Source organism: Panthera onca, chromosome E1 (genome assembly GCF_046562875.1).
Source record: "Panthera onca isolate mPanOnc1 chromosome E1, mPanOnc1 haplotype 2, whole genome shotgun sequence".
In the NCBI taxonomy this organism is placed as follows: Eukaryota; Metazoa; Chordata; class Mammalia; order Carnivora; family Felidae; genus Panthera; species Panthera onca.
In genome coordinates this window covers 45,922,608-46,483,203 of record NC_138352.1, presented here as the reverse complement: position 1 = coordinate 46,483,203, position 560,596 = coordinate 45,922,608, and the positions used below count along the sequence as shown (strand labels likewise).

General features: G+C 49.7%; 2 protein-coding genes and 2 long non-coding RNA genes across 11 annotated transcripts; 2 read left to right on the top strand and 2 right to left on the bottom strand.

The window, feature by feature from the left end:
• Window positions 1-95,652: 95,652 nt before the first annotated feature.
• On the top strand, window positions 95,653-486,226 carry MSI2 (musashi RNA binding protein 2). 8 transcript variants are annotated; one of them, XM_078437347.2, is made up of 15 exons: window positions 95,657-95,832; window positions 96,126-96,166; window positions 96,498-96,579; window positions 97,289-97,373; window positions 101,207-101,248; window positions 229,125-229,217; window positions 345,134-345,182; window positions 409,135-409,217; window positions 426,346-426,460; window positions 436,315-436,389; window positions 456,090-456,113; window positions 457,475-457,537; window positions 478,930-479,138; window positions 481,369-481,441; window positions 483,904-486,226. In XM_078437347.2, the coding sequence occupies exons 1-14, from the start codon at window positions 95,771-95,773 to the stop codon at window positions 481,408-481,410; spliced, it is 1,065 nt and encodes a 354-aa protein (XP_078293473.1). In that variant the 5' UTR covers window positions 95,657-95,770; the 3' UTR covers window positions 481,411-481,441; window positions 483,904-486,226. The 8 variants fall into 8 exon arrangements, with proteins under 8 accessions (XP_078293474.1, XP_078293473.1, XP_078293475.1 ...); XM_078437349.2 differs by having other exon boundaries at window positions 95,663-95,832; window positions 478,984-479,138; XM_078437348.2 differs by lacking the exon at window positions 481,369-481,441 and having other exon boundaries at window positions 95,653-95,832.
• On the bottom strand, window positions 460,829-468,244 carry LOC132687897 (uncharacterized). The gene is made up of 3 exons (XR_009614318.3): window positions 465,914-468,244; window positions 464,888-465,057; window positions 460,829-463,857 (listed from the first exon to the last, which is right to left on the bottom strand). It is a non-coding gene; the product is annotated as an uncharacterized LOC132687897 (long non-coding RNA).
• Window positions 486,227-541,724: 55,498 nt separating the features above from the next.
• Window positions 541,725-546,269, top strand: LOC144614238 (uncharacterized). Its single transcript, XR_013551860.2, has 2 exons — window positions 541,725-542,349; window positions 545,539-546,269. It is a non-coding gene; the product is annotated as an uncharacterized LOC144614238 (long non-coding RNA).
• On the bottom strand, window positions 542,355-543,439 carry CCDC182 (coiled-coil domain containing 182). Its single transcript, XM_060646512.2, has one exon. The coding sequence runs from the start codon at window positions 543,161-543,163 to the stop codon at window positions 542,702-542,704; it is 462 nt and encodes a 153-aa protein (XP_060502495.1). The 5' UTR covers window positions 543,164-543,439; the 3' UTR covers window positions 542,355-542,701.
• Window positions 546,270-560,596: the final 14,327 nt, after the last annotated feature.

Here is a 560,596-nt window from a genome sequence, read left to right as displayed (position 1 = left end):
TGCTGGGAATTTGGAGAAATCTTAGGGGATCTGTGGAATGGGGCAGTCAGATCAATGTTACCCCTTATGGAGCCAAGAGACCGCAACTGACATCTGGGATTCTCTATGTAAATACACACACACACACACACACACACACACACACACACACTCATAATATATAAAGTGTATACATGCAAGATTATACATCACATGCAATGTGAATACATTATATATCGTAGGTATAAATATATTTATAAATATATAGAATCACATAAAAGAGATAAAATATAAAAGACATAAAAGCTAAATATTTTCACACGATACAAATACGGCACATAGAGAAGTACACATTATAGTATTATAATCATGTAATAATGATAATACACATAAAATATAGAACACGTAAGAGTGTTTTAAATATGTATAATTTAAGTATATCCACGAAATATTGTAGAAATAAAATCTTGGGACACAAAACAAAGTCTTTTATTTTTCCCCTGTGACAATCTCTAGCTCTTTTTTGGAGTGTTTTGAGTCCATTTACATCTTTCAACTTTATTGCCATAGAGTCGGCATAGGGTAAGTTGCACGTATATACAACTTGGTAAGATTTGACGTGGACGCACCGAGGGATGCTTTGCCGCAGACAGGACAGTGAACATCTCCGTCACCCCCACTCGTTTACTCGAGTCCCTCTGTCCTACCCCACCCCATCCCCAGGCAGCCCATAATCGGCCGTGTGTCGCTGGAGATTAGTTTGTGTTTCCTGGGGTTTATGTAACTGGAATTATGCAGGACGTACTCCTCCGCCTGCCTTTAGTGAGGCTCATCCAGGTTGGTGCATGCATCAGTGCCTCTTTCTTTTTTTGCTGCGTTCCACTGAATGGATGTACCACCCTTTGTCTATCCAGCCACCTGTGCAAAGACATTTGGCTTTAATTTTCAAATGAACATATCTCCAACCCTCCCCATGCCATGAATTGCAGGGAGTTTCTCTTCCCAGGGTTTTCCTCATTCCTTAAGGGCACCAAGGGCTGTGGGGGTCATTTCTCTCGGGGTTGGTAAGTTCAGGACCTGCCTCTGCCAGCACTAGGGGACATCCCCCTGCCCCCGGCCTCACTCTGCCCTCATCGCCTCATCCTCAGGGCAGCCTGGGCCCTGGGTGCGGGGGGCAGGCTAACACTTGGTCCCTGTATCCGTGGCTTCTCAGGGAGCTGGTTCAGGACCGGTCCCGGAGGCCGCCGAGCAGTGTCCAGGCAAGCCCTGCTCTACCTGTTTGCTCCACGCCAGACGTAGTTGTGCCTCTCAGAGCTTTCAGGACATATTTCGGGCCTCTCCAGAGGTGCACAATGGTCAGACCCCTGTGAAAACTCATGCTACGAATGCCGAGCCCCTGCTGCTGAGCCAGAGCCTCACTGCTGCCCCACAGAGTCTCCAGCTATTTCTGGAAGGCTCTGGGCTTTCTCGGCTCTGGGCAGGTCTTCATGTTCCACCCAAGCCTCCTGACCGGTCTCTCCCTCTTACTCAGTCCCCTGCACTGTTCTTCAAACACACAGGTGTGTTTCTGCCTCAGGGCCTTTGCACTTGCTTTTCCCGTGGCCCTTCATTTCCCCCCTTCCCTGTCTTGTTTTTTCTCTAGGCACCACCATCTAACACACCGTATAGTTTAAATTAAAAAGAATTTTTTTTTTTAGTCTTTATTGTTGAGAGAGAGACAGAGTGTGAGCAGGGGAGGAGCAGAGAGAAAGGGAGACACAGAATCCGAAGCAGGCCTCAGGCCCTGAGCTGTCAGCACAGAGCCCGACACGGGGCTCGAACCCACGAACCATGAGATCATGACCTGAGCCGAAGTCAGAAGCTCAACCGACTGAGCCACCCAGGCGCCCCTAAATTTTTTTTTTTTTTAGGAGCACCTGGGTGGCTCAGTCAGTTAAGCGTCTGACTTTGGTTCTGGCCATGGTTTCGCGGTTCGTGAGTTTGAGCCTGCCACTCTCTCTCTCAAAAATAGGTAAACATTAAAAAAATAAATTAAAAAAAGTTAATTTTAATTTATTTTTGAGAGAGAGAGAGAGACAGAATGCAAGCAGGGGAGGGGCAGAGAGAGAGGGGAGATACAGAATCTGAAGCAGGCTCCAGGCTCCGAGCTGTCAGCACAGAGCCTGATGCGGGGCTCGAACCCATGAACTGTGAGATGGTGACCTGAGCCGAAGTCGGATGCTTAACGAACTGAGCCACTCAGGCGCCCCTAACACACCATATAGTTTACTTCTCTCTCTTGTTTGTCATCGTCTTCTCTGCAAGAATATAAGCTCCCCAAAGGAAGGAATTTGTCTGCTTTATTCACTGGTATTCCCAGCTCCTAGCATATTGCTGGCACGTAGCAGGTGGAAAGAAAGAATGAAGAAATGAACACTTGGCTTACATTCATTTTCCTGAAGAAGAGCATCCCACCCCCACCCCCACCCCCATCCCCACCCCACCCCCAGGATGAATAGTCAGAGGCAATTTCAACCCAAGACGGTGTGAAACATCCACCCTGAGCGCTGAGGGCACCTGGCTGTCCTCAGCAAGTCCTAGCAGACCTACTTCTGCGCAACAGACTCGACTCTCAGTCCTCGCAGAGTCTCTACGAGCCTTTTTTCCTTCCTTTCCCACCCCCCAAAGAAACCTTCCTAGAATTTCATTCAGGAAAATAGCTCCAATTGGCATTTTATCAGTTTAAAACCGCAGGTTTACATTTATAACATTTATTTGTAAAATGAGGACATCGGGACTGATGAAAATAGAAGTTTGACTAACTGCAGTGTGGTATCCTGGGTCGACTGGATCCTGGAACAGCAAAAGGACATTAGTAGAAAAACCAGTGACATCTTTTTGCTCAGTATGTGGGCGTCTCCGTTTCGACACACGTACGTCATGGATGATGGCAAATATTAGGAGAAACCGAAACTGGGGAAGGGGGCTCAGGAACCCGTGGGACTATCTTTACAACATTAGTGTGACTCTAAAATTGCCAGAAGAAAGAAGTTTATTTAAAAATACTTATTGCATCAGTAAATGACATTTAACAAACAAAGACGACACATTCGACATCATGGGCAACAACGATCGTCTTGCACAACATACAAATTACTGCTATGTTTTGCTTTGGTTGCACGATATTGAAAGAAATCTTGACTCTCTCAGCTAAGCGGTTGAAAATGGCAACAGATTTTGACAGCTGCTCGCCTTGCGGTCTCAGGATGTGCTCCAATTAAACTGAGAGGGCGGAGAGCTCGTTTTGAGTTCTGTAGAATACGGGGCGTTGGTGCGGTGCCAGTCTGCAACGGGTTAACACTTTGTACGAAGCACACTGGCGTGTGTGTGTCTTGCTCCTTACCGGTTTCTAAAAGTTAAAACTGTTTTTGAGAGATGACTTCGGAATCGAACATTTGGAGAACCCGTGAAGCATCTCTGTGGCTTTGCCAGGCAGTCTGAAAACAAACCACTGGTCGAATTACAAGTTCCCATTCTGCAGATGAAGAAACTGAGGTCTGGCCAGGAGAAGGGACTAAGGGTCCACAAGTCCAGAACCAGCCCGGGCTGTCATACTTCCAGCCATAAGGTTTACTTCTGTGAATGGATGTAACTGGATTATTCTTTCTAAAAACTGCTGCGTGGGAAGTCATCGAATGCTTCAGCCTGTCCGTTCTCCTCGCCATGATCATTTATGCTATTTCCATTTTTTAAAGCTCCGGTGAGGTATCTTGAACGTATCTCCTTGTTCACGCATCTAGAGCTTCCCTAGGGCATCATCCTGAAGGTGCTGGGTCACAGGGTGTCCATACCTCGACTTCACCAGGACATGCCAAATGGCTCTCCAAGTGCTTCTAAGAATGACACCCTTCTCTGTGGTCCCTCACCCTCACCAGTCCTTGGGATTGTCAGAACAGAAGGAGGCAGCGTCCCCTTCCATCCCTCGGGTGGGTGATAGCCTTGCCTGCTGGAAACCTTGATGGTCCTGGGACTGTATCCTAGTGCTGAACCCCTCCTAACTCACTGTGTGACCCTGGGTGAGTCACTTTCCTGCCACCCCCCCACCCCATCCCAGTCTGACTCTCCCATCTGCGACATGAGGAGGCAGGCTGAACTCAGAGGTTCCTAATCGGAGTGTTTGCCCTCCAAATTAAAATTTCAAAACCTTCCCCATAAAAACAGGTACCTGTAGTAGTCAGTGACTGAGAAAACACGACATAGATCCTAAGCTGCTATGAGTTCATCAACGATTTACAACGACTTTGTATTTCATTAGTCAACATGTAATACATTTTGAAGTGGCCATAAATGTATCTGCGATCAATGTAATGTATTCGTTTTTCCCACACTCCATATGCCAGATTATTCACACTTCCTTCAACTCTTGACCTGTGGCTGGACACTACTGGACCAGAGCACATCAGGGAAGGGGAAGGGAGCATAGCGGCTTCAGAATGCCATTTCCCAGCTGTGTGGCCTCTGGAAGATAGTTTTTTCTTACGTGTGCACGCGTGCACCAGGCACTATCCCAAGCTCACTTCGTATATGCAGTTATGTGCTTAGACCAGTTCCTGGCACATAAGTGCTCTCTAAATGTTAGCTCTTATTATTATCTCAATTAATCCTTCCAACAATCCTGCCAGGGAGTTATCATTCATTTATTTATTCAGTAAGTATTTATTGAACATGACCATGTTCCAGGCACAGATTAGGCACTGGAGATGCACCAGGGAACAAAACAGTCCCAGATCTCTGCCTTTATGGGGCACACCATTGTCCTGATTTTACACGTAAGGGTGCTGGGGCACAGGGAGGTCAAGTGCCTTTCTGCGCCCACTCAGTGAATGGACTAAATAGTTGCTTTGTGTGCTGGCTTTCCCTCGCAAAGTTCGCCCGCTTTCATCCGAGAACTGCTTCTTGCCACACCCAGTCCGTCCATATGATGCCTGGAGCAGCTGCTCTGGGCTCTCAACACCCCGCTTATGACCCTGGGACCAAGCAGGGGACATGAGTTCCATTCCATGGGGTTTTGTACTTGGGACCAGAGAAAGTCCATCAGTGGAGGCCACAAGAGGGAAATGTGGGAGCTGTTGGCCGCCATGTTTTCTTCCATATGGAGGATGTCACTCTGGAGGGAGAGAGGAGAGGCAGAGATGGAGAGGGGAGAGGGAGAGAGGCACGCTGGTGTGCATCTCCCCAGCTCGGCCCGTCCTGACACCCAGCCATATTCCTCTCCGAGTTCCCAGAGACGCCTGGTCTCCTTATAACAAACTCCCCTTTTTTTGCTTAAACTCACCACCAAAGCAATCCTAGTCAACAGCCTGGTGCCTGGCGAGTGTCTGTGAGCAACTGCTCGAAGGTGCTTTGAGCTCCGGACACACCCTGGATTGCCTTTCAGCATGTGGAGCCGAGTGTCCTGTTCTCAGATAACTTTGCAATAGATTCTCTACCTTCAGAGCATGTGGCCGCAACCTAACTCTTAATAAATCAGACGGGAGCTTTCTGCATGGAAAGGAGCCTCAGCCATACATCATTTTTGTTTTCCTCTTGGGGAGAACAACTATGCCACAGCAATAACCTGCCACGTATATGTCTCAAAGCCCTATTTATATAGCCATATGGATAAATATATATAAATAGGACTGTGGAATAATAGATTAAGGGATCTGCTCATCCATAGAAGACTTATGGGGCTTTCAGGACCTAATGGCGGCCTGATTCAGTAAGAAAAATGGGTCTTCGGAAGGATGTGGCCAAGAATGAGATGAGCCCGTAGCCTGATAGAAAGCCCACCCGAGAGACGGAGGGGTGGGGAGGACTGTGTGAGGATAGCCAGAAGCGCTGGCTTAGTGAGCTGGAGGCGGGAACGAGCAGGGCAGGGCTGCAGCAAGTCATAAACCCTGAGCTGTCCTCCCAGCTCAGCCCCGATTCTGCTGTGTGACCTTGGGCAGGTCACTTGCCTTCTCTGGGCCTCATATATAGACGAGGAATGTGGACTTGCTGACTTCTAAGATCTGCTTTTTCTGCTCTGGCATTAAAATATCTGTGAGCTCTATGGCCACTGCCCTCGAAAGGTTGAGAAGATCTCAGGTAGGTTGAGGTTTTCCCCAGGTCTTGAACAATCACTTGGGCTCCTCATGGGTCTCCTAACTGCTGGAGGCTTCCTCAGAAGGAACCTGCAGCCATTTGACCCAAGACTCTGGGGTAGTCCAAACCACAATAGCAACTGGCATTACTGCTACTTCTCCCGGTCTTCTGCCTGACCGTGGCTGGGACTTCACGCCCAAGACCGGCAGCTAACGTTTACGGAGCTCTTACTATGTGCCAGGCACCACTGTATATAATTTACATGTATTATCTTGCTTCATCGTCACAAGAACCCCACAAATGAGGTTCACGGATGAGGAGGCAGAAGCACCCAGAGGCTGGCGACTGGTCGCAGGCCACACAGCTGATGAGTGATGGTGTTTAGGGCGCCCCCTGGAGTCTGACTCCAACATCTGCGTTCCTAATCTGCGCTGTGTACTTCTGCAGAGCAGGGCAGAGAGGAGGATACAAGAGGTTAATTAACGCGTGAACAGCCAGGATCCTCGAGTTCTCAGACCTGTCAATTTTGTGGGGGAAGGATATAGAGAAAAAGTATTCTCGCGGCTCCTTGTGTTTCTTTCGGTTTTTCCAAGTCAGTCAATTTTTTTTTTTAACAAAAGTCTATTTACAGAAGCGACACATAGGACCCAAGATAACCACATGTCAGCCATGCTTCAGTGAACCCCCAAATCAAAGATGGACTGGATAGCGTGTACCTGATGCTATTGGCTTTTTCAGGATTTCAGACTATTTTTTGTTCTCTCTGCGGGTTGAAACCAGGCTTTTGTGACTTGATGAGGACACATTTCTCCTGGGGTGTAATAATGCAGCTGGTGTTAGACCTAATACCGAAGAGAGAACATTTGCTATTTTGGAAGAGTTAATCCCAAAGCTTCTTTCTTTGGCTCCTGCCTTTAGAAAAGGCATTTCTGAGGCAGGTCCAGGCAAGACCGCGGCCTCAATAATCGGCCCTCAATCATCTTAACGCCAATCACATCTCTTTACTGAGCACTTGTAATGTGCCAGCCTGCTGCTGCAGGCTTATTTAATTCCCCTAACACCTCCTGAATGAATCTTGCTGTTACCCCCACATGACAGACCAGGGACTGAGGTACAGATGTTAGACAGCGTGGCCTGGGTACCCCAGCCAGCAAGGGGCAGGGTGGGGACTGGACCCTAAGGCTGGACACTGGGTTGTTGGTACCAGACTCTGCTACTTCTAGGACTGGCCATTGAATCCGTGGGGAAAACAAAAATGTGGGGCCCCTTATGTGTCAATTACTAACAATTTCAAGGGGCGCTCCGGTGGCTCAGTCGGTCGAGCATCCAACTCTCGATCTTGGCTCAGGTCATGATCTCATGGTCATGGGATCGAACTCTGTTGGGTTCCACACTGGGTATAGAGCCTGAGATTCTTTCCCTCTCTCTGCCCCTTTCCCTTTCCCTGGCTCATGCTCTCTCTCTCTCTCTCTCTCTCTCTCTCTCTCTTCTCTCAAATTAAAAACACACACACAGAATTTCAGGACAGTGACAGCAGAGTGTTAACCAATTGTGGGCTCCTGAGTGATGGCACACAAGACACACCCAGGAAGTCAGCCTGGACTACCGGCTCTGGGCAGTTTTCTGGCATCTTCTGGCTCCCGGGCCTCTTTTCCAGGCTGTGTTCTCACAGAGGTGTGGCTTAGGATGCCCTGAAAGCTGTAGAAAGGACCAGCCCAGACTGGGCTTTAGAAAGCATCCCAGAAAGTGCTCAGCGCCTAGACTGGACCCCTTGAGGCCTCCCTCCCGCCTCATCAGCGCCTGCAAGTGGGCACTTTGCCAAACCCCACTGCACCTCCAGGCTGTGCACTGGGGGCTCTGAAGCACTTTATTCGTCTTGTGGTTGTGTCCATGATGGGGCCTCCCAGAAGCTCAGAGAGGGTCAGACCATTGCTTCTTTCCTTTAAGCTTTGGTTTATTAAACAATGAAGCAATGTCAAAACAGGTTGCAAAAATTGTAGTGTATTTCAAATGTGTACATGTTTAAAATTAAGGCCATTCACACAAAAAGTAATACAATGCAATATAAATGTGCTGGATTCATTCATTTGTAGCTCACACACACAGCATAATCTGGTAAAAGAATATAACCACTTTTTTTTTTTCATTTTTATTGGGTTCTGACACACATGCAGTGAAGTATGTGTCAAGTGCACGAATCACAGGAACACAGCTTGATGGTTTTTTACACGTGTCCACAATCCTCTAACACCATCCAGCTCAGGATAGGTACAGCACCTGGAAGGTTCTCACATGCCCCTCTGAAGTCAGTACCCCAAGAGGTAACCCCCATTATGAATTCTATCACCAGGGGTTAGTTTTGTCTATTCTTTTTTTTTTTTTTTAATGTTTATTTATTTTTGAGGGAGAGAGAGAGAGAGCAGGGGAGGGGCAAAGAGAGAGGGAGACACAGAATCCGAAGCAGGTTCCAGGTTCTGAGCTGTCAGCACAGAACCCAGTGCGGGGCTAGAACTCCATGAACTGTGAGATCATGACCTGAGCCGAAGTCGGACGCTTAACTGACTGAGCCACCCAGGCGCCCCAGTGATTCTTAAATTTCATATAAGTGGGACAATACAGTGTATATTTTTTTGAGTCTGTCTTCTTTCACCGAATGTAATGTCCAAAATCATCCGTAGTTTTCCATGTAACAGTGGCTTACTCTTTTTTTTGTTGCGTAGAATTCCATTGTATGAATATGTACCGTTCCTTTACCCATTCTCTCTGATGAGCATCTGGGTTATTTCCAGTTTGGGGCCATTATGAACAAACTGTTATGAACATTGACGACAGACTGAATGTTTGTGTCCCTCCAGAATTCTATGTTCAAACCTAATCCCCTGTGTGATGATATTGGGGGGAGGGCTTTTGGGAGGTGGTTAGGTCATGACAGTGGAGCCCTCAGGAATGGGATTAGTACCCCGGTAAAAGAGACCCCAGAGAGCTCCCTTCTCCCCTCCATCACGTGAGGACACAGTGAGAAGATGGCCATCTATGAACCAGGAAACAGGTTCTCACCAGACACCGAATCTGCTGGCACCTTCATGTGGGGCTTCCCGGCCTCCAGAATGGTCAGAAATAAATTTCTATTGTTTATAAGCCACCCAATCTCTGGTGCTTCCGTTACAGCAGCTCGAACAGACCAAGACGAAATCCTCGTACACGCTTTTTTGTTGGCCGTATATACACACTTCCCTCGGATCGGGTGTGCATACGTTCAGCTGTAGAAGACTCTGCCCTACAGTTTTCTAAAGTGACTGGACCGGTTCTCACCCTCACTGCAGCGCACAGGCGTATGGAACATACATTTGAAGATGTAGGATGCCTGTCGTCTCCCTTTGGTCCCTTTAGTGTTATCCTGCGAATGCGGTATTTGGAGAATCTGGAGGCCCAAGGACCGACGCCAATGTCTGGGGGCAGCGGATGGTGTCCTGGCTCAGGCGAAGAGAGCAAATCCACTCTTCCTCTGACTTGTTTTATTCAGGCCAGTGGCGGGTTGGGTGATCCTTACTCAGCCTGCTGATTCAAATGCTACATCCCTTCCAGAAACACCCTCACGGGCACACCCAGAAATAGTGGGCTATCTGGGCATCCCTCAGCCCCATCAGGTTGGCACATAACCTTAACCGTTACAGTGCCATACCTCAGCCTTCGGTCACCATCCTTCTGCCACAGAGCAATGGTGTGTGTGTGGGGGGGGGTGGGTGGGTGGGAAATGCCCCATTCCACCATTCTGTCAAAGAGGTAATGAAAAAGCCAAACAGACAAAGAGAGAGCCGGGTCGGAGAAAAGAGGGGGCAGGGGAGAGACCCTGAGTTACAACTTCTCACCATGGGGTCTCAGTGTCTGGCTCGGGGTCCTCGACTCCTTTCAGGGGACATTTCTGGGGCAGCTTCCGCACACTAGGTACGTTCGCTCTGGCCGTTCTAACAACCTTGCATATTTGCTATTATTAACTGTTACCCTGTGTCAGGCACCTCGTTAATATTCATTATTGCTCATCTCCGCAACTCCGCGTACAAAAGAGTAAAAAGGCAGAGCAGAGAGACAAGGAACTCGTGCAGGGTCACCTAGCTTGTGAGTGCCATCACAGGACTTGAACCAGACTGCCCAGCATGGCGGGAAAAGCGAAAAGCGGAGCCTCTGTTACTGTAAGTTTGACACATGCACGTGTAGGCTGGTGTGCGTGCACACACGTGCACACATGTGCACAGGAGCGCTACTCCCCAGGACAGGCGTTGCTCTTTCTAAAAGGCTAAGCACAGGCGGATGCCTTGTAAATGGAAGTACGTTATTTACCAGGAGACCCGACCTAAAAAAAAAAAAAAAAAAAAAAAGACCTAAAAGGAGATGTTTGGGGGAGGCTTTTGGAAAATGTGACCCTATCTTTTCTTGTGTGTAAATCTGTAAGGTTTTTTTTTAATTTTTTAAAACATTTTTATTTATTTTTGGGAGACAGAGCGTGAGCAGGGGAGGGGCAGAGAGAGAGGGAGACACAGAATCCGAGGTAGGCTCCAGGCTCAGAGCCGTCAGCACAGAGCCTGATGAGGTGCTCGAACCCGTGAACTGTATTATCGTGATCTGAGCCGATGTTGGATGTGCAACCAACTGAGCCTCCCGGGTGCCCCTGTAAGTTTTCATAGTTGGAATGTGCTTAAAACAGGAGATGTCTGGCCCCACTCCCGGCCCCTGCCCCCTCCCGCCGGCCCCAGCTCCCGTGTGATCACATGCGCACTGTGAGAAGCTCAGTGTCTTGCTTTGGTTTGCAGGGACCTGATGTGGGCAAGGCCCTTGACTCTGGCTTTCAGCTAGTTGGGTAGCAGGGGTCTAGAGTCTTCAGGGTGGTGCGGGAGGGGTGGTGAGGGGTGGGCTCTTGTTCTCCCCCACCTCCCACTCTCACCCCCACCTCACCCCACACTCACAGAGCGGCTGGTCATTCCTGCCAGGTCTGATTATTTTAGAGTCAGTGAAAGGAGCTAACACGGTAAAGTGATAGAAACTGATGTTTTCCAGCTTCAAAGATAATTGCCCCTCTATTTGTCCCCTCAGGTGGGTGGGAGGAGCAAGCCAGCAGCCCTGTATGGGGGTCACTCATGTGGGAGGTCAACAGCCCAGTGAAGCCCCCCCCCCCCCCCCCGCAACGTGCCTATGATCCCTCATCCATCTAAGGGGAACAGCTTCAGTGTCAGCACACAGCCATGGGCCCGGCGCTTTGCTCCCTCCCGCTGCCTAGCCTGCTCCTCCCAGAACTTTCCCCTTGGACTGCCCAGGCCACGAAGGCTCCTAGACAGGGGGCCGTGGCCCCCACTTCCCAGGAACAGCCGAGCCAGCAGCCACAGCAGCCCAAGGCCAAGTAGCAGGTGGGGTTGGGCTTGGCTGTTATTTCCCAGCAGGACCAAGCTCAAGGGTGAGGACTGCAGCCGTGGGAGCCAACAAAGCTTATCCCGAGAGGCAACAGACGGGTGGGAGAGGAAGGTAAGGTGAGAGGGGGAGAAATTCAGAATTTTTTTCTTAGTGCCTATTACTTGCCAGGAACTGTATAACGTATTTCCACACACCTTATCCTATTCGGTATTCACAACAATCTAATGAAATAGATACTGGGCATTATTGCACCCAGGCCCAGCGTCCCCCGGGGGTTGCCACGAGTGTTGTCACACGGGGCCCTGTGCTCAGAAGGAGCCCTGCCCTCAGTTCACTGCTCTGCTGTCGACAGCTTGAAATTCCTAATAATTTTGTAACAAGTGCCATCGGACAGCGGACCCTGCAAATTTGGTAGCCGGTCCTAATTATACTCACTTCACAAACGAGGAAACTGAGGCTCTGAAAGCTTACATGGCCTGCCTAAGATCACCGCCGGGAAACGGGGGGCTCAGTCCCGGGGCTCCAGGCTGTCCGCCTCCCAAGACCGTACTCTCCAGGTCAGTCCCCTGCCCTCACGGGTTACAGTCTAGCAGGGCGTGCGGTTTGTTAGCACAGTGGTCCTCAAAGTGAGGTCCCTGGACAGACGGCAGCAGGAGCACTTGAGAACTTGCTAGGAGGGGGCCCCGCAGGTCTGTGTTTTATTTAACAAGCCGTCCAGATGATTCTTTTTTAAAAAAAAATTTTTTTTTAACGTTTATTTATTTTTGGGACAGAGAGAGACAGAGCATGAACGGGGGAAGGGCAGAGAGAGAGGGAGACACAGAATCAGAAGCAGGCTCCAGGCTCTGAGCCATCAGCCCAGAGCCTGACGCGGGGCTCGAACTCACGAACCGCGAGATCGTGACCTGAGCTGAAGTCAGATGCTTAACTGACTGAGCCACCCAGGCGCCCCTGTCCAGATGATTCTGATGCCACTCAGGTTGGAGGGGCCCTGAGCTGGAAGATGGTAGAAGGAGCACGGGGAGGGAGGGAGACAGACAGCGTGTGTGGTGGGGGCTGGTCTGCAGTTCTAAGTGGGATGGTCAAGCTGGGACTCAGTGAAAAGGTGACATTTGAGCAAGAACGTGAAGATGAGGAGGCACTCTCTGGGTTCCCGGGGGAAGCGTGAGCCAGGCAGCAACAGGGGCCAGCAGGGATGCCCGAGGGCAGGAGAGTGCCTGGTGAGCCTGAGGAGCAGTAATGAGCCCGCTGGGGTTGGGGACAAGCCACCTTCACCAAGCCTCTGGGTCCCAATCCCTTTCCCCTTCTCTTCCTTATTCCATCCCTGTGACTGTTGCCTGGGGAGACAATTTGGGAACAGTCACCCAAGCGGGACAAATGAGGCGCTGCTTCTCTCTACGGGCAATCACACCCTTCAAGAAGGAGATGTGAGGACCGGGCTGAAGGTGCTGCTTCAGGGCACACTGATGGGGCCTCGTTAAGACACTGACGCTCCATGGCCAAGTTCTTTGACTTGGTATTCTTGCTTCCTAGAGGGCAGCCCCCGAGGACAGATCAGGAGATATTTTTAAGAGGTCTCAAGGGTGCCTCGAGCGCCGACAAATGACACAGGAAGCCCCGGGACTCATTCTGTCGCAGGGACAGCAAGTCTGTAGTCTCAAGGGCTTACTCAAAATTTCAAGGCCAAACTTGTCACCCAGCATGACATCCTAGGAGGAAAAAAGACTGGCGTGGTTGACCAGCAGTGGCCCGCCGTGTTCCTCAGAGGCAGACTCACGTCCGGGGTGGGGGGCTCTCCTTCGTCGTCTTCTCATTCCTCTTCTCAGCCCTTGTGCAGAATCTGTACCTCACTCCACTGGGGGTGAAGAGAAGGTGGGCTCAGAGGCGGTGGTGGGCAGAAGGGAGGAGAAGGGGAGAGATGTGGAGGGTGCAGGATGGATAGACTTGGTCAAGGGTGGTACAAGGTGGCGTAGTGGGAAGGGAAGTGTGAGAGACATCCCAGGCTGGGCACCTGGGTAACATTAGCCAACATTTAATTGAGTGCGCATTCTGTGTTGCGTAGTATGTTAAGTGCGTTTGGTGCCTTGTCCAACGTAATTCCTTGTTACACGCATTTTGTGGATGTGAAAACTGAGCCTCATCTAGGCAAGCGCTTGCCTCAGATCACAGAGTTAGGAAGCGGCGGACTTGGGAGGGAAACCCAAGCCTGAGCGAATTCAGGACGCCAGGGGTCCTTAAACCTTAGCGTGTTAAAATCAGCTGGGAAGCTTGTTCAGCTACAGATTACTGGGCTCTACCTTCAGGGTTCCTGAGTCAGCAGGTTTGGGGTAGGACCCAAGAATCTGCATTTCTAACAAGTTCCTGAGTGATGCTCACACTGTTGACCGAGTCGCCCCACTTTGGGAACCGCTGCGTCCCCATAAACCAGTGGCTTTCAACCCTGGCTGTGCCCTGGAATCACCTGAGCACTTAAACATTCTGATGCCAGCTCGCTCCCCTCGCTGAAAGTCTGACTGAATTGGTCTGTAGTGGTGTCCAGACTTTGGCATTTTTTTTAAAAGAGCCCCCAGGGTGTTTCTAACGCGCGGCCAGGGACGAGAACCGTTGCTCTAAACTCCGTCGATAGGGACTATGGGAGGAATAGCAGGTTTCTGCGGGAAATAATGGCCCCTTTTCACTAAGATACCGAAACATAATGCCTTCTGCTTTCAAGCTCAAAATCCCCAGCATCACGAGCCAGTCTGCTCAGGCCCAGCTAGATGCTAATTGAGTTTCCTCTTTGGGCTGGGTGTTGTTCACCTTCCTGAGGACTGATTGAGGCCAGCAGGTTGGTGGGGAGTCACCCAATGGAAGGCCATTGAGAAGCTGATGACAGGTCCACCTTGCAACCGGGCGTTTTTCTTACAAATAAAAATCTGTGGTGATTTCACCTAAGTTGGCAGGAGCATGTTTTATGACCGGAGTCCTCGCATAATTAGAAAACGGAAATGTATTTGAAATTGCTTAAATGGTTATATATAGGCAGGATTTGCTCAAGCATTTGATGTACTTTTAAGAAGTCTGCATTTGGTTGGATTACCTTTGAAATGTGCTTTTGAAATTGGACTTGGCTATTCCCAGTTCAGTGCTGAGAAAGAGGACGGTGCTCTGTCTAACCTAAAAGCGATGGGGCTTTTCAGAAGGCTGGTGTTGTTTCTGAGGACGGCTAAATTGTATCTGGTGATTAACTGTTGAGCAGTTAACAGGGGAGGCTCATGGCCACTGTCTCAAAGTGCAAGAAAAGTAACAAAACAAAACAGGGAAAGTTAAAGCTGTCAATTCATTGACTCGCACCAAGATTTAAAAAAAAAAAAAAAAAAAAAGGTGACAGTGATGACAGGTTGGAAGACGAAGGGGAATTGGAATGATGAAATGGTGGAGCCTTGGCCTTAGAGCGGGAGAAGGCATTGAGACCAGGAGACTCAAGCCCAATGCCTACTGAAGTGTGTGTGCCACCTAGACAGAGCAGCTGAGTGTTCCGTCCACAGAGATGGGCCCCATGCTGCCAGACCGCCTGGCTTTCTTAGACAAGACAGAAATCAAGATTTTAACATAAACGTTTCCAATTTTAAAATGCTTGCTTAAATACAGTCAATAGAGTGTGGGCCAAATAGGCGTGAGGGCTGGCTTCAGACAACATCAATGATTTTGTCCAACCCCATTCTTTTACAGAAGAGGAAACATGCTCTACAGGATTTACTCAGTTATCCGTTTATTAATTAATTAAAAAATTTTAATGTTTATTTACGAGACAGAGAAAGAGAGAGAGCGAGTGGGGGCAGGGGGGCAGAGAGAGAGGGAGACACAGAATCCAAAGCAGGCTCCAGGCTCTGAGCGGTCAGCACAGAGACCGACCTGGGGCTTGAACTCATGAACCCCGAGATCACGACCTGAGCCGAAGTCAGATGCTTAACTGACTGAGCCACCCAGGAGCCCCAACTTATTTATTTATTTTTTAATGTTTATTTATTTTTGAAAGAGAAAGACAGACATGAGCAGAGGAGGGGCAGAGAGAGAGGGAGACACAGCATCCAAAGCAGGCTCCAGGATCCGTGCTGTCGGCAGAGAGCCCGACCTGGAGCTCGAACTCATGAAGTGCGAGATCATGACCTGAGCCAAAGTCGGACGCTTAACCTACTGAGCCACCTGGGCGCCCCGCAGTTATCCATTTAAATAAAGGCAGTCAACTCTGAGCTCCTTTACCTTCAAGGTGCTCACAGTCTGGTGAGGAAAAGGCAGGGAGCAGGGGCAGGTTTTGATGGAGTTGGCCCCAGGAGGCTGTGAGGATGGAGGGGGTCTCACCCAGCCTGGGATCTGGAAGGACTTCCCCCTGAAGAGCAACTCTCAGTTGAGTCTTGACAGAAGAATAGGGGTCAGTCACTTGGGACCACTTGGAAGAGGGCACAGCTTCGCCGAAGACCCAGGGACACCTGTGTTTGGTTAACGGCAAGAGGCGGTAAGACTGACTCCAGGTACAGAACAGAAAGGGTCACAGGCTGACAAGCAACTGGGAGATTTTGATATGGCTGAAATGCTCATCCATATCCTAGATGTGTCTTCACTGTGGTGCAGGGAAAAAGATGAGCTAAGTGTCTGAGAATCCGCGAGCCGGGCTTGGCCAAGCCTGGAGGAAAGGGTGACAACGTCAGGTGATGAAATATAGTTTTGGCTTTTATTTTTTTCCTACTTGCTCTGAAATGAGCATTCCAAACTCTGTCATCATAACCCCTGAAAGGCTGCCTGATTCCTCCGTGGAAATGGCTCATTCTGCTTTTAACAGCTCCCAGTGCTTTGAGTGGATGGATCTTTGTATTTCAATAATCAACGTGATTTCCCTCCGGTAACCTTGGCATTCATTGCACCTGCCTGGGGATGCTTTCTTTTTCAGCCCTGAGGCCTCAGAATTTGGAGGAGGGGAGAAAGGAGAAGAAATTCAGATTGTTTTTCTGTGCTTTCCTGTGTTTTGGGGGAAGTTCCTTTTTTCTGTTCACGTTGTTACTCTAAGAGGCACCACTAGATTTGGGTAAGAGTCAAGGTGGTCCCATTTTTTTCCCCGGGTCAGTTGTTGATAGGCTCTCTCTGTCACTTCTCTAAGTTTTAAGGTCCTACTGTTTCCAGAGTTTGTTTGTTTTTTTGGCACTTTGGCACTTTGTGTACTTTTTGGCACTGTGAGAGATTGATGGGATTCCCAGTCTGTCCCTGCCCTCATAAAACTTACAAACCTTGTGCAAAGAGCTGTGTGTGATCAAAGTCATGATGGTGAAAAAGAGGGGCCTTAAGATGTTCATAGCCGGGAGTGAAGAGTTTGATTCCTTTTATTGTTGGCAAAACTGATGCTACCAGGAAACATCGGGACCCGCCTTTTTTTTTTTTATTAAAAAGAGAAGAAATCACCCCCACATTTATTGCAGCATTACTTACAATAGCCAAGATATGGGAGCAACCTTAGTGTTCATCGATAGCGGAATGGATAAAGAAGATGTCGTGTATATACAACAATGGGATAACACTCAACCATAAAGAAGAACGAGATTCTGCCACTTACAACATGCTCGGACCCAGAAGGTATTATGCTAAGTGAAGTACGTCAGAGAAAGACAAAGGCCGTATGGTTTCACTTATACGCAGAATCTAAAAAACAGAACAAATGAACAAAGAAACAAACAAAAGTAGAAACTGACCCATAAATACAGAAAACAAACTGGTGGTTGCTGGAGGGGAGGAGGGTGCAAGGGTGGGTAAAGGGGTGAAGAGAAGTGGGAGGTATAGGCTTCCAGTTGTGGGCTGAGTAAGTCGTGAGGATAAAAGGTACAGAATACGGAAAACAGTCACTGGTACCGAATAGTGTTACGTGGTGACAAATGGTAGCTGTACTTGTGGTGAGCACAGCGTAAGCATCTAGAGTTGTTGCATTATGTTGTGCACCTGAAACTAATATAACGATGTGTGCTAACTACACTTCAATTTAAAACAAAGAGTCAAAAAACAAAAAGAGAAGGAACTAGATAAAATTCACATTACAGAAACTCACCATTTAAACTTACTTTTAAGTGTACATTTCTGTGATTTTATTTTTTTTTAAATTTTTTTAACGTTTTATTTATTTTTGAGACAGAGAGAGACAGAGCATGAACGGGGGAGGGGCAGAGAGAGAGGGAGACACAGAATCGGAAGCAGGCTCCAGTCTCTGAGCTGTCGGCACAGAGCCCGACGCAGGGCTCGAACTCACAGACCGCGAGATCGTGACCTGAGCTGAAGTCGGACGCCCAACCGACTGAGCCACCCAGGCGCCCCCATTTCTGTGATTTTAGTTCAATGTTGTGCAGCCATCACCTCCATCCAATTTCTGAACATAATCGTTACCCCCCAAAGAAACCCCATAATCCTTAAACAGTCATCCCTCATTTTCCCTTTCCCCAACCCCTGGCAACCAGTAATCTACTTTCTGTCTCTATGGGTTTATCTATTCTGGGAATTTCACATAAGTGGAATCATGTGATACATAGCCTTTACGTCTGGTTTCTTTCACTTAGCAATTTTCAAGGTTCATCCATGTCTCAGTATGTGTCAGCACTCCATTGCTTTTTTACGGCGGAGTAATATTCCATTCTTTAGATATACCACGTCTTGATTATCCGTTCATCGATCGGTTAACGGACATATGAGTTGTTTCCACGTTTTGGCCATCGTGACTAGTACTGCTATAAACATTCGTATGCAAATGTGGTGAACACCTATTTTCAATTATTTTGGGTATATACCAAGGAATGGAATTCCCAGCATATGTGGCAGCAATTCTGTATTTAACTTTTTGAGAAAGTGCCTAATTATTTTGTATAGTGGCTGAACCATTTTTCATTCCCACCAGCAATGTCCAAAGTTCCAATTTCTCCACGTCCTCACCAACACTTGTTACCGTTTGTCTTTTTTTTCTTTTAAAAATAATTTTTGTAATGTTTTATTTATTTTTGAGACCGAGAGAGACAAAGTGTGAGCAGGGGAGGGGCAGAGAGAGAGGGAGACACAGAATCTGAAGCAGGCTCCAGGCTCTGAGCTGTCAGCACAGAGCCCGACGCGGGGCTCGAACTCACAGACCGTGAGATCGTGACCGAGCCCAAGTTGGACTTAAGCGACTGAGCCACCCAGGCGCCTCTTGTTTGTCTTTTTGATTAATTATAGTGTGTGTAAAGGGGTATCTCATGGTTTTAATTTTCATTTCCCTAATGACTAATAATGGTGAGCATCTTTTCACATGCTTGTTGGCCATTTGTATACATTCTTTGGAGATATGTCTATTTAAGTCCTTTGTTCATATTTTAAGAATTGAATTGTCTTTTTGTTGTTGAGTTGTAAGAGTTCTTCATATATTCTGGGTACTAGACCCTTACAGACACATGATTTACAAATACTTCCTCCTACTCTGTGGATTCTCTTTCAATTTTTTGATAATATCTTTTGATGCACCAAAGTTTTCAATTTGGATGAAGTTGCATTTATCTAGGCTTTCTTTTGTTGCTTATGCCTTGGGTGTTATATTTAAAAACTGTTGCATAGGGGTGCCTGGCTGGCTCAGTCGGTTGAGTGTCTGACTCTTGGTTTTGGCTCAGGTCATGATTCCAGGGTCGTAGGATCCCCATGTCAGGCTCAGCACTGAGTGTGGAGCCTGCTTGAGATTCTTTCTCTCCTTCTTCCTCTCTCCTCTGCACACTTTCTCTCTCTAAAATAAAAAAAAAGAGGGGGGGGCTCCTGGGTGGCCCAGTCAGTTAAGTATCTGACTTGGGCTCAGGTCATGATCTCATAGCTCACAAGTTCATGTGGAGCCCGCTTGGGATCCTCTGTCTCCCTCTCTCTGCCCCTCCCCCTGCTCCTGTGCTCTCTCTCTCTCTCAAAATATTTAAAATAACATACTTAAAAATAATTATAAAAAATAAATAATAATATAAATAAATATCTGCTGCCTAATCCAATGGCATGAAAATTTACACTTCTGTTTTCTTCTAAGAGTTCAGTAGTTTTAGTTCTTACATTTAGGTCTTTGATCTATTTAGAATTAATTTTTGTGTATGGTGTGAGGTAGGGATTCAACTTCATTCTTTTGCATGTGGATATCCAGTTGTCCCAGCAGCATTTGTCAAAAAGACTATTCTTCCACCATTGAGTGGTCTTGACCCCTTTGTCAAAAATCAATTGATCATAAATAGTTGTATGGATTTATTTCTGGATACTCAATTCTATTCAATCGATTGATCTATCTACACATGTCCTTATGCTGGTACCACAGTGTTTGGGTTATTGTAGGTTTGTAGTAAGTTTTAAAATAGAGAAGTATGAGATCCCTGACTTCATTCTTTTTCAAGATTGTTTAGGCTGTTTTGGGCCCCTTACGCTTCCATATGAATTTTAGGATAAGCTTGTCCATTTCTGTAGAGAAAGCAGTGGAATTTTGATAGAGATTGCACTTAAGGTCAATTTGGAGAGTATTTCTATCTTAGCAATAGTAAGTGTTCCAATTCACAAACACAAGATGTCTTTCCATTTATTCAAGTTTTCTTGAATTTCTTTCAACAACATTTTGTAGTTTTCAGTATAGAAGTCTTGCATTTTTTTGGTTAAATTTATTCCTAAATATTTTATTCTTGTTGATGCTATTGTGAGTGGAATTGTCTTAATTTCCCTTTTTGGATTGTTCATTGCTGGTGTGTAGAAACACAGTTGATTGTGTATATTGATCCTGAAACTTTGCTGACCTTATTTATTAGCTGCAATTTTTTTTTTTGGTGTATGTGAATTCTTCACCATTTTTCTATATGTAAGATCATATCATCTGTAAATAGAGATAGTTTTAATTCTTCCTTTCCAATCTGGATGCCTTTCTCCCACCATCCCCCCCTTGCCTAATTGCAAGAACAGGCTAGAACTTCCTGGCTACAATATTGAATAGAAGTTGTAAGAATGAACTTCCTTGTCTACTTCCTGATCTTAGGGGGAAAACATCAGTCTAAGTGTGATGTTAGCCAAGAGTTTTTCATAGATGCCCTTATAAAGGTTGAGGAAAGTTTTCTTTTCGTTTAAGTGTTTTTATCATGAAAGAGTATTGGATTGTTTCTTCAGAGGGTTTTTCTGTATCTATTAAGATGGTCATGTAAGTTTCCTTTCTCTGTTAATATGGTACTGGCCACATGATAAAGATTTACTAAATATTTACTGAATTAATGATATAAATGCTATAGCCCTAACAACAGCAGAGCAATATTGCTGCATGTTTTGTGTGTTAATGTGTTGTTGGTTTGCTGTTGTTGTTTCTATCGCATCTAAGGTGGATTGTTCTTTCTTCCAGGGGTCCTTTTGACCTACAACAACCTCTTGGAAGTGGCTGTCCAGGGGATCAGGGAGCTGAACTTCCCCCAGTCAAACCAGCACTGACAACATCACAGGAATCCAATGACCTTGACCTTTTTAACATTTCGGCTAGTGAAACCAGACAATAGATCTTTGCCTCCCGCATGTTCAGGTCTAAAATGTTAATGTCAAGTCCTAAGTGCATTGTGCCTTAGAAAGCTACAAAGAGTTAATTCCCAGAAGCCATTCCTATTAATCTTGGTGTCTGGATGAAAACTAAATTTGGGACCTCAATTACCTGATCGAGTCCCATGTAGACTCAGCCGGCAGTAATATTGATGAGGATGGCAATCATTTCTCCCACTTGGAGACCCGATTGCAATCCCATCCTAAGCAATCTGCCCTTCAAGTGCATGGAGAAGTGGGCATTATTTTTATCTTTTTTTCTGTTCTGGAAAGAATTTTTGGTTCCTGAATCCTTAACCCTTTGTGCACCATAACACAATCCTACTTGACTGAACAAGGTAAATAATAGCACTAACATCTGAATTGTCTATCACAGTTTGGGAAGCACTTTATTGTTATCTTGTCTCAACCAGTCCTCATCACTGCTTGCTGAGTGTGGCCCCGCCCATTTGTCAGGGGAGGAAACCGGCTCAGAAACTCGACTTTCTGGCTCAGGTTCTTCTTGTTTCTCTAGGCTACAGAGGGCTTTATTAAACAGGTGCAGATGTTTTCAAAGAGCCACAGATAGAAAAGACCAAACCTTGTCCTTGGTTCAGTGGTTTGTGGGGGTGATGAAGGGTAAAGTCTGATTGAAAGGCTGCATGGGAGGAGAGAGAAGGCTCTGGAAGAGCGAGCTGGAATGGGCACTCGCGGTGGGTAGAACAGTACTGCCATGGGACACCAAACATCTCCACCCCTCAAGCAGACACTTGGTGTCACGGACCTCCATTTATCTGTAGTTCCCTTATGCTGACCCTTGCTAGTTATCCCATTGGTGAATTATTGGTGGCATGTTTTTGATCCCAAGCCACCTGGTGCACATCTGGTCACCTACCTAGACAATGAGCATGTGGTCAGAGAGTGTGAATTCCTGAGTAGGTGTCTAAGCAAAATGAGTTGTGGAAGTAAATCTTCATCAAAAAGTGGTCAAGCAGTGATGGCAAATGCTTGAAAACCTAAGAAAAGATTAAAAGGCTTCTCCAGGCTGTGTTCCAAGACCAGCTCTGTGCTTCCTTTTCTCCTTTTACTTTTTGTCATGGAACAGAGGGAAAGAGAATGAGACCTGACGAAATCTCTTGTTCATTTATTTCTTTGCATTAATCCTACATTCCTTCACTCAATAAATATGCATTAAGCATCTACTGTGTGTTGGGCCTGTGCTGGGCACACAACAGTGAGCAAACCAGACATGGTCTTTGGCTTCATGTTCCAAGAGTAACTTGGAGGCAAGTAGGGGGGAAAAACCCAAAATAAAATAAATAAATAAGCAAACAAACAAATAAATAATCGCAAATCCAGGTATAGTACTAAGAGGAAAACAAACAATACCCTTTTTCTAGAGAGCAACACAGGGAGACTGAATTGGATTGGCCAGTCAGGAAAACATCTCTGAAGACAGGACATGTAAGTTCTATTTTAAATGTAAGAAGAAATTCAAACTGGGAACAGGGGAAGAGGTTAGGAGAGAAAGAGCTTTCCATGCAAAGTGCAAGAATTAGCACACGCAAAGGCCCTGAGGTGGCAAAGAGACAAGAGCCTTCAAGGAAATGAAAGAAACCCAGTCTGGCTAATGTGTGGACAGCAAGGAAGAGAATGATAGGAGATAAGGTCAGGGAGGCAGGCAGGGGCCAGATCATGCAAGGCTTGTGTCTCCTCCCAAGCCTCCGACTCCCCATCCCAGCGAGACCTTAGAAGAGTATGTTCAATGTGAATTGGTTGAGGCCAGCAGCACAAAGGGGAGCAAGGGAGAGATGGAATTATTGTCTCAATTCTTCACCCCTGTGTATTCCATATCTACACCCTTGCCATGGCCTTTTGAGTTTGGGCTTGACCTTGGGACTTGCTTTGGATAATGGTACGTGAAGGCAGCACAGGCTAGAAATATGCTTATGCAATTGAGTATATCCCCTTACGCGTCTGCCCTTTGTCACGCTGAAAGAACAAGACTGGGGGAGTCCAAGGAAGATGAGAGACAGACACCTGGAGCAGATGTGAAGCATGGAGCAAGCCCCATTGGGCCCAGCTCGAAGCACTGGGCCATTGAGTTTTTGGTTTTTTCCCGTTGAGTTTTTTGAGAGATTTGTTACGTGGCATTATTGGGGCAGTGGCTGACCAATACAAGCAGGATGATGAGGACTTCTCTGAGGAACTATTGACAGAAAGAGGGTATTTAGTCTAGAGAATGGAAGATTGAAAAGGAACTAAGGTCTGTCATGGCAGAAAGAATGGACTTGTTCCTTGTGATATGGAAGCCCATGTGTGAGATCAAGGGGTAGATATACAGGGAGGCAGTTTTAGCTACATTTAGGGAAGATCTTTTTTATCAACTAAAGTGCCATGAAAATGGAATGCATCATCTTGAGACTATTTCTCACCACCAGAGGGCATGGAGACAACAATATAGTGCCTACTATGTGCCAAAGGCTCTCTTATTTTTCTTCTTTTATTTTGTAATAATTTTCACAAGAAATATCTGTGAAATAAGCATTATTTTATTTTATTTTTTATTTTTTATTAAAAAAATTTTTTTTCAACGTTTATTTATTTTTAAGACAGAGAGAGACAGATCATGAACAGGGGAGGGGCAGAGAGAGAGGGAGACACAGAATCGGAAACAGGCTCCAGGCTCTGAGCAGTCAGCACAGAGCCCGACGCGGGGCTCGAACTCACGGGCAGTGAGATCATGACCTGAGCCGAAGTCGGACGCTTAACCGACCGAGCCACCCAGGCGTCCCTTGCATTATTTTAAATATAAGGGAATTGAGGCTCAGAGAAGGTAGGAAACTTGCGCAAGTCTGTATAGAGCCAGTAAGCGGAAAAGGCAGGATTTGAACCCACAGCTCTGTGGTGCTAAAACCCTACCAGTGAAGAAGGTGGTTTCCAGAGATGGTTGCAAGAAGATTCAAGTGCTGAATGGGGAGTGGTGCCCAAAGCGCAGGCCCCAAAGCCATCCCTGTTCCAAGATGAAGTTTTCCCTAGTGTTTGGCAAGTTTTCACCAGTGAGGTGAGGGGAAAGGAGAAACGTAGTGAGTTTTGCACCAAGCTAAATTTATTCCATTTAAACAGCTTCTTTTTATTCTGACATCCTGTCTTCTCAACTCAAAAAAAAAAAAAAAAAAAAAAAATCAGGGGCACCTGGGTGGCTCGGTAGGTTAAGCGTCTGAGCGTCTGACTTCGGGTCAGGTCATGATCTCGAAGCTCGTGGGTTTGAGCCCCGCGTCAGGCTCTGTGCTGACCGTTCAGAGCCTGGAGCCTACTTCGGATTCTGTGTCTCCCTCTCTCTCTACCTCTCCCCCTCTCGACTCTGTGTGTGTGTCTCTCTCTCTCAAAACTAAACATTTAAAAAAATTTTTTTAATCAGATAAGGATATTCGTTTTAAAAATTGTCTTAATTTAGCAAAATAAGAAGCTGTCAACCTTGTCAGGCTCCCCAGGTATTTTGGAACGATAGGGGCTATGAAATCTAGAAGTCTCGAAGCCATTCTCTGGATGACCTCCAAGGTCTTTTTCAACTCTGAACTTTTATAACTTTTTTTTTTTTTTTTTTTTTTAAGTCTAAAGGTCAAGCCACGGGCTCCAGGACCTCAGGAAGCTGCCTTGGCCGGCAACTGCCTCCAGGCCGAGGCAGGGATGCCTTCTCCTAACTCAAAAAGGAGAGGGAGGGCTCCTAAATCACAGCCCAGCTTTGTCTCCCGCTGGCCCATTTTGCTGTTTCAAGGGCAATAGGGCAGCCTTGTCCCAGCCATAATGGTCTCTATCACAGTGTCATGGCGAGGGTATGGCTTGTCTAGATGCCCACCCAAAGTGAAAATGCCTGGGAGACAGCTAAGCAGAGCCGTGTTGCTGCAGGGACCGGGCAGAAACATGCTCCCCATCCCTCATCACTCCAGACAAAGACTCAAATGTTTTCCTTTAGGGAAAGGCTTGGAGTAGGGGTGGGGGGGGGGGGCAGCCTCTTAGCCACAGGTGAAGGGAATTAGAAGGGGCTCTGGGAGGCTGTGGTCCTATATGCTTTTTCTTTTTACTTTTTTTTAATGTTTATTTTTTATTTTTGAAGGAGAGAGAGAGCACGAGCAGGGGAGGGGCAGAGAGAGGGGAGACACAGAATCTGAAGCAGACTCCAGGCTCCGAGCTGTCAGCACAGAGCCCCATGCGGGGCTCGAACCTATGAGAGCCAAAGGCAGACACTTAACCAACTGAACGTCCCAGGTGCTTCCTCTCCTCCTCCTCCTTCTAGTCTTTCTTCTTCTTCTTCTTCTTCTTCTTCTTCTTCTTCTTCTTCTTCTTCTCTTCTTCTTCTTCTCTTCTTCTTCTTCTTCTTCTTCTTCTTCTTCTTCTTTTCTTCTTCCTCTTCTCCTTCTCCTTCTTCTCCTTCTCCTTCTTCTCCTTCCTCTTCTTCTTCTTCCTCTTCTTCTCTTTCTCCTCCTTCTCCTTCTTCTCCTTCTCCCTCTTCTTCTTCCCCCTTCTTTTTTTAAAGCTTTATAGAGATATAATTTCTACGCCATACAATTCATCCATTTAAAGTGTAGGATTCAATGATTTTTAGTATATTCACAGGTAGATACACTATCACTGCAGTCAATTTTTTCATGATCTCAAAAAGAAATCCCTGCTCCTACTCCCCCATCTGCACCCCTCCCCTGTGTCCCCAGCCCAAGACAACCACTAATCTACTTTCTGTCTCTGTAGACTTTCCTATTCTGGACTTTTTATATAAATGCAGTCCTAATGCATTTATATGAAATGAAAGAGGGAGACACAGAATCCGAAGCAGACTCCAGGCTCGGAGCTGTCAGCACAGAGCCCCATGTGGAGCTCAAACTCATGAACCGTGAGATCATGACCTGAGCCGAAGTCGGACGCTTAACCGACTGAGCCACCCAGGTACCCCTCTTTTATTTTATTTTAAAGTTTATTTATTTATTTTGAGAGAGAGAGAGAGAGCATGCACGCATGCAGGTGGGGGAGAAGGCAGAGAGAGAGGGAGAGAGAATCCCGAGCAGGCTCCTTACTGTGAGCACAGAGCCTGATGTGGGGGCTCCATCCCAGAAACCTCAAGATCATGACCTGAGCTGAAATCAAGAGTCAGACGCTTGACCAACTGAGCCACCCAGGTGCCCCTGTATGTTTAAAATTAGTTAAAACGGTAAGCTCTATGTTATGCTTGTTTTACCACACGTACAAAAAAAAAAAAAAATCAATGAACCATATGGAAGAAAAATAAACCAAAATCTCACCCACTGATGCTGCCCAAGAAGCATGCTTTTCCGGTATGTGGCTGCCTGGGGCCAGTGCAAGCATTCCCCTAAGGTGACTGTGAGCAGCAGGGCACTGACCTGAGCACCAGCCCTTGCTAAGACATGAGAACAAACGAAACAGGGCAAGAACGTGGATGCCTCAGTCCGGGGCAGGGGGTAGGGTCTTGGGGAGGCTGTATACATTATTGGAAAGAGATCTGGCTTTGAGTCAGCTTGCCTGGGTTTGACTCCTGGCATTGCCATGTGACCTTGGGCAAATTACCTTCCCTTTCTGGGCTCCAGCTTCCTCCCCTGCAAGATGAGGTGGTAATAATTCCTTCCTGTGGAAGAGTAAACATACCAAGTGATGCCCAACGTCAGAGCCGTGTGGTGACAGGAAGTACTGAACTTGGAGACGAAAGATCCGAAGGAAGTTTTCACTTGGCCCCGTCCTTGCTGCTGCTATGACCTCGGGCAGGACGCTGGCTTGATCTCTCTGGACCTCAGTTTCCCCATCTATAAAGTGGGGATAATAACACCCACTCCTATTACACGCTGTTGTGTGGTTGCTAAGAAAGTGTTCTGTAAATGGAACAGCCTTATATAGAAGTAAATTGGAGATTAAACAATACAGAAATACTTGGCATAATGATGAACTGTTAACCCAGGGTGCTGTTGTTCATTAAAAGTGATCCTGCGTGGGGGCGACTGGGTGGCTCAGTCGGTTGAGCGTCTGGCTTCAGCTCAGGTCATGATCCCACAGTTTGTGGGTTGGAGCCCCGCATCGGGCTCTATGCTGACAGCTCGGAGCCTGGAGCCTGCTTCCGATTCTGCGTCTCCCTCTCTCTCTGCCCCTCCCCCGCTCACACACTGTCTCTCTCTCTCTCTCTCTCTCATAAATAAACATAAAAAAACTGATCCTGTATGATATGAAGCCATGAAAATGGACAATTATGCAGACTGTGCAGAAAACAGCAATACCACTTGTGAGAGGTAGAATGCTCACAAAATCATATGTACACAAAGATCAGAACTACGCAGAATGTAGGGGCACCTGGGCGGCTCAGTCAGTCAAGCGTCCGGTTTCAGCTCAGGCCATGATCTCACCGCTCGTGGGCTCAAGCCCCGTGTCGGGCTCTGTGCTGACAGCTCAGAGCCTGGAGCCTGCTTCGGATTCTGTCTCCATCTCTCTGCGCCTCTCCTGTTGGCACTCTGTCTCTCTCTCTCTCTCAAATATAAAATAAAACATTAAAAAAAGAAAAGAACTATGCAGAGTGTTGTATACTGTAGACAAAGACTAGAAAGGATCACAGAAAAAAATGTAAGTAATTACAGCGCGCAGGCACGGAAGGAGTATGGGCTGACTGAAACTCCTTTAGAATCATCGTTATGTTGTGTTTACAGCAGGAATATGACTTTTCAAAAATAGGTGTGGCAGAGGGCTCTTTGGGGACAGCCTGCATTTGAATTCTGGCCTTCAGGCCCCCTGGCTTTGTTAGACACTGGGGACTGAAACCACAGCGAGCAAGGTTGCTTCCCTGCAGAGGCCCTGTGTGTCTGTCCAGCTCCAAGGCCCGCCCGCACTTACAGACCTTCGTCTCCAGATGGATCAAGGACCCCTGCTGGCCCCACCACCGCCCGCGTTACTCACCCAATCGAGCCTGGGTTTCTGTCTGGGCCATAGTCACCCGCATCCTCCTCATTCGACCGCTGGCTGTGTTAGAGAAACCTCAAACTTACAGCGCACTCCCGTGCCTTCAAAAGTAAAACCAATGGAATATAACCGTGTTTTATTTAAAACGCTTAAGACAAAGCCATAGGGTCCACTCCTCTTCCCCTTCATTCCCTGGAGCAACCACCTCTCTCCTTTTTAGCTGTTTTTTTCTGAAAGTTATCCGCACCTCCTTCCATAGACACTGCTATTTCGTTATTTTGCGTTTTAATGCTATATTCATTGACTTCCTGCTACGTTCCCGAAGGGCTTAGCTCACGTACCCCCACCTCAATCCCCTTCCTCTTGTCCTCCCAACATAATGACATCGCTGTTTTGGCTACGACTGTCGCTTTAAGAAATACCTGGCGCTCTTCTTGCTCAGTCTCCCCTGGTCCTGCCGTCCCGCCTTATGCTGCAGGCGGCTCCCTTCCGTCCTTCTCTGCATCTCCCCATCTCCCGCACACGCACTTTTACTTTTACGCCGTCTCATAAATGGCTTCCTCATTCTGTTCCAGAAGTGGAACCAACGTTTGGCTTAAAGATTGATTCGAAAGCCAGTAGAACAACATCGACATATTGACACATACCTACGCGTGTGATTCTTTGCCCGGCTCCCCGTACTCCTGCTTACACTTGCTTCCTGGTGATACTTTTCTCTGAGCTGCAATTTCAAATAGCTTTTCTTTCTTTCTTGCACTTGTTTAACTTCAGCATGTTCCCCATTTCCCCCTGACTTTTTTTTTTAATAGTTTATTATTTTCAAAAATGTACATCCAAATTAGTTAGCATATAGTGCAACCATGATTTCAGGAGTAGATTCCTTAGTGCCCCTCAGTCTCTTCTGTTTTGTCCCTCTCCTTGTTTTTATATTATTTTCATTTCCCTTCCCTTGTGTTCATCTGTTTTGTCTTAAAGTCCTCTTATGAGTGAAGCCATATGATTTTTGTCTTTCTCTGACTGACTAATTTCACTTAGCATAATACCTTCCGGTTCCATCCACGTAGTTGCAAATGGCAAGATTTCATTCTTTTTGACTGCCGAGTAATACTCCATTGTATATATATACCACATCTTCTTTATCCATTCATCCATCGGTGGACATTTGGGCTCTTTCCATACTTTGCCTATTGTTGATAGTGCCGCTGTAAACATGGGGGTGCATGTGCCCCTTCGAAACAGCACACCTGTATCCCTTGGATAAATGCCTAGTGCAATTTCTAGGTCATAGGGTATTCCCCCTGACTTTCTGTCCTACTAGGCATTCTATTGAGTTCCCTGCCCCCTTCAAGATCTTCCTTCTAGAACCTTTTGTCACCTTGCTTCATTCTGGACAGTAACCATCTGGGAGCTTCCTTTCACTGATTTCCTGAACTCAACCCATAGTTCCTGAGATTTGGGTGGTGATTCTTGATTTTTCCCCCCTTATTTTGCCAGAGCATACCAGTAAGTAACATCCTAGGTAGAGGTGTGCGGTGGGTAAAATTTCCAAACCTTTTATGTTTGGAAATTTTTTTAGGGGAAACTGGCCGGCTCAGTTGGAAGAGTATGCGACCCTTGATCTTGAGGTTGTGAGTTTGGGCCCCGCACTGGGTGTAGACATTACTTAAAAATTAAATCTTAAAAAAAGGAAATTTATTTATTCTGCTTTTATACTTGATTGATAATTGCATTGGGCATATCTTAGTTTGTAAATCAAATTCCCTCATAGCTTGCTCATGCTCTGTTGCCCTCTGTATTGATTTTCCCATTGAAAATCTTGACCTATTCTCACTGTTATCACTTTATAAAGACCCTGACCCTCAGTGGAAGCTTTTAGGGTTCTCTCCTTGTCCTTGGTGACCTATTATTTCAGTGTTGTTCCCAGGTGTGGGTCTTGTTTCATTCATTGTTCTGATCTCGTGTCCATCACCTCTGAGAAATTTTCCTGTATTAGTTCTTTGATAATTTCCTCTCCTCTGTTTCTTCTGTCCTATTTTTCCAGAAACTTCTATTGGTTGAATACTCACTTATTCCTCTATGCCTCTTATCTGTTGGCTCCTTTTTTCCATCTCTTTGTCTTGATATTTTCAAAGCATGCAAGTATATTTAAGCTCAAGAGCAATTTGTCTTTTCAGTGTAAAGTCTTATATGAAAATATTTCTTGTTATATTGTGTCTGTAATAACAGAGTGACAGACATTTCAAACAAGTTTCACTTTATGAGTTTAAGGATCACCATAAAACATAAATCAAACCTGCCTTAAATGAGCGAGGCTCTGAAAGTTTAACTGCAAAATGAGAGCTAGGGATATTAGAGGCATAAAATGAAGATGAGGGTAACTAAGCAAGATAGGAGTCAGGTAGGAAAAAAACTGTCATCTGAACCAGTGTTTTGGGTGCTCCCTCAGTTCACTAGGCTCTTGGGGCACGCTGCCCTCTCCTCCCTGCCTGTGCTAAGAAGAGGGTAGGGTCAGCACGTAGGGAGGGGGACTGAAAGAGTCAAATCTCATCTGTGATGGGATCTTCTCTGAACAAGGCGGCTGGACTGAGAATGGTAGCGGGGTGGGGGCGGGTCTTCCTGTCAAAGGCAGAAAACTATCAAGGTGCCAGGCAGGGGGAAGCAGAAGCCAGGTAAACAAATGGAGAACCAGGCTCAGATAAGGGCTCAGCGCTACGCTTGAGTGGATTTGGTTGCTGGCTAAGAAACTGACAGAGGCCCTGAATGCAGGTGGGGCAGGACACACAGCCGTGTGAGTCAAGAAGAGCAGCATGAGCACACACACACACACACACCACTACCCACTACATCACCTCCACCACTGCATCAACGGATTCTTTCCTTCATGCACGAATGTGTTGAGAGTCCGCCCCTCACTGTGCCTGCACAGACCAGGGCTGAAATCCAACATTGAATCGGGGCCCTCCCTCTTTCTGTGTCCCATGGGGGAGCAGGCAAATGCCCGGGAGGGGGCTGGCCATTCCTTCATGGTTCAGTTGCCTCCAGATGAGCTGCTTGGCAGGAGAGGAGGCTTGCAACCTGTTGTCTCTGTGTTCATGGTTTATCTGCTAAAAGAATAGATAATTAGCCATTCATGCAAATGTTTATTTACTCGACAAACAAATATGGAGTTCCAAGAATGATAATAACTGGCACTCCCTGAGTGCTTACTACGTGTGAGGCACCGTGCTAAGCCCTTTGAACTCCACTGTGAGCCAGATGTCAGGAAGATAGAGACAAAAACGCATGAACTGCCTTGGAGCTGTTGAGAGGCCAGTAATCAACACTGCAACCATTTCGCGTAACCTTCTCAGCAACATCCCCGTGAAACGTTGTTCTTTAGAGGGAGTGTGGTATGATGGTTAAGAGTAAGGCCTTTTATGTCAGTGACCTGAGTTTGAAACCTGTTTATACCACGTTTTAGCTGGGTAACCTTGGGCCAGTTACTTAACCTGTTTAAGCCTGGGTTTTCCCATTGATACAATGGTGGTGGAATTCATGATAGCTGCACTTCATGGAGTTGTGAGGATCAAATGAGACAATGCATAGAAAGTGTTAGCAGGTAGTGAGTTATTGTTAAGCCCAGGGTACTCTGGGATCCCGGGAATTCACTTTGGATAAAGTTCAGTTAAGGCAGCCTGAAGGCATCAATACACAGGATGGCTGGAAAGCAAGGAAGGAATTAGTGTAAATGGTTCATATTATTCTGGTCGGAAGCCCAGCATTGGCCTCCACCCCCCCATCAGTATTTCTGTGTAATAACACAAACCTCTTCGGTTCCGGGTTCTGCAACCATAATGCAGTGTGTAATTACAGTAGGTCTTGGAGAAGTCTCTTCTTGCTTTTGGGACTCACACTCCCTCTCTCTTTTTAGTTGAAGCATAGCTGACCCGAAATGATACATTAGTTTCAGGTGTACAACATAGAGATTCGACAAGTCTAATGTCACGCTGCATCACCCTAAGTGTAGCCACTGTCACCACACAATGCTATTACAATACCGTTGACTATATTCCTTCTGCTGTAGCTTTTATCCCCACGACTTATTCATTGCATTCAGATTCTTCATCTTCACAAAGCAAAGGCTGTAACAATCCCACTTAGGTATTTATCCTTCGAGTACGTTCACTACAGCATTACTTACAATGGCAAAAACTTAGAAGTCTACCTATAAATGTCTATCAATGGAAAATTTAATGAATTATGACATTCATAAGTGGAAGGCTATGTAGCTGTTAAAAAGATAGAGGTAAATCCATATGAGCTGATACAGAGAAATGTACTCTATTGAGCTGTAAATTACATGCAATAAACGTGCCCCTTCTGAGATGTGCCCTTCTGTGCATTTTGGCAAATGTATTACCTGTTACCATCACCCCATCAAGATAAGAAATAATTTCTGTCACTCTAAAAATTTTCCTGTGCCACGTTTCCATCAATCCCTCCCCACCCACACAGAAGTAATCATTCTTCTGATTTCTAACACCATCGATTCGTTTTGTCTCTTCTTAAACTTTATGTTTTTGGAATCATAGTTTACAAAAAATATTCAGCCCCGTTGTCGCAAGTAACAGGAGTTTCCTTTTTGTTGCTACTGTGCCCAGAATATTTGTGTCCCACTCACCCCTCAACCCACCCTCTGCCCCAGATTCGTATGTTGAAGTTTTAACCCCTAACTCCTGAATGTGGCTGTATTTGGAGATGGGGACTTTAAGGAAATAATAAAGTTTAAATGAGTGTCTAGGGGTAGGGCCCTGATCCCACAGGATTAGTGTTTGTTTTTTTTTTAAGGAGAGACACCAGAGATCTTGCTCTCTGGCTCCCTGTGCAGGCACGAAGAAAATATCACGTGAACACAGGGCAGGATGGTGACTGCCTGTAAGCCAAGAGAAGAGGCCTCAGAAACCTACTTTGCCAGCATCTTGGTCTTGAATTTCCCAGGCTCCAGAGCCATGAAATATGAATTTCTGTTATTTAAGTCTGTGTTATTTCATAGCAGCAGAGGTAGACTTGCTGAGTAGGAATTTGTTGTTTGTTTGTATACCATGGTTTATTTATTGTCTAGAGAAGGACCTTTGGGTTTCTCCGGTGTGGGATGTATGTATAAAGTGTGTGTGTGGGGTGCGTGTGTGTGTGTGTGTGTGTATGTGATTTCTATTGGATATATACCTAGGAATTCAATTTCTGTATCATATGATACGTGTATATCATATGATATTTTAACTTTATTAAAACTTTATAAAAACTTTATTAAAGTTAAACAGTTTTAACTTTATTAAAACCTGTCAGTTTTCCAAGGTGATAGTACCATTTCACACTCCAACCAGAAATAAACGAGAATCCCAGATGCTCTTGCCAACACTGAGTATCATCAGTCTTTTAAATTTTAGCCATTTAAGAGTGTGGTATTGTCTATCTCCTTGTGGTTTTAATTCATATGCTCCTGATGACAAATGGTGTGGAACAGGTGTTCTCATGATTACTGAGAAATATTTTTCTTGTCTTTTGTCCTTTCTTATTGCATTGTCTTTCTGTTTTTAATTTGTAGGAGTTTCTTTTATTTGAGAGAGAGAAAAAAAAAGCATGCCCATGGGGAAGAGGGGCAAAGGGAGATAGAGAATCCCAAGCAGGCTCCATGCTCAGCGCCGAGCCCCACGAGGGGCTTGATCCCATGACCCTGGGATTGTGACCTGAGCCGAAATCAAGAGTCAGATGCTCAAGTGACTGAGCCACCCAGGCACCACTTTGTAGGAGTCTTTTTGTATTCTGAATATAAGTCCTTTATCAGATATATGTATTGCGAGTATTTTCTTCTAGTCTATGGTTTGTCTATTGACTTTCTTAATTGTGTACTCTGAAGAACAGAGTGGCATACAATTTATTTAGGTTTCTTTTACGGTTAGTGTCTTTTGTGCCCTAAGAAACTACCCCAAGGTAGTTTCTTACCCCAAGGTCATGAAGATATTTCCTGATTTAGAAGTTTTTCTATAAACTTTAGAGCTTCCACTTTCATACTTGGGTCTCTAATCCATTTGAGTTCATTTTTTGTGCATGGTGCAAAGTATAGGTCAAGGCTCATAATTTTCTATGAATGTCCAGTCGTTCCAGCAACCTGTGTTGAAAAGACTATCTTTTTCCCATTAAATTATCCTTGAAACTGTAAAAATTCAACTGATCCTGTTTGCGTGTATTGGTCTATTTCTGGGCTCTCTATTCTGTTCCCATTGATTTTTATGTCAATACCATAGTAAGTCTTGAAAGCAGGTAATATGTTTTTTAACTTTGTTGTTTTTCAGAACTGTCTGGACTCTTCTAGGAATACTCTCACTTCCATATAAACTTTAGAATAAGCATGCCAATTAAAAAAAAAAAAAAGAAGCCTGCTGAGATTTTAGTTAGAATCTATAGACCAACGCATTGAATCTATAGATCAGTTTACGTGAGAATTGACCTCTCAGCTATGAGTCTTTCAATCAATGAACATGGTATATACCTTTCCATTTATTTAGATCTTTAAAATTCTTCTCAGCAATGTTTTGTAGTTTTCAGTGTACATGTTATATTTTGTCAAAAGTTTCCTCAAGTATTTAATCATTTTGGTATTTTTTTAAATTTTATTTTCTAATTATTCATTGCTAGTATATAGAAATACAGTTGATTTTTGTACCTTGTCTCTGTGTCATGTAAATCCTCTTATTAGTTATAGTAGCGGTTTTATAGATTCCTTTGGATTTTCTATGTATTAAATCATAAATACTGAAGAGTTATCTTCAGATAGATAGTTTTATTCTTCATTTTCAATCTTTATATGTTTTATTTCTTTTTCTTGCCTTATTACACTGGTTAGGACCTCCAGAACTATCTGAGTGGTTGTGGTAAGAATGTACATCTTTGTTTTGTTCCCAATCTTAACGTAAAGTGTTCAGTCTTTCACTACTAAGTAGATATTAGCTGTAGGTTTTCATAAGTGTCTTTTAATTAGGTTATGGAATTTGCATGTTATTCTTGTTTGTTGAGTTTTCTTCCTTTCTTCTTTCCTTCCTTCCTTCCCTCCTTCCTTCCTCCCTTGCTTCTTTTCTTTCTTTCTTTCTTTCTTTCTTTCTTTCTTCCTTCCTTCCTTCCATCTTGAATCACTTTGAATTTTGTTGCATGTTTTTCCTGTATTGAGATGTTCATATGTTTGTTTTCCTTTATTCTGTTAATAATGTGAATTATACTGATTGATTTTTGAATATTAAACCAGTCTTCCATTCCTGGGATAAGTCACATTTAGCCATGATGCATTTTTTAATGTATTAGTGGATTTAATTTGCTAATATTTTGTTTGGAGTGTTTATGTCTATGTCTATGATTTTGGTATAAATTTTCTTTTTTTATAATGTCTTTGTCAGATGTTGATATCAGGGTAACGCTGAGTTGGAAATTGTTTTCTCTTCCTCTGTTTTCTAAAAAATGTTTATGAAATTGATTTTATTTCTTCCTTAAAATTTTAATAGAATTCACCAGGTAAGCCATATGGGGCTAGAGTTTTCTTTGTGACAAGGTTTTAAATTCTGAATTCAATTTATTTAGCAGATATAGGGTGACTCAGATTTTTTTACTCCTTCTTGGGTCAGTTTTGGAAAGTTTTGTTTTTCAGGGAATTCTTCTATTTCCCTTAAGTCATTGAACTTACTGCTGTAAATTAAAGTCAAGATGGAATAGCAGGGACCAGATTTCTCCTTCTGCCTGAAACAACCAACCAACTATACAAACAAAAATGGTTGCCATTCGGTAAGACAGGAGGCGACAATAGCTTTGAGAGTAAGGAAACAAATAAGGTGAGCCTCTTACAATCACCCCAACTTCTTGCCTGGAGAAAGATTCAAGGCCTACGTGCAGAAAGGAAGAACTCAGGTGGAGCCCAGTCATTTCCCTGTGTCGGGATGGAGCTGGGAGTCCGGGAAGGCAGGGGTGGGTGGAGTTTGCAGGGCAGACCACTAGAGAAGACAGAGCTGTGTGTGTGCACATGTGTGTGCACGTGTGCACACACACACGCACGCACAAATCTTCAGCTAAGTACTGAAGAGTGCACACCTTTGAGGAACTATCTAAGGCTGAGGAAGGAACTACCCCAAAGCATTAGAGAGACCATCCCTGAAGTTTGTACAGGGCTGTGTATTCCCTCTTCCCACCAGAGTGGAAAGCCTCGCATTCCAGGTGGTGTCCTCAGAAAGGTCTTTCCTCAATAGTGGGGCAAAATTAGCTCTAGACTAAATGCTACTCAGCTCCTACCTGACAACGTTGAAAAACAAAACCTGAATCAAACTGTGTCTAAGTAGCTTCATCACATCACAGAACACAGGTCAAACATACTTATAGGAATAGAAAAATGGGTAGTAATTTTTCATTACATTGTTGGTATTATGATTGATGTAAGATAGAGACTCTGGGTTTTTGGAGATCTTTTTCTGCAGAGTGGTGAATTTTATTTTGGCAGGCAGTTCAATTTTTGATGGGTCACCTTGCCCTTCCTCAGGCTTGGTTTCGCTCTTTGTTAAGGTGAGTCTATTTTGGTGCTTGCTTTTCTTCCTAGGGCACCGTGCCTACTCCCAGGGCACGGGCCTTACGCCTGAGACCGGCCTTTCCGGGGTCTCCACCGAGTGCCTTGTATTTGTCCAGTCTGGCTGGGTCAGACGTCCAAGTTCTCTCTTCAGTATTCTAGTCTCTGAAGTCTCTGTGCATCTCGCAGCTCCTCAGAGGCTCTTCTCCGCTCGACCTTGTGAACGATCGCTGGGCAGAGGCAGCCCTCCTGGATTGCTGGGGCCCTTTGTGCAGATCCCTCCCACCCACACCCCGTGTACTCTGGCCGCCTTATAGCAGCCCTCGCTCTCCTGTTTCCTCCACCTGGCCCCGGCTCTTCTCCCAGGGCAACCACTGCTCTGGACTTGGGCCCCCTCAGGTCCCTGAAGCTTGGAACCACCTCGCATGGAAGAAAGCAGGGGTGACTGGGATTTTTTTCTTCCACGCTACCCTTCTCTCAAGGTAGCAGCTCAGCACTTCCTCAAAGCCTGAAACCAGTTGCTTCATTCTTTTGTTCACTTTTATAGTTATTTTTTTTAATTTTATTTTTTATTTTTTAAAATCTACATCCAAATTGTTAGCATATGGTGCAACAATGATTTCAGGAGTAGATTCCTTAATGCCCCTTCCCCATTTAGCCCATCCGCCCTCCCACACCCCCTCCCGTAACCCTCAGTTTGTTCTCCATATTTATGAGTCTCTTCTGTTTTGTCCCCCTCCCTGTTTTTATATTAGTTTTGTTTCCCTTCCCTTGTGTTCATCTGTTTTGTCTCTTAAAGTCCTCATGAGTGAAGTCATATGATTTTTGTCTTTCTCTGACTAATTTCACTTAGCGTAATACCCTCCAGTTCCAGCCACGTAGTTGCAAATGGCAAGATTTCATTCTTTTTGATTGCTCAGTAATACTCCATTGTATATATATACCACACCTTCTTTATCCATCATCCATCGGTGGACATTTAGGCTCTTTCTATACTTTGGCTATTGTCAATAGTGCTGCTATAAACATGGGGGTGCGTGTGTCCCTTCGAAACAGCACACCTGTATTCCTTGGATAGATGCCTAGTAGTGCAATTGCTGGGTCATAGGGTAGTTCTATTTTTAATTTCTTGAGCAACCTCCATTCTGTTTTCCAGAGTGGCTGCACCAGCTTGCAATCCCAACTTTTATAGTTATTTATAATCAGAAGTTAAGGCTGATGCCAGCTACTAAGTCATGGCTAGAACTAGAAAATGCAAAGAGAGATTTTAAAGTTTATGTATTTATTTTGAGAGACAGAGAGAATGTAAGTAGGGGAGAGGCAGGGGGGAGAGAGGAAGAAAGAGAGAGAATCCCATGAGGGGCAGAGAGAGAGAGAGAGAGAGAGAGAGAGAGAGAATCCCAAGCAGGCTCTGCATTGTCAGCGCAGAGCCCGATATGGGGCTCGAACTCACAAACTGTGAGATCATGACCTGAGCTGAAGTCAGACGCTTAACTGACAAAGCCACCTAGGGGCCTCTCCATGATATACTTTTATTCATTTATTTTTATGGAGGTAAAATTCACATAAAATTAATCATGTAAAAAAATTTAAAGTTTATTTATTTATTTTGAGAGAGAGACAGAGAGAGTGAGCAGGGGAGGGGCAGAGAGAGGGAGAGAGAGAATCCCAAGCAGGCTCTGTGCTGTCAGTGTGGAGCCTGATGCAGAGCTCGAACTTACGGACAGTGAGATCATGACGTGAGCCGAAACCAAGAGTTGGCTTAACCGACTGAGCCACCCACGGGCCCCCCAAAATAAATCATTTTCAAGTGAACCATCCAGTGGCATTCAGTACAATCACAACGTTGTAGAGCCCCCACCTCTATCTAGTCCCCAAACATTTTCATTACACCAGAATGAAACCCTGTGCCTGTTCAAAAGCTGCTGGCAACCACCGGTCTTCTTTCTGTTTCTGTGGGTTTACTTGTTCTGGATAATTCGTATAAATGGAGTGAGGCAGTACATGGTCTTTTATGTCTGGCTTTGGTACCTAGCGTGTTTTCAAGTTTCACCCACGTTGTGGCATCATATAAGTACTCAATTCCTTCTTGTAACTCGGTGATATTCTATTGCATAGATACTCCGCAACTTGTTTATCCATTTATCGGTTGACGGACATTTGGGTTGTTTCTTCCTTTTGGCTATTGTGACCAGCACTGCTGTGGACATATGTGTCCTTGTGTTTGTCTGAGTAGCTCTTTGCAGTTCTTCTGGGCACATACCAGGGGGTTGATTTGCAGGGTCGAATGGGAATTCTATATTTCACTTTTTGAGGCACCACCAAATTATTCTCCACAGCGGCTGAACCAGTTTACATTCCTATCGGCAGCATACAAGTGTTGCGATTGTTCCACTTCCTTGCCAGCGCCTGTTATTTTCCCATGAAGAACATTATAGCCATCCCGGTAGGTAAGAAGTGCTATCTATGTCCTTGTGGTTTTGACTTGTGTTTTTCTGATGACCGGTGACTTTGAGCATATTTTCATGGGCTTACTGGACATTTGTGTATCTTCGAGGAAATGTGTATTCAGACCTTTGCCCATTTTTAAATCATGATTTTTTAAAAGTTTGTTTATTTTGGGAATAGAGCGAGAGAGAGAGAGAGAGAGAAAGCATGTGTGCACATGTGAGTAGGGGGGAGGGTTAGAGAGGTAGAGAGAGATCCCCAAGCAGGCTCTGTGCTGACAACACGGAGCCCAATGTGGGGGCTCAAACTCATGAACTGTGAGATCATGACCTGAGCCAAGATCAAGACTTGGACGCGTAACTGACTGAGCCACTCGGGTGCCCCTAAATTATGATGTATTTTAAGTGAAAATAATTAATATGCATGCTCTGATCCCAGTTTGGAAAAATAACAAACATTGTGAGTTGTGTGTGCATGCCCATGTGTGTGTATACACAAATACACACATGGAGAGAGCGTAGTGGTTAGATGCAAGACTAGAATAACACTTCCTGGTTTGTATCCTGGTCCTGATGTCCCATGTACAACCATGGCAAGTTACCTAACCTCTCCGTGTCTCAGTTCCTTTACCTTTGAGCTGGGGATAAATAACCTGTTCCTATTGCAGTCAGGGTGGTGTGAGGGCACATGCGAAGGGCTTGGAACAGTGCTCAGGAGCACTGTAACTACTTGTTACATATTTGTTGTTTATGTAAAATAATAACAGTGGTATGCAGATATACGTTGGCATATGCACAGATGAAAAGTCGTTAAGGAAAGACAAGCAAATGATAACAGGAATTTCTGCTGGAGGATAGGACTGGAGGGGGATGGGCACTTCCTTTTTTTTTTACTTATTTATTTTGAGGGAAGGGAAGGACAGAGAGAGAGGGAAACAGAGAATCCCAAGCAGGCTTAGCAGTGTCAACGTAGAGCCCCATGTGAGGCTCAAACTCTTGAACCAGGAGATCACGACCTGAGCCAAAATCAAGAGTCCGATGCTTGACTGACTGAGGCCATCCAGGCGGCCTTTTAATTCATGTAGTTTTGTACTGTTTGAATTTGTCAAACAAGCATGTATTAAAACATAAAGATTATTTTTAAAGCTTAATGATGTAGAGATAGGGGAACTTTCTGCTTTAAAATTTAACTTCAGGGGCGCCTGGGTGGCTCAGTCGGTTAAGCGTCCAACTTCAACTCAGGTCACGATCTCGCGGTCCGTGAGTTTGAGCCCCGCGTCGGGCTCTGGGCTGATGGCTCAGAGCCTGGAGCCTGTTTCAGATTCTGTGTCTCCCTCTCTCTCTGCCCCTCCCCGTTCATGCTCTGTCTCTCTCTGTCTCAAAAATAAATAAATGTTAAAAAAAATTTTTAACTTCAACCATAATCCTCTATCCAGGCTCTACAACGACTGGAGGGCCTTATTTTCTCTTATGGATTTTCTGAGGCAGCAGTTTGAAGGAGCATTCCAAGGAAAGGCTATGAGGTGGCCCCTGTGTGCCTCTCCAGAGACTCCTCTCCACTCCCCATCTCTGTTCTCCAGCTTCTCAGAACTTCCTCCAGCCCCTGGCACACCTTACTTTCTAATGCTTAAAAGACTTTTCACTCTTTGTTCCCTCTGCCAGGAATACTGCCTCAGACTCCACCCTACACCCTCATTATCCTCCTTGAACTTACTTGCTCTGGGAAGCCTTTTTTTATTCCTCTTCCAAACTGGGTTGGGTGTCCCTCCCTTCCCTGTGCTTGTCTAGTGCTCTGTGTGATCCCAGATTTATCTTTTGTTATGCCATATTGGGAATCATCTCTGATAGTGAACTTGGTAGAATAGGAGCTATATTTATTTCCATCATGGCTTCGTGGATCTATCTTCAAAGGCTACCTGTGGCTGGCAACATGGAAAGTGCCCACAGCATTTGTTTAATGAAAGAATGAAGGAGGGTGAGATATGGTTACCCAGTCAAAAACCCAAGGCTCAGCCCTCCATGGAGTGTCCTTGGTATTTGGTATAACCCTAGAGCTTTAGGATCTGAAGACAACACCCTAGAGGAAATTTCCCCATGTGGAAAGCTAAGTAGCTTGTAGACCTTTGTCTCTTCACACAGTTGAGCTGCCTATAGATTCCAAAGAACTGATGATGATCACCCATCCAATTCTCCTGGATATTGTTGAAGGGTCATTTCCTTCTTTGAAATAAAGCAAGATGGGTGTTTTTCTTCCCAAGCCTATGAGTCCCCAAACAGCCACCCCCTCAATTCCAGTGGTGGTGCAGCTGTTCTTTCAAAAAATAAAAATAATTAGAAAAATATTTTTACCTCCCTGTGAAATAAATAACTTGAAGTTTCCAAAATTTCCAAATGAAGACCAAAATTAAGATGTCCTGAGCGTCTGATACATGTTCCTGGCACGGGGACACCATAGGGTTGAGAAGCTGACACTGAGTTAGGCCTCCACACATCCTTCAGGACAATGTCGCACAAATGAGACACCACAGAAATGCATCAGCAGAAGAGCCACACCCCCATGATGTGTTCCTCGGAAGGGACCAGGCCAGGAGAGTACATCCTTCTGCGAGCTGATGTCCAGATCAGTGTATTTTCACCAAACATGGAAAACTCGTTGTAGGTTACTGTTATTATTATTGGTGTGAGCTATCCTTTGGGGATCTTTGGCTTGTGAGCTTGATGGTGTGTGTATTAAGTTGTTGCAGTGATGGTGGGGCTGACTGTGTCTTCTACTTGTCATTTTTTAATTCTCCTCATGGGACCTATGGGGATTCTGGTAAATAATAAACACTGGCCCTTGTTCTTCTGCATGAACAGATCGTAGAGTTATAGGTGCAGGAATGATTAGGATGTAGAAGGACTTCTACGTCCTAATATAGGTGGGGTGCTGATCATGGCCAACTTGGGAGAGACGCTCAACTTGTCTTCCCCAATGGGGTCTGGTGAGGCTCTCCTCTTAAGCCCGGCTGCCCCGGAGCTCACGAGTGATGAGCAAATCCCCTTGCTGAAGTACCCTTGCATCTTCTGATGCACACTTGTCACCTGACGGGTAGCGGTGGCTGGGAGGCCGGCCTTGCTACCTGGTGTCCCATGATGCCCCAGCTTCTGGCTGAGACTGGGGCTGATCTCTCTTGAGATTTCTGGAGCAGTCAGAGATGCAGATCTGGCTTTCACAGAGGGTTCGGTAGCCAGTGTGGAGGTAGCTGTAGTCTGAGTTACATTTCTGCTTCTTAGTATCCAAGACAGATCCGAGAGTCTCACCACGCTGATAATATTAATATTAATCACCACCACCACCATCACGGCTAACACTTGAGTGTTTACTATGTGCCAGGCATTCTGCAAAACACTTGAGATGGAATACTTTATTTGATCTTCCCAAGGATCCTGTGGGGTTTACCCCCATCTTACAAATGAGGAGGATTATTTGTAAATAAGGCTGAGTAACTTGCTCAAGGTCACCTAACTCAGACGTGTGGCAGAGGTAAGATACAAGCCCAGGCAGCGGTTTGCGGGCGGGGTGGGCACACCCTATGGTGACCTCCAGTGAGTTGCATCTTTGCATAGACCTGTCCCCTTGAGGGTGGGCAGAACCTGTGAGTTGCCTGTAATACACAGAGAATGTGAAAGTGATGGGTATCACTCCCAGGTTTACCCCATTTTATATACGACTCGGTCTTAGCCAACTGGAGCGAGAAAAGAGTCTCCTGCTGGCCTTATAGATGTGAGCACCTGTTGTGAACTGCCTACGGAGAGGGCCATGTGGCAGGAAACTGTGGGCGGCCTTCGGTCCCTGAGGGCCACCTCTTGCCGACAGCCAGGAAGAAGCAAGGGGCCTCACTCGCACAGCCTCCAGGAGATGAATTCTGCCTCCAGAAGAGAATCCATACTCCCACCGGGATGAGTTGGGAGCGAATGATTTCCTAGCTGAGCCCCCAGATGAGAACACAGCTTGGTAGCAACACCTCGACTGCAGCTTCTGGAGACCCTGAGCCGAGAACCCGGCTTAGCTGTGCCCGCTGGACTCCTGACCCCTGGGCACCATGAACTGACAGCACACTGTTGGAAACCACTCAGCTTGTGGTGATTAGTTCCGCAGCTTAGAGACACCCCCCCCCACCCCCTGCAGCCCGCTTCACCTGCCACACCCACCTTGCAGCAGGTGTCTGTGTGCTGGTGTGTGCATCCCCCCTGCAGGGTTCATCTTTTCCTTTCCAGGGGGTTCCAGCCTCATTGTCTGGAAAAGGCTCAGAGTGAGGGAATCCTGGGCTTCTTGCTGACACGAGGCAGAGAAGCAGGAGACTCAGGGACCATCAACTGTTTATCTGAAAGAAGATTAGCAGGAAGCAGGAGGAGCCCTCCTGCCTTGTGATGTTTCCAGGCAGGCAGAGGCTTTGGGTTAGGATGAAGGCATAATAGCCGAGGAGGGTCCTAAGCATGGCACTGAAAGTCAACACCGTGGGACAGAGCTGCCTGCATGGTCCTTCTGAAAATAAAATGCAGCCCTAGGTATGGGGACTGAAACCAGAACGTTCTTCCTCCTTGTTGGCCACGCGTGTGCCCTGTCAGGCCTGTGTAGGACTACGTTCACCAGGGCTGCTGCGTCAAGGCCAATACAAAGTGTTTCCAGTGTCTGCCCTAATCCCCCCGGACATTAAACTCCTTTGGGTGTTGCCCCTGGAGGCTGAGGGCCCTGGTGGGGCAGGCCTGCTCTCCAGGCTGAGCTGGCACTGTCCCGGTGGGCCATGAAGTCACCTTTACTGGTCACGCTTTCCAAAGAAGGAGAAGGAACACCCACAGCCTGGACTCGGAGGCACGGGTTTGGGGCCCGTGTCGAGAGCGTTGGCCTGGGCCACCCTGGAGAGGCAAGCTGCCTCAAGAAGTAAGAACAGTTCCCGACTGATTCATCACTTCCTCGGGGACATCCGGGCCCTGCCTCTGCGTGCACCTTGAAGGGACGAACGCTTGCTTGTTCAAAACCATCTCCTGCGGACGTGGCCACCGAACGAGGCTGTCGCCCCTGTCCTGCCCAACCCCCGTCCATCTGGATTCCTAAACCAGCACTGCCTGGGGAGGTCGTGGCCCTCAGGGGTCAGAGGACTCCTGGGCTGCCGTCTCCACGTGGTGGCCAAGAGGCCGGGCTAGGGCTGGATGGGTGGTCTGGGTCCTCGGGTCCTCCTGGGAAGGTCGAGCAGAACCAGTGGAATCTGTGCCAAGCGAAATAGAGACGGGCATCAACATTAGCCAAAAATTGATACGCACGCTTGAGGAGGCACAGGAGAAGCACAAGACGAAAGATACACGCAGGTGTGCAAAGTCCAGAGCGCCTCACTCCCCACCCCATCTGTGAAAAATACTTGAGAGAGGATGACAGAACGACAGACGAACGTGCACAGACCTCGGGAAGCACGGAGGTGAAGTGACTCTTAGCTCTCGCTGGCTGGGACGACGGAGGTGCGATGGAGCCGGTGATACAGGTGCCCTCTGAGCACGTCCTCTCCACTGTGGACCCGGTCAGTGTCAAGGTCATGTGAGTGCTTTTACTGTTTCCATTTTATGTCAGTCATATTTTCACACTGTTGTTTCCTCTTTTTCTATCTCCTGACTTTGACCGGTTGGGTCAGGTTCCTATTTATTCTGTTTCCCACTTGCTCAGCCAAGGAGCCCCTGTTGCACTTTCCCAAATGCAATGAAATGGGGGGCCCCTCCCTTTCCTTCCATTTCCAAAAGAGCACACATTTCTCTACCATTATTTGAAAATAACATGTCAACTAAGGATGACAGGGCACATATATAGACGGTATGGTTCCCAAGGACTGGGGAGTTTCCACATGCACCCACGAACACCTATTTGGGGGCTTATTTTACAAAGGAACAGCCTCCATATCTGCCTCTGGGATTGGGGATTTTCTGTTACATGCAGCAATGATGAATTATACTGTTCAAACATTTCCCGCCTATCCCTGTGGGAGGATTACATATTCCCATTTTATTGAGGACAGGCTTAGCCACATGGCTAGCTTTGGCCAATGAAGACTTGTCAGAAGTGACCTGGGCTACTCCTAAGAGAAGCTTCGAGAGCCACTCTGTTCCACCATATTTTTTCCTCCGCCATGAGCCCAGCAATGCCCGGGATGGGAGACACTCTCATAGTCCAGATCCCAAGGTGAAGGGCGCGTGAGCAGAGCCTTAGCCGCCCCACAGTGGACCAGCTGTTTAAGCAAGAACTAAATCTTGTAAGCCCCTGAGATTTTGGGGTCACTTGTCAATACACATAACCCAGTCTATTCAGATGACTACCATCCTCAAACATAATCCGAGCTGATGGTGTTTGTGCCTGAAATGGATCTCATACTTAACAAAGCATCATGCCATCTAATATGTAATCACCACCCCGGACTTCTAATTAACCCCGTTTTCAGAGAAAGTGATGGGGACGTACAGAGAGGAGGTCACCTTCCCAGGACTGCACAGCCAATCAGGGGAGCAGAGCCAGATTTCAAAACCCAGGACTCAATCCTTTGCTCATTTTACTGCGGGAAGCTTCCTCATGAGACAGGATCATCCTCTATGGTGTCACAAGTGAAATAGCGCACGAGCCACCATGGGTCGCCTGGGGTTTTCTCATCCAGTTGCATTTTTTTGCTGGAATGACACATCGTTCTAGGTTTCTGATGGTTACCCTTGGAGTCTGACTGACTTATCACAAGATAAGGATCCTTCACCCCCCAAAACCGTCCATCCTTAAAAAAAAAAAAAAAAGATGAAAAACTGAACTGTTGATGCTCAACTCCCACTGCCAAATTGGGCATAAAAATTAATGTTTAGTTCAAACACCCCATACTCTCTGAATTAGAGGCCTGAATAACCAGTTTCCTGAGTTGAGGGGGAGGTTATCTTCAGGCTCACCTTTGTGCAGTAATTCTAGGCTTCTTGCTAGACTCAGATCTCAGGGCTGTGTAGTGAGCAGAACAGGGTCCCCATTATCTGGGAGCCGGGGGCTCGCTGACCCTCCCGCTTCACACTTCTGAGTTTGGCAGAATGGCCACCTCCTTCAGGAAACTCAGGCGGTCCCCAGCCGTCTCCCTGGGAGAGAGTGAAACTTTGTCAAGGGCGCCTTTCACGAGGGGAAAAAAAAATCATCCCAAAACCTCACGGTGGCATAAACCTAACCATTCAGGGCCCCCTCGCAGATTTTTACACAGGACATTGGGGGGGCGGGTGCGGGAAACAGGAGGTGGGAACCAACTGCGGAGGAGAGAAGAAAGGAGCTCCTTGAGCTCGATTCTGAACATGAGCAAGAACACGGTGCAAGTTTCAGTTTGATGGGGGCAGGAGGGAAACAGGGGAAAAGCATCAACATTTCCACAGACAAGACCGTTTGTTTTATCTTGACGTTTCCCTTACCTGAGTTTTCACGTAAGTGGATTTCTGGATCTCTGGGCTATAATTTGGGGCACATTTAATGATGAAAAATTTGGTTTGGACCAAAGCACACTCAAAAGTTCTTCTCCTCCAAAGCTGATTTATTGCGTCCTGCCCCTCTTCAGGGATTGTGTAGTCTTCTGATCAAGGCTCTTTCCAAATTCGTGCCCGTTCTGAGCTGTACAAGTTAGGGAGCACCCTCCCCCAGCCTGGGCAAAGGCCCAGTGTAGGGAATAGGGAGAAAAACTTGGTGGGCTGGAAAGGGGAAGATAAGGGTGTGCCAAGAACAGTGCTGGAGCACCAGACGTGCTGAATCTGTTGGAGTGTGGGGACTGCCATCTGCGTGGTGGAGAAGGGGACTGTTACTAGCTCACCCGTGACAGAGGTGGGTGCCCCAGACAGGGTGGGGCGTCATATCGTGGTTTGGGCTTGGATCATGATTTCTGAGATGGCTTCAAAAGTCAGATGCTAGGAGGTATTTAGAATCTTGACACTAGGATGGATCACAGAACCCTAGAAGAGTGAAACTGGTTTCATTGAACTCAAAGATTAATCTCTTCGTGTTTCAGCCTTTGACCCTATCAGGTAGCCATGAACACATTTAATAGGATGGTGTTCACCGGCCCTGAGAAGTTAATCCAGGTGGATGGCACGGATTTCTTTAGAGCTGGTGGGTTTGTTAAAGACACAAGACACCGCAGCATTGCCGGCAAAACTGTTAGCAGGACTCCTCGCGGCATGCTGTCCTGAAACAAAGGAGGTGATATACCGCCCTCCCCGGTGATTAAGGCACTTTCTCCCCAAGTGAGGGTGGGTGAGGGAGAGGCCCGAGTCACCTCTGTAGCTGATGGGGTATCAGTGAACTATTGTCGTGTAACCGCCCCCAAACAATAGCATCAATTATTCCTCACAAGTCATGGAAAAACTATGGTTCTCTGGTGTGGCCCTGAGGTGCGGATCATGGCTTGGCTTGCTTATGCTCTTTGGCTCTTTTCTCAGCTGGTGCGATGGCTAGACACTGGCTGGTCCAGGATGGCTTCACTCCTATGTTAGGCGATTGGCTGGTTTTTGGCCGTAGCAATAGGAGTGACTGAGTCATGAGTCTCAAAATCCAGCAGGCCAGTCCAGGCCTGTTCTCTTGGTGGTGGCAGGGTCCCCAGAGAACGAGAAGTGTGAAAGGCTTTGAAGAACTGGCTCAGAGTCACCTCTACTATGTTCTATCAGCCAAAGCAAGTCATGTGGTCAGCCTGGATTCAAGGATTGGGGAAATCAACCCCATCTCTCGATCGGGGGAGCTGCAAAGCCACAATCTCAGTGGCGTAGGTGCAGGCGGATGGACAATTAGGGACATATTTGTAATCAGCCTACATGAAGGGATTGTCTGTATTTGTGAGACAGCTGACCCAGGCCAGGGTATGATGTGTGACCTGGAACCCAAGGCGTCTCTGTGTGAAGTGAGCAGACCCACAGAGGAATCAGGCCACAGCCCTGACCTCAATGGGGCTATCTCCCTAAACAAGCAATAGTAAGGCCAAAGGTTGTCCCACATTCAAAATATCGCCTAAGGTTTCTTCTCTCAGTCCCTTGGTGAGTGATTCCTGCACTTTACAGAAAGGGAGACGATAGGGGCGCCTGGGTGGCACAGTCGGTTGAGCGTCCGACTTCAGCTCAGGTCACGATCTCGCGGTCCGTGAGTTCGAGCCCCGCGTCGGGCTCTGGGCTGATGGCTCAGAGCCTGGAGCCTGCTTCCGATTCTGTGTCTCCCTCTCTCTCTGCCCCTCCCCTGTTCATGCTCTGTCTCTCTCTGTCTCAAAAATAAATAAACGTTAAAAAAAAAATTTTAAAAAGAAAGGGAGACAATAACATCAGGGCACTGTTTTGTCACGAATATTTCTTTTTGAAACAAGGTTTAAACTCACTAAGCATTGTGAGGTTTTTGGAAAGACCTGATCACAGTATGTATGTCTGCTCTGTAGTTTCATAGGTTTTCTTGCTGACTTCCTAAGACATTATACACATGGAAGAGGTAGGAGGAGTAACCTAAGCTTTGTGGCTATAAATCAAGCTTCATAAATCTGGGCCACAGATGTAACCTACCAAGGACAGTAGTGAACCATGGTGCCCTGTCCACAGTTACTGAGATCAGAGCTCTCAATCACTGCCCTTGTATGTATGTGTTGGCCATGAATTATGACCGTGAAGATCTCTAGGGCCACCTGCACAGGCTGATGGTAACTCCACCTCTAAGAGAAAAGGAGCAGCACTGGAAGGATGGCCAGATTCCTTGATCACCCCACCTCCACCCCATGGGGATCCTTCTGGAAAAATGAAAAGTTGCTTCTCACCAAAAGGGCAAAGGAGTTGCCCTGCTGGTTTGCCTGCCTAAAAACTATCCCTGCCCCCCCACACTGTGCTTTCTTCCGTGCCAATGGAGCCCTACTTTGGTTCTAGTATAGGTAGCAATAGCAACATGTTTGGGCAAGGTGGTACCCTCTCCCCAGCCCCAGAGAATGAAGGATGATGGGTCCAGGCCAACCTGCACTAGGGATTGTTTAATGATGTCCATGTGACCCAGTTTCCCGCCAATAGTACTTAAGAGGAAGGCTGTGGATGGCTTCTGAGAGAGACCTTCCCCTCATAAAAAGAGAGATGCACCAAGAGAAAACTTCACTTCTTCCTTCCTGCTTTCAAACTATGCTGTTAGATCATGAAGTGATGTTTCAACGCATGGCAGTCGGCTGCTCACCACAAAGGGAAGGCCGAGAGAATCTTTTCCAGCTGACGTAAGCTCTGCCATCATCGAGCTGTGGAGCCAACCTGGAACCAGGGACAGGATTCAGCAGATGTCCTGAGGCAGCACTTGTGAGTGGCTGTGCTGTCCGACGGGTCGGGCACTGGTCTGATTTGTCAGTGCCCGTGCTATGCTGACTGTTAAGTGAATACCACTCTTACCCCTTGCTTGAAGCCAGTGCCTCTAGACTTATGGTCACGTAGTAAAAACGAACCCTCTTGTTCAAGCCACATTAATTGAATATCAGGTACTTATAGCCAAAAACATCCCGACCGATGTGTTCAGGGATCCTGGGAACTTGGTCATGTCTGAACCGTGCATGTGGATATGACACTTGCAGGGTTTTGGGGGCAGGTAGCCCCGTCGGCATCTCTCCTGTTCCTTCCCCTGGCCCCACCCCCAAATATTAGGTAACAACAATGTTTTCCTTGTGTGTTGGCTCCCTGAGATGTTTTTTTAAGGTGGTGGTGGTGGAGTGAAGACAGGCTATCTCTAATCTGTGCCTGGAAAAGGAAGCTATCACAGCTCTATCGATGCGCTCTAGCTGTTCTTCATGGAAGGGTTGAGATAGAAACTTATCCTCTTTGGCAGAAAGGAGGAGATTTAGCTAATCTGTCCATTTGCTCTTTTGCTACACTATTTGATTAGCCCTATTGATAGTGTCCCTTTTAGGAATGGGGCTTGGGTATCCATCAGTCAACCAGACAACCAATCAATGTTGTTGATGCACGCTGTCGGTAGAACAGGTAACTTCAGGGTGAAGGCCTATGGACGCACTTGCTGCCTTGTATTGAAATTATTTTTTGCCTACATCCATCTTCCCGCTGGACTGTGAGCAACTCAGTGGCAAGGACCACATTTTTAATCTCTGTATTGTTAAGTTTGGCACAGGGTCTGGCCCATAGAAGGTGCTTGATAGATGATTTGCTGGAAGAAAAAAAAGAAGGTGTTACATACAAAATTATTTTAAAATGCATGTCCTGCCAAGAGTGGATTACTTTTATGGCCACAGAATAACTTACTTTCTATCTGGCTGCCTGAAAAAAATTCTAATTAGGGATAATGGAATATCTTATCCCATTTTTAAAACCAAGACGTTCAAAATACACTTCAGGGGGAATCAGCTTATCTTTCCATGTGCTTTCTGTGGCATAGTTTGTGCCTAGAAAGCCTTTTCTGATGGGAAGGTTGATGCTTTCTAAAGCCACTCTCCTCCTAAAGGTGAGGACGAGAAGTGGAAATATTTTTCTCAGGGTTAAAAAAAAAAAAAGATTTTTCATGAATTCACTAAGTAGTGTGTTTGAACTAACTGTAAAAGCTGACTTAAAGAAACTAGATAAAATATATTTATATCTCTGCTAACCATCTCTCACCATGTCAGCGCATCTGAAGCCTCCCTGAGATCCATGAGAGACAGCATGTAAGCTGTGCTTTAGATGGCCATCTGAAAACTCATCAAATAGCAAGATACGAAAAACAAAATCACCTCCAAAACTTTCGAATTGCATTGATCTGTGGCATAAAGCCCTCACCACAGGAAGAGAAACAATGGATTTGAGACTCACAGGAGGGTTCGTTTAAAGTGCTTTGTGTTTTGTTTTTTTTTTAATTTATGTATGGAATTGCCCGGGAGTAGTAAATAGACTTTATTTGCTAAATTTCGAGGAAGATAAAATTATCAGGACTGTCTATGTATTTCAAAGCCGGGGAAAACAAAAACAGCTTTGAAGCCTCTCCTCCTGGATTTTTTTGTCCTAATCTTCTAAGAGATGGTCTTGATAATGTTTATTCTTTTCTTCTTTCTAAAACAGTTGAAAGTACTATTTTTCTCAGTTAAAATAGCAACCCGATTTTTAATTAGGTCGGGTAAGGGACCCATTGAGCACCACGGATTATTTAAATGATTGCAAAAGGGTGAGTAGGAATTTCTGATTGGCATCTCCCCCCTTCTCCCCAAATCTCTCTCTTCCGCCTCTCCCTAACCCTGCGTGGCTCCCACCCGGGTCACACCCTGCTCTTTGCGGGGAGGGGCAGGGGGGCTTCTCATTTGGATTTATACACACCATCTGGACAAGTTTCTCTACTGTTTCCCCAATAACCGAAGAGATAAACCTTTCCCGTCAGCTTGGAGATAATGTGTAGAGTTTTTGTTTCGATTGGTGGGTGTGGGGAGGGGGACACACAGCCCACACTACGTGCTGCCGGCAAAGACTGATGGGCGGGGCTTTCTTTTCAGTTTTCACATACTAGGAAATAACAGTTTTTCACAAAATCCCCTCTTGTGATTCTCCCCCACAGCCTGGAGCGGTGTTGGCAAACTTTTTCTGTCAAGGGCTAGACAACAAATAATTTAGGCTCTGTGGGACATTTGGTCTCTCTTATAGCGACTCAACTCTGCACAGAGGCAGCCGTAAACAAAGTGGGACTGTGTACGCATGACTGTGTTCAATAAAGCTTTATTTACACAAACAGTGGCTCGGGCATGCTCTGGCTTGGAACATCTCTCGGTGCTTTGCCTGGGGGCCCAAGACGTAGTTTTTTGAGTGAAGGTACCCCGCCTGCTCTCATAAGGAGGTGGTGGACCCAACAGTGGTTCTGACCTCTTCAGGTAAGTCCATTGCCTCACCCGACCTGTGCCCAGGCCACACCTTTGCATGATGGAGACCTGGTGAGCATTACAGCATGTAGACCCTTTAGTTAATGAGCTTACTAGCTGTCCTTGTTGAGGCCCTACTAATGTCCCACCTCAGTCATGATGACCATCTTCTCGCTGGTCCCCAAATTCTAGTCTTAGGTCTCTTCTTCACACTCTCAACTAGGGCCAGCTTTCCGGAACACAATCTAATCACAGAGTTCTTATTTGAACCATGGTAGATGAAGATAGGTCCAATCATGTCGAATCATTGCACTCAAAACTTTTCCTAAACTGGTAGCAGGAGGACTTACCCATTAGGCCAAGTAGGCATGGTGCCTGGAGCCCATGATACTTTTAGAGGCCCAAGAACATGATTTACTTTATTAAAAAAAATGTTTTAATAATGTTTATTTTTGAGAGACAGAGAGAGAGACAGAGCGTGAGCAGGGGAGGGGCAGAGAGAGAGGGAGACACAGAATCTGAAGCAGGCTCCAGGCTCTGAGCTGTCAGCACAGAGCCCGAGGCGGGGCTCGAACTCACAAACTGAGAGATCATGACCTGAGCTGAAGTTGGACGCTCAACCAACTGAGCCACCCAGATGCCCCTTACTTTATTTTAAGGTAGAAAAACAATGAGAATAATAATAGTAATCATCATGATAATGAATCCAGCCTGAATTTTATTCATCTTTATATGCAGTCATAAATATAATTTTTTAAAATTTCATAAACGAAGAGACCCATGAAGGCAAAAGTATGTAGGGCTCTTTCTTAGACTGCCATATGAAGGAGAGAATGCCCAGTTAAATCTGACTCTCAGATAAACAATGAATAATTTTTTTAGTATAAGTATACCCCCAAATATTGCATGGGCATACTTATCCTAAAAGCTTATTTGTTGTTTATCTGAAATTCAAATTAATTGGGCAGCCCGTTTATTTGAAATTTAAGCTTTTATTTGCTAAGTGTGGCGAGGCTGCAGGAAAGTCATAGTGGGGCCCTGGCTGGACCAACTACAGCCACAGCCTCCTCTCCCACGCTCCGAAGCTAAACATCTTAGGTCGGGTTCCCAGGAAGCAGATCTTAGGATGAGGGTGTATGGGCAAGCAATTTATTTAAAGAAGTGCTCCCAGGGGCATGTGGGTGGCTCCGTCAGCTAAGCGTCTGACTCTTGATTTCCGTTCAGGTCATGATCTCATGGTTCGTGAGTTCCAGGCCCCTGTTGGGCTCTGTGCTGACTGCACAGAGCCTGCTTGGGATTCTCACCCTCTCTGCCCTTCCCCTGCTCACATGCACGTGTGCACGCTCTCTAAACAAACAGACAAACAAACAAACAAACAGTTTTAGGGGCACCTGGGTGGCTCAGTCGGTTAAGCGTCCAACTTTGGCTCAGGTCATGATCTCTCAGTTCGTGAGTTTGAGCCACCGCTCTGCACCCCCGCCCTCCACCTCCTGCCCCGTCGGGTTCTATGCTGACAGCTCAGAGCCTGGAGCTGCTTCTGATCCTGTCTCTCTCCCTCTCTCCCTCTCTCTCTCTCTCTATGCGTGTCCCCTGATCACACTCTGTCTCTCTCTCTCAAAAAAAATAAACATTTAAATACATACATACATAAAATAAAGAAGCGCTCCCAGGGGAGACTGGTAGGCGCATGGGAGAGGGTGAGAGCAAGGCAGGCCAGGACAGGGAGGAGGCTGGGCAGGGCTGAAGTGCAGACCCGGCTCGGTGGGGGGTGCTTCCGCCTGAGCCCACAGGGGAGTGTCGGCTGCACCCCAGAAATGTCCCAAAGGGCAGAGCACTGGCACCACCATCTACACCGGAAGACGCCAGAAAAAGAGGTTAGCCCAAGTGAACGGCTTGGGTGGAACAGTCACTCTGACCCTGCTACCTTACTTTCCTGTGGTTTTACTCTTTAACCCGCACACAAGAAGTACAAAGGACAACGGGGACATCGGCGCCGGTGATGACGTGAACGGATGCTGCTGTCTCGTGTCATCTGGGACCTCACCCACGTGGCCTTTCAGAACTCAGGGGTCTGCCTTATTACGATAGCAATATTTTCTTTCTATGGGGCGTCCAGGCGGCTCAGTCAGGAGAGCATGCGGCTCTTGATCTTGGGGCTGTGAGTTCAAGCCCCACATTGGACATATAGCCGATGCAAAAAAACCCCAAACCAATATTTTCTTTCTTTGCCGCTGTTCTTGGGTCTTTCTACGTCTTCACCCTCGCTGCACCATCAAACACATTCGACGTTCAGTTCTGCGCACTGACGGAGGCCTGACACGGCTGCCGGCATGCCTCATGGCCCACTGGCCCAGCTTCCTGACGTTCTCCAGACGTGTCACTTTCTCACCTGTTTTCCTCCTGTCCTTGGCTCTGCCTGCAAACCCCTTCCCATCCTTTTCTGTTTGGCAAATTCCTATCATCCCCGAAGGCCTGGGAAAACGCCCTCTGTGATGCTTTCTCTTACCCCTGTTCCCGAGGAACACGCTCCTCCCAGGGGGCCTCAGACACACCTTCAGTGTCACTGATCCCTGTGATACAATTGTTCGCCTACACATCTGCTTCCTGGCTGCCCGCGCCCCTCCCTCACCCCCGTCAGGGATTTGGTGATACCGATCTGATCATACCCGGTGCCTAGCCCGCAGTGGCCCCAGAATGTTTGCCGTATGAATGTAACGAATACAGAAATTCAGTCGGCGGCTTTGCGCAGATGAGCACTCTACTGGAGTCCACCGCGCCCCGTCCCTGTAGGCCGTGTGCGTGTGTTTACAGGACCAGCAAAGCAGAGACACCAAAACGGAAGTGGGAACAGGAAAACCAGTCCTCATCAGATGCCACTGAGCTGCACGAAGCTTCGCTGAAGCCAGATGGATGGTGGGACCCCCGGGGATGTTGTCTCAGTCTCGATTCCGTGTGTCTGGGCTCCCCGACGGGGGCCTTTCCCCATCCCCACTGCAGTGTCCCCTCTGATGATTCGAAGTGCCTCCGTTTCCAGGATGGGAGCCTGGCCTCGGTCTACCTGCAATTACGGGAGGGGGGCTAGCCTTGCCAGGCCCCTCATCTGGGGGCTTCTTGTGTCACCCTGGATTCCCAGCTCTAAAACACCCAGGTCTGATGGAGGGTAGATAGCCTGACGTGAGGAACACCACGAAACCCTGTGGCCAGACTGGACCCTTCAGACTTGGACGTGAGCCTTGCTCAGACCTGCATCGCCCGCCCCTTTGGACACGCAGTTTCTGCTGCCGGCATCCTTCCCCTCGGCCTCCTGGGCAGCCCCCTCCCACAGCCGGAGGTGAGGAAGGAGAGGGCCCAGACGCTGGAGTAGACACATCTGATTGGACCTGGGCCCTGGCACTAACCAGGGGGTAATCCTGGGGAAGTGGCTTCAACTCCATCTCCTCGCCTGCCAACGGGAATCATGCTGTCTCATGGGAAAGACAGAATTAAGTGAGGTTACTTAGATGCACAGAACAGTATCAGTTCCTCTACCTTCTGTTTTGGGGGCTCCCCCTGTTCCTAGATTTCTCCCTTCCCTTCCCCTGGTGACCCTTGAAGTCCAGGATTCAAAGTGCCATTCAAATGGTCTGAAAGATAGGAAGGAGAGCCGCTCTCCTCCAGGCTTGCTGCACAGCCGGGCTCTCCTGGGGCCCCCTCCCCAGCTTCCTGAGGAAGGCAGGGCTACGGCGACCCAAAGGGGCCTGGAACACGATGAACTGAACAGGGCACAGACCGCATAGCATGTTTGATCCGATGGAAAAGCCCAACGTTATTAGGAAGAGCCATAATGGGATATTCCTCCTGACGTCAGTGGGCAAAAGTGGACCAGGTGACCAAGGGACAACGATGTGGAGGAAACTGGGAATATCATTCCCAGGTGGGTCTGGGGTTGCTCAGACTGGGTGGGAGGTTCCACTCACATGGGACGGAGTGCCCAGCACAGGCAGGAACTCCTCTGGCTTTCTCCGAGACGTGGGGGGAGACCCTCCTTCTGACCCGTCCAGTGAGGACAGGGCAGGCCCTTCAGGCGGAGAGGTGATCAGTGAAGATGCGATGGCCATTACGTCATGACTGTTCCCACCCTCTCCGCTTGCTTCCGTTCCTGACTCCTTTCCTGCCTCTTTCCTTTCACCCCAGCCAAGTAAATAGAATGACGCAGATTTTCGGTGACAGCTGCTCTCAATCTCCAATTTAATTCCAATAGTTTCCTCCTGTGCCCAAAAGTTCCCCAGGTTGATCCCTCAAGACAAATTATTTGGTTACTTTTTTGTTTATTCCCCCAATATCCCATGCGGGGGCTGGGGAGCAAGGTGAGCTGCTCAGTCCCACGGTCCGGTAGGAGAGAGGGGGGGTGTAAGTAAATGATCCCAGGACACGTGCTAAATGCTGCCACCAAGCGCTGTGTAAGGTGTTATGGGAACACTGAGGAAGGAGTGACGGTCACGGAAGAAGGCGCGCGCTTGAAATGAGTCTTAAAGGACGGGTCTGGGGGCGCCTGGGCAGCTTAGTCAGTTGGGCGTCCGACTTTGGCTCAGGTCATGAGCTCGTGGTTCGTGAGTTCCAGCCCTGCACTGATAGTGCAGAGCCTGCCTGGGATTCTTTCTCTCTCCCTTTCCCTCTGCCCTCACCCCTCAAAATAAATAAATAAACTTTAAAAAAAGGGTTTAAAGGACAAGTCTGAGCTTGCCCAGACTGAAAGGGCAGAAAACGTTCCAAATGGAAAGACCAAGGGTTCACATGAACAGATCGGCCTGACTCCTAGGACAACTTGGTTTGGCTAGAATACTGGGTATCTGAGGAGATAGCAAGGACTAGAGCCAGACTGGTAGGCTGATCAATTCATTCAACAAACATTCACGGGACACCTACGTTGCCCCGGAGACCGTGCCACGTGCTGTGAGGGATACGGAGGGAAAACAAGTGGTCAGTGCCCCATCGTGAAGGGCCTTCGGAGGCTGCCTGAGGAATGTGGTTTTTCTGCAGGAGGAGATTAGGAACCATTGAGGGATTCTGAACACAAGGAAGTCATGCTCCTTTCGATGCTGTGGGAAGTTTGTGGAAGATGGAGTGGAGATGGGGAACACCAGGGAGAGGGAACCAGGTAGGAGGCCATCGTGATGATCAGGTAGGGTATGACAAAGGGCTTAATTAGGCAAGAGATTTTTTTTCGAGAAATGATCAGGCAATCATAGCCTGACTCTATAGCAAAGACCCCTCGTTTTTGTATTATGGTACAACACGTGTAACAAAATTTACCATTTTGGGGTGCCTGGGTGGCTCAGTCGGGTGAGTGTCCGACTTTGGCTCAGGTCATGATCTCACGACTCATGAGAGCCTGCCTCCCTCCCTCTCAGCAGCAAGGAGTGATCTCCAGGTAGGGCCTGGGTTTTCTGAAGTGAAGGCATGGAGGCAAACTGGCTTGGACTCCTTAATCTAGAGACATATGGTCAGATTTCTTGACTAAAACAGAGTCCATAGTGCCAGTCACGATTGCCTGTCTGGATTATTCAAGGAAGGCCTGAGGGGACCAGTGTTGATAATTAGAGACTCTCAGCTTCTGACCTCAGCACCTGCTTCAGGATGGAGAATGATTATCATTCCACGGCCACTTGGAGGACAAACGCAACACTATTTCCTCCATTGGGCGTCATATTTCCTCCATTGGTCTTTTACGATGGCTACATTAAATATAGAAATACCTTAGCCCTCTTGGTTTTATATGTGTCTTTGGGGAGCTATAAATGCTGCTTGAAGTTTTCTGTCTGTGCCGGTGTGGCCTGGTGGGAAGAACACCCTCTTTGGACTTGACGGAACTGAGTTTGAATCCTGCTACTTCCTAACTATGTGACCTTGAGCAAGTTATTTAAACCCTCTGAGCCTAACTTCCCTCATCTGTAAAAGAAAAGTTGTAACACTATCAGTAGGAAGAGGACTTAATGTTGGCAGAGGCCCCAAAATGCTAAGAAGAAAATAGGTGACAAGAATCCCCCTCATTCCCAAAGCGAGGTGCTAGGACGCATATGCAGAACTTATGAGGAAGCATCCTAGAACCAGTGTTGTGATCCCTACCCGCTACCTACCTCTACCTCCCCCAAAGGTATACAGAACCTGAAGCTGTCAAGGCCAGACATTGAAATTAGACCTGTTTGCATACTGTTAGTGGGTAAGAGTTGTAATCTTCCCTTTGGAACGAGCTGGGAATATCCCCTTCTCACTACAAGTTTGGTGAGAAGGTTCCAAGGAAATTCTAACTCCGAAAATTGAGAAGAAGGTAAGCATTCTATTCAATATTTACTATCCAGTATTATTCACTGGAGGTCCTAGCTAGTGCAATAAGGCAAGAAAAAAAAAGTCATAGATTGTAAAAGAAGAAATAAAACTGTCTTTGTTCAAAGATGACATAATTATATACATAGACAATTTCGAAGAATCCACAAAATGAGCTACGAGAGGTAAAAAGTGAGTTTAGTAAGATTGCAAGATAAGGGTCAAACCCCCAAGATCAGTTGTATTCTTATACACTAGCAATTAATAGTTGGAAATTTAAGGATTTTTAAGTACTATTTACAATAGCATCCCCAAACACAACATATTTAAGTATAAATCCAATAAAATATATACAAGATCTGAATGCTAACAACTACAAAACACTCATGAAATAAAAAAGAAGACCTAAATAAATGGATGGTTCATGGATTAGAAGACTCAGTATTGTTAATATGCCAATTCTTCCCAAACTGGTGTATTGATTAAATGCAATCCAAATCAAAATCCAGGAAATTTTTTTTTGTAGGAATTGACAAGTTGGGAGCATGTGGCTGGCTCGGTCAGTAGAGCATGTGACTCTTGATCTCGGGGTTGTGAGTCTGAGCCCCACATTGGGTGTAGAGATTACTTAAAAATAAAATCTTTAATAAAAAAAGAAATTGACAAATTGATTTTAAAATCTATACGAAAAGACAATAAATCTGGAATAGTCAAGAGAATTTTTAAAAAGAACAAAATTGGAGGATTCACAGTATCTGATTTCAAGGCTTCCTATAAAGCCAGGGTAACCAAGGGAGTGTGGTATTGTTAAAAGGATACACAAGGATCAATGGAACCAAATGGAGAATCCAGAAATAGACCCATACATATATGGTCAATTGATGTCCTGCAAAGGCACAGGCAAGTCAATGGAGAAAAGACAGTTCGACATAAATGGTGCCCAAACTATGAGACATGTGTATGCAAAAGCGAACACCTTGTGCCATATGTAAAAATTAGCCCCAAATGGGTAATAGCTTACTTTCGATGTAAAACCCAGTACTGTAACATGTCTAGAGGAAAATGGAGGACAAAATCATTGTGATCTTGGGTGAGGCAAAGATTCTGTGGTTACAAAACTAAAAGCTCGATCCTTAAAAGAAAAACTTGATGTTTTCGACTTCCTCACCGTGGAACAGTTCTGCTCTTTGAAAGACACCGTTAAGAGAATAAAATACTACGGATGCAATGTCAGCATGATGACTGTAGTGAGAACCGCTGTATGATATATAGGAAAGCCCGTAAGAGAGTGAATCCTAAGAATTCTCATCACAAGGGGAAAAAAGAGTTTTGCTTTTTTTTTGCTTTTTAAAAATTGTGTCTGTAGGACATGATGGATGTTAACTAAACTTCTAGCAATAATCGTTTCACAGTATAGGTAAGTCCAACCATCTTGCAGCACACATTAAACTGAGACAGTAATGTTTGTCAATTACATCTCAATAAAAGTGAAAAAAGTAAACATCAAAACACATGCAGCCAAATAAAAAAAATAAAAACACCAAATTGTCGCTGATTCTCAAATTCTTAATGGATGTACAAATGGAAAGATTTAAGTGGTCATCTTATAATATCTAAAGAAATGAGCTGGTGGTGGAAGGGATTTTCCAGGTCTTGCAATTACTCATTACTAGAGGAGATGTCAATCTTACTACAAATAAATCATTTACAACATGCTAAAAAAAAGAGAGGGGAAGGACAAGCTACAGGCTTGGAGAAGATATTAGCCAAACATATCTGATCGGAAAATATAAAGAACTGTCAAGACTCCGTAATAAGTAAACAAACAACCCAACTAAAAAATAGGCAAAGGTTTGAGTCGATGCTTCACCAAGGATGATATATGGATGGCAAATTAAACATGTGAAAAGAGGGGCGCCTGGGTGGCTCAGTCGGTGAAGCATCCGACTTCGGCTTGGGTCATGATCTCACTGTTCATGGGTTTGAGCCCCTCGTTGGGCTCTGTGCTGACGGCTCAGAGCCTGGAACGTGCTTCGGATTCTGTGTCTCCCTCTCTCTGCCCCTCTCCCACTCATGCTCTGTCTCTCTCTTTCTCTCTCTCTGTCAAAAATAAATAAACGTTAAAAAAACACATGAAAAGATGCTCAACATCGTTAGTTATTGAAACACAAATTAAGACTATGAGATACCAATAGATACCTATTCAAATGGGTACATTTTAAGATAAGTGGACAACACCAAGTGCTGACAGAGATATAGGGCAGCTGGAACTTGAGAGAGGGGCCAGGGACAGTGTAGGACGGTACAGTTACTGTAGAAACCAGCTTGACAGTTTCTTATAATATGACCCAACAATCCCTCAATCCCACTCCTAGGTATTTACCCAAGTGAAACGAAGACGTGCGTTCATCCAAAAACCTGTACGTGAACGTTAATAGTGGCTTTATGCATAACGGCCAACACCTGGAAACAACCCAAAGCCCTGCGATTAGTGAATAGTCACACTGTGGCGCGTCCCTACTACAGAAGCCGACGCAGCGATGAAAAGGAACAGATTACCAGCCCTCAGGACAACACAGATGAATCTCAAAAACACTGTGTTTGAATGAATCCATTTATATGACATTCTGGAAGAGGCTAACATTTAGGGACACGTAACAGATCAGCGGTGGTCAGGGGCTGGGCTGAGGGAAGGAACTAATTGCAAAGGGAGAAAGGGAATTTGGGGGGTAATGAATTTAATGGTTACCGTGTATTACATTATATGCATTTGCCGAAACTCCTAGAATTTTACACCAAAAGGGTGGATGTTGCTATCTGCATATTTCAATGTCGTCAGTTTTTCACTTTTTAAAAAAAGATAGTTGCATTTAAGGAAAAAAGGGCGGACGCTGGGGGGCTGAAGACGAAAGGGCCGGATGTTGGAATTTCTCTAGGGAGCGCTGGGGCGTGATGCGAACGTCACTCTCTTCTTGGGGAAACAGTAGGGGATGTGTCCGCTTGCCTCAAGTCCAGTGAGAGCATCTCGGAACAGACCACCCACTGGAAGAGTTGGGTATATGCTGTTTGTGGTTAGGACAAAGGGACAAGAATCTTAGCTCTCATCTGGGAGGAAAGCGGTGTGGCCGGCTGAGGCAGCTGAGGCGGCAGAGATCTCACTTGTTTAGGCAATCACAGTGTTAACTATGGAAGTCAGAAGCTTGCGGTTCTAAATACCTCTGGGAAGGTGAGAATTTCCTGCAGGGAACAAAACCTGAGCAGAAACGGGTGTTGAGAACACGGTCGGGTACCTGGCTGAGAGGGTCCAGAGGCGGTTAGCCCAGAAGACCTGCTCCCTGGGTCAAAGGATTCAGGTGTAGGGGGCCTGGAGGACCCCGAGGAAGCCCATGAGGGAACTGCCAGCTCGAGGCATCCGCCCCCGGGTGGCACCGCTGTCAGATCAGACTTTTCCTGCCCTTGACCTTTCATCCATCATCCCCATTCCCTTGGCGGGGGGGTGGGGGCCAAAGGGCACATTGTGAGGAGGGTGGAGGCAATGGGAGGAGCCCTGAAGGGAGAATCATCAGGCAATCTGATGGATTTCTGCAAGCTCCAGACCAGGAAGTCAGTTTCTAGAACTCAGCGAGAGATATAATGAAAGTCATTATTTTTTTCATTTAGATAAACATGAATTATTCACCAAAGTCCTAAATTCTGTTTTATTGCAGCTTCCCATTTATCAAGGAGATAAAACATTTTTTTTTTTTTTCTTTTTTGGCTCCACCTCTGGAGGGGAAATATGACCTCACCTTGCTCAGTGGAACAAACACTGAGCGTAATGGTCACTTTCAATTGTGGAAGAAGGTGAACTGACCGTGTGCCAGGGTGCTAAACACTGTGGTTATTTACATCCAGCCGCGTCTGTGGTGAATGATGATGCTCTCGTGCCTCTGCCGCCTGGAAGTGGCGAACTGTCCTCGCCCGCCGAGAGGAAAATATCCGACTTCTCGTGATGATCTTAATGCCAGGCTTTTACACCCCTTTAAAAAGGACGTTAGGGCTCTAATTGACTTAATATGCTGATTCTGCAGTCTGACTTTCACACGGGAGGTAAGAGGGTAACGTTCTTGCCGAGCCTGGTTGGGGATGAGGCGAAAGGCGAGACGCCGAGCAGTCAGACCCAAGGATGGAGTCGAGCCCACGGCTTGACTGAGCTCCTGTAAGTGACTCCATTTTCGCCAAGGGCTGCATGAGTCTCTCATGATAAGGGTCTTCTAGTCGCTTGTGGAGCTGACGGAGGTACCGTGAGCCAAAGGGCAGAAGGTGACTGCGCCCCTCAGGGAGAGAGAGCCCTCAAGTGTCTGAGCTCACTCTGCTGGGACATAAAAGTGTTTGTCAACCCAAGGAGTGATGTCAGATTTAATTCTGCTGTCAACGGCTTCGTAAACCTGTAATGAGATGTATCCCGGGAACTAAATTACTCTTCTTGTTGTGATTGTCACCCCTGAGAACTGGTCTTTTGTGATAATCTTTCATGGCATTGGGTACACCTGCACCACATTCCCCATATGCCTTGTGAAGGGTGACGGGCTCGGTCTGTGGAGCCATCAAGGTAACCATGACTTTCTCTCTTACCGTTAATTTATCTTCCCTAAGATTTGCTTCAGACCTAGGATGGGAAAGGGAAAAAAGTAAAAAACACCTCACCTACATGTGTCCTGAATACATCTAAGTGCATCCTAAACGCGCATATTAATTTTAGTCCTCACCACTCAGCAGGTACAATAGTTATTGAATTACTTTTCTGTGTCCTTCTATCAGCTAGGACTCCTTTTTGCAAGTATAAGAAAACCCAACTTGAGGCTTGTGTAACTAAAAAGACCAGGCATTGGTGAAAGCTTCAGGCATGGCTGGATCTAGGGGTTTACGACAAAGCTTCAGGACTCAGTCTCTAAATTCTCTTTGGGCTGGTGCCCAAACCAACTACTGTATCCAGGAGGTTGGAATACAGTAAATGGCCACATCTCGGTCATTTCCTCAGTCCTTGAATCCAGGACCAGATAGCGCCAACTGACCCACAGGACCAAATGTGAGAAGGGGAGAGAGACTCCCCAGAGGAAAACAAAGTGTTGTCACTGGAGGAGAGGAACCGGAGGTTGAGCAGAAAAACTTACATTTGTCAAGAGCATATCTTGGCTCTGTCTTTTCTGAGCTTTGCAGCTCAGGCAAGTTATTAAACATTGCTCCGCTTCCTCATTTTTAAAATCGGGGTGGGGGGGGGGCGCCTGGGTGGCTTGGTCGGTTAAGCATCCGACTTCGGCTCAGGTCATGATCTCATGGTCCGTGAGTTCGAGCCCCGCATAGGGCTCTGTGCTGACCGCTCAGAGCCTGCAGCCTGTTTCCGATTCTGTGTCTCCCTCTCTCTCTGCCCCTCCCCTGTTCATGCTCTGTCTCTCTCTGTCTCAAAAATAAATAAACGTTGAAAAAAAAAATTTTTTAAATCAGGGAAATAGTAGTCTATACTCAAGGATGTCAAAGGATTAAATCAAGTAATCTATGTAAAGCGCTTAATACAAACAGTAAACAGTTAAATATCAGTTGCTTCAATAATAATATTGATTATTACTATTTTTAATATTAAAACTCCCTAATAGATAATAAAGTAATATCTATATTTCTGGCATCTAGTATAATGCCTAGCACATAGTAAGTATGTGACAAATGCTTGTGGAATAAGTGAATGGATGATAAAGGACACACAAAACCTTGAAATCAGCATATTATCTCTGATCATAAAGAAAGTATACATAGGTTAAATAAATTTTATTTTAGGTTTATTAACTTAGGTTGATTTTATTTTATTGTTTTCAAATGTGTCACACACATAAATGAGCCTTTACAAGATGCAAGTACAAACATGTACTAAAGAACAATAATGACGTGAGACCCAAATGACCGGCAACTAGGTCAAGATTGAAAATTGGTGCCTTTCCCCGATTGCAATCCTCTCTACTCAACAGAGATACCCCTGATGTTTTGTGATAATTATTTTCTTGTTTTACTTTATAGTGTTACCGATGATGTATCCATCCCCAAATTATAGTTTCATTTTATCTTTTTAAAAAATTTTATAGACATCAGATTATACTGTACGCAATCATATCTGTTTGGCCTCTTCTGCTTCGACATCGTATTTCCAGATTTTTCTTTAAAAAAATTTTTTTTAACGTGTATTCATTTTTGGAGAGACAGAGAGAGACAGTGTGAGTGGGGGAAGGACAGAGAGACAGAGAGGGAGACACAGAATCCGAAGCAGGCTCCAGGCTCTGAGTTGTCAGCACAGAGCCCGATATGGAGGTCGAACCCACGAATTGTGAGATCATGACCTGAGCCAAAGTTGGAGGCTTAACCGACTGAGTCACCCAGGCGCCCCTTTCCAGATTTTTCTATATTGATGAGTGAAGCTATGGCCTATTCCTTCTCAGTGCTATATGGTATTTTTGTGGTAATTCTGTATATTCTAATGTTATTTGGCACTTGACTGATACCAATATTGCTGCCCTGAATATTCCTTACATTGCTTCCGACATATGTTTGGGGAAGCTTCTCTAGGATTTACACCTTAGAGTGGAATTATTGGGTTGTAAGGCAGGTACATATTAGACTTTACTCGATCATGACTTTTCCCAAAGTGCTTTGAAAAATCCACACTCCCACCTGCTGTGGTTGAGTAACAAGTGATATTGTTGCCCCACACTTTCTGCAGTTGTAATTACCAAACTTCGTTTTGCCAATCACTATGCATGTAATGAGACCGTCATATGATTTGAACCAGAGGTTGAGCCACTTTTCGTATGTTTATTGGTCATTGACGTTTCTCTTGTGTAAAGTCCATGAATTTCAAGTCCTTTGCTTGGAAGGGGGGATTATTTGTTTTCTTACAAATTCATAACAGTTATTTAGATATCCTGGATATTTGTCCTTTAACAGCTATATATGCTAAAAACATAAAATCCAATGTAAGCAGAAGGAAGGAAATAACAATGATAAGACCAGAGATTGATGATAGACAACATAAAAAACAATAGGGAAAAATCAATGAAACCATCTTTGAGAAGATCAATAAAATTGGTAAACTAGCCAGACTAATGAAGGAAAACAAAAAAGAAAGAAGACATAAATTATTAACATCAGGAATAAAGAGTATCAGGAGTAAAGGAGATCATCCTGCAGACATTAAAGGATAATACAAGAATATTATGCCAACTTTATGCCAATAAATTCAAGTACTTAAATGAAATGCACAAATTTCTTAAGGAACATGAATAGCCAAAGCACAATGAAGAAGAAATAGATAATCTGAATAGCTCGAAATCTATTAAAGAAACGTGTACTTAGAGGCACCTGGCTGGCTTATTCAGAAGAGCGTGAAATTCTTGATCTTGGGGTTGTAGGTTCAAGCCCCACGCTGGGTGGAGAAAAGAAAAGTGCACTTAAAATTTTCTCATAAAGAAAACACAAGTCCTAGATATCTTCACTGATCAACTCGAACAAACGTGTAGGAAGAAATAATACCGAATATACAAAATCTCTTTCAGAAAATAGAAGACAAGGGAATCCTTCCTGACTCAGTTTAGGAGGCCAGCATTACTAAGCTACCAAAGCCAGACAGAACACTGCAAGAAAAGAAAACTACAGACCAATATTCTTCAGGACCATAGAAGTAAAAATCCTTAACAAACGTTTAGCAAATTGAATCCAGCAACGTGTAAGAAGGATAATACATCATGAGATCAAGTTGGGTTCATCCTGAGAATGTAAGATTAGTTTAACCTTCAAAAATGAATGTAATTCATAGTAACACAGTAAAAAAGAAAGCCATATGATCATCTAAATCGAATAAATATTTCACAAAACCCCACATCCATTCATGTTATAAACTGTCAGCAAACTTGGAATAAAAAAGAACTCACTTAGGGGCATGTGGATGGCTCAATCAGTTGAGCCTCTGGCTCTTGATTTTGGTTATGATCCCAGGGTGGTGGGATCAAGCTGAGTGTCAGGCTCTGTGCTGAGTGTCGAGCCTGCTTAAGATTCTCTCTCTCTCTCTCTCTCTCTCTCTCGGGCGCCTGGGTGGCTCATTCGGTTGAGCGCCAGACTGGCTCAGGTCATGATCTCACCACTCGTGGGTTTGAGCCCTGCATCGGGCTCTGTGCTGACAGCTCAGAGCCTGGAGCCTGCCTCAGATTCTGTGTCTCCCTCTCTCTCTGCCCTCCCCACCTCCCCTCAAAAATAAATAAACATTAAAAAAACTTTTTTTAATTCTGTCTTTCCACCCCCCTCTTGTGTGCTGGCTCCCTCTAAAAAAATGAAGAAGAAGAAAAGAAGAAGAAGAAGAAGAAGAAGAAGAAGAAGAAGAAGAAGAAGAAGAAGAAAGAAGAAGAAAGAGGAGGAGGAGGAGGAGGGGAGGGGAGGAGAAGGAGAAGGAGAAAATAATTCACAACCTGGTAAAAGCAGTCTTCAAAAAAACCTACAGTTAATATTACACCTAATGGTGAGATGTTGGATGCCTTTCCTCCTAAGACTGTGAACAATGCAAATGTGTCCACACTTACCAACTGCATTTAACATTTTGGAGGCAGGAGAATAAGGCGAGAGAAAAATAAAAGGCATACAGATTGGAAAGGAAGAAATCCAAATGTCCTTTTTTTTTCTTTAATGTTTATTTTTGAGAGAGAGAGAGAGAGAGAGACAAAGAGAGAGAGAGAGAGAATATGAGCAGGGAAGGGGCAGAGAGAGAGGGACACACAGAATTCGAAGCAGGCTCCAGGCTCCAAGCTGTCAGCCCAGAGCCCAATGTGGGGCTCAAACTCACAAACCACGAGATTATGACCTGAGCTGAAGTTGGATGCTTAACCAACTGAGCCACCCAGGTGCTCCAAAATCAAACTGTCTTTGTTCAGTAACACCTGAGTGGCTCAGCTGGTTGTGTCCGACTCTTGGTTTTGGCTCAGGTCATGATCTTGCAGTTCATGAGTTTGAGCCCTGCGTTGGGCTCCATTCTGATAGTGTGGAGCCTGCTTGGGATTCTCTCTCTCCCTCTCTCTCTGTCCCTCCCCCACTCGTGCTCACTCGCTCTCTCTCTAAATAAATAAACTTAAAAAAAAACTGTCTTTATTCACTGATAACAGGATTATCTATGTAGAAAATCTTAAAGAATCTACAAAAATACTACCATACATAATACATGAGTTCAATAAGGTCACAGAATGAGAATTCAACATACAAAATGCAATTGTGTATCTACAGGCTTAGCAACAAAAAATTGAAAATTGAAACTTAAAGATTCTGATGTGATTTTGATTGGGATTAAATTGATTCTATAGATCACCTCAAAGAGAACTGATTTCTTTAATAACTTGAGTCTTTCAGCTCATGGACATGATATAACCTTCCACATATGTAGATTTTCTTTAATATTTATGAATAGTGTTTTATAGTTTCTGTGTAAAAGTCTTGCACATCTAATGACGAATCACTCCTACGTTTTTGGTTTTCTGATGCTATTGTAAATATGGTCTTTTAAAATTTCATTTCAGCTTGCTTACAGCTAGAGTATAGAAATTCAGTTGGTTTTTGCAATATTTACTTTGTATCTAGCAGTTTCATTAAGTTGACTTATTAACTCTGATAGTATGCATACTCTTTTTGGATTTTCTATGTACGCAACCATGTTGTCTATAAATTTTGATGGTTTCTTCCTTTATAATACCACTAATTTCTTTTCTTGCCTTATTACATTAGTTAGGACCTCTACTACAGTATGTTTGGTAGAGAGCCTTTATCATGTTATGAAGGTTTCCTTCCATTCCAAATATTTTCAGAGTTTTCTTTTTTCTTTATTAAAAAACTTTTTTTAATGTTCATTTATTTTTGAGGGAGAGAGCGTGAGCAGGAGAGAGGCAGAGAGAGGGGGAGACAGAAACTGAAGCAGGCTCCAGGCTCTGAGCTGTCAGCACAGAGTCTGAAGCGGGGCTCAAACTCACGGACCGTGAGATCATGATGTGAGCCAAAGTCGGACGCTTGACCAACTGAGCCACTCAGATGCCCTGTGTTTTCTTTTTTTAAATCAAGGATGGATATTGAGGGGCACTTGGCTGGCTCAGTTGGAAAAGTGAGAGGCTCTTGATCTCAAGGTCATGAGCTCAAGCCCCACGTTGGGTGTGGAGATTACTTAAATAAATAAATTTATTAAAAAAAAGAAAAGAAAAGAATGGATGCTGAATTTTATCAACCCCTTCTTCATTTATGGCTAATGATCACGTGATTTTTCTCCTTTATTATATTACTTTCCTCATATCTTTATCTTTCCTCATATCATTATCTTTTTCATATATTTTGATTCACATGGCTAACATTTTGCTTGTGATTTTTGAATCTACATTCATGAGAGAGATTTCCTGAATATTTCCTTTCTTATACTTTCCAGTTTGGGTATCAAGTTAATGCTAGATTCATAAAACTAATTGAGGGAATGGGAGCTCTTTTTAGATTCTCTGAAATAGCTCTATATAAGATTACAATTATTTATTTTTTGAATGTCTGGAACATGCTCCCGATGTCATCAGGGTCTGCAGTCTAATATGTAGGAAGGTTTAAATCTACAAATTCAATTTCCTTCATGGTTATAGAATTGCTCAGAGTTTCTATTTCTTGAATCAGTTAGATTTTCCTGAGAATGTGTCTGTCTCATAAAAGATTTCAAATTTCATGACATAAAAATTTTCAACAATGTCCTCATGTTTTATTTCAATGTCCGCAGCCTCTGTATTTATATCACTATTTCATTCTTGATATCGTTTATGCTTTTCTCTTATTTCTCGGTCAGTCACTTTTATCAGTCTTTTCAGAGGATCGACATTTGGCTGTGTTAATTGTGTCTGTTGTGTTTATTTTCTATTTCATTAATTCCTACTCTTACCTTAATTATTTCCTTTCCTACCTTTCTTGAGTTTATTTTGCTGATCCATTTCTAACTTCATAAAATGGAGACTTAGCTTATTGTTGGTTTTCTTTTTTTTTTTTAAACACAGGGTTTTGGACTTACATTTCTCTCAATGTTATTTAACTCTATTTGAAGATTTTGCTATGTATTTCATTACAGTTCAGCCTTTAATAGTTTTTAAGTTCTACTATGTTTTCTTCTTTGATCCCTTGTTTATTTGAATATGTGTTTCTGAATTTCTATGCATATAAGGGGCATTCTAGTAATTTTTTATTATTGTCAGTGAATGTAGTCTTTATGATTTCAATCCTCAAGAAATGTATTGAGATTTACTTTATGACCCAGTATATAGTCCATTTTTAAAAAAGACTATTTAGAGAGAGACAGCATGAATGGGGGCAAGGGGCCAAAGGAGAGGGAGAGAGAGAGAGAGAGAGAGAGAGAGAGAGAGAGAGAGAGAGAGAATCTTAAGCAGGCTCCACACTCAGCATGGAGCTCGATATGGAGCTTGATCCCATGGCCCCAGGACCATGACGTGAGCTGAAATCAAGAGTTGATGCTCAACTGACTGAGCCACCCTGGTGTCCCTATAGTCCAGTTCTGTGAATGTTCTGTGTGTACTTAAAACAATTGTGTTTTTGCAGTTTTGGGGAGTGGTGTTCTGAATTCATCTGTGGTGGCAGCGAACATGTGCCACTCAGGTCTTCTGCTAAGTATGTCTATGGTGGTCATGGTCACGTGCAATTCAGCTCTCCTGCTGAGGGAAGCATAGTTGACTGGAGCCCTAACGTCTGTGCCTCTGGATCCACCAACACTGTCTGCGCTGAGACCACTCTTCCCCCCCGGGCTCTTCCCCACCAATGACTGAACAGGTCAGTGGTGTCAGTGCAGGGTCCATTCCCCTAATGGGCAACTTTGGCTCAGGGTCACCCCATCAGTCTAGCCAACACATTTGTAGAGCTACACTGTAATCTGAAACTCTTCCTACTTATTTCTCTTCTTTCTCCCACTCCTTTCGGACCTGTATTGTGGTCAGAAAGCCCTCCTGCCTAACACTGCCTCTTTCCCCTCCTCCTTCACAGGCAGACTCCCCAATAAACCCCTGGCACAGCTGATCCCATCTTGGGATCTTTTTCCTGAACCGACATAATGTCCACTGGGTTATTCAAATCTCCTATATCCTTGCTGATGATTTTTTACCATTTGCTCCACCAGTTAATGGGGAAGGTGACTAAAGTGTCCCATTATGATTGCTGGTTTATTACTCTCGGTATTGTCTGTTGTGGCTTAATAGATTTAGAAAGTTATTGAGTTAATGTTAAATTATACACATCTTCTTGTTTAACTGAATTGCTTAATCCTTCTTGTCCATTTTTGCCTTGAGTCTATTCTGCTTAATATTAAGATAGCTCAACCCTATACACCCGTTTCTTAGTAAACCTTTCTTCATCCTCTCACTTTCAAACTCTGTATGCTCTTGCTTAAGATGTTTCTTAGGGGGAAAAAAAGAAAAAAAAAGACATGTTTCTTAGGAGCAGCATGTGGTTAGTTAAAAAGTATATATCCAGGGGCACCTGGGTGGCTCAGCTGGTTAAGCTACTGACTCTTGAGCTCTGCTCAGGTCATGAGATCACTGTTCGTGAGATCAAGACCCACGCGGGGCTCTGTGCTGACAGCGTGGAGCCTGCTTGGGATTCTCTCTCTCCCTCTCTGTCTACCCACCTCCCATCAAAATAAATATACTAAAAATAAATAAAAATAAAATAAATATCTATTCTGACATGCTCTATTTTATTTTATTTAAAAATTTTTTTAAATCTTTATTTTTGAGAGAGAGAGAGAGAGAGAGAGAGTACAAGCAGGGGAGGAACAGAGAGAGGGAGACACAGAATCTGAAGCAGGCTCCAGGCTCTGAGCTGTCAGCACAGAGCCCGATGCAGGGCTCGAACTCACGAACTGTGAGATCATGACCTGTGACATGCTCTGTATTTTAGGGGAAGTATTTAATTTATTTATATTTGTTATAATTATTATTTCAGGTTTATAGCTATCATGTTCTTAATTTCATGTTTTTTATTTCTGTTTTTCCCACAAATTCCACTTCTTTCTATTCTCTCTTGTCCTCTTCTAGATTGCTTTGTTGCTTTTTCCACTTTCATTTTTTTCCTTCCACTGGCTTGAGAACTCTGTTTCTATTCTGTAAGTGGTTTCTCTAGAAACAGCAGCAAACAACTTACCAAAATCAAAGTTACTCAATAATTTTACTCTTCTGAGAAATATAAAAACCTTACAACTTCCATTTATGTGTTCCTGACTTCTATGCTATTATTGCTGTTTCTTAATTCTATCAATTTTCCTTTTGTAATTCCATGCCGACTATTATTGTCACTTTATTAATTTTTTATATTTTGTTTTTAGAGAGAGAGCATGAGCAGAGGAGAGGGGCAGAGGGAGAGAGAGAGAGAGAGAGAGAGAGAGAGAGAGAATCCTAAGCAGGCTCCACACTCAGCATGGAGCCTGATGCGGGACCCAATCCCACAATCCTGGAATCACGACCTGAGCTGAAATCAAGAGCTGGATGCTCAACCGACTGAGTCACCCAAGAGCCTCTATTGTTGCTTTGTATATTCAATATTCTACTTGTTTTTCACTTTTTATGTGCTTTATTCCCTCTTGCTCCTCAGACCTTACATCAGAACGAATTTTTCTCCTGCCAGGAGTGAAGTTTTGTTGGTACCAAATTCTTTCGGTTTTTGTTTATCTGCAAGTGACTTTTTCACCTTAATTATGGATATGGAATTGAAAACGACCATCATTTTCTCTAAGCACATTGAAGATATTCTACATTGTCTTTTGGTTTCTATTAATGCCAGTGAGTAGTAAGTTGTCTGTCATTCCTTTAAAAATAATCTGTCTTGGGGCGCCTGGGTGGCTCAGTCGGTTAAGCGGCCGACTTCAGCTCAGGTCACGATCTCGTGGTCCGTGAGTTCGAGCCCCGCGTCGGGCTCTGGGCTGATGGCTCAGAGCCTGGAGCCTGCTTCTGATTCTGTGTCTCCCTCTCTCTCTGCCCCTCCCCCGTTCATGCTCTGTCTCTGTCTCAAAAATAAATAAAACGTTAAAAAAACAAAAAAAAAATAAAAATAAGCTGTCTTCGGGGCGCCTGGGTGGCTCAGTTGGTTGAGTGTCCGACTTTGGCTCAGGTCATGATCTCGTGGTTTGTGAGTTTGAGTCCCATGTCAGGCTCTGTGCTAACAGCTCAGAGCCTGGAGCCTGCTTCAGATTCTGTGTCTCCCTCTCTCTTTCTGTGTCTCCCAGGCTCATGCTCTGTGTTTCTGTCTCTCAATAATAAAAGTTAAAAAAAATTAAAAAAATAATAATCTGTCTTTTGTGTCTTACTGCTCTTATGAAATTCCCTTTGTCTTTGGTGTTCTGCAATTTCACAGTGAGATATATATATATATATATATATATATATATACACACACACTATATTCTAATATTATATATGATATATATTATCTATCTATCTATCTATCTATCTATCTATCTATCTAGATAGCTTTTTCTGAGGATACCTTGGATTTCTTGACTCCGTGGGTTGGTATTTCATCAGTCCTAACGATATTCAGTCCTGTCTCTTCTTTTTTAAAATATTTATTTATTTAAGTGATCTCTACACCCAACGTGGGGCTCGAACTCACAACCCCGAGATCAAGAGTCACATGCTCCACCATCTGAGCCAGCCAGGCGCCTTTAGTCCCTATCTGTTCAGATGTTGCCATCGCCCCATCCTTGTTTCCTTTCCGTTTTGGGAGTGTAATTAGATGTTTGCTAACAGCTCTTGATCTCTCCTCCATGTCTTTGCTTCCTCTTTCATATTTTCTCTTTGTGTGTCTCTGCTGCAATTTGGAAATGTTTTTCAGATCAGTCTTCCAGTTTTCTCATTCTCTTCACACGTGATTTTTCTAGTAAATCTGTCCATGGAGTTCTTTCTTTGTCCAGCGGGTTCTTTTGGTTCCTTTCGAAAATTGTTTGATCATTTTTAAAAGCTTCTCTTCCTTGTATGCGTTTTCATGCCTGGATTTTCCCCCAAACATTTAAACGTGGTTCTTTTATAGTCTTCATCTCACTGTCCCGGGATCCGGGGTTCTCGCAGCTTGTTCCAGCCACCTGCTGCTCCCACTCTTAGTTCTTTCACCGAAGAACTCGTTCCATTGTTCAGTATCTTCCTTCCTCCCTCCTTCCTCCTCCTCTCCCCCTCTCCCTCTATCATTTAACTCTGACCTGATCATTTTCCTTGGCATTTTATTTGAAGGAATACTTTGAAGTCTGGGATACATTTGGCTTCCTCTGTAGAGGATTCACTTTCGCTTCTGTCAGGTGCTGGAGGCATTACTGTATCCTGGGAGGACTCCAGTTACATTCTCCGTTTGGGGTATTCAGACCACGCAGATAGTGTGGACTTTTTTGCTATAAACTGTGTCAAGGACAGCTGGCAGTTTGAATGTTTTGTGGTGATTCCTGGCACGTGGGTGCACACGCATGCACACACGCATACACATCGTATCCTCTCAATTGCAAGCTTTGGAACAGATTTTCCTCGCAGTGTCCAGGAGGACGTTGGAGGTATTTCTAAATCCATGCCTTCAGTCCAGGAATAGCTTTTGGTGATATCCCATCTTCACCCTGGAAGATCTGTTAGACTCTCCATCTTGGGCACATCTGGGGCTTTGGCTCCTTTTTTACAAGTCTTCAAGGCCATGACTGCCAAACTTCAAGTTCACCAGGTACAGCAAATGTCCTTGGAGTGCTGTGCTCAGTTAGCAACTCTGAGCTCCACGTTGCTCAATCCCTGGGCTAAGGATCCTTGACTTTTCTGCTCATTCATTGATCCCCTTCAGTTATTTTAAATCCAGAATGTTGGGTTGTTTTCAGTAAGTATATTGATTTACTTGCCATGTTTCCAAAAACGGAAATCAGTTTTATGAAAAAAGAAAACATTCGTGTTTCAGAATTCAGTAGTCTTCGTGTAAATAGTGCAGGTATGTAGTATCTGTTGAAACTCCACTGCACATGTGTAGATCAATCAGACTGTGCATTTGAAAAGTGCTTTTAACTTTCCAAATTGCTTTCACATGTATTTGTGGTTCTCAAGGGGGGTGGTGCTTCCCTTCAGGGGAGTTTTGAAAATTCGAAGGAGTTGTTTTGATTGTCACTATGAACTGGGCCATTAGCAACATTTAGTGGGGAGTCAGGGATGCCAGACTCCTACAAGGCACAGGACAGTCCTGCCCAAAAGATAATTGTTCTGTGTCTCAGATAACCTTCGAATGTTCCCCTGGATGTTGAGAGACTGAATGTCTGGTGAGATTTCAAGATAGGAGATGTGTTTATTCTCATATTTTTAAATACCTTATCCCATGTCATAACATAGGGAATTATTTTAATACTATACTTCTTTTATTGATTGATTGATTGATTTCTAATTTATTTTTAATGTTTATTTATTCTTGAGAGAGAGGGACAGAGTGTGAGTGGGGGAGGGGCAGACAGAGGGAGACACGGAATCTGAAACAGGCTCCAGGCTCTGAGCTGTCAGCACAGAGCCCGATATGGGGGCTTGAATTCACGGACCACAAGATCATGACCTGAGCCGAAGCTGCTTAACTGACTGAGCCACCCAGGCACCCCTATTTTATTTTAGACAGAGATAGTGCAAACAGGGGAGAAGGGCAGAGAAGAGAGAGAGAGAGACAGAGAGAGAGAGAGAATCTTAAGCAGGCTCCATGCTCAGTGTGGAGCCTGACACAAGGCTCGATCCCACGACCCTGGGATCATGACCTGAGTGGAAACCAAGAGTTGAACGCTCAGTCGACTGAGCCACCCAGGTGCCCCAATACTATACTTCTTAACAGGGCCTAGCTTATTTGTGAGAATATCTTCTTTTTCATTTTCTCCACTTTGATGATCTTTAATTTGTCTTGGTGTGTTTTTCTTACTTCAATCCAGGTTCTCTCTCTGTTTCTTATCATATGCAAACAAATTCAGTTTGTTAACATTTATCCTAACATTACTTTCATTGTGGTGAACACCTCTGCTTCTTGTTTACTTAAGTTCTAAATCCAGACTAATCTGTTCATTACAACCCATTGCTTTCATCCTACTTCTTCACCGTGCCTTTTAGTGGAATCATTCCAGGGAACTGGATTTATAGATTGAACTAGAAATAGCAGCAAATAACTTGCCAAAATCAAAGTTACTCAATAACCAAATGTAGGAGGAGAGCAGCCATAGATGGTCTATAACCCAATTGTGGCTGTTTTCCAATAAAACTTTATTTACAAAAACAGGTGGTGGGCCGGATATAGCTTGGGGCTATCATTCCCCCATTCCTGCTCTACACGATGCCTTTCAAAGCACTCCAGACAGACACACAGAGATAACCAGAAAAGTCATGCTCAATCATAATTCTGTCCTTCATACTTTTTTTGGTATTTCCCCAATTCCCTAACTTTTACCGTTACTTTTATGTCTTACTTTTATAGGTGTGCATTGATTTTTTTTTTTTTTTACAGGTCCCTTTATTTTCTGGAGCGAGGAGTGTTCTGTAGCACATGTACATCGTTCCAGATTGAAAAGACGCAAAGACTGTGCTGTGAAAAGCCTCCTTCCCATCTCTGTTCCAAGCCACCTGTATCTCTTCCCCACAGGCAACCGGGGTCATTCCGTTGTGTTCCCAGAAATATGTTACCAAACTCAGTCAAGTTAGCAGGGCCACCGTGGTGCACAGCTCCAAGGGGCACCATTTATACTGAGCTCCTGGGAGGCCACTGACATGGAATACAATGGAATTGTGGCCCCTGGAGTTGTGTAATGCAGTGGCCTGACCACAGATGTTTACTGTGTATATGTGTGTGTAAATACACACTTACATATATATGTAGATGTGTATGTGCATGTGTTTTTTCTCCACCCCCCCCCCCCACCACCTTTGAAAACCAAGGATAGTATATTACGTGCATGGTGCTCTACCTTGCCTTTGGTTTCCGTTTCACATACCTTGATACTTCTTTTTCCGTATCAGCTTATAAACGTCTTCAGTTCTTTTTGATGATCACGATGATGCTGCTGATGGTGGTGGTGGTGGTCACTTACTATTTTCGTGTGTGTGCTGGGCACTGTTCCAAGTACTTCACAGGTATTAACTCCTACAGGGTTCACAACGACCCCACGATGTAGGCACAGAGAGCTGGGACCCCCGCAAGTCACAGCTGGTATTTACTCACCCTCTGAGGCTAAAAAAGACTTCCCTCCCGGTTCCTTCTGGTCCTTGTGCGGGGGTCGCGTTTCACATTTACATTTCTTTTCCATGTGGAGTTCTTCTGGCCAGAAGTATGAGCTAAGGAGCCAACTTCCTTTTGTTCCTGATGGCTCCAGTTAATCCCAGCACGGTTTCCCCACCGTTTCCAGAGGCCACCTTTCCCACACATGAAAGTCTTGCCTGATTTGGGCCTGTTTCTGGACTTTCTGCTGGTCCCATGGTCTGTCTGTGTAATCAAGGGCTAGTGCCACCCTGTTTTAATTCTTGAGGTTTTATAATCTGTGTTAATAACCGGTAGCGTTTTATCTCCCCTTTACTTTCCCTTCTCGGAGCTGTCCTGGATATTCTTGACTTGCTTATTTCTCCTTGTTAATATTTTTACTGTGGCAAAATACACATTTTACATAAAATATACCGTGTAACCATTTTTAAGCGTATATGTCAATGATGCTACGTACATTCACGTTTTCATGCTATCATCACTGCTATTTGCAGAACTTATTTTTAATCCATTTCCGGAACTTTTTTTTTTATCATACCGAACTGAAACTGTACCCACTTGACAAGAACTCCCGTTCTCCCCTCCCCTCAGACCCTGGCAACCACCATTCTACTTTCCGTCCTATGAATGTGACTATTCTGAGTACTTCCTATCAGTGGAATCATGTCCTATTTCCCCTTTTGCATCTGGCTTAGTTCCCTTATATCGCTCTGTCCTCAAGGCTCATCCACATTGTAGCCTGTTTCGCTTTTTCATTCCTTGTCATAGACGCATGATATTCCATTGTACGTGTGTGCCACATTTCGCGTACCCACGCACCTGTTCAAGGACGCTGCCTGGCTTCCACCCTTTGGCTGTTGGGAACAGCGCCACTATGAGCATGAGCGTGTTCCATGTTGATCTCAGACTCTGTTCAGCCCCATCTGTCTGTTGTTTTTATAATGACTCTTTGCCCCCAAATCCCCTCGTACACATACTTTCCAAGGGTCGCTGAATACTGTGTTCAATCACAACGTGCCCCGGATGTGTTTCTGGACTTCTCTGCCATCGCTGCAGGGCCACCTGTGGTTTTGACTACCCGGCACCCCTTTGCTCTCCTTCTTGCTAAAGTTGTGCAACTGTTCTCCACTCTTCTCTCCTGTTCTCAGTCCGTGACTCCAGCTACTGGCTCCGGGATTGGTCCTGAGGGACTTCGCTGGAACTTTTGTTAATAAATGGCTCTTCTTATACTTCCTGCAGACCCTACCCTCCTCCAGTCTAATGGAGATCCTGGGGGGGTCCCCAGGCTTCCCTGCCTCTGAAAGGCCCTCTTTGTAGCCACCTCCAGTGCTGGCCCCTCTTGGAAACCTTTCTGCTTCTCCCTTGCCTGTAACTTCCGGGCTGGTGGCCTCCTTCCCTTGCCACTTAACCCCTCCATCCTGTCAAAGAGCCGCTCTGCTTGGACACACGTCCCTGCCTCTCACCTCTCCCTCACCCACTGCATGGAGCACGGTGTTTTTTGTATAGTAGGTGCTGATTTGAATTGTGTGAAACCAAGATCATCTTCCTCTGCACAGCTAGGTTCAGGTAAAGCCCCAGAGCCCTCCCACACCAGGCGCAGGACCTCAGGGAATTGCTACCAGTGTCATCCTGTTGGGGATCTGTGATGTCTGGGCACAGCCTACTTCCCCTTGAGGTCCAACTTTCCAGGTCCTGATCCTGGTCACCTGCAGGGTCCTATGTGTCCTGGGTCCCTGTGCTCAGTCCAGCTCTGTGATGAGTTCTGAACAGCAGGAGGCGGGGTGGGGGGTGGGGGGCTACAAATACGACCGATTCACTCCTGGCTCACTGCGTCGTGGGCTCTCCGTCCTTCAGGCCACAGTTCTCTTCCTGAAAAGTTCTCTGCAGCCTGATTTTTTGTGAACATGTGTATGTTCGTGTGTTTCATTGCATTTCACGTGCATCCTAATTGTTTCTTTCTCTTTATTTCTGAACATTTAAAATTCACTTATTCAACAAATGTTTACTGGGCACTTCTTTTGTGCTGGGCGTGTGCAGTGAACGAGATAGGCAAGGTTTCCATTCTCAAAGATTTTACATCCTCGTGGATGGTGGGGGAGGGAGCTGGCAATTAGCAAGGAATCATAAATTGGCACAATAATTTCAGAGAGTGAGAAGTGCAAAGAAGGTAAAATAGGGTAATGTGCTAGAAAATGATTTAGGGATGCTGGAGAACGTTTTGAATTTGGGTGTTCCTTCTTCCCTTTTAAAATCCAGCTTCCATGCTGTTAGGAAGCCCATGCTGCCACATGGAAAGACTGGAATAGAGGATAACCGAGGCCCTCAGCTCGACTCCCAGCAGGAAAGAAATAAGGCAATAAACTAGACAGCAATGGGTGGGGAGGTGACTTTAGAGAGGTTGACCAGAAAAGGCATTTGTAAGGAGGTGGTACTGGAACTAAGATTTGGGAAGTAATAAGGAGATATCCATTCAGTGAGCCGAGAAAGAATATTCCAAGCAGGAAGAGTAGCAAATGCAAAGGGCTCGAGGAGCTACAGTCATTTATTTGGTTTGAGAAGTGGTAGGGGCTGGTGGTATGGTGTAGATTGGAAAAGCAGGACAGGATCAGATCACGTAGGGCCTTTTCGGCTACGCCAAAGGGGTTGAGTGCAGTGGGAAGCCATTGGAGGGATCAGATTTTGCATCCCATAGAGATCCCATCTTTGGCTACTCCAAAGGAAGTCCCAGGGGGTAAGTTAGAGGAAGAACTCATCTATAAGGTAGATTCTCTTTGCAAAAATTTAACCTATGAAAGAAGCCAACATAGAAACATTGGACGTGATACACATGGGGAAACTCAAGTCCAGAGGAGTCAAATGACTTGAGCTTTTGTACAGGACATATCCGGAAGTCCACGAGGGGCTCGTGATGCAGATCGAGGGGACCGAGGGGATGGATGTATAGCAAACGCGATTTATTTTCATCCCCCCAATTTTGCTTCAGTCACCACTTCGGTAAGAAGAGAATTTCAACCATCTGCAAGTAATCCGAGAGCCTTACTAACCTGCCTACCCACACACTCCCCCACAAAAAAAGAAAAGAAAGAAAGAAAAAAAGAAGCCAACTCCAGAGCTTGTACGCCTGCGTTCTCCACAATCATTTCTCTGTATTACAGCTCTTGTCATCTTGCATTATACATGAATAACTAATCAACCAAACACAAACCCACTGATGAAAAAAACGCATGGTGGATCTAGAATGTGAGCAGGGTGAAGAGTAATATTAATTTCACTGGTAAATAACAAAGTGGGAGAAGACACGAGCGATGTTAAGACAAGAATTGTGTTTCTGAACACTTCTGGGAAAGGAAACTTCCCAAGAAACAAGGGGAGGGGGAAGCCCAGGACCAGATTCACCATATTGGGAATACATCGACTCCATTCTTTCTTCCTCTGGCTTTCACAAACATAAGGGACATCATGGGTCCACCAACTGGCCATTGAAACCACCGTCTGTGTGCCTCACCGAGTCGAACAATTCAGGTCATAATCTTCTACTCTTCCCTAATGAATTGACAGGTGTTAGTCTTAGCTCACCTGTCACTATTGAAGTGGGCTCCAACCAAGTCTTACTCTCTTTGAACTTCCACAGTGCATTAGCGCCATGCTAGGTGTGCAGTAGGTGTTCAATAGATGCAGCCTTCCACAAACTTTCTAAATGAATTCGTCTCTGCCTCCAGCATTTCCCCAAAATGTGTTTCTTTGCCACTAAGGACGAACTCCTAATCTCCACCTCCGGGGTTTGGTCCGGAAATATTTCAGCTTTTCTCCTCCTCCTCCTGGATTTCTTGGTGGCACCGGACGCTGTTGAGACCTTTCAGCTGTCTTCCGTGACTCTGAAATCTCCTGATTCTAAGCATTCCACACCCATGGCCTCTCCTCTCTGACCTCCAGCGATTTTTTCCCCCGTTGCACTTGCAAGTACGTATACCCTGATTTCTCTCCTGTCATTCCTCCCCTCTAAGAAATTAATTACATCTCATCTCAAATCAATCCACGTATCTATTATCATGTCACGTTATGCGCAAAATGCCTGTTTACGGGCCTGTGTGTCCAACTGGACTTCAAGTTCCTCTTGGTGCCCTGGCGCCTGGCACAGAGCTGGCAGCAAGTAGGTGTTTAATACACAAGCCCCACGGGGCAGACCATCTTCAAACTATGCTCGCAGGAAGGGCGGGTGGAGACTCATATCCCCATCATATAGAAAGGGCACCGCCAAAAGCTCAGGGAGGTGAAGCAAACATTGAAACCGTGATTCTCCGTCCCAGCTACTGCGATTCTCTGTCTTCAATGCAATAAGCATGCTGATTTTGCCAATTGTAAAAGGACTGTCAGGCTAATCTCGATGCTGTCTAAATACTGGCATCCAGTCCTTTTCATGCTCTTCTGAACAGGCTTGAATTTGCCAGCGCCTCTCTTAAAATACAGCCCGCAGGACTGAGCATAAAACTGCATGTGGCCTGACCTGCCAGCACGCGCGGGATTATTGCCTCTCTTCCTCCACACTCCGTCGTTCTATTAATAGAGCCTAAGATTGCATTAGGGTTCTCAACAGCCTCCTTGCGCTGTGGGTTCACATCAAGCTTGTGATCAGCTAACCCCCCGGGTCTTTCTCGTGAACGCCTTCTGTCAAGCCAGACCTCCCCATCAGCCACTTGGGCAATTGATTTTTTGAATGTTCATGATTATCCGTGATCCAGACTAGCAGGTACAAAGCCAGGTCTTGCCCTCCTTTCTTGTGCGGCATCTGCCGAGTGGGTGATGGGGTCTTGGGGCCTGTTCACAACCCAGAGGCGTGGCCGTCCGCTGTCGGGGGGCCTCCGGCATCATGGGAGCCACAGAAGCGAGAGGATAGTGACAAAGTTAATTTTCTGGTTCACTTCAAATTATTCTTACGTTTATTCCTTCTCCTCTTGGGTTACGGTCCTTTCTTCATCTTGTTCTAATCCGGGGTGTTTATAGGCACAGCCTCTTGTTCCTCCCACCCATGGGCACAGCCACACTTTTGTTTCTTATGCCCTCTCCAAGCGGTATTATTTTTAGCACGAGTGTCTTACTCAGCAATTTGCTGTAAAGTCTGCCCTCTATTGTCCTCACTCCTAATCTTTCCTCTTATTCCTTTTGTCCCTCCGTCTCTGTGTGTCAATACAACGTGGAGCTTCATAGATTTGATTTCGGCCTGTTTGAAGCCCCTTGGGAGGTTAGAGTACTTTCTCCACTCTTCCCTTCATCCATTTTGCAGCCACTTAGAACTGGTAACTGCAGAAATTGCAGTGTGGGCTATCGTGGTGGGTCTCGCTTTAATCTTCAGGAAACCTCTGGATCTCTGGGGCTTGGGTCTCCCAACTCAATGTCAGGACCCTGAATTCTGGAATCTGGGGCCGGGAGACAAGAGAGACAGCTTCTCTTTCCTCCACCAGCAGAGGGAACTGACACGTCTGGGAGCAAGTAGGTGTTCCCCGCATCTGCCAGAAGAGGGCGTCATACCCACGGTCCTCCACAGTTGGAATTTCTCACACAGAACTAGATCCTATCGGGTTGGCTTCCTGGAGACCCAAAGATATGATGGGACAACGCTACGGCCATGCTTCGTATTGCTGCTTTGGCCACCTGGAAAAACGGTAAAAAGCACAGGATTCTGAAGAAGTGGACCAAACGTGGGTCCAAGCTGACTGGTGGTTTTGTGGGCTAAGCTGTGAGCTTGTTGCTGGCCAATTGGCCGGCTGACGGGGCTACGGGGCGAGGCGGTGAAAAGGCCCTCTGCGAATGTTGGCGTTCACAGACACAACACAGTGTGCGTGGTGGGGCCTGGGTGGAGGGCCCCATCCTGGGCCCTGCGTATTTCCAGCTGTGACATTGAGATTTCTGTCTGGCAAGGCAGAGGGATGGGGCAAGGCCCCAAATGGGTGCAGAGGTGTAAGGCCAGGTGACCGCGGCCCTGCCTCAACCATTTCCAGGTGGAGTTAAAAGGCCCAGCCAATTTCTTCTGGAGGCCCCGGCACCTTTCATCAAGGCCAAATTGGTAACTGATTAAAAACGAAGAAATGGAAGATTAAGCCCGAGAGGCCAGAGGAGAAAATGGTTTCCAGGTGGAAAGGACCCCCGCTCTATTAACACCACCGCGCGTTCAAGCGGCCCGCTGTTCTCCCACCCTCCCGGGCAGCACTGGGCGGCCGCCAGGTCTAGCAGGCAAAGGGCTCCCTAACTGCCAAGTGGCGAAGATGCTTAATAAAATATTTACCTACACGTATACGAATAATGATGGCCGAATGACAGACGGCAGTTAAACAGCTTGAAGCTGCATGGGAGAGCAGCTCTGGGATAGTGTCGAGGAAAACAGTAACTTTCTGCTGAATTCCAGGGACTTAGCTCCCGGGCCTGCCATGCCCAGGCTCACGGAAGGGAGCTGCGGTTGGGGTTGGGGAGGGTGGGGGCTCCCCACCATGGCACGGGGTGTCCTCTGCGGGAAGTTGCCACCCAGAGGGGCTGGGGCCAGCCTCACACCGGACCCCGTCCTGCTCTTACAACTCCCGGAGAATAAAGATGTCTGATCCCTTTCTGCACACACCTAGAAGGATCCCTGCTGTGGTCACTCAATCAATGATGTTGATATTTAATAGGAGTCTGACTTTTTCTCACTTGGCTAAACTTGTAAGCAGCCTTTGCCCTGGCTGGGTGTGATCATTTTGAGTTGGAATCGAGGGAAGTGGAAGCCAGAGGGGGAGAGAAAAAAGCAAAACTCTTCAGCCACAACACTAGATTTCTAGCTGTGTCCTTTGGGAACATGGAAAGGAAAAAAGGAAAAAACATCGGCTAAACAAGTTTTCTCCCCCCACCCCCCTCTATTAGAGACTTTTTTGCATTCCTCTCCCCGGTTTGGGAAGGAAATAACAAAGCAAAGCAAATTTTCTCCATTGTTTAAATAGACTTTTATGTCTCTAAGTATATCAAACAATGTTAGGAATAAATAAATTACACATAAAGGTATTTATGTGGTAGATAAGAGTGTTTGAAAAATACAGCTTCACCTTCAGGCTCACACTCTCTGCCTTTTTTCATGTTTTTCCCAAGTATTTTATACCTCTGGTTACAACTGTTAGAAAAATACCATCTTGGGGGCGCCTGGGTGGCTCGGTCGGTTAAGCGTCCAACTTCGGCTCAGGTCATTATCTCACGGTTTGTGGGTTTGAGCCCCAGGTCGGGCTCTGTGCTGACAGCTCAGAGCCTGGAGCCTGCTTCAGTTTCTGTGTTTCCCTCTCTGTCTCTGCCCCCCCTTCCCTGCTCACGCTGTCTTTCTCTCAAAAATAAATAAACATTAAAAAATTAAAAAAAAAATACCATCCTGGCTTTCCCATATGACACAGATCTAGAAGAAGGACCAACCAATGAAGGGTCTATATGCACATGCTGATTTTCCATTTCTTGGAAGAAAACAAACTAGTTTTGAATGTTTTTTTTTTTTTTTTAAATGTTTCTTATTTTTGACAGAGAGACAGAGAGCGAGCAGGGGAGGGCCAGAGAGACAGGGAGACACAGAATCCGAAGCAGGCTCCAGGCTCTGAGCTGTCAGCACAGAGCCTGATGCAGGGCTCAAACCCACGAACCGTGAGATCATGACCTGAGCCGAAGTCAGACGCTTAACCAAGTGAGCCACCCAGGTGCCCCTGAACTGGCTTTGAATTTAAGAGCATGCTCAGAAGTCGTAATTCTTGAGGAAAGAAGCTATTTATTTATTGAGGGGAAATACAAAAGGCCCATTCCTTTTAGGCATGAAATTTATACTTGGTGAAGTTCTCATCAATAAAAACTCATTTTACTAAATATTTTCTGGTAAAAATATGGTTTTTTTGGTGCGAAATCTTCCATGCTTGTTCTTAAGGGTAAGGCTTGTGGGAGACTAAGGGAGATAAAGTGAACATACTCTTTAATCAGAGAGGCACTTGGCTTGGCAGTGAAATGGAACCCTGAAAAGTAAACAAAGCACATTGTGTGAAAAGGAGCTAGTTTAAATTAATCTTGCTTTTCCAATTTGAAAACATGCTCATGGTTGTTAGCAACTGAGTCAAGACATTTAAATCATATATATACTTTTATATCTTGACAGTGACCTTTTATAAGTGTGCAGTGGGGATAAGATGATGAGCAAAGCAATGCTCCAGAAAGAGCATTTTAGGTAATTGAACATGAAATGTGTTGCAATCTGATAACATTAATAATACGCGATCGCTACTTTCCATCTAATATGCAGTTCATTTGGCCAGAGTCTAACTAAAGCACTCTATAAATGTTAGCATATGAATCCTGTTGTAAGCCTATAAAGTAAGCAGCCCTATTTAATGCTTTAGTTTTGAAGTATCTCTGTATTCGTTATCTATTCTGGATAACAAATTATCCCAATTTAGTAGCTTCAGACAACCAGCCTTTACTATCTCACACAGTATCTAGGGGTCAGGAACTGGGAATGGCTTAGTTGGGAGGTTCTGGCTCAAGGTGTCTCACGTAGTTGCCGTCAAGGCATAGATCGGGGCAACAGTCATCTGAAGGCTTGACCGGGGCTCGCAGATCTTTTAATGTGTCTAACTCACAATCCTGGTGAGATCACGTTGCCGACAGCAAACCTCAGTTCTTCTCTACATGGGCCCCTCCACTGGGTTCCTTGATCGTCCTCATGATATGGCAGCTGGCTTCCCCCAGAGAAGTGATCCACAAGAGGGAACAAGGTAGAAGCCATGATGCTGTTTGTGACCTAGCCTTGGAATTCACGCACCATTATTTCCTTCACATTCTGTTCATTAGAAACCAGTTACTAAGTATAGCTGATGCTCAGGGGGCTGGGAACTAGGTCCCACTTCTTGAAGAATTAAAGAATTTGTGGTTATATTTTAAAACCACCATAACCCCCTATTTACAGATGGGGAAATTGAGATGGATGGTGGCTTATTGGTGCCAGGTCACCAAGCTACTAGTGTGACCCTATGTGCAAGGTGGCAGGCTGTTTTATTTCCCCTCGTCCGTGCCATCCACACACAAAGCAAAACAGAAAACCCCACGTTCCTGAAGTCACTGCACACAAATTCAAACATCGGCCTCTTTAAAATGGCCAAGATGGTCTAAAAGCAGCAGCGGGCTTTATGTTTGGAAATGGAGGAGATGGACATTAGACTGGAAGGTAGGGGTCAGCTTTCCTCTGAATCGGCTCTGCCACTTTGAGAGGAAAACATTCTCCAGGGATGGGCTCCTCTTTTGTAAAACAAGAAGGGTTGGCTGAGCGGTTTCCAAACTTGGTTGCCCATCACAGTCCTCAGGGGAATGAAAGACTCTCTGGCCTTATAACCTCCAGGAATCTCTATGATTAAAAGGTCCCTGGGAGTCAGAGGGCTAGCTGTGCACATGCATATGTTGGGCTAGATTACTTCCTATGCGTTCAGCTCCAACATTATCGGAACTTCTCCGAGTGCATGTACCCGGGAAAATCACTGGTTCTCAAGCCTCACTACAATCGTCAGGGAAATGTCTGAAAAATATGATGCCTGGGGCCCTCCCCAGGCAAAATAAATCAGACATTCTGGGGTGGTGCCCAGGGATCATTATGGTTTGCTTGTTTTCATCAGTATGTTTTAAATAATCGTGCTCAGCCTTGGTTGCCCATTAGAATCACTTGGGAAGTTATAAAAAGGCCACTGCCCAGATGGTCCTCCAACCAATTAAATCAGAATCTTCTGGGTGGAGCCAAGCATCAGTAATTTTTTAAAGCTCCCAGGTGATTAGAATGGATACCCACACTGACCTTATGTTTGCCTCATTTGCGATGATTCCAATGCCTCCTCACCCGTAAGAGATTATTCACGAGTTCACCTATACTTCAACTTAAAATAAAAGTTAAAAAGAGATTATTCAGAAGACAAATTATTCAGGAGGCTTAGATGCCACCATAGTCTAAGAAAAAATACACTTGACATGGAAGACATTCAACATCTGAAATGGAAGTGAGTTCCATTTCTGGCAATATGGCGGATGAAATAACTTTAATAATCCTCCCACTACAACCCATCTCTAAACACTGGCCAAAATGTAAGGAACACCCAGTGAAATGAGGTCATGAGATAGGCCCCCAGGGCCAGAAGCCAAAGGGAAATGGCAGTTAGCATGGTGAGAAAGTAAGTGGGGACGGAGCTGGCGTTGGGCAGGTTGCTGGCTTTGAAAGCCTGGAGTTTCAGCACCCCAATGGGAAGGACACTGCGGTTGGGGCCTGTCCAAAGCAGGGAGGGGCTACTGAGGTCCCCACATTAAGCCGGAGCCCTCAAAAGGGTGAGTCATTTTAGAAATAATTCACTGGAAAAAAGAATCTCCCTAATGGCACAGGAAGACAAGAAAATTTGACTGTCTTGGCATGATTTGAAAGTGGAGAAAGAAGTCTTCACTGAGAATTTGGGACCACAGCCCACCTGGATACAAATTTGGGGCTGGGAATTACCCTACCTGTAGGATCCAGGAACCAGGAAGCCCAAAACTGGTAAGTAAAGATAAAAATGCAGACCCAACATCAAACCACAAAACATATGCGGATACCATCCACCATAACCGAGAGGTAGTCGACACGAGAGTCCTGAGAACCTCAGGAGAGACAACTATCAGACAGACTGTACATTAAGTTTAAAATTATTAAAGACATAAAAGAACATTTGGAACCATGAGAAAATAACAGTATTTTTTTTTTATTTTTAAAAAAAAAATTTTTTTTTCAACTTTTTTTTAATTTATTTTTTGGGACAGAGAGAGACAGAGCATGAACGGGGGAGGGGCAGAGAGAGAGGGAGACACAGAATCGGAAACAGGCTCCAGGCTCCGAGCCATCAGCCCAGAGCCTGACGCGGGGCTCAAACTCACGGTCCGTGAGATCGTGACCTGGCTGAAGTCGGACGCTTAACCGACTGCGCCACCCAGGCGCCCCAATAACAGTATTTTTAAAAAGGTGGATTTGAAAGAGAACTAAATAGAACCTCTGGAAATGACGTATACTGTCACTGCAATGAAACTCCGTGGAAGGGTTACACAGCAGAGTAGCCACAGCTGAAGAAAAAAACTGCAAATGAATCTGAGGAAATTGCCCAGGAATCATCACAGAGAGACAAAGTGAAGGAAAGTCTGAAAGAAAGGTTCAGGGTATGTTGCCTCGAAAGGGGGGGGGGGCACATCATACACCTAATACAGGTACCAGTAGGAGAGAATAGAGAGAATTAGGGGACACAGGACTTATATAGACAATGATCAAAACAAAACAAAACATGAATCCTAAGAGTTGGGATATGCAATGAATCTTGAACTAGGTAAATAAAAAGAAATTCACACCTAAACACAGCATGATAAGACTGCAGGAAGCCAAAAGCAAAGAGAAAATCTTAAGTCTGGAGTGAAAAGCCAGATTACCTACAAAGGAAATCTATATGTAGACTGACAGCAAACGTCTCCACAACAGAGAAACAACAAGAAGTGTGTTGGGGGTAAAACAACATTAGATCTAGATTCTATCCCCAAAGAGATCATCATTCAAGGATGAGAGTACAGTAAGACCATTTTATATTCGTGGAGAAAGCAGGTGACTCAATAACTTCCCTGGAAGTCCTACTAAAAGATATGTTTCAAGGAAAAGGCTGGTAACTAGAAAAAAAAAGAAAAAAAAAAAAAGAATGGTACGCCAGAAACAAAGGTGAACAATTTGGTAAACCTGGGCAAATCTAGACAAGAACTGCATAAAACCAAAATGACAGTAGTGATCCAACGTAGGCGTATTAGAAGCAGGTGGGTCCAAAATAACAAGCAACACTAACATGTAAGAGGGAGGATGTAATGGAAATGGAATCATTCTTAGTTTACGGTATAGTTTTAGGAGGGATGGCTTAAGCGTGCATGTTAAAAATTGTAAAATAACCACCAAAAGACTGGAAATGGAATTTACAACTTCTAAATTAAGAGGAAAGGGGAACAAAGAATTCTTGATCGATTCAATAGACAGAAAGGAAGTAAACAAAAAACTTAAGACAAAGAATAAACAAAAGGTGCAAAATGAGATTAAAGACCTAAATTCTGAAACGTTGGAAATCAGTAGATCAATCGGTTCTCTTACATGTTGTCAGTGGGAGCACAAATTGAAACAGCAGTCTAGAAAATTGCTTAGCATTATATTGTACAGTTTTATTTTCATATACCTTATGACCCAGTCATTGTTGCAAAGAAAAATTCCTGTCCACATGCATCAGAAGACGAGAATGTTCATTATAGCCCTGCTCATAACAGCAAAAAATTGGAATAACCCCAAGGCCTGTGATAGGATAATGGGCAAAATAAACTGTGGGAGAATCATACAACAGAATACTATACAACCACAAAGAAGGGTGAACTCCAACCAGATGCAAGAATCTAGCTGAATCGTGACAATGTTACATTGGATAAAAAACCTAAATCTCAGAAAAATTTCATACTGATTTAAAATAAACATGTGACAAAATTTTGATAAAAATTTTTAAGAGTAAAGGAATAATAAATACAAGATTGAGATTAGTCATTGCTTCAGATGAAGGAAAAGATAGAGGAGAAGCATACAGGTACTTGTAAGTCATTGTTACTGCTTTCGTTCTCGAATTGAATAACAGGGTTACCAGTGTTCATATGCCAATGATGATAGTGTGTTAATCCCAGAGATTATGACTAATACACTGTTGCGCCCCTAAGTTTCATTAAAAACATCACATTAAATGTAAGTGGATAAAACTTTACCAGTCAGATAAATAAATGAACAAGATCCAGCTATGTGCTGTTCTCATGAGACTCACCTAAAACTTAAAGACATAGGGAAGTGGAAAACAAAGGATGGAAAAAGATATGCTAGTCAAATGCTAATTAGAAGATGGAGTAGTTATATATTTCCCAGGCAAAGCAGACTTTAAAGCCAAAAGCACTAGGGCTAAAGATCATTTGTGTATAGTTGACCCTTGAACCATGCAGGGGTTAGGGGCAAGGACTCCCTGAGCAGTTGCAAATCTGTGTGTGACTTCTGACTCCCCCCAAACTTAATTACTAACAGCCCACTATTACTGGAAGACATAAACAGTCAATTAACACATTCTGTGTATATGTTATATACCATATTCTTACAATAAATAACACAGTCAATTACATATTTGTATGTTATATTATAATGGTATTCTTACAATAGGTAACATATACAGCCAATAAGCACATACTTTGCATGTTATATGTATTATATACTGTATTCTCACAATACAGTAAGCTAGAGAAAAGAAAATTTTATCAAGAAAATCATAAGGAGGGGCACCTGGGTGGCTCGATCAGTTGAGTATCTGACTTTGGCTCGGGTCATGATCTTGCAGTTCCTGAGTTTGAGCCCCACATCAGGCTGGCTGCTGTCGGCACGGAGCTTGCTTTGGATCCTCTGTCCCCCCTCTCTCTGTCCCTCTCTCGCTTGTTCCATCTCTCTCTCTCTCTCAAGAATAATAAATTTAAAAAAAGAAATCATAAGGAAGAGAAAATGCACAGTAATTTCACAGTACTATACTGTATTTATTGAAAAAGTTTGCATATAAGTGGACCTGCGCAGTTCAAACCTGTGTTGTTCAAGGGTCAACTGTATATATTAAAGACACAATTCACTAGAAAAACAGTATATCTAAGTTTGTATGTACCTAATAACATAGCTTCAAAATACATAAAGCAAAAAGTAAGAGAAAATGTAAACAGCCCTTTTCGACATACCTTATCACATACCTTTAAAATACAGAGAAATCAAAATTTGAGAGTTCTTTTAGGAGAAATTGGCAAATTCAGTCACATAAAGAGATTTTGATCAGAAGCGATAGATCAAACAGACAATATTAGTAAGGGTATAGAAAATCTGTGTAACAATTAATAAGCTTGATTTAATAGATCTATATAGAATGCCACTCTTAATAGTTATGGCATATACATTCTTTTTAAAAAAAATTTTTTTAACATTTATTCATTTTTCGAGAGACACAGAGAGAACACAAACAAGGGAGGGGCAGAGAGAGGGGGCGACACAGAATCTGAAGCAGGCTTCAGGCTCTGAGCTGTCAGCACAGAGCCTGACACAGGGCCTATCTGGCACCCCAACATACACATTCTTTTCAAAAGCACATGGAATACTTATAAAACCGACCTTTTGGCAAATAATAAATAACAAAGAATCCCAACAAATAACAAAGATTCTGCTTCATACAGACCACCTTCTCTGACCATAATTCAGTTAAGTTAGATATAACTAAAAATCAAAGCAAAAACCTTATGTTTAGAAATATAAAGATACACATGTATTGAGGCAAAGAAGAAATCATACTTGAAATCTAAATATTCTTTGCCTATGATGATAATAAAAATTCTCTATATCTTGTGGAATGTACTTTGAGTGATACTCAGAGTGAAATCCATAGTTACATGTTACAATCAGAAAACAGAAGGCTGAAAATTAAGTACTTAAGCCACCAATTCAAAAAAAGAAATTTAAGCAGCAACAGAATAAACCCAAAGAGAGCAGAAGAAATAAGATTTATATTAATAATACGCACCATATATTATGTTCTTACATGTGGTATATATTCTTGTATATGCTATGTGCTCTTATTCTTACATATAAGAAGATAAGAAAGATACGGAACGATTTATAAAAACAAAAGTCAATAAAACCAAAAAGTAGTATTAGCCAAAGTAAAAGCCGGTTCTTTGAAACCACTCATAGAAGACACACAAGTGAAATAAACAGAGATCTCTAGCACCACTGATCCAGGAAAGGGAAGACACATATGCAATAATACTAGGAAGGAAAAATGGACACTGTAGATAGATGCGGCGATGTTTCAAATATATTGAGGAAACTCTCTACAGCATTTTGTTAATACATTTGAAAACCTAGTTGCTATGAATCACTTCCTTGAGAAATACAATGTTTAAGAACTGACTCAAGAAGAATATAAAACCTAAAGAGATCCACAGCCACTAAAGAAATGGAATCCGTAGAAATCAACCTAGGAAATGTTTATTCCATACCCAGACATTTTACCGGGAAGTTCTACCAAACATTCAAGGAACACATAATTCCAACTGTATACACACTGTTCCAGAAAATGAAAAAAGAAGAAACATTTACTAGTTCACTTTATGAGGCCAGTATAACCAGACAAAGGCAATACAAGAAGGGAAAATTGCAGCCGATGTGACTTACAGACATGGATACAAAAAATCCTACAACTGAATTAGATGTTGACTTTCTTTTTCTTTCTTTCTTTCTTTCTTTCTTTCTTTCTTTCTTTCTTTCTTTCTCTTTCTTTCTTTTTTCTCTTTCTTCCTTCCTCCCTTCCCTTCCGTTTTCTTCCTTTCTTTTCTTTTCTTTCTTTTCTTCTTTCTTCTTTCTCTTTCTTTCCCTCTCCCTCCCTTCCTTCCCTCCTTCCTTTCTTTCATTTGCTCAACAAATACTTAGTGAGTGTCAACCATGCACTGATAGGCACTGTGCTAATATGTGGAGAGCAGAGACACCCGGGAGCTTATGTTTTGGTGGAGAAGGTGAGTGACAAAGCAAATGATTGCACAGGTTTAGGTACATAGAGGACATTCTGGCAAGATAACAGTGCCTACCAAGGGGGATTTGACCGGGTCAGAGAGGTCAGAGAAAGCTTTCCTGGCATATTAGTGGAGGAAGAAATGGTGTGGGAAGAATGCTTGGAAGGCTATCACAGGGGCTCAAGTGGGAGATTTGGGATGCAGTAGCAGGGAAGATAAATTTGAGAGATATTTAAGAAGTGAAACCTACACACCTTCATGATCGTGCATGGGAAGGCGTCAACCTGGAGAGGGGCCAACCTTGTCTCTAGGATGACTGGGGTTCTGTTGATTCATATAACGAATTTTAAGAGAGTCTTAGATTCAGGGGGAAAAAGCATGCATGTGATTTGGGACATGCAGGTTGAGTCTGGGGTACTCGCAGGAAGGCTAAGCGGAGTTAGTGAAAGGAAATTAACCAGAGCCTGGAGTTCTGTGGAGAAGTTAGGCCAAAGATTTCTTCTTAAGTTTGTTTATTTATTTGAGAGAGAGAGAGACAGAGAGAAGCCCCAAGTTACTGTCAGCACGGAGCCTGATGTGGGGCTCAATCTCATGAACTGTGAGATCGTGACCTGAGCCAAAATCAAGAGTGGGATGCTTAGCCAACTGAGCCACCCAGGCACCGCAGGCCAGAGATTTTAATTTGAGTGGCATCAGCAAGTAAGTAGTATTTAAACCCACCCTTCAGAGGAGCTCATCCAGGGAGGGTAGGTAGCTAGGGGAGAGAATGAACACCACTATTTAAAAGAAAGGCAGAGGAGGAACCGGGGCAAAGAGACGGAGAAGGAATGGCTGGAGAGGTAGGAAGAAAACCAAAAGAATGTGGGCATCGAGGATGCCAAGGGAAGAGTGAGTTACAAGAAGGGAGCACCTAACAGTGTCAAGGGCTGTAGAGAGCGTACACGACCGACATGGTGCTGCTGAAATTCTCGTGACCTGGGGGCTGCATTAAGTGAGTGACCTGGAAAACAAACGTATAATAAATAATACCATTATTACAAATAACATGGTGCATAGGCGCAGCAAGGGAGAATTTTTTGGGGACAGTGAAGCTCCTCTGCATCTTGGATTGGTTATCGCGGTGATTGCTCCCTCCTATGCATTTGTCAAAAACTCAGAGAATTATAGACCAAGAAGAGAAAATGTTACCGCCTGTAAATGAAAAACAAGTAAGTGAAAACAATGTAGTAATGGAAATATAAGATCAAGCTCTCCCTCAACCACTGACTTTGTAATTGCAGCGCTGGACCCTCTCAGGGTTTTAATTCAGCTCAGTGTCAGCTTGTGTAGGCCTACAACAGGCAACAAGGGCACCCCACTCTCGCCTCGTGAAGGACAGAATAAATATGCATGCAACAGAGCCAAAGGGCATCAGAGTGCTGGCCAGAGCCCCTCTTAGGAGCTGACTGGTGGGGGTGGGGTGTAGCCCGCCCAGCTTGGCTCCCCTGGGACCTTGATGTCGAATGAGGGGGTTAGGTCAGGAAAGGCCTTTCTACCTCAGATGGTCTGTGGTTCTAGTATAAAAATCCCAAACGAAATCCAACTAGCTCTGTTGTCTGCGTTTTGTTATGGAAAATGGTCGTAATAAACAATGACCATAACAACAACTGGGCCATCATCACATGAGACCCCAGATGATTTGGGAAGCAGCTTGGAGCGACGGGAAAATGCCTGGGTTTGTGGTCCAAAGCTTTAAAGTGTCTTCAAAACAACCATAGTTAAGTAATGACTGATAATAAGCACAACCCATATAGGTTTGCAATAAAAAACCGGACTTTTCTATTTCTTTACTCCAGTCTCTCCTCTCACCCCCATCAATCCTGTCAGTGAGGAATTATTATCCCAAATTTAGGACAGGGAGATTAAGAATCTGATCATCCAAGGCTCCACATATTCCACTTTCCCATGACCCACAGTGAATCTGGTACAGTTTTGGTGTTGAGTGTATTCCATTGTGTCCTAATCCTATGAAAATTAATGGGAACGTGTTAATTGGGCATCAATTCATACTTAACATTAATCTGCGTATTTGATGAACCACAACTTTATGTTGCCCCTCATGCCATATTAAGTCAATTTATTGTAATAATTTAAAACAATAAGGATAATTGTATCCTTATTGTTTTCAAGACCTCATAAATTGAATCCAGCTTGAATCTGGCCAGCCTGGAATCTGCTGGAGAAGTGTGTGATGCCTTTGGGAAGCTGCAGGCATCGTCTTTTTGGGGTTTTCGGGGCGGGAAGGGATGAAACGAATAGTTATTAAGCACCTACTGTGTACCAGGACCCGTGCGACACCACGTTGCTACCAAGGTGGTAGCTAGGGGGTGTGTGTCTGAAGCCTTCTGCTACCCTTAGCTACCTCCCCAGATGGTGGGGGTCTTGGGCTATTTCAACCACATACGGCATAGAGACAGTGAAAATATATAACGAACCATTTGGAGACGGGTTTCCTGAAAATAACCACCCTTCCCAGCCATCCCAAAGATGCCTCAAAACGATTTCTCACTATATACAAAAATTTGCTTTGAACCCCAATCATTTGACCTTGACCCCTATAAACCTATTTTATTATATTTTTTAAACTCCGTATGATTAACGCGGAAACCCCTCCTTCGGCACTTTCTCACCACTGGAATCGCGTCAGTTTCTCAAAGTTCCAAAATAACCTTTCCCCGGCACGGATTCGTACCTCTGCCGGGGAAGGGCGGGGAGCGGCGCAAGACGTGCCGGTGTGGAGCGAGAGCCAGAGAGAACTTCCAGCGCGAAAGGAAAATAAAACTTGTGGCTGGTGTTTGTGCGGGAGGGTCTCCGCAATCCTGAAGCTGCCCGATCCTGGGGGGTTTCCGGGGCCCGCCGAGGAGCGCCAGGGTTCGGGTTTGATCCCGACGTCCTTGACCTAAATTTCTGCGCGGTGGCTGGAAAAAGGGCGCAGAGCCGGCCGGGCGGCTGGTGCCATCCCCGGATCCCGGTGGCTGGGGCGGCGAACTTGAATGAAGAGGCCGAACTGGAGGGGGTGGGGGGCGTCTCCTCCCATGCCCGAGCGAGGAGTGGCGGCGAGTTCCCCGCGCCTCCCCCTCCCCCGATCCACCCGCCCCCCGCAGCCCATGTGATCCCGGGAAGTCGGGGTGCGCTCCCCCTCGCCCGGCGCCCTGCCCGGCTGGAGGCGGGGCCGCCTCCGGCCGCGGGGTTCGCGCACCGCCCCCGTGGGTCCGGCCGCGGGGGACCGAGTGTGCGCGCGCGGGCAGGCGGGGGCCGCACCGGGGTGCGTGACGTCACCGGCATTGGTTACACGACGTTCTAGAACTCCGCCCCACGTGCGCCGGGGAGGAGGGGGAGGAGGAGGAGGAGGAGATGGGGGTGGGGAGGAGGAGGGGGAGAGGTGGGGATGGGCCGGGGGGGCGGGGACGGGGGGGGTGTGCGAGCAGCGGGGCTGAGCTAAGCCGAGCCCACGTGTGACGGCTCTCGCCGCTGCCCCGGCTCCGCCGCTCGCTGAGAGATTCGGAGGAGCCCGGGCGGGGGGGAGGAGGAGGGGGAGGAGGGAGCGGGAGATCTCGGGGCTCGGAGCCGGCCGCCGCTCCGCTCGGATCGCTGTGGGGCTCGGTTTTTTGGGGGTGGGGGGGCGGGGGGGCTCAGATATGGAGGCAAATGGGAGCCAAGGCACCTCGGGCAGCGCCAACGACTCCCAGCACGACCCCGGGTAAGTTTCCAGCCGCTGCCCACCGCGCCGCCTCGGGCTCGCTCTCCTTGCAGCGGCGGGGACGGCGGTGCGCGGAGCCGGGCATCTCCCGCGCCCCCCCTCCCCTCCCGCGCGCCCCCCCCGTGGAAGTTACACACCTTTGGATTGCATTTCGCCGTCACCTTCTCCCCCACCCCACCTCCCGGCTCTCGCTCGCTCGCTCCCCCCCGCTTTCCTTTTAGCTTTTGTAAGTTACACGTCAAAATGGCCGATCTGACATCGGTGCTCACTTCTGTTATGTTTTCTCCCTCTAGTAAAATGTTTATCGGTGGACTGAGCTGGCAGACCTCACCAGGTAAGGGAGGGAGGGGGGGACGTCTGGGTCCCCCCCTTCTTGGCTTCTTTATTGCTCTTTGTTATCCCGGTGTAAGAGCCCCCCCCCCCCCGCCATTGGCTCCCCACTTCTCCTGTGCAAGGTTATTTTTTTAAATAGCAAATCCTTTCCGAGCCCTCTACGCGACCTCTGTTGCCGAATTTCCCCCGCGTGTGCAAAAAATGCAAAAACAAAACAGAATAACAACAGAAAACTACTTTTGGTTTTTGTCCTTGATCAAAATTTGCATTGCTTTTTTTTTCCACACCTTCTCTCCCCCCCCCCCCCCATCTCTCTCTTTCTCTCTCTACAGATAGCCTTAGAGACTATTTTAGCAAATTTGGAGAAATTAGAGAATGTATGGTCATGAGAGATCCCACTACGAAACGCTCCAGGTAAACCATTCCCTTCTGGATTTTGTCTTTATTTTAGAACAAAGTTTAAGTGTTATTTTTGGAGGTGTCTTCGGAAGTAGCTAAGCGGATTTAGAATGGGGCTCAGGCATGTGGCTGGTTTCGAACGTCGCTCTATTCCACCCCCGCCCCCGCCCCCATAACCCCAAAGGTTATTGTTAATTGGGGTTGAACTCTGGATACAGAGATGTCCATCTCTCCGCTTTAAGTCATTTTCCCGTCGCTTCTTTTTTCTCCTGTTTAAGATGACGTTCAGCTTCATTCACTTTCTACATAGTTTTTTTTTTTTTTTTTTAATGTATGCTTTCCCCACACTCCCAGCTCCCCAAACTCTTAAGCCCCTTTTAGAAAGCTGGATGAATCTCTTCCGAGTGCCGAGTGCCGGGTTTTCTTGGGAATAAAACAAAGCGTTAAGAAGGGAAGGGGAGGAGGAGAGAAAACTGAGGTGGCGAAAGAGTGGAGACACCAGCATTTTCCAAGTTACCTCCACCCGCCCTGCCCCCGTTCCACTTCCCCCATTAACCTTGATGTGTTTTCTTGCGGGGTGGAGGGGAATTGGGGGAGGGCTGTGGGAAGTGGGGGTCCGAGGGGGCAACTTTTGCTCTCCATTCTGCATTAGGGCTCACTCCTTGTTGCTTTCAATGGTGTCACATTTTCTTGTTTGTTTTTCTCCCTCTTTGTCTCATTTCAGAGGCTTCGGTTTCGTCACGTTCGCAGACCCAGCAAGTGTAGATAAAGTATTAGGTCAGCCCCACCATGAGTTAGATTCCAAGACGGTAGGTTGCTTTCTGTCGTCGTCGTTGTTGTTGTTTGCCCCTGCTCGGGACCGATCTGGGCATTGACAGCCCCATTTAAAGGGACAGTGCTTTCTTTTGCTTCTGTGCTGAGAACTGGGTACTTATAAGCAGGGCTTGCGAGTTGGCTCTAAAGTTTGCTGCAATGGCTGGGCTTGGGGTTTTCTTTTTAGAGCCTGTCCCACTGCAGCTCCAGATGCTCCGGAGCGAAGGCTTGGGGGAGGGGTGGGCTTGGGGAGAGGCTATCTATCGGGGCCCAGGGACCCTGCAGAGAAACTACACCACAGAGCAAAGGCAACTTTTCTTTGTCAGCCGAGCATAGCACGCGTTACCAACTGTGGCTGTGGGAACTGGCTTTTAGAAGGCACAGCCCGCTCCGTGGCCAGCCGAGAGGGACCGGGGACGGGAAGACGGCGAGGGGGCGCTAATCACAGATTCAGGCAACAGGTTCCTCTTGGGGCACTTCGGATTTGGAATGTGGTTTGAGGAGGAGAGACCTCACAGAGCCAAGCTGGGCGTCCAGCGGGTGACTCCAGATGGAGTGAAATCTAAGACTGATAAGGCCTGGGGTTTCCAAGTGATTTGTTTTTGCTTCCTCCCCCCCCCCCCCCCCCCCAGATCCTTTATTTTGAACGTGGATACTTTTATAGCATTAGAAGGTTTCAGAGTCCAGTGTTGAGAGGGGAAAAGTCTCTCGGTAGAGATTAGAAGAGGAAGGGAAGAAAGATACTAGTATATAGCAGTAAATATAATGCAGGGGGGAGCTCGTGGTGTTCTATTTAGACCCCTGTGTTGGCTTTGTGGCTCTCCCCTTTCCCTTTACCTCTATTAGAATTTCCCCACAGTTTTTATACATCTGCCAAAGCAGGGTCCCTGAGGTGACACTGGGATGCAGTGCTGGGCCGCTTGGGACCACTCTTCTCTGTGGTGGGTAGTGGGGCAAGGCAAGGGGTCAAGTTCTAGTCCCAGCTGCCCTTTATGAACTTGGGCAAGTTTTTCCCTGCCCCAGGGCCTCAGTTTCCTTTTCTGTTAAATACAGGAGTGGAACAGGGTGATCTTTGAAGTCCCTTTTGGCTTTTACATTGAGGGGAAATGGAAAAAAAAAAAGAAAAAGAAAAAGAAAAGAAACGTGGCCACCTTTGGTGCAAGTGAATTTATTTGCAAATTTACCCTCTTTCTCTGATCAGAGGTCCCTACCCCCAAAGACAGGACCCCCACACATTTTAAGTTGCTTTATTAATTGTGCTGGACTTGTCATAACTTGCAGCCCAGCCTTTTTGTGCTTTTAGATAATTTAATTTTAGGGACAGTCATTTGTAGGGTGATAATGAGTGTCTGAAGAAATTTTTTTTTTTCCTCCTTAACTTCTTGGCTAGACGTTTCAAAAAGCTAGCAGAATTAAAGAGGAAAATATTTGAAGGCAAATTCAGGAATTTATTATTCACTCCCTCTCCCTACCCCGGGTAAGAGAAATAGTATTTGGTTTCTATGGTGGTTGGTGGGTCATAGCCCTCAGTATCAGGTGCAAAGCCTGTGGTTTTCCCTCCCTAATTGTTTGTGGATATGTTTTGGTCACTATTCTTTAGTATAACCTAGATTTTGACTTTGTTTCAACGTTCAGTGCAGGAGGCAGAAGCGGTTGGTTTATTGACATGGAAACGAGGATCTTGTTTACGTTACCTTAAAAGCTTTGTTTAGGTAACGGCCATTCACATCCAAAATAGTACCCTAGTCTTTTCCTAGAGGATTTGTAGCTACAGTAAGTAGAGCTGTACCTAACTAACTAATGTTTTAATTTTTGGTAGTTTTTTTGTTTTTGTTTTTGTTGTTCGTTAAAAAAAAAAAAAAAGAAAATAGTTGACAGGGATGTGCAAAAGGTTGGGATTTGCCATACCTGTCTTGACCTGTGCCCTCCTTGAGAGATTTCAGAGTGCCTACTTTGCACACTGAAGACCTCGAACTTGCCCGGTGGTATAGCATGCTGTTTTCACAACACACGATATGGGCATTCTGAATTGGCTTTGGTTTTTGTAATTCTAGATATTTCTTGAGTGTTTCACTTTCTTCGCTGTTCCCTATTCCCCCAGCTTCGGGTCTCTCTCCCAACACGTCCCTCACCTTTTTCTGCACAAACAAGGTGACTTCTTACTGCAATTTTGTGCTGGTCGGCCAAAAAAAAACCCCAAAAACCCAGTAGTTTGGGGGAGTGTTTATAAAAAGACGGATCTGTCTTAATGTTTGGTCAACAGAATGGAAAATCCACACCTGTTGTATTTCTCTTGTAGACAGCTCTAGTCAGTGCTGAATACACCTGTAGATGCGGTAATGTTAATCTTGATGAAAGGGTAGTTTCCTAGATCAGAGACTTTTGTCTGTTTTAGTTTTTGAAAAGTAATCTCTCATTTCTCAGGTGATGTTTAAAAGTAAAAAAACATGCTGTGGATTTTTGTTAGGTCTGTAAACTACCTTCATAAAAGTAGTAAATCTTTGTATGTCTTAACTGCTGGGATGTCCTAAGGGATATAAGTCTGGGAGCAAGAACTATCTGGTGTGCCTTCCCCCTTCTCTGTGCTTTTCCCCAAAGCATTATTCCAACCCCCTCAATGACAGAACTGAAAACAAGGTTCAGGTTTACATTTTAAAAGGGGCAAATTGTACTATGAAAGCCAGAGCCTCTAAATAAACTTGTAGCAATATTCTGTGTTGAGTTTTACCCAAAGATTTGTGATATTTAGAAATCTAATGAAAACCAGTAATGGGGAATTTTTTAATTCTTTCCCTCCCCATAGTTTCTATCCAACAACTCCCCCCACCTGGAATCAGCCTATTAGATTTCAAGTGTTTCCGTGGGAATTGTTTTGAGTTTTAAAGCCATTCCTTGATTGAGAATCATGGGTTCTGCATTTGATCTGGGGTAGAGAATGTTTTTCCATTCCGATTGGGGTTGGGGTAAGAGGAATATCCTGATCGATACACTAGATTCTAACTTCTTTTTTTCAGTCATTTTTTTTTACCCTCTCCCCATGATGGCCTTCCTTACTTTTGTAATTTGAGGTTGGTTGCTCATAGAGTCTTACCCCGTGTGGTTTTTAAAATCCAGGTGGTTTTAGCTCATGTATTTTTTTTTATCTTATTATTATTATTTCTTAAGAACGAATAGTTTTTGACACCTGCTTTCCCTCGAGGTCTAATACAGAATGAGCTATCTTTTTGGTCAACTCAGGTAACCATGCTTTTGCCAACACGAATGAATGGACTCAAGTCGAGCATCGTGTTGGATCTCTTTGGAGAGTTTTTGGATGTTGATGATTTAAAAGAATTTTGGGAATCTCCTTTCCCACCTGCCTTGTTTAGTTATCACCCGGGAGAAGATGTACTATCCAGTTACCTACTGCTGAAACTTACGTTTAATTTTTCAGGTTATAATTTTTTTTTCAACAATGATGTTCCCATCTCTTCTCCCGTGGCTGGGAGATGCAAATTAGATGAAAGTAACCATTCAATGTCCAGTGCCTGTGGAAGACCAGCGTTTGCTTAAATAAGAGCATGTGGGATCTAATTTATTAGGAGCATCACACATTGAAATACGTGGTAGGGCATTTAGAAAGGCTAGCTTTGTTTGTTACATTGTGGGAGGGATGAGTAAAGTTTGGATCAAAGCTTAAGGAACTTTTGAGTGGCCTGAGACGGTTACTAAAAGCTGGGTTATAAGCCTGAGAAATGAGTGATTAATAATTAGGTGATTAATCATAATTTTTTTTCCCTGTCTCCCAATACTGGAACTGACTCTCACTTTTCCCTTTTTATTCCCCCAGATCGACCCCAAAGTTGCATTTCCTCGTCGGGCGCAACCCAAGGTAAGTGGGAGAATCAGTAGTAGGATTTTAGCGCTCAGAGATGGTCGCCAAGGATTTCAGATTTCAGAGTACTGGCAATGAAGCATTGAAACCTGGTGCCCTCAGTTCCTTCAGGGTACCAGCCTGTGGCTGTGAGAGTCCAGGCCCGGGCAAGGAGCTCTCCGCCAGATAACCGTGTGCGTCTGCAATCTAGCCGTCCCGAGGTGGGTTCTGAGCATCCAACAGGGGGCAGGGCCAACCCTGATCCTTCGTGGGAGGACAGAGCTCCATCTGTTGCAATATTTATGCGAACCCTCTATTTATTTTTTGAGCATTGCCAAGATCATATCAGGAAAACTTGGACATTTGCTTGTGAGTCTTTTTTGGAGGGTTCTTCTTTTGAGGACTTGCAACGTGGAGTTTATGGAGAGGAGTAGAATTTGAGTAAACAGCTTGTCTTTTCTTGGAAACAACTTCGTAGACCCACGAAGCCCTAAATCTGACAGAGGAGGCAGTGGATGTTCTGGTTTCAGGTGGGAGGGATCACTCAGGGCCCACTGGACACCAACAGTGCTACTCTTTCTGCGAGTGCCAGGGCCTGGGGGACAAGTCCTGAGGACGGAACCTTGGAGAAGTGGTACTACAGGATTTGCTTCAGGGATCGAGATAGGCCTTCACTTTTTCACAAGTGTGTGGTTTCCACGGGGCTCGCCAGCTCTGGCTTTGAGAACAGAGCTGAGCTGCATGGAACCCGAGGTGAAATGTACAGGCTTATGTGTTACAATTGCACGTTTTAATTATACTTTTTTCTTCCCTGTATAATTTCAGGAGAGACTTTTTCTGTATCTTGTGGCCTTGGCATTCTTCTAGGGAGAGGGTAACTGGCAAAACTTCTTGATTCTAGGTCACAAAGGGAAAGGGCTGTGGCTTTTGAAAATTCAGTTTATTTCTTCAAGCATAGTCTCCCAGAAGTGCAAGCTTTTCATTGTGTCAAGGGAGGGATGAAGAACTTTAATGAAGAAAAAGTTAGCATTTGTGGATGAGATTTTGAGAATTTCAGGTTTAGACCTTGCCATGTGATCCTTCCTTCCTTTTTCTTCCTTCCTTTTTTTTTCCATATAATTTTTCTTTTCCTTTCTTGTCTTTCGAAGGAAACGCAAATCTCTTAAGTAAATATGGCAAAATACTTTCTTAAGACGTTTTTTTCCTAATAAGTAAGCAAAGAATAGCAATTACTGAACCAAAGAGGTTAGATTTTTTTTCCGTACAGAGCACAAACTTTGGAACTGTTACCTGTTTAAAGGTTGCTTTTCAAACTGTATGCAATCCTTGACATTTCAGAGGCTTCCAGAACTAGCAGGATTTCTTGGGTTTGGAAGAATTACTGTTTCTTCCATAAGTGTGAATCTTCAAATTTCCAGGTTAGTCATTTGATCAGCCAGAACTAGGATCAGATTACCCTAGAGGGAAACTGGAAAAATCCCTGACTTGGTCAAACCATGGGTTTGACCTGTTTTCTCTTCCCTGTTGTTTCCCCGCCCCTCACCCCCTGCCACTTTTTTTTTTTTTTTTTTTTTTTTTTTAACCAAGAAGGCTATATTTCAATTTAACATACTCTGGCATTTGGCTTTTCAGCGAGGCATTCAACTTGAAAACGAGACAGACTATTTCTCGAACTTGTCAAGGTGTGCACCTTTCCCCGCCCCCAACCTGGAGTCTGGGATGTTTTAGGCGGATTGTCAGACTTTTGGATGTGAGCAAACATTATACCAGGTGGGGGAAGACATCTTTCCATGGCGTTCTAGGGATTGCATAACAATACCTTGCTTTTTATGACACAGTTTACAAAGGACTTTCCTGTCCGTCATCTCCATCTGAATCCCCAGGTCCCGAGACACGGAGCAAACCACCTTCCCCAGTCTGTTTGCTCCTCTGTATAATAGCAGTGATGGGAGTAGCTCCCTTAGCAGGTTTTGTGAGGAATAAAAGAGGACACACACAGGGTGTGTGGCACAGGGTGAGGACCTCCTAACTCCTCATCTCCACCACTCCTGTTGTTTTTGTCGGTTTAATTGTCATTCTTACTGTTTTCAGACTCAACAGCTGGGGTTCGGATCCTGGCCATGCCGCTCATTAGCTGTGTGAATCTGGGCAAATCATTTGGTTTCTTGGAACCTCATGTACCCCATCTCATCAAGTTTTTGCGTGGATTAAATAAGTTAATAAAGGTCAGGTGCTTCCAGAAAGGAAGACCTGGAATGTGGTGGTAATACTGTATGTGTTACCTGCTGTTTTGACTCTTAGCTCTGTTAGGCTGTCACCCCAGTCCCCACGAGAGGCCTCGTAATAATGCTGGTGTCATCTGAATTTATGTGCCAGGTACTGTTGTAGGGACAGTGTGTATGCGAACTCACTTCGTCTTCACCCATGTCCTGTGAGGGTGGGTATTAGTGTTATGTCCGATTTGTAGATGAGGAAACTGAGGCACACGTGGGTTGAGAAGCGGTGTATAGGCAACCTAGCCCCTTGCCCAGTGTGCGATCCTGTGTGCTGCGGGGCGTGGAGGGCATCTAGGAGTATCACCTGTCCCTTACGGCAGAGGAGGCAGCTCAGAGAGGTCATTGGGCTTCGAGGGGCACGACAGCCAGCGCGCCCTTTGAAGTTCCCTGGTTGGGTGATTCACCCAGCCCTTGTGATGTCATCCCATTGTGTGACTCTGTCTGGCAGTGTGTCTCCATCCGACCCCCGAGGGCATCCTTTCACACGGTTCTGGGGTTGCTCAACTCCAGGGGAGCGGCTGGGGATTTGGCAAAAGAGGCCTGTGCTGGTTGGGAGTTGGGGCAGGGTGGGGAGAAAGTGCCTTCCTTGTCAACGGTTATTTTCCGATAGAATTTGAGCCCAACCATGGGGATTTCAGACCGAAGTTAGTGTTGGAGAAGCCAAAACCCGGCTGGCAGGAGTATAGAACTTTAAGTCAAGCCTTATTTAGTTTTTGTTTATCCCCCTTCAATAAAACTTCTGTGTGTATGTGTTAGGGTCCCAGTGTGAGGTGAACTGTGCCCCCCCCCCCCCCCCCGCCATCCCCCGTCGAGGGCTGGGCGAGGAGCTTGTAAATGATACGTCAGCCAGCGTTTCAGTTAACATGCATTTCTCTGCTTTCTGGCTGTCCCTTTTTGCTAGCACCCGCCAGAGAAATAGTCGTGGAGGTGTTAAAACAAGACGAGTGGAAAGAAACTGTAACTTAATACGAAAGAAAATCCGTGGCAGTGAAGAACAGATTTCACATTAGTACTGTCATAATATTCTTTAATGTATCATATAAATAAAAATCCGTTTTGACCAGAATTTTAATGAGCGACCCGAAGGAAGGGTTTTGAATCCTGCAGTTCATTATCCCCCCTTTGCGACGTAAATGCTCACATCTCAAGTGAAGTATAATGGGGCTTTATTAACTAGTCGAGGGGCGACTCTTTGGAGACTAGTGGCCGTTAATTAGTGAAGTACATTTTGATCAGAAAACGATAGGTCCGTTCTGTATCTTCCTATTTCTCTGGATGATTATTTCATTTTGTAAAAAATGGAAGAGGTTCCTCCTCTCTGTCTTTTAAAAAATTAAAATGGTCGTGCTGTTCTAAAAAGATGACTTAATTTAAAGCCGTTGGAGAAACGGGGCTGATTGGGATCAATCATGTCATATCATTTTGTCAGTCCCTTTGGGCAGAAGCGTTGGCTGCCTGGAAGACTTTTGCTCAAGCCTGTGGGTTCTTTTTCTCGTGCGGAAAAACCAGGAGGCTGCCGAACATCTTCTGGCCTGAGTGAGTCTGGGCATAACTCCCCGTCTGCCCTGATTCTCCTTGTGTGGAATAAAGCATTCTCCACTCCCCGCCGAGTTGCCATTTACCGTCTTAGGTTTTAGAGGCCAGAACCTTATCTGTTGATCAACGGAGATCTCATTTCTTCATCCTCTTTCCAGTTGCCTTCAGTCGCAGCTGGGTGACCGGTGGGCACATCACATGAGCCCCTCCAGGCCTCAGTTTCCTCCTCTTTAAAACAGGGGTGTAGTGCCCAGCGTGGAGTGATTTTCAGCGTGTATGCAGAGTTCTTTGCTGGGAGCCTGATGCAAAGTAGTGCCCGCAATCGTCCGCTGGTATCAGTGTTATAGAATTATTTACTATTGTTTTTAAGTAATCTCTACGCCCAACGTGGGCCTGGAATTCACGACCCCGAGATCAAGACCGAGCCAGCCAGGCGCCCTGTTATAGAATTATTTGTGCAGAAGAAGGAAAGTTAGAATAATGGAAAATGACCTAAGAAAAATCCTGATTGGAATGTAAGCCCCCTGCCGGCAGGGAGCTGTTGATGGTTGACATGGCAAAACTTAAATGCTCGAGATGAATCCAGCCTGCCTTTTTCACAGCGGAGGCAGCTGACGTCCAGGGAAGTCAGGTCGGCTGCTCCAGGTCACACAGCTAAATTGTGGCAAGGTTGAGCCAAGGCCGGGCTTTCCTGCTCCCGTCTCATCCGCTGATGAGGCTCCAGGGCCTGGAAGGTTCTCTGTTAAGCATCCGTCCGTCCAGATGGGTGCAGCACAGCGCGAACGTCTTAGCCACGCACCTCCTGTTCTGGGGCAGTGGTTTCTTGGCAGCTTCTCAAGGGCGGGCGAGGGGTGAGTTTTCAGCAGCTGGCCTTCCCCTGCTGCTGTGGGTCGGGTCGTTCTAGCGTCCTGCCATCTTGGACGATCTGCAGCTGTCACCTCACTGGCCACCGTTAACTGGCCTGCCGGTGGGTTTCTGGCTCCCGGCAGGGACGTGGTGGTGCGTCTGCAGCCTTGTCCATGGCCGCAAGGACCCTGGGGGATTAGTGGCTTAGCTGCTTTCTCGTCGGGGAGCGTGGCTCCTTCCTGTGTTCAGTCAGCAGCAGGTGTCAGCTCAAGAGGAGGGGCACTTCGTCCTCCAAATGTCCTTTCCCGAGAATTTTGCCTTTCGTTTGCATGCTTTCGTTTCAGTGTTAAGGTCAGTCTGCCGGGAAGCTGGAGCTCATGTGTTCTGTGTCACGTTTTTGGCAGGCAGGTGAGAACCCTCTGCCCCCAAGAACAGAAGAAGAGGGGGGCACTGTCTGAGGAACCAGCTGACCCTCGTGGGTGCCCCTTGAGATGACATATCCATCTTCTTGTCCTTTTGTGTTTTTAAACCTGAATGTTCTCTGGCCGAAAGTCCCAAGAACGCAAAAGGGAGATGCAGTTCACCTCCTCTGATCTCATGTTCGATCTGATGTGTTCATCGAACAAGGGCTTGCTTAAGTGTGTTTAATTGCTGACTCTGTGCACCCACTTTGGGGGGATTCAGGAAACCCTCAATGCCCACCGAACAAAGTCTGAACTTCTTAGCCTGGTGGTACATGCCCTTCAAGATCTGTACGGCGGGGGGATGGGGGGCGGTCTTCTTCCAGGTTCCTTCTCTTCTACCGGTCCCCCTTCTCTGAATAGCTACCCTTTGGTGTATCCCCACCCGAACCGCCCTTTCTTCTCCCTCCTGTGCGAAACAGACCTCTCTTTCAAAGCCCGATTTGAGTTACCTTTCCACGGAGCTGTTTCTGCTCTCTCTTCCATGTGATATTTCTTTCTCTGGATTTCCATAGCGCCTTATCTTCTCTTTTGGTTAGGGCAAGCTACGGTAATAATCACAGTAAAATAAGTGAGCAAAAAATAGGCAATAATAAGTTAGCAGAGACTCACGGATGCGTTCATTAGGCACTGTGCTGGGCACGTGTTCGTTTATTTATTCACCATACATTACCGAGCACCTGTTATGTGCCAGAGAATGTGTGCGTTTCGGGGGATAGTGTGGAGAACAAGACCAAAAAGTCCCTGCCCTCATGGGGCTTTCACTCTAGTGGGGCAGATTAGTAGAGAGCAGGTGGACAGAAACGTAACACGCAGGAGTGGGGGGTGGGGTGGGGACAGACTGTATCTTGAGTGCATTTAGCGGCCACTCTCAGTCCTCGGCAGTTACCAAGTTTTCTGCTCGGCACCGGGGACTACATTAGGCGCTTTGTTCTGAGTTTCACGGTTATTTAAGTGTGTGCCTTATTGCTTCCACTATTGGACAGTGAACTCAAAGGGCACAAGTAGCTTTTAGTAATTGCAAAAAAACAAACCTCAGCGTTGATTGTTGCTCCTTGGCATAGTGTCCGTCTCCGTCCAGGTGGAATGAATGCAGAACGCAAAGGTGACACGGCTCTCGTCTTCAAGGGTCTTAGGTCCCGGGTGGGAGGAGGGGTGCTACCCCGTGGTACAGGACAGGGTGTGGGAAGCACAGCAGAGAGGCGGGCATGGTCTCCAGAGGAAGGAAGAGCTAAGATCGCTTCTCGGAGGAGGTGGTCTTTGCCCTAGATCCTGAGGAGCAGGAAGGAGGGAAGAATGGCAGGCATGCAGTTCTTGGTACGGGGGGGCTCGGAGAGGTCGGTGTGCCTCCAAGGGTGTGTGGTGCACACGCCCGGCACTGGGGATTCAGGCCTGGAGACGAGCCGGGGCCGGGCTGGGTTGCCTCGCATGCCAGGCAGGGCAGACAAGAGTGCTTCCTTTGGCATGCGCTCGCTGGGGAGCCTGTTTTGCGCGTGCAGGATCCCGGGGATGCTCTGTACGACGTTCTGAGCTTTTGGGGGTCAGTATAGAAGCCGGGGTCGCTAGTGGGACGGTGGCTGATGCGGTTTCATGGGGATCTTCCCACCCCGGACTTGTGCCTTCAGCGTCATTCGTACTGCGTTCTCTCTGGCTGCAGGCCCTTCTTCAGGAGCGATGTTCTTGGCAGTTGCCACGCCCACTCTTTGGGGTGTGTGGCAACTGGAAGGAGTGCCGTCATTCTCCTGTTTCCATCGTCTCCCTTCCTCTCCCCTTTATGTGCTGAACAGGGGGCCATGATCTAGACAAAATCCCAGGGGTTTTCTACTCTGGCCTCGTCCGAGCCGTGATCTTGACCTTACTGTGCATAGACAATGAGATGGCATCTCTCGGGATGGAAGTCGCAGATTGTCTGTATGTCACTGGGGTGTGGGCCCTGTGGCTCTGAGCAGCCTCACCTGTGACTTCCTAGGTCTGCTCGGGGTCACCTTTCACTCAGAGTGGCTGCCTGGTGTGAAGAACGTGAGATTTTGGAGTCGTGTGACCTGTGCCTCTTGTGATGTGAGAGCTGTGAGCAAGGGTGGTCTTGGGACCGAGCACCCCGTGGTACATTGTAGAAGCAGCCTTGGGGCAGGACTCCCACTGGGCCCCACATACATGACCGCGTTATCTCTATTCTCTCTCTCTTTCAAGGGTAGATAGCATCAAGCTCCCAACGATCTGGAAAGTTTCTCAAGGGTGTGTGTCTGCCTGCTGTACTTTTTTATTTTATCTGAGACCTTGAATAATAATAATAATAAAAAAAATCCCAACTCAAAATAAGGGCTGTTACTTACATTGTGAGTCAGTATGTTCAAGGCATTATATTAAGCCTCTGTGTAATTAATCTCCTTTAATTTAATCCTGACGACAGTCCTTTGCAGTAGTGGGTATTCTCTCCACTTGACAGACTGGTAAACTGAGACCCAGGCAGGGCGAGTGGCTTTCCTAGTGCCACAATACTAGTAAGGGTCGATCACTGTTGGCCTTTGGACCACCGTCTGTCCAGGTTCCAAGTCCTTGCTCTCTCTCTCTTTTTTTAATTAAAAAAAAAAAAATGTTTTTAATGTTTATTTTTGAGAGAGAAAGAGAGACAGAGCACGAGCAGGGAAAGGGCAGCGAGAGAGGGAGACACGGAATCCAAAGCAGGCTCCAGGCTCCGAGCTGTCAGCACAGAGCTCGACGCGGGGCTTGAACTCGCAAACCACGAGATCATGACGTGAGCCGAAGTCAGATGCTTAACCGACTGAGCCCCCCAGGCGCCCCCAGGTCCTTGATCTCTTAACCGCTAAGCCCTGCCGCATCCAGCACGAGCGGGTAGATTTTAGGTTCTCGTGCTTTGCCTGACTGCTTGTAAAGTGCTCAGGCTGAGGAACAGATTTCGTGGCGTCTGGCCGATGAAGTCAGGTTCATCGATGGCAGTCAGGTTCGTGTCTACTGCTTGTTTTCTACACACCTCGTCAGCACAGCTGAATGCCACTGACGAGCTAAGGAGTGTGGTGTGTGCCTCCATTTCTTCATCCGTAAAACAGTCGGGGGGCGGGGGGGAGTCGACAGTACCTACATCCTAGGTTCGTTTAGGAGATTAAATGGGTTCATGCGTACGAAGGGCCTAGGATGGTATCTGTACATGGGGCACCCAGCGTGAGCATCGGTCATCTGTTCCTGTTTCCCAAGATGGCCCTGGCTGGATCATAGGAGGACCTTATGCAGCAGCTTGTGGGTACCGTCGTCGTGTCTGGGGGTGACGGATAGCACAGCACGTTGAGAGTCAGGGAACTGCGTGTCCAGTGGCTTGGTCTGCTCCTGGGGGTGCTCGCTCTCGAAGGGGAGATAGCAACCATCCTTCCTCTTGGGGTTGCCCGGTGGGCATTGGGAATGCGTTTCCTTTTCTGTGTCTGATGCCTGTGTTTTTGCTGCCTTTGAGAGCGAAGTCCTGGGGAGCAGCTGGGGGACAGCTCAGACACCGCTGTGTGAGAGGTCTCTCCGTGAGCCTTCTCTCTCCCAGGCCTGGTCTTTATCTGCCTGGGGGTAGTTCCACCAATGACTGATCTGAAAGCATCACATTCATTTATTTGTCACTGACTGTGACAGGCAAGTTAATGCTAATGGATTCTTTTTTTAGCCTGTTGTCTGGGATGAGTTTCTCCCAAATGTCCTGAAATCTAAGGCATTAGGGGAATGTGTAACTTTTATGGCAAGGGAGGATTTAAAAGATAAATAGGGTTTTGTGTGCAAGGGTCTTAAATTTAGGTTAGGGGCGAGAGCAGCCAAGGAGGGGATGTTGGGCCAGCCCAGACTCTTCTTTTTAAGAAATCCATTCGGAGCTCTAAATTGCTGTTTCTGTTTCAATTATGTGACAATTTCAAGGGTTTAGAAAAATCTAATAAAATGGTCTTGATGATGCATTCTGGGGAGAGAGTGCTTTAGAAGATCCAAGAGAATAAATTCCTTGGGGTCAAGAGATTCTCTCAGGCCTTCTTTCGTCTGGGTTTTTACATTTTTATTGTTTTGAAGGGCAGAAAACGGTGTTAGAATGTATTCAGGGCTTCATCCATATCCTCCACCGAAATGAATTATTCTCTTTGGGCAATTGCAGGTAGACGGGCCACAGCAATCACTAGCTCTTTTTTTCTTTTCTTTTTTCCCTCTTCTTCTTCTTCTTTTTTTTTTTTAAAAGCTGGCATGTTGTAAATGACTTTCAGAGCGTGGTTTGTGTGTGTAGTGATTTTGAATAAAGCACCACAGAGAAAAACTTGGAGGAGTGGGACGAGTGAGCAGAGAGGCCTTCTGGAAGTTTTTCTTTTTCTCCTCTCCAGTCAAAGCTTTTGATAGTTTCCCGAGGAACAGAAGTTTACAATGGAAGCCGGCTTTGGGCTGCCTGCGGGAACGGAGTGTAGCAAAATGTGATGCTGAGTGACATTAATGAGGTGACCGCTCTGGTGGGAGGGAGGCAAGGAACCAGCAAAGCTGCAGTTCCCATGACTTGCTCTCGGCTGAGTGTGTCCCCTTCTGCATGCCTGCGTGGGCGCCTGTGTGTGTGTGTGTGCACGCACGCACCGTGTTTCCCAGGGCCTTCCGATGGAAGTTGTAACACCAGACCCCGCTCGGCCTGCTGCAGTATTCTCCCTCCTAGAGAGGCCACGTGTGGCGGCTTCTCCTTTTCCACCCACTGCAAAGTAAAGTTTGAAACCTGGAAGCATTTTGTTTTATCTTCCGGGTCCCTGCGGGAGCCTGGGCGGGTGGCGCTGGAGGTGGTCGCCACAGCCCTGGGCGCTGCTGGAACACTGAAGCCAAGAGTTTGAAAGGTCAACATTCTCATCCCCGAAATGGGTCCTAGGGAACCAGGAGGAGAAAACCTGTTCACTTGTATTTTTTTTCTTCTCCCCCCCCTTTTTTTTATGTTTATATATATTTGAGAGAGAGAGAAAGAGAGGGAGAGAGACAGAGACAGAGCATGAGTGGGGGAGGGGCAGAGAGAGGGAGACACAGAATCCGAAGCAGGCTCCGGGCTCGGAGATGTCAGCACAGATCCCAGCGCGGGGCTTGAACCCACAAACAGTGAGATCATGACCTGAGCCAAAGTTGGACGCTCAACCGACTGAGCCACCCAGGCGCCCCGTCTCCCTCCTTTTTTTTCAAGCCCTGGCCATCGTGATAACATTTCATATTGATGGTATAAATGGAACGTCACAACTGCTGCTTTTAAGTATTTTAGTGCCTTGGAGTGTATTCTGTATTTCCACGTTGTTCTTGTGCAAGAATTTCCAGTTGCCCAGGAAGAGCAGGAACATCTCAGGTAGATTACCTGGCGAGGAGGTGAGATCCCAGGGTGTCACAGCCTCATCCAGTGGGGCCTTGGGGTTCTTGGTGCCTTGTCTGCCCTTTCCAGGAGTGAAGCTGGCATCTTCCGTCTCATGCCTCAGCCCAGCAGCGGAGGGAGCATTCGGAGTATCCTGCACAGTACTGGGCAGGTGTTTGAAAACTGCTGGGAGATCCTAAGCCAAAAAACCCGATGGGGCCCGGAGTGGGGAGGGGTGGGGGGAAACTGTGTATTTATTGATGCTCGCCTGGTTTCTTTCTTTTATCCCTTCAACTCCATTCCCTCTGGGATGTCTCTCAGGTGGGTCGCTTTTGTAGCTGAGGGCAAACAAACAAACAGAAAATGTTTAAACCCAGGCACATAACCCTTCATCAAAACCAGTGAGCTAGGTTCACTTTCCCTTGCACCCGGGGAGAGAGGATCGAATCAGGGGCGCTTGAGCCCAGGAAAAAAATTGGGCTGTGAATCTCCACAAGACTGCTCCGTGCGTATGTTTCCTCTTCTGTTTTCAAAACGGATAATTGGTTTTAGTAAGAACTTCTGACTTGATTAGGGGACCCTTAGGAAATTAAAGTGTGTTTGAATTTCACAAGTATAATTTTAATTATACAAATTTTGCGTTTTCCACGAGGGAGCTAGGTTCAGAACTTGTTTTCCTATACTAACAGGGGTAGTAAAGCTGATTATGGCAGAATGCCTCACTTAAATCGCTTTGAAAATAAAAATCCACGGGTCGGATCGTTGTTTTTCCCTGCAGTACACGACGTTCGGGTTAACGTCCACACATGTTCCTGTATCCTTGTTAAAAGTGATTTTTCACTGGATCCACGCAAGTGTAGAAGTGAGTGACATAGTGTGGGGGGGGGGGTACCTCATTATGAATTTTTCTGCTGCACTTGCTGAAAGAATTCAATTAAAGTTCTTTCGAGCTCAAGTCCTGCCTGGGCAGCTTGTGTTTGGCACACTGCCACGTTAGCATGTCGTGATTGCCTTTATCACCCATCGCCCTGTTTGCTCAGAGCCTGTGCGTTTGCAGTGTTAGCTCTTCTCGCTGCCCCTCTTCAGCATGACCCCAGTGGATGAGAGCAGAAGCCACCGCGGGAGTGGCCCCTGAGCTCCTCCCTGAGCTGCCCAGAGATGATGCAGAGAGGGTGAGCAGACCCCCTGAGCATCCAGGAGAAGGGCTGATTGTGTTAATGGGCAATGACCGTTTCTCGGGGCTATCCAGACCGTTTCTCGGGGCTATCCCCAGGCAGCAGAGAAGTGCTTTGTAGGCTAGAACTCAAGCATCCTCAGACGTCTCCCCTGCCTGTGCAGGGGCTTTAAAAGGTGCCTGGAGACCGGCTCCTCGGGCTTTCTGGGCCCTTGTCTCAGATGTCGGCAGGAGAGCTTGAGTAGAACAGTTGTTCACGGAAGAGAAATCGTGGCAGCAGCTTGTGAATGAGGTGGTGCCATCCAGGTCTCCAGATGCAGACCTGGTCCCACCCCATGCCCCACCCCACATTTACTCATCGACATTTTTATTCTTAACTGCTTTCTGTTGAAGTGCTGTAGCTTAGGGTGTAAGAGCCTGGACTCTGGGAGCAGGCTGAGTTTGAGTCCGTGCTCTGCCACCAACCAGCTGTGTGAGCTTGAGCAAGGTGTCTAAATGCTCCATGCCTTAGTTTTGTTGTCTGTGAAATGGACCCAATAATAGTCTCTCCTTCGTGGAATGCTCTAAGGATTCCATGAGTTGACGTATAAAGTGCCGGTGTCTGGCACATAGTAGGCGCTTTGGGTGTGTGAGTTACGGTATCGTGAGGAAGAACCTGGCAAAATGCGGACTGTGCTTGCTTGATAGTTGGGGAATTGTTGTTCAGCACTACAGTGCTCCTGCCTGACGTATCTGTTCCCTAAGCAGTTGAGAAATACAAAAGAGCGCGTATATACATGTGTGGACGTGTGTGTGTGAATAGATATGATTGGGTGGGATCGCGGTGTAATTCGGATTCAAACACGGGTCTTTGCTGTAACAAATGAGGCATGTAGGTTGGTAGGCACGTGGCCCTGGCGCTCAGGCCTCTGGTTGGAATTTGGTGCTGCCACTCACCCTGTGACCTTGGGAAGGTGTCTAAACTTTCCTGAGCTTCCATTCTGTACCTAAAAAATGGGGATAATAGAGTCGTGGGATGAAATGAGACACTGTAAATCGGGCACCTCGTGTATGGTTGATGCTTACAATGTGTCAGTTCCTTCCTCTATAAGGGCAGGGGCTTTTTTCTTTTTCTTTTCTTTTTCTCTTTCTTTTTCTCTTTCTTCTTTTTCCTTTTCCTTTTCCTTTTCTTTTTCTTCTTTTTCTCTTTCTTTTCCTTTCCTTTCCTTTCCTTTCCTTTCCTTTCCTTTCCTTTCCTTTCCTTTCCTGTGTGTGTGTGCGTGCGCGTGTGCATTTTGGGGGTATCTTGAAAAATGGGAAAGATATAAAGTATACCTCTCTTGCTGGAGATTGTGGAGTTATGGGATGAGTCCTTAGAAGGCTGAGTAGAGAAAAGCTAGCCAGGAGAGGGGGTGCTCTTATCTTCAGTCTACAGGCAAACGGGCTGTTTTAGGGGCTTCATTTCACAAAAGCCAAATTTTCAATGATTTTATTTGGTCAGCAACCTTAGATGGTTTCCGCAAGCCTCTGAAGGTAAGTTTGTTTGTTCCTTTGACACTTGGTAACCAGAAGCACAGGGCTGGATGGTTGAAGAGGTTTGGGGGATGCTCAGATTTCCGGCTGTGACTGAGGACAGTGGGAGGGAGGGAGAACCTCGGGCTGGAGGAAGGTGTCTTTTCACAGAACCTTTTACTTGGGGACACAGCCCAGTAGGTTTTGCTCTACAAACATGTGGGTACAAGAGCCCCAGGAAATTCGTCCAGTGCCCAGCCATCGGCCTGGAGAAGCCTGACCCTCCGGTTGTGCCATCAGGGCTCAAGTCATCAGGGAAAGCCCCCAGATGACTTAGGAGCATCTATGTGTCCAGATCTCTGGGCCCATTTCCAGATTAGCTCCCTTCACCTCATGCCCATCAGGTGGAATTTTCCAGATGTTGTCAGGAACGAGGAGCAAGATGATGATTATGAGTTGATGCTGGGCAGGGGCTGGGGTGTGTGCGAGAGGATGGAAGGAGGTGGGTGGCCGGGAGGAGGGGAAGAGTGGTAGATTACATTGACTAATTATAGGGAAAAAGCCATATTTGCTGCTCCATTAAGTGATCGCTAGGCTATGAAGCAGTTTATTGTAATTAATGCAGAAACAGCAAATAAGTGTTAAGTTTGGAGCAGAGGGTCTCCAGGCGCCTCTGCCCCCTTCGCTCCTTTGCGCCCACTGCCCCCCTTCATTATCCTTGGAGGGGAATAGTCTCGGGGACACCCTCATCCGAAGGACTGAGATGGCGACTTTGACCAGTTTTCTGCTGCCTTGTTTTGTGAAACAAGGAGGATGTCTTGCCTGACTCCTTCGGAATCGTCTGTAGGGGTTTTTGTGTTTTCTGAGGATGGAGAAGGAGGGACAGACCCATGCCGTCATTGCTATTCTTGCCACTCTCGTTTTAATTTCAGCTCACGAAAGTGGCGGGTTACACATCCAAGTCCGTCGAGTTACGGGCCGTGTGGAGTTGTGATTGCTTTCCTTGATGATTTCTTGTTCAAATCAGCGGTGCTCTTAATTTTCCAGATGAAGTAAAAAGAAAATTGGAGACTCCCCTCCCGCCCCGTGTCTCTTCATCCAGGGTTTTCTGAGCACGACTCTGATTTGGAGGGTTAATATTAATTAGGAGCCAGTTTAGACCTCGCTTGCTTGATGAGCGGGCCGCGACCGTTGTGCCGGTGGTAGTTTTTTCTCGCTCTTTCTCGCAGGCGCGTGCCTGCTGCCTGTGGAAGTTCCTGGGTGTCAGAGCCAAAGGGGTCAACACAGAGGAAGTGGAGATGAGGGGCTGCTCCCAGGGAAATGTGGCAGACCCTCCCTGGTCTTCGGAGAGGAGCATGACGGGCCTGTGGGGGAGTCCGGGGCCCGGGGAGGTTCTGCCTCTGGGCCTTGCCCTGCTGGCCGCCGCTGCGCTCTGCCTCAGTTTCCTTCCCTGCGGGTGCGTTTCTTTGGCTTCCAGAAAGAGACAGGACTCATTTCCTGAGTTCCTAAATCGGATGATGCTTGGATTTCTCTGAGGCAGTCCCCCTTCCGTGCCGGGTCTTGGGGAGGCGCTTCGGTTTGTGCTGAGGCTCCAGGTCTTTGTGTCGAAGCTTCTCCGGTGCTGACTGGGTCTTTGCAGGGCGGGTGGTGGTGCAGAGGACAAGGACGCAGAGAGCCAGTGAGCTCCGCTGTACGGTTAGGGGACAAGAGACCTAGAGAGGAAGGGACCTGCTCTCTTTAGGTTGGATCACGTTAGGGATCTGTCTTCTCTGGACTGTGGGTTTGGGTTTGTTCTCTTTTTTGACGGGGTGGTCGGGTCAGGAGGATGGCTGACTGTTGGGTGTGAATGTTCCAGGTGTAGTGGGAGAGACCCGGCTTCTGGTTCTTCCCTCGGTGCCAGATAGCTGAATGTGACCTCGGCCCTGTTGCCTTGCAGCTCTGTGCCTCAGTTTCCCCATCTGCGGACTGAGGGAGAATGAGGGGATGGGTGGTGGGAATCAGCGGCGCTTAGGGTTTAAGAGAATGAGCTCAAGATCCGGCAGCGTTAGGGATTTGTTTCTAGCCTAATCGTTTCTTAGTTGTATGACCTCGGGAAGTTCACTTCATTTGGCTAGCCCTCAATTTCCTGACCTGTAAAGTGGGGTAGTAGGATGTGAGTATCCACCGGACAGGGTCGTCGTAAGGACCGCACGCCACAGTGTTCACGCAGTGCTTATCACAGCGCCTGAAGGGTGCTTAGTTGGCACTTTGTATGTGGGGGCTGCTTTTACTGTTAACAGCTACGTGGTGGTCTGGCCGAAGATTCCGAGATGTGAAGGTGTGGGGCAGACGGGGCCACACCAAGAGCACGGTGCGAAGACGGACTTTCTGATCTGGATGGAGGTTCCCACACACAGGGAGGTTTGCGGTCAAGGAGGCAAAGCCTCCCTGAAATGCCTGGTCCGGAGCTGTAGGTGACGGGGCGCCTGTGGCGGGGACCCAGCACTGCACATGGAGAGGGTCTCAGCGATGCATCAGGTATGCTCCCCGACTGCCCCGTGAGCCCAGCGGAGCGGAGGGAAGTGTGGGGGAGGCCTGGCTGCAGTCCCCAGCTAGAGTCCCCTGGCACCAGACAGTGCCGTGGGCTCGGGCATCGGGGCCGCCCTCGCTCGACATCTTAGCCACCCCGCTGCAGGGGAAGGGGAGGGGGGAGAAGCGGAGGGAAACCCACGTCTGTTACTGTCTGAAATATGGAAGCCTTGCGTGACTGAGGCAGGACTGATCAAAGGCCATTTGCGATTTCAGAATGTTCTCAAGTGTGTTTGGCAGACAGAGTCCTGTGTTTTGATCGCTTCCTCTCCCACTGTACTCCCCCACTTTGGTGAGGTGGCTCTGAGTCGGCACTGGCACCTGCTTCTCACGCCTGTGTGTGCATCAGGAATGCTGAAGCGGGGGCAGGTCTGTGCCCTTTGCGGCCGCTGCCGATGTGGAGCTGCGGACACCAGCTCGGGGTGGACAGCCGGGTCCCCTCAGCTGCTTGTCAGTCTCCTTTTCGGGGGCGGGCCTGGGTAGGGGCTATAGATGGGAAAATCCCAGGAGGTGTTGTTAGACTGTTATTGTTACTCCCTTGAAGGGAGGGTGGAAAGAGGGACTGTGGCAGAGAGCGTTTTGCGTGACAGGAGAAAAGATATAGTTGCAAATGAGCGCAAAGCAGGCCGTGTACTGGACAGATAGAGTTGCTTGGGGTGCCCCCAGGCCCTGATGAACCCGAGCCTCAGACGCTGACCCTGCCCTCCAGCCGCTCCCAGGGAGGCGGTATATCAATAGGACGATGTACTAGTGTGGGGACGGCGGCCGTGTGTCTGAACGGCACACGGTGGGGACACAGAGGAGGGAACAGGCAGGGCAGGCCTCACGGAGCCGCTCCCCTGTGCGTTGAATCTTGACGGTGGGAAGAGCCTCCAGTCAAGGGACCTGTAGGAGCGTTAGGAAGCTTGGCTTTTGGGGGGGCGGGGGTTGCTGCCACAGACTGTTCCGTATAGGCCAGAGCGTACTGTGCGGGGGAGGGCAGGCTGAGAGATCGGTTTACTCACCACGCAGCAAATGTCTGGAGCCCTATCCTGAGCCAGGCCCAGAGCTGGGGAGTGGGGTCCAGCTGTGAGGACGATGGCCCCGTCCCTACATTTGCATCTGGCAGGGACATGTTTGTTAACCTATGGCAGGGTCCGTTATTGGAGTATAATTACAACGAATGCTACAGAAACGCGTAGGCCGTTTCAGGGGGCGTACCGGAGAAACCGGATCTCCTGTAGGGTTTCGGGAAGGCTTCCTGGAAAAGTACATAGAAGCCGAGCTAGAAGGGTGAATGTAAGCGTGACCTCAGGAGGGAGGATCAGGGTGCATTTTGTGTGCTGGAGGGCAGAGGGCAGGGAGGAGAGAGCCGAGCAGTTAGGCTGGGCCGTGTGTGTGGGGTTGGGTCTTACCCCAAGGGGGTCGGAGGGGAGGCCTACTTAGGGTTTAGGAGGGGTGGGAAATGATCAGTTTTGATCTGGGGAAGGATCTCTCTGGAAGTCTGTGTGGAGAAGGGCTTGTGAGAGCCCCAGGTTGATGTGGGGGGACCCGTGTCTGACTTGCGTGAGGGAGGATGGTGAATTACGAGGGAAGATGGTGGTCTGGCTGAGTTCTGGGAGTGGAGGTGGAGGCCCATGGACCGATCGACTGATCGAGGTGTGTTTGTGAATTAGGGCAGGAGCTGGGAGGTTTGGTAGCTGAGTGGGAGGTGCCGGTCTCTGTGGACAGAGACACCCCCCCCCATCCCTCCCCCTTTGCTGGGATTGGGAACGTTGGTGTCCATGGCAGACAGGCAGGGCACATGTGCCTGGCTCGGGGTGATTATAACCCCTTGGTGGGAATTCTGCACGCTCTTGGTGATGTACATGTATCGGTAGACCTTTTGAGTGTCTGCTTGTGTGTTTGCTCATTTATAAGTGACATACTTGTGCCAGTGTGTTAAAATCGTATGCTCCTCGTAAGTTATAAACTAATAATTAAAAATAAAAAAAGGATGAGAAGAAAAGCTAAAGGCAAATGAAAGTTCTAGTCTTTTTCCCCCAAATTTTACTTTGGGGACTGTAGCCTTAGGCCATGGGGGAACCATTGGACGAGTTACGGTGGGGGTGGCCTGGGTAGGTGGGTGTTGGGGAAAGAGTATTCTGCAATTCAGGGGCTCTTGGATGAGTTCTGTGCACGCCGGAGGTCCACGGGGAGGTCCCCGCACCGTCCCATCACCGCATGTGGCCCGCTGAATTGGGCACGAGATTGCACAGTAACAGCCCCCAGAGGTGGCCTTGGCAATGTCACGGGAGGTGAGCGCCTGGGGCTTGTGTTTGCTAGTCTGGGTGTGCTCAACCCGTGGAATACCCAGGGAGGCACATTCCCTTCCGGTCCCGGTGTTGGTTCAGTCCAGAGGGCCAAGGCCGCACTTGGCCACGAAGAGCAGATCTTATACAGAGAGCTTGGCATAAGTGAGGAATATAGATTCTGGCCCCGGCACTTTTTCTGCCTACAGTGCGACCGCAGCCAATTCTGAGTCCTTCTGGGCCTCTCTCTTCCTTTCGTCTGCTGGGTCGATTATGATACTTCCTATCGAACTCCGAAGGCTGAAAATGATTTAAGGTGAATTGTTTCTATCTTTGCAATTCAAACGTACCTCTGAGTCTCCTCTCCCAGTCGCTTCCAGCAAATTGGTATTGCTCCTCCGAGGGTATGGCTGGGTTCTCGGAGGCTAATTCCGTTCCAGCCCGCTCCATTCCTTCGAGCAGAACCCAAGCGAGGATCTCACCTTCCAGAGAGTGCTTTAAAAAAACCCTTGTTTCTCCACCGACTGAATTTCAGTCTTTCCCTGAGTGCAGCTGTGCTCAGCAGAGGCCTGCGAGCTGTTTCTACATGTGAGAGGTGAGCAAATCAAAGGTGAGCCCGTTCTGCCTCAGTGAGGCCTTTTGTGTAAAAAGGACCTTCCGGAGTAAAGCAGTCAGGATGACTGACAACCGCCAGAGCTCCCCAGCAACAGACCTGCTCCGTGGGAGAACTCAGAGAGAAGCCCGGGCCAAGGGCAGACAAAAGGATGCCCAGAACCCGAGGTGGAAAAGCCTGATGGAGATAAAACAACCCGAAAGTCTGCCTTTCAGTTCGCAGGTTTCATGGAGCCAGGTTGAAGCTGCCGACCGAGGGCGTCAACATTTACTATTTGTCCCCGCTTTGACTTCTCTGGCTTTATTTCCTTTGAGATCAAAGCACGGAGACTGGAGTTGCCAGTCCTGGGCCGGGTTTCAGTCGACGTTGGTGTCCCTTGCTTTGTGACCTTGGGGTTGGGTGTCTTTGCTTGGGGTGACTTTGTTGCAAACCCAGAGTAGGAGGTATGTTGCAGTCTGGTAGTCAGAGGGAGCTCTGAGGAACACCCAGAAAGGCCTTGGATAGGACGGGGAAGCACCCTGGAGGGCCAGTCCTGAGTTTCCCAAGGATTCCCGGATATCAGGAGTCTGGAAGGTTCTGTGTGGTAGCCATGTTCCTCCTCTGAGGGGCCGTCCTGAAGGCAGTTCAGTTCTGCACAGAGGCAAGGGACGGGCCTAAAGAATTCCTGCCCCCTGCTGCATATTAAATCTGATACTAAGATTAGTGCCTGCCTCCTGAGCCATAATTCTTGCTGAGGTGATAAAGAAGCGTGTGTGTGTGTGGCCAGCTTGTCTTTCAGGATTGGGGGCTGTTGCTTTATGTCGGATGAGCGTCCAGGCCTCGCAATCGATTTATTACGGCCGCGTCTCCCCTATTTCCCTGCCTCTGCCTCCTCTCGTGCTTCGCAGGGGTGGGAGGAGGTCGGGGGTGGATGGAGGGAAATATTTTAGCTCCGCTTTTGGTCTTGTGTCAGTTGCTGTCGCAGTGGGTAGATGTTCCTTGAGAATCCCTCTGAAGGTTTTGTAATTGAGTCTTTTACCTCCGCTGCAAGGTATTACTTTCTCTAAAGTGTTTACTTTATGCTCTGTGGAGGGAGGGAGAGAGCAGGACTCCCCCTCACACCCGGGAAAAAAATCTGTCTATGGGAGAGGCTTGCCATCCAGGGCAGTTGGGTGGCCAGCTATTAAAGTTTGAATAATGGAGGAGGCATCTGGGTCCCTCGGTGGAAGGCGGCCCTTCTGGCACAGATGATTTTGCTTTTAAAGTAACGCATTCACCTTTAACTGCTAACGGCTGTGACAGAGTGGTATTTAATTTTAAATTGCCCATGTCCAGAAACCCTCTGCTACTCTTTAAACAATAAAGTGTTTTTCATCTTCCTGCAGCTGTGTTCTCTGTGTGGGGGCTTGGCCGTGTTTTGGGGGCGGGGGGGGGGGGGGGGGTGGAGAGGGAGCTCATGTGTCCCTCTCCGCTCCCCGTCTTTTCCCTTTCAAAGTCACCAGGATTTCTAGAAAGCACTATTCCACTAGGTGTGGAGTCCCCACCCATACGCTGTCCAAAGTGAGCGGCTGGGAAGTTCATAAGCAGAGGCTGCTGGAATGGAATCAGTCGGTAACGTCAGCCCCCGGGGCCAAAGTGCTTCTTCCTCTGCGGGCAGAACCCAGAAGTCGCTTCTGGGTCCCTGGCCCTCTCAGATGCCCATATCTGGTTCTCCCTGCTGCTGCCGCCCCCCCCCCCCCCCTCCTCCCACCCAGCTTCAGGGATCCTTGATTTGTTTGTGATAATCAGAAACAGATTTTGGCTCCTGGTCCATTATAGATGTGTTGGAGATGGATGCCAAACCTTAAGCCACGTAAAGGACATGTGAAAACATATTTAGATACAAAAGGAAGAAAAGAAGAAGGGAAAGGAAGAGCCTCTTCCAAATTCCCCCAAACCGAACCAAACCGACAAACAAAAAATCCCAAAATGACAACATATAACAACAGAGAGGCCTCCATCCAGGCCCCAGTAAAGCACAGGAAGAGAAAGTTTGGCTTCAGGGCCCGCAGAGTTGGTGCACGATGTTAGCAGGGTGGAGAACACTCGTGGCCTCCCGGGAAGCGTGGTCTTGGGGGGGGGGTGCTTTCCCGGAGTCTGGGGGCCACCCGCGCCCCAGGCTCCCAGCACAGGTGGCGAGTTGGTGGGGACACAGTGCGAGCATTCACGTGGTGCCCAGCAGGAGCTCTGTTTCTGTTCAGGATACCCTTGAGTTAGGAAATATCGATCGCTCTGTATTTGTAAACAATCTTTAAAGGGACGTGGTGCCAACCAAAATAGCCAACTTCGGGCGATTAAAGTGTGTTAGGGGAGGCTCTCAACAGGGAAGCCCATTGCTCTGATGTTCTGGATCAGCACAGGCCCCAGATTTTATTTTCCTTTTTAATTCTAAAAAGGGGCCTGCGGAGTTGAGCAATGTCCGAGTATTGGTTTCTTTTCATCCTTGTCGATTTTTTTCTCTTTAATGAAAGTGCTCAGTTGGACCTCGCTGGCCCTCTGCTCCCGGCGTGGTTGTCCTGGTGACATCTGGCCGAGGAGGTTCCCAGGTAGGACATTTTGGTGTCCTTAAGGCTCCCACCCGTGTTGGGTGTCCCTCCACCCCCACACCCCCCCCCCCCCCCCAACCACATTTGCAGCGCAGCTGCTGGCCCCGAACTGGTGCTTGTGTCTCTCACTCCAAACAAAAAATAAACCCGTGTACTCTCTGTGTATGTATTTTAGAGGTGTGTGCATGTGTGTGTGTGTGTGTGTTTTCTCTTGACAAGTTTGTTGCCTACAGCTGTGCAGCCACAGCTGGCTTTGAAATTTGGTAAAAAAAAAAAACAAAAAAAACAAAACTTTTAAGTTGGGGAATGAGGCTGGAAGGAGGAGGAGATGGGGTGGGGTGGTTTGACTGTAATCACACATAAAACACCCTGACCCCAATTTTTTAAGAAAGGATTTAATTAAAATATTGTAAAAGACAGTTATTGAGAAGAAGAAAGGTTTTGTTTTGGGATTTCTGTTTATCCTGGTATAGAGTTGGTGGTGGTGGTTGTTGTCTGGTTGCTGTAGAGACGAGAAGCGTGGGGTTCAGTGGGTCCATCTTCTTCCCCTACGGGGAGTGTGTGGCAGGGGGAAGGCCTGAGCTGAGCTCAGCAGCATCTGTGGGGACCAGCAGAGAGGTTTGGATGGTTCTCTCTCCCGTGCTCTGTTAGCTAGAATTAAAACTGCCCTTTTTGGGGCGCCTGGATGGCTCAGTAGGTTAAGCGTATAACTCTTGGGTTTCAGCTCAGGTCATAATCTCACGGTTTGTGGGTTCCAGCCCCGCATTGGGCTCTGAGCTGACAGCGTGGAGCCTGCTTGGGATTCTCTCTCTCTCTCTCTCTCTCTCTCTCTCTCTCTCTGCCTCTTCCCTGCCCACTCTCCCTCTCTCTCCAAGTAAATAAACTTAAAAAAAAAAAAGAGAAAACAAACAAACAGAAAAACTGCCTCTTTTTATCTTGAGGAGGCCAATTGGTAACAATTTATTGAAGCTACCTGACTGAGCAGTGATCAGTTTCTGGATCTGTGTTTGCCTGAACCCCTCCCCTTTCTAGAAGCCTCATTAGGAGGAAGGGAAGTTTCTGTGCATAGATTAGCTTTGGTTTCTCAGAAGTTTCTTCTTTCCAACTTTTGCAAAATGGTTTGCATCCCTCAGTCGACCCGCCTTTTCAGATAAGGATTCCTCAACTTGGTGGGCGGAGCCAAGCACAGAGGGTTGCGGACAGGCTCTTTTGTCAAGGTTAGGGAGCGACAAGCTTTCGGGGGAGGTGAGTGTCCGTGAGGGAGGGAGAGTTCTTTAGGTTCAAGGAGACCGGTTCCCCCTCCTAAGGAAGAACGCCTGGTTTTGTTTTCTTTTGCTGTCTTCTTCCAACTGCTTAGAGTAAATAGATTAGCAAGGGGGCTAGAACTGAAGGAATAAAAAAGTTTGCAGTGCTGTGTTGAGGGGGCTGGTTTGCATCTCTGCAGTTTCGCCTTGGCCCTTATGCTTCCTCCTAGTACTCACAAATCAGAAAAAAAAAAAAAAAAAAGTGGGTCCAACACTTTTCAGGACCGCAGCCCCGCTGGTGGGGCAGGGTCGGGGGTGGGGGTAGGCCTATCTAGCGGTATTCGCTGGCCACCTTCAAGTCAAGTCGGGTGTGGAGGACGGGGGGGGGGGGGGGGGGGGGGGGGCCCACGGGTGTGTCTGGAAGCATGCTGTGTTCTCAGTACTTGTTTTGAATTCTGTGGTATAGAACTGAACTTTTGAAAACGGTTACAGGAACGTCTCGGCAAAGAGGTATTCCTGCGAATTTCAGTGTAAACGGAACCCTGTTCTCCCGGCAAGCACCAATATATTTTTAGAAGTGTTTCCTTTTCTCGTTACCCGTCAGTTAGCAAGGCTCCGAGCGCTTTCTGCCATGTCCTCCTGCCTTCCTGAACAGGTGTTTCTATGGGTGAGGGGTTATATTTAAAGTTAAAAAAGAAAAAAATACTGAAGGATACTTTATGTCACAGGAATCAATACCGTCCTACGTGGATGCAGTGAGAGTGGGGACCCAATCTGTTTTCTGTCCCTGCCTCCCTGATGAGGGCAAGAAAAGGGTCATACTGCTCATATGAGCCAGCCAGCTTCTCTCTCTCTCTCCCTCCCTCCCTCCCTCCCTCCCCTTCTTTTCTTTCTCTCTTTTGACCGATACCTAACTCCTTGTCCCGTTTCCAGGATTTGGGGAGAGTAATTTCATGTTGGCCAACAGAACTGGTGGCTGTAGTTTCGCCTGTTTTTTTGGCATTAAGGAAGCAAATTACAAAAGCTTTTTCTTTAAAGGCTGAGCACAGGCTTTACACGTCCGAGGGAGAAAATTCAGAAGGTGGTTTTTGGCGATTTTTTGCCCCCTCTCCTTGAAGCTGTGGGGCCCTTGCATTTTCCTCGAGGGTCGCTAATAACTGCTGGCCTAAATCAGTGTCTCTGAGAATCACTGATTCAACTAATTGCTCATAATCGAGTCCTGGCTTCCCCCTCCTGCTGAGAGCACTTTTGTGTTCTGCCCTTCTGCAGGGAACTGGACGGATTTCTGGAGTGTTTAAGAGGTACCCCATAAAAGAGTTTGGCGGGCCACTGTTGCTAGCTGTGCTCTCAGAGGTGACCACACCACCGGTATCCGGGCTCCGGGAACAAGGGGCCGCCAGTGACCCTTTTCCCAAGGTCGCTTGTCTGAGGGAGAGTGTATTCCCCAGCCCACCGTGGGCCCCAGCTTAATTTGTTCTTTTCCTGGGGCAAAATGACCTCGCAGTAAACCTGCTCCCCCCCCCCTTTTTTAAAGTGAACAACCAGAATTGGGAAAGATGTGTTCTAGCAGAAAGCAGGCAGCCTTGGGAGATACCAGTAGCCGCTCATTAAAATGCCAAGGTAGGGTTAGGCTGAATGTGAAGTGCTAGGCCCTGCTAGTTAGGACAAAATGCCTGGGGACAAAGCGGAGGCCAACAGAGGGCCGGCCTGCGGCGAAACGGTGCGGAGATTTCTGAAGGAACATTTCTCTGGGCGCTGGGAATTTAAAAAGAAAAAGCAACCCCGTTTACTCCATATTCATGGTCTCTATGGTCCTCTGCAAATTAGTGGTCTCAGAAAGCTCTTTTCTTGTCTTTCCTTTTATTTTTCTCCTGGCTAACCCTTCATAAAAAGGCCCTTCCCTAGGCCTCCTGAGGAGCCCAGGAGGGCCTCCTTGTAGTGTGGGTGTGGGAGAGCAGCGCAGCCCGGAGACAAGGGGGCACAGCCTGCTGCCCCCCGCAAACACCCAGCCCAGTGGGGGCCACCCTGGGTGACTTGGGAGCTAGGGAGTTTGGAGGCCCTGTTGTACCTGAGTTTGGGTACCGTACGACTTGATGACTTTTCGTCTCTTCCACAAAATGCCTTGTGGCCAGCCTTGGGGACGTGCAGCGAGGAAAGGAGAGCGCGTCAGGGATGGGTTTCGGATCGAAGACCACCAGCGTAGACGGTCCAGTCCTAATTTGCTTCTTTAGCCCTGGCGCCCTGAGAGAGCCCATTCTCCGTGACTCGGTTGGCCGCACGCTTCAGTAGTGGTTGGTTCGTGTTTGGTGTTTGATGTTCTGCTTTGGTCTGGGCGTCCAGATATGGGTGGGAGCTGGGGCTTCAGCTCCTGGAAGAGGCTCGCTGGGCTTCTAAGTCCTTTCTGTTCGTACCTGGGGCATTAGAAGGCCCTTTCTCTGCCTCCTTGAAGCCTCCGAGTTGCACCCATGGCCAGCCAAGTTCCTAGGCTCTCCTGTGAGTTACAAGTAGTCAAATGGGTTCCCTCCACAGGCCCTGCCTCGGGGAGGCAGGAGGTGGGTTTGGTGGCTTGTGAGTGAAATCAGTCCTTTGCTCACCCCTGCCTTGTGGCGGGTTAGAGAGACCATCTGCTGACAGTGCTTTGTGTCAAAGGGCTGGAGGACTGCACTGGGCCCGTTTCTAAAGGGACTTCACAGATGAGACGGAGGCAGTCAGACTCTCCCCTTCTGAGAACAGCAGTAGGGCTAGGTGTGGGAGAGCAGGCCCAGGGCGGTACTAGGAGCTCAGGGGATTTGGGGCTTCCTCGGAACTTCTTTCTTTCTTTTTTTTAATTAAAAAAATAATTTTTTTTTAATGTTTACTTTTGAGAGAGAGAGAGACGGAAGTTGAGGGGTAGAGGGGCAGAGAGAGAGGGAGACACAGAATCCAAAATAGGCTCCAGGCTCTGAGCTGTCAGCACAGAGCCTGACGTGGGGCTCGAACCCACGAACGGGGAGATCATGACCTGAGCCGAAGTCGGATGCACAGCCGACTGAGCCACCCAGGCACCCAGATGGGGCCTGTTCTTGAAGACAGTTCTGGGATTGAATCCTGGCTGTGTGACCTGGCCAAAATATGTAACCTCTCCGAGCCACGTGTGTGACATATGTAAAATGAGGGTAATAAGACTGGCTTGGTGGCTGCGGTGACAGGTACATCTTCTGTAGAGCACCTAGCACAATGCCTGGCATTCAGTAGGTGCTTACTCAGTGCCAGTTGTTCAGCCGGGCTGGATCCAGCTGTTGTTGGGAAAAGCAGGAGGGTATGCGGGTATCAGCTGTACGCCCACTGCTTAATTCTGATCATTTTGGGCCGAGGGGCCACAGTGTGCTGTATAGGCTTCCAGGCCCTGGAAGGTTAGTTGTGCCCTCTTCTCATCTCTGCAGAATCTGCTCGCACCCCCGCCCCCCCAGCCCCTCGGGGTCTGCTGACATGAAGGTTCCCCTCCCAGTCACTCGGAGACAGTCCCAGCTTCTGGCTCACCCTCCTTTTCTCGGCTTGCACTAGTGACCGAGGGAGGTTAGGGCTCCGCATGTAGATGACAGCTCACTCCGGCCTGGTTTCTGACTCCTCTTGATTTAGCGGGGTTGTGGAGAGGCTGGTGGTGGAAGGGGCAGAGGCCATGGGAAGATTGCGTGAGTGCGAACATTTAATTACTCGCAGTGCTGTAGCCCGGGGTTTCTCAACCTCAGCACTGTTGACATTTTGGGCTGGATAATTCTTTGTTGCTGGAGTTGGGGAGAGGGGAGCAGCGGGGTGTGTTGTGCGTATCGTAAGGTGCTTAACAGCATCCGTGGCTTCTACCCACCGGATGCCACTGGCACCCCCTTCCCAGTCGTGACAATTAAAAACGTCTCCTGGGGTGCACAGTCACCTGTGGTTGAGAATCATTGATGTAGCCTCACAGGTGGCTTCTGGACAGGAGGAAGGGGAGAGGTTTGTAGATGTTCTGAGGTTCTGTTCTGCGTGGGTTGGAACCTGGACAATGAAATACTCATGGATTTCGAGAGCTGGAAGGCAGCCAGAGAAGTGGCCTGGGCCAGGCTGTGGGCCCTGACAGTCCTCTCTGTGGCCAAGTGAAGGGCAGGGAGAAGATATTTCCGTGGGACAGCTGCTCTGCAGAGTGAGCCTTCCTCCTGCTCAGGAGCTCCTGGCAGTCCCGTGTCCCAGGGCCTCTGGCAGGCGAGGGGCTACTCGTGAGTTGATCTGCCCTGTCATCTTCTGCACACACGAGTTCGGAGGGGCTCCGAGGCACAGGTTCCTCTGTGCGTACAAAACAGAGTTTTATTTGAAATGAATCCAGTTGAAGAAAAAAAAGAAAAAGTTTTGCTTGCCAGGACTCTGCTGTCCTCTTTCCCTCCTTTTCTTCCTTCTCTGCCTTCTGTCGAGGCGAGCCTTGAAGGGGCTGTCTGGTGAGACTGGCCGGCCGGGGATTTCCCTAGACCCTGATTAAAGACAAATTATCAAGTGGAAGTTGCCTGTGGTTGCTGTGCTTGTAAAACAGTCAGTTGTGTGCCATAAAACGCATCACGGCTCCCTTGGTGAGAGGGAAGAGGGCCGGGAAATATTTAGTGATCTTAGTTTGGTTTCCAGTGGTTTGGCTCCCACGCTGGAGGAAGGCAGCCTGTCGGCCCGGTGTCTCGGGGTCTTGTTTTCTTAACTTTTGTCTGGCAAGCGAGCGAGTGAGAGGCTTGCTTCCTCTGGTTGGTGGGGAGCTTGGAGATGGGACTGGGATCTTGCCAGCAAGTTGCCAAGCAGGAGCTCTAGATCTTAAACTTGGGGGACCCGGATGGCCTTACGGGCTGGAAGTCCGCTGAGGAGGTCTCTGTGACTTTTATTTAGAACAAAAGACACTTGGGAGTGGAGAGGCAGGCCAGCCTAGGGGTCGAGAGCACAGGTGCAGGGACCAAGTATGAAGATGGCACTCTGGGCACATTTACCCTAATCCCTTTGTGCCTCCATTTGTGCATCTGCAAAATGGGGACGAGGGTCATAGTGCCTCCTTCGGGCTGGCGGTGGAGAATTCATGGCAATGGAGGGCTGAGCCGAGAGCCCGGCAGGGATTGAGAGACCCTCTTAGTTACACCGTTAGGAGCTATATTATTCTGGAATGCACGGTGACCTCTGCTTCTCCGGTTTCATGCCAGTGGTGCTTCCCCTTCGCTGCAGAAAATGCACGTGGGCCCTTCCCTGGACACGCGGAATCGGTGGTCCCAGCGGAGGGGCCCGGAATCTGCATTTGACGCCTCAGGCGGCCCCGCTGCGGGCATCTTCAGAGAAGTCTGTGACTCTTGAAGGGCAGCATTTCTCAGATCCTCGAGGAATGAGGATCCCCAGGGTCATCACAGGGCCTTCCTTCACCCCTGGGGGTGTGGACACGGGTCTGATCTGGGCCGCTGCTGGGCGTGCTGGGTGTGGGTGGCTGCCGGCTGCTTACCTCCACCGGGGTCAGGTCCTGCCTGGGGGCAGCCGTGGGGGCGACGGAGGATCACCTGCTCCGGCCCACGGTGCGTCCCTGTCTCTGGCTAAGCTAGCGTCCCACACCTGGCTCTCACTTTGCCGGCGAGAGCAGAGGGCCTGTTTGTAGGTTGTGTTGTTTCAGTGGGTAACTGGTTGTGTGTGTGTGTGTGTGTGTGTGCATGCGCGCACGCGTGTAAAAGAAAACATCAAAATGTTTGGGGAGTGTTTTAGGAAAATACCAAGGAGCAGATTGCCAAGACTCGCTTATATGTTTCTTTCTTTCCTTTTTGCTGTGTATATGTGTGATCAGAATCCCGGAGCATTCTGAAATACAGCTTTGGCTTTTCTTACCCCAACTGTTCTTTCTTACGGTGGAGAGGATACAATTCAGCACCAATAATACTGAGCAATAAATAACCCAGAGAAGATGAATAGCCTTGTGTGGTGGTAAATTAAAGTTGATTTATTGCACATAATATATACAGGTGCTCCTAATGTAATTAAGCAGCGAAGCTTTTAATGCTGCAGAATCTGAAAGAAGACCCAAGAAAATTGGGTCTTAATAAGGCTGATTGAAATAACAGCTAAACATGCTGCTTAGTACCATCAGAGGCTGGGTTGACTTTGCTGCTTTTTCTTATGTGCGGAGGTGACACGTGTGACCCGGTACCAGCAGGGCCGCACTGGAGTTGTTTTCCCTGCACTGTGACCTTGCCCCTCCTGTGACCAGAAGTCAGGTGGCTAGCCAGGGAACAGGCTTTTTGCAGGTGAAAGGCAAGGTTGCCAAGGGGTGTGGAACTCAATGACCCTGGCCTCATTAGCATCCCATTCTAGCTAACCCACCGATCCTGGAGTAAACTGACTGACTGAGCCTCACCAGGGCTGAGCATTTTGCTGGAGATGGGGAGACAGGACTGTAAATAGGAGTAAAACGGCCCCCTTCTCAAGGGAGGAGGATGCTGTAATCAAGGCAGAGGCTGGAGAATAGGGGAGCGAGGGGAGAATTCATGGGGAAGGTGCGTTTGTGGGGGGAGATTGGGGGCAGGGAAGGCCTTTGGGGGTACCGTGAGTGCCGGCCAGAGAAGTGGGACAGCGGCCCCAGGGGAGGGGGGTTGGAGGTTGGTGGGGTCAGAGTTTAGGTGGGAGAGGAGGCTGGACGGTGGCTTGGGGCAGGATTTTGCATTTCAAGCCAAGATACAGACCCTGCCCCTAAAGGAGGTTCTGGAACCACGGAGGTTTGCGAGCAACAGCAGGACCAAATGCACATCTTAGAGAATTTGTGGCAGCATTGTGGGGATTGAGAGCGGTCCAGTTGGTTAAGAGGGCAGGGCCTGCTCAAGAGCAGGGACCAGTGGGTATGAGAGCAGGGGGGCGAGGGTTAAGATGCCCCATGTGCCCAAGACCTGAGGACTCCAGGCGTATGGGGCCAGGGTGCTCCGAGAGAGGGTGAATCCGTGCCGAGCCAGTACTGGTGTAAGAACTTCCCGTGGGTGCTTGTTAGAAGCAGAGGTGGGAGGCCCTCCCCTGGGATCTCCAGCTGCTGAGGTCCCCGGTGCCTGCAGTCACCAGGGCCCCCAGAGATGCCATCTGGAGAGGTGGCTCCGAGGTTCCCTTGGGATCAAATGGGTTATTCCACGGAGAGTGTTTGGGGCCAGGAAGAGTGGAAGAATATCTACAACTTTTCCAAGTGCCTTAGGGGCTTCAGACTTTAGGGAGCTGAAGGAAGTGTGAATGTACCCTGACTGCACAGGTGTGCCCCACTTTAAGAAAACCCGTTATAGAAACACCTTGCCTTCTGAAACAAGCAAAGTGAAAGAGAATTCTTGCTGGTAGCAAAGGTTTTAGAAGAAGATCCTTTTCGGTAATGAGCTGATCTTTCAACCCAAAACGTAAGATTTCGTTTTCCCTCGGGAGGGCCTCTATCACAAAACCAAAGACATTTGGGGAGTTTACTGCTTATGTTCAACAGGTTAAAAAAACAAAACAAAACAAGTCCATCTACTTGGCCAGCAGTCTTTGGAGTGCCCGAGGTTTTCAGAGCCGCCCCTGGGTGAACGTGGAGTGGTATTTTCTCTGGAGCCTGGGGCTGCAGCTGAGGCTGGGGAGAGGGACAGGGCCTCACTGTTGGAAGCACTTTCACATGGCACGTCCTGCTTCTAGCATGGAGTACGGAACCACCAAGGTGGAGTATGGAACCGCCAAGGGGCACGTGCAGAGTTCGGGGGCTCCTTACCCTGCAGGGCTGTTGGGCTGAAGCCTGTTGTGAGCTCGTGGCTATGAAGCCCTCCTTTCCACCTCCAGCCCTCCTGCACCCCCCCCCCCGTCACCCCTCCTCCCCCAGGCGGGACAGTGCTTGGCTCTACCTTGTCATTACTTGATTATTTGTAGAGTTAGAAAAGACTTAAGTATCTGATCATAATTTTTTCCTGGATCTATAGCACATCCTGTGAATATATAGTCAATGCTTCTGTTATTTGTTTTTAAAGGAATACGGGATGTTAGATGTCACAGATGGATAGGTGATCCGTGTTTACCTTTTTTGAGGATCGGTCCAGAGACACTGAACAAAGCTCCTGTGTCTCTCTTAAGTGGGTGTGTGCATCTCTGCTTCTGTCTCTCCTGGTGGTGTGGGACTGGGGAGGAGATCAGCCCTACAGATGGCCCAAATGAAGGCTTCCCGAGGTGGGCTTGTTTACTTTTGATGGGTAGAATGAATCCCAGACTCGAGAGCATCCAGCTCTGACCGGCACCAAATCGAATATTCACCTGACCTTTTTATTCCAGTGAGTGGGAAGAGATCCGTGCTTCCATTATCATAAATCTTGCCTGGCTGTTTGCTCTGATACAGCACTCCAGTTGGGTGCTGTTTGAGCATCTGGCTCTGGGGTTTAAGTACTGGCAGGTGCAGGAGGCTGTGGCCCATGAGCGAGTCAAGGCGTGGGCACCACCGGGGTGGGTGTGGGGGGAGAGGACCAAGTTGGGTCTGTCCTTGGGCGACTTGGTGGGTTCTCCTGAGTGTGCCACACCAACCCCAGCTGCAGGAGGCTCGTTGCCGTGGGGAAGTGAACTTGACTGGTAAAGTCCCAAGGCGATGCCAGCTGCAGGACGGGGGGCGGTCCCCCTCCCCCCTGCATCTCACACACCCCGTCAAGAGGACTCGTCTTGTCTTTGAACCTTCCGACCACAGCCACAGGCCAGTTGATGCATTCTTTGTGCTCCCGAAGGACTTGGCAAGTTGGCTAACAAGGACATGTTTGTTAGTTCGTCTCTTCATTCATTATTCATGCAGCTAGTGGTCATTAGCATTTAGGAATGTGGTTTCTGGGGGTAGTTGAGTTGTGTTCATTCATTGAACAAACATTTGTTGATCCCCTCCTCTGGGCTGGGTGTGGGGCATGGTGCTAGGGTTACAGAGAAGAGGAAGGGGCCTCCTGTGCTCTTGAGTGTGCAGGTAACCCACGGGCGGAGGTGCTAACTCAAGGGAGGTTGCTAATGGTGTTACAGGCCCAGGGGGCGTCAGTGTTGGGGAGAGGGAGGGAGGGCTTCACAGAGGAAGTGACACTTGACTTTGGCCTTGGGGGGTGAACAGGCAAGAATTACAGTGGGGGGGGGGGTGCGGTGAGCATTCCCTCCCCCCCCACCCCCAGGGCAAACATGGTTCTTGGGGTTTTGTTGTTTCCGCCCTGATGGATGGTCACGTGCCTTCCTGTCCTCCTTCCCCCCTGGAGCCCATGTCACTGAGGGGAATCAATCTGGTGGTCCTGCTCTCAGTGAGGGAGGAAGGGAGAGACAAGGGTGCTGATGACTCATCCAGGTTCCCCGTGGCTAGAACAAGAGCACACTTCAAAGCCTAAGGCATATCAAAGATGAATTGTGTCACACCCACTGGGTGTTTTACACAAGAGCCCAGTTTCTGGCTCGGCAACAAAAAGTTGGTCTGCTTTGGGGAGACTGTGTGTGTGTGTGTGTGTGTGTGTGTGTGTGTGTTTGTTTCACAAGTCGGGTAGCTTCAGAAGGCATCATTCAGAGAGGTGGGCTAGGTTGGTGTTCAGATGCTGGACTGTGCTATGGGTGCATCTCTCTCTGTTTCAAACTCTGTTTTTCTTCGTTCCAGCCAGTGTTTTATTACTGATATGAATCACTGAGGGGCTCGGAGGGAGAGAGGAAAGGGTTTCTGTATAAACAGCTGTGTTGCTGATTCAATCTACAAAGTGGATTTTATAGCTAAAGTATTTGTTCTTGCTTTAAAATGCCAAAACAGCACTGTCATTTCCTCGGCTAAAAGAGGGGTCTTTGAGAATATGGGGGCCTTTTCCCATCACAGACCTCTCTTATGGAGAGAGGAAGCAGAATTCCAAAGAACTTTCTTTGAACCAGTTGTTTCTAAAATATTCGCGTGCTCAGAGGAGAAAAATTTTCTTTTCGGAGTTGGAGTTACTGGTTCACGTCCTCTTTTTGCCCTACCACGAATTCTGGTTAAAAAAAAAAAATACTAATAATCCTCTCTGGTCATCACAGCTGAGTACCTGCCTAATGTTGGTGTGTAGATATTTCATTTTCTTCTTTATGCAAGATTTCATCTTTGCATGATCTGAGATAGTTGGTTGCCCTGAGATTATTAATAAATTGAGACAGTTAATGGTGTGTGACTCAGAACATATATTTAAAAACAAGTTGGAATAAGAAATAGGTCTTTTACAAAATTAATTTTTTGTTAGGCTCCTCTCTTGAGCCTTTTTGTTTGAAGCCAGCTTGCTTTGTAATGTTCATATATGCCCGATTGCAATTAACATAAATTACTTTTAAATACCAGTTAGTTGCCGTGGAGAGAGGCCAGGGTTGTGGCTGCTTATGGAGGGTTAAGAGGTTTGGTCATTGTCTGGGTTTTAATCTCACTGTAGATCAAATTCTGTTCCCTTTGGAGGCTGGCAGATCGTGTCAAAGATTGCTTTCTTTGATGGTGAGGAGAAGGGCTAAGTCTTTGCCCTGACTGCCAGGACATTTTCTTACCAAAGGAGAATAAATAATCATAAAATGTTTTTCTGGTTTAAAAACAAGTTCTGTTAAATGCAGTGTGGATATCCTCGTTTGGATCCTGGAACAGAAAAAGGGTATCTGTGGAAAAACTGATAGAATCCAAAAAATGTCTGCAGTTAATAGTATTGAATCAAAGTTAATTTCTTAGTTTGATAAATGTATCGTGGTTAAGGGAAGATAGTAACATTAGGGGAAGCTGGGTGAAGGGTATAGAGGGACTCTCTCTTTGCCTTTCTCCTGTCATTCTACAACCATTTCAGAATGATAAGCTCTAAAGAAAAGGTATATTGGGGGTATTCCTTTTGGCTTGTTTGGGATTTTATTGGTCTCACATGCATTCAAAACGATCTGCCTGGAGGCAGGGGAAATTATTCCATTCCTGCTTTGGAAACTGGGAAGTGAAGACCTCAGGGGACCCAGGGAGCCCCTCACTCCTGGCTTGTCCCCCTTCTCATCCCATTCATTCCCCCCTTTCTCCATCAAACGGATGGCAGATCCCTCCCTGCCTGCACACCCACACCCTTCTGAAAACTTGTGGCTGGCCGACCTTCTTATCGCTTGCGTGGCCTTCCATCGCCTGACGTGAGCAACTGTCACCCTGCGATACCCTGTCCTTCTCCTGGAAGGAGGCTGCGATCGGATTTCTTGTCTTGTTTGCTTTTTCCCCACAGATGTTAACTTTTACTTTAGCAGCCAGATTGGAAGCTTCCTGAGAGTTGCAATTTTGTTTTGCCCTCTTTTAAAATTTAGTTTTCAAAGTTTCTCCATTATATGGATAATGCATATTCATGATAAAAAAAATTAAACATTAGAGGATTTGTAGCATCCAAAGTAAAAGTTCCCCAGAGGGCTCCCTCCCTTCTCTACTGCCATTAATGAATTAGAATACATTCTTTCATACTTTTTTTTTTTCCCCTGTGTAAATTACAAATGTATATTATGGCTTCCAAGTATGAGATCCTGTTATACATCCCACTTTGCGGTCTGCTTTTCTCAGTTAACAAAATCCCTTTGAACGGCTGTGCCTCTGGGCACCTTGTCTCTCCCTTTGGGGTGTCCCGCCATATATTGACCGGCACCGTTGCCAGGCGCACTGTGAACATGCAGTAGGTATGGACTGTTACAGTTATTGTTATTGTATTCAGTCAGGTGACTTGACTGAGAACACATGGTAAACGTGTGCTCGGATGAGGAGGCGCAGGTCGATGTGGGAGTGGTTTACGATACAGCCTTGGTTTTGCTGGGAGAGACACATATTTATCTGCTCAGTACCTGGGATCAGCTTCCTCGAACAGATACAGCGTTAGAATTTCAGGAGCTGGAATCGTGACAAGTGGTAGGAGGGTGATTTGGGAAAGGGAAGACGACTAACCAAGTCGCGGATCCCTTGGCGTTGTGGGTTGCAGCACGGATGGCGGAGTAGGGGTCCATTCTTGGCAGTTCATGATAAGTTGAAGTGCAGGGGGTGGACATTTGGCCCCCAGTAGCTTTTGGGGCTTCCTGGAGCGAAGGGGACAATAGTGATACAGAGAAGCTTTTGCTAGGTTGAAGGGGAATTGAGCAGAAAATGACTAGGAATTTGTAGGCATTAAGAGGGCGAGCTCTTTGGAGAGTTTCTTGATGAGGAAACCCATCTCTGCTGGCAGTGCTCCATGACAGAAGCTTGTTGAAGGAGGCTCTGAGAGCTGCCTGTAGGGTGCTTGCGGAATGGGGGACAAAGTCTGTCTCTGACCTGCTGGGTCCTCAGAAGTCTTGGAAAGTCCTGTTTCTTCTCGGGAAGAGGCGTGGCACTGTGGAGTGCCCAGGGGTGGGAATCCTTGTTTGGAGAAATCCCAGAAGCCCTATCTCTGCTGATACAACCCCCGGTTAGCGATGCACTGTGGATGCGGAGATTTTTCTAGAGTAGATTTTGCTTTGCGGTTTGAATAGATTCATTTCTCTTTTGGTTTTGCGTCTCCCTGATAGAATTTTGACTTAACTCAAGGGAAAAGAGTGGTAGTACGTACTGAGAGCCCTTAACAAGTAAATTCCTTTGGAGAGAATGAGAGGTCCCAGAGGGAAAAATGGTGGTAGGGAAGATGAGAGGCGTTTACCCTGCGTTTCGTTGTTGTTTTTTCCTCCACGTGTAACATACCACTTGTACACACGAACGTGAAATGCACGTGTGAAGTATGAACGACACTACAACAGATACCCACATACTCTCCACGTTGCTTGGATGCGGAGTATTTCCAGGAGTTCACACCCCTTCTGTGTGTGTCTTCCCCAGTTCAAGCGCCCCTGCCACCCACCATGTGTAAGTTTGCCTGCTTTCCACCCTTATAAGAATACTTTGTCTCGTTTGGGGGGAATGTCTGTGCCTTCATTCCTGTTGATGCGCGTGGCTGCGGTCATTTGCTTTCAGTGCTGGATGGGGCTCGCCGTAGGAACGGGTGACAACCATTCTTTTCTCCTTTTAATGGACATTCGAATTCTTGAGGGTGTTTCCTTTCGTCCGCTCGGTGTTGCTTGTACGCATCTCCTGGCGTCTGTATGCCGCAGGCCCCCAGAACATACGGGCAGGCGTGGGGCTGCGGAGTCGGGAGGTGTATAACTCTAGTTTACCGGAACTCATGTTCTCAGGACCCCCTGTGGCAACCCTGTACCCCTGTCATGGCTCCGGACTCTCACCAACAGCTGGTATCATCAGACTTCTTAATTTTTGCCAATCGTGTGGTATCTCCTTGTGGTTTTAATTTGCGCTTCCCCAATCGGTAATGAGGCTGAACGGCATACTTGTTTTTGTTGTTGTTGTTTTGTGTTTTGTTTTGTTTTAGGGAAAAGAATGGGCACACTATAATATACTTTTTTTTTTTTTTAATGTTTATTCCTTTTTTGAGAGACAGAGGCAGAGCACGAGTGGGGGAGGGGCAGAGAGCGAGGGAGACACAGAATCCGAAGCAGGCTCCAGGCTCTGAGCTGTCAGCACAGAGCCCGACACAGGGCTCGAACCCACGACGCGAGATCGTGACTTGAGCCGAAGTCGGACACCCAACTGACTGAGCCACCCGCGGGCCCCTCTGTAACATACTTCTTCTCCGGTGCTACAAAACCGGCTGCTTTGGTAGGCCCGTCTTCCCTAATGCTGTTTTCCTGACTTGGGACAGAATCAGACGGATTCGTTTCATTTGGTGGGAGAATTTGGGGGAGCATCTGTTAGCTGGTGACACTTGGGTTCTGTGTGCTGTCTCTGGGGAACACAGCGGATGCCCGGTCTGGTTGGCCCTTTGATTTTAGGAAAGGCTCCTGAATGATAGCAAGGCGTCCTTTTCCTTGTCTGATGGGAGCATGCTGTCCCTTCCATGTAAATTCGCAAATAGATGAGAGTCCAGGCAGAGTCCCCCCGGGGTGTTTGGTGGCAGGCAAGGGAGTGGCTTTTAGGAGGCCCTGGAGATGGTCCCAGGCAAACATCAGGGACAGCCGTGGTGACTGACTGGCTCTCTAGTGAGGAAGAGGTGAGAGGGAGAAGTAATGCACTTGTATGTGAATAGAAGAGAGAACGGGACCCGACTCCCGGTGGGGGGTGGGGGGAGGGTCAGAGGTCCATGCAGGGGTTGGGCAGGATTGTTGGGGTACAGGAGTTGGGTATTCATGGGGTGGTTCCCACATGCGTACTAGGAACCTGTTGGCCAGCAAGGATCCTGCCGTGGATGAGGCTTCTGGGGGAGGGCAGTCTGTTTTACTACATGTTCAGATGAGTGCTTTCATGTGAAAATAGACCTTTGATGTTCTGGAAAACGAGAAAGAAAATCAGCTTTAACACCTGGGGAAGAGAAGCTGCCTGTGGAAAAAAAAAAAAGAGTTCTGTTAGGAAAGAATGGTATTGCACAACTTAACATATGCTGGGTTGGTTGTTCTAGTAAACCCCACGAGGAGCATCGCAAGACAAAATCCAGGCTTTCAGTCCCAAGTGAAAGCAGGTTGAGAGATACAGGGCTAAGGGGGGAGTATCAGAGGCTGACGTGGTATTTGTATTACGGACACAACTATGTTTATAAGTCTTACCTGTGCTATGGACAAGGTCTGGGAGGGAACCGGGATAATGGACAAGGTCTGGGAGGGAACCGGGATAGTGGGTTTTGTGTGTGTGGTGGGATAGTGAATGTTTTAAAAGCTCTTGTATTATTATTGTATAAGAAAAAGCCTTAACTGAACCTGGACCCTGCAGCCTGTTATTTTATTACACCGCTCTGAATCCTGCCAGCATGTTGGTTTATTGAGTTCCTAATGTGATGGGCACTTTGAGCGGCGAGAAGAAGCTTACAGACCACTGTGGGGTACTAGAATGTAAACACCCAGGATGTAAGCGATACTTTACCAGTAGGGTAATGGGGGTCATGCAAGGTGGCACCCAGCTCACTGCCCGTGCAGGTGAATGAAGGCGCAGGCTGTTGTTGGAGGCTTTGGGGAGGACTTCTCAGAGGAGGTGGTCTTGAGGGAGCCCCTGGTGCACCTGAGGATCTGATAAATGGAGGAGGAAAGGTCGTCGGGAGGGAGGGGGAGCTTCTTCCGAAGGGAAGGGGCCCTTAAGGACTCCTTGACTGCTGGGATAAGGAGTAACTGATACGAGTTCACCCACTACTCCCGCCTGGGAGCTTACCCTCTGTCGGCAGTCTTAGGCTATTTTTGGCTAGGTGGTCTTTGAGCCTACGCTGAAGCCTTCGGACCCTCTCCTGAGAAGAATGGTTACGTACACATGCACTTAGAACCACAAGAGACCCCCACACAGGGGGCTCTGCCTACAGCGTCCGAGGACTCCCCATCCTTGGGGCGCCCGAGTCAGTGGAACAAACGTGTATTGGGCACCTACTGTGTTCCGATGTTTTGTGAGGCTTTGGGTATACGGCAGAAATAGATGGGCCAAGTCTCTGTCTTCAGGGGCAGGTGCCCTCAGGATTCAGGGCCGGCTACGTGGGGTTCAGTGGTGCGGGTGTGTCCGGTGTTTGTCATGGCTCATCGTTCCGGGAGGGTGAACCGCTCTGCCAGGGTCTCAGAGGAAGCCAGGCATCTCCGGGGATGTTGAGGATGAGGGTTAGGAACACTCTGGTTTTCTGGGCCCTTTTTCCTTAGCAACACCCGCTTACCTAGAGCCGGTGGTGCGTTCTCCTTCCCAGCAAACGGCTTTCGGGAAGAATTAATAAATTAATCTTCTGGGAAAAGAATCTGCTTCAGCAGCCCGGGCCGGGACTTGGCTAGTGTAGTCAAACACACGTTGATAACTGCATGTAGTTGCTGACAAGGTTTGGGCCAGCTGGGTCCTGGCCTCGGACATCAGGCCCGCCTCGTTGTGAGCGCGCAGCTCGGTTCACGAAGGGGAGAGGCAGCCCGTGGGTGTTACTAGCGTTAAAGCTTGCTCTCACGGCAGTCGTGTGAGGACGCAATCCCATTTTACAGAGGGGGAATCTGACACACAGGTTAAGGCTCGCTCACTAAGTAGTAGCTGTGGTTCCATGGAGACCAGGGTCGTATATGCTGTTCCTTTTCCATCATTTAGATGGCCTTCCCATGATCCCCCTTCTTCTAAGCTGTTTATAAACAGGTAGCGTGATCCACACGGTAGCGTGAAAGGCTCTGCGTGAACCGTCACTTCCAACTGGAAAAGCATTTCCAAACATCTGCTCTCTCTCTATTGAAAGAGGATATGACGCCCGTACTGTATTAAAGTCAAGGTACACACATTCATTCACCAGATATTTACTGAGTGTCTGTTGTGTGAGTAAAACCAACAAGGATCCCAACGTGGTGAGCCTCTCCTTGGGTCCTTCCCCACAGGGTAGAGGGAAGCCTGGCTCCTGCCTTCCAGGGTTGGGAGGGGGGATGCTGGGGAGACTGAGCCAGGCCCCACCCATTCCTCAGTTTGATGAGGAAGAGCTTATCTGGCTACCTGGCTGCCTCTCGTGTTTCAGTCTCCTTGTCCCTTACCACCTGCAGGCCTTCTGGGGCTTGGAGTTCACTGGTGCCTGTAGAGAAGAACCTTTTCTGCTTGCTAATGAGGGAGAGAGTGAGTCCCACTGAGATCTGCTTGTTAAAAAGTTAGACTCCTCTGCAGTTTCGCTGAACGGATGACCTTACCGTGACTGAAGAACCAGATGGACTGTTGTCCACTTCTTTATGTCTCCTTTGGGGACATCTTCCCCTTCCCTGTTGTTCTCTTACTCCTCAGCCACAGGCCCTAGAGTTTTCCGGTCTAGGGTCTGCAGTTGGTCAGATGAGGATGAGGTTCGATGGGTCAAGCAGGACACTGCTGTTTGTCCTGAGTGGATGGGCGGGAGGGAGACTCTGTGGGCCCCTCATGCCCCCAGCATTGGGAGTACCTGCTGATAGATGCACATGCATGCCCTTCTTTAATGTTTATGTGTTTTTGAGAGAGGGAGAGAGAGGGAGAGAGCGCTAGCGGAGAGGGGCAGAGAGAGAGAGGGAGACACAAAATCCAAAGTGGGCTCCAGGCTCCCGATGCAGGGCTCCAACCTATGAACTGGGAGGTCATGACCTTAGCCAAAGTTGGACGCTCAACTGTGACTTATTATGGAAATACGGTGTAAGAGTACCTCCCATATCCTATGGAAAAGAAAAGTGAGGAACTAAGTAATTATTTGGTGTTTGGAAGGATTCACTGGGGAGTCCCTGGTACAGTTATATGAAGACTTGTTCTTTGGTAAGTACGTTTCCATAATTTTTGAGGAACAGTTTTGAGCTCCAGTGCCTGCTTATTCTTGAGGCGTTTTCCTAAATCCTCAAGTTTCTTCTCTGTGTTTTAACACTTCATATACCCCTTGATGGTTAATTTTATGTGTCAGCCTGACTAGGCCATGATGCGCAGTGGTTTGGTCAAACGCTGGTCTAGATACCGCTATGAAGGGATTTGTAGATGTGGTTAGCAGTTTCAATCAGTTGACTTTCAGTAACGCAGATTACCCTCAATAATGTGGGGGGGGGGCCTCATCTAATCAGCTGAAGACCTTAAGAGCAAAGACTGAAGTTTCTGGAGCAAGAAGCAGATCTCCCTCTCAAACTGGATCATAGAAAACTGTGAATTTTTCATTCTGCTAGCCTGTCATGGATTTCTTGACTGTTCCCATAACTGTGAGCCAATTCTTTGAAATAAATAACCTTTTATTTATTCCATGTAATATAACATGGTATGTATACCACACGTATAGTGTAACATATATAATACAATATGATATAACATAACATAATATAAATCTCCTGTGCATTCTGTTTCTCTGGAGAAGCCGGACTGATCCACCGCCTGTCACAATAATTGCTTGTTTAATTTTCTTCCTGTTGGACGGTACGCTCCATGAGAGTAGGGACAGTGTCTGTCTTGTCCCCTGCTCTACTTCAGGTGCCTTACCTACAGCCTGACACACGGAAGATGGTTAGTAAATATATGAAGAGCGAGTGAAGGCATCTGTTCACCGAGACGCAGTGGAATTTGGCCTCTCTGTGGTCAGACAGACCCGACTCGCAGTCCTGGCTCTATCATTTATTAGCTGTTGGATGGCACATTCCTCATGTGTAACAGAGGGGGGATGATATCTGTCCCCCAGCGGTTGTAAGGATGAAATGAGACGATGTGTTGTTGGGCACTTGGGGGTTGTAAGCCAGAGTGAACCAAACAGTGATGATGGCTACCCCTGTTAGCACCACTGCCACCACCACCTCCACCGAGCGGTGCCACCATCATTTTCCACGGTTATTTCAGGGATTCAGCGAGGTAACGAATATAACATTCCTAGCACACAACAGGAGGGTCAGAATTGCAGGTTCCCTCCTAAGTACCAAGCTCTTTCATAGGCGTCTTTTCATTAATTTCTGTTTAAATGCAGTGAAGCAGCTGCAGTTGCCCCATGTTAATGATGAAGAAACTGAGGCCTAGAGCTGGGGTAAGTGACTTGTCCAAGGTCACCTCCTATCATCTGGCAGGTTTCCCAAATTGAGGGCTCGCCTGTATTTTTGTCGTGGTGGGCGGATATCATGTCCTCAGCTGTTAGCCTGTGTGATCCTACAGGCTAGACTGAGTCTTCTGGGGAACGGCACCCCAGGTTTTCTGTGGATTGGAGAAGGCCTTTGGAAAGAAATGTTAATGCTCTTTAATAAGTTAAAATGTACTGCACAGAGACTCTTTGAACATGAGCAAGTCTATAGATCATCTATCCTACTGGGCTTAGTCATCCTAGGGAATTTTCGCTTCAAGTTTGGGGCTAAGGAGCTTGTAAGTGCTTCTCTCTTTCCAAGGGGCTGGAAGCTGCATTCAGAGCAAGCTCTGCCTGTGACTTGGATCATGCCCCCTCGTGCCAGTTTATCCTGAAATGGCTTTGGGCCTTGTGACAGCTCATCTTCCCCTCTGCCAGCAGTCAGCTTCCAAGATGGGCTTGCAGACTAGGTGGCTTCAAACCTATATTGGTCACTTGTTACAGGTCCCTACCATGGGGAGAAGTACATAATAGAGCCTTGTGTGTGTGTGTGTGTGTGTGTGTGTGTGTGTGTGCGCGCGTGTGCGTGTGTGTACTCGCATGTGAACTCGTACGTGTCGGTGTGTTGCATGTGTCTGTATGTGTATGGTGTTGCAAGGAAGGTGTATGCCATAAGCATCAGGAAATATTTGCACAAATAAAAGTGGATTTAGTCTCTGTGACTTGATCGTCCTTGAGGGGAATTCCTTCTCAGAAAAGCAGGTGTCGGCTCCAGATGGTCACGTGTCGGTTCCCTGCGATCTGAGCAGCTCAGCAAGGAGCACTGGAGAAGGGGAGGCAGGGCAGGCCCTGCCTGGGGAGGCTCACTGGATGGCAGCCGGAGTGGAGGAGGGAGAAGTCACGACTCTGTGGCAGAAGGGTTCTTGAGGCCAGAGTAAAGTGCTATTAGTAATCAATAGACGCAGGCACGGCCTAGGCCTGCCGTGAGACACGGGTGGGCGGTCTCTGTCCACTGGCGTCAGCCTCTCCTCTGGCACACGTGGTGACGGGGGTGGAAGGGCGGGAGGTGGAGGGTTGGCTTCCGTGAGGGAACGCGCTGGCATGCGTGTGTCGGTTCAGACCGGGCTGGCCTGGAAGTCGGGGTGGGAAAGGACATGGCAGCCCCTTTATGGGACCGCTTCTGTCCTCCTTCCCGGTCCAGCAGGCCTGCCTAGACCTGCATCCTGCTTCTGCGCTGTGGGCTTCCCATCACGATCACTCATCATCACATGCTGCCTCCTGAGGAGCTGCAGCGGGGGTGGCCCAGGGTGGCCCAGGGGCAGCTGTCGCATCGCTTGTAATCCTGGAGGGAGCTGGAGCAGCGCACCTGCAAGCCACCGCCCGCGGGCCTGAGAGCAGAGCTCGGCAGAGAGGCGAGGCCTCGCAGACCCTGTCCTCCTGGGTTTGAGGCACGGGAAGGGACTTGTCTTCTCCTCCCAGGTGTGGGTTGGGGACACTCTGCTTCTTCATTAGGCCCTCAGCAGTGCAGTAGAGATACTAGCGAATGCCCCACCTGCCTCTGTCCCCCTCCTGGATCCTGTGCACTTTAAGGCTGGACGGGGAGAGGCCCAGAAGCCTTTGCGGCACCAAAGCGGCCAGTTGCGTGTGCTCTCTCGGCTGCCGTTTCCTTATCAGTATAAAAGGAATAGCATCCAGGCAAAAAAAGAAAATAAAAATGAAAGGAGTAACAAACTTTTCTGAGTGGACTGGTGCGACCTGCCTCTCAAGGCCGTGAGGGTTCCGTAAGTTTCTGTGTAACGGATGTCAGATTCCCGCGGTGCCCAGCACCCGGTATGTGCTCCATAAGTGGTGGCCCTTGTTCGTACTCCCGCTACTGTGGTGGTGGGTGGTGGTCTGTAGAAAGTCGGGCTTGCAGGCCCATCCCGCTGGCGGCTGGTGCTCACTGGGACTAGGAGAGCGCTGGCCATCGAGACCGGGGACGGAATGCTTCTTTGCTAAGGAGCACGTTTCCCTGGATTTTGCAATCCCACCTTGCAAAGGAGAAGAGAGAAGGCAGAGATTCTAGTTCCCTATACAGTAAGAGACTCACTGCTGTTCTAGGAGGTTTCCAGAGGTCCCTTCCTACTGGGGATGGGTGGTATGATGCCCTTGGCTCAAGAGAGGTGGAGGGGAAAGTTCGAGACGTGGTAGTATCTTTGACACCGGCTCACTTGCGAGATGAGTCACCACACTCACGTCCGGAAGGGCAACTGTTGAGTTCAGGTGGGCGCAGAGCATATGGTCGTGGCAGCCACTCCCTCAGCCAGGCCCGGGAGCGTGCTGCCGGAGGGCCCCTGGCTTTGCTGTCGGAGTCCCCCCAGACAGCACCACGCCTGGGAGAACCGACCTGCATTCATTTGTGGTTTGTTGGTGCCTGAAGGCAAGTTTGCAGGAAGGGAAGTGCCTTGACTCTGAAGCCCGTGTCAGGCTGTGTAGCAGTGGCCACCTGCCCTCTGCATCCTCTGCCCACATTCTTGTTTTCAAACCACCAAGTGGAGGAGACCTGCTGTCGTGGTGTCTGAGGGGCTCTGGGTGGGTGCAGACCTCCAGATGCAAGGCCACAGGCCCCAGGGGTTAGGGGAAGGGCTTCCTCAGGAGGTGCCAGCGGGGGGCGGGGGGGGGGCGGGTGATGAAAGGCCGCTGTGCTGGAGTTTCAAGGCCGGCCAGCCTCATAACCTTCAAAAGCGCAAACCCTGCAGTCTTCGGAGTATAAATCGACCCCAAATAGAGAGTGGCCCTTTCATATTTCAGATTCTGTGTGAAAAAGGAAAACAAAAATTCTGTGAAGATGCTTGGGCTGTTCTTTACAGGTTTGGAGGGCACCGTAACTTTTAACTCGACTCTCCTCTTTGCTCTTTGAACTTGAAGGGGTTTTGGTATTTTATATTCGTATGAATTAATGGACCTGTTTTGGATCCTTCTTCAGAGCACTTGTTTCCAGGACACCATCTTCGTTCCAAAGAAGGGTTAAGATTTCCTATCTGCAAAGGTGGACTTTCCTTTTGCGGTACGTCAGTCCTTCTCTGGGACTGCAGCGAAAAGTTCAAGTGCAGTGGGTTTAGGAAAGTGCTTGGTCACATATCACACGTTTAAAATGTGTCCAGCTGAGTTTCTTTGCTCTCCTCTCCCAGCATAACCCCGGGGCCAGTTCAGATCACTCCCTGCCCCAGGTTCAGTTACCACTGCCTTCGACAAAAGAATTACTTTCTCTTCCTGGTTTTGAATCAGGACCTTTTGTGTATTTACTGCAAATGTGGTAAATGCTAGTGGTAGAAACCAGCTGCCCTTATGGCTGGCGGCAGTATTTTGAACACCTGGAGGTTTGCATTTCAATATGGTGGCTTAAAAACCACACACAATAAAAACAAAACCCTGCTCAAAACAGTGATCCTTCTTGGCTGCCTACAGGGAAACAAGAGCTGGGGAGACAGCAGAGGGCCCCGCAGGCAGGGGAGCCTGTGGGAGGTGAGGGCCGCTTTCCTGAGTCCAGTCCGGTTCACATCTGTGGGCACCTTCCCGGTGCCCATCGCGGTGCGAGGTCCTGGAGCCCCAGATGCAGGGGAGGCAGGGTCTCAGCCCTCAGAGAGCTCGCATGTAGTGGGGAGTCTGAAGAGCCAGTAATTGCCTGGAGGCACAAAGGGTGGCCCCAGGGATGGGCCCGCTGGGGCCAGTCAGGGCAGCCTTCCCGAAGGAGGCGGTGCCAGATTGAAAGAAGTCTTGAAAAGAAGGTGGGTCTTGAAAGAAGGTGGATTAGTTTCCCAGGGCTGTTGTGACAGAGTACCCACACTGGATGGTTTAAACAATGGAATGTTCTAGTCTCACAGTTCTGGAGGCCAGAAGTCCAAGTTCAAGGTGTGGTAGGTAGGGTTAGTTCCTCCTGAAGGCCGGGAGGGAAGGGTCCGTTCGGGTCTCTCTCCTCGGCTTGTAGGTGGTAGCCTTCTTTCTGTGTCCTCGTGTTGTCTTCCCCCTGTACGTGGACACGTGCCTGTGCCTGTGTCCAGACCTCCTCTTCTTAGAAGGACATCAGTCCTGTTGATTGGGGACCACCCTGATGTGCCATTTTAACCGAATTACCTCTTTAAACACTCCACCTCTCTTTAAATCTCCACCTCTCAACAGTTACGTTTTGAGGTGCTAGGGGGTTAGGATTCAGCCTGCGAAGTTTGGGGATGGGGACAGTATCCAGCCTATGACAGATGGTCGAGTTTTCCAGGAGACGGAGTAGTTGTGGGCAGGGCTTTCCCACTAACGGGGGATAGCTGCCCAGGAGAGAACTAGCAATGTGTATTTTGGGAGCTGTATGCATTTTGGGGTGTGAATCGGGCAAGAGATGGAAGAGGGAAAATAGAGAGGTCAGGTCACAGTGTGTCTTGAGCTAAAGAGTTTAGACTCTCATTCTAGCACCTTGTAGCTCCGAGAGCCGTCTCTGAACGGGTGACAGCGGCGGGAGTGTCTGGGAGCTGCGGCATCTGAGCCCTACCCTAGACCTGCCCAGTCAGCCTCTGTGTTCTAGTAGGAGCCCCAGGAAATTCACACGGGCATTCTAGACCAGTGGTTCCTGGCCTTGGTTGCCCCCAAGGGCTTCCCCTCCTGGATTCTGATGTACTTGGTTTGGGGTGTGGCCTGGGCTTTGTTTTTTTTTTATTTTGTGTCGGTTCTTGTCTTTGTTTTCTTTTTAAATCTCCCAAGTGATTCAAATTGCAGCCCGGATTGAGAATTGCTGTTTTGGGCAGTGGGGAGCCATGGCAGGGTGTGGGGTGGGGTAGAAGGCACAGAAACTGCTTCTGTCCACTCTTTCCCCTAAGAGCAGGAACTTCTAGGCTTTGGAGTCAAAAGGAACCCCCTCCTACCCCAGTAACTGTCCTGCCGTCTTTTGCCTGGGGCAGGTCAGAAGAGTGAAGGACATACCCCAGGCCCTGCTCTCACCTGCCTATCTCAGGGGTGGGGGCAGGGGAGGGGCTGACTTGACCCTGACTCCTTGATCTCAAGGACCCCAGGGGGTGGCTTCTGGCCCCACTGCTGCCCACACCCTCAGGGTCTTGGAGGTCCGGCGGAGGTGAGCCTCTAACGGGGGGAGGTGGGGCAGCTGTGCAGGGGTAGGAGAGAAATTCCCAGCTGAGTTTTCCGGAAATGGTATTCTTATTTCCCATAGCACCGAAGGTTCTCGAAGGCTGAGCCCACTCCTCGGAAAGGATGCTTTTTATGGCTGTTGCATGCACCAGATAAGCTCTCTAAAGCCCACTGGTGATAAAGGTGATCTAGAGAAAACAAACATGAGTGAAAAAGCAAACAGACCCAAACACCCAAACAGCGTTTATCCCAGTTTAGCGGTGATACTTGGATTAGGCAGGTCACATGGCCCACAACTTTTCTTCAATCCTTAGGAGACTTCTTCCGTGGAAATCTTTTTCGGCAGCTTTGCAATTTTGATTTTCAGTTAATTAGATTTGTGCTGTTTGGGAGACTTGGTTAATGCATTTCACCCCACGGAGCTAATTTGCCTCCGTCTAAATTAGGTCTTTGCCATGGTGGAGGGTGTACACGGATATGTGAATATAGACTCACACAGGGGTATTGAGAGGCCTCTAGACGGTAAAGAGGAGAGGGCTTGGAAATCGCCATTTGTCATCATCACTGTTATTACGGGGTTTCTGAGGGTCCGCCAGTGGATGGAGGTTTTCTTCAGAGAAGGGCACCACCTGACTGCACGGTGGCCTTGTTACATGCCTCTTGAAATACAGCCCATGTCCTGCTGTATTGTCAACCCAAGGTTGCAACATTAATGACAAGAGAAACCCATTTGGAGAGGACAAAGTGGGAGATCACACAAAGTAGTAAATGTACAATCCTTCACCCCCCTGGAACGGAGGGGAACCTTCCGAGCGAGATCTCTGCCACTCTCTCCTTCGCAAGCCCAGGCAAAGGAGACCTGGGGTCATTCCTACTCTTGGCTTTGGCCAGGCGCATGCTTCTCTTCCTTTTCCGTTTGCGCTCGCCTCTCTTGCCCTGCCCCCCTTGTCTTTGGATGGACATGAAGCCGGGGAGGGAGGTTTATCTGACTGTGTGGATATTTGAGAGGCAGCTGTAGTTTCAGAGTGACAGCGTGGGGTCCGGTTTTATGGATTCATCACAAATTCTGTCCTTTGTTCCCTTTCTCCTGTGTCAGAGATTATAGGCTGCTTGTTAGTGATATGACACCGGGCATCATAATTTAATAATTTACATCCTGCTGATCTTCTCAAAAGGCTTTGAGGCAGCAGAAAAGAGAGGTAGATAGAATCAGGCTGTTCGTCTCCAGTGTTCATAGGCGTGCCCTGAGGCCCTCTGTGTAGGTGGGCTGTGTTTTTGGAGTGCCTATCACCAGCTGGGACTTGTGCAGGTCAGAGGTCACGGGTACCATCTAGACTGGGGGCTTAGATTCCTTCGCTTCCCCCCCTGCCATGTCTGATCCGTTGGAAGTGGCTTGCCTACCGGAGAGCTTCTGATCAGTGGAGGGAGCGTGCACTCGATTAGTCATGCCTGTCAAGGACAGGGGGTGGGGCAGCGGCCAGGCGTGCTCTCCCTGGCCAGCTCTTCAGTCCGCATCACCAAATGAGACCGTGATGTGTGGCATTTTGAAAAAAGAAAGAGCCATAACCTCTGTCCTTGGGGGAAATTACAGTCCCATCAGGGAGGCAGAATATATGCACAAAGAGGCCTTAATGCCTGAAGAATTTCAACAATCTCAATTAGCACTATTAGCATAATTTAGTAATAACCGCCCTCTGACACTGGATCACATTTTGTAGTTTTGACACGGGGAGTGGATAGGACAGAAATGGACTGAGATGGCAGACAAAGAAGTCAGGACTCTGAGATGGGCACTTAGTTCCTGAGGCCACGCAGCTGGCGAACGCAGAGCCCAAGGCGTGCGGGGCCGTGGAGGCCTGGCCTCTGCCGTGCCTCTTGGGATAGGTGCACCAAGGTAGCGTGTAAAGCGGGATTGCAGGTGGGCGAGGAGGACCCCGAAGGGGAGGTAGGAGGTCCAGTGAGGGTTTTCATTACTGGTGGGTGGGCACCTCTAGGTGTTCTTCTCCCGGAGGCTTTCTTCCGTTCTGGACTGGTTTTATCTGCGTCTTTCTCGTGACAGTGTTCTGAATGGCAGTCTGGGGCTCTTGCTTTCCTTCGGAAGTCACCCCTAGCTCAGGCCTTGGGGGGCTTCTCCAGTGTCGTCTTCTTCCCGTGCTCTGTGAGGGCAGCCACTTTGTCACGGAGGACCTGGGGGGCCAGTAACCTTGGGGGGTGGACGGCAGTTAGGGTGCTGGCATTGTTCTTGAGTAGCTTGAACAGAAAGGCCGTGGGGACCTCCTGTCCGAAACCCAGGTGGGAAACAGGCGCCTGGTGGGGGGGGAGGGTCTTGGGTTGCAGGAGCCTGGGGAGACAAAGTAGCCAGACATGAAAGCACTGAAAGCTTGTCCCCGAATCCAGGTCTGGGCGAAAAGGGAGTGTCTGAGTTGCAAGGATCCCCTTTTGTGTTTTCTTGTGTTGTTTTGCCTTTTAAGTGCAAAGAAGATGCTGCACAGCAGGAACATCTGTGCTCCTTAGGATTCTGTGGCGGATTTGTTAAATGTAAATGTCCTCATGTAGGTTATAGAGCTGGCGGAGAAGAGAAACAGGGGAGCTGGCCGCGAAACAGCTCTCTCCGCCCAGCTTCATGTGGTGCGTGCGGCTCCAGGGCCAGCCTTGAGGAAGGGCAGGACCAAGGCCACCGGCCCCCATGCCTTCTTATCCTAGCCTTGGCCCTCGCCGGTGCGGTGTGTGGGCCCTGAAGGGACAAGAGGGCGTGGGAGCTGTGGCCTCGGTCGCGCCATCTTGCAAGCTGTTGAGAGCAGCCGGTGATGACGCCGAACAGTGCCTTCTGGCTGGGTGGTTGAGATCAGCCTTTCGAGGGTTGTGAAGAAGGCGTCGAGAAACAGGCAAAGCCTGGGCTGTCACTGGTGACTGGGTACTTTTGTTAGAATAAGAAAAAAAGTTTATTTATTTTGAGAGAGAGAGAGCAAGAGAGAGCACGAGCATGAGTGGGAGAGGGGCAGAGAGAGAGAGACAGAGAGAGAGAGAGAGAGAGAGAGAGAGAGAGAGAATTCCAAGCAGGCTCCACACTGTCAACACAGAGCCTGACACAGGGCTCGAACTCTTGAATCGTGAGATCATGACCTAAGCCAAGATCAAGAGTTGGACACTCAACCTACTGTGCCACCCAGGCACCCCTTTTGTCAGAGTTTTTAAATGGTTATTCTCTCCCCTCATGCTGGAGAAACTGGGACTCGAGGTGAAGTGACCTTCTCAGGATCACACCGGTGCTTTGGTGGCACAGCCAGGACAGGAACTTGAAAGTCCAGATTCCTGTTGGAAATACCGTGCTACCTCGGTGCGAGAGGCATTTTCATTTACATCTGCATTTGAAAATCAGGAGGCATCTTAAAAATGAATGGCACTGTGTCAGGATGCTCAGTCTGACATTCCATGGGGCCCTAGATTCAACCAGATATGTTTATCGTCAGCTCGCTTTATGACTAGTATTGGGCACAGTGCTTTGGACGCATCTGCTCAATTCAGCCCTCAACAAAACCCAAGCCCTGTTGAGTAGGGGTTTTAAGGCCCATTTCTTTCTTTCTTTCTTTCTTTCTTTCTTTCTTTCTTTCTTTCTTTCTTTCTTTTTTTTAATTTGAGAGAGAGAGAGAGAGAGAGCATGAGCTGGCAGAGGGGCAGAGAGAGAGAATCTTTTTTTTTTTTTTAAATGACTATTTAGTTTTGAGAGAGAGAGCGCATGCGAGGAGTGGAGGGGCAGAGAGAGACAGAGACAAAGAATCCAAAACAGGCTCCAGGCTCTGAGCTGTCAGCACAGAGCCCGACGTGGGGCTTGAACTCACCAGCTGCAAGATCACAACCTGATCCACTGACTGAGCCACGCAGGCGCCCCAGAGAGAGAGAATCTTAAGCAGGCTCCGTGCTCAGGGTGGAGCCTGATGCGGGGCTCGATCCCACAACGTTGGGATCATAACCTGGGCTGAAATCAGGAGTTGGATGCTCAGCTGACTGAACCGTCCAGGCACCCCTCGCAGCCCATTTCTGACAGGGTAGCCTCGGCCCCTCTTTCCAGCCCCGCTGATGGTCGGTGGCAGAGTGGGGAGGCTGCCTGGAGTGGGGCCTCACACCGGTGCTGCCTTTCAGAGGGACGGGCTCCCTGCAGCCCTCCGACCCCACTGCTCCTGGAGGCCGGCCTCCGATGGATGGGCGATGGATGTGTCGACGGTGTGACTCCTCCAGCCCGTCCCTGCCCCTCCCTCTCCTTCGTCTTGCTCTCAGCTTCTCCGGAATGAGAATGCTTTCTTCCTTCGAGTGGTCACCAGGCTGCCGCCTGCTAGCTTTCAGGACACTCACTGCTGAACTGTGTTCCGATCGAAAGAAACACAATTACTCGGAGACTTGAGGGCAATTGTGAACACTTGCAATCTGCCTTCTTGTTCAATACTTCTTGGAGTGTCTTCTCTTGAGAGGAATGGAAAGCCATCTTTGGGTGGAGAATGATCTATATGGCCTTTGGCTCTATCTCGGGACCAGGATGGTCAGCTTTGTGCCTCTCCAGGGGGAGGGGAGAGAGTTATTTTTATTTAGGCGTTAATGTGGGGACCTGAATCCGGGGCAGAGGTGATATCTCGCCTCTTTCAGGTGCAAGGCAATTTGTAGGAAGGTAGCAGAGGGGATTGTTAGGTATGCCGGGGCTGTTTGGAGAGGCCTCAGGGGAGAAGACCGGAGGGGGGAGGCACTGTCAGATGTTTCTTGCCGGTTTGCACAGTGCTTGGAGGTAATATTTTAAGACAGCTGGGGAGGGTCAGAGGTTCCTACTCTTAGAGTCTCATCAAAGAGCTAAGTGACACCCAAAGGGGATGAATAATTCTTCCAGAATTCTGAGTCCCAAGCTTCCTTTGCTTTCTTCTTGTTAAAATAGGCAATCGTGTAGAGGGATGCCCCTAACCCCCGTTGTAAGGTGCGGGGAGAAAGAAATACGAAACAGACTCTGTCTTTGTAAGCAGGCAGGGACCCTGCACAGGGTGGCTCCGGAAGGGAACAGGAAGAGACGTGAGCCGTAAAGGGTTTTGGCAGCTGCCGGAGCCCTATGGTCACTCCCCAGAGATGGAAAAGGGGCATCTAAGTCTCCCTGCTAGCCCGTTCCCTGCCACACTGCCCTCTTTCCACTGGGGTCCCCTTTCCTCCCTCCTGCCCCGCAACCAGCCCGCCTGGACCAAGGGGAGGAGGGTGCCAGGGCATTCCACTCTCGTACTCTGGGCTCTAATGGGGAGCCGTAGATTTGGAGTCTGGGGGGCACTAGCTGCTTCCCGTGGGCTCTTGAGTACCCCTGAACGCTCCGAGCGTGGCTTGGCTAGACGGGCTGCGGAGAGTGACCATGCAGGAGCCTCTTCATTGTGGCTCCTGAGAAAGCCAGGTTCTCGTGGAGCTCGCGCCTGTGGCTTTCAGGCCTAATCTCTGTTATTACTGTGCACCACCGAGCAGATAGCAACGGTAATTGTAAACACTTTGAGAGCCGCCATTCGCCTCACTTGGCAAGGTGACTCAGAACATTAGATCAGAATTAGAGAAGGAGAAAAGGCGATCCAAGGAAGCCCCCCACCCCACCCTCTTGTCATGTCCCCGCTCTCTAGCGCTGTGTCCAAAATATCAGTGGAACTGGAGCCAGCTTCTCTGGAGGCCAGGAGCTCTGTCACAACAGAATTCATTCTGGGCTTTCTCCTGGATGAGGCTCGAGGGTTTCCCCGCGGTGGAGGGAGAGGGCCTGGTTTCAGTCTTCTGGCTTGCGTCTGGTCTGCCCCCTTGGGGACCCCTCGCATTTGTGCTAAAGAAGCAGGCTCAGGGCGTGGAAGGAGGTGCTCTGGGCAGGGAGGTGTGGTGCTGTTGGCTGTGATTTGTCAGTCCTGGGAAACAGGACTCTTGTGTTGGGCTGTGGGAAGCTTTGCCCTGAGTTTTAAATTGTAAGCTCAGTGAAGGTAGGGCGGGTTCTGTCTTGTTCACAAGCTGTACCTGCAGGGCCTAGTCCAGAGCTCCCAGCAGGATTCCAGAGCAGGTCGGTGTGCTGTGGCAGCGAAGCTGGGGGTGGGTGGGAGGTGGGGGGGGGGGGTGCTGGTGCCAGCTCCAGGGCAGGAGGCCTCGTGCCTCGTCTGGGTCTGGTCTGTCCGGGTGTCCTCTGCACCGGGTTTAGCCCGCAGAGTCTGATGAGAAGAACTTGAATGGAAAAATTCATTCCTGTTTCAGGAAAGGGCAAGAAAAATATTTGTTTCCATCATCAAAGGGGAAATTTAAGTCAATGACAATGGAAACTATTTCTGGCCATTCACAGCCTAGGAAGGGGAGGGAGTGGGGTTGAGTCAAACAGGGCAGAGGAATTCAGGCACTGTAAATTTTAGGGGTGAAATAACAGCATAGAAATAAAAACTCCCCGAGGAAACACAAACCAGCCCTTAATCAGACATAAACAGCAAACCATGTAGGACGCACTCGCATCGGCGGCAGTGGGGTTTGAGCTCGGCTGTGGGAGTGAGGTGCCACCCAGAAGGGCTCTGGGTGCTGGGGGCAGTCCTGGGCTTTCCTCCTCCCCCCCCTCCCCCGGGCCAGGGAGCTGTTGACAGCAGCCGGCTTCCGCACTGCACCCTGGCTCCTTCCGACCTCCACCGGGGTTCTAAACTGGAAAAGCTGGTTGTAGAGTTTGTGGGTCTCTGGATTAGTTGGACAAAACCAACTAAAACGGAACACGGCCACGGCACGCTGGATCCGTCACAGGTGACGATGTGAGGGACACGTGGCAGTGAGCAGAACCCATACGGGAGTTGTGTGTCCTGTTGGTCAAAAGCAGCTTGAGAAAGAAGCCGTTGATTCGAATGACCTGGAGGAGGGGGGTAGGGGAGGCAAGGTGGAGTGTGCGTGCATTGATAATGGTTGACGCTGGGTGGTGAGTACAGGGGGTTTAGCACCTTAATCCCTTTACTTTTGTGAATGTTTGCAAATGCCCATAATGAAAGGTCATAAAATAAAAGAAGCAGCTGACCTGGAGAATCCGCCCCCCCCGCCCCCCGCCACCCGGTCCCAGACATCACCCCCTTGTGTCAGGTATAAGTCTGTTTTCTCATCTCTTCTACACAGAGGGATTCTTCAAAGATGCAGGTCCCGAATCCTGTAGGGAAGTGGGAAAGAAGAAAACGTGAGACAGACTTCTATCAGGGTTTTGACCGAGAGCTTTGCTTTGTCCCGTGAACTTTGAGAGATCCACGCTCTTGGAGAAGCACTTTGGGTTTTCCCTGCCTGCAGGGTTGATGGAACTCCATAACCGTCCAGGGAGATCGGGAGGCCCGCTGGACACTGGGTGGATACTGCCTGAGATCCAAGTTCCCGGTTCCCGAGGAGGCCTTTGCCGTTGGCCCAGTGGCCCCTTGGGGGGCGTGCCCTTCCTCTGACGGGCACCCCTTCTTCCCTGGCAGTGCGGGGGCGTGGGCTCCCACAGGGGCTACCGTGGTCACGTGGAGGCGCAGTTGTCCCCTCTGGCACCTTGTGGCCTCAGCAGGAGGGACTTCTCCTGGTTGCCAGGGTGGGTAGGGCAAGAGGGCTGGGAGCCGGCGAACCTTCTGCCACTGCAGGGGTCAGGAGAGGCCTCCCAGGTCGACCACACACCGGCTGTTGTCTGCACAAATGCTTGCTAGTGGGAAACAATTCGTGCCTGTGTGGTGCATGCGTTCACCATTTACTCATCGCTGGTCCGGTTCCTGCTCTGCAAGGTGCTCATGAAATGGTTTTCTTTTGCGGGGTGGCTCCATTTTGCAGGTGATGATTTTGTCGCTGTTACGTTAGGGGTATTACAGGGAACCGTAAAAGAACGAACAGGTAGTCCCTGTAAAGGGTCTTGAGGTTTTGTGCGTGGAGCCCGAAGCCTGGGGTGGGGGTGGTGGTGGGGGGGAATCTTTTGCATCACTAAGTGGTACCTTCGAGAGCCCCTCGGCTTGGTCCATCACATCCCCTCTGTCCTCAGCCCTCAGCTTTTCCGTACCTGGAAGAACCGGCAGGTAAGTGGGGGATCGGATCTATCCCATCTCCCTGAAAAATTTACCTCCTTCCCTGGCTTCAGGCCAGTGTTCTGTTTTAGTTGGTTTTGCTTTTAATTGGGGGAGAGGAGAGACCGTGTCCGGGTGGATGGCTGTGGGTCATTCTCATAGTCAGCACAGGCCAGCTGCGTCCCAGCCTGGACCTTCACCTCCAGGATCTCCTCCTTGCTCTGCTTGGCAAATGTAGTGTCAGCCCTGTGGCTCAGAAGGATGGGTGGCAGACGCTGTCCCCACCTCTGTGACCCACTGCTGGGTTTTCTCAGACTTCTGAGCCACAGGGGCCAGGACAGACCGGGATCACGTGCACCTGACCCGTGTACTTTGCCAACCAGCTGGATGGAATGTGGAGGAGGGAGGGGAAGGGGAGTGAGGATTTGGGCTGCTGCAGTTCAGATTCTGGTGCTGTTAAAATTGTCACTTTGTCACTTGGTATATCAGAAAGCGGCCTCCGGAAAGAGGGCCTCGGTGAGACCTTGCCTGTGACGGGTGCGGGCTGTCTGGCACTAATTACCCTCCTCAGCACAGTCAGGGGTGAGCGTGTGCACCTTGCAGGCTTGAGGTGGCTGTCCCTCTTTTTCACCCCCTGCGTTGCCTGAGTTGGCATCATCGTGTCTTCCCTGACCACTGGCACCGTCTCCCTGGCTGGGCACCTCCTCCCTCTCTTCCTCTTCCTGTCTGTTTACTGGGCGGCCACCCACAGGCATTTTACAAAAATGCAAATTGGATCCTGTTCTCCCTGCTTCAGATGCTGAAACTGCTCTCCCTGTGGCCTGTGGGCACTGCTGCGAGTTCTCCCGGGCTCACATGCCTTTCGGGATCTGACTCTGCCCTCCTCTTTCAGCATCTTGCTCTTGTCGCTCCCGCACACACATCTAAGGTTGCACCCTACGACCTGTTGCTATTTCTGAACGTTCTCCGCTGGTTCCGACCTCCCCACTTACGCACCTGCTGGTTCCTCTGCCAGGAATATTCACCCACCTCGTTCGCTGGGGCTCTTGTTTCCCATTCAGATTTCATCTTAAAGGGTGCCTTTTTGGCGAAGGCTTTTCTGCCACCCCCATTTGGTTGTTTGCTATTGCTTTACTTGAAGACCCTCCACACCTCGTTACTGTATGACGTAGGTCTGCAGACGCTTATCCGCAATTCTGATACCCACGAAGTCCTGAAACCAGAACTTCTTTGGTAACTCACTTGGCCGTAGAAGCTCTCACCTGAATGGACTTGTGACTCTGCAGTATTTCTTGACCTAGGCTTAGAGTGTCTATATACGTGTTTTGCTGAAGAAATCCCAATGTGTTTGATCACAGGTGCTGATCTCCACCCCCACCCCCCACTCCGGAGGTGGGGAGTTGGGGGTGGGGAAGAGGAGAGGGGGCAATGAACGCTGTGTGATACAAGACGTATATGGTACATGCACCTGTTACCTGTCATCTCAAACCTATCTGGCCCAAGGGCTTTGGCTAAGGGAGCATGGGCCTTTATTTACTGGCTCAAGTTGGCCTTTTCCCACTAGACACGAAAGGTCTTGGACTGTGTCCTGTTCAACACTTTTATGTTTCACTAGAGTCTTCAAGAGTGACTGGCACTGTTAGAATAAATACCCAGTAAGAGTCCACTGGGTGAATGGATAATAATAGCTAGCATTTATTAAGTGCCCACTGTGTGCCAGGCTTCGTTCGCAATGCTTCCTTATTTCTACTCATTTAATTTTCCCAGCAGTCCTGTAAGAAGGTACTGATTTTACCCCTGTTTTATAGATGGGAAAATTGAGGCAGCTGCTGGTTAGGTGCCTTGGCCAGGATCTCATGGCCAGGAAGTGGAGAGCTGGGATTTAAATCCAGGCAGCCTGATCCTTTTTAAATAGATTTTTCTGTGATTTTTTTTTTTTTTTAGTGTTTATTTATTTTTGAGGGGGGTAGGAGAGGGGGAGAGAGAGAGGGAGACAGAGGATCTGAAGCGGGCTCTGCACCGTCAACAGAGAGCCCCACGTGGAGCTCACAGTCACAAACTGCAAGATCGTGACCTGAGCCAAAGTGGGCCGCTCAAGCGACTGAGCCACCCGGGCGCTCCCAGGAAGCCTGATTGTGAACCACTAGGTTCTGCTGCCTCCGTGGAGGCTTGGGGTATTGTGCTTAGTGGTTCAGGTGAAACTGTAGGAGAACGTGGAAGCAATTGGAAGGACTCTTCCTTGTGTCACTGCAGGGTTTGCAGTTTCTTGTCACTGAGTTGGAACAGTATGCTCATCCCCGGAGCATTTCTGGTAGGGTAATAAAGTGATTAGGTGTGGGAATTAAAAACAAAAACAAAAACAAACAACAACCATCTCAGTGGTCATTGGGTGTTTTCCTGAGTGCGAAACGGACCTCAGCACTTTCGGAAACAGACCATCTAAAGTAACAACTGTCTTTGTGATCACCTTGTCCGGTATCTAGAAGGATGACAGACCCGAAGCCCAGAGAGGTAAAGTGACTGGCCTGAGGTTGCAGAGCCGGTGTGCACTTCAGGGACCCAACTCTGATACCCCTCAGTGGCTGTTTTTGCTCTTGTCTCAGGGAAGGCTCTGGGGATGAGGGCTGGATTGTGTGCTTTTCAGCCCCGACTGTGGAAATGCTACCTTGGTTGGTTAGTGTGGTGGCTGACCACCTGGCTTGGGAATAGGTGTCAGACTTTGAGCACACAAGAAGCGCTCCACTCAACACTGCCTTCTCTGCAGCAACAAGGAGGAGTGCGGGGTGTGTGTGTGTGTGTGTGTGTGTGTGTTGTGTGTTGGGGGGCGACATTCTCTGAGTTTCATGCAGACAAAACTGAGGATTGATTTGTGTCTATTCCAACAGTTATAGTGGCAGCTGCTTTTACAATCATGTCACAAAAATGGAGCCTCTCCAAGATGCCCCCGAGGTCACTGGCTGATTGGGTTGTGCTGGGGAGGCCCTGGTTTGTGAGTAGAGCCAGGTGAGAGGGACCTGTAGCACAGGCTCCTCATTCTGTTCAGGATGAGAAATTTGCCCTTGACTGCAAATAGATAGTTCTTTCAGTCTCCACAGGGAGAGACGAACTGCCTTCCCCAGGAATGGGTCAGAACTTTCCTCCTCCCCGCCCTTAGAATTCAGTATGCAAAGGCTTGGCTGTTGGTGGGGGGAAGAGAGGGCACAGATTTTTTTTTTGCTAATTTTCTTTATTAATATATATGTTTAAGACACTTTATTTTTAAGTAATCTCTACACCCAAGGTGGGGCGCAAACTCACAACCCCCCGAGATCAAGAGTCATATGCTCTACCCACTAAGCCAGCCAGGCACCCCATCTTTATTAATATTTTTTAACTGCCTGTTGTCCTCAGCAACGCTCATGTTCTAAAAATTATACTGGGCTCAAAAGTAACAACGTAAAAGATTTTTTAAATGTTTACTTATTGAGAGAGAGAGCGAGAGAGAGAGAGAGAGAGAGATTGATCGATCAATCGAGCAAGGGAGGGACAGAGAGAGGGAGAGAGAGAGAATTCTGAGCAGGCTCTATGCTGACAGCGCAGACACGGGGCTGGAACTCTCCAACCACTGTGAGATCATGACCTGAGCCGAAACCAAGAGTCGGATGCCTAACCGACTGAGCCACCCAGGCGCTCCAACATAGAAGATTTTTGATAAAATCTCCCAGAAGACCAGCTTCGACTCTTACCTGTCTATCTAGTCCTTTCATCTAGCTAGCTGTCTTCTGTTTTTTTCTCTCCTTCTGGGCTCTCCAATGTAAATATAGACACAACTTTGTATATATTTCTTTTCTTTAAAAATTAAAAAAATTTTAGACTTAATTTTTCTGAGAGGTTTCAGGTTTATAATAAAACTGAAAGGAAGACTCAGGGATTTCCTGTAGATTGCCCCGTCGTCCATACCCCCCACCAGAGTGGTACATTTGTCACTACTGACAGACCCACAGTGACACATGGTAAGTCACCCAGAGTGCATAGGTTCCCTCTTGGTGGTGTGCATTCCATTGGTTTGGACAAATGTCTGATGACATGTGTAGCCATCATTAAAATATCATACAGTGTTTTCACTGCTGTAAAAGTGCATCCCCACCTGCCCTCCCTGACGGCTACTCTTCTTTTTATTGTCTCCCTAGTTTTTCCTTTTCCAGAATGTCATATGGTAGGACTCGTACAGTGCATAGTTGTTGTCACATTGGCTTCTCTTAACTCATTACTATGTATCTGTTTCTCTTAAGGGGCGCCTGGGTGGCTCAGTCGGTTGAGCATCCGACTTCAGCTCAGGTCACGATCTCGCGGTCCGTGAGTTCGAGCCCCGCGTCGGGCTCTGGGCTGATGGCTCGGAGCCTGGAGCCTGCTTCCGATTCTGTGTCTCCCTCTCTCTCTGCCCCTCCGCCGTTCATGCTCTGTCTCTCTCTGTCTCAAAAATAAATAAACTTAAAAAAAAATTAAAAAAAAAAATTCAATCACATTATACACGGTTTTTGGCTCTCCCTGCCTGCAGTTTTCACCCTGTGTACACACCTCAACATCAACATTTTCAGTGGCCGCAGAATGCTCCATTGTATGGATATAACCTCATTTAACTAATCCTCTGTGGTTGGACAGCTGGGTGGCTCAGCTTTGCCTGTATAAACAGTGTGACAGTGAACATCCTTGAATAGCCCTTTAAAAAAAAAAAAAAACCCACTTGTTTGATTATTGCCTGAGGAGACATTCCTCTATGTGGAATTGCTGGGTCAAAGTTTGTGTGTTTTGGAGGGGGGAGTGAGGGCTTTGGATACATTCTGCCAAGTTATGTGAGTGCGTTGTAGTTACCTTGCTGGTACTTCCTCACTCAGCTGGCTTCGGGGCCCTCTGATAGGAATATAAGCTCATTTCAATATTTGTGAATGATTTAGAAAGTAGATCTGTCCTGGGCAGGAGGAGAGGGGAGACAGCAGCTAGTGTGTGCCCAGAAATTATGCAAGTGGGTGGTACCCCGCGTAATGAGATACCTGGAGGATGCTGGGAACGTGTGTTACCTCACCTGGAGAGGAAAATGGTTCCAGGGGCTTATTTGAATTTCTTCCTGCAAAACAGCTCTACATTTTGGAGAAATGGGATTATTAAAGAGGTTTTCAGCACCTCCAGCTACATTTGGAAAAAGTTGTATTTCCTTTGGCGTGGTTGTAAAAGACAAGTAAATAAACTTTTTTTCAAAAAGGTAAACGGTAATATTTTGCATTCCCAAGACCATGTTCTGTCCTTTAAACCCGGAGTGTGCAACAGTAAATTATTTGATTCTTTCTAACGATGCCCCTATGTGGGAGGCATGCATAAACCTCCATTAAGGGTGGACAACGTGGTAAACCCAAGCTCCAAAATGTGTAATTTCTTGGGGCGCCTGGGTGGCTCAGTCGGTTAAGCGGCCGACTTCAGCTCAGGTCACGATCTCGAGGTCCGTGAGTTCGAGCCCCGCGTTGGGTTCTGGGCTGATGGCTCAGAGCCTGGAGCCTGCTTCTGATTCTGTGTCTCCCTCTCTCTCTGCCCCTCCCCCATTCATGCTCTGTCTCTCTCTGTCTCAAAAACAAAAACAGGGAGGGGCGCCTGGGTGGCTCAGTCGGTTAAGCGTCCGACTTCGGCTCAGGTCACGATCTCACGGTTCGTGAGTTCGAGCCCCGCGTCGGGCTCTGGGCTGATGGCTCAGAGCCTGGAGCCTGCTTCCGATTCTGTGTCTCCCTCTTTCTCTGCCCCTCCCCCGTTCATGCTCTGTCTCTCCCTGTCTCAAAAATAAATAAAACGTTAAAAAAAAAAATTTTTTTTTTAAAAAAATGTGTAATTTCTTACCCAGTGTGGGTGGGCCAGAAACCCATAGTGGGGTTTTACTGGGGAGTAAGACTGGGTGTTTGGGGGGGGGGGTCACTGAGGGTGTAAAGAGGTCTCTGAAAGATGTATTTATTTACCTGAGTTAGTGAAAAAGGGTTTGTCCTGCCTCTCTCTCCTGCTTTGCTTCTCCGTGTGTGAGTCCCTTTCGGGGAGCTGATGTGCACAGTGAGTTTGGCTCAGCCAGCAGGCTGTTAAAAGCATAATCAAATCAGAACCTTCGTTTTCTGACTTACGTAATTTTGCAGAATGGACACAGGCTCCTGGGAAAAGCTGCCTGTCCTCTTGTTAATTTTAAGGTCCGTTTATAAAATCAGAAGCTGTGTTGAGCAGAAGCTGTGTTCCATTTCCAATATGAAATGGAACTTGCCTATTAAATTTTTTTTTTTTGGGTCTGATAGCCTTATTTAACCTTCTTGCGTCTCAGAGGTTGGTGGCCTTTGCCTATGGCGCCTTCATGGAAAAAGTTCTAAAAATAGCTTCTGTTTGTTGTTGAATAATGACTCGGGAGGCTGGATGGTAGTTTCCAACTTCTTTCAGTCAGCAAACTGGACAGAGGGCGGCCAGCGCAAAGGAAGGCTGTAGGCTTGAGCGTTCAGCACCGCTGTGGTTTGCCGTGGCTCTGGGTTTTGTGGGCGTTGCACACAGCGTGTCTGTGTCTCTTGAATGTCCTCTGCTCCCCGCTTGTACTCCAAAAGCTTCAACTTACTCTGCCTTCTAAACAGGTAAAGGACACCTGCGTGATTCGGAGCCTGGTAAAACTTTGGTCTCAGTGTTCCTCATCCTTGGGCCCTGGGGGTCCTTGGTCTGTATCCTCATGGTATTGAAGAGGACGGGAGCTGAAAACACTTGGGCTTCATTCTGTCTCTTTCCGGGGAGCATCATTAATGTAGTCGAAGGAGCACTGGCCAGGGGTGGGACCCTGGAGTTCAAGTCTCCAGTGCACGTGACTCGAAGAAGACTTTGATGTCTTTTCTCGGTGAAATGGAGAATTGGATTACGTTCCTTTCCTGACTCCAAAAGGTTTTGTGTCTTTGTGTCTCAAAGCTCTTTAAACTAAATAAAATGAAACTTCTGGAAGTACTGACCCAGGACACACTGTCCTGTCTTTTCCCCGTCTATGTTTCCAAAAGGTTTCTTGATGAACCCTCAACCAAATCAAACCGTTAAACAAAGACACTTTGTTTCTTCCAGTTCTCTGAAGCCGGGAAGGGGCACGGATGAGGGATAGGAAGTTGGGTTTCCAGTAGCTTCTCCAGTAGGAGAGTTGAGATGTCACGGAAGGAAATACGGGACATGAGTAGACCGTCACTTTACCATGGGTAAGCCACGCGGGGTCTTAGCTTTAGTTCTGCCACCTCCAAACAAGACCTGAGAACCCTAAGACATACATCTGTGCAGGAGGGATGTGAGCGTGAACGCCCTAGTGACTCCTGAAGCCCCGTATCACGTGACTGCTGGTGTTTAACCCTCCTTTCTGTGAACCTCCCTCCATGTCCTGTGTTCCCCAGCGGCTGTCTTGGAGCACTGAAGGCATATATCAACCACCCCCAAGGATCTGCTTATTTACAGAGAAAGGTTTTTTTGTAATTCTTTGTTTTGTAACTTTACACCACTAAAGCGTCTGGGGTGATAGTGTCTCACAGAGAGCTACACACTCAGACTCTTACCCCGGCTGTTTATAGATTTGCCTTCTCCTGAGTTGCTTGTAGTGTTACAACCTTGCTTTTAAAATCCTCCTAAAGAAAATGTCAGCGAGGACATTTGTCTACCACCTCATTGTATTCTGTTCTTATTACTAAGTGAGAAATTCTGTGGAAATTTAGCAATAAGAAAAGTTTGGTTCTCTTAGAGAAGCTGATAAGCTTTGCTCCTTTTGATAAAGACGGTTCTATAAATGATCACGTTGCCCTTTTTACCTGGGCTGCCAGGAAGCGTAGAGCCAGATGTGAACAGTCATCGGCCTCATTAGTGGTGTATTAATCATATACCTGGCGATGTGCATGATTTTTAAAAATTTTAAATTTTATTGCTGGTTTCATGTCTCTTTTTGTTAGTCATCTCAGGGCACTTGTGCAAAACAATGGGGTAAAAATACTTTAAAAACGAACACACAAAAAAATAAAAAAGAGACGGCAAAGATTTCATGCTGCTAGAAAAATGCAAAAACTTTCTGAGAGAGACTGAGACTAATTCTGATTAGTGTAGTCTGTAAGTGCATGGATTCAGGAACCAGACAGCGGAGGCTCAAATCCTGGCTCTATCACTTTATTGGCTGTGTGATCCTGGGCAAATTATTTAACTTCCCTATTCCCCGGTTTCCTACCTGCAAAATAGGGATGATAATATTTCCTTCTCATAAGATTGCAGTGAGGGTTAATGAGTTGGGTAACACCTAAGACCCTAAGAACTGTGCCTTAGCACATATGAACAGCCCCTGAGTTTTACCTACTACTAGCAAATTACTACTGTCTGGCATTATTTTTTCCATTTCCTTGGAAATTTCACAATAACATTTGATCTCTTTCCGCTTCTTTTTTTTTTTTTTTCCAACTCTGATTTTTCTTAGGCTGATCCTTGATTTACCCAGCCAACTTAATCCTGGCGTCATTAGCCAAGGTGTGGTTGTACTTTAAAAACAATTTTTTTAAATAAAGAAAAAAAAATGTGTCTTCTATGTTTGACATACTTCTCCAGAAGATCAAGAAAATGATGAAGTACTTTCTCTTGTCCTCTGCTACTGTATGGCTTCCCCGGCCCCTGTTTATCTGACCAGCCGTGAGGGCTTCACTCCGACCTGTCACCTTAGAAGGTCACTTCGCTTCTCTGTGCCTTAGTTTCCTTATGACATCACAGAGATCTGTTCCACCCCCCTGTTACCTCCAGGAAAGTGAGAGCTCTGTCTTCCCTCACCCCTACACATACTCAGTGGCCACTCAGTAGATATTTGCGGAACACATGGATGGATGGAGATTTAAGCCTCTGCTCCGCTGCCTTGTGTGTTTCTTCTGAGTTTGCAGTAAGATAAGCAAAGTTGAGAGTGGGTTTAGAAAGTCAGAAGTACCCTTGAATGAAAGGGTTTTTGATTCGTATTTCTTCCCTACTCTTTGACAGTGGCAAAATGCTGATAAAATCTGAGAGTGGGATGAAATGAAACAGCCCATCAGGGTCCCCTGCCATCTGGGTAGGTGGTGATTAAAAATGGCAAGCCTCACAGCTTCCCCGGTGGGGCCGTCTGGGCGGCCACTGAAGGTGAATGTGCACAGGGGCTCGGCTCTAGGGGCTGCCTGAGGACTGGTAGGGCAGCTGGGGAGCACCTTTGAAAGCAGCACTCCCCAAGATCTCATTAAAATGTTTCCTCCAATGGATTGAGCTGAAGCAAAAGGGAAGAGAAACAAGCTAAGGCTAGTAGGAGACACTGTATGACAAATTCAGCAACAATTAAAGCAGAAAGACTTGAGCACATTGTGCATTTTTAAAAAAATTTTTTAAACAATGTCCTGTAGTTATCCCCCTTCCTTCTTGGTGGTTAATTTCAAATAAGCATAATCTTTGTCTAGTAGCCTGGCCGCCAGGGTTGCATGTTTATTTTCATGGCTATTCTTTTTTTTTTTTTTTTTTTTAATTTTTAAAATGTTTATTTATTTGAGACAGAGCACGAGGGGAGGGGCAGAGAGAGAGGGAGACACAGAATCCAAAGCAGGCTCCAGGTTCCGAGCTGTCGGCACAGAGCCCGATGCGGGGCTCGAACCCACGAACTGTGAGATCATGACCTGAGCGGAAGTCGGACGCTCAACCGACTGAGTCACCCAGGTGCCCCTTTTCGGGACCATTCTTTTGCATTGCACAGGAACCCATCAGTGCCAGGGTTGTTGTCCTCTGGACATATTTTGACTGTGTTCATGTCCTCCCGAGCACCCCCCCCACACACACACCCCATCCTTGAGAAGTTAGCAAGCATGAACTGTAGATTTTTTTCTGAAGTGGCTAATGTTTAAACAAGGGTGGGACATGGTAGAACCTTAGACCTGTACCTGCTTTGCAGTCAAGAGACTACAAAGAAGTGAGCTGGCTCACCGCCCTACATTTATTTATTTATTTATTTATTTATTTATTTATTCATTTATTTATTTTAAGTGTTTATGTACTTAGAGAGAGAGAGAGAAAATGAATAGGGGAGGGGCAGAGAGAGAGGGAAAGAGAATCCCAAGCAGGCTCAGCACTGTCAGCACACATCCTGATGTGGGGCTCGATCCTGTAAACTGTGAGGTCATGACCTGAGCCAAAAGAAATCAAGAATCAGATGCCTAACTGATGGAGCTACCCAGGCGCACCCCCCCCCTGCCCCGCCCCCACCACTCTACCTTTATTTAGATCAGCCACTTCTTAAACTGGATGAGAGCATCTAATCTGTGCTGGAAGACCCCAAAAAATGATGAGATGGCTTGTTGTTCATTTGGGTTTTGACTAACCATTTCACTATGGGAGGGTTCTTGTTGAATTCCGCCCAGAGCCCTGACATGTTTTCCATCCATCCTTCCTTGTGTCATCCAGCATGGAGATGGAAAACAGTTACATTGGAGAGGCATATATTTTTAATTAACTAATTAATCAGGTATGTCAGCGTTGGCACACAACAGCCCCTGGGTCACATCTGGCCCACCACCGGTTTTCATAAATAAAGTTTTATTGGAACTCAGCCACACTCACTTGTTTATGTATCATCTGCAGCTGATTTCGTGCTACAGCAGCAGAGTTGAGTAGTTGCAGCAGAGATTGTAAGGGATTTGCTGTCTGGTCCTTTATGAAAACGTCTGCTGCCTGTTGGCATATATAAGAAGCACCTACTATGTGCCAGGAGCTGTTTTAGGCACTGGCAATGCAGCTGGGAGCTTAACAAAGTCTTGACAATGAAATATCCGGACGAATGATTGCAGTATGTCAGTTAGCGATCAGGGCTATGAAAAATAAAGTAAGTAAGGACATCGAGACTGACGCAGGGAGGAGAGTGTTATTGTCCATAGGATCATCAGGCAGGACCTTTATTGGGAGGTGCTATTTGTGTGGATGCTTAGGAGTGCTCTCTGGGGACAGCAGTCCAGGTGCAGGGCCTAAGGATGGCAAAGCCCTGGAGGCAGAGGCTTGCTTGGGTGAGGAATAGCAGGAGGGTCTGTGTGGACTGGGTTAGGGGCTAGTGGAAGGAGGCAGGCGTGGACAGGCAGAAAGACCAGATCACTAAAACCCTGGGAAGGACACGGGCATTTATTCTGCATGTAGGGGGAAGCCACAGTAGGATTTGAGCAGATGATTGACAAGCGATGGCTGATACTTTAGAAGGACTTGCACCTGCTACGTGGCCTGAAGACTGCAGAGGGGCAAAGGTGAAAGCAAGGAGGCCAGCTCGGAGGCTGCTGTAGTTGTCCAGGGACCGCGTGGTGGTGGGAGGAGGTGGTGAGAAGTAGTTCGACCCCAGATATGTCTTGAAGGGAGGGCGTGTGGGATCCGTTGACCACTGGGATGTGGCAAGTGTGGGAAAGGGAGAATCAAGAGTAAGGCCGAGGGTTTTGACTCCTGAGCAACTAGTAGCCTGTTCCGCTGATGGGGACGACTGGCAGGAGCAGCTGTGGAGGTGAAGCTCCGCGTTTGAAAACCTTTTTGCTTTAGATGCATCTTGCAGTGCCTTTCAGTTTTGTTGATTGCCTCCTTTGCAAAGGAGGCAATCAACAAAACTGAAAGGCAACCGACAGAATGGGAAAAGATATTTGCAAATGACCTATCAGACAAAGGGCTAGTATCCAAAATCTATAAAGAATTCACCAAACTCCACACCCGAAAAACAAATAATCCAGTGAAGAAATGGGCAGAAGACATGAATAGACACTTCTCTAAAGAAGACATCCAGATGGCCAATAGGCACATGAAAAAAATGCTCAACGTCGCTCCTCACCAGAGAACTACAAATCAAAACCACACTCACATACCACCTCCCGCCAGTCAGAGTGGCTAAAATGAACACATCAGGAGACTATAGATGCTGGAGAGGATGTGGAGAAATGGGAACCCTCTTGTCCCGTCGGTGGGAATGCAAACTGGTGCAGCTGCTCTGGAAAAGAGTGTGGAGGTTCCTCAAAAAGTTAAAAATAGATCTACCCTATGACCCAGCAATAGCACTGCTAGGAATTTACCCAAGGGATACAGGAGTGTTGATGCGTAAGGGCACTCGTACCCCAGTGTTTATAGCAGCCCTTTCAACAATAGTTAGACTATGGAAAGAGCCTAAATGTCCATCAACTGATGAATGGATAAAGAAATTGTGGTTTATATACACAATGGAATACTACTTGGCAATGAGAAAGAATGAAATATGGCCTTTTGTAGCAACGTGGATGGAACTGGAGAGTGTTATGCTAAGTGAAATAAGTCGTACAGAGAAAGACAGATTCCATATGTTTTCACTCTTATGTGGATCCTGAGAAACTTAACAGAAGACCATGGAGAAGGGGAAGGAAAAAAAAAGAGAGGGAGGTAGCCAAACCATAAGAGACTCTTAAAAACTGAGAATAAACTGAGGGTTGATGTGGGGTGGGAGGGCGGGGAGGGTGGGTGAGGGGTATTGAGGAGGGCACCTGTTGGGATGAGCACTGGGTATTGTATGGAAACCAATTTGACAATAAATTTCATATTAAAAATAATAAAAAAAAATGGATGCATCTTGCAATTAATACAGTGGCATTTCTTTTGTTTTGAGAAAGCTGTTAGTGATCAGTGTTGCATCTTATGGTGGTTTGGACATGCAGGGATTGAAGAAATACTGTAGGAACCATCTATGGAGCTCTGCTGTGCCAGGAACCAAAATCTGAATCAGTTACGTGTTGCTGTGTAGCAAATGACCCTAGAATTTAGCAGCTTAAAAAAGTAAACATTTGTTACCTCACAGAGCATCTAAGGGTCAGGAATCTGGAGTGGGTTTAGAGGGACGGTTCTGGTTCAAGGTCACTCAGACAGTTGAAGTCAGCAATGGTTCAGGGCTGCAGTCATCTGGAGGCTCGCCTGGGGCTGGATGGTTTGCTTCCAAGTTCACTGCCAGGGTTTTTGGCTGGAGGCCTTGGTTCCTCCGCATGTGGACCTCTGCAGAGTGCCTGAAGGCTCTCACAGCCCTGCAGCTGCCCCTCCCCCCCCAGCTTTAGAACCACAGTTTTCTTTCAGCTGTTAAAATTCTCTTCTTGTCTCAACATTTTAGCCTAGGTTTCCAGATGAGGAAACTGAAGCTCAGGGGCGTTGGCCACACACAAGCCAGCTAATTAGACTAGGACACCATCCTTGGTAAGAGGGACCTTGTTTTTTTTGTTTGTTTTTTTTTTAAGGCCCCACCGTGTTGCTCGTGTCCTTCATTGGCACCAGGAACCACTTTGGGGTCCAGCTTCAGCTGTTTGGTGGTGTTGGTGGGGTCTATACTAACAGAAGCAGAGCTTAGAAATCACCTTGTTGTTTTGGAGGGTCATTTTGTCTTCAGCCCCCACCCCCACCCCACATTCTTCACTCTCTTTCCTCAGTCTCCAGCCCTTGTGGCTGGGGTGTCTCAGGGGCTGAGTTGTGCTGTCCCCCCAGGAAGGCACTTGCCCCCCGTGTCACTGGCTAGCCGTGATGCTCTGGCGTGGCGAGCCTCTCTGGCTGCTGTTCTGTGGCTCTTGCCCCCCGTGGCACCAAGCAGCTGGTGTTGGCCCCACCGCTGGGTCCTTGGCTGGGTGGTCACTTGGGTCCCGGGGTCCTACTTCACATCATGGGCTGGTCTGCTGCCAGGCCCAAACCGTGGCTTCTTCTGTCTTTTCCAGAAGTAATGGTTATTAATATTTTTTTTTTCAAATGAGAGAATGAACGCCTGCTCCTTACAGAAGATTTACTGTATATAGAAAGCATCAAGAAAAGAGTCCATAATCCACTAGTTAGAGATAACAACCATTTAATGTATCGTGGTATATTATCATTTTTGTGTGTACATGTCCGTTTAGAAACAGAATTGGAAAAAACCAGAATTGGAATTATACCATGATGTGTGTGTGTGTGTGTGTGTGTGTGTGTGTGTATTCGGTTTTCTCATTTAGTAGTGCGTTATGATAATTTCAATGTGTCGTTTGATGGCTGTAAAACCACAGTTTTAATTGCTGCATACCACTCAATCATCTCCATGAAACATGCGGATATATTTTATTTTTTCATGTTTATTTATTTATTTATTTTGAGAGAGTGTGTAGCATGTGTGTGTGCACGCAGGGGAGGGGCAGAGAGAGAAGGAGAGAGAAATCCCAAGCAGGCTCCACATTGTCAGCACAGAGCCCGAAGACGTGGGGCTTGATCTCCAGAACCGTGAGATCATAACCTGAGCCGAAATCAAGAGCTGGGACGCTTAACTGACGGAGCCACCCAGGTGCCCCTACACGTCTGTATTTTAAAGATGCCGTACTGCCGCGGACAAAATGTGTATGGATTTAATTTCATAACACACAGTAGAGCACAGAGTAGAGCAGAAAAAGGCTACAGGTTGGAACTTAGAGGTCTTGGATCTGAGTCTCAATCTTGCCCCTTTGACAAGTTATTTAAATTCTGAAACTCCTTTATTTAACGAGTCTCCTTATTTAATAGATAAATTCTGAGTTTCCTAATCTGTCACACATGGGTGACACTATGTACCTTATAATGTACAGAGTCCACGAGAGAATTCCTCTACCAGTCTTTCACAAACTGCAAGTTGTGTTATTTTTGTTAAAGACCCTGGTTGCATTACTCCCATGTCAGTCTCCTGGCCGTCCCGCACTCACGGCTTTGGAGTCAAGGCTTTTGAATGTTTGCTCTGGTATCCTGTCCAGAGGAGGAGGTTGTGTTTATGTTATGGAGGGGTGGTCAGGAGGATGTCTGATTAGAGTCGATGATGTCTCTTAGGTAAGCAGGTAGCCGCAGGAAGTTTTGATGATGGAGGGGAGCTTGGGGCTGGAGTAGGGAGTCACTGGCGGGGGGGGCTGGTGCTGGAAGAGGTGTCCAAGCTGAACCTGACCCTGTCCGTGCTTTGGGGTTTGTTTGATACGGGGGTCAACACTATCTGTAGTCAGATAGGCAAATGGGAGAATCATCTTCCTGAACATGCCTCTCGTAGGAATGGGGGGAATGGGAGAGAGAGTCCTTTCCTGGCAGGACTGCAGGGACCCCAGGCGGTGGTTGTGTGAGGGCTGCTTTCTACAGCTAGGAGCATCCTGTGACTGTGCATCACCTGTGTACTGTGCTGGGGCTTCTCTAGAAGGGACAGTGGCAGGGGCCAGGCTTAGATGGGTCTTGAGTTAAGAGAAAGGAGGGGGAAATTAGAACCTGCGTGGGTTCCCTGTGGCTGTTAGGGGAACACACGTCAGCATTTGTGGACTCACGAGTGGAGACGCTGGACCAATTTTGTTTGTCTGTCTACGTTGCAGGTAGGTTTCCTGGAAGGGAGCTCCCCTCCCACCCCGTCTTGATTGCACTGCATTCTCAGCACCTAGGACTCTGTTCTCCGTAGGGCAGGTGTTCAACAGATGCGTGTTGGATGAGTGGCCGAGGAAAGGAAAATGTCCCAAGTAAAGGTGACCAGCCCAACCAGAGACAATTGAAGCGTGTTGCCAAAAAGTTTTTAGAGTATAGATCCAGGTGGCGGGAGGGGCTGGGCGGGATCCTGGGCAGTCACCCTGGACTCAGTTTGCTCCTCGGACGAGTGGGGATGATAAACCTGCCCTGCAGGGGTGAGGGGTGGCAAGAACGTGTATGCCACATTCTGTCCCCAAGGAATCTCGGGAGCCCTTATCATTGGGCAAACAGGAGCCGTGGGGAAGGCAGAGATGATGTGGCCGCACGGCCACGTTGGTGCCTCTGGAGCTCATTGGTGGCGCGATATGGGGCGCGTGGCCATTCTGTGCCCACACTTGTGTTCAGGTGTCCGTGGGAGCATAAGTAAGGACTAAACGGCTTGGCAGGTCCTTGGAACACTTGTTGCGTTCCCGTGGCTGGGGACCTTATCCGGTAGGGTCTGCGTAACTGCGTAACTCCGAGCGGGGCCTCTGCCGTGAGGAGACCGCTGTTGTGGATTCACTGATCCAGGGAAGCCATCCCCGCCTTTAGGCCTCTCCGTCTTCGTGGTGTGGAAACTGCTCTTCCTCATTTCGACCCCTGCTATGGCTTTTTGTTCAAGGCTGTGGTTTTAGGGAGCGTAATTGAGTTCCACCACAAAGGCAGATAATGTGGGGATGAGCAGTTCGTGAGGCGACTTCCTGCCCTCCCTCAGACCTCCCTGCCATCGCCTCTACGAGGGCCAGCCTCTAGGAGGGCCGACCGTCGGGGAAGGAGACGCACTTCCCTTTGTCTTCCTTGTCGCCTTTGCAAGGAAAGCCCTTTATCTGTTCTTTTAATGCACCTGGCCTGTGAAGATTCTTTCCAGATCGATTTGGCTTGTCAGGGGTGCCAGGCTTAAGTTCTGAGTCTTCTAAAGAAGAGGGGGGATGGCAGGGGGTGGGGGGTGGGGCGCTGGGGATCAGACTTTCCTTCTCTTTGTGGCTTTCGGAAGAAAATCACGCATGTTAAAATAAATGATGCAAATATCTGTATTTTATGTATCAAAGAGACAAATGGCACAAATGCAGATTATAGGGTATTCCTTAGAACTGTCCATCACGCGGTGCTCCTGGGAGAGGGAGGCAGGCACGGAGGTTCTGTGGAGCCCTGGCTTTGCTCTGGGGCAGCCTCCAGGGGGGCGGCCTATTTAGGTCATTGTCTCATGGCTTGATTCGGGATTGTCTTCAAAGCCAACCGGGTTTCCAAGCGCTTCATCTTCCACGCACATGTGAAAAAGTAAAAGCCATTTCCATTTTCCCGTGTTTGATCTGCACTGACTAGCCTTCAGCTTCTGCCTCCACCTGCGCGGTTACTTCTTCACTGGCTGAGGGACCGGCAGATCCGGTAGAGCTGGTGTGCTCGGCTCCCTCCTCCTTCGGTGTTCGGTGGCCGTTTTGCATTGGGCTCTGCTCTCATGGATTCCGGTCCGCGGTGGAGAGCGCTGGAGCGCGGTTTCCCAGCCTTTCTCCTTTGCAACCCCGGAGGCCGGCGTGCCCATTTTTCCCTCCCAGGAAAGATCCTTCGTGTAAGTGTCTGAGGATGTGACCCGTGTTTAGCTGGAGCTGCTTCTCTGTTCCACCAATGGGGTCTCCGTCGCCAGGGAGGACCTTTGGACCTGTCACTCCTGGAGCCTTTTCCTTCCCATTGTCTATGCTCAGTGTGTTTTGGACCGTGGTCTTCTGGAAGGTGGTTCCCCACGGGCCCCTGCCCCTGTGTGGTGGTCCTCCAAGAGCCCTTCCGTAGACAGGATCCGAGTCTGCCGCTTTAAAGTAGACTTGTGGGCCTGGGGGGCCTGGGTGGCTCAGTTGGTTAAGCACCCAGCTCTTGACTTCGGCTCAGGTCACGCTCTCATGGGTCATGGGTTCCAGCCCCGCATCGGGCTCTGCACTGATAGCGTGGAGCTTGCTTGGGATTCTCTCTCTCCTCTCCCTGCCCACCCCATCTCTCAAAATACATAATTAAATAAACTTTTTATTTTTATTTTTATTTTTTTTAAAGAAGTAAAAAAAAAAGTCGTGGGCCTGCGGGAAACTGAGTAGTCACGTGATGGACAACTAGAGTGTTGGAGTCCAGCCCCCTAGGTCCCGTTGTGGGTTCCAGCCCTTCCTCACTGTTGAGTGTGTGTGATAATGAACATTTCTTGACCATTTGCCATAGGCAGGCTCACCTTAACTTGATGTTGTCTGATTTAGTCCTCACAACAAGCCTGTGGGAAAGGTTTTGTTCCTTATGCCCTTTTCCCTTTTATTTGGCTTAACGGGGCCCAGATTCACACGGCCCGAAGGTGGGCTGCTGTCCGGATCCCCCACCCTGGCAACCAGCCACTGCACCGTCGTCCCAACCCTGTGCTGTGACTTACCGACACTCCCGAGGGGGCCTCTGTTTCCCATCTGCAGAATGGAGACACAGTTCTCCACGTTCTGCGGGGTTCTTTTGAGGACAAAATAAGATAAAATGTCATGGCTCAGTACTTGGCACAGAGGAGGAGTCCAGCAAATGTTAGTTCCTTTCTTTTGTTCCTCAGGGACAAGGGGGCGAGGCATGGGAAACAAAGGGACATTCATGTCCTGCTTGGCAGCTTTGGTCGTTAGGAGGGCAGGACCAGAAGGGGGAGAGCATGGGGGACCCCCATCATTGCAGCCCCTCATTTCACCATAGAAGCCTTCTGAGCACTGGCCTGCGGTGTTCTGGGGCCTGGGATGGTCGGCCAGAAACTTCTCTCTGCAGGAACGTGTAGTAGGAAGCGTTGGCAGGTAGACACTGGGGACTTAACTGGCATGGAGATTGGGTGCTTGTCCTGACTCAACCGGGCTTGGCGTTGGGCCCTGGAGACCCAGCGTGCGCCTGTCTGTCGAGAGTTCCAGTGTCCTGGACACTGTCATGGGTGCAGGAGGCTGGTCTCTGGTCACTACTGCCATCTCGGGCTGCTTGTCCTCTGTAGTTGTCCCTGCCGTGGCCCCAGGAGGGAGCCTCAGCAGGAGTCGGGCTTTTCCTTTGAACCTGGATTTGCAGTGCTCTCAAAATATCCGGTTCTCTGGTCCATTGAAGCGAGATTCGAGATTCAGTGCTGCTAGGGGGTGTGGGTGGGAAGCAGGAAGTTCCAGGCCTGGCGTGAGAAGGCTGTTCTTCTAGAACATAGATATTACGGGAAGCATGGGTAGGGGCTCCCCACTCAGAACTGGGACTGGGGTGGGCCAGGGAAAGAGGTCAAGTTGGAGAGTCTGGAAGGACAGTTAAACCAGGGGGAGAAGCTGGGAGGGTGACCCTTGGCCCTGTGGGGTCCCAGCCTGACCTGGGAGCCTGTTAGAAACGCAGAAACTCAGACCCCAGCCCAGATCCCTAGAATCTGCGTCTTTCTCAAGCTCCCCAGGTGACTGCAAAGGAAGGTCTGAGAAGCGTCGCCTCAGGCTTTCTCTGGAGCTGTTGGGAACTAGGATTATACCCTCCCACACACCTGCATTAAAAAATAAATAAATAAAAAGTAGTAATGTTTTGGGGGCGCCTGGGTGGCTCAGTCGGTTAAGCTTCTGACTTCAGCTCAGGTCGTGATCTTGCTGTTTGTGGGTTTGAGCCCCACATCGGGCTCTGCGCTGACAGCTCGGAGCCTGGAACCTGCTTCAGATACTGTCTCCCTCTCCCTCTGCCCACCCCCAACCCCCCCCCACCCCCCGCTTACACTCTCTCTTTCTCTCTCAAAAATAAATAATAAACATTACAGACATTAAAAAAATTTTTTTTTAATCTTTATTTATTTTTGAGAGAGCGAGAGAGAGAGAGAGAGAGAGCGAGCAGGGAAGGAACAGAGAGAGGGAGACACAGAATCCGAAGCAGGCTTCAGGCTCTGAGCTGTCAGCACAGAGCCCAATGTGGGGCTTGAACTCACAAACCGTGAGATCATGACCTGAGCTGAAGTTGGACGCTTAACCAACTGAGCCACTCAGGCGCCCCAACATTACAAACATTTTTTAAAAAGTAATAATGTTTTTAGAAGACTGAAATCAGTTCAGCGTAACTAGAATGAAGGGAATCAAACGAAACAAAGCACCACCTGGGGCCTGGGCGGAAGATGGAGTCAAGGTGGAGCTCCTGGCACGGTCCTCGCACACGCACCTGTCCGGGAACCTGCACCGTCTAAGACCAGGATGCCGTCTGTCCTGTCCTCTGTTCTCTTCCCCTGGTACACGGGAGAGTGTCTGTAGTGAGTGGGGGCTGTGGGTAAGTTGCTTTGCTGGCCACTTTTGCTTTTCTTGCTTATATTATTATAGACCTTAACGTGCTGCTGCTTTTCTTGGATAATGGCAGAATCACCGCTTGTGGGCACTGCCACAGAAAACACAAAAAAGCCTTTTGAAAAGAGCTTTATCTGAGCACAAAGTACTTGGAATTGAAGACCCCCAGGGATCGGCCTCAGTCGCTCATCTTTTCTCTCTCTTCTTCCCCTTTCTTTCCTTCCTCTCCCTTCTCTTCCTACCCTCTCCCTCTCTGTCCCCTTTCCCTTTCTTCATTCAAACTTGCCCGGTGGAACCCCGAGTGAGCTACATATTGCCCTATTTTCGGCTGATTTGCATGTTAGAGAGAGCAGAGTAATTGGTGTTTAACCAGAACAAAAGAGGATCTGTTTTCTAAAAGAAAAAGAATTTTTGAAGTAGACCCTATCACATCTACTGCCTTTGTCTTTCCTCTCATTAGGAATTGAATAGGATGGCCCCATAATGAGGATGTGGGAGATACTGCTTTGGTTGTGATGCTTTTCCAGCTAATTGGTTTGAAAATTATATTTGATGTGGATCTGAGGGATGTTGGCAAAACACCTCTTCGGGACGCGGACATCCTATCCCTGCTGGCATCAGCTGGAGGAAAGGGGTGCTGTTGAAACTCAGTTTACCTTCTGAAGGGAATGACCCCGCTGAGATTTTGATCTTTCTCCAGACCTCTGGGTTGGGCCTCTGTCCTCTGGGTACCATCCGTGGGGCTCTGGGGGGCAGAGTTCAGTGGAGACCTCCTTGTTTGGCTTCTCGTGAAGAAATGCCCAGTCGCTGATTTGCAGTATTTGAGCGAGGTTGTGAAGTTGGCAGATGACTTCTTCTCTTGGTCAGAGGCAGAAGATCTAAACCTGGATTAGGAAATCGGCAGCGTGTCAGGGGAAAATCTCCAGATTGCCCCTGCTTCCTTCCTATGCGGAGATTGCACAGTGGTCTCTCCCCCACCCCCAAATTTACCAGCGTCGGTGGTGCCCTACGGTTAGGTGAAAACGGGGTGCATTTTAGAAGACGTTCAGTCATGTTTGAGTGAGCACAAAAATCTCTCTAAAAATTAAAAAAGGGAAATACATAACACTGTAAACACTTTGGAGAATAGAAGGGGAGAATGAGCTATAATGACGTCACTCTAAACAACTGTTTTTAATTTGGGCGCGTTGCCTACGCTGCACGTATCACGCACCGACGCGCCGATGCACGCACGCGCATCTCGAAATGAACGTAGGCGCCATTGAATTCTCTGGGGATTGCGTTCGGGCAAATATTTATTTAATAATGAAAGAGTTCTGTGACCTTGATTCCCTTTTTGAAGTCACCCACATTTGCCAAGAGTTCAGTATTGAATCTTGCAAACTGTGATGCCAAATAAGAAAGATACAGGTCTTAACGCTCTCCCTCAGAAAATATGATTAAAATAAATTCTTGTGTCTTTGTGTGCTTATTATTTTATCTCTGCAAAACCTGCGAGGTAGGGGTTAAACCGTCTTGTTCCACTTTATAGATGAGGAAACGCATTTTGGATGGCGGGGAGTGAACCATGGCGTGCTAAGCTCCTAGCTAGTCCTAGTCCTGGGTTTAGTCCCTGGATCCTCTCCTTGCCTTTTTCCCTCCTTCCCCCTTCTCTCTCCTGCCTCCCTTTCCCTCCTTCCTCCTCCCCCTTCTTCCTCCTCCCCCTCTCCCTTCCTTTCTCCTCCTTACTCCCTTTTCCCTCCTCTCCCCTCCCCCTCCTTTTTATTAGGAAATAACTTAAAATTTAAAGAAAAGAATTTCAAAGTAAGTAGGAAGAATACTTACATATCCTCCACTCAACCTTTTGTCAGCTGTCTGCCTGTACCCCTCCTCCCCTCCATGCTCTGTTAGGTGCTCTCCTGTCTCTATATAGACGTTTCCCCCCTCCCTGAATCCTTTGGAAATAAACGTGTACCCTATGACCCTTCACTCCTAAATGCATCAGTTATGCTAAGAATGGGGAGCTTCCCTTACACAACTCCAGTCCGGTTACGGACTTCAGGAAATTCAACACGGACACAGGGCTTTTTGTGTGATCTACCTACTGTCTTTACTCCAGTTTTGTCAGTGGACCCAATCTGTTGCTTACACAGAATTCTTTCTCCCTCAAGCACAGGATGTTACGCAGAATCAGGTGTTACACTTAGTTGCTACATGCCTCTTTGGTCCGCTCTAATCTGAAACATTTCCACAGGCTTTCTTTGTCTTTTAGGACATTTATAAAGAATATACAGTTGGCCCTTGAAACAGCACGGGTTTGAGCTGGATGGTCCCACTTGTATGTTGGTTTTTTTTCTATAAATACACTCCTGTGTGAATATATAGTCTCTTCCCTGTGGTTTTGTTTACAATTTCTTTTCTCTAGCTTGCTTTATTGTGAAGAATACAGCCTATAATACATATAACATACAAAAGATGTGTTAATCTACTGTTTATGTCATAAGGAAGGCTTCTGGTCAACAGTAGGCCGTGAGTAGTTAAGTTTTGTGGAAAGTTATATGTGGATTTTTGACTTCACATGGGTGCAGCGCTCCTAACTCCCACGTTGTTGAAGGGTCAACTGTAATCCCATTTTGTCCAGGAGAACATTCTTGTCTAATATTTCTTCATGATTAGATTCAAGTTATGCTTTCCTGGCCAGGATGCTACATAAATGTTTTTATGTCCTCAGGGGATCACATCTGGGGCCGCTGGATGTCCGTCTTCCCGTCTTTTAATGATGTTAATTTTGATCACTTGGTCTAGCTGTTCGTTTTTCTCCCCTATTCAGTCATTATGTTTTCCTTGACATGTAGTCTGTGGGTAGACCCATCAAAATTTCCGCTTAATAGCATTCACTGATGACGTTTGCCTGATCTGGTCTTTACTGCCATGGTTGCCAAATGATCGTTCAACTCCTACCCCCCATCCATGTTTACCAGTTGGCACTTGGCATTCTGCTGTGAGTAAGAGGCCTCCCTTCTCTTCCGTTCATCTGTTGATCTACGTGTGTAGGTAGGGGCTTCTTTCAATAGCTTATAATTCATTACCGTACTTCATTATTTTGGTGCTAAAATTATCTCAGATTTGGCCAGTGGGAGGGCCTTTCATTCTGCTCCCTGAGAACACATCCCACCAACGTTTTTTTCTGAACATGACTTTCTGGCATAACAAGACATTCAGGCTTATCTTGTGTCCACCGTGCCCCAGCCCTGGAGTTAGTCATTTCTGCAAAGATACGGTTTCTTTTACCGGGGATTTAGAGAGCACGGTTTGAGTGCAAGGTATGCTTATGGCTCCTGGATGTCTTTGCTCGTTGTTACTGGATGTCTGTGCTTCTAGGTCATGTCGGTGGAGAGAGCTCGGAGACAGAGGAGTGTGAACATAACTGACACGCCCGCGTGTACATTATGCGTGTGTTACCTGCACCATACGCATGGCTGTTTGAGAAATCTGGACTTCATGCCATACCTCCATTTCCATTCCCCCTGGAACAGGTTTCTTACCTGGCTCCCCCACTGCATCTTTGTGTGTCCTTCTCCTACAGACGAGAATGCAGGCGCTCAGCATCAGCACGGTTAACTACGTAGCTCCGTCCTGAAATACATCTCCCATTAGTACCAGAATTACTTGTCCATTCTACTCCTTACTGGAAGACAGGTTTCTATTAGAAAGAGTTCAGGATTTGTTAACAGTTCGCTCTTATCTCCGTCCCCCACCCACCCCGGCTAAAAGCTGAGGCTGTGTAGTCAGATACGGTGTTCCTAAGACACCGAGGTGTAGCTGTCCCACCCAGCCACCTGCCTTTCATCATGGTAATGCTTTTTTCTGTTTTTTTGATGATTTGTTTTCCTCTTCCCATCCTTGTTTAATTGACTTTTATTTACTCTATGGGACATTCGTACGTATTTAGAAGGTCACTTAGAGACCTGCTACTCCCGTATCATATCTGTCCTGCCCCCGTCTCCCTACCCCTGAGAGGTAGCCAGGGATTACTTTGTCCTTCTTGGCTTTATTTTGTAAAGATAAACAGATATTAGTATGTTTTATTTCCCCCTTTTTCTCGTAGAAAAGGTAGCAAAGCATATATTCTTAAAGGCGTCTAATTAGTTTTAAGAACCAACAAAAGTCCATACTCTATTCCAGTTTCCTCAGTTTTTCTTTATTGCCCTTTTTCTGTTCCAAGATCTGATCTGTGACATCACATGACATTCAGTAGACCCGGCTCCCAGGTTCCCCTTGGCTGTGACAGTTGCATCTTATTTTTCGAGATAGAAAGGTGGTGGTGGATGGAGGAGAAAGAGGAAGGTCAAAGATGAGAGATGAAAAACGTTAGGTACGTGTCCCCCAAATTTTAGTTATCACCTTCATGATTTTTACCATATTCTCATGCTACATGTATTATTACTTACTTAATATTTTTCTTTATATTGATTCACTTTTGGCCATAGGACACTTTATAAGAAAATTTGATGTCACTACCGCAAATGAAAAAGCACCGTCTTCTTGTATTTTCTGAGACTTGCATAAAAAATCACAACCTTTTGGGGTGCCTCGTGGCTCAGTCGGCTAAACATCTGATTCTTGATTTCAGCTCAGGTCGTGATCTCACGGTTCATGGGATCGAGCCCCGAATCAGGCTCCACATTGAATGTGGAGCCTGCTTGGGCTTGGGATTCTCTCTCTCCCTCTCCGCTTCCCCTTCTCCCGCTTGCGGGAGCTGGCTTTCTCTCTCTCTCTCTCTCTCTCTCTCTCTCTCTCTCTCTCTCAAAAACAAACAAACAAACAACCTTTTGAAGTTTAAAAACTTACACATGTAAAGTAACCCCTTCTAATGTTCATTCTTAGCAAGACTTGAAAACACGCAGATAATAATAAACATTTTTCTGGCGTAATTTTTTCTTAATGAACATGCAGACCCATTGAGTTCATTGATCTGACCCACTGATCTAATATGTGCAAGAAAGTGTGACAGTAAAACAAAGTCTTCCTTCTTTTTTTGTTGTTGTTCAAACCACTAACTAAATACTTTACAAAGCATCGCATTTATAGTAAAATTTGAAGAGACTGCACAGGGGGGTGCAGAATATATGTATGTTTGTGTGTGTGTGCATTGTAAATTTTCTCTGGTTATCTTTACGGTAGTGCCTTACGGAGATTCTGAGGGTCACATGGGAGCCGCGTCGCTTACCAGTTCTGCCCCTGTTTTTGTCATGGAGCTCCACCAGGGAATTTGCCAGCATTTACAGTAGCAGATTTCTCAGTGAAGCAGCCAATAGTCAATATTCCTGTTCACTGTGGTTCCTGGAAATGAATAACAACAGCCCTGGCCCTTCCTACTCGTTCTCATGGTGCCGTAGATAGTAGTGACGTGATGCGTCCTGGGCTTGCGTTCTAGAAAGGAAGCGGTAATTAATGGAGCACTCCACGGTGTCCCCGGTTATCCAGACTCCGGATTTGAAGCATGAGACTTTTATTCCAGAATAGCTCTTGAAAAATGATCTCAGCCGTTCTTACGTTTTCATAATGGATGCAACATGGTAACAGCACTTTTCAAACACTAAGGGAAGAAAGAGGGAGTGTTTGCCACTGTCTTCTCCGTGGGTCTCCTTGCTTTTCAGGGCTGCCCCGTGTGCACAAGCCCGTCTGTGTGGGTGTTCTTGTAATGTAGATGCATAGTCCGCTGTCCCCATCTGTCCACCTAACATCTCACATGCTCTACCCCATTGGTCTTTTTTGGGGTTTGTTCTGTCTCTACATTTGTGAATGGGATGTCCAGTGAAGTCACCTCCCAGGGTTTATACCCAGAGCACCCTGTACCCCCTGGGAAGCAGAGAAGTGGAATTTCGTCTTGGGGTCTCTCTCAACAGAATAGGTTTGTGTCTAGGGTTCCCACATCACCTGCTCTGATGGAACTTGCTGGAATGGATGTTACCAGTTCCTCCTCACATTGTCTCAGTGATCCTCAGTCTTTTTTAGGACTGTGGGGTGACACATGTCTGACTGTTCCTTCCTTCCTTCTTTCACTGAGGCCACACTCAATGCCTGTGCCCTCTGCCAGGCCCCGGACTAGCTGTGAGGAGTCAGCGCTGAGTGAAGCAAATGTGCTTGGTTTCTGCCTTCCTGGAGCTCACGGGTCATTTGCAGGATGTGGGCACAGTTCCCTATGCATGCTGCACGTCTGGCCCTTTCTGTCCTATTCACGGACACTCACATTGCAGTCGAAGCAGATGACGCTCTAGGAAGAATCCAGACTCTGACTTCTTCAATGCTAAGTGTGTTTCGGGAGTTGCAGCACGGGTGACTTGGAGTACATCTCAACAGTGGCTGGGACACGGCTGTGCTGCCCAGGGTGAGGACTGTTGGGCGAGGGGGCTGGGACGGGGGTATGGGGAGATGGGCAGGCAGTGACAGACCCCTGAGTGCCTGCATTGGACTCCAGGCCACTGTTTGGTGTTCAGGTCACTTTTGTACCCAGAGAAGGTGACCTGTTGGGGAATGGTAACATGCCTAAGTTGGTGTCCCCCTCTCCCCAAACCACAGCCCCTCCTAGGGTATTCTGGTGTCTCGGTTTTCTGCTACACATCATCTCGGAAGAGTCTGATACTGTTCACACTCTTGCATGTTAGCTCTCCCAGGTAAGCCTTTTATCTCAAATTATGGACCGAGAGGCTTTGTCTTTAGTTTGATGGCTTGGAGTCTTGGCCAGCAGGCCAAGGAGATACTGGAAGTACAGAGAAGCCTTCTTGATGTTTCTGAAGAGAAGTCACGGACTGGCCCTCCATCCGGGTTCCTGGCTGGTCACGCTTTCCCCTGTCCCGGGTTGAGAGGTCTCAGCTGAGGGGGCCAGGCGGTTGTCTCTGAACCACCCCCACCTGCTGTCTTCTCCTCCTCCACCATCCTCTCTCCTGTGATGACCACTGCTGCCTGGCTTGTATGCAGCTGAGTCAGGGTGTGCGTGTGCATGCGTGCGTGTGCGTGTGCGTGTGCGTGCGCGTGCGCGTGCTTGGCTGGCATGCGCGTGCGTGCGCGCCACTGGAGAGGGTAAAGGAGCCGACCTGGAGAAGGAAAGCTCATGGGAAGAACATAAGAAACTCAGAGATTCTCCATTTGGCACAGTTGGGGAGTAACATTTAAATCTTCTTCTTAATTAACATTTATGAGCAATCCTGACAGTGATTAAAGAAATACGGGAGAGCTGTCAGCTTTCGAGTCCATCATATATCCTGGGGAAAGAAGAAAGAAGGCGGGAGAGGAAAAACGAAGTGTGTGAATAACTTGCTATGGAAACGTGAACTGTGTATGTTTGTGTCTAAGTATCAGGTAACCAACAACAGGGGCACGGATGCTTCCACAGACTAGTTTTACTACAGTAGTCAGTTTGGTTCACATGTGTGCTTACTTCCCAGCCTGTCTGCTTGCAACCCAGGAGCAACGAGAAAAGTGAAAATGCTGGTTGCAGTGAACTTATCAAGCAGATGACTTTAAAAATTATTCTACTTGAAGTCTATTAAAGTCAATTTCAGATATATGTACCTCAAAATCCAAAAGAAGAGTGGGAAGCCAAGAAATAATGTCTACATCCAAGAATATTCTAGAATCCAGTAGTACCTGAAAATCTCTTGACTATGCCCTTCTCTGCTGCCCTTCTGGAAGAATAAAAGCACATCTAGTGATTCTAGTAGATGTCATCTGAACGGATTCTTGCTGACTGATGCCATGTGAATTATAAATGAACCATATGGAACCACTTTATATTAAGTAACTTACGCGTTCCAATGGTAGTTATTCAGGTTGTAATCTTCTCAAAATCTGTTGTTAATGACTGGTGTGTTTTCACCTGAGGTTGTTAATGCTCCGAAGCCTGTTGTTAACAGTGCTAAGTGTGTGTGTGTGTGTGTGTGTGTTGATGGAGCGATATTACAGTGAACCATATTTCATGGTCTGATCATTTATTTATTATTAGTTTTTTGTTTTTTGTTTTTTGTTTTTTGTTTTTGGCTTTAGGTTCCAGACACAGTGCTCTGAAATAGCCGTTTTAGGGATTATGTTTATTTGTCCTAAACGAATGCCAGTTTTCAGTTTGTCCAAGGAAGGATGTGTCTGGAAACACACAGAGTGTTGGATGGAGTCACCATGTGATTGGCATGGGAGACTGCCCATTGCTTCAGGATGAAGTCCAAATGCCTTAGCATTGCTAATAAGGCATGCCATTATGGTCCCCTCCACTCGAGCATCATCGCCTGTCTTGCCCACACCCCCTCCACAAGGAGCCGCTGGAGGTTCCCTGGTCCCGTTGGCTTTGATGCTTCTGTGCCTTTGTTGATGGGGCTCTTTGGCCTGGAATGGTCTTGCCTCCATGTTGCTTATTTGGTTGAAGCATCACCTTGTCTGCGAGCTTCTCTTAACCTCTCTTCCTTTGTCCTCCTGTGCCTGGAAGGCCTCTCTACCAAATACCCACAACATTCTTGAGACTCTTTGTTCACCCACTATAGCGGATTAGTCAGGGTCCCTGTAGGAAACACATGCTTCATGGAAGGGGGTAATTGAAAAGATGGAATGAGAAGACTACTTACAGAGGTGTAGACAGAGTTCAGGGTGCAGTGAGGAATGATGAGGCACCAGGGATTGTCAGCAGCGCTGAGCAGTTACCACTCCTCAGTCTCAAGGGGCGAGAGCAGGGCACAGTTCCTGGAATGAAGCTTTAGGAAGAGGCTCCCGACAGGAGCCGTGGCAGAGGAAGAGGAAGAGGAAGAGGAAGAGGAAGGCGGCCCAGCAGGCAGGGGTGGGACCATCCCCCTCTTTGCTCTCTTCCCATCTTCTGACAGTGTCGGCTATTGACCAAACCCAACTGGAAGCCAGAGGGCAAGGGAGCCCAGGAGAGACCTATTCTGCAGAGATCAGTCTTGCCAGGCACCAAGCGGAGAGGAAGAGAGCAGATAATGGTTCTGGAGGGTCAGACGCAGATAACCAGCACACCCCTCTGTTCTGTGTAGGGGTATCTCAGTAAGGGCGTCGGCCACATGGTCCTCATTTGCATATTGCCAGGGCCTGTTTGCGTGGACTGCTGGGACCGGGGCTTTGCTGTCTTCCCCAGTTTCCCTCAGCGCCACCCGGCCACCGCAGCTAAGGACACTATCGGAGCAGACACCCGAGTGCTTGTGTAGCTTCCAGACAAATCCCCCTTCCCACTCAAGACGATGCTGCTCAGAAGTCCCCACTGCCTGTAAATCCTGGAGCCCCCGCTGACCTGGCTTCGTGCCCGACCCCAGGTTTGTGTTCAGCACGTACTTGTTGATGGAGTGAGTGAGTGAGTGAGTGAGACAGTAAATGAAGAAAAAGCTCTGCTGTGTGAAGAAACACCTGGGGAAGGTGTGATGTGGGCTGGCCTGTCTTTGCATCCCTTTCAAATCTAGGTGGTGCAGGAGGCTCGATGTGGTCCCAGGAAGGCAGGGATTTCTTGTGTTTTGTGTGCTGTCTTGTCCCCCGCACCGCCTCAACACGTATTTGTCAGACGAGTGAATCTGGACATTAAGTCACAAACCTGGCTGGTTTCTTGGTGAAACAGACTGTCCCCTGAGGTTCATCAGCCTGTGAGTGAGTCTTGGGACCTAGGGCCACTTTGGTATTTTTCCAAACTGAAGAAATCTGTGGCTGCCCCTCTGATTTGTCCTTTGGATTTCTAGAATTTAGAGGACTCTAAATTTGCTCCTCATGTTTTCTATGTAATTTTATGAAAAAAAAGTTACGCGTAAAATTATGTAGTTTTAATGTTTTTATTTATTTTTGAGAGAGAGAGAGAGAGAGCATGAGTGGGGGAGGGGCAGAGAGAGAGGGAGACACAGAATCCGAAGCAGGCTCCGGGCTCTGAGCTGTCAGCACAAGAGCCTGACGTGGGGCTCGAATTTGTGAACTGTGAGATCGTGACCTGAGCTGAAGTCGGACGCTTAACCGACCGAGCCAGCCAGGCGCCCCTGGGTGTGTAATTTTAGGAAGAAGTATTGAGGGGACCCTGGACAAGAGGAAAAGGGCAAGGTCAGTGGAATAAATGTCAGCTCATTCCTGAGTCACTGTTACCTTGCTAGGGCTGTTCCCCGGGCTAGGTTTTAGGTCTTGAAGGAGCTGTTTTCGTGTGTTTAAGCCTCTGGGTCTCTTGCCACGTGGATTTAATTTGGATGGGGTCCCTGAGGCTAGCAGTTTGCTCTGGCCAAGAGGGCTCCTCCGGTACCTCCTATGTGGTCGTGGGCACATCGCAGTTTTGCAGGGCGGTGTTAAGGATCGGGCTGTGGAAAGCCGGAAATGAGTAATGACTGGACTGGGTGAGGGTGATTCTTGTAATTTTAAAGAAATGCTTAAAAAATTAATTGGTTCTCTGCTCCGCAGCTTTATTCTGCGGAAGCCAGAAAGAAAAGTCAAGATGGAGAATTTCCCACTGTGACGCCTTTTATTTCTGGAAATTTGAGTCATTTAATGATGATTTGAATATCAACAGCCCGCTGGCCCATCTTTCCCCAGACAGCTCCTGTCAGTGTGTTCCCTTCCAGGGAAGGACTTGTTTCTTTCCTTTCATATTCTGGCAACTCAAGTAGAGTCGGGCTCCCGTGTTTCCCAAACCATTAGTAGACTTTTGTTGGCTAAGACAGGAGTGGCTTTAGCCTTTGACTGCTGCTCCTGTTTGAATCATCCTTGGACCAACTGTGGGGTGGAGCAGGAACCCTGTGCCTTCCACATTGGATGGAGGTGTGTTGGTTGATTTGATGGGGTTCTGAAGTGCGGGGTTTTCTTGGGGTTATCCTAAGGACCGTCGGGCCAATGGCAAACCCACGCACCGCTGTGTAGTTCAGTTAGGAACTCATAGAGGAGCCTCTCAGAGATTCTAGGGTGAAAGATGGCTCTTTCCTTATTGATTTAGGAGGTGAGTGGAGACGGAGGGTGGGGCATGGGATGTGGTCCTTTCTCCTATAGGGGCCTTTGCTGAACCAGAGTATCTGGTTCCTACTGACGGTCTTTAAATTTAAGTGCTTTCAGTAGAGGACTTAATCTGATGATTTTTTTTTTCTGGGTCCCAAGACATTAAGGACAATTTATGACTCGGTCTTGTTTTCTTAGTCCTTCTGGACAGTGCCAGGGGTTGGACTGACCTATTAAATCTCCTTTCTTCCCTTGATAAATAGTAAGATTATAGCAGGGGTTGGCAAACTTTTTTTTTTTTTTTGGTAAAGGGGCCAGATAGTAAATATTTTAGGCTTTGTGGATCAAGAGGCAATATTGAGGCTATTATGTAAGTACTTATATAACAAGAGAGAAAACAAATTTATACAAATTTTTTTACTGATGAAAGACAAAACGTAATAACATTGAGTGCAATATTTTGTAATACTATTTCAGTAACGAGAAGAGTGGATATTCTTATTTTGGGGGGGCTGGATAACATTTTGCTGAATTGGAGTTTGAAGTGGTTTTTTTCTAGTATCCAATCAATCACAGTGTTCATCTGTAAAAACCATTCTTAGTTTACAGATTGTATAAAAATAGACGGCTGGGCTCACAGGCTGCAGTTTGTCAACCCCCGGTCAGTAGCATAAACTCTGGCAATCTTTGTTTTGGGACAGAAAGACTCGGGATCTGGAATGGCCCAGGATTCCATTCCATGATGGACGTGTGGATGCCATTATACTGGAATTTTGTTTATTTGTTCAGTAAGTAGCATCAGAGAGGGTAGGCACTGGGGATACAGATGTGAATAAGATGATTCAAGTCACTGCCCTGAGGAGCTGACATTCATTCCAGTTGGAGAGACGATAAGCCAATAAATAAGTATAAACTATGATTCTAGGTAGAGGTTGTTGAAGAAGTGGAAGAAGAGGATGTAAGTAATGCCAGAAAGGTGTTTCAGGGACACCTCTCTAGGAGGTGACTGAGACCTGAGTTAAGGGAGGGAAGGAGCCACCAAAGCTCTGGGTGAGGCAGCAGCCAGTATGGGAGCCTTGAGGCAGGAGAAGCCTGTGGGTGGGCACCGGCAGGGAGGTCAGAGGGGTGGGCTTTGGGTGGGGAAGATAGGAGGGGAGTTTGGAGAGGAAGGCAGGGGCCAGCCAGATAAGAGGAACCTTGAAGCCCATAAAAAGGAGATTGTGAAGGGACGTCGTGGGAGGGATCTGAGCCAGAGAATGATGTAATAGGATTAACTGTTGAAGAGCAGTGCTCCAGCTGCTAGGCTGACAGAAGATTCCAGAAGGCAAGAATGGAAGTGGTTTTATGGGGCCACAAAACTGGGCATTGAAAGTGGAGATAGTCTGAAAAATGTGGTATGTGTAGTCAGTGTATATTTAACTGTGTCTTACGATGTTTCCTAAGTCTGCATCCTTCGGGTTACAAATGACCCAACTCCAGTGATCCCAAGGAGAAAAGGGATATGTTGGCCCATGTAACCGTAGCATCCAGGAGTTTTCTTGCCTTTATCGGTTCCACATCATCTGATGTCATCGTGGCTCTCTCTGACCCTCATCAATCCCTGTTCCTTCCTTCCCTCTGTGGGTTGGCCTCATTCACTCCTTTTGTAGATAAATGTTTTCCATGAGTTGGATAAGATGGCCACCGGAATCCTGGGTTCACGTATTAGCTTGGCAGCTCCAGTGGAAATATTACTGCTTTCTTTTAGCATCTGCATATCACTTTCAGGGAAGTTCCCTCTTGGCCCTTGCTTGGGTCACAGACCTAGCCCCTGCGCCGTCTCTGATCGACAGTCCCATGAGAACTGCATGGGGTGAGGGAGGGCTGCTTCCCCAAAGGTAGGCGTGCCGAGCAGACAAAACATCGTATGTCGGTGACACAGCGGTCTGCCCGCCTTTGGTCCCCCTTACCTTTCTCTCCCTGGGGCCTCTGTGTTGGGGATCATGCCAGAGCTCAAATGAGCTCCGTGTCGTTACCCTCCAGGCACAGACTCACGGAGAGGTACCATCACGTGCTGCTTCGCGATCACCGTTGCTCAGACCGCATGATTTTCTTGCTCTGTGGGCTGGGCCCAAACCCCTCCCTTATTCTGGCAGTGCTATTTTGAGACGTGGCCTGGCTGGGTTCCAGGCTCTGGTCTGTCTCTTCCTAACTAGCTCCGTGACCCCGGATAGGGCATTTAACCTTTCTGAGACTTTGTTTCCTTATCTTCAGGTCACCGAGTTGCCTTGTACATCAGCTAAGATATCCACCAAGTGCTTCGTAAGATGTAAAGTGCCATTTGGATGATAACTGTTAATTGGTCTTTTTTTTTTTTTTTTTTAATCCTTTGCTCAGGAGAGAACATGGCTGGGGGAAAGATGTAACATTTTCATTCTGGACCTTGTTACCCGTCCACACCGGCTCTCCTCCCTTTGTGTAACTTCTCTCCCAGGGGGCATGCCTCTCATTTTTATCTCCTTGGTACGTTTCTGCCCTGGCTGGACTTTTTTTTTTAACAGATATCCTTGGGTGGGGATGCTGGCAAGGGAGAACCACCCAGATTAAGACAAGTTGTGTTTTGTCTGTCAGCCTGAAGCACACTTAGCAATTTGACACAGACATCATTTTAGATTTACGGAGAAGAAAGGACAACACGTTCCGTATTGATAAGATTTCAGCAGGACTCAAAAAAAAAAAAAAAAAAAAGAAAAGAAAAGAAAGAAAGAAAAGAAAACACACAAAACTTAATGCATTACTATGTAATGCCTTGATTCCTAGTTCCTTAATTAGGCCTGTGGTTTAGCAGAGTGCACCCTCTCAATACACAGATGGTTTTTATGTAAAAAAATTTTTTCAAATGTTAATTTCCAGTGACTGATGTTCTCTGCCTAAATCATTTTCCATTGTTTGTAGTTGATAAGAACTGTATTTGAACTGCTCCTTTCTAAGTTGGGAGTCTTTTGTAATGGGATTTAACTTAGTGGTTTTACAGGTGTATGAAAATGTTAAGCTGTGTATTGTACTTGAGAGTTTGAAAATTCTTAGTTGCAGCTAATTTAAGAAAAAAAAAATTAAACAGGTGATTAGCAGCTGCTTTCGGTTTTGAATGTCTTCGCTTTGGGGTTTTGTGTTTGCTTATTCGTGTGCAAATTGGTGTGGTTATTTTGGAGCGGGTGAGATGCGCGCCAAGGGCGCACCTCCCCGGCCAGCTGCCCGCCCCATTCAGCGGACCCTGCCCCAGTTCTGCAGGCTGATTTGTTCCCCCGCTAGCGTGCACGGCCCTTGCTCTCTCCCTAGTGATTCAGTCCTTCCTGAGAAAACAAAGCAGGCCTGGCCCTGTTTCTCCTTGAGGACAGCCTCATTCATTGCCACAAAGGGCCCCCTCGGCCCCCTTACAGAGGAGTGGCCTCCTACCCCCTCGGGCCCCCTTACAGAGGAGTGGCCTCCTACGGCGGCCAAGAACCACAGACCGGGCACTGCTACGGCCTCTTTAGGGTTCTGAACTTCTGGTCTCCCGAGTGACAGCTTCTAGACAGCTTTGAGCGCCGGGACCCTCCAAAGCCACCAGAGTCGGGGTCTGTGCCTGGTGGGAAAAGCCGTGGGAGGTGGGTGGCGCGGCAGGGGCCAGTTAAGGATGTGGGGCTGCGTTGCTGGGCCCAGTGAGCCAGTGTCACTTGGGCAGCTCAGCAGGGCCTCGGTGCTCTCCGCTCAGCCCCGCATCCCGTGCTGCCCTGGCACCGGTGGGTTGCGTTCGCTCGGCCCCGCCAGCGTGCTTGCCAGGGCGAGGAGAGCTTTGCACAGGCCGCTGCCGCTTACTTATTAACGATGACGCCAGCGGGAGCCGCGCCACCAGCTCCCTTTCCAGCCCTTTGTGGCTGTGCCTCCTGTTCACTCAGAGGTGAAATCACGACCTGCTGGACTGGATTTTTCAGTTGAGGGGCTCCTGTGTGTGTCTTTCGTGCTCCAGTAAGAGGGCTGTGCTCTCATTCGCAAAGATGTGATCAGTAAATATGGAGAGAAAATGCTTATGCAGAAATGCTTGCTGTCCGGATTAATAAATTAACGCTTATTTATTTATTTATTTATTTATTTATTTAGAAGAGCCGAAGGCACTTTGCTCTTTCTCTTGACCAAGTCTGTGCTTTGGCTTTACCTTTCACCCTGGCTGGCGCGATAACTCAGCCAGGATTCCTGCCCGTGCCCATCTCCTATCCGGGCTCAGCCGGTCACACGGGTGCTTTCTTGTCACTCCCTTGAATGGCATTTCTGCATACTCCACAGGAGGTAGCTCATGGGGGCTGCTGTTCCGGGGACCCACAACTTGGCGGGTTTGGCGTCAGAGGCAGTCACAAGGCTCCCAGTTACAGACATTGGCAACTGTTTGCACCTGAAGTAAAGCATCAGTAAGAAATGGAGTTGAGGGCAAAGGGAGAAAGAGAGAAAGCTTTTGTGGGTTTTTCCTCTCTCTGTCTCTCCCCCCTCCCCTTTTTTTTTCTGGACAGCATTTTGTACCTGTAAAACCAGAATGACTCCTTTGGGCATTTTTCGCTAGGCTGGTTCCAGTCATGGGCTGAAGTTGGCTTTTCTGCAGACTGCAGTGATGTTTAAGGTTAAGCGTTTGCCAGGTAACACGTTTAATGACTCAAGTCTATAGTTGGAACCTCATCAGCTACAGTCTGCCTTTTCTTGGAAATTTAGAGCTATTCTCTGTATGTGGGTGTTTGTTTTTCTGATTTTTTTTTTTTTTTTTTTTTTGGAGCGTTGGAATAAGAATGTAATGGTGAGGATCACTTTTAGAATTTAGAAGTGGTCTGCCCTGACAGATGAAGGTGTTTCTGCTGCAGAATCCTTAGGTGCGGTTCTGAGCAGAGCTTCTTAAACAGGTGGGGAGGGAGCATCACAGTAAAGAACCAGGGGTCTGCGTTCAGACAGAACTCTGTGTAGAGTCAGGCCTGACTGTAAGTGCCTTGAGGGCAGGGTTGTGTCTGCCTCTTCCTTTAGCTGCACTGCCTGGTTAATACTGGTTGCGTTATTATTATTATTATTATTATTATCATTATTATTATTACTATCTTTTATTTTGCATCGCTGAATTTGAATTCCATTATTATCACTATTACCATTGTGCATCACTGAGTTTGAATGCCAGCTGCACCACTAACCGTCTGTGTGGCCTTGGGCAAGTCATTTAACCACCTGAAGCTTCAGTTTCCTCATCTGCAGGATGGGGCCGTTGGTACCCATGCTGCCACTGTTGTGAGTCTTCCATGGTACCTGGCACTTGCCTTATTACTGCCGTTGCCTTTTACAACACCGATGATTTACAGACGTGTATCGAAAGAGACAGGCAAGCATGGAGGAATACTTAAACTGTGATTCCTCTTATGTGTGTTCAAAAATACGCAAATTCACAGTGGCAAAACTATAAGGAAAAGCGGGAGAGCGGTACACCCAAAATTCAGGATGATGGTTACCTCTGAGTCAGGAGGGAAGGGGATGGGGTTAGGAAAAGGCAAAGCTAATGTTTTTTTGTTTCTTAAACTGGCTGATAGGCATGTGGGTGTTGATTGTGTTGCCTGTATGGTGTACATTGTACACGTATGCTGTTAATGTTTTTTATGTCTGTTCAGTAGCATTTAAAACCAAAGTTTTCACAGTGCCTGGTGCATATAATACAATCAATGAATATTAATTGCTATTTTTGTTGGTGGTGGAGGCAGAATTGAGTAGTAAGGCACCAGTAACCTTAAATGAAAAGGTACAAGGCTGCCATGCATGGTTGTTCAGGTGGTCCACTGAACAAGGCTTCTGATTGACTGTGGGCTGAAAGCCAAGTTTTGCCCTGAGGCAGGGCTGTGTCCATAGTAGCATCTTTTTCTAATTCACACAAAGGTGTTCTATGGGTTAGTGGTCACCCGGGAGAGGCATCACTTAAGTACAAAGATCCTTTGGAAAGGTGAGATTGGGTTGGGTTGAGCATCCCCATGGTATATCAGAAGGCAAATACGGGATTTGGGATCCTGATTGATAGAGTTTGGAGGGGACCTCAGAGATTGATTAGGTCAGAACTTTCATTGTGTGAACGAACGGGCCCAGGGAAGTTGAAGACTTAAAGGTCACATGGTGATTCTGTGAATACAAGAAGTACGAGGCCTGAGGAAAACAATTTTAGGACAAATCAAGGAAGTACTGATTTTCATAGCACTTCTAATGGCTGTGTACCCGTTATCACACCTGAAGTGATGAAATGTAAGGGTGTAGGTAAATTCAAAGGTGATATGCCACTGGGATCCTTTGAGGGATGTTCCTGATACTTCGAGATTGGTTTTGTGGAGGGCAACTACGTTCACCCCCAAACGTCCCTGAATGCTGCTCTCTGGGAACTGCTCTTCAGACAGGTTAATGGCTGGTCCTGCCAGGTCCCTGAACCCCTGAGATCCCACTGGGGTGAGAGGTGGGGAGAATCTCTGCTGAGAGCCTCTGGCTCACAAACTGTGCAGGCCCCCGCTGTGGCAAGTCTTTGTTGTGTTTGTGTTTGTCAGTGTTATTGTGAATCTAGGTGTAAGGGAGAGAAAATGGGTTGATAATTAAAAGCATGGACCAGGGGCACCTGGGAGGTTCAGTCGGTGAAGCATCCGACTTCAGCTCACGGTTCGTGGGTTCGAATTCCACGTCGGACTCTGTGCTGACAGCTCAGAGCCTGTAGTCTGCTTCCAATTCCGTGTCTCCCTTCCTCTCTGCCCGTCTCCCACTCGAACTCTGTCTCTCTCTCTTTCTCAAAAATAAACGTTAAAAACAAAAAAAAAAGGAGGGTGGACCTTGAAGTCAGAAAGACCAGGGTTCCCAATCCAGCTACCACCACCAGCTACTGCTTACCTGCCTGAGCCTCAGTTTCTTCATCTGTGAAATGGACCTCTCAGAATACCCTAAGGTACTGTGAGTGGAGCCATCAGGAACAGCCTGTGGTGGCATTATTCCTGCTAATTGATGGCAGGGTGGGTGGGGGGATTGTATCTGCCGTCTGTGGTCAGCCAGTAACTCCCCAGGCCACAGGGCCCCACCCCCGGGAAATCCCTGTTGTCGAAGCCCTGCAGGGCCCCACGGGGACCACTGCTACCATTTCCTCTATAGTTGACCTACCCTCGTCTCTTCTGCAGTGAAGATAGTTCTCAGTCCCCTTGTTATTTTCCTCTGGTCATTGACTTAGTCTGTCGGCCCCTCTGCTGAGCTCCCGAGCCCGTGAGATGTCACACAGCATTTTATTTGTGACTTCAGGGTATTTGGGAAATTCCTCTCTAGCAACTCAGGGAGCCTGGCCCTCTGTCTTCTTGCATAGGAAGTCCCCTTGGGGTGTCGTCGGGTTCAACGCCAGAGAAGTGGCATAGACATGGTTTTCTAGAATGTTCTTTATCCTCATGCACGGCGAAGCAGTGGATACCCGAAACAAGTGAAGAGGCACCGGAGGTTGGACCCTTGTTTTGTCAGGATGGGGCTTCAGAAGCCAGACGCCTGTGGCCATGTGGGGCCAGCCCTGGGTCTTCCAGAAACACTGAGGCTTCGGGGCCCAGGGAGCTGTCCCATGCCGGTGCTTATGCATTTACATCATATTTCAGTGGGATTTATACCCTGCCTCGCGTCGGAAGGGACTGAGGCCCAGGGGTGCAATAGTTGAAACTTTTCCTCTTTGACAATTCTGCCTTTCCTGGACTTATCTCTGAGCCTCTCATCTCTAGGAGAGGCCGTTCAGCGGGAGGTTACGGGCTGGGTTTGGCTGCATTGAGGACACTGTGGAGGGCAGAGCGACGGTGGCTTGGAGGTCAGCGAGAGGAATACTTGTACAGCAGCTCTTGAGTTCCGCGTGCCTGCCCCTCGCCTCCAGATCTCCCTCGGCCTGCGAGGACCGCAGGACTCCACCTCATTGAATCCGGTAGCGCTTAGCTGGGTGCCGGTTTCCGGACGCTTTTGCGAACTCACGAAGAGAAAACGTTAAAACAAAGCTGTGCGCCCGCGGAGTGATCTTCTCTGGTTTCTCGGTTCTCTTAAATGTTTAATATGTCTTACTGCTTCCACAGAAGAAAAAATTTAGGATATAGGGAAAGCGCATGTAACATTTTGTTCCCTATTAAAAGTTAATTTAAGACGGAAACGAGTCCAAGACAAGTGTCTTGTCTTTTCTTCATTCGGTGGTATAATTGACCCTTCATACCTCCACGGGACTTAATCATTCAACAGAGGCTAATTGCAGGGTGTGAGGGTGCCGCACGGTTAAGGTGAAGATACAGATATCTGCGTGAACTGCTTCATTCCGATGGTTTATAACTTGTCCGTAAAATTTGCTAAGGAATATTGACTCCGTGTGTGTGTGGGGGGGGGGGGGTCCAGAAGTATCTCCCATATCGCTTCCTTCTGAAGGGAGCTCAGTGGCACTGAACGGGGTGTCTGTTGTGAGTGGTTCATGAACTTTCTGAACCCAAAATTGGAACACATGGCCTGCCACCAGATCCGTTTCCCGTGTCAATCTATTTATATGTATCTTTGGTCAGCCTCACAAAGGTAGAACAATGAAATTCTGTTTTCTTACATGGTTCACAGATAGTCTTTGCTGCCAATAAGATGTATAAAATCTGAGCTCTCCTGCAAAAGCCCAGATTTCTCTCTGGTGTTGGGGATGATTGGCTGTTAGGAAGGGGGTATCCTTTGGTGACCTGGGATCCCGACTTTCCCCTCTGAAACTGAGCAAACCCTTACCTCTGCCTGGGCCCACATCTGTGTGGCTGGTCCGGGGTGTTTATGAACAAAGTGAGGTTGACTGCTCTTCAGCAGTCAAGAGAAGGAATGTAGAAACTAAATTGCAGTTTGTAGAAGCAGAGTTGGACTCAGACATTTAAATTAAACGTATGTCTCCATTTCCATATCAATACTGCCTTATCGCAGTATGATAGGGCATTCTAATGGAAGTCTGGACTTTGCTTGTGACTTGGGGGGGGAACAGCAGCCTTCGTTCCCCAAACCAAGGATTCTGTGGCTCTCTTGACATGAAAACTCACTGGCTGATCTGAAAAGGGAGATGAAGTAACCTGTCTCTGGTTACCCTGCCCGTTGTGGAAAATTAATATGTGACCCAATTCTGTTTGCCCCGTGAGTTTATGGCTTGCATAAGTGGCTGTTGTAATGATCTATTGGCTGTGTTTCCTGAGAATTGTATTTTATAGTTCTGAAGTTGTAGTCCATAAATCTTTTGAACTTGAGGTTTTGAGTTAGAGGAGCCATGTGGTTCTAGGAAAATAGAAAGAGCCAAGTTTATTTTTCACACCTGTTAGCTCTGCCTTTCCCACATTCTTTTCTTTGTTTACCTGCCACCCCTCTGGTATTTACTCTTCGGGGGAAAAAAAAAACCCCACAACACAGTAAAGTGTTGGTCTTCATGGGCTACCACTTGTAGAATATTTGTATTAAAAGAAAACATGGAGACAAGGCAATGTTCAGCACAAGTGCATGCGTTCATAATTGTAAAGTTTCTATTTGAAAATGAAGTCTCTTGGAGCTCTTGTGTATTGCTAGTGGGGTTCTGAAATGGTGCAGCCGCCGTGAAGAATGGTATGTCAGATCCTCAAAAAAAAAAAAAAAAAATCAAACACAGAATCACTATATGATCCAGAAATTCCACATCTGGTTATATACCCAAAAGAACAGAAAGTGAGGGCTTGAGTTGATATTTATACACCAGTGTTCATAGCAGCGTTATTCAAAATAGCCAGAAGGTGGAAACAGCCCAAATGTCTACCGACAGATGAATGGATAAACAAAATGTGTATATACATACATTGGAATATTATTCGGCCTTAAAAAGGGAGGAGATTCTAACACATGCTACAGTATGGATGGACCTTCAGGACAGTATGCGAAGTGAAATAAGCCAGGCACAAAAGGAGAAACATTGTATGATTCTTTTTTTTTTTATAAGAAATAAATTTTTTTAAGTTTATTTATTTTTGAGAGAGAGAGAAAGAGCATGAGCAGAGGAGGGGCAGAGGGAGAGAGAGAACAGAATCCCAAGTGGGCTCCGTGCTGTTAGCGCGGAGCCTGATGTGGGCCTCGAACTCCCAAACCGTTGAGATCATGACCTGAGCCGTAGTTGGACTCATAACCAACGGAACCACCCAGGCGCCATGTATGATTCTTCTTATATGAGGTTCCTAGAGTTGTCAAATCCATGGAGACGGAAGGACTGGTGGTTTTATGTTGTTTATTTTAACACACGCGCGCGCGCGCGCGCACACACACACACACACACACACACACACACACACATAAATGAAGGCCGATCAGAAGCCCTTTGTGGATAGGGGTTGTCTCTCTGAAACCAGACAGGTGAGGAACTACCTTCCAGATGTCCTTGGAAAATATGGCATCGCCCAGGCTCATCTATATCAAGATCCGTAAGCTAACGTGGACCCCGGGTCCCAAGCCTCCTCCCGGTGTGGGGGGGTCCATCCCTGTGCTGACCTGTATTTTCCCTCCAGGCGGGGAGTTTGGAACAGAAGCAGTTTCCACCTGAAACCCGTGTTCTTGGTTGCTCTCTGTGATAATTATTGTGTTCTATTTTAAGCTGCTTCTCTGCATTTGGTAACCGTCTGGGATCCTGTTTTGTTAACTCTGTCCGCGAGACACAGTAAAAGAGCAGAAACACCTCTTGTAGGTGGCGAGGGGCCGCGGGCTCTGCTTGCTGGGTTTAGAGACACAGTTCCCTCCTGTGCCGCGGGAGACTGGATTCCCTTTGGATGAAGACTGAGAAGAGGCGAGGCTGAAAAGAAAAGAAAATACATATTTTCCCCTTTCTCTGGAACGGGCGCTTGGCTCCATCACAGCAGGTGGCCGGGGAACTCAATCTGTGGAAGGCATCAGCGCTTTCCGCGCAATCAAAGTTAAGTGCAGAAATTTAATTAAACGGCATCAAGGATGGCAGAAACTTTGTAAAGCTGCAGTGCATTGTCAGATTCAACAATTATTTCAAGGAACACAATCCACAGATGGCGTCTAATTGATAAATTAAGGCTCTGCTTCTCTAATGGGCTTGCATTTAAGCCTGTTTTCCACCCATACAATAACCCTCGCCTCCCTCACCCCTGCGAGGGGGGAAAAAACCCACATCATGCCCCCAAACAACTGTAGGATTGGGTCTGGACGATTTGGTGTGAAAGGCCTCTGGCTCCTTTCATTGTGGTCCCCAAGCCTCCATTTGGGATCGAGTCTTGTCCTAAAAACTGAAACCCTTGGATTTCTTTGGGCCTCTGTGTCCTTTCTGCTCCACTAACCCGGATGTGTTGCTCAGAGATGGGCTGTTTTTTTTTTCTTTCCTTTTTCCTTTTTAGCATAGCACCGGCTTTTATCCTTCATAGCACAGGATTTTGCCCAAAACAGAAGTCTCAATTTATTTATTCCTTACACACACAAAAAAAGAACCTGTTTTTAAGACCTGTGGCACTTCCTGTCTGTTAACAGCAGACACCCAACTTATTTTTATTCCATAAGAAAATATTTGCTGTCTCTAAAGATCCAACCCTGTTCAGAGAAATGTATCCTGTACTGAGACTTAATTTTTAAAGAATCTGGAGGTCTTGAGTGTTTACCAGAACTTCATTTTGCAGATGAGAAAATTGAGGCCCTGAGGTTTTACGTGCCTTGGGACTAGTTCCATGAAATTGTGTTTGTAGAGATGGAAGGAGACCACTCCATTAAGTGGTTCGTTCATTCATTCATTCATTCATTCATTCCACTAACTGATATGCATTAGGTACCTACTGTTTCTTTTCTAGATGCTAAGGGGAAATTCAGTGGTGAAGGAAGACACCTGTATGAAACCTACAGGAAATGGTGGGGGACAGACACTAAAAGGATCTCACAGATAGATGCGTCAGTGCAACTTTGATCTCAGTTCTATGGAGGAAGAGTAGAGGGTGACTTGAGAGCATAGTACAAGGGCATCTGTTGGGAGACATCCAGGAGTGACGTTATGGATAAATGGAGTTAGGTCAGAAAGGGTAGAAGGCGCCAGGCCCGGTGGGGGGGGGGGGGGGGGAATAGCCTTCTCAAAAGCTCAGTGTGCTAGAAGAGCCGGGAGAGGCCATGTGAGGGAAGGAATCCCGTGAGGGGTGGGGGAGGGTGTCATGGCTGCACGGCAGCTCCCATATACTGGGCACTTAGCGTGGTCCTGGTGTTGTCCAGAGTTCTGCTCTTTTTTACATCTTATCTAACCCTTAATTTTATCTGTGGCTGTATCTCAGTATCTTTTGTAGTGCCTGGCATAGCGTAGAGCCTCAGTAAATGTTGAGTGAATGAACGAATGAATGAATGAATCCTCCCGACGATGGGCATTATTTTCCTGACCTTGTAGTTGGGAAACTGAGGCCACTGGGGTGCAAATTTGTTTGCCTGACTCCACAGCCTCTGGTAGGTCTGGTCTCCGTGCTGGAGTCTGACTCCCCAAAAGGGACGAGGTGTGTGAACCACTTAGCGAGGGGGTCTCTAATTAATAGCCCTAACCACCCCCCACTCTACATGTTTCCATCTCTCGAAAGAAAGGAGAAATAAGAGAAGCCTCTAACTTTTATGTCCACATATGTAGTAGTTAGTGGTCTAGAGAGGCCGTACTTAAAACAGAACCTTTGCGAAAACGGAAGCACAGGGTCCAAGTCTTTTAACTGAGCAACGTTGCCCGATGTTTGGTTTGTCCTAGAAGGGGATAGCCGAGAAGGACAAGGGGGGGAGGTTGGGGTATGTTGGGGGGGGGGCGGGGAAAGCAAAGGAACAGAGATATATTTACTTATTTGTTTGTGGGGAATGCCGTGGCAGAACCCTAATTACCTTTTTTTGGGGGGCGGGGGACCCTAGCGTGGGTGGCTTTTGAAATTCTGTGTAGTTTGTGGAGGTGCAGGTTCTGTGCCTGGGATGCCAGATGATGTAGCTGAATGGCTCTTGGCTGCTTATTTGCTAGTCTGTCGTTACCAACACAGTATTCTTGAGTTCAGTGGCACGACACTGCTTTATCCCCCGCTTCCCCCACATCTAAATATATCCAGCTAGTCAATCAGACTTGGCAGCCCTCAGGATTGTGGTTGTCAGATTGAGTTTGCCTTGGATCCTCTGAGCTATTGGCTTGTTTTCCAAGCTTGGACGTGTATTCAAAGAGTGATATCAACATTAGACTTGCAAACGCGCACCCAGGTAGGGGCCTTGATGTAGGGTAAGGATGAGGCAGCATTTTGGTATTGAAAAGGCATTTCCTTCTCCTCCGCTACCAGTTGTAGAGCAGAGACAGAGCCACGCGTGGGGAATGGCTTCACGCTCGGTGAGCAAGATGCGTGGGCGTGTTTTCCTGAATCGTGATTTTTTTTTTTTTTTTTTTTTTAAGTTCTCTGAGGAGAGAAACTGGCGGCTGGTGGAAAATACTCTGTGTGTGTAGTAGGGGAGGTGGGGGTGTGGCTGGAAGAGGAAGACGGGACGGTACGCAGCTGGAGGCATTGCAAGAACGACTGGTCACTGTGATGGTGTTGCCCTGGCTGGGGATTTCAGGGAGTCTCGGGCCTTGGAGGGGCCCTTGTTTCTGTGGCTTCCCCACCGGGCCCACAGCGGCCCCTTTCCTCAGCACTGCCTGTAACCTGGGAACCATGAGATCTAGTTCCTGGGTCCTTCCCCGGAGGCTTGTTAAGGGGATCGGTGGAAAGCAGATCAGAAGATTTTCAATCTCTGAGTTCCCCAGGGAATGGCCTTTTATAAATGAGTGCCGTGAGTGCCCGTCTCCCCATCTGCGGAGAGGCATGACTCTGGGAGCGGGTTGGGGGTCACCATAGCATAGGCCTGTGCACCGAGGCGCCCGTGCTCATGGCCCCCGCTCCCCATCCCCCGCTTTCCTTCCAGCCGTGTGGTGTCTTGGTGGGAGATGGAGTGTCCCGCAAGTTCTCCTCCAATGAGGGGAAGCCACAGTTGGTTTTGCGGGCTTCCCGGACCTCTGATAGGGTCCAGGGAGGGAGAGGTGAACACAGAAAAGACGTAAGCTACAGACCCTGCCCTCAGGCTGCTCCCAGAATACAGAAAACACAGACATGCAAATGAGCGAACTAGAACCGTGCTCTCAAATTATGGTTCAGGGACACCTGGCCATCCCTGAGACCATTTCAAGGATTCTGTGGTGGCAAAACTGTTTTTCATAATAACTCCGAGACTTCGTTTGCCTTTTTTACTCTCGTTCTCTCATGAATGTACAGCGGAATTTTCCGGAGGCCTCATGACCTATGTTGATGTCATTGTTCTGATGGCTAATGGGATGTGTGTATATTCCTGTTTAAAAGTGTCTCAGTTTTAATTTCTGATACAGTAAGCGTTGACCTATGAACAAAAGCTCTTGGGTGGTCCTTGCTTTTTAAGAGTATAAAGGGGTCATGAAACCGCAGAGTTTGAGAACCACACAATTAGAATGTAGGCAGGTGAGTGGCAAGTTGAAGTTATGTACTAGGTACCGAGGTAACACAGGTATTGGGTAGGGTGGCAGATTCTGGTAGGTGAGCCAGGGAGAGGAGGGTCAGGGAAGGCTTTCAAGAGGAGTTACTGGGGTATTTGAAGGATGAATAGGAGTTTACCGGAGGGACAAGGCAGGGAAAAGCATTCTACAAAGAAGGAACAGCATGTCTGAAGGAACGGGGATAGAAAACAGCATAGTGTGTTGGCCTTTGCTCACCAGTCTTTGGGGGCAGAAACCGTTTCATATTGGCCTCACCAGGGGATTTTTTTCTACCCGTGATTTCCAAGGCTGCATCTCAGAATCACTCAGCAAGCTTTATGGAAATACTGGTGGAGCTAGTTCTCAGGCCTACTTTGGATCTGTTGATGGCGGCCCTTTTAGCTGAGGGTGGGAATGACCCGGAGCTCTCTGTATCATTTTTAGTTATTTTGTGGACAATGACATCACGGCGGTCCCCCCAAACAAGCCTAGGACATGCCACATTTTTGGCTCTGTCACAGAATTGCAGCGGGTATCACCGGATACACGCGTTCCCTCCTCACCTCACCTATCCACCTGCATCCGGGAAACAGATGAGAACGAAGTGTAATGAGAGGAGCGATGTGTTGTAGTTCAGGGACCACGTGTTCTGAGACCCGTTTACCTCTTGGTGCTGAGCGGTGTGACCTTGAGAAGGCTTTGACGTCTCTGAGCCTGTCTGTTCCCCTGGGAATAAAGCATGTTGGACAGACCTTATTTAACAGACATGCCTAAATCTGCCAGTGAGAGGGACCTTCCTGTTTGTTGATGAATAATTCATTCTGGATTTGTTCTTAGAAAGTATTCCATGGGGCATACCACCTTCTCAGCTATCTGGGTTTTGCAAAGGAAGATACCGAAATGTTCAGATTAACGACGTAGACGGCTTCTGAACCACCGAAGAAGGGAAAAGAGGAGACCAGGGCTCCCGGGTGCTTACTCTGTGTCAGACGTTGATCTGAGGGGTTTTTGTGTGTGTGTATCATCTCATTAATTGGTCACACTATTCCTGTGACCATTTAATTTTACCATTAATTTTACCGTCATACTATTCCATTTTATAGATGAAGAAACGGAGGCACAGGCAGGCTACCTGAATTTGCCCAAGGCCACACAGGATCCAGGTGTTCAGGCTTTATGCCTTCTATTCTAGATATCATCTCCTGCGGCCCTGGGGAAGGGAGGGGCTATAGTCTGGAGCTGTTCAGAGGAGAAAACAGGCAGAGTGACCACCACAGAGTAGCCGGAAGACAGAATAAAGGGCACAGGAATAAAGTATCTTTAACCAGACTGGTAAATCAATAGACTAATTAAAAATCAAACACCTTAAAACACTGTTGCTGGGTTAATTGTAAACCAGCACTGAAACGTTCAAACTTGCCCAGCCAATGGGTTTGAATTATTAACCGAGCAAGTTAATTTCAAGCCATCGGTTTGGGTAGCTGTGAAAGCCACCCTCAAAGAAGGGGAATTCGTGGGCCATTCCTGCTCGGGCCTGCCTGGCGCCCAAGGTCTTGTTATTGTTGCTGCTGTTTTCGTTTTTAATCGAACTATCTTAAACATTTAGACAGACCTCACAAATTCAGATAGATTGTGGGAAAGGACAGCTTGAATCAGGAAGGAGTTGGATTACATACATCTTTCCAAATGGAAGAAATGCCATTCTGTTTTGTAATAAAATGGAGCCCCGATGGGAGGAAGGGCCTCTTTAAAAGTCCTTTTGGCTTCCAGTGTTTGATCCGAGGCTGATGTTCCTTCCACCTGTCCCGTCTGTTGCTCTTTGGTATTCCTTTCTGCCCAGAGAGACCAAGGTCCTGGGATGTGTGTCGTTGGAATTTAGCCCTAAGACAATCAGCTCAGCATTGAGACCTCTGGGATATTCATTGATGGCTAATTGACCACAGGATGTTTCTGTTAGGTTTTGTTTTAAGTAGAGACCCCTGCTGGACCTGCTTTGATTATAGATAAAACTCATCAGCAACTAGCTGCATCGATTTTCCTTGTGTGAGCTGTATTTCTGACCTATTTGGGGTCACGGATCACATGGGGACTATTAGGGGTGTTTACCTAGAGCTCCCACCATCGCTGGGAGTTTTCCCTCGCTGCTCAGACATGACTTTACAAAGAGTTAAGAACAAAGTCACGAAGCAGCTGGACTCTAAGGATAGTGATAGTATTTCACTACTACTTACTTAAGTGTTTTATTTTTTTTCCAGGGTTCTTTATAAGACCATCTCATTTGACCCTCATGAGAATCTCGTAGCTACTATCTCGTATATGACATACGTGGGTGGGTGCAGTAACTTCCTTGAGTGTTGCTGTTTTCTTGTTAATTTGCTAAATGGGCTTTAAAAAGGGAGATAAATGTAAATTTCAGGCCCATAAAATAGTCTCATTTCAAATGCTTGTGACTCAAATTAATTAATTTAAAAACCGCGTAAAACACTACCCCAGCCACAAACATGGCAAATGCGTAGTGTTTGTTCCATTCAGACAGTTGATGGGGTAAAATTACGAGATTGGTCTGTGATAAGAAGACGCTTTTGATTCCAACTTGGGCTTTTACAGAAAAGAAAGCTCGGTAGTTTGTTGATTTAGAACATTTATTACAGCTTCTGCTCTACTCCAATGACAAAAACTTGGGGAAATTGTGGAAAACCACAAGAATTAAGCAAAACTCTCCCTAACTGTACCATTTAGAGATGACCATTGTTAACATTTTGGTGTGTTTTCTTCCATCCTTTTCTCATGGCAAAAATTATGGGAAAAAATAGACACTTTATACACACATAAGTTATTTACTAACCTTGTTTTATGTCTATATCCTGAATACTTTCCCCTTATAATTAACTGTTTTTTATGGTATGGTTTTTATTGTCTGCATTGTACTATGACTTACAAGTTTAGTTTACCAAAGCCTACTGTTGAATAGCTTGTTAGTAGATTTATCATAGTTAACAAATAACACTGGTGAACATGCTTGTACCTGACCCCCTATCAATGTCTCTGATTGCCTTTTTACAACATATACCTAGAAGTGGAATGTTTGGGTTAAAAGGCTATAGATATTTCAAAGGAGAATTTATGTATATACGTATCTGGAAAAAATATACATCCATAATGTATTAAAATATACATAATGTATGTTTTAAAAATATACATAATGTATTATATGTACTTGCATATTTATAATCTTCTTATAAAATATATTTTTATCTTAATTGACTCTATAAAGAGGACGGTACTACTTTATGGTACCCTTGCCAGAAGCTTGAGAAATGAATTTTAAAAAACTAACTAGTTTTTATAAAAATAGATGCATGTTTATGGTAAACATCTTATTTCTGCTGCCTCGTAAGGCTTAATTTTGAAAAGACCGGTGTTCCTCTGCTCAACCTACACTCTGTTTATTCTTTAAGCTCCCCCCTTCCTCAGGGCAGTTTGGCACATCTGTCTCTGTAGAGTTTATTTGTTTACCTACCTGCTTATCTTCAGCAGGCTGACCAGCCCACCTGTCTGTCTTACTTGGTTAACATTTATCCAAGTTTGAGGGTGGAAATAGCTTTCCTTTGAATCAGAACTTTGGGTGTGACCGTTCCATGAAGCCACCTGCACAGACGCGAGGGGGCTCTTCACTGTCCTTTTGACTTGCCGGTTAATAAATGTGACTAATTTGGAAGACTAAAGTATGCAAATGAAAATAAACATCCCTGAAATCTCACCGCACAGAGATGATCATGGTCAACATAGGGATCTGGGTTTTTTTGGGGGGTGGAAAGACATCACTCTTATTAAGAATGAGGACATTCCCCCCCCCCCCACTTGAGGGGCACTGATCTTATTGATTACAAAAATAAATTGAGATTAGGAAAGTAAAGGGCATCTGAATTTAGAACCCCTCCAGGTTAAGCATGTTAGGCACCTTGGAGACCATTGGTTTCACCCTCTTATTTTCTGGATGAGAAAACTGAGGCCCAGTGAACATTAGTAAGTACCTTGTCTCATGTCATCCAGCCGGTTAGAAACATTACTGAAATTTCGGGGTTCTGGTTTTTACGTTTATTATTATTATTATTACTTTAATTTATTTACTTTGAGAGAGAGAGCGTGAGCAGGGGAGGGGCAGAGAGAGAAGGAGAGAAAGAGAATCCCGAGCAGGCCCGGTGATGTCAGCACAGAGCCTGTTGTGGGGCTTGAACTCTCAAACTGTGAGATCACGACCTGAGCCAAAACCAAGAGTCAGACGCTTAACCGACTCAGCCAGCCAGGCGCCCCTGTGCCTGCCTTTCTTCTTTTTAAATGAAGATGTTGATCTACTTTTAAAAACAAGAACAAAGGCCAAGTTTGGGTCTGGTTTCAGTTGCAGAGAGCTGAATCCACTCCTCTCTAGTTTCAGCAGAAAAGAACTTGTTAGAGGGCACTGAACTGCTTGCAGAAATCCTCAGGTGATCCAGAAAAACCTCTAGGTTGCGCTTTGGGAAACAACTCTTGGAGCCTCACAGCAGATCTAGGTCTCCCGAGTAGCTGCTGCCTCTTCTGTCACCTGAAAGACACTTGGCAAATTGGGAAGCGATGCTGCAGCGTTGAGGTTTGGAAGCGGAGCCACACTGCCTTCGTCAGAAGCACCATGGCGGCGGCTGCCTTGCCTCGGTCTCCTCCAGCAAAATAGATTCTCCGAGAAGAGTCAGCCAACATCCAGGTTGTTGCTGCGGGAGAGCCGAACACTTCCCTGGATGTGCTGCCAGAGCAAGTAACTGAAGCTCAGAATCCACACTTATCTTTTCCAGCCAGCTGCAGGGGAGTCTGAAATGCTCACTTTTTCAGTTCCCGCGGAGCAGAAAGACTTGAGGGAGGATGTTGGAATGGATGATGGACGTCAGTTTACCACGAGTACTCGTCAATTTCATAAACAGATCAGATGCACTTAAGTTCTGTGTTATAGTCATGGAAGGTAGACTAGCAGAGTAGGAGAAAACAAAAAATTAGAGGATGGAACAAAATATAAAAGAGATAAAAAAAAAAAAAAGAAGAAGAAGAAAGGAACAGCCATACACAGAAGCACTGTCATGGGATGACAGTACTACCTCATGTTGTTTTAGGATATATCATTTGAAGTTCTGTTGCATTTTTGCAACAGTAGGCATAAGTGGTAATTAGGACTTGACCAGACAGTCAGTTCAGGCCCAGATCCAGCCCTTGAACTTGTATTGCAGTATTTGTCACGAAGCCTTTAACTTACTAAATATTTTTTTTCCCTGAGCTTTTTCTGAGATTTTCTTTGTCCTATTGAGGAAACCCTGCATTCCCTCTCAAAATCCAAAATTTAGAAAGGTGTTTAGTCTCTGATGTATCAAGGAGACCACTTAACATTTACTGTATACACTGTTGACATTTGGGAAATGCTTTAGGCAAGATGGCAAACAGAACACGGGTCCTACATGCTACTGGAACAGTCATCTTGGTTTCCATGTCTTCAGTGTCTCTGCTGGGACTTCGTGTCGCTCCTGGAAATCCCTCATACAGATGGGACATCATTCTTTGCTGTTGTTGGCCATTGTCTGCTTCTGGTGTGACAGCTGAGTGCCTCGTGTTTACAGCCCTGACTCAAGGACATCCAGCATGATGAAATTGGAAATGAGGCACGTGGGAGAGGAAGGAAGGGAGTAATGGATAGAGGGTCAGAATTCAGAGAGTAATGATATGCACTATATAGCCATCAGAAGATTTAAGTCCCTGGCAACAGGTGATCAGCAACCTTCTCAGGCCTTGAGCTGGTCAGGCGGGTCAGCCACTCTTACTGAACATTCTGCTTGGTGGTGTAGAGCAAGGGGCAAGGAGAGGAAACCTAGGAGAGATATAATACTGTCTCCAGAGGACCTTACTTTTCTATGCAGGTAGGTAAGCGCTTTTCAGGTGGCCTTTCCTTGGGTGGCAGTGGAAGCCTCTGCTGACCATGACTGACATCTTCCAGACAGGCCTCTTCCTCATCAGGAATGTTATGCGGGTACCTTGCTGTTTTCAGTTTTCTCCTTGCATTTCTCAACTTCCCGGGCACGGGCCCTCCTTGCCCTGTGTCTTCTAAGGATGGATGGCTTGGTGTTAAAGGCGTTCTGCGCTGTGTTCGTCCGTACGTGGGGCTGGGGGACTGTGGGGAGCTTGCAGCTGGGGAGAGTCACACACACGTCAGCACGGTTTTTGGACTGGACTGGGTGGTTTTTAGCTGTTAGGCATCTGGCTTTGGGCACGTGATTTAACACCTGGAAACCTCAGTGTCCTCAGCTGTGAAATGGGGATGATGAGGAACCTTCGTTCATTGAATTGCTGGGAGAATTACATGGAGTAATGCCCTTAAAATGCTTAGCCCAGAGTTGGCTTGTGGGGGAAAGGCAAGGTGTCACGTGCTCCCTCCGACTCCACTGCTTTGGGGAAGGGTGGGGACTCTCAACCACTCTTGGCACCGGAGTAAACAGGAATCCAGCTCTGGATTCTTGACGCTGGGATCCACCGCCTGGACGTGATAGCCCTTCCCTCTGCTGGCTCCTTCCCTTTCCACTCTGCTTTTCTTCGTCTTGCCTGCATCCCTTATTCCATTCCTTTCCCGTCCTTCCTCCGTCTCTGTTTTTCCAGAGTTTGTAGTCTGCTTGATAAAAAATGGCACCCAGTCATTGCGTTCTTGGCAGAGAAGATGGGACACACCGCCAACAGTGTCCAAAAGAGGGTGTGTAGATGAATGGGTGAGGGGTGTTGACTGTGGAAACACGTTGCTGGGACTCATATTCTAGTTCTTCCCTTTACTCTGGACCTCAGTCTCTTTCATCCGCAACAGGGAGGTAACGATGGTTCCCACCTTGTAGAGTTGTGACGGGCATTAGATATGTCGCTGTGTGTCAGGTGCTTCTGACACGCAGTGCCTGACACGCAGCGATGAGCCAGTCATACTGGCGATGATGAAGGTGTGTCAGCGTGACTTTGTCCCATCCTCCTGCATGGGACTTCCATGAGGAGCGAAGGCAGTGCTCTGGAGCAAGAAGAAAGCCACCAAGGCCACTCCGAGCAAGTGTGCTTGGGGGCCCCTGGGTACAGCAGCCCAGTGGGACTAGGGAGCCTGGCGGGAATGGGGAGCTGGTGTAGGGAACGAAGAGGGGATGAATGTAGAGGTGGGGGTGGCCACGTTCCCCTTCCTCCTTCTTTCTCCCTTCCGTGCGGGTGGCCCTTAGAGTTCAAGGGCCAAGCCCCGTTTGCCGCTTCTTGCCCTGCCTGCCCAAGAGCGACAGACTGAGCCAGGCTGACCTGCCCTGAAGCCTGCCCTCACCTGCCTGCTTTAATTAGACGGTACGTGGTTCCCTTATCTTCTCCAGAGAAGATTTCTCTTTTGGTGGTCGGCCCTTGACGCCAGTGTGGGATTAGCGTTCTTCCTCCCATTCCCCGCCTCGGGCCCTGGTATAGGATGTCTGAGATAGAGAAATCACATGTTTGTGCAACTGCCGGGTGAGTTGCTTGGTGAGTCTGTGGGACTGGTACGTCCGCCGCATTTTCAGGTGGGCAGAGCACTTTTACATGTAGTCACTTTTACAGTGGTGCCGTAAATATCGGGGACGTTACCCCATTTCATAGATCGGGAAACTGAGGCTCAAAGAGCCGGAGTGTCCGGGTCGGGGTCAAACAGCCAGCAGGCAGCAGAGCTGGGAGCCAAATGCAGGTCTGGACCCAGTTCATTGCTGTGTCGTCTGGGTCAGGCAAGAGCCCCCTTAGACTTGTTTATCAATAAGGCTCTACTGTTGCTTCCGTTCGGTGCAACAAATGTGCTCTGACATGACGAGTCGGCCTCTTTGGTGCCACCCGACCGCAAAATACCACTTTTTCCACCAGCCAGCGCTCAGGTCCCTTCCCCTAGGTAGGGAGTCACTGAAAGGCACACATAGTCAAATGCATCAAGAATGGGCATGTGAGATCTTGACCTCTCTGTGACCCTGTGTTCTGGAGATAAAGAAACCTCCAGCCGGTGAATTCACCTATGGTCCAGATTTTAGTATGTGATTTTTCATTCCACGTAAGTTTCAGGCGACAGAAAGCAGACCACTGAGGCCCATCTTTGTTTTCCTAAACCCCTTGAAGAGCGGTCTGTTTATGAGCAGCCGGTTGGTGAAGCATTAACATTTCAGAAATAGTGTCCTAACTTTTTGGGCAAATGGTGGCCTCTCATCTGCTTACCACAATCAAGAATTTCTGCCTTTTGCCTTATGACACGTTGGCTGCTAAAACCTACATGTGAATGAAAGGCTGCTTTCCCTTCAACTCCCCTTCCTCTCTCCCAAGGGAGGGAAAGTGCATGCATGGTCATTCTAGGTATCGTTTTGACCCATAAGTGCCTTCCTGAAGGTGCTTGGGATAGAGTCAGAGAGGAAGGAATTGGCCAAGCCCGATCTCAGGAATTAGCCTGACAGTCTTTGACTTGAATCAGGGAGCCCTGTTCTCCATGGCGCTTGCTTAGAAATGCTCCTGGTCTGTTACATCACCCCCTGGTGTTGCATCACTGTGGCCGGCTCCTGAGTTGGAATTCTGTATCTGCGAAAGGGCAGGACTCTGGGGCGGTGACTGGCCGAGGATCCCGTGCAGTTCAGCCCAGCCAGTACTTGTGGAGGACCGACTGTGCTCAAGCATTAGGCCCTTCGTCATGGCAGGACTTGAAAGTCATCTTCTTACCACACCTCTGGTTCTCTGGCTTCTGCAAATGGCAGAATTTGGAGAGAAATGCATTCATTTCTCTTCCTGCTTTCCATCACTCAAAAACACTGCAGAGCTGATTTGTTTAGATGAGGAGGGGCAGAGAAGAGCCTCGCTCTACATAAAGAGCCCTTGTCCTGTCACTGATCCTGCCCCACGGGCTGAGGCATCAAAGGAATACCTTACATAGGTCCTTTCTTAGCTTCTTACTTTAGCCTCCCAGGTGTAGGGGTGTTGGTGTGTCAAGCTTTGAGGACGGGTCCTTTGGAGAGAAGGTTCCAGAGTGAGCCGAATGCCCCTCTCCCTGACTGTGCCGTGGACTTGGAGTAAGTGGGGATGTAAAATGAGAGGAAGCTGCCTTCTCCCGTCACCACTGGGGCCCGCCATGTTACCTGTGCCAGTGGCTGGCCCCATATGATGGGTTGCATGTCCCCGTGATGAGCCGCGGGCCCACAGTCTGACATTCCTCCGGTGGGTTTCAGCCACAGACTTTTCATCTTGCTTTCTGCACACCCGTCCCGAGTGGTTCCTTGACTCTTGAGCCCCTCAACGGACATACCCACCCCCACCCCCTTCAGCACGAAACCCTGCCGCCCTCACTCATGCGTTTGTTCTGCTGGACGGCGTCGCCCCCCTGTCGCCCCACTTCTCCTGGCTTCTGGGTGCCCGTGTTTTGAGAATAAAGTAGGAAAACCACCGCCTGTGTCTACTCCTAACTCTGGCTTCCCCAAACCTTCCTCTGTCTCCAAGTTCAGTCCTCCCTCCCGCCCATCCTGGGCTGGGGGAGATGACGTTTCAGCTGTTACTTTACAGAAGGGTGTCTTTATTCAATTTGACTGTTACTATTATGTGGTGGCGCATTCAATAAATGTCGTGATTTATAAGATGTGTGTGGCTATGGTTGTTTATTCATTTTCTTTCTTTCTTCTTCCTCCGCCTTCTCTTCTACTTTTTCTTCTTTTTTTTTTTTTTTCTGCTTTGTCATCTATCAGGGAGAAAAAAGCCAGGCCTGATAATTTCTTGGCACATCCTGTGTTCACTTCAGAATGTCAGCTGTCGGCCTGTCAGGAAGTTACTTCTCGGATTGGGTTCTCCCTCCTTTTACTTCTTGCCACAGTCCCCACTGTACGCAGGCAGAGGCCCTGCTCCGTCCTGCATGCTGGCGATAAGGGGACGGCTGGACGCTGCGGGGAGAGGAGCGTGGCCCCCCGTGTGGCCCTCGGCCTCCCACGCTCCTCAGCGGCTCGGTGTCCAGCGCTCTGTCAGCTCTTGATTGCTTAATAGGAAGAGGCAGGCAGGGTCCTTTCAGGAGGCTTCCAGAAGTTTCTTTGTTCTTGAATACAGCACCCCCAATCCTCTTAGTCTTTTTTGGCCTGGCCACTTTAGAAATCCTTTCCTTTTTCTTTTCTGTAAAGTATGTGCATGCTAGATAAAAGGCTCTTGAATAGCGGGCCTAGCATATTGGATATTGGCTGCTGAAAATAGGCTAATTGGAGATAGAAGCAAGTTGTCACAAAGGTGCCCGTGGTGGGGGGTGGGGAGGAGGACGATCCCCTGTAAAAATGCCAGGTTGACTTTTTCCACCTCTCCCCTTCTCCTGCTTTTATTATTAGCTGTTTGCCGAAATGCATCCGAGCCTTTGTGGAGCCTTACAATAGCATTAACCAAGTTGTGCCCTGAATCCTAAGCACCTGGTTAAGGCCTCATTCTGTGTCTGGAACTGTTCCACGCCGAGCCCCCAGAGTGTGCATAAATAAGTCTTTAACCCACAGTGGGTGGCCTGGGAGGGGCCAGGAAAGCTGGCCTGCTGAACTTGAACAGGCTGTGGACCCCTTGCTTTGAAAGCGGCTGCTTCTGAGGCCAGGCTTGAATTTCGGTTGGGAGTGGTGTGCCAGTGCCCGCAGGGCAGGAACTTGGAAGGGCCCCCCTCTTTCTGGCCCGATGGCAGTGAGCGTGAAGTGGGAGCAAGCTGAGGAGCGCACAGGCATCCACCAGGCTGATGGGTGCAGGATCTAGTCAACGTGGAGGTTTCAGACTTTGGGCGAAACACGGTGGCCGCGGAGGGTGGTGTGTGAGCCCCCTCTCACGAACACCAAACGAACGGGGGTCTTGCCTTCTAGTTGCTTGCACTCTAAGGGGCGTTATGCTTCTGTGAGCACCCTAGATGCTTTGAATTTGAATGCTCTGTCACCCCTGAGGGTCATCGATTGCCTAGCCGTGTACCTGCCGCTGCCACACGTCTGTCCCTTTGTTTCTCTCTCTGCCGCCACCTTCCACCAGGGCCTCTCATCTGGTTTCATTGTGGCTTTGTCTCTGGCGGTGCCTCCCTGCTGTCCTCCCCGCTCTGTACTTGCACGTATCCTGTTTCCCACTGTCCCCGGCCCAGCCCAGCCGTCTGCCTGGGATTCCAGCCTCACCTGGGCCCTTCTAGCCTCGTGTCACACAGGTCCCCACGCACCTGTGCTCCAGGCACCGTGCCCCTGGAGCCCCTCTGCATGCAGACCTTCTCTCTCTAGGCTTCTGGAACAACTTCCCCCTTTTGCGTAGAAAACCCGACTCGGTTTTCAAGGTCCTCTCAAGTATCTCTGTCCCTGCCTTGAAGCCTCTCCTGCTGTTGCTTTCCTCCCAGGCAGTGACCTCTGTCCCCTTTCAAACCTGTAGCCGTCTTCAGTTCCCTTAGACCGGTTAGCGTATCTTTTCTCCTGGTCCTCCTTGTTCTTGTCCCCTGGGCCCCACTAGAGGGTTAGACGTCGAGGGCAAGGACTGTCTATGTCACTGCTGTCCAGTAGAACGAAGGAGATACACATTCTGCACTATCCAGTGCCTCTGGCCACTGAGCATTGGAAATGGGGCTCATGTAACTGAGGAGCTGAATTGTTAATGACACTTCATTTTAATTAAATTTAAGTAGCCACACATGGCTAGTGGCTATCATGTTGGACCTTACACGTGTGTATCTTGCATATCTTGGTATTTCCAGAGGCTCCAGCCCCGTGCATAGGTACATAGCTATGTGAGCTATGTGTTTTGCCTGTTTTCCATGCAATTTGATTTTTAAGTTAGATTCAATAGATTACACACTTGAGCACCACTGATGCTTTGGGGGATACAAAGATGAATAAATATGGTCTCTTCCTGCAAGGAACTTGAACCTCATGGGTAAATATCTAGTGAGAATGGGAAGCAGAATGACATAGAGTGCCACTGTTTGGGAGCAGTTTACATCCTCTGCAGGTGTAGAGAAAGAAGTCGTTCGTGGTGACTGAAGGGAGACGGGACACTTTAGGGTGTTCATTCATTCATTCATTCATTCAACAAGTACTTACTGAATGTCCCATGTGACCCAGGCACTGGGAAAGTGTCAGCGAACAAAACAGACAAAATCCCTGACCTCATGAAGCTTGCATTCCAGCGGGAGGGAGACGGACTGTAAATAACATAAGTAAATCAGAGGGTGTGTTAGAGTATAAGCTGGGAGGAGGTCTGGGGGTGCTGGGATGTGTGGGGGGGCGGGGGGATTGTCGCAGTTCTTAAATAGGTTGGGCAAGGAAGGCCTAGTGGAGAAGGTGGCATTTGAGCAAAGACATTTGGGCTGAGGTGTGAAGGGAGTCCTGGGTGCCGGGCGGCTCGAATGAAGGCCTGAGGACGTGGAGGTGTGTACCCTGCTCAGAGCTATGTGGCTGCAGGGTGGTGTGGGGAGAGCGTAGGAGGCGGGGCTGCCAGGGTAGTTTAGAACCTGGGAAAAAGGTTGAAACCTTGAAGACTGTGCTGACGATCTTCAGCGTCTCTGCAGATGTCCTGTCTCCCTGATTAAAATATCAGACCGCACCCCCCCCCCACCCCCCAGCCCCGCAAGGACAGTGGCTCAAGTTCTTTTAATTTCTCTTCCCACAAGGTTTCATTCCAAGTAGCTGCTCAGAAATTGTGTTAAGGGACAGTGAAAACTAAGGCAAATCTCCTGTGATGAGATTTTGCAAAAGGAAGGGCCTGATAAGATCAGGTCTTTCCTCTGGGTTAATTGTACAGCAGACTCTTATTGTGTCTCTAGGTCTATCTTTGTGCAGACGGAGTCTTCTGCAGGGTCCCTGCAGGTGGCCCAGGCCCTTTGTTTTGACACATTCCTTTGGCCTCGACCATCTTTGGGACACGGAGAAGGTTTGGGGGAGCCAGGGCCTATGAGCAGCGGGGAAAGAGTGGACGACCAAGCGGGCCTTTAGAGGAAGAGGGTTTGTGGCCCGGGAGAGGTATGCCACATTTTCCAGCAATGACTTGACTTGTCTCTGGGTGTCCAGACTGGCCGGCTGGATGGGAAGTGAGCTATCCTGAGCTGCAGGGCGGCTTGGAGAATGAGTGTGCAAGATGATCATAGTTTCAAATGTATCCTGAGTATTAAATCCAGGTTTTGCACAGGAAGACAAGAGAGAGGGCCTTTGGTGAGGGCAAGAAAGGGCTTTTTAAAACAGATGGCTGTTGTAAGATGGCCTCTTGGAACTATTGATATTTACAATGGTAGCAAATATAAAAACCGTTTCTCTCTAGAAAAAAACCCTGCCTCCTTGAGGCTTCTACCTTTCTAAAGGCAAAGCTGACCCCAGCAAGCGTATGGTGGTGTGCCTTGGGGCAGTTCTCCCGTTCGTGGGTAAATCTTCAGTGCCAGTTGCCATCTGCAGTAAGGTTTTCCCCCAGATGAATAGTCAAAACTAACGACAGACTGCCAAGTCACTCCGGGGCTTGGCACACCCTTGGGCCCCCGTGGGAGCTGCTCACGGGGCAGCGTGGAGTTTGCTGTTGGGCTACACATACCGCTGGTCCTGCATGTACTGACATTGGTCATGGACGGTGTGTGCCTGGAGGAGGTCTGGATCTGGTGAAACTTGAGAGTGGATTCCTCCTTACCTTCCTAAACATCTCTATGAAACCTCTTTATGTTGTTGGACACCGTTGACCATTCCCTTCCATTTGAAACGCCCTAACTTTGGTGTAATGGTCATTATTGCTCTGTATCAAATTACCCCTGAATTTAGCAGCCTCGAGCAGCTATTTTATCAATGCTCAGGGAGTTAACTGGGTCAGGAATTTGGACAAGGCACAGCAGGATCGTTGGTTTCTGGTTTGCCGTGTTTAGGACCTCAGCTGGGAAGACTTAAATGTTGATGGTGGTCTGTTAGCAATGGGCTGGAATTATCTGAAGGCTTATTCACTCATGTGTCTGGGGCCTGGGCAGGGATGGCTCCAAGAATGGAGTTCCAACAATGTGGTCTGTCTGTGTGACTGGGCTTCCTTACAACATGGCAGCTTTGGGGTAGCTGGACGTCTTACTCCATGACTCAGGACTCCAAGTGTGCATGGTCCAGCGAACAAGCCGGAAGCTGCAGCACCTTTTGTCTCCCAGCTCTGGAGGTACACACCATCTATTCGGCTGTATTCTACTGGCTGGAACAGTCACAGGCTGACTCATAGTCAAGGGAAGGGGCATAGCCCAAGAGGTCATATGCCATAGTTGGTGAGACCGTTTTCCCTTGCTTCTCTACTGGTTCTTCGGGTTTCCAAAAGATGTTGGGATTCCACCTAGTGCATTCACTCTGGGTCATCTGCCCTGATTTTCTCCCGAACTCCAGGACAGATACACAAAATTGTCTTCTGGGCACCGTAAATTTAATGTGCCCAAACAGAACGCATTTATCCTTCCCCTGCAAACTTGCCTCTCCTGCATCCCTTATCTCAGTTGGTGACTTCCTCTTCCCCATCTCTGCATCTGGCCCTTTACCCAGGGCTGATAATTTTGTCTCCTTCTCTCTCTTAAATCTCTTCCTGCTTTGTTATGCAAAAGATCCTTGCTTTAGTTCAAGGTCCCTTCAGCTCGGGCTATTACGATAAGCTTCTAACCGTTCTTATAGTCTCTATTTGCAAATGCTCCAGTCTGTCTTCTACAGGGTGACTTATCTAAAACACAAAGCTGGCCATGTTATTCCTTGGCTTAAAATCGTTGACCCTTTGTCTAAAGGACGAAGGTTAGTCTCCTCGATTGTTGTCTACAAGACTCTTTGTGATCTAACCCTTGCCTCTGTCCTTATCTCCCATCAGACTCTCTTTTCCACTTGATTTCTGGTAATGCCAAACTTTTAGTGCCTGAAACAGTGATATTTCATGCTGCTGTGACTCTGCCTGCTTTTCTCCTGTCTTCTTGGAACACTCCTGCTCATCCTTTGAAACCCTAGTTAGGCATTTCCTCTTTGAAGCCTTCTCTGACTCTCCTGACAGAGTTTACCGTTGATCCCTCTTGTCTTTTTTGCTTACATCTGCCGTTGTGTGTTTTTGTCAGGCCCCCGTGACAGCTCTAAGTGAAATCGTTGAGGTTGGGCTGGTGGGAGCTAGGTGGTCATTAATGTCCGGTGTCGAATGGAATTAATCAGGGGCTGGTGATACAGACCCTGGATGTTGTCATTGAATCTGTGATTGCTGGGTGTTCCAGGCCCTTCCCAATCTGGCATGGCTTTTTGAATGGTTTCATATCCAGAGTCATTGATTGCCCTTCTTATATATAAAGATGCCTCTAACAGATCACCAGCTCTGTGTGTCTCAGTAGTAAGGGGAAGGCTTCTCTGCCCCAGTCCAGCAGGACCCTCCAGTGCGGCAATCTGTCTGTTCTTGAATGTCTGCTCTTGAAGAGGACTTTGGCCAGCTCTTCTTAGGAACGAAGCCTTTGATCTCATTGTGCCACAAAAAGTGCTCGGAATTACCCACGGGGAAAGAAGGGAGACCAGGTGGTGCTCGGGGACCTGGAATCATCCACAGGCTGGGAAATTGAGGGCAGGAAATATTCATTCCCTCCTTTATTTAGCCCATATTTATTGTGTGCCTACTGTATGCCAGGCAGTCTTCTAGGTGCTAGGTATACGCTGGTGAACAAAACAGACAAAAGTCCTTAACTTCAGGAAGCTTCCATTCTGGGGGTTGATGGACCATGGTCCTCCCATATAAGGCTTCCATTCCGGCTTGAGGGGAGGGGGTTGGGGAGTCGTCCTGACCACAGGGGATTGGCTAGCTCAGTACCTTTTTCATAGCAGGCACTGAACAAATGTTTGTGGAGGGGAATGAATGAGTGTTGTTGGACAAATGAGGTTTAACTGGGCAGATTGTTCTTCCTTGAGGGAAGGGAACTAGATTTTATTAAGCGCTTGCCAGGTGCAGAGCAATTTTCCCATAGAAGACCCTGGTCTTCCAGGATGAAGTGCCCTTCCGAGAGACCGTGTGCCATTTGCTGGGCCGTGTGGCTGATTTGACAGCTCTCCAGAGTGAACTACGAAATGAGCCCTCCACGTTTTGGCTGACAGCTACAGGTCCCCAGTTACCTCTTTGCCTCAATAAACATCCAGCCCAGACCAGTTAGCTGGGTTGGGCACGCTGGGGAACATATCTTTTTCTTTCTCTCTTTTCCATTGTTTGGTTGGCCTAGCGCAAGGGTTTTAAATAGAACAGACAACATGACTATAAAACATCTGTAACACTACACATTTAGTAAAGTTCCTGGCAGACTGCGTTCAGTTTGACTGGTGATGTTTTTGCTGCGAATGTTGTTTCCTTTCCCCCCCTCGCTTGTCCCTCTGGAAAATAAAGTTTTCTGTTATGTGAGGATTTATAGAAATATGTTCCTGGCAGGAGGAGAGCACAGGCATATTAGGATATGGGTGTAGCAGAGAAATATTACCTCTGAGGCATGGTCAGTTTTATCTCTTACAGAGAATGACCTTCCTGTGTGGAATAGTCTGTTACTCTTGGTAGGGTAAGGGGCTGTCTGGGGCAAGGCAGATAAAGACATTGCTTTGCATTGAGATGGCATCCTTTTTGCTGGAGCATCATCAGCCCTTGGAGAGCCGTGGTTGCCCAGGGTCAGCGCTGGAGGTGGGCGGAATCAGAGAGATAAAGAATCGATCATAATTAGTCATTAGGTTTGCAGAGTATGCGTCATGCCTTTTGCAAGTGCTTTTCTGTTGTGTAGTCTCTAGGGACAGTCAGGGAAGGTTTGATCCCCACTCATAGCCGCACAGATAAAGGTGAAGTGACAGGCGGGGAGGGGAAGAGGAACTTTTATGTGCCTGTCATTCTGTCCCATGCTAAACACGTTTCACGTGTTAACTCTTTTTAAACAAAAAATTTTTTTTAATGTTTATTTATTTTTGAGAAAGAGAGAGAGGAGACAGAGCACAAGCAGGGAAGGGGCAGAGAGAGAGGGAGACACAGAATCCGAAGCAGGCTCTAGGCTCTGAGCTGTCAGCACAGAGCCCGACTCGGGGCTCGAACCCGTGAGCTGTGAGATCGTGACCTGAGCCGAAGTCGGAAGTTTAACCGGCTGAGCCACCCAGGGGCCCACCTGTTAACTCTTTTAATCTCATTTTGTAGAAGGAGAAACCCAGGTTCAGAGAAGCTCAGTCAGGGTCGGGGCCACATAGTACACATGTGATTGAGCTTCCTGGATTGCTTTTCTTTCGACAGTATCACGTGGCCGGCTCAGGGTGCTGGGGTTGGAACCTGGCCCTCCCATCTCCAGAATTTCCACATCTGATGCTCTTTTCAGCCACCAAAACCCTGTTGGATTTGGAAAGATCCCCTTCCATCCCTTAGGGGTAACATTTAATAAATGGCCGAAAGCCTTGCTCATAATTATCTCCACTTCTCTCTTTTCACTGCAAACGCTCCTTGGCTCCCCCTTTGCCCTCAAAGGAAGTTACTTGTGGCAACTGGCAGGGGCCAGATCAGCACATCCTGGGGGAGGGGGCAGATTTGACTTTCTTTTTCTTGACAAGTAAAATTTATGACCTAACAGATGGCAAAGTGTGTTTCCAAAGACGACCATGCCAAGGGTGCAATGTGCTTATCTCTCCTGATGCCTCCCCCACCTGCCTCCACCCACCCCCCTACCTGCCCCCAGCCCCCCCCCCCCGCCCCCCACCTGCCCCAGCCCCGTTGTCTCCGGAATAGTGTAATGGTGGAGCAGGGAGGGACCTTCTGGTGGGAAACTGACCCCAGGCCCACCCTGGGCACTAGGACTGGTGTCTCAGTGCCTTTATTCTGGTGCTTGCTTTTCTTCTCACTCTTGCCCAGGCCTCCTTGCCAACACCTAGCATTAAATGACTCAACCCCCACAATGACCCTGCTTTTCTCTTTCGCAGCCTGAGCGAAGAGTGGCTTCCCTGTTTCAGCCCCTGGCCTGTGGGGCCTTCCCTGCCCGGCCTGGCCCCTCTCCTCTCTGTATTCCGTTGCCACCTTAGCCATAGTCGCTCAGGTCTGCTTGCAGCCCTGTGGTGAGTGTTGAAGATGTTGCTGCTCCCGCCGGGCAGGTCCTTCTCCCCTTTCTTTCCTGGCTCCCCGCTGCTGACCTTCAGGCCTCAAGTCCTGCCCCGCCCTGTGCTCCCAAAGCCCCACCTTGCTACCGTAACACAGCCTTTTACTTGACAGGAAGCATCTTCAGAGCAGACTTCACATGCACAGAGCCTGGCACAATGATTGGCACACAGTAGGTCCTCAAAACACCTTTGATGACAGAATGAATGAATGAGGATGTCTTGCCACCAGAGACCGTTCTCTACAGCGTCTTCTTACACCCTTTGGTCTCCGGCGTCCCTCTCCTGTAATTCAGCAGTCATCTTTTGAGAACCTACTATGCGCCAGGAAGTTCACACACTTCCGTCTTGCCGGGCCTATCGCGGCTCTGGGGCATGTAGCTATTGCCCCCACTTTACACATGGCTTGCCTACAATTACACTAAGGAAGTGGCTGAGTTGGGACTCAAGCCAGTGCTCCCAGCTTCCAGCGGCTTCTCCTTAGAGCCCTGCCGGCACAGTAGAATCTTCTGGAGAATGTTTAAAAACTACCCAGGCCTCACCGCAGACCAATGAGATCGGCATCCCGAGGGCGGGGCCGGTATCCCTAGGTTTACAAGACACCCCGGGAGATTCTGAAGCGCTGCTGGGTCGAGCACCCGGTGCTACCTGCAGCCTGGCCCAGCTCCGTGGATTAGGTGAAACTTGCTCATCAAGAACTGATTGCCGTGCATCTAAAATATGCTAATGAAGGTAATCAAGGCTAAGGGTTAAGGCTGCCATTTGTTCCTTTCAAGAAATCAACTGGAGGGTTTGGGGGATGGGCTGCCTTGGCTTCAGAGCCTGCCTGCCAGCAAAGTTTTTAATGCTTTCCCTCCTAAGAAGAGCCGTGTAGTTGTTGCTGTCATGTCTCACTGGGGTGGGTTCTAGAAGTTTCTCTGTCTCGGGCAGTCTTTCCCAGAATGCAGAATGCAGAGTACCCTCCGAAGCTTGCTTTTCCTCAACCAAGCATCTGACCGTGCTTTCTGACGTGGCTCTTCAGCCTGTCCCTAGAGGTTTCTGAAGCGCCCTGTGGAGGAGGCAGGGCTCCCTGAGGCGGCCGGGCAAGGAGTGGGTGTTTACTTCTGGTTCCAGCAAACTTGGAAGCACCAAACTTCTGTGGAGAAAAAAACGTCTCTCTGGTGGTTGCTACCCGGGTGACCTGAGATGTTTTAGGGAGGGAGCAGTTTGGGAAGTAGGAAGGGGTGCGCCGAGCACATCCCCCCGGGGCCTCGAGACGGGCCTCGGGCGCCTCTTGGCCTGCACGTAGGCACCAGGGAGGCTGGAGCTGGAGAGAATCCCCCAGAAGGGTTGGTGTTAGAGGCCTGGGCTCCGAGGCCAGGCTTTCCTTCCTGCCCTTCTTGGAGGGTGGAGGAACTCCTGTGGGCGGCCTTCTTGGAGTTCTAATTCCACATTTGCTGCCTCAGTCTATGTTACCCAGGCCAGGCTTTTAGGCCCATTTTTCAGGGCGATATGTGAGGACCAGAACTGTTAAGAGAGTTGACCTAATCTCATCTCACCCACCAGGGTGGTTATTTAGTCTGCCTCTGTCTACACAGGCATGCCTGAAAATGCAAGCAGGTGGACAGAGAGAACATGTTTCAAAGTTATTGTCGTTGTTTCGTTTGGAGCACTGCCGTAGGCCGGATCACCTTGGACCTCTGCTTTAGCCGTGGGGCCCCCTGACCATCGGCGTCAGCTTTTCCAGGGCCCTGCCCCTCAGTGAGGCATCCTCCAGGTCTTCAGGAGAATTCCGCCAGACTCCACGGTGGGAGTGACAGGCACCCGTGGAAGGAACCGCGTTCACACCAGCCATCCTGGCTGGCCCTTCTTCCCCACCTCTTTCTGAGGTTTATTAAGAATCTGCATTGGCTGCCTTGCCGGGACTTTGGAGGCGCCTCTTTGGTATGCAGAAATGCATGGCTTCCTTGCAAATTCAGTAACAGTAAAGGGTACTTACTTAATTTCGCTTAATACCGCTGCTGTAAAAGATTATGGGTTTTAATTGCATCTACGTATCGGCAATCATTACAACACTGGAGAGTGTTGTCGGGGTCTCCCGTGACTCACTCTGTGGCTAGTATTCGGGGGTGGGGGCTCCAAGAAGGACCGAGTGACCGAGAAACTACCTGTGGATGCGGAACAGCTTGGGTGCCTGGGATTGGGGTGATGGCCAGCCAGCCACCTCGCTCAGCAGCAGTTGACGTGTGGCTCGTGATCCTTAATTTCCTGTCACTTCCCAGGCAACACTCCATCTCTGCACCTTTTTCTCTTACCTCCCGGAGCCCCCGGTCGGAGTGCTCCGTCTAGGATATTACTCTCTGATACCAATCTGTAGACAGGTCACCCAAGCGGGCTGAAGCTTTTCCCCCTAAGGGTAAGAGGAAGTAGTATTTTTAAATTAGCCTCGGAGGGAGCCAGGCAGAACACCCCGAGCTGGAGGTGGGGAGGCCGCTGGAGCAGGCATACAAGATCACGTTCTCCTTTAGGTGAGTTACTGTTGTTTTAATCAGAGGTAATGTTGCAACCTGACTATGTTGGATAATTGCGTGTAAATTATATTCCGGCCCCATATAGATGAAGGCTATTTTTTTTTTTCCTTCCAATTTTAAAGCTATTTAGGGGGAGTGCCAAATGGTAGCGTGAACCCTACTGGTCTCCGGCTAATAGCTGTAGATGGGGAGAGAGAGCTCGAGAGAGAGCTCTGAGAAACATTTGGGGTTATATTTATAATTAGTTTCCTCTGAAGTTCAATTAATTTCTGCAGTTGGCAACATCAAATATTGTTACACCTTTGTCCAGTGGTCAACCAGGGGTAAATCAAAGCATGTGGAATTGGCTGGTGGATGAAGCAGCCGGGGAGAGCATACTTTCTTCGGCACTTGGGTTTATTTTAAGCTCTTTTTGCAGTCAGGCTCTTGATTTAGCGATCTTTTTGGCCTGTCTTGGACAAGAAAAAAAAAAAAAGAACAGCTTTATTGAGATACAATTCATATGCGTACGATTCACCCATTTAAGAGGCAGTTCAGTGGTTGTTAGTGTAGCACAGATACGTGTGCAATCTCCACAATCAATTTTGGGACCTTATCATCACCGCAGAAAGAAACCCCATACTCTTGATAGCCATCATTGCCCCCTCTCCCGTAGCCCTGAGCAACCACTAATGTACTTCTGTCTCTGTAGCGACCCCTGTCATGAACCTTCATGCAAACGGAATCCTACACTATGTGTGGCCTTTCATGACTGGCCCCTCTCGCTTAGCGCCATGTTTTCAAGGCTCATCCACGTTGTAGCGTGTGCCAGTATTTCGTTCCTTTTGGTGGCCGAATAATATTCCGTTACACAGATGTATCACAACTTAATTCATCCATTCATCCTTTTAAAACTTTATTTTATTTTACTTTTTTGTTTTTTAACAATATTTATTTTGAGAGAGAGTGAGTGAGCACGCACACGCCAGAGAGTGCGATCAGGGGAGGGGCAGAGAGAGGGGCAGGGAGGGAGTCCCCAGCAGGCTCCACGCTGAGCGTGATGAGTGTGGCCTGCCTTTCGTGGGAGGGCAGGTGCTGTCACACCTGTCGGTGCAGCGTCCTTGTCCTCCATGATGGCGGAGCTTCCATGTGGACTCCGGCTCCACGGTAACCAAGAAAAGGCAAGACCAGGGCTGTAGTGTCCTTCATATCCATTTCTTGGAGCTTCCGGAACAGACTAACACAGCCTGGGTGGATTGAAGCGAAAGAAGTGTCTTCTCCTCCCAGTTCGGGAGTCTAGACATCTTTAATCAGGGCTCGGCAGGGCTCGTTCCTTCTGGAGACTCTGAGGCACCGTCCGTGCCTCTCTTCTACGTTCCGGTAGCTGCCGGCAACTCTTGGTGTCCCTTGGTTTGTAGGCGTGCCGCTTTATTCTCTGGCTCCATCTTCTCATGGCCTTTCTGTGTCAGGACCCCAGTCATTGGATTTGGGGCCCACCCTATTCCCACGACGATTTCCTTTCAAGATCCTTAACCGATTACATCTGAAAAAGCTCTGTTTCTGAAGAGCTAGGTGGGCCTAGTGGTCAGCCCACTACGGTCTTTCCCCACATGTGATTGGAGAATCATTTGGAGAAGATACTGGTACCTGACCTGGGTTCTGGTTTTGTCTGCTAAGTGAGTTTTGCCACCGGATTCAGATAGGATGGGGCTGGTAGCAGGAGTGTTAGAGGGAGGAGGGAAGGATGGAAAAAAATACTGGGGGAACTTGGGGATTTTAGAGGGCACGTTCCTCGGAGGAAACTCCCTGTGGAGTGGGGATGTGGAGTTCAGGACTTCGGGGACCCCAGTTAGCCCTTCGATAGCTTCTTTGCCGTACAGAGATTGAGCTTAATTCTCAGATGCAGAGAACCGACACGCAATTGATTATGACGCACAGTTTTATCCTAGAATCTGAAGAACAAAGTGCTCACCAGTTTCCGATGCTGGGATGGAATTGAATAGTATCTGGCGGCATGTCCGTTCTCCCGTGTCACTTCGCCTTCCCTTTAACCAACACCTGGGCCACCTAGCTGGGACTTGGTTTTCCCATCTGCACAACAGGGGTGACAGGTTTGCAAAATCCTGCCTGGCACCACTGTTCTCTCATCTTCCCTGGGCTGTCTCCCCCTTGGGACTCCCACAGATGAGAGAGCTTCTGTGAACCAGCCTGCGCTCTTGGGCAGTGAAGATGGCTCATGTTTTTAACCAAAGAGGGAATTTGAGCTCTTTGCAGGAACGTGGCGATGGCAAGAGCTGACTTAATTTCCTTGGGCTTCTCTCCTACCCATTCAAGCCTCTCCAGAGCCACTTCCTGCCTTTCCATGCATCTGTCCCGATGAGAAACATTTGCAATTATTGTTGTTTTCCTGTGTGACAACTAATAAATATCTTTGAGGCAAAGCTCTTGGAGCTAAGTGTTCCCCGTCAATCTTATTCTTCAAAGTAATTTTTCTAGTACCCCCACCTTCTGCTTTTAACACACACACACACACACACACACACACACACTCTCTCTCTCTCTCTCTCTCTCTCTCTCTCTCTCCTCTCTCTCACTCATCTACTTTACCCTCTTTTACAAAAATACAACCAGTGGGTTGGGCGCCTGGGTGGCTCAGTTGAGTTGGTTGGGCGACCAACTTCAGCTCAGGTCACGATCTCACAGTTTGTGAGTTCGAGCCCCATGTCGGGCTCTGTGCTGACAGCTCGGAGTCTGGAGCCTGCTTCGGATTCTGTGTCTCCCCCTCTCTCTGCCCCTCCCCTGCTCACTCTCTGTGTCTCTCTGTCTCCCAATAATAAATAAACGTTAAAAAATTTTTTAAAAATACAACCACTGGCCCCACTCTGAGTGACCATTTCAGATGCAAACCTAGTTTTTTAAAGGGATTTTTTGAAACTTAAAAAAAAAAAAGGAGCTCTCTGGTTAGAAGCAGGAAGGTGGAGTGTTCTTTGCAGCTCTGGTTAGCAGCTGGCTTTGGCCAGTTCTGATGTGTAAACAACAATTTTCCAAACTGGAATGGGTGCTGGGGTTTTCTTTGTGGAGCCAAGAGGTGTGGAGAGCAGTGGTGTTTAGTTAAATTACGGGTCTAGATGCAGAATGTGCAGCAATGATTTGTGAGAGCCTGAATACTCCCCCCACCTCTTGCTACACACACACACACACACACACACACACACGCACCCCATTTCCCAGAGTGCTGCCCTAGATTATAAAATTAAGGGCATCTGTTGAGGGAGGTGGCTGTCAACAAGGGGTGCAGGGCTCTTGGTGGGTTTCTAGTGTCTCAAAGAGTAGAAAGCATTCGCATACAAAGTGTTTTCTGCAACCCTTCCACCAAAAGCTCCATGGAAAGGACACTTAAGATCACTTGCCTAGTGGATTTTGGAGTGAGCCCTCTCTGGAACAGATGAGTGGCTCGTTCCATTTGGGTGTGCTGTGGGGGCCGCCCGGGGCCACCTCAGCATTTCGGTATGCGGGGCCATCTTCCTTTGCTTTGTGTGGTTAAGTACTGTCTTGGTGTGAAGGCTGTGGGTTAGGAAACAGTTACCCGAAGGGCCTGGCACAGGAAGAAAACACAGGTGGCTCTCTCCACCACGGGCAGAGAGGACTTTTTCTAATGCAAAGGATTATAGCGTCAGGGAGACTAGTGGGTAACTTGTCCTGCTCGCTGTTGCAGAAGAGGGTTAAATTTCTGGGGATGCTGATTGGTTCCTGGGGCGAGTAGAAGCCAAGACTAAGGGTCTCGGGACTAGAGAGTTCCCCCAGATGCATACACGCGCACAGGCACGCCCGCGTGCACACTCGGACACAGAAACTTTGATAATCGATGGGAATTTGAGGACCTCCGTTTAGTCCCACTGAGAGCCCAGGCACAACATGCAGCCACATCCCCGTGCAGCCCTCCTCAGTAGGTAGAAGGGAAACAGAGGGAAGAATGTGTGATTCTAGAGTCCTCTGCCTGGCTCCAGTGTCCCTCTTCAGAATGCAAATCATCGAGCAGTGCACAGTACATTTAGCAGTGAGGCCATCAGGATTCCCAAAGTCAATCACTCCTATTTCTCCCAGTGTGCCCCTAGCGGGAGAGGTCACCGTGCAGAGCCCTGTCGTCCCCTGCCAGCACCCCCCCCCCCACCCCCCCACCAAGCCATGCCCTCCTCTCCTGAAGCCAAGCCATTGGTGAGCAGCTAACCGAGTGTTACACATCTTCCCACTGGCCTTTTCACGTCTGGAAGGTTTTGATTAAACCAGTTTCCTTTTAGCGTTTGCTGAAGAGTGGGATCCATCACTGTATCTGAGCTGTTCCTGGAGAGGATGTTTTAGTAACTTCGGGCACTTTGGCGCAGTGTCTGGGGCCTGGGATTTCTCATCCTTCTAAAAAAAAAAGTATTTTAAAGACTTTTTTTGGACCGTGCAGATTTATAGCTGGGTGTCTGCCCCAGTGTTTAGGGCTCTGGCTTGATAGGTTTACTGCTGTTGAGCAGCAGTAGAGGGTGTAAGAGGGGACCTTTTCACTCAACCGGTTACTGGGGAATGAACATTCTGTTGACTTCTGTTATTTGGAATGAAGACATGTTACTCGTTTAATTATCTGGGTCCATGTGAACACTTAGAATATAAATAGGGCCTGCTCTGTACCCACCTGGCTCTAAACAACGTGTAAATGGGACCATAGGGTTCATTTTATGGAATGCTTCTCCAGAGTTTCTTCAAGTTCAGAACACCATGAGTGCATGTTTGTGGGTCAGATTAGTGTTTTTTATAGATATTTAATTACTTGGCTGGGTGGAAAAAAAAAAAAAGAATGAAAAATCTGAAGTGAAACTATTGGGAGTCCCTGCCCATCCGAAATCACGTAGAGATGCAGGAAAACGGTTTTGAAATTACAGTGGAAGAGAACGGGGGCACCAAGAGTGGATTTATCAAAGATCTTTGTGCAAGGTGTCTTTCTGCCGCACATCTATTCTGAGCTTGAAGGATGAATTTAGTAATTGACTTTGGATTCAGTTACGGTGACCACTTATCTAGCATCTGCCTGGTGTCCTGCTAGACACTTTGGCATATGTTATTTAATTTAGTCCTAATAGGAACCTCGCGTGGTAGGCTAATTATTATATCTCCATTTTATAGTGGATTAAATCACACGTTGTATTGGAACGTGGGCTCCCACACCTAGCACTTCATGTATCTGTTGAGTGCACACATTAGGAAAGGTAGATGGCAAAAGCTGGCGGTCAGTGAGTGTAGGGAGAGATGTCCATCTGGAGAGGGACTGAGAGTGTCACGGGGAGGTGACCTGCTCCACCGGAGGGAGCAGAATAAGGTGTCCGGCCGTTAACGAGAGGTTCTTGGAGTTGGTACTGGGTGCGGGTGGGATCTTCATAGAACGTCTCGTGTGCCTTATCTTCTCTCGTCTCCCGTTCATCTGAAGAGAGCCGAAAAGCGATAAATCACAGCTTTGAACGCACATGCAACCACCGCCTGGCTCTCACAGCCAACAGGAAGTGCGTGGCATTGCTAGGACAATGTCTTCTTAAAATAGTGCAGCATGTCCACTACAAGGACGTTCCAGATGGGGCTCGGTCAACGGGCTGTGGTGGCACACGTCCCTTCCGGAAGCCTCTAAGCCAAAGTGTGAGCTCCTTGAAGTCTGAGAGTCTCCTTTCGTGGCCATCGTGCTTCCTGATTGATGGGAGTTTGGGGTTAGGTGGGCCTGGTGGTCAAGGACTTCACAGTGCAGAGCGTGGGGCCGAGACCTCTGGGGGGCGCTCCTCAGCACACAGCCTGCCACTAACCACTCGGCCACGGCACTCTTATTTCTTTGTTTATTTATTTATTACATTTATTTTGGGGATGGCACAGGTAGGGGAGAGGCAGAGAGAGGGGGACAGAGGCTCTGAAGTGGGCTCTGCTCTGACAGGCTGACGGCAGCGAGCCCGATGTGGAGCTCGAACTCACGAGCTGCTACATCGTGACCTGGGCCGAAGTCAGGTGCTCAACCCGCTCTGAGCCACCCAGGTGCTCCGGCCAGGGCACTCTTGTAGGAAACCATTTGGTTGGTACATTCCCTCGGCCAGTGTGTCTCTGCCTTGGGGACAGTGGCAATCCTGGCAGCCGTGGCCCCCGTATTTAGGCACTCTCCATGGAATTGTAATAAACATACATGCCACTGTGAATTTTTAAAAACCATTCTGAGCTTTGTCTTGTTCACTTATTTTGGGTTTTCAGTCATGCTTTTATTCACTTTTGAATATTTATTTGAGATAGAGAAAAAAGGCACGTGGAGGAGAGGCAGAAGGAGAGAGAGAGAGAGAGAGGGAGAGAATCCCAAGCAGGCTCCCTGCTTAGCATGGAGTCTGGAGCGGGGCTTGATCGCATGACCCTGGGATCATGACCTGAGCCGAAATCAGGAGTTGGACGCTCAGCTGACTAAGCCACCTAGGTGCCCCTTCAGTCATGCTTTTTTTTTTTTTTTTAAATTTTTTTTTTTTTTAACATTTATTTATTTTTGAGACAGAGAGAGAGAGAGAGAGCATGAACAGGGGAGGGTCAGAGAAAGAGGGAGACACAGAATCTGAAACAGGCTCCAGGCCCTGAGCTGTCAGCACAGAGCCCGACGCGGGGCTCGAACCCACGGACCTCGAGATCATGACCTGAGCCGAAGTCGGCCACTTAACCGACTGAGCCACCCAGGCGCCCCTGTCATGCTTTTAGTTGAATGGTCTCATCAAACATTTTTCCCTCAGCTTTATCGAGGTGTCCCTGACAAAAGTGTGCAAACATTATGATTTGTTACACATGTGCATTGTGATAGAATTTCTCCCATCAGGTTAAGACGTTGGGCTTTTATCATACGCAGCCAAATTGGTGAGACCCTGTACCCACTGAGGTTGAACATTTTTTTATTGAACATTTAAATAAAAAATGTTTTATGTCACATTAAAACACACACACACACACACACATACAGTGTAAGCTCTGTGTTCAGAATAACATTTATTTTCTTGTCTCACTTTTGGCGCTTACCTATATCTGGCTCCTTCTCTGAACCGTTTGTATTCTGAAGTTTTTCCCTTTGCATTGGAACTGGTGGAATTCTGAAACATGACCACATTCGTTTGTTTTCGCGTCCACCATTTTGGTGTGGGCCTGGCCGTGGACTTGGCATCGTGGAGGGTACCGAGAAGAATCGGGAATTCCCAGTCTGGGGGAAAAAGTAACAAAGCCAGGATTATCAATGATTTCTGCTCTAGGTGGGAAGAAGTGGGTGCTGGGACTGGCGGGAGAGATAGGGACAGCTTCTGGATGTGGCGACTATATAGATAGCTTGCATTTTGGAGAAGGTCGTTGGGTCTTGCGGGATGGTGACAATTTGCCATGGGAGACTTAGGCATGGGGAAGCATTCCAGGGAGAAGGATTGGTGTGGACAAAGGGTTGGATACCTGGGGATTGGCTGGCCTTGACTGAGTGTAGGGTGAATCAGGGTGGATAATGGCGGAATCGAGAGGGGAAAGGAGAATGAGGCCCAATGGCCCAATGAGGCCACTTGGAGAGTGACCCTTGAGTGGGAGGTCAGCCTCCGTCTTGTTGGCGCACACAAACCAGCACCTGGGACGGCTCCACGTAGACAGCCCGCCCGTACGTTTGAATGACGTGTCAGTTTCTTCTTGACAAAGTTTACGGCACTTTCTGGGCCACAGGTTTTTACGCACGTAATTCTGTTCACATGTCTCAGGTTCGAAATAGCTTTGAACGTGCCGCTTTTCTCTTTGTGCTGGAAATCAGAATGAAGCTTCGTGTCATGGCCGAAGAGGTAGCAAAGTCCACTCTGTGTCTGTGTGCAACTCAAGCTCGTAGATTGTGGGCTGAAGGCCTGAGAAATCCAGAGTGGCTGTCTCCAGCATTCTGAGATGTCTGCAGGGCCCGCTCCGCGCGGCTCAAATTTATCTAGAATTGCCTTCCTAGAGAAACGTGGAAAGCGGCTTGTTTCAGCATCTTGGCGAGCGTTGCTTCAGATAACCTGGTTAACCCATGCCCTCTTCGTGTCGTTTCTTGCAGATGGTCACAAGAACAAAGAAAATATTCGTAGGCGGATTATCTGCGAACACGGTGGTGGAGGATGTAAAACAGTACTTTGAGCAGTTTGGCAAGGTAAGTGGTGCGTGGGGCTGGCTGCCGTGCCCTCCCCCCCCCCCCCCTTTTGCCGCAGCTGCGTCCTCGAGAACCTTGTCCTTGAACTTGGTTGTCAAGATTTAAGTGAAATCTGTCAGGAGCTGCCATGGAGGAGTCCGGCTTGTGGTCGGCACGGTGCCCTGCATGCCTGCAGGAGCAGACAGACAGAGCAGCCTTTCAGTGGGGTTCTGCTGCCATTTGGTGACCACGTGGGGCCTGGGCTGGGAGCTGGTGGTGGCAGCGGCTGGGGAGGGATGTGGGGCCGTGACTCACAGGACAGGAGCTCCCACGGAAGCTGCTAGAGGCCTGTGAGTCGATGCTGGGCTTCCTTCTGTGCCTTTCTGGAAGATGCATTAAGAGAGGAAGCTCCCGCGGGCCTTTGGTGGCTGAACCTTCCCCTGTCAGATGCCCACGGAGACTCGGGAAAGATGCTTGGGACTGTACCTGTCAGAATGTATGTGAGACAGAAGTAAAATTATCCCCTGGGCCCTGCTGCTGGAACAGGCTGGGAGCAACACACAATCCTCCCAGTCAGTCAGGAAACGGAGGGTGAGAGTGTGCGGGTTATACAGAGTCAGACAGACAGACAGACGGGACATGTAACCATGGGTGATGTGCTTAATTCAGCCTCTTTTTGGTTGGCGGGAGAGCTGGGGCTTTGGAAAGTAACGTTGTTCCAGGGCTCCAGCATGGCAGCCTGTGGGGAGACTGGCCCTGCTGGCTTTGAGTGACACCCGTCCTCTGGCTGCTGTGTCCCAGGAGGCTGGCAGTGGCTGGGCCGGCCGTGGCTGGGCCGGCCCTCTGCTTCCCTCATCTTTGAGCAGTCGTGGATGTTGTCCTGGGAGCCCGGGTGTGGGGTGGTCTGCACAGGCCTGTGTCCCCAGAGGACTGCGTCCCGAGAAGACACTGTGCGCCTGTCCTAAGCGTTGTCACTCAGTTCCCCCTGTGCGGCTGTTGTGCTTGCCCTAGGTGGTAGAAGGCACTGCTGACTGCCGACTGGTCCGAAGGTTCTGTGCTTTTATTTATTTGTCCAAGGCGATGGGCCACTGTGACCCTGTCCCCAGGCGTGTCCTGTTGTGAGCTCTCGTCTCGGAGGAGTGCCGTGACTGCTATTTAGCCTCCAAAAGGAGATTTTCCTGTCTTTGGTAATAGTCAATTTCTGCACGGATGGGAGACACGCAACAAAGAGAAAGCAGCCTCCTCCGGGCCGGCCTTGCATTCAGAATGGCACTTAACTGCCCTTCCAGGTCGGTTGTGAAAGACGCCGTCCCCGTGGCCCTGCCTCGCCTTGCCCGTTGGGGGCTGATTCATTCTGGCCAGTTTCAGAGAATAGCTGAGTGTGGTGGTGACCGTGTACTTTCTCTTCAAGACATATTTAAAGCGCCGGGGGGGGGGGGGGGGCGGAATTTGTGCCTCGCCCAGCCCCACCCTGCCTCTGGAGAGAGGTTGGAAGTAATTAAATGAGACAGGTCCAGCTTGGGTAATGGAAGGCTCGGGAGAGTGAGCCCCTTCGCTCCAGTTCTGCCGCTACAACCAGGCCCGGGGTGGGGGGTGGGGGTGGGGGGCGGGTAGTGTTTGCAGACGTGTTTGCAGGCGGGGTTTCTTGCTTGAGCCATAACCTGCGATGGAATCTCGTGGGCCTGTTGGTGGGTGTCAGGGAAGCCGGTGCTGCCCAGATGGGCTGTGAGAGTTTCCCAAACAGGCCGGTGCCTGCAACACCTCTCCGCACGTTCCCGCCTCCGGCTTCTCCCTCGCTTCCCCCTTTCTCTTCTGACTCTGTGCCTTTTTTCATTAACACTTACCGGTTGGGACCAGTTTGCCAGCAGTGGGAAGCTCTGTGAGCTTTGGCCGGGCCCAGGGCAGCGACCATCCCTGCCCTGAGAACGGTTGTCCGTTGTCACGGAGGCGTTCATAGACCGTCTTCCCTGGCGTGGCCCGCACTGGGTCTGGAGCTGCTCAGTTCATTTTAGCAGTAACATTTGTAGAGTCCAACAGGCTGTGTAAACTTATCAGGTGTGTCATTAAAGGACTAAGGAGACTTTTGAATGTCTCAGAACCGTAACGTTGTCTGTGCTCCTATTTTAGTAGCTTCTTTCATGCACGTGCTCTGTGTATTATCTGGGTCTGTCTTCAGAGGGGTTTATTCCTCCTCTTGCTGGTGGCCGGTGTTATGTTTGTGGCCCCTTGGGCAGGGCCCACCCACCACCTCTCAGGATTCCGGTGTAATTCACTTGAATCCAGACTGATCCAAAGAGAAGAGACCCCGCCACTGGGCCTTAAGGCGCTAAGTAAATCCAGCGGCAAAGTGACAAAGCGACTCTACCCTTAGGTAGTTTATGTTCTGGGTGAAGAAAACAGAACACACACACACGCCTGTGTGAAGTAAACTCACACACTTGTGCACATTCCCGGCCGTAAAGGGGTTTGGGGCTCTTTTTAGTTGGTTAACTGCGAGGTGTGGTGTTAGTGATCCCGTACTAAGTGTTGGGTGCTGAGTCAGGCCGTTGACTTATATTATCTCGTTGAATTCTTCTCTGGGAGGCTACCGTGGTCACCCTTGAAAGGTAGTGTGGGACGCAGACTTCTCCTCCAGGCCTGTCCGATAGCAGAACCTGAACTTTGGGTCCTGTTCCAACCTCGGATCAATCCGCAGGATGGACTTGGGGTGGGGAGGATGCAAAAGAAAGGAAAAGACCATGACCCCCTGTGGTCCCGGGACAGTGCTGGCAACTGGACATTCGTCGCCTGCTTTTACCAGCGTGGTGGATTTTGGTGTCGTACTGTCCTTTGACGAAGGTGAACAATAAGGGTCAGGGAGGTCGGGTCTCAATAAAGGTCGCCCAGGTAAGGCAGGATAGCAGCCAGAAGAAAAAAAAAAAAATCCCAAACACCCTACTTCCTCTTCTTCCATGTCCAGAACTTTCCATCCTCCCAGGCCTCCGTTCAGGATTTGCCACCCACGTTTTAGGTTTCCCTCACTGTCATTCCTCACTCCTGTCACCCTTCCCATCGTGCCTGAGGTGGCAGCTGCTTCAACTGTTTATTTCAGGTGGCAATCAAGATGGGTGAGACTGCTATCATGGGGCTGAGCTCAGGGAGTTTAAATATGTCATTACTGTAAGTAGAGTGGGTGCAGAACACCACACCGGGAGCTTTAAATAACTCAAATTGGAGGTTTGTAAACCCTTTTGCGCTTTTCTCCCACCCTCCTCCCAGAAATTTACCCCCACCCCCCTGGTTAGGGATGTCATTACTTGTTTATATTTAAGATGAGATTATGAAGGGTGGCCATTGGCATAAGGATTCTGCTACCTTGGATGGCCATCCTCGCCCCCTGGGTAGCTGTTCTGATGCGGTCATTAGAGAAAGGTAAGCTAGCCAAAGTGCTCATGGTGGGCCTGACTGTGCAGTGACCCCACTGTGACACCTTAACAGACCATTTCTCTCCTGGCCTCAGTTTCTTCTCAAAGGGAAGGAATTGGAAAACTTGGGAAGGGTCAGATAGTAGATATTTTTGGCTTTTGCAGAGCATAGGGTCTCTGTTACAAACATTTACTTCTGCTCTTGTGTGGAGAAAGCAGCCATAGCCAATCCATAATTGGATGTGGCTGTGTTCCAATAAAACTTTATTTATAAATACAGGCGGTGGGCCGCATTGGTCTCGTGGGTCATGATTTGCCAACTCCTGAACTAGGTTATTCCTAAGGTTGGTTTCAAGCTTGCAAATTTAATAATCTGGAAAATGTGTTTCAATAAACATACGTAAGAGGGTATGTGGCTGGATAGATAGATAAGGCATCTGTAGACCGTAACTAAAGCAAGAGATTCTCAATAGTACCAAGCGTGATAGAGTAAGTGAAACAGTCGTAACTGTGGTGGAGCTAATTTCTGGACTTCAAGTTGCAGGAACAGTGAAGGGATTCTCTATTTGGAAAAAGCTGCTATTTATAAACCGGAATCTTCATCCTATGAGTAAGATCTAGGGATCCGTAGAGTATTTCCAACTCCTTTTTACATGTGCTTGATCTAAATTAAACGAAGACTCAGAATTTGTGAAGTTCAGATTTTACTACAAGAGCTTCTTTTGCTACCAGTTGATGTTTCTGACTTCAGGGGATGTGTGCTTTGTGCTAAGCTGTTTGATGCCTTCTAAAATTCGATTCTCAAGGCTGTCCAAGCAAGAAAGGTGGAATATCTATCACGCAGATGGCCACACTGGTGTTGAGAAAGGTCAGGGAGTTGTCTGAGATCACACGGTCCATGCTGGGGAGAGCCCAGACAGTCACTTTTGTACAACCTAGCCTCTTCTTTGCTGTTTGTAAGCCCCCCTCTCCTGCTTCACCACGAAGCAGCCTGTACTCGGAGGGAGCGGGTTTTGTCCATTGGTCAAGAATGTTGATGTGCAGCAATTTATTTCACTGCTTCAGGTTTCCTGGTGGACGTTATCTGTGCTCACGATTTCATATGTACAGGCATGATGTACACAGACTATTCCGGAAAGTGGCACATGAATGGTGCTCTCGCTGTGCACGTACAGACCCAGACAGTCGATCGCAGGGTTCCCCGCCATTCTGCCTGCATAGCCGTCCGGAAGAGCCCGGCTTGGTAATTAAAAAGCACTGGGATCAAAGAAGCCTCGAGTGTGCGGGCTTCCTCCTTCTCAACCCTTTCGGCCCCTCCTTCAAGTACCGGTTTCTTAAATTCTCACTTATAGGATTTTGGAGATCAAAAAGAGGCCTTTAAACTTAATGAATTCTCAGCTTCGTCCCGGATGGAGCAGATCTGCACCTTTCAGCTGCTCACCTCGATGATAGGGCTGCTCGGTGCCGGGCTCGCTAGGTAATTCTCACTTTATGTAACTCCTGTGAAAGCCAAGCAGCCCGCATCTGGAGGCTTCCAATTATACTTCACATGGTGAACTGTGTAATTAGTTTGGAAGACTTACGCTCAGTCGTTGGTTTATCCTAATCGGCTTTGGCTTTCCCCACCAACAAAGTGAGCTTATTTTGCTAAGCCGAAGCGACTCTGCACCCTTTGTTCCAGCCTTTTATTGTCTGGTTCCTTTCATTCTGTTTTACTGCCAAAGTTCTGTTTCATTAGGCCTACAAGTCATTTCCAATTCAGTGGGCTGCTACAATCCGGCCTTTATCACTCGGAGGCCCCGGTTCCCATGTCCCTTCTGGGCCAGTGCCCGAGTTTGCGGTTTGACATGAGGGCTTTAACCCCTTCCTGGGCCAGCCCCTTGTTGTGGTGGATGGCCAGGAGAGGCCTTCAAGGAAACGGCGCTGAGACCTAGAGCCCTCCAGGCCCCGTCCGAGGGGAGCCCCGTAGAAGCGAGGTGGAAGGGGGCCTTCGGTGTCCTTTTATTGGATCGGGGTTGTGTGTGGGCCTATAAGAGTGAACAGAGAACAGTGCTTGAAAGCTTTTGGAGAAAAAAAAAAAATTGAAAGCAAGAATGAATTGGCTTTTTAATATGATGAGATCTTTTCGTTTATCCCGCTTGTGTGTGGCATCGTCGGAGAGTGAGCTCTAAGGAAGGGTTTGACACCTATTATTTTCTAGCTCTGGGTTTTACGTGCAGGTGGGATGTTCACGGCCGCTGCTCAGATAGTCCTTTTGATACAGTATGTGTGAGGAGAGTTAAGATCTAGCATAAAAATATTATAAGGCCTTTGAAATTTGAAAGGCAAGAGATTTGTGAGAAAATAAATAAGCAACTTTACCATATTCCTGACGGTGGACTGTGATTCTGAGGTAATGTTTTATCACTTCCAAATGTGTGTTGTGGATAAATGGAGCTCCGTGCGGCGTGCGGTTCTCTCAGACCATGCCTGGAAAACAAAAGTCCCCGTGTGTCCTTTGTGGGCACCAAAGCTCCCAGGAGGCGTTTGTTTTCTGAAGTGGTTTGTCCGGGTGGACTCACTGGAAAGTGGCCGGCACGTCCCAGCCTCGCCTGTCCTCTGCTCGTCCTTGCTCTGGAGAGCCCTGAGGTTGCTCAGGCCTTCTTGAATTATGGCCGTGGAGCGGACCAGGAAGGGCCCCGTTTGCTCTCCCCTCCCTGGCCGGCCGTGCTGAAGGCTACTTTTGTGTTAAATTTTCTTCCTGTAATAACCCAGAACAAGGCCAACACTGTCCTCATGTTTTATTAATTCTCTGTCTGGTTTGTGTCAGTCTCTCCCTTCGGAAGTGTGTCATATGGGGGAGGGGACTTTATTTGTCCTCTGACCCCTGGCAGAGCTGCTGAGTGCAAAAAGTCGAAGTGAGCAAACAGGAGAACCGCCTTCGTCTGCCTGCCTCGGCTTCCTAGGCCAGGTGCCTGCAAGAAAACAGGCAGTAGCCACAAGTAATGTGATCCTTGGGCTGTGCAGGTAAACCCTCCTACCACACAAACAACTTTGTGTTTTCCTGATGAACTTTTTCCTCTGTGGCTAGATTGCTGCTGCAGCCAGTGGCAGGAGTTGAGTTAGAAATCGATTGGGCACTCCAACCTTGCGATCTGACTTCTAAATTCTTTTTTCCTTCCTCCCTCCCTCTGTCCCTCCCTCCCTTCCTTCCTTCCCTCCCTCCTCCTTTCCTCCTTCCCTCCCTCCCTCTCTCTCTTTTTCTCTCTCTTAAAAAGGGGCTCCTGAAATAGTAGGTTTCTAGGAAAACTTCACATTTCCTTTTTAGTGTATAAAATATAGCCAGCCGTTGTTGGGCAAATGCATCAGACAGACATTATTATTGCTGTGTTAACAGTGTTTTAAAATACACAAATAGAAAAACAGGATGCCTTCTGGGTAGCAAGCTGGGAAAACTTTGAGATTATGCTAATCAAATTCCATGGTTCATGTGCGTAGTTAGGTAGAGCAACAAGGCCCGAACTTTCCGGCTTGGCTGTTTAACTGTGCTTCCCCGCTTGGTTCATCCTTACTGAATTTTTCTAGGGGGCCGGAGAAGGGGAAGGCCAGGTGCCAGGGGAGGCCCCAGGCAGGAAGGGGTTAATGAGCCCTGGATGGGGGTGGGGGGCTGTGAAAGGGGAAGGGGTCTCAAGCACCTCCAGCAGCTCACCTTCCCGGAGCCCTCCTGGCAGCCTCTGAAGACGTCACTTACAATGGAGTTGTTAGCATGAGAAAGCAAGCCTTTCTCCCCCTGGACGCACTTCAGTGGGAATGGCAAGTGTCTGAGAAACCGTGGTTCAAGCTTGTGCCAGTGGGTGCAAGGAGTGGTTCTTATGGGAGAGAACGCTCAGTTCATTTAGACTTGGCATAGAAACCGCATTCCATTGTCTGGCGGAGTGAACATTGATATGGAGATTCCTGCCTACCCCCCACCCCGTCAATTGGATACCCCATTACATGGGTCGCGTATGCTTTTCTTTTCTCTTTCTTTCTCTTCTCCTTTTTTCCCCCTTCTTTTGTCCTCTGAGAATTAGTCTCTCTGTAGAACGGCCGGATCTGTCAAGTTACCACCCTCTAAATTTTTACAGCTCTGTATATTCAGACTTGGTGTTTGTGAATTAGCTAAAAGCGGGCTGCCAATCGGCACTTTATTTACATTCGAAGCCATAGGAGTGAGAGCCCCAGAAAAATGTTAATATGCAGAAAGAGGCAGAAGGGTTGAGTTTCTGACTGTTGCTAACCTCACCACTGCCTTTAAAACCAATCATGAGGCACACGGCTGATATTTAATAGCTTTTAGCTGATTATTTTTCTTCTCCTCCTCTTTCTTTTCTATCCAAGTTGACCTGGGTGTACTTGAGCGGAAATGAAGTCATCCAAATGCTGAATTAGAATAATCACAGGCCTCCAAGAATGAAATGGAAGCAGAGATTAAATGGTAGAGGGAAAGCTGGCATTAATAAGCACCGGGAAAACTTTGCATAAAATAAATAGATTTGATAGATTGAATTTGTATATCCTTGTCTCCATTTTTCTCCACTTGGTGTTGTCCTCCTAGAGTGGAGTTCCTGGCAAAGTGGGATTTGTTTCGCCATGAGCCCACATACCTTCTGCAGCCTGGGTGACGGTTCTTTCTTTCTTCTTCGTGGGGCGTTTGTGTGACAGGGAACGTTTCCAGGATGGAAGAATCTGGATGGAGGGGCGGTGACTGGGAAGGGTTGGTGATTACTTGTTGCGAGTGGGGGGGGGTGGGAGGCCCGAGGCAGATGGAAGGCAACACAACACGCTGCAGGCAAACAATGAATATTGTTGACCTATTCCTGGTGGTAGGGAGAAGAGCAGAGCTGGATTAAAGTAGGGTGACCAACTGTCCTCATTTGCCTAGGACACGAGTTTCCAGGAACCTAGGACATACAGACCAGAATGAGTTGGTCGCACTGAATAAACGGGAGGCGAGAAAAGGGGAGACACTTGTCCTGAAACTCTTAAAGGGGCTGAAGCCTTCTTTGACCACCTGCAGGCAGATTTAAATATTCCTTCCTGTGTGTTCCAGAACGCTTACTTCAGACCCTTTTACAGTCTGCCTTTCTGATTTCACTAGGCCACTGTGGGCAGGAGCCAGCACAGGAGCCAGCACAGGATCTGCAAGTTGTTAAACAAGCTGTTGGCCTGTGGAAGGCAGGACTACCCCCCCCCCCCCCGCCAAACCCACCCCCGACAGACCCGAGGCCTGGGGCAAGCGCTCCTCGCTCCTCGTTGACTTGGAGCGTAGGACCCTTTAGGCTCCTACTTGGGGATTATTTCTCCGTCTCTTGAAAGTAAAAAATTCTGCCCCGTGTAGGGAAAAGTGAGTTCCTTGTAGTTAAAGAGCAAAATAAGGCATTCATTCGATTAAAAAACCCAGCAGAGTGGTTTGTTTACAGGAAGTCAGTTTTCAGGTGGTCTGTAGCAGAAGATGCAATTTGTGCCATCGGATTAGCTGTGAATTAGAGATTTTTGGTTGTTGAGCTTGCTCATGGTCTTTTATTTTATTTATTAAAAAATTTTTTAGGGGTGCCTGAGGGTGGCTCAGTCGGTTGGGCGTCCGACTTCGGCTCAGGTCACGATCTCGCGGTCCGTGAGTTCGAGCCCCGCGTCGGGCTCTGGGCTGATGGCTCAGAGCCTGGAGCCTGCTTCTGATTCTGTGTCTCCGTCTCTCTCTGCCCCTCCTCCGTTCAAGCTCTGTCTCTCTCTGTCTCAAAAATAAATAAACGTTAAAAAAAAAAATTTTTTTTTTAACGTTTATTTATTTTTGAGACAGAGAGAGACATGGTGCAAGTCCGGAAGAGACAGACAGAAAGGGAGACACAGAATCTGAAACAGGCTCCAGGCTCTGAGCTGTTAGCACAGAGCCCGAAACGGGGCTCGAACTGGGGAACAGCAAGATCGTGACCTGAGCTGAAGTTGGACGCTTAACCGACTGAACCACCCAGCCCCCAGCCCCGCCCTCCCCGACTGTCTTTTATAATTGGCAGCGGAGATAAATATCTTCAGACTTGCTTATTGTTTGTAGAGTGTTAGTATTTGGAAAGAAATAAAACGGTTTAGGGGGCTTTTCACTTCAGGAAATCTAAATAAGATTATGGGATGACCAGAGGTGGCCTTCCTGGTCTGCTTCTCAGCTTTCTTAGGGAGGGGTGGAGGGCAGGGTGAGCACCGGCCAGACACCTGCTGGAGGAGTTTGAGAGAGACTTGGCCGATTCGCTGATAGGGAAGAGATTTTTTTTGATTTTTGTCTTTTAAAAAGACCACCCCCATTTCCTTCCTTGATATATGTGTTTTTGTAGCAAAAAAAGGAGGATCTTTTGGTGTCGTAGCTTTTCTTCGTTCCAGCGAAGTTGGCAGCTGTGCTCAGATCCCGAGATTCCTGTTTGTTGACAGCTTTCATGTGTCTTTTGACTTCTATCTGTCCAGACAGCCCCATGAGGTAGGACGATTTCATCGTTTTAAAGTTAAGAAAGGAATGGGGCGCCTGGGTGGCTCAGTCGGTTGGGTGTCCGACTTCGGCTCAGGTCATGATCTCACAGCTCGTGGGTTCGAGCCCCGTGTCGGGCTCTGTGCTGACAGCTTGGAGCCTGGAGCCTGCTTCGGATTCTGTGTCTCCTCTCTCTCTGCCCCTCCCCTGCTCACGCTCCGTGTGTGTGTCTCTCAAAAATAAACAAACATTTAAAAAAAAATTAAACTTAGGAAAGGAAGGTTGGGAGGGTGTAAATGACCTGCTCGGGACACCTCAGCTGGATTGCAGTAGGCCCAGGGTGCAGAGGTCCTGGGTTTGCTGTTCCACCTGGGTTTGCTGTTCCACCTGAGCCACTCACGCTGGGCCGCCTGCCTCAGGCATATGCAGTGCCCACGAGCAGCAGTGTGCAGTGCCGTAGGATTACTGTGGCACACCTTCCAGGAAACTAGGACTTTATGGTTGTTTTGCTTTAAACATATTATATTAGAAGAAATATTATGGCACAGAATGCAAAATTTGCATAATTGTTTTTGAAAACCCGTGAGACTTGGAGACATTTCAGGATAGCTGCTGGCTTCATTAGCCTCTGTCCCCAGTCATTTGGGCTGTCCCCTAATTTACTTGACCATTAGGAATACTTGGGTAGAAACATTGAGAATTACTTCTGTTCAGCATAGGGGTTGGCATACTTTTTCTGTGGAGGGCCGGATAATAACTATTTTCGGTTTTGTGGCCCAGATGGTCTCTCACAGCCATTCAGCTCTGCCACTGTAGCGTGAATGACAGCAGCCATAGACAGTATGAAAACAAATGGCTGTGGCTGTGTTCCAATAAAACTTTATTTACAAAACCACAAGGCTGCTGGGTTTGGCTCTCGGCCATAGTTTGCCGACCCCCTTGTTTAGCTTATTGCCTGGTAATAAGGGCGGGGAATTTTTATACTCAGACTGTCCGATATAAAACTCAACTCACCCATTTATTAGCTCTGTAACCTTGGGCAGGTCATTTAATTTCTTTCTTCCTCAATTTCTTTATCTGTAGAATGGAAATCAGGATGGGACTTACCCTATATGCCTGTCATGATGATTAAATGCACTAATACCTGTATTCTAAGTTCTTAGCATTCTGCCAGAAACAGACCTAAGTGCTTAATAAATGTTAGAAGTAGTAGCTGCTGTAAGGTTTTTTTTGTTTTGTTTTGTTTTGTTTTTTATAGAAAGATGTGTTCTGGGGCACCTGGGTGGCTCAGTCGGTTGAGCGTCTGACTTCAGCTCAGGTCATGATCTTGCGGTTTGTAGGTTTGAGCCCCCCGTCGGGCTCTGTGCTGACAGCTCGGAGCCTGGAGCCTGCTTTGGATTCTGTGTCTCCTTCTATCTCTGCCCCTCCCCTACTTGTGCTCTGTCTCTTTCTATCAAAAATAAATAAATGTAGAAAGATGTGTTCTACTTCTTTTTTAAAGTTTATTTAGTTTTGAGAGAGAGCGAGAGAGAGAGCAAGCAAGTGCACACAAGCTGGGGAGGGGCAGAGAGAGGGAGACAGAGGATCCAAAGCAGGCTGTGAGCTGACAGTGCAGAGCCTGATGTGGGGCTTGAACTCACGAACAGTGAGATCACGACCTCACGTCACGTGCTTAACCGAAGTCGGGTGCTTAACCAACTGAGCCACCTAGGCACCCCTGGCTGCTGTAAATTTTATCCTCCGAGACCCAGATTCAGCCTCTGGAATTGCCTTTCCTGTTCTATCCTGCAGTAGCCCCGACTTGGCGTGCGTGTGCGCGCACACACACATGCACGTGGGCCTGCATGCACACACACACGCGCGTGTGCACTCCACGGGCTCTTCCATCTTTTCTCTGGGTGGGCCTACCACTCAGTTCGTCCCCCCTCCTTATGGGTCACACAGATTGAGGAGTCTTTCCTGGGTCCTCCCAGCCTAAAGGTGGAGATTCAGTGTCTTGTCGTTTTCTACGGCGTGTGCCTCCACTTTGGTCCGGCTACCCTGATGCTTCCAGTTTGTGGAATTGACTTCGAGTTGTTCTGGCCTTGATGGAAAACACGTTGAACTGATTTGGGCCAAAAGAGAGTTCTTCTGGTTGGACCCTGCTGATGAACTCTTTAAACTTGTTTGAAGAATTAAACTCATGGTGGGGGTAGGAGATACTGTCTGGAAATTGTCCCAATGTCATTTGGCTGATGTTTGTTGAGAATATATTTATATATATTGATTCGCTAATCTGTTTATTGAGTTTATTTAGCCTCTTGAGAGAGCTTTTCACATCCTCATTTAAGTTTTCTTTCCTTTTCCTTTACATGTGATTCTAATAAGCTTGGTTTTCTGGTTTTGAATTTATCGCAATTATTAAAGGGTAGGAAGATGTTAATAAACTCAGTGTAAAGAGGAGGGGGAAAAAAACCCTATAAAAACAAACAAGACTTCGATCTTTAAAAGTACCACGTTGTGGGACCATTTAGTGCATGGAAATAGCCATCCTTTCTCATTAGGTCCAGAAGGCATCTTGTCTGGAGCCTCGTGCATCATTCACTGTTCATTGATTCATTCACCGGATCTTGATTGTCTTCCGAATTGCAGGCACTGAGCTAGGAGCCAAGGGCGCATCGGTGAACGAAACAGACAAGATTCCCTGCTCACGTGTCACTGAAGTTTTAGGATGGGGTCAGGGAGGACCAGCCAAGAGCAAACAAGTAAATAATAAAAATAATGACAGATTGTCTCTTAAGGAAAACAAACCAACAACTGAGCGAACCCATAATGGGAATCTTGGTTTATCAAGACAAGAGTCAAACACGTGTACCCTCTTTGCCCCGAGTAGACGGTCCATTGCACCAGGGTAGAGCTGGATCTGTTGACTCGCCGTGTAGCCCCAGGACTGGCCTGGTGCCTGGGGGGTAGTTAGTGCTCAGCAAACAGTGGCAGAATGAATGGGCCCTCTGTATCAGAGGGCAGAGCTGTGCCACTCATGAGAGAAGGAGTTTCACATGGTGGAATTAGTTTTTCTTTTTAAAAACGAGGCTTTAAGGGATATAGAATATATCCTGTTATCTGAGTATATACAGAATATATTCTGTTATCTGGAACATTTCTTTATGTGGAATCCATCACTCCCCTGAACCCGGAATAAAGGAGCTATTTATTTATTTATTTATTTATTTATTTACAAGATTTTATTTATTTATTTTTTAAAGATTTTATTTTTAAGCAATCTCTGCATTCAACATGGGGCCCGAACCTACAACCCTGAGATCAAGAGTCGCACACTTCACCGACCAAGCCGGCCAGGCAGGTGCCCCTTAAAAATATTTTAGTTTTAAGTAATCGCTCCACCCAACGTGAGGCTCGAATGCACAGCCCCAAGATAAAGGGCAGCATGCTGTATTGACTGAGCCAGCCAGGCCCCTAAATGATCTATGTCTACCCTGCAGTAAAAGTTTAATGGAACTGAAGGGGCTTTCCGGGCAGGGCGGACCTGGCCAGCGTGGCCTTTCACGGAGCAGGTAGCTTTTCAGGTGGATCTTGGTGTAGAGGGTAGACACCCAGCTGCCCTGGGAAAGGGATGGATGAGAGAAGAGTAGGAATGGGATGTATCTTTTCGTGTCTCACCGTCTCCCCTGTTCTTCTATCTTTGGTCTTAGACAAGCAGTGGAGCTGCTGAGCGGGAGGTATCAGGTCGTGTCTGCGGTGGGATTCGTGTTGGCTCTTAGGTGCGTAGGGCTTCCTGGGGTGGGGGCGCTAGGTCAGCGCTGGGCAGTTTCTTCCCCAACTTGTCGTTTTGTGATCATCCAGGCTGGGCGGTAAAAACAGCTCCATCACTGTTAAGCCGAAGCACAGACATCTCTGATGTTGGGAAATCTGGCTGTGGACAGAGAGAACTCGTTTGTGGGTACCTTTCCCCCCCGCCCCTCTCGAAAGAACAGGGGGATGCCATTGGCATTTATTGCCAGGCTCTTGGAAATTGTCTGGGTCATGTGGGATGGAGTTGAGTGATTCTGGACTTTGGACTCAGGTAGACCTGAACTTGATTCTGGAGGCCACCACTGGCTGTTAGCCTTGGGCTAGTGATTTTGCTCTGTGGAGCCTCATTTCTTGTCTGTGAAGCGGGCATACAATTTTATTTACAGGGGCGCCGTGAGAATAAAAAGAGACAGGTTTGCCCAGTGTCTGTCACGTGGGTGCTCAGTAATAGTGTCCCCTCCCTGCGTGCATCCCTCCCCTACACACACACACACCCTGTGTATCCGAAGTCCGAAACTGCTAACTTACGCCAGATTCGTCCTCCTATAAATTCCCTATGGTAATCTGTATGATGCCCTTCCTAATGTGCTCAATGGATGGTTTTGAGTTTCTTTTATTTGTTATAAGTTTATTTTGAGAGAGAGAGAGAGAGAAGGAAAGGGCAGAAAGAAAGGGAGAGAGAAAGAGAGAGAGAGAATCCCAAGCAGGCTCGTTACTGTCAGCACAGAGCCCAATGTGGTGCTCAGACTCACGAACCGTTGAGATCATGACCTGAGCCAAAACCAAGAGTTGTATGCTTAACTGACGGAGCCACCCAGGTGCCCCTGGTTTTGAGTTTCTCAAGGACTTGTTTCTGGCTCCTCCCAGTGTCTGCCCCATGCCTCTGTAACCATCAGTTCTGTGACAAATCCTGAACCAAAGAAGTCCTGCCTCTAAGATCTTGCTAGATTTAGCCCAGCTGGAGCTACTGTTGGGGGAGGCCAATGGGAGGATTTGGCTTTTTTTCCTCTTATGCTAATGAAGTGAATATGGCAAGGAGTCACAATATTTTCTTTCCAGGCAAAGAAATGTTGTTGTAGGAGAAACAGCAGGCCGGGGAAGCAAATGCGATCTTCCTGGATTCTCTCAAGGGAGGAATAGGACAAATTGTCAGCTTCTGTTGAGAAGATAATGCTCTCACTATGATAAATGCCAAGTTTCTATTGAAAACCACCACCTTAATGGTGGCGTCCCCAAGTACTCGGAGCATGCCTGGCAACAGAGGCTGGTGATGCAGGAGAGCAGATATTTGTAGGGGGTTTGTTTGTTTGCAATGAGAAATCAGTTTAAAGCAAATGAGACAGCGCATTACACGTGTTCTTTTAAGGCAGCTTTATGGAGCTAACTGGAGCGCTCCGGTGCGGCCTGCACTTAAAACACACCTATGGGGAGACTTCCACCCTCAATAAGTATTTCTTGCATATGACTCAGATTAAAGGAGCACATGGGACTGGAAAGCCGCCTAAAATAATTTCCCCTCCCATAGGAAGTAGCCGCCGTAATTCACTTGCAAGTTATTTCAAAAGGCCTGTTTGATAGAAATTTCTGCCTTCTCGTGAACTGGGATTTTTTCTCGCGCTGTCTGTCTGTAACATCCCTTCTCCACAAGGGCAAGTCTGGTCGTATTTAATGGAACGCCGCTCCCTTGAAGGGCTTCTCACTTTTTGGTTGCCTTGTGAGGGGTGCTTTATGCTGATTCCTCTTCGTCTCTTCGTGGTAACTGGTCTGCCTTGTAGGCCTGTGCTCAGAGAGACCTTCGTGTTTTGGGGCCGGGGCTTCCTGGATGGCTGAACTGTACATTCAGGAGCGCTAAGGATGCAGAGGCAGGGCGGGCTGGGGACCGTGGAGCCAGCTGGAGGGGGGGGAGGAAAGAGGGCTCCATCAGCTGTTACTGAAAAGTCCTGAGGTCGTCCCTGCTTGTCCACCTGAGGCGGTGGTGATGCGGTGAGGGGAGGCCAGGAGCCTGCCAACCATCACTGACGTGTAGGGATGGTGATGGCCGCCGTTGCACTACTCTGTGCCTCCCATGCTTGACAGCGGCCATCTTGCCCGTTCCCCGACAACGGCCTTTGAAGGTGGGTCATGTCTTCATTTGCCTCGACACCAACCTGAGTGTTGACCTTGAAAAGGTGCTTGACCGACATTCCGGGTTCCATCCGAGTTGGCATGGAGGGGAGGGAGTTGCCCACAGCGTGTCTTAGCCCGGATACGGCAGCCCTAACCGGGTCCACTTTGGAAAGAAACAAATGGCGAATGCTCATGTCACTAGACCTTGAAATAGTGAGTTTGACTTTGTCATCAGCTGGAGAGCAGAGAGGGAGGCAGAGTTCAAATCAGATGTCTGCATTCTCCTTTCCCAAATATATTAACTGGCGAGGACATGCCCTGGGATTTTAAAGACTCTCCTCTTTTTGCCAAGTTCGCAGTTTCTCTCTGATATCTTATTCCCTCAACCCCACCAGAAACTACAAGCCAAGATAGTTTGTTTGACCCATGGGTGGGGCAGTGGACACTATTTTTTCAGTGCTGGAGTACTCCAGAGAACATTAGTCAGGCTGTCTCAGTTATATTCAGTCTCATTATTGCTTCCCAGATGCATTTAACCCGGGCCCTGCTGGTGAATGGATTTGGCAGCCCGAGGAAATTGACAAAGATGACTCCTCAGATGCACCTAGGACAAAATGATGGTTGAAGTTGGTGGTTTTCTGCAAAACCCAGAGCTTGTAACCTCGGGAGGGAAAGTTTGTATAAAGTGCTCTAAATCAAGAGTGTTCATTCCAGATACCTTTTTTTTTTTTTTAAGGCACCAAAAAGAAAGACCATTTTTATATGTGTCTTGCTATGTCATTTTTATACGAGTCCTTCGGTCTCAAGAGATCATAGTCACAGTTTCTTATTCATATTCTCATTCCTGGTACCACACTTATGCAGAAGAGGGGTTGACAAATTGTAAGGGCCAGATAGTAAATATTTTAGAATCTGTGGGCCATATGGCCTCTGTCCCAACTACTCAGTTCTGCCATTGTAGCGCAGAAGCAGCCACAGACAACATGTAAATGAGGGAGTGTTGGCTGTGTTCCAATAAAACTTTATTTACAAAAACAGGCAGGGGGGCTGGGTTTGGCTCGTGGGCCGTAAGTCGCTGTCTCCCGCTGTACACATTCCCAGGCTCTAGCTTGAATCTCACAGAAAGTGAGGATTCCATATGACTGTGGATATGTTTAGGGTCAGTCATAAACTGATTTAGATAGTCCTTCGGAAGAACGGCCCTTTCAGTGTAGACGTGCATCAGAAAGGTATATGGTGTGGTGTCATGCCCGCCCTCCTGTCCATTTAGAAAAGTTCTTCAAAGGAAGTAGCCGCAAACATATGTCCAATCAAAGAGGGTCGACACACCAGGAACGTTATGGTGGACAGGCAAGGAGTGATCCTGGGGTCTCGCTTTTTCTTGGGTGGTGAGTGTTGCTGCTCAGTGCCCTGTGCGGCTGTGACAGCCGCAGGCTGGAGGATTCCATCTGCGTGTGCAAAGGCCTGCTCGTCTCGCACCACTTGTCCGACCACATTCCTGAATGTGGAAGGTCAAAATGGAAACTTGCCTTCAGCTTCACGGTGCAGATCCTTTACTCTGCTAACTCACGTCCGTGAGCCGAGAATTTGGCTATAATCATTTCTCTAAGAGAAGAAAAAACCTGCACCCACGTGGATTTATTTGCCCTCCTTAGCTCTGTGAAAACCCCGCGACACGGACATGTCGATGAAAATGTGGAAATTAACACTTGGAAATTTTTATATAAGACCTGCTTTGAAATTTCAGCTAAACATTCGGGCACTAAAAAGAGCTATATATTTATACCTGAAAAACTCAATTTGATGCAAGCTGCTTCTTTCTCCATTGTGGTCACGTGGGCTGAGGTTCTTGGTATGAAATGTAATTTACACAAATTAGTCCAAGGCAGGTAGAGTGTGAAATTAAATTGATGCCTTGATTTCTGTATTCTCTCGTAAGTGTTTCTCTGAAAATTTGTCGTTTCTGTCCTAGGAACTTTGAAGTATGGGTTGTTGTTTTTTTAACAGAGCAAAGAAGTTCTTATTGGCCAAGGACATGAAACAACCTTAATTACAGGGTAGAGAGGCATGTTTCATTTTGTTTTGTGGCTAAATATTAGAGTAAGCCCAAATTGGGCTACTAATAGATGTAGAGAGCTCAGATTTAACATGCCTGTTACATTTTTCAACTACCTCGAACAATCCATTGAATTTCTTTCACTGTGACTAGACTAGTTTGCTCTAAGCCATGTGGATGTGGAAGGGGTGTTGGAGACCCTTTAACGGATGAGAAAACTAAAGCTCCAGAGTAACATTGGGACCTTGGTCATGTCACCCCGGGGCACCCTGGGTCCTGGCTGGCCTGCCTTGTGCCACTGAGGCCCAGCTGCTGCCCCTCTTCGTGGGGCAATTGTCAGTATTCGGTGTTCTTGCCTCGGCAGCAAGAATGAGTCAGGTATGAGGTGTCTGGTTCAACTTTGACCAAGAGGAAGGAGAATCGCCATGTGTTCAGAAGTAATCCCCGAGGCCAGCTGAGGGGCCTCATTAGAACATTTGAACAAAGGCCAGAATGATTTGGCTTTACCTCCACAGCAGCACGTCGGCCCTCCAGGACTGAGCCCGCCTGCAAAGTCTTCGGGTGGTTCCGTTGACCACCCTCGGCTGACAAGGGTCTAGGATGTCTGTGCTTGCTTTCTGCTGGAAGAGTAGCCCTCAGCAAGGTAGACCGGGGTCGGCCCTGCTGACTTTGGAGTGAATCATTTCTGCCAAATAACTAGTGGCTGATGCTCGGGGCACTCCGGAAAATGAATTATGGGCTCTCATGATTTTTATTTGTCCATGGTGGCATGGGTGGTATTTATCTCTCTTGTCCCCGCTCTCCCCCCGCTTCCAGAGCCTTTGTCTCCATCTGAGTCAGCATGACATGGTTTGAAAATTGCCTGTTTGCCTTTTAATGATGATTAATGTCCATAGCCATGTTTCAAATTTAGGATCTCTTGAAGAGTCTCCGAGACCGTTACCAAGAGCAACCTGCTGAGGGAGTTGAATGTGCAGAGCGCGGTAATTCTGCCTGGGTTAGAAGCCTCCTCGAGTTCTCCTTCTTCCCTGCAGCACCTCGTGGACCCTTCTTGGGTCTTGGGCGCAAGGAGCCGAGAGTGGGAGTGGGGTGGGCGGGCCCCCGGCCGGTTTGCTGAACCTACCCTCCTGGTCACGTTGGGTTGGCGCCTGTCCGTGGGGTATCTGGAAGGGCCACTTCTTCTTGCCCCTCCCTGCCACCCTGCCCCCAAATCAGAGAGGCCAACGAGGAGCTAAATTTCCTCCACAGCAGGTGCCTGTCATCTATCTGAAGATAGTTGCCAACATCTGGTACAATTGCCTCCGCAAACGCAGTAACAAGGCGGCCTGCAGTTCAGTCGCAGGAGCGAGCGGCACGGCTTTAATGATAACAAGCTGTCGGCCTCCCCTCTGAGATGAATCCACCTCACAGATGTTTGTCTAGTTTTGGCAATCGTATCGCACTATAGCTTTGGTGATTATGCTCAACTGGAGACTATTACAATAAAAGAAGTTTGAACTTGTTCCATTTTTACATCCCACCCCCCTCTCCCCTGTTCTGAGGTATAATTTATATCGGTGGCTGTACTATTGGTTCCATTACTGAGGCCTCTTTACTTTTTATGATGTCGGTGGGGCTGCAGCTTATAGCCTGGCTTCCTCTACAGGTTAATGTGTTTTCGTTACATCTGCGCTTCTAATGTCCGCGCTTTAATGGCCCCGAGGCGGCCCTTCTCACCTTCTGTCGGAGGGCATGTGGATGCGTGATTGCTTTGACTTGCTATCTCCACTCACGTGTCTACGTGGGGCGTGGACGTGGGTCACGTGGGGGGCTTGGTGCACATACAGGACAGTGAATGGACGCGAAGGAGAGGCTGCAGTGGGAGACAAGGCCCGGACACATAGAACCTTCTAGATTCTTGTTGGCTTTCCTCTCGCCTCTCCTTCCGCATTCACTCCTCTTCTGTCCCTCCTCCTCCTCCCTGTCGGAAGGTACAATGCGCTTTTACTAAAACAAGCAATTCACGAAATAAATACAACAAATAAAAAATCACAAGTTGGCGAAATGGCGTTTGGAGGCCTGTTGGGCAGTTACCGCTGCGGTGTTCCAGATTTTGGGCTTTACTGTTACACACACAATGGCTTGGCTTAATAATTAATATGATTTAATATTAGACGTATTTACTACTAGAGCTCTGTATAGGAAAGCCGGAAGGAACAACCAAGGTCAGATTTAGTGATAGCAGATACTACGGATTTTTATTAATGGCTATCATTAATTGGGTCTTGGCTGTGTTCTAGTCGCTACGCTGATTGCTTTTATTAATATATAAATATATAATTCCTACACTACTCCTGCCACACAGGCGTTCTTACTTCCACTGTCACAAATGAGGAAAATGAGGCTCAGCGGCATGAGGGTCCATGCTCAATAGCACAAAGAGGCCAGGGGACAAAGGAAGCTCCTGGTCTAGGGCCAGCCCACTCCAGGCCCATGCTCATTCTCCTGTGGTCACTGTCATCATTAAAGTTGCTTGCTGCCTGAATTGATGTCGTGGGAAGATCTGCCCATCTGAGAGGCAGTGCATTGTATAAATGGGTACAGGATAAATCACCATCATCTCTTGACATTCAAGACTTTTTTCGTTTTAATTTGGGTATCACTTTGTCAAAGATTAGGAAACATAAATTTGGCAAGGTGTTATTTTTGGCCTTGGGCTTACAATGGGTGAGTCAGCCTGGCTGTGGACGTATCATTGGTGGCAGGACACCACGTGTTTGTGTCCTCGGCCAGAAATAGATATTGGTGTCTGTGCCGGTGACACCTGCACTGGGCATTTGTGTAGGAGCTTTCTATGAGGCACCTCTGGACGGGACACTGTTCTGTAAACAGTTCTTTAACTGTGTGGGTTTGAGTCCAATAGGGAGAGAGGGAAGACTTACCCTGAAAAATTAAAATAGACTGATCTTTTGCAATGTATACCGAAATAAAAACCATTGGGTGACTCATGGAAAATAATGGCTCCCAGAAATGGCTAATAGCGTGGAACTTGAAATCCAGCAGATTACTGAAGACTTGAGGACATTGTCTTTGCCATCAGAGTTGGCTTCTTAAGTATATGCTTTTAACCTGGGCCATGCAAGGTAATAGAAAAAGCTCCGTGCAGAAATTTGAAAAACCTACCTACTAGTCCTTTCTGTGATCTTGGGTGGCATTTACCTTCTCTGGGCCTTGGCTGTCTCTTCTATAAAGTTTGTACCGAATGACATTTTGAATCTGTTCCAGCCCTAGAGTCGTGTTCCGTTGGCTGGGACCTACCCGTGACTCCCCACAGTTGAAGTATCTGTTTTATGCGTGACCATTACTGGCTTCCTTCTGTGTCTAATCTAGATCCACGTTGTCCGAAGTCAGGTCAAATCAAGCAGAACTGACCATTGAGGGTAGTTTGTTAACTTGGCACTCTTTCTTCCTCGACTTCCCTCTCTCAGCACTGCTCACCTGTGCCCAGGCGTCAAATTTTTCATACCCATCCGGTGGTCTCTGTCCTCTCCTGCCTGTCCTGCCACCCCAAATTTGCTCCTCCTCTGCAATGCTAGAGCCAAACCACTAAATTGCAGCAAAGGCATGTAGTATGGCTTTTTCCAGTTTTTTCTCTCTTGCGGTAGTTACAATATTATTAAAAATCCATTAAATTTTAATGTACCCTATAAAATATGTGCTCTTGTGAAAGCAAGCACAGATAATTATTTCTGATGAATAAACCAAGAGGACAAGTATGTATGAAGTTCATGCAGCAGCATTCAATTTTTATTATATACATCTCCTGCAGGGGCAATCATTGTGATGTTCCAGCTGGTTGTGTTGAGGGCCAGTTCTTCTCGCAGATCCTTCGGGGCAATGTGAACCCTGAACTATCCGGAATGTTCTCAAAGCTCGTTTTTCCATGGAATGAAACCATGTGTGGTAGCCGTCTTCTGTGAAACTCTTCAGACCAAAAAATGAGGACTAAGTGATTCAGGAGGAGAAAAATCGCATCCCTCCAGTGCGGCTGGTAGCTTTGTGAGATGAAGATCAAAGTCAGACATACATTTGAAGTTCTTCTACTCCGTGGCTCCATGCTCTTGAGCTGGTCTCTTAGCTTCTCTGGGCATTTGTTTCCTATCTGAGGGATGATAGATAGCTCGGTGTGCCTTGGAGCTCTGGCTTGTAGTTTCTCCTTTCCGTCTGCGTTCTGCTTCTGAGCATCCTTTGAAACTTTTTCATGACTCCACAAGTGGGAAGGCAGAGCTGCCTCCTGGCTTCCTGGAGTCCATATGGTGTGAGGCTTGGGATCTGTTAACACAATCACTTGAAGGAGGGTTACCGCCTCCAGGTTCTGGGTCTCCTGATATGCTCTAGAGGTCGGGGCTTCCGTGTTATTTTGCAAGGGTTACCCTGTCACGTGGATGGAAGTGCTTCCCTTGGGGACAGTGGTAGACAGCCGGCCCTGCCTCTGGCCCCTGTCCGTGCCCAGTGACTCCAAGGTCAGCAGTAGAGTCCTGTGCTTAGAGGTGAGGAGGCTGAGAACCAAGAGGGTGGGGCTGCCTGGCTGCCCCCGCCCCCTCCAGGGAGCCTCTGGGATGTGTTTGCAGCTGCATCTGGAAACTGACACCTGCTCTTTGCAATTTAATGAGGCCCAACTTCTGATCTTTAGCTAGGCCCATTTCCTTCCTGGGGCAGGGTTAGTCATGCACCCGGATCCCGATCCCGCCCTGTAGGAGGTGGGGCAAGAAAGCACTTGCAGAGGTTTGAAATCACTGCTGGCTTCTGCAAGCATCTCTTCCCAGGGCAGCAGAGTTGCATTACCCTGACATCCAATCCCATTCAGCATCCTGAAGACGGGAGAGCTAGGGTTATAGTTGGATCATAAGGAGGGGTTCTGGAATATTCCAGAACAAAAGTTGGGGATCAGCTGCTGGGATCAGTAGTGAGGCAAGTACAACACTTTGCACAGAATTGGGTGATGTGTAAATGAAGGAAACTTTTTTTTAAATTTTAAACTTGTATTTATTTTTAAGAGAGAGAGAGAGAGAGAGAGAATGAGAAAATGAGCAAGGGTGGGGCAGAGAGAGGGAGAGAGAGAATCCCAAACAGGCTCCATACTGTCGTCACAGAGCCCAGTGTGGGGCTTGAACCCCCGATACCTGAGATCATGACCTTGAGCTGAAGTCGGACACTGAACTGACTGAGCCGCCCAGGAGCCCCAGAAGGAAATATATTTTTAACACTGTTATGATTTTGTTTAAAAACAAAAGGCACGCTAGAAAAAATTAAACACAGGAATAAGCAAAGAACTAAAGATGCCTTTCATATTTCAGTGACCCGCAATAACTCATAGTAATGTATTGGTACAACTTTCCAGAGGTCTGTCTGCACAAGCATAAATGTGGTGTGTGCACGTTTATATACATGGGGTAGAATGTGTTAGTTGCTGGACTGCTTTTACCGTTCAACCACGTGCAGGGCCACCTTTCTGTGTCACTGTATTCTGTGTGATCATATTCGATGCCTGCTGTGATTGATTTACTCAAACCCTTAGGAACATTGTAGGTTGTTTTCTGTCTCATTGTCTTTTTTTTTTTTAATCTTTATTTTTGAGAGAGAGTGGGGGAGGGGCAGAGAAAGGGAGAGACGAGAGAGAATCGCAAGCAGGCTCTGAGCTGTCAGTGCAGAGCCCAGCACGGGGCTCAAACTCACGAACTGTGAGATCATGACCTGAGTGAAACCAAGAGTCAGACGCTGACTGAGCCACCCAGGTGCCCCTTTATCATGTCTTTATTGGGTCTTCTAACCAGTGCTGTCTGGACTGCCCTCGTGAATGCATTTCTGTGCTGTGTGCACTATACTCTTGATCCAGCCATTCCACTGTTAGGAATTGGCAGTAGGGAGATAATAATACGTTTTACGATTTGCTCTTTGCTACCAAACTGCCCCCCACCCAGGGAGGTTGTCCTAATTTGCATTTCTATCAGGGAAAGGTGGTGTAAGTGTGATCCCAGGCTTCAGCGCTCCAAATTTTGTGCCCCAAATTTGCATATCTCTGAAATTTCTCATTTGGAACATTAAAAAATATATATACCGAAGAGCCGTCTGTTTCACTGTGACTTTTAGATGCTTTACAACTGCTTGTCTGTTTCCGGCCGATCGGGGAAGTCTTGCATTACTTCGACCAAGGGTGACACATTGAGAGTGTTTCAGGACAGAGCCGGCGTGGAGTTTGTGTTTTCAGGCTGTTATCCTGAAACAAAAATGGCGGCAGATAAAACGTTTTCAAGTGGGTATGTTCAGTTGTGACTTTCAGTGGATTTTTGATCATTGTTCCTAGCCTCATACCTGTTTTGTCCTAGAAAGGATGTAACTGAAGACAAATGGGGACTTTTTTCCTTCGCATAATACATTTGGCAATTACATCCTGCCTTGTGAAAGCATTCCCATTGTTATTTAAATGCTGCATTGGTCTTTAAGATAAAGATTCAGCTTGTTACCTGTGTTTATCTTTTCCTTCCAGCTCAGCGGGGACTGCAGACTGCTGCTTTTGTGTGCGTCCCCATGGCCTGGGTACAGTGCCTTGCACTCAGTAGACGCCCAGTGGGTGTTTTGTGACTTTACTTGAATCACGGAGTTTTGACATTGGCAGGTCTCTGAGAGTCCAGTTTTCCCCCATTGTAGACGTGTTTTTGATCTATTGCCTATTTTAATTGATTTCTTTTGTTCAGTAAATAGTGGTCAGATCCTTTGACATACCAGGTGCCGAGGTGACTGCTCTGTGACAGGGTCCCCGCCCTCATGGGATGTGTAGACTGAGCAGAATGGGGTTCAAGACGGCCTCAAAAGGGCCATACAGGGGCCGAGGAGCACAGGCCTGGGGTGCATGCTGCCTTTCTCTTTTTTTTTTTTTTTTTTTTTTTTTTAAACGTTTATTTATTTTTGACACAGAGAGAGACAGAGCATGAACGGGGGAGGGTCAGAGAGAGGGAGACACAGAATCTGAAACAGGCTCCAGGCTCTGAGCTGTCAGCACAGAGCCCGACGCGGGGCTCGAACTCACGACCGCAAGATCATGACCTGAGCCGAAGTCGGCCACTTAACCGACCGAGCCACCCAGGCGCCCCAACATGCTGCCTTTCTCATCTTGTCACCTTTTACATCTGCATTTGATTAAAAAAAAAAAAAAAAAAAAACTGCAGAGAAAGGCACAGAGTCCACAGAACACTTATTTCAATAGACGTCTGTGCTGTTCTGTCCCGGAGTAAAGGTTTCGTTAAGCATGGCCTGGTGGAGAAGTGTTTGGGGAAGGGATTAAGAGGAAGCCGACTCTTCCCATCCAGCGGGAAAGCAAGCAGTGCCAAATGTCCCCCAGGGCCCAGGGCTCCTGAATTCTGAAGTCTGTGCTTCCACAGCTCAACCCCGGGCAGGGCTGGGGATCCAGGAAAGGCGCTGTGATTGCTTTGCAGGATTCTGATTGAGAGAAGCTTGGGTTTTCTTCTCTTCGGCGGGACTGGTGTGAATAAGGCGGGACTGGGTACGAGGGCCTCGCTGATGGGAGGAGCCCAGGCTGGCTCGGGTAGAGGGTATGATGGGGACCCGGCTTCTCTTCCACTGATGAACAAAAGGTACATAACCGCCTTCCTCATCGTGTGGTGCTAAGGATTAAGCGAGGCATCATATGTAAAGTGCCCAAAACAAAGTGGGGTATCACTGTTTATTATGGTATTATTAATTATTGATACTCTGAATCAAAAAGTTGCTTGGTCCCACCTGTCCATTCAGTCCCTATAGGAATCTCTTCTGCAGTTTTCCTGGCAAATTTGTTAGGTATCTCTTGCAGCCTCTCAAGGCATCAACTTCTATTTCTGACTGGTTTTTTTCTGTTTTAAGGAGTAAAAATCTTACTCCTTAAGAGTAAGGAGTAAAATTTTACTCCTTTCCTGGAGTAAAAATCTGCTTCCTTATTTTGGTGTTTTGAGCTCTGCATCAGAAAAACTGTGCACTTAATGTATTTTGAACAGTGTCTTAGCATATATATAGAGAGAGATACAGTTACAAATATAGCTATGTTTTTATGTATATGTAGAAATGTATATATATATATTATGTATTTGCTATTCGTATGTCAGTGGTTTTCAGATTTGACTATGTATCAGAATTACTTTAAGAGCTTTTAAAAATTGCGAATTCATGGGCCCATCTCTGGGAATTAGGTGATAGGACTGGGGTGGGGACTGGACATCTATTTTTAAATGCCCTAATGTGCAGCTAGGGTTGGAACCATGGTTACCGGTTTCCATATTTGGAATAAGGCAATCACTCTTATAAGGGGCACACAAAAATTAATTGAGTAGCCAACAGCAGGTCTCAAACCAAGACCTCCTAATTTCGAATCTCATGTTCTGTCTTATCATGATGCTTGATTGTGTCAGCACAATTATGAGATCCCCTGTCCCCCTCCCCCGCCACAGCACCTGTTTTCCAAGGTGAACATCCCTAATACTTCCTGCTCTATGATTTTGAGCGTCCTCCACTCTCCGGGTCAGAACGTATTTGCCAATCAGTATGTGTTTGTTAGTCACTCGTGGTGCATTCTGTGGGCCAGACACAGAGCTGCCATTGGAGACCCAGTGTCCAGGAGAGGACACTCTCAACCTAAACACAATGCCTTAGATGTAACTCTTGTCTGTGGTGTCATCCAGATCTTTCTTAGCATATCTGGCTCTTCCTAAGGTGAGGAGCAGTCCTTCCTGCATCTGAGAAAGGTCTTAAGTGTAACCAGGACCGACCCGACAGACCTGGCCAAGGTCGGGTGGGACCTTCTAGATGGCACCTGGGCTGTTCGGAATTAGCCCTGCATTTCAGCCTTACTCCACTGTCACTAAATACACAGTATTGCTGTAAGATCACTGGGGAAAGAGGCCCCAGTTTTGGAAGGTCTTTGCCTTTTTGTGTCTAAGAGATTAACTTCAACGGTTGTGTCCTCCTCGTAAGAGGAAGAAGAGCTGATAGTGTGTTGTCAGACTCTGAGAAAGGCATTCTCGCAGGGCGTTCTTTGTGCCGATTGTAAGTGGCTCCTGCTGCCACTGTCCTTCCCGGCTGGATGTTTCTGGAGCTTCCATCCACTCACCCGGCATCCGGGGAGGCTGTGATGAAGTGAGGACCATCTGTTAGGGCCAGATAGCAAGGACGTCAGCAGCACACGGAAGGTTGGTCTAGCTGACCAGCAAGGGTTTTTCATCCCCTGCGTGCTGGGACTCTCACCTCCCCACCACTGATTGGGCTCCCGAATAGGGAAAGTTGTAGCTAGTGGGGATGTGGGGGGGTGGGGGACGATGTGGGGGGGATGTAGCTAGTGGGGCCTTAACAAGCCCCCCAGTAGGTAAATCATTATCAATTTTTTTTTAATTACGCAACTACAGCTAAGCAAAAGGAAGCATTTATAGTCTCATCACTGAGAGCTAGCCACCTTCAGCATTTTGGCCTGTGCTCTTCCAGACTGGTGTTCTGTGCATTTGCTCTGCGGTTTTCACGTGGGTGATGAACGTGGGTACTGGGGGCAGGCGGACCTGGCTGCTGGTTCTCGGCCCCATCACTTCCCAGCTCTGCGGCCTTGGGCACGTGGATTTCTCTGTAAAATGGAGATACACATAGCAGAACTCATACCTTATGGGATTGGGAGCCATCAAGGAGAGAGCTCCATGTACGTCTTTGACAGAGGACCTCACACGCGGAGTGCTCAGTACGATGTTAACTTAAATCATACTTGCATTATTATTTATAAGAATGGAACTCTCTCCAATGTCTGGAGGTTCTTAGCAGATGCCCATGAATAAAAGTGTCTACACATTTGCCCATTCATTGGAAATTCCATTGCCGCCGAAGAAAACTCACCCCAAAGTTAACGTGATGGCGCTTTTAATGGTAAACACCATCGTTTTGCGGCACAAGTGATTAGGCATGAATGGCAAGCAGTTCATATCAGTGACTATAATTAATGAGTGTTGCTTTTAAATATTTTTTCAGCCAAATCTAAGCTCACTGTCTTCTCACTGTGGTTCTCCATAGTCTGAGTAATGACTGTTGATGCTGCCCCTGTGGGCATGTGCCTCGAGGGCGGGAATGGTGGTTTCTTCTTTGGGCCCCACCTCTCTGGCACACTGGGGCTGAAAATATGTTAGTGATCCAGGACAACTGTCCATTTGCGCATTCATTCGCCCAGATACATATACCCCTGAAGGCAGCGTCATTGTTTCCATTGGCTTTATATTTCTCATTCCAGCTCTCCCCACCCCCACCCCCATCCTAGTCTAGCCATGTGAAAGACCCTGGGGCTGCACTCAGCCACGTCAATCTGTCTGTCTACTCCTCCAGGCTGAAGGGCTCTGAGCACCCACTCACCTCCTTTCCTTGGCCTGTGTGCTGACAGCCCTGAAGGTCAAGACTGTGGCCCATCCCTTCACCCAAGGGGCAGTTGGAGGACGTGGGGCAGGGGCCCCGGTGGTGGTTGGATGGAGGGGTCAGAGTGGAGAGCGGGAGGCAGCTCTGGTTCTCTGGTCACGAAGGTGAAGGGGCCATTAGCTGTGTGAGGGTCTGGGTTGGCTGTCCTGCCTCCCTCTCCTTCCTGAACTTGGCCACAGTTGTGTTTTCAAGAGCATGGAGAGCACTCCTCCACGAACCATGAGCAAAAGGAAACTCCATTCGCTGTGCCTTTGTGGGTAAAGCCTTTAACTGAAAACCGTGCGTGTCATTCTACTATTAGAGATAAAAAGACTCCCAGTTGCTGAAAGCAGTTCAGCATCAAATGGTAACTGATATCTGTCCCCTCCCCTGTTGGTTAACTGGAGGATGGTAAGCTTGAAGGCCTGTCCCACCAAGAGGGTGGGAGGGGGGTGTGACAACACGAGCACATCACTTTTGGCTGTCCTGGGCCTAGGTTGCTTTATACTCTATCTCAGCCGTGTTAGAACCCTCACCAAGGTCAACAGACCGGGATTGGGACCCAAGACTTGTGGCATGTGGGACCGAGTTACTTGACTCCTTCTGACTTAGTTGCCTCCCTTTGAAAAGTGAGGCTAATAGTCCCCTACCTCCCATGACAGGGGTCAGGCTCAGAAGAGAGAATATATACAAAATCCCTGTCGTAGCCCTTGGGACATAGTAGATGCTTAGTAAATGGTGACTTTTCATCAAGCCCACATGGGAGTACTTAAGCATGCTTGATATCTTTATGGAAAGATCATACCTTTATAACTGGAAAGTTCCAGGCAACTTTGGTTCAACTATAGCATGAAGGCTTTATTCCCTTCCCCAATAGAATTGCTCTCCGATACCAGAATGTTAATTGACCACCCTTCATTAATGGAAGGGCAAAGGATTGAAATCCATGAGCGTACAAGCTCCAGGTGACATTTCCTCTTGCCCACGCTGTTTTCCACCGGCCTCCTCCGTGACTGTGGGCATCTTGCACCTACAGGGCTTTGTTTCTCATCAGCAGGTTGTCCCGAGCGGGCCCAAGGTGGGTGCACCAATGAACAGTCAGAAGGGGAAGACATGTTCGTACTAGGACTTACATAAGCAGCTCGTTATCTCTTCCTAGTTAAAGTGTCTCCGACCCATTTCTTCACTGTGACTCACCTGCCTTAAAGAATTAATCCCTCCAAGGCCTGGCCCTTCTAAACCTGGCCCAGACCCATGGCCTGGCAGCCCAGGTTGCACTTTTAGGGGTCAGCCCTTTTTCCCTCCCGACCCTCAAAGCCAGGCCCCTCCTGAGCACAGAAATCAGAGCTCTGTGGTTTGACCAGATAGGCCGTGGCCTGGCACCTGCTACGTAGGGCTGAGCCGGCAGCCTGGCCAGGGCGGCTTCTATTGAAGTGGGTCACAGGTGGCCTCGTCCCCTGTGTTCTACATTGTGGGTGTCACATCTGCCTTTGAACTGACAGGTAGAGACAGCTGCGGGGGCAGGAGGCCGGGCTTGGGGGACCTGAGGCCAGGTGTGTTGCAGCAGCATCAGTGTGGCCCATCTCTCATGCACCCTCTGCTGGGCTGCTGGAGGCCAGAGGCACCTGTGGCCCCGGAGTGAGGCTGTGTCTGACTGATTGAGAAGGCAGAGATGCCAAAACAACCCCTTGCTGTTTCTGGAGCAGTGTTTTGTGTGTGTGTGTGTGTGTGTGTGTGTGTGTGTGTGTGTGTGTTTGAGAATCAATCCCAAGCAGGCTCCACGCTGTCAGAGCAGAGCCCTACTTGGGGCTCGAACTCACGAACTGCGAGATCATAACCGGAGCTAAAACAAAGAGTTGGATCCTTAACCACCTGAGCTACTCGGGCACCTGTGGAGCAGTTTTTCAGAGCTCAGCCGTCCCCTCTCCCTGGCTGACCAATCTCATTCCTCCTCTGACTTTTACTACCTTCTGGAAGACTTGATTGCAGTGGGAAGAGGATGGGACCACAGGTCAGCATGGGCCTCATTCTGGCTCTGTGGCAAACAACCTCTGATTTGTTGGGGCATCTGGGAGGGACCCCACTTGGCGTTCTGCCCCTCGTAGTGTCCTGCTGCACCTGGGTGAATTTGCTGGGGAATTCTGTATACATGGCCCTCCCTTGGAGCACAGTCTCTGCCGGGCACTGGGCTAGGGCGTGGAATGTGGGGAGAAGACTTCCTCCAGTCCATGGGAATGAGTTGCTGTGTCCCTTGGCGTGCACCTATGTTTCCACTAAGCCGTGCCTTTCTCCCCTGAACACGTTCAGCCTTTAATTGTAACTATTAATCACCCTGAGTTGTGCTGTATTACTTAACCCTTCTATTAAATAGTAAGTTTTTTTTTTTTTAATTTGAGCTTTCTTAATTGAATTATTGAATTACCAGGCACTTCATGTGGCTCTGGTGGATGAGAATCATGGAGTTTCATCATCAAAAGGGATCTTAGTTTCCTCATAGGGGACAGAGAGGGGTGTGTGGGGCCCGGGGGTGGCACTAGGCTCGGCCCCTCTTCACCGCTCTGTTTCCGGGATGTAGCCCTTCTCCAGTTGCCGTATGTGTTTTCCCAGTTGTTCCTAGCGTTGGAGTCTGGTTTAGATGGAGATGGGCACATCCGGTCATTGGGAGCACCACTCCTGTCTGGAATCAGGCAGTCTGTCGTCGGGATGAGATGCTTGCTGGGCCTCATTCTTTCCCCCTGGCCCCCTGCGTACCCAGGGCCTCGGCCGCCATCCCTCTCCTTCCACAGTTTGTACCTGCAGCTGCAGCCTGGCCCTCTCCCCACCTGACGCCCCACAGCCCCCCTGTCAGACACCCCCATTCGAATGTTCCAGTTCCATCTCACGCTCCACCCCACTCAGGCTGACCTCACCCACTCCAATCTGGCCTCCTGCTCTGAATTCCTGTCTGGGAGAACAGTGGTGTTACTGACGACTCTTCCTGACTCATTCCTAAGGCTGATGTTTATCTGCTAAGTGGCTCTGTGTCCACCCCTCGTCTCCCCTGCCTTCTGTCCCCGTCCAGACCAAGGCCAAACCACTTCTGCTTCTTGTCGCCTCGCTCTTTCCTGCTCTAATCTGTCTGGCGCTCGCCTTCCTTAAATCCTGTTTTTACTGGACAGACTTCTGCTCCCCAGCTTGCAGTGGCCCCCTGCTTCCGGCCACAGCCATCTGCAGTCCCCTCTGCTCGGCTCACATGGACGGGGTCTTCCGATGGACCCGCATTGTGACCGAGGCACCCACCTCCCTTCAGGGTGGATCTGAGACCCGTGGGGGAATGATGGTGGGGCGGGGGGGGGGGGGGAGGTTAGGGAGACTCAGATGCTTCCGTGGCTTCTCCAAAGTCACACACTGAGTTGGTGGCTGTGCTGAGCTGAATAGTGTCTCCCTCAGAATTCGTGTCCACCTGGAACCTCAGAACGCGACCTTATTTGGAAACCAGGTCTTTGCAGATGTAATTAGTTAATATGAGGGCCTACTGGATTCGAGTGGTTCCTAATGCAATGACCGATGGCCTTATATGAAGAGGGGGATTTAGACACAGAGGATACACACCTGGAGAACACCATGGGAAAGCAGAGAGAGAGATTGGCATGATGTGTCTCTAAGCCAACACCAAGGATTGATGGCAGGCACCCCAGCAGCTAGGGGGGTGGGGCATGGGACAGATTCTCCCTCAGAGCCTCGTAAGGAACCAACCCGCGGCCATTGTGATCTTAGACTTCCAGTCTCCAGAGCTGTGAGAGAATACCTTTCTTGGGTTTAAAGCGCTGCCCCTGCCCTTGAATTGGGCCTTGAATTCACTTTGCAAACTGCAGAGTTCGCAGGGCTTTGCTATGGCAGCCCCCGGAAACTGATACAGCGGGGAAACTGGGTTTTGAAGGCAGGTCCCCAGTGCTGCGCGCAGGGATTTTTCGCTGTATACAGCCGCCGCCCTGGCTGGCCTGGCCTCACGGACTTCCCCGATGCGGACTCTCCCCGGAAGTCTTCCCGGCCACGATTCCCCAGCGTCGGCCTTCGGAGCTGATCGGCCACAAAGGAGCATGCCTACTTCATGCGTTCGTGCCTGCTTTCCCCGCCCCCTCCTCTCCGAGCCAAATTTTATTGAGGGCCTGCAACGTACCCTGTGGTGCGTTCGGCACTCCTGCTTGCAAGACGGACGCGGTTCCTGCTTTCGTGGAACATACGTTTCGGTGGAAGGTTGAGGGGAAGGCAGGCGAACAACAGAATGATCAGGTAGTGCCCGTTGCTGTGAGGAAAATAATATCGGATCACGGAAGAGAGAGTGCTTGGGGTTGCTTTCGGTGGAGCGGTCAGGGAAGGCTTCTCCCAGAAGCTGGCTTGGAAGCTGAGACCTGCACGGAAAGAAGGAGCCACATGGGTACGGATCTGGGGGATGTTTGTCCTGGCAGAGGGAAGCAGCAGGGCAAAGGCCCTGTGACAGGGCTGAGGTGGGAGGGGGCTTGGCGAGTGGGAGAAGAGGCAGACCGGTGACAGAGAGCCTGGGAACCATAAAGAAGTTAGCGTGTCATTCGAAGTGCCACAGAAAGCCTTTGAAAGGTTTTAAGCAAATGACACGATCAGCGTTTCTAAATGTCACTCAGACTCTTCTGTAGAGACTGGATAGATCGTGGGAACCCGGGGGGCACCGAAGGTGATCTGACCTTGATGGCTCAGTGCAATTCTTTCTTTGTGGACCTTGAATTTACGGCCTTCGTCACCTGAGCTATTCTTGCACTTGAAGTCAATATACCACTTAATTAGAAAATCATTTCCATGTGTCGAAGGGGACTCCCCAGCCAGGGACAGCCTAAGGGCTGTGCTGTCTCCCCTACAGCTCTCTTGGAATGCCCTGTGGCATTGGTGACGGATTCATTGCCCGTCAGATGGGACGGAGTGATGGATTCAAGTTTTCTGTGGATTTTCCGAAGTGTAGGGGGGGTACATTCATTCCTCTTAGAAAAATGTGTATCTGCCCAGGAATTGTCACACTCACATGATAACCAGGTTGTGACCTGAGGAGACCTGAGGGATTATTAGCTGTACCATACATCTGGCAGACTGGAGCTCTGGGAGGGTTGTGGGACCTTGAACAAGGGTGGGAGCCCAGGTCTGCCGGACCACGAACCCCACATCCACTCTCCTGCACCACAGAGCAGCAAGTGCACGCTTCGCTCTTGGACAGAATGCGTGTCTGAGAAATGTGTAACCGAGTGATGAAGCAATTTAAACTTGGGAAAATTCCCAATGGATTCTAAAAGCAGGTACTGCTCTGCAGTGTGGTGGTTAAGGGCTTTGGAATGAGATGAACCTGGGATGGAATCCTGGCGTGGCCTCGAGCAGGCAGCTTGACCTCACTGGAGTCTCAGCATGCCGATCTGTACGGGAGATGGGAAGAATAATAGTTAACTGCCTTGCTAGGGTGTGGTAAGGATTAAATGAGAGAATTCACGAGAGGGCTCAGCACAGAATATGCACTCAGTAAATATTTCCTGTTATGACAGAGACTAGGAGCAGATTATAGAAGGAGGAATGTACGTTCACAGATTATCTGGGAAAAACCGCTGCACTTGTGTTCTGGGTATTGGGTTCTCTGAAACAGATGGACGAGAGAAAGCTGATGCCCCCACTGTGGGAGGTGCAAGGGGGTTCCAACGTGCACCTTGCCCTGCTAAGATGGGGGCCGGCACGCATGGGAATGGAGAGCAAGAGACTCAAGAGGCTGGGGCAGAGGAGCCCCACGTCTGTAACCAGGAGGCATGGGGGTGAGGGCACGCAGGATTGCGGAGCTGAGCCCAGGCTTGCATGGAAGTGAAACATTACCGAGTGCCTCGGGTGTTCAACAAAACCACTTTTCGGAGTATGACAACCGTGAATCATAAGATCGTAAAAGTTTTAGAATTGGAAGGGCCAAAAGAGAGCATCCAGCCCTGCCCAAGGTCAGAGAAGGTTTATTTTGCAAGTAGAGAGGAGCGCTGACACGCCCAAGTTTTAGAAACTGCCCCTTCTCCTGGGTTGACTCCAGCAAGTCGCCTGTCCCCAGCGGAGAGCGCTTGACACGGGACTCAAGGACATGAGAGACACTTGCAGCCTGGAGCCTGGCGTGTGCATTGTTGACGAGTCCCCAAGGCCGAGCCAGACACTCGCGGGGTAGATGAAGTGTCTGTTGAATATCAGCTCAGATATTTCCCATCTTCCCATTGAGGAGGGGACTCGGGAAAGGAGGCTTTCACGTCTCTGGTCTCGGGAATGCCTTGATCGATTATGATGCATACTGTTGGGCAATAATCTTACTTCCAGATTTATTGCATTTCCCATCTTAACTCAGTGCTTCATTTATTTTGATTGTGCTGTAGATATTTTTGGTAGGACACCTCCAGTCCCTTTTGGAACAAAGTGAGGTAGAAATAAATAAACGAAGTTTCTTGGCTTTTGCTCCCGGGACATCAGAAAGATGACTTTGATGAGCCGAACCCATTGGACGCCAATGACGGACTTGAGTCTGCAATGCCAGCTCCGGGAGGGGCTCAGCGGTGGGACTGCCATCCCTGGTGACCATGATCCGGCAGTGGAACATACTGGGAATTGAACCGGGGGGGAGGGGTCGGGGGGGGACGTGCCCAAGGGACTGGGGAGAAGAAGGAGAGGCTGTTTTCACGGCTGCCAGGTAGAATTCCAGTGTTCGCCGCAATGAAGCTTTGAAACTTTTGTCCTTGGCTCTGTCTTCTCTTCGGTATGGGGCAAGGAAACATTTTTCTGGCATGAGACCTAGTCAAAAATAATGAGAGGTATGAGGAAAGGAAAAAAAAAAAAAAAAGAACCCCGTAAGTTCGTCTAGTCTATCCTCTGCATTGCAGTGTGGACAAAACAACTCCCAAAGAGGCCCAACCAAAAATAAGTTAGTATCCTGTTTCGAGTTGCCTGCAGTCAAGTGGGGTTCTTATTGTTTCTACTTATTTATTCAATAAATATTTATTGAGTGCTTGCTACTGCGGGGAAGACGACAGTCATGGTCTGGCCCTCATGGGGCCAGTCCAGTGGGGCACGCTGACATTAACCAGATACACACACAAATTATGAATTGCCGTGGGTACTTTGCCGGGAAAGTACGGTGTGTTCTCTGAGAGAGAGGGGGATTTAATCTGGATTGGGTGGTCATAAAAGGCCCTCTCTGAGGGTGTGGGCCTCCACTTCTTCCCTTGCAGCCTCTACTTGCCCTACTTGTTTGCCAGTAGAGGCAGTTGGAGCCCGGATGCCTGGGTGGCGCCACGCTGAGGAGAGGAGGGTCCATGGCAGTGTTTCCGCTCCCTGCTCCCCGGCCGGGCCACCTGTCCCAAACGGCTGAGTCTCGGGTGGGGGGCGGTGGGGAGGCAGCCCTCCGGGGGTGGGGGGTTAGTAACGGGCACCATTTCTCAGAAGGGGCTGGCCGCAGAGATAAGACCACAGCGACAAGGGGGCCATAAATTGTTACCTGTGCCACTTGGTTACCCCCTCTTCCTCCATCACCTCCTTCCTGAGCCTGTGGGGTTGGATTTAGCAACAGGGTTCCTGTTCGTGGGATGGAGCAGAAAGCGGACTTTTCTGGTGGTTGGGCATAATCACCGAGATGCAGAGCGCTGATAGTGGGAATCAATTTAATTTCTGTTGCTCTGTGATGGGTGGGGGGGGAGGTTGGGGAACAGGAAGGTCAGGACTATTTTGAAAGCTACAGTTCAGTTAAGAAAACAAAACGCTCCCCTTAAGGAATTAAAAATGACAGTATTTTAAAGAGAGGGGGAATGGAGGTGGGTTGAGCTGAAGGGGTTTAATCACAGGGTGGGAACAACAGAGGAAAGTCATCGCCGTGAAAGCCCAGTCTGACGCAGACCCTGGGGCCTGAGAATTTTAGCTTGTCCGTTAGAGAGAATTGGGTTGTAGGTCCGGGCAGCCAAGCCATTCGAGGCTTGTTGAAGTCGACGTTAGCGTCCGTTGGTTGTCAGTGTCCTTGAGTTGACATTGAGTTGATCGACATTAGTCGGTCTCCTGACACATGATTTGAGGCCCAGTCCTTGTCCTGCTGCTGATGCTGGGGAGGTCCTGACTTTTCTCACAATGTGCGGTCGCTCTGACCAAACCTGTGTGATTTATGGGATTTTTCAGAGTGGAGGCAAGAGGTGTTGGTAGGTCTGGGTGAGGCTTAGCACCCAGTGTGGATCGTGGGATGTGTAGTCCGCCTGTGGCCTGGCTTGACTCAGGACACGGGGTGGGGGTGGGGGGGTGGGGAGGGGGCGGGGGGTGCGGCAGAAGCACCTTCTGGGATGATGATACAGATTGGATGTTTGGGGGGAAAGAGTTAAGGCAACCTAAGCCTTTCTCGTCGGGCCCTCAGAGACCTACCCCAAGGTGACTTTCATCCATAAATTGAGGTGGACGATTCCAGGTTGTGTACCAGGCACTGGGGAGATGGTCTGTTTCCTGAAGGGGTTCACCGCATAGGAGAAGGCCCAGACTTGAGGCATTTCCTAAGTATCTGATGAGGCAGTAACTTTCCAGGATTCTTAGGGGATGGCCGAAGTCTGGCTTAGCGTCTGGGGGCCAGAGAGAGAATTTGAAACAATGAAGAAAAATTGGAGGCCTCTAACTGTCTTAGTAGCTTGGCATTTTGTTGCCATAACAAAATACCATAGACTGGTGGCTTTACCAACGGAAATGTATTTCTTACAGTTCTGAAGACTGGAAGTTTTGAGATCAGGGTGCATAGTTGGGTTCTGGTGAGAAACCTCTTGTTGGCTTGCGGATGGCCACCTTCTCGATGTGTCCTCACACAGTGGTGGGAGAGCTCCAGCCGCAGTCTCTAACTGTTCTTACTAGTCCCAGAATATGGGACTGGTATCCTCGTGCGGAGGAGCTCCCCCCTCATGGCCTCATCTAAACCCCACTACCTGCTGAGGTCCCACCTCCAGATGGCGCCACACCGGGGGTTAGGGCTTCAACATAAGACTTTGCAGGGGACGTATACTTTCAGTCCATGATAGTAACCCAGCAGGTGAAGGGACCGTAGCATGCCTGGTTCCCTGGAATATGAATGTTGGCCATATAAATGTGGTTGAACGAAGATCACCGAATGAAAACATATATCCGTCTCCTGCGATTAGAGCCACTTTGCAAACCCGTGTCTGCGATGCTTGGCAGAGGGGAGGGTCGGGGTCTGTTCTGGCAAAGACACAACACCAGTAGGATCTTGCGGGTAATGGCTTGTGCTGTGGGTGAGCTATGTGCAGATAGCTCTGGTCTCCCCAGGGCTGGGTGGTTATTTCAACCTCGTGTCACCCCTTGGCGTTCTTGACCTAGATGTCACGCAAGGCAGTCTGAACTGTGTTTGGAAGGGTGGGGAGGCAGGGGTGGTTCTGAACTGTGAGCTCAAGAGGTGGTGGTGGGTACGCGGTGCGCTAACGGAGGTCTGGGAAGTGAGCCTGATAGCCAGCGGAGTCTCGCTGCGGAGCATTTGCCGGGGCGTGAGAAGCCGTGCCCCTCGTTCCTTTTTAAACAGCTTTGTGTTTGTCATCCCTGTGACTCGGAGACCTCTCTGGACCCTGCATCTCTGGGCCTGGCATCAATCAGATCCTGCTTAGCAGACAGTCATGACCCGGGGGTTTGTTGTGTGTGTGTGTGTGTTTGCATGTGTGTGTGTGCGTGTGTGTGTGCGCACGCGTGCCCACGTGACTCTGCTTTGCTAGCTTGGCTAGGTCAGAGCTGGGCTCTCTGTCGAGCGTTAGCTAAAAGGGGTTAAGAGGAGGCAAGGCTCACAGCACTGCGAAAGGCCAGAAAACTTTGCTGAAGAGCTGGTCATCTTAAACATGAGCCGGTCTATTTATAATTTGGCTGGCTGCCACGGGCCTTTAATGAATGGCAGTCTGTGCGGGTGCACACACTTTGTGTTCTGAATCTCAGTGTGTGTTTGTTCATTTATGTGCCTCTGTGCCGTGGGTGTGGATGTGATTTCCCAGCCGCCCAGGGTGAGTACTGAGGGTCTAGGAGGCTCAGGCTTTGCAGGAAGGAGACCACAGCTGATGCCTGCAAGTTTGAGGGAGCTGGAGAAGCCTTGGAGGGTTTCTCAACAGTGGGCCTGGGCCATCTCGCTCTACTGCTGAGGTGCCCAGGGCTCAGATCGGGCTCAGGTCAGGGGCCACCTGGGGTGGGGACTGCCGCTGTGACCGGCTTGCTCCCGACAACACTGCCCCCTGCTGTTCTACCAGGGCTGCGGAGACCTCACAGCCCCGAGGACTGCGCAGGCTCATCTCAGGCGGTGTGGCCCTTTGTGGGAGGCCCTGACGCTGGTCGTTCCCTAATGGGAAGATGGAGTCTGTGTATTTTGTTTCCAGTGACAGGGACGGGTTTGCAGAACCAGCCACACCCATGCCCCGTCCTGGTGATTTATGTGCACAAGATGGCTGACCAAGGAGAGAGAGGGGGTCCCGCGGCCCCAGGGAGGCCTCTTGCGACTCGCAGAGGATGGGTGCTCATGCAAGAACTTCTCACCCAGTGGGTCTGCATTAAATCAGAGCTCCCCACCCCTTCCGAGGCCCAAGGCTGACACTTCTTAAGACATTGGGCACTAACTTCCAGCCCTGTGGCTCTTGAGTGTGAGTAAAACCTGGCCTAGCAGCCTCTCCTAGAGCCCAAACCCCATTTGGAAGTGTCCCCCCACCCTGCCTAAGCCTGTAACGGTTGTCACTCACCCTGCAGCCTGCACTGGATGGTGCAGCGGGGTGGTTTTAGTTGGGTGGTTGGGTGGTTTTTTTAGGGTTTTTTTTGTTTTTTTGTTTTTTTTAAGAGAAGCATAGAGGTATCATCACCACGTAGACAGACCTCTGCCATCCTTTGGAGCTGAGTTTGAATCTCAGCTTCAGGATTCAATCTCGTACGTCTGTGGACCTCTCAGAGCCTGTTTCCTCTTCAGTAAAGGGCCGGGGTGGGGGGGGGGGGGGTCCTGTAAAATAGTCCCTATGTGACACACAGAGGGCGTGTCTACTCAGGATTGCTCTTTCTCCTTATCTCAGCCTGATCCTATCATTTTCTTTGGTTTTTGCTGTTATTTAAGCTTAGTCATGTCACTTCACTTCCGTCAGGGACATTATGTTGGTTCATTGGGATCTGAGAAGGACTCAGCAGGTTGCCTGGCACACAGTAGGTCTACAGGTGGCGGTAATCGTCGTTTCCGTTACTGCCTGGGGAAAGCGGATGACTGCAGGGTCTCTTTTATTGCTGTTTCACTGTTGCCTGTCAACGTCAGCGGGGAGAACACCAGGCCAGAGGCATCTAAGTGGGACATTTCCTCCCTCCACCCCAGTGTGTCGCCTGGAAGTCTCCGCTTTTAAGCTGGGATCCGTGTCACATTCGTGGTCTTGTACATGCACACCGCCGATTTGGATGAGCCTTCTTGGTTTTCAATCAAGAATAATTTCACTTCCCTAAAGAGGAGTTGCTATAAGATTCAGTCCTTGGAGAGGTTTTTGCTCGAGTGTTTATTTTCCTTAAATAACATGGGGCTTGTTGACTTCTGTAGGGTTTTATGCAGCCCGTCCACTTAGTCAGCCCCCTTCTCCCCGGAAGAATCCAGTGTTTTGTTCTCCACTGGCCTCTCAGTGTGCTCCTTCTTGTGGGAAACAACCCACATGCCTAAGATGAGCGTGGATGAAAATGGAGAGAGGATGTTGAAAAGACTTTGGAAGGCCCAGGGCACAGGATGAGATGGGGCCCGGGAAGGTGGCGCTGGCCCGGGGCCATCTTGCCCTTCCTTTCTTCCTGACAGGTGTATAGAATGGCATCTCCTGCCGGCAATCAGTGGGCCTGGGATATCTCTGGCAGACGGTGCTGGAAATTTGATGCTCGGACTCTTCCTGGGGACAGGAGAGTGCCGGAATGCCGACAGAAATTGCCCAGGTCAAGATTTGAGGGGGTGAGGAAGACAGTGATGGCAGACTCATAGTCTTTCAGATCAATGGCGGAGCGCGAGGAGTCGCCTCCCACCCGACTGGCTCTTTCCCAGCTCTAGGAAACAGAACCTGGTGGCTGGGGTTTCAAAGCCTTGAGAAACGCTTTGCCTACCTCCAGTGCCCTCTCTGTCCTCTTGGCTGACGAAGCCAGGGGCCATTTCTGACTAGAAAATCCAACCAGGCCTATAGCTGGGGCTGAGAGAAGTGTGTGCTTGTGGGGGTGAGGGGTGGGGACGAGCTTTGGGGGATGAGGAAAGAGCCCACACCACACAGAGCCCCTGAGAGGTTCTGGAATCCCACTTTTCCTGCTCTCCAGCCACCCCCAAGGTTTAACAGAGTCTCGAGTGGGTCCCATCAGTGCCACGTGTTCTGGGGCAGCAGCTGTTGGTGCTGACTAATGGGACTTCCTGGCAGCTGTGTTGGGCACACCTGGCTCCGGGAGGGACCGCCTCTCCTCACCGCCCACCCTGCCCCAAGCACCCGAGGAAGGCCTGAGAAAGGTGCCTGCGGGCTGCACTGCAGAGAGAGGCTGCTTGTGTGAGGAAGGGCCTGGAACCCCGTGACTCATGGATCCACACAACAATGTCAGAAGGGCCGACCTCCCTCGTTCAGAGCAGAGAACATGGCGCTGGGAGGGTGTGTAAGGTCAAAGGGCAAGCTAGGGGCTGACCTGACCCTTGAAACCATGCCTCCTTTCTGCCCTCCGCATTAGGCCACTCTGCCTTTGTGAGGCAGCCCTGTCACGGGGTTTGTTTCGCTCTGTGTCCCGGCCTGGACGTGTGCTCACTCGCTGTGTGTCCTTGAGCCAATCACGTCACCCCTCTGAGCTTCAGTTTCCTCAGAGGCCAAATGAGATCATGGTCGTCCACACCTCAGAGGCTTGTTGTGAGGGCAGAACGCGAGCCCAGGGTCCCAATGCAGTTCTGCCGTACTGAAAAACTGGGCTGATGCGTGTCTGTCGGTAAATCCAGTGGTGCCTTGGTGGGTGTTCCGGAACTGCGGCTGCCACCCACTTAGTCTTGGGGGAGGAAGGGGAAGGCATGGGGAGCCAGGGAAGGAGACGGGGCAGGCAGGGCGGGTGGGGGGGGGGGCGGGGCAGGAGAACCTGAGTGCTTGCTGATTCCTGCTCCTTTCTGCACACCCCAAGCCTCTTCACTTTCAAGCCATAGAAGAGACTAGAAGGGCACGAGTGACTGTACAGAGTTCCTGATAAATGGCCAGGCATCCTTTGCCTTCTCACCGTAACCACCACTCACGGAGCCTCTCCAGGATACCGCCAACAGCCTTAGGAGGCAGATTCTGCTAACGCCTCCAGTTTACAGCCAAGGACACAGAGGCTCGGAGTGGACAAGTGCATCTTGCCCAGTGGCAGTCGCTGCAGAGCCATGAGATGACCTAGATCTTTCCACTAGGCTATCCTGCTGTCCTGCTTCTGTGCTAGGGATTTTGTCCCCCCGGAAGAACAGGAAAATGATTCTGATTGTTCCCAAGACCTCGAGGCTTGGCTTACCCTCTGGATTCCACATCTGGGTAGCCCGGTGTTGAACATGGCCCAGGCAGAAAAGAGAGCTTTTCAAGGCATGTCTGGAGTGATGAGAAGGCCCTGCAGGGCCAGGTCCCCTCCATGGCTGTAATTAAACCTCCCTGCCTGATCTTTTCAAGCAGCAGCTTTTCAGGGGTTCAGATAACACGGCTTTGTGCTCAGGGCCCTTTCAGTACTTGAAAGGGGATCTGTTTCCACTCTCAGGATGCCTCTTTTTCTCCCCACGATGCTGAATTTTACAAAAGTAGGGTGTTAGCGTCGGACAAGTAGCTGACATCTGGGCCTTTTTCATAGAAATTCCACGATGGATGTTTTCCCCAGGATGCACAGCCGTGTCCCAAAGAGAGACTTATCAGTTAAACCTGCCTGACTCCAGAGGAGTCACCCACCGACTTCCTGGTAAATACCCGCGGGCCAGGAATGCGTTTGTGAAATTTTTAAGAGATGATCCCAGAAAAGCCTCTGCTAGTCACCAAACCATGTGTTTGTGTCTGGAGGTGAATTGTGCAAGGGAAGATGTTTGCTCCTGAAACAAGACATTTTGTACAATAGGCACAAGCCTTTAATTTGACGTCGCAGTCAGATGCTGAGCCGTCAGGTGCCGGGTCTGAAGTTGAAAGTTGACTTTCCCCCCTGCAGCTACAAAGTTCTGTGTCAGCCCGAATTTCAATTTCCTGGGATTTTTGTCTGTCTACAACTCGACTTGGTGTTCTCAGCACCTCTGTTTTTTGTTGTTGTGTGGTTTGTGCCTTGTTTGGTTTTGGGGGGTGGTGGTGGTTCGAGGAGGGGTGGGTTCGTGACAGGGCGAGGGGGGCATTTAATTGTTTATTCCTTTAAGTAGGTTTAATTGTATAAAGATTATAATGCATACAAACGTCTGTAATTAAGGGAGGTGGTTCTGTTAGACAGTGTTTTAGTGAGGAAAATTACAGTGTTCATAAGCTGTTTAAGGAGGAGGCAGCCTATATTAACGTGCGACTAGTTTTGTTAATTCATGCTGGGTGTTTACCAGGGCGCCCCGAGGTGTGTCCCCGAATTCCACAGTATTCCTAGTCCCTCTGTGCTTCCTGGACTGTTTGTCATTGTCGAACCCAGCCACTTTCCTGAATACGAAGTCTTTCCGTGAGGGGCTTTGGAGAGCAAACTTGGTTCAACAACACGATGAGTTTCACTCATTCATGAGACAGACGTTTAGGAACCCCTACCAAGTGCCAGGCGCTGTCCTGGGCACCGGGGGTACAGGCACAAGAGAGACAGCAGGCTCTTTGCTCTCGTGACGTTGTCATCTGATGGGGAGCCAGACTGTGGATGCGAAAGTGAGTAAGGGAGCCTGCTGCTTACAGACACGGATCGGTGCAAAGAGGAAGTGCAACAGAGCATTCGGCCGGGGAGGGACTGGCGAGTGGGGTAGGGGTGTGAGGTCGCTCCTTTAGGCAGGGCGGGCAGAGACGCTTCTCTGAGGTCATGGGATGATCCAAGGCTGGGGGTTTCCGGGCAGATGGAGGAGCCCGTGTAGTGTCCAAGGTAAGATGAGCTTTGTGAGTTCAGGGAACAGGGGGAGGGGTGCTGGAGCAGGAGGGTGGTGAGCAGGAGAGCCAAGGATGGGAGAGGTGTTGCAGAGGAGGGTGGAGCACCATTGGGGGTTTGGACACGTCCTCAGCGTGCTGCAAGGTAGAAGCAAAGGGACTTGCCGTGTGTGTTCTGTACCTGCCCGGATGCCCCAGTTTGGGACTCTGCCACATGGTCTCAGCATCAAAGGTGATAAGCACATAGATTAGGGCTTTTCGCTGGAAGTGAGCCTTTTCGGCCTCAGAAGAGGTGCTCTCAGATGGGCTCCTCCTTGGGGATCCGGGCAGTTAGTGGAGCATCAGAGCCATGAAGAACATGAGTTAGAAAAGAGGTTGACCGACCATTCAGCTCAGGGGATATTCTTATAGTGACCACTAGGCTATGTAAGAGACGTATCCATGTGCAGTGGGAGTGTCATTGGTGCTGAAGGCTCCTTCTGGGGGGAACAAAGCACGGGCCCTAAAGGAGGCGTAGGAGTTTGATAGGATAGATGAAAAGAACTTTTATGGCAAAGGGAACCCACTTGGTCAAACATGTTAGAGGAACATCAAATAATCCTGTGTGGCAAGATATGAGCCTTTTGGGAAGAAGGGCTGGGGTCAGTTTGGGACAGGCCTTGGAAGGACAGCTATGTGGATAGCTGTACCCATGTATGTTTTGATGCCAGGCTGATTTCATAAATGCCGAATCTAAAAAATCCATTTGCCTTAGAAGATAAGACCATCACCCTTAAGAAGTCTGAAGCTAGCTTGCAACAGTTAGTTTTAAATTTTCAGACCCCTGCTCAGGGAGGGGGGTGGGGGGGCCTGGACAGATGGCCTGGTTGTGGACGGCCCTGTGTACGTTTTGTCTCGACCCAGGGCTCTTACCGTCACACGAGTAAGGCCCAGCTGACCCTGCTGTTGCGTCAAGCTCTGGGTCAGATGGCAAGTATGTGGAACCACCGACAGGCTCAAGTTTTATAGCCACGCTCCCAGCAGCCCCTTTACCCTTTTCCTCCAGATCCCTGGAAACCAGACAATCGATCCCCTGTCGATCGCCTGCATTCCCTGCTGTGGAACCATGTGCTTTGCTCTCACAATGTCACTTTTGGCCACCATTGCGCTCTTTCCCAGCCCTCAGTAATTTACTTCTGGTCGAAAGCCTCAAATACCAAGAAGCACGTCATCTGAAATATCACTGACATGTCTCTCCCCGTCGGCGCGGGGCAAGTTGTGAGCACCGAAGACGATCAGTTTAGATTTCCGCCGAAGGGGAGTGGAGATAAAGTTACAAGTTACCGAATACGAGGCAGGCATCTGTGTGCGGATCCACAGCGGGCCCGTTGCAGGGCTCTCTGGTGGGCACGCTCTTTCTGGCCTTGCTGAAAGACGATTTGCTAGGATGAAATAAATACGCCCCTAATTGTTTGTGGTGCAGGAAAGCAATCCCATAAGCATTAATTTGCCCAAGCCCAGAGTGTGTGAGAAAGAGCCTGCCTGACATGTTTTTCTTTTCTATTAACACTTCTGTGATAAACAGCTTAGATGCACCGAGAAAAATTAATGAAACTACTGTAACAACCATGCACATGTAGGTAATTTATTAAGGACAATTAAAAAGCTTTAAAAATCATCCATGGGGCAAAGTGAACAGGAAGACGGTGTATGGCGGATTTTGGCAGGGAGCCTGCCCGTGGGTGTGTGGAGCGGGTTTCTCCTCCCAGATCCCTCACCCCCGCTAGAACGACACAACGGCAGGGAGTGTGGATTTCAGCCGGGGAAACTGTTAAGGACGAACTCCGTGTGGATCCCCGGTTTCAGGAAGTCAGGATGGGGGCAGAGCACGTGGAGGTGTGAAGGGCGGATCTGTGAAGTCCCGGAAAGCTGTCTGGGACCTGTTTGGCTTTGACATCTTTAGGACAGAGGTGTGCTTGCTCCTGGACCTCACCTCCAAGGGTTCCTGGCTCGAGGAAGGGAGTTCCCTCCCTCCTGTGTAACACTTGGCTGTTTTTATAAGGACTTTCATTTGGATTGGCTCTGGGAGCCTCAGAAGCAGGGAGGGGGCAAAAAAGGAAGCCTAGGGAGGTCAAGGTGGCACTGTCGTGGTGTCATTAGCCATTTATTAGCTTAGACTTTGGGGCTGGCCTCTGTGTAACTACCCTGAGCCTCAAGCTTCCTCATCTGCAAAATGGGGATGATGGATAAGAATGGGTAGGGAATTGGAGTGGGGGTCCCCCAAGATCATGCATGCAGAGTGCTTTGCAGATCTCTGACTCTTAGGTAGTAAGTGCTTAGTAAGTGTTAACGAGTCTTTGTCATCATGGAGGGCTTCATTGTTGCGTTGACTGAAGGCCAAGATAGGGGCAAAGCCCAGATTCAATTCCCATCACCCTTTTTGTGATGTGGCAACATCAACAGGCCCACCCTATGCATCCCCCATCACGGGTCTTGAGTGACCGGAATACGCACATAACAGCCTCCATGAGCCCCGAGATGCCCTCACTCAGATGCCTACTCAGAATGATGGGGCTGCCATGCTTCTCTTCCTCCTGGCCTCGTACCTACTCTTCTCCATCCACATCCTGCTTTATATAATAGCCCCAGAGTGATAAGATAGTCCCCATCTTGGCACGGTTTCACATGTAGATGAGGGACTGGATTTGCTAAGATTTTTTTTTAATTGGCTGATGACCCAGGAAATCTTTGACCTTGTAGACCAGCAATTTCTCAAACACAGATAGATACACTTAATAAAGCAAAACCTCTGTTAATGGATGGTGCTGACCACTGTTGGGGTAGCTATTCTTGTCTTACTCTGTATTTCCCAGCCTTGATTTTAGACACATACATTGTGCGTCCATTATAGACATATGCATCTATCTGCAAGAAGTAATTTTTAGTTCACTTACTAACTAGAAAGGAAAACGAAGTGGTTTAGCGCAGACACGTCAGACGCGACAGACTTTTTTCCCTTCCCCGTGCTGCAAATGAACAGTGAAAAATTACTCGCTCTTGCTATTAAAAGCTATAGAGCCTGTAAAAAACAGTAAATTATGGAGACATTATCAAAGTTTATAGGCACTAGAATTTGACCTTCAGCAAATTCAACGTTGGAGGGGAACATGGTTTTCTTTGCCTTCTTCAAAACGAAAAATGAGAGGGAGGAAAAAGATTTATTTCCTTCTGTGGCTAGAGCAGCGACTGAAATGGCATTCCCCACTTTAAAAAAAAAAAAGAAAAGAAAAAAAGCTTTGTTAAATTACATAAAGTAATACAGGAAGAGCATCTCCTTGGAAAAAATGAAAAGCTGTAGAAAAGGCAAAGTCCCTTCGGACAAATCTCTCTTCCTCCTGTCTTCTACCCCTCAGAACTTGCTCTTATCACTGGTGAATATTCATATAGTGCCTTTTCTGTGCGTTTATATACTTTTGTACGTACTCAGAGGAAATAATCGAGTATTGTTTTGTCTGTGCAGGATTTCCACTTTCTCAAAACTTCTCACCATTTTCTTTATCCTTTCCTGAGAGTTATCTGGGAGAAGAGCGAGGTTAGATGAGTCAGTGTAGGGGCTGGTTGACCTGGTGGGTAGTGGTGGGATTTCTACTTTGTTAGTTCCCTTTGGGCTCCGTGACGTTTCCCCGGTTGTTAATCATCTGGGTTAAGGTCGAGAAGATGGATGTTTGGGGGTGTCCAGAAGGACCAAAGTGCTGGGCCAGGTGGTTAGGCTTCAGCATCCTTCGCCTTTATCTACAGCCTGCCACTCCTCTGAACCCGGAAGTTGCCGGCCCGACACTAGGGTCCATTGTGTGGTTTTGAGCATATAAGCGCGTGAGAGTGTGGGTGTTGTGTGTGTGTGGGTACACGTTTAAGGTGGGGACTCTGGTGGAGAGGCCCCCATCGCCTTAATCTTGTCCTGGAACGCACAAATGAGATCCTTAGCTAGATAAGTCCCCAGGTACAGCGATGGTGTTTGGGGAAGGCACCATCAAAGACCTAATTGCTGTTTCTGAAACACTGGGCTGATGTGCCCATAGCAGGCTTCAGAAAACCTTCTGAAAGTAGTTCCCCCCATCCTGTCCTTCCTGTGACATTTCTGCAGCAGAGGCACCAGCCTGGGGCCTTCGCGTCTCTGGACAGTGAGACGCTTCGCCCTTTTTCCAAGAGCAGAGGCCCCGTAGCTGTTGCTGCATCGTCACAGAGAGTGTGTCCCTAATCTCATTCTCGCCTGCTTGTACCTCTGCTCTGAGGCCAGCAGAGAAAATTGCTCTGGTGCTTTGCTGCTCTCTGAGATTTAAGGTGGGAAGCTGAAGATGCAGAGACTTAGGAAGGCAGATGTGTGATTTGGGAATGACGGTGACATTGGCACAGCTGTGCAGCCGGCTCGCTTTCCTCCTCACCTCCTGGCCGAGCTGGTGTTTAAAACTTCACAACGGCTGCCCGGCAGGGGCACCGTGGGCTTTTCAGAAAGGGGGGAAGGGACAGGTTACGACCTGTCACCTCTGTCAGCCGGCTCTGGTCCCTACAGTGAAGCCTGGTGGAAGGGGAGCATCAGCGGATCAGGGGATTATGAAAACGAGAAGCCTTGACCCCTCCGGGCTTTGCCGACCATGACCATGAATGATGCCCCTTTTCTTTCTTTCCTGAAGAATAGCCCTCCCGTGTGCTCACATCCACCTGACCTGAAGGTGGGCACCTCTGACCATACCCTTAGTCATCAGGCTCCACTTAGACGACATGGTAAGGGCTTTATCTTCAGTACCTTGTAAGCCAGTTTGGCGACCGGGTGCTCGGTGGTTTGTCCAGCTGGTGTCCAGGACAGATGTGGCTAGGAGTTTCCAGCCATCCTCACCTTGACAAAGGACCATGCAGCTCTCCCCTCCTACTTCCTGGGAGGGGAGGGACCCTCTCCTCCAGGGGGGGAAGCAGGGGGCACACTGTCAGCTGGAAGGGCCCCCGGGGACCCGTGTCCATCCTCGCAGAGGGGTAGCGGCTGGCCCAGGACTCCGCCACCAGCACCAGAACCAAGACTGGAAGCCAGACCTCTGCCTCCTGGTTGTCTGTGCCCCCCTCGAGGCCAGAGACCCCAAACTTTTTGAGGGACAGGCCCCTTGCGCAGCAGTCTTTCCCAGTCCATCTACTCCCTTTTGTTCTAGTAGATTAGGACCCTTAAACGTGGACTGTCTTTTCCGGACTTAGATTAAAACAGGGAGAAGGACACCGTCCCTGAAAAGGCTGGTCTCCAAGAGGGTTCTAATCTGCAGAGAGAGGCTTGATTTCTTTCATTTTTGCGGTTGGAATAGCTACCGTTTATTCATCACCTACAACGTGCCGGCCACTGAGTGCCGCACTGCGTGGCATCATCTTACTGCTGTACCTACCCACCCCGTAGGCGGTCCTGCCACCATCCCCGCGTTACGGATGAGAACCTGGAGACAGGTTCACGTCCTGCCCCAGGCGATACAGCCGAGAGGGGGTGGGGGCTGGGATTTGGATGCGGGGTCTAACCTCAGCCAGGAGGGGCTTCCACGTGGCGGATGCAGACTGGAGCCGCCTGGCCACACCTGGGCGAGGGGCCGTGTTTGTCCGAGGGGGTTCTCAGCCATGCGCATCATCGCTGTGATGGCGCCTTCCTCATTTTCAGGGAGACTTGTGACCATGCGTGAGGCTTGCTGTCCCTTTTCTGGCTGTCTAGGTGAGGGACACCAAGGCTCCATTTGCAACCTGATAATTTGGGGTTCAGCCACGTCTCTGGAACGTGCTGTGGGCGGGTAGTCAGTGGTGTCACGGGGTCACTGATTTCATTTGCTCACTCCATGTCGGAGGGGGGCAGGGCAGGAAATGCAATACCAGCATCAGAAGAGCAAAAGCGAGCATTCACCTGGGCAGAGCATGCGCCCTGTGCCAGATCCCCCTCTGGATTCACTTACTTAATCGTCACCACAGCCTTTGTGGTAGCTACTGCTTATTATTCCCACTTTATACATCAGGAAATGGAGGCCAGAGAGGTTGAGCGACTTGGTCGAGGTCACACAGCTGGGAGTTGGCAGAGCCAGCGTCCAAACTGTGAGCCCCCGGGGCTCCCGTCTGTACCTTCCTCGTCAAACACCACCGGTCGGCGAGTCCGTGCCGGGCGGAAAGGGCTGTGTTCTGTTCTCCAGTTGGCCAGCGAGGCCAGCGCCCAGAGGGGAGCGCGTCAGTCATAGGACATATAACCCTCAGTGAGAGGAGCAGCCCCCCGAGGGCCGCGTGGAAAGGGGCGCCTCCCCCTAGCAGTCCTGTGCGGATCTTGAGCACGTTCCCTGAGTGTGTTATTGAGCCGAAGGAGCCTCCAGCCGAGCGATGATTAATACATCTTTGTCGGCCCCTGAGACAACCAGGAGCTTCGGAGCGTCAAGATGCTGCTGCTGGTGTGTGGAGGCCACGTGTTTCCGCGTGCTGCTCTCAAGGGCAGTCACGGGTGCTTGTGTCCTGCCTCTCCTTCTCCCTATGGCTGCCAGTGGCACATGTTTTTGAGACCTGCTTCGTCCTGACGCTGGGCCGTGGCCATGGAGGAGAATAGTTTGTCATCGCCACGTGGTGCTGGAACTCTTCACCAGCTTAACCCGGCAGAGTAACTAGTTCAGCCCCCTGCCGCGGAAGCAGGGCCGCCACCTAGCGTGGCTCCACCCCCGGGCTCGCAACCCATCTCTCTGGACTGGCCCTGTCTGCCCCGGCCCCTGCGGTGTAGGATCAGAAGGCCCGGCTGGCACCCTGCCGTCGTTAGTTTCAGGACTTTGAGACTGTTAAGTAACTTCTGAGAGCCTGGGTTTCCCCGCCTACCTTATAAGGTCCTGCAAAGCGCCTAGCACGTGTTCAGGCGCATCAGAGCTTGGTCGCCGTGAGTTCCCTCTTCGTGCCTCTTCATGTGGCTCCGAGGCCTGCGTTAGAAGTTCCTTTTCCTTTAGAGTATAGCCAGCTGTCTGTTGCCCTTCGTATAGGAAACTGTCTCTCTCTCGGGTAACTTGGTGCAAAAGATGGTTTTGCGGTCACCCCTGAATAATGCAGCGAAGCCCCTGCCCCTTGGCTCACACACAGGGAGCTGTGGTCGCGGTCGGACCACTTGGCAATAAAAACGAGACTTGAAACGGGGGGCTTGAAGCCATTGCTTGTAAATTAGCATGTTTTTCTCTCTTTTGCTTTTGTGAAAACCAACTTCCTGTACAGCCGCTTGCGTTTAAAACCCCTAGGAAGGAGGGGGGTGGCCCTCAGCCCACATGCACTGTTTGCCTGGTTCATGGGACGGTTATGAATTAAAGATTACAGCCGTTAGAAAGAGATCGTCTTCAAACAAGCACAGTCCCCTCTCCCCATGCCCCCGGAGTGTTGAAGTTTTTGTGTAGTGTGAGTCCAAAACCAACAGAGATGTACTTGAAGGATGTGGTGAGCGGGGCCCGAGGGGGCAGGAGAACCAGGGAGCAGTGGGGGCAGCCCGGGCAGGGGTGCTGCGCTGTTGGCCTCCCGTGTGTATTCTGAGAGACAGGGCATCGTGGAGTGCTCAGCAGAGCCGCCACATGCTGGTGTGCCGTGTGACCTTGAGCAGACTTTGGATTTGCCCCCCTCCCGGCGCTTCCAAACACACGCACCCTCGTTTGCTCATGTGGACGTGCACGCATTCAGCCCATCCCAACCCGTGCACGTTTGCGGGTGTTGTGCACAAGCTGATGTCTGCAAAGGCTCTGGGCTCCTTGCACAAAACTCTAAAGGTTAACTGGGGGGAGAGACGTGGAAGAAGTAGGATGTGCCTTGTCATCACATGTGAAGATGGACCACCTGCCTTGCTAGGACTCCCCCAAAACAGATGCGAAGAAGCGAGGGGATTCTAGGCAGAAGAATAAACCCATCGGCCACCACCATTTCACTGTAGCAACAGTCGGCATCTCTGAGCTCATCCCTGGGGACAGGAGGGTGTTGAAGAGCGATTCCTGCCCTTGGCCAGAGCTCATGGTGCCTGGGGAAAGACAGACCGGGAGGGGCGACTCCAGGGCACTTTACAGTTCTACTTCCCCGCCTGCCTCACAGTGTCTCCAAGAGGGGGTGAAAGTCACCAGACCTGACTTCTTCTGCTTTGGAGATGGGTATGCAGAGTCACAGTCTTGCTCAAGGGCCACGGTCAGGAGCAGAACTGGGGCTAAATCCCGGGCCTGCTGCCTGTGGGTCAGCAAATCTTTACTGCAAAATGTTGATGTGTTCCCAGGGCTGCATCCTCTTAGAGTTTATTTTAGGCAGATGATTGCCTTCTAGGTCATTCTTAACCATTTGAGTATCCTTGGCAGGAGACTCACCTGAACCTTCCAAGGCTCTTTGAGATGCGAGCATGGTAATCTCTACCCAATCTCCATGCCCCCTGAGTCCTGTGTTTTTATTGGCATCTCATTTGGAAAGTTGCTGGCTATTGGGAGGAGAGGGGGAGGGGAGGGGAGGGAAGGGGAGGGGAGGGGAGGGGAATGAGAGGTTTGGCAGTGTCATGTTCCAGGGCCTAAAGTTTTAATGTGTGGTCAGAGTTATCACCCCTGCCAAGTTCACCACCTCTCTGGACAGAATTGGACCCTAGATGGAAGACTGGACATTTTCCCCAAGGCATTGTAAAACGTTGGGAAACACAAGGACTCTGTGGCCAAATAAATTTATTTATAAATAAATTTAGCAAATGCTGAATAAACATTCTCTCCCCCTCAAATTACAGGACTTTTCAGTGCCTTTACTCTGCTAATGAGTATTCTCATTTTCTAAGAGCAGGTTGAGGTAGACAGTGTTTCCGGAACCTATTTGGCCGCTGAAGTTATTTTAAGGAGGATCTCATGAGACTAATGTCTCTTGGAGCATTCCTTGAGAAACTTTCTTAAGTCACTTCCTCCTTTAAGGTTGTAGATTCCTGAGCTGTGAAATGATGGGAGTTAATAGAGTGTTCTCTGACATCTTTGCTTCTTTAAATATTTTTTCTCCTGTTGATCCGGTGTTCTGAAAGAATATTTTTCTTTCTTAAAAATGAATTAATAAATATTGGGGAGTAAGATGAATTTTGACTTAATAATTCAAGTCAGATATAAATTCATATATCAAGTTGATATCAATATAGCTATCAGATATATTGCATAAACAGTTGGCCTGATGAACAACACAGGTTTGAACTGCACGGATCCTCTACTCTGCAGAACTTTTTTCCATAAAGACAGCCCAGTACTATAAATGTATTTTCTCTTCCTTGTGATTCTCTTATGATTTTCTTTCTCCGGCTTATTTTATTGTGAGAGTATAGTATATAATACATATAACAAGGGCACCTGAGTGACTCACTTGGTTAAGCATCCGACTTTGGCTCAGGTCATGATCTCACGGTTCATGAATTCGAGCCCCACGTTGGGCTCTGTGCTGACAGTGTGGAGCCTGCTTGGGATTCTCTATCTCCCTCTCTCTCTGCCCCTGTTCCTCTCTGTCTCTCTCAAAATAAATAAATAAAATTTAAAAATACATGTAACATATAAAATTGACCGTTTATGTTATTGGTAGGGCTTCTGGCCAACATGAGCTTAGTAGTTAGGTTTTTTTGAGAATGAAAAGTTATATTCGGATTTATGACTGTACAGGGGGTTAGCATGCCTAATGACCACATTGTTCAAGGATAAACTACATAAAAAAATAGTTAAATAGAAATGTATCAGCTTAATATATTTTCTGTATACATAGACATGTATATGTGCACATATTCATGTATACATATAATTTTATAGTTTTATAGGATGTGATACATATTCTATGATGTATATTGTTATATGTTGTATATTATATAGTGAGCTTATGATTTATTATATATAATGTTATATATAATAATGCTTTGTTATAATTTGTAACATACGAGCATAATACACGTAAACATATACAAATATAATATATATACACGTATAAATATAACCTCCCAGTGGCCATCAGAGCTGCAGGTCAACTACTGTTTCGATGCTTTAGTCAGAAGAACTTTGGGTCGGTGCGCAATTTCTGGCTGACTGTTCGAAGTGGGCAAAGCTTCACTATCAGTATCGTCTCTAGAAATACAAGGACTCTGGGAGCCCCTGGATAAGTGGCTGGGGAACCTGACCCCGGCCCTGATATTGTGTTCCTTTTGCCTCTGAGGGATCAGTGAGGAGCCTGGCTGCCCAGCCCATATCTCAGGCGGGCCACTGTGTATCTCCAGAAAATAATTGGGCCCTTAATTACTCCTAATCCCATGTCTCAAAGCAGGCATGGTGTGTGGGGAGGGCGCCCTTGCAGGCCACGGAGGATAATTTGAGAATTCCCTTGCCCACGCCGGCCTTGCGGTTGCCGGGCACCTGCCAGGAGTGTTGGGCTGTTTGCTCTGGGTAGCTATGGCAGCTCCTAATTGCCACCAGATAACTTCAGCCCGGTCTCAGTACTGGTGGCTCGGCCGCGTCGCTCGGAAGAATGCCTACGTCTTTGTAAGAGCTGGGTAGAAGCTTAGCGGAGACAGGCCCCGCTACTTAACGGTTTTCTTCCCATTTAACAAGCAATGAGGAAAACTTGAATTTCAGAGTATCTCTGTGGCACAGAAGTTAAACTGTCTGCAGTGTTTGGGGACTTGGGCTCAATGTTTCTCACAAACATCCTTGTGACTTTTTTTAAAGATTGCCTTTGTGTTGAACTTGGTCTTTGTCAACTTTCTTTTGAAGCTCTCCCTGCTTTATTCTGGGGGGGGTGGGGGTAGGGGTGGGAGTGGGGAAGGGCGTGAGTTGAGCGAAGACCGGGCAGGCTGCCGGGCCCGGTGCAGGACTTGTGTCCCTGGTCAGACTTATCCAGAAAAGGGCACCAAGTGGACTAGTGAGAGGAAGGGAGAGATTTGAATCATCCTCTGTGGCTTCTGCTTCTCAGAATGTGAGGCCCTGAACCTTTGACCCTTGCTCATAAAGCTCCCACGTTCCCGGCTAGTTAGGCTGGAACCCTAAGACTTGATTAGAACAGTTTTTAGCAAATGCAGTTGTGAGCGCATGCGTGAGAGAGAGTGTGTGTTTATTCCTGTATCCCGTCAGGTCTGGACACAGGGGTCAGACATAGTGCTAGGTACTGGAGACCGGACACGGTCCATAGTCCTGGGGACCTCTGGTAACTAACAGGTAAGCAAACCACAGCATGAAGTGTGCTAGGCAGCCAATCAGGCACAGGACCAGGGGCTCATCTGGACAGAGCACTGAGGGGCATGAGGCCTGAGCAGCGGGGTTGGAAGGACAAATCGGGTTCGCCGAGGGGGAAGGGTGCACTGATGAGAACTCCAGGTGGAAGGAGAGCCTGCGTACCCACAGAAGGGAAGTAAGAACCACGGCCCTGGGGCCGGAGGGGGCCAGGTCACAGGGATGCCCTTGGAGGCTGCCACTTGTCCTTCCTCCAGTAGGGAAGGGGAGCTGAGGAGTGGGGGGAGGGGAAGAGGTTTGAAGCTGCTGGGAAGAGAGAAGGGCCTTTGGGGCTGAGGGTGGGGCTGGCGGGGGGCGGTCCCAGGGAGGGTGACCTTTGCCGGTAGGCTGAATGGGACGACAGAGCAAGGTGGAAACTCTGTGTCTTCTGCCTCTGGCTGGCTGCAGAGGCTGCACCCCCCTCTGGAGCACTTCAGTGGGAAGCTAGATCCGCACATCCTGTGGGTCAGTGTCAAGCCTGAAGCCTCCCCTTGTCTCTGTGCCCCATCCCCTCGGAAGCTGATAGCCCTCCCCTTGACGGGGCCGCACAGGGCAGGGCACACATCCCTCAGACGCAGAGCCGTAGTAGCCCAGCCTTCTCTCCGAGCCACACGCGACAGCATCCCGCCCGCTCCCTGAGGGCCGCACGGTCATCCCAGGCAGCTGTTCGGCGGTAATTAGTCAACCCAAGCCTTGCAGGTTCCATGACTCATTGTCTTAAATTTTAATAAGTACAGAAAAACAAGAGTGCTGATTTATTAAAAATTAATCCTCCTAAGAGGTAGCTGCAGCCGAGCCAAAGCAGAGGGGCTTGTGGCACTTGGAGGACTTGGAGGGAGCGGGCCAGGAGGCCGGGACACTCTCCCTCTCGGCCCGCTTGCTGCTGTGCCAGAACAACGGGGGCACAGCCTGAGCCCCCCACACGCCGTCCCACGTGATTTGAAGAAGTGGTAGCATCTCACAGATTTCCTCCTTTCCTCCTTTCCTTCTTTTCTTCCCCAGGTTCTGGCTTCCTAGGCCTGCAGCTAAGTCCACACACTGAGCAGCCTCACCAATAGACATCTATTGCCTCACGGTTCTGGAGTCCCAGGGCCGTGGTGTCGGTAGGCTCAGCTCAGCCTGCGGGTGCGTGGGAAGGAGGTTGTCGCCTCTCCGCCAGCTTCTGGAGGTCTGCTGGCAATCCCTGGCATTCCTTGGCTTGTAGACACATCACCCTGTACCTGCCTTTATGTCCCACAGGGCGTCCTGGCCTCGTGCAGGTCTGGGTCCAGATTTCCCCTTTTTGTAAGGATGCTCCTTAGATTAGGGGCCCACCCTCCTCCCGTATGACTTCCTCTTAACTAATTACATCTGCAAAGACCCTGCTTCCAAATAAGGTCACATTCTGAGGTGCTGGGGTTGGGACTTCAACACACCCAACTCTAGGGGGACACGATTCAACGTATAATACGTTCTTTCCGTCTCCTCTCTCTTACCCTTCTTCTTTCTGCCCCACACCCTCTTGTTTTCCTGATCTTTCCGCTCCCTTGACCTTTCTGTTGCTCTGCCACTCCTCCCCCCCCCCCCCCCCCCACCCCACCTTAGCTCCTTATGATTCACCTTATTATTTAGGCCACAGACATCCACTAGGGGCAAATGGATGCCCTCCGGTGTGCCTGCCTCTGCCAGGACTCCCTTCCCTGGCACCTGCAAGGGTGGGTATTGTGCCCACATGAGCCCAGAACATCATAGCCTGCGGCCACCAGGTCCCCCTGCCATTCTGAGACATGTTTTCTTCCAGGAGGTTGAAGAAGTCCCCTGTCCAGGGTGCCGTTCCAAGCAGGGTGTTATGTGGGTGGGGGCAGGAGGAAAAACACTTGTGAGCCTGCATTTGAGAGAGAATTTCCTTCTGTTGATCAAAAAATATTCCAGCACAAGGCAGGGGACATCCCCTGAATGAGCCTTATCATGTAAAGCATTTCCTCCTCCAGGGCGATCAATTTAGGCAAAGTGCAGAGCTAGTCGTGTTGAAATTCAACAAGAGGGGCATGTTGGCCCCCAAAGCATTATGGGCCATTAAGTCTGTAATGTAGCAGAGGCCTCTGGGTAGCTGGAGTTCCTTCCTTCCTTTTGATGATGGGGATGTCACACTCTTATCCTGCTACATCCAATGTCATACCCACCAGCGCACACATGTTCCCCCCCCCACCCCTCCCGTGTTGCTGCCGTTCTGTGTTGTACCCATGTGGATGGCGGGGATGGAGGGTAGCTGGGTAACCCCCTCTTAGATTGTTCTCTGCCTGCGTCTCAGTGGGTGCCATCAGGTCCCTCCTACCGTGGGTCTCAGGATAGGGGAGCTGCGATTTCACAGCAGTGAGTACCCCCTTGCTCTACTTGGATTTTGGTGGCCCCTAGACCTCGTGCTATGGGAAGGATGCAGACAGACCTGGTCTCTCCCTTCTGCTGGAACCCTAGCCTGCTCAGTTCCCCAGGATGGGTTGTTTTCTGTCTAGGGTGTCAGGCTCACATTGAGAGGGGGTGGGGCTGGACCACCCCCCAGCATCGTGTATGTAGGGGTGGAGGTGGCAGGCGCAGTGGAGAGGACCTTTGTCGGAGGAGCACCAATAGTTTTGAAATGACTTGGAAAAACTTGGTCTTGGGGAATTTCCAACATGAGTAAAACCTAGAGGATTGTCAAGGTTTTGAGAAAGCCACGGTTGTCAAGCCGTCTCAGGTTCCTGTCTGTGACATCTCCCTCCCCTCAGGCCAGATCTCTTCCTTCCTGCTGAAGCTGCCTCTAGTGGAGACCCTTGTCACCTAGGAGCCTCTGGGCCAGGTTGGTCTCTTCCCCTTGCGGATTCTCTGCCTCTCCACCAACACGACCTCCATAGGATTTCCAGTATATTCTTTTACTCCTGGGCCAGTCCAACTACTTATCCATTCTCTTCCCCTTGGGTTTCACAGAGTGAACTCACTGCTCTAGCCCCTGTGTCAGGATGCATCTGATGTGCCCAGTTTGGAGGGCCCCTCCCCCTCTCCATCTGGTCACACTTGACCCATCCTTCAAAGCTAGTTCTGTTCACTCATGAGCCATATTATCCAAACACGATGCCTTTTTCCTTTGGCTTTTTTTTTTTTTTTTTTTTTTGATACTTAATGGATTCTTAGGATAGAATAGTACCTAGAATGGATTATGTCCTGAATATCTTCAATTTTTGTCACCCCCAAGACGTTGCCATCTTGTCTCCTGGCATGTTTAATTTGGTTCAGCTTCAGAAACTCAGTGTTCAATAAATATTTTCTGGACTCCAAATGATTGTAACTCTTCGGCTGATATTTTTGGGGATAGGGTGGGTGGTTGAGTGAGGAAGGGAGGAAAGAAGTGACCTTGAGGTAGCAGAGCAGAGTCGTCTTGGAAGTAGAAGCGGAGTTGAGAAACGGGCGATCTTCCCAGGAGTGGTCAGGTCGCAAGACCTTAGTCAGAGAGGCATAGAACATGGTGACATCCGTTTGCCTGAGGAGGGAAGCAAGAAAGAGGACGGCCCATCCATCGACTGGGTATGGGCCCACCTCTGGAGCTGGAAGGAGATGGGAACAGGCGGGCTCTCCTCCCACACTGGCGCCCATTGACATACCCTTCGGAGCCCTGAGTGATCCCAGTAGGCCACTGCCTCTTCCCATCCCTCCCTCTTTTCCTGGGGTTGGTCAAGCAGGCAGGCTGCAGGGCCTCCTGCTTCAGCTTGGTGGGGGCGGGGGGGGGGGGGACAACTGACCTTGATGAAAGTCCTCAGGTGAAAACAGTCTCTCTCATCAGATGTGATGGAGCCCCGTGAACAGTGCCCACCTGGCATGGGGGTAAAAGTGTGTGCAGCCTCCCCGTTAGCTGGTGGTGTGGCTTTGCTTCCTGCTGACGATATCCATGTTCTACCTTCCCTGGGAAATAACACCCTTCTTGACCGTGGGAATGTTTTTCACAGATGGGGGAAAAATTTTTTTTTTTTGATGGAACCACCTAGCACAGTTTTAAGCGTGTGACATTGTGATTATCTTTTTCATTACTGTCATATTTCTGTTTAACACAATTTGATGGCTATTCCTGGGAACCTAAATCGAAGCATGGAGTGGGTATTCTGCTCAGACTGGAGCCAGCCCCGAGCCACCTGCAGACACCCCTTCTAGTGACAGCCATCTTCCTGGGTTCCTGGTACTTAGCAGGTGGATCCCTGTCCCCATTCCTTTTGAAGCTGCTTTGATTCTTTCCCAAGAAATGAGTCCTCTTGATCCCAAGGACTGCTGCACCCAGGGGTCCTGGGGTGGGGTGGAGGGCAGCGGAAGGGCAAAAGGAGCCAGTGTGTTGGGAGGGTCTGTTCTATGCCAGGCTGTTAGGCTAAGAGTTCTCCATGCGTAACTGAAACCTTATGCCAGGCCCACGGGGCCAGGGGGGAGTGTTGTCTGTGGCCTTTTACAGGGGCCAACAGGCTAGGACACTAGGAATGTCTTGGTGGAGGTGGGGCTGTGCCATATTCTTCTTCACCCCCAGTGGCCATCCTTTCCTGAGTTCTAGTCTCCTCTTTCCCCCTCTGCCTCTCTTCTCTCTACCTTTGTGGGGTTGGAGTGGCCCAAAAATCCAAACTGTATTTAGCAACGTATCAGTGTCTTTTAAAACCTGAGAACATGGAAGAACATGAGGCTTTCTCGTGATGCTTGTAGGGAACTTTGCTCAGCTGAGTCCCGTGGACGGTCTGTTAGGCAGCACCCGCTTTGGAATCATAAGGCTGATTTGAAAAATTGGCACCTAATAGCTTACGACTGGAATAAATTTCCTGAAATTGGACCTCGGAGGGAGGCTTGGGTGCATGCACAGCAGCCTCTCCCCGGCTCCGCACGCCTGGCTCCCCGCAGCCAGTGAGAAGGGGCGCCTCCCCTCATTTTAGGGGAGAGGCCCTGCCCTCCAACATTTAGTGGCAGTGACTGTGGGGAGACCGACTGGAATTTCTCCCAGTGGCCTTTCAAAGGCCAGCGCCTGAGAATTCCTGAAAAATTAATGGGGTCTCTGTGGGTTCTTTACACTTGCTGGTAACCTCGCCTCTCCCAGGCCCACTGTGGCTCTGAGGCTCAGCTCAGCAGCTGGTCTTTTGTATGCAAATATGACCTAAAGAAGTACGGAGGCAGCAGGCCATTGTTGCCCGAGACTGTGCGATTTCAAACAGACACTCGGCTTTTAAAATATTCCAGACAGATATTGAAAATGTCAGCAGCAGGTTTCTCCCACTTACTTCTTGCCCGTCTCTCTTTTTCCTCTCTTCCTCCCCTGCCACCCACCCCACCATAAAATATAATCAAAAAGCTAGTAAATAATTTAAAGAATTGCCTCAAAGGATTTTCAGACTAGAAAGAGACTCCCTTCTCTGGTTTAAGTTGGGAGAAACTGTTTTCATTTTCTTCCCCCAAGATATTTAAAATATTCAGGAGTGTCCCACGGGGTCTTGAACTCATAAGTGTCTGCGTTTTCCTCACTATACACTCATCTCCTCTTTTCTTTATTGAATTTTTTTTCTTAAGGTAGCTGTCGGCAGCATTTAGGTACAATTTGCAAATGAAAATCATATTTAAGCTACTGGTCTTAAGTCAGACCGACCTAAGGTCTGTTTCATCCATCTGAGTTCTATGTCCTCTGCGCTTTAGTTTAACCAGAGGACGGAGCGAATCTTGGCTGCTGTGATTTTTCATCCTCTGAATGCTTTTCAAAGGGGTCCCTCATCTTGTGAGCACAAGGGAGGAAGTCGCTACACATCATCATCCAGAAACTGAGTCACCCAGGACCGGATCTTCAGTCCCTACTTGTTCACGTTGAGAAGGGAGAAAGGGGGTCAGGCCTCCAGCTAGCCAGAAGCGTGGATGGGGGTGAGAGTGCGCAAGTTGGAAAAACTTCAAATCCATCCAGTCGTCAGCCCGCTGAAAGCAGGCAGTGCTCCTCCTGGAAGAACTCTCAAGTAGGTTTGCATTTCCGGGGCTCCCAGAAGTCCTGAAGCCAAGAGTCTGGCTGGCCAGGTAGAGAGTTTGTGCCCAGGAGATTACTGTACCTCTGGAAAATCAGTACTGGAGGGATGGAAGGAAGGCAAACGAGGATGGATGGAAGGAAAGACACGCATGAATAGGACAGATGGATGGATGGGTGGATGGATGGATGGATGGATGGATGGAAGGACAGATGAAGGATGGATAGATAGATGGAAGGAAGGATATAGGGTTTCCCCTTTAGTGTTTGTTCTCTCGTGCTGTACTCAACCAGAAGACATTCCTCAGGCCTGTTTCTAGAAACTGCGGAGAGGCGACCTAGAACACTGGTGCCAGGGAATCCTTACAATGTGCTGTCTTCCTGTAATACTCATCAGTGCCGCTGCTACTGATCCTCCAAGGCCATTCCCATAGAGTTTCTTTCCCTTTAAAAGGGCGGAGTTATACGTACACTCCACCCACCCCGTCCTGTGTTACCCCTTGGCCGCAGGACCTGCACAATAACACTCTCTGGCTCATGGCTGGGGTGTCTGGCAGTGTCCCACCAAAGAGCCAGATGTGTCCTCTCTAGGTCCAGCCAACAAACGTCGCCCCCTCAGCACCGTGATCTGTTCTCTGAAGTGGGTGCTTCAAGCCCAAGAGTGTAAGTCATAGCGGACGGGAGCTCAGGCTCTAGAGGCAGATGGAGTGGGTTTGAATCCCCGGGGCCACCTTAGGTGAGTTCTGTAACCTCTGGGAGCCTCGGTTCCCTCATCTGTACAGTGGGGGAAGTTGTGTCTCCCCAAGAGCGTTGTGAGGATTAGATGAGGTGATGCACACAAAGTGCTTAAGCAAGCCGTGCCTGGCACCCAGCACCTGCACCGCATAACACGTGTCTCGTGTACTGTCGTTATTATGGGGAGGGACTGCCACCTCCCGAGGAGGGGACAGCAAGAAGCCTGCACCACTGAGGTGGTGGTGCCAACAGTCAGCCCCTCGCGTCGTGTTCAGGCACACAGCTTACCGAGGGCCTTGGGGGGCGTCCCCCAGTGCTGGGGGCGGGGGGCACGCGATCTGTTTGGCACGCGCATACTGACAACATGGCCTCTCACGCCTCATCTGGACGTCTTCCCAGCTCTGTAAACAGCTGAAGCTCGAGAGCCCTGGGAAGATACAGTGAGGTGGCCCAAGAGGAGCCCTTAGCTGCCTCTCCCCGAGGTCCGAATCTTTGCTTCTCCTTTTGTTCTTTTATAGGACAGCTACTCCTCCCTTGAAATCAAAAGCCCTAAATGCTCCCCCCAGTGGTTGGTTTGCTCCTCCCACTGGGGCTGAGCCCCCACCCCCCAACCCCAACACGGGCAGCTGATACCAGCTCCTGTCTCCATTTCCGCCTTACGGGGAGGTAGCTTTGCGGAGAGTAGCAGCCACAGGAGGCTGGGGCCTTTGTGCCCTGAGATCCAGGCTCCAAGGAGCCTTCTGGAAAAACAGAAGTTCTGAACTTTTCTGCCTCACCCCTCTTGCTCCGGTTCTTTTCTATCTTAAAGCCCCTAAGAAGGGAGGGGCGAAGTCCATGGTCTGTAAGCATAAAGGATTTTTAAGCTAAACAAGAAAACCAATTATTTTTCTAACTGCTTTACTCCTTCAAATCTTTCACTGTAATGGAGATTTAGAATCCATCACAGTTGGGCTATTATTTCTGTGTAAACAGTGTCATGCCTTATTGCACCAAACACACAGTCAATTTTTTTCATTACATTTAGATACAGATGACGAGGGTGCCCAGTCCGTGGGCTCCCTGAGCCAGGCTTGGTTGGTGGGGAGCGTGTGACCACGGTCAGAGGTGAGGAAAGGGGGTAAGGCTTGTAGGGGATTTCGGTTCCCACCCAGGGGTCACCTCTTCAGCTGCAGAGTTGTAGTCTTTAGGCCCTGGCTTGTGACCCTCCTGTGTCCAGGGCTGGGAGGCGGGTCTGGAAGAGAAGATGGGATGGGAGTGGTGGGGGAGGGGCAAGAGCTCAAAATTTTCTTGCAACCAGTAGGACCCAGGACAATTCCAGCCTCCCCATCTCCAACCTGCCCCATCTTCCAGACGGTTCTGCTTGAGGACCTTCCTTCCTTCCTTCCTTCCTTCCTTCCTTCCTTCCTTCCTTTCTTTCTATTTTAAGTTTATTAATTTATTTTGAGAGAGAGAGAGAGACAGTGTGCCTGCATGTGTGAGCAGGGGAGGGGCAGAGAGAGAGGAAGAGAGAGAATCCCAAGCAGGTTCTGTGCTATCAGCACGGAGTCCAACTTGGGGCTCGAACTCATGAGATCATGACCTGAACTGAAATCAAGAGTTGGACACTCAACTGACCTGAGCCACCCAGGCGCCCCAGGGATCTTTCTAAAGTGCACATCTGATGTTGCCTTCTGACGCTTGAAGTCCTGGGATAAAATCTAGACAGCCTGCGTGGCCCGCGGGCTCCTGTCCTGCAGTGGCCACCTGGACCTCTTTGTCCCTCCAGCACCAACCCTCTTACAGTTCCCTGATCTCGTGTGCTGCATCGCGCCCTCTGCCCAGAACATTCTTCCCATTCTTCCCATGTCCCTCCTTCCTCCAGCCTCATGCCTTTTCATCCTCCAGGACCCAGCTCAAAAGCTACCTTCTCCAGGAAGCCCACCTTCACGCTAAGGCTGGTGCGTGCACGTCCTGCGTTGCCCCGGGCTTCCTCCCTTCTACCACCCACCACTCTGTGTAGTAACCCTTGGTCTCTCTTGTTCAGTAGAACGGACACTCCTTGAGGGCAGCCACTGTCTCCTGTGTAGCCCAGTGCCTGGCACGGCTCTTGGCAGGTGGGACCCTCTCAGCGAGTATTTGTGGAACGAACGAATGAATCCCCAAACCGGCCTGGGAGAGGGGGCTGAGAGGGCACCTAACTGCGGGTCACACGTGCTGTGCGCCACGGCGGTGTCGGCCCTGTGGCTGCAGCAAGGATGGGGACAGAGGTGTGCCTGGCAGCCGGCAGCTCCAGGTGGAAGGCAGTAGAGCAGCATGGTGAAGCCTGTGGGGGCTGGAGCCAGACTGTCTGGGTTCAAATCTAGGTCCCACCACCGTGACTTGGGCAGGTTACTTCAAGTTACTTAAACTGCCTGTGCCTCAGTTTCCTTACCTACAAAACGGGGCTAATAGAAGTACCAGGTTCATGGGGCCATGAGTGGTGATGAAACGCATTACGACTGTCTGTGGGAGGCACAGAGCCGCCTCCGTGGAAGTGAGGGCCGTTGTCCTTCTTCGTTGGGCTTCTGCTCGGGTGGTTCTGCCCCTTCTCAAGGCCTTGCTTGGAGCAGAGGTCAGGGACCTACATGGGCTGTGTTTGCAAACAGCCTTGGCCACACAGTTGACCCTCTGGGTGGTGGCTGCCCCTTCGGGCAGGTCGCCCCACACCCCTGCCATCCCGCTTTCTCATCTGTGCCACCTGTCTGGTCCCTAAGGCCCCGGAGTTTGTGACCTCTGTGCTGACCTCGAGGTCGGCCAAGGCTTCTCAGGTCGAGCTGACTCTGGTCCATCTGAGTCATTCATGGAGCACCTTGTCTATAGCCCTGGACTCACAGCAGACCTGTTTGCCACAGATGCCCAAAAGGGCACATTGCTCTGTTCCCTGATCCTATGAGATGGGGCAGGCTGGAATTCTCTAGGGAGTAGCTCGAGGCGCGCAGCTGTGCACCCCTCCTTCCCCCCACCCCCCAGGCCTGTTTGCCCGTCGAGTGTTCTTGCTTATGTGGTCCAGATGGGCACGTACCCTCTCAGCCTTTGACTCTGCAGGAAGTTGCAAGGTCCTCTCATACCCAAGAGCATGGACTTCCAAGAGAGTCATCAGCATCCTGAGGTCAGGGCAGGGCAGGACGGGGAGGGGGGGGATGTCTGAGCCCTTACCCCTTGGTCCTTTTCTCACAGACCCCCAGGGGCCTGATCGGCTGATCTTGAGAAGATGAGGGAAGGGAACGGGGGAGCTGACACGCAGCTTCCCTCAGTTTGGGTGTTTGGGTGGGCCCGCCCCCACTTACTGAAGGCAGCCGCGTGAAGCCCGAGAGAGAGCCAGGGCGGGATGTGTGAGACCCTCAGGGCAGGATTCCTCCTTGTTCCTGCCAGTGAGTGGACTTTGCTTTAAGCCCCATGGAAAGCTGAAGTCGTGGAATCCCACAGAAGACATTAGGTGGGCATTACTCTCACAGGAGAAGCCTCTTAAACCACACCCACCAGGGTCCCCAGTAGGGGTAGGTGTGCGCAGGTTGGCGGGAGCACCTGCTTTTTTTTCTGGGAGGGCGCCTCCTTGTGGAGCAGGTAGGAAGCACACAGCGAATGTGGCTGCTTGCTTTCTCTGATGGCTGATCCAGGAGAGACCCTGGGGGGCCCCACGAGTCAAATGGCCCAGCCACGCGCAGTAGGCATTGGGGACGAGGAGGTCTTCTGACGTCTCCTGAAGTGGTGGTGGGCCGGGGATCGCTGTGTCGCAGAGTTTGGGAACTGGATTTGGAACCAGCCACATCCGCGGGCTTGTGTCTTAGCCCTGCCACCCGCCTGGCAGGTCTTAGGACCTTGAGCAAGTGCCTGAATTTTCTAAGCCTTTTTCTGCTCATCTGTGAAATGGAAACCACAACTGTGATAATAATGCTACTTATTCTCCTCTGGGTTGTTGTGAGCCTGACATGAGCTAATGCATGTGAAGTACGCATGGTTCTTGGTATATAGAGCACGCCATGTGCCCAGGGTTCCTGTCGCGATTTGTCCTGTTACCGGATCCTGCCGTGTACCTTACAGGACTCCGCTTTCATGAACCTTCTTCCCGCTCACAGGGCACCGTGCATCGCTGAGTTTTACCACCAAGCCACTTTTGTCTAAATGTCCTTTGAAGCTCCCCAGCACATCTCCCTCTCTTCCCAGAGGCTCAGGCTGCCTGTCTGGGGATTTGCCCCGTGTATTTTGTCTGTAATGCATAATATATGTGCGTGTGTGAGTGTGTGTGTGTAGCGCCCCCCCCCCCCCCCCCCACGGATGTATATATAACTCATTCCCCAAAGAGAGATTTATTTCAGGGAACAAATGCTTCTGGTTAGCTTCTGTGTGGATCGGATCCAGCCCCAAGCCGTTGCCATGAGTAGAATTCATTGACGGCTAAAGGAAATGAAAACAAACACTCCCTGACATGGGGCATTTCCGTTGGGGGGGGCCTCTGGGAATTCTTCTCTTCTATTAAAATATCTACCAAATTGGATGGAGGAACTTGGCAGCCACGGCCTGAGCACTTTAATTGTTTCTGTGGGGAGGGCACGGGCAGAAGCCGTGCCCTGGCCTCTCTTCCAGAACCTTCCTCTCACCATTGCCGTCCAGGCGGAAGGGGCCGCCTGAGACTGGAGAATGGCTGGGTGCTCCTGGAGTCCAGCTCCTCCCCTCACGCCTGGGCAGCGCCTTTCCCTGGCCCTCTGGAAGCAACTCTTTGTTCAAGTTGGGAGGGTGGGGGTGCCGGGAGCTCACATTCCTCAGAAGGTCTCAAGCCTTCTGCGTAGCCCCAGCAGACAGAATGGAAATGCAGTTTTAATCACAACCAGCTGAAGGGAGCTGCCCCAGACTTATTACCATTTGGCTGGTTTTTTTGGTTTTGTTTTTTCCTTCTTCCTCTTCTTCCCTTAGGGGGAAGATGTTTCTCTTAGGAGGGAATTTGCTTCAGGGGACAATTCGGGATGTAGGCAGATGATGAGACACAGGGACTGTCACGCAAAGTCGGGGGTATTTGCTAGTCAGTACCATCAGGGCACCGCTCTTTCCCCTCCTGCCCCTGGGGGGTGGGCCCACGGTGGCGTTTCCCCAGGCCTCTGGGCGCGTACTGGTAATAACGGCAGTCAGCGCGTTGGTGCTATAGACACGTTCATTTATTTGGCATCTTACTTCACCCTTCTGCAGGGCAGTTGCAAGGGTCCCCATGAGACGTGCGAGGAAGCCAAGTCTCAGTGTGGTCAGGTAGCCTGCCCAAAGCGGCAAAGCAAACGCCTGATTCTTAACTTTGGCTCAGGTTATGATCTCACGATTCGTGGGTCTGAGCCCCACATCGGGCTCTGCACTGACAGTGCAGAGTCTGCTTGGGATTCTCTCTTTCCCTCTTTCTCTGCCCACCCCCACCAAATAAACCTTAAAAAAAATGTCTCCCAATAGTGCAAAGTTCCCTGGGAAGCAAAACTGCCACTGGGTTGAAAACCACTGTTTGAAAACCATGTTCTTTCTTCTGCTCATTGCCTGCTGCGTTGTGTGGGAACATGGCTGTATGTACTTATGAACCTAAAGTGACCAGCGGACATCGGAGGTGCCTGATGTACATTTGCCTACACATACTCAGCAAATATACAGTAACTGCTCATTGAGCATCTGTAGGCACTGTAAGGTACTGGGGAAGCCAGAGGCCAGAGCTCCTGACTGCCCCGGAGCCGAAGCATTCATCAAAAAGACTAGGAGACACTCTTGTCCTCACAGAGGGTCCATTTGAGTGGGACACTCACAGGTTTGTTGGGTAGCAGATGTCGATTTCTAGTTCTTGGAGGGGCGACGTTGAGAACGAGGGGTGAGTGCTGGGGGGACCCTGAAGACACAGGCACACATACAGGAGCAGAAAGAATAAAACACGTGATATCCATGGGGCTTCTGGTCATCCCTCATCAGGACCTGATAGGCAATATACTGTCGCTTAAAGTAAACTCCCCCTTTTGCTTTGTCTGAGGACCTGAATGCATTTCCTTCTGAAAACCCAGAGGCTTTTTTTAAATGTTTATTCATTTTTGAGAGAGAGCGAGAGAGCGTGCACAAGTGTGAGTAGGGGGAAGGGCAGAGAGAGAAAGAGAGAGAGAGAGAGAGAGAGAGAGAGAGAATCTGAAATGGGCTCTGCGCTGATAGCAGAGAGCCCGGCGAGGAGTTCAAACTCACGAACCATGAGATCATGGTCGGACGCTTCACCAACTGAGCCACCCAGGCGCCCCAAGACTCTTTTTTCTGAATCTCTTACTGATTTGGAAATTTGCCTTTAAAACAAACACATGGGAACAAGCTCCCAGGCCTCTGCCCTTGTAGTTTCAATTAATTGGTGCCAAAAATATCAGCTTAGTGCCACCTATAACCTCATATCTCCGGGTATATCAGACCCCTAGAGGGACCAGGATTCCTTGGGAGACATTTCTGAGGACCCCCAGAGAGGAGTTAGTGAGAAAGGGAGTGTGTGTGCGTGTGTGTGTGCGCGTTTGCACGCACAAGGTTCTGTACACACACGCACAAGAAAAGAATATCAGGTTGTTCACTTTTTTTCTTTAAAAACTCCAAGAATGCATTTCAGACTCCTCCTGCCTGCCAGTCTCCACTCCTCCCCCAAATATCCTTGGTTAAGTCTTAAGACTCAACAACAACAAAGAACAAAGCCACAGCCCATCTCCCCTCCCGACAGTGTCAGCTGTGAACCGAAGATCTGAATAGCCTTTAAAATTGTTTTATTGTTGTCAGTGCTGCAGAATGGTGTGTAATCTTTGTGTTCTGGAGAATCTTTAATTGGCACAAAAGGGCAGTTTAGCCGGCATCTTCTAGGAGGTTTGTCACGCAAACGGTTAGTGCCTGCCACTCACAACATATAGGGCTCTCCAGGTTGATTTGCATCGGCAGCTCCCTTGGTTAATGGCTTTCTGTGTTTCCCGGGGACCCTGAGCAGAAGCCATGGGGAGATGAGGCTCCCCTCCTCGACGTCTGCGCCGCATCACAGGCAAGCCTTCAGGACCTCCAGGCGTCTCCCTCTGAGCCCAGGGGCGGTGGAGGGGTGCAGGATGGGTCCCTCATGTAGGTGGAAGGCTTCCATCATTCAACTGTATTGTAGGAGTCGAGAGCAAAGGACCGGGAGCCACCTACCTGAGTGCAAATCCCAAATGAGATGCAGTCCTTCTTGCTACTGGGCAAGTAGTGTTATTAGTTAGGGTAACACTAGCTGCTGAAGTAACTAAACCCCCAGATTTTGGTGCTTAACACAACGGAAGGTTCTTTCTTGCTCACTTAGCAGTTCAGTACAGAGGTTGGTGGTTGGCTTTCCTTCCACGTGGTGATCCAGGGATCCAGGTTCCCGCCATCTTAAGGCTTCGCCATCCATCCCTTGGGGCCTCAGAGCCGTTGCGGCGAGGAACTAAGTCGTTAGGCTGTAGTGTCTCCTGTAATGCTCACAACAGCTTCTACACGTCGACAGTGATCTCATTTCACAGGTGAGAAAACTGAGGTTCAGAGAGATGAAGTCATTTTTCTGGGATCCCGTGGGGCAGCATAGGGGCTCTAGAGCCAAGTAAAGAAAACCCTGGCTCTACCCGCCCCCCCCCCCAGGCCCCCCACGAGGCCCTTTGGTAGACTTAGCTGTTCTCGTCCCCATTTAACACCTGAAAAACACGTTCTTTTCCCAGGGCCTCATCCCCATGTGGCTGTCCCTGTGGCTCTTGTGACTGGGAAGGCAGGTCTTCGGTGTGGGGGCTTTGCTCAGAGGGAAGAGGCAGAGGAGTCCCACCAAGTGGAGGCTGGCCTAGCTTGGGTAGAGTGTGGAGAAGGCTGCCAGGCCCTCCCACGTTCTGGGGCAGAGGTCGGCCTCACATGGGCTCAGCTAGGGGGGTGTGTGTGTGCTTGCGTGCGTGTGCGCGCGTGTGTGTGTGTTCGAGGGTGGTGAGGAAGAGGGGAGCTGCTCATTTGAACCCTGGAGAGGTAAACACAGCATGTGGGCTCCGCGGAAGGAGTTTCTGTTGACAAGCCGAGCTTTCTCCTGACACCCCTGGCCGTTAATGGATTCAGAGTTTGGCAGTTCTGCGCGAAGCCGACTGCCAATGAGCCGGGCTGCTGCGAGCGCCTGACAGCGCTGATCAGAAATGGGTTTCCTTTCGAGCTCTGCCCTTCTGCAGGGGGGTGGCCTTGACCAGACAGAGATGCGGTCAACCACCACCCATCTCCTAGGACCCCCCCCCGCCCCGCCCCGTACCTGCCAGACCCCGCCCCTCGCTCTGCAAGGCTGTCCACATTCCCACGAACACCTCTGCGTGTGGCTTTGCTTGCTCGCCGGTTTAAATGCAGCCGAGGGGCGTTGGCTTCGTCAGGGAGAGCCCCAGCGGGAGGCTCGGCTTTGTGTGCTGGGGGAGGGGGGCTGTGTGAAAGAACAGCCCCCCAAGTTGTTAGGGCTCTTGGAGAAAGCTTTCTCTTCATAGCTGTTGGGGACCTTGTTGTCCCTGTCCCTGCTGGGCAATTCCTAGTGGAAAGGTCACAAGCGTGTGGCAATTACAAGTGGGGGGCATATGAAAGCTTTGAAAGTAAGAGACTGTCGGACTGATGGCCCTGGGTTAGCGCATCTAATGAAGCTCTCCTGCGGGAGCCTGGAGCGTGGAGGCAGCCACAGCCATGCCGTCTTCTCCTCCCGGCAGGGGACGCTGGCTGCAGCTCATAGGGGAGGTTTAGTGTGTAGGGAACATGGGGCCCCAGACCCTCTGTCGAGCCCGGTCCTGGGAGGACCCACCACCCAGATGCTTTCACTGGCATCTCCTTACTGTCTCTGTAGCCTTCTAACGGGGGGCCCACCGTGCAGGGTGCGTCCATGGTGGGGCCGTTGGCTGCAGGCCAGAAGCCGGCAAAGGGTCCGTGCACATGGCCCCCTCTTTAGCTCTGGGGAGGTTGGCCTCTGTTGAAGAGAGGGAGCCATTTATCAGAATCAGTAAGTAGAACCAAAGGTGCCTAGTGGACCCCCGCGTCTAGAATCCTCAGTACCCTGTTGGCTTCTACCTACGTCCTTCAAGAAGTTTTCCCGGTACAAAGCACAGGTTCGGCCTCTGATGGAGGAGCCTTTGTTACTTAATTCTTGTGTCTTGTTTCAGATTACAGGACGTGAAGCTTGTAGCATGGGCTGCCAAATATTTTAGTGTCTTTTCTCAAGAAAGAAGAGGCCCCGGGCCTCTGAAGCATGTGTTATAATACTATCTGCCCCCAGAACCAAGTGAGATAGATCGATTTCTACTGACGTCTGTGTGTTGTTTCAAGGCCGGCACTTAGGTCACTGGGTTTCTGAATTCTCATGTTGTGGAGCCAGAGATGGTGAGGAAGGCCACCGTGAGGCCCCGGAACTGCCTTGGAGAAGCACAGAGTGGTTCTCAGAGTCAGAAGGAATTCAGGGATCCTGTGTTAGGTTCTGGTGTGAGCCAGCCCGTTTTGACCTTGGGCAGGAGGCCCAGCCGTTTGTTGCTTTGTTCCCTGTTCCTACCACTGAAATACAGATTTTTCTCCCTCTTTAGAAAACAAGCAAGGACTGAGCCATTTAATCGAACTTTCAAAGAGCTGCCACTTGGTGCCTTTGCTACCGCGTTTGTTCATCTGTACGTTCGAATAGTTATTGAGTGCCCGCTGGGCGCTAGTGTCTTAGGGCCCGGGGACATGTCACTAAACAAAACAGATGAAACTCCAGGCCGCGTGGAGGCTCCATGGTGAAGGGCTGTCAGCCAGGCAAGTAGGAGACCTTGTGTGCTTGGCGGGGTGGAGCGGGGGCAATATGGGGAAAGGCACCGCAGGGAAGGCACAGCAGTGCCGGGCAGGGCTGAGGTCTGCGTCCTTTTGGAGACGTGACCCACTGATCCTCCTCGATGGGTGTGAGGAGTGGGACTCTACGTTTCACAGATGGGGAAACGGAGGCTTATAGAGGCAAGGAAGGTGTTCGAGTTCCTGCCAACATTTCAGCCCAGGCCAGATAAGTGAAATGACAGGAATTCTTCTGTTCCAAGTCGCCCCGGTCCAGTCGCCGGGCGAAAGAGCTATTTTAAGTGTCAGCCTGGTAAAGGCAAGATATCCCGCGTTACTGTTAAAGCACCTGTCAATGAAATTGGTAAAAACTGAAATCAGAAAGTAACTGAAAAGCGCTATTAACTTCCTCAGTGTTTCTGAAGCCAGTGAACAGGACCCATGTTGACATGAGCCACGGTGGAGGCTGCAGCCAGCAACCTGAGAGTTTTGAAGCCGGAGAAGAGATGTCTTGTCACCTTCATCAGAGCGTCTGCCTTACGCTAAGCCCTTGAGTCATATATTCAGAATTCTGAGATTGAATCACGTGAGCAGGACTTAACAGGCCTACCTCTGCCTGCGCTTGGCTGGGTTTCAGACCTCAGCCGTAGAGACAGTACACTATAAATAGACGAGGGGAAGAGATTTAGCCCAAAAATCCCACGTTCTCAGAACTGCCACGGTCTACCTTTTGGGCCAAGCTGTCCTAGTCCCGGGGCCAGGAAGTTTACAAAAGTAACGCGCCTGAGTTCATTTCCATGCCAGCCCACGCTCCCGTCACGGAACCGTGCCTCCCTCTGAACAGTAGGTGACAGTCAGCAAGGAGGTGACTTCAGCCCCTGCCCTCAGCGTCCTGGAGACGTTACGGAACTTCTTGCTAAGCAGTGCGCTGGGAGAGTCGGGTGGTTTGTACTGCCGGTGACCGTTAGGGTTTGAAGGCTGGTGTGGCCCCGGCGGGGAGGCTAGCTACCCAATGGTGGCGCAGACCCTCGGTGGCTCATTGCAAAGGCGGGTAACGCGCATGGGGCCCCGGAGGGCGAGAGGCCCATTTCCTCTGGGTTCGTGATAATTCTGCACATCTGCCGGGCCCTCCCCAGGGCTGGTCACTATTCTGGATGAAAGGAGCGCTTGGTTCTCAGTGACGAGCTGTTGCAGTCTGCATTTCCCTGTAGTTACTGGTTCCCTCTTGATTTTCTTGAGGGGACTGGGGAGAAGCAGGCAGCAGGTAAGGCATCTCAAAAGCGTATATCCGTTCTGCTGAAAAGCCCAGAACCAAAATAATCTGTCACCTATTCCACCCAAATAAATAAGTCAGCAGATAGGTCTGCTTTCATTGTATTGTTTTCTTCATAAATACCCTTTAAATTGAGCCTGAGTGACAAGATGTGCTTCTGTCGCTAAAATGCTATCACCAATAATACTGAAAGAGCTTTTAAAATACCACAATTGTCACTGAAACTATACTTTGCTTCCCCCTCCCCCCTTCTCTCTCCCCTCTGCTAGTAACTAGGTCTCTTTGGGGAATTTTTTAAGTGACAATTGGTAGATTGTAGCTGGCGATATTTCTTCCACATAATACTTCTGAATGCCACTCAGCTCTGTCATGATTGGCTCCAAATGTCCCAAGGAAGGAAGATGCTTCATTTGAAAATGTAAAGCTTACGGAGGTCATCTGCTCCCTAACTTTTACCCCCTTTGCAGAAGGGGCGACGAAGAGGTGGCCGTGGGAGGACCTGGCCTCCAAGGAGGCCACCAGGACCAACCCATGCCCGTCAGCTTGAGTACGTGGTTGAACGGGCTTATTAGATTCTCAGATGTTATTCAGCCTGATTGCAGCTTTTATACAAAGCAGTGAAGACACGGGTAGGGAAGATAATAGAACTATAAATTGCAAGACAGGTTCTTATGAAATCAGTAAATTATTCATTTAACGGTCCTCTCCTTGTTGATTTCATGTTGCTATGGCACCTCAAGATGGAGGCGAATCAGTCGTCCGGTCCAACCAGGGGTGGTACACAGATGCACAAATCCTGGCGGAAGGCAGATAATGCATTACATACAACCTTCGGCCACATGATAAATTGCCTCTTTATCTGGCAAATTCCAAGGAGATCTACTGGAGAGAACTGAAAGAGATATCTCACAGTGGCTAACGTTTCTTGGAAGAGGCCCAACCGTCTCAGGGTCTGAGTCAGAATCTGTTTAAGAACGCATTAAGAACGCATTGTCTTGCAGTGACTTGCCCGTCTCCCGAGATGTTGAAAACACCGTGGGTTCCCAGTTGCTTTGGCGGCCACGCTACAGTAAATGCCTGACTTCATTTGTTATTTTGATGGGCAAAGAAAACTGCGTGCTGACAGTCCCGCTCCCTTTTAAGCTCTTTCCAGCCTCGCTTTTCTAACCCCCCTCCCCATTTGCAATTTGGTTTCTTGCTGCTTGTTAAGTTACTGTACTTAGGAAATCGAATGCTTTGGCCAAGCCTGTCACTCATCTTCAATGGCGTTGGAGGGAGTTGGGAAGCTTGGTCCCGGTGTCGGCCGGGCGGCCGTTTGACCTGGGACAAGTCCGTTCATCTCTGGGCTCTCGGTGGCGTGAGGGGTCTGGGCTGGTCTGTTTGGGTGGTCCCTTCCTCCTTATCATCCCAAGACTCTGTGCCTACAACTCATATTGGTTCCCTGTTGGTGAACAGCAGGCTTTTATGAGGACTTCTTAAGGCCTTCTCAACGTGCCTGCATTTAGAAAAGTTAGGGCTGGACCCCCCCCCCCCCCCACATGCATTGGATTCTGTGGACGTTCTGTATGAAAGAGACTGTTAAGAATTCTGTAGTTCATTCTGACAGCTTGAGAGATGGAATGGTTTTGCATGGCATCCATGTAGGAATGGACTAAGAAGGAAGTATTTTCCAAGAGAGTCTGGCTATGTGTGTATGTTAGGGTTTCTTTCCACCCCCCCCCCCCAACCAAATTTTATAACTTTGCTCTGAAAGGGCAGAAATAATAACTTAATCCAATATTTTATTGATTCTATTGACCATAATGTCTCTTAATTCTGCTTTTGGCTTCTGTGACCTAATATACAATGATAATAAGTATTAGTCTTATGAGGCTATTACTGTGATTCCTATTCCATGAGCTAAGGTCCAGCCAGGGGACAGAAACCACACCAGTTACCTGTGCAGAAAGGGTTAAAATAAAGAATTGTTGGGATGTCCGGTGGCTGAGTCGGTTAAACGTCCGACTTGGTCTCAGGTCACGATCTCGCGGTTTGTGGGTTCGAGCCCCGCTTTGGGCTCTGTGCTGACAGCTCGGAGCCTGGAGCCTGCTTCAGATTCTGTGTCTCCCCCGCTCACGCTGTCTCTCTTTCTCTCTCTCTCAAAAATGAATAAACATTTTTTTTAAATTTTTTAAGTTGTTACTGGGATATAAAGTTAACAAGTTCACTGAAAAGGTAAAAAGAAAATATGGAGGCATGTTTTCTCAGACATTGGGGTGCATCAGATACCTATAGGGCCTATTAAAACACAGATTACTGGACCGCGCTTCCGAGTTTCTGGTCCGGTAAGTCTGGAGTAGGGCCCCCAAATTTGTGCTTCTAACAAGTATTCAAGTGATACGGATGCGGGTTGTGGGGAGCCACACTTTGAGAACCAATGTTCTGAGGTACCACAGACATAACAACTTCAGGAAGCAGCCATCGCCCCTACCAGGTCGGAAGGTCGGAAGTATTAAAATTTGGATGTTTGCAGGATGAGGGCCCCAGACCTCTGAGGAGGGGGTCTCTCGGCCTCCAGTGCCGATGTCTCTGAGGGAGGGGAGGGGGCGCCGTGTTGCTGGTTCTGCGGGTGTTGGGAGAAACTGCAGACTCAGCTGCTAGAACAGGAAGGCGCTTCTGCTGCCAGGATGAAGAAGCCTTGCCGGGGTGATGCTCACAGGAACCGCAAGCTGACAGGAAGCCCACAGGAAGCCCCCAGGAAGCAGAAGGGAAAGGGCAAGTCCCCTCTTCCTCCTCCACCCATAGAGGCTCTCACTCTAGCGCCCCCTTTTGGCACAGCCTTGCAGGGACCCGGTGGCCAAGCTGTGGTTTTCAGGGTCCCAGCTTTAGCCGCACAACCCGAGTATGATGAACAGGTGGGTTTGGAGCGGAGAGCCAGTTTGACAGATGGGGAAACCGGGGCCCTGAGACATTAACAAACTCTCCCAAGGTCTCCCAGCTAGTAGGTGGGAGAGCCAGGATTGGAGTCTGGCTCCAGAAGCCACACCCGTCCCCGCACCCGTTTGTCTGGCAGGATGCTGGTCTCTCTGTTGCCAGCCTGTTTACTTGTGTGGTTGCTTCTCTTCTCCTGCCCCTAAGGAGGACATCCTCGGGGCTCCACCCCTGCCCCTCCACCTCCAGCATCACCATTGTGTGGACGCGTCCACGTCTGTACCTCCACCCTGGCCTGTGTTTTGGGGTGCCAAGCCTGGGAGTCCAGTGATCTGCTGGACATCTCCTCTGGGATGTCCTACGGAAACCCCACCCCGTTCCTTTCCGTTTTCTCTCATCCTCCTTCCCAAACGATAAAAAATGCGATCACCTCCCCCCGCACGGTCCAGTTCTCTCTCCAACTTCGATGCCATCGGCTTTGAAAGCTCCCTCTCCTGCTTTCACGTTCTAAGTATGGTTTTCACTTAGGCTGGCTCCGTAGACTCTTTACTGCCGTCTTTCTATACTGCTCCCCCACCCGGTTTCTCCAGTAAACTGCTGGGAGAAATGTGCTTTCAAAACAACTTTGTTCATGCCTTTCCTCTGCTTGAGAACACTTGCCGGTTGCCCAAACAGAGCCTCCTGAACAAAGCCCCAGCCTCCCAGAGAGCAGGGCATCTTTCCTGGCGGGTAGTAGGACCCCGTCTCCTGCCCGATCATGGTTGCGGCTTCTCCAGCGCGTGGGGGCTGCTGATGGTTCCTCTGACTTGGTCCAGGTTCTTCTGGATCGCTGTTGTTGTCCCTGCCACTCCATTTCCACCCCATGCGAGCTCTCGCCCTTACTTGGAGACCCACTTCTAATGCTGCCTGCTCTACGGAGCCCTCCTCCCCCGGCTGTGGAAGACAGCCAGTGTCACAAGGTGGGCGACACTCACAGGGGCCATGGCACCGAAGCCTGTACCCGTGCTTTAAGCCCCCTCCGTGCGTACGGACCGAGACGGCTTGGGCCACGCCAACGCGCCAGGCTTGGCTTCCCTCAGTCAGAGTTCCGGAAGACCTCTGGGGGTCTGTTTCTCCGACCAGACTCATTCCCCCCGTCCCTTCCCCAGGATGCGGTGCCAGAAGGACAGCTTCTCCTGCCTCTGAGATGAGCTTTCTCCACTCATGCAAATTACTCTCTGACTTAAACACTCTTGTGGCTGAGGACAGCGTTCTCACTGCCCCGTCGCTGAAGGAGGAACATCACAGCGCTCTATTTTCTCCCAGCAAATGCAGATAATACCCTTCCTCTAATCAACAGGTTCACAAGCATATGTCTGAGAACCAGAAATGAATTTATAAGGGGCTCTCCTAGCCTTGTGGAATTAGAGCAGAGATATTGCTTTCTTTTCACTTCAGTTAATCCAAATGAGCTGAGTCTCCTTTCTATAGGGAAGGGCAAAATAAGACAAAAACCCATCCCAGCAAAAGCCAGGCTTTCTTGCTGCCCGAATCGGGCAGCGAAAATAGTTGGGGTCATTGGAATCATGAAAGAAATGGTGTTTACATAACCTCTCTCTAGCAGAGAACTTGAAAGCGATTTCCTTACATTATTTGCAGATAAGTTTTGCACTTTATATCACCCACTTTTGTCAAACCCATCTTCACGTACGTGCGTTTGGAGAGCTTATTTGCAGGTGAACAGGCTTCTTGTTTTTCCTCTCGGGAAGTTGTCTTTTAGGCAGTAAATTCCAAGCTCTGCGGTTCATTGGGAGTCGGGAGAATAGAAGTGGTGGCCCATCCTGAGTGTGGAAATGAGAATCAGTTGGAAAGGGCTCCCTTATCTCTGCTACCTGGACTTTTTATTGGCTACTGATATTTCAGTGTATTGCCAGACTTACTGAGTATTTAGTGTGTCCCTACTCCATGGAGCCTGTGAAAATAAACTGAGCCACATGCTTGCCTGCGGGGAACTTAGAGTCTAGCGTGTGGGACAGTGACAGACACCATACTCTGTGGAGAGTCAGGGTGCGTATCAGGTAAAAGAGCAGGAGAGAAGGCCGGAGGGCGGGGAGGGGAGCGGGACGTGAAGGGTAGGCTGTGACAGGGGGGACGTGGCCCAAAGTACAGATGCGGGAAGTGCAAGGGGGCCTGTGCGGAAGGCCGGCTCACAGGGCGTGTGAGGAGGTGCGGTGCGCATGGCCAACAGGACCCTGCTCTGGGGTGCCAGCTCACCAGACTGCGGAGCCAGGCAGTGGTGGACTTTGGTGCCAAATTGGACAGCTCCGTTGGCACCTTTGGACGTCACCGGGTGCTCTAAGCAGGCGAGGGGTGTGGCCACATCCTGTTCCCGTGGGTTCCATCTCAGCGGTGCTAGGGCCCGGGGGGTCGTCTCCACGTCTCTCTTCCCTCTCCCCCACATCTGCCATCGTACAAAGAGCTCAAACCGGTGCCTGCCTTCAGAGGCTCTGCCGTTGGATCGCTCTGCAATTCAAGTGCCACAACTCTCCGCTTGGGCCTCTGGTCCATCCTTCACGTGCTGCTGGATGAAGGTTCTGTAAGGCACATCCTCCCTCTGCTCCGCGCCCTTCAGTCGCCCCCAAGCAAAGACCAAGCACCTGGGTGTGGCAGATGAGGCTGTCCGAGGCCCTGGGGCCCTGCGCCCACCGTCCTTGGAGCTCAGCTTGAGCCACACCAAACCAGCTGCACATTCTGTCTCCTCTGTCTCTGTAACTGGGTGCATCCTCTGCTTGGAACTCGCTTCCTTCTCTGCGCCCCCATTTATCCACCTTTCAGCCAACAGACACCCGTAGGCCACGCCTGTCTCCTTCCCTCCCCAACCCTGGGCCTCGGGTTGTGTCACCCTCCCTCTGTCCCCATAGCGTTCTGTGCCCTTGTGTGCACACGGCCCAGTGTGCTGTCGTCCTTTGCTGCCTGTCCATGACGTCTCTAGACTGTGAGCTCCTCCCTGTGCCTAGCTGTGGCCTGGGCCCATGGTCAGGCCCCATGAAGCGTGTGCAGGAGGGGTTAAGAGAGTGAGGGAGGGAAGACCCGTTCGAGCCCAGGACAGTCGTGCTGGTCTGTTTGCCTCATTTCTCCTGAGGGTGGTAGTAGGATTACTGGAGAAAACAAGCCGGGGAAAACTCCCTCATATAACGACACCGTCTCCCTCCTCCTTGTCCCAGGAGGAAAGGATATTTTCATACATCTTAAACATCCGCCTCCTCCGGCATCTGTGAAAGCTCAGTGGAATGATGAAAGACGATCAGCGATGGGTTGAAGTTTCCTCTCCTTGGGCAGATCCTTCTTTCCTGCTGTCATATTTAACTCTCTCCACCTGCCCTTTGGGGCCTTTGGACCTTATGTTTGTGGGCCGAGGGCTTTCTTGTCCTTCCCTTCGGTTTTCTGGGGTGCGGTGGTATGTACGGACCTCGTACCTTTCAGAGCCAGAAACGGAGCTTAGAAATGTGCTCAGATCCTGCACAGTGATGGCACATTAGAGCTGGCGGTGTGCAAACACGGCAAGAGAGAAAATTGGACATCCTGGCAGAGAGCTCCAAAGTGCCCTCCCAAGCGTGCAGCTCTGTCTGAGAAGGAACAGGCTGCCAGGAGCCAGGCAGTGGCCCGAGGCTCTCACTCTCAGTTCTTGCCTGGAGATGCAGCCCCTTCGTGCCCATTTATGCGTCATCAGAGTCATTAAGGGTCATTAAGAGCCTTGGGTTTGTGTCTCTGCTCTGCAGCCAGCTGGCTGAGTGGCCTTGGGCAAGCCACATGGCTTCTGGGTCCCAGGTAGCCCTCATCTGTCAAAGGAGGGATTTGGATGAGACCTCTGAGGGCCCTTCCAGGTTCCCAGCTCCACGAGTCAGTGAAAAAGCCAGGGTGTGGGACTGGCCTGATGGCACTTCTCGACGGAGAAGGTGCCCCCGGGAGAGGTGAGCAGCAGCAAGGGGGAAGGATGGGAGTTTATGGGAGTCTGGAAATAGAGGCTCTCAGGTGCGTGTGGAAGGAGAGGAAAAGAGAGAAGTGTGCAAAAGAAGGGCAGGTCTGTGGGGCAGAGATGAAGCGGCCCCTGAACTTGAGCCAAGTGACTCTGGGGTTCTGAGCACGAGCTTTGGGATTCCTGATTGGCCAGGGAGGCTCCTGTGTAGCCAGGTGTCAGTGGACAGAGCCCCCGGACTTGCCTGTCCTCTGTGGCCAGCTGGGACCTCCACCCCCACCCCCCCAGCGGCTTTCCCAGAAGTACTGTGGTTCGAGTACCTGGCAGTACTCAGTCAGCCCTCTTCTTCTGGTCTCTTCTCCTCCATCCTCCAGACTTTCTTTCCAGGAACTCTTCCTGAGCATGAAGCGTGTAATTCCTTCTCATTTATTGATCAGCAGCAGCGTCAATAAAGAGCCCACTGTGTGCCCAGAGCAGGACTGGGCATGTGACTGCAGCCATCGTGTGGTCCTTATCCCGCTTACTGCCCACACCTGCCATTCTAATTGTGTGATTACCTTTGGGGGCGATCAACCCAGCTGGAGCGGGACCCCCAAAGGCAGTTGACCTCTGCCCTGTGAAGCTCCATTCTGTAGATGGTAAAACATTTGCCAAGAAACAGGACTCCGGGAAGAAGGACAAAAGCAACAAATGCGTCTGCTTATAAATCCAAATATCTCTGGGGTGGCAGCCCAGGTGGGTTGTAGACTGTACCCTTTATTGAAGGACCCTTATTTGAAGGACAAGGAATCGGGGTGAGTAGGGGGCTGCAGAGATGGTAGTTCGAATGTTCAGATGATGGAACCTTAGAAATGAGTTGTGTTTACTTTAAATTCCCCCATGTTTATCTCATGGGAGACTCAAAGACAGAAGACAGTCTTCGGAAAAAAAAAGCCTTCTTCCACTTCTCGCCAACGAGAACGTACTTAATGGTAGCAGGCTGTGGCAGAAAGATCGTGGACCTTGGAGCTCTCCCGGGGCAAGCTGTTTAACTGCCCCGAGCCTCACTTTCCTCGTCTGCAAAATGGGACTCATCCACATTGTCTTGGGAATGGTGGCAGTAGACACGTGAATGAAAAAGTGTGCCCGAAATGCGTAGCACTCGATAAACTCTTACTTCTTTCTTTCGCTTAGAATGGTTCGTAACAGGCTTTCCTCTCAGGCACCATAGGGACCTCCCTTTTGTTCTCTTAAGCCTGATATGTTTAGATCTCTTGTTGAAACCTGATGAAGCTTGCCAGGTGTCTTGGGGTGGCCACCATGCCAAAATGCTTGTCCTTGGCATATATCCCGTTTTCAGCTTCTCAGATCTCCTCTGGCAAGAGTCCTGCAGGCACCCTCTAATTAGAGCCCGGAGAATTGGGGGCTATTTAAAACTTTTCTCACAGTGAAAGCAGTGCTCTGCCTTTGAAAACGTCATTCCTCAGTCACCCAGGAGGGGCTTGTGGTTACCTTTAGGACAGGCCAGGGAGGACAGACGGAGCAGTGGCTCCGTTGGGTTCACATGTGTGTCCTGATTCCAAAGCAGGTGGATTATCTTTTCTGTGGGGGATACGTTTGGAATTCAAGGCTCTTATTTCAAGATATCATAGGCCCAGAAGTGACCGTGATCTTTGTGAGATGCCTTGATGTTTTGTTTCCATAGTGAAAGTGGGGCACATTAGGAAAGAACTTTGGGTAAACGTTTTGGTCTGCCCCATCTCCCAGCTCCGGGTCTTCCGAGTTGTTGCGAGTGGCTGAAATGCCTCCTGGGGGATGTTTTCTTTGCGCGTTCTGCTACCCCATTACCACCCCGTCCCCCACCCCCTCTCCTCGGTCTTCTCCTTAGCCAGCGGCAGCAGCTTTAGTACTTGGAACCAGTAACCCAGGATGGCTCAGACTCCGCGGAGCCAAGGTGCATACCGACAGCATCCGCAGAGCACCCGTCCAGGGTGCCAGGGTGGGAGCGTGGGCAGATGGGAGGCGGGGTTGCCGCTCTGCCCCTCGTGGGCCTTTTTGCTCACAGCTCACGGTGGCCTCGGTGCCAGGATAAAGGGCTTGCCCTTTATCAGACCTCAGCGGTGTTCCTGCCAAGCACCCACATCAGTCAGTTTATTTTGATTCTACCATGGAGGGGAATAACCCGCTTCTTCCTATTTCCTTTCTCTATCACAAGACCTGGCCAGGGGCCTCTCTCAGAGCACAGAGCTATGCAGGGCAGTTGGAAAGACAGGGCGTGGAGTGAATGAGTGAACGAACCCTGAGATTCTAGAGAGTTAGCTCTTAGAATAGCATATCCTACGTAGCCGCAATTCAGCGGAACGTTGACCCTGGCATCAGAAGTAACTTCCAGATTAGTCGAGGTGCTGGAAAGCAGCCCAGGAGAACCCCTGGGGCAGAGGCAGCCAGCCTGGGGTTAAATGTTTGTGGCCGATCATTGACTCTGGATAAATTTGAATGTAGGCATGGCAAGTCTCCTGATGCGGAACTCCGGCAGCCGGGGGGGATCTTGACCTCCTGGGGGGCTCTTCGGGAGAGCCCGGGGATCGGCTGGGGCGTACTTGGGTATGAGATTATCAGAGAAGGTGTATGTGTGGGGAAGGGAGAGAGGGATTGAGATCGCGGTTCTTGCTCTTGCAAAGAGGGGATGAATGGGAGACCAGTGCCTGCCAAGCCTCCCTTCCCATTCAGGAATCACCGAGCCTTCTGGGGGAGGAAGGCCAACACCATAGTGATGAGGAGGAGGCCTTTTTTCCACAGGACCGATCTAATCATAGGAATACGAAGCCTTCTTCCTGCCGCCCTTTTAGCTTGGCGGCTTTGCCTCGTTTCTTCTCCCTCGATGATGAATTCATAATACCGGCCAGAAGGAGGATGAACATTGGTCTGAAAATCATCATTTGGCTCTTCTAAAACTTCTTTTTCCTTCTCTGAGAACTGTATTAGTGTTGTAATTTGCTCCTGATACCACCTAAACCAGTTGTGATTAAAGCTTTTTCTTTTCCTTCTTCTTCTTCTTCTTTTTTTTTTTTTTTTTTAAGCCGGGCTTGCCACCTGGAGTTCACACGTTAACGGAGATGAAAAGATAGTTTCTGATTTATAATGTTCCGAACTGCTTCCGTCCTTCATTTGTATTTCTCGACAGCATTTGTCTAGTAAAGCGAGGCGCCTGCTCTGTTGTCGGGGTCTCGGTAATCCCCATGAAGAACGGGGAAAGGATTTGTGAGACATTCTACATGAGCCCTGAAAGTGACGGACACGTGAAATCAGGACAATGTACATGACGGAGTAGCTTTCTTCCCACAGCTATTTTTTTTTTTCACTGTAGTGTTACTATCCGCAGGTGGGCCCTCTGGGGCCCTCTAAGGTCAAGAAATCAGGAAATAAAAACCTTTTAGCATTTGACCTAATCGATAACAGAGGGTTTTCAAATAGATATCTGAGTCTTTGGCAGCCGGCGCTGGATGGGCAAGGGAAAAACTGCTTTCTGATAGACAAGGGAGAGACCACAGCATCAGCTGAGGAAGCAGCACCTCTTTCCCACTCGTGGGACATGCCCCGGGGCCAGGCCCTGGGTGGGAGGGGCAGCCCATTTGGATCCCCAGTCTTTTTTTTGCAGTATCTTTTTCTTCTGCTTTCTCTCACTTTTCTACTTTGGGGAGCTACACGTTAGGTAGAATGGGGTTCACTAGCGTCGGCGGGGCTGAGAAATGAAGCCCGCTGTGGACCCTGTTGATGCAGAGGAGACCCAGAGTCCCGTGTCCAAGGGGGAGATGTCAGGTGCAATCCTGGACTCTTGTCCCGGCCACGGAACCCCGGGTGGGTGCTGTGGAGACGTGAGGAACAGCCATTTTTCCTGCACACCCTGCCTGTCAAGATGTCTTTTCTCAGGGTTTTGGGGGCCACGGTGTCATCTGCAAAGACGAGAGGGGAGAGGAGTGAGTGCTGTTTCCCTGGGGATTTCTGATTTGTCTCACGGTAAAGTCTGGTTGCATAGTTGATCTACGACAAAACAGAAAGGAGAGGTGAATGAAATCGCTGTCCTCGCCTGCCGCCTCCTGATTCTTGTATTCTTTCATTGTTAAGTGCAGCAAAAATATCAATAAAGAGGCTGGCCGTTCGGACCTCTGCTGGAGTCAAGGAATGCGCGCTGGGGACACAGTGACACCTTCTCAGTAGAGCTCTGGCCCAGATGGGGATTGTCGCTCTGCCTGCATTTTGAGACATGCCACGTTTGATAAGATTTCTGTTCCTTTGCCCTCTGAGCATGCGAGATCCCAAGTTAGGCGGGAAATAGTCTTCAGCAGACTGAAGATCTGTCTCCTTATGGGGGACAGACAAGTCTTAGCAATCGGATCTTCTAGTCTGCCCATTGGTATTTGTGGAACCTTTGTCAGCTGCGCAAACCACAGTCAGCAGAGGCCCCCGCTGTTCCTACCCTTGGGGGCATTTTTGTGCCCTGTATGTGTGGGTGTGAAAGTGATTGGCAGGCTGTGCAGGGCCCGTCCCAGCGTTACCTAGCACCGCGACACAGGCGGAGCAGCAGAAATTGTATCCCCCTGTGCAGACAGAGCAACAAGCCTTTTGGAGAAGATAGGCGGTTTGCACGTGTCCGGGAGCTGGTGCGCCGGGCCAAGCCCCTCGCCGCAAGTTGTGTGCTCTTGACGCATTGCCATTTGCCTCTGGTCGCTCTCTGTGGCTTCCGGGAGCACATCTGGTTTTCACAACCAACTCATGAGATATGGCCGTCAGGGTTATTATAATACCCGTTTTTACAGATAAGGAAACCAAGGATCAGAGAGGTTCAGTAATTTTTCTGTTTGCTGCACAACATCCGCAGTAAGGAGAAGGGGCATTAAGACACATCTATAAAGTCTCCTGACTTTATAGAGAAGGTCACTCCAAGGCCAAGAGGTTTATGATTTGCCTAATTTTTCTTGGCCGTCTGGACTCCTGTGTCCAGAAGTCTCCTTGATGCAGCAACAACGCCTCGCGAGAGCCCAGGGCTGTTTTGGTCCTTTTCAGGTGCCAGACCAGGCCTAGGGGTAGGGTTTGGGGCCAGATAAGTGGAGGAGGTAGATGTTCTAGAAGGAGGGATGTCGTGATGGTAACAAGACCAGTGGCTGAATAAGGACTTGCCTTTGGCCCGAGAAGTGAAAATTGCATCTTTAGCCTTACTGGGAATGTTGCTTTTCTCCAGGAAATATCGTACCTTGAGTGCCCCTGCTGTGCCAGTCGCCATGATGGCACCTGCCCTTTAGTCCTCCCGGCAGCACTGAGAAGTAACCATCTGCTTCTCTCTCTGCCGTTGGGGAAACTGAGGCTCAGTGGGTTGAAGGAGCTTGTCCTGGGCCACATGCCCAGTGCCACCCAGTCATTCACCAGCGTTCTTTGGACACATGCTGTGTGCCAGGTCCTGTCCCTGGACACCAGGGACACAGCAGTGAGCAGAACAGACACAGATCCTGGTCCGTGTAGAGCTGAATTCAAGCGGAGGGAGCCATGACGGTAAACAGCAAATAGAACAAGGAAATAAATCACATAGCGTGATAGAAAATGGAAAAAACCATTTAGAAAGAACAGTGGCAGAGCAGGGTGAGGGGGATGGGGAGCAGACTGGGAGCACTGGGGTGGGTTGCAGTTGTATGTCAGTAGGTCAGGCTGAGCCCAGGGAGAGGGCTTGAAGGAGGCAAGGGAGTGGGCCATACCAGATTTACTCGTGTGTCTGACCCGATGCCTTCCTTTGAGAAAGAGTGGGAGGCTCACAGCGGGGATGGCTTGGCCAGGGTCCCCCACTGAGTCAGTGTCTAAACCACGTCGAGAATATGGGATTCCCACAGCTCCGTTGGAAAGTCCCCCTCTGCCTCTTTGCTTCCCCTGCGCATCTCTGACTTTGTCCTCCTGACCAGCCTCCCGTCTCCACCCCCAAGCTGCCATGATTGGTTTCCACTGGTCTTCTGCAGCCCGGCCTCTGAAGGCCTTGCTTTTCAGCCTTGGGTGACATTGACTTCTGGTGGTCCCACACGAGCCCCAAAGTCTCCCCTACCCTCAGAAGCCCCAGATTGCTTCTTCCCCCATATAAACACACATCCCTCCACCCCAGCCTCCCGGCGCCCTGAGTGGGGAATTGATGCTTTTTTACTTGAAGAGATCTGCTGCTGTCATTTTTGATATCTTCTGTTTTTGTATGCGGGAGCGCAGAGCACAATTAGAATACAGTTATATATCCTCATAGTTATTAAAGCTTGGATTAACATGACATAAAGTTTTGTCTGGGGAGTCTTTTGCTATGGCTCAGGGAGCATTTTTTGTGACAGTAATAGGCTACAGTTAATATACTTGAATGATACTAGAATCTGTGTTATAAGGCAGAACAAAAGGGGTTTATCTGAAGCTGAATTACAAAGGTAGAATTATCACGGCGAACGATCCACAGAGATCCGGGCTTAATTATTGTCACTTGTGTCATTTCGGCATAATACGGGTAGTTACTGGAGCAGAGTAGGAGTGCAGGAGGACCAGCTTGTCAATCACCAGTGACTGCCCGGACCCCGTCCCCTCCCCCTGAGCCGGGCTGGCCATTTGTCCTTCGGATCCACAGACATCAGGACCTTTGGTCATCTGTTGGCTGTGTGACGCTTCCAGGTTTTAGGTTTCTGCCAGGTGGTTTTAATGACTCCCCGCTGTCCCCAGGTGAACAGTCCAGTCCCCAGTCCCCCCCGTTTAGGGCCCCGGCCCTCCCGACCCTGTCGCACCACCCACAAAGCTGATGAACAGGCTTCACACGCGGATTCCGTTTTCTCGGCTGCAGTGCCGCCACCACCTTCCGGAGCCTAATTGTTTTGACAGTGGAGGAGGTGAGCTAATGTGCTCTGTCAGCCATTTGGTGGCAAAGCCCGGCTGTGGCTAGCCCGGGTGCCTGGCCGCAAATGGGCGCGTGTGGGCACACTGGTTCCCCGCCTGCTCCCGGGGGCAGGGTGGGAGGTGGGGGGGCAATAGTGGTGCCCCAGGCAGTCCTCTCCCCCGGCTTTGGTGCCTCGTCGGGGCATTCGTCCTCCTCTGGGGTGAAGTCAGGTCTGGGGGGTGCGAGGTGGGACCAGGGCAGCTCTGCCCTGAACGGAGCAGGGCACCCAGAGGCTTTCGAAATGCTGCTTATAAGGACCATAATCCTCCTGTTTTGGTGTGTTTTTTTTGTTTTTTGTATTCTCCAGCGGCCAGGTGTACGGTTACCGCTTGTGCTGGTGGCAGGTTCAGCCCTCGCCTCCACCTTTACTGTCGGCTGAGGGCCATGCGGCCACATCACGTGGCCGAGGCGCTGTCATCGGCCCTTTGCAGTCAGCGTGGCTCTTCCTGCCCAGCCGGTCTGCGGAAAGGTTGTTGCCCTGGTGCTTTTGGAAGAGCCTCTCCGAGGTACCCGACTTGTGGAGCGAGAAAGGAACGGGGCCGCGCTGGGCAGCTGAGTGTGGCCGGAAGTGGAGGGGGAGACTGTGCTTCCTCGGAACGGAGAGGGTCAGGGAGGTGAAGGACCTTGCTCAAGGTCAAGTGAACAGGATTCAAGACTAGCCTTCCTGCCCCTGCAGGCCCTGCTTTCCAACTAGACCTGCATTCATCTAAAATGCAGATTCCTGGGCCCCTTTCTAGAACTACTGAGTCATCCTCTCAGAGGAGTGGCTTGGGACTGTGCACTTAACAGGGTCACCGGGTGATCCATGTACACACAGATGGTTGAAGACTGTTGCTCTGTCGGACAGGTTCTCATGGAAGCCACCTATGAGTTTGGACACCAGGTGCCCTGAAGTAGTCTCCATTCTAGGGGTGCCAGGCCATGGTGCCTTATACCCCACCGGGCTGGGGTGATAGGAGGTGAGAGTGACGGCCGTGCATTCCACTGGAGCCAAAGGGAACATCCCCCATTTTATAAATAAGAGAAGAGGCTCCACAGAGATCTGTGCACACCTTCGTGGCAGAACCAGCCCTGGTAACTATGACCCCTGCACCTGATGAAAAATACACGGCCATTGCCCTTTGCCTTTCCATTGCTAAGGTAATTTAAAAGAAGGTTTGGTTTTAATTAGAATAAACACAGTATTTTTCTTGCTGCAAAAAGGCCTTCAAAGAGGGGAAAAAAAAAATCTCAATACCCCAATTATGCCAAAGCATTCCCAGTTCTATCCAGGAGTAATTAAAAAATACAGCTGACGCTTGTTCTCTTGCTTGTTTTTAAATGAATGGCTAAGTATCTGTCAAGATGATGAGCGCCTAGGCCGCTGACGGCCTTACGATCTCAATTTGCTCCTAGGAAGCACGGTGATGGGAACAGGAGAGCCGTGGTTTTGAGCGGTGAGGCACCTGGGCCTGCTCGTTCTGCGGTTGGTGGAGAGATCTCCCCCAGCCAGTACTGAGTGTGGGCGGAAGGCCACACTCGACGTTCTTAAGCGGTGTGGCAGCGATTCTCGGCTTTGCCTGTGGGTGGATGAGGTGGGCCCTTACACCATACAGGGGGACTCGGCTGCCCTACACGACGCAGGACTTACGGGCTTGAGGGTCTTTGCAGAGCATTAGCTTGGCTTTGCTGGGGGAAGAGTCTCCCGTTGCAAGTCACTGTTTAATTAGTTCAGGGAATCTTGTTTCTAGAAGTATGCTACCGGGTGAATTGACATATCATTTCGCATATTGACGCTATTCATTGGGTGACAGTGGGCCTTTTTTTCCTCAGAGGCTGAAAAGAAATCTGTATGCATCTGCCCCACCCTGATGTACATGTTTTTCCAAAGACACAATCAAGGGCAGATTTGAACAGGAAATGGTGATAAAAGTTATTATAGCATTAGTAGCTCTTAGTGTTTACCCATCAGGTTCCAGTATGTTTTCATATGTAGGGTGTCCCAGTTACCTGTTGGTGTATAACAAATCACCTCTAAGCCTCCTGGTTTAAAACAACAATCATTATATTATCTCTCATGGTTTCTGTGGATCAGGAATCTGGGAGGAGTTCATCTGGGTGGTTCTGAGCAGGGTTATCTCGTGAGGTGGCAGTCAGACCGTGGCTGGCACAACAGAAGGTCCGTCTCTCTCTTCATGTGGTCTCAGGACTTCTCCATATGGTCTCTCTTCGCGAGCTAGTTTGAGCTTCCTCACATCATGGCGGCCTCAAGGTGACAAGTGCACTCAGTTAAGGACACCCTCGGCTGTGGCCTTTATATAAAAAGACTAACCAATAATAATAATAATAGCAGCATCAGAAGCCACCCCCTTTTGTATGTTTCCACGGGTGTGAATGCACCATCTCATTTAATATCCTTTCATTTCCCCTTTTAAGCACATTGCACTAACTGGGGGTCAGTGAGTTAAGTAATGTATTCTGTTGCTTGCCTAAGGTCACTGTGTGGCTCCTGCGTGTCAGATGTGAAGCCAAGTCTCTGTGACCCTGGGCCCGAGCCCTTGACCACTCTGCTCGTGTCTGTGTTGGCCGGTGCGGAGCCGTAGTCTAGAGGACTGGCTGAGGACCTCCATGGGAGCGTTTGCTGGGCTGAGCTGAGCTGAGCTGAGCATCTTTGCCAGATTTGTCAAAAACAAACATGGTTTTATGTGTTTACTGCCACTCATGCTCAGCCAGAAGCTCTTGTGTTATCATCTAGTTTAGAGAGAGAGGAGGAAGCTCCATCAACAAGGACCCGACTTGCTCTCCATCTGCCTCCGTCCCTCCCCCTGCTGTAGGCCAGGCTCCTCCTTGGCTCCGGGGGGGTGGGGGGGGTTTGAGGGGCTGTGTCGGTCCCTCATGGTGGTTCTGCCTCCAGGCTGCCCTGCCGTGCCCTCCTCAGCCGTGCTCACGGCTGGGATGTTGGTCTTTCAAAGTCCTCCCTGCCTCTCAGTGCCTCAGACAGATTCTGGCATGCTCAGAAAAGTTCCTTAGAGGGACCGGGTGAACCCGTAACGCGTGTGCGTTTGCTGATTCACTCCCCTCTGTCACTGTCTGCGTGGGCCCGAGTTCGAGGACGGCCACGACGCCTGGGGGTCTTTCGTCTACAGCACCCTCGAGAAAGCCTACCCTTCCAAGTGACGGCCATTGCAGAGCACGGGGCATGCACGAGTCTGCCATCGGGTAGGAACTGTCCAGGGACCCTCTGGGAGGAACCCCAGGGGAAAGGCCAGGGAGAGCAGTGAAGAGAAGAACAGCTAAGAATCAACAGTTAGCATTTGCCAAAGCTTCTGCGTCCACCAAGCAGCTCAATCCCCTAGCCGTCAGCTTCAGCACTGATCAGTGGAGATGATAACAATACCTCCCTGAGAGGGTGAGTGAGAGAATTCGGGCAGACCACGGTGTAAAATGCGTAGCGTGGTGTTGGGTGTGGCAATTGGGTAATAAATTAGGTACTAAGGACTAACTGCTGTTCTTTTCACCGACCTGAGGGATGGGGGACAGAGAATGAAGGAGGTGGCTCTGTCATACATGAAGTCCCCAGTCATTATTCTGCCATCCAGGAGAGTCTGGGCTCCGGGTTTAGGCCTCTTCCAGGATGTAACGGTGGGCCACTGCTGTGGTCAGAAGGTTCTGAGGAGGCCGTGTGTGTGCGCATGTGTGGGCACACGTGGCCGGGGAGCCCTGTCACCTGCCCTTCCCCAGCTCTGACCTTCCAGCCCAGCCTCCGCCCTGCTGTGGCCTTAGGAACAGATGTGCCGCTGGTGGCTTGGGTCTGGGCTCCAGCTTGCTCACCAAACCCTGAGCTTCTGTTCGTGACTAATTGCTTTGTTTGTTCTGTGTGAGACACTTAATTTTTTTTTTCAGTGATTTACTCCTCTTTGTAATTAGGTGTAGTGATTAGAATCTTGTTCCTATTACAATAGAGTTTTCCTTTTAATTCATGCACATTCACCAGGCCTGTCTCCCGTCTGTTCCATTGATTGTCCCCGGTTGGCTTTTCCCAAGCTGTCATATAAATCACAGTTCAGGGGTGGCTTAGAGACTGATGTGAGTCTAAGGGATCAAAGGAGCTGACTGGTTTTGTTCTATTACCCTACCAAACAGTGATACACGCTTGGAGATGAAATCTTCATCATTCAGGAAACGAGGAGTTAGCAAATAATTTTAAGAAGTATTCTTTGCTCTATTTCCCCATTAATTCCTCCCCCCCCCCCCCACTTTTTTTGGTTTTAATTAAAAACGTAGTCACACACAGACACACATACATATAGCTCGGAAAAGGTCCGGAAAGATAAACGCCAAAATGTTACCGATGGTGATTTGTATTTTCTTCTGCTTTGCTCATTGGCAGTTTCTGTTATGTGTATGTAATACATGTATTAAAAAATTAATGTTTTGCGAGCCTTCCTTTATAACGAATTAGGCATGGTACATTTGTCAACTAGTCCAAGGTCACTTCACACATCAGCAAGGGTCCAGGTCTGGAAGGTCCCAGAGCCATTGCTCAGTCCCCAGAGCTGCTCTTCGTCTGTCAGTCAGCCAAAAAATAGTCACGAGCCCTTGCTCTGGGGTGAGTCCCTGGTCACGAGGTACTTACGGTTCAGGAGAGAGGTTTCTCTTGAAACTTCCTGTTCCCTTGACCATAACTCAGACCTCTGCAAAGTCCCCAGACTTTGGTCTCTTTTGCATGATGTTAGAAAGGTAACAGGTGCAGGTGGCCACCCTCTCAGGCCTTCTTCCTGTAATCGCCGCCTCCCCTCCCATGACCTCAGGACCAGCCTCCTCGTTGAAAGCTGCCAAGCCCGTGTGTCCAGCCATTATGGCCTTAGAACACAGCTCCCAAAACTGGCCTCCCTGGGGGTCTCCTCATGGATTTCCTCATTGTCTTTCTTCTGTTCTCCACACCATGGTGTGTGGATGAAGGCAGCTGGAGGAGACTCAGGAGAGAGTGTTGAGCCAGGGGACTGGCGTCTGTTGGGGACAGAGAGACCTGAGGCTGGACGGTGGGGTTGAAGCCAGCTGGGCCAGGAGTGCTTGGACATTTCCCTGTGGGCACCCAGACACATGGAGGACTTGACGTGGTCTTTCAGGAAAAGGAACCAGGCCATACTGAATGGAATCAATTAGGGAGGAGCAAGGGTGGTCAGGGGTCCCAGGAAGTCGGTCATTTTGCGTTAAGTCCGGACCTATGGCAGCAACATCCTGCATCCAGGAAGGGTATAGAGAAAGCAGGCGAAGGGTGAGGCAGAGGTCATATCAAGGGAGGAAATGACAGAATGGGGCAGGTAGCTTGGACAAGGGAAAGGTGAACAAGGGAATGAGGGTTGTACTCTCTGGGCTTGTACTATTTTGCATGGGGAAGTCAAGCCCAAAGAGAATGAAACTTACGATTAGGCTGTGTTCCTACTTATTTGGTGGGGTCGGGCGGCGTCTTGGCTTGGGGGCAGGGGGTGGTGTCGTATATTTATTCAAGAATTAGTGTGGGGGCGCCTGGGTGGCTCAGTCGGTTGAGCGTCTGGCTTCGGCTCAGGTCATGATCTTGCGGTCTGTGAGTTCGAGCCCCGCGTCGGGCTCTGTGCTGACAGCTCAGAGCCTGGAGCCCGCTTCATGTTCTAGGTCTCCCTCTCTCTCTGCCCCTCCCCTGCTGATGCTGTCTCTCTCTGTCTCTCAAAAATAAATAAACATTAAAAAAAAATTTTTTTTAAAGAATTAGTGTGTAAATCAGGGGGGGGGGGGCACAAGATGAAAAGAAGATAAGGAAATAAAAGCACCTGGCATTCTGTGTGTGTAGGTCTCTTTCTCTGGAACCAGAGAGAAATTTGCATGAGTTTGCCTTTGCAGGTAAAGCACAGTTTTATTCTGTCCCTGAGACTTTTCTAAAATAAAACAGCCGTCCTTTTAACTTCTCCTCCTCAGGCCTGGTCCCCCTCCTCCAGACTCTCTTTAAAATAGACTTGCATGCATGAGGAAGCATCCTAATGTAATACCCATCTTATCATTGCACGGACCCAGCAGGCACATACAGAAGGGGCAGTGGGCGAGCCTTAGATATCTCCGCAGCCAGGGAAGGTTGGACATTTTCTTTTGCGACGTCCTCACCTGGGTATGTCTGAGGTGAGACCCTGGCAGTGCAATTAGCCTCATCCGGAGCTCTGGCACTCCGATGCCTTCCCTTTGAAAGCCTTTCTCAGGATGAGCGGCACGAGGCAGAGTGTCCCGAGGACTTGGGGAAGACCTATGGGGTTGTTATGGCTCATCTGGTAGAGGAGAGGACTCCGTAATTTTCCGTTATGTATTCGTATGCACAGAGATGTGATAAAGATGGCTTGTGGCCTGTTTCATTTTCCAGATGTCTCAAGAGCGGATCAACAACTCTGTTTCTGTTGGTTGCGGGTCCCGTCTCTCTGGTTTGCACATAGTGCCCCGTCCCCTGGGAGCCCCCTGTCCCCCTCCCTCACCCCGAGGAGTAGCCGTTCTGGATGAAGATCCCCTCTGGCCCCGGGGGCATGGGGAGAAGGCTGCCCACTGGACCAGGCCGTGGTCTGAGAGGCTCTGCCGTGCTCTCCCGAGTTGCAGGAACATCTGGAACAGTCTGTCTGATTAGCATTGAGCAAAACTGGACCTTGTTTCTCACGCGCGTTGAGGGGGAACCTTCCTGTGCCCTCTTTGGTGTACAGGGTACAGGGCAGGGGGCTTAGCCTGGGCCACTGGGCAGGGAGGGCAGGTCTCTGACAGCTGAGAAATGCATGGCAATGATGTGTGTTGCAGCCAGGGGGCGGGGGAGGGGAGTGATTTGCAAGCAAGTGTGGGCCCAATCCAGACTCACAAACCTCCTGGTGCTTTGTAAACACGTCCTGAGGATGCTAACGTTGTCGTACATTGAAATGGTGAATGTTTTCTTACAGCTGAATCCATAATTCATTTGGTATGAGGCTATGGAACATCCTTTCTTATTTCTCTTCCTTTTATTTCACCCCCAAGATCCTTTTCTGATGATACAGTCTTTGTCTCTCTGTCTGTCTCTCCTATCTGTATTTCTCTGTGTGAGTCTATCTCTCTGTGTCAGTTTCTGCCTCTCTCTATCTGTATTTCTCTCTCTCTCCCTCCCACCCCTGCCCCCCGCCTTTCTTACCCCTCCCTCTCCGCCCCCCCCCCCCCCCCCCGCCCCCAGCCCACAATGACTAGAAGCATTAAGACCAGGGCTTTTTGCTACAAATGCAATGGTGTCCCCTTCAAAGTGGGAGTCTGTGTACTTATTCCAAAGATCTTGCCTTTGCTCTGAGCGTTTTCAAAGCTTTCACTGTGAAGTCATATTCAGACTCTGTGGCATTTTCTTCTGAATATCCTCGCTGGTGATAAATCTTTAGCCTTTGAAAGTGGATGTGATTTTTGGAAACCATCACCAGCCTGAGCTCCAAATGACTTGTGGCCAAGATTGATTATGCTGGTTTTGGACTGAAATGCAGCAGGACTATAAAATAATAAGACTAGTTGTCTTGCATGACTTGGGAACTGACTAGAAGGGAATCCCCCACCCCCACCCCAAAAAGTATTTGAAGTCTTAGTGAATGAAGACAAGCCTTTCACTGTGAGTTCTCTGACGGGGAGCAATGACCAGTCAGTGTCCAACCTGATGTGTTTGTTTATTAAGCAACAAGATGGAGGTCGTATTTTATTTCATCTTTGCCGCACATTAGACATTGGACCAAGCCAGCTGACGTCAGGTAAAAGACCAGGGTTATAGATGAAGGTCCAGTGTCCTTTCAGAGCTCCTGCTGTACATTCGCAGTGGCTGTCCTTGGGAGCATCAGGGGCCAGGACTGAGGGGGAGTCACCCTGGGTACATCCTTACTCACTCCATCCCCTGGGGGCAGTGGGCAGCTGGCAGCTCTGGGAAAGCCACCCCAGTGGGCTGGACACACAGTTCTGCATTGATTGGGAGTCTCCCACCACCTGAGGCCACACGCTGTGACCACTCTGTCCTTTCATCGGCTGCCTTCGCCCCCATGGACTTCCCAGACTTCTGGCCCCTGCGGTGCACAGAAGGTGAGGTGTCTACACCGACGGCCCATTCTATCTCTTCCTGCCCCCTGGGAACATCAACCCATGTGCTACGTGAATGACTAATAAAGCCAGGACTCCAACGACAGGAACCTTAAATCCCATTTTGAAGCGATGGATGCAAAATCCACCTGAGGGCTAAAGTTCACGGCCCTCCATAGGACTTGAAGGGCGTGATGCTGGCTGTGGAGAAGTCTGGGGGCGTTCCCTTTAGGGAGAGAAGAAGAGCCACACCATAGGATGTAAATCCTCTTCAGAAAGCCTCCTCTGCAAGCCTGTCCCTTGTCCCGGCAAGTGATACTTCAACCCTAGATGGTATCAGATGTGCAGAATTGATGTCACGTGGGAAAGGAGAGTACAACTCACATAGAGACACTAGTGCTATACAGCAGGGCTGGTGAGGGGGGCAGATAGGCCCCGGGGCGGGGGGTGGGGAGGCAGGCACCTGTCCATGGCAGCAACGCCCCGTGAAAGGGGGCATGCACCTGGCTGGCTAAGGGACATTTGTTCTTGCAAATGCAGCTGCACTCACAGGCCACAGGGCTGTCCCCAGGCCCTTTAAAACAGAGACCTGCACGGAAGCGCAGTGCCCGCGCCATTGGAAACGCAGGGGCCAGGTCTGAGTACACCTGGGTCAGAGCGGCACGGAGTCATTCGCTGCAGAAATCCATGGGGATCCTGGGCAGCCCTGCCTCTGTCTTCCGGTCTGAGAGATGGGGTACCGCGCTGTTCCTTGAGGGTGTGTAGCGTTAATGAGCCGACATTCGCACACTGCTCGGGAGACGAATTGGAAGTGCTAAGTATTACTATTTCATGTGGAAGGCTGAAAATAACCTCACTGAAGCGTTCTGATAAATAACTGAATCGGGCTGGCGAGGGAGAAATTTCAGCTTTCTAGAGTGTTTCTCTTAAATATTTTTCTCCTGAGCGGAACAGAGTGCTCCGGGAGCACTCCCCGCCCCGCGCGCCCCGCCCCCCCCATTATCCCGCCCACAGAGGGAAGGATAGAGTAACAGGAGGTGAGGCCTGGAAGCCTTGACACCCTGGGGATACCCTGCTTTCTTTGGCTCCTCCTTGAACTCCAGACCCAGGGCACTTCCAACCAGATGAAATCCACTGATATGAACTCAGTTATCCTCCCCCTGCCCGCCGCCCCCCCCCACTCCCACCTTCCCCTTCGTGCAAACACTTCCCCAAAATCTCTGGCTTTTTGGAACTTTCCCGTCTTTCAAGATCTGGCTCCATTCCATCCTCTGCTGGGAAGCCATGCCTGAAGACTTGGCCAAATGGTGACTTCCCTCTTCCTCTTGTTCCAGCACCTCGTTTTGCCACCATAAGCTACTGTTTTTGTGCTTTGATTTTAAATGTCTGTTTCGATCTGCCTCTCCAGCCAGGGTGAGGGAGGCAGAAAAGGTGCCTCGGTGACATGTACCGGGGCTGCCACATGTTTGTTGACTGTCCATCCATTCTCGAACTGAGGCGTCTCTTCTCGCCTCTGTGTCAGTCCCCTGGGACTTGCAGCCTCTTGGGTGGCGGGGTTTTCTGCAGGCCTCCTTGGGGGCTGGTGTGGATGGTCCTGGGTGAGGAGTGTGCTTGGGCCCCCGGAGCCTTCTTGATGAGGCGGCGTGGGGCAGTGTTGGGAGTGGTGGCTCGCCCCCCACGTAGCCCTCCCGTTTCTCCCCACCCTGAAGCTTTATAGCAAGATGCTCACGGGCTCTGGCTCCACTGGCCCGAGGTCATAAATAATGCTGAGCATCCCCACCCCTTTCTCAGTTTTAAAAGTCATGCAAGCTCTGATGCAGGAGAACTGGCTGAGGCAGGTACGTGCATCCGGAAGTACCTTTAAAAAAATAGGTTTATGGTACATTGCGTTTTTCCCTGGCTTTAGCCTCAGCACATAAACTGGGATTAGGAACAGGCGGTTTAAATCCCCAGGGTCAGCCCTCATCCTGCTTTGGCTGCTCTCCACCTCACTCTCCTGGAGGTGGGGTGGAGGTGTGCCTGCCACTGTGCCCAGCAAACAGATGCTTTTGTCCCTGGAATCCTTTTTTTTTTTTTCTCGGTGATGAGAAACTCAGGGATGTTGCTCAGCCTTGACCCTTTGGAGGATGTCACCACCACAAACAGGCAGTGGGGGAGCCACTGGTGATTTACATTGATTCCTGGTCCGGCACCAGAACTGGGTCAGCCAGCATGGCACGCGGAATCCCCAGAGGAGTCCTGGGAGGGATCCAGAAGGGCCCTGCTCACAGGAGCTCCCCCTCCAGGAGGAGCACGGACACGAGGATACTGATCCGCGGGAGAAAGGAATGCACGTGAACACGCTTTGAACGAGAAATGAATTTAATAAAAAGTAGAGTGGTGGTCCGCTCACTCAAACACATTAAGTAGACCTCCCCGCCCCACCCCTGCACACCCAGAGACCGAGGAGGGGCTCACTGAGCCAGAATAGTCCTCTCTCCTTCCAGACTGCCTTCGATGGGGCCTGCAGGGGATGGGGCCTCCTCAGCATTCCAGGCCCTGGGGCCCTCGTGCTGTCAGCTCCGAATGCCAGCATTTATTCCACCGTCTTGTGTTGCCTTGAGGAAGCCGTTTCCTTTCTGCCTTGTTCTGTTGTTCACAGCGGTGCCGTTTCCTGGGGTGATGCAGTCTGTAACCCCAGGCTCTGCCCCTGCCCCAGTGTGTAGCTGTGGGCAGCAGAGGACACAGCCCCTGACCCCCTCAGCCTCAACTGGCCCTGTTGGATGTCCCCCCAGTCCGTTTGGGGAGGTTGGTTTTGGCAAAGACTGTGTGGGGGCTCTCTGACTTCCTTGTGTGCCCTCTGGCTCCTTTCTGAAAAGCCAGGACCACACCCTGAGGATGAAGGCCTGGTACCCGCCCCCCCTCCACTCTTCCCACCCCCTACCGCCTCGTGGCTCCTGTGGGCCAGGCCCAAACCGATGGCGGCCTGGGCTTTCCGCTGGTTTCCCTGCCCTGCTCCCTTGGCTTCAATGTCCCTCCAGACCCGCTGCCCCAGCCCCATGGTGCCTCTTTGCCTAGAACGCCTCCTGCCATCTCGGTAACAAACTACCTCTTCTGGCTAAGTTGGTGTCATTTTTACGTTGAGTTTCCAGAGCCCCAGAGGGCACGAATGAACGATTAAAGACTACAGAATGTCTGTGCGCACCCTGCAGAGGGCCTATGCGGCTCTTACACCATTTGTCACCAATCTCCCAGCGATCGTCTGTCCCCCTGGATCTCAGGGGCGGGAGTCGGGTCTTCCTCATTGTACAGTCTTTGTGCTTCACGTGGTAGATGTGGGGTACATCTGTGTTGACAGAACGATTTTTCATTTGTTTGTTTTTAAAGAACGAATGAATTTTTTTTTTTTTTTTCAATGTTTTTTATTTATTTTTGGGACAGAGAGAGACAGAGCATGAAAGGGGGAGGGGCAGAGAGAGAGGGAGACACAGAATCGGAAGCAGGCTCCAGGCTCTGAGCCATCAGCCCAGAGCCCGACGCGGGGCTCGAACTCACGGACCGCGAGATCGTGACCTGGCTGAAGTCGGAGGCTTAACCGACTGCGCCACCCAGGCGCCCCAAGAACGAATGAATTTTAAAGGTAGCACCACAACCCCCGACAGACTGCTTTCTTTCTGAGTCAGGGGCTGCCCGTCCGCTGAATGAAGGGCACTCATCCAGCCCAGGCGCAGGGCCGTCACTGGAGTAGGGTGAAAGACTAGGCCTCTGAAGCCCCCGTGACCTGTGGGCACCTGGCAAAGAGAGCCCCTCAGGTGCGTGCAGGATGGCACAGAGGCTCATCACGTTCAGGTCCGGAGGGTGAGCGGCTCCGTGAGTTCATTTCCTCACCACGGAGCGTGGAAGCTGAGGAGGATTCGTCAGGACTTGGTTGCAAGTGGTGGAGGCCATGCCTGAGCCTGCTGGCCCGCGCCTGTGTATTTCTCTCAGCGGGTTTTCCACACTTGTGAGTCCCTGTGGACACGGGACACAGGACACGGGTGTCCCGTGCGGGTGGGGGCGGGGGGCCTGGACAGCCCAAGCACGCCCTTTTATCCTGGCTGCCTCTTTGCCTAGAATGCTCAGGTAAAGCCACCCTCTGCACTGGTTTTCATTTCGCTTGGCGTCAGCGTCCCAGCGGTTGCGATGGGAGGTGCCTTAGGTACAAAGGAACATTAGACATTTCTGCTGAGCGGCTCACTGAGGCGGTAATAGTGACGGAGGCTGGCCGTTTAGCTCTTCGTGCGTGCCAGAAGGCCACACGTGAATGAACTTCTCTTGATGCTCAGAATAGCACTGTGAGGTGGGCAGCAACTCAGAGGTGAAGACAGAGGCGCAGAAAGGTTGAGGAACCTGCCCAAGGTCACACAGCTAGTGAATGGGGGAGCCGGAATCTCAGCCCGGGGCTTCTGGCCCCTCCCACTAGTCCGTCCCCGCTGAGAGGCGTCCTGTCGACGGAGCTGGGACCCAGGTCCTGGTGCCTCAGCAAACGGTTTGTGGATACCTGCACTGTTGGCAGAAAAATGGTAATGCCTTTTATGAACCTAGAGTGAGATGGGATTCCGCCAAAGACAGTGCCACAGGCCCACTGTCTCGTTTACCATTTGATTTCACTTCGGTAGGTGGTGGTGGTTAGGGGTTGGGGGCAAGGGGTGGGATCCTTTTACTCTGGGATCTCAAAGGAGTCCAATCCCTGGGCTCTCACAACCTCTGACCGACTCCTTAGGGTTCACGTACGATGGTCAAGGGCAGGTTCCTGAGTGTCACAGAGCACCCTGAGGTCTGCTGAGGCATCTTGGCCCTGGAAATTCCTGTCATTCTTTCAAAAATCCCCCAGCCCTGTGCTAAAGAGGGCAAAATTACAGATCTGAGCAGGTGAGGAGCAATTTAATTAAAAACAAAAAGAACTGTAAATAAATTAGCCAAAAATCTTCACGGGCCGTCATCGGCGGCAGAGGAGGACCACAAGAAGAGATTAAGGCTTCCTTTTATTTATGAAGTTCGTTGTAATGGAACCCTCGGGCTTGATGGCGTAAGGATTTCTCACAGTCTGGTGTGTGGCAAGCATTTGTCTTTGTTAATTTATATGGGGAAGGGCAGTAAATCTGCCGAACGTGCTTCTGGCTTCTGTGCTGTTTCACAGGGGTATTTAAAGTAACAGCACCTGACAGTTTTCCAGCAGCTAAGAGGTTTTTCTGCTTCAGAAAGCAAAATATTGTACGAGTTGTGCAACATGTAGAAATGATTGGAAGAATTAGGGGTGCAGCAAATAGTACAGTTTTCCGCAAAGAACTGAAGACTTCATCAAATGGCAAAGTTCGCGAGTGGAGGGAAGAGGCAGCGTGGGCCGGGCTGGGGGCACAACACAGGTGCGCCGGGTAGCCCGTCACCCCCGCTTAATTTCCTCCTTCCCTGCTCCCAACCTGAGTTGCCAAAATATGTTCGATTGCAGTGCATTATTTCATTTGCCTGCTTTGTAATTCCTCTTTACCTCAAACAGATGAGAAACACATGGCACTGAAGCAAATTGACAGCTCTTGAAATGAGAAAGATCTTTATCCTTCAGAGTGTTGATGTAGAAATAAATGAAAGAAAAAAATGCTTGTTGGGTCTTGAAGCAGCCTGAATTGGTACCTTTCCTTTCCTTTTCTTTCTTTCTTTCTTTTTTTTTAGATGAGGGTTTTCATTCTCCCTTCTTTCCCCCCCCCCCCCCCCTTTAGGGAGGTGTGTGGCTCAGGGATTAAGTGGGAAGGTTTTTCTGTCCGCACTCGTTTGCAGAGATCTGAGTTATCGTTTGGACCTCAGGAGCAGGCCAGAAGGGGTCAGCGGCGGGAACGTGGGGTCCTCGTGTTCACCTCATCGGAGGCACACTTCAGAGACATTGTGGGTCACAGGAAAGCAAGCCAAATGAACTTTTGGGTTTTTTGGTGCATAGAAAAGTTACGCTTACACCATCGTGCAGTCTTTTAAGTGTGCAGTAACATTGCATCCAAACAAAAACTGTATCTACCTTACTTAAAAAAATACTTTCCTGGGGGGACCTGGGTGGCTCAGTCGGTTAAGTGTCCAACTCTTGATTTCGGCTCAGGTTGTGATCTCACAGTTCATGAGTTTGAGCCTTACAGCAGGCTCTGCACTGACAGTGTGGAGCCTGCTTGGGATTCTCTCTCTCTCCCTCTCTCTCTCTCTCTCTTTCTGCCCCTACCCCACTCATGCTGTCTCTCTCTCTCTCTCAAAAATAAACCAACAAAAAGATTAAAATACTTTTTTATTCAAAACATATAAATTAATTACACAAAATAAATAAAGTTTATTTAATAAGTTAATAAGCTACATGTACTTAATACTTAGTAGATAAATAAAATTTATAAAATATAAGAATATAATATTTAGAAATACTAGCTAAAACATGGAAACCCGTCATCTGGACTTTCAGTGAGTCAGGATCGCTAATGATAGATCACCATAACAAGCCTGATGATAATGGAGAAGTTTGAAACATTGTGAAAATTACCAAAATGTGACACAGACGCACGAAGTGAGCAAATGCTGTTGGGAAAATGACACCGATAGAATTTGCTCTACACAGTGTTGCCACGAACCCATTTGTAAATGTACAGTACAGTAAAAGTGGAGCGCAGGAAGAGGAGGTGTGCCTGCACTTCAAAATTCTACCAGGACCTAAGAAGAGGGGAAAGGAAGGGAGGGGAAAAGGGAAGGAAAGAAAAAGAAAAGAAAGGAAAGGAAAAAGAAACAAAAAGGAGGGTCGCCTGGGTGGCTCAGTCGGTTAAGCGTCCAACTTCAGCTCGGGTCACGATCTCACCGTCCGTGAGTTCGAGCCCCGCATCGGGCTCTGGGCTGATGGCTCAGAGCCTGGAGCCTGCTTCCGGTTCTGTGTCTCCCCCTCTCTCTGCCCCTCCCCCGTTCATGCTCTGTCTCTCTCTGTCTCAAAAATAAATAAACGTTAAAAAAAAATTAAAAAAAAAAAAAACAAAAAGGAAAGAAAAGAAAAAGGAAAAAAAGAGCAAAGAAAGCAAAATCTATCAGGCATCGCGGTTACCCCATCACAAACAGCATGCTGGCCAACTGAAATGCCGGGTGTGCTTGTTTTGTTTTATTTTTTTATTAAAACGTTTTTTAATGTTTATTTATTTTTGAGAGAGAGACAGAGACAGAGTGTGAGCAGGGTAGGGGCAGAGAGAGGGAGACACAGAATCCGAAGCCGGCTCCGGGCTCTGAGCTGTCAGCACAGAGTCCGCCGCGGGGCTCGAACTCACAAGCCATGAGATCATGACCTGAAGTCCGATGCTTAACCGACTCAACCACCCAGGCGCCCCTTGGGTGTGCTTGTTTTAGACAATGCACCCCAGCCCACTAGGTCCCTGGTCACGTCATGCTGCCGACAGCCCTAACTTACACTTACGGTGAGTGTTGATAAATGCATTCCCGCACCTCAAACATAATAATAAGTATAATTTGTTGGTGTACAAAATATCACGAGACCCATAATATCCGTGTTGCAAAAATGAAGGAGAGCATCGTAAATGGCTTAAAACAAACAAACAAACAAACAAACTTTGGAAACCTCTAGACTTGAGGCTCTTTTCTGTCTGAAGTTTTCTTCTCTATCCTGCAAGATCTTTCTGAAACTCAATCAGCAAGCCCTTACTGTGCACTCATTTTTGTATTAGTTACTCGAGTAGGCGCTGCGGGTTTGCAGAGCTGTGCATGAAGTATGCTGGGTACCAGGAAAGATGATGAGACAGGGGTAGTGGGGACTATCAACCAACACAGATGCTCGTGTGACAAAATAATATTCCGGAGTGCCATGTGCCAGTGCCCAGTACAAGATACAGGTTAAGGGATCCGTCTCTCTACTGTAAGTGTACCTTCTGTATGCCTAGTGGATCCAAATTAAGAGAAATTAGGGCATCATTGTTTGCATTATAAACTGATCTGCTACTGAATTTCTTGAAATAATGAGCCCCCTTGTGGTTTTTAAAAAACTTATTATAAACTTTTATTTTTAAATAGCGTAGGACTCCTAGAAAGTTGTAGAAACAGTACAAAGGGCTCTTGTGTACCCTTCCCGCCGCTTCCCACGATGATAATATCTCCCCCAGCCATCGTACATTGTTAAAACCAGGAAACTGACGCTGGTACATCATCGGTGTTAACAGCCACTCCTGTGTGTGTGTGTGTGTGTGTGTGTGTGTGTGCACGTGCACACACACACGGTTGTTTGGAATTTGATCGCGTGTGTGGATTGGAGTGACTGTCACCACAATCAGGGTGCGGAAGTGTTCCATCATCACGAAGAAATTCCCGCACCCTAACCCCTGGCAACCACCACTCTCTTCTCCATCACTGTAATTTTGTCATTTTAAGAATGTTACAGAAATGGAATCATACGATATGGAATAAGCTCTGAGACTGACTTTTTTCAGTCAGCATAATTCCCTTGAGTTCCATCCAAGCTGTGTACCCGTAGTTTGTTGCTTTTTATTTCGAGGACGACTCCACTGTGCACCACGGCTGGTTCTTCCCTTCCCCTCGCTCTCCAAAATAGGCTTCGTTGGCTTACAACTCGTGCCAGCACAGTACGGGGCACCCTTCTGGGGGTAAACCTCGCTCCTTTGTACCAATTTCTCTAAATCGGAGTTTGTGGTAGTCACAACAAAGTCTGTTATCCTGTCAGCCAGCCCTCATCTAACAGACATTTGTTGAGCCCCACTGCATGCTGAGTATTGCCAATAGCAAAGGGCAGTCATTTACCGCTGACCAAGTGCCTACCTATATGTTGCATTAATAATTTCGACTTCCTAAGCTAGGGTGAAGGTTAATAATGATCATGACTCCTTTTACACACAAGGAAACCGAGCCGCCCTGGAGAGCCTTGCCCGAGATTGTGTGTAGTTGGAAATGGAGGGGCGGGATTTGAACACAGGACTTTGGATGCCACGCCAGGGTCCTTTCATTTACTCCACCACTCGAGCTGGACTCCTCTATGTTTTTTGGGGGTTTTTTCAGCACAAAGATTTTATGATCTTCTCTGAACAAGAGGTGGCTTTGCCAAGTAACTGAATCCTGTGGCCTGTTACTGCACTTGAACTTTGTTCTCAGGGGCATTTTGTTAGCCGTTATTTGAAGATGCTTTGGGAACTTAAAAGTAACAAAGCAGGGTTCCTTTAAAAATAGCATATGTAGTGCAGCCTTTCCTTAATTTGCTTGTGTTTCATAAAGTCTTTGGGTCAGGGTTAGAACTGGGGCTTTGACCCAGCATCCCAGGGGTGACTTCAGCGACCTGGGGGCCCGAGGAGATCGGCTCTCAGGCTGCCCAGTGGGGAAGGAGCAGGGGCTTCTTGAGATGCCCCTTAAAGCCCCGTTAGGAAATTGTGGGGCTGGTGGTCCTTGCAGCTCAGATTCAGGCGCCTGGTGCCATGCAGTTCACAGGATTCTGCCGTCTGCCAAAATCAGGCTTTAGATCAGAGGAAGTTGCTATTTTGGGGATCTAAGTGCTAGTGCACTGAATTCAGGCCTGAGCAGCCGACCGAGGGGGTGGGGCAGAGACGCCCTGAGCCTTTGAAGCTCCAGAAAGGGTTCAAAAGAGCCTCGGAGAAGAGATTCCTGTATCGGGCGGGAAGTGGAGAGGTGACCTCAGGGTCCCCTCTAACTCCCAAGTCTGTGACTTGAGGAGGAAAAGAGCCTCCCCCAGTTACCCACGTTCACTGCGAGGTTGGCTGAATTCCTCAGAATCGCAGGCTGGTGGAGAGGAAGGGTCTGGGGCTCGCGATGCCACGGCAATGTCCCTGTGACCTCCGGCTCGTCACCTCACCCCTCCTCAGGTGCAGTCGGGGAGAGAGCTGGGGCTGTGAAATCTGCTGGACCCGTCTGCCTCCCCTCCCAGTGGCTGGGGACAGCGGGGGATAGGAGCCACTGAGGCGTGGGTTAGTCTGAAAGCCCAGGGGTCACTCTAAACCACATTCTTTTTTCGCCTGTCCTCTGCAGCTCTTTGTGTTGGACTGACCGTAGAGCCTTAGGAGATACTGGCTTGATGAGTAAGCGTGTCACCTCGGCAAACCTCTCCCTCTCCCTAGTCCTCTGCCCTCACCAGCCAGGCTGTTAAAGGGCACAGGTAGAGTCACACACCGATGACTTTCCTGCCTCAGACCCTGGCCTTTCCCGGGTACAGACAGGCCCTGCATCGCATCATCGAACCGTGCCACTGACCCTTCGTGTCTTCCAGGCAGAAAGAGATGCACATGGCCCAAGGGGTTGAAATCAGGATTGGGACCTAGGCGTTCCAAGACTGCAGAACTTCATTTTCCCCTCGCCCCTCCCCGAGCGCACGGCTACAGCCACGCTTGTCACCATTCGAGATTACATTGGCCACAGGAGATGTGGGTGATTTTTCCATTTGGTCCTGATGTTTATTTCATGCCCATCAATATCAGCCCATATTAGGACAGATGAGGTGGTTATTTACAGGCTGTGCATTTTCACACTTGGTAATTATAAACCCTTCCCCTGTTCGGTCAGAGTCGTGGAGATCTATTTTGGCAATTAGCAGTTTAGTATTTGTTTAATGGGAATGCAAGAGAGTGTTACGGCACATCAGTGCTCCACTAATGATTTGCCTGTCTCCTCCGGAGCTGGCAGGTTTGGGCCTTTTTCACGGTAGGTGAGGCCTGATGGGGAGAGAGGCTGGAGGGGGGAGACAGGAGCATTAGGCAGCCTGCCTGCCTCTCCCCTCCGCTCCCAGCGCGCACTTGCACGCACACACGCACGCACGACCGGCGTTGTAAACAGGCCGTGGATTTCCAGAGCACGGCAGCCGCCACTCGAAGGCACCTCTCACAAGAGGCCGTTAGGCCAGATGCCATTTCCGTGTGACAGCTGTCAAGCCTGCCGGAACCCACTGCGTCTCCTCCAACCGCTCGTGCCCGGCCTCTCTTGGTATCCCTCTCCCACCACCTCCCTCCCTGTGCCGTCTCCTCTCTGAGCCCTGGCTCGCACAGGTCCCGAGAGAGCCTCCTGTCCCACCCTCCAGGTGGTGCTGGCCTCCAGGCTTCGCCCGCTCAGCCCAGACAGAGCCCCCATCCCAGCCACGCTTTGCGTAGACTCTTGCTTTTCCCGTCCAGTTTTGAGATGGAGTCTCCCAGGATTGTGCTCCTGAGGACGCATGGTTCCGTTCTCGGCTGTCCCTTGGCATGGCCCGTTTGCAGCGGGAAGACGCGCAGAGTTGGGTGCGCCGAGTGTGTCCGCGGGCGTGCACTTGCACGTGGGCATTAGGGCACGCTGAGCCGGCTCTGCAAGGAGGTTGCCAGGGTGGGGTAGTGACCGAGACGGTCATGATGACAGTGTTCTGCGTGTTAGGGACTCACTAGCCACCACTGGAGCTTTCATAACAGTCCTGGGAAGTGGGACGCGAGGCATTCTCAGGACTCAGGTATAGGAGGGAGTCACAGGGGCTGAGCCCCAAACTGAGTTCTGGGACCCCTCTGCCGGTTCCAGCACTGCCACCAGCTTGCTCTGTGACTTCGGAACAGCCAAGCGACCTGTGGGTTTTCTGAGTTTGCCAATCCTAAAGGAAGAGACCCCCCCCCCCCTTTTCCTTTGCTTCTCGAATCACTCCCTCCTCTTCTGAGGCCACCAAAGGCAACACGTGTCTGTCTTCTTGGTTTATCTCATCAATTCTCTTAACTTTCTGGTAGAGTTTTGTTGTTTTTGTTGCTGTTGTTGTTTAGAGAGAGAGCGCACACGAGCAGGGGAGAGGGGCAGAGGGAAAGAGAGAGGATCTGCCTCCACGCTCAGCACAGAGCCTGACACAGGGCTTGATCCCACAACCCTGGGATCATGCCCTGAGTGAAATCAAGAGTCGGACGCTCAACCGGCTGAGCCACCCAGGCACCCCTCTGGTACAGTTTTAAGGCAGGTTTATATGTTTTTTCAGGAGGCAGTGACACTACACTGAGCCCTAGGGACTCAAAAACTAGAACACCGTTAAGGGAGACCAGTGGGAAGAGGTAGGGTGGCCTCTGGTTTTAAATCCTGGCTCTACCATTTACTGCATGTATGATTCCAGGCCAGTCACTTATCATAACTTCCTCACCTGTATAATGGGTACGATAATATCTCCCTGAGAGCTTTTCATAATTCAGTGAGCTTTGCATTTGCCTATTAAGCACCAGTAAATGGTAGCTATTGCAATAATCCTTGTTTCTTGTTTCTTAAGAGTCTGATACAACTTGTGCAGTCAGTCTCCGAGCAAGAGGCCTTGCCTTTAGGTAAACAAAATGTCTCATCTCCAGGATAGAGCTGTTTGGAGACCCCACACTCTTCAGTTCCCATGGACAAGTGTCCGTTTACTAAATTTGTAACTGCTGCCTAATCAACACCAGTGGGTGTTTGTTTGCTAAGTTAAATGAGAAAATGGAATGACCCCACAAGAATAAAAAGAAGTAAAAGTAGGGAAAAATAGGGCTGGTAAAGAAGGGCCTTGCCCACGGGGATGGGACATTCTGGCCATGCTAAGATTTGGGAGCCTTCTATGAAGAGTTTAGGAAATGTACTTGGTGCACTGAATTGTGTACCAATTAAAAAACATGGCTAAAATGGCAAATTTTATGTTAGGTGTATTTTACTAGGAAAAAAAAAGTTTAGGAGAAACTCAGCCGATGATTTTTCTTGTTATTCAGTTAAAGGCAGGGGTGTGAGTTAAGACATTTCAGGTGGACGCAGTCTAGAAGGTGTTGAGTCTTGGAGTGAAGGGAAAAGTGCCGAGGGCAGCAGCTCCAACACCCTGGGTGCCTCCATGCCCGGCAGTCCTGTAGGGGAAACACACAGAGCTTGGGGCTGGCTGAGAAGCTTGCATGCCTGCAGCAAGGGGGATACAAGAATCTGAGGTGGGGGGTGCCTGGGTGGCTCAGCTGGTTAAGGGTCCGACTCATGATTTGGGTCAGCTTGTGATCTCGGGTCATGGGATCAAGTCCTGCGTCTGGCTCCACGTTGAGCGTGGAACCTGCTTGGGATTCTCTCTCTCTCTCTCTCTCTCTCTCTCTCTCTCTCTCTCTCCCCCCCCTCCCTCCCTCCCCCCCCCCCCAAATAAATAAACATTAAAAATAACAGAATCTGAGATGGGCCTGCAGGCAGAGGCTGGTGGGGTGAGATTTGGACTCATAAGACCAGTGGCTGAGCCCTGGTCTCAGCCCCTGCCAGTTCCAGGACAGCCAGTGAGGCAGCTGAGGCTTGGAGAGTTTGTGATCAGCCCTGTCTCTGCGGGTTGTTGTGACAACCAAAGCGGTAACAGTATATGTGAAAATATTGGTGACGGTGGGAGGAAAGCAGTGGCTTCCTTAGGTTTTCTAAAGTCAGAGACCAAGACAAGGCAGGGAGAGCGCCCCAAAAGCGGCATGTGACAAAGGACCAGCGTGCTCCTGACTTCTCTGGCAGGAGATAAAGAGCCAACGTTTAGGCAGCCGAAGGCCTGTCCAGTATTTACCCCTTTTCCTTGGGGCCTGTTTATTTCTGGGACCCCTCTGCCCATCCCACCTCTGCCTCCGGCTTGCTCTGTGACACACACAGGCTGTGATTAAGCCTCGACTCAGCTGTATTTAGCCATTTAGAACAGGGATTCTCAGCCTTGGCTCCACCTTGGGATCACTGGGGAGCTTTCGACACGGATCTGATTTAACAGGTCCGGGTGTGGCCGCCGCAGCGGGGATTTTAAAAGTTCTTTGGGTGATCCTGGTGAGCAGTCGAGGTTGGAAACCACCCACCTGGATTTCAGTGTGAGCTAAGCATCTTCCAGCCTGCGTCCTTTCCCCTTCTAGCCTCCCTTCTGGGCAGTGACGAACGGTAGATCAACCTCACTCTTCGCAAGGCCGAAGCACACTGAAAAGTCTCATTTCAGAAAAATAAGGCACCGTTGCTGAGCTTTGGGGCAGGAACAGGTTTCTCTCCGGGCTGGTTGGAAGGAGCAGCAGAGAGCAGTGCCACCCAATATTCTGAAACAGCTCCGGGTAAGACAGCCTCCCTTTCGGGCACCGACACCAGGAGCCTCTGTCCTGGGCAGTCCTGCCTCGTATACGAGTCTCCACTCTTGTGACTTTAGTGCCTTGAGTTTGTGGAACATAATAAGGTCTGTTAAGCCCTACGCCTTACAGTATGGTATCGCCTTTATGGGCGTTTATTTAAACTAACTCTTGAAGTGTTTGAGTGGGAGCAGGAAGCGAAATTCAAGGGCATGTGTTCTGGGGGAGTTTGAAGAGCTGGGTTTCTTTTTTTCCCTTTCCTCTCTCTCCTGTGTGTCTGACCAGATAATTTAAGGATCATTTGAAGTGCCATTTCCTGCTCTGTTCTTGGTACGTATGGCGTGTGGGTGTGCATATTTGTATCCCAAAAGGAGTGGGAAATTTCTCAGCATGTGTTGGCCACAGCAGAGCTCTGGAACGTCCTGACAGAACAGAGTTTGGAAGGACCCGTGGTGAATTGGATGCTCCTAGATGTCGTCCAAGTGGACGGTTTAGCATTCTAGGCGCAGATTCCTTGTGAGTGGATCTTAGGTGGCCCACTTCATAGTTTCCTCCTTTCGTAGATGAGAAACTAAGGACAGAGAAGGGAGGTGACTTATGTCCATGAGATCCCAGTGGAGCTGGATTAGAACCTGGATCCTGCCCGTGCTTTGTGCAACGCTGCCTGCCCCCCTCCACTGCCTCTCAGCACCTGTGGAGTTAGTACCAGCAACTGAATCCCCTTCAGGTGCCTCCTGGGGACAAGTTTTCTGCGTCCCAAATCAGCCTCACTCGCCTCCTGTGTACTTGGGGAGCCAAAACTGCAGGCAGAAGAAACAGTGGTCTGATGGCACACTCCAGGGTCCCAACCTTTGGCCAACCACCTTGACCAACAGAATTTACGGCATCTCTTTCTAGGAGTTTCTTTGCTTTGTGACTTCAAAGGTTTCCTCTTCGGCTGTCGCGTGAGTTGGGCTGGCTAAAGCCTCACCTCTGGATGTGATCAATACCGAATGGCGACTTCCAAATTCACCCAGCAAGAATGTCTGGCTCACAGTAAACCTTTTGCCTCACTATACGGAGGGTTCATTCATTCATTAAATGAATTAGGATTAGAGAGGCATCACCCACTGACTTGAGTGCTAATTATTGCTGATTTTCACGGTGCTCATTTAGTGAGGAACATGTTGCCAATTTCCCCTGGCGCTTCTAGGATCTCTGTCTGCAACCTTGTTGCGAGGGTGACATTTAGAAGTAGTCCCTTCCCACCCTAATACCTGTATTCCACTTGGAATGTGTAACATGACAGTTTCATACTCAGCCCACGTTCCACATTTTACCTCCTTCCAATTTTTGTCTTGCCTTTGTTCATTGTCTAGTATTATTTGAGACTGTGTATCTTCCAGTAGATGAAAAAAAAAATTTTTTTTTAAACAGGGACCATGTACAAGTTACCCATTGCCACAGGAATGCCGGGAAACAAACAGTCACAAAACCTCAGCAGCAGACAATAGCTGTTCATGTCACCTGCCTGGAGTCCACTGGAATGGTTCTGCTGATCTTGGCTGGGCTCACTTGCATGTTTTGGGTCACGTGCCTGTTTTAGGATTGACTGAGGGGACTTGGCCCAGCTCCACATGCCTCTCACCCACTAGCCAGCTAGACTGGGCATGCCCTTCTCATGGTGATGGCAGAGAGAGAACAAGCAGAATCGTGAAAACCTTCCCCAGGCCAGACCCAACGTGGGCATACCTCCATCTCATTTTGCTGACCATAAGAAGTCAAGTTCAGACACATGGGATGGAGAGAGAGACCCTGCCTGTTTGGGGAGAGGAACTGCAGAATTACAGAACTCAAGGTTTGGGGCCATCAATGCAAACAGTCTGCCATGGTCCGATGTAATTTGCCTCTTACTTGTACTTAGGCCAGTGCTCTCTGCAAGTAGGGAGTGCTTAATAAATATATGTCACATATAAGTAAATAAAGTTGATATTAGCTCAATCTTCTAATCAAGATTGAGTTGGCTGCATGATGTAGGCATTTGCTAGTTTATCTGTTAGAAGGAAAGTTTCCGTCATCCTGGTAGAATCCAGATGTCTCTTGCGTTAGGTTCAGGGACAGCTTGGTTGTCACTAAGAAGTTTCGCTTTTTGTCATCTTTTCCATGGTCGAATCTACTGTCATTGTTTTCAGGATCTATCTTAGGATGTAAATGTATGAGAGACAAGGAACAGAGGGGGAAGACAGTTTCCACACCAACGTGTGTCAGCTGCCTCTGGAAGAGAAATTTTGTCCCATGTACTGAGCATTGCCATGGAATCAGACACTCTAGGGGTGAGGCCCGGGAGATCTGCGTTTTAAACAAGCCAGGTGATTCTGACACGGATGAAGTTTGAGGAGTTCTGCCCCAGCCCCCATGGGCCGTAGAGGTCAAGGCGTAGCTCCCCACCGATGACCCTCAGCTGTGGTGTGTGCGTGCTACTCGCCTCTGAGGATGTTACAGTGTGGTCCGAACCGGGTGAAGGCAGAAATACATGTTTAGGACTTTCTGGTGTTGAAACAAACAGGGAGACATCCCCAGCCATCTTATTTAAAAGTTACTTTAGGGGCGCCTGGGTGGCGCCGTCGGTTAAGCGTCCAACTTCGGCTCAGGTCATGATCTCACCGTTTGTGGGTTCGAGCCCCACGTCGGGCTCTGTGCTGACAGCTCAGAGTCTGGAGCCTGCTTCGGATTCTGTGTCTCCTTCCCTCCCTGCCCCTCCCCTGCTTGTGCTGTCTCTCTCTTTTTCTCTCAAAAATAAATAAAACATTACAAAAAGTTTTTAAAGTTACTTGACCTTGCTTGTTCGCTCAATATGCTTCCAGTGCCAGGCTGCATTGGGAGCCTGTCCTAAGTTATTAAAGAGTACTGTCAAGGTTGGAGCAAGCTCCTTCTCTCAAACCAGACCAAGCGTGGGCCAGGATGTGGGACAAAGTATGGTGAGGTTCAGATATCTCCTCCCCTTCTCGATCCCTCCAGGGACAACCCCAACCCCTGACCACTAGGCCCATGGACCCCCACCTCTGGTATAAAGAAATATGTAAGCCTGGTGAGGGCACCATCACCACAAAATAAATACCAGTGCTAGTCTAACAAGAGTTCATGGTGTTTTCTACTTGAGGTCGGAAAAACTCCTGTGTCCAGTCCCCAACTCTCTGTGTTCTAGAACACCAAATGAGGTCTGGTCTTTATGTTGAAGTTGATGACTCTGTACAGCCAACTGATCTACCTGGGTTTCGTGCGCGCGCGCGCGCGCGCGTGTGTGTGTGTGAGAGAGAGAGACACACGCACAGAGACAGAGACAGAAACAGAGAGAAAGACAGACAGAGACACAGTTCTCAGTCTGCTTTTTTCTAGGGTTGACTACCAGTTACCTTGACTTTGCTCCTCATTTCCCCGTGATGCAGACTCACACAAGCTGCTTCTGTTTGATTCACATAGAACCGTGAGAAACAGCCCCGTATGTGAGGCCGTGTTTTTCATTCTATTCAGTCTTTGTATATTCAAATTCTCCCAGTTTCAGCTCTTGCTGTTCTGCCAGATTTCCATTGCATTGATGGCTTCTCTGAATTAATAAGTGTTTTGCAATCGCTGAAAAGTTTTCTCTCCCCCCGGCCCCTTCCCCAAGCACCGGGTCTTATCCATATTGATTTTTTTTTTTTCTTTCTCTTTCCTCTCTAGCTATTTCTCAGATGTTTTATTCTGTAAAGTGTTAATAGAATTTTTCTTTCGCTGTGACATTTTATCTATTCAGGAGGTCTTTGCGAGTCCCATTGTGCAACTGGACTATAGAGGAAACAGCTCTATTCTCTACGACAATGGTTGCCCTAAAAAACATACACAGATCCTCCCCCTCGCTCCCCAGGGTGGAGCATATGTTGGGAGGGTAGCGTCAGAAAACACCCAAACTTTGGAAGGAAAAGAGGGAGCCAACTATGCACTGTTGAAGGGGGCGGAGGGCGTTGAAAATACTTTTTTTTTTAATTCAAAATATTTATTTCCTAAGGGGATCTGAGTGTCAGGACCAAAACATGGCCAACACAGAAGGGAAGCTGTTTTCCTTACTGTTAGGCATTTTTAGCTCAAAATAAGGGCTTGGCAAGCATCTCAGAAAATGTGGAGATGGGTGTGAAACAGATGTCACGTTTACCTGCGCGACACCCAGCAGGCATCACCCCCCACCCACCCGCACCCCAGGCATTGGAATTCTTACTGAGGCCCTGGGGTCGGAATCTGCAATACCATATGCTCAAGTGTGACTGCTCTGTGTACAAACAAACCAGTTGATCTTCTGGTGGTTTTGCTTGAGTGGTGCACGGAGGCAGACGGCTGTGGTGTGTGTGGCCTCAGCAGGTGCCTGGGGGGCCATCAAGCCTGCCCGGCCGTGGAGGGGTCTGGTGAAGGCACCCCATCTCCAGCCTAGCATCACTTACCCCCCTCGGCCTGGTGCCCGGTGGAGACAGAGTAGCTCCTTGCTGGCACGGCAGTCACCGTGCAAGGCCATTGTCCTCCCAGTAACTGACTTTGAAAACGGGGACCAGAAGGGGAAGGCCCCAGGAGCCTGTTTGTTCAGACTCGGTTGCTTAGCAACAAAGGGGGGGGGGGCTGACTCCGGAAGGGATTTTTAAGCTAGGCCAGTCCCTTCGAGGGTTATGTCTGGCTGGCCTACCCCCTCTTCCATTCTTACCTTGACTCTGCTTCCCGCCTCCCCCCCCCCCCCATTCTATTTGATAGCATCTGGAAAAATAGATTTGATTTGTCTGGAGGCAGCATTTTAAGCCTGGTTTTATTGCTTTGCCCAGTGTCTTCCCCTCCATCAGAGATTGTAGTCTGGGAGGAGTGACGAATGAATGGCCTGTGATTCCCTTTCTCGGTTGGCTTAGCTCTGGCCCCCAAACTCATTTGTGAGCCTTTGAGCTCCAGTGAGCAGTGCTCAGTCGTTCCCAACCACACACATGCCGACATTGCCCCAAGCACAGAGCCCTTTGGCTAGGGCTTTGCCCAGGACCACATGGGTTGAGTTGTAGTTTTAGTGCCAATCTTGGGCACAAAATGAATGAGGAGACCAGGCTGCTTACCTGGCCAAACCAGGTACAGTCCCCAGGTGAGTAGCTGATTGGCTAGGACCGCACCTGTACTAAAGGTGTGCATTTTGTGGAAGAATAAAGAATTAGATCATAAGTACAAGGAGTGGAATTCAAAAGCCAAATCTGGTTCAGTGAGGGTGACTTTCTTGAGGTCTACATGGGAATGGAGTGTGGATCCTGAAATCTTATTGCTGGAAATATCCAAAAGTGTTGCAGGATGCCTGGAAAGACCGAGGGAGGGATAGGAAGAGAGACAGAGGATGCCTTTGGTGTTTTCTTCTCTTTGATATTTTTGAAAAGGCCCTAGCATAAAGGTATTAGTCTGCCGGGGCAGCCACAACAAAGTACCACAGACTGGGTGGTCAAACAACAAAAATTTATTTTCTCACTCTTCTGGAGGCTGAAGTCCAGCCTTGGCAGACTTGGTTTCTTCTGAGCCCTCTCTCCTTGGCTTGCAGACAGCCCCCTTCTCTCTGTGTCCTCAGGTAGGCTTTCCTCTGTACCCGTGTCCAGATTTCCTCTCCTTATAAGGACCCCAGTCAGTACTGGATCAGGACCCGCCCTAATGACCTCACTTTAACTCCATAACCTCTTTAAAAACCCTATCTCCAAATACAGTCACATTCTGAGGTACCGGGGGTCACGACTCCAACGTCAGAGTTTGGAAGGGGGCACAATTCAGCCCATGATAATCAAGATGTTAAATTTCCATTGTCTATAACCAGAAACAATTTAAATATCCACAGAAGGATTAATTGAGTAAGCTATAGTTTCTCACTCCGTGAAATATTATGCAGCAGTCAAGATCGTATTGATAATACCTCACACCCATCAGGATGACTACTACCAAAAAACTCCCAGAAAATAACAAGTGTTAGCCAGGGTGTGGAGCAATTGGAACCTTCGTGCCCTGTTGGCGGGGATGTAAAATGGAACGGCCACTGTGGCAAAACGGTATGTCAGTTCCTCAGAAAATTAAAAACCAAGTTACCATATGATCTAGCAATTTCATTTCTGGGTATACATACCCAAAAGAATTGAAAACAGGGACTCAAGGAGGTATTTGTACACTCATGCTGTATAGCGGCACTATTTACAATAGCTAAGACCGAGTATCCATCCATCGACAGACGAATGAATAAGCCAAATGTGGTATTCACATACAATGGAATATGGCTGAACCTTGACGACATTATGCTCAGTGGAATAAGCCAGTCACAAAAAAACAAATACTGTGTGTTTCTACTTCCATGAAACATAGTAGCCCCCCCCCCCTTATTCGTGGTGTCCATTACCCCCAATCAACTGTGGTCCTAAAGCTGATGATCCTCCTGACGGATCATCAGAAGGTCAGTAGCAGCCTAACGCTACGTCACATGCCTCCGTCATTCATCTCACTTCCTCTCATCACGTGGCATCTTATCCTCTCTCTTCATCAGTGACAGTACAATAAGATGTTTTGAAAGAGAAAGACCACATTCACGCCACTTATATTACAGCATATTGTAATTGTTCTCTGTTATTATTAGTTACTATTGTTAAATCCATTACCGTGCCTAACGTATAAATTGAACTTTATCATAGGTGTGTATGGACAGGAAAAAACATCGTGTATCTTGGGTTGGGTACTGGCCACAGTTTCGGGCATCCACTGGGTGCCTTGGAATGTATGCCCTTGGACACGGGGGGACCTCTGTACTTGGAGTAGTCACAGTCAGAGACAGCAGACAGAAGGGTGGTTGCCAGGGGGCCGAGGGGGACCGAGGGGGATGAGGGGGTGGGGAGTTATTATTTGATGGGGGTAGAGTGTCAGTTTTACAAAATGAAGACTTCCGGAGATGGACGGTGGGGATGATAGTTCAACGTTATGAATGCATTTAATACCACTGAACTGTGCGCTTAAGAACAGTTAAGATGGCAACTTTTATGTTATGTGTATTTTACCATGACCAAAAAAATTGGGGAACAAAACAGATAATATTCACAGTGTGAATCTGGGAAGTGTTTGCAATATTGTAATAGTATATTAAAAAAAGAACTAGGGGAAAATTCCATATACAGTATGATTTAAACTATATTAAAATAGGCATAAGGTTTTTTTAAAGGCAAAAACTGAAGGGAAATACACCAGATGTTAACTGTGGTTGTACTAGGCAGAAAGATAGGAAAGGCAGTGATCTTTTTTTTCCAATTTTTTGTGTTTTCACGTAATTTTTTTTAAATGTTTTAAAATTTATGTTTATTTTTGAGAGAGAGAGAGAGACAAAGTGCGAGCAGGGGAGGAGCAGAGAGAGAGGGAGACACAGAATCTGAAGCAGGCTCCAGGCTCTGAGCTGTCAGCACAGAGCCCGATGCGGGGCTCAAATTCACAGACCACAAGATCATGACCTGAGCCGAAGTCAGACGCCCAACCGACTGAGCCACCCAGGCGCCCCTTCACATAAATTTTAATGAGCACCTATGGCTTTGATAATGGAAACCACCCTTCCCCCCCCCCCCCCAATATATCACATTTCAAATGTGTTGTTAAAATTCCTAAAGCAGACCCCATTGTGTATTTGTTTTGCAGGTGGAGGATGCAATGCTGATGTTTGATAAGACGACCAACAGGCACAGAGGTAAGAGCCCCCGTGGAGGAAGGCTTCCCTTCTGTCAGTTGGCTGTCTGTTGAAGGTCTGTATTCATGGAGGGACACCACAGCACAGAATCCAGATACCGGACAGTTAAAAATCGGCCACGCCCAACCCGTGTTCCGACACACCTTTCTAACCCTGGCTTTCTTGGTCTTTGCTAGACCTGAACACTAAGTGATCTGAGTGGAAATTATTCACAGCAATTACTCAGTTGAGTTCTCGATTTGCATTGGAGGAGGTGGTTTAGAAGCACACCGGCAACCTGAAGAGCCAGAAAAGGTTTATTCAACCTGCGATTGCAGGATTGGCAGTGCCCTGTGCACATCTGGAATGTTTAGAGGGCACTGCGCCTCCTCGTATTTTCCCCTGTGCTCTTATTGTCCTATCCATGTTCTAGAAAACGGGTCTCAACTTGGGGTCTGTGAGCCTCCGAAATGGCACACGGAATGTTTTATGTTTGCGCTTTTCTTGGGAAGCGATGCGTAGCTTTGAACAGATTCTCAAAGTGGTCTCTGACCTCCATGCCTCCCGTTCCCCAAAAAGGAACACGTTGAAATGACTGCTTTAAACAGAAAATTGGACGAATCTAGAAAATCCTCCCAGAGGAAGTAGAGTCCAAGCTTATGGCTTAGCGTTCCATTCTCCTGCTCTCCGGAAACCCCTGGTATCTGGGGCTCCTAGAATCAGGGCGTTAATGGGCAGAGCCTCAGAAAGGAGGTGGCAGGAAGCAGCGTTCTTGAGAGAAGCCGGAGTGAGCAGTGTTTCCTTGCCACTCGGATTGCATTTGGATGTTTCTCGTGTTGTTTACATTCTTGCTGTCACCTGTGATTAGAAGCAGTTACCCAGCGCCGACTGTATGTCTCTCCTGTTGGGAGCAGGCAGGCTGAGTGAAAGGGAGGAAGGAGGGTGGGAGAAGGAGGGGCTGTCCTCAGTGTGCCTGGCAGTCCGGCTTCCTGTGCATCCATTGACAGCGGCCTCAGAAGGGAAAGTAGAAAATCGGGTGGAAAACTGGGTCTTCGATGGTGTATGTGGGGAAGGAATGGGGAGGGGTGGAGGATGAAGAGGCGGGGTGGGGGGGAGGCAAGGGAGGAAAAGAAGAGCTTACAAGTGTGGAATGATTGCTTTGTCCTCTGCCTTGCCCAGCATCACGAGGGCCGAGAGAGCAAGGGGCCGGGGGTGCGGAGACGGACAATTCATGATTATTCTCCACCATCATCCTTAGGGGAGGTACGGGGGGTTATCTGAGCACTGTTTTCACAGGCATCGTGTATTCTCATCTCCACCACAGCGCCATGACTTTGGGAAAATCACTTCACTCCTTTATCTTCTTTACCTCAGTTTATTCATCTGTAAAGTGGGGATAATATTAGTATTTCCCTATAGGGTTGTTTGGAGAGTTGGAGTGCCACGCACATCACCTGTGCGCAGGTTATTATGATTGTTTTCACCATCATCACCTCCGCGTGGTGTGTGAGGTGACCGAAACTCAGAGGGGGTAGGGGATCCACCCAAGGTCAGAGCAGGGACTCCTCTCTAGGACTGCTGATTTCAGATTCGGCCCTTTCTCTGTGGTCTCCACGTGGGGACGGGTGTGTTAAGAAGAATGTTTTCATCTATTTACTTTCAGGGTGGGCGAGGCCCGTCTGAATGTGGCACTAGAGTTCAGTGCTAGAATTCACGCTCCTGGGAGATTCCTGAGTGGCGTCTATAGGCAGTAGTGTTGAATATCCACGAATAAAGGTATTTCTGAGCTCCTGCTCTGGGTCAGGCCGTGTTGGAGAGGAGAGTAAATCATCTTGTGCAAACTTCACAGCTGTGCTGGGGAAAGAGCTGTGTCATCTGGGGGACGTGAGAGGGCCGGTGACTCTCTGTGTTACGTTACTCGGCTAATAGCAGACAGAGGCAGGTTCACCCTGCGGGCACTGGGCCCCTGAGGAAGTGCCAGGCAAGATTCTCCCTTATTTCTGACCCAGACGCCTCCTGCTGTGGGTGGAGCCTCTTTCCTTGCTCCCAGGCGCCGGGTGCCGTGATGGGGTGGTGGCCCCTCTGTGATTCCTGTCTCGAGCTGGAGGGAGGTCCGTTTTACGGCCCCCTGCTCAGAGAGGCTCTAGGGATGGCATTGATCGCTCTCTCATGACTCCTGGGGCCACTGGCAGGAAGAAGGGTGGGCACAGCCCCGAGCACATGCTCAGTGCACCCCAGCCACGGCAGGGCCTGCCCAAGCATCCTTCTGCCCTGCCAGAGGTGAGATTCCTGCAGTGGATATAGGACTCTTTGCATAATTCGTGGAGCCAGAACAAGGTGAAAGACGGGGCCTCTTACTCAAAAGTTATTAAGAATTTCAAGGTGACAGAGCATTCAATCCAGGACAAAGCCCTTCTGAGCGTGGGGCCGGCTGTGGGTGGCTGCACACCCAGGGGGCCAGCCAGGGTGGATGTGGTCCTGGGGGCCCCCGCTGGCAGGGTGGGGAAAGAGAAGGCAGGAGGGAAGGAGGCCCCAACATCCTGCGTCCCCTTTCCTCCTGTACAGAAGTCTGCTCCCTGGGGTTCTTTCTGTGTAGGGCTTTGGCCCCTACACACTTTCCAGCACCTCTGAATAGCTGAGGAGTTTCTCTTTGAACTGGGTGCTAAAGCTGGGTTAATACTTAAGTGGTTCAGAGCATTTCGGAGAGGAAAGAATTAAAAAAAAAAAAAAAAGGCACATATCACAACAGAGACACGAGTCCTGCGTGTGGGACAAGTGGGCCCCACATCCCTGATGGAATGTACATTTGGAATCAGGTGATAAGCCCAAGAACATAAAATCCTCCTGCAGCCACCTTGGCCCAACCTTACCTTCACCTCCTCAGCTTCCTGTTTCCCATTATCTTATCAAGAAGAAAGTGCTGCCGTAGCAGAAGTTAAGGACACCTCTCGGGCTGGCACAGCCTCCAGCTCTCCTCTTAAAGAGGTCCACACTGTTCACCCCGCGGGTGGCCACACAGCACGCACGGCACCTTCCCTTTCCCCCCCTCGCAGCTCCCAACACCGCCCCGCTGCGCAGCCTGGGGCTAGCGCACCTGTGCGCCCTTGGAGCTGAGACTGCTGCCTTCCAGGAAGGCTGCACGTTTGGTTGGGCCTGGGGTCCCGGGAGTCGGGTCCGCCGGGCTCGCGGGACCCTCTCCGAATACTCTTGCCGCTGTAAGCCAGAGCTCGGGGCGGAGTTTCCACTTCCCGCCGCACAGTGGCTCCCCCCCTGCCCCTGTCCCTCATCTGTTCCCCCAGGGACAGGGTGGCCCTCCGTTACATCTGTTCACAGAAGCGACAGCCTGTGTTTCTTCCCCTCTTACATCTGTCCTTGGACCTCCCTAGCACCCTGGGAAAGAATCCAGGGGACAGGAGACAACAAGCCCTCCGGGGATGTAAGTCCTCCCCCCTGGAAGCAGGAAGAAGGTCATTCAGCACGTGACTCCCACAGGAGGTGTGCAGTCTTCTCCCACTTTCTCCTTCGAGCAGACCTCCTTCTGGCTCCTGCTGCTCCCTTGATGCCGAGTTAGGGCACCTTTCCTAACCTCTCGGGACACCTCCGGGTCCTCCTCGGGAAGGTGGGGGAGCCGGGACAAGCTCTGAGACCTGAAGTATGTTTTCTGGCTTTTTAGCCTTTTAACTGAGAGAATGTCCAAGATTAAGTCCTTTGTCATTCTTCTTGTTTTAGCTCGGAGAGGGAGGTAAGGGGCTGTATCTGCATCCCTGGAGATGGGGATTAGCACGCAGGAGTGCCCTCTCGGGGCAGCGGAGGGGCTGATCTGTGAGGCCCTGGGGAATTCTGAAGCTAGGCCCTTGCACAGCTGCAGTGAGAGGGCTGACCTTATATGCTGACCTGTCACAGGATGCAGCCCACCCTGGGAAGCACGTGTGACCTTGGGCTTGCACTGAGGACATCCTAGAGGAGACAGACAGCTGGGGGCCCTCTTCCAGCAGTCCTGCCAGCAGATCCTGAAGGGCGGGGGGGTCTGGGTATCCCATGACAGCACATGCCACGGTGGTACAGTGGGTTCTGTGCTAACCAGGCCATGCTAACCCTCTTGGTAGAAACCGCCAGCCCTTCCCGAGCAGTTATATCCCACGTGCTTAGCGCAGCGCCTGCACGTACTGTTGAATCTTTACGACGGTCACTGGTGAACCCAGCTGCCCGGAGTCCCCAGTTGGACGTAAACCCAGCCTGTCTGACCCGGAGTCCTTGCTCTTGGCTGCTTCGCAAGCATGGTGCTAGGCAGTGGTTGAAAGCAGGGAGACTGGTGGTTTTAAGTCTCAAGTACCTCCTCGTTACTGGTCCTTCTCCACCTGCCCTTCTTGCTGGACCATTTCAGGTGGGAAAACTGAGGCATGTAGAGCGTTGGAGGGCCGGCCGCACGCAGGTGTCTGCGGCCAGGTGGGAGCTGAGCTTCTGAAGCCTTCCACGAGTTTCTTTGTGCACAAGGGGAGAAAAAGAAGGTGGCTTTCCAGTTTTTGCAGAGTCCTTTCATTTGCTCTCTCAAAGCCTTTGGAGGCGGTCTGAGAAATATGGGGCTGATCATCAAAGGGTTTAATCGTTGGGGGAAAGTTTGTTGCTTTCTCCTTGCAAAACTCAGATAAGATCTTGAATTCAGCATTAGGTATTGATCCCAGAGAGGGGCTGGCGGGGAGGGTCTGGAGGGAAGATACAGCACAGTGTCCTTCCCGATTTGCCCTTTGGGAGGCACAAGGCTGAGGGGTGAGCCAGAGGGACCGAGGGAGGGTGGAGTGGTTTGGATCTGTCCCCACTGTCATCAGCCCCGTTTGAGCAAGCGGAGGAACGCGGGGATGTTGGTTGCTGAAACACATCTCACATTCACCTCCTTGCCGGGGAAGGGAGCCCCCGCCGTGAATGTCCTTCTAGGGGCGGCCTCCGCTCGTCTTCCCTCCGAACCCAGCCTTCCAGGCTGAACCATGTCTGGCCCATCAGGGAGAGCTGGGTGGTTGGGGGCCCAGTGGAAAACAAGTCGGGTGTCTTTGAAGCTTATGGGATTGCCTGGTGAGGGTCAGCTGGAGAGGGAAGGAGTACAGAGGAGAGGCTTGGAGACAGGCCTTCTCACTCCCTGCGGCTTCCATTACCCAGCAGGCCTGTTTGCTCCAGAACGTTGCCAGAGGCAAAGGGCCGGATACACTGAGAGGAAAATGAAGCTCAGTATGCTGGAAGACTCCCCTCACCGCTGTTAACGGTTGCTCATTAAGTGCAATGCTAATGGCTTTGGAGAGGATCAACAGCTCTGAGAACTCACAGGCTCCCCAGCAGGCCGCTCCGCGGCACTGACCTCAGCCGAGGCGGTTTTGTGACCCTCCAAGAGCACCATCAACGGCAGGCCCGCCGCTTGGAGGGTCCTTTTCCAGGGTGGCTGTGCCCTATCAGGAGCCGCCGGGCTGGAAGGGCATCCTCGTGGGCCCCATGTGGGAGAAGAGGGAGAAGCTCTCTGGGCTGCGGGGCTGAGCTCCCCCTCTCCCTCGAAGCTTGCACGGCATCTCCATCCCGAAAAGCGGTTGGCTGCAGTTGAAGGTCTCCGTAATTTGCGTAATCGGTTTATTTATTAAAATGGTGCCAGTAAGAGGTAGCTGAAACTGTGATAGAAGATAATGCCTTTCTAAGGAGGAAAAACAGCCCTTAATGTCCTGACTACCTGCCAGACACGCACTTTTTGAAATTGACCTCTGACGTCCAGACTGTTTTATAGACGCTAAAGATGATTCAGGATCGTGCTGTAATTATTTGTTCACTGCTGTCTGTTTCCCGAAGTTGAGGAAGGGGATGTAAAAGGAGCTTCACACAGGTGTAAACTAAATGAAAAATTCAAAGGCATTGCTTTCTTCGAGGGTGTAGGGTGTCAAAGATAATGTATGCATGTGTTTTTCCTAGTGACAGTCTTACATTCTGACCTTACTTAGGAAAGGGGGTTGGGACTCTACAGCCCGTAGATGGCACGTTATGGGATGGAGGAAGAAGTCCCTCTGGGTGGGAGAGGGTTGTTGGAGGGGGCAGGAGGGGTGGCAGGGATGCCTGGAATCACAGCTGGTGATGACACTTGGCAATGTGACACGAGGGCCTCAGTGCCCACGCCAACGTGATGTCCACCCGCTGGAGTCATGCCTCTGCAGGGTCCCCACCTCTTACATCTGCCTCTCATCTGCTGTGCGAGCTGCCGATGGTGTTGGGCACCCATCGCGCCCCGCCCCAAGTCTGAGGTATATCAAAGGGTTTATTGGAAGCCTGTAAACCAGGAGCTTGATCATTATTAGTATCGATCCCAATTCTGTACCCGCAGCCGGTCTGCTCTAGGCCACGAACACCAACCAAGGGTCTTGGCCGCACAGGACTTTCAGTCTAGTCTTAGGATGATGTGGCCACCACGCGTGCCACTTGGGCTCTTTACTGCAAGTAAAGGGTCTCGATCGGGTCAGGTGACAGAGAATCTTCTCTCCCCAGAATAGCCCATATAAGTGAGTGTGAGGCAACTGCTTAGGAAAATTACTGATAAGCCAGGCGTCTAGGAGAAGATGTTCAGAATAGGGTAGAAACTCAATATGACTGAGTCTCCTTCGGTCCACCCTGGTTAGAAGGGATATGGGGAGCGGGGCGAGGGTGGCTGGCGGTGACGTTAATGGCTGCCTTTGGGTGCTTGGAGAGATTCTTTTGGAAAACACGTGCATTCTTGAAGTTGGGCACGCTCTAGTTAGAACAGGGAAGAGGACAGCCAGTACCTCTCCCCTAGATGGTCAGGACCCAGGGTTCTGTGCTCCTGCCTGGGCTCATTCTAAAGGCAGGGCTGTGTAAGGGGGGTGAGCGTGCTTGTGTGTGCCCACCACGAGGGGTGTACCCCAGCCTCCTCACTCCCTTGTGGGGCCTGGCCCGGGGACAGTGCGCCTTTGTCCCTCCACCCAGAGCACATTTCCCCCAAGGCCTGACCTGTCACCTGACGCATCTCGGGACCTCCTCCGGTCTGCCAGGAATATGCAGCAATGGAGGGTGGAAGGAGGGGAGAGGGGTCCAGAGCTGCAGCCCCCACCCTGAGCCGTCTCTCAGAGACCAGCCCCCAGAGCTGTCTGCACATTTTATTTTCCCTTTAAATAAACACCATTAGCCTTCCCGAGAAATTGGTGCAAACATGACCTCGCAAATAACCAATTAAAAGGGCAGGGTTGAAGGGGAATGTGCGTTTGAAAACATGTAGAGAGGAGGCCGTTAAAGATTCCCGGATTACCCCAGCCCCGGCAACATCGATCTGAGACCTTAATTTTATTTCTGACAGGAAGCAAGGGGAGCGCTTTAATTTTTTTTTCCCCGAGCTAACTAAATTCCGGAAGCGCCCATTCCGGCACTGTCTCTTGAGATATTAATCAACACAGTAGCTGGGTTTCTGTTCACCTGCTTTTCTTTGTAGACGCGGAGGAATACAAAGCTCTCAACTCCCTAGCAACGGGGCCGGGGGACAGGGGCGCCCAGCGCAAGAGGGAGCCTGCATAGCCGGGGGAATTTGGCACCCTGGGTGCCCTGCATTTTCTGGAGCTGAAGTATAAATCTTAAACTTCTTTCCTTTGGAATAAAAGCCCTGGCACCGAAACGGTGGTGAGCTAATAGGTCTTCCTGCCTCCCTCCTGGCTGCGGCCCCACGGAAGCAGAAAGGGAGTGGGCCCAGGGTCAGCAACTTCATTGACCCAGAAACGGTTTTTTTGTAGAGAGGGACAATGAGGCTTTTGTTGGGCCCTGTTCCCATAGAGGCCCAGGCTCTGACTCTCACGACGTGTTTTAAGATCTCGGTGAGGGCAGGGGGTGGAGGCCTGAGGGGAAAGGAGCCTCCAGCGCGGCCACTTGATTAAAAGCACCCCCTTTCTTAGCGCCCTGGCACTGCTAGGGGCCCGGGAACCAGCACCCTGGACGGGCACCTCCCTCGGGGACTGGAGCTTCCCAGGGGAGCCTCGTTGCTGTGCAGCTGTGGACTTGAGCTTCTGTTCAGAGCTTTGCTGCTCAACAGATGTGCGTTAGCCCGTCCGCATCTCTGTGCGGGCAATGGTGTACTGCGGGACCCAAGCTTTGCGGGCCCTCCCAGCTCCCCACAGGTGTCATCTCGGGCAAGTTGCTGAAGAGCTTTGAGCCCCGTTTGGCTCACTCGTGGAGGTGATACACCTGCTCTGTAATGAGTGAAGTGAGTTGGCTTATAACATGCCCACGATAAGCGTACCTCATTTCTTTACTCTCCCCCTTAAGGAAGACCGTCGGTTTAACTTCTTTTAGCAAACAAACTACAGTCTGTGTTTGAGTCTTTAAGACCCTGATCTTTATTTATTTTTTTTTTTTAATTTTTTTTTTTTTAACGTTTATTTATTTTTGAGACAGAGAGAGACAGAGCATGAACGGGGGAGGGGCAGAGAGAGAGGGAGACACAGAATCGGAAGCAGGCTCCAGGCTCCGAGCCATTAGCCCAGAGCCTGACGCGGGGCTCGAACTCACGGACCGCGAGATCATGACCTGGCTGAAGTCGGACGCTTAACCGACTGCGCCACCCAGGCGCCCCAAGACCCTGATCTTTAAAACAACCTTTCCCTCTCCTTCACGCACAAAGCATACGTTTGCAGATGCGTGGAATATTTCTGAAAGGCTACCCACAAAACTGGTCACAAAGCGTTAGAATGGCATAGTGGTTAAGAGCACATGTTCCGGGGGCCCCAGGGTGGCGCAGTTGGTTAAGCGTCCAACTCTTGGTTTCGGCTCAGGTCATGATCTCATGGTTTGTGAGTTTGACCCCCACATCAGGCTCTGGGACTGACTGCACGGAGCCTGCTTGGGATTCTCTCTCTCTCTCTCCCTCTCTCTCTGTCCCTCCTCTGTTGCTCTCTCTCTCTCTCTCTCAAAATAAATAAACGTAGAGGAAGAAAAAGAGCACATGCTCTGGAGTCAGGCAGCTGGTGTTTGAATCTGAGCTCTGCGATGTAATAGCTGTGTGACCTTGGGCAAGTCACTTACCCTCTTTGGGATTCAGATTCCTCATTTATGAAATAGAAACGATGACATCGGGTCAGCCTGAGTCTTGCAGTGGTTAATAAGCATAAAGGGCTTGGAACAGTCTCTGGCTATAAATAGTTAGCACCTGAATGTGTTTTAGGGGCATGTGCATATACTCACAGATACAAGTTTACATAAATAAGAAACAGCGTTTGCTTCCAGGAAGAGGACTGAGTGACCAGTGGTACAAAGATATGGAAAAACATCTTATCGTATACTTATTTACCTTTTGAATTTTTGTACCATGTGCATTTATTACCTATTCAAACATTTACTTTTTTAGCGTTTAAGCTTTTCAAACTCATTCCAATTTGAATTGTAAATGCAGTGATATAACAACATGAGGGAGAGTTTTCGAAAGAAAAACATTCACCTCATCCCAGCTCCCTTACACAGTAACTGTTGTCACTTCTACCTTGTTCCTGACATTTGCGTCAGTATTTTAAAACTTGGTTGTAATTATGGGGTTGGGACAACATGTGGCATCTCATGCTTAGTTGAACGGGGTGTGGGCCCCGTCTCTTTAGAGTTTTGTCTCCTGCCAGGGAGAGGGACCAAGCTGATCCAAAAGAACAAAATTTGATTAAATGCACCCAAAAATTCTTTACAACTCTGAGTCGCCTCTTTTTTAGTTTCCATAAACACAGAGTCAGATAGATAGATGAGGATTCTCTTAGTAGTTTCTGGTCCTCCCAGACAATGTGCTATTAATAGAATAGCCAGACTGCTCCCCGTCTGGAAAGAAACATGGTTTGCTTGAGTTTATCCCAGACCGGAGGGGAGAGAAGTCAAAGGGGAGACCCTCCATTCCAGAAGTTCAAAATGGGTTTTAATTAAAGAAGAAAGTTAAAAGCATTTTCCTAACCAAGTCGTGATTAATAAACACGTGGGAACCTTACATAATATGGCAAACGCAGACTCCTCCTCTGTGTCCCTGTTGCTGTAGCTGAAAAGTCACAGCAAGTACCCCGTTAATGAAGGTAGTGAGGTGTCTGGGTCATGTGACAAAGGGGTGAGAGGTTAGGTCTAAAGTCACACTACTGGGTTCAAGTTCCAGCACTACCACCGATCAGCTGTGTGACCCTGGGCAAGTTATTAAGCTTCTCTGAACCTCAGTTTTCTCATCTGTTAAATGGGGAATGTTATTACTCACGGACTTGGGAGGCTTAAGTGAGGTATTCATCTGTCTGAAATATCTAACGCTTAGGAGACTATATCTATATTAGCTTTATTAGTGTAATAGCTCATGTTATTTTACTGGTAATAGTGTTACTGTTGCTTGGGGAATAAAGGCCAAGACTTGGTGAACGGAGGAAACGTTTAACACTCCAGGGTGCTGTTTGCTTGTCAAGTTTGCCGAGAGGCGAAAGTATTGTGGGTTGAATTGTATCCTGCCTCAAAAGGTATATTGAAGCCTTAACCCCTCTTATCTCAGAATGTGACCTTATTTGGAAATAGGGTCTTTGCAGATGTAATCAAGATGAGGCCAGGCTGGCTCAGGTTCATCCCATAGGACTGGGATGCTAAGAGGGAGGGCGTGTGAGGACAGACAGGTGACCACGGAGGCAGGACTGGGGTGAGGCAGCTGGAAGACGAGGATTGCCGGCCACGCCCAAAGCTAAGGGGGCCAGCACGGGACAGATTTTCTCTTGAGCCTGCGGAAGGCACCTTGGTTTCCGGCTTCTGGCTTCCGGAAGTGTGAGAGAATCCCTTTGTCGTTTTCAGCGCCCCCAGTTGGTAGTAGGCTGTTCCAGCAGGCCCTGGGGGCCGCGCAGAGGGCAGAGCAGCGCTTTCTGTGGGGCACGTGCCCCTGATGTTGGGGCTCCCGTCGCAGCGGGCGGGCAAGCCCCTCTCTCTGCACATCCCTGTCACGTCATGCCGCTCTTGCAGCAAAGCTTGGTCAGAGAAGAGACCTTTTACGTGAGAACACGACCCCCAACTCCTGACATAGTTCATGGCTTCCCCAGGTCGAAGTTAACCAAACACCGTGCAGATGCCCTTGCGGTGTTAAATATATTTTCCAGTAGAGACCCTTGAGGAATTCTGAGATTTCATTTTAACGTAGTAGCCTTCAGAGCTCAGTCACTTCTTTAGAAGCCGAGGAATACACTGAAGAGTTGTCGATAACGCCAGTACACCGAGGGGTTGTCCGAACCCCCAGCTCTCAAGAATGCAAACCACACCCGTTCCATAGGTGTTTCCAGCTCGGTTCGTTCCGTTTGGCTGCTTAGGGAAATAAGAGAGAGAGAGGGAAGGAGATCAGGAGAGCTCGTGTGAGACAACACAGACCCCCACCGTCCTTACATACCTGTTCCAGCTTCCATCCTGGAGAAAACACAGCGAGACAACGCTGAACTTCAAAACCTGCCAGACAGACTTCTTGATTTCTTTATGTTGTCTCAGAACCCTTCCAGGCAGGAACATTTGCCAAATTCGATCCCAGAGTGAGTTTCTGAGCTAAATTAATGCAATTGAGGGTCAAGATGGCAACCCCCACAGGTCCCCGGTCCCAGGACACCACTGGGCACAGCAGTAATTAACAGTGTGAGCGCCCACGTGGATGTGCTTCTCTTAACCCTCAGGTTTGGTCGGCGAACCTGGCGGAACAGAAAAATAACTGCCGTGATTTTACAGTGATCAAAGTTGCACACCTTTGAGCGCTCCCTGCAGGTTCGAAAATTTCTTCCTCAACTTGCCACCCCGTCTTGATATCAGGAAATAATTGAAAGCACATCCTGCTTCTCTGAATATTTCCAGCACCGGTGCCTGTGTTCCGGCACCCTAGGCGAAGCCGGCACCCCCGCACCAGATCTGCAAAGTACGCAATGCTGACATCCGATTTATTATCTCGGAGGCTGGGCCGGTTCATGGATGATTCATGACTCCCGCTTTCCACTGCCGCTGGAGGTGACATCACCCATTCGGGGCCCAGAATAGACACAGAAGCGACGGTGGCCCCTGTTTTGTGTATCTCTTGCCAGCCCTGGGCTCCCTCCTGCCTCACACCCAGCCGCTGTGTGTTCACCGGGCACCAATGGCCGGGGAGCCCGTTAGAAACATCACTTTAAGTAGAAGGCCGCTGATGTGTTTCGATGTTGTTGTAGTCTGCACGGTAACGCAGGGAAGGGAGCTTCCCCAGAGTTCACCTCTTCCGCTTAGGTTCCTTGACTTGGAATTTAGATTCTACTCATAACTCAAAGAGTTGCCTAACTCCTGTGGCTATCTTTGGCTTCCTCACTTAGAGACAGGGTTGGCTGGGAAGACCAGGGTGACTTAAGGCATCCAACAGCCCAGCATCAGACGCCCATATGATATATGATTGCAGTCACATCAGAGGTTTGGACTGTATCAGCGGTTTTCAGCCCTGGTTGCACATTAGAATCACCTGGGGAGCTTTTAAAGCGTACCGATACCGGGGGCCCACTCCAGATCAATTCAGCAAGACCCGAGGTTGGGGCCCTGGCGTTCACAGATTTCAACGTTCACCACAAAGCTAATGTGCAGTCAGGGCAGGGACCCCCTGGGTCAGATGATCTCCAAGGACCTCCAGCTTTAAAATTCACCAAGATGGTACCACTGACCAGGTCTTTGACCTTGACCTGTGTCTGGACAGTGGGGTGGAGGGCCGTCCTTGGTATGTGCTGCGGTGTGTAAGCCCTGGGAAGGAGGCAGTGTCTTCTTCAGGTGAGTGGCCCTCAGTGATCCATGGGGGGAGGGAGGAAGTGTGAATAACTACCATTCTGTTGTGCCAGTTTTGAATCTAGTTACCGTCCTACCGAAAATACTTTGCCAGCTTCCCATCGCTATTAGGATAAGACCTACACCGTTGACCCTGGTCTGCAGTCTTTGGTGCCCGGCCCTTTCCGCTTGTCCAGCTTGACCCGTCACCATGCTCCCTGCAGCCACACTGACGTCCTGCACGTTTCCTTAGCAGGGCTGCCCTCACAGGCTGTTCCTTGGGCTGCCAGGAACCGTCTGTGTCACACTCCTGGCCAGTTCTTACTCCCCTTACAGAACGAGTTGTAAATATCCTTTCCTCGGGGAAATCTTTCTGAACCCCCAGACTGGCTGAGCCCCATCGGTTGTCTGCTCCTGGCACCTTGTCCTTTTCCTTTATGGCACTTCTCAGTTCTTAGTGATGATTTGTTTCTTACCTGTGCTTTCTCCACCTCCCACCCCTGATAGCCCCAGTATTTGGCACTGTATTAATTAACATATAGGACAAGAGGGTGGGCGGAAAATGGGCGGGCCCTCCTCACTGTGGTCTCTGTGCTCATTTGCCTGGAAACAGGTTCCTGCTCACTCTTGCCATTTCCACCTCCTTTCTACACCTTCCCCCTGCAGAGACCTACGCTAGCGAAACAGAGGTGCAGTGGTCTTGTCTAGAGGACGGTGTAAGAGGTGCAGGTGTTTTCGGGAGAGGGCTTTGGAGAACTGAGGGTGGTTCAGGACACTGCTGGTTTTCCAGAGCCTAAGGGAAGAACGATTACCCAGGAAACTAACGGGGTTCTTTCCTAAAAGGGAAAAAAATGTCTTTGGTGGAGTCATAGTTGCCCTTCACAGGTGACCTGGAAGAAAGGCTAAAAACACTGGTTCAATTAAAAAAAAAAAGGCTTCCTCCAACACTTGATATTGATACCTGGTGCAGCCTGGTGGGCTGGGGGGGTGTAGATGTGCTTCAGTCAGGGGTCTGTACCAGGATTTTTTTTTTTTAATTTTTTTTTAATGTTTATTTATTTTTGAGACAGAGACAGAGCATGAGCGGGGGAGGGGCAGAGAGAGAGGGAGACACAGAATATGAAGCAGGCTCCAGGCTCTGAGCTGTCAGCACAGAGCCCGACGCGGGGCTCGAACTCATCAACCGTGAGCTCATGACCTGAGCCGAAGTCGGACGCTCAACCGACTGAGCCACCCAGGCGCCCCAGGATTTTTTTTGTAACGTTTATTTATTTTTGAGAGACAGAGTGCCAGCAGGGAAGGGGGCAGAGAGAGGGAGACATACACACACACACAGAATCCGAAGCAGGCTTCAGGGCCCTAGCTGATAGCACAGAGCCCGACAGCTGGGCTCAAACCCACGAACCATGAGATCGTGACCTGAGTCGAAGTCGGACGCTCAGCCGACTGAGCCACCCAGGCGCCCCGTACCGGGATTTAAAACACGTATGCGCTTTGCTCTCGAAGGCCAGGTAGAAAGGTGTGTACTTACAAATTTCTGAATTTCCTCCCCACTTCCAAAATCCCCAGGCTTGGCATCTTAGTCTTCTTTTAATTAAGTTGATTCATTTGCCCTGAGAAGATTTCCTGATTCAGCTAGTATATTTATGTATAAACTGCTCTGGAAACACCTGGCAATTTTTCTGAGTGACAATAAGGAAACATTGCCTGAAAATTATGGTTTAATTTGCTCCCTCCCCCATGCTGTCTTACCTTTAAAAAAAAGAGTAAGATTTACAAAAGGAGCTTTGTATTTTGCCCATAGTAGTGATCCTGTTTTACAACAGAAATGTGAATCAACAATACCTAATAATTTCCCTTTATGTATTTTTAGAACTCTAGCTTTTAATGGACAATTGAACCATTCCTTGGCAGATGGGAAATCATCTAATTGCATGTTCTTATTTATTGTGAATTTTCAGGTAGGCCTCCAAAGAGATTGGCGAGCATACATTAAAAAGTTAGAATAAACAGCATCTTTATGACTTTATTTTTCGGAGTTGCCGCTCGTGGGTTACATCTCAGCTTTGTGTGTGTCGTGGGGCAGGGGTGGGCCTATGGTGCACGTCTGAAGAGGAGGTGGCCCTTGGTTGGTTTTAAAAATGCTGCAATCGGGGCGCCTGGGTGGCTTGGTCGGTTAAGCTTCCGACTTCAGCTCAGGTCGTGATCTCACGGTCTGTGAGTTCGAGCCCCGCGTCGGGCTCTGTGCTGACAGCTCAGAGCCTGGAGCCTGTTTCAGATTCTGTGTTTCCCTCTCTCTCTGCTCCTCCCCCGTTCATGCTCTGTCTCTCTCTGTCTCAAAAATAAAATAAAAAAACGTTAAAAAAAAAAAAAAATTTAAAAATGCTGCAATCGATGACGTTGCTCGCAGAGGATCAAAATAGGAAAGTAGGTACCTGTATCTCTATTTTTACTTTATTTTACATTTGTGGTTGGTTTACTGTAGGACTAATAAAATCCCCTGGTAAAACAAAGACTCGTGCCCAGACCTGGTCAATTAGCAGTCTTAACTTTTCCTGGGGAGTATAAACAGCCGCCACAAAGTGGCTTGAATCCTAAATTGGCACCTCCTGGTTCCATCCCTCCTTTTCTCTCTCTCTCTCTTTTTTCTTTCTTTCTTTCTTTTTTTTTTTTTTTTTTTCTGGTAAGTTTCTTTAGCAAAATGTGGGGGGTAAGAAACCGCAGGTAGCCTAGCAAATCTTGCTGCTGCCAGGGCGGTAGCAGCTGGGTGGGAAGAAGAGAGCAGCTGTGTCTGCCTTATTAGTCATTCCATGAAGAAATTGATTTGATAAATAATAAAGCAGAGATATTAGCAACACATGCTTGCGGGTCAGATGACTTCGATGAAAGCCCCTCGTTAAGTGTGTGTACTAGTTTGACAATATATATGCCTTCTAAAAACATCCTGTTTTAAAGTGGAAATTGGACTGTTCATGCAGTTCTTAGCAAATAGGCCAAGCCCGTTACTAAAGGGAGCTTGGAAATCTGGAGGGCGTTCTTTCTATTTAATTTGGCCTCTGCTCTCCCCCCCCTTCAGAGGATGCTTAAACTTACTTTGTTTCCCTGTCCTTGCCTTTTCATTTTGTTAACTGTTTTGATTTGTCAAATACTATGCCTCACACCACACTCCTTTATGATGATTTACTGTGCTGATTTTATCTTTCACCCTAAATCCTTGATAAGAGCATTTTAAAAATGAAATTGCTACCTGACACTTATAAAATCCTGTCTGGCAGCCAGGGAAGAAGCCAGAGTTGGGGGGAGGAAAAGGAGACAGAGCTTGGAGAAAGGGAAGATTTTTAAAGGAACCGTATCACACTCCCCACCCCCCGCCCCAGTGCCGAAAGGTTTTTTGTTTTTGTTTTGGGGTTTTTTGTTTGGTTTTAGTTTTTTAACAGCTCATTAATACGGTCTGCCGATGCCCCTTGCTATTGTGTTATGAGCTGCGGGACGGGGGAAACTCATGCGTGTCCTTTGCTGTGGGTTGAGACTTTGGATGGACAGACAGATGGACGGCATGTAACCATCTCCACATTTATATCTTGGAACACCTGGCCTTCCTGACGCCCAGCATCCCCGGTCCTGCGCCCTTTGCTACTCTAAGGCCAGCCAAAGCAGCGTCTCCTTTAAAGGAGCAGCAGACTTGCCTGGAGTGAGTGTGTGCTTAATGGAAACTTCGGTTGCGTTGTTTCTGGAGCTCTCCATTTAGCCACACAAGGCCTCGATGATGGGGGTGCACATCAGTAAATAGAGCTGTCTGAACCAGCAGGTCGTTTAAATTCTAATACAGCGATTTAATGAACTCTTGTCTTTAATTCCTGTGACGTGGAGAAGACAGGCGTTCTCTGCCCGTAATGAAGCTTGTTAACCCATCTCTGTACTGACTGGTGCTTTTATTATTATGACGACTGGAGACCGTATTATGTTAGAATAACAGGTTTCCCAAGTGCCTGGCAGAGAAGTGAGTAATGATCGTCTTCTTTACGAACCACGGCGGTCACTAGCTTATCTGGCAGAGGCATTATTATATCTGAGTTTTCCAAAGTGCCGCGTGTGAAGACAAGACCTGGCATTTACCGCCCCAGATTATTGGGGTGGGGGCGGGCGCAGCGGCAGCAGGGACACATGTCACCCCGTGAGGGCTCTGATCGTCGGGGTGCAGCTGTGCCAAGGCTCCAGCCAGCGGGAGGCCCCTGTGTGTTAGCTGGCAGTGCTGGAGCCAGGATGCCTAATTCATCACCCACCTCCTGAAAATATAATCCGCCACCAAAGTGACTGCTTTTGGAAACTGTCTTGTCTCTTTTGAGCTGAGACTGGAGACAACCAGACAAGGTTCGGTGGTGACGAATAAAGAAACATTACTTTCTGAACACAATCTTCTGTTACCAGTCACTTTTCAACAGACATTCAATCAAAATGCTAATAGCGGCGGCAACAAGGGAACGTGGTTATTGTAATACTAATTGATTGGTTGGAGGGTGGGTTTTGTTAAGTGCAGCTTAAGATTTCAGAAATGTGATTCTCTTTAATTACAGCGGCACTAATAAAAGTGAACAAATGATTCGACGATTTCCCCGGTAATGGTTTAAAATTTTTTGTTTGAGTTTAAAATGAGATACGGGGGAAGTGCACCAGAAAAATGGGGCCCCGGGTGGGTGGCCTCCCCTTTAGCAGACCCAGGCACAGAGATTCAGATCCGGAATGCCCTTGGAAGGCTGCGTGGGACCTGTAAGATGATGGCGATAGGGACCTCTCCCAGCTGGTGGGGGGGTGGGGGTCAGGTAATGGGTCATTCCAGCTCCAAGTCCTTGGTATTTCCAGAGCCGGGGTAGGGGCTAGGTTGCGCTGATCAGTCATGTGTTCATTCTGGGGTTCCTTGGCTTGGCCAGGGTCGGGGGGGGGGTCCCCACAGTACCAAAGAGGCTCATCCTGTGCTCGGGGCTCTGCTGTGTGTTGGGGCACCCTCTGTTCTAGTTCTAGCAACACTGTAGGAACAAAGCAGGCCAAATCCTAGCCCTCCTGAGCTCAGGAGGAGAGAGAGCATAGGTTACTTCAGGTACTGCTAAATGCTCTGAAAAAGATAAAGTAGGAACATCCTGGTGAGGGGGCCTAGGGCCTATTTAGGTAGGTAGGTGGCCGTGGCCTCCCCCATGGAGCAAGCATTTGAATTGAGAGGCAAAGGCATTCCAAGGAGAAGGCAACAGTGAGTGCAAAGGCCCTGGGGTGGGCATGAACATGATGTGTTTGAATGACAGAAGACCATGGCTGAGAGGGAGAGTGGAAGGCAATGAGTGAGGGAGGTGGATAGGGGCTGGGCCATGAAAAGTTTGAGCCAGGGCGCAGCCGTTGGAAGGAGGTAAGAACGGCAGAGGCATAGGGTTCTGCTCTAGAAAGATCCCACTGGCTCCTGAGTTGAAGAAAGGTGACAGGGCTGCATGTTGGGCAGTAGGAAGACCAGTTGGAACTCATCGCAGAAGTGGAGGGAGAGCTGCCAAGGTCTTTGGCTGTAGCAGTGGGGATGGGGAGAGGCAGTGAGATTCGGAACACTTTTGGAGATGAGACATAAGATGTTCTCAGTTGGATGCTGGTTATGAGGAGAGAAACAATTAGGGCTGACTCTAGATTCTGGGCAAAGGAGCTAAGGGAATGGTGGTTCTGTCCTCATATGGGGACTGCTTTGGTAGAAGGAACCCATTTCAGGAAGAAAAGCAACAGCTGTGTTTGCAATTCCCGTAGGAATCCATTTGGTGATTTGAATAGATGGATATGTAAAAATGTGCACCAAAGAACCGGGATCTAGAGAACTACAATAATCTACTGAGTCATTTCTGCAGAAACCTCACTAAGGAAGGGATCGTTCAGGGGAGCCCCCGGGTAGGTGTCAGTGCGGTAGACGATGAAGCGTGGAGTTGCGATGATTGTTTGGTCCCTCAACACACCAGGTTTTCTAGCATTAGAGGTCTCCCTGTGCTTCTCTGTTGGCGAGATTCATCAAGAGCATTTCGGGAAAGGTGCAGCATCCAAGAATCGAAGAAAGCATCGTTGCATCTGTCACAAGAGAGACAAGAGACCCTACGGACGCTCATCGGTTCCGCAGCATCCCTCTCCCCTGAATGTGTGCCGAGGGGTCTGGGTTCCCTGCGAATGTCCTCAGAAGACAGAGCCTGGGGTCCTAAGCCCTGCCCTACCTCCTACTTCTTTCAGCTGCCCAGATCTCTTAGATTTCAAAGACTTAGCCCATCAAGAGGGGCTCCCCTATTGCGGCCCTGACCATGCAGACCATAGGTGGGGCTCCTTGAGGTGGGTACCGTTCTCACGAATTGTTAACACAGCTCTGATATCGGCCTTTTTATTTTTTATTGGGGTGGGAACGGGGGCTTAATTGGGGCGGAGAGGCAATGGCAGCCTTCCTTTCAATTTGTCAAGCTTTCTTTCAAAAGATCTGCCAAAGAAGAAAGGGTAATTAATAGGCTGGAAGTCCTTTCCGATGTGTCAGGATTTCTGCCTTGCTTCCAAGTGATAATGTTCGCCGGCTCCAGGCCTCTAGGGAGCCCTCCATCTTATTAACTTGTCTGGAAGAAACAGGGAGTGGGGACAGCTCGGGCCAGTGGGTGACAAGAAATAAAAGATTTGTAGTGCTGTGAGCTGTAAACAGTAGGGCCAAAGAAGTTTGGGGAGGGGGTGGGGAGGGAGGGTGATGGCTCTCAAACTCCACTTCAGCACCAAGCAAAGGGCTAAGCTCCCTGGGTCAGGGACCATTCGCTTTGCCTGGAGGCATCATCCAGGACGACCCAGGGGGAAGAGGTGTTTTTAAAAGGATCCGCGGCTCGTAGGCACTGGCAGATTTTGTGTGTTTGCCGCTTCACACCTCTTCCTTCTTGTTGTGCCTTTAAAAAAAAGTAATAATCGAGGACCATGTGAGGAAGGCACAGCCGTTATTATCCTCAGCCCTTACAAGTTCCCTGCCCACCCATAGACCCCAAGCTCTGGATTTAGCCTAGTTGCACGGTGCCCGACACGGGCTTTCATCAGCTAATAAAGTGTGGGTTCAGGGTGTGGATGAGGAATCCTGTTTTCTCTTTGCCCTCTTCGTTTCTGTCCTCTCCACTGTGGCTTTCCTACTGTTAGCTTTTTGCCCTCCTTTTCCGCTTCACCTCCCCCCACCATCCCCAGCTGTGAAACCAATCACCTTTAAGAATTAAGGGCTAGGTGATTTTTTTTTTTTTTTTAAGCAAGCACCAAGCCCAACGTGGGGATCGAACTCATGACCCCAAGATCAAGTCTCCTGGTCTACCGACTGAGCCAGCCAGGTGCCCCTAGGTGAATATTTTTTAATTGAGTAAATGAATGAACAAGTCGTTATCAGGCACTGCTGAGGCTTCATGTGTTCTTGCATTTATTTACCACCTAGCCACTCCATTTACCTGATGGGTGATTAATCAGAGAGGTGAAGTAACTTGACTGAGGTCACACACACAGCTAGTGCGAGGTGGAGAATGGGGTTTGATACCTGGAAACCTGTTGGATGGTAACTCCTTGACCCACCCTCCTGCATTGGTGTTCAGGAGCAAGGCCTGTGCAGTTGGCAAAGATATTTTAGCTGATGCTCGAGGTGCTGAGTGGAGAAAGTTAAAGAGCGGGTTAGAGACCGTCCTTGTAGCGGCTCAGTTGAGACCTGGGACTGGCATCAAAGCGTCTGGTTGATGCCGGGGCAGCTTCACTGGCACTGGTCACCCCCGAACGAGGTGGAAACCGGCCTGCCTCCCCACACCCCACCCCTAGCCCCAGCTGTCTGCAAACACCACCTTTTCTAAGCCAATTAGGAGAAACCTCAACAGGATTGAGAATAAACGCCACAGACAAATGCCTCTTGTGAATGTGACTGGTGCCGGGGAGGGGGGCTTGCAGACTGTCGTCAGAGGCGGGCTGGGGACTTTGGCTGGCAGCTGGAAGCAAGAGCTGGCAAGGCCCCACGGCCAGCCTGGGCAGGAGAGAGCCCTGGGCCACCTTCGGGATCCATCGACAGAGCTCGGTGTCATGCACCTGTTTGGGCCTTTACCTCTTTCTTCTGATTTGTTGCAAAAGTGCTTAAGAAGTAAAAGTTGAGTTAGTCTAGGAAAGCTGAGGTAAACAATGCCGGCTTCAGCTATACGCAAGCTGTTCCTCACACACTGTGCTTTTCTTTGTTTAAAATAGCAAGGTTTGGGTTTTTTTGGGTCATAAGGAAAGAACACGATGTCTCTTATTCTATTTTTTTCCCCCCTCTTTTTACCATTTCTTGTCCAAAAGGAATTTTGGAGACCGAATTGAAAGTTAAGCAGAAATCCAAATTCATTCTCTGTCCTTCTTAATTCCCTTCTCCTCTTGTTTTCATCTTTGTCTATATATTTGAAGCCTGGCTGGAAAACTTGGGAATTTTTCAGCCTGAGGAAGAGAGGAGACTTGAGACTTCTCTCTCTCTCTCTTTTTTTTTCTTTTTAGGAAAACTCAGGGCAGAATCAGAAAGTTCGCACATCCAAGATCTACATGCGTGCACACACACACACCCCTTGGTCTCTTTCCTGATTAAATCCATGGGGCAGACGTCTTCCACCACTGGCCTGACCTCACAGAATGTTTCAGAAGCCATTTTTCTTTTAAACCAAAATGTGGGAATTGATGGGAAAGAAGGTGGCCTCAGAAGAGTGTAAATACTGTTTGTCATACAGAGGAAAGAGAGTGGTTATTAGTCACAAGAGTGACCCCCTCCCAGTGGCTTGTTATTTGTTTTAAAGGATCTTTTGGAGTTTTTCAAAGTGATTTAGAACTCGCGTAAAAGCTTAACTTCTGTGGGGCACTGAGGGCTTCTGCATGAAGTTCTCTTCTTCCAGTGTCTGTAGATAAACGGTGATGGGACAGAAGGAGTAGTAGTATCTCAACTAAACAAAGCCTCCTCTGAGGCTGAAGCAGAGTGTACGGGGGCAGAGTTGAGGGTTCCCGGGGGGGGGGGGGTCCCTTTCTTGTCCCAGCTACGTTCGAATTCCTCCTGCTGACTTCCCTGCCCGGTGATAGGGAGAGGCCGTCCTCAAACTCGCCTGGGCTCAAGAACCCAGTGGGCCACAGACTTCTCCTGGCCTGAGCCTTGCGCTTGCTCCTGGAGGGCGGGGCCTGTGTGAAGAGCAGCGAGCCAGTGCGGGTGGGCGGAGAAGTCATATTGGCCGCAGCCTGGGACGAACTGGCAATTGGATTGGAAATTGGTGTTCAGCCAAGGGTAGAAATCAGGTGCGTGAAGCGGACTGGCTGCTGCGTTAAGGCTGTCGGTCCCCGAATGCACCCAGGGGTCACACGTGTGCACACAAGCACATTCTCAAACCCTCCCCTCCCCCGCTAGCCCACCGCCCCTCCCCCACCCGCTGCTGAATCTGAACACCACTTTCAAGTGCAGGTGTTGAGGTTAATAACAAGACATTTCCCAGTTGGCCCTTTGCTTGAGAGCCTTCTCACTAGGCTCCGAAGGAAAGGAAAGGATTTAAAGGGACCACAGTCATCAAAGCTGGACTCGGTGGTGTCCACTGCTGGGGACAAGTGTTGGCTGGGAGGTGGTTTTACAGAAGTTCAAGCAGGACTTCTGCCCATCCCAGCCTTCTCTGGCCATTTGGCTGGAGCACCCACACTGGGCCGGCTAGCCTGACTTTCCTTAGATCTTTCAGCTTCTGGAAGGATCGACTTCTTGCTGCACAGAGAAGCTGTGCTTTGTCCAGAGTGCTCTGGACCCAGGCCATGTGACCTTCAGTAGGTGTCTCCTTGCAGGATTGGTTACACACTGGGGTGCTCTCTTCCCGCTTCCTCACTGGAAGCGTGGGTTATTCTAGTGCCGCAGAATAACCCACGTAACCCATGGGGGAGCTTCTGAGGTTTAAATGAAGTTCAGAGTCCTGTTCGCTGGCCTGCAACTCCTAACTCTCTTTCTGAGAGGGTCCTAGGAAGCCCGGCTTGGCTTTCTGCCGGCTTCGTGTCTCTGAACGTGGAAGCCAGCCAGATTCCCACCCACCCCCTTCCTGTCGCCCTAACATGACATTCCTTGTGCCTCCAGGCCCTGGATCTCCGCCTCCAGGGTGCTCTGTACCCCAAGCCTGAAGTGATCAGACCGGACGCTAGGTGTCGCCATTCTGGTCCTGACTCTATCTCGGGAGGTCTTGGCTGATGGGCTTTCCTGAGCTCTGTTTGTCTGTTTTAAACCCTGCTGTCCAGTGGCAGCTATCTAGGTTAGAGATGGTCTCACGTGTTTCCTTGGGTTCATAGACAAACGTGGTGTTGCCAGCTTTTCCATAATCAGAAGTTTTCCTTTGGCTCCTCCAGCCCTGGGCCTCAGCCTGCCTGCTTTGAGCCCCGACATGGCTGACCATTCCCCTTTTTACAGCTTTGATTCATGTTTTTATTGTCCGGTGTTGTATGCGCTTCAGCATTTAAAGGCACCTTAAGTACTTTTAGAAGACCCACGGGGATGTCACAGATCTATAACTCTGTAATCACATGACCTTGGGACCACCTAGAATTGGTGGAGTCTGGGAACCAAGCTGTCCCGAGTTTTTAGTGCTGATGCAGCTTGGGCTGGAGAGTCTTTTGAGGAGATGATACCGGTCTGTGAATGAACTCTTTATCCCACCGAAACAAGAAAAATGATCCGAATGACTTAGTTTTTGGCTTTAAGAATTTTGAACACCCCTGGGAACAATGGGGGATGCCTGGTAGATTCAAAAGTGGGATCAGAAATTGCTGGGTTGGAAACGCAGCCTTTTGTCCGTCCGCCAGGCAGCACGTTCCCCCCAAGGCCAAGCTCTTAACAGCCCCTGTGTTTCACTTGGGCAGCCCTGATTGAACAGGACTGATGGGCACAGAACACAGAACTGGGGGGCTGTGGAGGCTTGGCCAGCTCAAAATTACCCATTTGAAAGCTGTTTGGGAAGCCAGGATGAATGTTGGTATCATCTTTCACTTGTGCAATTTTTCAAAATTCAGCCACAGGTTTTCCTGGAGCCCTAGCTGGGGTTTGCTTTTTCTAAGCTGGGATGAAGTATGAAAGAGACATTTATATGGTAGGAGGGCGATTGGGACACTGAACTGCTTTTTAAATGATGTAAAGAAACCCTTTCTTCTCCCTCCTTTCCCACGTCTGCTCTGGTGCTGACTTTGAAAAACCTTCCTAGAGAGGCTGAGAGATGGAGCTTTCTAGAGCTGTTTTGGAGGTAGGATTTTTTTTTTTTTTGAAATACACTGGAAATCTATCTTGCCTCGGAATCATCTGTTGGTTCTCATCGCCAAGGGGCAGAGAGGAGGGTGCACCGGTGGCCCGGTTGGTGAGCCTTTGTGGCCCTCCCTCCTCCTGGCCGGGAGATAACCTGTTTGAAAGCCTGCTTTTATCACAAGAGAGCAGCGTGGCCAGAGAGGCGGCCCTTGTCTGATGGTCGGGGAGCAAACTTTTCTTGTGAAGTACAGGCAGGCAGCCCACAAGTTTGTCTTTTTCAAGAGGGGAAGAAATTTAAAGCGAAGCTCCAGAGAGATAAGTTTTTTTCGGTCTGGTGCTTCATGGAGGCTTAACGATTCTAGTAGGGCCCTGAAAATGGCAGAGACCCCAATTTCCCCCCCTTATGGGCTCCCTAACTAGAGAGGTTTGCAAAGCTTAAGGGGATTAATGCTCTTTAAACCTCTGCACTGCTTCCTGCCCCTCATGGGATCCGGGTGCTAATAAAGATGTACCAGCTTGGAAAGGCTGGTAAACACTGCTCTGTTGCTATGGCAACAGGCGAAACAAGAACGACACGGAGTATTGCTAACAAGAGTCCTTATGATCAAGAGTTTAAGGAGAAAAAAAAGGGGGTTCTTAAAAATGCAGAGAGTCTTGGCGAGGTAATTAGACTGGTGCTCTCAAAGTAAATTTATAGTTTTACAGAGCATTACTAGAGTGCCTGGTTGCTTGCAAAGTCACCCTCCATCAAGTACCAGGAGCAGCATCACCATGAAGAGCTGCCAGCATCTGCTGCCAGTTGCTCTGGTGACGCTGGGGCCAGTGTGTGAGACCCCCTTCCCTCCCCTCCTCCCCTTCCTCCTCCTCCTCCTCCTCCTCCCCCTCCTCCTCCTCCTCCCCCTCCTCCTCCTCCCCCTCCTCCTGCTCCTCAGCCTCAGCAAGGGGTCACTGTGTGTGTTCCCTGGCCGGCGAAGGGTTTAAAAAGCTGTTTCCTGGCTCCTTGGTGTTGAGAGGTATGAGGGAATGTTCTGCACCTGCCTTACATCTGGGATGTTATCGTTATTAGCACCGATGATAGATGAGAGCTGACTCTTATCAGAAAGCGTTCCCTGTTCCTGGCCACGGGCTGAGCGCTTCGCTCACTTTATCTCCCTGCTCCTTCCGCTGCCTTGTGCAGTATAGCTGTTATTGTGCCCATTTTTCAGATGAAGGAACAGAGGGATTAAGGAACTGGCCCATGGGGATGCAGCCAGCCTGGAGCTGAGCTGAGATTCGAACCCAGGAATGGCTATAAAGCCTGGGCTTTCGGCCCCTGGACTGTATCTTCATAGCCCTACTCACAGTCACCCACACCTGCTGCTGAAGTTTTCATTCCTGAGGCCTGAGCAGCTCCCGCAGCCCTGCTGGGAGCTTTTGTCCAGACATGCTGAGACTTCCCAGGGAAGCTAGGAACCTGTTCTCATGTTTCTTGCCTCCAGGATATTTAAGCACCGTGCTGAACTTGGAGAAGCTTATGCTTCTGGTGCGTGTTTTAAAGTTCTAGGGACCATGGGTAAGAAGTAGGGCAGTGGTGGGAAGGCGGGGTCTCTAGCCTGGGCTACCCACCTGCCCCATCGGCCCCCCTCCTGGATAGCGGTGCCCAGCTGCTCAAGCCAGATCTGAAGCTTCATCCTGGACTCACCACCATGCCTGCTGCAGGCACCCACCCCCTCTTTCCCTGGTACCTGCAGCACTCTCAGGGGACTCCTGTCTCCAGGCCGCCCCCCACCCCCCGATCCATTCAGAGGGGTCTTTCTGAACTATGATTCTGATCATGCCAAGTTTTGGTGGCTTCCCAAACAAGCAACTTATAGCTGCCTGAATAAGCCTTGCCTACCTCTCTGCTCCCTATGGGCCTGGGCTACCTGCTTGGTATGTCCCGTGTCCCTGCAGTTCCTTGCCCCCCCCCCAGGGCCTCTCTGCCTTTGCACATATTAATCCCCACCCACCTTTCCTCTGACAAACTCCTGAGGGTCTCCAGGACTCAGCCTGGGCCCCCTGCTCTCTAGATGGATGCTCCTCCTTCCTTCCAGATCCTTCTGACCATTTGTCTGTTAGTGTTTGCTTATGCTGCATCCCCCACCCCAGTAACTGTAAGGACCTTGCTAGTAGGAGCCCAGGTTCTGTTCTTCTTGATGTCCCCAGTACCTGGGACATAACAGAGGAGCGAGAGTGTTTAGCCTCGCCAGGTTGCTATGGCAACAGACTCCACAGCCCTTGGAGGTCAGGTGAGTTGGGAAATTAGAGGTCCCAAGGTCAGAAAGCAATCCTCCTCCAGCCCCACATGGAGTCCTCCCTCCACACCGGCAGGGTGCCCAGTCTCAGGACCCGCGACCACACACTTCCTGGTGTGGTTGTTAAATCCCGTGTCCCAGTGGTGCCTGGAGACCCTGCCTTAGACACTTCACACCCTTGGTCGTAATGGTAACACATTATCTGAGCTTTGTTGCTTGTAAATTTCTCTTATGCTGATCAACTTGGAACTGGATTGAAATTGAACACGAGATGTCCAGTATCCATCAAGAACGTGATGGTAAACATTTAACTTTTTTCTCTTTTCTCCTCCTTCCCCACAGTATCAGTTTTCTTATTGAATTTGGGAAGCAATAGCAATTGATTAAGTTGCAGTGGAGCTTGCCCTAAAAGGAAATGATTGATAATCCGTTTAGGTCTGAGTTGCTTGCTTTTCCCCTCCTGATTTTCTTGGCCACTTTTTCAATTACCAACTGTATTTAGCTTAGTTTGCTCACCGTAACTCATTTCCCCTTCCTCCAGGATCTGCAGGGAAGTTGTAATGTAATGTGGGAGTAGTGACATCTAATTATTTCCCTGAGACATGAGTTAGCAATGTAAGAATACATCTTCCTTGAGGTGGACAGACCAGGACTGTGAGGCTGTGAAGCAGAACGTGTCTGTCCCAACACATCAGTCTCTGGGGTATTGGCAAGGAGGTCAAGATGTCCTGCAACAGCACAGCCCCCCGGTCCCGGGACTCAGTGCCCATGTGGCCCTCTGGGGGCAAAGGTCATGTGATTGATCTCCCAGGGGGACCAGTTGTCTCACTCTTGGGAGCCGAGGTACTCGAGGTGTGTGTCACTGAGTGGTTCATGCCCTTGTCTCCTGAGCTTCCCTTTTGTTTCGTTAGCTCCTGTCTTCAAAGTGTTTTGCCATCTACAAGGTACTTTTACTTGTCCAGTGTTGAGAGCTTAGGATCCTTCGAACAGTACTGTGATGGCAAAGAGAAATAGCTTCAACATTAACCTTTCCAGATTAATAGATGCACAGCGTCTAGCCCTTCGTTGTGGTTCAGTAACGTTCATTGTCCTGGCCACCTTCTCGAGCGTGCGTATGAGTTTCAGGACTTCTCTGTGGCACAGATGGAGACGCTTTCTGAGATGGTGCTGTGGGTGGAGTATGTACCCCACAATTTAGGATTGGGAGGGCGCCCCATAATTAGATAGCATCCCTTGTCCCTGCCCGAGGAACGAACCGATTAAGAAGTAAGCCAGAGGATTGGTAGGTGACACACCAGATCATCTCCCCACCCGATATCTTACTAAGTGGAGGGGCATCCTGCTGGACCCCAGTAGTGGAGAGCCTCCCTCATCATGGGCAAGGCCGTCACGTGTGGGGTGGGCCGGCCCAGAACCCGGCGAGCGCGGGGGACTTGTGCTCTGTGCTCTGCCCGTAGTAGTATTCCTCCCTGCTTAATGTGAACTGGGCCATGCCTCCTTCTTCCAAATAGGATGAGACCAGGAGTGTCCCCGAAAAAAGCAAGGAATCACTTGGGAGCCGGAGGCTTCTCACAGGACATCGTGATGGAGTCTTAAGACTCTGCCTTCGGGCCAAGCCCCATTTCCCTCCTGACTCTAATGCATAATGTGTTTGGAATGAATTCAGTAATGCCAGCACCACCCAGCTCACTTCCAAGTCACTTTCTGTCCCTGTGGACTCCATGAGGTCTAGTTTGGCAAAGAGAAACCTGCCTGGGAGGGCGTGGGGCCAAGGACAGGCTCGGCGGGTGTTGGCTGGTCCCCTGCAGCCCTGGGTAGGGGTGTCCCCTCTCCCCGCCGCCTGCCCACCGCAAGGCAAGGCTGTCTGTGCATAAGTCTGTCTGCAGCCGCTCCCCGTTTGAGATGGCGAAAGGGGGGGACGCAAAGTGTCTCTTGGGAGTACAGAGCCCCTGACTGTGAAGAGCTGTTGGTGAGCAAGAAGCAGCCCCAGTGTGGGTTGGAGTTAATGGGGTGAAACAGAGCCATTTTCCTGGGCACCAAATATTTCTTCTAAATGTTCAGGTCCATAACCAAGGCAGCTAAGTCAGCGGATTGTCAGCGTTCCAGAAAGTGCTGTCTCCCTGGGCGCTGTGCTGCCCCCAGGACCGCAGCTGCCTTAGCCCTCCCACACCCACCCCCCGCCCCCCGTTTTTGGTTTTCACAACTTATTTTGCTAAGAAGAATGCGGGGACAGGAGGGCCATTTCTCGTAATAACCCCCCGCCCATTTTCCCAGATGCCCGGGTGGAGCTCGCCTGCTGCTGGCGTGGAGAACTGACAAAATATTGAAATAAAGGCTCTGAGGAGAAGAATGGACTTAGATTACGGAGAGAAACTCCTTGCAGCTCTGGTCTTGGCGTATTAGGCGCCTCTAATTACACCGATTCAGCTCTGCGCTTCCTGGTCACTGTGCAGCCGGCTGAGGGAAGACGGGTGCTCTAAAAATGGCCCGAGAGCAGTCTTTTTAAAAAGACAGTTAACCATCCGGAGCTGTAAATAGTGTCTTTCCAACAACGAGCAAAGATGGCTGGTTCCCCCTTTGGGCTCTGCTGTTGGGGCTCCACGTCCTGGAGTCGGTGGGTGGGGGGCAGAGGCATTGGCGCCTCCCCCAGACTTTGGGTCTTGGAGACCCCCAGCGTTTGGGTGAGACCCATCCTGTCTCGAGACAGTGGGCACAAGGCCCTGGCCGGCGTGAGCTGCCTACCCACTGTCTGCTTTTGGAGATGCGTCTTTCCTGGTGGCAGAACAGAAAGCCACCACTGTAAGTCACTTGCCCCGTCCTGGGGCCCACCCTTCTGCCAATTCTAAACCACTGGCTCGGCCCAGAGCAAAGGCAGGATTCTGTCGTCTCTTTGTGGAGTTCCTGAGTCACAGAACCTTCCAGAACCTTTTGGTTTGGCTCGCACGCATCAAGAACATACAGGCTCTTTGATGCCATGTTATTCCCTACAGTCTACGTCAGTACCACAGAAGGAACATCACTTACTGTCCAGACAGGCGCGTACATCAACGGAACCACAAAATGGGATGATATCTGCTCCATCTACCTTGGAGAGAAAGTTTGGGCTGAAAGACACCCATGGGAGGACAGTGTTCAGAAAGTTAAAGCTAAGGAAATGAGGAGCACATAACAGGTGCCCCTCCCCCACCGCTCCTTTGATGACGAGGTGGTTCCCCCCAACTCCTCTGTCCAGACCAGCAGACCCGTTGCAATGCAAGCTTCCGTGGTTGGGGACCGCTGCAAGTGGGAGGGCCTTGGTGAAAGATGAGGCATTCAAAGCAGGGCGGTCTGGCCCCTGCGTCCCAGGGCTTGCCTCGGCCCTGCCCGTAACCGCATAGACCCTAGTAGTTAAATACGGAAAATCCCAAGGGCAGGCCCGGGGCTGAGGGGAACTGAAGGGACCATGTGGGACCAACTGTGCTGAAGACAGCCTGCAGCCGAAGAATGCCTGCCCCCATTTCCATGCCTCGAGCAACACTCCCCCAGCTTCTGCGTGGTGCCAGTGCCTGTCCGCCCAGGGGTGTCTGGAGCAAGCTCGGCTGCAGTGCCCCAGTGATCATTTGCATGCTCTGTCCCGGGTCCCTGCAGAGGCTTTGTAAAGCAGGAGCAGGGTCTCCGATCTGGGCGGGTCCACCTTTTCAGTGTGGCCCCTTGGCCATGATCGGTCGCTGGGAAGGCGAGAAGGCAGGGTCGTAAAATGGATCCTGCAGAGTGCCAAGTGGGTTTTCGGAGGGCCCCCAGCCATCTGGATTTGTGCTCTGAACATCCATGTTGACGGGTTTCAAAGTAGAAACACGTGTGATTCTGGAAGACTAGAAGTGGGGCAGTGGAGGAGACAGTTTAAAATTGCAGCTTGGTATCTCCCGGTACAGTAGCAAACGTGAAAAGCTATTACAGTACACGGAAGCGGTTTGTTGCATAATGACATCTTTATAACTTGCCTTGCCAGCTGGCTTCTCCTAAGAGTCTTTGGGGGGAATTTTGCTCTTTTAAAATATTTTGGGGGGGCGGGGGTAGCGGGAGGAGACTTCACGTGTCCTGAGCCCCTCTGCTGAAACTCCAGGGGTGGAGGGACTTGTAATGTTCCAGGCCCCTCCAGGGGATCCTGCGGGGAGGTGGAGGGAAGACTTGCCCCAGACTCCGTGGGGATTTCCGGGGATTTACACAGTCTGCCTCATGGATGGTGTCCAGAGCTCTTCTCCCTCTACTGCTTCCTCCCACCCCCTCCAAACCACTGTGTTTGGGGAGAAGAGTGATTGGGAAGCAGAGACTCTGATAGCAGACTGCCTGACTTCACTAATCCCATCTTCTAACCATGTGCCTGCTGAGCGACCTTAGGCAAGTGACATGACCTCTCTGAGCCTCGGACTCTTCCTCTGCCAAGTGGGATAACAGGAATACCTGCTCCCTAGGGTTGTGAGAGGGGTCATTCAGACGTTCCTTCTACGGTTCTTAGCCGGCCTGTGCAGAGCTCAGTAGAGGAGGTGGTAGTCCCTGGCACAGGCACGCCTCCAGGTGTGTTTTTGATTACTTGCCAAGTGACAGATTGTGGGGTTCTATTTTGTGGGCACCCGGGGAAGGAGGCAAACCAGTTTCATCCCGGTGGAAGTGTGGTAGGAGCAAAGATGTGGGGGATAGAAAGCCTACCACTGCCCTCCTGGGCCGTGCAGCAGCCACTGCCCTGGCGGGTAGGGACCGTGGCTTTCCAGGGCCCACGCCACTGGCGGTGAGGTCAGTGCCTTGGTCCCCAGTGAGAACCCTCTGCCCAGGCCGATCTGCAGGTCTCGGGAGTCAAGTGTGGAAAGTGCTTATTCTGACACTGTTCTTGAGTGGTGATGCAGAGACCCCCAGGACCCAGAAGAAACCACAGCCCCGACATGGGAAGATGCCAGCAGGGGTGGGGCTGGGCGCTTTGGAGAGGGCTCCACCGAAGCAGTGGGCGGAGCGTTTGATGTTCTTGCCCATCTGCCTCAAACATGATACAGATGGTCCCTGACTTACAATTTTTTGACTTCACAACAGTGCGAAAACCATAGGCACTCAGTAGAATGCGAATCGTGAGTTTGGACCTTTTCCCAGGCTAGCGACGTGCAGGACAGTGCACTCTCTCGACGGGGGGCAGTGGGCCGCGGCTCCCAGTCAGCCCCGCGATCACGAGGGTGAGCGGCCCATAACCTGCGACCGTCCTGTATCCGTGCAGCCAGCCTGCATTTCAGTGTCGGTACAATAGTCAGTAAATGACACGAGCTAGTCAACGCTTTGGTACAGAATAGGCTCTGCGTTAGATGATTGTACCCAACTGTAGGCCGATGTGAGTGTTCTGAGCACGGTTAAGGTCGGCTAGGCTCGGCTAAATGCACTTCCAGCTTACAGAGGGACGCAACCCCGTTGTCACTGGAGGAGGATCTACATCTGCAGTCAGCCCTGGACAGGTCCCAGATGGCACACCAGTCTCAGCTCTCTTGCTCGCCAGGCTTGCTCTTGTCTGTTCCCGCTCGCGCTGTGCTGGAAGCCGTGGATCAGAGACGCGCCTGCTCCCCACCTGGCCTCCCGTCCAGGCTGCAGACAAGCGGGCTGAGCCGTTTGTCCACTTGCCACTTCCCGCTTCGTGGGCCCCTGTCTGGGAAGGAGGCTGTGCTGGCAGGAGGCAGGAGGCTGTGGGGAGGACAGCAAGGTGGGAAGTCCACAGCCTGACTCTTGAAAAAAGTGGTAGCTGTGAGCATATGGACACACAGAGCAGCGTCCCGTTTTCCAGAGAGGGGTCAGCCTGTTTCATCAGAATCTCAGGGGCCTGGGAGCTGCCCTCCTAGGCGGCGGCTGATGGCAGTACGCTCATTTCCTAGAAGAGGAAACTGATGGCCTTGGTTTATTCATTGCTTGAATTTGCAGCTTCAGAGTCCAACAGGCCTGGCTTCGAATTCTGGCTCTTTCCACTCACTGTCGGTAAGCTGCTTAGCTCTCGGAGCCTGATTCCTTCTCTGCCACTTCATGGGGTGATTGCTATAGATTAAATGCGGAACCGTATATAAAAAGCTTCATCTAGAGGAGTAGCCAACAGATGGTAGTGTTGTTTCCCACCCACGCCTCCAGTAACTAGTGCTTGAGCCCCTATTGTAAGCCAAGCGCTGTGGCATCCCAACTTGTTCAGAAATGGATCCTGTTCTAGGAGCTAATGTGGTCTGAGGTCACACGCCCCACGCCTGTAGATTTCTCTTCTCATGGGTCCTTTGTATACAGAGGGATTATCCTTCCACTGGCAGAAGGCAGCGCTAGCTGCTCCCAAGTCAGCCCGCCCTGGACTCTGGCCCGTGGGATGCCATGTCCTCACGGGGCTTTGCCCGTGGCCTGGAATCAGAGATCTCTTTCTACTGAGTGAGGGGAAGTACAGGGCCGGTGACGTAGCCCTTCCTTTGATCTGTGCTGTCACGGCAGGTATCAGTGACACCAGCTTTCCAGTAGGATGCACCCACTGCTATAAATGTTAGTCAGCTTTTCAGAGGAGGGGAGGACCACCATCTTTAAAAAGTACACCGGGGGTGAGGGGAGGTGGGGGAAATACACTTGTTCTGACTTCACCAGCACGAGGAAGCGTAGTCACTTTGGATGCTGACAGGCCCGCCCCTCAGGGCCTGCACTAATGTATAGGTAAGTCTTGCTGTGTGAATTGTGCGTTCAATATTTTCATACCAACGGCTGCAAGCCTCGGAGGCTCGTTCCGTTTAGTGAGTTCATTGTTCCTCCTGCTGGTTCCCGTGGAAAGTTCTGTGCCTTTCCAGCCCTACCCTGGGGACCATTTACGCTGTGCTGGATGCTTCACAGACATTAGCTGGTTGGGCTTCCCCACAGCCCTAGGAGACGGGAACCCTTTTTACAGATGGAAAAAGCCGAGAGCAGTTAGGCCACGTGCCCAAGATCTCCGGCCAGTCAGCTAGGAAGTGAGCTCACGGCTCCGGATCCCTGAAGTACCACCCGCTTTTTGTATTTCCCTCCCACTGCACCACCCTGCTTTCATAAATAGCGTGACGTTGAATAAGGCTCAACCGTGTCAAGGCGACGTCCTCTCCTTCCTAATGTGGACTGTGCTCCTCCAGAACGTACCGGATCAGTAGCGGCGACGTGTTGGTGGGACAGACAGACACGCACCCAGACCCCGCTCTGTGTGCAGATGGCCACATCTCCAAAAGGGAGATTTTGGGTTTTCCTTTCACCCACCCCCCTCCTAGTGCCCCAGGCCTGCCGCCTCCCCGGGGAGGCTGTGGTTGAGGCGTTTGCAAAGATCTCATTGTCTGGCCTGGTAACCTGCTGTGAGGAATAGCCCACCTGAGCCAGAACGGGTACCTCCTCTAATGCCTGTCACCTTGCCCAAGCATAGCCCAAAGAATAGGATGTCTTTTATGGCCAGGTCCTCTGTGCGTTTTTCTCACTGTACCGTTGATATGTTGTGTTCGAGACACAGACACCCTGCGTCCCTGGCGGCCCCGCTCCCGCACTGTGCAGGGCATGTGCTGTGTGTTTCTGGGTCTCTTGCTGGGTTTGAGCAGAGCAGTAATTGAAGAGCTAACATATTTGCCCAGGAGCTAACCTAGCTGTGGGAATTGGCCAGGGGCAGCCCAGAAGGTCACCTGCGACAGGGATCATGTGACTCCTACAAGCTTGTGGTTGGTTGATCGTGGCTTTGGTGTGCATCCTTTACACCACCCCCCCCCCCCCCCGAGCCCTCTGTCATGTCTTTCTTTTGCCTGTGGAATTTCTGAATGCGTGGGTCCTTCCACTGCTTGGGGGGTATTTCTGGGCCTCAGTAGGTCCAAGCAAGGTGGCCTGGAAACTTCCAGTAGTTGTGTTGATGATGGTGACGGAGGCCTGGGGTTAGAGCCCCTCGGGGGCCATCTTCACTCAGCTCACGGACACCGAAAAGTCTGTGTCACACCCCGTCCTGGGAGGGATTCTGGAGACCGTGCTGCCGGGACCCTCTGCCAATTGGGACGCATAGCCTGTGCCCAGTGAGACGTACGGGGGTATAAAGTGTGAGCCTCACCTGGAGATCTAGGGGTCTCGTTAAGTATGTGATCATTGCTAAGTTGCAGGCCATTTTGTATTTGCTCATTCAATACCTGGTGTGAGCACGTGGCGTAGAGGGAGTGACGCTAGCCTGCGTCCCTGCTGCGCTGCCTTGTCCAGTCACCAGCACTTACACGCAGCCTTGCCTCCTGTGAGAAGATCCCTCCCGGTGCCAGTCATTCCCAGTGGGTTGCTGGCCTCCGCTCCACGTGTGTGTCTTGTGCCTCCACCTTCACTGACAACCAGCGCTCACAGAACACCTTCGGTGACGCCCGAAGTGCCTTACCTGTGCTGCCTTACTCCTGGAGGGCTCCTCTTTGATAGATGAGGACACTGAGACTCCCAACAGGTGGTTACATGCCAGAGACACCACACAGTATGCACCAGGGGGGTCTGACTCGAGGGGCCAGGGCCGTGCCGTCCTACCCCACGTCTTAGGATTTCTTGTGGGAGCCACAGTGCCTGGCACCGTGCCAGGATAGCATTTCCGGAGAAGGAAGAACTCACGATGGATTTCCCATTTTCTGTAGGGTAAGGGCTGAATGTTTTAGCTTGGCATTTGAGGCTTCTCCTGATTCCCACCAGCCTTCCCAGCCTCACCTTGTGCTATTCCCTCCCTGGATCTTGAACCATGGTATCCTGCCTGCTGCTTCCCAACACGCCATACTCCTGCAGACCTCCCTGACTTTGTATCTTGACCTAGAATCCACTTCTCTGCCCCTTTGGTGCGTGGAAGCCTCCTCTGCCATGTAGGACTCCAGTGTGACAGATGGACAGATAGCATCACCTGCCTGGAAGGCCCTCTGGTTCTCGCAGGCAGTCACCTTCCTTTTTGCCCCACCCCGTCACAGCCTTGGCGTTTTGTGCTTGGATGTCTGCCCCTCCCTCTCCTGCTAAGGATGGGGATCTCTCTGAAGACAGGGACGTGTTTTATTTCATACCCCCGGGGCCAGCACCCTGCCTGGCTCAGCACACCGTTACTGGTTGCATGGATTAGTTTGAGCAGCTTCGTGGCGTTGACGCTGCACCCAGCTAGACCTCAGAAGCGGAGGAGGGGGAGCCATTGCAGACAGGTGTCTCCTTCTTGCCACTCTCCTCACCCCCAGGCTCCCTGGGTTTGGTGAAAATTAGCTGTAGTCATGAGACCCCTCTGTGGTCTTCTAAAGAACCCGTTTACTTTCCCAGGGAAAGTAGCAGTTTATGATGCACAAATAGACGTGAAAACTCCTTTCAGCCGCCTGCCTGTTGCTGGGGCACCTGAGCAGGCCCCCAAAGACATCTGCATGGACTAGAAAAATTGGGGTCTGCGTGAAGATGTAACATCCAGCAGGGAGGGTTCGTGGTAGAGAGGCCTTTGGGGTTTTCTCCTCGTTTGGAGAAGTGGCCGGAGGACCTCCAGACCCAGAGCTTGCTTACGGCTCGGTTCTGGAAGGATGAACTCCCGCTCCTCCCGTCTTCAGTGTGGAAACTGAGAGCAGAATCATACGTACTGGAGGCTTCATGTAAGTTAATTTTTTTTTGGCCCGGCCCCAGATAGCTTGATTAAATGGCCTGTGAAGTGCTGAGATATCTTGATAATGTACGTTTTACATTTGATTATATAATCAATTACGTTGCTCCTAATAAAATGTAAAAGGAGCTAGAAAGCCATGAGAGGGCTGGGCCGTATATCAAAAGAAGGTCTCCAAAGCAGCATAAGGAGGCCCTGTCCTCTGTGAGCCAGATGTCCGTGTCTGGGGCGACCAGCAGGGTAGCCCCCGTGTTCACCTGTACAAAAGTCACCGTCCTTCACTGCACCTGTGTTTTCAGAGGGCAGGCGCGCATGGAAGATAAAGCACGGTATTGCTTTCCAAGAGGAAAGTGGTTTCATTCACTCGGTAATTGAGGCAGTGAAGATTCGGCCCAGCGCTGGAAGCTCAGGGCAGAAGTGTGAAAATAACTCGGCAGAACTGGGCTTGCCGATCGGGGGGGCCGGGGGGAGGGGGGCACCAGGAGGTTTACGAAGCAATGAGGGGAGAAGTGTTCAGAGGCACACCAAGGGCATCGTACAGCCAATTAGGAGAGTCGCTGTGCGGGTCTCTCCGCCTGGCTCGGCAGCAGCCGCGCCCTGCCGGGGAGGTGGCGGGGTCTAATAGAAGGGACATGCTCGAACCCATTCTTCCAGGGAGCGCTGGATTCTTCCTGAGGATTCTTCCTGCCGACACCCTGGAGGGCGATGTTCCTCCGAGGACACTTAGGCGGAGCAGGGAGCTAGGGGAGATTTGGGGGCTCGAATGCCGGAAGGGTCTGTTCGAACACGATCCCTTCTGTCCCGCCGACAAGCTGCTGCCGCATTTTTGTTTCCATTTAAAACATTGCTATCAACCAGTTGGAATATAGGCCCGGAGGATCGCAGGGAGTAATCTAATTAGTATGAAGTCAATTCAGTCTCTCCTTTTGTATCTCGTGATTAAATAAGTGGGGAAAATGGCTTGAAAATTAGGTGCTAGAACGACCCAATTACATTTCTGTAGCTTTTTGTATTCAATTTCATAAACAATTTTGCTCTTCGCTGGTTAATCAGTGAATGCCTTTTTCCAGTTTGAAAAGCACTTTTGAAATTATAATGCAATTAAATTGTGTGTGGATGTTCTGGCATAGCAGTGTGAAAGCCGGGGGCTTGGCAGGCTGCCGCGTTGTACCTTGACTGTAATGAGTCCCCAGGCTGGCAGCTTGCGAGTGTCATTCATAATATTGTCCATGCTGGGTTACTGTAAGGTGCAGCTGCCTTAACCGGCAGTTAACCAGCAACCGCCAGTCCCCTCTCTCGAGCGGGGTGTGCGTGCGTGCCTCCTGCGACAGGGCCGTGCCACGGAGATGGCAGAATGATGGGGCTCCTCTTGAGGCTTATTGAGGCATTGGACAGTCAGGTGCCTTCCCGATGGAGGAGACCGATGCCTCTGCGATGATCTGCTTACCTGTGCCCAGGACAGGGTGGGGTGAATTTGTCTCTCTTTGTTTTGTGTGGCTCTGGTCATCTCTGTCAACAGTTAGCCTGTGGGAGGGGAGGGGCAGGAGATAGAAGTCTTGGACACCTTGCTGTGTGCCTAGCGTTACAACACATACCTTTACTGAATCCTGACGAGGGCCCCGGGAGAGATGTATCGCCCCGGCTTCGTTGATGAAGATGCTGAGTGAGGCATGATGAGATTCTAGAGCTTCCGGTGAGCAGAAGCTCTGGGGTTAGGACCTGCGTTTAACTAACACCAAAGCCTGTGCCCTTTCAGCGTTTCTGCGGCTGGAAGACAAACTGAAATAAAGGCGGGGAAGCTGGTATGGGTGCTGGGCGCAAGAGTGTGGTGTGAGGTCCCTGCTCTCTTATTCTGGGAGGATGTCTGTGAGTTCACAGAGGGATGGACGTGGTGTGGAAAAGCATGTGCTAGATTCCCCTCAGCCCCCGCCAGTTCACTAACCACTTTCCTACTCCTTAGGAGTTTTGAGTGTGTCGGAGTGAGCTGTAACGCGGGTATGGAATCCCTGATGGTGACCCAGTGTTGGGATAATGCAGTGTGTCCGTCCACAAGGACCTTTTCCAAATCTTGCCCCCTCAGTAGGGAAGATTCCCTTGCCTTTGGTGACTCAGGAGAGGAAGCAGGTTCCCAGGGGCCTCACAGCAGGAGGTGCTTAAACCATTCTAATTCTAAAAGTTTCTTAGAGGCTTTTAATGGCTCACCTCTTAACAGTTAACACCTAGCTCCAGGCTCTAGTCTCTCTTCCCTGTCAATTCTTGGCCCTGGTGGAGGCCTTGGAACTAACCCTGGGTTACTGGGAACAAGTGATGTTAAACTCCTGGAAGGTCTTTTTCAGCATATTTCTTCCTGTGAAACTTGACATAGACATGGAACTGAAGGGCAGTGCCTGTGTCCCAGTGAGCGTGATGCCTTCTGAGAGGGGAGGCCAAGAGCAGAGAGAGGTTGGGAGCTAGAGGGGAACCCAACTGGGGCCTGGCCGTTCCTGGAGGCAGAAGGGGGCAGGGGGCGATATTTTCTGAGCCATCCCAGACTTGGAAAGACCGCTTCATGTTGCAGCCTCTTTCTAAACCATTTTTGGCCACGTGCCTGGGAGATCTTGGGTCAGGTGCAACATGTGTTTTGCAGAACAGCTCGGCAAAGCCAGGATGGGGAGGTGAACGGGGTGGGGCGGTGGATTAGAGAGAGGAGGGAAGATAGGGCTCCTGAGACCAAGCTTCGGTTTCGCCGGGAAGCATGTTAGTAACTGCTAGCATGTGCTTCTAATCATCTACTTGCCAGATGTTCCCGGAGCGGGAAGTGGAGGGTGCCTTCCCTGAGAGCTCCCTGATGGGGAGCAAGTAGCTTGGAATTAGAAATGGGCCCCAGTTTGCTTGCCAGGTGTTTCTCCTTCGCAGAACATCTGGAGGGGGGATGGTGGAGGCCTCTCCGCCCCGGCCTGGACCCTTGGGGTCAGCTGTCTCTCTGGGGGAGCCTCTGAAAGCTGGACATTCTGGCTATAAAGAGCCGTGAGAATCCTCTGAAATGACCCCTCCTTGCACAGGACCTGATCCACCTTAAGGTTCACACTTCTGAGACCCCAGAACGAGGCATCTTGCGTGCCTGGGTCAGCAAGCTGCCTATTTCTGGAGAGATACAGGTTTTCCAAGTTGCTCAGAGGAAAAAGCGAGAGAAACGGGTGTAGGGAGATGAAGAATCCGTTCCTGACCTAATTTCTGGGCCAAAACGGAAAGATTCAAAATGCCTTTGAAGGGGGCTGCCATGCAGACCTTCATCCAGGGCCTTCTGGGCATATCTTCCCCCACGGAACCGAGAGGACCCTCCTGGCAGAGACAACCAGCTGCCGGATGGGAAAGAATTCTGGGGTGTGGTACGGGATCCCAAGATGGCAGTGCAGGAGGCTGGACCCTCTCCCTGAGTGTATGTGCCAGGGGCCAGGCTGACCGGCCTCTCTCTGGGGGGCCAGAGCCAGGCAGGGAGTGGGTAGTGAAATGGCCCTGCCTTGCAAGAAGAAGTGGCTTGGGGGGTGGGGGGGAGGGCTCTTCCGTCGGGACCCAAGCTATTTCCTTCACATTCTCAGGAGAGCACTTACAAAAGCAAACTGAAAGGAAATTATGTGATGGATTATCACACGCCCATTAAAGCAATGTTTACAGGGAATTTTTAGATGACGTGTGGAATGACATAATATTGCACAAAAAGCTATAAAATACATATATGCCGTGATTCCGGCTAGAATTCGAGTCAGCTGGGGAGATCTGAAAGCATCCCACTTTCCAGGCTCCACCTCGGACCAAGCCCATCAGAGTTGTTCGCTGCCTTGGCTGAGGATCGCTTTGGTAGAGCAGTATTTGGGGAAAGGAGGGAGCTTCTCCAAACCGTTACCAGTGGTTTCCCTGGTGGAGAAGAGTTGTGGGTGGGTGGGTTCTGAGTCTGTGCCTTAATCATTTCTGCATTTTCCAAGGTTTTGCAGGCAGCTTGGTAGCCCTGAAGGAAAGGGAGGCCCTTGCCAGCTGGAGAAGTGAATAGTGCCGGAGACCCATCCTCTCTCTGCAACCCCTTCCCCCCCTTCTGTCACCAGGCATTTGGGCATTTCTTTTGGTGGTCTGTGATGGAGGCCATAATGCCTATTCAGAATGGGTTGGGTTTTTTTTTTTCTTTTAGTTTATTTATTAATTTTGACAGAGAGGAAGACAGCAAGCAAGCACCTGGGGGGAGGGGCAGAGAGAGGGGGGGGGAGAGAGAGAGAGAGAGAGAGAGAGAGAGAGAGAGAGAATCCCAAGCAGGCTCCGAACAGAGCCCAACTTGGGACTCAATCTCACAAACTGTGAGATCGTGACCTGAGCCGAGATCCAGAGACGGACGCTTAACTAACTGAGCCCCCCAGGCACCCACTCTGCCCCCCACTCCCCTGTTCAGAATGTTTAAGCGAACCTGTTTGAGGCAAGGGGAGAAATCCCAGCATGGTCTCACTGCCTTCGCTCAGATGGACGTGCCCAGGTCACCACAGTGGGGCAGCTTGGGGTGCAAGCTCTGTGTAAGGTGGGGGTTCCCACAACCTGGTGTGGGGGGCAGGTGGCTGAAGCTTGCCTGGCTCAGCTCCCCGGGGCTTCTGGGAGAAGGACCAGCGTGGGACAGGCCGTCAGGGCAGTGATCACAGCCTCTCCCCTGCACGTTGGGGTGAAGCACGAGCCGCGGGGTAGGTTCGGGGCCTTTGACCTGCCGTGGCCGGTGGCTGTGTCTGCTGTCGCGCTGGCGAAGACCAGGGCAGGAGCATGCAATCAGCAGTAATTGGCTGCCTCATTGACGTTATCGGGTCTGCCTCAGAGCCTTTGAGCAGGACAGAATGTTGAACAGTGTTTCATTTCTGGAGCGGTGGTGGTTCTAACTAGGAATCAAGCTTTTGCCCAGGCCTGACATCATTTTATCATTTAGCTCCAAGGAACCAGCACAGGGAGTGCGCCACTAACCTTTTACCGCCTGTCACTGTTGAGGAGGAGGGACAGGCCGCCCCGGCAACAGGAGAATCAATCCGCCACTAGCTTTTGTGGCTTGTTAAATCTTCCCCTTCGGATTACAGGCCCAGGGGCCTGACCTCCATACTGGAGAGAAGAGAACACAGGTTGAGGAAAAGAGTGCTCCCGCCCAGAGGGGATGGGGCCCTGCCACCCAGGACCCCACAGCCTGCCTCTGCGGCCTGCCTTGTCCAGGAGGCCTATGTGTTTTACCTTAGGTGCCTCCGGCTATGTGGCCAGAGGCCAGACCAGGGACACCTCCTCTTGCCCTGGTCATTTGATCTCACGGTGTGGCCAAGATCAAGGGTCCCCCCAGTTTATGCCTTGGCTTCTTCGTGGGTCCAAATGGGGATAACAATTCTTTCGAGATAACCTCATTGGATGAGTGTGAGGATAAATTGAAATAACCTATGGGAATGGTTTTAAAAAGACAGTGGTAAAATAACAGTAATTATAACAATGACACATCAAGAGCAGATTCAGACACTTGTCAGTTCTTTTTGTTTCTGTTTCCAGCTGGGCAGGTGAGCCGCTCACACCAGATGGGAGAGTCAGTACCTCCTACAGCCAACCGTGGGACCATAGTCCCCCCACCCCGAAATCAGGAGAGGGTCCCCCCCGTTTTCCCTGTATCATCTCAGCCTATCCACAACTGCTCCTATTTTCCAGATCCTGAAAGAAGGGTGCTATATGAAGCAGGGCAACTAACCGGCCCTTTCTGCTTTGCTGGGTGCAGTGGGGGGAGGTGGAAAGCTGATCAGCCATTGCAAAGATCATGACTGGTGAAGGGCAGGTGACTCGAACAGGCATGCGGCAGAATCGAACCCTGGGGCCTCCGCTTGCCGGGGCTCCGTAAAGCACTTGGCATCACTGAGGAGGAATGTCACAGGTTCGGGTAAGGACTCCGAGGTTTAATCAGCAAAGCTATTTAGGTCCCAGTGAGCCTAACTGTGAGAATTATTTTGAGCTTCACCCTGTTCTGGAAATGTTGGGTTTGCTAAGCAAGATGGTATTTGGCACCAGCAACCTGGAAAAGCGTAAGGACTTGCCATCGAAGCCTCCAGGATTAGAGGAATTTCCAGAGCTCCGGAGCCCAAGGCAGGCTACCAGCGGTTTTTGTGGGGCACGGTCTCAGAACTCTAGCTTTGGAGGAGCTGTCTTTTAAAAGGCCAACCTGCTCCCCTTTTTCCTGAAGAAAATCTCCTGAACTAGAGTTCTTCTGTACTCGCGAGTCCCCGTCCCATTTTGTCACCATTGGGCCGTGGCTGATTCAACCTCCAGTCCCTCCTGGCCCATAAGTGGGTGCTGGACCGATCCTGACTGGACCAAAGTTGGCTGGCGCTTTGGAGGGAGTGCGGTACCTTCTGGGTGAGGAGCCCTCCTTCCCCCAGAGCAGGCGCCTCCGCCATGGAGGCTGCCTTCCTCTGCAAGTCAGCAGGGCGCCACATGCGGGTAGCACCTGCTCCCCCGCCGCCCTGATTTAGAGGAGTCTGGATTCAGGTTTCTGTTGTAAACTCTATTTTTAACAGAGCTGAGCAGAGACCTGGCCGGGGTGCCTGTGATGTACGAGCATTAGGTTACCTGCACAATGGTGACAGGAGGTGGAGTCCGTGGCATCGCCGTGCAAGGGTGGACGTGCCCGGAAGCTCGGCTCCGTGCCCTGGGACAGAGCAGGGCGGGAGCTTCCCCCACTGGGCGCCCCCAACGCACGCAGCCTCCGGGGACACCGGTGTGCTGGCCTCTACTGTGTTACCCATGACACTTGTCAGGGTCTGCCTTTATCGTCCAGTGTTGGTTACTGGTTATTGTAGAAATACTGGCACGCATTTATCATTCACAGATGCATTGATCCTTCTAATAACCTTCAGAAGCAGTAATGGCATGATAAGAGTATGTAATAATAATGTTAATAACAACCAGAAACTTCTGCTTGTTGATCCCTGGGTATGTGTCGTGCTCTGTGCAAAATACTCTGTGTTTATGTAATTAATAAGACAAGTAGGGAGGATGTTCCTGGGATTTCTTTCTTTTTTTTTTTTTTTTCAGATTTATTCATTCACTTGATAAATCTTTATCGAGTGTGAGTTCTAAGCACAGGAAATTTGGTGCTGACCAACACAGACTGAGAGAAATCTCAGGCCTCGATGAGAGAGCTGAGCCTGTAGGTGATGTGAGTTGCTCAGGGCGACACAGGCCATGAGGGTGGGGCTGCAGATCCGTCCCCCATCACCGCAGATCCCCTGGGCATCCCAGGCCACTGTACTTACCAGCAAGGATAACTGATCGAGCATTTGGCCTCCGTAGTTCGGTGGCTTATCTAAGGCTGTGTCAGTGCTAGACCTTCTATTTATTCTGCTTGCCCTCCCAGGGGCCGATGGAGAAGAAAGCCCAGGCTTAGGGGACCGTCGGACCTGTGCTTGCATCCCAGCTCAGCTACTCACGGAGAAACCATGGCAAGTGACTTCATTGAGCATCAGATTTCTCATCTGTCAAATTGGGACAACATTACCTGCCTTGAGGGCAGGTTGGAAGGATTAGAGAAGAGTATGTTTCAAAGGGTTGAGTAACACTTATGTGCTGAATAAATAGTGATGGTCGTGATGATAATGAGGACCACCCAAGGAATGCAGCTAATCCTGGAAGAGAACAAGTCCAGAGGTAGCTCTGCCCTTGCCTCAGTGGGCCAGGATCTTTCGGTCCCAGGTTGGGAAGTGTATCTCCAGTCTCTGCCCTCATAGCCTCCATCCCTGCCCAGCGGTGCTGCTGGTCCTCAGGGAGAGTGAATGGCCAAGGCATTACTTAACTACTGGCCTCTCTCCAGCCTTTGCTGAGGCCTCCGCCACCGCCAGCTTCTTTCCCCATCATGATTCGGTTATGTTACTTTACAAGCCAATGAAACAAAATAAGCGAGTCCATTATACCTTCTGGCAGGCAGGAAACCAGGAACGAAGAACCAGAAAGCAGGGACCTCGTGAGTCCGCAGCACAGTAGTTGGGTAGGGACCGTCATCCTTCAGAGGGATGGGAGTGGGGAAAGGGGTGCTGGCTTTGGGCTGGGGCAGGGCAGAGAGGCCAGCCAGTGGACTAATCCACAGATCGCAGGTGGAGGAGGCTGTTCCGGGGCCTCTCCTCCACACTTGAGCCTCCGGTCGCCATCCCCAGCCTCTCCTGGAAGGCTGCCCTCGTGGAAGGAAAGGCTGGATGCACCGTGTAGGGCACAGGGTTCTAGGTGCAGCGGTGACAGAGGACACTGGGCAGGGTGAGAGTCTCTCTCTGAACATGGGGCCTGTCCTAGCTCCTGCCTTCTGTCTTCTACCAAGTATAGCAGAACTTCTGGTTGATCTGTCTTGGGGTAGCGGGACCGACAGCTCTCCCGGCCTTCAAAGAGAGAGAAATGCTGCATTAAAAAAAAAAAAAAAATCCCAACAGGAATAGATTTCTGTCCTGGCTGCCTGCTGGCCGGTGCCCTCGCCTCCATGTCCATGGCAGCTCATCTCGTGGCAGACAGTGACTGGAGGATACGGTCCAGGGTTTTGTCTGGCTTGTGGTCTCTGTGGCACCACTGACCCCAGATGCTTAAACATCTGGTCCTGGCAGAAGCGGCATAACTGACTTTGAGTTGGCTCCGTGTGGTGAATCATCAGGAACAGAGCAGGCTAGACCTCTCCAGACGCATCTTTCAATCACTGCACAGTTCTTCGCAGCCGCCCGGACAAATGTGAACTTTTACCTAAGCCTTTGCAATTGCGCTTCTCAGAGAAGGGAGATGGCTTTGTCTGGCCAGACAGACCGGGGGGGGGGGGGGGGGGGGGGGCCTGGGATTGACCCGCACCTGAAACCTTCAGCTAAGCAGGCTCTGCTCTCGGGACTAGGCTCTGGGTGGAAACTGGTAGAGGCAGCTCTGGTGGATTGAGGCAGGGGTCTGAGATCCCTTATCCTAAAATTTCACCCGGTACTGACCGCATCTGGCCATAACAGATTCGGTCTTTGGGGAAAAAAAGCATCCGTATGTACAGGCTGATCAGCTGGAGGGCCATCTTCCAGAGCCACTCACCATGTCCCAGTTAATTTGCTAAGCACACACTCTGCAGTGGTCACTCGTCAAGGGGATAGGGGCATAGGGGTGAGTGAGACCGATATTAGTCCTAGAGCTCCAGCCCGAATAACTGCATTCTTTGCACGACATGAGTTGGGTGCCACTTCCAACCTTAAGGCAAAGCCTGGGGCTTACTCTCCACGGTATCCTAAAGGCTCAGCTAAGATTCCTCCGTGTAGGAGGTGTCTGGGTAATGTTTATTGGAAGAATAAGCGCTTTCTGTATTTTCTAAGACTCTAAGATGTATAATACTTGTATAATCAGAAGGTAACAAAGTTTAGAGCCCAAGGAAAGGAAAGCAAATTGGAGGTGGGAAGGAGGGGATTTTGATAAAGGTTTATAGGAAGCCCTGGGTTTTCATTGACCACGTAAGGGCTTTTTTTTTTTTTTTTTTTTTTAGCTAGTGGGATGATGGAACCGCTATGGAAGCCACGAGAAGCTGCGAAAAGACGAGTTCAGTGCGGGGGTTGGTGCTTTCCAGTATGCTTCCCACAGTGGGGAGTATTGTGTTCCGTTCACCTCCTGTTGTAGGAGAGACGTGGACAAGGTAGACCATGTCTGAGGGGGTCTGATGGGGACTGAACACAGTATCGTGAGAGAAATTTCAGAGAAACCAGAGGAGACGACCATAGGAAGGAACAGGTGGCTGTGTTGGATCCGAAGGCCTTGAACTGGGATGGGCTGGCTCCCCGCCTATAGACGGTATGCTTGAAGCTCCCAGGTGAAATGTTGATCCTTAGGATGAAGAACTTAGCAGTCCCTCAAGATCCCCTCTTAAACAAGCCATCTTTATGAAGTGGTGAGGGGTGATGTCCTCTCCCCGCCAGTGTTCAAACAGAAAAGAGAATTAATGGGGGGGATGAAGGGCCCAGACACCAGTGTGTTCCGTACGTTGCAAATCACTCGTGGATGTTGCTCAATTATGAAATGGTCCAAAACCTCTCCCTACCAGACCCTCAGAGATAACCGATAATAGGTCAGAAAACTAGGTCTTTACGCTCTGGTCTCTCTAGGAGGTATTGGTTTGGTGACCAGTTAACTCCCCTACTTGCTAGATGAGCAAGGGAAAAGGGACAAAACAAGGAACGCCCCCATGCTCTTTGAGATGGTAGGAGGAGCCCCGGCCTGTGCTAAAGATGATAAAGAAAGAAACAAAAAGAAAGCCTTCTTGGGGTCGTGCTGTAAGCCGAAAGAGAAGGTAGGTTTTTATTTATGGAAAAGAGTTCTAACTTAGGCTGTTCAGGAGCACAGCAATTACGTGGGGTAAGATAGATGCCTCTTAATTCATTTGGCCTCTTTGGTAGGTGGCTAAGTAAGTGAGTCTGCGTCTTCCAACTCCGGTCCCTTCCTTGGTCTGTAGTATGGCTTCTGCTTGCGGCAGGTCACTGGGTCCCCCAGAGGCATCATTGCTGGTAACCTCTCTTTCCTGCCACCCCCCGTCTCCCAGCAAAGCTTTGGACAAACAGCCAAGTGTTCGGCAGAGTACGGGCCTGGCTCTCCTTCCTTCCTCCCCACTCCTCCCCTTGTTGAGAAATCCCATTATCCGGGAGAATGATTGTAAAACTCCAATCTGTCTGCAGCCAAGCTGTGGACTGCCGTTCCCCTCCTCTGCTGCCACCCCGGTCCCCTTGTCTATCTGCAGGGGGAAGACGAATATCTATATATTCAGGCTTTAAGGATCTATAAATCTGAGTTGATTCTCTGCTGGTGACAGCCCGAACTCTTTGCCACGACGGCTTGACGTGATCTAATGGGTTTACAGCGGTTTGAGTGCTTCTCCGGCGCAAATGATAGCAAGCGCTTAGTTAGGGGAGGCGTGAAATGGCATTGTTTGTTCCGGGCACCACCGCCAAGCTGGAGGATCATCTTCAAATTACCCACCCTCTGCTTCAGCCACCCTAGGACGAGGGGGCTCTCTGCCGAGGGAGTCATGAAGACTGTTCCCGCCGTGCGGGCCTTTTCTGCCTGAGAGGTGACAGGAGGCTGGGGGTACGGATCCTCCCCGGCTGTGTTCATTTTGCCAGGAAGCTTGGGGCTAATTGGGAACAGAAGGGATGCCCAGGGGAGGAGGAGAGGGGATGAGAGGGAGGGGGAGGGTCTCACCAAGGTAGAGGAGTGACAAATATTTGCTTGTAGCAAAACAAGAGTGAAAACAAGAGAGATGGCTAATGAGAGCTTTGGGGCATTTTTGTGCTGGCGGTTCTCAGGGGCCAGCAGTGTGGGTTGGTGTGATTAGTTGCCTTGATACTTGGCGCAAGACCAATCCCTCTTTTCAATATCAAGTTTCATAAGCGTGGAACAATAACAAATCATTATGAACCCTCTGGGAATGATGGGTGGGTGGTGGTAGGGATCCCCCCCCCCCCTCCCCGCCTTCTCTCCGATAAATCCATCTTTTCAGCTCAGGTACATTTTTTCCCGTTGTAAATAGGGAATGGCAAGGGACGGGTTGTGTCGCTGCAACTCGCTGTATTGTTAATCTGTTATTAGGCAAAAGTCTTAACACCAGGCTGGGTGCTCAGAGGCCTCATTGTGAGCTCGGGATGGAATTATGCATCATGAATAAAAACCGCTGTCAACATGCATTGGTTTCAAAACATTAGAGCATATGGTATGTGATTATCTGTATTGTCAAGTGCAATAAAGTGAATTTGGATATAATAAAGAATGTAATATTTTAGAAATTTGGTAATAAACTAAGGAAGGGATGACAGCTGAGGTTCTTTAAGGCCCCAGACACAAATAAATTGAAGTTCCTGGTCTCTGCAGCCAGGCAGCAGGATGGCCACAACATGGCTCTGGGTGTGCCATGATTTTCAAGTCGGGTACTGCTCCGCTGTCTCTCAGTTGCCTTCTCTGGAGAATACGGAGGTTCTGGCTCCTGGGTTTGATGACAGGAGCAGGTGGTGGCTTCTGGTGGAGACTGAGGCCTTGCCTTCTCCCCTGGCCTGCAGGGCACTGGAAGGTCCATCCCTGATCAAGTGTGGCATTGTACCAGGCATCTCAGACCCAACTGTCAAGAGGCTCCTTCTCCCCTGGGAGAGTCAAAGCCAGTCTGCAGCTCCCTCTGCCTCCTCTTGGTCAATGGGGAAGGTGATGGTCCAAGCACAAGAGGTCCTGTGCAGCTTCTTCTCAGAGGCAGCCACTTGCAGGAGCCCACACCCCACAGGGTCACGTTACTAAGTCGATAGAGCGAGTCAATATAAGTAAGGAAACCAGATCTGCAGAGGGGCTCAAGTGCTCCAGCGTTTGACCAGGGCAAGGAACTGTGCTAAGCTTCATGGGTATTGTCCTGTTTAAATGCTCCCCTACCCTAAAATACTAACATCCCCATTTTACGAGATGAGCACACTGAGGCATGGAGAGAGAGCTCACACAGCTGATTGTGGAACTAGGATTACAGCCCATGTCTGAACCCACAGCCCAGACTCCACTCATGTACAACCCACAAATAAGGAGGAGGCTCTTTCCACTCTTAACCTTTCCTACAAATAAGGGACCTCTTTCCTTTGAAAGGAAACATTTGAAAGAATGTTCCAGGAAAAAAAAAAAAAAAGTGCAACCAGGTGATTTCTCTGTTCCCACTTGTGTCTGGCAGAAGCTGGTCTGCATTTTTTTTTTTTTTTTAATTTTACCTTAGCTTTGATTTTTGCATCCAGGCTCCAGCTAGGTGAGGTAATTCATCATCACCCTAGCAGGCGGCCTTGGCCCTGCCGTTGTCTTCCTCTGGGAAGGGCTCCTGTCCCAGCTAAAGCTTATTGATGAAGGTTGAGGCAGAGTGTGTTTGCTTTTCCTAACTCTTTTCATATTTCTGACCCAGGGCTTCACCTTGACCCCAGCTTCTGACTTCAGGACTTACCTTGACCCCCAGCTTCCAGGAAACCCTAGACCTAGGGGGCCTCACCACCATACCTGGCCCCTTCCTACTCCTGCGTCTATGGGGACTTTTCCAGTCCTACCTTCCAGTACTGGTCTTGTGTGCTGCCCAGCCAGGCAGACTGTTTCATTATTAAACGTGAAGAATTGGGAGTCCCACCATTGGGCCGGGCTGAAGAATTTTGGGTGGCTGGGGAAGGAGAAGACATTTAGTCTATTTCTTGCCTGAATACCTCTCTAACTCCCAAGACGGGGCGGGCAGAGGTTTGAATAAACCCCTCCGGCCCAGAGATCTTAGGCCCCAATTTCCACTGGAGGTGACCACAAGGCGAGTTCAAATCCACCTCCAAATCTCTTGGTTTTGGCACCTCGGATAGACCGCAGTAGAGCCGATCCCACATTTATGCAGTCCACATTTATGGATAGCTAAATAATTTTCAGGTCTCAGCTGGTGGCCCACTTATTCCAAGCAGTATTGGGTGAGGATATCCTTACATAAAAACTGCAAGCTTGTACAGGGATGATGGCAGCAGTGTGCGTGCTCTCATTCAGTCCACAGGCCAGCCCTGTGAGGTCGGCATCTTTATTCCTGCTTTACAGGTGGAGACACGGGGTCAGGCAGGTTAATGGCTTGCCCAGCCAGTAATGCAGCACGGCCAGGATTTCAGCCACATCCTCTGCTTCAGGACTGGAAACTTCCCCGCGGTCCACGGAGCCTCACTGGGCTGACTTACGAGGACGTGTTTCTCTTTCCCTTCCTCTCACCCAAATCCTTCCATGTCCGGCCTTTTGAGTAGGCTACCGTGAGCCAGCCACCCCCAGATCTCAGAAGAGTTTCCTTTGGGCAAGAGAGACCGTGAGTCTCTGTTTCTTGAGTTTCTCCCCGACACCTTCGCAGAACCTGCAGAGGGGCCGAGGGCGAACGACGAGGAGATGCCCTTGCTGTACTGCCCAGGGTTCCCACCCACACCCACCCTACCCACTGCAGAGCGGGCGAGACTGTACTGAAGGCTCCTAATGATCTGTGAATGTATTAATCCTACTTTCTGTTAATTAACAATATGATAAAACCGGCATTTCCTAAGTCGTCACTTAACACATGTTTTAGCAATTATGTACTTAGTGGTTTGGATTCAGAATGCTAATAGAATAAAATTTTAATGAAGATACGATGCTATGAAAAATGTATCGAGAAGAGTTCAGGTATTGCTGCCATTAACGTGTGGGGAGCAGGGGTCTCAGTTTGAAGGGTGAACCCCCACTCCCACCCCCAACCCAGTGCCTTCTGAGCGCTCTGTGGGCTGAGCCAGGAGGACTCAGGGGATCCTGGAATTGCTGGTTCTTGACTCCCATAAATATCTCACCTGAAGGCCATCCTTGAGGGTCCACACCCGCTGGCAGTCATGGGAGGTACTTACTTACCTCCACCCCATCCTCTGACTTTTAGTCCTTCTGAAACCAAGGGATGGCTTCAGAACCAGAGTTCAGGATGTGGGTCCCCACCTTTCCTTCTAGAACAGATGTCTTCAAAATTTTCTAATCGTGCAGAAAAAAAAATTAGCACACACCCCCAGTATATCTTACTTAATTTTTAATTTCTTTACATGTACTACTATGTTAATATGTGTGTTACAAACCTATGTGAAAATAATATGATAGGATATATTTGAAATAAGTCCTGCCTAGAAGTTTATTATTAAGATATTTTCAGAGTAATGTGATTGAATAGGTGTTTTCTTTTTTAAAAAATTCTTGCTTTAACACTGTGATCCAGCTCTAAAGGGAGAATTCTAAGGTTAGCTTATTTTGGTACTTGGACTTAATGCCTGTCATAACTGAAAAATACACCCCACAAGATAAACAGATCCCAGTGGAAGAAGTACATTTACTGTGCTGACTAAATCACGATACTAATTTTTCAATCCCATCCTCCAATTATGCAAAGGATTTTGTTGAAATTCAGCTTGTAAATTTCCATCTTCCCTGATGTCAATCAGTTTTTCACGCACGCTAATCAAGTGTTGCATTTTTTATATTTTTAAGAAATGGGTTCAAAATCCACTAAAATCTTCATTAAAAAAAAAAAACAGTTTTACATTTCTGTTTCCAAGTTTTAAAAGCCTCTGGAGGATGAGAGCCTTCGTAGGCTGACCCAGTTATATCCTTTTTAGCAACGAAATCACAGAAGGATACAAATAGTTTGCAAACATTTGTTTTCCTGGTGCTTTCTCTACAGCACAAGTTTCTGTTGACAGGCAGGTTCCTTCTCACCCGCTGGGCTGCCCCTTGTCCCGTCTGATCAGAACGCCTTTGGGGGCTTGGTGTGGCTGCTGAGGAGTCTTGCTGGCAGAGAAGGGTCAGCTCGCCACTTTCTGTCCGTGGCATGTGCTTGTGTTCTCGGCATTCCCTACAGTCGGGGTGTGTGTGCAGTGCCTATTTTGCTCCTGAAAGCCAGATCTCACCATCTATACAGCCCTTGACTGGGCACACCTGAGGGGCATCAGGTGCCAGCCATGCCTACAGCAGGTGAGTAAATGAAGCGCCACTCTGACCTCACCCCCTTCGAAGCATTTTCTTTTTCCTTCAGTGCTCTGTAAAATACCGTCCAAGTATTTGGATATACCGTAGTATACCAAGTATATTCGGTGCTCTGTAAAATACCAAGACCCAAGTCTGTGATACATGGCTGCGTGGCTCCATGGGCACTAAGACCATTGATTGTGTCCATTTACTAAAATCAGTGAGGATGAAAGTATTTTTAATTTTTTTAATGTCTATTTTTGAGAGAGAGAGAGAGGGGGGGGAGAGAGAGAGAGAGAGAGAGAGAGAGAGAGAGAGAGAGAGAGAGAGAGAAACGGAGCACAAGTAGGGGAGGGGCAGAGAGAGAGGGAGACACAGAACCCAAAGCGGGCTCCAGGCTCTGAGCTGTCAGCACAGAGCCTGATGCGGGGCTCGAATTCACGAACCACAAGATCTTGACCTGAGATGAAGTCAGCCGCTTAACTGACTGAGCCACCCAGGCGCCCCAAGCTGAAATTATTTTTAGATGAAAAATAAAGATTAGGCACTGTGCTTTTTCCCTTTTCCCAATGTCTCTGGACCCTAACTGGACATCTGAATCACCTGGGGCAACTTAAAAACACACAGATGCTCGGGGGCTACCCCAGACCTAACTCAATTCTGAGGGAGGGGCCCAGGCAGCAGTTATTTTTTAAAATTCTCCTAAGAGGTTCTGATGTAGGAATCAGGAATCACAGCTGAGAGTCATTGTTCCAGGCCAGTGCCTCTCAGATTTTAATTTGCATAAAAGTCACCTGGAGAATTTGTTAAAATGCAGGTTCAGGTTTAGGAGGTCCAGGGTGGGGTCTGAGACTGCATTTCCGGCAAGTTCGCAGGCGCCGACGCCACTGGTTGGTGTGGGTCACTGTGGATAGCCGCCCCCTGCCCCCTGCTTCTCGGCCCCCTTCCCCCCTCCGCCCACCTGGGACCGTTGTCTGGACAGCCGAGGAGCAGATCTGCCGCCCCAGCCAGGCCGCCTGGATGGCTGCTCTCAGCTTCTCGGAGAGATCTGGCCTCCAGATGTTAAGAACAGTTCTTTTAACGGCCAAAAAAATAAACTAGGCCAGCCCCTGCTCCACGGTGAATAAGCGCGTGTGTCTCGTGCAGAGGCACCGTGATGGGCAGCTGCCCGCCCCCAAACTGCAGGCAGGCTTGCCGGTGGCACGACCAGCTGGAGTCATGGAGATTCGGGCAGAGATGACCCCCCCCCCCCCCACTGCAGGGGGAGCAGAGGGGTGGCACGGCGGGCGCCGAGCCAGGGCTCTCTGTCAGTTGGGACTATTCTGAAACCATACCTCATAATAAAAGTCCTATAATTTGTGGTGGCATTGAAAACCTGCTTCCAAGTGGTGGTGTTTTGATGGAGTTCTGGAACCTTCTCTGAGGCCAGTGACCATTCCCCGAGGACGTGTCGGAAGGGAGGCAGGTGGGCATCTTGGGGAGGCCCCTGGGGAGGCTGAGGCTTTTCTGAGGGGCCCTGCGTCCCTAGTGGGGTGAGTTGGGGCAGGGCTACCTCCGACCCTTCCTTTTTCAGAGCAGGTGTTGTGGTCTGGGTCCGCCCCACCTTCCCCTCGTCTCCTTCATGCTCCCTCTTCAGAGGACACCAGAGAAGCCCCCTCTGCTTGTTCCACAGCAGCCAGACTGCAGGCTCCCTCTTAGAGCAAAGGCAGGAGCAGCGGTCAGGGCGAGGGCCAGCGTCATCACACTCAGGACGTGATTTTTGTTTTTACCCAAAAGGATGCACTGTAGGGTCTTCTTAAGTAAGAAGACTGGGAATTTGTCACATGATTTGTTTGACCTCCCTCTGTCCTGAATCTCTGTTCCCACTGTGAGAGTTCGTGAAGCACCACGGACGTCTCTCTGACACCCCTCTCAGATGAATTTTAATAAATGAGGCTCAAGGCAGAGGGCCAGTAAATACACATGGAGACAGAGGCTGGGATAGGGAAGAAGCCGTAAGAAGTCTCGTTTGATTGGCGGGTGAGGACAGCTAACCTCTCACAAGTGTTTCCAAGCAATCCTCCTGGCTGGTGAGGTAGATTTATTATTTGTCTCACGGAGGATACTGAGGGTCAGAGTGGTTAACTAACCTGCTCAAACTCACACAGCCAGTTATTGCTGGAGCCAGGATTTGAGCCCAAATCTACCTAGATCCAAAGACCAAGCCCATTTACACACACACACCCACCCTCCTCAGGGGGCACATGAAGGTAGTTGAAACTCACCTTACCTTCCAGTGAGCTCACTGCATGGGTGGGGCCACAGGGTATCAGGAAAGGTGACAGGTTTGAAACCCACTCTTTTGGGGAGAGCCTGGGGCTAGCAACCGAAATGCCTCCGTGGAGAAGAGCTTCCAGCCGGTGCCCCATCTCTCCTGAGCTCAGAAAGCCCAGGGACTCAGAAGCCTTGAAGGACACGTTCTTACGGGTAGCCCATCGAAGCCACCCGAGGCTCTGCAGTTTCCAGAACAGACGCGGAGGCAGCGCGTCCTCGTGCCCTTGCTCCAGCTGCGCGCACGACCTCAGCCTCCTCCACCCCGCTGGGCGCGCCCTGCAGCCCTGGCACCTTCTGCCGGGGTCCTGATCCGAGCCAGTTGTCTCGCGATTTAATTTGGTGAATTTACCACTGCGTCCCAGAGTTTATATTGGCACTTAACAGCAGTAATATGTGTCTCTCTCGCCAAGAACTGACTATTTTCCCAACCAAGATGGAACACCACGCACAAAAAAATAGGTTTGTGAACTAATCTGCTGTCCTGACAAGTGTCATTCACAGAATCACTGCTACGGAGCGCACTCAGAATGAAATGAGGTGGGGGTTGTCTGGCCTGGATCACAGGTGCATTTTCCCCCTGGGTTAACAAGAGTCTGGGATGAGGCACCCCTCCCCTGCAGCCGCAGGCGCTTTCAGACCACACGATCAGTACTCATGGCAGGTTCTCTCGAAGAAAAATGGTTTAGGGATGGTGGGAGGGGTCTCTCTCCCTCCACCCCATTTTATCTCCCCTCCCCTCCCTCTCTTCCTTCCAGGGTGTTTTTTCACCTCACCACCACCCCATTGTAACGTTCTCTAGACATGCATATAATTTCCCAGACTCCAGGAGGTGCTCCCCATCAGTAAAGTAGATATATAGATATATGTACCTCCCACCCCCTGAGTACCCATTTGGAATTCTAACGTAGAACTTAGTTGCTTTTGTATAAGGATTTGGTAAACCGCTAACACCCCTGGGGGTAGGAGCAAGATCAGTCATTTACACTCTAGTATGAACTGGTCTCCATCCCTTCTTGAGTCTGCGACACAGATGCTGCTTCTTTGCCCCAATCTCCCCCTACCTTGGATAAGGGCTGGCCATGGGGCTTAGAGGTCCAGCTCTCCATGAAAGGGATGTCAGAGACTTCTTAAAACAGCTTTTGTCTCTCCCTTTATGTTAGAGGGAAGCCTAGAGATTCTCTCTTCTTTTGAAAAGTTCTGGATTCTTTTTTTACCAAGTGATCCCTACTCGACTCATCCTGAATTGGGAAACATGGAGCAGAGTCGGGCTTGGGTGGCTATCAGAATCACCAGAGAACTGGTTAAAATGCAGATTCCTGGGCCATGTCCACAAAGCCCACATTTAGGAGGCAGGAGAGCCCCGGAGGCCGCATTTTTAATAAGCCCCTCGCCCATCAGAAGGCCAGCATAGGACCACATCAGCAAACACTGGTGTGGGAGAGCACGTCACTTTTCACTACTGGCTTGGTTTATGGTCTGGAGGCCTCCATAAACAGTCCTGAGGTTACTTGTAACTAAAGCCTTCGTGAGATGCGTGCTGGTTCATGGTTGGCATCTGAATTTTAGAAAGTTGACGCTCACATTTCAAGGTCGGGTGTTGGCTCCGACACCCTTGGGCTGAAAAGGAAAGGAAAGTACCTTTCCAGTGGAGAAATTGGCTCCCCTCTGGCAAATGCCACCGACCTAGCTTAATATTAATTTAGGGAATTCAGTCGTGTGCAGTTTCTGCGCAGTAGATTGGAAACCTGATAGTGCCGTTTTTGTCATCTGACTTCCCACACACCTGAGATCGCTTCCCTCGCCGGCCCCGAGTTCCCCCGCCCCCAGCCCCCAAAGGTGGCTGGAGAGGCGCAGGTGCGAGCTGGCTCTCCAGGTCCCTTTCCCCTCCTGATTAAGTGGTGTGTGGGAATACTGGAGGCCCGTGTCGATTCTCACCGATCTATGCCTTGCCCGCGCTCGAGCCACTTGTAATTCCCCACAGCCCCAGCCAGGCTCTGCAAGGCAGAAAGAAATATGACCAGGCAAGTTGAGAAAATAAATTAAACTAAGTGTCAACTTTTCTTGTTTCTCTCCTCATTATTAAGAGATGGAATGGGGCTCGTTTATCAAGCAGGGGGAGAAATTAATTGACACGGCTTTAATATCATGATGTCTGGCGTGTCTGGTCACATTCCTTCATTTTTTGGAAAGGCATTTTATTATAGTTTACAGCAACCAGCTGCCAAACTACTGGTGTAAACGAGGAAGCAGGTGCACGAATGATGCCACAGCGGAAGGGCTGTGGTGCCACCCTGAAGGGGACATGGCGGGAAGGAAAGGCCGGCTTAGAAAGGGCCCCAGAGAGGCAGCCTGTTGGCTTGTGTGGAGGAAGAAGGGTACGGGGCAGGTGAGAGGGACGTCAGCAGACCTCTTGAATTCAGCCATCTGCCTCCGGTGGCCTTTTGGCCCTGAAAGTCTTTGTTCTGACCAGCCCCGAGGCTGCATCCTGCCTCCATCACGGGTCAGTGTGCCTGCCACTGTTCTTTGTTCTTAATCAGTCCAGAGAAGGGAGTGCCACGCTGTTTATCCCTCCAGGGCGGCTGACTCATTAGGGAGGCAGTTTGCTGCACGAAGTCTCCAGCCTGACAACCAAACCCTGTTTCAGGCAGGTCTGTGGGCAGGGGCTGGAAACGTTCAGAGAAGTCACTCACCCTGTGTCCATCCTACACTGGCTTAGGAGCACGCCGAGTTGTCTGTATAAGAGTCACCTTCGTCGTGTGCATCTGAAAAACCTCAGTTTTCCCTTCCCTGCCTTTCTGTTGATGGCTGCAGCCGGCTCTGGCAGCAGAGGAAGCAGGCAGGTAACTGGAATGGACGAGCGCATCTTCCCCGCCTCCCCCCTTACGCTCCTTCTGCTGGGTTGTTAGGATGAGGTGCCGTTGTCCATTGGGTAGACGTTCTTGCAGGGAAGTGTGACAGGGCAGGCTCCTAAGAGCCAGGTTGCGGGACAAGGTCAGACTCCTGATGTAGAGCGGGCCCGCCTTCATACGAGGAAGTCCTTCATCTGTAAAGTAGGGACGTTCCTGTCTCACAGGAGGGAGCTGTGAGGACTGAGTTAACGGCCACCCAATAAACGCAGGCAAGCTTTCTCTTTCTCAAATTATCATGAAGAGTATGGGCTGGAAATAAGTAACCACCTTTGGGATACCAGACGTTAATAATTGAACGAGTCCCATCCCTGGCTTGGTGGGAAATGACATTCTTATGTTACAAAAGTCCAGATTACCGCTCGGGTGTGAGAGCGGACGCAGCTGGTACTGTCACCCCACCTTTTGCCAAATACCTCATGTCTGAAACGCTCAGGAAACTCTAATGACAACTCCGAGTGGATTTCTCTAACATCCGGGTAACGTGCTGCCAGTGTCCCAGAGTGGCAGTCGGAAACAAGGCGCTTCTTTTGGAAAGGCAGCTTGTTTTTCTCTTGGAACAGATCCATCTTCCGAGTTCTATGTTTCCAGGGCGAAGCCAGGGCACGTGAAGCCACCCACCCTGCCACGGCAGCTCATCTCTGCTCCTCTTGCCCGATGGACGCGTGGGGAGGGGGGCTCAGACTTTCTCCATCCAGGGTTCCGGGAAAACCCCTGGAGGCAGATGAAACTGATTTGCCAAACCTGCTGTAGCCCATGCTCTTCTGGTGACCTAGAAATGTTCTGAGCTGGGGATGGGGAGCACAGCCCGAGATGACAGGTCGCTAACTGACACATAGCTAAGTGGTGGTTGACCCACAGAGCATGTGAGGCACCATGCCTCGTAGCCTAGGCTCTTGCCCTCTCGAGCCCTAGGGCCACCAAATCCCTCTTGAACACTTACTGACCCAGGGAAGTCCCTGACGTCCTGCTCTGGCTTAGTAGCCACGTGTCACCAGGGATGGGTCATTTAAAACAATGCCAAGCAGTTGAGCAAAATGACGATGGCAGAGCGTGCCCCACCTCTCGCGGGGTTGCCATGGAGACCAGGTAGGATGATGTATGAGAAGCATTTTGAAACCAGAAAGTGCTCCCCACGCCCAAACCCAAGAGACTTGTATTTATACTGAAAGCAGCCCACGGGTCCTGCCACTTCCTCCAACACCAGGTTATTAGCGAGAGAGGGAGGTTGCGTGAGTTATAAATATACTTGCGTACACATACCTCAAATTCCTCATGGGATATTCTGAATAAATTTGACAGTCTGGGTTTTTTTTTTTCCTCCCTCATTTTTTTCCCCATTAACCAAGTGCGTTAACTCGAGACTTGCATTGATTTCCGCTGAAGATGCATTAGGCACCACACGATTGCCTATTAGTGTTCATTGACCTATCTGATAAGAGAAGAAAATTATTTTGGGGGCGAGGAGGAGGCCAGTCCCATCTTTCCCTCCCTGACCTAAAAAGGAATTCTTTGTAGGTTAACTGTCAGATGTTCCCCAGTACCCCCATCTGTAGCAGGTCATTTTCATTGTGAGGTATCTCGTTTTCAGATTTCTATTCTCTCTTTCTGTGTGTGTGTGTGTGTGTGTGTGTGTGTGTGTGTGTGTGTGTGCTATAGCTTTGTATTATTCAAATGAATATTCAGTTTTGTTCATTTGAATAAGAGAGGGGGAAAAAAGGTTTGACTGTTAAATGCTTATCTCTTAAATAGAGCTTTACTTGTTACTTTCCAATAATAGCTTCATTCAGGAGAATGCTGGAGAATTTCATTTTCAAATGCGCCCTGTCAACTCCTACCCTATTTATGTCCATTTTAAACCCTTTTTGTTTGGAGTTTCATCCTCCCGACCCTTTCTTCGTGCCAGTTTTGCTGACTCCTGGGGGCCCTCAGATATGGGGGTGCTTCGTGAGAGGTTGGGCAGGTGTCATTTTGCTGATGACAGGTGAGAGGGTCCCTTTGGTGAACTAGCCTACTGTCCCCCAAATTTTGACGCTCCGACACTGTCCCCCACACGGTTGTCAATCCCTACGGTTCCTCTTTGTTCTGAATGGCAGCTTGAGTGACTTTAAATACCTACAGACTTCTCTGGCTTCAGGGTGGTGCCTCCCCTTAGGATCAAGGGAGATGGGAAACCGAGCAGGGGGGATCACAGGGACACCCCCAGAGGGCCCTGATGGAGTGTGAGCCCTCGTAGACTCACCATGGATCAAAGTCCTTGCCTTGGCTGGGACCAGAGTAAGATGCCCTGTGCCCTCCCCCCACCCCACCCCATGCATCGGTCTGCTTCTTTTAGAAGCCCAGAGAGGTGAAGGGACTCTCCAGGAATACACAGCTCATTATTTGGTCCTTCCTTTTTTGAGCAAGGATAATTCCGTGTCTCCTTTACCTGGCTGTTTTGCCTCTACCTGGTAGGCTTTCATGAGCCACCATTTCTGATTCTCTGTGGGGCTCTCTTTTGGAAAAAATGGGAGGAAAGTAATCAGTCCTTCCTGCCCCTTCTCAGGAAGAATCAGACTTCCTGAGTTTCAGGTAGGATCTGTACATCTGACAGACTGTTCAAAAGACTATGATGCCTTGAAAATATTTATGCTGAGTGAAATAAACCAGACACAAAAGGACAAATACTGTATGATTCTACTTACAGAGGTACCTAGAGGAGAATGAGGTTGCCAGGGACTGGGGGAGGGACAAATGGGGAGCTATTGCTTGCTGGGTACAGAGTCTCAGCTCAGGATGGTTAAAAAAAAAAACGTTCTGGAAATGGATAGTTGTGACAGTTGCACAACATCATGGATATACTTACGGCCACCGTAGCATACGCTTAAAAAATGGTTACAGTGGTGAATTATATATTATGTACATTTTTACCCAATAAAAAAATTTGATTTCAAGAAAGAAAAAGTCTTGGATGTCAAAAAAAAGGATTTTTCCCACCCACCACCCGATCCTTCCCAAATTTCTAACCCTGCTGTCTTTTCACTCTGTTTAATTTATTTGGGGGCTGTTCTCCACTGAGTTACTAATTCATCGTAAATGGTAATGCACCTCTGAGAAAAAAAATGATTATATGTTAAGGAATAACATTTATTGATAATTAAGTGTTTCCTGGTTTCTCTGCTTTCTCAAATGGAATAAATAAATATTTTAGACACAATCAACTTTGTTTTCTCTATCCGGGCCAAACAAGGTTGTCGAAACGATATAGATCTTTAAAATACTGCAAATGAGTCTTGACATCACTGAATTGTTATGCATCCAAGGTACATAGGCTTGAAATCCAGACTCTCTCCTTTGATCAGGAAAATCATTTTTGTGATACTCGAGTTCTGAGTCCTGTGGGGTTAGGGAAGGGACCAGCAGGGAGAATATCAGAGTCAGAATTTGAAATGATGCAGTGAGTCCTGCCCCCACCCTTCCTGATGCAGTCTGCATTTTAATTCCTGTCTCCTACCTCTGTCACACCTCTCCCCGGCTCTTGAGTGGTGGCACAGAGTGGGAGACTGGCGATACAGGCAGCCCCGAATGATACTGGGCCTGGAGTTCAGACCGTGGTTTGCACAGCGGACCAGGAAGGCATGGGTTGCAGCAGAAAAGCAGCTTCAGTGGTGGTCATCTCGCCATCATCACCCCAACGGTGACTTGACTTACCCTGGGCACTGCTCCAGGATCAAGTACCTGTGCTCAGCAGCAGTCTGGCTGCAAAGCAGGCTGTCCTCTGGCTTGTGGAGCGGTGCCCTTGACTGGCACTGGCTTCGTGTTATTTCCCAGTGGCACGGATGGGTTCGGTTCATTTGTCCACACTCTGTTACCTTCTATCCAGAGCACATGCTTGGCCCTGCAGGGGGAGGTCACATGTGACCCACCTGTGTGGGGGCGGCGAAACCTGTAACCTGGCTGTACTAGCTTCTTGAGGCTGCTGTTACAAATTTCCAAAAACTGGGTGGCTTACAGCGACAGAAACTTGTGCTCTCACAGTTCTGGAGGCCGGATGTCCAAATATGAGGTGTCAGCAGGGCCACGCTCCCTCTGAAGGCTCTCAGGGACACTTCCCTTGTCACTCGCAGCTTCTGGTGGCTCAGGTGTTCCTTGACTAGTGACTGCATCACTCCAGTGTCTGCCTCCGTCTTCATATGGGTTTCTCCCCTCTCTGCCTTCTAGGTCTCAAATTCCCCCCCTCCTTTCTCTCCTAAGAACACCTGTCACTGGGTTAGGGCCCGCCCTCATTCTTGAGATCCTTAACTTAGTTATGTTTGCAAAATCCTTTCTTCCAAACAAGGTCCCATTCATAGGTTCCAGGGGTTAAGACGGGGACTCATCTTCTGGGAGTCACTGTTCAAACCATTATGTTCATCCTCATTTGCAGGGAGGTTTCCCCTGAGTACCAGCCCGTCCTGGCTTGCGTAGGCATTCACGTGTTGGCGGGGTTTAGATACAGGCTAGAGAGGTGACCTTCAGAGACACATGAATGTCGAGGTGACCCGCAGGCTACAAGCGAGGGTCATGAGGGAGGGGCGAGATCTGTTCTGAAGAGATGTTCTCCTTGAGTGGGAACCTCAGACTTGTGTCACTTAGGGAGCAAATTGCTGTAGAAGAAGGACGTTGCCTTGCTGACCTCTGCATACTCCACCATGGAGCACAGGTGGGAGCCTGCAAATGCAGAAGGAAGGGCTGAGTCCGTCTCGAAGGGAGGCAGTGATGCAGAAATGGTTCGTTCATCCAGCCACCAGCTCCTCAGCACTCTCTGTGTGTGAGGGGCTCCGTGTGTCCCGGGGACCCAGAGTGAATGAAGCCCCAGCCCCGTCATCGTTCTTGAAGCCCCGCTAGCAGATTCCCCCATCCTCTGCCGTGCACCCTTCCCTCCCCCGAGCACCTTTTGAAGGGCACTGTATCTTAACCCTTCTTGAGAGGCCCCTAGCATCTGGGTCTAGGAGGGTGGGCAGAAGAGAGGGGGTTAACCAAAATGATGCCGGTCCCCCGTGTGCTGAAGGGGTCCCTGCCTGGGTGACAGGCTTACCCGATGGTTTTCACACTCCTTTGAAGGGGGCATAGGGAGCCAACACACCAAAGCCTGAAGAGAAATTACGTGAAGGCTGCCTCTGGGCGTGGCTCTCGTCCTGCTCTGTGAACAACAGATGGACCCCAGGGGCCAGAGAGGAGGAGACGCCCAAATGAGGGAACCCAGAGAACGGCGTTGTCCCTGTCTCTACGGGGACCTGGTTTGGGGCTCAGGGTTGTACACCTGGTGAAAGGTTTTTTTGTTGGGCCTCATTTCCAACAAAACGCATTGTGCCTGAGGACCCAGCCTCTCCAGGATGATGCTGGGGAAAACGTGCCAACTTTGAGCCTCTGCAGCACATACTTATGTCCCCCTGATGGTACATCTGACCCTCAGCCATTCGTGTCTACAACAGGCTGGGATGTGTGCTGTGGAAACACTGGCCTGGTATTCGGTGCATAGTAATAAAATATATATCCTAATGAAGACTGTGACTGCCATTTGTGTGGTAGTCCCAGCTCCCTGTTTTGCTGGAAATTGTTTCAGAGTAGACAGTGGCTGTTTCCATTCCTCTCCCTAGGAATTTTCTAGATCCTACAGCAATGATGTAGGAGCTCAGTGTTTCATCTGCCTGTCCTCTGCTGTTCCTTAGAGAATGTGGTGGTGGAGCCGGAGAGGAGAGACATAGAAAGGACCGGAGAGATTCCCTCTCCACCCTGGGTTTCCAGGACCCAAAGTCAACACACAAGCTTGAAAAGGAAACACAGTCCTGATATAAAAGTAGCCATTTTGATTTTCATGTTCCTGGTTGGTGGGTCCAGGTTTGTGTTTGGCCAGGCTCCTATCTTTGGGGATGGCAGTGTCTTGGCCAATTTGAGCTGCTATTGCAAAGTACAATAGCCTGGGAGGCTTATAAACAACAGAAATGTATTTCTCACCATTCTGGAGGCTGGAGGTCTGAGATCAGGGAGCCAGCATGAGCAGGGTTTTGGTGAAGTCCCCCTTCCCGGTATAGAACGGCTATCTTTTCACTGTCCTCACACAGCAGAAAGCAGACAGATAAAGCAGGGTCTCTCACATCGTTTATGGGGGCACTAATCCCATTCGTGAGGCCTCCACCCTCATGACCTACGTGCCTCCCAGAGGCCCTGCCTCCTAACACCGTCACCTTGGGTTAGGATTTCAACACATGAATTGGGGGGGGGGGGGGGCGGGCACAACCTTCAGTCCATAGCAGAGAGCCTTGCAAATCCTGATGGGCGTGGGGGCTGTGACCTGAGGGGTGGTCGGTCTCACCACCTTCATCTGCAGGTGCGCAAAGCTCAAGGCGCAGAGTGGGGAAGGGGCTTCCCGGGATGACACATAAGTTCATACGTGCAAGGTCAGGTCTGCTGCGACCCCCCGCCCCCCGCATTAGGATGTCTACACCTGTTGCATGCATTCCCCCCGGGTGTTAGTGCTCACACTATAGCCGCGTTTCATCTGAGGCGGGGCGCCGTCCTGTGAGTGGGTCCATGTGTTAAAGCAGTGCTTTCCGAGTGGGGTCACAGATGGGGCAGCGTGCTGGAAGGGCGGGAGGGGCAGTCGAGAGCGACTCAGGATGCTGAGCAGCGGTCGCCTGCCAAAATTCTTCAGTACAGCTTGTCTAGCAAAGCCGGTCTCCAGCCGAGTAAATACAGTGGATAGCTGACGGGCTGACAGCAGGCATCAAACAGTCTTAAACTGCCCCAGATCCGCAGCGCTTTGGAAGCAGCGGTAGAAAAAGGATGCCTGCGCAGAACAGAGGCCTGAAACTTTTAATAGTTTCTTCCAGGCCTCAGGATGTCCTGATGAGGTATTAGAGGAAGTAATTCAGGAAGAAAAGGACAAATAACCACCTCCGTCTGGAGGCCGACCCGAGGGCTGGCCATTCCAGCACGGAAAGGGCAAGCGTGGCCCTGCAGTGATCCCCGCCCCCACTCTGGGTAGCCCACCCACCCGCCTCCACACGCACAGAGCCACAGGGGCTCTGACCCTTGTAAATAACAGACGAGTAAATTTCTTGTTTGCTTCCGGGCAAATGTAAACCACACAGCGCCCAACGCACGGGGGTGAAATCATTAACTTTTCCTCACTGTCAGAAGGGTGCTCGCTACAAATGAGAAGTCATTTCCTCAACCTGGAGGCCCTTCCCAGGGATCCGGCCCCCTACCCTCAGATCAGGAGCCTGTCACTGCTACAGGACATCAAAGGAAAACATGTAGCCGGCCAGAACTGAACTCACCACCCCCTCTGTTTTTGTGTTTTTGTTTTTCCTTTTTCCTTTAGGGTTTGGCTTTGTCACGTTTGAGAATGAAGATGTTGTGGAGAAAGTCTGTGAGATCCATTTCCATGAAATCAATAATAAAATGGTAAGTTTGCAGGGGTGAGGCTACCATGCATGCGATGCCCCCCTTTCCCCCACGTACACACCTTTGTCTTGCACGCTCCTGTAGCCCACGTCATCGTGCTGGAGGGTGGGCAGGGCGGGCACCTTCTAAGACTCTGACGGCTCAGCTCTGGGAACGGCAAGAGTTGGCGAACTTTCAGCGAAGGGCCGAGGGATAAATATTTTCAGCTTTGCAGGCCACGCGGCTGACTGCCACAGCCTCTCAGGTCCACTGTTGAAACGCAAAAGCGTGTGCAGACAGTACCGCATGAATAAGGCTGTGTATCAGTAAAGCTTTGTTTATGGACACCGACACTAAAATCTCATGCAGTTCTCACGTGTCACAAAATATTTAGTTATGTGATTATATTTTCACCATTTAAAAGTACAAAACCATTCTCGACTCTTGGGCTGTACAAAAGCCCGCGGTGGGTGGGTGGGGGACCACATTTGGCCTGTACGTTATAATTTGCCAACTCGTGGCTTAGGATATGTGTTGGCTGTTTGGCGTGGCTTTTTGAGGGGGCGTATCCTGGGTAGGAAGTTTACCACCCAAATTTGTTCTCTCTTTGGGCCCTGCTGGGCAATTAACATTCTCCCTTTCTGATCAACTGGCTGGTTTTACCCTCATGAGTGCCTTCTTCCATACCTCCATTTGGCCCTTTAAAGCTTCTTTTCCTGGGAAGGCACCCTCAGCAGGGAGGAGGTGACAACCATGGCTGAGTTTGGGGAGCCTGATAGGCCTCCAAGAGGAATGGCCACCAGAGGGTGCCATACCATGTACTGAATGTGCACATTGGCTGGCTCCAAGTCTCAAATTCCTTCAAATCGAGTAGGTGGGTGCGAACCCCCCTTGTTGTTGGTTCCAGAAATCTGGGAGCTCAGCAGGTGTTTCTGGAGCCATCAGCAGGACCTTTGGAGCCAAAATATTTTGGTTGGCCAGCAAAGCCTCCAGCCCCAAGAGAAGAGGGAGGGCAAATTTGTTTCACTTGCAGCTGTGACTTTGATATTTTCTTCCTTTAGTCAAAACATTCCTTGCTTCTGAAACATGCATTCAGATATGCATTGTATATTGGTCTGATATGTGTTCGCTGACTTTAAATTCAATAATAGAGCTTTTAGTGGGGATAAGATCAAAGCAGTCTGCTTAGCATGTGGTGCTACAGGCCTGATTCAATATTTGACTTGCTAATTTTTTCCCAGGGCACTAAAATAATATTGTTCATATTGTTCCTAGCCATCGTATGCATCTGAAATGAAAACACTGGGTTTTTTTGCATACTGTAGGTTGGAGGTGTCAGCTCAGGCATTAAAATGGTACTGGGGAGATAAGTGTGTAGGAATAACACAGGACCCTTCATAGATGTTCTCTGTACCCCCTCCCCGCAAACTCGGCGCCTTCCAGTTGGTACCTCTCTCTTTTGGTAGGTTGCTACTTGCTGTTTTTAAAACTACAGAGACGGGGCTTAAAAGGAAACCTAACTCTGGTACCCAGAGGCCTCGTTTCTCCTAGTCAGGCTCACTGTTGACAGGCTCTGCCGAGGGCTGCTTGGGCAGTGGAGAGCGAAAGAGGCATCCAAGAGCACTGGCAGGCACCTTCCCATCCTGCCAGGATTTAACGGCGCATCGGGAAGGCCCAGTGTAGACTGGCGAGAGACTGTGCTATGTGCTGCCTTGAATGCGTATGTGAGGCCCTTCCCTATAGATTGCTTTTGAAACAAGCCTGAAACACAAGTGAGAAAGGGATTTATTCTCCTCACTGTTCCAGTGGGGAGACTGAGGGCCGGGGGATCTGCCCCAGGGCTCCCCAGGCAGTAAAGGAGCATAGGTCTTGAGCTTACTGGCTGCCAGATGAACTACACAGATAGTTGTTTTGAGCTTGGGGGTGTGAGGACAAAGTCCCAGATGACACAGGGGGATGGTCAGAAGGTAGAGTTTCAGTCCCAGCGAGATAACCCCTGGCCTGGCTTGAAGCAGGAGATGTTTGTGGCCATTGTCCCCAGTCGTTTCGCATCTGTCACCCTCTTTTCCACCCAGCTAGAGGCTGACTGTGGTAGGTACAGGGAGTTGTGTTCATTGTGTGAGGGTTTCTGTTTTCTCTTGAATCTGGGGCTCGTACTCATTCTTTACGGGGATAAGCAAAAACGGAAGTAGATAAGAGGAGGGGGTGGGTGCGAGTGGTGAGGGTCACACACAGGCTTGGAGGTGTCCCTGCAGTTGCCCAGCCCTGCTCCACACCAGTCACCGGCTCTCAGGGGGGATTTTGAGGTGCTGGAGGAGGCTTTGATAGATCAGGAGGCCTCGCCGAGCTCCAGGGCAACGGGGCCTGTGGTGACCACCTGGTGGGGTCTCCGGGCCTGGGGGAGGTCCGAGCATGGTGCCGCACAGGCTTGGGCTTGATAAACTTGAGCTCTTGCCACCAGCCACGTGCTAGTCGCTGAAAGGACCTCTCCAGCAAGCCGTCCTTCTCTGAAGAAGCCTGAATCCTGAATTGCTCTGGATTCCGTGATACCGGTTTCTACTCCTGAGGCCCACGGAAAAGGAAATGAATGTAAACCGTGCTATGGACAGAATTCAGATGACGGACTGGAAAGACCCTGAGAGCTCAGACTGCCAAGCAGAGACGCAGACGGTTGTTAGAAGGTCCACAGGAGTGTTTTGCCAGCCGGACTGTGTGTGACGCTGTAAAGACCCAGCTCCTGGAACCCTGGCCATCTCTGTGAATTCTGCAGGGACAGGTTACCACGCCAACCCAGAGTGTGCCTGGAGCTACCATTTTCTCATGTTCACAGATAAGAAAGGTCTCACCTCGGATGAGTCACAGAGATAGGACTTGAGTCCCCATCTGCTCCTTCTTAACCCAATACCCCTATGGCTGGCACTCAGTGGGCCCTGTGTCAGTAATTGTGGAATGAAGAAAGGATTACAAGAGGAACCATGTGACAGGGAGGCACGGCATAATTCCCAAAGCCATTTCCCATCTGATTTGGTTGGCGAGTCTCTTGGGCATTTTTAAAAAATGAGGGCCCTTCCCTGGCATCTGAGAGCCAGCCATCGGGAAGCTGGGATCACAGGAATTTGCCCCCATTCCTGGAGAGACCCTCCCTTAAGGAGGTCACCTCCATGGTGGTGGTGGCAGGGCACGACCCTCCTGCACTGAGATCCCGCAAACAGCCAACATTTTTTAGTGCTACCTACATACACACTCTGCTGAGAGCTTGCTTTAGGCACCTCTTCTCTCACATGCATTCTGCTATAGGTACTGATTATTATCCCCATTTTACTGCAAGTGAGCAGTGAGGCAAAGAGAGAAGGTGAGCGATTTTCCCAGCACCAAACACCCAGCAAGTGGCGGCACCAGAGTTCAAACCCAGAGAGCTAAAGTCCAAAGCTCATATTTGCACCCAGTAGGCTAGTACCCCTTCCAGGCGTAACGGGACTTTAAAGGCCCTCTAGCTGGGTTACAGCCTTCCAAGACCCCTGACCACCCCTCCCAGTCAGCCGGGTCATAGCCCACGGGACTCCCGTGTTCTTCTAAGAGAAGGGCGAAGATGATGGGCTCACCCAGGGCCAGATTCCTGTCTGGGGTGAAGGACCAGGCTTGGGCATGAGGGGTCCCTGTCGACCACGACAGATTTCCACGCCTCTTCCCCCAGTGCCCCAGAGGCAGGTGAGCCACGGGTCTGGTGGCGGCATGGTGCAGGGGGAGGCAGCTGGCCGCCACCTGAGCTCAAGGCCCAGCCTAGGAAAGCCAAGACTCAGCCCCTTCCCCCTCTTGGCACGGATCAGAGTGAAGCGCAAACATGGCTCTTTATCAATAAACACACACATGCACCTGCGGAGCCACCTGGTGACCCTCCGGAGAGGGCTTTCTCTCTGGCCGCTCCGCCGAGCCCCAGCGCGGGTACAGCTAACAGTGCTTCCCGCCACGTGCCCCTGATTGAAGCAGCCCCCCCCAGCAGCAGGGACACTTGCTCGATTGGTCACCAGCCAGCACAGCCTCCCAGAGGCCTCCTGGCGAGTGCCTCAGCCGTGGGGAAGGAGGCAGGGGTTGACAGAGACCTGCTCCAGGCTTCCCTGGAGGCCCGGCTCAATCCCACCCCAGAGGGGTCAAGAGGGCCTCGCTGGGTGAGAACGTGGGGTCCAGTATGAGGGATGCAAGGGCTCCTCTTCTGACACCTGATTCAACAGCAGCACATTGGCATCTGCTGGGCACTGTAACAGCGTTTTACGCACACTTGGTCACTGTCCCGTTTTACAGACCAGACACTAGATAGAGCTCAGGGTAGTGAAGGGACTTCCAATAACTCATGGTTCTTTTTTTTTTTTTTTTTAATTTTTTAAAATATTTTTATTCATTTTTGAGAGACAGAGATACAGAGTGCTAACAGGGGAGGGAGTGAGAGAGAGAGAGAGAGAGGCCCAGAATCCAAAGCAGGCTCCAGGCTCCAAGCTGTCAGCACAGAGCCAGATGCGGGGCTCAAACCCACGAACCGTGAGATCATGACCTGAGCCAAAGTCGGACACTTAACCGACTAAGCCACCCAGGCGCACCGCCCCCCCCCCCCCCCCCCCCCGAAATAGCCTGTGGTTCTAAGCTGCGGGGCTAGCATTTGAACCAGTGTTGTCCTCTGGCTCCAGCCCTGTGTCCTTCCCCCTGCCAACATAGGCAAAACCTCATTAATTGAAAAATCTGGGTTGGTTAGACTGGTGAAAATGAGGAAGAGTTATTTGCTTTGTACAAGGGTTCCTACAGGATTCCTTTAAATAGTTCTCTTCCTTGTTCCTTGAAGGTGATCTGATTTTTGAAATTTGCTGAGTAGTTTGTAACCTCAGTAGGAATACAGACCTACCGGACCCCACCCCCAGAGCTAGTGAATCAGAATCTGCATTTTGACAAGTGCCTAGTGATGTGTGTGCACGTTTAAAGTCTGAGAAGGCCCAGGCGAGGATCGCTGCTAAGGAGATAGTGTGTGTCAGAAGGAAGGGACCCGGAGTGAGGGCTGAGGCCCCTGGAGCACGGAGCTGGATGAGCCAGCCTGGCGTGGGATCCCCAGGCCAGTCTGCCGCTCTCAGCACCGCCCCACACTCTCTTTGTGTGCACGGGCACCAGGTCTCCCCTCCTGCACTCCTGCCACAGGAAGCTGTCCATGCCCGGGACCACCCCCCCGCCAGACCCCCGGTGCTGGCATCCCTCCCCTCTTGACAAGGGTCTTGGAACATAGATGTTTGAGGCACATCCTCTGGGGTGATGGGTTGGATCCTCCCAAGTAGCATGCACATGTCCTGGTGCCCAAGACAGGACCTCCTGGGTCACTTAGAGGCACTCAGGGCTTTAGAACACGTGGACCCGAGCCTGAACCCCATATCCACCGCTGGTTGTCCTGTGACCAAGCAGACACCCCACCTGTCTGCACCTGTTTCCTCCTCTAAGAAGGGAAGGATGGCGACCACTGCCCTTTGCAGCTTATTGAAGGCCCCGTTCGGTTCCTGGCCCTGGGAGCTCTTGGACTGTTGTAGGGTCTAGAATCTGATAACCTTGAAGGAATCACCTTCCCGAAAATTCCATCGGTAACTGCAAGTTTCTTCCGTTTGGCCTAAACCAAGGGCCAAAAAGCTTTGTAAAGGGCCAGGTCATATTTTAGGCTTTTGAGGCCCTAGGTCTCTGTCACAGCTACTCTGCCATCGTAGAGTAGAATGCAGCCACTGATGATATGTGAGTGGGCACAGCTGTGTTCACATAAAATGTTATTTATAAAAACAAGCAGCAGCTGGATTTGCCCTGTGGGCCATAGTTTCAGCTCCGGCCTCTACTAATGTAGCTCAGAGCAGGTAAAGTCTGCTTATCTCAAAGGGGCCAAGGAAGGGCTTTTAGCCAAGAAGTCACCCTGGTCCACTAGCCCAAGGCAGAGGGTCAGAGGTGCCCCAAACAGATGCTGGGGTTTGGGATAGTAGCCTACAGAAAGCATCAGTGCCTTCATTCTTAGGGGGACCCCAAGCACTGAATAGGTGGGGAGTAGAGGAACAGTCAGAACAGGGTTCTGTCAATCCAAGAGGCCTTTCCAGAAGAAAGTGCCACAAATCCCCCACTGCTGAATGCCCCACAGTACAGTTCACTACTCATTGCTAGACTTTGTGACCTTGGGCCAGTTACTCGTGGTCTGTGTTTTGATCCCGCCTCGGTAAGACCGGGATGGCACCCCCCTCCAGAGATTGCTGGGCTTTGTGACTGGGCTTTATCAGCCGTAGCATGCTCTTATCAACCCAGTAGGCCTCATCATCACTATCATTGTTCTTAGAATCATAGTACTGAACGAACGTATAATCATAAAGTAAGGTGGTCCCAGACAGAGGTGCAGACCTGGGCAGGGAGGAGGGTGTGAGGCAGGTACTCGCCTCGCCTTGGCTGGGAGGCGGTCCTGAAGAGAGAAGGTGTACATCCTGCAGAAGAGAAGGGGCCACTGCAGGGATTTCTTAGGTCCCAGGGAGGCCCATTCAGGCCCTTCCGCTGAATCTTCTGTTGGGGGAGGTTCCGAAAACCCCACTTCAAAAACAAAGCCTGGCGAGCTCTCACGCCTGCCACCTTCAGCCCAGGGCACACTTGGGGTGGGCAAGAGGACCAGAGAGCAGGACAGTCCTGGCTGGGCCTCTCGGGGTGTAGTGCCGGGCCAGGTGGTCCACAGAAGCCAGCTAGGGTTGGCCTGGGGGCGCTGCCACCTGGATGGGGTGTCCCGGTGAGTGGGCACCCATCCCTTCCCTGAGGCCACTCCTCTGCCCGAACACTGCCGCCACAGAGCTGATCGGGAACCAGCCCCAGAGTGGGGGGTGGGGCGGGTAATGTGGGTGGAATTAACTAGGCTTGTGTGTTCACCACCCTATTGGCCACATCCTCCTCGCTCGTAAGCTAATTTTAGCCATCCATTCTGCTTCTGTTACCATTTATAAAATGAGAATGTCAAATGCAATATTAAACAAGCAGGATGAAGGCAAAAACAGGAAATGCCAGAGAGGCACTTAATAAATGAACCTCGTGTTTACGAGCGAGAGGGAGGTCCTGTGCCCCCCCACCCCCACATCACGCAAGCACATGTTTGTGTACCGGCTCTGTCCCTGCGGGTGGAGGGGTTTGCCTGTTGAGGGAGGAGAGGGTGGGGAGGCCGGGGTGGTAAATGTTTGCTGCTCTTCAGGCAGAAGCAATTGGGCCTGCGGGGAGGCGGCCTCCCAGTCACCCAAGTTCTGGCTCCTTCACCCGTCGTCTGGGAAGGTCACTGCAGGGGGCCTGGGGAGGGTGGGGTCCTTCTGCCTCTCTTGGTGGCCCAGCCCCTCTGGACTTTCCCACGTGTGCTGCTCTCTGCACACCATCCACAGCGTGTGGGGTCAGCAGGGGGCATGGAGACCACTGGGAAAAGCTGTTTCCCTTTCCCTGCACCCCTTCTCTGGGGCCTGCTCTTCTTCTCACTTCACCCAGCTGCTCTGCCCAACTTCCCAGGCAGGTGCAAGCTAATGCTCAGCCACCTCTCTCTCTCTCTCTCTCTCTCTCTCTCTCTCTCTCTGTCTCAAATAGAGAAATTAGGGTCGCCTGGGTGGCTCAGTCAGTTAAGCATCCAACTTCGGCTCAGGTCATGATCTCACAGTTTGTGAGTTCGAGCCCCACATCGGGCTCTGTGCTGACAGCTCAGCCTGAAGCCTGCTTTGGATTCTGTGTCTCCTTCTCTCTCTGTCCCTCCCCTGCTCACACCCTGTCTCTCTCTCTCTCTCTCGGTCTCTCAAGAATAAACATTAAGAAAAAAAAATTTTTTTGAATCCTATAAATATAGAAATTAAGGCTTTTGCAGGGTCTCTGGCAACGCCCCCCCAAGGGCTGGGGGCGCGCAGCCAGCCTCGCGGCTGCCTTTGGGCACCTGCTGGAGGCAGAGGTGTCTTGTCACTTTGAAATGCCCTTGCAGGTTCCCAGAAATAAAAACAACAGCTGCTGCTGCCACCATCAGCTTTTTCCCCAAATAGTGCAGTCTGTGAAGCGCCTTTTGCGCACCTTGCTGACGAAAGCAGGAAGACCGGGCCCTACCTGGCCAGTAGGGGGGCGGGGGGGGGAAAGGTAGGGAGAAAATTGATGGCGGGGTGCCAAGAGCCTGCCGGGCTGGGGGGCGACGGCCACTTTCTGCCTCTCTGCTCCCTGGGCTTTGCGACTTCAGCACAGATGTGAACTGGCTTTATCACCTTCAGAGATGCTCACCTAGGCTCCCGTGGCGGAGATTAAGGCATGCCCCAACCTTGATCCGGCGCCAACACTTACAGGATTAGCTGCTTTAATTTCGTCGCTCACTGCAGCCCTGTGGGGCAGTGGGCACTACTGTTACTCTGTTTTATACATGAGAAAATTGAGGCACAGAGATGTCAGGCAGCTGGTTCCTGCTCAGAGCTCTCGAACAGAGCAGAGATTTAGAGCCAGGAGCCTAAGCCTCTAAACTAGACTGGTGGAAAGGACAGGCCCCCGCCCTCAGGTCCAGATGGAGCGGAGGTTGCAGTCACAGGGGGGTGTGTCCCCGAGGGTGCTGGGGACCCGCTCCTCTCCCTGCCCAGACTCTGAGCCCTTGTGAGCCACATCCTACTGAATTCATTTCTGTGTCCACCCCCGGCCCCTGCCTGCTAAATGGGAGGTGTTAATAGTATTGGTTTATAACCTCCTTCGCTTTGTCATCGCTGAGTTTAATAAAGCAGAGGAAACAGTGGATGAAATTAATTCTGGAACGAGGACGGGGGTTGGCCTTGTAGAAGGAGTCGCGTGCAAACGGGCCTTGAAGGCTGGCTAGAGGGTGGTAGGGAAGGGCTGTGCGGGCAGGGCCTGGGTAGCCGGTGGCCCAGAGGTGGGGACGGGTTTGGAAGTCGGGCACCTAGGATCGAGTCGTAGCTGTGTCATTCCCAGCCTCATCACCTTGGGCAAATCCATTCCTCAGGGCCTCAGTTTCCTTTTCTGTTGTCACTTCGGGCTGATAAAGCCAACTCAGGAAATGAGTTGATCAACGAGGGTACTGAGAACAGTGGGTGTTCTCTGAGAACGTGTGTGCCCTGCACTGTGCCTTGTATGTGTTACGTGTTCCTGTCACTCTGTGTGCATGCTATACATGAGATGATGTGTGTATACACACACGTGCACGCTCACGAGGATCTCGTGGCCGGGCTGAGCATATAAAGAGTGCTCCGTAAACAATGTGTTCCTTCCTCCCTACAGTAATCCTGCTGACTGACCGGGGAGATAGAGTCCAGATCTCATGTCCTGTGGGCCTCTCAGGGCTTCTCACAAATGGGTCTGGGTCGTTCATAGCAAGCGTGTGCCCTTTGTAAGGTGGATGTTTCTGCCCGAGGCTTTTACCCGTCTAAGCTGGCACGTCCGTCTGGTTTGCACAGTAGGCCCTTTCGTGAGGGTCTCTTGGCAGGAGGACCCTCTTCCGGTAGGGCAAGACAAGTCATCCTGTACATATGGGTTCTCTGGTACTTGGCCACAGGCTGGGCCCCGTCTACAAGGACAGTGCCTGATGGAGATGTCTGGGAGGGGGAAGCGAGGGGACAGAACATAGAACTCGCTTGCTGCTACCGGAAGTGCCCAGCTGAGAGGCTTCCCTGAGTCCGCTGGGGGGCGGGGGGGGGGGGGGGGCGGGGTGGTAGGCATGGCAGGATAGAGAAGCACCCTCCCCTTGCTGGAGTCACAGGTGGGGTCTTCCCAGGGCAGCCGCCAGGATCTCTGGGTGTGACTGCTGCACTTCCCATGATGGTGTCTCGGGCCTCATCCTCATGCAGCCAAACGCTCCTGCCGGTCGTGACTCCATTCTGCCTCTAGCCATGGACGAGTACAGCGGCTGGAGGGAATGGGAACCCTGGAGCAGACAAGGCAGCCTGACTCTCTGAAGGTCACTCAGAGGGAGATGCCCAGTGGGTCCATCTCGAGCTCCACACTGAGGAGGACCATGGCCCTGCCTGCCCTCCCAAGCCCTCCCCGCCTCCTCACTGGGCCCTTTCTATGCTTTTTGCTCGCACCTTGCTACACCATCAGCCTCCTTCCACAACTCATTCGGCAGCTGCCTTGAGCAGGGCCAGCTTCCTGAATATGAGGCCTGAGCAGCTACGAGACCCTGTGTCCAGAAGGGCCTTGCCAGTTTCACTACTTCCACCACCAGCTCCTGTAATGATTGAACAAAGGGCCTCTCCTCTTCATTTCCTAGTGACCTGAACAGTTTCTAGCACATTCCGTCGCTGCCATGCTCTTGAGGCTAACTCCTGGTACGGTGCAGAGGGCAGGACAGTAGAGACTCTGTTCTTCGCCTGAGTCTCTCACCTTGTGTCTTCTTTGTTCTGTAGTTTCCTTGAGAGCAGCACCCCCCGCCCCCGCCCCGAATCTTGGTTATGAACCTATAGAAGCCCCATGAAAGGTCTTGCCCTCCTACACTCTCCAGAAAGGCTTCTGACTGGCAGAGAGGTCAACAGAGAACAGTGGGTAGGACAGAGAAAGCCTGGCCATGGGACAGCACAGGCCGTGCGCCGAACCGTGTGTGGTCTCTGGGGGTACGGCTCAGTCCTCCGGCCTCACCAGAGAGAGCTGGGGTCCAGGCAGGACCCCAGATCTTTACACTGGAGTGACATCCCCCCTGCCCTGTGCTTCCCTGGAACACGCTTGGGGCCTATCTCCCAGAAGAGGTGGTCAGCTTGGGACTTCGGAGAAGCAGCATCAGGCTGGAATCCTCTGGAACCTGACTGGAGAGGTGCAGCCTGAGTTGGAGGAGAAGCTGGCAGGTCAGGCCCCTGTCTTTCAGGAAGTTCCACAGAAGGTGCTGCGCACGGGTACCACCACCCCCTCCCCCGCCAAGCACTCACCCGCCCGGAAGGCCTGCCCTTTGTTCCCTTCCCTTCCACCGACCACACAGTCAGTCCAGGTTGGTCTCTCTGGACACTAGTGAATTTTATCCTCTGACATGGGCTCCTCTCCCCCTGGAGGAGTACATCGTTTCTGACGTGCCCAGTTTGGGGTGAGAAGTGAAGCTGCAAACACTAGCCTCCAGGCCACACAGGGTTGCCTTGTCCTGGGTAGTAAATCAAGGCCACAGCCACAGGGCTCGGGTTTCCCCAGACCAAGGCCCCCGGCTGGTTTCCCTCCCAGCCCCAGGGCCATGTGCTGACTGGGGCTGTGTATGTAGAAACCAGGGAAAAAACAAAAACCTTTTCACTTCCCAGACCTTGGCATCGTCCTCAGACTGCCAGCCTCTTCCAAAAGGTGCCCGGCAGGGAGCTTGCCTCAGCAAGGGCTGCAGGCCAGTTGGGCGAGGCGGCCACTCAGAGTAGCTACAGGGAAGCCGTCCCCACGAAAGCCCCACTACCTTCTTCAAAAGCCGATGCTAAGTGGTCCCCCTGAGGAGAGGGTGTGACATGGGACCGGCTCCCTGGGCATGGGCCATGGCATCAGGCGGACCTGGCTTCCAACCCGGCCTTACCACACGTGGTCTGGGTCTGCAACCACAGCTGAGGTGTCTAAGGTCCCTGGACCTCAGCTTCCTGTTCTGTAAGATGCATTTATACCTATAAAGGACATCATGGGGTCCCCGGACAGAATAAGACCATGGAAGTTATATTAGATAGAAGCATCGTGTCCATGTGTCCGTCCTGAGGTGGGTAACTGTACCATGGTTATGTAAAAACATAGGTTTACGTTTAGGAAACGCATATCATCACGTACACACTTGACTCTCGTAAGGTTCAGGGAAAGACATTCACAGGTATAGATGTGGGTAGAGACACGCCTACAACTGTCCTTTGTACTGTCCTTGCACTTCTTCTGCGAGTGCGAAATTATTTCTACATAGAGTTAGAAACAGACCTCCTTGCTGTGTTGGGCCCCGATGGGCAGAGGCGCCCCACCTTGGCAAGCAGCCGGCACAGAACGTCAGAAACCACACACGCAGGCCCACGTCCGGCCTCTGATTCATCCTCTAGAGGAACATGCCGCTGCCCTAACTGTCCTGCCGCTGCCCTAACTGTCCTGTCGTTAAAGGGTCCAGCTAGATCAGCTAAATCACTCTTCTTATCCGGTAACTGTCCAGACCACACCCACTCCTCCAAGGCCAGTTTGCCAAACAAAGCAGCCTATTTGAAGATCGAAAATTTAAAGCAAACCCCACCTACCTTTGGAGGGGTTGGCATGCCCTTGGCATCCGGCCCCTGGCATAGGGTTGCTTCGTGGCTTTACCAGCCGTGAAACTGGAAAGCGGAGACTTCGTCTTGCTAATGTGAGCTGTCGGTCACAAGTGGCCTCTGAGGCTCCTTACAAGCACGGATTCAAATAGAATTTCTTGCAAAATCTCTTGCCCCTCCGACCACACTGCTTTTTTCCAGTCGTGTTTTGGAGCTGTAGCCGTTGTGAGAAGCTGCCGAAGTGGGTTCTGAGGACCAAGACTTGGAGATAGATGTTCCTTCCACAGAATCTGCCCCTGCCCAGGGCTACCCCAGAGAAAGCACGTACCATAAGTGGGGTTCTGTTGGGGGCAGGGCTGAAATCGCTGGGACGAGAGGCCTGGTCAGCACGAGGACCCTTGCTTCTGTTGACCATGGGAGGTCAGGCACTTCCTTCCAGGCTGCCCCCTCCGGGAGCTCCCATGCCTGCCTCGTGCCCCATGGTGGAAGCGGGCCTCAGCGCCCACTAGCCCAAGAACCCAGCCAGACAGAGCCACAGCTGGGAGGAGGCCCTCCCGCTGTCCCGTCTGCTCGCTGCTCTTCACGGATCTTGCGTGGTAGTTAGTCTCCGAAGACAGCCCTGTGGTCTAAACTCCCAGTATGCACGCCCTGTGTGGACCCCTCCCACACCAATCTGGGCCGACCAGGTGTAACCAAGAACATGACGGAAGTGGCAGTGTGGCTCTCAGGCCTAGGTTATAAGAAGCCTTGCAGACTCTGCCTTGGTCTCTCGGGATTCTCATGCCAGGACAGCCCCTCTCTGGGACTCAGCCACCACGCTGTGAGAAGATGGAGAGCCGCGGGGAAGCCAGAGGTGGGTGCCTCCCATGGACGGTCCCAGCCGAACCTAGACGTCACCTGCCGTGTGAGTGAAGAAGCCCCTGAGTGAACCTCCAGCTGAGTCCAGGCTTTGGCTCCAGCCCCAGCCACCATCTGACCACAGCTACATGAGAGACGACAGCAAGAGCCCCCCTGGGCCCAGTCTGCTCACAGAACCACAAGAAAGCACGATCCACTGTTAACTCGGTTGTTACTCAAGGCCATGAAGTTTGGAAGTTGTTAGGTACACAGCAGTAGATCCCAGGGATGTCGTGTGTGGCCAGATGACCTGAGTGTGTGACTGGAGCTGGGGAGACAGGCTGGTGTTCCCCCCTTGGGTTCTGACTGTAACTCGGGGTATTCGTGCCCGGTTCTCTAGCTTGCACGGGGCCCAGTGGGAGGGTAGTGGGGGTGGGGGAGGGTGACCCAAATGTGGTCTAACTCAAGACGCTCCAGAGGCTGGCAGGCCCGAAAATGACAGGGAGGCAGGTTGACCTATGAGTATTTGCTTTAATGTTAGGAGAACAAGACAGTCAGAACCTGTTCTCTTCAACAGAATGAGAGCTCTCAAGGTGGAGGCCTGCCTTATTTATGTCTGCTTCGCCCACAGCCTAGCACTTGTCAGGCACATTGAGTCCCTCAGCGTGGTTGAATTGAGAAGACTGGGTTTCCATGACCCTAACGAGCATGTGAGTCAGTGCGTGCTCTGAACAGGACATCACAAGGGACCAGGGAAATAGGGGCAGACCCTGGATCCCTGCTCCCTGAGAACTCACAGTCTGATGGAGGAGGTGAGGCTTCTGCCAGTCCGATGGGGAAAGGTCATAGTTTTCATCTTCAGCAAGCCCCTGACCCACACTGCAGGGACTCAGAATGCAGGCAGAGAATAGCTATTCCCTTTCCTCTTGTATGTTTTCAAAGGAGCTGGGGGCTGGGTGGGCAGGCCTCCTGGTCCAGAGAGATCTTTTGAGAAACCTTCAGCGCAGGCCAGGCCAGGCTCCCTGGTGCGGCAGCTACCTTTCCCTGTCACTCAAGTGCCCAGGACGTGCCGGGATCCCCCAGAGAGTGCGTGTGCCATGGCCCCTGGCCTCGGGGAGCACTCACAGCTGACATAGCGGGTGGTCGACTGAACCCACGCAGCCGCCGCTGCCCAAAACAGCACCAGCAAAGACAGAGCAGAATTAAATGGAGCTGCCAGCCCTATTCAGTGAGAGGGAGAGTAGGTGGGTTTGTTTAAAATACTCCCATTACAGTCAGTTAACCTTTATGTTCCCTAAATGAAAACTGTATAAACCTGAAATTTTCGTTGATCAGGTTGCCTAGGAACAGGCAGCAGGTTTTCATAAGACAATGCAATAGATTGTCACCGATAGGGCCATTAGGAAGTGAGCTGGTTAGCGGTATTATTCCGGATCCCGGTGCTGGCGTCAGGTAATTATCTGTCTGCCTCTGCAGAGCACACCCATCTTCCTGGGCTCGGGCAGACTCTTGCAAATGAGCTTTCTCAGCCTGCTTCGGAGTCCCAGGGATGGAGCGTAGGAGCAAATTGTCACCCTGGGCTTATGAGAGAAATCTGAAAGACCAATTCTGATGAATGTATTTCGTTTTAATCACCTCTCCTTACCACTACTTGCAACAGTAACACTCAAAGCAGAAAACTTGGCAAATAAACAGCAATAACAAAATGCACCGCGGAAGTGAAAGAACAAAGTCGCTCTAAGGCAACTTTGGTATGTCTTTGTAATATTTTCCCCATATAGGATATGTATATACACTTATTTATCTTCCACAAAGATCCTATCCCCATATATGATATGCATCTACACTTACTTATCTTCCCCCCACCCCTTACATTTAGGGTGACCAACCATCCTGGACTGAGGGTTTCCCAATACTGTTGCATGTTGTTATCAGCATACTTTTCTGTGGCTTCATAACTTTCAGTCAGCTTGGATGAACCAAAATTGGCTAACTGATTCCCTGTTCTTGGACATTTAGGGTATTTCCTTTAGAAAAGTATTATAATCAGTGCTTGTCACCACAGTAGCCTTATCCATATAAGTTTATTCTTATAAAGTAGGATTTTATCCTGCAAGTAGGATTATTAGGTCAAAGAATGCATACTTGTATGGCTTTCGATATTTTGTCTTGTTGCCCTCCAAAAAGATACGTGCTAATTCCTACCCCTCCTCCCCATACTCTCTGGGGCTCTGACATCAAGGAATCCTGTCATCGCAGCCAATCTGATAGATGAGAAGGTATCTTGTTTAGGAGTATCATTTGTGATGTGTGATATGAAAGATATGTCTAATTACTAGTCATTTGTGAATTGCTTGTTCATGTCGTTCACCCATTTCCATTTCGGGATGCTCATCTCTTTCTTTTTAATCTATAAAAACTCTTTGCATGAAGCTTATCAGGCATATTGAGCCTGAGTATTGAGCCATTTTGTCCATGGTTTTAAAGACTGTGTGGTTATCACTCTTTAAAGAGCAAGAGTGAGTAATACCTGTTATCTGGTATCTCTGAAAGACCAGTTAATATTTTAGGTAATTAAAGCTTCCCCCAAGCCTTAAGCACTAAAATATTTTCTTAATGTTTATTTATTTTGAGAGAGAGAGAGAGAGCATGCAGGGGACGGGCAGAGAGTGAGGGAGAGAGTGAATCCCAAGCAGGCTCCACACTGTCAGCACAGAGCCTGGCCCAAGGCTCATTCTCACAGACCGTGAAATCATGACCTGAGCCAAAATCAAGAGTCAGACTCTTAACCGACTGAGCCACCCAGGCGCCCCAATGAAATATGTTTTTAATTGAGATATTTGGGATGAGAAGATTTGAGAGCTATCCATATCTCCAAAGTGGATAGCCCGTATAGGTCCCTTTAAAGCAAAGTATAAGGCACATAATGGAACTTCTTTATATCTCAGATACCCTGGCAACGATAGTAATTTTCTGTGTGATAGTGAGACCCTCAGCAGCTGTTGAGCCACGTGGAGTTTGGGCTCCTATGCCATCTGGCCCCCTTTTAAATATGGTACCTGATTCTTCTCTTCTCTCCCTCGCTTTCAGACTGTCATGCTGATTCTTTTTGCTTCCATAACAGCCCTGCCCTACAGCATCCCATCTTCATCAGTGACAGGGCTGATTACCAGTTAACGATGTTTGTTAAGTTTGTCTGTAAACTCAAAGAAGTAAGCACAGAGCAGGCATCTGAAACACGCTCTTAAAAATAGTGCAGCTACTTCAGCAGGCAACGGTTTTACCTCTCCCCTGGAGTTTGTATTCTACATCATTAAGGTGGTTAAGTAAGTGACTTCTGTGTTGTGTGAGCAGAATAGGATTAAGAAATTTTGGAGGCAGAAGGGAAATAGGAAAGATTAGCAACCACTCGAAGACATAGCTGCAGAATGAGAAACCGGTAATCCAGATGGACAGAAGCGGTGTTTAATGTCATTACTTCTCCCAGGAGCATGCTGGGGCAGGTTTTATGGAGACGGTGGCATCGCTGACCTAGAAATTTTAAAACTCCAGCTTCCAGACCTGCACCTGCCAGGATATGGCTTACGGCACATTACGCAAGCCTGCTGGTGTTCAGTTTTGTCATCTGTGAAATGGAGCTGAAACTAACTGGCCTGTGTCTTTAATAAGAGAGAGAATCAGGTGGCCTGATGTGAAGGGTCACCGGCCTGAAGGAATTTGCAAGCATGTGAAGGGCCAAACAGTCGTGAGGGACTTTTACTACTGCTATTGTTTTTCTTCACAGATACACCCAGCAGCCATCGTCTGCACACGTCCCAGTCTGAGCACTCGGCGCCAGCACGTGTGTCTTCAGCCCGCGTCCCTGCCACCCCTCCAAACCCAATTTCATCCTTGTAGGTTTCTCCAAAGCAGGATTTGCAACAAGTGGCGTGTTTTCTTAAATATTTGTTTTGCAGGCCATTTACTCGGCTTGGCTATTTTTACAGTGAATAAGGAGCAAGGCTAAAAATACCTTAGCTGGTAACCAGATCCGTTCTGCATTTGACATTTACGTGGAATTCATTTGCATCTCATTTGTTCGCCTTTCTGTTTAACAGGTAGAATGTAAGAAAGCTCAGCCTAAGGAAGTCATGTTCCCACCGGGGACAAGAGGCCGGGCCCGGGGACTGCCTTACACCATGGACGCGTTCATGCTTGGCATGGGAATGCTAGGTGAGTCTGGGCGGGACCCTGGGGACACAGCAGAGCCATCACGGACTATACACCCAGCCAGGTCATCTACCAGTTGGGCAAGCTGCCTTACCTCTCTGAGCCTCAGTTTCCTCGTCTGTAAACAAAGGTGACAGGCCCCTTTGCAAGACATTTGTAACCATTAAATGAAGAGAGATAGATACATAGACAATAGATGGATAATAGGTAAATAGGGAAGTAGGTAGGTAGATAGGTGATAGATGATAGATAGATAGATAGATAGATAGATAGATCGATCATCTTGTCCCATGCCTGGCTCATAAGAGCTGCTTGATACTATTTTATCACCTTTCCGCTCCCTTTTCAAAAGGAGAAGAGCCACCCCCGGGTCCTCACTCCTCTCTACTAACTGGGCGTTCTTAAAGACCTAAGGACGCCTCGCGGCTTCACCTGTGTGAGCTGGGGCTACATTTTCTAAAACTTGGGAGAGGAGGGGGAGTGATGAAGGTGGGCTATAATCCTGTCTATTTAAATGATTAACATTTTTTCTCTTGGGATATCAGAATTTGCATTTAAATGGATGTTTTAAATGGCCTGTTTTACTCTTTATTTGCCAAAAAAAAAAAAAAAAAAAAAGATGAAAGACAAAGTGTGTTTGTTCCGACAAAAAATGATCTCTCCTGGCTTTTAGAGAAATTAAGTTGCATATTATGCCCCTTCCTTAAAGGTATCTCTGTCCGTCCCGCGCAGATAATTGAAAATCTTACCGCTTAAATGGCATGAAAAATGGAGAAAGCAGTGGAGGAGCGTAATGGTGTGGGTCGCAACAATAATTAGAAATTTCAAGGCGAGAGAACGGTATTTTAGTGCAAGTTATTGTGTGTCGGGAAAATACTAATTAAATGGGATAAATGGTAGTTAATGGTAAAATTCCATTCAGGCACAGGATCTGTCTAGTTTTAATGGATTTTCATTTGGTTTGGCTGAGTCCTCCTTCTATATTGTTTGATCGGTTCTTTGTGTGTTTTCAGATTTGCAGCTCTTTGAATCATTCCTGGCTCAATTTTAAATGTATAAAACTTTTCTTGGCGTTATAAATTCTTAAAAAGAATTGTATCTATCTTGTCTGAGGAAATAACAAGGGGAGGTAAAGTTATTTTGTGGAACTTTAAGAAATGGAAAGAGATGCCATGAGAATTCCTGAAACTGGCTGCAATGGTACTTCTTCTGGAAGGAATTCTTTCGGTTTAACCAAGTTTCGATGGAAATTCCTATGTACTTCTTTAAAAATTGGCCAAACGATTCTAATGCTGATCTAGAAGAAGAAACACATGAGACTGAATAAGGAAATGTTTTCAAAAGAGTAGTGAGAAAAGGCCAGTTTGACCAAATAGCAGAACATAGCACAAAGCTACGGTAATTAAGTGGTGTGGTGTATAGGGACGTGCCTGTTGATAGAAAGTTAAAGCACCTGAACTAAATGTATTTCTGTGTATGAGTATCATTATTATACAGAAATGACTTTTAAAAATCAGTGGGAATTATCTCCTGGTTGGCTAGGAGACACTTGGCTAGCTCTTGCTTAAAAAGTCATTTTTATGTGGTTTTTACTTTATGTTGTATACCAAAAGAAGGTCTGAATGGATTAATAGTTTTAAATTTTAAAATCACATCTTAAAAGAGTTGCCGCCTGCTGGCATGGGGAGTCTTGAATTTTAAAGGTTGAGTATAAAGGCCCTGGGGCATAAATCCTTTTTAGGATCAGATCTTCAGAAGTGCCCTATCTTTCTGAGTCTAACTTGATGCCCTTGACATGCTGAGGAAAATGGACTGTTTTCTTCAGGTGCAGAGGCGTGAGGCGAAGCCAGCTCACTCTTGTCAGTTGCCACAGAGCAAAGGTGCAAAGGTCAACGTTCGCCCCAGACTGTGTAGGCAAGGGCTGGGGACCGATGTCTCCATGGACACCCAAGCTCGGATCCCTGAACAGAGGGCATCCAGTGGTTTTAAGATGGGAGCCAAGGGGCGCCTGGATGGCTCAGTCGGTTAAGCATCCGACTTTGGCTTAGGTCATGATCTTGCAGTCCGTGAGTTCGAGCCCCGCGTCGGGCTCTGTGCTGACAGCTCGGAGCCTGGATCCTGTTTCGGATTCTGTGTCTCCCTCTCTCTCTGACCCTCCCCCATTCATGCTGTCTCTCCCTGTCTCAAAAATAAATAAACGTTAAAAAAAATTTAAAAAAAAAAAAAAAAAAAAAAAAAAGATGGGAGCCAAGGCAGGGAGGCTTTGTCGAACCTGGGAGGTGTTCAGGGGCGAGTAGGCTTTGAGCACCTGCTGCGTGCCTTGCCCCGGGCTGGTGCTGGGAGACAGTGCTTATTAACAAGGTGGATGTGGTCCCTGCCCTCTGAAGCTCGTGGTCCGGTGAGCATGACAACAGTTAACAGCTAATCCTACAGATAGTTATCCTCATAGAGTTATGGGGTGCTTTAGGAGCACATAATAGAGAATGGAAATCAGTCTGAGGAATCAGGGAATACCTCCCTGTGGAGGTGACCTGTTAGCAGAGCTGAGAAGGTGAGCAAGCGAAGGGTGATCCAGACAGGAATAGCCTTAGAAGGTCAGGGTCCCTGTATGGAAACCTGAGAGCCCACTGGCCTGGCGGAGGGGTCACGTCCACACGGGACATGTGCGAGGAGGAGTGCCAGGCTCGGTGCCTCCAGGATTAGCTTTGACCCAGCTGGTGATGGGCAAACCCTCGTGGTCTGTGATTGGCTTCTGCTTCTTGAGGGAGGGATGTGTGATGAGTGATGAATGGCAGGAACTCACTCCCCTGCCCCACTTATTTTCCCATCTCTCATGGTTGAAGTTATGCCTTCCCTGAGCTGCAGTAAAGAAGTAATTGTTGGTTAAAAATGTTGTCGTGGTTGAATCTATTCGTCCTTGAGTTATGACCTCCCACGGGCCCCCCCCCCCCCCCCCCCACCAATCGACATCCCTGCCACTTAAGGTTTTTGCCTTTTGCCCATGGAGGTCTGTTGAGGCTGTTACCAGGCAGAGCCCCCAGGCCTCAGCCAGCCCCACCTCCTGTCACAGAGATTTTCCTCCTTCTCCAGTCAAGCATAGAGCCCTTTGGATGGAATTGGTGGTGTTAGCCTAGCCTCCACCAATTGGGACGTGGGGGCTGGGTAAGCCAGTGGGGAGAGCCTTGGACTTGAGAACCAGGAAGTCTGGACTCCTCACCCCATGAGCTGTGTGACTTGGGACAAGTGACAACATCTCTGTCCTTCGGTTTACCCCATCCTTAGAAAGGAATATGGGAAACTCTCACTTCATAGGGTTGTTGATGATAAACCATATTGTGTCCAGCCAGTGCTACATTTCATCAAATCCAAGGTATCATAGGTGGTGAAGTTCATCTTTGTACAAACATTCAGAAAGAAAAATAAATATGCTGTTAATTAACCTGCACCAATGCTTTCTTATCACAATGACCGTGAGATAGAGCCTACTTGCCGAGATGTGAAAATGTGAAAAGATAAAAAAATGCGTGTCTTCCAGTCAACAAAATACAGCAATAGGTGTTATTAGTAAAGTAGTGGGGAGCCCCAGGCCTTCCCACCCAAGCAGGTGCCCAACACCCTTCCACACTGCCCAACACCCTTCCTGCCAGTGACTGGGAACACAAAGCAGCAGGTGTGACTTGTGCTGTGGCACCTGTAGTCTCCTGCTCCATTCAGACCCTCAGCCCAAGGAGTTGGATTATCTTTGAGTTTCTGCCTCCCAACAAAGATCCGTGCACAGGGCTCCAGGCCTCATCAGACCCCAGTCCTCCTGAGGCCCCAGCCACTATGGTGAAGGCCTCCAGACATTCGCTGAGATGGGCTTCCTGAGAGCTGCCAGAATGTTCCCCCAGCCAGGAACCAGCTCAGCCCAAGGTCCAGGTGGAAGGGGTGAAGCACGCACAGTGCCAGGGAACACGCTCACAGTCTCACGGCCTGGTTGGCCTCTTGCCTCCTCGGCCAGGCTGGAGTGTCTGCCGAGCCTCTGATGCACTTGCTGGAGACTCCCGGAGCTGCCCTTCGCTCGCATTGGCATAGCCTGGCATCCCAGGCCTCTGGACTCTCTGGGCAAGGAGAGTGCCATCTGCTGTTTCGCTTCTTCTCTCTTACCACGGTGGCATCGGGCGGAGTCTGATCCTTCGCTAAGGTGGGATGGCCTGACATGTCCCCACAAGTCACCTGGGTCTCCTCCCACCCCCCATGGCGTTCATCTGTCCTTGGAATCACTACCATCACCCGTAACATGTCAATGCCATCACTATGACAGTTTGGCTGATGAACTCGGTGCAGACAGAAAAACATTTTTTAAGAGCTCTTTAATGAAATGAGGATTCAGTGATTGACATTTTTGTTGTTAGAAGAGCAGAAAAAATCTGTAACCCTTGTACAGATTTTTAGAAGTGAGACTATTAAACCATGAAAGCTTTTAAATCCATTCGCTCAGCAAATATTTATTGAGCACCTACGAAGGGCAGGCACTGTTCTAGGTGCTTAGAATGCATCAGGGAGCAGACATTCTAGGGAGACAACAGATACACTGGTCTGTAAATGACTCGGGAACTGTGAAGCTAATTTTTAAATGCCCTTTAAGGTTTCCTCCGTGCTTGGGGAGATTGCATCAAAGGGAGGCTGATGAGTGTGTAGTTGCACTTCATTCTTTCTTGATCTCTCTTGATGTGGCTCTGCCTACGTCCTTGGGAGGAAACATACAGCTGTTTTGGTTTTAGCTTTCAGAGCCTTTGACAGAATCTTAGAATAATCAGCCCGATGGGAATTGCTTTAAAAGAATGCAGGAGAGCGGTGGAGGGGTCGTTCTGAGGCCAGGTCTCCCTGCCTTTGAGCCGGACAAAACCAAAATCAACTGAGGCCCTTGGAAAAGTCTTTTAGCAGCCTTCAGACTTGGTTCCACGGCCTTGCGGCGGCCAAGAGGTGCCCACAATTATCCAGCTCGGTGCACTGGAATCTCTGGTTTTTCTTTTTAAATTTTTTTTAATGTCTATTTTTATTTTTGAGAGGAGAAAGAGAGAGCGCAAGCAGGGGAGGGGCAGAGAGAAAGAGAGACACAGAATCGGAAGCAGGCTCCAGGCTCCGAGCTGTCAGCACAGAGCCCGACGCGGGGCTCGAACCCACGAACCGTGAGATCATGACCTGAGCTGAAGCCGGACGCTTAACCGACTGAGCCACCCAGGCGCCCCTCTGGGTTTTCTTAATGAAAATCGACTTCATAAAAGCAAACATGATTATTACTGATATATTTTTTTCCTTTTGGCCTTCTCTGCCCTCAGCCGACATAGTCCTACTGCCTTTAACTATCTTGGCCTCGCTGGGCACACTCTATTTAACATGTGTGATGCCCCTGGTAGAGTGCTACCTCGTTGTTGAGGCCTTGCAGAAGCTTCAATCTGCAGGCCCGGAAATAGACCCTGTAGACCAGCTGAAGAAAGCCTAAGGCATTCTTAACAATGCTCATCCTGAGACGTCCCTGTGAAGTCTTGACCCATTGTTCCCCGACATTAAGCCCCTCTGAAATGAAAGGGGGAAAAAAAATCATCATCTAGAAGAGACCAGCTGTAATCCGCGGGTGTTCACTCACAGATCAAAAGGAGATTGGCTGGAATTTAGAGCCGCTTGTCTAGACCCATTTGTCTTTCCCCAGAATATCTGCTGAGGTGCTTCCCGAGGAGGTCTCCATTTGTTCAGCTGTTTCCTGGTGGGCAGGAAACTCAAAATCTAGCCCTTCCTTTTCCTTCTAGCACAACACAGTGCACCAGAACTTTCTGTGATGGTGGAAAGAGCCTATATTTGCAGTGCCCAAGATGGTAGCCGCTAGCCCTATGTGGCTACTGAGCATTGAAGATGTGGCTCCTACGACCGAGAAGCTGGAGTTTTTCATCATAATTTAGACTTAAATTTGAATTGGACAGTGTAGGCCTAAAGATGCTCCTGGGCTTCGGGGTCTGGGCATCTCAGTAGACCTTGGCCTTCACGTCCTGGCCTGGGAAGGGCTCAGGCCCTAGGTGTTGCATCTGGATGCATACCTCACTGAGCCAACGTGGTGCCCTGGGCAGTGCTCTGCAGCCCACTTGGCACATATGTCATGCTCGGGCAGGTCCCTGGATAAGCAGCCCTTTTCTTGTCTCTTCCAAGTCGGGGGCCTGATGGGAGCAATTTTCCGTGACTGAGTAGCTGAGTCACAGAGCCCGGGAGAGGATGAGTCATATGCCCAGCCTAGAATGCAAACATATTCCAGGGTTGGAGCAAACATCTTCTAGAGTTGGAGCAAAGATCGAGAACCACAGTTCAGAGAACTCTGCCGGCATCCCCGAAAGGAGGCCCTGAAGTGATCTGACTGGCAGATTCAAATGCTGTTGTTGATTTCTGACTTGCTTTCTTTTTTTTGTTTTTCCCCACAATGGAGAGCCTGTCCTCCAGAAAGGTGGCCATCCAGGCAGCAGGCTTAGTTTTTCCTTTAGTGACAAGAGATAATTACTGCGGGATTGATCAGGCATCCAGAGTACTGAGCAAATAAATGGTGCAGTGGCCGGTGCGGGAGGGGCCCCGCTACTCATGGAAGGGGTGGCCGGGTCATCTCGCTATAATATGGCTTGATGGAGCGTCCACGTCGGTGTGCTCTAATGTGGTGTTCATATGCAGCCAGCCAATTTCCCCGTGAGGCCGGGGCGCTGAGCCGTTGGAGCAGAGCTGGGCTGCACAGCAGTAAATGAAGAGGAAAATTGAAGTAATGTTGTATTATAAATTTATGATTTCATCTGCCTGACCCAGAGGATGTTCACGATGGGGGGGCGGAGATAAGATTCCCCCCCCCCACTCTGGCAGGTGCCAAATTCTCATCTTGGTGGTGCAGGAGACAGTATTGACGTGTCCAGGAAGATTGGGGTGAGGCCCAAAATTGGGGTGAGCTTGACCGTGCTTGTCTTCCTTCTTGTTGAAGACGGTCACATGTGCCCGGAAGAAAGCAGACCTGGGAGATCTGACTCCCTCCCGAGTCAGGGAGGGGCTGGACGTGCCGCCCTCCCCCCCACCGTCACCCCCCACACACACACCCTGAAGGAGTCTTGAAGATGACACATGGGTCTACACTTCTGCTGTCAGATTAAAATATTTCAGACCCCTAGTGCCACGAAGTTAGAGGCAAAGGAGTCATTTTTCACCAGGAAAGCCCCTAGGCAGCAGTGATTTGGCTGTTTGCATATAATCCGTTTATCAATATTGTTGAAATAATGGTTTAAGAAATCTAGTCATGAAAGATCTGATTTGATAGCAGGTGATTAATTCGGAGGAGAACTGAGCTGGCCAGCCATGAAATAAATACCAGGGAAGAAGCCGCTGAGCGTGCGTCTGCTTAAGGCATCGAGTCTTAGCCTCTATCCCTTCTTCTCTGTCCCCGTGTTCCTTTCCGCACCGGGTGCCAGAGCTTAGCGTTACACTTGGATACCCTGCTCCTCAGCAGTCGGTGCAGAACCGCCAGGTCATCCTGTCTTGTCTGGGGAGCCTTCTGCCGGGGAGACACCGAGCGCCAAGCGATATACACCCAGGGAAAGAGCAGGCGACGAGGCCCTTTTTGGGGTGGAAACAGGTCAGTTGGCCAGTGAGTTGCGACTGCAAATTTGGAAAGGCTCTGGCTAAAATAAGGGAAGGGAAGGGAGCCACGGCTGGCCTCAGTTGAGAGTTTGGGCCCGTCCATGCTGCATGGGACCTTGCAGAGCTTTGTACGGCTGGCAAGACTCAAGCTGACAGAGGACAAGGAAGACCCTCCCCGCCAAGGGCATGGCCTTGGACCAGAGGCAAGCGTGGAACCCAAGTGTCCTGATGCCCACAAGGGCGAGCCCCCCTTCTGGGTCTGATGACAGTTCCTCTGGTGGAGCAGGAGTTATGACACCAGCAGGCATGGAGACGTGAGGAAGGGCGAGTCCCACCTCTGGACCTCTAAGGCACCAAAGCTCTATGAACAGGCAGCAGGAAGACCAGCAGACTGTAACTCAACACTGCCGGAGTCCCCTCCAGATGAAACCTCAGGAATGATCCTGTTCCTTTAGCCCGCGCCGCAGGTCAGAAGATGCTGGTAACGTGTCCAGATGCACTTGGGACACGGATGGTGAGACCCCAGAGCCTGTGTCTGCGGGTGTTTAAGTTGCTGTACAAAACCGCAGAGACACTGCTGCCCTCGTGGCTGGAGGGCATGGAGACTATCATAAACCCCACCCATCAGAGCAACTTCCTACCAGCATTTTGGTGGCAAGGAACAGAAACAACTCTGGCTGCTGGAAGCAAAAAAAGGAGGTTGTTGGCAGGGGCTCATCAACACACAGAATTGCCAGGAAGGCTGGAGAATAGACAGGAACCGGGGAGCTGGGCGGTCAGCCACAGCCACAACCCAGGCACAACCCAGGAACGACCTGGTCAGGAGGCCACCGTTGCCGCCGCCGGGTGCTGGGCTCACGCTGATGTCATCAGAATAAATTCTGCATTACCGCCCCCTCCTCCGCCCCACTAGCCCCAGAAATGGATCCAAGGAAGACTTCCGTTGGCTGAGCACAGGCTCATGACCTACTTCCCAGCTGCCTAGCTCAGAGAGAGCAAGGGCCCTTTTCTGCTTCTGTGATGGGAGGCAGGCCTCTCTCTAAGACTCAAACACAGAAATGGGGTTCAGGTGCTGGGCAGCCGAAAACAATCATAGACACCCACCTCAGAGGTCAAAGCAAAAGTCAACTGCTGAAGAGCATGAGTGTAGTAAGAGTCCGATCCATTGAGTGGAGGGAGGCAGAGTGGGCCTGACGGGAAGGGAACAGGGGGGTAGCCACGGGTCTCCGGTGGCCGGTAGAATCCGTCCAAGCAGGCCACACACCAGCCTTCTCTGTAGCCTGGGTCAAGAGGCAGGGACATAAACCAGGAAGTGGCCCGAGCAAGCACGATGCAGGGTCGAGAGCCGAGTGGCTGCTCACTGGGAGTTTCATAATATATCACAGAGGACCACACCAACACCAGAACGTTCCATTAGTTTCCTCTGCACCCCACACCCAGCCTGGCAGCAGTTTCCACAAGCAAGCACCCCACGGTTACTGGCCACCCCCGGGGCGACCTGCTAAGATCATGTGGAAAATACGCTTTCTGTGAAATGCCCGTGAAAACATGTGGCACGAGGCTTTGGGGTGCGGGCCACGCTTCTGGTGCACGTTTTAACCCAGCCAGAACCTCACCGTTCTCGGAGGGCCTTGGGAAGATGCTGTGACACCCTTTGGAGTGTCCGTGCCTGGACATAAGCCCCTGGGACCCTGCCTCCCTTGGGCCATGGCTTCTTAAGCCCAGTGTTTTTCCAGAGGCACAGGGTCAGCCCTGAGTTTTGCCCCTAAACTCTCACCCCCCAAGTACTCCTGCTTTGTCTGGTGCTGGAACTGCTGCCCGCTGCCTTGGGAGGAGGCATTACAAGGACTTTAATCTCCTACTGTCAATAGCTTTAAGGTAAAGTACATTCAGGGTAAGCTCTCCAAATGTCAGAGCCAGGCGTAGGCCCCGTGTTTGGTGCTAACGCGTGGCATTTACTCTGCAGGTTCCAGAAAGTGCGTGGGCTTTGGGGGTCTCTCTGCCCAAATACAGGTTAATTACCAGCAGGCTGACAGCGGTGCCCCCAGCCACAGTAGAGAGGTGACCCAAGCCCTGGCTGGGTAAAGACCCTCACGGGAGACAAATCATTTTGTGCAGGAAAATAACTCAGGCTGTCCTCATTCTGGCCCTTTCTGGGATTTCACCCCAGACCTGAGGCAGCTGTACTAACACGACTGATCTTTCTCTCTGTGTTCAAGGCTATCCCAACTTTGTGGCAACCTATGGGCGCGGCTACCCTGGATTTGCTCCTAGCTATGGCTATCAGTTCCCAGGTGAGTGTCTTTGTCTCCCAGGGCTTTGGGGGGGCTGCATTTGAGGGGAGGCGGGAGGATCCCTAGAGAGAACACAACTCATACACCTGTCCATTCAAGAAATGACCTATAGGAGCTGAGGTTCAAATGCTCTGAACTCCAGGGTCAGGATGCAGCTCGATGTCTGATTAACCAAAGTGTGTCCTCGGTGCCAGGTATTTGAAAGCAACAGCTTTTAGGGGAAGGGGAAAGAGCTGAGGCAGGAGCCCTCCCTCTCTCTACCCACTCTCTTTTGTCTGGAGCCGGTTACAAGTTCTCGCTCACTGGACTGGACTCATCCTCTGCCTCTCCTATCTCCTTCCTCCCTCCCTCCCACCCACCCACATCCGTCCTTCCTTCCTTCCTTCCTCCCTCCATTCCTCCTCACTCCCGCTTCCTTGAGCTTTTCCTGGCGACCCTGACTTCTGTGCCCTTCTGTGTGTAACTGTGGTGTGCCGTTGGGGTTTGGGTTCGCTGTCGTGAGTGGGGGTGTGTAGATGGTCCCTCCCCTGCATGTGGGTGTCAGAGACTCGAGGCAGAGCCCACGGTGGTGCCCGTTCATGTGCCCAGGGTTCCCCAGCTCCCATGCAGCTGGGAGACCTGGGACCCCCACCTGAGGCAGGCAGCCCGGACAGGTACGGTCTTGCAGGGGTGAGGGAAAGGGTGCTGAAGGAAGCAATGTTTATGGGGCTTTACTTGTCCCTTGAGGGGGTGAGCCAGCCTTTCCCTGACCTGGAGTACAGACGGTATATAGGGGCACCTGGGGTGTCTGTGTGCAGAGCTGGACAGAGTTTCTAGAGAAGGCATTAGCAACAAGCTTTGTCTTCTTGGGTCCTCTGCCAGGGTGGGGGAGGCTCCCTCAGGGGCTGGGCTTCCAGCAGTTTCACTCCTGGTTGGTCATCCTGCCTGGACCCAGAGCTCTGAGAGGCCCAGGGAGCTCGGACACAGTCCTTAGAGGATCACATCCGGAAGCCAGGGAGGAAGGCAGAGGAGAGGTTCGTGAGGGTCTCACCCAGTATTTGCACGTCTCTGACTGAGCTTTGGAGCAGGGAAGGGTGCTCCAGAGGAGGTCAAGAAGCATTTGGGGCACTTGGAGCCATGCCCTACGGATAATAGATCCTCACTCAGCGACAGAAGCCCTAGGCTCTTGCCTGGTCACAGGCGGATCACCTGACATCTCTGGGCCTCATCTCTGTCTTCTGTAAACAAGGGGTTTGGGCAGGATAGTCCCCGGGGTCTGTGCATCTTTCCGATTGTAGGGTTGAGAGGGGCAGGGGCGGCAGACACAGCGGCAGAAGTTCCGTATGGAAGAGTATGAGTAGGAGAGACTTCCCCGTGAGCGTGTCCCCTGGGGCCATCAGGCCAGGGCCCTCCACAGGGTGGCTCTAAGGAAGCCTCCCCACCCCACCCCCCGCTCGTCTACAGCAGATGGCTGCTTTGGGGTGCCTGTGGGCCCCTTGAAGCAGGGCAGTGGGCACCACAGCCAGTCTGCACCTCCATTAGACTTTCCCCATCTACAGATGGGGACCCTGAGGCCTGGAGAGGCAGGAAACCCTGTTCAGGGGGGTCATAAGCAGCAAGGAGCAGGGCTAGGATTTAGACCCAAGTGGTCTGGGTCTTAATTGCTGCATTACACTCTCTCTAGCGTCCATCTGTCCAGTACAATCGCACTAACCACACGCAGCTACTATAATTTAGATTGAAATTAAAATGAAATAAAATGAAAACTCCAGTTTCTCAGTCACCCTGGCCACACTTCAGTTACTCAGCAGGCACATGTGGCTGGTGGCTGCCGTTAGCACAGCACGTAGAAAGTTGGGCTGGATGGCGCCATTCTGGAGCATAAAGAAACAGGTGGGGGGTGCATGGTCCACACACGTATGTGCATGTGCTCACTGCCCCTCCCAGGGAGAGCTGGCGGGTCAACGTCCCTATTCACTGCTTGCCCATCCTCCTCAGCCCAGAAGCTGGTGGCAGTTTTAGGAAAGCCTTTCATGCCCCTCTCCCTCCCCTGGCTTCCTCACCAGGGAACATATAGGCTCCCATCCTGACTCACTGGGAGCACCGTGCCGCTCTGCACACCTAGCTCAGCCTGCCTCCCTTCATACGCAGGTTGCCATTGCCCCTCGGTGAGGTCCTAGTCCCAGGCAGGCAGAGTTGGGGGATCCTAACATGGAATGATTTGGGGGGTGACCGTGGATCCCATGCTAAGGGCCCTGTCTCGTCTAAGAGCCTGCCCTTGCCTCACGAGCCATACCAGGAAAAGTCTGGTAAACCTCTGTCTAAAGGACTTGTGTCCTTGGATCTGCCCTCAACGGACATGTATGCCACACAGAGAGGCGAGAGTGACCGACCAAGGCTGGGTAGGATGACATAGTCTTCCAGCTGCCCAGCCCTTCACTGGAAGCCAAGGCTTCGGGAACAGAGCAGAAGTGTGAGGGACCTGGAGTGGGCTAGGACTGACCCTGTCCAGGGTCTGTGTGTCACAGTCACCGGTTCCTGTAGCTTAACCCAGTTGGCTGGACTTGATGAGGACAGGAATCTGTCTGGCCAGAGGCTCCCTGACCCGTGGGACTTGGCTGTCCTCTTGTCTCCCAGCCATGAGACTCTCCAGTCCCCACCCTTGCAGCTCACACCTGGGTGTGAAGTCTCTTGTGTGCCCTCACCGATGGCCATGAAGAGTGAGGCCACCTGCTGTCGGGGAGGATCGGTGTGTGGAGTGGCCCCGGGCTGGGACGAGGTGACCCCGTGGCGGGGCCTGGCCGCCCACATCACCCTGGGAGGAGGCAGGCCGGTTTCAGAGTCCAGCCCCTGCTGTCCTCGCCCCCTGGAGTCGCTGCCTCTCGCAGGGCAGACGCCCCGTCTGCTGTTCCCCAGCAGCCTAGGTAGTCCCCTGTGGTGGCTCCCCTCGAGAACCAAATTTGACCCCTCCTGGAGCCTCCGCCCCGGGACAGGGTCTGTGAGTCGGGAGCTTTGGAATGCCCTGACATCTGCCTCTTGCCCCGTGCCTGTGAGGAGTGTTCTACTGGGCCTGGCGAGTGGGCTGGGTGCAGAGGGACGGCCCGGAGGAGGGCAGCCCAAATCTGCCCTCCGCTCACCCTTCTCCGGTGGACTCCGTTGACCCCTCCCCGCACCCTGGGGCTCTGTGAGTCGGTGACAGCAGCACTGCCCTCCCCACCAGACGGCCCTGAGGTTTTTGCTTCGTGATCTTTCTTGTCCGTGTCCTTGCCAAGCGCCACTTCCCCCGTTTGCCGCCCCCAGTCTCTCTCACGATGTGTGGGGGCGCCGCACCCTTCCGAGCCCCTTTCTGGACCCATCCTTGTGGGGCCGTGCGAGGGCTTACCAGGAGAGATGAAGGGACACCCAGGTCCCAGAGAGCCCCTGAGGTTGTTCACAACCGTGTGCCCTGGGTCCCCTCTCAGGACAGAGGGCCCTGCTTTTCACCTGGGCAGGCCCTGTCTGTGAATACCCACCTCCTGTCCTGTGCTTGGCTGCCCGTGTCCCTCAGCGGAGCCCCGTTCTGCCTCTGTGACCTGGGGTGGCAGCACACCGTCCGGGGCCGCACGGTTGGCGTTGAGCGGCGCCTGCCTCTGCCCACCCTCAGGATTCTGTGAAAGTGAGTGAGATGCTGGCAAAGAGGGCTGGACACGTATGGGTAATTGTTAGAGTGAGGAGGAGTTCTCTAGAAAGATCAAGTGGTGACCAACCACTGTGGAAGCGGCTCCCTCTTCCCAGGCCCAGTGTCCACCGCGTGCACCCCGTCCCCGTCCCCTGAGGATCAGTACTGGGGCTCAAAGAATGATGGTCCTCATCGGCGACCTCCCTCGTTTCCTCTCTTTCCCCCCGCCCCCTGGACTCTGGTTTCCATGTAATCTGTTAATTTCTGTTCTTATTTCACTTTGCAGACTATTTGCCGATTTCACAAGACATAATTTTTATCAACTAGCTCTTAAGAGAGGCATAACAAAGCGGGGTTTGCTACCATTACTAGACAGAGGACACAGTCCCGGCCGGGGCCAGCCCAGCCACGGTCCGTGCCCGCCGAGACTGTCCTAGCTGCCCGCTTGAACCAATGTTCTTTTTCTCTTTTTTAATTCTTGGAAAAGACTCATGTCCTCACTGCCTCACTCAGTTTAAAAAGAAATTTTTTTTTTTCTTGTGCGGTCCCCTGGCATTTTGCTTCTTGTACCCAGTGTGAACATTCTCCCCACCTACCCCAACCTCCCACCCTCACCTGGAATGTAACGGGACCAGAAGGAAGCTTCTCACAAACTTTGTAGAGCCTCCTCAGGGGAGTCCAGGAAACAGGCATCAACTTACTTTAAATATTGACCAAATAGGCTTCTTGGGACATTCCACGGGGTGGGCTTTTAGTGCGGATGGCCCACAGGAGTTGGGGATATGTGACTTGGAGCACCTATGTCCTATAGTGGACAGTGCCAAAAGTGAGCACACACACACACACACACACACACACACACACACACACACCCTGTTCCTGTAAATACTAATGTGTGGAAAACTGAATCTGGAAGGAAAACTGTATCTGAAAAACCAGCATTATCTGGTTGTTTTTGTCTTTGGGGGCCAGTCCATCAGTGGCTATTGCCAATAACATAAGTACACCTGTCCTTGAGAAGGGACAGCAGAGTCACCTGGGTGCTGCCGTGTCTCGGGCACCGTGGGCACAGGAAGGAGGGGCCTTCCCCAGCACCCCACCCTCTCCTCCCTGCCCACCCTGGCCTTGAATTCCCTGGTGGCATCACGGCCCTTTGGCCCACTGATGTAGGAGGGGACAGAACACAGAGGGTCTCCCTGATCTGACTGGCACCCCTGATGGTCACCCCCCCCAGAAGGGCTTGCTTTTCCTGTGATCCTGATCCCCTCCACTTCTGCATTTGAACTAAAATGCCCCCACTCTCTTGGACTGATGAAGTACAGCGCAGCAGGACCCTCAAGAGCCACCCCTTTGTTTATGCGCATAGTTTGTGAGAAGTGACCCACCCACGTGTTTCCACTGGATGTTTTTGATGTGAGCAGATCCATCTGTTTGAATGTCACTGTCCTTGAGACCCAACCTGTGTGGTTTTGCTCGTCTCATTAAAGATGCTTGATGTAATAATTGGTTAGCCTCCTTTGATTTTCCTGCAGGCTTTTTCACGAGTGCTATTTTTTTTTTAAACATAGCTGTATGGCTCCTCCCCCTCCCCCCCCCCCTTTATTTTGTTTTGCTATGAATTGCTTTGCTTTGGTGAACTTGTCCTAGTATGCTTGCCTCGCAGACGTTACGGCCATTGTGAATTTTCTTCATCTCTGTAAATAGTTCATCTGTGCTTCTCCCTAATGACGTTTTATTTTTCTCCCCCTGTAAGCAACTGAGGTAGAAAAATAAATTGTTTATCACGGACGTGCTGTGTGCTGCTATCTCTTAGCCTGACAGTGTCCTGTTCTCGCTCCGGGGGAGGTGAATGCACGGAATAACTGGTACCAATGACAGCCCAGTGCAGTTTCTGAAAGCATGTGGACTCCCCCCTGGCTGCTGCCTGTCGCCAGCCCTCCCTGCTTCCCCACGTCCCCTGCATTTGTTCGAGGCGGTCCTGTCCTTGAGCGGAGTGGCAGACCATGTGCACGCACTCTGCATGCAGCAGCTGCACGGTTAGCCCCCGCGGCCCTTCCTCTGCCATCACTCCTGCCCTCGAGAGAAAATGTCACTGGAACATCTGGAGCCCCTCCCATCTGTGCCCCAGGTGTGTGTAAGCTCGTGCACATGCTCGTGCACACCGGCCTATGTGTGCTTTGCACATGGTTTGCTCTCCTAACTCCCCTGGACAGTGTGGGTTGGAGACGTGACGCTACAGGGACCTCATTTCCAGGTCCTACTTGGCCATGTGGTTGCCATGTGACCTTAAGCAAGTGATTTAGCCCTTTAAGCCCCCGGGATGATAACAGAGCCTAGTTAGGTTGTTAGAATGAAGTAGGATAACGTGTATCTGGGAACGTGCCCTGTAAAGTGGTAAATGCTGTGCAGTTAGAAGGTTTAGAAATCGTGTTCTTTTGTCACTCTCCAGAGTGGTTTTGTCTTCCTTGTCAACCTCAGTGGAGCTGCCCATTGGTGGATCTGCTTGTCAGTGAAAGAAATGTTATAAGATCCCCGAGTAAAGCCAGAGAATTTCTGGGACTTCTTGCCCACCCTCACACCCCAACCCTGCAGTTTCAGTTCCTCCCCATCTGCACATTGGCAGGTACTAGATTAGGTACCAGGTCTGGACGTGAATGAGGCTCACTCCTTGAAAATGCTCATAGTCCCGCTGATGGAGAGAGAACCAGTCGTCAGGGCCATTGGACATCATGACACAGGTGCTTAGCTATAAAGAGGGAATCTCTCTTTGCTACAAGGAGACAATGGGTGGCTGCTTGTCCAGCCTAGGGGACTGTCAGGAAAGGCCCTTTAGAGAAGATGACGTCCGAACTGGGTCGTCTCACAAAGTCACACAAAATTCACTAGGGAGAGAAGGAAAGGAAGTATATCCCGGGCAGAGAAATGACATGCTTAGACACTGAACCAGGTAGTTTTAAGAAAGAATGAAAACACAAAGTAATAATGACCGAAACAAAGTAAGAATTTGTTTCTCCCATGTAAAAGAAGCCTGGATGTGGCTTCACAGTATTAGAGGCCACTCTTCACGTTCTATTCTCTTCAACATAAAACTCTACCTCATAGTCTAAGAAGGTTGCCCAAGCTCCAGCCATTATATACTTGTCCCAGAAGAGCACATCTCTTCCCTTTAATATTTCTCAGAAGTTAAGTGTGGCACTCCGCTTAGATCCCACTGATCAGATTTCATTCATATGACTAGTTTTAGCTGCAAGGGAACCTCAGAAATGCCTTTATTTCAGGTAACCACATGCCAGCTAAAAACAGGGTACTGAGGAAGAAAAGTGGAATACATACAGGATAATAATAATAATAATAATAATAATGGAATAATACAGAATACTTAGCAATCTCTGCCACAAACCTGAAAGAGGAAGCAGTTCAGGTCCCACAGATTATACAGATTTCGGTGTATGAGCAGCTTGTAGGGGGTATCTTGGGTGGGGGAGGGGAGACAAGACTAAAGAGAGAGGCAGGATTGAGTCACGGTAGGTTTGTGAGTCAGATTCAGGAATTTAGATTTGATCCCGAAAGCAAGTGAAAACGCTTACAGGATTTTAAATAGAGGAGTAATGTGATTAGATTTCCAAGGTGAATCAGAGAGGTGGGGGGCCCGTGGAGAAACCACAAGGGTCAGTTCTGTTCCCTTCCTCCTGCACCTTCACTTCCTCTCTTCTTTCCTCCCCTCTGCCTCACTATCTCTTGGCTCCGTTCCTTTCCCTGCCTCAGGCCGGCTGGTGGCCCTGCAGGGGTCCATCAGCAATGGGGGGGGGGGGGGGGGGGGGAGGACCGGCCAGGCTCAGTGGGAGCAGCCAGGCAGTGCATGGGGTCACCCTGGGACTCTGGTTCTGGAAGTCCCAGCTTGTGCTTGGATCTCTCCAGCAACAGAAAACAGGATTCCTCTCGCGTGCCGATGTTGACTGATGGGTACCGGCCTCCTGGAACACCGGCCTAAGAGTGATGTTGAGGCCAAGTCCTAGCTCAACAGAAAGAAAGAGGGGCTATGACTGATTAGTGATGCCTGCGCGGTTGCTGGATCTGGGACCCATGCCCACTCGCCACGCATTTTGCCTTCCTTATTTCTCTAATGATGGTTCTCGGGTGCTGGGTGATTTTCGGTCACTCTGGAAGATGGCTGTTCTGTTTCACACAGAGGGAGGTGGGTGTGGTCCGAGGAGAGGTGCGGGAGCTCCAGGACATCATGTCCCTTCTGGAGGACAAGCCTCTGTAGCCCACGGTCAGTAGGGGCAGCTGCCAGGTAAGCTTCGGTCAGGTTTGGCTAGTCTGAGCGAAGACAAAGGCTGAGTGGTCTGTCTTGTCCGGAAGGGCGTGGCCTGGTGGTAGAAAGCAGAGTGAAGAGAGCCCAAGTGCTCGGGAGGGGAAGGAGTTTGCCATAAGCCGGATGACTGAGGAGAGCGGGCCTTGACCGTGGGGAACGGGCCGCTTCCTAAAGCGGCTCACACCCAACCTTGTCGCTTCTGTCTGGTTTAGGACGTTTCGTCAAGTGTTCAGAAGTGCCTGTGGCTGCCCCGTCAAAGGCCTAGGATCGTGCCTCGATTGGTAGCCTGGGCCAGTGCGGGGAGCAAGTGCTCCCTTCTGTCCACCCCTTCCTTCTGACCCCACTGGGGAGAGGTGATAACCTGCACTTGCAATCCTGCCTTGGTCTCTGCCGAGTTCAGGTTTTTCAAGGGGAAAGAGCAAGGCCCTCCTCCCCGGCCTCTGCCACCTTGCGGGGGGAGGCAGCTCCTGGCTTGCTGTGCTGGAATTGTAGAACCAGAGGCTCGGAGGACCCCTCACCTGGGTGTCCATTTAAACCTCAGCGCTGTTCTCCCACTGACGTGTGGCAGGGCCTCTCTCTTCACACCTCTGCCCCAGTAAGGCTCTCGTGCCCCCAGCAAGGGAACCCTGGTGGACCCCCGATCTGGTGGGTCCCCAGGCTCCGCCAGCACTGCCTGGCTCGTGGCTTCCCGTTGGGTTCCAGAACGGGGCCCACCCGGTGAGCCACGGCTGGCTCCTCGCTGCTGGGAGCCGATCTTGAAACGCTAAGACGAGATGATTGGCCGCCCAGGTACACGGACGTAACCTCGGACCCGTGCACCCGGGCACCTGCAGTTCTGTAGACAAACGCTCCCTTGTCAAGAAGGCCCCTCCTGACACAGCAGCCCGCGCACGTCTGTTCATCACCCACCCCGATCTGCACAGCCCTGCGGCCCTCACGCATCGCCTCCAGGGATTCCCCCCTTCCCAGCCTGGATCCCCGGGCCGATCTTAAATCACAAGCCAGCACCTCCTGCACCACGTGGCCCTTACCCTCTTGTTTGACAGTGGAGGGCAGGCGTAGTCAGGAAGGCCTGTCTGCTGCTCTGAAAGACGGAGAGGTCAAGTGCCAGCGCACACCCCAAATCCTGGCGTGAGGGCCGTCGGGGCCGTGTGTGGGCCTTACCAGCACGCACCCCGCCCTCCGCATGGAGAACCGGTTGCTGACGCTATTCCCAGATGAAAGCAGAGCGCAGTGCCTAATAGGCACTTAATAAATGTTTGCAGAAATGAATTGGAGCGATCTGAATTGACGGGAATTGCGGGTTTCACTTTCGATCAGCTTTCCGTTCCTCTTGACGCTCTTCTGCATAAATGAAGGGAAATACAACTACTCGAGCGCTGAGCTCCCCATGCGAAAGCCCGGAGCGCTGTGCTCACTCCAGGCCTGCTGGGGGAGTAAGGCCTCCTCTCGGCCTCAGTTTCCCCATCTGTCAAATGGGTCTCTTGATCCTTGCCCTGCTCCCTTTCCTCGCAAGTTGCTAAGAGGGGCACTGGGATCAGGCATGATCTAGCGCTTGGGAAGAGGGTAGGGTCATATCCAAGGAGGGGACCCTGCCAGAGGCTGGGGCAGCGTGAGGGAGGCTGCGGATGTGGCTTCGGACCTCCTCCTCCCGGGGGTTGAGCGCCATGCCTATCTGATGCCATCTACCCCCGATGGCCATCCTCGCTCCCCTCTCCCGCCTCCTGGAGCACCTGTACCACCAGGCTCACAAAGTCCCCGGTCAGCCTGTCAGCAGGACCATAGTCACCTTTCTTCAAGCCCTTCGGTTTTAATTTCTATCAGCTAAAGCATGTGAAAGCCTGCCACTTAAATTTCTATCAGCTAAAGCATGTGTAAAGCCTGCAAAAGAACAACAAAGTATTTTATTTAATGTATACTTTTGAGAGAGAGAGACAGAGCATGAGCAGGGGAGGGGCAGAGAGAGAGAGGGAGTCACAGAATCCGAAGCAGGCTCCAGGCTCTGAGCTGTCAGCACAGACCCCAATGCAGGGCTCGGACTCCATGACCTGAGCTGAAGTCGGACACTTAACTGACTGAGCCACCCAGGTGCCCGCACAAAAAAAATATTGAGTGTGAAATTATTGGCAGGTGGCAGTGCCCGGCCTGAGGGATGGACAGTACATGTCCTCCCGAGGACAGCCAAGGACAGACCAGAAGGCAGAAGTGTGGCCCCCATGCCCTCCTCCTCCCCAGGCCGAAGAAATGGAGGGGAGCCCTGCCCAGAGACGTTTCCCCAGAATGCGGGTCAACCTGGATCCCCTGCCCCTGAGGGATCCCAGCCCATGGGGTCACTACCTCTCCTCCCTGTGCCTTCAGGTGTGAGGGCAGGACAAGAGCACGTTTTCTGCAGTGTTCTGGAAAGGGTCATCAGAGCCTGCCCCGGGCTGGGTCCTCTCCGGGCACAGGGATGTTAAGTAAGCGAGCAAGGAGGGCCAAGCCTGGAGGACATCCCACATGGGGCCAGGTGTGTTCCAGTGCAGTCTGACTGGTGTGCAGAGTGAGTACAGGGGACGGAGTCCTTGGCTTGGCTTGGGAGGCTCTCAGGAAGGGGTGATATCTGAACTGCGTTTTGAAGTCAAATAGAATTTCAGCAGGCAGCTGAGGGAAGGGTTTTCCACATCCAGCAGGTGTAAAGGCACCAAAGCATCATACGTGTTCCTTCCTTGCATTCCTGCCTCTGTTCATTCTGTGGGCCCCATCTGGGTCGAGGCTGTGCCATTACCTGGCCAGGCCCGCTGGACAAAAGACTGTCATTGGGAAGCTGATGCCACTTCTTCCCAGATCCAGGGAATGAATTTGAGGGCCAGGGATGCAGTCCCTGCCCTTGTCTTAGGAGGCTGTTCCCAGTCAAGGCCTTTGTGGGTACCGTTGAACCCACCTAGTGGGCCTGGGCACACTAGGGCTGGCTGCTTCTGAGGAGAACACAGCCTGCTAACACCTCCCGCTTCCCCCGCCCCCCGCCCCTCCGCCCCTCCACCCACTGCCCTGCTCTGAACCTCAGGAGGTGTCTCGCTGGCCCCAGGGCAGCCCTGGTTTTCCAGCCTTGCAGCTCTCTTAATGGTACATGTTTGAGGCCACTCCAGGCTTTCTTCCTCTGACCTCTGATACCAGTCTTGAACAGGCTGGGGTTCAGGCAGGGCTAGGAGCAGCCCTTCCCCAGCCCCCTTGCGTCTATCCGCCCCTCCTCCACCTACCCATCTTTTGCGTATTCATCACATAGCTCTTAACACATGTCAAGTCACAGGCCCTGCCCTAGATGCCTGGGACGTGGTGGTGAACCAGAGAGACGTGCTGTTGCCTCTGTACGGCACTTGTTGGGGGCAGAGAAGCAGGCAGGGTTCCAGTCAGATGGAATGACCCAGAGAGGCTCCTCTAGACCACCTTTCCTAGAGGAGGTGGGAGGGGCCGGACAAGCCCGAGGGCAAGAGGGCAGCCAGTCCGGCTGATGACAAGGGCAACAGAGCTCTGGGATCCACGTCCACACCTGTGGTCACGACGTCGCTGGGCCCCGTCTCTCCCTAAGCCCCTGCGAGCCCTTTGCCTCCTGCCGCCACATTACCCCGCCAAAGTTCGCGCTCACGCTTCGGATAAAACACCCCTTTATCACTCACGAGCAAATTATAAATGTTATCTATGAAAGCCCTTTGGATGTGAAATGTCATGTAAATTAATAGGATTTTAGAACAGGAAGGCTCCAGAGGGAGTTCTCAGCTCCGCTACTGTTGTTACCTTGGGCAATAATAATAAAAATAGAAATAAAAGTTATTATTATTCTGCTTGCTGATGGCTTGCCACATGCTGGAGGACGGTGCTGAGCACCCAGTGCCATCATCTCCCTGAATTTCCCAGCAGGCCCTGCACGGAGGCACCGTTAGCCTCCTTGACAGCAGAGCAGAAGGGACCCGGGACAGCAGTTAGGAAACTTTTCTTGGGTCACAACCGGTGAGTGTGGGAGATGGGATTTTGCCACCTTGCTTTGATCACTCTGCACGGTTTCCTTTAAGCTCTCCGACCCCGGAGCCCTTCCTCTGTTAAATGGGGCTGGTGATGTCTTCCTGGCAGGGGGGCGGGGGTCAGGCTCATTGGGATGATCCAGGGTCCTCTAGGAAGGGCCCGGCCAGGGGAGACTTTCTGGGGTCTTGGCCGTGGAAAGTGCTACAGTGGTAGCTGCCGTTTTGCCATTGGTGTTCCGCTTACTTTCTCATCATTTAGACCAGACTCTCTCACGTATCGGCGAGGAAACAGGCGGAGGGAAGGTTCTGCCATTCGCCCTTGCGGGTTGGGCTGGGATGCAGTGGTAGGCCATACTGACTGTTAAAAATGTGAAATATTTCTGTACCTGTTGGTAAATAACAGCTGCCCTGAGCCCCCCGGAGTGCCTCCCTCACCACCCTGGCTTTCCCCCAAGACTCCCTGACCGTCCATGGTCCGCCCATCAGTGATGCCAGATGCAGCGGTGTGCTCTGCCACTTGATGGCAGAAAGTCTCATATCTCAGGAGACCAAAAAGTGGGGGGCGGGGGGGGGGTGTCTACATTTTACATGGGGGGGCAGGCAGAGTTGAGATCACAGATGTTAGTGCTCTCACTGAGCAACCGATGGTGCCAGGATGGGGACCTGGGGTCTTCCAGCCCAAAGTCTTGGGGTGCTCAAGGCTTGAGTGTTTCCTGCCCTGGTCCAGAGAGGTGGGTGCCATCGGCGTGGGTGTTTGGAACCGTGCTGTGGCAGAGCCATTGCAAAGGCCCATATAGAATGAAGCTGGAGGCGGAGGGCGGGGGAAGGTAAACGTGGTGAGGAGGCCCATAGAGACTCCAGGCCATTTAGATATAAATGGATCAGTGAGAGACCCTGTGGGGAGGAAGCAGGATTTTTTTGGCTCAGCATCTGAAATTTGGGGAACAAGAAGAAGTGTGAAAAGCCATCTGAATAGCCAGCTCTAGAAGGATCAATAGTGAGACCAGTGGTTTGTCCCGACACCCATTGGGGGTAGGTGGGGGAGCATCTCCTAAGCAGAAATTGCAGTGTTTACAAGGAGTGGGGGGAGAGAGAACTCTCCCTCGTGAAAGGAGAAACTCAGAATAGTTGCCAATGTGTCCTTAGAGGCCACGGTCTGGAATCCCTTCACCTGAAGATCTTGGTCTCGGTCTGAGAGAGACAGGCAGGTGTTCCTTCTGTGGGCAAGTGGGGAGCCCTGGGTTATCCAGGACCACAAGCTGCTGGCACAGAGCAGCGAGGGCTGCTTTCGGCATGAACTCCCTGCGGCCATCCTTGCTCTTGAGGTCTCGCCAGAGCGTAAGCTGATGTTGAACAGAGTGTCCTCGTATGGCCAGGAACCAGAGCACGTGGAATGTGTCAGCCACTCTGGATGCAGGCCTCTGACCAGCGCTTCTGATTGCTGCCCGCCTCTTCGAGCAGAATTTGGGGTAGCCACACCCAGGGCTTGAGCTCAGCTAGGAGGAGACCCTAAAGGGGACACAGGGGCCTGGCTGCAGACTGGACGGGTCCATGAGAGATCCCTCCCTTCTCCCTGGCAGAGTGAGCCTTTATCTAAGGCCCTGCTTATTATCGGCCAGTTTCCTCTCCTTCCCAGGGAGCTGGTTTGTGTGCAGTGTGGTCCCACAGATGGAGCCCCGCCCCCCCCTTTCTTGTCAGAGGCTAGTGACTGTAGGCTCTATGAGGGCAGAGAACACGTGAGTTTCGTTCACTGCTATGATCCCAGGGCTTAGAACGGTTTCTGGCATGTAATAGGTGCTCAGTAAGTATTTACGGAGAGGGTAAGCATCTGGAGACTGGGAGGGCTCTAACATAGCTGCCTGCAGAAGTTCAGGGTGAGTGAGGGTACTGTGGGCCCCAGCTCTCTGTTGGAGGGTAGGAGGGCCCAGGAAGAAGGATGCTGGGCCAGAGTCCCCACATAGAGCTCTCAGCTTCCTGGCTCCCAGCAAGGAAGCAGCACCTGAAGTATGTTCTCAGTTCTCCTCCCACAGTCCTCCACCCCACACTCCAGGCTGGGAGCTTGGTTGAGACTAGGGCCCATTATCAGTCACCAAGGAGATCAGAAGCCACAAAGCTCCACGGGGGGGTGGGGGGCAGGCCTCGCCCCACTGCCGGTTCTCAGGGGCATGAGGACGGCGGGCTGTCTGCTTTGCCCGCTGAGCGCCTCTGATTTGGAAGGAATCTGCAGGCACACTACCTTTCCCTTCTGGCCGGGCGCCCCGGGTCTGTGCTTGCCTCTTCTGGGAATTTTCATGTCGTTTCCAAAGGATGCTCCCTGACTTCAGTTTTTATGCTTCCCCGAACCCTTTCATCCAAACAGAGGCTCTCTGACAACCAGACCATAAAACCTCGTAAAGGTTTGACATGCAGCGTTCCTCCCCTTCATCCGCGTTGAAACATCTAAAGAGAAAATTAAGCGACACAGCAGTTGCATTAAAAGTTATTTGGGACTATTTTTGTGCCACCCCCTGCCATAGGTGCCAACGCCTTTGGGGCTCGACCCCAGAGCCTTTCACTTCCTTTAGGCCCAAGCCCAGGCCACACACCCTTCCCCTCCCTACAGCCAGGCAGGCAGGCCTGGCCTTCTCATCGGCCCCTCTGCCTTCCTCTCCAGAGGGACCTTAGCCAGGTCCCAAATGACGGTCATTTTCCTGACTGAGGATGAGACCCCACACCGTCTCCAGCACCTCTGCCCCAGTAGGCGCTCCACCCCTCTCCTGGCATGGGGGGTGGGGGTGTCTCCAGGAGAATGGCACTGTCGGTGTCCTTGGGGAATGTCAGTCTCGCTCCTAAAAAGGTATGTGGAAATCAGATTCCTATTTTAAATGCCAGGAACTCGGGGTTTTGTTTTTTTCTGTTTTTCAATGGACACGTATCATAAGCTTTCTTCAAAGCAAAATTTTACAGTTTGATCATGTAAATGTGTCCCTTTGGATATCAGTTGCCCCCTCTTTTTCAGACCCTCTGTTCCGATCTGAATTCCCAGAGTCGTCCTCCTCCAAAAGTACACCATCCACCCTTTTTCCATCCCTTTTCCACCCTCGCCCCCTCGCAGCCGCCACTCTGTCTCTCTCTCTCTGCACAAAGCTCTGGATTTCCTTTAAATGAACCAGCCCTGTCAGTCACCAGACAGGCCTGCCCGGGAGGTGGGGAGGGCCCTGGGCCAGTCAGATGACAGATGGTTTTCTAAACTGTTTTAGGACGTGTTTCCGACATTCTGGGTGACAATTTCTTCTTTGGGTTGCTTATTTTTGAGTGTTTGGATTCTATCAAGCAACACTGGGTTTGGCCAGGAATGTTTGAACCATCTCTAGAAAATGCTGGTGGTTGGAGGTACAGGACATGCTGGGGAAGGGGTGGAGAGTGCTTTAAGCCAACACAGCACAGGGAAAATTCATCTCATGATGGACAATTCGGGATGGCTATGTGCATCGCAAGAGAGTGTTTCATGAAATCACAGCCTGTTGGAGCCATAAGGAAACTCCGAATTTTCTCAGCTCCTCTTTCTGTGAGAGGCACAGAGGCCCACTGACTCATCCAAGGTCACAGAAATAAGGAGTGACTGTGCCAGGACCATATCGCCGGCAGTCCACACCCAGGCTGGCACCTTTTCGTACCGGGCAGGGGAGAGGATGCAAAGAAAGACATGAATTCCCTGATACCCTGTGGCCGACAACAGCGGCCCCCTTTCAGTGTTTACTAAAAGCCAAGGACACTCCAAGGCTTCCTCTAAATCAGGGATTCTCTGCCTCCCCCGTGCGTCAGAAGCCCCTGGAAGCCCCTGGAAGGCTAGAGATGTGGGTCGCACCTGATTCTCCGCGTGTCGTGCAGGCTCCCGCAGCCAGGCCAGAGCCCCACTGCTCTGAATGGAGGCCCCGCGGTGGGTCTCACAAGAGAGGGTCACAAGAGTTAGATTCATTGTATTGTCAGGAGGACCTTTCCTTCCACAAGGAAGCGGAGTGATGGACTGTGCAGATGTGCACCACAATTTAACTTTTGGAGTTTTGTTTTTTTGTTTTTTTGATTTTTTTTAATTTTAGAGAGTGTGAGCAGGGGAGAAGGGCAGGAGAGAGAGAGAGAGAGAGAGAGAGAGAGAGAAGATCTTAAGCAGTCTCCACGCAGAGCCGGACGTGAGGCTCGACCCCACAACCCTGGGATCATGGCCTGAGCTGAAATCAAGAGTCAGATGCTCTACCGACTGAGCCACCCAGGCACCCCTCACTTTTTGAAATTTTTGAAAGCCTTTAAACGGAAGGTTCTTGCCCTTGGCTGTATACTGGGATCACCTGGGAAGCACTTAAAGGTCCACTGTCCGGGCTGTACCCCTAAACCAGATAGATCAGAATCTCCGGAGGTGGGGCCCGGGACTCAGCATTTGTTAAGGCTCCCCAGGTGGTCCAGTGGGCAACAGGGGTGAGGGTCCGCACGTGAGAGAGCAGGGTCCTCTCTCCCGGTGGCTGCAGTCCGGCACCTTCCGCTGGTTAATTCTGCTCCTGGCCCCCACTCCTGTGGGCATCTGAGTTAGCCACCCCTGGGGTGGAGGATCACGTGAGGAGAGGCCACTAAATGTTCAGGTGGCACTGCCTTGCGGTTGTAGTTTCCCCAGGGCAGTGACTCCCAGCCCTGGCTCTCAGTCACCACTTCAGAGCATCCTTCCTGACCATCAGCAACTGCTGTTCCACAAGAACCTTCTCTGGGGCAGACTCTGGGCTAGGTCTTAAGTGGGACATGTGACTCAGTTCCCACCCTAGAAGAATTTGTCACCCAGCGAGAGAAATGGGGCGTGCACGTAAAAATAACTGCTTAGGTAAGGCAGAACCCGGTAAGTGCCACAGAAGCAGTAAAAAGTCGGCGTGGCGTCACATAATTCTCAAAAAAAAGTCAGAAGCGCCGTTCGCTTCTAATTTGCCATAAAGTTTCTCACGGCTCTGAAACGTCCAGAAAAGCATCTTGTTCACTGTCAGTGGGATGGCAACAGCTTTTACTTAGATGAGTTAGTAACCTCAGAGGTGTGTTCGCACCAGCCCCAGGGCCACTGCTTTCCAGGTTCGTCATCCTCTTACATCAGAAGACAGGTCCATGCGGGGTCGGAGGTGAGGGAACGTTACAGGCCATTCTGGTCTCCCCTCCTTGCAGTAGACACGAATTGATTACTTCGGGCCCAGAGAAGTGAAGCACCGTCCCCAAGTTACAACAGCAAGGCAAGGCCAGGGGGGGTCGGAGGCGTTGACACCAAGCACCGTGATCCTTCTGTTACCCCGTTAGAGGGGCCGAGGAACTCCAGACTAGCAACCTTGGGTCTTTGGGTGTGACTGTCGTTAACTAAGGCGTGGCACCTGCCCAGCCCTGAGTTCCACCATTAACATTTTATTCTTTTGTACCATCAGGAGGAGCAGACCACATTCCTGATACCCAAGTTCACCCAGATGGGCCGCCTAAGCTCGCAGGCCCTGAGATTTTATCAACAAAACATTTTTCTCTTTTCTGCCTGATTCACTACTAAGAAGTGGGAAGTATTCGAGCAGGAGGGTCCCGGCTGCCCTCTTTGGCCCAGTCCTTGTCAGAGCTGAACAGTAATGCATACTCTGATTTTGAACTAGGGAAGGTTAGCTCCACTGAAATGGCATTATGAAGCTGGGACAGTATGAAGAATTCCAGCCTCCTGTGTGCATCTGATCATCTAACCATGTGGCTCGTCATGGAGAAAGTGGCAGAGCCCTCCGGGCGGTGGCAGGGGGAGAGGCAGTCTGCCTTAGAGGCAGGGCTGATGGCTGGACAGGCCTCAGCAACATGGCAGCTAACATTCATTTGAACTGACTCCCTGCAGGCATTCATCTGAACATTTTGTGTATGTTAATCCTGCACTGACATCATCGCCCCCTTTACAGATGGGGACATCAAGGCACAGAAGGGTTAAGCAACTTGCCCAAAGTCAAAGGTTGCCAAGAGGTTACGCTAGTAAATGGCTGAGTCAGGATTTGAATCCAAGACTTGTGCTAACCTGCTTCACAAGAAGCCTGGTTGCTCCCTTCGTGCATTGGCCAGGTAGGCTCTGCTGAGGAGGAAGCCCCTCCCCACATTCCCAGCAGCAGAGAAGGGATGGTCATCTCCCATTCTGGGCGGTGAGTGGGGTGCTAGGGCAGCCATGGGCGCTCATGGACCGGGGGCTGTGCCATATCTTTGCTTGGGCCTCGGCCCCCCCAAGAAGCCTGAGCCCCGTCAGACCTGCTGCCTAATTCCCCAAGGTCTTATCCCAAGTACCCGCCACAGGAGCAGTTCTCTGCTTGACAGCACAGAACTCCTATCCCTTCAGAAATAAAATGAGAGGTTTCCCAGGCACGTAGGCTGCCACAGGTGACCTCTGGCTCCTCAGGGCCTTGGGGGAAATGCTGAAAACAGGATCACAAGGCAAGTCTGCGAGGCCCTGCACCCCCAGCTCTTCCAAGCCCAGCCCAGGAGAGCTCATTCCCACCCGGGTCCGTGCTACGGCCTCCTGGTCCTCAGGCACATCTTGCTGTCTAGAGACAGGCTGTCCTCCACAGGGACAGCTTTAGGCCAGGGTCCCCATGCTTCTTTGGCCTCTGACGGCCCCTGGCTGGGGCAGCCCCATCCCAACACACACACACACACACACCTTTTCTTAGATCCGTGTTTGCCCATCCCCCACAAAGCCCAGCCACAAGGAGAGCCCGTTGTACCCCGTTCCCTGGTAATAGCATCAGGGGCTTATCTGCCAGGTCATCTGAAGAATATATTCGGGGTGACCAGTGAGGCTGAACAGCTTAACAGGACAGGAGGGGGATGGCAGGGAGCTGGGGAAGTGGTCCGGGACAGATTCCCAAGGAGGCAGGTCTGGGTGGTGGGGCTGTGGCCCTGGGGTCCCAGGTGCTGTGTGGGGGTGGGGGTGCTGTGAGAGCTGCAGGCCTCTCCGGAGTGGGGGGCGGCCTGGGCAGCTCTCCTCCCCTGCCCCTCTTCTCACACCTGTCAGTCTGCCTACCCCGTTTGATGGTTGAGATTAAATTCCAGCCCTTAGCGGTGTCTGGTGCTCAGTCTCCAGCAGAAACCTTTATCTGAGATTAAGGATAATGGATTTCCTTTCTTGGATAAGTTTTTTTTTTTCCTTCCTTTTTCTCTGAGTCTTTTTTTTTTTTTTTGGTCAAAAATGCGCTCGACTCCAGAAAATAGACCTTTTGTTAAATGTCTTTTTATTGACTAAACTCGCCTCCCCCAGTTCTGTCCCCCGCCCTTCCCCCCACCGCACCTTTTCATGCTTCCAGGGAAACCTTCCGTTTCAAGTACAGGTGAGGAGTGCAAAAGAATAACTTGACCTTCCTTCTCTCCACGGCCGGCTTCCTTCTCCTTCAGGGTCCCCCGAGTCCTGCTGTGTGCCTGCAGCCAGGGCCTGGTGTGCGGAGGTTGGGATAGGGAGAAATAACTTGACCTCTTCCTTATTTTCCCTCAGCACTTTGCGCCACCACCCACATTTCGAGAAATCTAGATCCTGCTTGGAAGAAATGGGGAGAGGACTTGGTGGGGGAGTCCCTTCGTTGGTCTCAGGTGGCAGGGGTCAGTGCCACCCTCCGTGGGCGGAGGGTGGGAGGCAGCCTCCAGGCACACATGTGGCCTTCAGGGGAGCTGGGAGACCCATTCCAGCAGCCAGGGATGACCTCGTACCTTTATTTCACCTGGATCTTTCTTTTTCCCCCCTCAACAGCCCTATTACCATATTTAAATGCAAGTATGTCTTTTTTCATTGACGTTTTGAGTAGCTTAGCCTGACCTTTTTAGACTAGCTTGTTCCCTTTTGAACTTCTTTCCTCCCCAGTAGTTCCGTGTAGCTAGGACAATAGTCTTAGAGTTTAGTGGGCTTCTAGTTCGCTGTGTTTGGGGGACGGCTCTGTTTCTTTCCTTTCTTTCCTCCCCGGCTCCCCGCCCTCCGTGGTGCATGTGTCCCCCACTCTGTCCCGTAGCGATTCCATGTCTGGAAGCTGCTGTGGCTAAAGCAGAGCCGCTGTCGGGCTGTGTGTTGTTTGCTGCTGGCTCTTGGCGCATCATTTAAAACCACCATCATTGACAGTGGGTCTTGAAATCAGGCCTCCAAAAGTTGAAATGGGGCCTCCATAAGTCTGCCTGGACGGCAGAGGGTGTTTGTTTCATGTGCGCGTAAGTGTATCTGTGTGTGTCCCCGTGTGTGGCTGTGTGTGTCTGTGCTCATGGCCAAGAGAGGCCCAGGGGAGGGGCCTCACCCACCTCTTCCTTCCCCTGGGCCTTCTGCGGCCCCACTGGGTCACCTCGTCCCTTCTCACCTTTAGTCCCATTCTGCGACACCCTTGCTCCCGGGGGTGTTACTAGATTGCACACACACTTCACACACTTGTTGGAGTTCCCGAGGAGACCCTTCACTGCTGACTTGATCGGGACACAGAGCTCAGACAGAAGAGCCGGATCGAAATCCCCATAATGTGCCTCAGGAGGTTGAAATTGAGAGACAGAGCCGCAGGGCTCACCCCACGTAGGTCCCTGCAGCCCCCGACTCCCTCCTACAGCTGCCTTCCTGTGTACACAGTCAGCTGGGACTCCCAGCACACCTGGCCCCCTGGCCTGCTAGCGTGAGCTAGTCCGGAACTAAGCCCAGCAGGCAGGCAGAGCCTTAGGAGAGCAGATGGGTTCAGCGACCTCCTGGCCCAGGTGCCTGTTCTGCCAAGAGGCTCGGTCCCAACCACTCCCGGGATCCCCGGGCCATGCGTGGCCCTGCTCTGGACACACCCTGGGAGACTCCCCTCGATCGGTGCGGGGGGCAACAGGGACCCCACCCCACTCGCAAGAGAAGTTCCTCCCAATCCTCTCCAATTATTTCCGTGTTCCTTTTAGAACTGGTTTCTGGGGTGCCAAATGTGTAGGAATCAAAAACACCTAAAGGCACTGTGCCTGCCAGAAGCCCGAGAGCCACTGACCCGGGTCCCTCCTGAGAGCTGTCCCGAGGAGATCCCTTTGCACTCCCGTCTTCGGGAAGGGGGGGTGAGCGCGGCCTGTGAGCCCGGTCTGTGCAGGGCCCTTTCCGAGGTCTGTCCTTTACTCCGGCTCCTCTCTCCCCGCCAGGCTTCCCGGCAGCGGCTTACGGACCAGTGGCGGCGGCGGCCGTGGCAGCGGCAAGAGGATCAGGTAGGGAGGTGTGTGGGACAGGCGCTCCCAGGCATGCCCCAGTGTGCGGGGGAAGGTAAAGGCCCTGTTGGATCTGTGTGGCTGCGTCTGTCCACTACTGTCACCACAGCCCGGAGGGTGGGGACAGGGGGGCGCGGGCCAGGCCCTGCCACCCAGGGCAGCTCCCCGTGGGGGTCAGTCTCAGGACTGCACACCAAAGGTGGACCGTGATTCGCTCTTTGAAAAAAGACCAGTGAACTTCTTTTTGACTTTGGACGGCCCGTTCCCCTGACAGCCGGCTTCAGGGCACCTGTTGGTCATTTCCCTCCTCAGCTTTCACTGCTGCTTCACAGGGGCTCCCTTCCAGGAGCCTCTGACCCCGCCAGAGAAGCTCTAGCTTGTGAGAGGGAAGCTCAGGGCCCACGGGCGTGCTCCTGGCCTCGGGGCCCCTGCTGCACCTGGCAGATGGCCTTGCTTGATTGGGCTAAAGCCCGAGTCCCCGAAGCCTGGAAGTGGGGCTGACCTCAGTGGAATGAAGCGATTTCCTGAAGCCCCCTATCGCATCCCGGACTCTCCTCGTAGCAGAGACCAGAGAGCTCCTAGACCCTACCTGCCGAGGGCAATGGGATTGTCTCTTGCATAAAATTGCCCCGGTCCTTTAGTCTCCAAGCCCAAACTTTGAGGAGGTCTTAGAGCCCCTCAAGTGAGGTGAGAACGTTTTCCCAGCAGCACGGTGGGTCAGGCTGGAGCTGGGGTGTGTCAAGGATGCCCTCTCCCCCAGATGCCCCCCCACCTTCCTAAGCACATGGGGCTTCTGCTGTGTGCTGGGCCCCCGGCAAGGCCTCCTGGCCTCCACTCCCCAGCCACTGAGAGGCCCTTGCTCCTCCTGGACTCAGTAGCCATGGTTTGCGGCCCCACCCCCACCCCCCAGCCCAACACCCCTTGGACAGGGCACTGGAGCACCCAGGGAAGCAATTATTTGACCGGGCTCTGAGGAGGGTGGGGGGAGGGAGGTGCTGGTGGGGTGCCAGGAAGTGGGGCGTTAAAAGCCCAGAGGGCAAATGCCAAAAACCCAAACCCTCAGTGATAAGAGACTGGCACATGGAGGCCCTTTAGGAACATCAGTACAAATCCGTTCCATGCAAACTGGCACTGCCTCGAGCTACAAAGGATCCACTCCCTGAAATCACCCATTGGAGATTTGTTTGGAGGGGCCGGGAATTGTCTGGGGGCTGCTGAGGGTCAGTTAGCCGGAGAGCTGGGCGCCCGTCCTCAGCCTCTGCCTGCCCTAGCGGGCCTCCAGCAGCCCCACCCGCCCTCTGGCCTGTGTTCCTTGGTGCCCCCTGCCCTGGGGGCGGGGCGCGCCGCTGCCTCGCGTCTCCCTGTTCTGTTTGGTTTTTTAACTTGAGTGCTTTTTGGTATCATTACAAATGAGCCTCTGTCCTACCTGTGCCTAGTGGGGGGCGGGGGGAACCACAAAAAGAAACCTCGAGATTTTTGAGTGTTGTTGGTTGTTTTCTCCGTTCAGTTTCTTTCTTTATTATAACTTGGATTATGAAACTAAACTTTAACCCGAAATTAACCCTGCCTCTCTCCCCACCCCCATTCTCCTTGACGTCATGGCAAGTTTAAAGGGCAGCATGGGGTTCTTTGTGAGTCTGAGAGCGGTCTCCCCATGGTCTCTGCCCCCCCTGCCACCCCCACCCTCTCACGCGCCCCCCCTCCCACCCCCGAGAGCCAGGCAGGAGTCCCATCCATCCTCCCCCTAACTCCTAACCCCAAATTCCAGAGCCATCTCCAACCACACTTTTTTTTCCAGGATCAGTGGTGTTTTATTTGTAGCCATTTCCATCGGGAGCCAAGTCTCCCAGGGGCCATTCGAGGTCAGCCATGCTCATCGCTGCACTGTTAGTGAATTCTATTCAGGAGTGTGCTCCCAGACCACCTGCCCCACACCAGCCTAGGTTAGTGCAAGGAGTAAATCCTCAACTCCGAGGTGCCTGCCCCCAAGGGTGCAGGCTCAGCCAGGAAGATACAGGGCACCCCACAGTGCTGCCTGGGGGTCAGGGGCCTGGGGTAAGCCCCAGGGCGACGACCAGCCCGTGCCTGCTAAAGTCAGACCACCACCTGGGCTGGAAGACACCTGCCCCCGTGTAGACAGGGTAGCCCAGCCCCTCACCTCCATCCCCCCTTTGGACCTGGAGCAGGGTTACAAGATGGGGGAAGGAGGATCTCTACCTCTCTTTCTTTCAGTGTGGTTTGGCCTGTAAGGACTGTCCCCTCCCTCCTCCTAGAAGATAATCTGGACTCCGAGCCTGGTGGGATGGCCAATTATTTACCTGTTGTAGTGGCCCTCGGTGGCATTTTGGCAGATATGGGAAAGGGGCTGCCCAGACTCTTCTGGGTTTGCGCATCAGCCTAGGCCAGCAGATGATCACGGACGGCTGACCGCCCTGTTCTACCTTCACCTGCTCCTGCAACCCTGCCCCACCCATGCCAGCTCCTTCCAGCGGGACAGGGATGCTCCTTCAGCCTCCCGAGCAAGCAGCCTCAGCTGTTGGAGGGCGTCACAAGTTCAGGCGCATTCTCTTATAGGAAGAAGCTGGCTCAGGGGGTCTGCGGAGTACCGACCTTGAGCTTGGTACTCTGCTGCCCCTGGTAGGTGGTTGGAAAAGGGTAGGAAACGAGGCCTCTGCTCCCCAGAGGCTGGCTGTCAGGCTTGGTCCAGGGATTAGGCATCCTATGGAAGGCCCTATTTTGCCTTTCATTTTGGTCTAGCTTCACAGCTTTGTTTTTTCTTTTTTCCCTTCCATGTTATGACGTACTGGGGGAGCTTCCTGAGGCGGAAGCACCTGCTGAGGGCCGTGGGGGTGGGAAACAGCTTCGATTTTTCTCAGGTTGGCAACTCGCATCTGTCAGGGCTATGGTGTCAGGGTAGGAGGTCCGGGGGGGCCGTGAGCTCTGCACCCACCTCAGCCAACTCCTCGGGGCCAGCCTGCCTGCCTTTGCCTTAATTCGCCCTGGGTCTGAGGTGAGCAGGGCTCAGGTGACCCCCCCAGGGGAGGTCCCTGCCGACTCCTAGATAACTTCACTAGCAGTGGGTCACTTTTCTTTTACCTTCACCTGGTAGTCCGAAATGTCATCTTTCCTTGTGCTCAGTCGAGAGTTTGTTTGTTTATTTTGATCGTATTCATTCAGTTCCAATGGCCTCATCATGTCCCACCCAAACCTGAATCCACTTTGGTAAACGACCCCACCCCACCCCCTACACACACACAGGTGAGGGCAGTGGTTTGGATTTTCAGGCTATTTTATTTCTGGGTGACATTACGGGTGGGTCTGTGTATCAGCCGAAGAGCTTCTGAGCCCCCTGCCCACCCCCAGCCCATCTCCGGCCCCAGCCAGGACCCCTTACTGTACTTTATACTTGCCAGCTTTATTCCAATCTAGTAACATGAGTTCCTGACGGTGGTGGTGAGTGCGAGAGTCATGTTTCTGTTGTCTTTTCTCTTGCTTGGTTGGGGCTGCGGTGAGAGAGTGTCTCTGAGGCATACTTTCCCGCCTCTCTTACACTAGGATCTGCACACCTCCTCTCAAACACTCTTCTGAGCACGCTCAGCGGGAAGGTTTGTCCACACCTATTAATCCTCTCTCAGTGTCCAGCTTCCTGTTAGTACCAGCTGGTTTGCATGTTTTTGCTTGTTCAGATGAAACAGTTCAAGAAACAAACTCATATCCAACTCTCAAGAAATGTCTTTTTTTGTACACTTTCGTTTTCGATTTTTTTTTTTATTAGTTACAACTCCAACACACCTGTTGTCCAGTAAAACATTTCACACCTCCCCTGCCTGTTCTTAGAGTGTATGTATCTGTGGGACTGAACTAAATGCATGCACTGTAGTAGATGTCCTGGTAGCTGTAGCTGTAGTTGTAGAACATGCATTGTTGAGTTGATATTACAGGGTCCGCGACAGCCCGGCACGGCACGGCTGTCTGAAGGATAGCGTGGGGGACCAGGAAGAGAGGGGGCTCCATATTGTCAACGTTGCCAAGGGGCTCGGATCCATGTTCTCGCCATCAGCCACCACCACCTCCCCTCACACTCCCCGCTCCCCCGGTCCAGCGCTGGGTCACCACCCTCGGCTCTAGCCTTCCTGAGATCTCTGTTGATAGTGACCGACTCTCGCGAAAGAGAGCAGAACCAGGATTGCAGGGAGTCTGAAAGTTCTTCCTTGTTCTTGTCTTCCTCGTATGGTTCTTGAACAGAGCAGGTCTTCTCTTATTTCTTAAGGCCTACCATCAAGGCTCCCCCGAGCCCTTTTCTCCGTTGAGTCCTTTGCCAGCTCACATCCGGCCCTTCAAGGAGACGGGTCCGTGTGGCAGTCCTGTCTGTGCAGTCTAGTCCCCAGGGTGGAGGGAAAGTGAGACGCTGCGGGGAAAGGGATTCAGATCTTAAGATGCTCGGTCTGCAGACAGGAAATGCACTGGGTCCTAGTGAAGGTTAGCGTTTCTTCTCACTGTGGGTGAAGATAAGGGAGAAGCCTTTACCTGAAGTCTCCAGGGGGCAGGGTGGGGGCAAGTAGGGTCAGAGTGGCAACATTCCTAGTATAGAGACTACTGGCACAGCTTCGTGGGGAGGAGGAAGGGAGGGGACAGGTGGGAAGGGGACCCTGTGACGTGCAAAGAGGAGACCACAGTTTCCCTCCATCTTCCCAGAAGACTTCGCAGTCCTGCAGCCTCTGCGGAGGCTCAGGGACGTGTGCGGTCAGTGTCTCTGGACACACCATCTCCCCTACATTTGTGATGACGCACTGTAAGGGAGTGCCAGAGGTCTCTTAGAGCTTTGGGAGATGGCCCTAATCTTTACAAGTTGCTGGCACATGAAGTCACAGCTGCCACCTGGGACCTGCTCTTTAAGTCGGGCCAGTCGGTGGCTCTGAACTAATGCCACGGGAAGACGCCGGTGGAATCTGAACCTTCAGGGCAGAAGTTATCTGTTATGGGAGACTGAAGCCCAGGAAGTCACAGAGTTCATGAAGTTCCCGAAAGAGCGCGAGGTGACAGAGTAGAATGGCAGCTCAACGGGGAGGAGTGGCGCCGTGGAAGTCCGTGGCACCGTCAGCACGAACAAGGATTGCCTGCGAGCAGGCCAGTCAGTCACAGGACGGAACGAGGCCCGGGAAGGCAAATCTGGGAAGAGCCGTTCTGCAGGGGGTGGTGGGGCAGAAGGCAGAGAGGACAAAAATCCCCCTTAGTGGCCTAAATCCTAAGTCTGGCTCTGCCAGGAAGACGGCTTCGCTAGCCTGTGACCAGACATCCTAAGAGTTTCAGTTCCAGTAGGCAAAGTGAACAAAAGCAAAATTCAAGTCAAGACATAGAAGAACTAGTTGAACTTGAACCATAGAGAAAATGCTTTGGGGAGGAGGGTAGGTGCAGGTGCTCATGAAGCAGGCTTGCCTGTCCCACCCCTCCCGGGGTATTTTCCATTTCCCCGTGGCAGCCTTCGCCTTATTTGTGTTCGGGGCTGAGGGGCGTGAACGGTAGCAGCCCACACACACTCTTCCGGCCGCTGGAGGGAGCCGGGAATCGTTTATGTCATTTGTGTCTTAAGCTTTAGGGTTCCCAGGTGTTGCTTTCAACAAGCAACGCGTTCGTTGAAGGTTTGCTCCGCGGCTGGCAGGAAGGAATATAAAGGCAGATAACATTTCTTGCCTGCAGTGGTTTGAGAATCTAGATCCCTCCTGCTGAGAGTCCTTATTTCCCACGATGCATTACTTCTCATCAGCTTCATTTAAAAAAGGAAAGTGGATCAATGTGCTGCCTCCATTTCTGAGGTCGGCTTTCCTGCGCTTCCATCAGCAGGATCCAGTGTCCGGGAAAGGGGGCTGCAGGGCAATCATCTCTTCTTTCCCACCCAGCCTCCCTTGTGCTAGCGGCAAGCATCCTCTGGGGCCTCAAGATGGCCAAAGCTGGGGGTAGGGTCCTGGGGACGCTCTCTCGCTGGGATAGAGCCACATCTGCATCCATGGAATAGAGCCAGCACACTGGCCCAGAGGGAGAGCAAATCCGTGACCTGTTATGACCAGCTGCTGCAACCAGCCAGACTTACCCAAAAGACCCTGCCCGAACACATGCCTCCCAGTCCATGGCCTTGCGTTCTGGGCATGGGCACCTCGTTTCTCAGTTTGTCATTAAAATCTTCATTCCTGGGAGAGCCGGGTCTTTCACCAGAAAGAGTCCAGCATTGGATTTCAGTAACCCCAGTGAATTTATAATAATGTGCTGAGCTGCCCGCTGCTGACCTCAGCTTCATTCATTTTCCGAGGGCTTTGGGACCAACCCTGTTGAGGATAAAATACATCAGCTGTAATCAATAATTTTGTAATAGAAACACCATGCACTTGATAAATCAACTCTAGTGCAATTAGTGACTAGCCTTGAAGCCCAGACCTGAGTAGAAGTTAATCCTGAAGTGAATGGAGTGGGGGAATGTTAATGGTCTTTTAAATCAGTGGAATCATTTTCAGAGGGTGACACATCCGTGCCTGTCCCCTGAGCTGGTTGGCCCTCTCTCTCATGCTGGCTCGGGAGCCCAGGCCCTGCTGTGTGCAGGAGGGGTCGAATGTGTGACAGGGCCCTTGGAGGCTCCATAAGAGCGTGTAAAGCACACTGGAGATGGGCAGAGGGACCCCTTATTTGCCCCCTGGGCTGGGTGGGGCCACTGCAGGGTGTGAGGAGCCCCAAAAGCTGCTGACCCCATATGTTGGTGAGAATCCTCAAAAGAACACAGGCGAGGGTGCCTCGTGGTCCCTCATGTTTCTGCAGAGGTTCGACTGCCGTGACCAGAGCTAGCCCATGAGACAGGCAGGAAGGCAGAAGGTTTGGGCCTGGCTTTACATGTTTGTTTTTAAGAGAAAGCTGATGTGCAGATTGGCTGTGTGACTTACCCAAAGTCACACAGCTAGTCACCTGGAGAGCAAGGCTTTGGTCAAGGGTGAAGAACCCTGAACTTCACCTCCTTTAAGGAGCCCTGCAGAAAAACCATGTTTGTTTCTGAAGAACTCACCTGCTGCCCAGATGTCCCCGACATGCGGGACGCGCTGGGAGAGCCCAGCAGCCTTGGAACCGGTGCTGTGTCCTCTGAGGACTCAGGCCCCAGGACCTCACAGTCTCACCTTTTCAGGTATAGATTGCTGAGCTGGGCCCAGGGCACATCTGCCACGGAGTCGAATTCAGCAGATATTTATTAAGTGTGTAACAACAGTAATTATTATTACACGTGGCAGGCACTGTCCTCGGCCTTGAGTCGGGGGGCTTTGGGGCGTATCAGAAAACCCAACTCAGCCTGGTTAAGTGTTATAGGGACTTTACCAGCTAACATTCTGGAAGCTCCATGGAAGAGTGGGCTTCATGTGTAGACTGCTCCGGGGAGTCGGCACTTCTCTTAGCTCGGTCCTCCTTTTGGCTTCAATATCGTCTTTATGTTGGCTTTCCTGTGGTGCCAAACGGCTACAACAGTTTCCTGCTTCATACCAACCAGTCTAGAAGAAGAGGGGGTCAGATGGTCCCAAATTCTAGCAGACCCCAGAGCTTTGTGCCGTTTGACTAACGCCTGGCTGGTGAGAGCCAATCGCTGAGAGTGGGATCCATACCCCCACCCTCAAACTGAGGAGCCCAAGAAGGATGGATTTCCAAAGGACAGTCTGGGTGCGGATAAAGGTAAGGTAAGGTAAAGGGTAAGGGAGCGTGTGGCTGGGTAGTCAAGCATGAAGCCCACCACAGCCGTGGAATCTCCTAGATGAAGGCAGAGCACAGTCTCTGCCCTCGGGTATCTCCCAGCCTCGTGTGGAGGCTAACAGGTACTTATAATATGATGCCATAAGTCCGGCAACAGAAGGGGCACAGAGGAGGAAGTGATTGGCTTTGGGAAGTCAGGGAAGGTTTCACAGGGGAGTGAGTGTCTCCACTTTGAAAGGACAAACAGGAGCTCCCCAAGAGCCAGGGGAACAGCATGTGCAAAGCCACCAGAGCCCAGAACAGTAGAGTAAATCTGAAGCCCCGCAAACGGTTCACTCTGGCTGGAGAATAAAATGCAGCAGGGTGGGGATGGGGCATGGGAAGCAGCCGCCGATAAAGCCGGAGGGCTGGCATAGCCAGAGCAGAGGGCCTTTGGTGACATGTTAAAGAGCCTGGATTCACACACCGGGTAGCCTCGGAGAGGCCTGAACCAAGGAAGTGACATCAGATCTGGATGTCAGACAAGCCTTGACAGGCTAGATTAGATTTGAGACTAAAAAAGCAGGAGGACGAGTGACAGATCATGGAGAGTAAACGCTCCATGAATGTTCATGCTATCACTGCCCAGTAAAAGAGAGGCTTCGGGTCTTTTGCTCTTACCCATTAGCTGATTAACTCTGGGCTCAGCATCACACTGGGGTCTGGGGTGGGATGCAGAATTTCAGGGCAGGTCCTTGCCTTCAACAAGCTCCCAGTCTTTGGGGGCGGACACAGCACACAGTTGTTACAAGAGCTGGTCTTCAGTGAGCCTACGTTCCCGCCTGATCGGAGAGCACTCAGCAGGCAGGGAAGCTCAGATAGGAGGCAAGACTCAAAGTAGACACTGAAGGGTGTGGAGTGAGAGGTAAGAGGACATTTCAGGTGGGAGAACTTGGATAAAAGGTCATGATGAGCATGGGATAAGCAGCCAGTTCCCCGGGGGACAGTGGCAGGCTGCCTGATGGGCACTGGGGGTACAGGCTTGCTGAAGTAGAGGCAGGCTAGATTCTGGGAGACCTTGAAACCCAGATTGATACAGTCCTACTGGTGGGAGAGAGAGGTTCATACGCTTTATGGCGGTGGAACTTGGTAAGGACAGAACCAGCTAAGGAAGATCAGCCTGGCAGCGGTCCCACAGAACACAGCTCGACCCCTCCCTAATCCCCCTGGCTGGGGCTGGGTTTGTGATCTGGAGCCAGGTTAGGGGAGCAAGGCAGACACGGCGGGGAGAGGGGGGAGCATTTGGTCACAGTACTCCGCCTTAGTTTCCTGTGACTCTTCTTTGCTTCTGCCAACAAGTTATTATTCATTCCCTGCTTGGGACTGTTGGTTCCCACTCCTGTGCCCTCATGGCAGCCTCTGTCTGTCCTTATCTCTGCTCCCTCCATTACAATTGGCTCAGACTGCCAGGAAGCCACACCTGATTAACCCTAGCTGGGGTGCCCCTCCTCAACACATTACTGTGTCCTCAGCCTTCTTCCTGATTGGTGAGGTCTTCTGGATGAAAGCCGGGATTCTGACTCTATGGAACATGTTTTGCATGTATCCCAGAGTGGTGCCTGCCTTCTCCAACAATATAAACCATCAGTTTATATTTGCCTCCAGGAGACAAAGTCAGCCTCATTCTTAGTGTAGATGAGTAATTATTATGCAGTCGGAGAAAGCAGAAAATAAAGGGGCCCTTTGTTCCTGGATGCTTATTAATATTAATAAAAAGGTCTCCCCTTGCCAGCTTGGGATCCTGCAGCACAGGAGGTGGGCAAATAATGCTTTTGAACAGCTATGATTGGCTGTTGGAATTAGATCTGTCAGGATGAGAGAGCCACGATGAAATCCACTCTGTGGCATGGATAGGAGGGTTCCAGCCAGCATCTCAACGTTCACCCCCATCTGGAGGTCCCTTAAGGGAGGGATATGTTCCAGGTGATTGATAGACTGCTAGAGTCACTTCCCAGCCAAGTTTAATACGAGATGCTAATAGAACATGTTAATAATAACTCCTGCATGAGTGAGCCAAGCACGGGGCTAGGCCCACCTGCCCTACCCCCATTTCATTCTCATAATCCTATGAAGAGGGCACTATCATTCTCATTCCCGTTTTGAACATTTTAAAACTGTGGCTTAGACAGCTTGTAGAGGTGGTGGAGACAGGTTTGGAACCTGGGTCTGTCTCATCACATCTGTGCTCTCAACCATGTCAGCAGATGCCCCGTCGCCCCAGCCCCTTGGATTCCTGAGTGGAGGTCCGCATTCTTAACACATACTCAACGGAAAACCGCCGCTGCCCATCAACTTAATTCTCCGTATCCTTGCGGGGAGAGAGAACCCAAGCCCGTTTATAAGAGGCCTCAGGAAACATTATATGCACATATAATGCATATATGCCGCAGCTTCTGCTGTTGCAGACTTAAGGTCATGGTTCTGTCTGGCTTTGGCTGACATTTCTGATCTGGCTTTCAAGTCCCTGCATCCTTTTCAGACCACAGGCAGACAAAGGAGGCCCAGAGGAGGCGTGGTCGGGTAAGAGGGAGCCAGCCTGAAGGTAATTGTTATTATTTGAAAGGAGACTTTAGCTAAAACAAGCCTGAAGGAAGTTAGCCACTGCCCAAAAGAAACTAGGCGATGGAGCAAGGGAGGGCCTCTTTGAGCCAGACAGACCTTCTCCCGTTCTCTTTCTCCGGAGGGATGAGTCAAACAACCCTTCCTGTGAGCGGTGAGGGCTGAATCTGGAAGGTCGCTGGGAAGCCGACGATTGGCCGACCAGTTGCTGGGGCTTTGCTTTGGGCCAATGCTGTGGAGGGGCGGGGCCTGAGGCGGGAGCAGCAGGATCCTTGGCCAATCGTCCTGCAGTGAGGCTGGGCTCCCGGTACTATGGCAACCGCGAGCAGGGGCTCATTTGTTTTGTAGATGAGTAATTACTACGCAATTAGAGAAAGCTAAAAATAAAGGGGCCCTTTGTTCCTGGTTACTTATTAATATTAATAAAACGGTCTGTCCAGGTCTGTGGTAAGCAATCAGTGCAAACCTGTGTGCCTGTGGTAGAGCACTGTGGGAGGCAAAGGCTGCCCAGCCCCACTCTCCGTTCTCTTTCTGGAAGTTACTTCTGACTGCAACCTGCAGCGGGTTGGCTTTCCGGGCCTTGGGGGAAAGAGAGGCTGTCTTTCAGACACGCTCAGGATACCCCGGAGTCAGGGGTCAGTTAGGCACTGACCCAGGGAAAGGTCTGGCAATGTCAACCCACTCCCAGGGAAGAAGACTAGAAACAGTAGCAAAACCAGGAGAGGTGGAGGGATGTTGGAGGATCCGGTTTTGCTGTGTATCCTTGGACACATTGTTTGACTTTTCTGGGTCTAGATTGTTTATCCCCAGGTGCATGAAATAGTCTTTAAACCTCCCACTGAGGCAGCCCTGAGATTTCAATGTCTCCCAGATCACCTGCCTTGAAGAGAAACAAGTCAGGCTTGGATATAACTTGCTGGAGGGTTACATCGTGTCCAGGGACTGGCCCCACAGCAGTCTGTGCTCTGGCCTTGGGGACAGAAACAGTTCAGAGGCTTCCCTTTTATCCCTTCACCTTCCCAGGATACGGGGTTGCCTTGTGGATTGATCAGATAAGAATGATAATTGTTTTTTAAGAGGTTCAGAGCGTGGAATGGGATCTTGGTTCTGGTCTAGCTTCCATAGGCTAGGTGATTTTGGGGCAAAGGGTTTCAGACTAGAGGGTGATTAAGGACCTTTCAACTCTGTAGCTCTATATTGCTACAGTTTCCAAACCTCTCGATCCCTTGTCATGGGGAGGTGACAGTGACAGTGCCTTAAGAGCTGAGAAGAGTGACTGGAGAGAAAGCCAGGGGCTTCCAGGTGATGAGAATGCATTTGAAAACAGCACTGCAGTTTTTTTTCATGCGTGAAGGCCTGAAGTGAGAGGGACAGAAATATTTCCAGAATTGTGTATCACTGAAAAAATCTGTTGTCAGATTTCCATCCTTGGGCGTGGTTGGTTAAACTCTTAGGTCTTGGCTGTCCGGATGGCATTTATTAATAAAGGTGAACCTGTTAACAGCTACGGTCGGTGAGCAAATCTAAGACTGGGGCACAGTGGCTCTTGAACTTTGCTGCATGTTAGGATCACCTGGAGAATTTTTGAAAGTCCTGGGGTCCAGGCCACACTGCAGGCCCATTAAATCAGAAGCTACCACCGTCGACCCCAGGCCTCAGTGGCCATTAAAGCTCCCTTGGTCAAGTCCAATGTATAACCGTGGACTCAAGTACCAGCAGGTTCTTGCCAGATGTAGAGTCTCACACCATCTCTGTGACTTTATTATCAGCATCCATACCTCAGAAATGGATACAAAGAGCCACGCCAGGCAGCTCTCCCCACCTCCTCTAATGACCAGGAGAGCTGGTCTGGATCCTCAGCCTGCATGCAGCCTTAGAGCCCAGGGCCGTCCTGCCTGGCACTGGTCCTCCCAACAGGGCCAGGAAGTCCATCCCTCCAGGGCAGGCTGAAGGGGTCTTCATCCGCAACACATTCTAGGACAGGCCGGTCCTGGCTGAGATTAAGAGCGTGTCCATATAGAACCAAGGGCCCGGAGCAGCCATAAACACGGAAGCAGCCGCCCTCCTTGACTGTCTGATGAATGGGGGCCTTTTGGTAAGGTCGGAGTTTGTTTGTTATTAAAGACCTAATTAGAAACATGAGAGGGAGCTGAATGGCTCCGTGCTTGGCTAATTAGTGACATGTATGCACCCGCTTTGAACTTCAAGGACACAGAGCTATTAGCGCTTACATCAAAAATGGATTAAACTCCTGTGCCTTTATAATCATTAAAGACAGGCTGCTCAAGTGGAAAGCCTTTTGTATAGGTCCTCAAGGGGCTGCCCTTTGGGCATCCTCTCCACCCTACCCCCTGGTTGTGGAGCCCCGGGCAGTAAATACTGATGGTCCTGGGGCAGTCCAGCTCCCCACAGGACTGCCCTCAGCAGAGCTCCGTGGTCTTCCCGGGACTGAGACGACCAGCCCTCTGGTGACGCATTCTGCAGCCATACTGCCTGCCTGCTCTGTGCCCAGCCTGTTCCGCAGTGTGGCCCAGAGGAGGGTGGTCTAGTCCTTGGGGAGAGAGGCAGTCCCCTACCTCACACGGCGGGCATGGCCCAACCCCAGGCAGCCCCTAGTCTGATGGGGGAGACACTGCCACCAGGGAGCTTCCCATTTGGAAAGGGCAACAGAGCCCACACTCTTCAGGAGCTGGAGCTCCAGCATGGGAGGTCTGGAGCCTTGTCTGAAGCAAAGAAAGATCCAAATAAACACAAGATGTCTTAGACTACAGGGAAGGGCAGCTGAGCAGCAGATTCTGTTTGAAGAGCTGCCGGGAGTTGCCTGGATGTCCAAGTTCGAGCTTGTGTTTAGTCTGGTCAGAGACGCTTCGGAGACACGTTCCCTCACTGCTCCAGCCCTCGGTTTCCTCATCTGTAGCCCAGGCTAACAGGACCGATCTTAGAAGTTGTTAGGAGTGTGAAAAACGATGGTGCTAAGCACCTACCAGTGTACCTGGCACACAGATGCTCAGTAAATATTAGCTCCCTTTCCAGCCTCACAGAAGCCACAGCTTCTAGAACTGTGTGCCTCATGCCTCCAGACCCTATTGTGCCCACAATAGGATGAGGTTTTCCCCTGCTGCACCTTCCCCAACTGGGCCAGGGTGTTATCAAATTCTTCCCAAGCTTTCATCATGACTAAGGATGCTACAAGTGTAGTTCTGGCCTTGGATTTCTGGGGCCTCGCGCAGAGGGCGAACACTGAGCCTGCGGTGAATGGAATCACTTGCAAGAGACAAGCTAGGACCCGACGCCTCTGGCTGAGGGCAGGCAGGCTGGGAATTAGTGAGTGAGCACACACGGCCCAGCAGCACCGAGGGTGGCTGGGGTCACGTGGGGAGAAGCCAGACCGGTTTCTCTTTTGACAAGATAGCGCTGGATGCAGTCCCCAGCTCAAAACAAAAGCAAGGGACATTCTCAGGATTAAACTAGGAGACGCTTGGAGCAAGCCTACTGTTGGGGAGAGAGACAGAGATGCAACAGAGATGGAGAGGGAGTCCTTCCTGGCACCATACTCCCTGTCTTTGTTTCCTTTCAGTGCTCAGGTCAGGGACGGTTGGGTGGGAAGCAGGGGCCAGCCAAGTGGCCGTGGAGGCCGCGGCCTGTCTTCCCGGGGCCGTGTGCGCAGCAGCTGGCAGGCTCGGTGCCGTGTTTCATGGGTACCGGTGATTTCTGGACCGTCTCCCCATCTTGCCTCTTGCAAGTTCTAACCCATGTGGGCCTGGAGTCTGAACCAGTTAATTTAAAGAAGAGGCAGCAGGATGTGAGTGTTAAAACCGCTTGCTTCAGCCAAACCATAAATGTCTGTCTCTCAGGTTGATTTCCCCTGTTTTCCGAGGTGCTTTCGAGGTTCAGGGCCAAGGCACTGTTGAATCAGCCATTTGCTGTGGAGAGAGATCACGAACCGCACCTTGCATCTGAGACCAGAATCCTGATCGGGACAGCTAGCTGAGGTCCCATCAGTGGGGAAGCCATTGCAGAGCAAGCCCCGGGCAAGCCCGAGACCCGTGGCGTGGCCTTTCCTTTCCTGACAGCCCTCTCCCCTTTCTTCCTTAGACACATGCAAACAAGGTCTATCCCTCAGAACCCTTAGGGTCTGGGAGAAACGGGAACCTGACAGTGACTCCATTTACCCTCATGACAAAGCCTGGTTTCTTGGGCTACCAGGCTCAGGCCCACTCAAGGCTACTCCATGCCCAGAATTTACACCATGAGCAGATGGCAATAAACCACTAATCCCTCTCCTCCCCTCCCCCACCTTCCCAACTAACCCTGGCCTGGTCCTTTGTGAGGAGGAGACACATCCATAGACCCAAATCGGGGCTGGTAATAAGAGCATCAAGATAGAGAGTGAATGAGCTATTCTCTGTCGAGATTGTATCTCAACATAAAGTACATAGTTTTAGCCACAAAGCTCTCAGATGGGTTCATTCTGGGTTGGGTGATCTGATTGGTAGAATCCATCTCCAGGTTCACGACTAGCACATGATGTGAGGGCTTCAGAGCCAGCTAAAGAGTGAAGTTATCTCCAAGAGGGGTGTGCTTTGACCTGAAGCCTAGACCATTCTACGTAATGTATCGGTCCCAAGTCCTCGGTTCTCCCATCCGTCTGTTCCCTCCTTGAGCTATGCCAGCGTTAACCGGCAGGCCTCAGCATCCACCTGGTCTGAAGCAGGTTCGCTTTTGAGAGATCAAGCAGAAACAGCAATCTTCTAAGCCTGTGGCACTGCTGTAACCGACATTTGGAGTATTTGTGACACTGACTTTCCTGTTAGCCCCGGTGGATGAGCAGACACTCTCCATGGGTCCTGTGTGGTATTTAAGATGAGCCAGGCATCTCTGGATATGTCCAGACTTGCTGCTATCTGGCTGAGTTAGTACCTCCCGGTAATATGTTTGTTTGTATATTGAGCCAGGGAAAAGGAAACATCATCACGTTACTCTCTTAATCCTCCCCTAGTTTTAAAGTGTTTTTTCTCCTTCCCTTCTGAAATAGCTTGAATTTTAGCAGAGCATAAACACAGACACACACACACACACACATACGTATATATATATACATATATAGTATATTAAATTGATTGTCCCTGCATCTGGGTCCCTGAACTGATTTGATTCTAATTTACTGTGTCATACAGTTTTCCCAGGTTGGATGTAATTGCTGGTCCCCTCTATCTATCTCTCCCACCTTTAGGCTAAGCTCTAGAAGGCAAGTCTAAGCCAGGATCCCTGGGACATAGTGGCCCGGCAGACTGCTGGACTGTAATCCCCCCTTGCTCTGCTGGAGACATGCCGTAATAACTCACAGCTGAGTATTTCTCCTTCCGTTAGCAGGAACAGGATTATCTTTTCATGCGGACCTTCCCCGTTTGACCATCGGCCTTAATTTATAGCAGGCACTACTTCTGCGGGGCACAGAGACTTCGAAGTGGGGTCCTCAACTCTGTTCCCAGGAAGGCCTTGGCTGCCCAGCTGCCATTCTTCAGAGCCCACGAGCAAGGAGTGGCTGGCTGTTAAGAGGGACCCATGAAGGTCTCCACTGTTGACAGCCAGTTGGTACTATGGACCCGGCATCACTGAGCACCCAGTGTTCTAGGGGAAGAGAGGCAGGTCTCTCTTCTTCTGGAGAACATAGGGCCCCGTGAGAACCTTGAAGGCACCCCACCTGTTCACATACCCCGCCTTAAGGAGTCCCTCGCTAATGTGGGAAACAGTCCCTGCTGCTATGGAGTTTTTAATGAAGGCAGATAGAAGCACAATACGGACGGGGTGAAGGGAGAGGGGAGAGCTGGAGGGGCAACGACCTCGACCTCTTCTCCGGCATCCGCCTGGCAACACAGCCCCTCCACTCATTCCTTTTTCAGTTTCTTTACATTCTTTAAAACAAGCAAAACCTCTAAAACTCAGTGTAATGAATGAACACAGCCCTGCCCTCAAAGAATATCACAGGGGCTTCTGTCCCCAGCCCTCCATTCTGTCAGGAGCTGGGGGTTGGGAACGAGAGCCGTGAAACTCCCTTCTCCTTGGCCCTGAAATGCATAGTGTCATGAGTTCTCTTTCGGCAGCATGCTGCCTTCTGAACTGGACTAGGCGAGGATGGGCCCACCATTGCGTTCGTCTGGCCCTAAGCAGCACGTGCTGTGGAAATGTGCCAGGGGCCACCAGGGCCTCCCCCCTGAGATGAAACCTGGCAGCAGCAGATAATTTGCAAGGCAGATGATTGAAAATGTCTTGAGGGCTGGCCCTGCCCTTGGGCAAAATGTGAGACCCACTAAACCAGAACGTAGGTCTAATGTGGGGACCTGGGGGGGGGGGGAGGGGGGGGAGGCCTGGCTTATCCCGGATATGTGGGCTGAGCTCATCTAGAAAAGATTTTGTCAACAGTTCCTTCCTCTGGATCAGTAATAATCCAATTTTCAGGCCTTGGAGCCAGACAGAGATGCCCTCCCAGGGGCTCCCCCCTCATAGTTCTGGGCTCTTGCTTTCCGCCTCCGGTCCAGTGGCAATGCTTAGAAATCATGCGGATGGCTGGACTTCCATACTTTTCCTAGACCTACAAGGAGGCTGCTCTGATTCTCACTCCTACGACTTCCCCACCCCCAGTGACTAATTGCACTCTCAACCCAACCCCTTCTGACCACGGTTGGCCAGAGCCACATGCAGACTGTGTGCCCGCTGGAAGGCAGGCATCTCCCTGGGCTTGCTTTAAAAGCCTGAGGTACCCATGAGCTTTGCGTCCAGCCCCTACAGGTGAGGATCTAAGCCTGGAGGATGGACCTTTGCTAAGGTCTCTGGAATAAGAATCCCTGGCGTTTCCTGGGTCAGCCATCAAGGTGTTTTATTCCCTTGATAGGCAAGAAGTTCCTCCTTTTATCCAAGTCCAACTTTAAGCTTTAAGTCAAATGTGTTACCTCTTGCTGGCCTCAGTGAGATTCCACATCCTTGCTTCTCCCGCGCCTCCCCCCCACCGGACCCTTGTCTCAGAGTCCTTTCATCAGGTCCAATGTAGATGAACTGGACCCTGTTGTAAATCACTTCCTGATTTGTATGGCCAGTGAATTGTATTTTCCTATATCAGATTTTCCTAAATCTGCCTATGGTACCTGCCTTATTGGGCTCTGCATACACAACCATTTTAAAAATAGTTTGTTTTCAACTTGACCGATTGCAAACCATTTTCTTTCTCATCGCAGCCCACTGAGAGGCAGACTAAGGCAGGCGGCACTCACACGGTACAGATGGGGACTCAGGCCCGTGAGGTGTTTACCCCGAGGCATACAGCCCTAAGGTCAGGGCCAGGGTCACACTCAGGTCTTCTGACTCCAAGTCCAGTGCTCCTTTACACCACAGCTGCCTCCCTGAGCATACGGGCTGCCTGGACCCGGAAAGCCCAGAGGATGCTGGGACTGGGGGTGAAGGGTGAGGGGTGAGGAAGAACCTGTCTGGGATTAAACTGCTGCTGTGGATTCTGCCCAGAGCAGCTGATGGAGAAGTAGCCCTGCTCCCCACAGTGAGCCCCCAAACTGCCAGCCCGGTGCAGGGCTCGCCCCATGCCACTTAATACTTACAGCTCCTGCTGCAAAAATGCCTAGGTGTTTGCAAGACAGTGTCCTCTCCTGGGATAGGAGGCATAATGTCCCAATTCATAAAACTCAGCAGTGTTTATTCAGCAACACATACTGAGACCCCTCCCTCCCGACACACACGGACACACACGCCCCCATAGCTGAGCAGTAGATGGGGTACCCTTGCCCATTGAGAGCGATGTCCCATCCCCTCTTCCTGACCCAGCCTGGCTTGTGGGGCTGTTTCTGGCCTCTCAAAATGAGGCTCAGCGTCTGAGCAAAGGCTCCCTCCACCAAGATACTTCATTGAGCATTGCCTGAAGGCTGATTGCCATAGGATGCACCCTCGGGTCAGGGACTCAGCGTCTTGCTTTCTCCGCCTGCCTCTCCTCTCAGGTCACAGCTCAGAGGGAGAGACGTCCTCACATGACTCCCCTTCCTATGTAGCCAGCCAGTGATCAGTATGAACGTCCCAAAAGAAGAACCCTATTTTGTCCCTAATGCCTTCCCAGGTGCAGCTGCTGGCAGGTCTGAGTGCAAAGTGGCACTCCCCACTCCCTCCTGAGCAGGCAGTGCCGTTTGCTTGCTAGGAGCCTGCCCAGAGATGCACGGGTGTCCGCATGGCATGTTTGGGGACTTTAACCTGCTCTCTGGAGCCTAGTTCTTCTGCCTACAGAGAGATAAGGAGGGATTGTTGGCCGCACAGCACAGAGGTGTGGCTCCTCCACCCCCCCCCCCCCCCCTCCCCAGCCCAGAAGCCTAGAGAACGGGAACAGGCCCAGAACTGGGTGCTTACTGCCTGCCAGCTGCGCCCTCTGGCGGGGACCCACAGACCGATCTCTCACCCCTGGCTGGGAGGAGAGCCGCAAGGTGACTTTGAGCAGGGATCGGGCGCTATGAGGATATGGGAGTTGAGGTTTAGAGCTGCATTCTAATAGGGTGCCTTCTTCACAGTGTCATTCGCTGGCAGGTGACTGAGCGGGGAGGGGTGTTGTTGGCTAAGAGGAGCTGTGTATTGTGAAATCCCTTTCAGGCCGGCTGGTGAGCTATTGTCCCCCTGGGCACACAGGACTGGGAGAGGTAGCGGGATGGGCGGTTACCACTAGCCCTCTCGTCTTCTAAGCGCACGGAGGAGGATGTTTCTGGACAGCATCCTTCCATGGGCATGCTACTTCCTGTCTCCGAGGCTGCTTCTGCTGGTTGGATTAGTCTCTGGGTGGCTCTCCCTGATGGAGAGGTACGAGACCAAAACCCCCCTTCTCCTCAGCCCCTAGGTAGGTGGTCCTGCCCACAGTCTTCCTACATCTGCCTCTGGCCAGAGAAGTAAGAAGCCAAAAAATCTTTCCATCTTTCACTGCGGGCCCCCTCCCCTCGCCTCTCTTTACCCCGAGACAGAATTAGCTTGTTATTTTACATAGCAAGGGTCAGCTGCCTGGGTAAACCAGGAGTCCACTGTCTGAGCTCTCCATTTTCCTTAGCCCAGAGGAAAAAAAAAGTGTTAGACCAAGATAATACCGCCTTTAAATATCTGGGCTTGATATTTGCCTCCATGGGTGAGAAAGGCCAAATGTTATCTGCAAGTTTAAACTTATGTATTCAAAATTCCTGTCCCCTTTGTCTGTGGGTGCGTTCTCAAATCAGCCATTCACTTACTCTAAGCCTCCGTGATTTTTTTCTCTTCAACCTGTTTTCTCCATTGGCCAGTTTACTCATTTCTCTGCTCCAGCTTCCAAGGGGCCTCAGGGCACCTGGAGGTATCAGTTTCCCTTTTCTCCGCTCAGTCAGGAGCCAGACGCGGCTGGTTGCATCTCCTTTGTATCTTCGTGCCCCATCTCGGTCTCCAGCCAGCCTGGCTTGGGCGTGTGGTCAGTGTCTTCCCATCTCTGGGGCAAGGCCGCGGCCCAGGTGGGGCTGCAGAGGTTGAAGGCAGCTGGTCATGGGGCAGAGAGGGAAATGCCAGGGGAAGCAAGGGGAGAAGATCATAGTGAGAAGCAGCCCCTTGGAGCCAAAGTCGTGGAAATGTGTCCAGTCCAGATCGTCTGGTTCTTCCACCTGGGTGAGCTGTAACCCAGAACTGGCTGGCCCCAGACTCACCTTCAGTTTTCAAAATCAATGAGAACTTATTCTTGGCGATTTGAAAAAAAAAGGTTTTCCCCCCCTGTTTTGGAAAGAAAAAGTTTAAGCTACTAAGGGGAAATGAAAAAATGAGACAAAATTAACCTGGTTGACAGGCCCTCACTGAAGGAATGATGGAATTGGGGGAGGGGGGCGGGGCTGAAGATCGGGGCCCAGTAGTGTCTCCTCCCGCGGCCCCTCCTCACCACCACGGTCAGGATCTATGGCTGTGAAGTCTCTCCGTAGCACAGGGGCATTCCTAGCTCTTGGTCTCAGTCTGAGTTTATATGAGGATAACGAACAAAGCAGGCATTTCGGTCCGATGTGCTCTAGCTGTGAATTGGTTCAGTCAGTATGCTCTGCATTCATACTTCTTTGTCTTTTTTTTTTTTTAAACAAAAGGAAAAAAAAGTTTAAACCCCCCCTTTCCTTCTACTGCAGGAGGTGAGTGTGTGGGTGTCCTGTAGAACCATTGGCATTCACCCAGCTTCGGCCCCAGCCTCCAGATTTCGCCACCCCCACCCCACCCCCTCCCTCCATCCCCTGCTCTCCACCCCCAAAGGGGACCCCTGCCACCATCATTACGGTTATGTCAAGATGCCCAAATTTTCCATGACATACCCCATCCTCCGACCACGTTCAGTATTGACGACTTTCATACCGGGCTATGAATGGGGGGTGGGGGGGAGGAGGTAGCCAGTGGGGAGGGGGGAAGTGGTTGGGGGGGCTGGAGAATGGAGATCTTCTTTTGTCTTTAAAAAAAAAAAATACAAATTTGTCATTTAATGGATCCAAAAACAAACAAATAAGAAAAAGTAAAACAAACAAACAAAAATTTTAAATCCCTTCCCCAACGATTTTTTTTTTCCTGGACACAAATTGCTTTGTTTCCTGTCACGTTTTAATATCAATATTAACACAATGTGTAGTCTAAAACTAGTTCCTTTGTAGTTTGCATGGGATGTGAATGCTGTCTCAACGTGCCCAGATCTAGACAAGACTGCATGAGCACCAATTCAGATGTGAAAAAAAAAAAAAAATCTCTCTCTCTCTTTTCCTCTCTCTCTTCCATATATATCTCTATTTCTATTGTGATAATTTGGTGGGCAGTGAAGCACCTCGGGTTGGTTGCCGTAGTGTGTTGAATGATTGTTTTTTTATTCTCTCTATTTTTGGAGCTCCGAGCTTCTTAGTAGTAGCCTGGGCTGAGTATTCTTGAGTCCCTGCTAATGTTTTCGCATGGCCTTGGTTGAGTGTTAGAAGTTGGGCCTCAGCTGTTTTTCTCGAGTGTTTGGCTTGTAATGACCGGTGCATGCCTGGCTTCTGGCCTCATACCCAGCTCTATTCTCTGCACACCAGTCCTGAATAGCTACAGTGCTCAACCGAATTTTGGCGCGCCCGCTTCCCCGGCAGGCTCCAACCCCGCGCGGCCCGGAGGCTTCCCGGGGGCCAACAGCCCAGGACCTGTCGCCGATCTGTACGGCCCTGCCAGCCAGGACTCCGGAGTGGGGAATTACATAAGCGCGGCCAGCCCACAGCCGGGCTCGGGCTTCGGCCACGGCATAGCTGTAAGTACCCGCCTCCCCTGCCCTCCTGCCTCCTCCTTCCCACCCGTCTCCCATGGGAGAGTGTACCAGAAGAGCCCAGGGTTGGGGGCTGAGGAGAGGGCAGGGGTCCCGTCCACATTGCGCCAGCCACCTAGGGCTGAAGCTCCTCCGTTTAGCTTTTTCCCGAGCAGCCGGCATGCGGCCATGCGATGATGGCACGGAAGGAGCACACGGGCAAGGTCAGGTTCAGATCCCCACTCCGTCACCTCCAGTCCATATATAAACTTCACGTCCCTGGTTACAAAATGACAATAAGTACGCCTCCCTCAAAAGATTGTGTGAGAATTCACGGAAATAGGATGTGTCACCTGCTAGCACATAACAGGTCCTCGGTATCAGCCCCCTGCTTGATCCCTGCCTTCTGGAGACTGCCATGAAGGCCGTGGGACTTCAGAGCTTGGGGACCACCCCCCCCCACCTCAGGACAGCAGCCTTGGTGGGCAGAGTCCCCCGGGCCTGAGGTCCAGAGGCAGCGCTTGGCCCTGGGACACAGTGTGGGGTTCAGGCTCCCTCCCAGGTGGTCTCCTTGGCTAATGTTTCTTACAGTTTCCAGGTTCCAAGTAAGTTCCCAATTGCGTTCCTTAGCTGCAGCCCCGCAAAGGCCAAATGCATTTGATATTTGTAATGCTCTGTGGTTCTATAATCTAACTAATCCAGGCAATGGAAATTTGCTTAACAGATTTGCATGCTGTTTTCAGATTTGTATTGTTCTTCCCCCTCCCGGTGTGTGTGAGCATGAATGTGCCTGAGCCCACTCGCTCGCTGTCCCTTCCATTGGGGAAACAGAAATTCGGCCACCCTCCGTCCTAGCCAACTTCAGCATTTTGGAGGCATTTTGGTTTGGGGCTAAGATGGGAGTGTCTGCTGTGCCAGGTCCTGTCCCTGTCAGGAGAACCCAGCCTCAGGGCCGAGCTGGAGAGAACACAGCAAGTGCAGACAGTCTGGGGCACCAGGTCACCACCGTTCCCTGCATCCCACCACGGCACTGGAAACCACACACACCTACACACACGGGCACACGCCCGGGTGCACACACACACTCTTAACGCATGCATACACACACACTTCGTCTCACAAGCTGTCTTACACATGCACACACACTCTCACACATACACACTCCCTCTCCCTCTCTCTCCCATGCACACACTCACACACACACTCTCCCCCCTCTCTCTTTCTCTCTCACACACATACTCGCCCTCTCTCTGTCTCTCTCTCTTTCTCTGTCTCTCATACATACTCTCTCTCACTGTCTTTTACACATACTCTGTCTCACACACACACACACACACACACACACACACACACACACTCACCCTCTCTCTCTTCCTCTCTCTCATAGAAACTCTCTCTTCCTCTGTCTCTCTTACACATACCCTCACACATACTCTGTCACATTCTCTCTCTCACACACACATGCCCTTTCTCTCTCTCTTCCTCTCATACATACTGTCTCACATACACACACACACACACACACACACACACACACACGCCCTTTGCCACCACCCCTGGCCCATGCAGTTTGGGTCCTTGTCCCTTTCTTCCCAAGCCAGTATCACATAAGTCAGCGGCCCCAAGGGTCAGCCCCCCCGGATGAGCCCAGGCACCAACTCGCGAGTATGATTATTCGGGGTAGAGCCGCATCAATTCGGGAGACCGCCTGTCACCATGTGTAGAGCACAACTCATTTCCGTTTTCAGCGCACAGAAACACAGACCCTATTTGTTCTGGAAAACCTGGGTCTTTTGACCTGTGTCCTGTTGATGCTTCTCGGAAATAACCACGTGTGGCATCACGTTGTGTCTGCGCAGGGCTTGCTCTCTCCCCAGCTGGAGCTGTTGGGACCGCGGGGCAGAGACACTGTTATCTTTGCTCTCCGGGGTTCAGGGCAGCAGCGCCCGTCATTTCGGGCACAGACTTCCCTTCCCCATCACCCACGCAGCCCCCGTGAATCTGGCTCTCGATTTCCCCCCTGGGGTGAGCACACAGGCTGGGGGTGGGGAGTGGGGGCCGGAGGGCTTGGAGCGGGGAAGGATGGCCTCCCGGCCCCTGGTGGCGCGGTGTCTCAGAATTACATATTCATGCTGGCAACCACAGTCTAGTCCTAGAGATAATTTCCTTTCCCCGAATATGACAATCTGTTCCCGTGTATAGCGTGCTGATGACCTTAACAATTGTGCAATTTTAGGGACCTTTGATTGCAACGGCCTTTACAAATGGATACCATTGAGCAGGTGCTTCTGTTGCCATCCCACTCTGAGGTATTACCTTCCCTGCCATGTGTCTCCGCCCCGCCGGGCGTGGCGTACGTGTACGCGCACGGGCGTGCAAGTACGCGCGCGCCTGGTCTCATCGCGCCCGCACCTTTCTCTCCTCTTCCCCGACCCCTTTTCAGGGGGGTGGGGGCAAAAACTCCAGTCTTTTACTCTCTCATCCCTTTCTCCAGCTTTAATCGTGGCCCCCACCTTTTTTTTTTTTTTTTTTTTTTTTACTTTTTTTTTTTTTCTTCTTGATTTGGTTCTTTCGGTTCCTTTTCTTTATCTTCTCCACCCCTCATCTTTCTCCGTCTTGAAATACGATCAAGAGTGTAGGAAACTGGAAGGTGATCTGGGGCTGTGCCTGTCCCAAGGGGACAGAGGCAGGAGAACCCTGGGCTTCGGCCAGGCCCCCCAGGGGGCCAGTGGGCCAGGGTCTCACCCCTCCAGGGTCCTGCGAGATGGCCTTTTAGGTCCCTGGGCCCTTTCAGTATCCCGGAGCTCGCTGGCTTCAGCCAATGGGGTTCCTGCAGTCAAAACAGCCAGACTCCATCTTTTAGTGAAAAGAAAACATTTTTGCCAGTAACTACTGAGTAATTATCCAGATTACCGCACGAAAAGCAAATTAAATTAACGACATCACCTGCGTAACGTGGATTTGGATCCCTGCCAGTTTCCTAACCTTTTAAACTGAGCTCAAGTTAATTAAACATTTTTTAAATCACTTTGATGGGGATATGGAAGGGGCGGAGTGGAGGAGAAGGGGAGGTTGGGGCAGTCAGTGAGGGAGCCTCTTGCCACAGTCTCACTGGAAAGGGAGTATCTGTTGCTCTTGGGAAGGACACCGAGAAAGAAGAGGGGTTCTCTTATGAGCGCTAAATGGGTACTGTGTTAGCATGTTAGCTGGGGGGCTTGAAGCATGGGTCTGTCTCTCTGGAAGAGGGAGGGGGACAGCTGAGGCCGGGGATGGGTCCCAGCTGGGGTAAGAGTGCCTCTTAAGTTGGGACATAAGAGAAACAAGGCTGGAGATGGGTTTGCAGTTAGTAGGACGCCTCTCTCGTAGAAAGGGTCCCTCTAGGCCCCCAAGTCAGCCAGGACCCTCTAGGGTGGGCTCAGTGGGGGGACCAGGTTGAGTTGAGCTCCACAGATCTCTTTTGGATTTCTCTAATGTTGCTGCTAAGGAATCACCTCAACTAATGCAACTGCCTCTCTTAACCAAATAAACCCCGTGTGTGAATTCTCCCCGCCCCTCCCTCCACTTCCCTTCCAGCACTGACCCGGCCAATGCTGGCCAGAGCCAGAGGCCACTAACAATTTGAAGGAGAGCTACTCACTACTAATTAAGCTGGGTTTGGGGGCCCAGGGGAAGTAAGGTTCCTCTGAGAGCAAAGTGGACCCTGGGGGTTGGAGGTGGCTCCTGCCCTTTGTGGAGTCAGGTGACAGAGGGGTTAAACCACCCCCCCCCACCCCCAACCCCCCTCCCCGGGCACAGCAGGTCCCTGCAAGGTCACACACTGGGGCTGCCCTGCCCTGTCCCTCTCCTGGAAATGAGGGTGGCAAAGGGCTTCCCAGCACAGCCCGCCCTCCAGGGGCCTCTAAGCTTCTGTCGGAATAGGGGGAGGGCAAGGCTTCTAGCCCATCCTCCCCTCCTCCGGCTCTGGGACCCGCTTCCCACAGAAGGATGACATAGCCAGGAGAGTGGAGGGAAAACCCACCCCCTCCGAAATGGATGAAGCCAGCCAACTGAGTCACATGTTTGAACCAAAGCACACACTTTGTCCCTAACGGAGGTTTCGTTCTCTGACCTTGAGTGCCACCCGCAAAGGACTGGTCCAGGCTCACAGTCAGTTCAGGGAGACTCAGGAGGTCTGTGAGTCCCGGGCCTGTCTTTATGTCCTATAACCAAAGCTGGGTATTTGTTGTGTGTGTTTTTCCTGACCTCGAGTCCTTGATATGAAATATAATTTTTTTAAGATTTTTTTTTTTGTAATTTGCATCTTTAGTTGGCACTGACTGTATCTAATAAAGTTGCAGGTGTTTAAACATTTAGCTTTGAAAAACCAGAAGTTTAACCAGGAAAAAAAAAAAAAGCATCACTGGTCAGTTTGCAATTCACCAGTGTAGCTGACCAGCCGGCGCGGCCACATTTGCTGACCATGTTTCCTGCCATGACCCCAAGAATGCAACAGCGCCGTATCAAATCGGCAAAATAGCAAACCAGCAACATGAGTGGCAAAGCCGTCCGCTCGCCAGCGTCAGGCGGGGCGAAGGTGTCAGATTTCCCAAGCTGTGACCCCGGGAAGCTGTTAGCCTGGCCATTTTCAAACCTACCTGGTAGCCCAATGTAGTCATACTTGGAAAGCTCTAGTTAAAAAGTCGGGGTCAACAGTACGTTTGCCTGACACGTCTTCTCTGTCTTCCCACTTCATGTTCTCCTCTGGGCGCCCCCGACCTTGCGTACCCTGCAGAGCATACCTGGATGTCCAGGCAAGACTGGGCGAAGTTTCTGAGTGGCCCTTTGTTTAGGTGATGTCATCAGACCTGGACCCCCACCAGCCTCACTCCCCATCGCAACCAGAGATGGCTCACTTCGGATCGAGGGTTGACTACATCTCATCATCTCACGAATCTGCTGTAATATATGACAACAGCTTTTAAATGTGTATATAACCCATAATTTTGGTTTTGTTTTGTTTTTTTTTGTTTTTCTTGATGGTTTCCCCCTTCCTCTCCCCTCTTCCCCGTTCTCCTTTTAAATCTCTTTGAATCACATTTGGTAGTGATTTTGACTTAGTCCGGTAGTCATATAGCTTTAATATCTAGTTAAAAGCTAACCATAGTATAATTGTTATATTAAGGTATTATTTTTTCTTAAAAAAAATTTTTTTTTGGCTTGTTTTGATTCTGTTCTCACTTTTAAAGGATGCTGAGATGGTAATATGACTCTCAATATTTTGGTACCAATTCTGAGACTGTATGGATTTTCTGGTGCGGCTTGTGCACCAGCGGAAGCAAAGTTGTGAAGTGTGGAGTAGGAGATGGGCATAAGCTTTCTACTTTGCGTTGTCTAAGAAGTGAGATGTAGTAAGCTAATTAACAGACTCTCTAGCGGTTCTTTTTTGTGACGTCTCTTTGTTAACCTAAGTATATCTATTTTCGGCAATAAGGTAAGGACGACGATGTTTTGAGTGTCCTTCTTTTCTATAAGTGCTTTTTTTCTGTTGAAAGAGGTGATATTATAAGGTTTTTTGAAATTGTGAATTCTAAAAAAAAAGAAACGTTGTAAATACAATTCCATTAACTACATAGAAACTATTAAGAAAGAGAATCAAAAATATTTTTGTGAGGGAGTCGGTCCCAGGCAGTTCGATGCTCTGTGGGAAGGAGGGGAAGGAATGGTAACCAAGTCAGTTCGGAGGCGGAAGGACACCCCGCTGCCGGGACGACCCCGGGGGAAAGTTCGAACACTGTTCAGCTCCTTCTGTCTGTGTGATAGACCTAAGAACTGTATTCGTGTCATACCAGCATATTAACCTCTCGTCTGTGCACAGCTTCAAATGTTACCGTCTAGTTAGATTTTTATTTAAAATATGAAAAACTGCTTTTCCCAAGACGTTTTTTAAAAACAAAGCTACAATTTTAATATTTAACATATTTAAAGTTTCAAAGCACACCTGTTTGGCTTGGGTGGGGAGGGGTGGGGGGACATTCTTTTTCAGTCTTAATTTTTAAATATTTGATCATTTTCTATCGTCCAACCATTTCAGCACCTCCAAAGGTCCCTAGGACACTTTGCCTCTCTTTGCCCCTCCCTTCCCCCCACCCCCCCGGCCCCCAGCTCTGGGGGGGCCCCACCCCCCTGGGCCAGGAGCGGAGAAGCCTGCATTAACGAAACCTTTTCTCCATTCACTTTCTATTTCCAAATTAGGAAAGCAACCTTTTGGTTTATATATTTTTTTTTAATACCTCAGTGCTGCAAGTATCACCAGAGAGGCTATGGAAGAATTTTTTTTTTTAATTTATTGTAGATGTAAACAGAATTTTAAAAATAAAAAGTATAAACATCGCTGCACTGTGACTGGTGGGAAAAACTGACAGTTTCCTGTTTGCACATGTTTGACATTTGGCTGTTATAATATATGGTCCTCGGTTGGGGAAAGATACTTATGATGAAGGATATTTTTTAATTTAACTTTTTTTTAATATTGGTAATAGGTCGGCAACAGCAACTATAGAAGTACAACTCAATAGATGGCATTAAAACATATTGTAGTGTGGATATATATTTTTTTCTTTTTTAAAATGTGATATTGACGTTTTATTAATATTTTTTAAATTGTTACGTTTATAAATTTGGTACTTAAGGCACAGCCAGTATGAGACACTGAATGCGACGTTTATTATAAAGAGCTGCTGCACTCCTATTTTTATAAATTTTACTAACAAAGTAGACTAATGTAGACATTCACAGACATGGTAGGGCAAAAGCATCCTCAAACAAAAGGCTCCAAAATGCGAACTCGGAAGGAAAGAAAAAAAGCCTTTTTCAATTCTAATTAAACAGCAATGACATTTTTTTAAAAAAAAATCTTGTTTCTCCAATTAAATGTTAGGTTGTTTGGTGAGGGTTTGTTTTGGTTTTGTTTTTCTTTCTTTCTTTTTTTTGTTTCCAAACAACCACGTTAAGTAAAATGCTGGGCGCTTTTAAAATATCAAAACTTGTTCAAGTAATAAAATTAAAAAAAAAATAGAAGTTTTATTAAAACACACACACACACACACACACACACACACACACACAAGAAAAAAGACAATAAATTCCCAGAAATTCAGTGTCTAGACTAGGGAATTTAATTACTATTTTGTCCATGTTGGTGATGTACTGTACTACCCTTCCTTTCTCTGCAACCCCCATCACCTCATAGAAGACTCTTTGTTGATCACTGTCTGTTAATAATGTATAAAAATGGCTATCTTGTAAACGTCCTGTCCTGGTACTAGTGTAGTGACCTTTTTTCTTCTCTTTCTTCTAGTACATATTGATAGATATAACGTAATTAAGGTTTAAAAAAAATTAGACATAGTTACTCAGATTTAGGACCAGTAAGGATAGAACTTTCTCTTATTTATGAAAAAAAAAATGCTAATAATTTTGGGGCAGTTTTTTCCTTTCGATTTTTTTTTTCCAATTTCAACTTTTTATTTTATTTTTGCTGATCTGATGTGGTTTCAACGAACCCAAGGTCTCATGATGTTCAAATGCCGGCAGACTCTACGGCGTTTTGTAGATACCCACCCCCCCCCCAACTGTGAAGGGGTGTGCCATACTACCTTAAATGCTAATGCTAGATATGCAAAACTGGATTTTTTTAATTTATTTTTTAAAAGAGGGAGGCATGGTATATTAAAATGATTTTACTAAGAGAAAAAAATATTTTTTTAAGAATGCTCAGAAGAAATTGATAATCTGTGTGAATATGTTTTAGATGTTTATAATACCTTTTGAAGAGACCCAGTAGCCCATAGCACAAATCTCGTGGAAATCTGATATGTTTTAATGTGGCTACCTAGGTTAAGGTTCACGTTCGTCCCCCCACTCATCTAGAAGTCCATTTTGGAAGATTTTTGTAAATTATTTTAGCACTGATGTTCAGCCTTGTCTTTGTTTCCGTTAAGCTCAATGGCGAACATGGGAACCACCTTTCGCCTTCCCTGGGGGAGCACCCCTCTTGGCTGATGGCTTTTCCCCGGAATCATAAAATAGCCACCGGGTGACTTTCTGGCTTCCAGATCCATCTGCCTGGGACCCCCGAACTCCTCTCCTCCCAAGCAGAGGGGAGGGAGTGGCATTAGCTCCCGGACCCATTCCTGGTTCTACCTGGACATGGGGCTGACGGGGATGACCAAGCCTTCGGTCCCCTTCCCAGGAGCTTTCTCAGCCCTGGTCTGTGGCCTTCCTCACACCCATCGGGAAAACCAAACAGCCTTGTGTTCTATCCCAGTCGCTCATTGGCTTGATTCGAAAGAAGCCCCGACAGGCCTTTGCGTTTCTATCCTTCATACCCTTCATCTTAATTTGAACTCGTAGCTTGGACTTTAAGGTAGCATGGCTCTGTTGCTGTCAATCTGATGTTTCGCTGCACAGCAATTCACAGCCAGTGAATGTTACACACATCTTGCTAGACTAGTATAAAAATCATTGGGTAATTGTTGGTTCTAATGACCTGAAAGGTGTTCAGTTTTTGTTTTCAGTTTGTTGTTTTTGATTTTGGGTTTTTTTGTTTTGTTTTGTTTTTGAGGGGGGGGGGGGGGCCTTTTTTTTTTTTTTTTTTTTTTGGTTCCAAATAGAAAAACAAAACCTATTTTGATCTTTAGTGCAAACGAGGGCTAGGGACTTAGCCACCACCACCACCACACTGTTTCATTCTGCCATTCACTCACTGCAGCATAATCAAGAATAAAGCAATATAGTTTACTACATTTTTTTATTGAAGGTCAGCCATGCTTTCTGTATTATATTGCATATGAAATTGTTTACAAAAGAAACACTAACTCATACTTCTCTTTATCCGTTGGGAGTGGCACACAGGGACAGAGGGAGACTGGGGGGGAAGGGGTGGCGGGGAAGGGAGGGGAGAATTTTCTTTCTTGAATGTGCTTCACCAGCCGGGCTGTCTTCCAAGGAAGACAAAAGCAAGGAGGTTGGGGCAGGAGTGAGCAGAGGGACGGAGGCTGGCAAGCACATTGAAGAGAGACCCTGGTGGGCTCCCCCTGCCCTCACCCTAAACAGAAAAGCAGAATCATCAGCTCAGCCCAGTCCTGGGCACAGACACTACACAAGGAGACGCTGTACGTTAAGCAATACTTTAATACTGTAATATGTTTGTTTTCTTTTCTTTTTTTTTTTTTTAAACCAAAAAAAAAAAAAAAGTAAGTAAACTCAAACAAAAACATATAAATAAAACCCACCCCTCTGGGGGAAGCAAGCTTAATTCAAACACTTGGCTATCAAATAATCAGAATGTATTGTCTCAGACAGGCTTTCATTTCCGGGAGGCAGGGGCACAAGGGGGGAGGGGGAGGGGGCCTGGGAGACAGACGTTCCGGAGCCTCCCTAGAAGGCTCTCTGCTGTATTCTGTACATACTGTACCATCCTGTGTGGAATCTGTGAGTGTCCTCTTGAGTAGCGTGGGCTAGCCGATCGGCCGTTCATGGTGTATTGTAAACTCAGAATTCCATATGTAATAGGATGCAAGTCTAAGCGTTTCATGTGGACATAAATGTATCTAAATAAAACTTTCCCTAGCACTGTGGCTGACCTCACCCTTACTTTTATACTTTAGTATGAAACTGATGACAACTTTGGTAGTGAGTATTTTTTTTATATATATACATATATATGTATCTATATATATATATATCTCAAGCATCTTTCAGGTCTTTGTGTGTGGCTTTCTTAAAGCCCTGTTGTAAAAAATTACTATGTGGATGGCAGTCTCTCACATCACAGATGTGGAAAGTATAATTTTATATTTGTATTTTCAAATAAATAAGTTTGTGAAAGGTTTCCATCCTCTACTGTGGTCCAGAAATCAATGTGTTTGTCTGACAAAAAAAAAAAAATAATAAAATACAATAAACTGTTTTGAACAGAGTTGTTTGGTGTTCTTTCACTTGCAGAAGAGAGCTGGGGTGGGGGAGAGCTGTTGTTTGGTTTGGGGAGAAGGGTAGCACCATAATCACACCTTCCCTCTAGAAGGGAAGCATGAAGAAGCCCTTCCCCCGGCCCCAGAGAGCTGGTGGAACTATTTTTAAGAAGTGACAAGAGAGCATTGCTGCAGAAGAGCAGATTGCAGAGCACCTCGGGACCCTTGGGTGGGCGGGGAGCAAACACAAATGTCCAGCGAGATCATAGGACCCAGATGCTAGATGTGTGTCAAAGGAGCTAAGTGGCTCTCCGGGTTGCAGGCCTCAGCTAGTTATCAACAACTTACAGGAGAGGGTGTAAGACCAATTCCATGACCCTCGGTAGGAGTCTGAAAGGGTATTAGGAAGCCCGGCCTTTGCCCCCAAGTTCGAAGTCTTGCTTAATGAAGGGAATCCAAGGTGTAGAAAGAACTGGATCATCTATGATACTTCTGCCTTCTGGCTATCAGAGGAGAGAAGAGAAAAGAATTGAGACACGGTTTGTTGAGGGCAAGTCCCAAGATTGGTGGTAGCAGTCCAGACAGGGCCTGACCAGAGGGTTTCCTTGGCCTTTAAGCTCTGGAGGTAAAGAACCAGGCCTAGAGGTCTGTCAGGGATGAAGCTTCCTGTAACTGCTTCCTCAGAGCCGTGGGTAAAACCTTGGTCCCCAGGGGATGGCCTTCTCGGGCCCCTCCTCCAATTTCCTGTGTCCTGCTTTATTCCAGCTTTATTTTATGGACGTTGCTGCTACGTAGACAAAGCGCCAAGAAGAGAAGATGGAAGGTGTCCCTTCCTGTCTGAGGCTAGAGACAAGAGAATTAGGCTCCAGGCCCACCTCTTAGGTCCACGGGCAAAGCGTCAGCCCTCTGCAGTATCTTAAGTTTGCGGACGGAAGAGTACAAGCCCTGCTGCCCCACAGAAATGAAAGCCCACTGGAAGCTCCGTCGAGAAATTCGTTTTAGGAATTCTGACATGGAAAAGTTTGTCTTCATCCTCATGGCTCAGCTCCATCCCAAAAGCCCAAGGAAAGAGGAGGGAATAGAGGCGTCAACTGTATGCTAGCTGAGCCACACAATGGTCTGGTTAGCCCCACACGTGTTGCGTGACTGCATTTTAACGTTCAGGGAGGGTACGTAATTTGCCCGTAGTCCTACGAGTGCTCAGCGGCAGAATTGCGGTGTCATCTCCGGGACTTCCTGCTGGGTTCAAGCCCGGTGACCGACCGATGTCAGCATCAGTGTTGTGTGCCTGGTTGGGGTTGGGGGAAAGAGCTCTAACCTAAAGGCCTAAACGTGCCCAAAAAGAGGTGGAAAAATATGAATCTAGAGAAAACTAAACTTTCAGGGAGAAACACTAAGTAGAAAACAAAGCAGCAAAAAACCAGGAAAAGGAAAACCAAGAAACAACAATGTTAAGATCAACGCAAGCATAATAAGTAGGACAGGGGGAAAGCTAGCAAGGTAATCCATCATTATCTAAATATGAATGGATTGAATTTTCTACCATTACAAAACAGGTGTGTTTAGGAAAACAAGACCCAATTATCCGCTATTATAGAAACATGATAAACATGGCTGCAAATAAAGGGGTGGCAAGAGAAGACAGGCAAACACAAACAAAAAAGGGCAAGAACTGAAATAGGGTCAGGGTGGAATTTAAAGCACTCAACAGGATATTTCGTAATGACAAAAGACACAATTAAGAGGATATAGAGGTGATAAACCCGATGCTTCAATTATCAGAAGAACTAAACACTTAAATCAGAAACTACTAGTGCAAAGAGAACTTGATAAAAATTAAAATACAATGTCTTAAAATTTTTTGTAATGTTTATTTTTGAGAGAGAGAGAGAGAGAGAGAGAGAGACAGAGCATGAGTGGGGGAGGGTCAGAGAGGGAGACACAGAATCCGAAGCAGGCTCCAGTCTATGAGCTGTCAGCACAGAGCCGGATGATGCGGGGCTCGAACCCATGAGCTGTGAGATCATGGCCTGAGCTGAAGTCAGATGCTCAACTGACTTGAGCCACCCAGGCACCCTAAAATACAATTACAGACTTTGATGCACCTCTCTCAGAACTAGACATGTATAATAGACAAAAACAAAGACAGAGGAATTGTATAATGCAGTTAGTAAATGATCATCAGACTATAGAATCTTTAAATAATGTATATTTTTTGTCATTTATCCATGGAATATATACAAAAATCAACCCATTGTGTGGCAAAATAATATTAATTCCTTATTAACTAATAAATAATTAACTATTAACTAATTTTTATTTTACTTACTAACTAATAAAATATTAATCATGTAATTAATAATTAAATGATAGCTAAAATTAGTATTTTTTAAGTTTTTATTTATTTTGAGAGAGAGAGAGAGAGAGAGATACAGCGTGCACAAGCAGGGGAGAGGCAGAGAAAGAGAGAATCCCAAGCAGGCTCTGCACTGCCAACAGAGAGCCCAACAAGGGGCTCAAACTCACAAACCGTGAGATCATGACCAAATCAAGAGTTGGACACTTAACCAACAGAACCACCCAGGCGCCCCGATAAAATTAATAATATCTATTTAAACAACTGGCAGTTTTGTAGTCCACATTCCATGATCATAATCCAATAAAATTAGAAATAATTAAAATGTGATCATAACCATTATAACTGCACAGAAATTAAGAAACCTAATTCTGGACATCCTTGGATCAAAGAGGAAAGTTAGAAAGCAACAAAATCACACATTGTATCTGAATCTGTAACATACAGCAAAAGCTTTGCTCAAAAATTCAATGGGATGACTTCAATGGGAAAAAATATTTTTCAGTGAAGGAATCTATTATTCATCTTAAGGTGGTAAACAGCACCTAAAAAAAATAGAGATAAGAAGTTGATAGAAGCTAAAAGCTATAAAATAGAAAACAACAAAGTCATTGAAGGGATCTAAGAGCTGAATTTTTACAAAGACTATTTTTATAAAACAGGCAAGTCACCCTGAATAAAAAAAGAAAGAGCAAAAATATGCAATCCCACGAGAAAGAAAAGAGACAAAACCAGATAGCAATGAGAAAAGAATACCAAGAGCAACAAATCTAAAAATTAAGAAAAAGCAAAAAATTTCCTAGCAAATATAAATTACCAAAACTGATCAGAAGTAGAAAAACAGAATAAAGTTATTACCACAACAGCTATTGAAAGGGTAATTAAAGGTCTAATACTGAAAAATGGATTTGGTACAAATGGGTTTACAAATGAGTTTTATTTAACTGACAATTCCAATGCTAGTTAAACTATTCCAGATGATAGAAAAATATGGAAAGCTCCACTATTTTATAATGCTAGCATAGCTTTGATGTCAAAACCCAATACAGAAATAAAACAAAAATACATCCACAGACTTTGCTCAGATGCAAAAATTCTACAATTCTACAACTGTAGCAAAGAGAATCCACTGATATATCAAGAGTATAGCATATGATGACCAAGCAGACTTATTCCAAAAATGTAAGATATTCCAATATCAAGAAATCTATCAACATAATCTGCTAATATTTGTCAAACAGACAGCAATTATGCACAATATTATAAAGACTATCTACCAAATCCAATGGCAATTATCTTAAATGGTGAAACACAAAATCTATTTCAATTAAAATAAGGAATGGGTAGGGGTGCTGCTATGACTTGATACTTAATATTGTCTTAGAGGTTAGAGAAAGCAAAAAGATAATGAAGTAATATAAACATTGAAAGGAAAAGACAAAGATAGGATTATAGTCCTAGAAATTTCAAGAGATTTCAGTAAAACAAAACAAAAAACAAATACATAAAATTGCTACTGGAATGGATATAAAACTTTGATAAGGTGGCCGGATATAAGATAAATATACCCAAACCAGTAGACCTCCTCCTATTCAGCGATAAACACCCAGTAATGAAATTGGGTGGGGGGGGGGGGGGGGGGGGGAAACACTTAGGGATAAGTTTATAAGAAAGGCATAGGATCTATAGTAATCAAATTATAAAATATTACTAAAGGCCAAGGTGCCTGGGTGGCTCAGTCAATTAAGCATCTGACTTCAGCTCAGGCCATGATCTCATGGTTCATGGGTTCAAGCCCCACATTGGGCTCTCCACTGTCAGCACAGAGCCGGTTTTGGATCCTCTGTCTCCCTCTCTCTCTGTCCCTCCCCCACTTGTCCTCTTTCTCTGTCTCTCTCAAAAATAAATAAACATTAAAAAAATATATTACTAAACATTAAAAAAATATATTACTAAAAATATATTACCATAAAATAAGATCTGAAGAAAAAGAAAAGATCCCATTCTTGAATGGAAAGATCTAATCATAAAATGTCAGTGCTCCCAAATTTTATACGCACTGTAAAACATACAGAACATAGAAACACAATTCCAATAAAAACTCTCATGGATTTTCTTAATTGTTTAAATAAATCTTCAAGTTATATAAAAGAATAAATGCTCCCAAAGTAGCAAGAAAAGTATTAAAGAGGATCATTAAGCGTATCTGTATTACCAAATCTCAAGACTTACCCTAAGTCACTTTGCTCTCCTCAGTGCAGCAGAAGTATATAGAAAGAGTCAAATAGTGGGTGCCTGGCTGGCTCAGTCAGAAGAGCATGCGACTCTTGATCTGGGGGGCATGAGTTTGAACCTCATGTTGGGTGTAGAGATTACTAAAAATAAATAAATAAACTTAACAAAAAAGAGCGTCAAATAGATCAGTGGAGTAGAATAAATGATTTGAAATAGATCCTGGTATATATTAGAATTAATACTGTCTGATAAATGTAATGAGTAGTTTAATTCTGTGGGAAAACGATGGATTACTTAATATGTGGTACATGCAAAGCTGGCTTTTCAACTAGATTAAAATAAAAGTTGACTTTCAACCTATGTTATTCATAAAAATAAATCCCAGATGGATTAAGGATTTAAATGTAAAACAATAAAATTATTGCAAGAAAATCTACACCTTTCATGTACAATCTAGCAGCTTTTTAAAAGCTAAAATGAGAAACCCAGAAGCCATAAAAAGAAAATCCAACATTATAAAAATATTTTAACACAAAAAATACTTAAAGTTTTCACATGGCAAAAAATTTAAACTTAAGTAGGACCAATGATAGATTTGGGGGGAAATTACTTGTAACGCAGAGGATGATGGTCATGGTGTATACAGAGCTCTTGTGAATTGACAAGGCAAAGGCAACCCAATAGATAAATGGGTAAAAGACAGGAATAGGTGATTTATGGAAGGGCCAATCCAAATGGCTCAACATACGAAAATATGCTCAAAATCACAAAATAGGAAATAAAAATTAAAGCTGCATTCATCAGTCTGGCAGAAAATGAAGAGAGCTGCATTACCTGTTGCGCTGAGCAAAGGGCGCTTATATATTGCTGCTAAAAATGTGGTGTTTGGGTGCTTTTGGAAAGCTTGTGCAGCCATCACTGGATCTTGAGGGACAGTCCCCATCTTTTCTTCATCAGGATCATTTGACATTGCCCAATCAGAAGTGCAATTGTAATCGTTCTCCCACCTTCTCACATCATCCTCTCCTTTAGAGGATGTAATATAAAGAAATGACTTTGTATTATTTTTTGAATGTTTTGTGCTCTGCCTCCCTCAACTCTAAGGGATGCTTCCACGTGCTAAGCCTTCTCTGCCTCGTTTTATGCACAGCCTACAATATTATAAAGACGCTTCCCGCGGGATTCTTATCATTTCCAGTTTGCCAGTCCATTTTTCTTTCATGGTCAGAATTGATTTCAGAGTGGCCAGACCACTGGTCATTTCCTCCACCCTGTGGGAAATTAAACTGTTGGGCAAGTCAAAAGCAGTAATTGGAGTAGATGCTTCTTTGAGGGCATCCCTTGTCTGCTGATACCCTTCACCAACCCTCCAAAGGTGGATGGGGGCCGGGGCGCCCCTCTTGAGGAGGGGAAGAGGCTGGTGGCTGCACCAAGCAGCCTGGCTCTCCTGCCGCCCTCGGCACCCTCCCGCGGGTCTCTGGTTAATTGCTGTGACATATTTATGGGCACTCTCTGAGGAAAGAGCAGGCGAGCTGGCCCACAGCATCCCAGCTCAGCAATCATCGCTGATTAAAAACTAGTTACAAAGCAATGAAGATGGAATCCTGCATTAACCAAATGACCCTGTCCATGGCCAAGCCCAGATAGATGGCAGTGATTATGAGAGCATCACTTACAACGTCGGCAAACGTTAACGGCTGTTTGAATTTCCGGAAGATTTACAGGGTAGTGACAGCATTTGGCTGGATGGGATTCAGGCTCTGCTTCCTGCCCAGATGTGCCTGTGTATTTATGGGTTCCTGTGGACTCATGGCCTAGCTCTGCTGAGCTTTTGGGTGGGTCTAATCCGAATACTCTGGCTTGTGTGAAGTTGCGATGTATCATATTGCCAATTTTCAGAGAATCTGAATTAGCTCAGCTACACTTAATGCTGAAACTATCCTGAAAGTAATTTAATCTTTCTTTAATGATTCAGAAGGCGCTTTGAAGTCTTGCACTAATCAGAGTCATGGTTATGAATATCAGAACTTGATATTGAAGAAGTGTGAGAGTATCCATAAAAGAATTAGGTGAGGGGATTATGGAAAACTGCCCATGTGGCTGTTTCTGTGAGAGCTATGTGCGTGGGGAGGGGGCGGGGGCGGGGGGACATGTAACCATGGTGTGATAAGAAGTCTAACGTGGGCTAATGTTGATGTCCCCATGTTCAATGAATGACCTGTGAAAAAGTCAGCCTTTCTCCCTGGTCCCCTCTGCTCCCACACCTTCCAAGAAGAATTTGGTCTTTCCTGGTTTGGGTCTCCGTCGTGTAGATTTGGAGTGGGGGGCAGGGGCAGGGGGAAGGAAATGTCCTGTCCAAAGCCAGGATCCCCTTTACTGGGAAAAAGAGAAATGAGCAGGTATGTTAGGTGAGCAGGGCGGGAGAGAGGCAGGACCCCTCAGGAGCTGGGTAGCGAAGGGGAACGTAGGGAATGTCCAGAGCCAACTGCCATGACCGTGAAGTGTGTGCATGGGGCGGTGTGTGTGTACGTGTGCGTGTGTCTCTGCACACGTATGTGTGTGTGAAACGAGGACAACCCCCCCCCCCAATTCGGTCGTTAAAAGTCTCAGGAGCCCACCATGCTCTCTCTCCTTCTGGTAAAAGAAAATTAAAATAGAATCCCTATTTGGAATTTTTTGGAATACTTTCGGAAAGAGTTAAATTGCTTTTCAATAACTTTTGGCTACAGCTGTCTGCCACGTGGAAACAGGGGCAAAATGTCAGGAGAAAGAAGGCCTGGCTTTGTAAGGGTTTATAACAGTGCCATTTAGGGCCAGAGACCGTCTTCTACATCCCCCTGGAAATGATACCCAGCAGCAGGACCCAGCACTACGTGCTCGGAAAGTCGGCTGGAGAACCCCTGGGACCACCTCTGCCCTCGCCCCTCACTAACCCCAGCCCTAGAGGAAACACAGGCGTTCAATGGTTGGGGCAGGGACAGGGCGATGGGGCAGTTCCGGCAGCCCTAAGGAATAAAAAACAAAGTGCCCTGAGTCTGAGTTATAGAGGCAGCTGCATTTACTTCCCCAGGAACCAGGCCCGGGCAGTGGAGCTGGGCGCCTAGACATGGGACGGGGGGCAAGCCGAGATCAGGGCTGTAACACACACAGCCAGTGTGGGGATCTAGGGTCAGGAGAAGAAGGGCTCTGTGGATTGGCAGACAAAAGCAATTGGCCATGTTTTTGCCGGAGCCCAAATCGTACCCCTGCTCCCCCTGCTGCCTGACCCCCACAATACCTGTCAATGGTCCATGTGTCCGAGGAGTTGAGCCCACAGTGTGTACCAGACTGTGCTGCAGTTGGGGACCCGCCCCCAATGCCCTCCGCCGTGGACTTCTCCTCTGGACTACTCCAGTGGCCGCCAATGTCCTCCCCGGCCCCACCCGGCTCTCAGCACCTGCCAGGGTGGGCATGCCGTACCCCAAGCCTGACCATGTCACTATCCCGTAGACCTCTATTGGCCCTCCAGACCCACAGAGGGGTTCTCAAGGTGGGCACTTAGCAGACAGGGCCAGAGCTGTGGGTGCTGTGATGTGTGGGGCAATCTTGCATGAGGACGACTCATCCTGGGTCCCAAGAGGCCTGAGACGTCCCACATGATGTTCACACAGATTATTATGAAACCAGCTTATATTTATCTGGGCCTTTTGTCTCATTTAACAGTCAACTCAAAGTAGTTTTTGCACAATATGTGGGGGTGTAACGACCATGTAAATGAAGAAAAGGACATGCTTTTGTTTCATTCAGAACATTACCCGGTTCTTCACTAATTCAGAGAATGAAGTCATCGATGGCAATGGCCCTCGGCCAGTCTGCACCCACAGGTCACATTCACAGTGACTGAACAAGCAGGAGCATTTGACCCCTTCATTATGCCCTCGAAAACAGCCATTCCCAGATGTTTACAGACGCAGATACATAGTATTTTATTATAAATCACTTACATTATATTACTCCTTTATATTATAGACTGAGCATTCTACTGAAGTTTTTATGTACTGAAGTACGTTCTATTATTTGTAGATTTTCTTTGGGGCTAGTAAAGGGGGACATTACAACATGGTTTTACAGAAAGGAGGGTTGGGCCTGATAGAGCTGAGAAACAGGCTACTACTCAAACCTCCCAGGAAGGCTTCTAGACTCTTCTGATGCAACCCATTTCTGCAGCTCCAGCCTCATCACCTACCCTCCCTCCAGCCTGGGACCCTGGACTGCAGTTACCATAACATAAACAGTGCCACGGAAACAGCACGGGTCCCACTCGCTGTGCCTGCAACGGATTGGACACCCCATCCCACACTGCCCAAAGCCACCGTACCCACCTCTTCTTATGCCTCCCGTATAGCACCCACTACAGAAGGACAGATAGGCACCCACACACCTGACTCTCTCCTCCCTAGGAGCTGTAACTCTACCGCCGGTTCTCCCAGGAAAGCAGACGGGGGAACGAGTGAATGACAGTGCCGTCCAGCAAGATCTTGAATGTGTGGGATGTCTAATGTACGTGATACAGTTTGGTGCCTGAACTCTTCTCAATAACAAGTTGTCTTACAACCGGAGTGATACCAGAGTGACACCTTCAGGTTGAGTCCCGGGGGGGCGGGGAGGGCGGTGCTCAGGATAGAGGAACCCCTCCTCCTTCGGCTCTGGGCTGCCTCCCCCACTTGCCCACATCCACTCCCTGTGTCCACCCAGGTTCATCAACTCGGTGTGCAAGCAGACCGCTATGCCGAAGGTCCAATTGCCCAAGGGTCCGGTCTGCCGAGTTTAACACATTTACTAAAAATGTGCTTCTCTTAACTACTTAGAGAGTGTTCAGAGACCTGGGTCAAATGAAGCCATTTCATTAGCTTTGAAGACCTCCGTGGGATCGGGGCGCCTGGGTGGCTCAGTTGGTTAAGCGTCCGACTTCAGCTCAGGTCACGATCTCGCGGTCCGCGGGTTCGAGCCCCGCGTCGGGCTCTGGGCTGATGGCTCAGAGCCTGAAGCCTGCTTCCGATTCTGTGTTTCCCTCTCTCTCTCTGCCCCTCCCCTGTTCATGCTGTGTCTCTCTCTGTCTGAAAAATAAATAAAAGTTAAAAAAAAAAATTTAAAAAAAAAAGAAGAAGACCCTTGCCGCAACAACTGATGGAGGGTTGCTGGGCAGGCAGCGGGGGCTGGACTGGGAAAGACAGCTCAGCTCAGCCTGGTGGTCCAGCGTGGTGAAGATTGGCAAACCAGGGCAGACTGGGGCGGCGGGGGCCGGCGGGGAGGCTGTGGAAGGGAGCGGGGAGAAGATGGCAAGAGAAGAGTCTGAAGGACCCAGGACTCTGGAGCCCAGCTCCCCGCAGCCCTCCCGAACCTGCTAATCCACCCAGTCGGATGAGAAAGCAATTTCTTGAACCTGTGAGTTGGTCGAAACCACTTGTCAGAGTTTTATTTCAAAGTTGCGACGAAGGAGCTCCTTCCGTGAAATTCAGTTGGAGATTTCTTCCGCGGTGGGGACAGCCGGTAACAGATAGGTGTCTAAGCCACACTGTTAGAGCAGGTACGGGAAAGAATGGACTCGGGGAAAGCTGAGCAGATACTTATCTGCTTCTCCAAGGGGCTTTAGATCATGTCATGCAAAACTGTCCTCCGTCCGTCAGAGACTAGGTATGGAACAATTTCCTGTCACCAAGAATTACAGTAAAGACAGAAGCAAGGGGTGTGTGTGAATGGGAAACTTCAGGAAATTTGCCAAAGTTGGTCGTTTGATGAATTGGTTATGGGGGAGTTGGTATGAGCTCACGTAGGGCTTTCCTGAAGCGCCGGCAAGCGAGGGAGTCAGGATCTCTCTTGAGGAGTGAAACGAAACGGGCACAGAGACGCATGAAAGCATAGAACAAAGAGAGTCTCGGGGCCACAGTTCTGGTAGGAAGAGGAAGTCTTAAGCAATAAACTTCAAGTGTCGCAGCCACGGGCAGGACATCTGCAAGGTAGCAGCGGACGCTGGGCTCTGAGCCTACGGATTTCTAGTATTCTCGTCCCACGCCCACAGCTTCCTTACTGAGAGACAGGTGCATCAACCTTTCTCATTGATGCAGTTACACATTTGCTCCATCCAGCTCCCCTTGCTCTGATTGAAAACGTGCCGAGCAACCTTCTTGTTCTAATCTGGCCTCCGGGGTAGTCCTGGATGATGTCAACGAGCTGCCTCTCTGGAGGGGCCTGCTTGCCTCCCCCTGGGGAAGCCCCACGCTCACGTACCCTTTCACGGAGTGCGGTGCTCACCTCTACCCCTGAGTTTCGGGGCTTACACATCCGTTTCCCGCCCAGCCTCCAGGCAAGTGCCACAACTCCTTCGTGTTTGTGTCCCAGCACCTGGAACCCTGCAAGCCTGTGACTCAGCTGGGAATAGTGCCTGGCCCATGACAGGCGCTAAATCAAAAATGTATGAAGTGAATGGATAGATGGGCCATTTGGCTACTTTTAGAGATGGAGCTCGGGCCCAACCCCTCGGAAGCACCTTCTGAGGCCTTTGGGGTCTGCTGATGACTTTCAGAATCCCTGTGACACTCCTCTTGGTTCTGCAGAGTCGCTTGGGTCTTCCCGTCTGCCCTGTTCTATATCCTGCGCCAGGCGGGCTTCGGAACCAGCCGCTCCTGGATGGGGAGCCGGCTTTGCAACCTTGGGCAGGTTACTTAGCCTCGGTGTGCCACCTCAGCTGCTCCCTCTGTGAAATGGGAATCACGCCCCCAGCTCTGCTGGAGATGAGGTAGGTTTCCTGTAGCACCACAGGCTTTGGTGTGAGGAGGAAGGGGCAGGGGCAGGCAAACATTTTTCCCAATCTTCTCCTAAATGGTCCCGACATACAAATCCCTCCTGCCCCGCCGCACCTCGCCTCCGTCCCCACTCCCGATGTAGGATGCTTTGAGCCGTGCTCGTGCAAAGAATCAAAGGGGCCCTTTATTTGCTTCCCTTCTCCCCCTCCTGCCTCCCGGGAGTCTCCAAGGTGAGCCAACTTGGCCCGACAGCTTTGGAGTTTGTCTTCCGTTCGGGGAGGGGCTGGCACCTCCATCTGGAGCCGGGAGCAGAGCAGACGTGAGCTCTGCACAAAGGAGATCTGTCCCTGCAACCCTGCTCTCCCTCTCCCTCCCACCCGCGCAGCAGCTGGCTTCCAGGGGAATCCAATGACAGCCATACTCCAGGGAACCTAGCTGGCGAGACCAATTCTGTGGAGTGATCCATAGTGACAGAGAAGCCTCGGGGCCTGGGAGACCAGCAGGGGACCAGTTAACCCATAAAGGGACAGACAGTCTAGGGGACAGTGTTCTGCTCCCCTGCTCCAATGGGCACTGTCAATTGCCTGATTCCCTACTCCTTCTGGAAGCTGCAAATGGCCTTCTGTTGTTGTCTTTCTGCACACAAAGTGGCTTCTGCCCTCTCTGTCCTGCGGCTCGAGTCGCTTCCTCTGCCTGCAGTATCCTTCCCTGCACTATGCTCTTCTACCTGACTCACCCCTCCGCAGCTGGCCCCACTCAGCTCTAGGTCACGGCCTCCAGGGAAGCCTTCCAGGAGGAATGGATGGAGTGCCCCTCTCTTGGGCTCCCACAGGCTCTGGGCCCTCTTCTGCGACAGCAGTGACCCAACAGTAGTGGAACTGCTTACTGTCTGAGCGTCTGGGGGGTATGGACGCTCTCGTGTCCTATTCCTGAGTCTCTGGCTCCTCGCACAGAGCCTGGGCCCTCTTTGCTTCCTTTCAAACTTGAAGTTTTTAGTCGGTGCTCACCAAATCCATGTTGAATTTAACGGAATTTGGTAAAAGGTTCATTTCTTTCCCCCAAGCAAATTTTTACCAGATTAAGATTACACTGGGATTTATACATTGGTTAATCATGCATATGCAGTTTGCTTTTTTTTTTTTTTTTTTGGAAGGCTAAAGATACTTTGATTTTAAAATAATTTCAAACTCGCGAAAACACTTTGCAAGAGCAGTACGAAGAACTTCTTTTATTCAGCCATCTAAGGATGACTGGCTGACTGACGCCCCAGCACCCCCACCAGCCCCGCTGTATACACACACATACAGGCAATACCTCAGTGTGTATTTCCCACAACAGTGACACCCTCCTACACAATCACAATACAACCATCACAGTTGGGAAATTAGCATCGATTCATTCCTACCGGACATCTAGGTTGTCCCAATAACGTCCTTCATCACAAAAGCTGCGATCTAGGATCATGCGTTACATTTAATTGTCACGTCTCATTAGTCCCCCTCAAACTGGAACAGTTCCTCAGTCCTTCACTCTGACTTTCGTGACCCTGACACTTAGGAAGATTATGGGCAAGTTGTTTTGCAGAGTCCTTCCATTTGAGTTTTCCAACGTTTCTTCACGATTAGTTTCAGGCGATGCCTTTTAACGAGTGTCACACTAAGCGGCTCTGTGTCCTTCTGTATCCTATCAGGTGGTACACAATTTCTGTTGGTCCTATTACCAGTGATATTAGCTTTAATCACTTGATTAAGTTGGGTCTGCCAGGATATTCCACAGTAAATTTACTCATTTTTCTTTGTAATTACTCAGTATTTTGGATGGAAGCTGGTTTGAGACTATGGGGACGTACCCATTCCTCATCAAACTTTCCACTCCATAACTTGACATCAACTAACGCTTCCTGGTTGAAGTGATTATTACTGCGAAGATAGCCAAATAGTGATTTTCTAATCTCACCTTTTCTTCCATATTTATTAGTTGGTATTTTACTCTAAAGGAAACTTATTTATTTATATCAGTACCGATTCACAGAGTCTTATTTAAAGGGTTGTAATTCATCATTATCATTGCTTATTTTTATACTCAAAATTTTGAACATAAGATTTGAGTATTAATTTCCCTGATTTGAGCTCCAGGGGTTGGTAGCCCCTCGTGTTGGCTTCTGTGTCTCTTTGACACGTCCTCATCAGTTTTTGAGCACTTTCTCATTTTCTGGCACAAGATATTCTCAGCTCCTATTATAGTGTCTCTGCCCCAGCCCAAGAATCGCCCATTTCTCCAAGGAGTTCTGGCTCCTGTGCCACGGACAAGGGTCTGCTCACTGGTATCATGATATCACTTCTCTTAGGCCCTCTCAGTGGACAGAGCTAAAGAATACACACACACACACACACACACACACACACACACACCCCAACATGTACATGTATTTATATACATTCATACCCACATTTACGTCTATATTTATATCCATCTCTATCTAGATACACATTGAAAAGCATGAATTCACACTAACATCTCTAATTCCAATCCAATACCACAGAGGTGATTCTCATGTTCTCCTTTTCCATATTTGTAACTCCCTTCTGACAGTGAGACACCTGGCTCTCATTATTACCCGCAACATATTTTCTTACTGAATGAAACCAATCTCCCATCACCTTTGTGGACACCCACACAGGCACCCTCCTTACCCTGCTTTGGCTTTAAAAGCCCACGTGAGGCCACTGTCGTCCTCTGCCCACACTATGTAGACGCCCTCTTCAGGGCCTTCAGGTTCCAATACATCATACCTACCTCTCCCACCAGGATGCCCCTTCTACATGGACACTTTCTCTCACCCTGATTAGGCTCTGACACCCCACACTGGGCTGCTGGCCCCTGCCCTGCCTGCCCCAGGGACACCTTACCCACCCTGCCTCTGACATCCTGTGCTGGACTGATGCCACCAACGCATTGACCCCAACTCCACCCAGACACCTACATTGCTTATTGACAAGACTGGAATCGTGGTTCTATAGGCTTTTCACAACTGGGAATTCGCTGATTGCATCCCCAGTGTCTTTCAATATGTTTTCCCTTCTCTTTCATAAGAAATTGGTAGAGGTTTGATAAAATTCAGGTCCAGTTTTTTTGACAACAACACTTCACAGATAGTACTGTGTTCTTCCGCCGCATAGCACGTGATATCGAGTTGTCCGCAATTTTATTAAGGATTGCAAAATGATGTTATTCTAATTCTGTTTCTCACTCATCATATGAAGAGCTACTTATCAACCATTTCTTTACTCTATGGGGTTTACGTAGGAAAAGCCGGTAAATGCTTGATTCCTTCTCTTCACTTGTCAGTTTTCAAAATAGTAGGTTCTGGGGTGTCTGGGTGGCTCAGTCAGTTAAGCGTCTGACTTCAGCTCAGGTCATGTTCTCACAGTTTGTGGGTTCGAGCCCCATATCGGGCTCTGTGCTGACAGCTAAGAGCCTGGAGCCTGCTTCGGATTCTGTGTGTGTGTGTCTCTCTCTCTACCCCTCCCCTGCTCATGCTGTGTCTCTGTTTCTCAAAAATAACCAACCTTAAAAAAAAATTTTTTTTTTAAATAGTAGGTTCTATGACATCCTCCAAAAGTGATCACTGAGTGGCCTTTTTCTTTTCTTTTAAAAATGTATTATGAACTCATGGATTGAAAAGTATCTTAAATTGTTTCCAAATTGCCAGTAAGTAAGGTCAGATGTGGGACAGATGGCATTTCATAGAGTGTCCATGGGACCAAATATGATATTTTCAATGTATTGCAGTTATTATTTTATTGATGATCGAACTGTCCCATCGTTGGCCAGTAGGAGACTTCTCAATTTGCCATCTTTGACATAAGATGTCCCAAGGTCATCATATACATTTTGTGGCCCAGAACTGGAATCCATCATTTCTTTAAAAAACTTCGATCCCCATTTTTTGAGTAATAGTATTTAGAGACCATAATCTGGTTTGTAGGGGTGTTCACACGTACTGGGTTGGCTACTGTTCCCAGGTTTTTTGCAATGGATGGAAAATGGACAGAGCTTTAAAAATAACAACGTACTTCCTAAATTCATATTGACACTTCTGATTCAGATTCAGGATTCTGGGGCTTTCACTTAGCCTCATCAGTCTTATATCCATACAATCCTTTCTTTCACATTGAACATCCCAATTCCCAATAAAACCAACATAATTACTCACTTCCTTATCCCACGGTATACACCCAACAGTCTCAGATAAACAATACCAGCATTATCATTAATAATATGCATATCAATAAACAGTTAAAATTTTTTGCAGCCTTTTTTTAATGTCTTTATTTTATTATTTTTTTGAAAGACAGAGTGTGAGTGGGGGAGGGGCAGAGAGAGAGGAAGACACAGAATCCAAAGCAGACTCCAGGCTCTGAGCCGTTGGCATAGAGCCCAACGCGGAGCTCGAACTCACAGACCTCGAGATCATGACCTGAGCCAAAGTCAGACGCCTAACCAACTGAACCACCCTGGCACCCCTGCAGCCATTTCATTTAGGGTATATCCCACTTGGGATGATAATCAAATTGATTTAATTAATTAAGTCACTTGAAATAGTTCCTTTCTGTATAATTATGCTACCATACCACTCAATACACGGGTTTCTTTCCTTCATTTGGCGTTCACAATTTAGATCATTTTTTCAATTTTTATGGATTCATTTTTTTGTGGGTTTGTTTTCTGTTGTTGTTGCTGTTGTTGTGGGGTTTTGTTTGTTTGTTTGTTTTTGAGAGAGAGAGAGTGCACACATGAGTGAGGAAGAGGCAGAAGGAAAGGGAGAGAGAAAATCTTAAGCAGGCTCTATGCCCAGCACAGAGCCTGATGTGGGGCTTGATCTTACAACCCTGAGAGACTGAGCCAATATCATGACCTGAGCCAAAGTCAAGAGTCAGACACTTAACCGGTTGAGCCACCCAGGCACCCCTATGGATTTATGGGGTTTTTCTTAATTTTTTAGAGTTGTAAAAAGTTTTACAAGTTTCTCAAGTCATGTCTTCAAAACAAAGTATTTTAAAAGAAGTCTTCAAATTCCAAGCTAGTAAAATTTGAGCAGCTCCTAAACATGCTCAGAGCAGTGTAGACGCCTCAGCCTTGAGACTTTTCAGTACCAACATGCTGGCCGGTCCTCAGCTGTTCGTATCAGAATGTCTTATAATTAGAATATAAATTTGATGCTGGAAACAAAGACCTAAAATAATAATAATACACAATTTTCACCTAACATTTCTAGTGTAAGCTCTCTAGGACTGATGTGATGGCATCATGGTGCAGGGGACCTAACCCTCTTTCACCTCGTCTGTCACTCCGCTACCCTCCGCACACAGCTTCTGTCTTATTGTGTGGCTGCCCAGATCCTATCTTGCATGACTCAGCAAGAAGAGCAAAGGGAAAAAGGAGGCCTATCCTCTTTAAGGGCAGAACCCAGAAAGTTGCACACACAATTTCCATTTATATCTCATTGGCAAGCTAGCTGCAAGGAAAACTAGGGAATGTAACATTTTGCTGGAATGCAGCTGCTCCACTAAAATCTCGGGGTTCCCTTACAAAAGGAAAGAGGGAGTAAAGTCTTGGGGGAACTGTCTCAGTTACATTCTCCAGGTAATAAGCCAAAGCATCATTTGGTCCAAGCATTTCTACCAGCAAATTTTTCATCCTGGTGATACTTTTTAAAATTTGGGATAAAATCAAGTGGCTGACCAGGAATACATGTAGACAATATGGGAAAGGAACCTACATTTAACCTATGGGGGAAAAAATCTGACTTTTTATTTTATTTTATTTTTTTAAATTTTTTTTTATTTATTTTTGGGACAGAGAGAGACAGAGCATGAACGGGGGAGGGTCACAGAGAGAGGGAGACACAGAATCTGAAACAGGCTCCAGGCTCTGAGCTGTCAGCACAGAGCCCGACGCGGGGCTCGAACTCACGGACCGCGAGATCATGACCTGAGCCGAAGTCGGACGCTTAACCGACTGAGCCACCAAGGCGCCCCGAAAAAAATCTGACTTTTTAAATGGTCAGATCTATCTTTTGTGAATTCTGCCTTTGTTTCTACATCGAGAAAGACACTCTCCCCTTGAGTTGAGATACATGTTTGCCTTTTTTCTAGAATTCTTTTCTATATATTTATTTTTTTTCTTTTACACCTGCAATTTTTTGTTGAATGGTGTCTGGGAACTACAGCAATTTTTTTCCAAGTTGCCAATCAGTAGGGTGAGACATTGCCTATGTGACCAAGGTTGTCATCCAGAACAATTCCAAGTCTTTGTCAAAGTTGGTTGAGCACTTAGTACAGACCAGGCTCTCTGCCAGGATCACAGGACATGAAGATAAAGAGACCCAGTTCTTGCTCTTAAGGCTCAATCAAATAAGGCAGACAAATCATGAGCAAATCAGCACCATCGAGTGTGATCAGTGCTGGGAACAGTGTGGAAGGAAAAGCATGCAGAGAAGCTTCACAATGGAGGTAACACTTGCGTTGAGGCAGAAAAGACCAGGGGGTATTTTCCAGGTAGGCAAGTGGGGGGAGGGCATTTCGGGGCAAGTTGCTTAAATGCTCTGAGACTTGGTTTCTTCATCTGGAAAACAAATGGGTGGAGCCTCCTTCATGGGCTCCTTACTGGACTTCAGGGATGGGCCCTCAAGCTTGGTTTGTGGTGCAGCAGAGGAGGCAGTAAGGGGCACTCTCTCCCTTCCCTGGCAGGAGATGCCACCTTCCTGCTCGAGTGACTCCTCTACCTTTCATTCTCTGAACACGGGGAGGTGACCTTTCCAAGCGGCCTAAGTCTTCACGGAAGAAGAGCTCTGAGACGGACGGAAGCAAAGGCCCCATATCCCTGCTTGGGAGTGAGGAGTAAGAGTGGTTCTGGAATTGGATTTGGTCACCTACACAGTTTCCACTGGGGACAGCCCCAGTCTCTTGCTGCAAAACTGATTTTGGAGTGGAAGATTTAGGTGGTAGGGCTACAGGCACCATATGGCTAATTCACTGCATGACTTTGGGCAAGTCATTTCCCTCATTTGAGAACTGTTTCTTCTAACTCTAGGACATCCAGAGCCCTCCCTGGGGCCCTGATCCAACCCAAGGGTGAAGACAGGGAAAGGGGGACATATGCCTTTAAGGCTCTCGTCCCACCCTTCACGGAGTTCACGTGCCAGCTGTCCCATTACCAGGTCCTAGGCCAGCAGTTGCCACGGTGTGTGGACCAGAAAGGCACGTTGCCATAATGAGATGTGTTTATTTGAATAAGAAGGTCAGGGAGTTAAGTAGTTGGTATTCCAGTCGTATAGAGTCGTTTGCACAGTGTCACTAATAATTAAAGGGGTTTTTGACTAATCTAGTTGCTCTTCCTAAATATACTCTGCTCAAGAAACTCATCAAAGCAGCAAAGTAATCTTTGAGGTTATTAATCTCCTCTGCTTCACAGCTGGGGCAAATTTATTTGCTTGAATTAGCATGTAATAAACTTATAATAAAGCTGCCAGAGGCCCAGCTTGGTAGAGAGCGGCTCCGTGTAATGGGTAGTTACCTCTAGGGAAGGAGGCGCTTGTCCCAACCTTACCACCGCAGGCCTGGCGAGGCTGGAGGCCGTCCCCAGGGACCAGGCTGAGAGGGGGTTGCCAGGCGTAAGGACCCCAAAATGGAGCCGAAGGAAGCTTTGCAGACTTCACTCTCATCGTGGCCCCACCCCATTGCCCAGGTGAGGAAACTGAGGCTCGGGAAAAGGAAGGGTGTACCTGAAGCCACGCAGAGGGCGATTGGAAGAACCAGGTGAGAAATCAGATGGGAGCCGTGGCTCCCCGACCACCACCATCTCATTGCTGGCGGTCCTCGCGGGCAGGGGCCTTCCACTCCCTTCTACCACAGACCTTTGCTGTATCCCCCACTTCCCTGTAATCTGCCCCTCCTTCCTGCCTCTTCCCTACACCGCAGCCCCGCCGAGACCTGTTTGCCTTCCTCACTTCTCCATTTTTCAAGGCAATGCCGCCCTTCTGTCGCACCCAGGAGCCCATCTGGATGGGCAGTCTCACTGGTAACAGCTCTATGCACACACTGAGGGTCGACGGGAGGGTGCAGAGGATCTGCTTCCTGAGCCCTGGGGCCCGCGGGGAGCCTGAGAGCCTTTTCCACTTCCCCCTTCCCTCTTTCCTCTCTTTCTTCTGCCTTTCCCAGGGGAAACAGTCCAACTGGTCTTTGCTCCTTGAGGTCGAAGCTGGGGAGATATTCTCCTGGCTTCCAGGGACCCTCACGTCCTCAGAGAAGAGCAACCACAAGACAGCCACCTTTCTGGTGCTAACGCCGACCACTCACGTGGCATTCCTTTGATGGATTGGACCAAAACTAACCCATCCCAGGCATGAGGTTAATGAGGGTAATGAGGACAGACAACACCGTTCTACCACATACAGAGCTGAGGTCCTCATCCCCCATTCTCCATCCCCTCCCCCTCATCCCTTCCCCCTCATCCCATCCCCTCTCCCTCATCCCTACCCCATCCCTCTTCCCCATCCCCTCCCCCTCATCACCATTCCCTCCCCTCATCCACATCCCTTCCCCTCATCCCCCTCCCCTCCCCCTCATCCCCACCCCATCTCCCACCCCTCCCCCTCATCTCTCATCCTCATCCCTTCCCCCTCATCCCATCTCCTCCCCCTCATCCCTACCCCATCCCTCATCCCCCTCCCCTCCCCCTCATCCCCATCCCCTCCCCCTCATCCCTCATCCCCATCTCTCATCCCCATCCCCTCCCCCATCCCTTCCCCCATCCCCATCCCCATCCCCATCCCCATCCCCTCACCCTTCTAACCCTATCTTCACCTATTCCTTCAGCCCCCAATTCTCTTTTCTTGGCCTTTGGGAGAGAATGGAAAAGGAAGCAGGAGAGGAGAGGCTTTTTGGAGTTCCCTCAGACCTAGGACACTGACTCTTTCCTTCAGATACTTCTAGGGCATTGACATGAATGACACCCTCCAGCAAAGCTCACAGCATAACCTTCCCAAAGTCACAGTCATTTCTTCTCAAGCAATAGATCATAAAAATACAATGAGTAATCACTAGGAGTGTTGAAACCCTGCAAGACTGAGAGCCGCATATCTAGGCCAAGTCCATTTTTTGAAGGCCAGGGAGAATAAGTGATTTGCCTCACGTCACCATAGCTGCTGAGTTCAGGGCAAACATCTAGATGTTTGGGCCTGCTTCCGGGGGCTCCTTTCACCATGCCAAACTGCCTTAGACAGGGGTACGTGGTAAGAGTCCCCTCTTTGCCAACCAACATGTTGACCTAAGTCCAGGAACTTTGATGACTCCCTAGTTCTCCAAATAATTAACTCGAGACCCCCCAACACCCTTCTTCCCATCCAATCCCCCAACCACTCCTCACAAGGGACAGTCTAGGAGGTGCCTTTCCTTAGAACCTGTGAGCTTGGCACAACTAACAGAAGCAGAGCTTGGACCCTTCGGAGAATAGACTGGACCTGACCCGTGGAGGCAGCCAGTGCTGGAAGGACAAAGCCCACCGTACGTGCTATTAGAGGAAGAACAGCCTGGCAGGCAGAACCCGACATCTGGCAGAGGACAGCACAAACGTAACCCCGATGGAGGTCAGCACTGGGAGAGCCCAGTGCATTTGAGACAGGTTGCCCTGGCTTACGGTCAGAACTCTTGTTCCGTCCCTACCTGCACATGCCCCAGCTGAGCCACATCTTCCCCACTGTCAAGGTGGTTCTGGGTCGGCTTAGAAGGCTTCTCCCCACCACTCTTCACCATCCCAATATTCTACCCTGAGTCTAAAAAGCAAATAATTTCAGCCCCCTTTCCACCCCACCCCCATCACTTCATGGAGATATAATTAACATATCATATAAGGTTTAAGGTACATAGTATATTGATTTGAGACACTTATATGTTGCAACATGATTCCCACATAGTGTTAGCCAACGTCACATAATTACCATTTCTTTTTTGCAGTGAGATTTAAGACCTACTCTCTCAGCAACTTTCAAGTATACAGCACAGTATTGTTAACTATAATCACCACCCTATGCTTAGATCCCCAAAATGTGTTCAACTTTCAACTGAAGTTTGTATTTTTTGACAAACATCTCCCTCTGTTCCCCACCCCCCTCCATAAAGAAAATGTGTTATATGCTCTATACACAGTGGAATATTATTCAGCCATGAGAAAGCAGGAAATCTTGCCATTTTTGTGACAACATAGATGGACCTTGAGGCCATTACGCTAAGTGAGCTAAGTCAGACAAAGAAAGACAAATACCGTATGCTCTCACTCATATGTAGAATCTAAAAAAGCCAAAGTCATAGAAACAGCAGAATTTCACTCCTTTCTTGGTGAAGCTGTCCACGGCAGGGCCTAGCTGAGGAAGGAGTTGGAGTCACAGACAGGCATACAGTTACCTTAAGGTGACAGGGTCGGTGTGAGTGAAGAGAGGAGCGGGAGAGGCCTCCAATTTTTTCTTTCATCTCCTTCGTTTCCTTCCACAAGATTTTTGTTTTCCCTTGAAAATTTCCTTTGACATTCCTTTGGCAAAGGGATTCTGAGAACGAGCAGGGAAAGAACGGAGTCTGCCCTCACAAGACAGCTCGCAGATAAAACCAGCAGGGCAAAGGTGGACCCACACTCAAGGTGGGAATGCTTGACCACGTGTCCCCAGCTCAACAGGCTCTGAGCTGCGTGGGGAGCAAGAACGCACGGCTTGGAGCAGATGGTGTCGTGGGTCTGGCTGGTAGGGACGAAGCAGAACACCTCAACCCTTTCTTTTGCTCCGTGTGTCTCCATCAAAGAGGAGCGTATGCAAACCCAAAGGACTAAAACAAACACATTAAAGAGAGAATTGGGGCACCTGGGTGGCTCAGTCGGTTAAGCAGCCGACTTCGGCTCCGGTCGTGATCTCGCGGTCCGTGAGTTCGAGCCCCGCGCCGGGCTCTGTGCTGACGGCTCGGAGCCTGGAGCCTGCTTCGGATTCTGTGTGTGTCTCTCTCTCTCTCTGCCCCTCCCCTGCTCACCACTCTGTCTCTGTCTCTGTCTCAAAAATAAGTAAACATTAAAAAGTTTTAAAACAAACACGGGAACCGTTTGTTGCCTGTGGGAGAGCCATGCCTATGGGAAGACAGTACACTGAATGGTCATTGGGTAACGTCTCAAGGTGGGTATTCTCCAAACTTTCTACAAAGAATATGTATTTATTATATTGGAAAATATCTGAACATTTTTATTTTGAGAAATAAAGAGAGAGGGAGGGAGAGGGGAAAGGAAACGAAGAGAAGAAAAAGAAAGAGAGATAATCGGACTCAACATACATAGAGTGACTCTGGTCTCTTGAGGAGCTCATGGCAAGACCTCAGGGGTCAGGACAGAAGGCATCTTGGAGGGATTACAGAGAATGCAGAAATGGTGAACTATTAACAGCCTATGTCCTGAGTTTTAGAACAAAACATTAAATCCCAGTAAGGGCAGCCTGGCAATTTTGATAAAAATCCTTGGCAAATTCCTGAGTCTAAGGACTTACAGAACAGGAAACAATAATCCCTGGGAGCAGCGTGAGTCCACCAGGATGAGCCGTGCCAGACTGAATTCCTATCCTGAAGGACACCCAGAACGGGAGGGACAAGGGAGTGCCTGTGACAAAGGGCGGTGATGTGACGATTCAAGGAACACATTCCCCAAAGCCTCTGAGCCCTGAATAAGAAGGCAAAGTGTTGCCTGACTAATGGCACGGGTACGGGGTGGGGGTGGGGGGGGCAGGGGAGCAGCGATGGGGCCCAAATGCAGGCAGCTCCAACACCACCAGAGGCTCAGCCCTTGACCTTGTCTGCTCCACCCTTTCCTCAACGACTTGGATGAAGCAGAACAGAAGACGTGCTTATCAAATTTGCAGTTGACACAAAGCCAGAGGGATTGTTCATAGAAAGGATGGCAGGATCGAGACTCAAAAATATCTTGACAGGTTGAAATAATGGGCCAAAACCAGGTAAAAGGGATAAATGTAAATTCCCACGTTTAGGTTTTAGAAAAAAAAAAAAAAAAGGTTTCATAAACATCAGATGCGAGAAACAGGGTTTAAAGCAGAAAAGAAAGCAGGCAGGAGCCAGCATGGCGAGCTCAGCATCTCGGATCAGGGGAAGGAAGAAAGAAGAGACGACATTCAGTAGGTATACCAGGAACTGTACCGGATGCTTGAAGTGATTGCAACCCATTTCCATGGGCAGGCACTATTGCTGGGCCCATTTCACAGATGAGAAAACAGGGTCGGTGACTGTCATTAAGTGATTAAATGATTCCTAGCGAACTATTAGTGATTCACATCAAGCTATTGGAGTTAAGCTACAAAGTGATGAAGACAGTATTTGAATTCAGGTCGTCTTGTCTCCAGGGCTCATCGTGCCCCTCCTTCAGCGGGTAAATCTTGATTGATCGAAGCTAATCACAATGATTCCTTCCTCCTCACCACTTACAGTTTCGCACACCGTCCAACTCTGGCCAAAGGGACATGGGGCAGGGACTCTTGGGGGGCTTTTGGTAAAGTTTTCTTCTTTCTTAAAAAGAACGCCTAGAAACACCTGCCCCTGCCCCTCTTCGGCCTCTACACCTGGTTAGCATGTGAGGTCTGGAACTGCAGCAGCCAACTGGGCACCTTGAGGAATCTGGAAGGATCAGACCAGCCAAGTGAGGGGTGTATGGGGTGGACAAATGAAAATGCCCCAGGTCATTGACGGCTGTATTGGGGCCCTGAACTAACCCCACACACTCCACCTTAGGACTTCTCCTTGAGAGGTAAGCCATTTTTTTTTTTAAACGTTTATTTATTTTTGAGACAGAGAGAGACAGAGCATGAACAGGGGAGGGTCAGAGAGAGGGGGACACAGAATCTGAAACAGGTTCCAGGCCCCGAGCCGTCAGCACAGAGCCCGACGCGGGGCTTGAACTCACGGACCGCGAGATCATGACCCGAGCCAAAGTCGGACGCTCAACCAACTGAGCCACCCAGGCGCCCCTAAGCCATTTTTCTAATTGAGCCCCCTTTGCTTGAGTTTTCTATTGTATTCTACCTGTAAGCATCCTAACACACAAGGCCAAGGGAGTCCCCTTTAATGGCCTTGGCAAGATTACATTTGGAGGCTATGCTTACAAACTAAGTCAGACCTGACCGAGATGATGAGGAGCCCGGCCCCCATTCCCCACTCCATCTCTCCCCCGCTGGCCACCCACCACTCACTTACCGTGACTTGGGGAGTTTGCCTGGAGAGAAGATACGGAAGGGAAATACCATGACGGTATTCTTCAAATATTTAAAAGCCTGCAATTTAGAAGAGCGACCCGACTTTTTCTGAGCTCCTCCAGATGCAGAGCTGAACCTACTGAGAAGAGGTTACCAGGAAGCAAATAGTGGTTTCGCGGGATAGGGCTGTCCTCCACGGGATACATGCCTGGTAAAGAAGAGAGAGTCTGGCATCGCCGGAGGTGCCCCAATAGCAGTAAAGTGGACACCAGAAAGTGGTTTTCAAATCCAGGTTTCTGGGATTCTGTGCTACTAGAGCCTTCCTGGCAAAGAATCAAGTAGAAGACCAAGTGTCTGCCACCTTCCCTCTCTCCAGCTAGAGTGAGACCCTGCCACCGAGAGTCAGTTCTGGGAAGAATTGTGGGCAGGGGATGTGGTAAGTGCCCAGTAGGGAAAAAGAGCCAGTGTCCGGTGAGAAGTCAGAGGTGGAGAGAGCCCTTCCAGGAGGAAAGGTCAGAGAGGGAGGCCTGGAGCAAGGACACGTGAGCTTGAGTACTCTGGCCAGGCTTGGGTCACATGGTCACCGTTGACCTGTAGGTGGGGTCTATTACCCGAACACTGTGGGTGGGTCGGTGCAAGCAAGCTGGGGATCGGAACAAACGTCCGTCAGCAGGCAGCGCTGTCCCAGCTAAATGACGCTGAGGCCCGCCTGCAGAGCTGAGGCCCCAAGGGAGCAAGGAAGTGTCTTCGGAACAATGTGAGCAGGGCTTAGTGACTGGGCAGGATGCGGCTGTTCCCAGCGCCCGCAACGTCCCCATACACGCGCGTTCAGGTGGGCTCGCTGATTCCTCCAGCCCTGCAGGGTCAGACCTACCTCTATTCCCAGGACCAGTCTTCACCGGAGGCAGGAGGAATTTGAGTAGCCTTAACTCTGGATTCTAGGACTCAGCAATGTCATCTGTGCTGCTGCTATGATGCTGACTCTGTGCCCCAGTTTGCTGGCAGGGCTTCCTGTTGTTCCGAAGACACTTCCTTGCTCCCTTGGGGCCTCAGCTCTGCAGGCGGGCCTCAGCGTCATTTAGCTGGGACAGCGCTGCCTGCTGACGGACGTTTGTTCCGATCCCCAGCTTGCTTGCACCGACCCACCCACGGTGTTCCGGTAATAGACCCCACCTACAGGTCAACGGTGACCATGTGACCCAAGCCTGGTCAATCAGAGTACTCAAGCCCCTTACTCCAGGGATCGGCTCAGAGACTGGATATACCGATCAGAGCCCTTCCCCAAGTCTGTTCTAGCTGGCGAGCCCTGGCTCCTTTGATCACAAGACAGGAGAGCTGGCATTAGGCCTCGTGGCCACAGGGGGACCTGGCCTCCTCTACTCTGGTCCCTGCATTTGCCTGGTTTCCTGCACTTTCTCAGAAGTGGAAACTGGCCTCTGCTTCCCACCCAGTGAGACCCCATGTTTTCCTCTGCAGTTTGTTAGGGTTTCTGTAACCCCAAAGAGCTCTGACTCATACCCTAGCCTTTTCCATCACTTGACAGCTGCCCCAGTGCCAGAACCTTCCATCAGCAGCCACATCCAAATGGAGTCTCCAGGTTCTGTCTGTCCTGGCCCTGTGTCTAAGGGTGTTCAGCCCTGCTCTTCTGCTCTGTCTTACTGACAGGTCACCAGGTGGTGCTGTGCCTTGGCCTGACTGGAGACAAGAGCATGCAAGGCAGGGTGTGAGCCAAAGACAGGAGCACCGTGCTGGGTATGTGCACTCATGAAGTTCACTTATTCATTCAGCAGCTACGGGTTGAGCGTCTGCTATGTTCAAGGTGCTGCGTCCAAAGACTTAGCACAGGGGCTGCAAACCTTTTCTGTAGCTGGGCCAAATAGTAATTCTTTTCAGCTTTGCAAGCCCTAAGGTCTCTGTTGCAATGCCTCAGCTCTGCCCTATAGAAAAGCAACCCCAGACAACATCTAGACCAAGGGGCATGACAGGGGTCCCATAAAAATGATCTACAAAAGCAGGTGGTGGGCCAGATTTGGCCGGCTGTCCGTGGTCTGCCAACTTCTGACTTAGGACATACAGTTGGAGAAGGTGATGGGAGATAGATCCGTAAAGCCTTGAATACCAGCCAGAGAAAAATAGATGTTACCGAGTGGCTGACGGGAATCTTGGAAGACGTTTACACTGGAGAATGGCGAGTGCCAGAGGGATGGGTTGGGCATCGGCCTCCTTGCCAGGCAAGCACATGCATTCAATGAATATTCATTGAATGTCTTCCCTCGTCCAGGCACCGTTCCAGGAGCAGGGAGACGGTGGTGAGCCAGGCAGGCAAGGTGCTCGCCCTTCATGGAGCTTCTGTTCTACTGAGTGTACAAGGTTCTTTATCATCGAGCCCCAGCCTCCCTCCCCAGCCTCATTTCCTTCTACTCCCCACCTATGAAACCACTCAAAATCCCAAGTGTTCCTCCGGACTTCTATGACTTTGCTGCTACCTCTTCCTGGAATGTCCTTACTGTCCCTCGTCCACCTGCAGAAGTCCTTGGAGCCCCGCTGGGCTGCTTCTCCTGTGAAACCTTGCCCCGCCCCCCGCCCCCCACCTACCCCTGGGAGAGTTGGCCACTCCTCCTTCTGGGTCTCCCCGGCACTTTGTACCTACCTCCGCTCAAGTGCTTCTCACGTGCCGCTGGCGTTCTTCGCATATAAGCCTCTCCGCTCTACAGGACTGTCTCGAGCGCCTGGCAGAGGGCCTGACATACACAGGGGCTCAGCGGATGTTTGCTGAATGACTGAATGAAAATAGCTTTGGGAAAGAGAGTTGTACCGGAAGAGCGATGGAGGACACTCAAACCTGAGGGGAAGGCCGTCCGCTACCTTAGGGATCTAAACACTTGAAAGATACAAGGGATCTTATTTGTGGGCTTAAAACTGTCCAAAATTATTTGTCGAGTGTGAACAATAATACAGTCTCCCTCTCTGAAGCACCGTGGCGAGGGCCCCTTTGTCTGATTAAGGGCTGCCGGGAGTGATTGATGGGCTCCCGCCGGACAGCTGAAACCTCTCTCCTCCTGACAGTGCGAGTGATAGCTGAGCGGAAACTGACCCCAGCTGACACACTCATCTTAAAATATCTCTGTCTCCCTGCGGCCCAGATAAAATAGCTGTCGCACTAAAAGTAAGGGCTCCACTCGGGGGGACGCTGGCTTCTCCCAGGACTGGTGATGGAGTGGCCTGTGATGTCAGGGTTCAGCCAAAGTCCAAACCAAAAGGACCCTAAGAAACCGGCCCCAGATGAGTTGTGTTCCGAAAGCGGCTTGGGGTTCAACCTCCCAAGGCTGGGCCGAGAAGAACGAGGTACGTCATCAACAACGTCAGGGAGAGTTTATTCAGCATGTATTGGCCTGTGGTGCTGGGTTCAGTTCAGATCAGAGAGAATAATGTAGACACAGGCCTTTCCCACTATACCCTTGCACGCACGCAAAGGAGGAGAATGACCCCAGTCAGTGCTATGGGCCTTTTTGCTTCACAGAGAGCTTTCAGCAGCAGCAACGTAGGTAGAACAGGAATGAACATGATTTCCACCTTAGAGGTGAAGAAACCAAGGCTCAGAGAGGTTAAGTGTCTCGCCCAAGGTCACACAGCTAGAAGGGTCAGAGCAGGGATCCATGTCGGGGCTGGAAACAAATAGCATACTCAAGGGGATAATTAGGGTTCCGTGAAAGGATTCCTTAAAGAGCTAGGGGCGGGGCTGAGGAAACAACCAGGAAGCAACCCCAAGTGTGCTAAGGAGTGTCCCCCCAAAGATGACATGTTGAATCCCTCACCCCCTGCCCCTACTCCCGAATGTGACCTTATTTGGAAATGGGGTCATCACAGATGTAAATAGTAAAGAAAACGTCGTTCTGGAAGGGGGCGGGCCTGTGTCCAATATGACCGGTGTCCAATATGACAGAGACGCGAGGGGAGCACGCCCTGGGACCACGGAGGCAGACACTGAGGAGGTGTGCTGCCAGCGAGGAATGCCACAGCCCCCAGCACACCACCGGAGGGAAGGACGGGCTCTCCTCTGCAGGGCTAAGAGGGAGCAGGGCCCTGCCAGCCCTCCTAGCCCCCAGAACTGTGAGGGGATACATTTCAGCTGTCTAAGCCACCTGCTTTGTGCCGTTTTGTTATGGCAGCGCTGGGAAAGGAATTCCCTGAGGTCGGCCACACTGCCCCACCCCCAGGCCTCTAGGGGTTCGTGTTATAGGAGTCTGGGGAGGGCGGGACCCCCCAGAATAGGGCCTGCCCGACAGGACCGGTGACCCAGCCACTGCCCCTCACTGTCCCCCAAGGAAGGAGCCGGGCAGACAAGCGTCCTTCCTCCAGGCTCCCCTCAGCCCCTGGGGAGGAGCCGGCAGACAGGAGACCAGGGCTGTACGTTTGCCCCCATCAGCTCCCTGGGTCTGAGAGAAGGTGGCAGAAGGTGTGGTGAGGACCAGGAAGAACAACTCTCCAGCCCTCCCCTGACACTTGCCTCCCACCCACGTGCTCCCTCAGGAAGGGTCCCTGAAGAAGTGGAAGGACTGCTTGTGCTCTTTGGGGACCCTCTGGCTTCACGATGACCACAAATGCATGAAAAATGGCAAGAGTATTAACACAGGCCATAAAGAAGTGCACGGGGAAGCACATGCTTGGAGTTAGCTGAACACACGGGGGTCAGGGACCCCGCTGATACCCCGTTGCCCCCAGTATAAAATAGGAGGCTGTGGTTCCAGCAGGTCAGAAACAGGCCTGGGGAAGAAGACATGGGTGGGATTGGGACCCGTTGGCCTGGACAGTCCAGCCCAGGCTGGAGAAGGAAGAAAATTCTGTGTGTGTGTGTGTGTGTGTGTGTGTGTGTGTGTGTGTAGGGCGTGGAGCAGGAAGCAGTGGGGGAGGCGGCCACGCTGCTCCCTTCACCCAGCAGGCTCAGGGGAGGCCTGGGCTTGTGCGGGGCTTCTGTGTGGGCCTTGAGCTGCCCTGCTCCGTGCCCTAACGGCTGACTCCCGCTCTGGAAGCTAGGGGAAACATCTGTCTTGTTCACACTGTATTTCTGAGGCATAGCACGGGTCCCTCGTAAATATTTGTTGAACAAATGAAAGTGTAAGACCCCAGAGAGAGAGAAAGAGAGAGAGAGAGAGAAACACTGAGGGGGAGGAGAGGGTTGAGGAAGGGATAGACAGAGGGGACAGACATCACCCAGGGGTAGACAGAGGCAGGTCACACAGCAGGCCCCAGTTTGCAGGGGCTTCTCTGTGAAGCCAGGGCCCCCCCTGTCCAGTGGGTACCCCCACCCTTCTCAGGCATACCTTGGAGAAACCGGCAGGCTGAACCAGAGAGAGCAATCTGTCCCCAGACCCAGGCCTCACCGTCCCCACTGCAAATTGCTGGGGCTCCCCCAGGCAGGTGGCCTCCTGGGGCCCCAGCACAACGGCCGCCAGGCCCCGGGGCCCATCCACACAGCAGGGTTCTCAGGGAAGCAGGAAGATGGACCGGAGCCTGAGAAGGCATGGGAGCTCCTGCTAGGCCAGTAAAGGTCACAGGGACAGGGACGGCCTGCTCCAGCAGACAGACAATAACCAGGGAGAAGGCCCCCAAAGACACGCAGATGGAAAGGTCTGTCCTCACCAGAGTGCTTGACTAAGAGACCGTCCTTCTCCGGCTCGGACTTAAGCTGAGGCTTTAATTATAGCTTGTCACTCACGCGCCTTCCCCGGGAGATGGCCGGCCGGATGGCTAAGGAAATGAAACTCTCGCTTCAGATGGCTCATTCTGTCTGTCAGGAAATTTCAAACCCACAAACAATAGTATCTGCGATTGTGGCAGCGAGGCGCCTCCCGAGGGCTCCTCGTGCTCCCCTGCCCCCTGCAGGCCCCCCGGCCGTGGCCGTGAGCTCATTCCTGCGGCAGGGCGGGACCCCCATCACAAGAGGCCATTCCTGCTCACAGACCGAGAAACTCGACCCAGTGAGGCAAAGTGACAGGCTCAAGGTCACCCAGCAGAGGGTCGGTGGGCCAGGGAGACCTGTGAGCATTGCTTTATGGCGGACTCTTGGTCTCTCTGAAGATGCCCCAGAAAGGAGGGCCCCCAGCCATAACGATGCTAACAGTTTGTCACTGCCTGGTGCCAGGAGCTAAGGCCCTGTACGAATCACCCCACAATCCTCACGGCAGCCCCCACAAACTGCCTATAATTACCTTCACTGTTCATAAGGAAAAACCAAGGCTAGAGAGCTTGTTCGAGGTCACACAGCTGGAACCAGGACTCGACACCAGGCTTTCCAACGGCAGAGCCTAAGCTCTTCACCCCCATGTTCTCTCCTTGAGCTTGTCCCTGGATAAGGACATGGAAGACCTGGAGTTCTTTCCCTAGGCCTCTGCCAGGAGACACAGATTGTTTCTGGAAGCATTCAACAAGGGGCATTCCCCCACAGCATGGAGACGGGCTGTCCTTGAGACCTAGCAGGGTCAGCTGTGAGCCAAAGGGCCCGGGGAAAGGGGTGCCCTTGCATCCATCCCACCAGGTTGGCCAGATGAAGTCCTGCAGGCAGGGAGGGGGGCTGCGGGCTCAGGCCGGGCTCTGGGCAGCTCAGCCGAGACCTGGTGCCCTCGCTGGGTATCTTCACATCCCTCAGCCTCTGGGGCTCGGGCTGAGAATAAGGTTAGGTCCTTAAGAGGTTTGGTTGGGACGGGACATCAGGTCCCTGGGGCAGAAGCAACCTGGAGGGGCACAGGGTGTGCCCAGCGTCCCAAGCCTCTTCCAGCGTGCCCCTTAGGTTCCCCACTGGAGGTGTCCCAGAGCAGCACAGGGGTAAGCCACTTCGAATGACCTGTGTGGCCAAGGTGTCCATCTGGTTTGGGCAAAGAGCAGAGTTTCAGCCCTAAGACACCCCCAGGGCAAGAGGAGGGGAACTGCAGCGATGTTCTCATTGGCCCAGAGTCTAGGATTGAGAAGAGCTAATCCAACTTTTGCCTCCCATTTTGCTAGTTACGGGGTCCTTACCAGGTGCCTTAACCCCCGTGAGCCTCAGCTTCCTCCTCTGTACACAGGGATGACTGCCCCCTGCTTCAGGATGGTGACAAGGACTGAGCCAATAGTGCACCTAGCCCCTCAACGGTGTGGTGCTGAGGGGTGGGGGAGGGGGAGCAGTCTCTAGCCCTGGGATTAGGCCTCGTTCTGTGAGCCTGGACACAAGTGCTCCTTGGCTTTTCTGCTCCCCTTAAGTGGGACAGGAAGGCTCGAGGGGGCCAGGGTCAGGCCTTTCCCTTCCCCCAGGTCAGCCAGGCTCCAATAAAACCCCAGCAGGTTAGGCTCCGGTCACCTAGTTGCTCCTGAGGGCAGGGTATATCAGGAACAGTATGTTCCAAAGTATTTCAAAATGATCCCTTTCCCATCCCCGTGCAGAAAACAAGACGGGATCTTTCTCCAGTCTTTGCCATGAGAACTTGGGAGCGTTCCTGGAGGGAAAACACACAACCGTTGCGGATGACCGGGTCCCTCTGGAGTTTTTATCTGTCTGGTTTGTCCACACCGAGCTCGGGCAATCCAGCAACCCATCGATTACCGTTCCGGTTTTCCTACCCCAGCACTGATCCCCACGGTGGTGTCCGCTTGGGGGTTTCTGCTCAGGAAGGTTGGGATTGTTTGCATCCTCTTGTCTCCCTTTCCAGTTTGGGGGGCGTCGGTTTGGCCAGGGATCTAAAGAAGATTGTGGATTTTCTGTTTGTTCACTTCGTCCCTTGTCGTTAGGACGGAGGGGCCCCCGCCGACCTCCTGTTCAGTCCACGCGCGCAGAAAGCCTGGTACTATGTGTTGGCTCCAATTTACTCCGTCTTCCGTGGCGCACGCCTCAAAGGCTCTGGTTCCTCATCTTGCTCATTCCTTACGGCCCGGAAAGAGAGGTGTTACAGACTCCCTCCTCCGGACAGGGAAGCTAAGGGCCAGAGAAGCTGGGCCGCACAGCTGCTGGAGGCGAAGGTTTGCCAAAGCCCACGTGTTCCCACAATGACCGCGTGCAGCTTCCCGCCCTTGTAGCCCGGCCACCCCCAAACTCCCCCGATGAGCCGAGCTCCTGGCCGCACGAGGAGGCTGTGGGACGAGTCCCTCTGTGCCCGGGGTGAGGGGTAGGCCCTCCCTAGCGGAGGGAAGGCCTCAGCGGGCCCCTCTCTGCAGCGTCCAGCTACTGGGGAATATGCTCCAATCCTTCCAAGAATCCAGCTCCTTCCGTGGTCCTGACTGAAGTGCAGAATGCCCTCCTTCACAAACCCATTTGTCATGGGAGTTGGTTAAGAAAGAAAGGAAGCAAGAAAGAAAGAAAGAAAGAGAGAGAGAAAAGAAGAGAAGAGAAAAGAAAAGAAAAGAAAAGAAAAGAAAAGAAAAGAAAAGAAAAGAAAAAGGCTGATGGCTTAATGGCATCTGTGGGAGGCAGGAAGGGGCTGACCTGGCCTGGCCACCCTTGGCTCGGCGGGACCAAGAGAACTGCTGCTCTTTTTCCCCAACACAGGAGCTCTCCGAGGAGCATCAGGAGACTCCGGGAGGGGCTGGGAGGGGGTCACAATGCTGGGAAAGCAGTCGCCCGAGCCCGGGGTCTTAGGACAGTGATGTGGCCCGTTGTGTGAAACCATCAGTGTCCGGAGGGAAGGGGAGACCCAGGGAAATTTCCACGCGCATTCAGCTCGCCGGGGGCTGCTCACCAGGGATGCTCTGGCTTCAGGGTCAGAGGCAAAGCAAGGGGGCAACTTTGTCCATCTCTGAGCAGAATCCTCCCACCCCGAGAGGCAACGGAGCGAATCCCAGGGGACAGAGGGTGGTGTGGGAGAGGCAACCTGAGGGGCTCACCCATCCCCCCGCATCAAGACTGTCCCCAGTGTGGGAATGGAGTGTCATCACTCTGTTCCTCTGCCATGTGACTCACGGCAGGGGTAGAGCTCAGACCCTGTGCCAGGCAGCCACGATGTCACCTGCAGAGAGAGGGGTTATGCTTATCCCTGTTCCTGGGACACTCACAGCATTGCAGGCCACTGAGTCCCATCCCTTCATTTGACAAAGGAGACGGGACTTGCTGAAGGCACACATGACAATAAGAGAGCCAACACCCAACCCACGTCTTGACCCCCAAGAAAGCTGGCAAGAGGGAGCGGTAAGCACCAGCCACTGTCCTTGGCCATCAGACAGCGAGAACACAGACATCGTCCCCTTGTCAGGACGAGCAGCTGGAACAACCCTGGGGAGACCGAGGCCTCTGACAGCGCATCCTCTCAGCTCACCTCGCGTCAAGCCTGGGTTTCGGGTGGCGTGGGTCCAGACCCGGCCACTGCTGTTTGGGAGACAGGGACACTGCAGGGCTTGAAAGAGGAGGGGAGGGCCGGGGGAGGGCCGCGAGGATAGAGGAGCGGGCTCGTCCTCACGTGGCACACGCAGGGTAGATTTCTGTAGTCGGAGTGGAGCTGGAAGGGTTGGACTCGCTGACGTGCCCCGCTGCTTTCCAGGGCGCGTCCCGAGGGGCCCAGAGCTCAGCGTCTCCTCCGCCCCGGGGCAGAAGGCGGGAGGCTCACAGCACCCAGCAGCCCCAGACGCGTGCGATCCCCACAGCTGCTCCCGAGACCCCACAGAGACACCCCTGGGGCCGGGCCCCTTCGTCACTCAGGACACACGCAAGCACAGGGTGGAGAGGAGACAGCCACAGACACCATCTTCCATCCCGTCGTGTGTGGCTTGTGTGCCTCTTTACAAATGTAACTGAGGGCCTGCCGGGCCTGGCCCAGGGATGCCAGGGTAGAAACATAACCCAGAAACTTCTTCCCCGGGAGTTATAGTCTGATGATCACAATACAGTGTTGCAAAAAGGCTGAGACACACAGGAGCAAAGGTGTTATGGAAGCTCTGAGCCAGGGAGGAGAGGTGGCCCGGGAGGGCCTCCCGCAAGAGCGAGTCCGAGAAGGTAGGAGTAAGTGGGTGGAGGGCTGTGACCTGTGAGAGGGGCCGGGGGAGCCCAGCTGGGCAGGGGAAGCAGCATGCAAAGGCACAGAGGCAGGGAACGGCACGGTGGGCCTGAGGAACTGAGGGGCTTCGGGGGTGCAAAGCCCAGACGGCGAGGCCGGGAGGTGGGCTGGCTGAGGCTGGGGAGCTTGGGCGAAGCTGGGTGCTGAGCAGGGCCTGTGGCACCCACTGGGTCCGCCCTCTCTGGTCCTTTCCTGGCCACGTGCTGCCAAAATGGCCCAGGGCTTGAGCTGTCATGTGGCCCTGCTCAGGGTCACCCTCAGGCCCAGGAGGCGGTGTCCACATAGCTGTCTGCTCCCACCCACCTCTCCGCAGCCAGACCAACTGCAAAGTCCCCTTCACTTGAGGACACGGGACCCCCAGGGAGGGGTGAGTCTGCAGCTGCGTCCGTTCCATCGGATCCAGTGGAGAGATGCGCGGGCCAGACACCCTCAAACGTTAGACCAAACAAATAGCAAGGAGGGTGCCCACCTGGGGCTTGATGGGGCTGACCAGCTCGCGCCATTTGTCTACACCAGGAACTCTAGACCCTGAGTGCACACTATAGTCATCAGGGTTGCTCTCCCAAATCTCAATGCCTGGGCCCTCCCCAGACCAGTTATGGGTTCTCAGGGTGGGGTCTGGGCCTGGGTATATTAAAAAGTCCCCCAATGGAGCGCCTGGGTGGCTCGGTCGGTTGAGCGTCCGACTTCGGCTCAGGTCATGATCCCGCAGTCTGTGAGTTCGAGCCCCGCGTCGAGCTCTGTACTGACAGCTCAGAGCCTGGAGCCTGCTTCAGATTCGGTGTCTCCTCTCTCTCTCTCTGCACCTCCCCTGCTCGTGCTCTGTCTCTTTCTGACTCTCAAAAAATAAATAAATGTTAATTTACAAAAATTTGTTTTAAAGTCCCCCAAGCCATACCCACAGGCAGCCAAGGCTGAGAAGCACCAGTCTCTACCAGCCACCTCGGGTTCCGTTTTCTTCCAGCCTCTTCCCTGTCTTCCACCTCACCGCCCCCGTCCTCACCCGGCTCTCTTCTCCTGCCTGTTTGTCCTGTCCTTCTCCAAGGCTGACCCCTCTGCTAAGCTTTGGGTCTCATCTTCTCCCATCACTTGGGGGATCAGACCCCAAAGAAAGTGAGAATAATAGTCATAATAATAATAGCGACTCGTATTCATGGATTACTTAATACGTACCAGCCATATGGGTTCTCATTTAGATTTGACCCTTAGAACAGCCCTTTACTGTAAAGCCTGTTACTGTCCCTCTTTTCAGATGAGGAAACCGAGGCCCAGGGAGGTTAAGTGAAAGCCTGAGGCCCCAGCACTACTGAGAGGCAGGACCAGAACTCACACCCAGGTCCCTCTGCCACCGAAGCTGAGCTCTTAGCTGTCATGGAGACCACCTGTCTGTCACCACCTCATACCTCCCACATCTTCAACTGCCACTTCCCTAGCAGGCCGATCTGTCAGTGCCCTCGGTCTTTATAGCCAGGCCCCTGAGCTAGTCTGCAGACCCCCGGGTCTCCCCCAGATCTGCCCAGACTGATGCTCATGGCAAGCACTGGGCCCCCAGAGCTTTGGGGAAGGCTTTGTTATAACCTGTCCACCTGTCACCCCTTCAAGGCAACACCCATGGCCTTACTTTTCAGGGAGGGAAGAAGGATCATCTGATTTAAATCAAGTTTCAAAAACTCCAACAGCTCATAAAATGTTCCATTGTACCCAGGCGCCTCTTTGATGCCCAAACCATGCAATTGCTTACAGGCGTTCACCCCACCCTCACCTTTCCCCTTTATCTGCTGGGCTTCCTGCCTGAAGACGATCACAGAGACGCCTTGATGCCTTTGCCCTGGCCAGGATGAGAAGGAAAGTGGGGTGGGTGGCTGTGGCGTGGGGCACGTGCACTATGGGGGCACGGAGGGGACATCCGTGAGTGTGGGTGTGCGGCACGGGGTGGGAGGCGTGAAGAGTATGTGCGTGGCTTGCAATGTGTGTCGGGGGTGTGGGGGGTGGGTCTCGCAGTGGTACACGTATGGGGGTGATTTGTGTGCAGTGTGTTGAAGTGAGGGTGTGCTGCGTGTGCGGTTTGTGAAGGACGTGATGTGCGTTTGATACATGTTGCGTCGTGTGTCTGTATAGCTCGTGCTTTGTTGTGGCCCATGACTGGTGGCATCTGTGTGGCACATGGTACACGCGTGGCCCATAATATGATATGTAGAATGATACGGTGATCTGGTGTGACACGTAGGGACTCGTGTGCGCGCCGTGCTGGGTACAGGTAGGCAATATGTGACATGATCGTGGGGAAAGAGAAGCCCTTTCTGTTCCCAGTCCTAACTCTCTGCCTGGCCTGGCTTCTGCGTGAACCTTCGCCCGTGCTGGTGAGGCTCAGAGACTCGGGCCAGAGAAGCCCCCTCCTAGAAGTGACACAGCAGCCATCGGGGTAATGCCAGACTCTCCCAGATTTCCAAGCTTCTCAGAGCCCTGTGACCTGGGATCTCGGCTTCAGGAATGTCAGTGAGGAGACACCCCACAGAGTCTTGTGAACGGGCCGGGCTTCACTGTGAGTGCCAAACCCCATATTCTTCAGTCTCTTTCCAGGTCCAGGTGGCCAGGGTGATGGCCAGAATATGAACTGGAGAGAGAATTCCCACTTATCACCTCCAGTTCACGATAGGCTCGGCCCCATGCCCAGGGTAACCCTTATAAAGTTTGGGTTCCTGTGGCTCAGTCTCAGGGCACTTTCTGACCAAGAGCACAGTCCAGTGCCTTTCTCGACTCAGTAAAGGAGACTCACATCCGTGGACCCCAACAGCACTTACCAAAATCCCATCTGTTCTCCTACCTACTTCCTTCTTACCCTGCAACCCAGGTGTGCCTCTCCTCAACCCCCTGAAAAAGCTCTCCCTTCACCCCATGGTCCTGGAAAGCCTCCCCTCCCTTCTCCCTGCACTCCCCACCCTGCCCTACTGAATTATGTGGATCAATGCGACCTCTGTTCCTACGAGAAGGAAGCATTTTTTTCAAGGGGGTACGGGTAAGCCGATCATTGTAGCTCCCTCCTTATAAGAAAGGGACACCAGGAAATAGCACCACTTCAATCATCTTGATCCTGACACACTAAAGTGCCCTGTGTGAGTTGCATGTCCTCCTTGGGACTCTCTTCCCTCAGCCGATCAGGCAACAACCCTCTTAGCAACTCACCGCTTCACAAAATTTAAACCTTCTAAAGAACCATGGTAACACCTAGGTGATACGTTAGGAGAGAAGAGTAGTATGTAGACAAGTTATCTTTCTTACTTTTATGCCAGCAAGGCAGTGTCCCCGGCAGGGCGGGGCGGGGCTGTTGCCAAAGCCTGATGGGAAGCCAGAGAGATCCCACCTGAAACTGACGTAGGAAACCCACACTGGCGTTTCAGTACCTTCCCGTGAAGTGGGGTTGGGGTCTGGGGGCAAGGAGGGTTTGCATGTGACATCATTCATTTCCAGGGACACAGAGGATGACTGACCACCCCCCCCCCCCGCCCCGCTCCGGGGTGATACTCTTGTTCCCACTCTCTCCACCCACCCTCAACCTTTCTGAATCTCATTTTCTTCCCCTATAAAAGTTGAAGGTGACAACTGAATAAAATAGTGCCTTCGGAACCAGTCTTTGGAACCAGTTCTGCTTTTTCTTACTAGATGTGAGACCCCAGGCAAGTTCGGCAGCCTCTCCCTATCAGTTAGCTATTGCTGTAAAACAGCCCCTTCCAGACTTAATGGCTTAAAACAACAATCAGTTATGATCTCTCATGAATCTACCAGTAGCCCGAGCACTTCTGCTGATGTGAGCCAGGCTTGGCTGATCCTGGCCGAGGTCACTGGTGCATCAGCTGGCAGCGGGCAGGTCAGCTGCGAGCCGGCTGGTGCAGGATGGCCTTGGCTGGGATGAGTTGGCTCTGCTCCATGTGGCCTCTTACCCTCCAGAAGGCTAGCCCAGGCTTGTTCTCCTGACGGTGTTTAAGTCCAGGACAGTGAGTGGAAACACATGTGGGCTTTTCCAAGCCTCTCCATTAAGTCCGCTGCCGTCCCATTGATGAGAGAGGCATTTGGCCGAGTCCCGAGTCAGAACGGAAGGGGCCTATAAAATTACAGTGCAAATGGCGAGGACACAGGGAGGAGAGTAGTTCGGGCTGCCAGGGTAATCAATCTACTGCACCCTCTAGACTCAGTTTCCCTTTTTGAAACTGAGGTGAAATTCACACAATAAAACGAACCATTTTAAAGTGAACAATTCCATGGCATTTAGTACATTCACTGTGTTGTGCAACCCTCAGCCCTATCTAGTTCCAGACATTTTAATGACCCCAAAATAAAACCCCGTATCCATTAAAGAGATACTCCCAAGCCACCCCTGCCCCCCTCCCCCAGCAGCCACTAATCTGCTTTCTCTCCATGGCTTTCCCTATTCAGGACATTTCGTCTGAATGGACTACATGACCTTTGATGTCTGGCTTCTTTGACTCACATGTTTTCGAGTTTCATCCATGTTATCAGCAATGCATTCTTTTTTATGACCGGATAATATTCCGTTGTATGACTAGACCACAATTTGCTTAGCCATTTGTCTGTTGAAGGACACGAGATGTTTCCACCTTTGGCTTGTTGTATTGTTGCCGTGGCGTTCACGTACAAGTATTCGAGTACCTGCTTTCAGTTCCTTTGACAAGGAGTAGAACTGCCAGGTCATCCGACAACTCAGCGGTTCACCTTTTAAGGACCCTAGTTTCCTTTCCTTTTTAAAATGGAGATAATGAAATTACTTGGCGGGGATGCTGGAGGGCTTGGGGAGAGTGCATGTAAAATGTCTGGCACAGAGTACAACCTCAGTAAATAGTTTATATAACTATTCTTTTGTTCCTTAATTCGATAGCCATTTATCGAGCCCAGGACCAGGAATTATGTGAGGTGCTGGACAGATATATGAATATATAAGATATAAAATATCTATAAAACACATGTCTATATTTTTATAGACATATAAATATATCCCCAGGGTCCCCTCCAGCCCAGACACACAATGGCTTCATCCTTGCTTCTTGCCCGGTTTGTCCTTCACAGACAGAAGACAAAAGGTGTGTGCTCGCTCTCTCTCACTCTCTCTCACTCTCTCTCTCTCTCTCTCTCCCCCTTTCCCTCTCTCTCCCTTAGCCGATTCCCCAGGAGGCAGCTGGCTTCATCGCTCCCCACCTGAATCAGTTCAGACCACCTATTTCAGATCTGTCGGCTCTTATAAATGTAGCCACACACCCGCAAAGTGAGATAAAATGGCAATGTGATTAGTGTGTGTGTGAGCGTGAATGCTTATGTGTCCCTGTCTCATTGCTTTTGTAAAGATTAATACATCAGAGCAAGCACTTACGAAAGGAAGAATAAAAAAAACAACAACAACCGGGTCCAATTCTCCAGACATTCAATAACCAAATGTCACCCACATGGTAAGCAATAAAATAAAAATATATGCTTAGCAGCGGCAATATAAATATGATGTATATTTTGAAGTTGGGTAACAAAACAGTGGCATAAAAATAATACCCAGTGGCAAATTCAGGAAAGCGACCTTTTTCAAACGTGGCATTCCTTTGGGCTGCCATTCCTAAAATATCGCAGCGTCTCGAGCAGTAAAGCAGAAGTTGGTTTAAATCTGACAGGAGCACCCTGGTAATGAGGGCATGGAAATTCTTGCCAGTGTTCTGATGCCAAGGCAACATCTTATGCCCCTCTTCCCTGCCCGCCCCCTCACTCCTGAGAACCTCGCCTCAATCTGCCAGCTCTGTCCCTTTGCCTGTCACGGTAATCCTTACTTTCCAGAACTCCTTCCCAGACGTTATTCCATTTGACCTTTACAGCCCGCCTCTGAAGTTGGGAGGGCAAGTATCATTGCCATTTTATGGATGAGAAAACAGAGGCCACAAAAGTCACACCGAACCTAGCACTGCCCCTCCCTGGGGCGAGAGCATTTCTTTTCTCTCTTAGGAACTGTCCTTTCCTGCTCATGCGTGCATACGAAAAAAAAAAAAAATCACTGAAGAGATGTTGACACAAAACAGACACCTCTCCATGGCCTGGCACAAATCTGGGTTCCCAGTTACTACTTGTTAACAGAGTACAAACCAAGTTTTGCATCAGCCAAACAGAATATTATTAGAAAGCTAAATCTGTATATGTAAACATCAAAATATGTCAAAAATAGATGCTGTACGTTTCTTTTTTTTTTAATTTCTTTAATGTTTATTTATTTTTGAGAGAGAGGGAGAGAGAGACACACACGCAGAGCATGAGTGGGGGAGGAGCAGAGACACAGAGGGAGACACAGAACTTGAAGCAGGTTCCAGGCTCCGAGCTGTCCGCACAGAGCCTGATGGGGGCTCGAACTCACAAACTGCAAGATCATGACCTGAGCCGAAGTCGGCTTAACCGACTAAGCCCCCCAGGTGCCCCGGATGCTATACATTTCTTAATACACATACCTTTTGCAACTCTTAGGCACTGAGATTCTAACTGTTGGAGGTCCAAACATTTGAGTGATTTGTCTAAGGCCTCAAAATGAGAGCTCTAGGGGCGCCTGGGTGGCTCGGTTGGTTGAGCGTCTGGGTCTTGATTTCGGCTCACGTCATGACCTCAGAGTTCATTGGCTCGAGCCCCCACATCGGACTCTGCGCTGACAGTGCGGAGCCTGCTTGGGATATTCTCTCTCTCTCTCTCTCTCCCTGCCCCTCCCCTGCTCAAGCTCTCTCCCTCTCTCTCTCAAATAAATAAATAAACTTTTTTTTTAAATGAGATCTGTAGAATTAGAATGCATATTATTGATGTAGAGAAGAGAGCAACCAGCTATGTGTCTTTAGGCAAATCACTTGACCTCTTGACTTTTAATTTTCCCATGATAGAACAAGTAGAATTAGACGATCACTAAGCTGCTTTCTCCTTATGAGATTCTATCATTTTATCTCTAGAACAAAGTACTCAATGGCCCTCCAGGAAAGCCCTGCCTTGCTCACAGAGAGGTCAGTAAAAGGATCTCTGATGGAACCCCAACCTCTAATGAATTCATGTCGGGGGCAGAAAATTCTGCTCAAAAGCAAACTTGGTCCCTGGTCCTAGATCGGTCACTAACTCACTCTGTAACCTTGAGCTTCTCTTCTGTTAAATGAGGAATCTGGACCAGGTGGGGATGGGAAATAAATTTCACATCACGTGCACGCTGCCTGATAGATGGTGGCCGCCTGGAGTGTGGTGTTGAAAAAAAATGAGTCTGCCTCCAAATCCAGAGGAAAGAGGCCGGGGTTGATTAGTGATGTCTGCCACAGGTGAGGGAGGGGGCAGCGGTGTGCGAGTTCGCCATCCTTAGGGGAGACACTCGTGGCAGCTGGCCTCTTCTGTAACGCCAACGAACGCTCTGCGAGTAGCACACAGAGACCTGGGGATTCAGAGTCACCGGTGCACAGGAAGCAGAACTGGGCTTGTTCAACTGTTTTTATATTATCCATGGCTTGGGTTTGAATAATCTGTCCCCTGATACCACTGTATTTCAGAAATTGCTACCTAAGGCAAATTTTCCACTTTTAAACTCATTTCCTGAGTCGGTCTTTTTAAACCCCACATTAAATATTGATCTGCCCTGGAGAGATCTAATTTATTTAGTAGAGACAGGTTTGACTCCACCAGAACTGTCAAACCCAGAAATGGGGCCATGCCCCTCCTGAAGCAATAACCATTCAGGATGTTGACAGACAAGCCAAGGACACTGGAACCAGGAACCAGCTTCTTTCCTGTCTCTGAGTGTCAGGGGCAGGGCCTGCCTTCCTGGTCTCTCTCGCACCCCAGAGTGTCAGAGTGTCTTTGAGAACTTTTCCTACGAGGATGGAAGTCTGAGAGTCAAGGCATCCACTCTGTGCCAGCTGGGTTCCCCATGCCGGGTGGGCCTCAAACCCTGCCAGCCTGTGGCAGAAACCTCTTCTGTTGGCTCCCAGTGTGCTGTTTCTGGGACTATTGCTCTAAGCTCTGACCTTCAGACTCAGCACCCTCTCCCTCGAGTCCCAATTCTGGCCCAGGAAGATGGCATTTCCACTTGGACCTTGGGTTTAAACCTCAGCCCCTATGAGCTTTGACTTGACTTTCCAAATGACAACACGCTGGCTATCTCCCAAAGGAACCCCCTGTTTGTGCTTAGTAGTATGACTCCAATGAAGAGAGAGAGAGAGAGAGAGAGAGAGAGAGAGAGAGAGAGAGAGACTCGGCCTGTCACAGCCAGAGGACAGGAGCCCCGTGCTCGCGTGCAGCTAGCCCGGCACACCAGGCCGGCTGCAAAGATCCAGCCCCCTGATCGGGCCTCTCCCTGGGAGCTGGTCTCCACCTTCTGCACTCGGAACACCTGCTTCCATCACCTTGCACTCTGGGCTGATCCAGCATAATTTCTCTCCATAACTTACGCTTCCAAGCACAAATGCCAAGATTCCCTTCTGGGTTTCTCAAAACATCTGTTTGGGGCCCCACAAACAAGAGTCCCTGCGGCAGGGAACACAGCCTTTCTGTGGGTGAGGGAATCAGACTGTAATTAGGATCTCAGTCACTGATCCTGCCCTACCTGTATTTCCTCTGTTAATTCACCCAACCATCCCAGCTAGGTAGGCAGTATCGTTATCCCCTTGGGAGATATGGGGAAACCGAGGCTCTGAAGCTCCAGCCACCAGCCACAGATGGCTAGTTAAAATTAAATAAAATTTAAAATTCAGTTCCTAAATCTCACTCACCATGTTTCAAGAGCTCGATAGCTGCACGTGGCTAGTGACGGCAATAGTGACAGCTCAGAATTATAGAACATTTCCATCGTGGCAGTAAGTGCTATCGGACAGCACTGCAGGGGTGAAGTAACATCCCTGTGCCGTGCAGAAACTGAGGGCAGGGTTGTTGTTTAGCCGGAATGCCTATCCAGTACCCTTTCCTGCCGTTGAAAGGAAGTGCAAAGGAGGGTGATATGAGCAAGAGGTCAACCAAGAGATCTCACTACATAGCTTGAGCAACATGATCCTGATGCTGTCTTTCCCCACCGAAGGTATCTTCCGGGCTGAAGGGAGAGGTGGGGCTTGATCTCCATTTCCATCTCTTATGTTCCTGGGGAGGGGAGTCAAGTACACAGCTGGGCCCAAAAGAATGTCTTACACATACATACTGTCACGCTCCTGAGATTTCTTGGAAATGGTGAAGGTCGATCAAGGTCATTGATCAAAACATTTTGTGCCTTACTTGCAAGGTTTTGGTTTTTTTTTTTTTTCTAATGCTTATTTATTTTTGAGCGAGAGAGAGAAAACGTCAGCGAGGGAGAAGCAGAGAGAGAGGGGGACAGAGGATCTGAAGCGGGCTCTGTGCTGACAGCAGACAGCCTGATGCAAGAGTCGAACTCACAAACCATGAGATCATGACCTGAGCTGAAGTCAGACGATTAACCGACTGAGCCACCCAGGCGCCCTGTTACTTGCGGCTTTGATTAAATTATCATTTGTGACACCTGTTATGTGCCAGTCTCTGAATCAGGCACTTTTCACATATGCAAAACAAGTAAATTCCGGAGCCTGTGTGGCTCCAGAATGTCTATACAGTAAAAACAATTGAAAATAATCCCAGTCTTGATTTGTGTCTCTCAATATTAAAGGGGATTTGAATTGTACATCGTGGCATGATTTCTATTTTTTTCACTGTGTATTTTTACTTGCACTTTATTTTTTAATTTAATTTATTTATTTATTTATTTTTGTTATTTTAAAAAATTTAAATCCAAGTTAGTTAACATATAGTGCAATGATTTCAGGAATAGAATTTAGTGATTCATGGGCGCCTGGGTGGCTTAGTCAGTTAAGTGTCTGACTTCAGCTCAGGTCATGATCTCGCAGTTCATGGGTTTGAGCCCCGCGTCGAGCTCTGTGCTGCCAGCTCAGAGCCTGGAGCCTGCTTTGGATTCTGTGTCTCCCTCTCTGCCCCTCCCTCACTTGCGCTCTGTCTCTCTTTCTCTCTCTGTCTCTCTCTCTCTCTCTCAAAAATAAACATTAAAAAAAAAATTTAGTGAACCATCACTTATAATACCTAGTACTCATCCGAACAAGTGTCCTCCTTAATGCCCCTCACCCATTTAGCCTTTCCCCCTCCATCTAACACCCCACCAGCAACCCTCGGTTTGGTTTCTGTATTTAAGAGTCTCTTATGGTTTGTCTCTCTGTTTTTATATTATTTTTGCTTCCCTTCCCTTATGTTCATCTGTTTTGTATCTTAAGTTCTGCATATGAGTGAAATCATATGATATTTGTCTTTCTCTGACTGACTTATTTCACCTAGCATAATACACTGTAGTTCCATACACAATGTGGCAAATGGCAAGATTTCATTCTTTTTGATCGCTGAGTAATATTCCATTGTGTATATATACCACATCTTCTTTATCCATTCGTCAGTCAATGGACATTTGGACTCTTTGGATAGCGCTGCTATAAACATGGGGGTGCATGTGTCCCTTCGAAACAGCACACCTGTATCCCGTGGATAAATACCTAGTAGTGCAATTGCTGGGTCGTAGGGTAGTTCTATTTTTCATTTTTTGAGGAACCTCCACGCTGTTTTCCAGACTGACTGCACCAGTTTGCATTCCCACCAGTGGTACAAAAGTGTTCCCCTTTCTCCGCACCTTCACCAACATCTGTTGTTGCCTGAGTGGTTAATGTTAGCCATTCTGACAGGTGTGAGGCGGTATCTCATTTTGATTTTGATGCGTATTTCCCTGGTGATGAGTGATGTTGAGCATCTTTTCATGTGTCTGTTAGCCATCTGGATGTCTTCTTTGGAAAATTGTCTATTCATGTCATTTGCCCATTTCTTCACTGGATTATTTGTTTTTTGGATGTTGAGTTTGAGAAGTTCTTTTTAGATGTTGGATACAAACCCTTTCTTGATATGTTGTTTGCAAATATCTTCTCCCATTCCGTCGGTTGCTTTTTAGTTTTGCTGATTGTTTCCTTTGCTGCACAGAAGCTTTTTTATCTTGATGAGGTCCCAAGAGTTCATTTTTGCTTTTGTTTCCTTTGCCTCCAGAGATGTGTTGGGCAAAATGTTGCCGTGGCCGAGGTCAAAGAGGTTGTTGCGTGTTTCCTCCTCTAGGATTTTGATGGCTTCCTGTCTTACGTTTAGGTCTTTTATCCATATTGAGTTTATTTTTGTGTATGGTGTACGAAAGTGGTCCAGGTTTATTCTTCTGCATGTCACTGTCCAGTTGTCCCAGCACCATTTGCTGAAGAGACTGTCTTTTTTCAATTGGATATTCTTTCTTGCTTTCAATTGGATTAGTTGGCTATACGTTTGTGGGTCCATTTCTAGGTTGTCTGTTCTGTTCCACTGATTTATGTGTGGATTCTTGTGCCAGTACCATACTGTCTTGATGATTACACCTTTGTAATACATCTTGAAGTCTGGGATTGTGATGTCTCCTGCTTTGTTTTTCTTTTTCAGAATTGCTTTGGCTATTTGGGGTCCTTTCTGGTTCCATACAAATTTTAGGATTGTTTGTTCTAGCTCTGTGAAGAATGCTCGTGTTATTTTGATAGGGACTGTTAAATTTACTTAAAAATTTTTTTAATGTTTATTTATTTTTGAGAGAGAGAGAGAGAGAGAGAGAGACAGCGTGAGCGGGGGAGGGGCAGAGAGAGAGGGAGACACAGAATCCGAAGCGGGCTCCAGGCTCTGAGCTGTCAGCACAGAGCCCGATGCAGGGCTCAAACTCACAAACTGTGAGATCATGACCTGAGCTGAAGCCAGACGCCTAACTGACTGAGCCACCCAGGCGCCCTGTTAAATTTATTTTTGAGAGAGAGAGGGCATGAGTGGGTGAGGGACAGAGAAAGGGGGAGAGAGAGAGGGAGAGAGAATCCCACGAAAATTCTGCACTGTCAGTGCGGAGCCTGAAGCAGGGCTAGAACTCACAGATTGTGAGATCATGACCTGAGCCAAGGTCAGATGCTTAACCCCGGCACCCCTACACTTTATTTTTTAAACAGCCTTATTGATATAAAATTCTCACACCATACAATTCACCTATTAAAGTGCACGATGATGTCACACCTATTAGCAGTCACTCTCCCACGCCTCCAACCCCCCAGCCCCAGGCACCCACTGATCTGCCTTCTGTCTCTATAGATTTGCCCATGCAGACATTTCACATAAATGCTATCATACAATATATGGCTTCTTTCACTTAACACAATATTGTAACAGGATTAGTAGGTCATTCTTTTTATTACCAAATAATATTCCGGCATACGGATATACCACATTTTATTTATCCGTTCATAGACACTTGGGTTGTTCCACGTTAGGGCGCTTATGACTAATACTATGAATATTCATATATAAGGTTTGCGTGGACATACGTGTTCATTTCTGCCGGGTACATACCTCAGAGTGGAATTGTAGGGTCACATGATAACTCTATGTCCAACACGTTGAGACGCGGCCAAACAAGGAAAGATCCATACCTGATGAACATCGAATGGGCAGGAAGGATGCCCCAGGCCTACTGCTCTTAGCACTCCAGGATTTACTAAATGGATTGGATCCCATCAGGAGGCCACATTCCGCGTGTGGAATGAAGTCCTCGCCCGGACCCACGCCCTTGCTTCCCACCCACAACCCCCAGTTCTGCCCAGCCCTGCTGTTCCTCAGAGCTCTCTTCATCCTGGTCCTGGTTGTCAGGTAAGTAGAAACGATGAGACTGAAGTTGTGGCAACTGAGGTTCGTTACCTCCCCGTGTGAAGCGTGGGGCCACGTGTCTGGCTCTCCTGCACTCAACCATCTTGCCGCTCGCCCGAGTTCCCACCCTGCAGCAGACACGGCTGGGGGTCCCGGGAGGGCTCCCTTGGCTGCCACGGGTCTTCCTAAGATGGAGCCACGTGTCTTAACATCTCGGCAGCCCTGACGGCTAGGACTGCCCAGGAGGAGCAAGCAGAGCATCGCAGCTCGTACAAAACCTCTGAGAACCGTAGCTATTGGCAGGGAAGAAACCATCTGTCTTCTACGCGTTTTGGAATATCAAAGCAAGCGAGCAGGGGGCTGCTCAGCTTTCTTGCCACGGTCGGAGGAAAAGAGCTGGCGCGAAGAACTCCGTCTTCCACAGCTGCACAAAGCGGGCTCTTCTTGGCCCCACTCAGACCCCAGGCTCTTTCATCTACCACAGAGCCCTCTGCCTTTTGGGACCGGGGTCTCAGCGGTGACGTGTGGCCTAATTGGGAATCCCAACTGTCCACACAAAGATCTCAAAAGTCGCTCAGAAAAGGCCTGGCTCTCAAATCTCCTTACCAACTTGAGGTCTGACAGTGGGGAAGAGAAATGAAGTCAAGGATAAGCCCCTCCTGCCACCTGTGGTTAAAAATGACAGCAAAGAGGGGCGCCTGGGTGGCTCAGTCGGTTGAGCGTCCGACTTCGGCTCAGGTCATGATCTCGCGGTCTGTGAGTTCGAGCTCCGTGTCGGGCTCTGTGCTGCCAGCTCGGAGCCTGGAGCCCACTTCTGATTCTTTGTCTCCCTCTCTCTCTCTGCTCCTCCCCTGCTCATGCTCTGTGTCTCTCTCTCTCTCTCTGTCAAAAATAAATAAACATTAAAAAAAAATTTTTTAATGACAGCAAAGATGCACTGACCTGGCAGAGACGGCCACCACCTCCCTTGTTTCCTGGCTGGCCTCCTGTGACTGGTGCCACCCGCAGCCTCACCTGGACCATCCCAACACAGTCTCTGTCTAATGCAAGCTGACCAACCATTCCAATTTTCCCAGGACTAAGAGGGTTCCTGGCATATAGGACTTCCGGTTTCCAGAGACAATTTCAGTTAAATAAGGACCAGTCACCCCAGATAGTGACGCATGGATTACATTTCTAAGAGTGACTGCCTGTTTTAAGGACTGAAGAGTGCAAAGCCTCCCTAGTGCCCTTTGGGTCATCTCAAGCCTCTGGCTTCAAGGATGAAGGCTGGGTAGGGGGTAAGCAAAGGGCAAAGCAAGCGAAGGCAGTGGACTGACATGCACAGCATTGAAATGTCGCTCCACACCTCCATGTAGCCCATATCCTCAGTCTCTGGACCACCTAAGTCCATGCTTCTCCCGCCATGTGACAGCCACTCCCACCGCCCAGCTCTGCCCAGCCATGCCATTCCCCAGAGCACTCTTCTTCCTGATCCTCGGTATCTAGTAAGTAGAGAAGGGAAGACTGAGGTTGGGGCAGGTGGGGCTGGTGGCCATCCCACAGCCCCGCCCCCAAAAGAAACTCAGATCTTGGGTAACTGAGGTGCCCAGCCCCAGTGGCAACTGCTTGCTTCTTGCTTCTTGTCGCAATTGGTTTCGGATAGGCAAGTGACCCAGCTCTGGCCAACGAAATGGCGGAGAAGATTTGCGGAGGGTCGGGGGGAACCGGGGGGTGGATTCGGCAAAATGGTTTCCTCTCTTATAAGCAGGAGGCTTGCTTGCGAGGAGAGCTCCGCCTCTTCTTTCCTGCATTGGAAGCCATTGAGCGATGACACAATTCTGGGACTCCTGCAGCCATCATCACGTGACCGTGGGCTGGGAGTGGGTGGTGAGGAAGGAGGAAAAGAGGATACAGAGATACCAACTCAGACCTGTCATGGTCGAGTTACTACACCAATCATCTGCTTCAGATGTCTCGTTACAGGGGAAAAAATAGGCTCCTCAAAGAAGTCAGCATAACGGGCATCCCGTGGCCTGTAGCTGAAAGCTCCCGATAAAGAAGCAAGCTTGAAACCCGGCAGCAGAGAAAACCGTGAGAGGATATTTAGACTTTCACCCTGTCTTCAGGTGGGATGCCTGTTTAACCTAACCTGGACGTATGTGCACCTGAGCTCTCCAACAAGGAAATTCACGAGCTTCCTGCCTCTTCCTCTATCTAGCACTTCTTCCTCATCATCACTGCAGGATGACTCATCTTGCAGCTGGAGGACCTTGGGGCCACCCCCATGGGACCTTCCAGCAAAGGGGGCCAGCCTGTCACCGCAAGTCCCTTCCTTTGGTGTGGGATGGTGGTCAAGAGAGGGAGCCCTAGAGTCCTGTGCTATATCCTAGACTAGTTACTTAACCTTTCTACGCCTCAGTTTCTTCATCTGCCATAGGGATAATAGTGCCTAGATTGCAAGGTTATTGTGGATGAAATGTCAAGTGCATCTGACATGGTGTCATGGGTCCCTGAGACCACCTTCAAGTTCGGTGATTCACTAGAACTACTCGCAGAGTAAGAAAGCCATTATACACATGATTACAGTTTATTACAACCACTGGATGCAATTAAAGACTGGCAGAGGTAAAAGGAGCACAGGGCAGAGTCCAGGAGAGACCAGGCATAAGCTTCCAGTTGTCTCCTCCCAGTGGGGCTGTAGGGACAACGCAATTGTCCAGCAGCAACGTGTGACAACACATATGAACGACTGTCAGCCACGGAGGTTCACCCCAGTCTTGGTGCCCAGGGTCTTTACTGGTGGTTTATCACCTGGCCCGGAGCACCTCCATGGCTGACCTCACTCAGTCTCTAGCCCCTCCAGAGGTCAAGCTGATACAGCCTGGCCCAGCGGCCCGCCATGGATCATCTTGCTAGCGTGAACTATCTGACTCGGCCCAAGGCCCCAGATAAACAAAGACAGTCTTATCAGACAGCATATTGCAAGGACTTAGAGGTTATCTGCCAGGAGCCGGTCAGGGGCCAGACCTTTCTTTTAACATGAGAGATTTCAACATCCTGCACCTGCTGAGACACCCTTTACTGCACAGGCACACAAACAGCACCCAATGTGGTTTTTTTCTTATGTGGGACTGAAACCAGCTAGCTTCAGACTAGCATCTATCTTTGGTGGCTAGTACTGTCCCAGAGAACTTTCCATTCCAACCCTTCTCTTACTAGTTGGAGGGCACCCTTACTCCCCATTCCTCTTTCATTACAGAAAGACTACCACTCAAGTGGCGTTCCTGGGCTCTTCCCCTCCCTGACTCCTCTCCCCAGGAAAGGCGGGGACTTTCCAATTGGTGGCTTTGGACAGCTCCGCCCTCCCTCTCTCTCCAGCTGTCCCTCTGTGGAGAGGTCACACAGTGACACACACACAAGCAGCTGTCCGCCCCTGCCAGCACCTGTGCTCGGAGGCAGCATCATGTTCAGGGATGAGGTCCTAGCAAGCCCATGTGGCTCACAGACCCCAAACCACTTTCTCCATCAGCTTTATCAGTAAAAAAAAAGTGATAGAAGTGATTCTGTCTCCATTCGCCCGTGCTCCTGTGTCAATCCCTCAACTGGTTCCTGATGGAGGCAGAGAAAAGAGGGGTGACCTTGATTAGCTTCCACAAACCCCACACCTAGCGTTGAGAAGGTCATGACCAGGTCCCCCTCAAACATCTGCCACCCGGGTCCCCAGGCCCTTTATCATGCCCCCTCCTCGGGATTCCCTGCCTTGCACACTCCAGGCTGCCCAGGACCCTCTGAAAAGTGCTGGGCCAGAACTAAGCACAGAGCCTTCCAGGCGTGGACTTGGGCGTGCCATCACAGGACAGCATCTCCCCATCTCTTCTCAGAATTCACACGAACGCCGTCGTTTCTGAGCAGCCCGATTAACACACTGAACCTGCAGTAGACGCAAACTTTTTCCACATGAGTTAGCATCGGGGCCAGTTTTCTTGTACAAAACAGTGGATTTTTGTTTAAGTGGGTTCTACGCCCAGTGTGGGGCTTGGACTCACGACCCAGAGATCAAGAGCCCCATGCTCTACTGACTGAGCCAGCCAGGTGACCCAGCAGTTGATTTTTTAAACTCTTCTTATATTTGGCCAATCAAGTCCTTCTTCTCAGATACATTTGTACGCACCCCCAAACAGCCGTCCCTCAGAAGATTTAAAGGCATAGGAGTCGCCCCCCAACACACACACACAAAACAGAGCTCACCTCACCAAGTTCAGTATGCCCATTTCATCTACTTAAGAAGCAAGTCCTTAGCACATAAAGCTCCTCATATACTACAAATTGTTTAAAATGAGCACAGCCTTGGGGCACCTGGGTGGCTCAAACAATTAAGCGTCCAACTTCAGCTCGGGTCATGATCTCACGGTTCGAGAGTTCAAGCCCCGCATGGGGCTCTGTGCTGACAGCTCGGAGCCAGGTGCCTGCTTTGGATTCTGTGTCTCCCTTTTCTCTCTGCCCCTCCCCCACTCATGCTCTGTCTCTCTCTGTCTCAAAAAAATAACTATTAAAAACATTAAAAAAAAAAAATGAATACAGCCTCTGAAGTTAGATGTCCCCAGGCTCAGATCTCAGCTCTACCACTAATCAGCTGTGTGACCTTGGCCTACTTCTCCTCTGTGAGCTTCGGTTTCCTCAGAATCCCAAAGTGAAGGTTATAGTTAGTACTTGCCTTCAAAGGGCCCAGCCTGGTGCCTGGAATACATCATATTCTTGATAACTGTAAGCTAGTGGCAGTAGCTTTTACATTATTTACATTATTATTTACTTTATTACATTACGTTATTTGTAGTATTTACATTATTATTACTTCAGCTAAACCTTCCAAGGGAGAAACGGCCTGAAGCTAAAATAGGGGTACAGCCCTTCAGGGTGGATGGTGACAGATGGACCATCCAGCAGTGGGGGTTGCAGATGTGCAAATCTTGTTGGGAGAGATTTTATGACACAGGAGGACAGACAGGGCCTCAAGCCAGGAGGACAGTGGCCTGGCTGCGCTCAGGTGCTGACTCTGGCCTCCAGGCACCCGGCTTCCGCTGCATAGGGGAGAATCCCCATTGCATGGCAGCATTTGGGGGGGGGGGGGGGGCGGGACCAGAGAGAACCTATGTGACTCACTGAAACAAAGTCTCATTGGAAACGAAAGGCACGGTGACAGCTAAGGGACCCCCACGTCACCTCTGTGACAATCTGGATCCTCCAGAACAGGTTCATGAAGAGCCTGATGTGGTTCCAAAGGGGAGCGGGATGATGACTGCCACGGACGACAGGAGGTGAACTGTAGTCCTGCCCCTTGCTAGCATGGAGACCTGGGGTGAAGGACTCCCCTTCCTGAGCTCCGCCTCCCCCTGTGCACAGTGGGGAAGTGACACTTGCTTCCAAGGGTGCCTGTAGAAGTAAGTGGGGTGGGGTGCGCACACCGCCTGACACGCGCCCGGGGGGCCGTAACAATTCTTGCTCCGTGGGTCAAATGTGAAAGCCAGCGGCACTGCTTTATAACCCACTTCGTGGGGGTGGAGTCTTAGCATGTCTTTGTGCATCTGCGCACTAAGCCCTTAGGACCCCGCCCATTTGAGCCCAATACGCTCTGTCGATCTGATTGGCCAGACGGCAGACGAAGCGCAGAGGAGGGACAGGTGGGCACAGGCAGCAAAGAAAAGCGAGTTATGGCAGTCTAACGAGGAAAGCGGGCAGAAGAGCCCACTGGACGAGGATAAGAACTACAAAAGTAATCGGAGGCCAATCAGTGCACGGGAGAACGATCCACCCCTCTCGGTAGACCATGCAGCAAGTAACGACCAGGAGAGCCTTGAGTCATTAAAAGAAAGGTAAATCTGTTCAACACATCGGTTTAAGAAGATTTAAAAAAAAAAAAAAATCATGTTATACATTTGAGCAATATTACCATGACAAACAGGAAAACAGTTAACGGTGAAAGTTACAGGTGTCTGAAAGACTGAGGATTGGGTTCCTCCTGTGATGCTGGGCGAACGGGAGCTTCACCTAAAGAACATACTGGGGTCTTTTCGCCTCTCAGCAAGGTGTTATTGAGGTGGAAGGAAAGCAATGGGAATGGGGAAAGGGTAGCAAATGGAGAGGGACTTAGGTTGGCCCCTCCATTAAAAAAAAAAAAGAAAGAAAGAAAAATCTTCCACTTGGCCGCTCGGCCGCAAGGAGGCCTCAGTTTGCCTGGATCTTCCTGGGACTGGCCAGCGCGTCGCGGTTGGAGCCCAGCAGCATGCGCTCCAGCCGCCTGCAGTGCTCCCGGAGCTGCTTCTCGCGGGGCAGCAGGAAGGTGAGGACCTTATTCCGCACGACGCCGCGGTCCTCCTCCTCCCTGAGCCGCTGCTTCACCCGGGCCGCCTGCTCCTCCTGCTGCGCCAGCGCCCCGTTCAGCTCGCAGAAGGCGACCTCCAGGTCACGGATGGCCTGCAGCGCCTCCTTCTTGAAGTCCGCCAGCTCCCGCTGCACCCCGGCCACCTTCTGCTGCAGGATCTCCAGATCCGCTGGCGGCGGGAAGCAGGAAGGCCACGACTGAGGGAGGGAAAAGTCTCCGGACTGGAGGCCGCTCTCCACCATCTTCTTCCCTTGTAAAGTGTTCACCTTCATGAGGATGGACCCAGCCCGATAGAGTGGTTCCATGGTCTCTCTTCCCGTGGGGACAAAGAGAGGGAGCTAAGAGACCCGTCTGGTCAGGGAATTTTGGGGGGCTAGAGACACAATCATTTGGAGTGGAGAAACCCCATGCATTGTGACATCGGGGCCTCTCCAGCCAACCAGGAGGAGAGCCACAATCCATTCATTTGCATATTGTAGCTTCCTTGGTTGGTTATCCAGGGCTTTGTCTGCTCGTCTATCCAAATTGTCTTCCTGTTACATGGATTTTCATCACTTCAATCACCCTTCCAAAACCTGAGCTTGATCTCTCCGTGTACCCGAGGGACAAACCGAGGCCCAGAGCAGGGCAGTAAACAGGCCAGAGCCAGGCAGACCAGGCCAGGCCCCGGGGGGCTGCCAGGTATGGGTTCTCTCCCTCCCACACATCGGTCTCTGGACTTCAGTACCTCGCAGGGAAACCGGCTTCTCTGACATCGCCAAGGTTCTCAGATCTGCACAGCCCTGCCTTTAAACCTCTCCTGAGGCACTCACTACCTTCACCCTCTTTTTCTGACCTAGCACCTTGTCCTTCCAGGTCTCAATGGCACAGTAAATTCCAGAAAGAACTTGTAAGAAATATGCCCACTTCTACCCCTAAAATGCTAAAAATAAATAAATAGAAAGAAAGAAAGAAAGAAAGAAAAAGTAATTTCCGATCCCAAATCCATACTGCTATAATGATGCCAGAATTCTAGATAATCTTAAAAGTTGTGAGGCATGTACTTAAGAGGTTTTGATGTGTGGTCCACAGCAGTGCTGATTCAGTTATGTGCAGGGTGAAATCGGGTCACTCATTCATTTATTTGACAAGTGCTTATTGAGTGCTTACCAGGGAACAAGTGTGAGAAGAGTCCGGGGGCCCCACTCCCTGCGCTGCCGGATCATGCCTGAAACGTTGACACAGATGAGAAAACGCATACAGAAGGGTGAATCTCACACGTCTTACCTGAATCCTATAAGAAGGGAAAATGCTCCTAACTAACGTGTGCCAGTTTGGTCAAGAACAGACTCCATCCTGTGTATCTTGATGTCTTTCCCAGACTTCTCTCCTGGCCTCCAAGTCAGAACATGTCTCCAGCAGCGTGCCTCAGATCCAATCTGTCCAAAGCTCGGCTGCCATCAAGTTAATGACACCACCATGGGGTAGCACCCACATGAGAAACCAGGGATCAGACTAGACCCCTCCGCATCCAAGTGGCTCTGGGTCCTCTTGACGTTATCATCTCTGAGCACCCTAGAACCCGCCAGACCTCTGGCGGGCCACCACCTATAAGCTGTGTCTCTTTGGCAGATGACCTCACTTCCCTGAACCTCATTTTTCTTATCTACAAAGTAGGGATACACTTCAGTAGTGTGCAGCTCCCTGGGCAGAGGGGTAATGGAGGGGAGGCTCCGATTTACAACTGTTGCCAATGGTGTGACTACTCCCACGATGGCTGCTTTCCAGCTACCAACACGATCTCGCTGGGTAGAGGTGCACACTGTCAGCTCTCATGAGCACCACAGGACCCATGTTGGGGGTGGCTGCCATCCCCAAGACGTAGGTGCCAGAGAGGGCATTTTGCAGGGAGGTTTATGGCTACACTAGGGTAGAATTTTGGACCTCAGGATAGGGCAGCAGCTACAATTATTGAGACAGAATATTTGGTGAAAAAAGCACCGTATCGTTAGCAGTCAGGAGATCAGAGTCTGAAACTGCTGGGTGACCACAGGGCAATCACCTGCCTCCCTTCTCTGAGCCTGTTCCCTCTGGGATAGTGTAAGTGCTCCTCTGCAGTCTCTGGTTCTCAGAGGCACACAGCCCTTTCCTTTAAGCCAGTCCTGAGGCATTTACCACCTTCTCCCTTTTTTTGTGACCTAGGACTTTGTCCTTCCAGCCTCCAATGGCACCCTGAATTCCCCGAGGACCGGGAGCGTGCATTTCTCATCCTACACACCCTCAAATGTCCCGCCTGGTGCCCTGCACATAATGGCACTCAGAAAACTAGATGAAATGGGATTTATGTTCAGAGGTGGCCTTGGAATCCCACGACTCCCCTAGCTTTCCCTCTGATATGGCGGCACCTACTGGCCTGCGCAGGAACAGCATGCTTTTATTCCCCTACCTAAAATCCAGCTGGGGGCTGGGGAGATAAAAACAGGCTGCTCTCTTGTGGTGTATTCATTAGGCGTGTGTGCACAGGTCGGGCACATAGTAGGTTCTCAATGAAAATTTTTGTAATCAGAAAAAAGGAAGAACGTGTGTCTTCTTGTTTTTGTTATTTTTTTACTGGTTTTTTTTTTTTTTTTTTTCCTGTTTGTGCCTGTCTCTCTCTCTCTCTGATTTTGATTCTCTGACTCTTTATCTTTGTCTCCCACAGGGAATGGTGGAAGCCCTAACCAGAACTACAAACGAAAAGTAGCAAAAGTTAAGAAGACATGGCAATTTCTCGATTTCCCTGGTGCTTTATAATGAGCTTTCAGTTCATTGCTTCTCAGCACCGACCAGGGAGGACTGCTTCACATGAGCCTCAGCAGAGGTTGAGGACAAATGAAGACCCCAGGCTTGGTGGCCTCCTGAACCTTCAGAGCATCCTCAGCAGGGACGAGTCGATGTGCACACGCTCTGAATGTTCTCCTCCCCGAAGGTCTATCCTCCAGGCCTGTGACTTCCTCACGAGTTTCCTTCCAGTCAGACGAAAGGAAGAAGGCAAATCTATCTGTTCCCTTCAAGATGTCAAGGGCAAGGGCTTCTAGCATCTCCTGGAAGGCATTTCTTGACCACTGTCAGGAGGGTTTCCCTGCCCCTGGTCTGTTGCAGTTCATAGGCTCCCAAGTCTCAGAATAATGGAGGACAGGCAGGTGGGGTATCAGCCCCACAGAGACCCATCCCCTGAGAATAAGACAACCCAAATGCGTAGGGGCTCAGGAGTGGGCGTGTTTCAAGAGGTCCAGGGTTGGGCACCACGGGGTCAGAGCACATTCCTGCTGGGCCCTGCCCGCCTCTTGAGAGTGGAAATCTCATGGACCATCAGCCTTCCCCAGCCTCCGCCATGTGTCCCCACCCCATGCCTCTGCCTCTGCGTGTGAAATAAACTCGATTCTCTCTTTTTTTCATGTTTATTTATTTCTTTTGAGAAAGAGCATGCATGCGCATAAACAGAGAAGAGACAGGGAGAGAGAGAATCCAGAGCAGGCTTTTCACTGTTAGCGCAGAGCCCGATGTGGGGCTCGAACTCACAAACTGTGAGGTTGTGACCTGAGCCACAATCGAGAGTTGGCCGTCCAGCCGACCGAACCACCCAGATGCCCCTAAACCTGGATCCTTTTGAAGACTGGGAAAAGGGACACGACACAGGTGCACTCCTTCATGTACGCCCTTCAAAGTGAGGGAACCCTCTGAAGCTCCTCACATCCCCATTAGTCATCAGCTAGGGTCACATTCACAGCCCTGTTTCTAACCCAAGCATTGGCTGGGGAATGGAGTGCTTGCAGATGGCTCAGACTAATCACGGGTCCCCTGCTGGGTGGGGGCTGAGCCTGGCCTCCCTGAAGCACGGGTGTCCCAATACAAGGACTACATTGGGGTTCTGTTCCCCAGTGGGATGGGGAAGATAGGTGACCAACTGTGGCTTCCACAGAGAATGCTTATATTTGAAGAGAAAACAGTGAGGGGCACCTGGGTGGCTCAGTCGGTTAAGACTCCGACTTCAACTCAGGTCATGATCTCACGGTTTGTGAGTTCAAGCTCCGCGTCAGGCTCTGTGCTGATGGCTCAGAGCTTGGGGCCTGCTTTGGTTTCTGTGTCCCTCTCCCTCTCTCTCTGCCCCTTCCCTGCTCGCTCTCTTTCTCTCTCGCTCTCTCTCAAAAATAAACATTAAAAAAAATTTATAGAAAAAAGTTTTTTACATACAACTTCTGAAGAGAAAACAGAGAAAGGACCATGCATAATTCCCCCAAATGAACTACTCATGTCAGCTTTCAGGCAACATGGAGAAACAGTGTTCTAGGAGTTCCTGAAAACTGGTCTATCTGTCCCCACCCCAAGAAAAAAAATATGAAAAAAAGAAAACAGAATTAGAGCAATCTCTCACAAATACCAAAGAGCATGTGGTTGGACATTTCTATAGCAGAGAGAACAGCGGTTGGTCCTATCTAGAATATTCTTTTCCCAGAATTCCCTGGGCCTATGCCTCCCTTGGTGGCTGCTGGCCTGGGTGAGGATGTGGGCTACACAGCCAGTGTCTCCCCAGATGCGCTCCTACCGAGAATAATAATCTTAACACAGTGGATCATAAAATCCCATAGAGGCTCTTCCCTGTGGCCATCCACCTCGCCAGCCTTCCACTCATCCAGCCACCTGGGCGCATATTCGGGGACATTCGCTGAGTACCTGTCCTACGTACACTAAGCCAACAAATAAGATAGAGAAGACCCCTGTTCTCAAGTCACTGGCATTTCAATGGAAGGAGACAGACAATAAAGTGAAGCAATCAATAAATAAGGTGATTTGGGCTGGTGCTAAGTGCTCCGAAGGAAGTAAACAGGGCAAAGTGGCAGAGGGCCTGGGGCGGGGGCGCTCAGGGAGGGCTTTTGTGAGGGAGGGCACGTGGGGTGAGGCAGGACGGGGAGAATGCCTGCCAGGGATGGTCAAAATGGAAGCACGGGTGGAAAGGCGTTGAGGCAGGAACGGGCTGGAGGAACTTAAAAGGCCCAGGTGAGTGGGCGCAATGAGGAGGAGAAAGGAAGGCCCCCACTGTGGGGACATATAGGGTGGTATCCCCAGTGTATCCCCATGCAGCGTGAGGGCTATCGAGGGTGGGCTGTGTGTGCCTTCCAGCCCGGGAGCTGGTATTCCAGTCTGAGGAATGGGGACAAAGCTGGGATGGGGGCAGGGACCAGGATCAAGAACCAAACTCAGGGCTGTTCACCATGATTAATTAACCTGGAGCCAGAGCCCCAAGGCGCAGTGCTAAAAATACCTGCTTCCCTCTGAGACGTGGCAGCTGCCACCCAGCAACTGTTACCCATCGCCATTTGTCATAATTTGACACTGATAAGGAGTGTCCACGGGGCTGTGTGTCTGCAAGAGTCGGACTCACCCACAGCCCACCAGCCAGCTGGCCCTCAGACACTGCCCATGGCATTTCCTACCTGAACTCTCCTCCCATCCCTGAGCCCCGCCTCAGCCACCCCTGCAGGCGCCTACCACCTGCCCACCGCCTGCCGAGCTCCCTTCCCCTCCTGGAACCCGAGTGGACCCGCCTCCAGGGGTGGGAGCCAAAAGCACTCTCTAGAGCAGCAGCGTATGGTGGGATGCCATGTTTCACACCACTGCCGCCCTGCAACTCGGATCGGAGCCATCTATCAGAGGTCCTGCCAGCCCAGGGCGGCACTTTAATTAAAATATGTAAAACATCTTGGTGGGAGTGGATCTAAAGATGCAGGAGTGGTCCTTGGACAGGAGAAATGCAGGCGCCCCCCCAGCACCCTGGCGGAGCTGGCCCTTCTCCAGCCCCAGAGGCCTCGGCCTGCGCCAAGTGGGCTCCCAAAGCATGCTGGGGTGTGGTAACGTCTGCCTCGCACCATCCACCGCTCCACCGGGCACAGAACTCAGCTGGGGCAGAGCATCCTCGAGAAAGAGAGTCCCGCAGAGTCGGCAGGCCAGCACGGTGGCCCTGAGAGCATGCCAGGAAGGGCCTGATATCACCCCAGTTGAAATATCCTATCCCCGCCCTCAACATGAATTTCCTTAAACGACCCCTCATGAAGCCAGTACCTGGACATTTATATAAACTATTTAGCAAAGCCATTTCTATTTCCTAGACTAATAATCTCCTAGGGTTTACTCTTCACTCAGATGGCCTTCTATGTCGGCAGGAGTCATGGGCTGTGCGATTTAGGCATGAGCAAGCTCTTTTGCATAAAGATCAAATCGGAAAATAATAGGCCAAAATGTTTCATTCCAATCTTTTCTTAAAATGAGCAAACACCATTGTGTTAGGCATCCTTCCTTTCCCCCATCACTGAAGGCATTTGCGATTATTACTGAAACGTCAGAACCTGCACAAATATTGCAATACGTTTCCTGTGCAATGACACAGATCGTGGGGAATGTTGAGGGCTTGGGGGAGGCAAATTGGACCCTGACCCCAGACGGAGAGACTAGCAAGCAAAAACGGGCCCTCTGGGAGCTCCTGTTCTGGGGAAGCAAGGGGCAGGATGGGGCCTGGAGGGGAGTCTGTGGGGAGGGTCAACGGATGCCCAGGAGGGGTGATGGGGGTACGGTGTTGTGTCAGCAGATTCTCCTTCCCACCTGCAGCCCTCCTGAGGACAGCAGAGCGGGAGGGGCCCAGGGGCTCTAAAATAACCCTGCACTAAGCCGAGCTGAGGGTCCCTGCAGCCCACACCCCTCTAGCCAGGCCTGACGTCCTCAATGAGGGGCTACAGTCACTGCCTGCATGCTGGGATGCCAAGCTGAATTATATGAGCTTAAAAACCAAATCCCCTCCTTCCTGGGTTACTTAACTGTCTGCCTGGCGAGGCCAGGGGATTACTGGTGACAGACACCAGGCCTGCCTGGCTGCTCTAGACAGAGAAGCTTTGATCACCTGGAAAACTCCAGACACCAGGACTCCTAATGATGAGTAATGATCTCAAACCATCGGAAAGTTACCCAGCATACCATGCGGGGGGCGAGGGGGGACACACCGCTTCCCGTGGAAGCCTGGGCCACAGAGACAGGGTGCAGTCATTCTGTGTCCTGGGGAAGAGTTGGACCCCACTCCCACCCCACCCAGGGTCCTGCCAGCTCACAGATGAGGCAGGGTATTTCTGGCTCTGGGCACTTGGCTGCCACAAGGCTTGGTTCGGGCCAGAGTTTGTCTTTAGGTCAAGAGTGCAGCCTCCTTGTGGCACCTGGGCAGCTCACCCGGTTGAGCACCCGACTCTTGATTTTGGCTCAGGTCATGATCTCACGGTTGTGGGATGGAGCCCCACGTCAGGCTTCGAGCTGAACATGGAACCTGTTTGGGATTCTTTCTCTCTCCCTCTGGCCCTCCTCTCCCCTGCTTGCATCCTCAATCTCTCTCTCTCTAAAAACAAAAAACAAAAAAAAAAAAAAAAACAGGGCAGCCTCCTCATTCTTTCATTCATTCATTTACATATTCAGCACACTTTACTAAGATGAGCCAGGCAGGTGCTAGCTGATCAGGCAGAAGATGGCTAAGATGGGGATTCTTCCTGAAAGAACTTGGGACCTGCCGTGGAGGCGGCCTAGCAAATCCAGCATCACAGGCTTGGTGACAAAGGGCCTGACAGAGGGACTTCAGGGCGCAAGACCACCCAGAGCAGGGGACTCTAAGTTAGACTGCTCCTTCTCCTAGGGACAAGGAGCCGGCTGAGGATGGAGTTTGAAGATCCCAGGCCTCTCTAGGGTTCGGGTTCAGTTTGATCCTGTGAGAGCCCCCAGCCCCAAGTTTTACCCACATTCCTGCAACTGGGACTTCCTCCAGTTCGGAGGTTGGCAGGGAATAGGTCAACCATGAGTCCTCTGTTTTGACTTAGAAACTTAAGCCCGGTGATTCTCAAACTTTGGCATACATTATAGTCTTTGGGGGAAAGCGCTAAAAGTCATTTTTTGGGTCTGGATTTAAGCCTTAAGAAATTCTAATTCAGGAGGTTTTGGGAGACTAGAATTAGGATGACCAACCCATTTGATTTGCCCTGAGCCAGGGGGGGTTCCTGGGTTGTGAGACTTTCCATTTTAAAACCAGGATGGAGAGCACCTGGGTGGCACAGTCAATTGAGCATCCAACTTCGGCTCAGGTCACGATCTCGAGGTTTGTGGGTTCGAGCCCTGTGTTGGGCTCTGTGCTGATGGTGCATAGCCTAGAGCCTGCTTCGGATTCTGTGTCTCCCCCTCTCTCTGTTACTCCTCCACTCTGTCTCTGTCTCTGTCTCTGTCTCTGTCTCTCTCTCTCAATAAAATAAAATAAAATTAAAATTAAAAAAAAAAATTCAAAAACACTCAAAAAGCTTAAAAAATAAAATAATGATAATAATAAAACCAGGATGGTCCCAGTAAATCTGAGACAAATCATGCTAGCTGGGGCAGACCCTGTTAGTCTCTGCCCAATAACATTCCTTTGTTCCTTGGGTCACAGAATTTTATTTATTTTTAATTTAATTTCTTAATTTAATTTAATTTAATTATCGAGAGAGAGACAGAGAGTGCACAAGAGCGGGGGAGGGGCAGAGAGAGGAGGAACAGAGGATCTGAAGCAGGCTCTGCACTGACAGCAGAAGGCCTGCTGCAGGGCTCAAACTCACAAACTGTGAGATCATGACGTGAGCTGAAGTCGGACGCTTAACCAACTGAGCCACCCAGATGCCCCCACAGAATTTTATTTTGATAGGCAGTCATATACTCGGGGAAGGTGAGCCATCACTCAGCCCCAGGTGGTGAACCAGGACTCATTCAATAATTCCATTCCCCTTTGCTACTGCCTCTGATCCACTTCATACCAATGAGTTGTAAAGAGAAGACTTACGGAAAAGTATGATATCTGATGTAAAAGAGTGAGACGCGGAGAGTGGCGGAGGGGGTCCTGCCCCTTTTTCTTCCTTGGATGAAGTTGTATGAGAACACGATGGCTGGAACTGTGGCAGCTATTTTGCAGTCAGGAGACAACAAACATAAGGATGAGCAAGTAGATAAGAGAGACCCCCTATTTCTTATGACATAAAACACCAAACCTCAAATTGTCTACCTCCAGTCTAGTTGATATGTGATTAAATGTCTTGCTCAAACAACGGTCATCTGGCATTGTGTTCATTGCAGCCAAACACATCATGACTGTTACAGAGGGCCTCGAAATGAATGTTTTTAACAAGAGCTCCCAAATCATTCTGATGCTCTCCATCAATCTAGTTAATCCAGTGGTTCTCAAAGTGTGGTCTTTCTATCAGCACCTGGGAGCTTGCTGGCAATGCAAATTCTCAGGCCCAACCCAGACCTTCAGAATCAGACACTCTGGGAGGTGGGGCCCAGAAGTCTGTGTTTTTAACAAGGCCTCCAGAGGATTCTGACAATTGCTAGTTTAAAAATCATTGAGCTAATCAATACCTGAGACTCTACAATACTAGACCCCCCCAAAACTTCTGGCTGAGGCTTTTATTTATTTATTTTTTTTTTTAAATTTTTTTTTTTTTAACGTTTTATTTATTTTTGAGACAGAGAGAGACAGAGCATGAACGGGGCAGGGGCAGAGAGAGAGGGAGACACAGAATCGGAAGCAGGCTCCAGGCTCTGAGCCATCAGCCCAGAGCCCGACGCGGGGCTTGAACTCACGGACCGCGAGATCGTGACCTGAGCTGAAGTCGGACGCTTAACTGACTGAGCCACCCAGGCACCCCTGGCCGAGGCTTTTAAACTTAACCCAGGTCCCACCTGTTTCCTTATTTGTAAAATAAAGCCATGTGTCTTCTCAAGAGCCTTCTGTGGTTTTTCCCCTCCCCCTCCCTCCCTAGTCCCTTCTCCAAAATCTTGCACCAGTTGAATGGTTTGGTTCAGATTTACTGACCTATGTTATTAGCCATGTGGTGGTAGGAGCGGGAGGGAGGTCTTTGTGGTCAGAGCCGGCCAGGGCGGGAGTGAACGCAGTAGGCCCAGCTTCCTGAGGGAGAGTGGCCGTCAGTGTCCCTGACCCCGCGATCCCAACTGAGCGTGTCCACCCACCATGAACGCCCACTCATCAGTCGTGGCATTGCACAGCGGTGGCCCAGGAGGTGAGGAGGAAGGGTGGCCCAGCAGTTCTACAGTCTCCTCCTTCCCCAGGGAGGCCTGCTTCAGCTGGCGTTCTATATACCAGGGCGTCCCCCACTTCTCCACATCATGAGTTACTCAAACCCCAGCGAGAGCCCAACAGGCAGAAACTGATCAATAGACTTCACATTGTGAGGGGAATCCATTCTCAGTGAAAAAAGAAATGAGAAAATCCCTAATTGCACTTCCTCATTACAATGCTTTTTTCTCAGCATTTCACGTGTGCTCCTGAATCTTGTTATTCTTCTTCGTGACCGAGTACCCTGTCGAATGATTCTCCTGTAAGCATTACGTCATTAATGACAATTTACTAAGAATAAAAAAAATCATAATCCCTACCACTAATCTGGTGCTTGCCGCGGGCCAGGCCCAGGGCCCTCTCAGGCACTATCCCTTGAGGTCGAACAGCCACCCGCCCAGCAATGTTACCCAAGGCTCATCTTTGTCCCGGTTGAGTTAAGTGTGAGTCCTACAGCAGTAGCTTCCTTTTGTCCAGCTTCCGCTCACATTTACCAAATAAGGCTGAAATGCCATAAAATATGTAAACATTTGCACCGCTTCCACGGGAGGGGCTGGGCTGGCCGCGCTGCCGACATTGACCTGCCAGCCATCAGCCCCCCTGGGATGGTGAGAACGGCAGTCATCAGCTGAGGTTCTAAAAACCAAAACCAGGGGCGCCTGGGTGGCTCCGTCGGTTAAGTGTCTGACTCCTGATCTCGGCTCCGGTCACGATGTCACGGCTCATGGGATCGAGCCCCCTGTCAGGCTCTGTGTTGACAGTGTGGAGCCTGCTTGGGATTCTCTCTCTCCCTCTGTCTCTGCCCCTCCCCTGCTCGCTCTCCCACTCTCTCTCTCTCTCCCAATAAATAAACTTTAAAAGAAATTAAAAAATAAAAATAAGAACCATATTCAGCACGTGGAAGGCATCCAGTGGTCCTGAAATGTGTGGTCAGAAAGTGAGGGATGTGCCAAGTCTCGCCTGGCTGGTCTCTGGTCATGGGTCCTGGTGTCTCTGGCTCCCACCCCCATTGTTCTTGTGTCGGGCTCCCCCAGCCCCCAGCCAACCACCGTTTTCAGGCTACCAACAACTAAGGACACTTCCCGGGAAGAGTGGGGCTCTATTGGCGTTCGGGTCCCGTTCACACCCACAAGCAGACACGCATCCATCTCACAGTGGCCACTGGCCTGACCCGTCCTCAGCTGGTCTCACGATTAACAGTCTTTGACCAATTGGCTATAATTGGTCATTATTACAACCGAGACCTGGATGCCCAATGGCCCGTCTCAGTAGGACAATGACATGGCTGCTACTAAGGACGTGACAGTCGGCATAAGCGGGAAAGCCAGAAAAGGCCGATGGCCTCCCTGAAAGGAACATTTCAGGCTATCTCAGGGCCCTCCTGCTAAGGGGAGACGATTCAGAACGTGAGCCTGCACAGCTAAAGCAAAGAAGACTCTCAAACGCCAGATCTGAGGCTGTCTTTGCAGCCAAGCCCTCCGTGTCAAGCAGGCTGTCTCCTCCCACACCCTGTGTCAACTGACAGGAAGTAGAAGCCCCCCCCCCCCCCACAGCGCCCCCTTTCCGTCTGCTTGCTATCCCGGGGCATCTCAGCTGCTCCCCTCCCCACCAGCTACAGAAATATTTCTTTGCCAAAAGCCTGGTAGCTCTAAGCCACCCACTGCCCGTCCAGGGAACAGAGTAGAAAACCCTGAAGAAGCCTTCCAGGCCTGGCTTTTAAACCCCCTTTGATGTGATTCATGGCACGCGGGTTGGGGCGGGGTCAGAATGATCTCACAGGTTGGGGAAGACAGCTCAGCAGAGGTTGGCCAAGCCTTTAGAGGGAGTTGCTTCTGAGACACAGTGTTCCGGGCACAATTTAAAAGGCTGCTCCCTCAGAGAGGTGCTAACTACAAAACCCCGCTAGGCTAGAGTGCTTGCTGGAGCCCAGAAATGGGCTGAGAGGGCCCCCCACACACCCTCAGAGTAACAAAGCCTTCAGGAATCAATCACCTTCTGCAGGACGCACATCCTGTCTGAACAGCAGCCTTTTCTCCCTCTGTTCTTGCCGGGGAAGGTCAGAGTTCACATCAAATATCATTAATCATCTTCCCAGGGGCTGGGGGCTCATTGGACAGTCCTATTAATCAGAGGCCTATCACACCCACAGCCTGGCTGGGTCGCCATTGTCCTGTTCCTCACCTATCATAGGAAGATTAGATTATCAGTGACAACTGAGACACCCTTTGAGTCACAGGGAAGCCAGAGAATGAGGTTGCTTTTATTTTTTTATTTATCCTCCTGATTGGAGGATGAGCTGTTTCTTGTCTTGTCACACTGCCTCCTTTTCTTCAAAGAATCAGCTTTAAGAATCCAATTTGTCAAACTGGACAATCATTGGCAAACCCATAAAGAAGAAAAAAAAAAAAACCCTCAGCGACTTTATCAAAAAAGGTAAAATAAAGCAGAAGGTTTTAAATGGGGCCTGAAAGGATTAGAAAGTAAGTTGCATTTGACAACAATTAATCTCTGAAAAGCAGGGGCTTTGTGAAAAAACAAACAGGCAGATGTGTCCAGAAGGGATTGTGGAGATCCACCCTGGAGTCTATCCATTGCCTCTTCCAGAGCGGGGTCAAGGTGAGACCTGGTGCTGAAAAAGAACGAGAAAGAACGTCCTGCATGTTTTCTCCTGACTTTATGCCTACCGGCTACAACAGCAGCAATGAGACAATACGCAGCACTCAGGACACGGCAACACAGAGCACACAGCCCCCCGTCTCTCCCAGTGCAGTGACAGTCTCAGTCCCCCAGTAACCTCCGAGCCCACCCTAGTGGCCGCTGTATGGGGTCATGCAGGAAGGGGGCACTTTCCAGCTCTTTCGAAGCGCTGAGATCAGGTGAGCACGTGTGACACCTAAATCGGTTAGATGGGAATCGCCTCGGTGACATGGAACCCAGGGTCTACAAAGCGGGAGGCCTGGAGGGGCCAACCGCAAGATGAACAGGGAGGTGGGCTTCGTGTGAATCCAAGGTTAACCCGGGGCACGCAGGCCTGCCCAGAGGGTGTGAGGCCCGGTCCTATACTCACGGTCATGCTGTGGGAAGGGGAGTTCAATTCCATCAGATCTTCCAGGTTTTCATGAGATTCGGGAGACGCAGGTTTTGATGGGAACACTCCCTATTTTAAGTGTTGGTGATTTACCGAAACAAAAAGAAAATCACTGTGCATACTAAGCAAAACCTGTCGGGGGGTACACTTTGGCCCCCACACCTGGGATTTGTGAAACTGATCTAATCTACCTGCCTTGGTACAAATAAGGACTGTGGGGCCCAGAGAGGCTGGAAGCTGAGGAGGTAACACAGCAGGTCAGAAGCAGAGCCCGTTCGAGACCCTGGTTCTTCAGACTCCCAGACCAGTGCTCTCTGCTCCAGAACTGAGTACGTGAACATGTAAGTGACCAGTTCCTGGGTACAGTCATCTAAGTGCAATAAAAGTGATAGGATTAAGAGGAGAGCCTAGATCCCACAACTTTGCCTTAAAATAAGAGAAGGGACTGAGTTAGACAAGTTTCAAGTGACTGTCGTACCTTTTATATCGCCTTCTTTTAATTTTTCTACCTGACAGGGGGCACCTGGGTAGCTCAGTTGGTTAAGGGTCTGACTTCAGCTCAGATCATGATCTCCCTGTTCATGGGTTTGAGTCCGGCGTCGGACTTTGTGCTGACAGCTCAGAGCCTGGAGCTGCTTCGGATTCTGTGTCTCCCTCTCTCTCTGCCCCTCCCCCCATGTGTTCTCTCTCTCTCTCTCTCTCTCTCTCTCTCTCTCTCTCAGATGTAAATAAACATTAAAACTTTTTTTTTTTTACCTGACAAATTAGCTTTGAGTGATTCTCTGTGTGGGTGCTGTAGAGGTCTGGGGCAGGAGGCCAGGGAAAGCTACAAGCACCGTGTGGGGATATTAGCCCCTTGACCGCAGCACAAAGCTGGAGCTCGGGAGCCAAACTACCCAGTTCAAATCCTGGTTCTGCCACTCACTAGCTGTGTGACCTCCGGCAAGTAACTCAATTTCTCTGGTCCTCAGTTTCATCGTTTTATTTATTTACTTTTTAAAGTTCCTTTTTTGTTTGTTTAAAGTAAACTCTACCCCCAACATGGGGCTTGAACTCACAACCCTGAGATCAAGAATCACATGCTCTACTGACTGAGCCAGCCAGGTGCCCCTCCGTTTCCTCATTTTAAAAAATGGGAATGGGGGCTCCTGGGTGGCTCAATCAGTTAAGCACCCAACTCCTGACTTCAGCTCAGGTCATGATCTCATGGTTTTGTGCGTTCGAGCCCCATGTAAGGCTCTGCTTGGGATTCTTCCTCTCTCTCTCTCTCTCTCTCTCTCTCTCTCTGATCCTCCCCCCCCCCCCCCGCCACAGCTCTATTTGTCTCTCTCAAAATAAATACATAAACTTAAAAATAAATAAATAATATCGTAACTAAATAAATAAATTTAAAAATAAATAAATAATATCAAAACAAAGAAATGATGATAATATCTGCCTCAGGAGATTGTTGTGAAGGTTAAAAGTGGCACAGAACGGAGCCTGCCACATGAGAAGTGCTCACTAAATCGTTGTTGTTGTTATAACACGTAATCACAATTTATTTCACCCTCAATATCAGTGGTGCCTGATATTGAGACACAACATCATAGGATGTTGCATCTGGAAGGAAACTTAGAAACCATTCTAGTGCGACTGTCTAATCTTAGAAAACAACAGTGGCACACAGATGGAAAAGAGTTTATTTTCTGCAATGGGCTCATTCGAAAACCTATGCATTCCTACAGACACGGTTCATTTTTTGACCATGTCCATAGGCCTGTGCCAACCATTTTGTTTTTCTACTGTGACCTCATTGGAAATAAGAAAGTTTCTACTATAAATGGGTTTAAAGCAAAGCCATGCAAGCCTTCAGGCTCCCAAATATTTCATCAACGTCAGCCCAGTCAACACCGCATGATGTCTCCACTCCAGTGCTCGTTACGGAAAGATTTGTGAGACAACTCGGGGTCGCATTTGTCCACTGCAAGTATGTGACCAGCTTCATTTTTAAAAAGGATTGTTCTCCAGGGCGGTTTGTGATCATTAGGGGGAGGCTGAGCCTCAAAGTAATTTTGGTGTTCAGGGAGAGACGCTGTAGTTTTGTGGTCTTGTGGTCTAGTCGGTCCATCATTTGTGACCACATGCACGTGTTAACGGTCGACAACACTTAACAGGTATCTGTCTGTCTTTATTAGGTGATTACATAAAGACTTCTGGTGGGGGTGGGGGGGTCCGGTATGGAGTCGGTGCTGGATAGATCAGATCTTGGCTTCTCACTTGGCTCTAAGGCCGTGAGCTAGTTTCTTAAACTCTGTGAGTCTCCAGTCACTCGTGTGTGAAACGAAGGAAATAAAACCTACTTCACAGGACTTTGTGAGACTCCAACAGAAAATGTATGCACTCGGGAGCTGTGAGCTCCCTTCCATCACCCTGCATTCCCTTGAGAGCTAGAAACCTCGGCTCACAGGAAGACAAGGCGGGTGTTATCCGTGGACAGGCGTTCACTTGTGTGACTCGTGACTCTCCTTCGGAGACCCTTGTTAAGTGCTGGGATGAGTCAGCCCGGAGCCAAATTCAGGTTAATGTCAAAGGGAGGAGGGAACAATGGACACATTCATGCTTTATGCTTCTGTTTAGGCTTCTGATCTAAAAGCCATTTGTTGACTGGTTTAAATAAGAGTTTACACCCTCCTCAGAGCTGATCTGGAATCTGAAGCTTGAGACCTGGTTGAGTTTCGGGTTGGGCAGGCTATTTCCGATGCGTTGACCTTTCTACAACCTTCCACCAGCCGGGAGCAATCTGCAGAGCGGAAGGAGCATGAGGAGCCTCCGTAAGCACCCGGCCTAGGGGGAGGTGCTGGCCCTTAGGGCATTCCAGAGGGGATGTCACCTGCAGCCAGGTGCTTCCTGCTCTGGGGAAGGGCCCCCACGAGCGACTGTCTACCCAAGGAGTACAAAGATGAATGATTCCACTGCCACGTAGGAACCGAGATAGGATGGGCCTCGAGTCTGCAGCCAGGACGAGAGATAATCAGGACAGCCAGCGTGTGTCGAACATTTACTATGAGCTAAGCGCAACGCTTAACGCGTCACATCAGCATCTTCTTCAATCCCATAGCAGTCTCAGGAGGTAGTAACGATGACCATCATGGCTGAGAACATCGAGAAGTTAGGCCTCTTGCCCAAGGCTCCCCCGAGGCGAGCCCCAGATGTGAAAGCATGGCACCCAACCCTCACCTGTGGCTACACGGCTTCCCTAGGCACATGGGATACCTTCAGTGCCCTGACAGGTGCGTCAGGAGCCATGCCTGCACCGGGTCCCATCTTAGGGCAAAACCTACCTTCTTCCTGGCACAGACACCCCTCTAAGCAGAGGCCTCCGCACCCCTTCTCCGTACATTGGGATGTTAGAGGTCACCTGCGCCTCGGTCTGAACCCTGCACTGCCCACAGGTATACCCATCCTGAAGCGCAGGCGTAATTCCCAGTGCCCTGCCCTGCCCCATCGGAGGAAGGGGTGGTGGCCTCTCTTCCTATCCCGCCACCACAGGCCTGCCCAGATCTGCCCCCTGCTGGGCTGTTAGAGCCAAGAAGAGCCAAGTTCACTTCCCATTTGCTTCTGTGCCGTGTCCTTTCCTCTCCTGCCCTTCCGTGTCCTTGCAAAGGCTCTTCCCTTACGTGCTGCTCAGGTTTGGGGCCAAGAAGAAAGGAAAAGAGGACCAGCTGTGGCCTAAAATAAATATATTAGTGACCAGGAGAGAAACTCCGGGCTCATGGAACCAAGTGAAGAATCTGTAAGTGTTCAGCCTCCTGAAATTGTGGCGCTTCCCCCATCACCGCCCCCCACATGCTTAATACAAGCTGACAGCCCGCATTGTTCTGCCAAGACAAGGTAGCCGTCTCCCAGTGATAGGGTGAGGGGGGCAGAGGGACAAAGGCACAGGAGCTGAGGAGGGGTGGAGGCAGGGGGTGAAAAATAAAGAGAGAGGGCCGGTGGGGGGTGCCTCTTCATTGGGGGGCCTGGCAGGAGACCCTGGGAACGGCAGCCCACTGACAGTGGAGACCAGGAGCTCCAGATGGCTTTTTGTCTCGATGCAATAAAAAATGTAATCTGACAGGCCCCGGGATGGGGCTCGGGAAACAAAAGTCTGCGGGGCGGGGGAGCAGGAGTGGGATTGGGCAGCGTTAAAGGTAGCGAGTCTGAGAAAGACAAAAAGAAGCCACTGTCTCTTGGAGCAATTATAGGCTTTGCAGATGACATTTAATTCCAGAGGTGCACGCCGGGGACAAAGCCAGTTGTTTTCTGGTCTTGGCAAGGGGAGACGGATGGGAAATGCACCGGACATTTGGCCCCTGAAGAAAGGTGATAACTTTGCCAATTAACCACGGTGTGGGCTCTTTGTATCCACACCACCCCCCTAAGTCATTAGGGGATGATATAAAGATACAGGGCTTCCTGGTGCAATTTAATTGCTCATAGACGGGAAAGTGATGAGCTCTGTCATACTGTGCAGACGTCCTGTAG

Bases quoted from the DNA above. Each gene is read 5' to 3' on its own strand.
- CCDC182 (XM_060646512.2), bottom strand. From the start codon at position 543,163: ATGGAACCACTCTATCGGGCTGGGTCCATCCTCATGAAGGTGAACACT.
- MSI2 (XM_078437348.2), top strand. From the start codon at position 95,771: ATGGAGGCAAATGGGAGCCAAGGCACCTCGGGCAGCGCCAACGACTCC. The intron at 345,183-409,134 runs GTAAGAGCCCCC...TTTTTCCTTTAG, and splicing joins GACGACCAACAGGCACAGAG to GGTTTGGCTTTGTCACGTTT. The intron at 426,461-436,314 runs GTGAGTCTGGGC...TCTGTGTTCAAG, and splicing joins GCTTGGCATGGGAATGCTAG to GCTATCCCAACTTTGTGGCA.